This window comes from Chionomys nivalis, chromosome 2 (assembly GCF_950005125.1).
Source record: "Chionomys nivalis chromosome 2, mChiNiv1.1, whole genome shotgun sequence".
Classification (NCBI taxonomy): domain Eukaryota; kingdom Metazoa; phylum Chordata; class Mammalia; order Rodentia; family Cricetidae; genus Chionomys; species Chionomys nivalis.
In genome coordinates this window covers 129,372,820-129,834,128 of record NC_080087.1, presented here as the reverse complement: position 1 = coordinate 129,834,128, position 461,309 = coordinate 129,372,820, and the positions used below count along the sequence as shown (strand labels likewise).

The window sequence follows — 461,309 nt, the reverse complement described above, 5'->3', positions numbered from 1 at the left end:
CTGTTTTAAGATCTGTATTTTCCTGAGTGTTCATTTCTACAATCCCAGCATGAGGCAGGGAGACAGCTGAGAGTTTGAGAACAGGCTGGGCAATACACTATTGAAAGTAAAATATTTATTTTGGGGTCTTTATTAAAATATATCTTCAAGAAAGAAAATGAGAAGTTTATTTCCGGGTCTTTTGTTTGTTTGTTTGTTTTTGTTTTTCGAGGCAGGGTTTCTATTTCCCAGTCTTAAAGATCTATGTACCATGCATGTTGTTATCAAAGAATGTCCTGTTCTATCTCTTAAGATAAAGACCCAAGATCTGACTTGTCATTTCATACTGTATAATTGGTTTTTTTTCATTTGTTTTAATCATTGGCAGGTAGATAAATTGATAACATTGGTTTTGTGGTCAGCTTGTGCCACCCAACCTCACCTCACCCCCACTTGTCTCAGTGTTAGATAATACTTGTTAAAGGAACACAGGCAACACGGAAGGAAAATGGCAGCTATCATCTGAGTGAAAAAGACCACCAAGTTGCACTGAATGGCCTGTAATAAGCCATACTTCTCCACGTGATTCAAACGTTGCCTCTCAACTTGTAACTAGATGAAACCCACACTGGTTAGTTCGTTCCACCCCTGCGTTGGTAAATCAAGCCAGGCTGACTTCTTCGCGTTATAAAACCAATTCTCACATAGAAAGTCTTCTCAGCTTCCTCTCACTCGTCAAGCCTGCCTTCTGCCCTGATTTCATTTTCTAGTCATTTCCCCCTGCATCCTTCCTGCTAAACCCGAGATGGACTGCTGACCTCTTTGCAAGAGGTGCGAATGATGCCAGAGTTAGTGACTGCTCTGCGGCTCTCCAAAGCTCCTCCTCCCCAGAGGTCGACAGTCCTTCGGACGCAGAGGTTGGGAAGCAGGACAGGAGACACTCTTGGGGTGCCCTCCGAGAGGAGCAAGCAGAACCCTGGGTGCCGAAGAGGCCGCGCGGGGGACCGGCGTGCCCGTGCCATGCGGAGCGTGGACTCCCGCCTTCACCCCGCAGCTGCAGCCCCGGCCCCCGCCTCTGCTCCGCGGCTGGGCGGCCCGGCGCGGGCCGCTGTCCACAGTGGGAGGTGCTGAAAGCAGGGCGAGGGGGCGGCGGGCCGGCCGGCTGCTCCGAGCGCCCCCCTCCGCGCCGCGCCGCTCCTCCGGCCCTCCCCTCCTCCATCAGCCATGTTCCGCGCGCGGGGAGGGCTGGGGGAAGGGGCGAGCGCCGGGGGCCGGCGGCGAGGACAGCCGTCTCTGCCTCGGGGAAGGAGGGGATGAGAGCTGGGGGGAGCAGCGCGACGAGGAGGAGGCGGCGGCGGCGGCCGGCGAGGAGCCCGCGCTGGGTTCTGCGGTAGGACTCTCGGGAGCCACCATCATGGTGAAGAGGAAGAGCTCCGAGGGCCAGGAGCAGGACGGCGGCCGCGGCATCCCGCTGCCCATCCAGACCTTCCTGTGGCGGCAAACCAGGTGAGGGGCCCCGGGCTGGGGGCGCTCGGGGGGTCGCCGGGTCGTCGCCACCGCAACCACCGTGCCACCGAGGCCGCGCCGCAGCCTGCAGCTAGCAACGTCTCTGGGGTGGAAAGCGAGCCCTCAGCACCCACTTAAAAGCACGCATTTAAAAAAAAAAAAAAAAATCTCACTGAAGTTTGACAACAAGCAGATTGGTAGTTTTCGAATAAATATATATTCATTATTGAGGGGGTGGGAGGGTAGAGAACCTGGGCAGAGGGGGCGGGGAACTAGGAAGGTAATTGGGACTGGTTCCCCCCTCCATCTCTTGCTGTAATCCCTGCCTGGTGACCTGTTGTTTTGTAGCGTGTTTGACATACCTACTGTGCCCACTTGTTAACCATATTTACTTGGATTCAGCCAATGTCGTCTTCATGATTAAAGCCCCTGAGCAGAGTGATTTTTGATAGATTTATCTCACCTGGCCGGGCCTGATCCCCCATACCATGAACAGTAAAGGGTTTTCTTGTTATTTTAGAGACCAAGTACAAATGAAAATAGATGCTGGGAATCATGACCCATATCTGTGCTCATTTTTCAGTTTTTAAGATAAAAGCGCGCAAGGGGAATGCACCTCTTCTGACCATAGACGATATACAGTTTGATTCAGAATAAGAGTGGTATGGAAAATGGCAAAGAGCCACGTATCTTTCATGTATGTAATTAATGTGTAAAAGCCAATGTCGTCAGCAGTCCAACAGCTGCTCATTAATAAGCTACGAGGAAACATGAAATTTGAGTTTTGTAGCAACATGCCCTATTTATTAAAAATATAGTATAAAGATGCTTAAAGATAGTTTTGCTCATGTTTATAACAAAAACCTTTACTAATTTTTCAGTGCATTTTTGAGGCCTAAGCTGGGGAAGCAATATGAAGCCTCTTGTGTGGTATGTGATTCTCACCATTTAATGATTATTTCCATAGTCTGTGTGATGATTTAACCCAAGCAAAGACAAAATCATATTAACTCCACAAGTTAATCCAATCGACAAATATTAGTGAGCATTTGCCCTGAACCAGGCACAGTTCTGCTCTTGGGACAGGGTAAAGACATAAACAAAATACAGTGTTTTATATCCTAACACGAGGCAGAAAGACCACAGCTGAATACATACATAAAGTACATAATAAGAAGATGGTGATGTACAGCGTGGAGAAAAGTAGCAATGCATACTAGAAGAAGCTGTGGTAGGTATTTTATTTCAGAGGCAGTTGGTGGATTCGGTATACGGCTTAATTGCTAATGTGATGCTTGGGCAGACACAAGGGATGAAGGAAGGAGTGCCATCTTGAAGGGAGAGCAGAACTACAAAGGACCTCAGCATCCAGTGGAAATAAGCTAGAGGAATGGGTGGGATTGAGGGGCAGTAGAACAGAAGGCAGAGAGAGTAGAACGAGGCCCAGGGGAGTCTTTCAGGGAAGACTGAAAAGTCAAATCATTAATAAACAAAACAGAAACCATTGTGGGCTGGTTATTCATACAATGAATGGCTGTGGAGTGTTTAGATAACTTAAGCAACTCTGTACTTTTATGTTTTGTACACATTGTGCAGGTCTGAAAGCAAAGAGTCTAAAATCATCCTGAAAATCCTGCTATTAATATTTATACAGAATGAAGTGAATTTGACACCTGAGGTTCTAAAGGAATCCCATAGCCTTAGAAGACCTATTTTGCAAACTGAGAAAATAAGGCACAAGCTCATGAAGCAAGAGTGAAATGGGTCTTAAGAGCTCCACAAATGGATTTAGATCATGTATAGTATAGTGGAAAAGTGGGAAGCTGCATACTTCCATGCTGCCAAATATATTTGTAAACGGCTCTATGGATGATGCTCTAGAAAAGACTTCTGAAGTGTAAGATCCACAATTTATGGTGCAAACCAAGTGGAAAGTTAAAGACACAGTGCATGCACATGCACACACACAAACCCACAGGCACACACACTTGGAGGCATTGGCTTTATTGGATTATCATGAAGATACTTTCAAACTTTCCTTCATTGTCAGTATTAATGGGATTTCTTCTATCTGAATCATTACAACAACTTGACACTTTAAATCTTCATGCCCTTCCTTCTACTATGCTGACACTTTAGCTTAAGATAACCATGACTGTTCTCTGCTCTTTGTAAACACTGTCTGAGGTTTCTAAGGTACAACCAAAATATCAAGTAGTTAGGTTTCATGCGTGGATAAGTAAGCAAGCGGGGAGCGAGGTAAATAGATGCCAATGCAGGACACAGCTTCACGGTCTCAAAAGTTTTTAAAGTTACATAAGCAACGTTTAAGAAGGAATCACATTAAATACTCAGTTCATTGAGATTATGAAAATAATTCATCTTCTTTGACATATCTATATACTTTTCATTTCCAAAATGAGTTTCTCTTTTCTCTTTTTTTTTTTGAGTTAGAAAGGAAATAGTTATCATTAGATAATCCCTGTAATAGAAGTCACTTTGCCCAAATATCTTAATAATTACAACAATACAGCTAGAATATGCAGGGCTTATGTTACATCCCTTTACAAGACAATTGCACAAATGCATAGACCATTTAGGGCACTTAAGCATGAATCATGTTCATACAAGTTAAATCCACATTAACTTTGTTCTAAAAGCTGGTTGGTACGTTGTGCAGACATTCTCTGCCCTTAACAACAACAACAACAAACAAACAAAAACAAAAGACCAAACTTGTTTTTCTGTAGTTTTCGTTCTCTTTAAACACCTATTTGACAATGACAGAAAAATTAATAATTTAATAAAACATAAGGCAACATTTGTCACATCATTGCTTTGAAGATTAAATGAGTCATTGGCCCACAAGTCAAATTTTTTGAAATAATCTTGTACTTCAGTTAACACCTGTTGAGGACACTGACATAAATTCCATTCCTTAAGACACTTATAAACTCATCTCATTTTGGTCTAGAGCTGTGGCAGCCACTTTGGGTACTCAGCAACATTTATATAAAATATTAATAAGTATAATATGATATTATATATTATGATATATAATATAATATTTTGACAACAAAAGGGTTGCTAGGTGAAGAAGTTTATTTTAACAGAAATAAAAATACAGATCACATGCCAGGCAGTGGTGCCACACACCTTTAATCCCAGTACTTGGGAGGCAGAGACTGGCAAATCTCTATGAATTCAAGGCCAGCCTGGTCAGTCAGGGATATACAGAGAAAACCTGTCTTAAAAAACAAAACAGCAACAACAAAACCAAATGGAAATCAAAATATAAACAAGAACAAAACAAAACAGCAAAAAGCCAAATCATTTCAGACCATATACCATATTCTTTAGGTCCAAAATCTGAAAGTTAGCAGTTAACAATGACCTATGTCTGAATGACTGTAGGTCAGTGTACTCTTGGCAAGATAGGTGTGTCTCCCCTCCCCCACCAAAAACCAAATTGAGCTCTGTGATTATCTTTTAGGTAATATAGTATTTTAGCATTAATTTTTAATAGTCTCCAATTCTTTATTTTGTATGCTCCCTTAAAATTTGAAATCTGCAGTCCTTTGAACGGGTGTTGGTAGAAAACAAACTTCATGGCCTCTCCCCGGCCCTCTCGGAAGCCATCCAGAGCATTTCCAGATGGGAGCTGGTGCAGGCCGCCCTCCCTCATGTTCTTCACTGCACTGCAACCCTGCTGTCAAACAGGAACAAACTAGGTGGGTGCTATAGTGCTGCTGACTTATGTTGTCCTTTATGTGCAATGTGTGCAAGAACATGTGTGAAGTAGTTACTCCCGTACCAGGCACTTTGCATACCTTATCTTATGTAATTATCATAGGGTTTCTTTCCTATCGATACCATCATCACTGGCATTGTTTTTAAGCTTTGTATATATGAATGTACTCTCACACTCTCCACTCAAACATTAAAATAGCATCATAGCATCAGGTGAATTAAAGATTCTGGCCCAACCTGTGATTTACCATTTATCCTCCCAATGCCTAATGCAACTGTATTCATGAGCTTGGCATAGTCTCCTAAGGCAGTGGTTCTCAACCTTCCTAATTTGACCCTTTGCTATAATGCCTTTGCTACATGTTGTGGTGACCTGCAACCATAAAATTATTTTCATTGACACTTCGTAACTGTAATTTTGATACTGTCAAATTGTAAATATTTTTGGAGATGGGTTTGCCAAGAGGGTTGCAACCCACAGGTTGAGAACCACTGTCCTAAGGCAGACAGATAGACAGACAGGACAATAGATAATAATTATCTTGCAAACTGCTTTTCTCTTCTAGTAGTATGTCCTAACCATTTCTCCTATGTTAGAATACCCATCTTTCTTCTCATTCTCTCCCTTAATTTGTGTCTCTACTTTGATGTTACAGGGACCTTTCCAGGCCCCGTCTAAAAGAGAATAGTTTTTTGTTTTTTGTTTTTTTTTTTTTTTTTTTTTTTATCTTTACTGTCTAGCTTTTCTTCATGATAAGAGAGGCTTGTTTGGGAAAGCATTCATTTAGAAATCTGACTGATAAAATATGGTAGCATACTGTTCTGCAGAAATCCTAGTCAGTAAGAGCCCCAAGTGGCAATGAGCCTTATAAACCAGTATTTGCTTGAAGTTTGGAGGATTGCTAATGTCTCCTGGGAAAGGGAGTTACAGAGAAAAGATGAGATGTTCATCCACTATTCTGGCTGCAGAATATTCTATTCTTACCTTCACCTGGCTGTGTGGTTGTCTCATGCAGGCCACCAGGATAAGCTGGGTGTTGCTGAGACAAAACTCCTTCATACTCTGCACTGGATGCTTCTAGAGGCCCCACAGGACTGCAACAGTGATCAGTTTGGGGGTACAGACCGAGGTTCCAGCTGGGGTGGCGGCAGCAGTGCTTTCATCCACCAGATTGAAAATCAGGGTTCTCCGGGGCAGCCTTGCCGAAGGAGCTCCAACGATGAGGAGGAGGGCAACAGAAGGAAGATATTCCAGAATTCCATGGCTACGGTGGAGCTCTTTGTGTTTCTGTTTGCTCCTCTTGTGCACCGGATAAAGGTAAGTAGGAAGCTAACGTTAGGTGTGGGGTGGGATACACACGAGTGACAGCGGTCTTCAAAGAATGCTTCCATATCTGTTTGCTCGTGTCTTTGCGTGGTCTTGCTTGAGAACTTTTAGTTCTACCTTAAACACTGAATTTTACTTAAAAAATGCAAATTCCATATATCCTCTATATACTCAGAAATCTTCAGTGTGTTACATGCAACGCTCCCCAAATTAAATGTGCTATATACATTCAGATATGATCTACGGCTTAAATTCTTTTCTTGATTTGTTAGCTGTTAGCTTCTACTGGTTATCTCAGGGTTCATCTTTGGGAGTTATAGGAGCCATTCGATGAAGGTGCTCTTGCTGTTTGCTCTGCATGCCTTTCCATCCTTCCTTCCTCTCATGGCCCTTTCAAGTTCAGCTTCAATGTTATCAATTCCATCAAGTTTTTCTTGGACCTTTTCCCCTTTTCCATGTAGATGCATTTGCCAGCTTCTCTCTATTTTCATAGCCAGTTGCAACCACCTTTATTATAACTACAGGAGCTGGAGCAGAAGCCTCAGTTTTTATGTGCCAAGTCCTTTTGACAGTGATATAAAGCAACTAAGTTTTTATTTTAAAATATTTTAAATGCATAAAATAGGAAACACAGAGTTGTATGTTATAGTGAGCCTGATAACTTTCCAGATATATGAATCTAATTATATCTGGGAGGATGGAAAAGCATGCAGAACAAACAGCAAGAGCACCTTCACTTTCAGTGACTACTGAAAGTCTTTTATAAGAGTCACTGAAGGGAAAGCGTCTCTTCAACTGCGACAACTCATTTGCTTCTGGGATCTGTATGTCTGGGCCCCTGCTCACCTCTTCAGCCTCACTTCCTTTCATGTCCATTAACCTTCATCATTACTGTGGGCTCATCTGCAAACGCCACAAACCCATTCTTGGGTTCAGGTCTTTGAGCTATTTTTCTTTTCTTGAAACATTCACTCCTGGCCTCTCCCTTCACATTGTCACAAGGCCATGGATTTTTTGTTGATTTAGGCACTGTCAAATGTCAACACAGAAGTTCCTCCACTGCTTTTCACCCTGTGTTTTTCCTTAGCAACTGTCACTACCAGGGATTATCATAGCTGCTGGAGAGCATCTTTAGTGCTTGTTACTCTCACTTGAACAGAGGTTCTAAATGGAGGGATGCTGTTTTCCTGTGTCACAGCTGTATTCCCAGTGTCCAGATGAGTGCATGTCTCTCTCTAAATGCTCTTTTTACTGACTCACTGTGAAAACCCAAGATGTTATCAGATCCCGAAACAGCCGTCATATGTGATACATAGTCCTTAAATATGAAGAAGACAAGGGAACTGGTTCCCTTAAAACTGCCTGTGGAGATGTCCGCATGTCAGCAAATAACATCTGAATTGGAAAAATAGGTGATCCTAGAATAACTGTAATGTTATTTGGAAGACATGGCTAAGAGTTCAGCTCTTGAAAACCAATGACATTACATTTTGAGTTCAGTGCCTGGAAATGACTACTGTATGACATTAAGTAATTCATTTTTAAGCCTGTGTTTTATCAAGTGTAAGTTGGAAGTAAGAACAAATTTGAGAGCATTCTGAGGATTAATCAATTTGTAGTATTTAACCTAAAACATAGAAAGACATTAAGAAGGCGTTTTGTTTGCATGTCAGTATTTTATTGCTACTAGTATTCTATACTATTGGAAGAGAAGTGCTAAGTTCTCTTTCAGCAGATATGGCAGAGTTGAAATGCTCCCTGAGAGCCCTCCAAAGTTTAGCAGTAGCCTGGCAATGGGGCACATACCAAGGAGTCAGTATATATGGACACTTTGTAGTGACAGAAACATTGTAAATAGTTGTTATTAGCTATCTGGCTAGAATAATTATTGCACTATCATTTTTCATTGTTGTTTATTCTAGTACTATAAAAATATAATTATTGAGCCAAGTAATATGCCTGCAAGGCTTTCTCTATTTGAGGATGATGTAGGTTTTTTTCTAAGTCACAGGGGATGTAAGATATATAGATTAGTATTTTTTAGCTTCAACACTATTGGCATTTGGGACCTAATAATCCTTTTGTTGGACACTACACCATGACCTGTAGAATATTTAGTGCTATCTTGGTCATCTACCTGCTAAGTGTTGGTCACATTCTCTCCTCCCTAAGTTGTGACAGCCACAAATATCTCCAGAGGTCACCAAATGTCCCCAGTTCTATGGGTGTTAGAGAGTTGAACTTGACTGAGAACAGTACCCTAGACTTTTCATTTGCCTACTAGCTATAGGACTGTGTTGAAGTCTGTTTTCTTCCTCTGGCCTTTCTGCCCCTTACTAGTACTACTCCTATCCTTTATTCTTCAAACTCCAACCCAAATCAACACCAAAGGCCATCTCTTCACTTCCTGTCTGAGAGAGCTACAAGTTGCTGGAGAGCACACATAGCCATCCCGGGACTTCTTCTACAAAACCATGGTCTCCTGACCTAGTGGACGGCCCCTCTCAGCACTGGCACAGACATGTGCTATCTCACATCACATGACAGGGACACCAAAGTTTAGTCAAAGCATGAGACCAGGCTTCCGTACTCTCCACTCCCATTCAGCCTCCAGTCTCGGTGCTTGCTTCTACTCCGTAACTGACAACTTTCGCTTGCATTACTTGAAATGTTTCCATCCACCCACAGGCATGTTTGTATCTTTCTTTCCATTTTTCTAGACATGAAGCTGAAGCTCGGAGCTGAGTATTCAAGCAGTTAATAGCTGAACAAAAATCCCAGTCCATCAGATTTCCTTCTACGTCTTCCCCAGCTTTTGTGCTGGAGCAGTTACCAGTCAGGCCATAAATAACTAATGTTGGACTTATTCTTGTTTTGCAGTCTGCACTTGGTTCTACCTCAGCCATATTTGAAACTGACACTGTGCCTTCCTATTGCAAGGTTCTATTGCCCAGATGGCACCAGTTGCTGCTTGCTGGTTTTTTTGCATCCTTAGCTTTGCTGCTACAGCTTTCCTTGAAGAGCCCCTCCCAGTGACATGAGGCGTCTACGCCTAAGTTGAGCTCTCCTATTTCTGCCTCTTCAAGTCAGACTCCTTCTTACCACAAGACTAATTTCAAGTTAGTGATCCAAGCAGAGAAACCATGGGCAGTTTGTTTTCTCTGGACTGATCCTGTGGTCTGTATTTCACATCATTAGCTTTTTAATTACCTTTGCTTTCTCCCTCGCTCCTAACGTATCCCAGGAATCACTGAGCTTTCTCTCTCACTCCTGACAGATCCCAGGAATCACTGAGCTTTCTCCCTCACTCCTGACGTATCCCAGGGATCACTGAGCTTTCTCCCTCACTCCTGATGTATCCCAGGAATCACTCAGCTTTCTCCCTCACTCCTGACGTATCCCAGGGATCACTGAGCTTTCTCCCTCACTCCTGACATAACCCAGGGGTCACTGAGTACTACCCACTTTACCTTGAAAATAGTTCCCAAATTTATCACATAACCCCTGCCCTCGGGTCACAGACTTTGTCCTGGAACCTTGGACCCTTGAGTTGCCATGGTAAATGGCTCAGCTCCTTAATGTTTGCTCTAGGAATGTGCTTTTGACCAATGAGAGGTAACTTGTAATTTTTTTTATCGCTTCAAGGCTCCTGTGAGAGAAGAGAGTTGTTAGGCAAGAGAAGAAGCAGCTAGGGGAAGAAGCTAGAAGAAGCTAGACGTAGGACAGAAGAATTAGAATAGAAGAAAACAATAAAGAAATTGAATCGGAAAAGCCTGGAAGAAAGATTTATTTGCCCTCAGATTTCCTGAATCCTTCACTGGCTGCTGCTTCCTCTCTGAACCCTGAGAAGGCCCCGGAGATGGACCCCAAAGGCTCTCATTACTTCTCCATGCCTATCAATCGCCTTAACCTAACCTAAGCCTTTAGCATCTCTTACTTGAGCCTCCTACTTTCTAGCTGGATTTGGTTTCCTGGTTTGTGTCATAAAATCTATAGTCAACACTAAAGTGGCTGATATAAAGTGCAGATCTGACGATATTGGGCATCCTTACAACGATTTGCTGGTTTGTGTTCGTGCTGTGTGTCAAAGTCCTCGGTCTGGTATCTTGGACCCTCTGTGGTGTATACACCTCTCTCTATGAGCTCTGGATGTTTAGCCATGTTATTTCAAGGCTTTTCCCTTCGAAGGTCTTGCTGTCAGTAATGTTAGGGTTAGGTTTACATTGTCTACCCCTCTGACTAGAAAACACTTGGTCATTCTTTAGGATTTTACTCAGAATTTATACTTGCTCATCTCTGTCTCAATAATACTGTAGGAACACATTTATTGTTGTAATTAACTTGTTTACTGTAATCTTTTTCTAAGACTTTCTCTTATTATTTTGTGAATGGTTAGAAGTTAGAAATTATAGTTGCATCTGTGGAAGGTAACACAGTATCTGTACTTAGAAGATAATATTCATTAGATGAATTAATTTACAAATCAAGAGTCGTATAAGTTACTCATTTATTTATAAGACATATTCCTGCTTTTAATTTACAATTAACTCTAATATTTTACCTAAATAATTAATCCGGATATTCTGCCAAACATACTATTAATTTTATACTCAATTTAATGAGTGAAAACAAAATACATTTGATAAAGTGCAGATTCTCATATTGGCATTTATTCTTTGAAGGAATATTTCTTGGGTGCCTACCATATATGAAGCACTATTTAAAATTTTAGAGAAACAGCAGGAGATAAAGAAAAATGCATAGCTGCAAATGGACTTGAACAAACTCATGTGTGAAGTATATAATTTTGTTTAAATGCTAGTTGTTCAGGGAAATCTGCTCAGTGACCAGTGAATTTCTCAATGCTCTCATCGGAATGAGACCTCAGCGGAATAAATAAAAGCACCCAGAAGGTGCAGAAACAGATTCTGCCTGTGAGTGCATCTGCTTGTTTTCTCAGGATCCTTTGAGTCTTCCTTCTGAACTTTTTACATGATTTCCAAGAAGTGTTCTCCAGGGACCAAGTTTCTGATTGTGTGTGTCCATAGCACACATAGAGAATGACTGAAGGAGTGTAATTAGCGTGGTAGGACCTCTGTAATGTGACAAAAACACTTTGAAAATAGCACACCGACATACGAGGAAACCACAGGTGTAGCAGGTGTTCAAAAATGGGGAGAGACTGAATTGAGATGCTATTATCTGGAGAAAGTAGAAATATGTCCGCTTAACCAATGAGGACACATTGATGGTCAGGATGGGGAATTGTCTGGATCAAGTTGGCTTATGGGCATGTCTGTGGGGGAATTATTTTGATGGTTCAATGATCAAAGAAGACCCAGCCTATGGTGAGCAGTACCATTCTCCAGGTAGGTCATTCTGAACTATGTAAAGCAGGAGGAAGCAAGCAAGGGCGTGTTTATTGTCTTTGACTTAACTGTGGAGGTGATGTGACTAGCTACTTCTAGTTCCTTCTTTCCTTCTCCATCAATAACAGATAAAAAATCTTTTCCTCTTCTAGATTGCTTTTAGTCGGGTTATTTATTACATAACACAACAGAAATCAAATGCAGACTCCCAAGTCTCTGACAATGTGAATTTATCTGGGGATTTTAAAAATGATTTGTATGTAAAGTATATAGGTGTAGTGCCCTTGGAAACCAAGAGAGGGTGTCATATTCCCTGGAACTGGGTTTTCAGACTGGTTGTGAGCTGCCTAATAAGGATGCTGAAAACCGAACTCTGGTCCTCTGGAAGAGCAAGAAGTGCTTTTGACCACCCAGCTTTCTCTTTAGGCCTTCATCTGGGAATTTTGTCAACTTCTTTTAGGTGAAGGTTTCTTATCTTTCAGTGAACTTGATTCACCTTTTGTTGAATCACTTTTCTTCTAGCTTTAAAGTCTGTTTTTGCTGATATCTTCTAGCTCAGTGGTTTTTAGCTATAGATGCGTAAGAAGGTCCTTGGGGGAACTTTGAAAAATCTCACAGGCTTTCTAATTTGATGGGTCTGAGGATGAGAGCAAGATGAGACCTGAGCCTCCTCTGTGCCTTAAAATTTCCCAAAGCAGTTGCAATAGCACAAGTTGCGAAATACTGTCCCAAATGAATCCCTTGCTCTCAGATGTGTTCACCGATCTGCTTGTAGTCTCTGCTCCCATGTTCACTTTTTGATAAGCTGAGATGTTTAAGATGTGATCTTCTGATGTGTTTGAACTCTATAATATGAGGCTGCATTTTCAAATGCCTAAGCCTGTCTCTATGATGCAATTATGGCACATCAAATGTGTTTCTGGATGGAGCTCTCCATTAAAAATAACTGTACAGGCACAGGTTGAAAAACCAAATTTAACAAATATTTATTGGGTATCTTTTTGTACACAATTCCCCATCTGTGTTAAGTGCTGTGGTGGTGCTGGGAGCTACAGGAAAGAGGGATTCTTCAACTAGTCCTTGCCTTGAAGAATTAGGATTGTTAAAAGAATATTATGATATCACCCACTCTAAAGAATCAAAATATATTTACCCAGTTCCATGAAATAAAGAGAGAAGCACAGGAGAACAGGAGTCAAAGCAGCCAGACCCTGAGGATATTATTGCCTTTTGAGGGAAAAATAAGGACAATTACATAATTAACAAGAATGACATTTTAACCAAGCATAAAGATCTGCCAAGACTATGGAAATAAGCAGATCTCCCTCACTGCAAACAAAGAAATACTTATGTATTCCATGATTTTTCCAAAGCTACATTTGATTAATTTTTCATTTTCCATAAAGCAGGCCACTGTAATTTCCATCCTGACTGTAGTACTAACAGGGTCATCTGTTTGCCTAGAAACATCCGTCCGAGTGTTTCGCAGAGCAAGTCCCTCTGAAAATGGTCTGTGCAAGGTGACAAATTCCCTGATGCAACCAATTACTGAACCTCCATCTTCTCTGTCCGCAGGAATCTGACCTCACCTTCCGACTGGCCAGTGGGCTGGTTATCTGGCAGCCTATGTGGGAGCACAGACAGCCAGAAGTCTCTGGCTTTACAGCCCTGGTGAAGCCCATCAGGAGCATCATTACAGGTTCGTGACTCCAGTGCCCAGGCAGGTCACCTCGCAATAGGTATTGTGGTAGGAGGGTTTTCCTTTAAGAAGAAAATCAAAAGCAAGGCTCTCTGGAAAATTATCTGGGTGGCCTAGGTATGAGGCATGCTCACTTGGGACACATATGATTTGGTCATGTGACTTTGGGTATGTCATTTAACCATATTGTGCTTTTGTTTCTTCATCTAAGAAATGGGAATTAAAATATTAATGGTGTTCATAGAATTGTTGTGAAGAATAAAATGTGCACAAATACATATACATGTATATATATATATTATAAATATATAATCAGAAGAATGACTGTCATATTGTAAGAGATCATTATAAAAGTTATTTTTGAATTGTGATTATGATAGATGAAGTGGAGGGTTCTTGGAGATCTCTTCATAGTGTTTTATTGCTATCAAAGTATTGAACTTGAAAAACTGGAATTGTGTGGTGAGCTAGTCCTGTGGTTGAAGTGATGTAGAAGTAGCCCAACATGGTAAATTTTTAAGTGTACAAAAGCTTAAGTGTCCTTTACTCTAAGCACATCTCTTGCAACTTAACAGACTCTGTGTTCCTAGTAATGTAAAATAGAGACACTAAGCGCCTTACCTGGATTCCTAATAAATGTAAGTGAGAAAGTACATAAAGAGCTTGTTTGGGAGTAAATGCTTAATAAACTCCAGTCCTCTGTTCTTAGTCCTACTTGTAGTGTCAATAATAAATAAATTATATAGAAAATCTATAGAAACATATATGTTGTAATCATATGTATACACATTTGTGGAGATGGTTTCCTTAGTTTGTAGGTTTCGGAGGCAGAGGGTGGAAGACTATGTATGCAAATGGGCTCTATAAGTGGAAGAAAACCAGAAACAAATTGTCCCGTTCTTTTTGTCCATAACCTAACAAAACTCTCTAAGCATATGATATATTAAGGAATCATTGTAGCCATTGAGTTTTTTTATTAGGCATGTGTTTGAAAAGATTATTATTGTGACAAATAGAGTCATTCAAAGGAAACTGATTTTTTCACATAATAAAGAGTAGTTCACAAGTCTCACTATATATATATATAATATATATATTATATATGTCAACTTTTGAAAGATATATTTCAAGAGTTGTATCACAGTTTTAAATATCAAGGAACTAAATAAGAAAAGGTGCTATAACTGAATCTCTTGACATTCTATGTATGGAATGAAGTTAATTTGGATTCAAGCAACTGGATACAAAATGTAGGATGAATGCAAGATTATTTTTAAAAAAAAAATTAAAAGTAATAGAAATAAGGCTAAGAGTAAAATATGCATAGGTATAGCAAATTGTTATTTAAATGTCATACCCTCATGATATGTTAATTTCAGAATTAATTAATTCAATGTTAAAGAAATGTAATTTTTAATGTTTTTTAAGTTTTGATATAGTTTTCCTATACAAATGGAATAGCCCTTTATAGCTTGATTCTGTAGTCTTGTATGTGTTCAGCCAGTTCTGTACCAGAGATTCACAACTCCAGCATCTCTCTCCTTTTGATTCATACATTAAGGGTCATTCAACAGATTTTAAATATTTCTAAGAAACCCTCCATGACAGCCCCATGGACTATTTGCCTTCCTCTCCTTTGACGTCTCAGAAGCAAAGAGAGTTGGTTTTTTCCTTCTGTCCCTGATGCCTGGGACTTGACAGGGTGCTCAGCATCTGAAGGGAATTCAGTCATGACTTAGACAAAATGGCAAGAAAGACAGTTCTACAAGGAGACCTTGGCAATAACTTGTGTTTTCACTAGCCAACCAGAGCAGACATTACTCTCACGGTGATCCACAGTTACCACAGTTGCCTGGTCCTAAAGTGAAGAGGTTGTCCATTACCACAGGCTCAGTCTAACTTGGTGACCGAGACACTGATGACTGGCTTGGAATCTTCCATTAAATGTCAAGTGACACTTCCCATTGCCTGGGTTTTTCATTTGTAAATTGGTATAATGATGCAGTGGTAGAATGGGATGACCAAAAAAGATTAAATTAGTTAGCATATGTCAGCTACTTAGGACAGGACTCGGTATGTAGTAAAAGTGGGATAGCCCATACCTTTTTATTTTTATTATTACCAAGTTCTAAAGCTCATCATCGTAAATCAGATTAAAGAGATAAATTATCTACATTGAAAACCTGAGAGTTGTTTTTTTTTTTTATTGGCTATTTGATTTCAGTTCATCACACATGATTTAACATTTTCTTTCAGGGTAATTATGTTATATAAACTGTTCTTATTTGAAAATATCGTGAGCCTATGAGATAAAATGAGATAAAATTGGTGGATAATTTTTTTCTGTCATCTTTGTAGCCAAGAGAAGCTCTCCTGTCAACAGTCAGAGTCAAACCTGTGAATCACCAAATCAAGACACAAAACAGCAAGGCGAGGTGAGTTTGTTACAATCGTGAGAAGAGGGGCAGGGGGGACACTTTGAGTAGCACATCGTAAGGGCTCAGACATCAGTTTTAGATCCATCCTCTCCACTCAAAACCCTCTATCCTGAACATGTACTTTGCTCAGTCTGAGACCTTCTGTCAGTCAAGTGTAGAAATTAATTTTTAGCATCTTCCAATGGTATAGAGATGTTGGAACAAAACAATGTGAGTATAATATCTCAATGATGAGTATGAAGTAAGTCGTATTTTATCTCATTGGCTAGCATGCAACAGTAAGCACTAGTTGTCATTCATCACACACTTAAAAAGCAGCTGGACAGGGAAGGAACCAGATCAAACTGGTCCCTCTGAATGTGGGTGACGGTTGTATGAATGGGACAGACTGCAAGGCCTCTGACAGTGAAACCAAGATTTACCCCTACTGCCTGTACTGGCTTTTGGGAAACCCATTCTCTTTGGATGGATACTTTGCTCAGTCTAGATATAGGAGGAAGGGCATTGCACCTTCCCCAAAGCAATGTGCCTTACCCTCTCTGAGGAGTGGATAGGGAGTGGAGTTGGGGGAAGGTGGAGGGGATGAGAGGAGGAGAGGGAGTGGGAACTTGGATTGGTATGTAAAAAAATAAAAAGCATTGTGTGATCTCCCTCCACCTTCTATTCAACAAGAGCAAAGTAAAACTTGACGCCTTGCATTGAAATTGGCATATTCTAACTGGCATATTCCTCTTTGGAATAGCATTATCTTCCAAGCTGACCTCCTAGCTGGGGGCTTTAGTGTATTGACATATCTACCATTCTCTGAGCAATTGCTTACACTAGGGTTTGTAAACATTATGTAAGTTTTTTTTCACTGACAATGTCTTTGTAATAGAGTGTGCTTGATGGTCATTGGTTGGTCACCGTCTCCCTGCCTGATGGCAGTCTTGACAAGGCAATAATTCTTGTGCAGCATGCATTTGGTCATGTGTAGCATCAACATTTGCAGTGACTGAGAAGGATGTAGAGGATGAGTAGACAGCCATAAGAAGAAATGCTTTTATAGACTCATAGTCCCTCAAAGGGGAAATTATTCCTTGGAAAACCTCAAATATCAACTCCACTGGTGTTTTTCACGTATCCTCTTCTTCCAAATATATACAAAATGATTGCATAACTCAAATTACACAACAGTGATGTATGCATATATTCCTTGCTGCTCAAAACACTGAGGCAGGAGGATTGCAACTGAACTGCTATGGTAGCCATCTGAGGGTCTTTGTCCCTTAGAAGTTAATCTACAATACCTACGGAAAAATATTTCCCATTACCTGAGCAAAATTGCATTTGTCAGCTAAATGGATTTAAAATAAATTACTCAATAAAATGAATAACTGAGTGTATGCTTGCAGACCAGATCCCCAAAGGTCCCCAAAGCCAAATAAAAATTTTGTGATACTCTTTTTCTCATGAGTGATGGGAAAAGCTTAATCCTCAGGTTCTGACTTGAGTTTGATAACTTCCTGTTATGCTCCTCATCAAGCTGAGCCTCACACTTCTGTTCTGTCCTTCTTGGTGCTGACATGTCTTTGCGAACTATGGGGTTCATAACGCTACAGTGCAGATGCTGGACATAGAAGTGAAAAAGAAAACAATGAAGGGCAAGATGAATAAAACATAAAATAGTTAAGCCTCATGCTTCGAATGACACAAGTTTTTCTAGAAATCTATTTCCATTGCCTTTGGACAAAGACAGTCTCTAGGCCTGTGATTGCTTACGCTGCAAAGGACCTCTTCATGTGACTCTGTGTGCATGAAGGAGGTAATTCTAGAGGATATTACCTAAGCAAGGAAAGGAGCTAATCTCCTGTCTCACCTCCTGAAGGGACGTCAGGTGGCCAGTGAAGCACTGCAGTCTGATTCCATCTCACCCAAGGCCACCATCTCAGGCTGCCACCAAGGAAACTCGTTTGATGGAAGCCTGTCCTCCCAAACTTCCCAGGAAAGAGGCCCATCGCATTCAAGGTAACTGGCCAGAAGGCTAAATGGAATATCTCCTAACTACTGAAAGTTAGATGGTCTTCTAGCTACTTTGACAGCCTTCATTCTTTAAAATCTGGATGTGTGTTCTGAATGTGTGAGGGTTTAGCCAACATATAAATTGTTATTTACAAGCACAACTATACGTGCTCCTCATTCTAACAAATCATGCTGGAAGTAGGAAGACATGTCAGATTTGGTGAGATGCCTGAGCTAAATATCCAAATACAGAAATCCCAATGATATTATAAGATCACACTGCAGTCATGATTAAGGGTCTGCTCTAGCGGGCAAGAACACTTTGTATCAGTAAATCCCTGTAGTGAAATGAGTGTTGCTAAAACACTTTGAAATGATAAGTCTACTTTTTAAAAATTTCAACTCTTCCCTGCTGTTTTGTGAACATAGCAAATTTGCTTGCAAATTCCTTCTGGAAGGACCGAGCTAGTCTACCCCTTCCTCCTCCCTAAAGGAACTGTGGATACCTAGACTCACAAATATGCCCCTTCACCTAATGAGCCGTAGACTAAGACAATCTCTGTATTTCTTTCTACTTTCCAATCAAATTGTTGTTTGGGTGATAGTACTTTAAAATGGTCTTTTAAATGTAGTTTTATTGAGATATAATTTCTATGACATAAAATCAACCTGTTAATGTTTTAATCAGTCCTTGGTATATTTACGAAGTTGTGCAATTATCACCAAAATGCAGTTTTAGAAAATTATACCATATTCAGTTGTGGTTACCACCTTTCCCACACAGACTTAAGAAAGTCTCTGTCATACTTTCTGAGTGCTTTGGGTTGAATTTTTAGGCCCTGTGTACAAAGGGAATGGTATCCTGCATCTGCCTTCTTTGATTTAGTAATGTTTTTGAGTTTTTTTTTTTTAATGTACATCACTACATACATCACTCCTTTTTATTGCTGAATATCATTAGCTTGGACAAATCTATCAGTTTTATTTACTCACCATTGAGTGGATAGTTTGTGGCCATATTTTGTATATTATGAGTAATGTTGCTGTGATCATTCCCTTAAATCTTTTATGGATACAAGTCTCCATTCCACTGGTGGACGGCCTTGAGTAGACTTGCCGAGTTGTGTAGCAAATTTATGCCCAAATTTGAAAAGAACTAACAACTCTTTTTTCATATTTGTGGCACTATTTTACACTCCCCCCAGAAATATATGGACTTTCATATCCTCAGAAACATTTTTATTGTTTTTCTTTTTATTATAGCCGCCCTAGTAGGTGTGAAATGGGATCTGACTGTGGCTTTCATATTCTTCTTGCTAATGACTAAGGATGTTAGGGATGCTTTCATATGCTTATGAGCTATTCAGAGGTACTCTTTTATTAAAGGGCTATTCAGACTTTTCCTATATTTTAACGGGGCTATCTAAGTATTCACTTTTAATAATCTTTAATATAGTCTGCCTACAAATCTCTTATTAGAGAAAAATAATTCACAGGTATCTCCTTCTAGTATCTGGTTCACCTTTTCATTTAATGGTTTTTAAATAATTTATCTCTACCTAGCCCTAACCCACATTGTTTAGGTATATTGTTTCCAAGTTTTTTTCTAGACTTACTGAAAATATAAAGCCCTGAAGAAAAATATTAGAGTCCTTATATTTGTAGGCTTAGTACATCTGCATTTATTCATTGGTTTCGATTTTAGTAAGTGACATTACCATGGTCCCAGGTATCTTACTTTAATAAATTCTAAAGGTACAGCTCAGTTAAGGTTTCCATTCACACACAAGCCCTTCGGAACCAGCCAAAATACCCGAGGTTCATTCCAATGCAAGTCATTTACAGTCTGCCTTTCACGCCCTTTCTCACAGTCATTTAATTCAAATCATTACACTTTTCCTGTTAATATTTCTACAACTGCTTCTAGTGCCTATCTCTACGTTCAGCACACATACGATATCTTTGTGTGCACTGCAATGTCCTGTTCCAACTGCCCATGGCTAAAGAGACAAATGGCGTGTAACCACAAGTGTGGTAAAAACAGGCCTAAGATACCTGTCTTGTACATGGCTACTGAACCAGAAGTGGGATGCACTGGCTGACGGCAGTTCTAACGCTGAGCTGAAGTGGCGGAGGCCCTTTGACTCGAGTGAAACCCACTCTTGACCTTGCCATGGTCTCTATTAGCCATCGGTTCTATTCTCTAAGTCAACTTTGTTTTTCCCAGAAAGGCAGCATATGTTCACAGATTATTTCCTGCAACCAACATTTGGGGGAGGGGACTTGAGAGCCTACTTTCAATTTTTAAAGTCTCTGGAAGTGCTTTTGCTGATATAATGTTTTTAAAATTTATATATGTTCACTGTGAATTTTATTAAAATCCATTAGATAGACAAAATCCACATTTGCATATCCCATCTTTGTCTTAGACTTCTGTTGAAGAATAATGATTAAAATTTTCTTATAAGTCATTATATATGCACATATAAAAATAATTATATAATGATAATAGACTATGAAATTGTATAATGGAGAATGTACAATTATATACCATATAATTATATAACAGTAACATCTATGGGTATGGTACCAATAAAATTATATAATACCATAAAATTATATAACACATAATAATATAAGGATAACAATAGATTATTATATATGTATGCAAGTATATGTATATATACATACATACATATTTAAAATTATAATCTATAATATTTGCATACATATTACATTATACTATATGTGTATATATTATGTATTTTATATGGTTATAAACATTATAAATATATATTTGCATCACACTGTCAAGGTTTGTAGAGGGCCTTTGTCAGATTTCATAATATTCTGAAATATGACCTTAGATTACTTTAAAGTCTTAACAAGTAACTCTATATCTTCACCCTTTCTTGATCTTTAGACTGTGTTTATTTAACAGGTCCCTAGATTTTATGTTTGCAGTCATCCACTTCTTAATTTTAGCATTATTTGTTCTCTGTGAAAACTGGGAGATTTCTTTATTATTATGTCTCATATTACAAATCTTTAATTTTTTTTAAAATTCCTATCTCTTCTCTTCTGCTTTACTGTAACCAGCAAACAGAAACAAGTAGGTGTCTTTTAGACATCTGGACATGTCTTTCATTAGATCACCGAGTTGGGTACATTTGTGTAACTTTCATACCAATGTGAACTCAGTCCCACATCTACATAGCAAAAATTTTCATCCCCCGTCTCAGCAGCATCCTTTTGCTCCACCAGCAGCTTCCTCAAAGTTCAGAAGTTGTATTTACAAATTGTAGAAATTTTATGCTTAAAAAAATCACCTTCCTCATTTTTTTTATGTGGGTTCTACCTGTTCCAGAGTTTTACAATCATTCCCCAAGTTTAAGGTTTATTTTGTTACTGAAATCTCTCTTGAATTAGCCTCAGTTCCTCAGCATCAGGTTCTCTCTTTAAGTCCTCACATGACATGGGAACTAGCTTTGCTCAAAACAAATTATGCAAGAGAGAGCAAGAACACCAGTGTAGAGCTTCAGTGTTTTTATAGTGCTCTCTGAAGCTCACAGACTGTCGCTTCTATATGTGCATCACTACATCTAACCCTGGTAGAGTATGGAATTATCCTACACTAGGGCATAAGAAACAGGAGGCAGGGAGAACTGGGAACTATCTTAGAGGCCAACTACAACAAACAATATTGATGATAATGTCATTATCATTTTATATACTATAAATTTTATCATTACTTTTCCATAAGTTGTTAAATATGCTTCTTCTACCAATTCTGATTTAAGTTAAAAAAGGTTTAATTTGATTTAATATAAGAAGTATATCTACTTATCTACTTCAAATACTCAGATTATGCCAGATAGTTTTAAAAAGTCATAAAGAAACAGTAAAGAACATAAAATCTTTAGAGTGTAAACTATCCATATTTTATTTCTTGCATAGTTTCCTTGACCATTACAAGCATTTAGAGGTTATAAGTATAAGCAGAAAATAAAGTTCCTTTCTCTGAAATCAAACTGTACTGATTCTAATCTGATTGTGTATAAAAACAAAGCTAACTAAAATGTCCCATTTTCTTATTTACAAAAGATGTTGTTTTGTTTTGTGACATTACTAAACTCGAGCCTTCTGCCTATCATCTATCTGCTCACCTATGTGTAATCTGCCCATCTCTCTGCATTTCTTGATGCAAATGCACAGACACACACACACCACACTCTTCCATAGTACAATACATCCACATTATGTGAATTAGACATGCAATCAGTGACACTGTGAAAAAATGAGTTGTCTTCTCTCTGCCTGGCTACAGTGGCTGGTTACCATGGAAATTATGCACAAGTCAGACTGCTTAACAAATGCTAGTGTTAATGTATCTCCATTGGAGGAGTTCTTGTGTTTATTGAACTTGAAGCAAAAGCCTTATTAACAAATATCCTAGCAACGAAAGCTGTCTACCTAGATCAAACAAATCCAGATCACTGTGGCCCATGCCCTGACCTTAAGTGAACTCAGCATCACTCTTTCTGTACACTGCAATCAGTGAACAAGCAGCTAGTTTTAAAATTGATGTAAGATCTCATCTTTAATTGCTATATGCATAGACATAATTAATGCTTCATTAAGTACTGCAGCGGGTTGAGGACAATTCCCACATTTCTCAGTGTTATTTCCAGAATAATTCCTTGCTTTCAGTGTGTTCTGCTATCATTTTACAGTCCTCATGGATAATAACTTGATTTCCCAAAACTGATTTTGGTCAGAATAGATTAAAACACTGTTACCGTTGTGAAGATCTTTGCTCATCATCAGTGCTTATTGTGTACACATGACTTAGTGAAATGCTAGCTATTCAGATATATTAGAAAGATTTAAATATAGTTATTAAATTATATATTTTTACAAAATATATTTAGTAAATTATATATTAAATTACAAATGTTTATGAATTATATTTCTAATTATAAATGATATTTAAATTATTGAGAAATAAGACATACTCCTCCATTAGCTAAATAAATGATTTGTCACCTCTCTGCCTAGCTACAGTGACTGGTTACCATGGAAATTATGCATAAGTTAGACTGCTTAATAAAGGCTAGTGTTAATGTGTCTCCTCTGTAAGTGAGCCTCTCTTTCTTATGTATATAAGTTAGAAGAAAATTATATACATATTCAGTCATAAAATTTTCCGTTCTTTTGCTACCCTTTTATGTTTTAATTTATTGAAATGGCTTTTAACTTCCATTGGCGAGTTAATTACCTATGATAATGCTGTCCTAGATGAAACGCTTTATCAATTTTTACTTTTTTTTGTTTTGTTTTTCGAGACAGGCTTTTTCTGTAGCTTTGGAGCCTCTTATCTAACTACCCCTTGTAGACAAGGCTGACCTCGAACTCAAAGAGATCCATCCACCTGCCTCTACCTCTTGAGTACTGGCACACGCCGCCAGCACCTGGCCCAATTTTGCTTTTTAATGACCTCCAACCAATAAAGCTCACACTTCAAGTTAAATAATAAAGTGACTGAAAGAAAAACTAAAGATACACAAGGTTATAATTATTTTCTGCTGAATTCCTTGTTGATTTGTTGTTTCTATTTTCAAGGGGCCTGGGGTGAGCAGTGGTCAATTTGGGGTGCCAATGAGTTAGTTCCATGAGATGGAAACAGAATTGTACTTCAAGGAAAAAAGACCCAAGCTCAGACAAGGAAGTGAGGTGCCAGCTGGAGGGGGAGGAGCAACTGAAGAGCACTATGCAACCGCTGAGATGGAGGCAGGGATCCTAGCTGCCTGACAGTGAAAACAGCAGACGTCCCAAGAGTCTGGGGATGAAAGTAACAGTCACAGATGCACTCTAGGGTAGCTGATGCAGCTGAAGGAAGTTCTGGGTTGACTACGGAGCAGAGAAGCACCAGACAAAGAGAGAAAAACGAACTAAAGGGCAAACTTTATTAGAACCGACAAACAGCTTCTGTGAAAGGAATGGGAGGGGCCCCAGAGGTGTGGGTCTACCCAGGGTCTCTAGGCTGGACTTTTTATAGGTTCATGGGGACCCACCCATTCCATACTTTTCCCTGGTTGGTTCTACCGAGTTTCCCCTGCAGGACTCTTTGTAACAAGAACATTCTCTTGAGGGTGGGGCAAACTTGGGGGCAAGAAACAGCCCTTCTTAAAAAACCTTACCTGTTTTTAAGCTCAAGTTCCCCTTACCCTCCTTCAGTTTCAAATAGAATTTACTCCATATCAATCAACTAAAATATGAGTCTATAATTGCCCTAGTTGGGGGCATGCTTTTAGTCTCTGGTCACAGCCTTATTTATATCCAGGAGTCTTGCTGTTCTGCAGCCCGTCATCCAATCATTGAACTGACAACCTCTGTTAGAATAAGGAATAAGGGAGAAGGAGGAGAAGAGGAAGAGGAAGAGGATGGTGATGATGATGATGATATTGATGCTAATGCCTGGAGGACTTAACCGAACAGTTAGTCTCTAGTTTCAGTTGAATAAACTCAGTGTGTAGAGAAAGACATAAATTTAGTCATCAGGCGTCCTGGGACGTTAAGCAGTCAGCATGCAACCAATTATGGTGTTTCACTTTAGCAGTTGTTTTGAATATTGGTCTATAAGGGCAGAAATCTAGGGCATTTGTTCTTCAAGTTTATTAAGGGTATTTAAGAAATACTTGAGGATACTGTTTAGGACAAAACTTCTTGAACCTGACTCTCAGAAATTTTAGTTTGGGAAACTTTAGGGGAAACTTTGATGTCTGTTTTCCTAACATCTTCCCCCTTTCTTGTGCTTCTTGTGGACTTTATAGAAGCGGTTCATTGGTATCTCATATGGGACAATGTTCTAGGGATTTGAAACTTTTAGCAGATAAAACCTAGTCTAATAACTATAAAATTTGAGAACCCTAAGTTATGGAGACAAAGGAGAGAGTTTATGCTAACTATAGTTAGTCAAAGGAGGGAATAATTCTGCTGACCTGCTGATAGCTGCCTCCACCGCAGAGGATTAGTCAAGGTTCTTATAAACTAGATGACTGTCATGATGACTTGAGGACCTGAAATTACCCAGCTTGTATCCAGCCAACCTCGTACTTTGTTTTTTCTTTATATTTCTAACACTGGAAAGAATGCCTATTCACTTAGGTGTAAATGATAGGCTTAGAGGAAAAAGCTACATCATGGTTCTTTAGGAAAGAGAAATGGAATAGGTTTGGGGAGGGGAGAAAATGAAAGTCTCTTAGAAAACTGTGTAGAAATGAAAATCAAGGTTATTATTTCCCCTCAAGCTAGTGTTGAGGGCATAAACAGTCAAGGTTCAGAAGGCAATGAAAAGTCCAATGGATAATTTGAAAAGATAGTGAAAGATTTTGTTGTTGTTGTTGTTGTTGTTTTGTTTTGTTTTTTTGTTTTTTTTTTTTTAGGTTGTTCCAAGTTTTTTATTTTTTTTTATCTCTCTTTTTTTTTAATTGAAAAAAAAATTTTCCGCCTCCTCCCCGCCTCCCATTTCCCTCCCCCTCCTCCCACCCCTCTCCCCCTCCACCCACTCCTCTTCTCCTCCCTCTCCAGTCCCAGGAGCAGTCAGGGTTCCCTGCCCTGTGGAAAGTCCAAGGTCCTCCCCCCTCCATCCAGATCTAGGAAGTTGAACATCCAAACTGTCTAGGCTCCCACAAAGCCAGAACCTGAAGTAGGATCAAAACCCCGTGCCATTGTCCTTGGCCTCTCGTCAGCTCTCATTGTCTGCCATGTTCAGAGAGTCTGGTTTTATCCCATGCTTTTTCAGTCACAGTCCAGCTGGCCTTGGTGAGCTCCCAATAGATTGGCCCCACTGTCTCAGTGGGTGGGTACACCCCTCGTGGTCCTGACTTCGTTGTACATGTTCTCCCTTTGTTTTGTTTTGTTTTTTAGCAAAAATTAATTAATTAATTAGAGTTGAAAAGCAGTGCAAGTATATTGATAACTGAAACACCAGTGCATGCAGAATAGAAAATAAGGTTGGAATAGATAGCATGGTACATACCCGTTGTCCCAGCACTCAAGAGACTGAAGCAGGGAGATCATAAATTCAAGTCCAGGCTAGGCTACTTAGTGGGTTGGGAGCCAGGCTGAGCTACATGAAACTCTCTCTCAAAAATGAAACAGCAGTAACAATAAGGAGAATGAGGAGGTGGAAGGGGAAAAGGAAACAAAGAAAATGGATTTGAATGCACATTGGACAGACGTTCAGCACTGTATGGATTTTGCATTTCATTCTAAGAATGATTTAATAATTCAAGGAATGGTGAACAAGAGAAGAAGCAGGGAGATCTGAAGGACATAATTGGGATCCTCTTGGTGAAACATGTTGGCCACTAGCACTTGCATGCTGTCTATAGGTAAAGCTGATGAGAAATTGTGGGAAGGACAATCCCTAGAACTCTATGATGATTTAAAATTAAATCTCTGGAATGCTATAATAGTTAAAATTCAGTCTCTGGGACTCTATGATAGATTTAAAATTCAATCTCTGGTACCCTATGATAAACTTAGAATTGGCTGATGATCAGAGTATTTTACTTCCCAATCAGTTTTCTGAGAATTTAGGATTATATAGAAAGCCTATTCAATATGACTTCCATCCCAATTAATAATTTAATGTGTAAGCGGGGCAGTGGTGGCACATGCTTTTAATTCCAGCACTTGGGAGGAAGAGTCAAGGAAGTTTCTGTGAGTTCAAGGCCAGCCTGGTCTACTGAGTGAGTTCCAGGACAGCAAAGGCTACACGGAGAAACCCTGTCTTAAAAACCCAAAGATAGATAGATAGATAGATAGATAGATAGATAGATAGATAGATAGATAGATAGATAGATAGATAATTTAATCATAGATATAATTTCGTATGTGACATCTAAAGTGCTTGAACTTCTTAAATTTAATTTCCTAATTGTTATCTAAGTTATCCAGAATAGTCAACTATAAGATAACACGAAGGGCTGGGGAGATGACTCAGCAGTTAAGAACATTGGCCTCCAAGCTTGGAGGCCTCAGTCTGATCTCTTTAGCCCACATGGTAGGCGAGAGCTGGCTGCCACAGTTGTCTGCTCACCTTACTACACCCACAGTCGGACAGTCACCCACATGCATGCAAACATATACAATCAACAAATGCAATAATATTTTAAAATACTTTTTTAAGACAACAATGACATTCAAAACTTTCATTTACATGGAGAGTTGTCACTTAGTATTCCAGAGATGTTGTTAATGATAATAGAAACAGCAGTGGGTCCTGTGCTTTGATAGGAGAGTAGAAAGGGCTGTAAAAATGACAAACAGGGTACCTGCATTTGTAGTGTGTGTGTATGTGTGTATGTGCGTGTGTGTGTTTGACTCATGAATTTTGATGAAACTGTGAAGTAGAACTAAGGTCCCACCAGACACACAAACCCCTATTTCATGCCATTTATTTTCAATAGCAGACTAACTGTAACTATGTCTTGCTTTGTTCATTTTAAACCACTGATAAATTATAGATTTTCAATTCAGCACATGTTTATAATCCAGCGCTTGAGAGGCTCTGTTAGGAGAATCAAAAGTTTATGGCCAGAGTATGCTGCCTATGGAGACCTGTTTCAGATAAGCAGGCAGACAAATGAACAAAGAATGAAATCCCCAACATCAGGACTTTGGACTTTCAGGAATCTTACTCCTCACTCTCAGTGGTTGCATTTTCTTTCAAGAGGTCTTTCTTTGTGCGGGTATGGTGTCAAAACTCACTTTCTGCATCATTTAACTTGGAAGAAAATTGTGCTTGTGGCTCAAGTTTCCAGTTTAGATCCTAGGAGGCCTCAGCTCCCAGAAAGCTGATTTTATTTTATCATTTATTTTCTATCATTCTTACTGGATGTATGTTCCACAAGACAGACTTTTACACCCACAGCTGTCTTAGCTTGGCCAGTTGTGACATAGCCTGAGCAGTTTCTAAACAAGAGAAATGTATCTCGGACAATCCTAGAGGCTGCACATCCGAGATGAGGGCATCAGGATAATTGACTTTGGGTGCAGGCTGCAGGCTTCTGGTATTCCCATGTGATAGGAAGACAGCAAGAGGACACCCTGAAATGTTTTGTGTAAAGGATGTTATACCCACTTGTGAAGACTCATGACTGAATTATCCCCACGCCTAATTACTAGCACATTGGGATTTGAAAATACTAATTTCCAAGGACAAAAATACTCAGTCCAATTGTCTTAAGATACCTACCATGGTGTAATAATCTAGGTAATTACTTAAACCTCTTCTTTAGTAAACTGATCTTTAGTTAATGAATATATCCTGCATCTAAGTGAAGTAGTGGCATCCTGGAACTTTGAGAATTTTAAAGTTACTTTTGCAGTCTTACATAGATATGTAACTTGAAAAGTTTCAAAATGATTAATTTTCATAATAATCAAACTTTGGTTTGTTTAGAATGTTTCTGGCTTTTGTTTTGTTTTTATTCCTTTGTTTGTTTTTTTTTTTTACATAATACTTTCACTCTGAACTAAAAATCGCCCAAGACAGTAAGGAAGAAAAATACTGCCCCTGCTTTTATTGTAGTCATACCTGATAGCTTAGGAAACTTAATGACTTGAACCTCATCGGTTTCTTTGTCCCCAGCTGTCATCATTGCCTGCCACACAAATTACTCGTCAACTCTGCCACCAGCATATGATGTCCATACTCAACTTGCGAATTTTTTAATCAAGACCTTTATAGGCATGGTTTCCTTTGACTTAAAATACCAGTTTGTCTTCCTGAGCCAACTTTTCATGGCTAATTTCTAATCCCTCCTTCAAAACTCTCAATGTTTCTGTTTTTAAGAAATGCTAAACCAAAGTGGAATGAGCTAACCTAGTTAGGAGGTCATTAGCACGAACCATGCAAGAGATGAGTGGATAAGTGAATAAGTAATGAGTGAATAAGTGAATTTAAAAAAAAAAAAAAGGAGAGCCTTAGGCTGTGTTGTGTTGTCCCCCTGAGAGACTTGATGCCAGGAGAGCCTTAGACTGTATTGTGTTGTCCCCTCGAAGACTTGATGCCAGTGTAATTATCTTTTCTCTGTCGCTGGGAACAGGGCCTCTCTTGTGATACCACCATGCCAGAGGTCCCGCTATGCCACCTACTTCGATGTTGCTGTTCTCCGCTGCCTTCTCCAGCCCCACTGGTCTGAGGAAGGCACTCAGTGGTCCCTGATGTACTATCTACAAAGGCTGCGACACATGCTGGAAGAGAAGCCAGAAAAGACCCCAGAACCAGATATCCCTCTCCTGCCCAGGCCCAGAAGTAGCTCAATGGTGGCAGCGGCTCCCTCGCTAGTGAACACCCATAAGACCCAAGTGAGACAAACCTGGTTCATTGTCACTTTGGCTGACAACATCAGCTGTAACACATTTTTCTTCTCTTCTGGTTTCAAGCAATTGTGCATTTCCACACCTAAAACTTTGTTGGTGACTAACTCTCCTGTCAATATCCTTCTCTTCTTTTGCATGACCAGAACCTTTGACTGTTCTTCTTATCTCTAGTTACCATTTTGCACAGATACATATGTATCTTATATTTACAGAAGTAAATATACTTTTGTATGTATACTCTAGTATAAGCCTTTGTTTAACCAGAACAATGAAAATTGGGTCTCCTAGAAAATTAGAGAAATAGTTAGAATAAGGAACTGACATGCATACTCATAATTAAATGTCATAAAGTAGGAAATTAGCATTTTATAGATTATGATTCAAAATTAATTTTTTGCCCAACTCTAAATCTTAAGCATCTCAAAACTACCAATAGAAATAATTTTTGATACACATAATTTATTATGAATATTGAAAGAAATAACCTGAATACACCCTGGTGCGGTAACATTCCTATGAAGATTATATTCTGATAAATGATGCCAGCTTTTCAGTGAAGCACTTGATCTTCCCATCTTTCTCATCAGCTCCACGTGGTGAAAATACAGAGAAAGTATTAGCTTGCAGAGCATGCCAGCTGTTTGGTTTTAGTTAAACTTGAGTGGGTTATTCTGAAAATGTTTTCCTGCTCATTCTTTGGTAGTAGACTTCCTCCCACAATTAGCATCTTTTCAAATAAATTATTAACTAGAAAACTCTCCTCTTGGAAAGATATGGGTGAGTTTGGAGATGGGGAAAAATGATCAAAGTGTATCATATGGAAACTGTTTTATATAAAGGATATGTATCTTCTCCCTATATTCTTATGATTTTTAGATCTTTGGTTAAATGGCCTCAGTGTTAAAATTCGCAGCAGGAGTTAAGATAGTAATAGGAAATTAATTTTTTGCAACAGCATAATTTAGACTCCAGAAGTTTAAACATGCAAGTTAAAAAATTTTATAGAAGTCAAAACAAAAGTCATGAAGCCATTATAAAGGCAATACCTCAATAAAATAAGTATTGAAATTATCTAAGTCCCTAAGACTAAGTCATAGCCTATGTTTATTGTTTGTTAAGGATCTCACCATGAAGTGTAATGAAGAAGAAAAATCTCTAAGCCCTGAGGCTTTTTCCAAGGTTTCACTGACCAATCTTCGAAGATCTGCGGTCCCAGATCTGTCTTCAGACCTGGGCATGAACATCTTTAAGAAGGTGAGTATGCGTTTTGACATCTCAGTGATTTAGAAAGCCAGAGGGGCACACTGCCCTGGACCTATCAGAGGATGCAGGGGTGGAAAAGGGAGAAAATATCAGCTTCTAAGTGTAACAGTGACTCACAGCATGACTCTGTAACACAATGTGAGTGTGTGTGTGTGTGTGCATGCGTGTGTGCAAATGTGTGTGTGTACATGTGTCCTATTCTAGGCGTTCCACACAGTTATCCTGAAGGCCCATGCTGGCGGTCCAGTGTGCTCTCAGGTGGAGGTAGCAGGAGTGTAGTGCTGCTAGTTTTCTTTCCTGTGGCTCCATTTCATTTACCAGATACTTCATACAACTAATTCTTGATTATTCCTGTGAGAGCCTATTCTTCAAATTTTTCTGAATAGAAATTAACCCACAGAAATATTAGGCATTTTGCTCAAGCTTAATACTGACAAAAATAAAATAAAATAAAATAAAATAAAAGCTCTGTCTAAAAAGTTCACGTTCTTCTAGATCTGCCATTCTTTCATCATTATATATATATAACTCTATAGAGTTAATCAACTAGAAAATGGTGAAAGGAAGAAGCAATTCAGTCAGGATGGCTAAAGGTGACCCCAAGAAACCAAAGGGCAAGATGTCGGCTTATGCCTTCTTCGTCCAGACCTGCAGGGAAGAACATAAGAAGAAAAACCCCGAGGTCCCAGTCAATTTTGCGGAGTTTTCCAAGAAATGCTCTGAGAGGTGGAAGACAATGTCCGGCAAAGAGAAATCAAAGTTTGATGAAATGGCAAAGGCAGATAAAGTATGCTATGATTGGGAAATGAAAGATTATGGACCAGCTAAAGGAGGCAAGAAGAAGAAGGACCCTAATGCCCCCAAAAGACCACCGTCTGGATTTTTCTTATTCTGCTCTGAATTCTGCCCCAAGATCAAATCTACAAATCCTGGAATCTCCATTGGAGATGTGGCCAAAAAGCTGGGTGAGATGTGGAATAACTTAAGTGACAGTGAAAAGCAGCCTTACATTACCGAGGCCGCAAAGCTGAAGGAGAAGTATGAGAAGGATGTTGCTGACTATAAGTCCAAAGGGAAGTTTGATGGTGCCAAGGGTCCTGCTAAAGTTGCCCGGAAAAAGGTGGAAGAAGAAGAGGAGGAGGAAGAAGAGGAAGAAGAGGAGGAGGAAGAGGAGGAAGATGAATAAAACTCCATCTCCTTGTGAATACCTTAGAGTAGGAAATCGCCGTGATTGACACATCTCTTATTTGAGCCGTGTCTATTGCCCTTGTTAGATTTAATTACAAAATTTGATCACGATCATATTGTAGTTTCTCAAAGTGTCAGTGGTTTACATGAAGTGGCCGTGGGTGTCTGGAGCGCCCTGAAACTGTATCAAAGTTGTACATAGCTCCAAAAATTTTTCAAATGGAAAGGCACTCGCGTGTCCTCATCACTCTGTGCACTTTGCTGTTGGTGTGACAAGGCATTTGAAGATGTTTCGGGCATTTTGTTTGCAACTCGTAAGGTAGTGTTAACTCTATGGTTGGTTATTGGCTAGAAATCCTGAGTTGTCAACTGTACATATCTATAGTTTGTAAAGAGAACAAAACAACCCAGACAGATGCTCCTTGTTTGGCTTGGAGACTGTGAGGGAAGATGCCTTTTGGAGGGGGCCGTAGCTCAGGGCGTGCACTGTGAGGCTGGACCTGTTGATACTGCGGTGGGCATCCATTTTAGCTTCAGGTTGTCTTGTTTTTGTATACAGTGGCATAGCATTCTGCTGACATTCTTAGCTGTGGAAAGGGGGGAGGGGTCAGCTGGCATGAGAAGTGTTTGGATTTTTTCTTTAGTTACGTGCTGTAGATTTTCAGCTGTTTTTAAACTGTAGAGCTCATCATTGTCAGCGAAGCAAAGAACTACTGCATCAACGAAAGTTCAAGAACCCTCTGCACCTAAACGCAATTTACAACATTCTGTTATTTTTTGTATGTTTAGAATGCTGAAATGTTTTTGAAGTTAAATAAACAGTATTACATTTTTTTAAAAAAAAAAAAAGAAAGAAAATGGTGTGTGTGTGTGTGTGGCAGCTTTGTTTTTCTTTTTCTTTTTTTCAAAATTGTTTGTTTAATTGTGTCCGTGAGGAACATAGAAACAGGTATTTTCTTGTCTATCAGCTTACCCCCTTACTAAATAATGAGTTGTGTCTCCTTCACTAACAACACAGCAGTAGGGATTGACCATCATTCTTCTAAAAACATTGACTATTTGGGAGTGGGAGACGATGTATTTTTCTATTCTTGCTGCAGATGGGTATTTTAGTGCTTTAAAAATCTAAGTGCCCAGGCCTTAGCCTAGAATAATGTAGTCAAAATCAATTGCTGAAAGCTAGGTTAAAACATGGGTGTGGTTTTAAAGCTTTTGAAGCCATTCTAAACTGAGTTACCCTTAATCTTGCATGCCTTTGGTATGAATAATAGATTTGTACCAGTGACTATTATGTGTCTTCTTTGACCATCTTTGTGAAGAGTGAAGTTACTAACCAGATCTCAAACTTGAAAAGTAGAACAGAGTCAAAGGAGACAGAACCGAGCTGTGACTAGGGACACTGATTCTCTGCCCCAGTGGTTCTCCGGCCTTGAGTGTGCTTCAAGGATCAGAAGCACCCATAGGGCTTGTTAAGTCATACATCACCAGGCTTCTTTTTCTGAATTTTAGATGTTAGGGATGTCTGAGGTTGAAGCTGCAGTTTTTAACAAGTTCCCAAAGGATGCTACTGCTGATGGTTCAGGGTCTTCTCTGTGAGAACCCATGTTCAAACTCACCCAGCAGAAAGACTTCCAGAAAATATAGCATTTTGCTTAGTTTCCCTCTCTCCATTAACATCCTTGTGACATTTCCCCCTGATTACTGGATGATACTCAATAATGCCCCGCGAGTCCTCTTCCTCGAATATATCCGGTGCTCACTCTGATGTGTCCTTTGCCTTGTATCTCCCTTCTTCTCTCGTGATTATAGTTCAAAAGTCGCAAAGAAGACCGAGAGAGGAAAGGCTCTATTCCATTTCACCACACGGGGAAGAGGCGCCCTAGAAGAATGGGTGTACCATTCCTGCTGCACGAGGACCACCTAGATGTCTCACCCACCAGAAGCACATTCTCATTTGGAAGTTTCTCTGGACTTGGAGAAGACAGGAGAGGCATCGAAAAGGGAGGCTGGCAAACCACCATCTTAGGTGACTGCAAAGATCTTCCCAGTAGGGTGTAGACCAAGTGACCTAATTGTGAATGTGGAGCTCAGGATCCCTTCCAAATATTGATCTTTCTTGAACAGTTTATTCAAGAACACTGGGCCCAAATGCAAGTTCCCCAGTACTAAAATAATGTGGGGTTTTCACAACCAAAGAAATGCAGATAATTTATTAATTATGCAAGATTCCTCTATGATTATCCAGTAAAAGCCATATTTCTTAGATCCTTATAGACATAGAAACATGGCCCTAGAGGATTCTATATATTAATTTTCATTTTTCATCTAATGACAGACTTTTATTTACTTTTATTTAATAAAGAAGTAAAGCAAAGGAGATAGTAACCCATCCCCTTTGGATGGCATATTAAGAAGGGAAGCTTAAAATCAGAAGTTGACAGGCAGCAAGCCACAACAGATGGTCTCTGACATTGGGCTTAGATTGGGTCTGACCTTACCACGGGCAGTCTCATCTGTCATCTTGACCTTGGCTATTCCCAAGTCAAGTCTTGCTATTTTGGTTGAGCTTCATGCTCACCTTCATACACTATCACTCTATTGCTGTCCTCTAGAAGAGGGGGAAAAAACCTCTCAGCAGAGAGCATCTAGATTTTAAAAGTGTCTAGTAATACTCTCATCCATCTCAGGGAAACTGACCCGGCGGGGCAGCTCAGATGCAGCCACTGAAATGGAAAGTCTGAGTGCCCGGCCCTCGCACTCCCACCACACGCTGGTGAGCGACCTCCCAGACCACTCCAACAGTCACGGAGAAAACACTGTCAAGGAAGGTGGGTCGAGCATTGTTGATGGGCTGTAGGCAGGATAGGGATGGTGTGCAGATGTCTTTCATGGTTTCCCATTCTTAAACTGTTATCCAAACACACAGCCTACCTAGGGCTTCCAATGCTATGATGAAACACGGTGACCAAAAGCAACTTGGGGAGGAAAGGGTTTATTTGGCTTATGCTTCCACATTGCTGCTCCTAATAGAAAGAAGTCGGAACAGGAACTGAAGTGGGGAAGCTACCTGTAGGCAGGAGCTGATGCAGAGGCCATGGAGGGGTGCTGTTTACTGGTTTGCTCTCAGGACTTGCTCAGTCTGCTTTTTCCTAGAACCCAGACAACCAGCCTAAGAATGGCACCACCCACAATGGGCTGGACCCTCCCCCATCAATCACTAATTAAGAAAATGCCCAACCGGCTTGCCTTCAGCCTGACCTTAAGGAAGAATTTTCTTAATTGAAGTCCCCTCCTCTGAGGTGACTTTAGCCTGTGACAAATTGATATACAAACATCAGGCATACCAGGTTGATTGTTCTCTGCGTCCTTATATTTTCATAACCCTGCATCTTTCATTTGTATTGCTCAGAAGTGTGCTTGTTAGTTACTCTTAGCACAGCTTTAGTAGCAAGGGTGGTTGATACTGCTGGATGAGCACCACGCCTTCAGGGGAAGAACAAGGGCAAAGCACTCATACATATTCCAAAATATCATAAGCCCAAAGGCTGGAGAATGTCTAGATTCATTGCTCGTCCACCTCTGTGCTACACCTCCAAGGCAGGCAGCTCGTACACATCAGTGCAAAGGAAATCTAACCTCTCTCAGGTCACCAAATCATTTTGCTGACAGCCTCTGTCTCACCTTGGTGTTTATGCAGAGCAAATGTGTGTCTCTGGGTGGTGCACAGCTTCTTACTCTTTACTTGCAGCAGAACTATTTCTTCTTTTCATTCTTGTCATGTTCTCACATTAACATAAACTTTACCCCTTGGTCCCCTTTGTTCCCAACTGTACTATATGTATTCAGTGGTGTCTATTAGTTGTCATTACAAATCTGAGCTGCATTTTGGTTAACTGTTTGGCAGTTTAAAGTATGTATACAGTATGTTCTGACTACTCTCCCCATCCCACACTTGGGCCTTTTTTGTTTCTTAGTCCCTATCCACACCAGTGCATCTTCCCCATCTCCATCCCTATTAGTTTTTTTCTCAAGTTTCTAATGTTTAGTTTAACAAAGTGAAATTTATTTAACAGCTATAAACTCATAGAAAAAGATCTCAAATAAATCAGTTTATATCAATGAGCTGTCACATAACAGTAAACAGTCTATGTAATCAACGTAAGTATGTTGAGTTGAATGTTATCAACTTCAGTTAGCGTTATGAAATTTAGATTCTAGCTTCAGTCTTAATGAGAATGTTTGTGATGACAGTTCTCTGTGCCCTCACTATCTGTCAGATATCAGATTGCCTTGACGGCCTCCCCTGCAAGTTGAAAATAGTCCATTATCTTTAAAAGTTCTGATTGTGGTCACGATGTAAGTAGCACAACAGTCTAACTGCTGGATCAGGTCCATGTGAGGAAACCCAAAACCTTGCTCTTGTCTTCCCAGTGCGATCACAGATCTCCACCATCACAGTTGCCACCTTCAACACCACGCTGGCATCCTTCAATGTCGGCTATGCGGACTTTTTCAGTGAGCATATGCGGAAACTCTGCAGCCAAGTGCCTATCCCAGAGATGCCGCACGAACCCCTGGCATGCGCAAACTTGCCCCGAAGCCTCACAGATTCCTGCATTAACTACAGCTACCTGGAGGACACAGAGCACATTGATGGGACCAACAACTTTGTCCATAAGAACGGCATGCTGGATCTTTCTGTAAGGAGCAGTACTTTTACTTATATAAAGAGGGAAAAAGACTTTAGTGTAATTTTTAGAAGATTGGGTAACATGGGCATGCAGATATCTTAGAAGTATTAGCTGTATCTTAAAATGAAGAAGCAACCCATATACAAATGCACAGGAATATCAGCCATCTTAAATGTACATTTGGGTTTTTTTTCAAGTATTTTATTATATTTGCTCTTAGAATGTGTTTGTCTAAAGCCTTAGTGAATCCGAATGCACATACGTCGATACATTTGAGTGTATGCTCCACTGCACCTCTGTGCTTTTTCTTTAGTTATATAATCACCAGGACTGTGAGCCTCCCACGAAGCCAGAAGGAATAAGGAATGAATAGAAGTCCTTGAAAGATCTCAGCTTGCATTCTCAGGAGTGCCCGATTCGAGTACAGTCATTAACCAATGAAAGCGTTGTTATATTTTACCAACATTTTTATTGCACTGTATGGAACCAGGCTCAGTAAATAATTTAAGATATTAAAACCAATAAAGGATCATAATTTAAACGTTCAAATATTATGCATTTAAAATTGAAGGTTAAATAATGATGCAAGCGTGAGGGCGTCAATGTCCCTGGGTGTAAGTCTAAGGAAGCCTTTGTTCTTCATTGTTTGTGGAAAGGGAAATGCAGAGGATTAAAATGTTTTGTATTTAAAAAGTCAGTTAAATGTGCATTTGGGCAAATGATTTTTTTAAAAAAATTAACTCAATGTGCTTTATTATCTCCACCAACTATTTTTCTTAACGAAATACTAAGTGTCTTCAATTCTTATGCCTGAATTATTTATAATCATTTCTACTAGTTCCCAGTGAAATGGATTAAACAGAATGAGAGACTTTTGGAAAAGGGAATGCAGGCGACCTCATTGTCTTGTATTTACCTTTGTGTTCTGCAGGTGGTTCTGAAGGCTGTTTATCTTGTTCTTAACCATGACATCAGTTCTCGCATCTGTGATGTGGCACTAAACATTGTGGAATGTTTGCTTCAACTTGGTGTAGTTCCCTGTGTAGAGAAAAATCGGAAGAAAAGTGAAAACAAAGAAAACGACACTGTGGAAAAGAGACCAAGCGAGGGGACTTTCCAGTTCAAAGGCGTGTCTTCAAGTTCCACCAGTGGGTTTGGGGCCCCTTCTGCTAGTGGAGCTGGAGATGGTGGAGCAGGAGAAGGAGGAGGTGGAGATGGAGGAGGCGGAGGTGGCGGAAATGGAGGAGGAGGTGGAGGAGGTGGAGGTGGTCCTTATGAGAAGAATGAGAAGAACCAAGAGAAGGTATGGTTGAATCTGTATCTGCTGTATTCTCAAGCAGTTTGGTGTCCAGAATTCGTTTTCATTTGTGGGTGTGTGTATATGAACATGCATGTGGGGGGGGGGTGTATGTGTGTAGTTTTGCTTATTTTCCCAGATATTTATTTATTAATATAACAAGAAGTCCCTAGAGTCTGAAAGCAATAATGGTAGAAATTTTTTTAATGACACGTTCAGCAGGCATATGTAGAGTCTTAGATGACTTTGGCTTCTAAATCCAAAAGTTGTCACCCATGCAATGTTAGAACTGGTTTGTTCTTTTATTTGTTTGGTTTGTTGGTTGTTTTGTTCTCTTGGTAATATTATTTCTGGAAGACAGCATCTTAAGCCTACTATGTTATCCCAATTCAGTCTGACAGCAAGGATAGCTTCTTTCTCAAGGCTGCATATCTAGCTTATTAATTCAGCAACCGTCTAATGAGACTCTACAAAAATTACTTAGCAGATTTTTATAATCAGCAGACATTGACTTCTTGCATTTATAGAGGCTGTAAAGTGCAAGCTTCTGGTGCCAGTAGGAGTTTCCTGCAGCCTTTTCTCTGGGCCAGAAGGTGACCACCATCACTATGTGTTCACATGACCTTCTCTATGCAAGAGCAAACAAACGCTGAGAACACTAGTTTCTCTATGAGGCTCCCTGGCTCTGGACACCTTGTCTAACTTCATTTAATTCTCATTACCTCTCAAAGCCAGTCTCCAAACACCAACAGATGGAGAGTTAAGGCTTTAGTATTTGAATTTGAGAGACACAGATATCATTTGGTATGGGAACAGATATCCAGCCTCAGTTCTCTTGAGTCTCAGTGTGTCACATCCCTGAGGCTGTTATCAGATTCTTATTGGTTGTCCCCAATTTCATTTTTGCTGCTTCTCATCATGCCTTACAATCTATTGATTTATCAAGAATTTCTTTTCTGTCATTTTGAAGTTTAGATTCAAATTATCACCATTCAAATTCACATAATTTGCACTGATTGCAGTTGGAGGTTTTAGCATCAAATTGATATTCATAAGTTGAAATAAACCAGAGAATTTTTTAACAGGTGACAATAAATATATCATAAAAAGTTTACAAGTAAAAGATTACACTGTAAACACTTTTGCAATTTGTTACATAAACTTTGGATTGTCTAAGTTTTTCCATATCAGATTTTAACATATAAATGAATAGTACTGTTTTCTACCTATAGCCCCACTGGTGCATATTTACTCTGTTAATATTCTATTTCTTCACCTCACAATTTGATTATATCTCCCCAAGATTCATGAGCTCTGATCCACAGAACTATTCCAGTATTCTTGGGTTCTTACTACTTTATTTAGAATTTTCTACTCTTGTCTTAATCATGTTTCCTGTCTAAATATTATCTTAAAAACATTTAGTTAATAACTATGTGAACAATTAATTAATTTATATAATGATATAACTATAATTAAGCAGCTATATATAATTCTTAGTTATAGTAAGTAACTATAGTAATTATTATATTTAATATTATAGCATGATACAATAAATCTTATTTTGACCAAAATTACCACATGTGGAAAATTTTAAGGTCACATTTTATGATCTCCAGAACAGTAACCAAGATGTGAATATTATGTAGTCACTTCTCAAACTGCAATTAGACTTCAAGATCTATAAAAATCTATTTTACCTTAAAACTATCTGTTACTTTCTGTGGAATTAGAGTTTATCTGCTTTTCAACTTGCTATCCAGGACTCCAGAAAGAAAGGGAAAGCTAATTTTTATTTCTTTATTGGACTCTAGCATATAATAAAAGCTTAAAATATCATTTAATAACTCTGATTTCTGCCTGTAGCTTAATACATCTTTCTTCATGTCTCCAGTGAAAGCAACCTAACTCCCAACGACATCTGAAGGCCTAAAGAAATAAAGCCTAGATGGATGTGTACAAAGAGTTCTCAGGGCTAGAAAAGCTTTTAAAGAGCATATAATAATTTTAAAATTTATGTAAATCAACCTTCCAGAGAAGCCCTTGTCAGTGTGACCTTTCCCAAGGTGCTGCTACAAAATGCTGCAATGTTCCTGAGTTACCCAGAGGTGCTCAACTAAGGGGACCAATGAGGACACAAATCCAATCAGTATTAAGCTGTCCTTATGAGTGACTCTGAGGGACAGCAGTGACACAGGCCCATAAATAATGCTGTACTTGCTTTGCTCTTGTTGTGGCCACCACGTGCTGTCCCCTACTTCTCACAGTGTGTACAAGGCAGGCATTAACGTGGTTCCCTTTTTAGAAAGCATGGGATCTTAAATATTAACAGTTTGCCCAAGATCACATAATTGTTAAATACTAAAGTTAAAATCTGGATCCAAACTGAAAATCATTTCTTACTTAGCAAGTAATAATTACAGAGTTTTCTTTGGATTCAAGGATGATTCTTCAAAGCAGTCACCAGGTGACGTAAAGTGACCTTTAACTCCTCCTTACTTTGTGCCCTGACTAGTCACTGGAGAAACAGTTCCTTGAGGCGAACAACAGGATATTGAGTGGTTAATAGAGGTAACTCTGCACTGGGAGGAGGTCTTCGGTTGAGGCGGGTTAACCAACATTTCTATCACTCAGAGATGTTTTATTCCTGAAGTGTGCTCTCTGGGACACCATCCCACATCTGCTTCTTGAGTTTGCACACAAGAGGAGGAGAACCAGTTGGGTAATGTTAGGGAAGGGGAGATTCCACCTCTCCATGTTAAAGTGGATGATAATGTGGCTAGAACCTCCTAGTCCTTTCACGCTGTGCCCACATTGCTGTATTCTTTTTGTCAACAGTGTGACTAATGGGAGAAAAAAACACCCTCATGATTGTGGAGTGATTCCCTTCCCCTGTTTTATTTGGTCTCTATGGAAAACCTATGATACGGGAAGGATAGCCATCAGTAGTACCCTTACTTCACAGGCAGAAAAGTAAAACACAGAAAACTTAGTTAATTTATGCAATTGTCTTGTATCACATAAGCAACTACAGACCATGAGCTCTTGCTCCATGATGCACATGCTGACAGTTGAACATAACCAGGAGTAAGGAGCCTTCAACTATTGAAATGATAAGGGCCATCCCACAGTGGGCTCAGCACTATTCCTCAGAAACAGCTTATTTATTCTTCTATAGAAAGAATTCTAAGTTCTTTTTTGGGAAAATCCCTGTTTTCCATTCTCCAAAAGTAAGAGAGACAAAAGACAAATTTCATAATTCATCTCAGGAGAGCTTCTGGATGAGTCTCAGGAGTCCAGCTGAGTATTTATTGAGTTCTATACATTCTACTTTGTTGTGGTTACTATGTTTATTGCAATATGATGGAAGTAGACCTTGGGAGGTTTTTCTCCAAAAATGTCAATTTTATTACCAGAAGATTTCCAAGTTCCAGACTTTGATCAGTTCCAGAGAGCTAATAATTATCTTTGCCTAGTGGTGTTATCAGAAACATACTGATAATGATAGTCTCTAAGAAAATCTATTTGTGTTCTCTGTTGATTATCCCATCTCTGTCTCTCTCTAGGTTGTAGTTCTGATCATTCATCAAGGATGTGAAAGTATGTCTTAGAATAAACACATTCAAATTCTGTATTGTCATAGGATGTTCAGAATGCAGTTTCTTTCTGTTGGTTCATATACTAGGTTTTTAAAAAGTGTGTTTGTTGAACTCTTGACAACATTATTTTCTAAATTGATATAACACACATTAATTTTATAAACTAGAATTCTAGTATCAAAAAAGCTTGGTGGCAAAGTCAATAGGCTTCTCTTTCTTTCTCCATCATGGTTACTAGGATGAAAATACACCTGTAAGCAACCATAGGCTTGCCCTCACTATGCTCATCAAAATTGTCAAGTCTTTGGGATGTGCCTATGGTTGTGGAGAAGGACACCGGGGGCTCTCCGGAGATCGTCTGAGACACCAGGTATTCCGAGAGAATGTAAGAGAATTAAAGTAGATTCCATTTACTCTTTCACTGTCTTTCTCTTCCATACTTCCAAATGAGGAATGAGTCCTTTGACAATGAGGGTCAATGTTCCTGAAAATATTGTATTTCATAGGCAACCAATACCATCTTTGGGAGAGAGGATTCCCACAAGGCATCTCAAGATATCTAAAACTGGGGCTTGGGAAAGTTTGACTGGGAAAGCTAGTCTGGCTCCTGGCTATTGCAGAGCATTTGGAAAAGGGGTGCAGAATGAGAACATCTAAATAGAAGTCTGAAAGGACTTTGCACAGATGCATACATTTAGTAAACATCTGGTGATCTGTGCAGAGACTCCTTCGATCATCTGGGTAACAAGGAAGCATCTCACATAAGGAGGGGTCAAAGGCATTGATATTCTTATTTAGAAATGGAAAGTGGCCCTTATTGAGACAAATCAGGACTGTAAAAGTAGCCAAGCATCTGGCTGCTTTGCTTGAGAATGCCCCTCATCTTCTGTATGTTTGAGCTCACATTTCTTTGAACTGTATGAAACTTGAAACTCTGCATATGGGCTGTCACTGGACTGCAGTAAGGAAATGTGTTCTATTATAGCTCAAGTTCAATTGCGTCTACCAACTGCTACCTTCCCTTCTGACTTGAGCAAGAACCTGCCTCCAACAAGCCTGATCCAGGCTAGTTGCCTCATTTCTACATTGGAACTAAAATTATAAGAAAATATTCTTTTAAAAAGAAAATTTCATGCAAATGTGGGCACAAATCTCTTTGGCATATCTTTGCAGAGTTTTAGGATCATGTCAAAATCTGATGCCAGCCCATTTTCTCTGGTGTAGGTTTTGTCATGAAATGTTCATACAGTATTAGCATGCTAGATTTCTTGCTTAATGTATCATCTACCATCCATTGATTTATCCATTTCTCTTTCTTTTATATTCAATTATGTTATAGCATTTTGATTTATTTTGTGTATTTGGGAGGTATAGTCACAATGTTTAACTTTTAAATTCCCCAACTCAGACATTTTGATCAAGATCTAGATTTTGAGACCAAAAATTTAAAAATATTAAAACAATTAATAAGGCAATAAAAACTCTTGTATCAAAATTCTGTTACAACATGAATAAAAACTGTCAAAGTTAATGAAAACACATCATACCTCATACAGAAGACCAATTTCACCTAATTCAACTTAAACTATAAAAAGAAGCATCTTACTGTAGGTGTAAACTGGCTTTGAGAGTTATACTCTGTTTTTCTAAATTGATGGAAAACAGGACTAGTTGGGTCAGAAGAGAAGTTGCTATTATTACATGGCCAAAAATACCTTGTGTTTCTGAAACTGGCCAGCCAACTTTCTACTTACCTTTTTAACCTGATTTCTTGGTTGATTGCTTTCTGGTCTTCTAGACCTCTTTTGCACTCTTTATAGATATTATATGCACAAGTTTGAGAGACTTCCCCAGGAAAGTGTCTAGCTTCAGAACTATACTTTTTCAAACATAATCTTTCTTAAAAAGTTAAGAATATATTCACCTTTATAACAGACCATTGGGTCATTGGGTCAGATAGATAGATAGATAGATAGATAGATAGATAGATAGATAGATAGATAGATAGATAGATAGATTATTGTAGTGATACTCTCTAAGTGCCTAATGGTTCTAATACCCATAATAATCCATAATTTATTAAACTAATTGTGTTAGTAGTCCCAAATTATTGGAAAGAAATCCATTGATTAATACTTCTTTTATATATGTCTTCAAAATATAAAAAGTGTCTAAAGGGTCTAACACGCAATCTCTCTAATGATTTACTAGTAGTTCCAAATTATTGAAAAAACATTAATTAATGTTTTTATATTTCTTGAAAAATATATTGTTTACTTAGAATAAGAATTTTTACATCTGGAGAACTTCAAACTTGATTAAATTTCCCGTTGAACTCTCACAGCATTGAGGATAGACTTGTAGCCTTCACAATAGAGATATGAAACTATACCTGTTTGGTGTGTTTTATACAGAGCATGAAGTAATTTGTACTTTAGAGGCTTGGTTTTTTTTATTCCCTCTATAAATATGACGGTGAAGATTTTATAAATCATGTACAGAATGATAGCTGCATCGGTACAGTTCACATTGTACTTAAGCACTTTGTAAACATCACTTTATCACAAAGCAGCGTCTATTTTATAAAAATTAAACAAATAAAACCATGACCTATTTGAGATAATGTAAATAGAAAGCTCTCTGGAATAAAAACCTCTTGATTTCAAAATCTTCTAAAATAAAGTGAAGGAAGAATGAGAAAAAAATTCTCACTGATACAGATGGGGAGATTATAGCAGGATCATACAAAAAGGCTTATCTAGTGAGTTACAAGTTCCCTTTACTCTTTTTTTTTTCCTTTTAAATATCCAAGTATTTTTCCTGGGTCACAACCATATCAAATAGTAACACAACCTAAGTTTTCTACTGGGTCACTAGTAAAAACTCATCAATAGGATTCCAGTTCTCAGAGATCTTCTCCCTTAATGCCAACACCCGACTGCAAAGTTTTCCATCCTCAAGGTGGTCTCCCCTAGCTTCATCTCCTTTCTTGATCTTTTGGCCCTTTCTCTCAGCCCAGACACCTCCGCCATTTCCCCATTCCATCTCGTCTTCAGGACTTTTCTTGTGTCTTTTTTGTTCATATAGCCTTCTTCAAGGCACCAGTAAATCTCTAGTATCAGTCATCTCAACCCCTTGTTATGAGTGGCTGGTATCTAAGTATAGTTCCTCAGGACCATCCATGTCTGAAGAGTTAATGAGACTATTTCACAGGAGAACTACACCTCAGTAGGCATGACCCTAACTTCTGGTATTGACTCTACCACAGTAAAACTTGAACTTACAGTATCAGCTTAGACAAAACCCTTGATTTCTTTCTACCTCAGTTCCTTCAACTGTAAGAAAAAAATCAGCAAATAATAAAGGAAGACCTGGTGCCTTTTCATGCAAAAAAAGTGTGTTTTACAGGAAAGCACCATACAAATGAGGAGGAAGCTCATAGGAGGAAGCTAGCAGTCTCCTAGGGTTCCCATACTACTGTATGAGAATATTGTGTCTGAAACCTCTGCTGTCAGTGACTGGGACTTTGATGCTGTCGATGATAGGATTTATTCTCTTTTCCTTTGCAAGGAGGCAGAATTATTTACGAGATTGTAGGAAATATACTGTTATTTTGAGACCAAATTCTATTTATACAATACTTTCTTTCATGCTCAAAGACAAACAAATAATATATAAATATAATATTTTATGCCTCTTATATGTTCCAAAGACCCTTTCCTTCTTGGGTCCTAGGAACATATAAGAGGTTACAGTTCAGCTGGTAGAGTACTTGCCTAGTGTCCTAAGTAAATACCCGGTAGCACATTAGCAAGGTGTGATGGTTCACATCTGTAATCCCAGACTTCAGTAGTTGGATGCAGGAGGATTAGAAATTCAAGGTCATCTTCACCTATATAAGAAGTCCAAGGCCATACTGGGTTACTTGAGGCCCTATCTCAAAAAATGAATTAATTAATCAAAAAATGTGAATGGTCACTGGATTTCCACTCACTACTCCTGGTTTTTACTCTCCACATTTAACCTATCTAACTTCAAAGTGCCCGTGCAGGAAACTTATGTGCTTTTTCCAGTTGCAGAAAGCCTTTGGGTTTTTCTAAGTGTAGACAATGGATTCTATGACTTACTTCAATTTTAATCTTCAGTTATTTTTATTACATCTTAAAATCTTGACCTTGTTGAAAAGACTGAGTTCTTCTGGGACCAGCCTTGAACATTAGCTTTGGGTTTTTCTGAGAAGTGGCTTTTCACGAATTGCCTAGTTGGCTTCTGCCCACTTCTTATTCATACGACTTGGCCTAGCATGGAGAGGATTGGGCAGCGGTATGAGGGAGGGGGAGGGAGTCTCTGCCCTCTGCAACTTTTGTCTCAGGCTAACGGTGTCTGGAGCTTAAGCTGGTACTTGTGACTTTTTCACTTTTCTTCCTTCATTGCAGGCCCAGAACTGCCTCACTAAGCTATACAAGCTAGATAAGATGCAGTTCCGACAAACCATGAGGGACTATGTGAACAAGGACTCCCTCAATAATGTGGTGGACTTCTTGCATGCTTTGCTAGGATTTTGTATGGAGCCAGTCACTGACAGTAAGTAAAGCCACCCCTGAGTGTGAGGAGCTGCCACCGTGAGGTAAAGCAGGTAGTGTTTCCCTGACACACTCAATATCTAGGGCTAGAACTCAGAAGAAAAATATTTATACATGCCTGTTTACATGTGCTCCCGTATGCATGTGGGACTGTGTGTAATAAAAACAAAGAGATGCCTCTGAATAATTTTATGACACATGGTATCCTCACAAGGTAATTTATCTCATTAAATAGGAATTTTATCACGCTAAGAGAAAATATTGCTTCCTTGTAGACCCCTTGAAATAACCATCTCCTCTTAGAGCTAGTTTAATCATTTTATAAATTTGAAAACATTAAGCAAGGATTATAGTCAAGATCTTTGAAAGAATTTACAAATTATAAGCTTAAATCTCTCTCTCTCCTATCCTCCCTCCCCCCCCTTCTCCCCATCTCATTTCTAATTTGATGTGAGAACTCTAAGCACAGATTTCAGCATTACTTTCAGTATTGTAGCTCTGGAGATAAATCTTCATCAATTGGTCCAGACAGTGAAGGCTTGATAATCAAGCATGCTGTGTTCTCTGAGGATTCTTGAGACATAGAGTGAGTCACAGTGACTCAGACGGACAGCACAGCACAGATTCTTATCCATCACTCTGAGAGCTGTATATATTCTTCCCACAATCCACAGTTGACTCCCATGTCATAAAGATTCCTTTTGAAAAGCCACAAAAGACATATGTGTCTTCTCAAGATCTGTGGGTATGTCAAAAACAAAAACAAAAACAAAAGGTCTAAAATACCATGGAGGTTCACAGCCTTTTGGTCTCCAGCATTCTCCATGCCCTGTGTTAAGGAGGTTGTGCTGAAGGAGAGTGGAAGTGTTTCCTCCCCACATGTGCCCAGAGCTTCTGGCAACAAATGCTAGCAGGACTCAGTTTCCCCTGAACTGCAACAGTTCTACAAGGGCTCCATCACTTTGGCCTTGCCGCATAGCTCATGCTGACCAGTCTCAAGCCCCTTCTGACATACTGGATAATTTCCCCTAAAAAAAGCCCACCAAAGAAGGTGGAGTCACATATTTTCTCTATGGAGAAACCAATAGTTGGTCTCTCTCTTCCTTCCTTCCTTCCTTCCTTCCTTCCTTCCTTCCTTCCTTCCTTCCTTCCTTCCTTCCTTCCTTCCCTCCCTCCCTCCCTCCCTCCCTCCCTCCCTCCCTCCCTCCCTCCCTCCCTCCCTCTCTGTCTCCCTCCCTCCCTCCTTTTCTTCCTCCCTCCTCCCTTCTTCCCCCCTCTTTCTTTTGACCCCCTTTCCTTTCTAAGATTAATCAACCCAAATATTCCTCTGCAAGAGCCACATCAGAACACATCAAAGCACATACTGTGACGCAGACTGATTGTTTTTCTAATCTGCACAGGGATCATTACACTGGTAAATCTTAAATCATTGTGTCTGAACTTTCGTGCAGGCCTTCCCAGTTCCCTAGCTGCCAATCACTTCCTTACATCCTACAGTTGTGTATTGCCTTTAACACATGCCTTTACGTTCCAGACAAGGCTGGATTTGGAAATAACTTCACCACAGTGGACAACAAATCCACAGCCCAAAATGTGGAGGGCATTATCGTTGGTGCCATGTTCAAGTCCCTCATCACACGCTGTGCCTCAACCACACACGAGCTACACAGCCCTGAGAATCTGGTGAGAAGTGTTCCCCCATTGCTAACAGCGGCTCACATCCTGTGACCTGGAAGAAGGAAAACTGACATCTAAAATCACAGTACCCACTTTTTTCCAGTGTCACCCCATCTCACCATGGAGCCCTAACCCTCTGTCCTACCTACAGTTCACTTATCTTCCTTTTCAACCACACAGGCTTGTGTTGAGCATGGTGACATGGATACGGGTACTTTTAGCCTTTCAGAAAGAAGGAGATAGATAGAATATGTTATTGATTCATGAAGTATGAAAGGATGTTATTCCAAGAATTATTTGAAACTGCATTTACTTTCAAGAATTCATAAAAATATGCTATCGAAATTTGTTTCACTTTCTTTTTATTAAACATTATAATCTTTATTTCCTCTAAATAAAAGCATGTGGTAATTCAGGAAATGAAGTTAACAAGTAGTGTGGGAGAAAACTATTATGAAATGTCCAAGTCCTTCCAAGAACAGGATGTCTTGGGATACTCAGTGTAGATACAAGAAGACAAACTTGACACAGATAGGTGAATTCAGGCCCCTTTGAGTACCAAAAGAGCATCCCGCCTATTTCTGTTAGATGCTGTGATTTCTATATCGAAATGAGCTCATTTACACATATGGACCTAGATGCTGCTTTACTAAATGGAGGGCATTATTTTATATTATCCTAAACTGCGAAGTGGTTCATTTTAGATAAACATAACTTTCATAAACCAAATGGAAATTACTTTTGCTACGGTCAATGGCATTCCTGCAATGTTTTTGGACCTCAAATGTAACACAGACACCATTCATACATTCGTTTTGGTTCTGGCTAGACATGATATTTAAAGCTCATTGTGGTGCATGTGAGTTCTTACAAATCTTAATTCACAACTTCATATATAGAAGAAATATTAAATTCTTTACTTATCCATAGGCTTACCTTTGCCTATGAACTGCTATCCTACCAGAATAACTCGAGTCAAACGAGTCACTCTTAGGTTTCCCACTCCGCGAAGTCTCAGGCAATGTATCTAGAGTGAGTAGAACCCGGCCATTCGTCAGCAGCTGTTTGCGACAGTGCTCCCTGCTGATGTGTAGGCCCTTGCACGCCCTGGTGAAAAAAGAAAATTGCTCTTAGCTGTCTTTCTCTTCCATGGATGGGCAAATGAAGAACTGAGCGCAGGACTCAAGGCCCTGCTCCCCACAGGACACAACGGACATTGTTTCTGTTCTTCCTTCCTCCTTCCTGAAGATCATGGGCATAACTGTCCCATTGTAGTGGGTTCTGAAAAACAAAGGTATCAAGGTAATTTTTTTATGTCCTTAAATTCTGTTTTACCACAAAGCTGAAGTAACTACCACTTTAAAGAAGAGAATCATGGAACAAAACTTAGTATCTCAAGGAAAAATAAGTATACACACATTTTTAAAGGTCCACCCACCAGTGTTCTGGCATTATTGGCCCGTCTGCACAATCTTAGGTTCTTGGCCATAGCACACTCAGTGCAACTACAGCATACATATCATTTACTACGTATGTCCAGAAAAGTTCATCATCCTATCAACGATCAACCTTCATTAGAACTATATAAATGAATTACTTTACATAAAACCATAATAATCCAGGCCAGAAGCTGATTAGGGGCTAAAGTTTCCATTCTAAATAAAATTCTGGTTACCTTTTTTTTTTCTTCACCTCCTCCTCTTCTTCTGGCAAAATAACATTCTCTTTGTAACTCATGATTAATAGAGAAAACTTGGGCGTCCAACGTTTAAGAGCATAGACTGATGTCTTCCAAGTGGTACAGCTGACTATGAATTTGAAGTTTGCTCTCTGTCCTCTCCTCTAGTGAATATGTAGAGTAGCATTCTCCTGTAGGAAAAGTGGGAAAACCAAACACATCTGGTTTTTTGTTTTTTGTTTTTACCTCAGCAGATGGTACTATTTTTTATTATTTAAATAATATTATGTTTATTTCTAACAGTGGGGGGCAGACACAGTGGGAAAGGCATGTCTACTAAAAGGGGAGGAGATCCATGGAGTTTATATAGGGTGTTTGGAGAATGGGAAATTAATACAGCTTCAGAGACCTATGTACCAATGCCTAGGTTCTCCGTCATGCAGTTGTTTGTCCAGACAAGGCCATTTTATCTTTACTCTGCTTTGCTCTGGCAACTAGGATATGGGTGATAGTGGGTGAGTGAGCTTGGCTGTGGGCAGTGAGGGGACAGGGCTGGGATCTCAGGTCTTGGTCAGGTCTGGCAGAGGCAAACACACCCATTACTCCAGGAGTGTTTTGTAGTCCTTTCATGACTCCGCCGCTCATCAAAACCCACGCGACAGACTTCTCTCCCCAGGACATCTCACCAGACAGCTTTCTGGTGACCTTGACTGCTCCCAAACCTTCTTCTTGCCTCCAAACAGGGACTGTACTGTGACATCCGCCAGCTGGTCCAGTTTATCAAAGAAGCTCACGGGAACGTCTTCAGGAGAGTGGCGCTTAGCGCTCTGCTTGACAGCGCTGAAAAGTTAGCGCCAGGGAAAAAAGTGGAGGAAAATGGACAGGAGTCTAAGCCTGCAGGTGGTAAAAGGTGGGAAGCTCTTTGAATATTAGTGTTTGTTAACCGTCAGGAGGACGTTACCCTTCAGCATGCTGTCCATGTGTCTCCCGGAGTGGTACAAAGTCGGCACAGGGATGGTAAAGCTATCCTATGTAACTGGTATCGCTCACATAGTCAGACTAAAGCTTTAAAATAAATGACTTTTTAAGGTGGAAGCTTTGGGAAAATTGGGTTACAAAGATTGCCCACATGGGTAGATTAGTATTTTCATAAATTATCACGGCAGTAGCTTTGTGTGAGAGTGAGCATTCTATGAACAGCCGACTCTTTTGCCATGTGATGCCCTGTAACATCCTTTCCATAGCAACATGGTAAACAGCCATCATCACCTGCCTTTGGGTTCCCAAGCCTCCAGAGTCATGAGTTAAATAAACCTCTTTTATTTATTTATTTTTTTAAATGGAATGAGCTCATATACTCAAATTTCACTCTATAGTTCTTAATTGCATTGTAAAACTTTATCATTGCTTTAGTCTTTTTAAAATATAATTTATAATTTTACCAAGAAAAAAGAAACAATTACCGACACCATGTTCTTTTGTTCAATAAATGGTGTTCTAGAGGCAGTGGAAAGATAAATTGCTGGACTGAGACATAGCTCAGTAGTAAAGTACCTACTCAGCTTGTATGGTATCCTGGATCCAATTCCCAACACTCCAGGGAAAAATTGCTACGCAATACTGTGTTGTTTATCTTTCCAGTAATTGTGTGTTTATTTAACGCCTACTGTATGTTAGACAGCCCTTACAAGGATTAAAAGCCTCCAGACTCCAAGTTTTGCTTGCATGTAAGGCCCCTGCTTGCTGCAGTGAGATACTGCTGTGGAAGCTGGTCTAGTAGTAAACTGTAATTTCCACACAAAATGGGCTCATGGGGAGAAATGCTAGCAAGCAGATGTGTTGTCAGTAGCCGACGGTTCCCTTTGTAGAGCATATGAGAGATCAAACAGTGATGACTTGCTCTGTTGTGATTGGTGCCATGTGCCATTTGTTTAGGTCGGAGGCAGGAAGCATCGCAGATAAGGGCCAGGTGTCCTCTGCACCTGAGGAATGTCGAAGCTTCATGTCTGGTCGCCCCTCGCAGACACCTGAACAGTAAGCAGAATCAAGTTTTGTCTTCAATGCAGAGAATTAGGCACTTCACATTGAAAGAAAATTTATTTTCTAAACTACTTTTGGGTCTTTGTTTCTTATTTTGATTTTTATTAGTTTGTTTTCATTTCCTTGAAACTTGGCCCTCTGTTCTTACAATTATAATCCCAGTGCCACCGACTGGTCCGGGTGAGGCCAAATAGCAACCTTTGTGCCTAGAGAAAGGCTCTCTAGTCTTATTTTTTCCTTGCCTTCCTTGTACCTCCGCCTTTCACTCAGCAGCAGGGAAACAGGAAAAGTAGTGTGCACTTGAGCTGCCGTGTACTTCGCTGTTTAAAAGTCACAACTTTAAAATGGATAAATTGCTCCTCATTATTCTCAATGAATACTCTTTTATCCTTTCAGGAAAAAAGAAAAGAAGGGTATGTTTCAAAACTACTGAATTTCAACTGAAATGTAGACTCTACTCCATAGCACTGCCGTCTTAGATCCATTCCAGTGCCTTAACATCAATTTATCTCTGGTTTGTTTGTTTTTCGAGACAGGGTTTCTCTGTAGCTTTTGGTTCCTGTCCTGGAACTAGTTCTTTTAGACCAGGATGGCCTTGAACTCACAGAGATCCACCTGCCACTGCCTCCCAAGTGCTATTAAAGGCGTGTGCCACCACCACTCAGCTTTATCTCTGGTTTTCACACCGATGAAAGTCAAAAGCATCCTCAAGTTAGTGCCTGCAGAAGGTGTGAGGTTACTACAGATATTAAGTGCACAGACTAGACCCATGTGAGGTTCATGTTACTCATTTGTCTTTGGGGAATTATTTACATATAAGTAGCATGGTCTACATTTCAAACATACATCATTGTAGGTGTACAATTTTGCTTCGCACAACCCTATTTAATAATATTTTTGTTTAGTAATTTTTCAAATATTCTAGGTATTAGTGTATCCTTCTTTCATAACAAGGTAAATTAAAGGTGAGAAGCCAACATTCCTCAAACATAGGAGTATGCAAATGAGTTCTTCAAAACCATGAATGTCTACACAATTCTTATGTGCTTCAGAATCATTGAGATTGTGCCTTTTTGCAATTAGTTAAATAAATGGGCCCAGTAACCACATGTATTTATTGATAAAGGTATAGCACCAAGATGGAGCTTCACTCATTTTAGATAATTAATACACATGTTTCAAGAAGAAATGAATAATATGCATTCAGTGTATGAAGAATGTGCAATGCTTACAGGATGGAACCTTCAGACTTTTACTAAGCTTTCATTTCACTTTCTTTAACTTCTTTCTTCAATATTGAACTTTAGGTTTTCCTTTACAGAAATCCTCAAAGACATGACAAGGGTCCAAATTTAGCTCCAAACAGAGCATAAAGAACTGGTAAAATAAATTCCATATTCAAGTGGCCAGAGGACTCGTTAAAAGACATTAGACGAAACATGATTTTTCCCCAATTAGCATTGGCAACTATTGAAGTAATCTGATAAATGAAAATGTTCTAAAAGATAATTTTAATTTTCAAAATAAAATTGGCTATGCTAGCACATGTTTGGGTTCTTTTAGAGCTCCAGATATTCTCTTTGTTCTGTGTTCTATAGACACACCAAATTTCTCCACATTTGGCATATGACTGTTTTAACATGCCTTGCCATGTGTGATAGAGTCACACATCTTCAAATATGGAATTTTCCCATCACTTAAATGGGTTCAAGAAATGAGCACACGAAGAATCCTTTGTTTAGAGAAAGGTGACAAGTTCCTCTGCTAGTCCTGGCTCCTCCTCTACCTCGGTTCTCTTCTCTCTCTGCTCCCCCCACCCCACTCTGCCACCATTCACCCTGCTGCTGCTGCTTCTTCCTAAACACCCAAAATTCCAAGTCAGTAACTCTAGTGATGGTTTAATGTGATGGTTTTTCTGACGCTCCTTGCTGCTGATGTAGCAGTTTCTTAGAGAGGGCAATAAATGACGACTTCCCTGAATATGGAAGATTCTCTTAACTGGGGCACTTATGCAGGCTCTTACCATCATGCCTCTTCTTCAGGAAGGCAAGAAGAGCTTGGCACACTGTTGCCCTCCTAACTTAAAGACTTGGTCAATTCTAGAAACCTAGTTCAAATATATACCTATTCATAAATATAATGGCATAATTTAGAAGAAAACCTTACAATATATAGAACTTACTATGTATATTTATCTATTTTCTATAGATGATTATATTATACAGTATTATCAATATTTGGATCAATTCAGGACTCTACCCTCAAACATGTAAATAAAATTGACATAAAATCTGTAAAAAAGTGTCATCACAACACTAGAGCATTTTCTAGTATTATTTCTTTCCAAACTACAAACATAATGCATGCTGTTCAAGATGGAAAATATGGAAAACACAGAAGACTATACAAGGGAAATCAAAATACCAAAATACTATGACTACAGCTACCTCTGCAAACCTTTCATTTTATGCTGGGAACATTTTTGAGCATGCACATCCAAATTCACACCCAGACATGTGATCGCATGTGTGATTTCTTAAGGTTATTAACATTGTTTTCTCCTATTTAACTCGTTTGATCATTGCTTTTAACTTTACAGTGGGTCATAAATAGTGTTTAAGACAACCTTCTTCTGAAATAAGTATTTTTTAACTGAATACTTTTATTTTGAGAATAATATAAAGCCTTTGAATTTTGTCTGTAATAGTACTGGCTTGTCATGTTCATCTTAAAACCTGACTTATATCAGGAAGGAATTCTGACTGTAAGGCTGTCGTGGGAGAATTGTGCCTTCACCAGTAAAGGCAACAACGTGCATGGGAATTGGCTAACGGCATTTGTAGCCAATGATACACAAAGTCAAGACTCTTTCCCTATATGGAAGTCCCAGATTTAGACCCTGAGATTATATCCATGTTCAACACTGGCCATGCATACCTCTTCCTGTCTTATGAACAATCCCATCTTTTCATTGATATTACTTCTTAGAAACTGAATATCTTAGTTTAGGGGCTTGATATTGACTTTCAAAAATATACCTTGTTGCACAGAATATAAATGTTCCCAAAATACCAAGATGTTTTATCTTTTCAGTGACAGTATGATGGACATTACTTTCTCCTTCTAACCACCTTAATCTTTTTTATCCACCTTTAGTGGATAAAAAATAAGAATTTTAGCTTATTATTGTTATTATTATTTCAAGATAAAGTTCTCATAATACTAGTTACTTTTTCTAATTGGAAACCTTTGTTCAGGTCTTCTGACATGTTCTCTTTGGTCAGACCTCTATTTTCACTTTTAAACTTGACACATTTTTCAACTTAATTGACTGTAGAATGACATATCCCTTAAACACGATGATAAAATTTTAGTCATTAATTAATTAACTCATTCATTAATTTATGGACATTCTTTTGAGAGTTTATTGTGTACCCAGTGTAATATTGTGCTGCAGTGAGAGCTGGGACATTGCACAAGAGCCAGGGTGCTTTTAAAAAAGTTAAATATTTACTGGCATTTCAAGTGCTTCTGCTGTTGTGACTCATACTGTAGGCGGACATCTGCAATAATATTTAGCCTTTTTATTAAAGTTGAAAAAATGACCACCTTCACTAGGTTACTGAGACAGCACTGTTTCCAGGAAGAGCTCAGAGCCAACGCTGGCCTCCCGACTCCCATGCTTTCTCCCTCTCTTCTCCTATCCAGCCCATCAAGGAGCATCTTGCAGAGTTTGCCTAAAAACCAAAGCTGACAGCACTAAGCTGTGCGATGTTATTTAACCCTATTCTCTACTTCTCTGTAGTGATGAACAAATGCAAGGGGGCAATCTGGGACGGAAAGATTTCTGGCGCAAGATGTTCAAATCCCAAAGTGCAGCAAGTGACACCAGCAGCCAGTCTGAGCAGGATACTTCAGAATGTACCACAGCCCACTCAGGGAACACCTCGGACCGGCGTGCTCGTTCACGGTCGCGCAGAATCTCCCTGAGGAAGAAGTTGAAACTCCCCATAGGTAAAAGTATGTCTGTATTTATTTATGGATTTGCTTATTATCATGCCATCAAATCCATGAGTAATTGAGACAAAGCATAGCACGCGTGGAGGTGGGTGGGTCAGTGGATTGAGAAGAAAAGCTTTCAAGTTGCAAGCCCTCGCCTGACATCCTTCCATTAGTTCATTTACGCTTCTGCTAAATGCAGATATTTCCCAAATATCCACTGCATGCATCTGCTCTGTGCAAAATACACAACTCTTGGTGTTGGTGGATTTGAGCAGGAGCCACTACCACTAAAGCAGATCATCATAAAACCAAGTGCAGTTGCAAACTATGAATTCTGTGAAGAGAAAACAGGCAGCACTATGAAGGCAGACACAAACGAAGCCTAACACACACAAAGTAAGAATGAGAAGAGTCCAAGGGTAACATGCAAAACTCATAGGCTGGGAGGAACTGGGAGGAACCGGTTCCGTAGGAAAATGGCGGACTCACTGCCTCAGAAGAGCAAGCCTGATCATGTGCAAGTCAGGTGGCACTTTATCACGTCCCTCACGCGCCCAAGTGTCAGGGAGAGCAGAACGATGTAAGCTGGTAAACCTTATAGAAGACAGTTGTACATGGTAAGAGAATCTGACAGAAAGCTGCCAGTAGCCCAGGCAAAAATAAAAGAACATTTAGATTGTGGATTAAGCAGAAACAGAGAAATAGACAGATTTGAGAACTGCTTAGGAGGTAAATGTATGAGTTTTCAAGAGATATGGAGAACTTGTGTAGCATGCGTGGATGGATTGTGGTTTTCTGCAGTGGAAGGGACCAGATCTATTTGTCCTACACTTATGTTCTCATGCCATTTTATAGTTCAACCCTGAACATTTTGATTCAAAACATGTCTGCTGAACACAACTTGTTTTTGCTTCTATTTATACTAGAGCCCTGTTGACTTTCATTGCTAGTTCAGTACGTGCTGGGATTTCTTTTAATCCATTTGAAAGCAAAGGCTATAACAGCTTAATTTTTCAAAATATCGTTAACTAGGAAACTGGCTGAAGCGCTCCTCCCTCTCTGGCCTGGCGGATGGTGTCGAGGACCTCCTGGACATTAGCTCTGTAGATCGCCTGTCTTTCATCAGGCAAAGTTCCAAGGTAAACAGGACATCAATCCTGAAGTGAACATCAGGATCGCTGATTAAAAACTGTTGGGACTAAAGAATGTTAAATGCATAGAAAGAGTTACACAAACCTTGGAGCTGAACAAGTTCAGAAATTAGACAAGCAATAGAAACTGAAATATTTACTTATTAAACTACCATAAGAGCAAAACTAAGGGAAAACACAGTAAATAGCTTTAGCTTTGCCTATATCTGTGTAGCTATATGTATATATGAAGAATGTGGTAGAGTGACGGAAATTAAGAAAATATCACTGGAATTCTTTTGCACATTTTTTTTTTTTAAATTCCAGACAGTTATTTGAGTCTGCTTGCCTCTAGGTTCCTTTCTGTGCTAAGTTATTTCAGTCTTTCTGAGTTGACCTTAAGTCGATAAAGCCAAGTCTGGTAGTGCCTTGGAGAGCTTAGTGGCAGACTAAGTGAACTTAGTCTTAGTTCAAGTCCAACTGGGGTTATAGAACGAGTTGAAGACTAGCCTGATTAGCCTGGGCAATTTAGTGAGTTAATAAGCCAACAAGAAGGTTAGGCATGTACCCAGTGATAGAGCACTTGCATAGCGTGTTCCTACATTCAATTCTAGGAGAGTGAAAAACAAGGGAGAAAAATGAAAAGAGAGGGAGGAAGGGAAGGAAGAAGAGAGGAAGGGAGTAGGGAAGAATATTATGTTAATAATTGACTTGTAAATTTAAGTCATCATCTTTCTCTTTGATTTCCAACTGTGGTCGCGTTCACTAAGGATGAATACCGCATTCGTTTTGGACTTAGACACTACACATGTCTAAGTTGTTTACTAAATTATTTTCCCATTCAGTTTCTGATCTTTCTCCTGGCAGTCCTCGCACCTGCAGTGACATCTTTTTTGGAACATGAGAATGTATTACATAACAGCACTTGTTAGATGTGGAAGCCAAAGAACATTTTCACATCCTATACAATGTACTTTTCGAACCAAGGGCTAGTAGAACCAACCCAGCGATTGGCTGCTGACTATCTAATGGCTTTCCTTTTCTCCCCAGGTCAAGTTCACCAGTGCTGTCAAGCTTTCTGAAGGTGGGCCAGGGAGTGGGATGGAGAATGGCCGAGAAGAGGAGGAGAATTTCTTCAAGCGTCTTGGTAACTGTCAATAACCCAAGGATCCTGTTCAGCTTTTCTTCTTTTCAGTTACTTAAATTAACTTCTTTGTTTCTTTTTTCCCCCAAAATTGTCTCTTTAAAAAAATAGTCATTTTCTATTTGTATTATCTTTTCCTTTGTTCTTTAAATGTCTTTCACTGCTATCTATAGCTTCTTTATTACCAGTTTTGTGGAAGAGACATTTATAGAAGCCTCATTGTGATTCTCACCCCCTGGTGGGCACTGAGTGTGCAGAGAATAAGACATGACTTCTTGTCTTTGTTAGAATCTGAAAGCCACAGGACCTTCTATCCACCCACCACTCAGCTTCAGAGTTCTGTTCATCGCTTCACCGCGTGGCTGACAGGTGGCCACCCTCCCTCTGTGCACTTCCGCTGAGGGGGAGTGTGCAACTTAACAAAGCAATTTGTTCCAGAATCATACAGCTTTAATTGTAAGGAAATCTTTCCTTGTAATCTGAAAATATATTTGCCCATAAACTTGATGATCTGTCCTAGTGATGACATCTGTAACCACACATACATAGCTACACACAGTGCTGCAACCCCTCTCACTCATTTCCTGTTCTCTCTTTTGATCCCTTTTCGCCTAATATCTTTGGTTTCTTTAGTTTTATTCCATAGAAGCTTTTCTGGTTCTAACATATCCTGTCTTTCTCTTTCTCTCTCTCTCTCTCTCTCTCTCTCTCTCTCTCTCTCTCTCTCTCTCTCTCTCTCTTTCTCTCTCTGTGGTAGATGGTGAGCATTGTAAACTGTGGAGCTTTATTTGGAATACAGCAGGCCATAGTTGAAATTAATCAGAGTAGCCAATAGTCTAACTAAGTCATGGTTGTAGCAAATTTGTGAACAGAACTTTAAAATACATGATCAGTGTTCTTATCACATAGCTGCTTGTGTTGGTCAGCTTTTGCTAGTTTGTCATTCTGTCAATGAGTGTCATGCTAAGGTTTCCTGTGTTCACCTAGGCTGGAACTTTTGGGTTGTTGTGGAGCACTTGTTTAATATTTGAGGATTTAGATTTGTTTCTCACTACTGAAGAAGGGTAAAAACTCCTCCCAAGGCTCTTTCTGACAGCCTAGGACTTTGACAGCTTCATCATTCCAGTTTGTTCACTCTCTACCCCCTTCCTGTGGAATTTCAGAGACAATCTCTAGTGTTCAGAATCATCAGCGTCATAAAGACAATGTTTCCCTGTTTGTTCTTTAAGAATGATGCTGATGTGTGTCCTGAGGTCTATGCTGTGCTAGTTTGATGTCACCTGGCTGGTGCTGGGACCATATCTCTAAGTTCTTTCTACACACTTAGGTACTACACTACTACCTAAGAGGATGGGATGGGAAATGTTCCTTGTTAATGAATGTTTTCCATGTACTATAGATTTCCATATGCTGCAGGTAGAATGTTTGCATCCATATAAAGTTCATGTTATGAACTTCCAGCTCACAATGTGATAACATTTGGAAATGAGACTTTGGAAAGGTTTAGAAGATATCATGAGGGTCACATGACCATGAATGGGTTTTAGTACTCTTATATAAAAGAGAGATATCTCTGTGCACATACAAGGAAAGGGCATTTGAGGATATAACTAAACCAGAAAGGATTTCTGTCCTTTAACCCAAGATCAGATTTGCAGGTCACAGAGTTGTGAGAGGCAAATATTAGTAGTTTACAAGTCTGCTGGCCTGTGGTATTGTATCATAGCTGCCCTAATTAACAAAGGCACCGGACTTTCCCATGTGCAGAATATTCTCTTTCATGGAAGAGATGAGAATATCTTTGGGTTGTTGTCATTCCCTTTGATTTCTCCGTGCTCTCTTCCTCAACTGTGAGCCTAAAACTTAAGTGCCCACTTTTGTTTATTTCAAATGTGCTAATCTCATGCACAACTTAGAGGGAAGTTGTTTAGTGAAAATCCTGAATTTTTATCTGTTGCATGTAACCAATTAATACAAGCCAAAATATGTTCATAGCAAGCATCTTAGAGGTGCAGAGGACAGGAAAGAGTGGGAGAGAGTTTTCAGGCCATCAGTACGGAAAATGTACTGGTGTGACTTTGACACTGGTTTATGATCCATTTCCCTCTCTCCTTTCACAATGACACAACCGCTACAGGTTGCCACAGTTTCGACGACCATCTTTCTCCCAACCAAGATGGTGGAAAAAGCAAAAACGTGGTGAATCTGGGAGCAATCCGGCAAGGCATGAAACGTTTTCAATTTCTGCTCAACTGCTGTGAGCCAGGGACAATTCCTGATGCATCCATCCTAGCCGCTGCCTTGGACCTAGTAAGTTACAGAATTTCTCCACCCTTACTCATATTCATGCTAGCAATGGATGAAAGCAAGGATCGCTGTTCCTAACCCTAATGATGGGTTCATATTTACTTAGTTTTGTCAGAATTAGTGTCAAAATGGTGAAGAAAGATGGTAAGAGAAGTAGACAGAAGGAGGAAATATTAATAAATCACTAGGAGGCAGCATGTTTTAGCAGTGTGATCATTGGTATGTAAAAACATTCTAACCTCAGGATGCCTGAGGTGGAAAACTGACCTAACATTATTAGCCCAATAACAAATGAGGCTTAATGCTACTATCAAACTTTCTTCTCAGGGCTGATGCAAGGATTAAATGAGATGCTAAGTAGAAAAGCCCCCACACAGTGCCTGCAATATACTAACACTCAATATAATAGTCTTACATTTTCATGTATTAGTTCTTGGGGTTGTTTGTTTTGAAACAGGGTCTCACTGTGTATCTCTGACTAGCCTAGAACTTTCTATGTAGACCAAGTTTCTCAGAGATCTGCCTACCTCTTCTTTCCCAAGTACTGGGATTAAAGTTGTGTGTTAGTTACCAAATACTTGACTTGCCATTCCTAACTAACTTAACAGGCATCCATTGAGATCTTCCTCAGTGGCAAGCTTGGTCCTAGCAATTACAAAGATGCAAACTTAGCCAAAGAACCAAGTTGTGTTTTACATCTAAAGGCTTTCTGTGTCTAGTCATCTAGTCTTCTCAGTGAGGGTCACAGCCTAAGATAGCATGCTTTGTGCCTTTCCACAGCCAGAGCCAGGAAGATCACATTATAGCCCAGTGGCAGAAAGTACACAAAGGTTAGACTGGGTCCCAGGCCTGTCTTTTGTCCTCAGAGAACCTATATTCTGTACCCTTTTATGTTGATTCTTAATAAAAAGTAATCTGAAGCCACTTTAAGAATGTCAAAAACTCTGCCAGCTCGGGTGACTTTGATCAAGGTCATATGCTAATTTTCTGCTAAAACTGGGATCAGAACAGAATCTTCTAATTCCATTCAGGACTATTATAGCAACACCATATGTTTGCTCTGTCAAGCAAGTATTTAAATAAATTAAAATTAGTATCAGGACACTTTGTAAATATATGTATATGCCTTCATAATTAAGTAAGTTGTGAATACTTTTTTAACGATTCAAAAATGCATTTAATTCTTTAAAGATATTTCTTATTGTAAGAATACATGATAAGTTCATAATAGGAAGACCTGAAATATTTTCAGTCTTGAGTATTCACACCACATTCATTCTCCAAACCAGTTACTCTTAACATTTGGCAACATTGATTCTTTTAGATTTGGGTGAAAGTTGTGAAAATTTTCCCAAGAAAAGCAACTATAGACAAAATTTAGCATGTATATCAGATTTCCCACAGAACTGATCTATGGAAACTCAAGAAATCTACCTCAATAAATGTGTCATCACTAGCAAGGAGACTCATCAGGCAACTGGAATTACTTCATTTATATTCATTGGCGATGGAAAACCAGAAGGAGCCCATTCACCATTGCTTCCCATGTGGAAACTTCTTAGCATTTATATTAAGATATGTGTGCCTGCAGAAACACATGGCTTGCCACAAGAAGAACACTCTGAGGGATTTGAAGAAGAATATCAGTAAAACAAATCCATGCTTGCTTCTGAATCATAATAATTTTAATTACAATATGTTTGTTATTTCTAATCTCATAAATTCCATGGTAAAAAACAGAAAAAGTGGAGGTTAGTGCATGATTAGTGTCTTTTGCCTCCAAGCAGAGACACATTTCCTGAAGCATGTGTGGATGGATACACAGTGATGGACCGGCCTGTGTAGGATGGGAGAGGAAATACAGTCGTCATCAATAATTATCTGTAATTATATTCAGTGGGAGCAAACTTTCAGTCCTGGAGCAGTGGGTGGGTAGGGCTAGGTTTTCATACCTGGGAGTCTTTTCTTCTAGGAAGGACCAAGCATTGTGCCCAAGTTCAAAAATCCAAATCTCAGATGTCAGAATCAGTCAAAAGTTAAAGAAGTCAAAGAATGTCCATTATCAAGCGATGGGGGTGACTCATTGGTTTGAATAAAAGCAGAGGTGATAAAGTACATGATAGAGGAAAAAGAGGAGAGGCCAAGGAGGAGAGGGAGATGGAGGTTAGCAGGAGGGATAGTAGAGATTAATAATGACAAGTTTCATCCTACAGACATTATGGAGTATGTCCACATTATCTTACTTGTTGGTATAAGCTCAAAGGGATCAGGCCAGGATATGGTCCCCAAATGCAGGCACACTCAGAACCATTCCACAACTGTGAAAAGTAGAGAAACTGAATTTGCAGCTGTATGCTGACAAGCCAGCTGAGAGAAAGGAACGTGTAGGTACATATTTTGTGTTCCTGAATTTAGGTGGCATTTGGTGCTGTTTGTCATTTGTACAGATGTGGCAACTGTAATTTGTCAATAGAGATCTAAGTTAGGAGTTCCTCAAGATTACTCTTGTGTTCACAGATTTCCCCTCTGTATTTGGTTTTCCCAAGCATCTAATGCAGCTGCTCCTTGTTTTTAAAGAATGCCTCTGTTTTATAATATTTTTTATGTTCTCTAATGCATTTGTAACTTTTTTGGTTTTTTGTTCTTCAAGATAGGGTTTCTCTAGTTTTGGAAGTAGCGCTGTAGACCAGACTGGCCTCGAACTCACAAAGATTCGCCTGTCTCTGCCTCCAGAATGCTGGAATAAATATCGTGCACCACCACTGCCTGGCAATGCATTTATAATTTTAGTGATATATAAGATACAGAAATTATTATGAAAACACAAAGATATAGAAAATATAGATAAGTTAATAGATATTAACAGATATGCATTGGCAATAGACATTAAGCTAGAGATAGATAACATATGATTAGATGACAGATAGAAAGATGATAGAGAGATACATGATAGATAGATAGATAGATAGATAGATAGATAGATAGATGATAGATAGATAGATAGATAGATAGATGATAAATAGATGATAGCTAAATACATAATACATGCATGCATTCATATATACATCATGCATGTATGTGTACATAGATGCATAAAAACAGATACATGGATAGACAGAGGCAGGCACACAGGATACTAGTACAGATATACAGATAAAGACATAGTTATAAATTCTGCTTTTTGTCAAGCAATTAAGGGCAGAAGTGGAAATGTGAACTGGGTTCAGAATTATGTTATAGGTAGTTTTATCATATGAAATATTTTTTCCTGTTGTTTTTAGATATGGCTTAAATTGAATTTTTTATTAAAACATAATTTTTCTTTCATTGCTTAATTGATCATACAATTTAGATGTGACTCTTTTTTTCAAATTGGCAATTTTTTCTTCAGAAACAGAAAGTACTACTAGGTAAAGGAAAAACAAGAAACTTGCATAGTCAAACCTAACAATTTTTTTTTGTTTTTTTAAAATAATCTTACTATTACCATATTACCACTACAAGCATGAAATCCAAGATCATTGATTTAAAGTCAATGCAGCTATTCCTCATAATCATTTTCTTTAGTATAAATGTATCAATAGCTTAAGCTTATTCTAGCTAGCTCTTACATTTCAATTAACCCATTTCTCTTATTTTATATTTTACCACAAGGCTCATAAACTGCTGGTAATGTTCCAGCTGGTGGCTTGCATCTTTCTCCTCTGGCAGCTCAATTTTTCCGCCTACTTTCTCCCAGCATTCAGTTGAGCTTTCCCACCTAGCTGTAGTCTGCCCTATCATAGGCCAAAGCATTTTCTTTATTCATTATCCAATAAAAGCAACAAATATACAGAAGGATGTTCCACACCATTTCTCCTTTTCTGTCTGAATGAAAGGGAGGTTTTAATTTTAACATAGTAAAATTGCATATACCAAAACAGATATCAAGCAAGAATTATAGTTATGGCATTTATATATACTATATCTTTATCATAACTAGGGAAAACTATAACTATCTATTTTTCAACTCCATCAAAGACTCCAGAAGAATATATTACCTAAGTTAATGGGAAGTGCATTGTAAGCAACTTCCAAAACTCTAGAATTAACAGAGATATCTCACTTCCTGGACAGTCACCCAAAGTTCTTCTTTATTGTTGAAGCATCCATCTTTAGCCTACAGGCCAGTTGTATCCACCATTGGATACATTTCCATGAAGCAGGAAATTTGATCTGTTCTGCCTTGTAATGACAAAGTTCATCAATTGCTGTCTTCTGTGTCCTGCAGAATGTCTGGCAGACTCTTTAATGAAGCAGGAACCCCAAAGGACCATCCCACCTTTAGGCAAATTCAACAGTCATTTTTATGTGGGTCCTGCATGTCCAGTTTCTATACAGCATAACATCAAGCAGTCCAGGCAAGAGCAGCTTCTTGCCCAAATGGAGCCAAACTCCATAAGGGGCCCCTTCGATGCCCATCTTCCTCTTGAAGCAATTGGTGCTGCCAGGAGCAGATGTGTCTCGTCTCATGTCATGAAAAGTCCTAAGTTATTAAAATATTTTGAGTGACATTCTGAAGATCTCTGAAAGATTTGAAGAATTCCTATCTAAGTGAAATATATCTCTATATATCCAAAACACCTAACTAACATGACTATAAGCTTGACTATTATAGATGACCATCTATTAACCTGTATTTCTTAATTATACATTATATTTTTAAATGAGGTCCACAAACACAATACAATCAAGAATAGAAATATGCATATAACAAAATTGACCTAAAATTTTTATCAATAAAGCAGGATCCATACCAATGCAAAGGAATGAACAAGCAGCTTCCTCCTACAGACATGTTTACAAAACGGGTCTCTTTCAAACTAAAGTTATAGCATCTGCCAGCACAAAAGGAAGCAGTCTAGGTAAGCTTATGTTTACTGTGTTCACAGTCTATCCTCATTTATCCAGTAGAATTTGGAATGTGTATAGCTGATGACTTCTAGTTTGAGAGTAACTTATTAGCATGAATACAACAATGATGTCAGTTGGATTTAGTACCAATTTTTATTTATTTGACACATCCCATGTGTGGCATTATAGAACTCTTCCTCATCTGTGACTGGAAAAATCTAATTACATTCAATTATTTGGCCTCATAAATAGGTAGAATTTAAGAAAATAATCAGAGTCATATCCATGCATCCCCAGTGATTTTAAGATTCCTACTCTCTTTCCTAATGGCCTATCCTGTGCCTACCAGAACCGCTGCTTCGCTAACACGCTTTGTTTAGCATTCCTTGACCTGATTTTGAGGTTTCCTCGTCGCAAAGCATGCATTCCTTTCTGTTACGGGTTGGGTTTCTCCTGACGCAGTTAGTGCTGCTCCATCGATTTTCACTGAAGAATTGATTCATTGCCTATCACACAAGTTATAAACTCATTTTATCTACATATTTCTATTTTTTCCAGAATTTTTGTAGTTCTGGATGATACTTCTATAAATGTTATTGTACATGGGCCTTGCTCAGAATAGTTTCTTAGGTATACAGAAGAATTAGATTCTGCTTATAATTTTGCATTTATCTTTCATATTAATTGCAAGACTTCTACATAGGTGCCAGTTGTGTAATGAAGGTTTATACTAGTCTGTGTTCTTTTTTTTTTTTTTTGATTTTCGAGACAGGATTTTCTACCTGTCCTGGAACTAGCTCTTGTAGACCAGGCTGGCCTCAGACTCACAGAGAACCACCTGCCTCTGCCTTCCAGTGCCGGGATTAAAGGTGTGTGCCACCACTTCCTGACTTAGTCTGTGTTCTTGCTTATGTTTTTGACTCTTTTACAGCATTATTTTTACCAGTTTGGAACCCCAAAGTTATCAACTTTGTGTTTCAACAGATGATTTAAGATGTCCTTACATAGATTTAATGAGCAATTTAGTTCGTGTCTTTGTTCATCCTTTACTTAAGAATTAAGTGGTGCATACCTTGATTCCCAGCACTCGGGAGGCAGAGGCAGGCAGATCTCTGTGAGTTTGAGGCCAACCTGGTCTACATAGTGAGCTCCAGGACAGCCAGGGCTACATAGTAAGATCCTGCCTCAAAACAAACAAAATGAATCAAATAAACCAAAAAAATTGTTGTAGATAGTGCCAATACCAATTGGTGCTCTGTATTTTTTTTTACAGTGCATCATTTCCTCATTTGTGGCTTTTATTGTCTTCATTTACGTGCTGTCTTTTAACAAAGAAAATTTTTAATTAATTTAAGATAATTTAATTAATCTCTAATTTCCTTTATGGCAAGTATATTTTCTTATCTTTCCTCTTCTCCTTGGTGTGTGTGTGTGTGTGTAAGGGCATGTATGTGAGTTCATGTGTGAATATAAGCACATACATGTCACCCCAGGTAGAGATCAAAAGACAACACTGGCTGTTGGTCCTTGTTTGAGTGAGGATCTGTTGTTCATGGGCACAGGCTAACCGCAGTTAGTTGGCCTTCAAGATTCTAGAGATCTTTTCTCTGATCCATACCCCAGGAGCCCTGAGATTACATATGAGCTGTACCATATCTGGCATTATGTGCATTCTGGAAATAAGAACTAGGTTCTTTTCATGCTTAAAATGGTGGTGCACGCCTTTAATCCCAGCACTCAGGAAGCCTCTGTGTGTTCAAGGATCTCTGTGATCAAGGTGTGATCAAGGTGGATCTCTGTGAGTTCAAGGCCAGCCTGGGTTACAGAGAGAGTTCCAGGACAGACTCCAAAGCTACACAGAAAAACTCTATCTCAAAAAACCAAAAAAACAAAGAAACAAAAAATTTCCCCACATTTAGCAAATTCTGTTGGCTCCTTCTCATTTCGCCCAGCATTCTCTGCAAGCTCACATTCTCTCTGAAATATGCCACACCAGAGGGGATGCAGATGCCAGGCTCTCTCAGTCTTAGTGTTTTTGAAAACGTTTCTGCTTTTACCTATACTTGAAGCTGCTTTTGATGAAATTGTTAGCAAGTCATAGGCTGACATTTTTTTTCTGCCCTTCCAAGATGTCATTCTGTCCCTGTCTTAAGATTCCTTTCTGGCAATCAGTAACCGAGACTGACCCTATTCCTGGCACCTTTAATACCTTCTGGTTGCTGTTGATAGCTTAGTTTCACTGGAATGCTTCTGCCACATTTTACTAGAGGTTCATGAGGCCCCTAAATTGTACACTTGGCATATTATAAGTATTCTGGAAAATCCTCAACTGTTGTCTCTTTGATATAAGGGTCTTCATGTTTTCTCTTTCCTTCTGGACATTGCAGGTACATTTGAGGTTTAATTTTATCCCCTGACCTTGACAGCCTCTTCTATTTTATTTCTTTGTCGCTCTCAGCACTGTGTCCTAAAAAATGTTCAGATAGTACATTTGCTTCACTGTCTCTCTTTCAAGTGAGTCTGATCCCATGGTTATTTAATTTAATTTATATGTAATTTAATTTATGTGTATGGGCATTATTTCCTGCATGTTTATCTATGTACCATGTGCGTGCTTAGGGCCTGCAGAGGCCAGAATATGATATTGGACTGAAGTTACAGATGGTTGTGAACTATAATGTAGGTTCTAGAATCAAACCCAGGCCCTCTGGAAGAGTAACCAGTTGTTCAAACTGCTGAGCCATCTTTCTTGTTCCAATCCCCCAATCTTAATCAAGGCCAAGGCTGCCCACCACAGGGTATTTCATAGGTCTGGAGAATCTTAGACTTTTACAACCTGGAGATTACTGCTAGCATCTAGTGACCAGCTATCAAAGATGCTGACAAACATCTTAGTCATAGCATGCCGTCCACAAAACAGAGGATCCCACTCAAATGTTAACAGTACTGATGTCATAGACAAATAAATAAGCAAACAAACAAAACCTCAACTAATCTTTGTTTTAACCTATATTTTGGATTTTAAATTGCAAGAGCAGTGCTAATTTTTTATTTGTAAGAGGTCAATAGTAGAACATTCCAATAACCACAGCATTCAGGACACACAGCGCAGGGCTACCTAATGAATCCCTTAACTCAAAAGGAGTAAACAGAGTTAACTTCACATAGAAGTATGGCCTAACCGCCACCAACTTGAGACTAGATATTTAACCAGAAGACTAAAAGCTCTCAGAGCAGGTATTTCTAGCTCATCCCACACCCACCCCATGATTGTACTTTCTACTTGCCTTCTCTGGTCTTCCATCTCTCCTTAGAAATTAAAAGAAAATTAGAATTTTGTCTAGCATCTTTAGGTGTCTTAAACCAAAGGAAGTTTGTCTTCCTACCCAGTACATTATATGAAAGAGAAGCCATCATTAGTTTGTTAAAATATTAACCCAAAATATGACCATGACTTGAGTAACTGTGAAAACAACTAGCCTTCTAGACCGGGAATAACGATTGTGCCACCCTAGCTGCCCACAGCTATTGTTGACGTGGAAAAGGGCAGCTTGTCAGCTAATGAGTCTATTATTCAGTGATCTCAGTCAAGGAGAGAATTCAATACCAGCAAAGTAATAAACATTCACTCAGAAGCATATGCCCTCTGGCAAAAGAAAAAAAAAGAAGGAAAGAAAAAAATTTTAACACACACTGAGACCCATAAAAACTGCTTATTCTCATTGGTTTTAAATAAATGTATCTCACACCAGCAAGCACTTGATATTTTATTGTAAGGCAATAAAAATTATGTGATTTCCCCAGGGATCATCATAAAATATTTAGCTTTCAAAAAAGTAGGTAGTTCCTGTGCAATGTTAGGTGAATTTTCAGGATTTGTTGAGGTTTCTTCTCACATAACAAGCTAAGATATCATCCCTGAGGGAAAGGGCTGTACTGCAATTATACCCTCCAATTAACTGTTGTGTCCTGGGAAATATATTTCTAGGTCCCCAGGCAAAAGACAGTCCAGCTGTTTGGGTTGTTTCCTAATTCTCTGCTTCCCCTTCACAAAGGAAGCATTCAATATATAATAATCATAAAATCCAGGCAAAATAGCAAAGGAGAAAAAAATCAAGGAAAGTGTCTGGATGCATGAGGTTTTCAAGTTCTAGTTGCAGAATGTTCAAGAAATTCAGACTGCAGAGTGCCAGTGTCATGACTTCCTGTGACTATCTAGACAATTCTGTAATCATCAAAGAGTACGCCTCCCACTCAAGCAGGGAGTTTTTGAAATGACTGATTTATTTAAAGCACCTTTTAATTTAACTTTTGTGTTTGGAGATTCTAATTCATGTAGCTTAGCTTGATATAGTTTGGTTCTCCACTGAAAATGGTTCTATGAATCTGTAACATACACGAATAGAAACTTGGTGCGACTGGAGAAGCTGAAAGGTCATCTGGGCAGAGATTAATAAGAAAGAAGACATTTAACATATTGACTTCCATTGCAAGCATGCAAATAGTTCATCCCTTGGCAGACCAGTGCTGTCAACTTTTGATTTTTTAAATTTTTCCATTTTAATAAAAACGTAACTACATTCCCCCATCCCATTTCTCCCACTGACCCTGCTCATGTCTCCTCCCTCCAGCACCTCTCATATCTCCCATTCCCACCTCACTCACTGCAAAGTTGAAAGCCTCTTTTCCTTTGAATATACATAATGTATACATATATATATATATACATATGTGTATATGTTGTGTACATGTACTCACACATAGAAATAGTGCCCATTTAATGTTGCTTTGTGTATATGATTTGGGGTCTTTACTTCCTAGAGACAGATGTCGCAGCCATTTTCAGAGGCAGATGAGCATATCCGATGTCCTTAGTAAACACACAGAAAGACTTGGTATTCAGACTATGTGGAAAGGTACCATAGCATTTATGCTGTTGATTCAGACTCCTGGCATTGAAAAATGAACTATTCCTATGGCCTGTTTCCATGTCTCGACCTCTGTACAGACTTTCATCACTTGTCACTAATGTAGTAATAACAGATTCCTGTTCATCTAGTATTTTGCCTTTTCATCTATATTAACATTCTGTCTCATATCAGTGAGGTTTGGAAAATTAAGCCCCACTGTAAAAACGATTCTTAACTAGAATTTTCATGATGCATTACTGTAATGATTTTTCTTTAAAGACATTTTTTAAAAATTAAGTTTATGGAATTCTTGATACCTGCATTTAAGCTGTAGCATGGGAGTTGTGATTTCCTTTAATCATCTAACAGAGCATAAAGACCCAGAAGAGTAATTTCCCTTAATTATCTAATGGAGCATAAAACCCGAGAAGATTTCTCAGTGAAGACGGTTGCCAGAATCTTGCAGGTGGAGAGTTGCCAGATAGAGAAGGAATGTGAAGGCTGCAGGTCACGAAAACAGCGTTTCTGGAACGCTATGATCTCGTGTAGGAAAGAGCTTGTTTGACTCACTTAGACTGTACAGCAGTTGAGATGGGGATAGACTGGGAAATGAACCAAGTCCCTAAGGTTGAACACCATCTTTCATTATATAGAACTGAAATGGTAGAATGAGTGTGGTATATGTTAGAAATATTATATTTACTGAATGATTTTTACTCTTAAATACATCATACCTACATCCCCCAAATTCTCTTTTAGTAAGATTTTTGACTGTAAATTAAGACAGTGTAAATTCAAGGGCAAAAGCAGCATAGATGTGGGCATGGAAGAATATTTGATTAGACACTGCATGTCTGCCTGAACAGACCAGGGTTATGTGGAAAACATTTGTTTATTTCCCTTTAAGACTCTTGAAATGAGGGTTTTATTTCTTGATCATATGTGGCGGAGCAAATGAATGCAGACAGATTATATAGATATATACAGCTTTAATAAGGAAATAGACTTACAGGACCACAGGTTCCCGCGGAGTACTGGAAAAGCGGAGCAAAAGAAAATGGCTGCTGGGCTCACGCCCGGCAGATTTATCCGTAAACATTAGCCCGAGGCGAACACGCCCCCAATGGGTGGGGCTATGTCCCTACATCTCCCCCTTTTGTCTAAATAAGATAAAACCAAACCAAATACAACTATATACAATAATAACAAATAATAAATATAACAAACAATATTGAGAACAAAACTTTTGCTAAACATTCTATCTCAAAGAGTCTAAATAACATAGAGAGTAACTACAATTATATAATCTTCAACTCCGTCAAAGATCTGAGAAGGGAATAAATATTACTTAACAATCGAGAAATATCCAAAATGTGCAACAATTGACAGAGACAACTGACTACCTGGGCAATCACCCAAAGTCTCGTTTGCAATGTTGAGTCAACCAACTTTGGCTAAGGCCTAACATAACTGGCATACCATTATTAAAGGCAAGGAACTTTCTTAGGACTATCCTATCCTGTCTTGGCAAGATAAGACAATCCTGTTTCATCCACTTAGGGATATTCTGTATCTTTGTCAGAAGTTGAGGTATGGGCTTTTCTTAACCCAAAGGCCAGTTCTGCCAAGAAGACAAGCTCCCAGTGGAGTGTCTTTGGTGCTCAACGTTCTCTCGGGAGTAGAGTGGTGTTGCCAGGAGTAATTGTGTCTCTTTGGCACAGAAATTTTAGGTTAGATTAAAGGCCATTTTCTACAGCTCTTCGAAGGGGCTGAAGATCATACTATCTATACTAAATATAATCTCTATGTAACTAAAAGACCTGATAAACTTAAAAATAAATATGACAAACATATAATTCTCAATACCTATCTAACTTTGAAGACTAAAAGAATAAACAACTGTGCAATATATGAAGACAATGATCTTCAACTGTAAACAATGTCATAGTATCAGAGGTAGAAATGTACAATGTAATATGGTAGATGTATCAATACAATATAGACAAAGTTATAAGCATACTCATACAAAAATAGAGGTAGGAACACTCACATTCAATATTCAACATATCAATATACAAAAAACAGTACCAGTACAATTTTCTATAAACAGTAATTCACAAATACCAATCATCCCAAAAAACCAGTTACCCCCTTCTTCTTCCTCTTCTTCTTTTTTTTTTTTCAAAAAAAAAAAAATATCACCCCATCCCCTCAACCCTAAACCAACCATTAAAAGATGTCCCCAACCCTGAGGGCAAACTCTGTTGGGAGAGGGGATGTCGTCCTCTAAGATTGCTTCTAGCTGACATGGGGGCAACGTTCTTCTTAGGGGGTCCTGTGAAAGCAAATGATGGTAAAATTCCCAAATTAACCTTTGACCTAAGAAAATTGTAACTAGTCTCAGAGCGTTTTGAGAAGGTCCGACCAGAGTGTTGTCAAAAATGTGCACCATTCGAAATTGTCTCTTGTAGTTGGTACCAAAAGCAGGTCTAATATTAGCGCTTTAAAAAAAAAATTCATGACGTCATAAAAACCAGATGGAGTTGATGTTGTGGGGCCCCATCTTCATCCTGGAAACTTCAAAGATTACTGTAGGAAAATTTGTTGCTTGTTATGGGAAATTTAAACATTAACAACAAGGACATATACTGACATATAAAGAAAGACACAGATATGAGGAAAAGCAAAGAAAGTTTAAGACATATATATATATATAAATTAATACTTACAGAACAAGTCCCTCCATCAGTAATTAAATATTAGGGGTCCCTTAAATTCTTTGAAGATGGGTATTTTCCTGTGGAGATAAGAAGAGAACCCTGCCCCCAACCTATCTGTATTACTTACCATCAGTATGATTGCCATCCATGTGATTGAATTGTTATTTATCTTTCCCAACTGGCTTCTCTTCATCAAAACGAACCTTTATCAATTTTGATGGAATCCACAATTTTTCCTCACCTGTGGAGACAAGAGCAAATCCCCTTCCCCAACGCAGCACATCTCCTGGCTTCCATTGTGAGGTCAGCACATCCTTGAAATAAACTGGTTGATTTAGTTCAGTAGACTTTTCCATTATCCAATGTCTTTCTGCAGCCGATGTTCCCTTCTCATTAGCGTTGAGGAAATTCAAGGTTAACAAAGCATTATGTAACCTATTTCTGGGGGTGTTTTCCACCCCTTTCTGTTTGTTCAACATATCCTTTATAGTTCGATTTGATCTTTCTATGACTGCTTGACCTGTAGGATTGTATGGTATACCTGTAACATGCTTGATATTGTAATAATCAAAAAACCGTTTCATTTTCCTAGAGACATAAGCAGGACCATTATCTGTCTTTATTTGTGTAGGTATACCCATGATAGCCATGACTTCTAATAAATGAGTGATAACTGAATCAGCTTTTTCTGAACTTAAAGCCGTTGCCCACTGAAAGCCTGAATACGTGTCAATGGTGTGATGAACATATTTTAATTTGCCAAATTCTGCAAAGTGGAACACATCCATCTGCCAGATTTCATTCCTTTGGGTGCCCTTTGGATTAGCCCCTGCAGGCAGTGGCGTTTGGTTATAGAAAGAGCAAGTAGGGCATTTCTTTATAATCTCCCTAGCTTGTTGCCATGTAATAGAAAACTCTTTCTTCAAACCTTTGCTATTAACATGATGTTTTTTATGAAATTCAGAGGCTTGTAGCACACTACCAACCAATAATTGATCAATTTCTGCATTACCTTGTGCTAGAGGACCTGGCAGACCCGTATGGGATCGGATGTGTGTTATGTACATAGGGCAAAGCCTGTTCCTAATCAAATCTTGCACCTGGATAAACAAAGAGGTTAGTTCTGTATCATCAGGTATAAATTCAGCAGTTTCAATATGTAAAATAACTCTTTCTGCATATTGTGAATCAGTAACTATATTAATAGGTTCTTTAAAATCCCTTAGCACCATAAGAATGGCATATAATTCTGCCTTCTGGACAGAATCATAAGGACTTTGTTCCACCTTACCCAAGTCTTCTGATTTGTAACCTGCCTTCCCTGATTTATTGGCATCAGTATAGAACGTACGGGCTCCAGTTATTGGAGTATCACGGACGATTCGAGGAAGGATCCAAGAAGTTCTCTTTATGAAGTTAAGCCTCTTGCTTTTTGGATAGTTGTTATTAATGTCTCCCAAGAAATTAGCACAAGCTCTTTGCCATGGTTCATTATCTTCCCATAATTTCTTTAGTTCATCAGCAGTGAAAGGCACTATAATTTCTGCTGGGTCTATGCCTGCTAGTTGACGAAGTCTCAACTTGCCTTTTATAATTAACTCAGAGACTTTTTCTACATAAGTTTTCAGTTTCTTACTTGGTTTATGTGGTAAAAAGATCCATTCCAAGATAATATCATCTCTCTGCATTAAAATTCCTGTAGGGGAAATTTTTGATGGTAGTATGACGAGAATACAGTCGAGCTCTGGATTTACCCTATCCACATGTGCCTGTTGTAGTTTTTCCTCAATCATCGTCAGTTCCTTTTCTGCTTCAGCTGTTAATTCTCTGGGACTGTTTAAATCTTTGTCACCATCCAAGGTTTTGTTCAAATGAATTATTAGATCAGGTGTTATCCCGATAGCTGGCCGTAGACTGGAAATGTCCCCTAATAGTCTTTGAAAGTCATTAAGAGTCCGTAGGCGATCTCTCCGAATTTGTGCCTTTTGTGTCTTAATTTTTTGTAAACCTATTTTATAACCTAAATAATTAACAGAATCTCCCTTCTGAATCTTTTCAGGAGCAATTTGCAATCCCCATTTTGGTAAAAGTATTTTTATTTCTTCAAACAGTCTGTTCAAGGTATCCATGTTTGAATCGGATAACAAAATGTCGTCCATGTAATGATATACTATCGATTTGGGAAATTTCTTGCGTATTATTTGCAATGGTTGATTCACAAAATATTGGCACAGGGAGGGGCTATTTAACATACCCTGGGGGAGGACGGCCCAGTGGTACCTCCTCGAAGGTTGAGAATTATTATAAGTAGGCACTGTGAAGGCAAATTTTTCTCTATCTTCTTTTTGTAAAGGTATAGTGAAAAAACAATCCTTTAAATCAATAACTATGAGAGGCCATCCTTTTGGCAATAAAGAGGGCAAAGGAATTCCAGATTGCAGAGGGCCCATAGGTTGAATAACTTTGTTGATAGCCCTGAGATCTGTCACCATTCTCCATTTACCTGATTTTTTCTTAACCACAAATACAGGAGAATTCCAAGGGCTGGTAGATTCTTCTATATGTCCAGCATCTAATTGCTCTTGTACCAACTGTTCTAAAGCCTGTAACTTTTCCTCAGCTAAAGGCCATTGCTTTGTCCATATTGGTTTCTCAGTCAACCATTTTAAAGGCAAGGCTGTTGGTATCTCTGAAGGGACATCAATTGCTTGTTCTTGTACAGCCCGAATGGCCGGTTTTCTCCGTTTGTAATATCTTTTAATATTATCCCCAGAAATATAAGCTCTAGAAGTAGCAGGGATGTTAATTTGGGTATTCCATTGTTGTAATAGGTCACGACCCCATAAATTCATTGCAATATTGGCTACATATGGCCTTAATTTTCCTATTTGTCCCTCTAGTCCTATACATTCAACCCATCTCGTGCTCTGCCTTACTCGAGATAGGGTTCCAATTCCCAGGAGCTGAACATTTACATTCTGAAGAGGCCAATATGGATGCCAAGATTCTGGGGTAATGATACTTACATCCGCACCTGTGTCCAGCAGGCCAGTAATAAAAATGCCATTTACACACACTCTTAGCTTTGGTCTTTGGTCATTTATAGAAGTTTGCCAAAACACACGGAACTCATCTTTCTGATCATTATTGCTTGTAACAGTAGGCATGGGGCTTTCTAATTGTCCTGACGAGTCACGTTCTCTGTAGTAACTGGAAATGACTGAACCATGTTTGCCATGGGTACCTGTGAGCCCCCCCCTCTCACGTTTCCCGTCTGTATCAGGTTGCCTTGTCTATCTCTTGTAGACCTGCACTCATTCGTCCAGTGTCTGCCCTTTCCACATCTTCTACATAAACCTGAAGGCTGAGTCCTCCTATTTCTGTTATTTCTAGAAGATGCATTATTATTATTTCTGAAAATCCGTTGTCTACAATTCCTTTTCATATGACCCATTTTGCCACAATTAAAACATTTGGTATTCTGATGTCTCCTTTTACCATTGGAAATTGCTTCTTCTACCCATGCTTCAGTGCCATAGTCAAATGTATCAACATCTAGTGTATGCAAGACCCATTCTTCTAATGGCGCTGATCTGAGCTTTAAAGGTCCCAAAATCCTTTTGCATTCCACATTTGCATTTTCATAAGCCAAAGTCTCGATCATTATACGTCTTGCTTCTGGGTCAGATATCCCTATTTGTACAGCTTTAGTTATTCTTTGTAAAAAGTCACTAAAGGGTTCTCTCTGACCCTGTTTAACTCTGACAAATGATTCCATCCTCTGTCCTGGGTCTTGCACCCTGTCCCAAGCCCTTAAGGCTGCTGTAGTACACACAGAGAGTATGTTTTCATCCAAATTAGCTTGTTCCTGAGGCTCAGAAAATAGCCCCTCTCCCAAAATTTGATCTATGGAAATCTCAATTCCCTTTGCTCTTTCCTGCTGTTCTAAAAGTCTAGCCTCTTGCCTGAATAAGCATTTCCATTTCAATTGCGTTCTACTCTCAAGGACAGCAGAGCTCAGTTGAAACCACTCATTGGGCGTGACCTTATTCGTCATGGCCCAAGATCTTAGCATCTCTTTAACAAAAGAGGCATTCATTCCAAAAGTCATTACAGCCTGTTTAATTTCTTTGAGATCATTCATACGGACAGGTTCCCATGTATCTTCCTTGATGACCCTAGGGTTTCTGGAACCAACTACTTTCTCAGTTGTTACAACTGGAAAGGCAGGTAGAACTGTAGGTAGAGCTTTGTGGGAATTGTCCCGGAGGGATTTACCCACAGATTTAGTTAAAATATGCCTTTCTACCTCTTGCTCTTCTTCCTCAGAATTTAGAAATTCCTCAATCTTTTCAATTCTATTCACCATTGCCTTCTTTAATGTCTGAATCTCCTGTCCAGAATTATGTTCTAAAGCCTTCATTGAGGATTCCAAAGTATGAAGTTTGTCCATTAGAGATAACGTCTCATCTTTGGACATAATTTTTATAGCATATACCGTGCCTTCTTGTATAGATAATCTTTCTGTCAATCTGTCATAAGCTTTAGACAAAATCCGATTGTCACATTCAGCAGTTTTGATTCTCTCAGTTAATGTTTCTGTTCCTACTGAAAGGGACTGAAGCTTACGATCCAAATCAGCTGTTCCTTCTTCCACAGTAATGAATTTCTCCTTAATATCAGCCGTTAATGTTTCAGAAAGGGACTGAAGCTTACGATCCAAATCAGCTGTTCCCTCTTCCATAGTAATGAATTTCTCCTTAACATCAGCCTGTACCTCTTCTAAATTTTTTTCAGTTTGTCGAGTTGTGTTAAACAAAGATCTGTTCTCTGCCTGGAGAACTTCAAACTGATTTTTGAGAAGATTGTTGTCATTCTCAATTGTTTTTAAGCGTTCAACCTCGTCTCGTAAAGACTTTATCATATTTCTATTATCAAACCATACAGTACCAAGGAAAACTACGAATCCCAGAAAGATCCATATCTGTGAGCTGACAGACACTTCTTGTAAAATCTCCCACATGGTACAACTGAAAAGGCTGTTAAAGTCTTGAATGGTAATGTTTTCAGACATTTTCTTATTTATAAAAGAAAATTATGTACCTGTAATGAAGTTTTCCTGCCAGTGGTGGCTAAAGAAATGCACCTGAGTCCACGTGGTCTAAGCCAGAGCCGGTCTGAAACAATTAACTCAAAACAAAAATTATTGTACTGCCTGTTAAGGGAAGGGGATGGCAGCTTTTTCTTCAAAACCGCAGGTGCTTCCCTTAAATCAGGCAGTGAGGGTTTGGAAGAAGCAGGGAGCTATTAACTGCTCTGTGGGGGGTCGCTGCTCTGCGACTGTAGTGGCCTGGAGTGGGGGAAGGGAAAGCGAGCAGGGAGCGCGCTGTAAATCGCCTTCCTGAGCTCAGGCAACTAGCCAGGAAAGGTGGAGCTTGCGCCCCCCCTGTGCCGGGTCGGGGGCAAAATAGCCCGACGTTGGGACGCCAAATGTGGCGGAGCAAATGAATGCAGACAGATTATATAGATATATACAGCTTTAATAAGGAAATAGACTTACAGGACCACAGGTTCCCGCGGAGTACTGGAAAAGCGAAGCAAAAGAAAAGGGCTGCTGGGCTCACACCCGGCAGATTTATCCGTAAACATTAGCCCGAGGCGAACACGCCCCCAATGGGTGGGGCTATGTCCCTACAATCATAGTGTTACTATATTTTATAATTTTTAAAAAGCCAGCTGTGACATAAACTATACATTAACTATACATTAATATTTATTTATTTATTTATTTATTTATTTATTTTAGCATTATGGATTGAATTGTTTTGAACTTCATTGCTTAAAATGATGGGAAAAAACTTTTAAACTGAAAATCTATTTATTATCACTGACAACCTAGAGTTACTGAGTGGTTCAAACAAAGATGATGGTGACATTGTGACTTTTTTTAAGAACTGGAACTAGAGGTCTATACAGACCTGAGTGACATGCACTGCTTCCTGAGGTCATGGCATCATAAGGGCCTGAGCTGCAGCCTGGGCCATGTCTGGTTAGATGGCCCGGTCACAGCCAGAGTCTGTGTTGATGTCCGTGGTTCCTGTTACCACCGAAGGCAATGAGGACAGGGTTGCACAGAGTTGCTCCTCCCATCCCTGGCTGCAGCACTAGGAAGAACTGGGTCTGCCCTTCCCCAGCTATAGCACTCAGGAGAGCAGGTCCTATACCTTGTCTGTGCAGCACAGTAGAGCTGACCCCATGACAGGGTGCTGGTGAGCTGGCCCTGAAGGTGAGAGAGTGGGAGACTCAGCCTCACTATCTGTCTGTCACAAGGTGGTGTGGGCAAGGGAGCCATGCCCTCCCCCCGCTTCTCTACTCCTCCATGCCTGTGATGGGTGGGAGAGCTGCTCCTGCCCCTCACCAGCTGCAGCACTCGGGAGAGTGGGCCCTGCCCTTCACCAACTGCAGCACTCGGGAGAGTGGGCCCTGCCCTTCACCAGCTGCAGCACTCGGGAGAGTGGGCCCTGCCCTTCACCAGCTGCAGCACTCGGGAGTGTGGGCCCTGCTGCACCAGGTGAACTAGGCAGAGCAGAGCAGGAGAGCTTACCCAGGTACTGAGGGTGAGAAAGAACTAGTGGGTTGACCAACCCAGCCACCACCCAGAACCAAGGCTGTGAATTAGCCCTCCCCAACATCCACCTCCTCTTATGAACTGCTGGAACACGTGAAGGGGCTGACCTGCAGATGCAAAGCTTCAGGAACTCCATGACACAGGGCAACAACAGAATATCCAAGAGGAGTCCTCATGAAGGCTCAGCAATAGTGTAGCAGAAGACAGAGGCCTTGAACCAGACCAAGGACTCATTACAAAGAACATTTACAAGTAAAGATGTATGGACTAAAGGGATACTGTGTGACTCACTGTGCCACACTGCAGCTTCCATACCAAGACTTTTGGGGGGGTTTGTTTGTTTGTTTTGCTTTGTTTTTAATTTGTTTGTTCATTTGTTTGGGGGTTTTGTTTGGTTTTTGTTTTTACTTTTAAATTTGATTTTGGGGCAGATGTTGCAAGGACAGGGGGCAGACAGGAAGGGGTGAGGAGATGAATGGGATTGGGATGTATGAGAAATCCACAAAAAATTAATAAAAAGTAAAAAAAAAAAAAGAACTGGCACCAATAAAAATACATGGTAACATTTTATATTTTCTTTCTTTTTTATATCAAAGGTATTTTTATTTATTTTTATTATTATTATTATTATTAAAAATTTCCACTTCCTCCCCTCCTCCCATTTCCCGCCCCCATTCCCCCACTTCCCCTCCCCCTCCCTCGCCAGTCCAAAGATATGACCTACTGATGACCTCCTCCTCACTCTCCTCCTCTTCCTCCTCATTTCCCTTATCCTCTTCTTCTTCCCCATCTTCCCCACCCCCTTGCCTCTTTGTACATGCTTGTTAGCTTTTAAAGAGTTCAGTAGAGTATCTCGGTTTTCTAGGTTCTGGATATCAAGCCTACCACTTTTTGTTGTTGTTGTTGTTGTTGTTGTTTCGTTTTTTTTTGTTTTTCCAAACAGAGTTTCCCTGTAGCTTTACCACTTTTATTTTGAAAAGCATACCTTCACATGGCAAGAGGGAGTCCTCCTTTTTATTTTCCTGAAAAAGATCTTTCTCATTTAAATAATTTCCTCTTTTATGTAATATTTTCAACTAAAATGATACTTATTATAAAATGTTCTGTTTCTCATTTATCAATCAAATAATTTCCTATTTTCTCTAAAATTTTCAACTAAAGTGATACTTATTAAGCAGAATTTTGTCTGTTATGCTGAAAAAATTAATTAAAAAAATATTCCTCTTCCTTTTTCTAATACTCAGTGTGCAAAAACAAAACAACCCAGTTCCCTTCCTGAAATGTGTGAACGGTCTTAGGCAGCATACCATTGCAAGGCCAGAATGGCAATGCCCGTCTTAGACAGCATGCCAGTACAGGGTCAGCATAGCAATGCCCGTCTTAGACAGCATGCCAGTACAGGGCCAGTATAGCAATGCCCTGGATTGAAGTAAGACGTGGAGGATTTGCTTATTTGTGTTAAAATGTTCCATTCACACGTTCCTTCAAGTCCTAGTTGCCCTATTCTGGTTTGTTATTATTTTATCTTATTTTTTGTTTTATTATTATTTTATAGATGCTTATTTGTATTCCAATGAGAAAGAGAAAGAAATGGTGTTTATTTGGATAGGTAGGTAGTTCGGGAAGAACTGGGGGAGAGGGAAAACATAATCTGAATATTTTATATGAAAAGAATATTTTCAATAAAATAAATATAGTGAAAGTGTGTGATCAGCTCAGAACTGAGAAGATGAAAGAAACATGGGCCCTCTTAGGATACCTAATTCCTTGATGTGTATGGTGCCTTTGAAATTTCAATTTAAGATTCCCCACTACTGTGCCAATGCCATCCTGAGAAATGTGGCCAAGCTAAATCAAAACAACCTTGGCTGATGTGAACCAGCAAACAGTCATTCCAGGTGGTGCAGATTTAAAGACATTGTTTATTAATCCCACAATGTTCTTTCTGTAACCCTTCTCAGGAAGCCCCTGTGGTGGCCAGAGCAGCTCTGTTCCTGGAATGTGCCCGTTTTGTTCACCGGTGTAACCGGGGCAACTGGCCAGAGTGGATGAAAGGCCACCATGTGAACATCACCAAGAAAGGCCTTTCCCGGGGCAGGTCTCCCATCGTGGGCAACAAGCGGAACCAGAAGCTGCAGTGGAATGCTGCCAAGCTCTTCTACCAGTGGGGAGATGTGAGCCTTTGTCTTTCTTCTGTAAAACTTAGGGCATTTGAGTGGAATGAAGTTTCTTTTAGTTTGTTTTAGAGAAAGCATATTGTCTGCTATAGTCCATATACTGAATGAACACTTTGGGGGGTGGGGGTAATCGTTTAATCTCCCCCAACAAATCTATAAGGCTAAATATTACTGTTTGGTTTTATTCTTAAGGACACTGAAGGGCAAGTAACTTGGCAGATTGCATATAGTTGAAATAATCAGTATTTCATCTCCCATGGTGGATTCCAAAGCATTGGATTTAATTAATGTATTCAAGAATCATCTTTATGGTCAAATAATTGCTATTATTTTAAAAATATTTATTTCCTGGAAGTATAATTTTTTCTTTTTAAAATTGTAATGTTTTATATTCGTTGGCAATTTTATGTGTGTATATGCCAGTTTTATGCATTTTCACCTCCTACCCATGATGCTCTCTCAACACCCTCTTCCCCCTGAAACCTTTTTTTCTGAGAAACCCCTGATATTTTAATGTATTATTTTTCTTCAGTTGGCTGAGTTTTATTTTGGGTTACTTACATGATCGTGAGTATGAGGGATGCTATTTACCAGACATGGGCTACTTAGCACTGGTTACACCACTGAAGAAATGATATCTCCCCCAGCAACGGTTTACCACCTATAGTCCCTTCCTTCTCTCTAACTTGCTAATAGATCTTTTCGTCTCTTACTGCACCATCTATGTATATAGGCATAGGTATGAATAAGTGAATAAGAAATATATTACTCCACTTTAAGAAGTCTAACAAAATGGACCCTTATAATGCCAACTACCTCACTGTAGGAAAGGAGAAAGTGAAGAATAAAAAAAAAATTCTAGGAGACTAAGGTTTTTTTCCTCCTAATTTTAAGCAGAAAGAAACACAAATGCTTCTTAAGGGCTCAATATCCCCATATTGCTGGTGTAGTTCCCTCGGGGACTGAGAATTCAAGAATCATCTTTATGATGAAATTGTCGATATTATAAAATACTTGTATACTGGAAGCATAACTTCTCTTTTTAAAATTGTCATGTTTTTTGCCTTTGGCAATTTTATGTGTGTATATGCTGGTTTTAGGCATTTTCACCTCCTATCCGTTATCATCTCTCAACCTCCTCTTACCTATGAAACCCATCAACTAATGCCGCTAATTCAGGATTTTCTCCAATGGTCCTTCCTCTCTTTTGCATTAGTAATTGAGAAGGCGCGCACTGTACCAAGATTGTGTGCTCTCTGTCCAAAAACATGAACACATTAATCTTGTACTCTTTTATTGCCTTTTCTATGAGTTATCTCGTATAACCATCCTATGTAAAATAATTCTGTGCGGTATGTTTCATAAATATCAGGCAGTGTTCTTTATGACTACTAACCGTCATGGTCTGTGCTTGGCGATGCCTTTTCCCGGCTTCTCTTGCACAGTTTATATGAGAGAAAATCTTATTCCTATATGACATCCAGTCTTTAGAAATCAGTGGGTAAAGTTACATAACTCCACAATATTTTTCCTGCATTCTGTTATGCTTAATTTAATATTAAACACAAGAGTTTACGCAAGTCAAGCAGTATAGGCAAAAATTTATCATGAGACACAAAGATACTCCAGAGCCACAGGGGCAAGAGGAAGGGAGATCCTTTCTTCACTGCCTGCCAGCAGTGCCTGACATAAAGTTAACATTCATAGCTGTGAGACGAAGCCTCACTAGACAGGAAATCCATCCTGAGCATTATTTCTACACTTCTCTTCCCGCTGTAACCTTGACTTTGTGCCTGTTGTATAAATTTTTTGTGTCCCCATGTACTCACTGTAGAATAATTTGCTAAGTCCTTTTCACTAGATCTTAAATTAACTGAATCTGGAACGACAGTACAGCTAGTGAAGTGCTTGCCAGTGAGGACTGGGGCTCCACCCCAAAACCCATGCAAGGAAAACAAACCAAGCATGGTAGTACACGCTTGAATTCCCAGTGCTGGGAGGCAGAAGCAGGTGAATCCCAGAGGTATTAACCACCAATGTAGTCCAGTCAGTGAGCTCCAGGCCAGCAAGAGACTCTGTCTCACAAAAACGAATGTTGGTACTGCCTGAGGAACAATGCTAGAGTCTGACCTCTAGCCAATAAGTATACATGCACACATATGTGTTCACAAACACACACATAATAAATAAATACTATTATACTTTATGTAGGTTAATTTTATCAGAGAATATGATAAATGTATGCAATTATTGAGCCTCATGACACATGAATGCCTGACATCAGATTTTTATGTTAATTGTTCGTTCTTTCTGACTAGGATGGTTTGTGCCCCAGAGTTTAGTTTTTACCATCAATGTTTTAGAGAAGGTAAATATATTCATGGCCTAGCTGGAACTATATCACCTATAAACTAAAATCTTAATTAATAAATGGTACCGCTTCACCATTGTCTCTCTTAAAGTGAAGATAAAAATCATATAAATCTTCAGGTAAAAAATTTAAGATCCCACAGTATTGCTTTGTTGTGTGAGCGGAGGGCCTGCTTTTGGTCCCAGCCACCCTGCTAGCTTACACCCAAAATAATCACACAAAAACTGAATTCATTTAAATTACTGCCTGGCCCATTATCTCTAGCATCTTATGGGCTAACTCTCACATCTTGATTTAACCATTTCTAATAATCTGTATAACACCATGAGGTCATGGCTTACCGGGAAAGATTCAGCAAGTCTGACCCGGCAGCTTTATGGCGCCTCTCTCTCTGCTCTTCTTCCCAGCATTCACTTCTGTCTATTCTGCCTACCTAAGTGCTGCCCTATCAAAAGGCCAAGGCAGTTTCTTTATTCAACCAATGAAAGCAGCACACAGACAGAAGGACCTCCTATACCATTGCTTATTTGGAAAATGTTCTTGCTTCCCTCATTCCCTGGCCATGCTTTAACCCTGTCTCTTGTCACCTGTGTCCCAGTCTGTCCCCAGATGGTCAAGACGATGGCATTGATTGCTACTCTGTCACCTTGCTGATATTTTAGTTTCTCTTGTTGAAGGTATTCACTGGCCTATACACAGACCTCCTGTATGATCTCTCTTCCTAGGTGATGGGAGTGGCACCCTGAATTAGTTTGGTGAACAGCTAGCTATGCTAAAAGAAAATCTTAAAGCCACATGTCATATTCAAGAAAACAGGTTCAGTAGAGAAGACCTAACTGTGGTTGAGGGGACATAAAGAGTAGGGATGGAGATCTCTCTAAACTCAGTCTTCAAAGACAGTGCCTTTAAAATACCCTGTGAAACATGTTTATGGAGTGGTTATGACACTGTAATACAATGTTAAAGGCAGAAATGTGAACAGAAGATTCTAGGGAAGGTAGGGCAGATAATTGGAGGGGGCTGGGGCTATTGCTCTCCTCCCAATCCATGAACTCCTCAGTGAGACTCAACACCTAATACATGTATGAATTCTTCCTGAATGAGCTCTACTCTGGTTAGAATAAAGTTATAACCCATGCATTCACACTAAACATACTTGCAAATCCTGTCTCTCTCTTTCATTGTTAATGTTCTTGTTATTGTTATTAAAATATTGAATACTATTTCCCAATTATTTGGTCTCATAATCTTGCTGAAATCAGGGTGATTGTTTTTCTCTGAAACTATACTTATTATTATCAAATCAAAATCATCAGATTGGAGATATATAGTGCTACATGACAGTGAGCAAAATAAAGGCTTCTCTGATTTCAACACCCTTTAGTTTCTACCCCAAACTGTATTAAAATCCATTCAGACCCCTGCTGGTAGAAAGGATTTCCATTTTCAGAAGTCCAGGTACTTTAGCAGTCTTGCTCTTGAGTAAAATGGAGATGCAAAGTATTTCTCTTCAGCATTTTATCTCTTTTGAGGGGTAGAGTGTTTATCTTCTGTATTTCTCCCAGGCAAAGAGACCATCAGCTATAAATAACCAACATTACAGCTTCTCTATTTGAAGAGGTTTTACTAGGTGGACCTTATTCTGCTAATAACATTAAAGAGGGCATAGGAATATAGTTTGAGACTTCTTACAAGAATTCGTAAATTATAAACACATTCACCAGATGTGTATGGTGTTCCTCTGAGAAAGGTGTTTCCAGGCACTGTTTTGATATAGTGAAAAATAACTATATATAATTCCAATTCCATTTGAGTTTTTAATATGATTAATAATCAAGTGTATGATAAATTTAGATGTTTTATAGAATATGTCCCCAAGATGATCCATCTCTTTTTGCTTTCCTGTGTTTAGAAGACAGATGGACAGAATGTATGAGGCCTGAATTGATCTGTTATTCCACCTATTAATCTACAAAATAGAGATATATCACTGGTAGTTTTGAAAGCCTGAAACATGAAGCAACATAAACATATTGACTTAATAAGAATATCTATTTAGTTTAATTAAATAAAGTGAAATTAACAATTTGTCATTAACAGGAAAAATTACATTTAACTTCAACAATGTGTGGGCCACCATTTTAAAATCATCAAATGATAATTCTTATACTATAATTATATTGGTGTTATTCCAACTCTAATATTTCTTCACGCTTTATTAATTTGATATAATTAAAATCTGATTGATTTAAGACAGTCTGCAATAAGAACATATTCTATCACAAAGCTCACAGAGCTATCCTACACATCATTGTTCCCCCAGAACTACAAAACTCTCCCACAAAAGTTAGCCTCAAGCTTACTGTTACAGAATTTGAATTTGGATACTATCCTCTTATCTTCCAAGTGTGTGTGTCAGAACCTCTGTGGAATCAAGGGCGACTCCCTTACCTGAGTTAGATGAAATTGGGAGTCTTAGAAAATAAGCAATGAGATTTGAGGTCATCAAGACTGATAATCAAGCCAGTTTTCAGTTTTTAGCTTTATTTTCTATATAAAGCAATTAAAAAAACCTTTTAGTAACATTCACAATTTCCAGTCTTCTAGTGGTGAAATACACACACACACAAAATACATATACATGCATACACACATGCATACATACACTCATTTATATATATGCACATATATATTTGCACGCATATATATACACATTTATAAAATTGTTGTTGTTGTTCCTAAAAGTTTAAGCAGTTTTGGAGTTGTTCTGTTGATGTGAATTTGGAAACAAAAGTGCATTTTCAAAAAAACTGGCTAGTTACTTTGCCATGCAGAAACATTTGACCCCATTTAAACTCTCTAACTCGTTTGAAGAGTGTTCCCCTCCCTGACCTCACATCTTTTCTCCCCATATAGTCATTGCCTGAGATCTCTTGTAATTTCTTCCTGTGTGATCTTCCTAGAGTGACTCAGTTCCTGTGTGTTCAGTGCTTGATGTGTAACAATAGCACAGAGTAACCTGTCTGCTTTAGATCGCAGGTCTGCATTGCCACCTTCATCTGGGCGGCGTTTTATGTAATCCACAAGCTCAGTTCAACCAAATAAAACCCTTCTTCCTAAATACACGCTCATCTGCAGTTACGTCTGAGCTTTCGGCTCATGTCAGACGTACCACCAGTATGTGACACGCCCACCTTTTGGCACATTCCAAATCTCTTTCTGCTGATTCTACCTCTTCTATTCAGAGTCTCATAGGTCAGATCTCATTACTTCAAACTCTTCCCAGCCACACTGTTGATAAGGTCACCTCCATAGGACACAATCTATCCAAAAAAGGATGTTCACACTGGTCTCCCTGCCCCCAGTCTTGTCCTCTCTGATTCATTCTATAAACTGTTTGACTAGGAAAAATTGGTTTTAGAGCCCTCCCTTTTTCCTTGAGTTACAACTCAAATTTCTTAGGTTGGTATCATTGTCTGATCTTTACTTAAGTCATTTCTAAGATTAGAGGTCATGAAGTTGAATGAGAACATTCACACAAAGCGCATTTATTTTTTGCCTTCATATTATAAATTTACTTTATAAATTTGGTATTATATTTATATCATATATTTTAATTATATATTATATTTTAACATAACTATATGCTATATAATTAATAATATATAAAATTATAAATTTATATAAGCAGTAGACTTCTATAGCTTTTAAAGAAAAGCTTTATGACTTTTCACTGTCTTCCTGAGCAGGCAGCACAATAGTCCTTAAATGGCTCCTTAGGCTACCCAGTCGTAAGGTGCCGTTCCAGCCTTCCTGCACATTTCCCTCATTTAAAAAAAATAAATAAATAAAAGTTTTTCTTAAGTGATTTCCTGGTGAGCCTCTGAATACCTGGTTTACTGCCCAAATCCTAGAAACTTTCAGGCCCCTTCAAGTAAACACCAATCTCTCCCTTTCTAGTCAGTCAACACACCAGCCTCTCTAGGTCTGTGGCAATGAGATGCCTAGCTCTTGGAACCAAGTTTGATGTTTTTCTTCGCTCTCACCTCCCTGGAGACTCCGAGTGTAGTAAGGAAAAGGAAAGAAAGAGGCGTGATCAGATTCTGTCCACAGCTGGTCTCTTAAGCTCCATAACTTCCCTGTTTGTCAGTGTAAGTGCGTTGATAATTCATCAGGGCACATGGAAAAAGAGACACCAGTGCACTTCAACAGCTTCTGTAGGTTCGTGTTTCCTTTAACGCCTTACAAATCACCTCACTCTGTAAATGTTTCATGAATGGATGTAGAAGGGAGTCACGTCTCCTTAGGCATTCCTCCAGCCTTAGGTGAAATATAGAACCTTAAATTAGTATTGAGATATTAATGTTATCTTGGGCAGGTTCAGGGTTTGATGTTTTTTTATAAACTGTGGCCTTAATTTAAATTATTTCATTTTAATATTCCACAATGATCAATGTAGTAAAACAAAACAAACAAACAAAAATCTCCTTCGAGTTTTGCCGTCCAGCTGGCTAGCGTCACTCCGAACTCATCACACCTCTTCCTCAGAACAAAGTCTTCTACGGTGCTGCTTCTGGTCTTGTTTTGTGTCTTTAAAACTTCTGAAGTTAGCAAGTTCAATGGCGAGGGGGCTATGATAGCTTTTGATGGCACTGTCTCCTGAGGTTTGCATTTTGTCACTTAATTCCAGGTCTTGTGGAGACCTTTTTATTTCCAGAAGTTTAATAAATTCAAAACAGTTGTTCTTGGGGTTGGGAATTGAACTCAGTGGTAGAGCGCTTGCCTAGCAAATGCAAGGCCCTGGGTTCAGTCCTCAGCTCTAAGTGGTGGTAGGGGATTTAAAAAATTTAAAAACCCAGTCGTGCTCATATTGAAAGCATTCTGGGTGTGCTTTGCACATCTGTTTATGGGTACAGGTTGGTGTCCTTGCATGCCTAGAACTTTGTAAGTATGGAACAGGAAGAAAAGGCTGAGCTGGGGTTTGCTTTTATTAACACATAGAGCACAAGACTGTCAGCACCCAGGCAGTGTGCGTTTTAGCTTTATCCCTGAGACCCCTTCCTAAGGCTGTGTTCTTTCATTGTTGCGCAGTCTACATAGTTGGATACAAAAGGAACTGGGTGGAGATGCTGTAGTCACCTCTTATGGAAATTCCTTTTGATAAATTGTGGAACCACATGTCATGATTCAGAAGAACAGATAGCAAGAGTCTGATTCTGTGTGTGCCACGTTAAGAGTCCATATTGTCAGTACGCCAAGTCATTAAAAAGTCCCGCTTCTGATGTGGTTTTAGAAGCTCTACCAGAAGAACAATTAACATTTCTTACAGCTATCATGGGAGGGGGAGGGCTCCATAAGTGCATCCATAATGATATTATAAATAAAATCACAGGAATAGAACTCTTGCCAACTTCCAAACTCATTAGCATGGCACTGATATTCTGATAAAATAGCGTAATCAGAAGCACTCAAAGGAGCAAAGCTTTCTTGTTTTTTCACTGCCCTAAAACCCTCTGATAAAAATAACTAATGCAGGATGGGGAGATTGCTCAGTGTGTGAGTGCTTTCTTCACAAGTATGGGGACCTGAGCTTAAACCCTTAATACCCACATAAAAGGTCCAGTACGGCCACTCCTACTTATGTGGGATAGACACACAAGTCTCTCTAGGACTTGCAAACACAAGCCTAGCTCAGGATTCACTGAGACAGCCTGTCTCAAAGGAATAACGTGAAGACTCATTGAACAGAACACGCAATATCTTCCTCTGGACTACACATTGCACAAATGCACATACCTGCACACTTGCTGTGCATTCATATGGGGGGGGGGAGAGAGAGAGAGAGAGAGAGAGAGAGAGAGAGAGAGAGAGAGAGAGAGAGAGAGAGCACAGCTTGCTTGTTTCTGTAGCTAGCTGCTTTTTTTGTTGTTTTTTTAATATTTATTTATTTATTTATTTATTTATTATGTATACAATATTCTGTCTGTGTGTATGCCTGAAGGCCAGAAGAGGGCGCCAGACCTCTTTACAGATGGTTGTGAGCCACCATGTGGTTGCTGGGAATTGAACTCAGGACCTTTGGAAGAGCAGGCAATGCTCTTAACCACTGAGACATCTTTCCAGCCCCTAGCTAGCTGTTTTTTATTCCTTATTCTTTTGACTCTTTTGTTCTTTTACTCTTTTGAGGGTCCCACCACCCAACTCCCAAATAAATACACAGAGGCTTATTATTTCTTATAAATGCCTGGCCTTAGCTTGACTTGTTTCTAGCCAGTTTTCCTTAATTTAACCCATCTACTTTTTGCCTCTGGGCTTTTACCTTTCTCTTCAGTAAATCTGACTTTCACTCTTACTCCTGTGTGACTGGGTGACTGGGTGACTGGGTGGCCGGCCCTCAGTGTCCTCCTCTCCTTGTTCTCTTGCTCTTCTTCTCTCCTCCCAGATTTCTCCTTGTGTTTATTCTTTCTGCCTACAAGCTCCGCCTTCCTTTTTCCTGTCATACTATTGGCCATTCAGCTCTTTAGTAAACCATCAGGTGTTTTAGACAGGCAAAGAATCACAACTTCACAGAGTTAAACAAGTGCAGCATAAACAAAAGCAACACACCTGAAAATAACATTCGACAACATGCTTCCTTACATTAGACCTACAAAATGGATGAACCTCGAATAAAGGTGGACATTTGATTCATAAAGATGTTTTCATAAGCAAACAAAAGCGTCATTCCATTTTTCCAAATCTTTACAACTAGTGACTCTGGAGATGGCACTGTTCCTCCTTTAGATTCCTGTTGACAAAGATGGTGGTGGCAGCACACAGAGTATTGACGAGGCTTGTGGGAATTCATGTCCATCTTTGGCTGGTGGTGTGATGTTTTAGGCTCTGTCATCCTCTGTGGGTTCACTTGTTCCTTTTCCACTGCAGGCAATTGGCATCCGGTTGAACGAGCTGTGCCATGGGGAGAGTGAGAGCCCCGCTAACCTGCTCGGCCTGATCTATGACGAGGAGACCAAGAGAAGGCTGCGAAAGGAGGATGAGGAGGAAGACTTTTTAGATGACAGTAAGGAGACCCCCTTTCCTACGAGAGCCCCTGCTTGTAAGAAACTGCTTTAGGAGCACTGAATACCTCGTTCCTCTCTCATACTCCCTCCACCTCCCTACATCTCCACAGACCATCCCTCGTCTCCGCATGTGGACGTGAACGCATGTGCATAAACCAGAGGTGGGGGAGGGAGAGAAAGAGAGAGAATGTGCCAAAGTCAGGGGAGAAGGTAGATGGGCGGAGTGCGGCAGGCATGTGGAAGAGACATTACCTTTTAGCCTCTGGTTCTTGCTGTTACCCACAGATTCAAACTAAACTTCTGAGTGAGAAAATGTTGTGAAAAAATTGCTTTCCCAGAAAGGTTTTCATTTCTTTAATTTTTTTTTTTGGATGGGGGGTTATGTTGTTACAACATTGGGAAAGAAAAACATCATTGCACAATAGAATTGAACAAGAAATGCTTTCCAGAAGCTGGGGAGGTCGTTCCAGAGGTAAATAGCTTGCTGCACAAGCGTGAGGACTTGAATTTAGGTCTTCAAAGGCCCCATTACAAAGCTAGACACAGTTGAGGGAGCACTGGGAGACAGAGATAGGGACGTCCACAGAACTCATGGCCAGGGTGGTCAGTCAGGCTAGCCGAATGGATGGGCTGAATCGCTGAAAGAACCGATCTTAGAACAGAATTTTACACGTGGAAAGCTTTTAGAGAAAGACACTTGACATCAATCCCGGGCCTCCACATTCATGCACATACGTTTGTATCCACATACAAACTATACTAGCAAGTATGTACACCACACCACACACACAAGAGATGCGTTCCACAGAGCATGATGCGGGATTAATAAGAAACTTAAAGTTTGTTAAGCTGTGATTGTTCCATGATGCAGCTATGAGAATTGCCATAGAAATAGAGATGAGAACATTTCTGCTACATCCTGCTACAGCATCATTTTGTACATATGTATGCTCTGTACCACACAAGCCTAAGTGAGGGTACAGTGAGAGGCATTTGCTCGGTGTGAATTCGAGTTTGACCTGTGCAGTCAGTATCTTCCCACAATGGGAGTAGAAGTGTCTTCCTAACCTTTCTTCTTCATCCGCAATTCAAGTTCTTTGGGTATATTTTAAGGGTCATTCTTGTTTAATTTGTACCAAATCTGCAACTTCCTTGTGTCATGGCATATGAAATAATGGCTAAATGATAATGATGGGAAATATTAAATATTAAGCAAAGAAAATTCTACTCTTTCTGTATTTTTTCCCTATTTGCACCAAGAATTTTGTGTTTTTCCCATTATTTAACTCCCTTTTCATACCTTATGAAGTCAAAGAAAAGTTTGACATCTCTATTGATAAAATTCTGAATTTCCACATGGGTGTGTCAGCCCAATGATAAAAGTTAACTCTGAAGATAATCTAGTCTATTTTTGAATAATTCTGGGTATTTAATTTCACTCCTAGTTTAAACAAAACTTAGTGAAGTTGCCATGAATGCCAGACAGACAGTGCGCACTGAGAAGCCACTCAGAGGTCCTGCTGAGTGGAGGGAGCTGAACAATAAATGAGCACACCCCCCTAGGTGGCAACGTGCCATCTGCACCAAACCGCGAAAGCTCCATTAGTTCCTATGTGATGTCTGGTGAAGCAGTATTTAGTTTGGATGTGTAGAGCTCCATCTTTTCCCATGGTGGCAGAGTATTTCAGATAATAATTAGGAGAGAGTCTAGACCACAGCCAAGTTCACCGCCTGCAGAATGTTTAAGAAGTGTCTGAATGACAATCTCATGAGTGGAAAGACAAATCCAGAAGTTTTCAGAGTATCCATTCTTCAATTATTTTTATTATAATTATTATTTTAATTATAAATATTAATAATATTTAACATAATGTTTTAAATTATTATAATTATGCAATTATTCCATTTATTTTATTATGTCTTTTCCAGACATAATCTTCCAATGTAGCACAGGGTGGTCTTGATCTTGGGATCTTCCTGCCTCAAACAGCTGAGTAGCTGATAACACAGGCCTCTACTACCATGCTCTCTATAAACTTGTTTTTTATGTACATCTAAGTAATTTTTAAAGTTCTGTATCCTCCATGGAGTATAAGACTGATATGTGTGATTTTCCAGAGATTATGAGGTTGTTATGAGTGATTTAGCTAACCTTGCACTCCAAATCTAAATATAATATAAGCACCTGCCTTTTTGGAAATTCCACAAAAGCGAATTTGTCTCTTCCATTCTTAATGAGGGGCAGATTTTCCATCCATGTTTTAACTCTTAAAAAAAAGCAGAAGGAAAAATAGACTTTATACCCTCAGAAGACCAACTTCTACATTCTGTATCAAAAAGTCATGTATACTATTCAGTTAAGAAATCTCATTTACCTCTTTCTTTCTTTTGTAAGAGGCAGAATAGTACATGGCCTTGTTCTTTGCTGAAGCTGAAGTTAGTCAGAACGTTTCTTCATGGTTTATGGTAATACAAGTCTCACAACTGATCCTGACAGTTTTCATGTCCTGTTCTTCCCTTGGCCGTTATCTGTCTTTCGACTAAAATCCATCAGTTGTTTGGCAGAGTAAAAGACTATCAGTCACTTCTGGCACAATTGTATGTTGTAATAAGGCTGCTTGTTCATCCCGGCTGCCCAGAACTAAAACACAGAAACTGTATTATTTAAATCACTGCTTGGCCCATTAGCTCTAGCTTCTTATTGGCTAACTTCTACATCTTAATTTAACCCATTTCTAGTAATCTGTGTATCACCATGAGGCTGTGGCTTACCAGCTAAAGTTCTAGCATCTGTCTCCAGTGGGGCTACATGGCTTCTCCCTCTTTCTCCTCCTTCTTTCTCCCAGCATTCATTTTAGTTTTCCCCACCGACCTCTATTCTCTGTGCAGGCCCAAGACAGTTTCTTTATTAAACAATAGTATTCACAGCATACAGAAAGGAATCCCACATCAGCTGTGTATTAACTGCAACAAGACAGCTTTATTAAAATGCGTGCTATAAATTGGGCATGGTGGCACATGCCTTTAATCCTGGCACTTGGGAGGCAGAAGCAGAAGGATCTCTGTGAGTCTGAGGCCAGCCTGGTGTACATAGTGAGTTCTAAAACAGTCAGAGCTATGTAGAGAAAAGCTATCACAAAAAAAGTGTAGGGGCTGGAGAGATGGCTCAGTGGTTAAGAGCATTGTCTGCTCTTCCAAAGGTCCTGAGTTCAATACCCAGCAACCACATGGTGGCTCACAACCATCTTTAAAGAGGTCTGGTGCCCTCTTCTGGCCTGCAGACATGCACACAGACAGAATATTGTATACACAATAAATAAATATTTTTTTAAAAAAGTGTAGTATAGGTGACATATTTTCTCATATCTATGTTGCACCCACACTAATTGAACTAGAGCTGAAAGAGCTTCATAGCTCTCAGAAGACAAACATCCCCAAAACAAATGCCCCTTCCTGAAATGAGCAGAAGGGAATTTAGGTCTCCACAGAAACAGTTAAGAACTGACTAACCACAGGACGACTTTTAATTCTGTTTTCACAAGCAGTCTTCTTGTGACGTTTGAGCTGTGTTGTATTGCCATATGTACTCTAAACAGAAACATTGACTTTCGCTTGTCCGACACTTTAATAGCAAAGCACCTGTTAATACAACTGTCAAGTAGAAGAAGAGAGGTGGGTGAGCATGCTCAGGTCATGCTAACAGGAGTAGGTAAATTGAGGTTGTGTAGGAAATATTCTCATGAGTAGATTAATATTACATGATGTCATGTAGGTCCATCACACCATGACCCTCTATTTGTTATTGGTTTGTCTTCTCATGAAGAATTCTTTCTTTTCTTAGGTACTGTGAACCCCTCTAAATGTGGCTGTCCCTTTGCCTTGAAGATGGCAGCTTGCCAGCTTCTCCTGGAGATAACCACCTTCCTAAGGGAGACCTTTTCTTGCCTGCCTAGACCTCGCACTGAGCCTCTAGCGGTATGTTAAAGCAACATATGTCGATAGCCAGGCTATTTGGAGAAAATGAACTACAGCTGGGTTTCAGTACTCCCAAAGTCTTTAAATGCTTGGAGGTCAAGTACATTCTGTGATTTAACATTTTAACTAAGGGCTTCAGAAATCACTAGAGACAGAACTTTCAGGAACAGCATATGCCCAATGATCACCGTTAATTTTGATGGAAATATCTAGGAGTCTGTATCCCTTTACCTTACAAACAATGAGGAGCTTTATGGTCAACATTATTCAGGAATCATTAGCTGATTTTTTGTATGAATAGCTTCTAGGTTCATATAAATGTGCTTGCTTCCAGAGTTTTCTGACTAATAGTATGATATAAATGACCTCAGTGTTTAGATTTACAGAATTTCCAATCTTGTACTTAATTTCATAGCATTTCTTGTGGATTATGAGTAGACAGAGAGCGTGACACTGCATACACACACACACACACACACAATAAACATATAGGCACATAAAATACAGTCATGGTGCCAGGAATTATTTATTTCACTGTAGACAGAAATACTATGCAGGGCCATACATCTTCAGGGTGTGCGGTAACAGCGAACACCTTGGGCTTCTGAATCCCTGATGGAAACCAATGGTCCTCTCGTCAGTCAGCCTGTAGCTTTACTGAAGAGCCGGACAAAACCTTCTCTTTTATACAAGGCTTATTCCACAAACTGTCACACCAACTTCCATTTTTTTAGAACCCATTCTCCTGTTTTAAAGCCAAACAGCATGAATAAGTCAGTACCCCAATCCTAGGGTGGGGCCAGAGGTTGGATTAAAGAGTCAGTGTTCCCCTACCATGGAGCACAGCCTCTGGTTTTAGTTTTCCAATGTTGTAGAAAACTCATTTCCTCACATCCTAAAAAGAATGGATATTTTCAAATTAGAAACATTTATGAATGAAATGCTTGTTTTTAAGAGAAAACTACCCTCTCCGGAACTGTGAAACTGGACCCTTTGACTACTGGAAGAGGAAATTCCAGCTACTGCCCTCTGTGACATCATGTTGACTTGGCCTTCACTTTTCTGAATTGTCGTTTTCATCGTGCTCTTGAGAATACTCTCTAAAGTCAAATCAGGGCACCACGATCCATGCGCTTAAAGTCCAGCCAGACAAAGCATCAAACCTGTCAACACTCTCCAGTACCAATCCTTTTAGCCTCCTTATTAATGCAATCTTCAGAAAAGCATTGCATACATCTGATTTCACGTTTTCAGATCAGCCGCAATTCTGGTAGAAATATGCAAGGATTTCTGTTTCATTCAGTCGTTTGTTCTACCTTTTAACTCTTAAAGTTCTACCACAATGACTCTTGTTAGTGAGCAAATTCTGTTTCATGGAATCTATCATATCTGTTGAGGAAAATTTAATAATCATGTCCCCTGGAAGATCAACGCTGGACTGAGACCTGTCAGTGAAAAGTGAAACTTTTCATGTTTTCTAAATCAATCAGGTCTTTTTAGCCTGAGAACATGGCACTGTCAGGACAGCAAATGGCAGGAAGCTCAGCTCTCAAAGGATCACAAGCCAGGCTAAAATGGCATGGCCCTGTGACAAGTAGAGACTGTACAACCAACTAGAAGAAATACAGGGAGTGCAAAGAAGGGAACCTAAAAAGCCTAAGACAAGAATCGCAGCCCAGACATACAATGGCAGGTGACAGCATGTCCTCTTCACCCTGAACTAGGTTTCTGAGAACGTCTGTTCACTACACCAGCATTTCACTGTTAAGTGTAGGCTTACATATCTTTTACTGTTTCCTTTGTGAGATGATGAAATACTTACATCATTACTCCCTTCCTTTTCCTCCCTCCAATTTTTCCCATAAACCCACAGTACAAAGTCACCCATAGAGGCTCTGGCCCCATACAAGCATTTTCCTAAACCTGAACTGACTTTTCACTCTTATGTACTAAGAAACTTCAATCAAGGTTTACCTTGAATGGCAGCCCCTCCCGCTACTCCAAATATTATCTTCCATTTTCTTCAGCTGCAAAGTACAAGATAGGCCTTCCTAAGCTAAGATCAAGGTAGTGGTGTGGTTGACTTTCTGTGGGAGCGGAAGAATCTGCCTGCCTCCTTGTTCTTTTCTACCTTCTAGAAACTACTGCACCCACCTCACTCCCCTTCTTCCATCTTCAGAAGCATATTGAAGCTCCCTCTGTTCATAGCCAGGGAAAGATCCTCCATTTCTGAGAATGCATGTAATTAATTAAATTTGGTCCACTTAGTCAACACAGCATAATCTCTTCATCATAAAGTCACTAGCTTTAACTGTATCCCCAAGGTTCATGTCGCAGTGTAAAACAACATATTCTCGGGCCCTGAGGATGTAAGGTTTAGCTATCTTAGGGACTGTTCTATTACTGTTGTCTCCGTGTCTGATGTCTAAGTCCTACACTTGGGGTTTATTATGTATTATTTCCCATCTTCCATCTTAGAATTCTGAGTTTCTCAGAGAAGGGATCATTTCTTACCTATGCCATTGTACCTATCATATTCAAATTGAAAGTGTGACATACAATTAACATATAAGTGCCAATGACATCCCTAAGACATTGGACAGAGAGTTAGAAGGTCAAGGAGCTAGCTCGAAGTCCTGTTTAGTGGAAGATAAAACACATAAGAAGTTACCAGTTAGGGAACACTTGTTTTCCAAATCAAGAATATTTTTTCAAGACCACAATTTGAAATGAGCAATAAGGAAATTTTAAGTGTAATCAAATGTGATTCAGAATGCATAGAGGTTTGCCACAATATCAGTGCAGTCGGAGGAGCAGCGAAGCTCCTGCCTATCATTGCAGCACTTGGGAAGCTGAGGCAGAGACAAGAGGACCATGAGACCAGTTTTCTGGCTTTTGTCTCAGGACAACCCAGCATGGACATGCTCTTCTATGCCTTTTCAGGACTTGGAGAGCTGCAGGCTCCGTCTGGATCCCGAGTTGGACCGGCACAGATATGAGAGGAAGATCAGCTTCGCAGGAGTTCTGGATGAAAATGAAGACTCCAAAGATTCTCTCCACAGCAGCAGCCACACCCTCAAGTCGGATGCAGGTGCTGAGGAGAAGAAAGGTAGGGAAGCGCAAGGGTTGCTTCATGTTTCTGCCTTTCTCACAGGAAGTATTTGGCCTGCGGTCTAAAGTACAAAACTGTGTGCCCAAATTCTTGACTTCACACACTGTGATCCTACTCTTCACAGCCGGTGAGGTAGGAAACACCATTAGTTAGAGGTTAAACTTGGTATCTAGACTGCCTTGGCCTCAATGCCTAGTTCAGCAATTCTCCCTTGACCACAATGAATGTGATGCCATCAGCCTTAAGATGACCTGTTATTTTATTACCCAATACAAAAGGGAAAACATCCAAATTCAACTATTTTGCAGTAATCCCTTATCACTTTACTGTTTCTTGACAGAGGACTTTGAGACAATAAAATATATGTATATAGTCACTCTGATTACTACATATAATTCTTTGGTAGTGAAAAAGAATATAGCTAAAATATGCTGGTTAAAACTTAAATTTACAGTTCAAATTTCTTAATTACTTTTCAGTTCAAATTTGTCAGTGTCCATGTTTTTTTACAGGATGCTGTCTTCTGTAGCATCAGATTGTTAATGACACACCAGTTCAGAAGTGGATCAAAGACTCATGTATATATAATGTATAGAGTAAGAGATAATAAATAAAAAAGCCACAAGCTCAACAACTGCCAAGTAGAAATGCCTACCTTAGTTTTGGAAATCAGCTAGAACAGTATGAAGCTGGCCTGTCTTGAGTTCCTCTTCAGGACTGTCCAGCTTATACCTTGACCTACTTCCTCATCCCTCTTTACGGCCTGACTAGGTAATAGCAGATACTCTGCATGTTTTGCTGCTGATACTTACGTGGTCACAGACAAAAGCAAGAGCCATTATATTTCAGCTGTCACTTGGTGTGATGAACCCTAGGTTCAATTTCACATACGTCAAAGTGTGAAGCTGACCCAAGTAAGATGGGTAATATATGGCCCTTCTCTGTATGGCCATGTATACATGACTTGCCTTTAAATCCCCAGTCCTCTCTTCTATTCAGTCAGATGAACAGCCTCTGTGCTATATCCTTAGAGCTTTAATTAAGGCAGTGCAGGTAAAACATAGGATGAATACATAGAGCAAATGAAAGAGCATGTTAAGGTACCATTGCCATCCTTATCGTCCTACATTGTGAGCAGCTAAGTCAGATCTCAACACAGAAAACTCCAGCTAGGCCTGAACAGCGTCGGTTTTAAGTAAGGCTCCCCTAAAATGTCACCTTCACTATCCAAAGTTTTTAGTTTTAAAATTTCATTGTCCTTCAATGCTTTTTGTAAAGAGTTATATCTTTAAAAAAATCTGTGTATCTTGGTAGAAAGTTGATTGTGTACATTGAAATAATTTCCAGTGTCCTGTAGACAATGAATGAGTGCATATTTGATTACTTTAATCAATGGGTGGCATGGTTCTATATAGACAAAACACAAAATATTTTGTCTTATAAGAAATGGGGGTGCAATGAGGAAGCTTTGAATATTTCAACAGCAGAATGTTACCACATTTAAAATATAAATATTATTATATGATATCCTATTGAATTTTGATGACAGAGGTTGTGTTCTAAGAAAAATAAATAGTCTCATGTAATTTATATACATGAAGAAGTATTAAGCCAATGTGATTTAAAATATTTACTGTATATGTATCCAATGAAGGTAACTTCCATTTTTAAACATATACCAACAATACTTTAATTTGGAAAGTAGTCTTTAACCATTTGAAGTTATTGTTACAATTATTATCAAAATCAAATAAAAATTCCAAATATCCAGTTAAGCTTAAACAAATTCTACATCATCTTATAAAGCAAAAGATTGGCTTAATTATAAAGCCATGTCAACTTCATTATTATTTATATAGCTGTCTTTACTGATAAAACTCTCACATGCTTAGTGATTTTTGTTATACAATATGCCTATGTTAATACATAAATGTTGTCTTATAAATAGATAACAGAAACCTAAAACTATGAATAAAATGAGAATATAACCCTAAAATGTTCTACGTTAGTTGGCAAAAGTATCTCTAAAGATTTGTAAATATTCCATAAGCCATTTGACAAACACATGAGCTACTACAGCCAATATAAATTGTGACAATGGGACACTGATAAGTGTAATTACTATTTTTTTTCTAAAAGTTATACCATCTGTTTTTATAAAAGCAAAAAAATCAGCTCCTGAAGTTAGTAACTTGAGAACAAGTAGATTCTACCAAAGAAAATGATCGTGAACTTATTCTTAAAAATTGAGAATATCTGCCCAAGATCTCTAGGCAGAATCTACAAAATACTTTTATTCCTGCCCCAAAGACAAACTTAAAACTGGTATTTCAAAATACAGAAGCATCTCCTCGTTTTGCATGCAGCTCCTGCGCACCTGCTCTATACCAGGAGTTATTACAAGTTCCCAGAAGGCAGCCATCAACAAGAGCGTGTACCCGCATCTATTTCCATTCATACTAATCCATAGCTAAAAGCATATCACTATTAGCATAGCAATTAGTAACACTAAGTGCCAGACTTTCTAAAGATATATGGAAAGTAAAACAAATTAGAATATAGGAAGAGCTATGGTCGGAGAAGGTCCTAATAATGGACATTAAACTGAGAGACTTCCCTGAGATATTTCAGTAATGGAGGGATCTGAAGACTGAGTGTTCCCACAGAGGCAACTATGAAGCCAAGGATGTTGTGAAGAGTGAACTTAGAGCATTTGGAGGAGGGCGAAAAGATTAACAAACTTATTTCAGAAGGAACTGGGGAGGAGTGGCAGGAGATAGGTCAGAAAGATAAGAGGCAGGCAGAGTCTGGTAGATATGCTTAAAATTGTAATTATATTTTAAATATGTTGGAGGTTGTGGGTCAGTGTATGTGAATAGATGTGTAGAAGCTAGGGAGGAAGGAACAGTTAAAGGTAGCTGCACTGGACCCGGGAAAAGGTAATAGGACTTCGAATGCTTGTGATATTAGCAGGACTTGCTAATGCTACCGTAAGGAAAGGGAGATGTGTTATTCACATCAGATGAATCTGTTTCATTTTGATTTTAGTTCTTATTGTTAGGAGACATATAGCATATGGTCTCTATGTTTCAGTAGCTTATAATCTCAGATGGCATATTTCATGAGCGACATTAAGCCTGAATTCTCCTCACTATGTCCCTTGTAAGTAATCGATGTTGTAATTCTGAACCCTAATTTTTCAAACTGCAGGAGGTCTCCAATTATCTTTTATGTTAGAACAATTTCTCAACGTTAAGTCTTTTTCAGATCCCACTAATTTGAGGTTATTTAGTTTCATTTGTAGCCTAAAAAGTATCATAAACTCAGACAAAAGGCATTAGTATGCACCTCTACAAAAATAAAATCTAAGAATTATCACTGTAATCTACTCTTTATTTCTCAATCTACTTGCACATGAAATTGCAATAGTGGTCATTAAAAATAATTAGCTATGAAGTTCAAATTAAACCTAGAAACAATATTGAAAAATACAGTTGGGTGAATCTTGTGTGTTAATCAAAATACAGCATTGTACACTATAGCTTTTGTGGCATTTATCCAGCTGTGCTGCCAGAAATTCTTCCAGATGTGCGGTTCTATTCAGGTGTATTCAGGAAGCCCCAAGAAGCTGTAATAAGCAGAGCAGTGGTAATTCTAGACTCTTTCAGTCACAAGAGTAATCCAGAGACTAAACATTCACTTCTTTATGAATTCTTCAGACCTCCTTACATGGAATCAAAAGTTACATTCAACTAACATTTTAAAGGATATGAGTTTTATTATTGGCTCATGTAAGCATTTAAAGGGAGAAACCTGAAACTAAAATTTGAACTTCCTGATTTTAAAATACATTCACAAGTTTGATTTAAATATTGAATAGGAAATCTTGTATCTTTAAGACAAGTGTGTAAGGCTAGCCCCTTTCTTCTAATGGTTTTGAACCTTGAAATTTTTGCTTTATCCTATAACTATAAAAATGATATTGATAATATGAAAAATTAAAAAGAAAAGAAAAATGTATACATTACCTAAAAAAATAATTGTGTTTTTGATTTTTATAAAGTGAGTTTGAAGCTTAAACGTGTTTCTTTCACCATTTTATTTCCACCCTGGTGACTGTTTCTTCCAGAATACTAAGCATGAATAATGAATGCATCCCATTCTTGTTCCATGTAAACTGTAAGATATCTCAGGGTATGCAACATTTATACTCACATGTCATTAAATATTTGATTAAAAGGAGGATGATATGAAATCCCTAAATGATTGAAAACAGAGCTACCTCAAACACACAAATGTGCATGCACATACAGCATTCTCCTGAGAAGCAATCCCTCAAAGTCTTTGCTAAGGAACAGAGTACACACAGCTCTGACTGTCAGAGAGAGGCCACTTCTTGTGCTTATTTTTTAATAGATTACTCTAAAGACAAGGGTTCCGATGGCAGTTGTCAGAATTCTGTAAGTCCCATTTCACAGGAAAAGCAAAAGCGGTAGAGTGATTCTATTGAACCGAATAAGAATGTGATTAAAATGTGGTAGCTCTTCATGGTGATGGTGCTGTGTAAACACACTCATGCTTATGAACCTTGGGCCAGAGTGAGAGCAGATTGTTCCCAGCCACAATGTGCATTTTGCCCAAGAAAGATACTGCACCAGTCCTTCCTGGTCATCCTGGCCTCCTGCCTGGCCAAACGTGGTGACTGGGGGCTGGCAGCAAGGCCAGAAATGCTGCTCAATCAAGACAGCGAAGAGTTGGCTGGTCAGGGACAAATTGGGAAGAATGTGGATATAAAATGGCTGGGGGAAACTAAGCGGGGAAAGCCCTATTTTATTCTTTCAATACAGTTCCCAGCAGGAAGATCAGGATAGGAGGTTCTCGCCTGCTCCAGATTAAAGGAACCCGCAGTTTCCAGGTGAAGAAGGGGGGTTCCTTGTCCAGCATCCGCCGAGTCGGCAGCTTAAAGAGCAGCAAGTTATCACGGCAGGACTCAGAGTCTGAGGCTGAGGAGCTGCAGCTGTCCCAGAGCAGGGACACTGTCACTGACCTAGGTAACATAGAAGAGTGGGGTGTGCAGGGACGTGGGGGGTAAGAAGGCAGGACTCAAGTCCTGGAACAGCCAAGTCCATTTCATCCCATGTACACAGAGCAAGACCAGAGCCTAAGGTTAGACGACTCCTTCTGTAGAGAAGCACACTGACGCTTGAGCAGGTGCATGTGTAAGTCGGTCCAAATGCAAACTCCGAGTCAGCAGATGATGTGGGGATCCAAGACTCTACATTTGAAATAAGCTTCCCCGTGATGCTGATGCTGCTGACTCAAAGACCACACTTTGAACTTTGAGCATAGAAAGTGTTCACTAGAGAACAGAAACTGCTTTGGCAACAAGGACAATTTTAGAACCCCAGGTACTTGTGTATCCATACTACTCATTAGGACCTTGAAAGTCAAATGTTTGAACTTTGTTACTGTAGCCTTCACTTGACAGTAAAATACAAATAAACAAAAATCACTGAGAAGGGGTGGTTGTTTGGACCTGAAACCTAGGAATTCTCAGTGGGTCAGCCGCTTTCTCAAGGGTGTGTTTTCACCAACCATCTGGTGGGAATAGTTGTTTATTCATGATCTTCATAGTCTGTCTTTAAGGATGCTTTTGTAAAATGTGTCAAGTGTACAGAATGAGCTATACATTCAGTCAAAGCACTGAAAGTCATAGATTACCTCTGTAGGACATGAAGAGTCTCCAAATCTCCTAATGTGGTTGTCCAGTATTTGGGCATCTTGACAGACAAGGAAAGAATAAGAAGGATAAGTGTCGAGCTCAACAGCTGCCTAGAATTAAGTCTTCGGTACATGTTCAAGAACATTCTCCCTACCAATCAGTCTCCACTTCTAAGGCAGCAGTAAGTGTGGATAAATGATCGATAAAGTCTGTCAGACAGAAGCAGAGTGTCTAATCAAAGGAAGTTTAAAATAGAAAATGCTTCTACATCCACCCACCCTCGCCTTTAAAAATAGCTAATTTATGCATTAGTTAAGATTCAGCTTATTTTTTCTCAAGGAGATAATAGGGCAGAGTGATTTTTGTTGTTGCAGGGTGAATATAACTTTATCATCAGTTAGTGTTTAGAATTATCTGAATTGATCAACCCATCCTCACCACTCACGTCAAAGTAACCAGACTAGAGATGCAGCTTTGTTGTCAAAGAGGATCTGTGAAGCTTTTGGATTTGAGGGCAAGGCTTTGTGGGTAGTATATGAGATGGAGAGATCTCCTTTATATTTCCCATAGACAAGACACAAGGCTTCCTTGCAATTGGCTGTAATTGCTGTCAAATCACCAAAATCCTTCCAAGGCCCCCTCGCAGCACTGGATAGCCTCCATAGCAAAGCCAGATGTCTATAACAGTAGTGCAGATGCAACCACAAGCCCAGGGAGGCATCATGGCCCTGTGATATAAGTGCAGGTTAGCTTGTGTCCCCGGTTAGCTACAACTGTGAAGTCTGAGCAGCCTGGAATGGATTTGGGCACACTCAATATGTAACTGGCTCATCTCAAGGACTTGACTCTTTTTTTTTCTTTGCTCTCATGTCTTAACATTGGAAGCCACCATAGCAGAGATCACCAATGTCTTTGTACTTGCCAGTCCAGTTTGTGGTTAGGGAACAGCTCTTTTTAATAATCTTCTTATAAAAGTCCTATGCCCTGTAACCTGTTGGGCCATGGTAGAGTCTGCCCTTGGTTCAAAAGCATGGACAATGACACCATACCAGCGTGTTCTCCAGGGAGACTGAACATTGAACTCTTTCTTGGTGTTCTTTTTTGAAGAAGGGAGCCCTTGGAGTGCCAGTGAACCCAGCATTGAGCCTGAGGGAATGAGCACTGCCGGCACAGAGGAGAATTACCACAGAAACATGTCATGGCTTCATGTAAGTATCCATCTTGGGAGATCTCTAGAACAAAACCTTCCTAGACTGTCAGTATAAGTGTGCTCCCAACAGAAAGTGTAGCCTCGTATTTTAGTTGAAGCTCTCAATTCAAAGTGGAAATATTATGCCACTGGATTGTGTCGAGGACTAACTAAGTAAGGTCTTTTGTTATATGACTAGCTTCTAGGTCACCAGACCTCAGGAAAAACTCTGAGGGACTGAGCTACATCAATGCTCAACTGTCCTGAATGACACAGGTCAGGCATCGTGGTCAATTTTAAACATATTGCTATAACCTTGCGAGCAAGGTCAGTGTCATTCTTGATTCTGTGTTAGAAATGGGCAGGAATAGCAAGTTGGTATAAATATGTTGTACTCATCTACAAAACTGTAAAAAATATAAATAATTTAATTTAAAAACATTAAATGGATCAAGGAAATTCTAGATGAGAAGATCAAGCCTCAGATAGACAGCCAGGGTGCAAAGGCATGAAGGCCTCCCTTAAAACCTTTGGGCAAAGATTTGAACTGGGCATGAAGAAGTAAGGTGCTCTCTCATATTCTTTTTTTATTGATTTTTATTGAGCTCTACGTTTTTCTCTGCTCTTTTTTTTAATGATTTTATTTAGTGTTTTTGCATCAATATTCATGAGTGAGATTGGTCTGTAATTCTCTTTCTTAGCAATGTCTTTATGTGGTTTGAGTATTTGTAGCCTCATAAAAAGAGTTTGGCAATGTTCCTTCTGTTTCTATTGTGTGGAACAATTTAAGGAGTATTAGCATTAGTTCTTCTTTGAAAATCTTGTAAAATTCTGAGCTGAAATCATCTAGTCCTGGGTTTTTTTTGTTTTGTTTTTTGGTTGGGAGACTTTTGATGACTGTTTCTATTTCTTCAGCGGTTATAGGTCTGTTTAATTTGCTTATCTAATCCTGATTTAATTTTGATAAGTGACATTTATCCAGAAAGTTGTTCATTTCATTTAAGTTTTTCAATTTTTTGTGGAGTACACGTTTTCAAAATATGATCTGATGATTCTCTGGATTCCCTCCATGTCTGCTGTTATGTCCCCCTTTTCATTTCTGATTTTGTTAATTTGATATTCTCTCTCTGCCTTTTGGTAAGTTTGGATAAAGCTCTGTGTATTTTGTTGATTTTCTCGAAGAACTAACTCTTTGTCTCATTGATTCTTTGTATTGTTTTTTTTTTCTATTATGTTGATTTCAGTTCTCAATTTGATTATTTCCTGCTGTCTAGTTCTCAGGTGAATTTGCTTCTTTTTATTCTAAAGTTTTCAAATGCTCTGTTAATTCACTAGTGTAAGATTTTTCCAGCTTCTTTATGTAGGTGTTTAATGCTATGGACTCTCCTCTTAACACTGCTTTCATTGTCCCATAAATTTGGGTATGTTTTGTGGTCATTTTCATTGAATTTAGGAAGTCTTTAATTTTTCTTTATTTCTTCCTTGATCCATTGATGATTCAGATGAGCATTGTTTAATTTCCATATGTTTGTGGGCTTTTTGGAATTAGTATTGCTGTTGACTTCTAGTTTTAAACCATGATGGTCTGATAAGATACATGGGATTATTCCAATTTTTTTGTATCTGTTGAGGTTTGTTTTCTTACCGAGCATGTGGTCAATTTTTGAGAAGGTTCCATGAGGTGCTGAGAAGATATATTCTTTTATGTTTGGATGGAATGTTCTATAGATGTCTGTTAAGTCCATTTGGGTCATAACATCTGTTAGTTCCCTCATTTCTCTGTTAATTTTTTTGTTTGACTGGACTGTCCAGTGGTGAGAAAGGAGTGTTGAAGTCTCCCACTATTAGTGTATGGGGTTTAATGTATTATTTAAGCTTTATAACTGTTTCTTTTACATATGAGTTTGTCCTTGTATTTGGGACATAGATGTTCAGTATTGAGATTTCCTCTTGATGGATTTTTCCTGTGACTGATATGAAATGTCCTTCCTTGTCTCTTTTGATTGATTGTAGTTTGAATTCTATTTTGTTAGATACTAGGATAGCTACACCAGCTTATCTCTTAGGTCCATTTGATTGGAAAATTTTTCCCCCAACCCTTTACTCTGAGATGATGTCTATCTTTGAGGTTGAGGTGTGTTTCTTGTATGTAGCAGAAGAATGGATTCTGATTTTGTATCCAATCTGTTAGTCTGTGTCTTTTTGTAGGTGAGTTGACTCCATTTATATTAAGGGATATTAATGACCAGTGATTGTTATCTCTTGTTGATTTAGTTTCAGTTATTGGTAATGTTAATTTGTGTGTTTTCCCCTTCTTTGGAATTTGTTGCTGTGAGATCAATTGTTTGTGTTTTTGTTGATGTAGCCAACTTCTTGGGTTGGAGTTTTCCTTCTAGTACTATGTATTGGTTAAATCTGGTTTTGTCATGGAATATTTTATTTTGTCTTTTTATAGTGATTGAAGGTTTTGCTGGGTGTCGTAGTCTGGGATGACATCTGTGGTCTCTTAATGTCTGCATAGCACTTGACAAAGACCTTCTGGCTTTGTCTCTAATGAGAAATCAGGTGTAATTCTGATAGGTCTGCCTTTATATGTTATTTGGCCTTTTTCCTTTGCAGCTCTTAATAGTCTTTTTTTTTTTTGATCCAGTTTATTTGGTGTTCTATAAGCTTCTTTTATCTTCATAGGCATATCTTTCTTTAGATTGGGAAAGTTTTCTTCTATGATTTTGTTAAATATATTTTCTGTGCTTTTGAGTTTAACTTCTTCTATATCTATTATTCTTAAGTGTCCCATATTTTCCTGTATATTTTGGGTTAAGCTTTCATTAGATTTAATGTTTTCTTTGACTGATGAGTCTATTTCTACTATTGTATTTTCAATGCTTGAATTCTTTCTTCCATCTCTTATATTCTGCTGTTTATGTTTGCATTTGTGGTTCCTGATCATTTTCTCATGATTTCTGTTTCTATAATTCCCTTGGCTTGTGTTTTCTTTATTGTCTCTATTTCAGTTTTCAAGTCTTGAATGGTTTCTTTCATATGTTTGATTGCTTTTTTTATTTTTCTTTAAGGAATTTACTGATGTCTTCTAATTTTTTTTGTTTGCTTTTTCTTCCATTTCTTTGAGGGAATTTCTCATTTCCTCTTTAAGAGTCTCAAACATTCTCCTAAAGTTATTTTTTTAGGTCATTTTCTTCTGTTTCATCTATATTTGGTTGTTCAAGTTTTGCTGTTGTAGGGTCTCTAGATTCTACTGGTGTCGTGTTGCTCTTTGTGGTATTGCATGTGTTCTTACCTTGCCTACTCATCTTTTCCTCTAATTAGTGTGGTTGGGGCTGTCTGTCACTCTGGTGATTAATCATCTGGGTGCCAGTGGATCCAAGGCTCAGATGGTTGTTCTTCGTGGTACAGTCAATGCCATGGTTCTAGTTACCCCACTGGTCACAGCATGTTCCTGGAGATCAATCAGAGCTCCTGGGGTTTGCTGGGCTCCTGTGGAGTTTGCTGTCTTGGGCCTGCTCTGGCCTAGGTTGCTGGCTCAGACCTGTTCCTGTAAATGTCCTTGGTCTGGATCTGCTTCTGTGGAGGTCCCTGTCTTGGAGTTTGTCCTGCAAAGGTCTCTAGCTCTGATCAACTTCTTCGGAGATCCCACATCCCAGACTTGGGTACACCCAGACCCTCAGAGGACCTGGCTCAGGCTTACTCCCTCGGAGGTCCCAGACTCACGCCCAGACTCTGTAGAGGTTTCTGGTTCCTGCCTACTCCCTCCAGACCAATGCCTGGACCCACAGAGATCTCTGGTTCCTGCCTACTCCCTCGGAGGTCCCAGATCATGCTCAAACTGGCAGAGGTCCTGGCTCAGGACTAGTTCCTGGGAGGTACTAGACTCATGCCCAGACCAGCAGGGGTCCTGGCTCAGGTCTACTACCTGGAAGGTCTCAGATTCATGCCTGGACCTACAGTAGTTTCTGGCTCTGGTCCACTCACTCAGCAGTTGCTTCTCTGTACCTGCTTTTGTGGAGTTCACTGTCTCAGGTCTGCTCCAGTCTAGTTCACTGGCTCAGTCAGTTCTGCCTCTGCAAAGGTCCCTGGTCTTGATCCACTCCTGTGGAGTTTCCTGCCTCAGGCCTGCTCTGGCCTAGGTCGCTGGCCCAGTCCACTCTCTCATGTTCTGAAAGAAGCAAACTTCCTGCTGCTCCTCCTGGTCTACTTCCTTACTGTAATCCTTCTTTTCATGAACAGGCAGATGAGAAATTACAAGGACACAATAATAGAGATATTTAAACATTTTGTAGAAACCCATAGGACGGACAGCACCTGATATCCACTGTGGACTTACTTATGATATGTCAGTGCTGGCTTATTGTGATAAGTGAATCACTGTGATGCAGGGAGTTGATAGCAGCCACGGTTGTACATGTACGCACCCAAGATGTGCTAGGATGTTATCTGTACGTTCAGCTCAAGTTGACTCTGTATCTTTAGAAATGTTTAAAGGCTTTATAGGATGCTATTCTACATCAAGGACTCACTCTGTCCTCAGACAGATAACAAAGAATGCCGGTATATCTTTCTGCAGCACAGTAAAATTGTCAGAATTTCTATTCTATTTGTCAGCTGATTTCCACGTGGCTTCTTTGCTATTTAGTCAGCAAGCACATAGAAAGGAAAGGCATCTCTCAATGCCTCCCTTCCTCTCTATCCTGTCTTTGTTGTTTTCCTGCAGAGGTATGGCTCTTATTCAGATGGGAGCTAATGTATAGCAGAGTTGGGATCTCAGTTACTTCTGTTTGTCTGATATTTGGGGCTACAGCTCTACCTCGGGTCTTCTGTTTATGCACTTAGTCTGATCCCTCCAGGGGCTTGGTCAGTGAACTTGGAACATGCCATGCCCGTGCATATAGAGGCCACGGGAGGATTCTGGCTGTCTTCCTTTTTCACTCTTCATTTTATTCCTTTAAAGAAGGGTATCTCACTAAACTTAAAGTTTATCCATTTCAGCTAAACTGGAAGGCAAGCCAGCCAATCAGCCAGCAAGCTCTTGGGATCTACTTTTTTCTGCCTTCCCAGTGCTGAGGGTACAGGCACATACAATCACACAGAGATTTTATGTGGATGCTGAAGATTCAAACTAAGTGCTTCATGCCTGTAAAAGTACTCTTCACACACTGAGCCATCCTGATAAACCAGAAGCTGCTCTTAGTTCTTTACTTTGTGGGGCCCTGAGTCATGACAAATTGTTTCATTAAAGACAGCAGGAGACAACTAAAAAGAGGGAAATCACAGTCATATGCAATTTAGTCAGAAAGGGGCATTCCAACACTTTTGCTATATGCTATCAGTGAAAAACATGATGTTGGACTAACTCAAATTCAGTGGGAGGAGCTTTCACAGAACATAGATAGCAGATTGTATAAATCATTAAGCATCCTCTTAGAAATAAAACTAGTAAAGGAATATCAGTGTAGAATGTTAAAGTTACAGATTATAGATTGCTAAACAAGTTGTTGCTAACCTCAGAACTTCTATATCAGAATTCTCTGAAGCAAAGTCTAGTGAAATACTGTGTGTGTGTGTGTGTGTGTGTGTGTGTGTGTGTGTGTGTGTGTGCATGTGTGTACTTGAAAGGCATTCTTGGTATTTCTCTTGACCACCAGAATCAGAGTAACATGAGAACCTTTTGAGTTCTTTCCTATGTCCTCCCCATACCACAGTATGAAGCAGCGTATCAGAAGATACACAGTAAATTTGGAAGTGAGCTGGGTATTCTACCAAGACACCATTTATATTTGTTGAAAACGTTGGAGATTTAGATATGGTTCATTTGACAGGAGAATGGAGATAACTGTGGCTTGCATCTTTGCCTCAGAATAAGCAAGACATGTTAGTCTTAAGGCAGCCTGGGCCTGCTCTGCCAAGTAGGTTCAGTTGCCTCCTCTGTTTGCTCGGGCTTTTTGTTCTCATTCATCATGGTACACAGCCTTTCACAGGTTAGTCCCCAAGGTGGGAGCTGGTTTCCTGGATGACAGAGGCATTTAGAGTGTTGCTTTATACAAACTATCTTTTATGGAAGGTTACTTTAAATGTTATGCACCTGGGTTCAGAATATAGCACCCACAGCTAGGTCACAACCGTCCATAACTCACGTTCCAAGGGATTCAGCACTCCCTTTTGACTGTCACAGGCATGCATGGTGCAGATACAGATGTGCAGATGAAACACTCACATGTGTAAAATAAAAGAAATCTTAAAACATTTTGAAGTTGCAGACTTGGAGTCTTGGGGCTTCTGTGACAGAGCACTTGCCTAAGATTACACAGTTCCAGGAGTTTGATCCCTAGCACCACAGAAAACACAAGCCACAGATTTGGGATGAAGAATTGTTGCTCTGTGATGGATACCTGTTTTGCATGTGCAAGGCCCTGAATCTGAGCACCAGAATTGCAATTTCAATTTGTATATTTCCGTTGCAAATTCGTTTCTATCTTAAAATGACTGTATCTTTTAAATCAGCCGAGTGCATTTCTAGAATCCTAATGGAAAATCTTAGGAGACATGTTTGAACCAGTAAAAGTATTTCAGACAGGGAGCTAGAGTGGGTTAAGAGTAGACTCTTCCTTCTGGCTCCTGTCACAGTGGAAGGGCTGGGAAGGATAAGGTTTTGAAACTATTTGGAAGCCATATACTTCACAACCAGTGCTCACGTGTTTCTAAAAGTCGCTCTTATTAACTAAGTATAGAGGGAGAACAAAGGCCAAATAATCAGAGCCCCGTACCTAGCTATTGACCTGTGGGATACTGAGTTTCTGGGTTTTGCTCACTGATGAAGAGATCTTGCTCTGACTCTCCATCCTCCATGCCTGGGTTCCCTTGTTGCCTGGTTGAATATGTGGGTATTTATTTCCCTTCCAGGTCATGATCTTACTATGCAACCAACAAAGTTTCATTTGTACCCATGTGGACTACTGCCACCCCCACTGCTACCTGCACCACAGCCGCTCCTGTGCCCGGCTCGTCAGGGCCATTAAACTGCTGTACGGGGACAGTGTGGACTCCCTGCGTGAGAGCAACAACGTCAGCAATGTGGCTTTGAGGGGCAAGAAACAGAAGGAGGTGAGCGAGCAGTCACTGGGCAGTAGAGCAAGGGCAGGAGAAAAGACGTATTTATAGTGATGTTTTTGTCTGCCCTGGATATTAAATTTCAAGCATAAGCAATTATATAAAGCAGACTACACAGCTCTGTGCAGCACTAAGAAACACCAGGAGATGTGTGAGACAGACAGATGCTTTGTCTGTGTTTGTGAGTCAACATGGAGGATTACCCAGACTTTGTTTTATAGACAAAAATTCAGGGAGTTTGTGGTGGGGAGTAAGAAAAGGAAGGGAGAAGAGTTTCTCCCTGGGACCTGCGAACAGGACACCCCACATGACAAGTAAGACTTTGCAGGGATGGTTAGGGATTTTACAATGAGAAAGAGTCCTGGATTAGCCACGTGGACTCAGTGTGTCTTCATAGAGGAAGAAAGGACTTCTGGGAGTCAGGGGCAGAGCAGGCGACAACAGCAGACAGCAACGTAGAGAGGGGCCATGAGCCCAGAGGAATTATTTGTCAGTAACCATGGAAAGGATGCAATGCCTAGCCAGAGGAAAAAGGGACACACTCTTAAAAGTCTAAAATCATCACTCCCCAGAAAATCCGTGCGCAAAAATCAGTGAAATGGTTGTTTAAAAGTGTGTGCTGCATACAGAAAGCTATCACAGTTTTACTAAGATACGTCAAGGGAGGAAGACTAAATGGAACCGAGTAACTACTGTTATTAAATTGGGAATGTGGGGATTTTCTGCTTTTTTTCATAGTTTTTGTCTTTTTTTAGCAACCCTGATATGCACATATATTATTTTTGAGTAGAAAGATACACCATGCCGGTAGGGATTTTAAATACCACACATCTTTGCAGAAGCTGTAAAACACACCTCTACATCTCTGTGCGAAGCTATAGCTATAAAGTGATTGTAAAGGTTTTTATGCTATATATTTATTGATATACATATGTATACTTTATATGCAGCATATTTCCTATTTATTAATTGTTTTATATTTCTAAGTATGCATTTTTTCTTTCAAAACCACAGCTAGAGCTCCGACCTCCTCTTTTCTATGTAGGTTCATTTTTAAAGATGGTCCCAGACCAGTCCTATAACGGATTCATTGTCTTAGATTTTTTTGTTGTTGTTGTTAGCTTTTCAGGTGCCTTTCTCGGGGCATGTGCATGCTTGTGGATTTGCTGTTTCTTTCGAAACCTCTCCACTTATCACACTATGAAGCTTTGCCAAAAATGCTTGAGTTTAGCTTTTCTTTTGGCATATAGGGAAAAAGTGTTTCATTGGCCTGGCCCTCCTGGCAAAATAAATAAGTGAGCTTTATTCTGTGAGGGGATTGCACAGTCTGGAATGAAAAAAAAAAAAAAAAAAAAAACAGGAAGGAATCCAAAGTCAGGATTAACAAACAAGGAAAGACCAATTCGTCTCCAAACTGTTCTGTCCCTCCCAGGCTTGGCACCTTGGGAGTCAGAAGCAGGCATTGTTTCATCTTTGTGTAGAGAAAACAGCCTGTTCTGGAACCAGGCTAAAGGCACAGTTTGCAAAGAAGAGCTGTTGTTTTCTATAGGTTTTTTTTTTCCCCAAGAAGCCACTTTAGCTATCCAATTTATGTTGAGATGATGGGAAGTATCAATTTACTCTTCCCCAGCCGCCCTGTCTGCCTTTCTGTATCTTAACACTTGAAGTGCTTCCTTTCTTCCCTGACCACATACTTGAGCGTGTACCTTGGAATAGAGTGTATTTTATCTAGATGAACTTTTATTTAAAATTTCTTTTAGCCACTTGAAAGAACATAATCAAACCTGAAATGAAAATCAGGAAACCTTTATTTTTCTCAAGTTTGGCAAATAACTAGCTTTGTGACTTGGTCAGATCATGCCACTGCTTGTATCCTTGTTTCTTCTAATGTAAAAGAGAAACTTCATAAGAATCATATTTAATACCCTTTTTCTCAACAAAACCAATGCTTTTCAGAAAGTGTTAAGAAAAATTATACCTGTTCAAAAAAATTGTACCATCAATTAGAAGGTATACTGTGGAGAAAAGCACTCTGGGTTTTGTAAACGTGCCTTCAATACATACCTCTCCTTCCCTTAGTGCTCAGATAAGTCCTGCCTAAGGACTCCTTCACTGAAGAAGAGGGTTCCAGATGTCAACCTGGAAGGGAAAAAGGACTCTGGAATGCTGAAGTACATCAGGCTTCAGGTATTCGCATGTGGATCAGAAACATGCATAGGGCATTAGCAGGGAAGAGCCCCCCCACAGCCTGCCAGTGAGGGTTTGGGACACAAAATGAAAGCTGGACTTGTGTTGCCATGAATACTCTCTTGACTGGCAAGCAAAATACCACCAAGTGTGCAAGGGCTGGAAAAATCCTTTTGGCTAAAACATCCAGTTACACAGAGTGAGGCCTAGAATTTGGGTGAACTGCATCTTTCGCGCTTCGTGGTCTCCGATGGAGCTAATCTCCCACTAACATGGCTCTCCACAGGCTTCCAAATGAGACCATCTATATCCATACACCCAGTCTGCTTCTCTGTCTCTAAGACATGGGCAAGGAATTTCATTTCCCTAGCGCTTTGTTGTCTCATCTATGAAAATAGAATCGTAGGAATATACCTATCTCAAAGGATTATTGCATAGATTAAATAAAATAATACATTGACCTACTTATCCAGTATTGACACACTATTCTCTTGCTCTTACAAGCCAAGCTTGAAATCATCTCTTTTCCTTATAAATGGAAATAAAGGGCTTTTCATGTTTTTCTAGAATGTTTAAAATGATTGCTTATCTATATACACCTATATATGTATGTATGTATTTAGATTATAGGTAAGCATATATGCATACATATGTGTGTTTCCATGTATATAGAATATATATATATATAAATTATGAGAAATGATGGATTAAGTAGGACTTTGTGGGTAGGTGTGGGGCCATAGCCACAATGTATAATCATGCCGTTTCAAAGGGAAATGTCATCCAATTTCAGGCTGCCTTCGGAAGTTAAATTTATAAATGGACTCCCTTATGGGTTCCAGATCCCATGTGGCTTTTAGTGGAAATCTGCTAGCATGGAGAAAATAGAAGAAAGAAAGCTTTAAAAATCTACCAGAATGTGAAGACAAATCACAGTTGTTGCTTTCTTTCTTTTCTGTAGAGATGCCCATAGTTCATGGTTAATTTATTTCAGTAATTGTAAACCAGTGTGTGTGATGAAAATATTACAGATCAATATTTCTTCCTGACTCACCTGAACTAATAAAGTACAAGGTTATATGCCACATCACCTAAATCCTCTCCTCTTTAGGAAATATCTTGAGGTCGCCCAAGGGTGCCAGGGAAGGGAGGTGGTTCGAGTTTCTTAAGTGATTGTTGTCTTACAACATTTTGAAGCATGGTTTGCATCTCTTTCCCAGGTGATGAGCTTGTCACCTGCTCCCTTGTCTCTGCTAATCAAGGCAGCTCCAATCCTGACAGAGGAGATGTATGGAGACATCCAGCCCGCTGCCTGGGAACTGCTGCTCAGCATGGACGAGCACATGGCAGGGGCAGCAGGTAAAGAAACACTGCTGAGGTCCGGCTCCTGAGCCTCTAATGACCACAGCTTTGGAACAGAAAAAGAGGCACCTTCGGTTCTATGTCAGGATGTTGGAAGTTTCTAGACCTCCAGAGAGTGGTGTATTTCTGAGGAAAGCAGACCCACGTTTTCAGGGTTTCCCTTAAATTGTGGTTATATGGTTTGAGACCCTCGGACCTCTCCTAGCATATTAGTGTCCTGTGACTAAATGGAATACTTTGGGCCTGGAAGTGCCCTTCAGTTGGTAGAATGTTTGATCATTCAGCACAAATCCCCAGCCTTGGTCCTCAGTGCCACATAAAGCCAGGCAAGGGAACACATGCTTGTACCACCTCCACTCAGGAGCAGGGGGCGGGGACGGCAGGAGGAACAGAAGTTCAGCATCATCCTTGGATGCCTAGTGAGTACAGTGTCTTCTAGGGCTACATGAGACCCTGCTCCAAAATAAACAAATAGCTAACACACACACACACACACACACAGAGAGAGAGAGAGAGAGAGAGAGAGAGAGAGAGAGAGAGAGGAGAGAGAGACATACACACACACATACAGAGAGAGAGAGAGAGAGAGAGAGAGAGAGAGAGAGAGAGAGAGAGAGAGAGAGGAGAGAGAGAGAAACACACATATACACACAGGTAACCCAGAGGAAAGTAGGCAAAATGATAGAGATGTAAAAATACCTTCTGTTTGTTTAGAAATCTTGAGGAGATGAGTTGGACAACTCAGGCGGTTTCACGAAGACTCAGGTTGCTATAGACCATTTTATCACAGGAGCAGCCTCCCTAAAGTTACTGGAGACAATTGCTCCTGGGCCCTGAGCCAACAAGTTATCTAATAACTGTTGTATAACTTAAAATGTATCAGTTTGGTTTTTGAAGTCATGATTTTTGTGGAGATGTTTGCCTACAGTTCCATCACCCAGATAGAAGCAGGAGGATCCTGAGACTGAGATCAGTCTGGATTAGATAATTGAGTTCCAGTCCAGCCTGAGATAGATGGTGAGACCCTGACAAAAACAAACCTTAAGGATTAAAGATGCAGCTAACTGGCAGAGCACTTGCTCAGGGTGTACAAGGCTCCAGACTCATCTCTAGCCTGAAAACAAAGACATTAAAGCAGTTGTTGATTTTAAGTGACCAATAACTGGAAACATTTATAGTGAGTCGTAAGACACTGGTGTCCTCACGCATGTGGCAACAGGTGCCTAGTGTCTCTTCAGGAGAGGGGTCTGTACCATGAAGGAGTACAGAGATGGCCTTGAAGCACCAGCCTTCTCTACCTTCTGAGGTCTAGAGAAATAAATTCAGTAGAAAAAAGCCCCCCCCAAAAAAAAAGTGATGAGGAAAAGAATTTTCACCTTCCCAAGCCATGAAAGCAAAGGAGACTAATTTTTCTGGGATTTTTATTGAGGTCTTAAGAGGAAAGAATTGTTCTTAACACACACACACACACACACACACACACACACAATTTGGTTTGCAGGCAGCTTATGACTATTTTAGTAAGAAGACAAAGGTTGAACTCTTCAACAATGTAAAAAATAAACATGATGCTTAAAAATTGAGGAAGGGTGGAATTCATTTAAAAATGACAAGTGGAAATTTATATAGCTAGCAGGCTAAGATGATTTATCAAAAGTTAATGATCACAGTAACTAGCATTTATTGTAAAATTATATCTCATTTTGTTAATGAAATTTAATTTGTTTTTGTTTTGTTGGGGTTTTGGCCATTGCTGTTGTTTTTGAGACAGGGTCTCACTGTGCAGCCCAGGCTGCCCTCCAACCTCAGCCTCATTGTAGGACTACTGGTGTGTGCACTATGGCCTGGCATAAGTAGTTCATTCCAGGGATGAACACACTCAAGTCAGAGGTGAAGGAGCTTGCGGAAGTTTGCCCCACACGGAATCTGAGAGCCATAAAATCCAACCCAGACCTTCAGACGCACCCTGCGGACAGTCGTGCTTTGCGTCACGTCGCTGGAGGAAATAAAATGCACTTCAGAACTTGAGCGAACTTCTCAGTTCACAAAGCGCTTTCCGGGCTGGAAAGATGGCTTAGGCAGCCGTGCGATCTCAGATGCCCAGCAGAAGCATGAAACGCTTTCTGGCGCAGTGTTTTCCATAAACTTGGAGTGGGTGGTGTCGAGCACTCATTCTTCCTGGCCATTCTCCAGGGAAGAAATGGAAGCCATGGGGTTAAGAGTCTTGTCCAAGATTGCAGCAGAGGAGTGTCAGGAGTGGGACCCAACCTCAGCTGGGCCGGCACAACTGAGCATGATTTGGGTCTTTAGAGAGAGAGTGTGCGTATTATGTCTTTATGCCTGCCACCGGCCCTTCTTTCGGTGCTATGGGGGTGTTTCTCTTTATTCACAAGCCCTGTAACTTACCAACACACCCATATTTCTCTTATTAAAGTTAACTTTTTTCAAAATCTAAGATTTTTAAGACTTCAAATTCATGAAATCACTTTTTTGCTTCTCAGTCTATGGGAAGGGCAGATGTTCAGAGTAGAATCTACATCATGGACTGTGCTTTTCAGAGGGCCGATAGAGCTGAGGTTGTTTTAAAGACTGTATTCTGTGTCATCCTCAGCTCACTACTGAAGATCTATCCGGTTCCCAAATAGCACATTCACAGTATAACTTTTTTTTCATTGTTTTCTCTGGCTCTGCTTTTTTACCATGAGCCAAAAGCTTTGATTCGATGAGTATTCTACCAAAATGTCATGCTGTCCCTGCTTTACCACCAGCTATTAGATGTCCCAGTCAAGTAACATTTGCTGTTTAGCTTCTATTGGCTAGAACATTGTTAGCATTGGCCACTGCTGGTGGCCAAACTTCTTCACCTCAGGAGTGGTTATGGGGAGATAGGAACAGTTCCCATATCACCTCAAACCCTAGAAACAATGCAGTGTCTTAAGATGTGCAGCTGATGAATTAATTGTCGGCTGTCTTTAGCTGCCATGTTCCTGTTGTGTGCGGTGAAGGTACCGGAAGCTGTTTCAGACATGCTGATGTCCGAGTTCCACCATGCAGAAACTGTACAGAGACTGAATGCTGTCCTCAAGTTCCACACGCTCTGGAGATTTCGCTATCAGGTCTGGCCAAGGATGGAGGAGGGAGCCCAGCAGATTTTTAAGGTGAGAGATGCTATGTCTGGAGAATAGATCAGCACAACCAACCTAGGGCTTGTCTAAATGCATGAAACCCAGACCCACAGTGCACAGCGAAGGAATTCTTCTTCCCTCTGATGTATCAGTAACTTTAACTCATAAATAAATAAATAAATAAACGTTATTTGATTAAACAAATTGGAATACACAAGAGTATACAACAAGAAAATCAAGTCAGTAGTAGCCTGAATATCTCATTGCCATCCTCGGGGGTAAGTACCTAAGTGTGGATTGTAACTGTTCAGGCTTCTTTTGTCCACACACATACAGATGTTTGGGGCACCATAGAGTAATCAGCTTGTGATGATTTTCTTAAAACACTTCATTTTGCTGATGAGTAAACCGAGGCCCAAAGAGGATCATCCTGTGCCCTGTGAGAGAAAAATCTTAGAAAACAGCCCTTTCCTCCGGTGTTTCTTATGCCTCTAAGGGGCCACTCAGACCCTTGACACATACTAAGGCAGACGGTGTTGACCTCTACCTCCGACTGTTTCCAGCTTCTACTCCATCTTACCTCACTCTTCTATGTCAACTAACAGATCCCGCCTCCCAGTATAAACTTCACCTTGCCCTCGCCAGTACTTGGAATGCCATCTGTCCCAATGTTTGACCCTCCATGGGTCCCTCAGTGCAGCGGGAGTGTCCAGGACCCTATTAATGAAGACCAGTCCGTGAGTACCAGGCCCTTTCTTTCCCATATCTCCACACTGCGTGGGATGCATGAAACCGTTTGGTTTCTTGTTATGAGAATGCAGTAACACAGAAAGCCACAGTGACCCACAGTATCAGGAGTAGTAGAAACCAGCTTCTGTCAAGTTAAATTTTGTTTTATTGTCAAAGCATGAAACAGGCATTTATTTACTGGAAAACAAAACTTTTTTGCTACTATTTGTTATTATATTAACTTAGCTGCAATGTGTGAGCTGCCTGGTGGTTGAAGATATGGGTCCACAAGAAGAAGAAACAAAAAGTCAACAACTTCGCACTCTTGTTTCTTCCTCGTTTCATTGCCGTCACCACCATCACCATTGCCGCCATCACTAAACGCTTAGTGTTACAGTCTTCATATGTACCACTGCCACATGTAACAGGTACAGCTAAGGTTATTTCTGGAAAAAAAGAACAAAGCAAATATGTGCCTTTTGGAATTGATGTCTTCAAAACACACCTTTATTATCTATCGAGTAGCATGCCTCTACATTAACAACAGTGCCTTTTAGAAACTCAAAAATGAAGCAAATACAGAAAGGGAACACATCTCAGTGAAAACCCACCATTATGTCCATGAACAAATTCCCGTGGAATTTCCATAACTTGGTGTGTATATGTTAAGTATATTCCATATATCTCCCAAAGGCTTTGAGAAAGATTATACCATTACCTTGCACTTTATACAAAAATACATTTTCTGTTGTCAATGCAAAACTCATCTCTTGCTCCATCAAGAATAAGAAATAGCTAATTCTGAACCAAATATTAGTGACATGGCTTACAGATATAGATTTGTACTATTTTGAATGATATCTTGCAAGAAGTTTCATGAGCATCTCAATCTCAGAACAAAAGAAAGTCATTAATCAATGTGATTACTAAATAAACGGGTAGGAAGATTAGAGAGTTCTAGAAGAAAGATGAGGCATTCTCTGCTTCAGCCACTACCCTTTAATATCTTTAGCTTTGTCACTGATAGAGCCTTGTGGTTTATGAATCGAAGACATCCCAAAAGTTACTTGTTAAAAGGGGTTTTAGGTCAGTTGCAGAGGTTTGTAGTTAGTGGCTATTAAGGGAACTAAATATCGACTAAAATAATTTTGGCTTTCAGTTTGCGCATTCCTACTTTCCACAAACAAGAAATTCTGTCTAGGTCTACAAAATTTTGAACACCAGTGTGATTTTTTCTGCATTGTGTATTTGGGGGTGGGGACTTCAGCTCACACGGTTTGTATATCAGATACTTTGAATGGTAAAATAAATTGTTGGTATTTTGATTCACACATCTTTGAAAACATTAGTTGAGTATGTGGGGTTGAACATCTCTGCAGGTCATGCATAAATTTTTCTAGGCATTTGCAGTGTTCTCTGTAGAACCGTTCATCTGAGTCCTTACATCCCTCACGTATGCTATTGTCTCCATGCCTGATGGCCCGGCAGTGACAAAGAAAGCACACCTGTTTCTTCTCTCACGTGTGCAGTAACTCAGGCATCTGACACCAGTGTCTTTGGCTCTCCTCCCAGATGGGTTCCTTTGATACCAGTAACTCTTTTCCAACAACGGATGAGAACCATTTCCGGATTTTATACCCAGCATTCATTCTCTCTGTTTCCAGCTGCTACAGTCTGCCTTATAACAGACCAGCTTAGCTACCTTGCCCTGGAAACTAACCATGCGAGCTGATGCTGCACCATTCACCTGCTTGTAGCATGCATCATGGTAAACTGGATATCTCTAGAACCATCTGTGACTGTAGGGCAGCAGAGAGATGTGAATTTGCTGTCATACTTCAACTCCAGTGGCCACTGCCTTGCTCTGATCACTAACTCTGTCCCTACAGCTCTCAGCAGCTATCTCAGCAAATGCATCATTACTAAGGAAGACATAAATGGTGGAGCCACTGCATGGGATGAATCTTCTGTTCTTAGTCTCTATCTTTCATGTGTGGGACAGTAGATTGGTGTTAATGTTTTTACTTCTTATTTTGCATTCGGCTTTATAGTGTCTTTCTTCACATTCAGTAGCAGCCTCCTACAGAGTATTTCCAGTGTGCCACCGTATTTACTGAGGAATGCTATTTATATTGTGCAAATACTGGAGTGATAAAATGAAGCAAATCATATAACTAAGTAGTTTATTTGAGAGCCATAACTCTTTCTTTCTCCTTTGCATGTTCTATTTGATTAACCTTATATGATAAATGTGTCCCATTTAAAGCCAGTTTAATAAAAGCTGTTCCTTATGTTTAAATCATGAATTGATATCACCTGAACATGTGAAATACAATTGTTTCCAGAAGCCACAGACATTCTTGAGGAATAACGATGAGTAGGGGGAAAATCACCAACTGCAGAATTTTAATATGTGTGTTGTGTGTGTAGATAGATAGATAGATAGATAGATAGATAGATAGATAGATAGATAGATAGATAGATAGATATGAATTAGGTCATGGATGACCTAACATTTCCTGAGGGCAAACTCCCACCTTTGAGTGATTGTTGGATCACTCTTTGTGCCTATGATCCTGTAAGAAAAGTGCCCATGCACTTGCTTTTGTGTCCCCACAGAAATCCTTCTCTGCCCGGGCTGTGTCCCGCTCTCATCAGAGGGCAGAGCACATCTTAAAGAACTTGCAGCAGGAAGAAGAGAAGAAACGTCTGGGTCGTGAAGCCAGCCTGATTACTGCCATTCCCATCACCCAAGAGGCTTGCTATGAGCCCACCTGCACGCCCAACTCAGAGCCTGAGGAAGAAGGTGCCTTCCCAGCTGGGACTTCATGGTGGTGGGGGCATGCCACAGGGAAAGAACTGGCTTTCAGATAAACAAGGATGAGACCTCGTGACATGCTCTCCCCTGGCTCTCCTTCACAAAGAGAGAAAAAAGATGGTATTTTCTGAAGTTTAGAATTATTGCATACCTAGAGAGTAGCAGTAACCTTGAACAAACCAGTCTGATAGCAGGTCAAGAACTGGTTGTCATTCAGGAAAGGTGAATCTCCCATGCACAAACAGCAAATTTGCTGAGTCTTCCTTACTAAAAACAAGTTTGTCCATTAGCCATTTTTAACGTCCCCAAATATAAATAGCTTTCTGGTAGTTATCAAAAAAGTGATCTGTGAACCATTCTAAATTCATTGATTTAGCATTTGTGGGGAATTTTACAAGGAATGTTCTGCTTCTGTAGAAGTTCTTTGGTTTTCTAAGTCTGTGGTAAAGTTACCTAGCGTTCCGGTCTGAGTGTGGGAGTACTTGATGTAAGTACAACTTCACTTGTGGTGATGATAAATTTGCATTATAAAACCAAAATTCACATTTCCCATTCTGCTTGCCAGTAGAAGAAGTCGCCAATCTGACATCCCGACGGCTGTCTGTGAGTCCATCCTGCACCTCCAGTACATCACACCGGAATTACTCCTTCCGCAGAGGGTCAGTCTGGTCTGTACGCTCAGCAGTCAGTGCTGAAGGTATGTCCTCTGGCCAGCGTGTGGTTCTTGATGACTGCTTTGTTCTGAAACGTATTCTAATATCAGAAGTGCTTTATGACTTAGAGTTTATATTTAGTTATGTGAGCAAATCTGAGTTCAAGGTTTCTGTGATATTAGCATCCAGCCTTTATTCTTTTGCTGAGATGTATCTAGTTGTCCTGTTTATTAATTATTAAGTATACCCTCCCTTAACTTTTCTTGGCACTATTTCCAAAAGACTGTGAGCAAAGCGGCCTATCTCATGATTCTATTATACTGATCTGTTTCGGTCTCGGTCTTGGTTATAGCTTTCTAGTTAAAGGAAGTGAAATCCCCCTCACTTTGTTTTTCATCTCTAAGATTGTTTTAGCTATTCTTGATCTCTTGGCATTCCTGTCTGAATTTTAAGATGGGTTCATTCATTAGGCCTATGTATCTTAATCACTGTATCCATGAACACGGGTTATCTGTCCATCCATACTATTTTAATATGTGTGATTTTTTTGGTTTACAAATCTTACACTTCTTTTGTTGAATTTATTCCTATTTAATTTGTTGTTCTTGCCAGTTTATAGGAACTTGTTCTTCAAATTTCACTTACAAGGTTTTTCATTACTAATGTGAGGAAATAAAAGTTAATTTTTCCACATGTTTTATGACCTGAAAAGTTGAGATTGATGAGATTGTTTATTTCTTTTGTTTTTTTCTTTTTCTTCCTTCCTTCCTTTCTTTCTTTCTTTCTTTCTTTTTTTTTTTTCTTTGAGACAGGTTTTCTCTGTGTAACAGCTCTGGTTGTCCTGGAACTCCCTCTGTAGACCAAGTTGGCCTTGAACTCACCCAGATCTGCCTGCCTCTGCCTCCAAAGTATTGGGATTAAAGGCATGTGCCACCCCTGCCTTGCAAGATGGTTTATTATTTTCAGTGATATTTTGTGTATGTTCCTTAGGATTATATGTAAATTATATATTATTATGTATTATATATAATCTTGAAGTTACAGTCGTGTTATTTGCAAACAGAAATTATTCACTTCTTTCTAATGCAGTTTTCTTATATTTCTCGTTATTGACTGAGTAGCCCTACTAGTTCAAAGACAATGCTACTAGCAATCCTAAGTGGGAAGCATTTAGTCTCTGACCATCAGTTATTGTATTAACTATGAATTTTTAGTAAATAGTCTTTGTAATGTAAAGACACTTCCTTTCGATTCTCAGGGTTTTAGTGTTTTAATCATGAAATGATCTCATACTTGTCAAATGTTTTTTATGAACTAATTAAAGTTCTCCTGTGCTTTTTCCTTTATTTAATTGACATGGCATGTTACATTACTTGTTTTATGTTATCCCATGCTTATATCCCATTGCAAAAACAAGCCATCTTGTTCATAGTGTGCAGTCTTTCTTTTATATGGGTCTAGAGACTGAAAATACTTTGTTGAGGAGTTTTGCCCCTGTGTGCATAAGGGATACTGGTGCACATTTTCGTTTCTTTTTTTAAAGATGTATTTATTTATTAAGCATATAATGTACTGCTGGCAAGGAAGGCACCAGGTCTCATAACAGATGGTTGTGAGCCACCATGTGGTTGCTGGGAATTGAACTTAGGATCTCTGGAAGAGCAGCCAGTGCTCTTACCCTTTGAGCCATCTCTCCAGCCCAGCAGTTTTCATTTCCTGTATGGTCATCATCTAGCTTCAGTATCAAAGATATACATAGCTGAGTATTCACAAAGGTATAAATTGCCCTCAAAACACTGATCATGGTGGATTCCAAAAATAGAGATGTAGCGTTTTTATTTTCATAAATATCAAAATCCTTTTCATTTCTTCTGTGAGTTGTTAACTGGCTGTTTTAGAGTCCAAGTAATTCTTACATATTTGTAAATTCCCCAAATTCCCTACTGTTATTGACATCTGATTTCATCATAATAGAACAAGAAAGCACAGATCGTGTGAGTTAGGCCTTTAACTTATTGTGGCTTCCTTTCTGAGTACATCCTGCTCTATGCTGGGTAGCAGTGTTTTCTGTTGACACTTTGCGTGTGCCTGGTTGCAGTGCTGTTTAAGTCTTTGATTTCCTGTGCATTCTGTCTAAATGCCCTCTTAACAAAGAATCATATAGTCTCCAGTGGTTATGGTCAAATTGTTTCTTTATCCTTTTAATTCTGCCATTATTTACTTTATATGCTTTAGTGTTCGACTATTATATGGCCATACGCATATAATTAATCTTCCTGATAGGAGTCTTTATCAAAACATGTTCATCCTTGCCTGTAGTAAGAGCTTTTCTCTTAAAATATACATCATCTAGCATGAAGTTCACCTTTCCAACTTCTTTTTCATTCTGTTCACAAGATTTATGTTTGTATTTTGAGACAATATTGTGATTCTTATACACAGAATGATTTTGAATCAAGTTTGTATGTTCATTTTTTTATCCATTCCACTAATTCTGTCTTTTATTTGGAGAATTTAGTCCCATTTGCACTTATGGTAATTTATTGATAAACTAAGATTAAAGTCTTCCATATTAAAAGACAAAATATGCTACATGAAATACAGTTTTATAACATTTATTTTCTGTTATAACCACTTTTATGTTTATATGACACAAGAAAATACAGTAGATTCATAATGGCTACCTTAAAACCACTGCCTAATAAGTATCACTGCATCTAAGCATCCCCAGGACAGGTTCTGTTGATCTCAGTTGTTCCTGGATATGAACAGTGTTTTCTTGTTTCTCTGAGTACCTCATACATTTTCTATTGAAAGTGAATCAAATCAAAAAAAAAAAAAAAAACAAAAAAAAAAAAACAGTGACAGTACAGGCCTTTGATCCCAGCACTGGAGAGTCAGAGGCAGGTAGATCTCTGGAATTTCTGTGAGTTAAAGGCCAGCCTGGTCTACAGAGTGAGTTCCAGTACAGCCAGGGCAACATGGAGAAACGCTATCTCAAAAAAAAAAAAAAAAAAAAAAGTGAATAAAGTTTATGACAGATGTCTATATTCTATTTACTCCACATCTGTCACTTTAACACCCCATATGCACTGAATGAGCAGGTAGGATTGAAAACAACTGATAAAGCTTTTATCTTCCAGCCCCTCACAGGCCCCTAAAATCGCGACAGGCACATAAGAGAGGTCTTATCTTATAGAACACTCCAACATTCTTTATATGTTATAAAAAAATGTTTATTTTGTATTAATAATAAGTGGCTTTATTTTCATATCAATATGCTGTTAAATAACTTTGCTACCTTGCTTGACTTTTACTACCTTCATTGCCCTTTCCTTTATTCTAAGAGAAGCAATTATCAATTTTAATATTTATTGTATTTATCAGATGAGGACATTAATATGGCTGGGTTTCACTATTCCTGCTTAAATGCACATGCCTTCTGCTAACCGATGTTCATGCCATAGCATTATAATCTCTCACACATGCCTGTGACACGTGGCACTATGAAAAACGCCTTACTCCTCACTTAGAATTTTGTTTTCTCTGATTTCATACTATGAACTAATTCCCCCTCTCTCTATGCCTGTGCTTCTCTCCCTCTACAATACAAGGTTAATGACAGTGCTGGGGAGGAGGGTTGATTTTGTTGTTTTGTAGAGGAAGGCACTCTCCATGATGTCACACTTTTTATTTTAGCAATGTTATAGATTGTTTTGTCAAATAGGATTTGAACTGCAAATTCTTGTTGCATTAGGATTTTGTCTTTCCCTCCAGATGAGGAACACACCACTGAACACACACCAAACCACCATGTGCCTCAGCCTCCGCAAGCAGTATTCCCAGCATGCATCTGTGCAGCAGTCCTTCCCATCGTTCACTTAATGGAGGATGGAGAGGTGCGAGAAGATGGAGTGGCAGGTATCATCTGGCCGGCCAAGCCGTTTCATTCTTACCCTGCCATCTAATGGGAAACAGCAGTTTTCTCTTAAACATGCAACCTGTCTATCACATGCTAGATTGTTCTATGTACATGTTATAATTATAGATGTTGAACATAGCATGCTAATGTAATCAGTTTCTCTGCCTCCTTCTCTCGCTACTTTTATTACCTTTACCAAGCAATTGCATTAAAATAGGTTGCTAGGTCCATGAAAATTTTTATTACCAGAAAATATATCATATTTGACTATCAAGAAGTCAAACAGTGATTTTTTTTCCCACCTCAGAAATCTCAGCTGTATCGATGTAAATGAATGCAGACAGATTATAAAAAAATATATACAGCTTTAATGGGGAAATAGACGTACAGGACCACAGGTTCCTGCGGAGAACAGGAAAGCAGAGAAAAAAGGGCTGTGGGATCACACCCGGCAGATTTATCAGTAAACATTAGCCCGAGGCGAACACGCCCCCAATGGGTGGGGCTTATCCCTACACTCAGCTATTAATTCAGTCACATCAAAGCCTTCATTCCTGCTTGACTGTCTTTCCAGATATACCAGTCAGGAGAAGTCTGAAAGACGGAATAATAAAATAGGAATAAAGTGGCTATATTTATAATGGACAAAAGTTAATATTCTTTTTGCCTTGTTTTTCTTTTTTATCCTTTGCTAAGGACTGAACGCAGGATCCTGCACATAATAACCAAGACCTCTAACACTGAGATGCTCCCTCAATCCTCCTCTTCCTTTAAAAAGTTGAGATAGAGTCTCATTAAATTGCTAGGTTTTCTTTAAACTAACTTATAGCTGAGGCTAACCATGAATTTGAAATTCTCCTGCCTTAGTACTCCCACCCCTGCCAAGGCACTGGAATTGCAAGCCTAGGCCACCAGACTCAGCTAAGGTTAATATTCTTCCAATTTTAACATTTTTACTGCAAGAGAGAGCACGAGATTTTTATTATTAATATTAAAACTCAAAAATAATTTTAACACCCACCCTAAAATGAGCAAAAGTTCTAAGCAGTTTCTGGGCCTGTTATACACACATGAATAACACAGCTACATAAAACAATACTATCTTACATTTTGTTTACAGAGCTGCAAACCTTATTTCAAATTGAAATATCCAAAGTTAGAGAAGAGGAAAGAAAACTATCAAGAAAAATAACACCTCAGAAAGAGGCATAAATGTGGGACAAGCATTGGAATGTTGTTTCGTAATATGCGTAAAAGGATGAAAGCTAGAAAAACCCTTTGGCATAAAGTTGGGTTTTTAGTATAAAAACTTGTAAAGGACCTTGTACATTATATATCATATGTGATAATGGATCTTTGAAAATGATATAAATGCCTAAACACAGGATATCAGTTAGATCTTGTTGCTTCTGTATGATAGCATTCTCAACACTTTGGAAATCATAGTCAAAAAAGTTAGCTTAAAGAGTGCTCTGAATAATGCTAAGTAGAGTTTGGAATAGTATTTTCTATAAGCTGCTTTGAAATATGTGTATGTATGATTTTCATGAATGTGAAAAGCAGACCCCAAAGTTAGTAGCTTTCTATGCTGATGAATTTAACAGTTTTTATTTTCTCTCCAATTTTTTCTGTATTTCCATATTTTGAACATCATATTGCTTTATTGAAGCAATAAGACTTTTTTCAGTCTTATAAAGATATTTTAGTAAGCAGTTTTGACCTAGAAACACCATCTCTGGATTGTGTATAGAGCTCAGTGGTAGAACATTTGCCTTGCATCTATGCACCTGTCTGTAAACTCCTGGCTCAGTCTCCAGCGCCACACACAAGCATGCACACACACAAACTCATTATCACACTTTTTTTATTATTTTATTGAGCTATACATTTTTTTCTCTGCACTCCTCCCTTCCTCTCCCCTTCCCCTCTATGCACTCCCATGGTCCCCATGCTCTCAACTTACTCCAGAGATCTTGTCTTTTTCTACTTCCCATGTACATTAGATCCATGTATGTCTCTCCTAGGGTCCTCATTGTTATCTGTGTTCCCTGGGGTTGTAAATTGTAGGCTGGTTTTCTTTGCTTTATGTCAAAAAGCCACTTATAAGTGAGTCTATATGATAATTGTCTTTCTGGGTCTGGGTTACCTCATTTAATATGATGTTTTCTAGATCCATCCATTTGCCTGCAAATCTCAACATGTCACTATTTTTTTCTGCTGTGTAGTACCCCATTGTGTAAATGTATCACATTTTCCTTACCCATTCTTTGGTCGAGGGGCATTAAGGTCACTCATACATTTTAATTATTTGGAAAGATACTTGAAAATTAAAGCTTAAAATTTTATATTTCTTATTCATAGTATTTATTTGTATAGCTCTTGATTTTAATTGGATGGTTAATATAAAAAATATTAGTATTATTTATCAGAATATAGTCTAGATGATAAATTCATACTATATTCTAAACTCATAGCTTAGAAACCAGCAGAACTGAGGACCACTGCTCAAACTGAAGATCATGTGTTGTTGACCTCCACTCCTGGCCTTCCTTCCCCAGGGCCATCCAGGGAACCTTGTCCTGACCTGTGTTGCAATGAAGTAGCACTGTCCCCATAGTATTATGTATTTATTCCTAGGAACGAAATCACTGTGAATTCAACTACTTTATCTTGATGAAATAGATACTGTCTAAAGTATCTAGATAATAAAAATTCATGCCTAGTTTATTTGTATATTAAGCCAAACCACATTTTAAAACCTAACTAATTGCTTTAGGAATTTATGCTGGGGTTAGAGAGATGGTTCAGCAGCTAAGAGCATTTGCTTTGGTTCCCAGCACTGATATAGTGGATCACAACCTTCTGTGACTAGTTCCAAGGGATCCAGTGCCCTCTGACTTAATCTTTGCATACACCAGGCACACATGTAGTATACATACGTACATGTAGGCAAAACACTCATGTATATAATATATATTAAAATAAATGAATCTGAAAATAATTTTAAAAATTAAAATTTAAAGCCAAATTTATGCAAAATGCAATGAAATTTGACTTTATTTCGATGAAGACTTGCATTGTCAACATTAGGCTAGTCTCCAGGGTGAAGACAACTGAATATACTCATGAATATACTCACAAACAGTGTTTGCGAAGTAGTGCTGATTCAATCTTGTTTTCTTTTCCTTATGTGAGAAAATATTCAATAAAAACAAAAACCAGCAGCTTTCTACTTTTTAATACAAAAAGTGTTTGGAGGACCATTTTTTAAATATCATGACCATGTGAGCTTTATTCCTTTTTACTTTTTAAAGAATAATTGTTATTATTTGAAAATTTCATATGTGTGTACAATTTTAGTCATATTCATCCATCTCTCTACCTCTCTCCAGCTCACTCTGGGACCCACAAACCCTTCTTTTTCTCAGTTTGATGTTTTCGTTCCTTTTATTTTACTTTATTTTTTATGTGTAAGGTTTCTGTCTGTGTATACATCTGTGCACCACATTCATACCTGGTGCCTGAGGAGACCAGAAGAGAGCATCTGACCCCTTGGAACTGGAATCAGAGATGGTTGTGAGCCACCCTGTAGCTGCTGGGAATTGAATTCAGGTCCTCTTGAACAGGTCCACCTGACTTCTGTGCCAATCCTCTAGCAAGGATGTTTTCTTTTTTCAGGTTATCAATATTAGTAACCCCTGCGTCCAGTTATTGCTGACCACGTGGAAATGATGTGGCACTGTCCACTGAGGCAGAGGCATCTTGTTAATAGCCACATGCCCAAAGAAAAGTAACTCTCCTCCTTCTACCCCCATCAAATGCCACTAGCTCCTGAGCAAAAAGTTCAGACTCCAGAGCCCCTCCCCCGCCCATACTGGAGTTTTGACTGCCTTAGTCTTGTACAGGCAGCCACACCTGCTGGGTGGATTTTGCACCAACCATGTCCAGAAGACAGCATTTTAGAGTAGTTTCGTCATCTACTGGCTCTTAACATTCTTTCTACCCACTCTTCCTCAATGTTCCTTGAACCTTGGATGGAAGGAGGGTCATAGAGAATATCCATTGTGTGGCTGAATATTTGCAACCACTTATCCTCAAGACTTGGACCAATCATGAGTTTCTGTCTTAAGCAGTTCTCATTGCAAAAGAAGAGTGTCTTTGACCAAGGGTAAGAGCAGCTTACCTTTTATAAGTTTATATCTGTAGATATGAACATAAATATTGAGAAGCTAGTTTGACAACAAGATCATTTAGTATTGCATCAGTAGGTTCCCCCTAATATCCTAATCATGGCTTGTTGACCAAATTACAGTACCCGCCATGAAATCCATTCTGTGGAACCCTCAGATCTGATCAAAAGGAGTCACTTTCCCCTATAACCATCGTGCTACTACTGGCCAATGGGTACCAATTGCCTGGCAGGGCAGCAGTGAGATCCCTGAGACTCACATGAGAGAAAACCATCAACTTCGGAAAAGTTTTCAAAGTAGAAAAAAAGGGCTCATTAAAGTTTAGTAAATCATGTGAAAACTTCTTCTGGTTGAAGAACTTATGGCCACTTTCTTTTCTCTTCTGAAGTCAGTGCTGTGGCCCAGCAAGTCTTGTGGAACTGTTTAATTGAAGATCCATCGACAGTTCTTCGACATTTCCTGGAAAAACTGACTATCAGCAATAGACAAGTGAGTTGCTCTTCCTTGTCTGTAGCTGTGAGTATGGGTTCTGCTGGAGGCAAGCAAAGGACTCGACAGTGTTGGTGTGTGATATTAGTGTGCTCTGATGTGTACTAATAGGTGCCTTTTATGTAATCATGCACAATATTCATCTTTGCTAATACAGTTGAGATTTCTGGGTTTTTTTCCATGTGTGCATGGCACATTGCTTGGTAACCCCAAGACTTACAAAATTCTCAATATTTTATACAAATATTAAATGAAGCTTGATGTTTTTAGGGTTGAATACATTTACAGAATTCTGGTCATTTTGTAGCCTGGAATGCTAGTGGGGTTATTCCAATATGTTAACATTCTCCATCACCCGAAAAGCTAATTTACAGAACACCTGTAAGGTGTCAAATAAAAGTCATTTTCTGAACAATAAGAAAACAAACTGATGATTAAAAATGGTTTCTATTGTGATTATATTCACTGGAAGATTGAGTTTGGCTTCTGGGAAGTGAGGTTGTTTACAGGCATTTCAACTTATCTTCCCTTGGCTTCATTTTATCTCGTTGATTTGAAGCCTAGGAAACCAAATTAGGGAAGTCAATTAATCTAGTGCTCATAGTACTTTCTCAGATTAGGTCCCTCCCCACATTCCCTTTCCACCTGGCAGCCATGACAAATGCATCCAGCAAAGTGTGCAACCCTTCCATGATTTACCAGTTACCTGTAGACACAGTGCAAAGTTGTATTTTAAAATAAAATGATCTGATGAGGGGTGATATTTATATGTTATCCATAAAAGAAAAGTAGTCCTGCTCATTTGCATAGTAAGACTCACATATAGTATCAGTATCTATGGATTGGTTTCTGTACTGCCATGTTAAAGTGGTGAACGTAATTGAAATTAACTAAAGGGCAAAAGTTAAGAAAATTCCTCTCTTTTCAAGCAGTTAGTCTCTGACAGCATGGCTGTGTGAGGGCTGCTGTGTGGGGGCTAACGCGTCTGCTTTTCTTTTAGGATGAGCTAATGTACATGCTGCGCAAACTTCTCTTAAATATCGGAGACTTTCCAGCTCAGACATCACACATCCTATTCAATTACTTGGTGAGTATCAGCAGCTAATAGATTAGAAATGATTTTTGGTAGGAATTAGGAACATGGAGAAAGGAAAGTGGAGATCCCTCCCCAATAAATTCCTCATAATTGTATAATTGAAGGGGGGTTGGCAAAAGTTTCCACTTTTAGTATAGGGAAAGCCCTGCCTGGCACAATCTTTGGCATCCAGTGGACCCTCAATAAACGTTATTTTCTTGGTCCTACTTTCAGCATTAGGCAACTTCCCTACATTAGTTAGTTCATGTCATTTTTAGTCATCCCAACACACACACACACACACACACACGCAAGCTAGAAAGAATCGTAAGTGTAGGTTTCCATAGTGGCTCTTACGCTTTATCATGATCCAACAGCTTCTCTCTGGCCCCTCCCAGACTTCCCTGCTCTTTCTTCACATTCTTCTCCTTAAAACCTTAAAATGCATTTGAATATGCATTGTGTTTGGATACTGAGGCATGTTAACTATTCTCAATCCAGGCAGACTGACAGACAAATAACTATCTTTGACCTTTTCTTCCTTTGTGTTATAACCGTTTCAGCCACATGAATACACATCTGTAGCAGCGTGATAAACAGCTCACATCACAAATCTACAAGTGTGGGCAATGTTTGTAATCCCTTTATTGTGTCTGTGACAAATTTGGTCTTCCTTCTCAGTGTCCACTCGTTGGCTGCCCAGGAAAAAATAAATACCTGATTCACGTGAAAGCCATCTTAGCCAAGTGCTTCAGCTGTCCCCTGACTAATGCCACTGAAGTGTTAAGGAAGCATTTGAGCAAAGACTACAAATGCAGCGATGATTTAGTTTTAAGAAGAAAAGTCAAGAAAATAAAAACTGGAGTGTAGGAAGAACATGGCTCTGTGCTTGTTCTTTTGACTCAGGTGGGACTAATCATGTACTTCGTGCGGACCCCGTGTGAGTGGGGGATGGACGCCATCTCTGCCACACTGACCTTCCTGTGGGAGGTAGTCGGGTATGTGGAGGGCCTCTTCTTCAAGGATCTCAAGCAGACGATGAAGAAAGAGCAGTGTGAGGTGAAGCTCCTGGTTACTGCTTCAATGCCAGGTAATCCCTAGGTCTAATTATATGTGTATATTCTCCTTTGGAAGATTGGGACTTTTTCACTCACAGGAAAAATAGAGTTCCAACCGCTCGTATTGAATGCACTCAAGAATTTTTGTTTAGTATAGTCAGAAGGAGTATAATAGCCCCTTCAAAAAGTCAGGAGTTGTGAGATGAAAAGGCAGATATCTGAACAGAGTGCCAGGAAATCAGTCCTTGAAGAGTGGCCAAGGTTAAAGATTTATTTAAGTCTATCTCAGAGAGTAGTCGAACTGAAAGCCATTGTGAGTGAGTTTTTGGCACTGCCATTTGAATGGCATTGTTTCTACAGCAAGGACCCTGGGCCTTTGTAAATTCCATGAGAGGAGGCTTTATGAAAAGCTGGAAGAGGGAAAAACAGGAAGAGGGAGAAATAGGAAAGAACACAATGGGTGTTGTCAACTCTCGATGCAGTTCCTCTGCTCTCAGCACAGCTTGTCTGTCTTCAGGATGAAGATTTTTAACAAAGCTTTATCCTTGTGCGTAGAGTATTAAAATATACGAGGATATGTGCATTGAAATGAAGAGAAAGGCTAAATTATACAGAGGCGAGAACACTGGCTCCAACAGCAAAAAAAAAAAAAAAAGCCCGTGGTGTTAAAATCAGCCCTGCCATTTAGTAGCCTTATAACTAGAACTAGCAGTGGAAAAATCATTTCTCATGCCTTCTTTCCATGTATGTGATATTTAAGTGTGATTCCTAACTCACAATTATGATGAATGCATTAGTTTCTGTTTATGAAATACTTTATTGAAAGACCTGATTTGTGATAATCATCCAACAGGGATGGATAATTACACATTTGTATGCTGTGTAGTTGGGATTTTTTACATGAAAAAATGTCATATTGTCACTTGTGTTCTTAAAACGCTGGTTATGTAGCTAGTTTGAAGTCAGACTGGGCTGGATAAGACCATATTACCTGTTTCAAAAGCAAGCAAATTAAATTAAGAAGAACTTAATAAGCTTATTGATACTGTTTTAGTTTTAATGTTTCCTGTCGTTGCTGCAAACTTCCATGAAGGACTATGTTCAGAGTTATTTTTATTTTGGGTAGGTACCAAAACCCTGGTGGTTCATGGACAGAATGAATGTGACATTCCAACCCAGTTGCCCGTCCATGAAGACACTCAGTTTGAAGCTCTGCTGAAGGTGTGGAAGTCTTTCTGACAGATGTTACGCGTGCCCATGGCCTCAGTAAACATGCTTTAGAATTACAATAAATGGCGCTTTCTGTGTTCAAACTAACATACCCTACTCTTCACTCTGCAGAACCCCTCTTCTTTGTACACTTCTATAATTTCTGCCACTTTTAACTGACATTTTAGCTCTGTGTTAAAGCAGGCGAAATTGGGCAGATTCTGTCTCAAACAGCAGCGTTGCCTTTGGATGTTATTCCCAATTCCCCTGAAAGCTGTCGATTCCAGGTTAGGAACATTCGGCGTTACTGTTTTAGCTTTTTACTGGGCCTTGGTTTTGCTCACAGAAGTAAATTCTAGCCATCAGCTGATGTAATACTGAGAGCAATCTATATAGTACAGAAATCACTGGTGACGCAGGAAATATATAACTTAGAATAAATCAGGCAGGCAAAGAAAGAGTTTTCTAATGTTTATAAGAATCCCCCCTCAAAAGGAGTGCAGTTGACTTCTACCTGTAGCTGCAAGGCTTTTCATGTAAGGTAATGAGTATCCTAGGACGGTAACCCCACTCATCTGGAGTCTGCATCCTTAATCATCTTTCCCTACTCGATAAAGATGGAGCCCAGTTCTGGACCCTAATATAAGTAGAAAAGTGTAGGTGGGGGCATGACTTTTCTTTCAGACTTCTTCGAGATTCTTTGAAACTATCAAGCTTTTGACACCACCCATTTGCATACTTGCCTTGGAGGGTGGATACCAAGACTCAGTCAGTGTGTCCCCTCCCTGGCTTCACTACAGCCAGTGTAACATAAATGACAGTACCTCTCTAGTCAGTTTCTTTTCCATTAGTAGTATCATATTAGTTTGACCATACATGTTATCTACATGGAAGACTCTGGAGCCAGCCTACATAAGCACGAGATGCATTATAGTTAGGATTATTCTTGATGTGGTTACTAAGTATACTTTCCCTAATCTCATGCCCAGGAGGTACCACTGTCCCTTCACAGTCTGTCACTCAGTCTTTGGACACTGTAAGAATAGATGACTTACTCTACCAGCCTTTACTGTATTACTTTTAGATAAGTATATCCCTATATGTTCTCATGTCCCTTTAAGAATGTATCTTTCTAGCATATTATCTACCCACCAGGTAATATAGTCTTGGTAAACATTTATAAAATTTGTTGCTATTGCTCTAGGAGTGTCTAGAGTTTTTCAACATCCCAGAATCCCAGTCAACACATTACTTCCTCATGGATAAACGATGGAACCTCATCCACTACAACAAGGTAAGTCTGCGGTCATCATGCCCAAACCTTGCCTAAGTGCAGCTTATTACTGCTGAGGCATCATTTATTCAGTTACATGCATGGTCACTTGGGTCTCTTGGCTTTGGACCAACTGATCTATTTCTACCCCTTAGTGCCCCATCTGTAAAGGGAAACTGATTAGAGTATGTGTGCCGGGGAGGCTGTCATCATTGGAGGAGATAGGCCAGCTTGAGCTCGTAGCTAATCATCGTGGTTGATATGGGTGAACATGTCGTATTTTTATATTGTATTGACAGCTTTTCATTGCTGTGACCACATACAATACAGAAGGGAACTTGGGAGGAAGGGTTATTTTAGCTCATAGTTAAAGTCAATCCACTAAAGCCAGGAATGCATGGTGACAGGAGCTGGGGGCGCTCATCAGTCCCATAGCATCTGCAGTCAGGAAGCCTCGCAGGAGTGCCTGTGCTCAGATCACACTCCTTTTTCTTCTGTCCAGGTCCCCAGCCCATGACATTAAGTTGACAGCAAAGACTGACCAGCCTATGCATACAGTAATGGCAACCGTGTGCCTCTTTGGAATTTTAGCCATTTTGGTTTTCTTTCCCTTACTTTAAACATGATGATAGTGACTTGATCTAATGAACAAAATGACACTTTAAGTGGTCCCCAGGCTTACTTTAGGTTAACCCTCAAACACCCAGTGCTGAGAGTAGATACCCAGACTGGGCAGAGTGAAGGGGATATTGCCTTCCTTAAGGTTCTGTGGAAATGAGAAGTGTAAGGTATCAAGAACAGAAACCATCAGAAAAAAAGTGAACGTTGTGTCTGCCTGCCTTTGGATAAATAGGAAATGAAAATAAAATGTAATTTGTGTTGAGCTGGCTTTTCTCTGTGTGTGTAACCCACTGCAGACCTATGTTCGAGATATTTATCCCTTCCGGAGGTCCGTATCTCCACAGCTGAACCTTGTGCATATGCATCCGGAAAGGGGGCAGGAGCTCATTCAGAAACAGGTGCTTAACCACACCTCTTTATTCTGGGTCATGTTGGGGCGGGGGGGGGTGGACCTGCACACACATTACCAGCCTTGAGATTCTGCAGTTCCATCACGATCCTGTCTCCTGATAATGGATGATAGACAACTTTGCTCAGTGGATTGTCACCTCAAATATGCAAGTTTTATAAATCGGATCCTGGTGCATAAGTTTCTCAGAGAAACTCATATAGGATAATATGAAGCATATAATAGAAGTCCTCTAACCTATTAACGGGACGGTTTCTAGCGTTTTCATTTCACATTTTTATAAAGTGGCATTGAAGGAATACATAGGTGGCATATAGTGGTATATGATTGCAACCCTGGTACTGAGAAGGCAGAGGCAGATATGGTATTCAAGTTCACCCTCAGCTACATAAGGGTTTCAAGGCTGTTATGGACTCCATGAAATCTTTCTTAAATAAACAAAAAAAATAGGGGCTGGGAAGATGACTCCGTGAGTAAAGAGCTTGCTGTGCAAACATACGGACATGAGATCTGACCCCAACTCACATAAAGAGTTCAGAGTGGTGGTGTGTATCATCTGTGCCCGCAGTGCTGGGGGGAGGGGAGGAAGGGGGAGCCACAAGGCTCCCTGACCAGCCAGCCTAACTGAAATAGTGCAATCTAGGCTCAGGGACACCTGCTATCTCTAGAAATAAGGCCGAGAGTGAAGACGCGTGAAGTTGACCTCTGGCAAGCACACCCGCATACTCTCATGTGCCACGTGCACACAAAGTATACATGGTATAGTTTGTATACTATTTTTGTTTTGTTTTGTTTTTCGAGACAGGGTTTCTCTGTGTAATAGTCCTAGCTGTCCTGGAACTCGCTCTTGTCGAGCAGACTGACCTTGAGCTCATAGAGATCCACCTGCCTCTGCCTCCTGAGTGCTGGGATTAAAGGCGTGCGCCACCACAGCCCAGCTAAATGTGTAGCCCAAGCTGGCCTTGAACTCAGATCCTGATGCCTCTGTTCCTTCAGCATATCCTACCGGTCTGCACCACCAGAGCCAGCCATTATTAGTATAGTGACTTAAGTCAGGTGAAAAATAGGTAAAAATATAGTGCCTCAAAATAGCACCAAACTAAAAGCCGGAGATCTAGAGTCCATCCCTACTGAGCAACTGACTAGGACCCTGAAAACAGCAGACACAGCCAAACAATCTAATACTGGAGAGCAGAACAGCATTCGCATGCTTGATCTCAAATCAGACTTTGATCCTAAAGAAAGTCAGCAATCTGCATACAGAACAGGACTTCATACACAGTACCAAAACTGATAATTTTCTCAATGTAGTTCTAATGCTTGTGTATTAACAAACTTATTTTTAAGAAAAATACATAAACAATGATTCAAAGATACTTGATCAACTTGTTTTTTTCTGCACACATCAAGGAGGCTACTACTTTTTATATTAAAATATCATTCATGAGATAAATGAGGATGGCATAGCATTAGAAGACGTAAGTGATACTACCATTAAGATTAAGATTGCTACCATTAACTGCTCAGTCTATTGCCAAGTATAAGGCGCTGGCAAAGCTTGAACAGTGCCAAAGAGCGCCTCCCCGTAATGACCACAGCCTTTCACTTTGCAGCACGATCATCAAAAGCATGGTCAAAAATGCTGCTCCACGGGTGTGTGCGATTTTTGTTTCACACTTCCAAGACTGCTGTAATCGGGGCACCACTCTCTCTACTCCAAGCTGGAACCCTGAGATGTCGAAATTCCCCAGGGAGATACAACATGGAGGCTTATGTTCTATCTCAGAAGTGTCTGCAGCAGCTGTTCATTACTCAGGAGCTTCTTAGTCCTACCTAGTCCTTTGTCAGTGATTATCAAGAGGAACGAAAGACAAGAGCAAGAGCCACAGAGGCGTGCCTTCCAAACTCTGGAACAAGCGGATATCTGGGGGCTGACAGCTTTTGTATCAATAGCTTGTTCCTAGATTTCTTTTTGTCTTTTCTTAAAAAGACAAATCCAGAACTGCCAGGAAGAGTCTTGAGGCATCTGTGGAGATGCAGTGGCAATTGTCAGAGAAAGGCTTCCGTGTTCTGACACCCACACAGATGGGGCTCTGTGTAGTTCTCGACTCTCTTGACAGTCCCTGATCTGTACTTCTCTAGGCCACTGCCCCCCTAAGCTCAGACAGCTTCGGAGACTGAGAGTCCATTAAATATTGTTTATTGTTTCTATCTGGTAAAAACACTCCTTCCTCTTTCCTTCCTCCCCATTTGTTTCATTCTATCAGACAGGTTTGGTACTGAAGATCTCCAGTGTCTTCACTCCGAAATTTTCAGCTTCCTAATTGTGCTCTGTCTGCTTTTGCTAGGTGTTTACCAGGAAGCTGGAGGAGGTGGGGCGAGTGCTGTTTCTCATCTCCCTCACCCAGAAGATCCCCACAGCGCACAAGCAGTCACATGTCTCCATGCTGCAGGAGGATCTTCTCCGGCTGCCCTCCTTCCCCCGGAGTGCAATAGATGCTGAGTTTTCGCTCTTTAGCGACCCTCAAGGTACTGCAGGAGAAAAACCATTCCTCTTGACCTTTTTCTCATGTCTGTGTTTAGATCTGACCACTGGACACCAGTGGTTCTCAAACCTGAATATACACCTGAGTCAGTTGGAGGTTATTTCAAACTCAGAATGCTGGTGCCCATCCTCTAGCTGCCAGTTTCAGGGTGGATTCCAAACTCACATGTCTAACACACTCCCAAGGGATGCTGGTGCCGCTGGTGCCGCTGGTGCCGCTGGTGCCGCTGGTGCCGCTGGTGCCGCTGGTGCTGCTGGTGCTGCCTTCCCAAGCACTGGCTTTGGAGAGCAGTGTTGGTGACGGATTGCAGCAGGTGAAGGAAGCAGGAATGTGATGAAGGGGAATTCCTTCACAGCGGAAGGGCTCCCCCCCCCCCCCCCCCCCCCCCGCCAGATGCCGGATCAGGCACAAACCGCACCAAAGCACCTGTTTTCACAGACAGCTCCTATTAAGAGGGAAAGAAAAGCTAAAGTGGCTGCTCTCTGACGCCCGCAGAAAAGCAGCCGCGCATGTCCTTGCAGATGTGATTTAAAAAAAAAAAAATTCTATTTATTGGATACAAATATTTCAGAGATTATCTAAATTAGAAATTGAGGTTTCAAAACACACTTAATACAAAGTGCTAATTAGTGGCAATGACATTGAGTATAACTTTTTAAAAACAATAACAATCTGCTTTCTATTTTACACACCAATCCCAGTTCTTCCTGCCCTTTTTTTTTTTTTTTTTTTTTTTTTTTTTGGATTTTTCGAGACAGGGTTTCTCCGTAGCTTTTTGTTTCCTGTCCTGGAACTAGCTCTTCTAGACCAGGCTGGACTCGAACTCACAGAGATCCGCCTCCCTCTGCCTCCCAAGTGCTGGGATTAAAGGCGTGCGCCACCACCGCCTGGCTCCTCCTGCCCTCTTTCTGTTCCCCACCACCACCCAACTTCCCCCAAACCCCCCCCCCATCTAATCCTCAGAGAGGGTGAGGCCTCCCATGGGGAGTCAACAAAGTCTAGCTCATCACCTTGAGGCAGGAATGAGGCCCTGGAAGGTCTCCCTCCATAGAGAATTAGCTCCAAAGAGCCAGTTCATGCACTAGGGATAAATACTGAGCCCACTGCCAGGGGCCCCACAGACTGCCCAAGCAGGTGTAATTTTTAGGAGTGGAAAAGGAGAAAGGGGTGAGATATGCATTAGAGTGGGCTAGGATGCCTGCAGTGGTAGGGGTAGAGGGCAAGGGAGAAGGAGACAGGAACGAGGGAAAGGGGGAAGGGATATTTGTCCCAGGGAAACAAAGGAATGCCTCTGAATAGAGAGGAGACTGGGGTGGCCCATAGGACAATGGCTGTTTTTAAAAGGAAAATTAGGAACCCTGTGATAGGGTGAGGTGTTTAATGTTAACTGGACATGTTGGTTGTGCCAAAGGGGGCTTCTGACTGCTGGACTTCAATACTTTGCTAATTGGACCTTGGTAGTCAGCCTCAGGAGGAAGAAGTAGTAACCAAATAAGGGGGAGACCTTGATGACTGGCTTTAGGAACGTAATCTAATGTTTTTAGCCACATAGAGAACTGGGGGAGAGAACCACATGTTCCAGTGGACTAGTGTTCCTTCAGTGTTACTGCACGGGAGTCCCTTGAGTAAGCAAAATGCAAGGTGCAGTAAGAAGATCAAAGGAGGCCCAGCTAATCCTGCGTGACACAAACCAGGACAGTGTTCCTCGGGGGAGAGAAATGCATGAACTGCTGGCAAAGCGTGAGGGAGCTGTAGGAAGGACACAAATGAGCCACCTAGGCCTTGGGGTTTTATTACTCTGTATTGTTGCAAAACTCGCTGAATACGACATTTAAATTCTGTTCATTTCAGTGTAACTTATGCCTGAAGTGAGGCAGAGTCAGAGACATAGCAAGAGATCCAGCTAAGAACCTTACTTTGTTACCATGGTTGATTTAGGACAAGCCACTTAAATTACCATCCCTGGATTTCATGGTTCCTGACAGAAAGGGTTCTGGTCTAAATGATGATAAGAAAGCCAGATGCTGACCCCAACCCTCACTGTTGTTCAGCCAGAGAATGTCTTTCAGCAGTTCATTTAACAACACGATACTGCAAATGCCTGTCATGGCTTGCCCAGACTTAAATAAAAGAGGTTGTTGGTGCAGATCCTCAGATAAAGGAAGTGTCCTGCCCATGCAGGCAGCATCGTGCTGGGAAACCATTCAGCGGTAGGTTTTCTGGAGCTGGAACAAGCAAATGGGAAATAGTTATGCAGCAGCATTTGATCTCCTGCTCATGCCGAGAGGGCTGGTGCCAGACTAATTCTGTCTCTGCAACTTCGTGTTCCCACAGCTGGGAAGGAACTGTTTGGCCTCGACACCCTTCAGAAAAGCCTGTGGATCCAGCTCCTGGAGGAAATGTTCCTGGGCATGCCTAGCGAGTTTCCCTGGGGAGACGAAATCATGCTTTTTCTCAACGTGTTTAATGGGGCTCTGATTCTCCACCCCGAAGACAGTGCTCTGCTCAGGCAGTATGCCGCCACTGTCATCAACACAGCTGTGCACTTCAATCACCTCTTCTCTCTCAGCGGCTACCAGTGGGTTCTCCCCACCATGCTGCAGGTGCCTGGCATCTCCTCTTCTAGCTACACAAGGAACCCAGCCCCGCTCAGACCTATCAGTCCAGCAAGTTAACTTCATTGTTACAGCAGAAGGCACCCACTGAAATCCCCACATGAAATTTCAAGAGTTGACACTATTCTGTGCTATCCTGAGATTCTGCCCTAGAGTTGGGAGCTGGGATACTCTTCCCGTGTTCTTTTGCACAGTGACGCCCAAAATGAGGCATCTGGAATAGCAGCCTCAGTATTTCCTAATAGCGCCCAAGAAATTCACTCTCCTGAACTCCATCTCAGACTCGTTGAATAAGAAACTCAGTGGTGGGGGCCCAACAGTGTGTGTCTTTATCAAGTCATGAGGCAGGGCAGCTCCTATAGACAGCGAGAAGACCTCTGGGCTGTGCTTGCGCCAGCTGGACAGCAGAGTTTTTCTGCCATGACCTCAGTTTGAACAGGGATTTTTAGTGCCATAAAGTTGTGTCCAAGGGATTGGAGGAGTTGATTTTAGCAGGATTTTCTGTTTCACATGTCCAGTGTGCATCTGGCTGCACTTGGAAGTAGAGTATCAGAGATAATTCAGACAAGACCTGGGGTTAATTCTAGCTGCCTGTTTGGAGGAAGATTTTAATGAACATTACGAAAATAGCATGTTTGTACAAAACACATTCTGTTTCATCCAATGATAACAAAAATATTTGCTTTTACCCCAAGTCTCTCTGACTCATTTTTAAGTAATAGCAATTTTTTCTTTTGTCAATTACCAAAAGTAATTACACTCATTTTAAAATGAGTAAAGTTTGAACAACACATGGAGATCACCCGCGTCTCTTCTCCCCAGAAAACTTTTGAATGAAAAGTGAAATGTATGCCCTGGTAGTGCTGAAGCAGGCATGGGCAGCCCGTATATGGCGGTTCTGGTGAACCCATATTGGGTTTCTTGTTCTAAGTTGATGAGGATGACTGACCAGGTCTCTTCCTCAAGGGGGCACCAGATCTCATTATAGATGGCTCTGAGCCACCATGTGGTTGCTGGGAATTGAACTCAGGACCTTTGGAAAAGCAGCCAGTTCTCTTAGCCACTGAGCCATTTTATGTCCCCTGAAAATCTATACGCTGGCATTAAAATAAAACTACATAATACCATATTCAAATTTGCATCCATTTTTCAAGTAATAAAGATCTTCGTGTGAATTTCATATAGCTATTGAGCTTTAAAGCATCATTTGAAATAACTACACTTCCATTGTTTTGGGATTTCCTCTAACCTGGCTCAGAATGGCTGAAGATCTAAAACAAATGATGGCGGTACTTGCGTGGATGTGAGGAAAGGCAACATTTACTCACTGACGTGAAAAGTGCAGCCTGGTGGCCCCTCTGTGGAAATCAGATTCCTAAAAGAACTAAACATAGATGCACCACACAACCCAGCTGCATCTTAGGCTGATGCCGAAAGGATGCTATATCCTACTGTAGAGACACCTGCTCGTCCACTCTCTCTGGTGCTCTATTTGCAATAGCCAAGGCACAGAAACAGCCTCGGTTTCCATCAACTGATGACTAACTGATAATGAACATGTGGTGTATTTACACAATGCATGTACCACAATTCACTTAACAAGCTATCACTTAATAATTCATTTAACTTATTTCAAGTTTTCCACTATTACAAATGACCTGCAGGAGGTATTTTTAGGTAAACATCATATCTATTTCTCTCACTGAAATAAATGTCTAGTCTTAAGTTTTCTGGGGGAAAATATATGTTTGGTTTATAGGAATCTTATGTCTATCAGCAAAACACCTCAAGAAAGCTGATGCTATATTACAACCCACCCTACAAGCTTCTAGAATTTGCCCTTTTCTGTTTCCTGTGGGAACACTTCCTAAGTAAGCGATACTTCTCTGTAGGTATATTCTGACTATGAGAGCAACCCTCAGCTGCGTCGAGCCATCGAGTTTGCCTGCCGCCAGTTCTACATTCTCCACCGGAAGCCCTTTGTGCTCCAGCTGTTCGCCAGTGTGGCCCCTCTCCTGGAGTTTCCGGTGAGTAAGATCGAGAGAATAAGTGAAGACCGATCAACTGAAGCGTTTACAGCAACAGCAAGGGAGGAAGGTGGGCATCACTTGTGTTTGGGCAGAATGCAGAGGCAGGCAGAGATATCGCAAGGCTCCAGAGTGGATGGGAAGGAAGCTTAAGATGAGCTTAGCTGACTACTGGCATTTGGTAGCTCCCTGAAATTCTTCACCAGAATGTCAGACACAGAGTTATAGACATTGAATTTCACTTAGATATTGTGATGTATATTTGAATTTATAAATTTTGAAGTCAGCCATATTAGTGCTAAAGTAGCAATCAATAACCCCAAAGTGTTTTTGTTGTTGTTGTTTGCTTTATGTAGGATGCTGCCACCAACACCGGGTCCAGCAAAGGAGTGTCAGCTCAGTGTCTGTTTGACTTGCTGCAGTCCCTGGAGGGAGAAACCACAGATATTTTGGACATTCTAGAGCTGGTTAAGGCTGAGAAGCCCCTTAAGTCACTAGGTAAATACAAAACTGTCTCCAGCATCCTTTTTTGGACAGCAATTGTTCAAATAGGTATTTGTGTGTATATATATATATTAAAACAGTAATATAATATATGTAACTAATTCAAAAATAATAAATGGAACAATGTTAGATGTTAAGTGAGTAGATTTTTTTTTTATTTTCTTGTCACAAAATTCTTGTAAATCTGCAAAATGAGGAATCCTCTTCTGTGAAAAGCATGCTGAAGTGTATCTCAGTAGACCCACACTCTAACAGTTTAATCCCAGCAATTCTGGGGAAATAGTTTTCTAGAATGGTCTTTTGTTATGTAATGAACAGAATTAGATATAATTCAATGGTAAAGCTTTCTCTTCTACCTCATGTTGTAATAGGTACTGCTATTACATGTTGCTGCTAGTTTATTCCTGGCTACTCAGCCTCAAAATAATCACATAGAAGCTATATTATTTAAATCACTGCTTGGCCCATTCGCTCTAGCTTCTTATTGGCTAACTCTTACATCTTTATTTCTCCATTAATCTGTATATACAGCAAAGTTTCAGCACGTCTGTCTCTGGCTGCAGCTCCATGGCTTCTCCCTGACTCTGCCTCCATTCTCCCAGCATTCAGTTTAGTTTTACCTGCCTAGCTAAGTTATGCCCCCCTATAGGTTCAAATCAGTTTCTTTATTCATTAATGGTAATCACAGCATACAGAGGGGAATCCCACGTCAACCTCCAACAATTAAAATGCCTCAGTACCTCCCATTCAGTAAGACTGTTAAAACCTCCCTTCTTTCTTTCTTTTTTATTAATTTTTTCATTTATTTTACATACCAATTCTCTCTCCCTTCTATCTTCCTGTCCCCTCTCCACACCTTCCATCTATCCCCCCTGCCCCCATTATCCAGTGGTTTAAATGAAGGAAGGAGAATTTTGTTCTTTCAGATGAAAAAATTTATAGTTTGCAGAATTCATGAATAAAATCTAAGTGACAAAAGAACTTTGGTAGTGATCCACTCTGTTTCTCATCTTTGCAGACTTTTGCTATGGAAATGAAGACCTGACTTTCTCCATCAGCGAAGCCATCAAACTCTGTGTCACGGTGGTGGCTTACGCTCCTGAGTCATTCAGAAGGTAATCGCAGACCTCTTTTGTGTCCCTTGTGATAAAAAAGTATAGCAAAGAAATAAAACTGAATAAGAAAGGTTATGTTTCGCATATCTTTCTGTAACATCTTGGTGAGTAAGCATCTAAAAACCAAATTTAGAAGATATTTCATAGCAGAAGTCCTGAAAAATATTGTAAATTGTCTTGAATTTGAAATTCCCTGATTTGGAATTCTGTGCAGAGGCTAAGATATTTATTCCTGATAAAAAGAAAATATTTTCCACTTATGTAATACATAGTTAGAAAACAAAATTCTATAACAGACATTTAAACCATCTGTGAAAAGTGCCTCCAAAGACTAATGAGAACTGTTTGGTCAAAAGTGAGACCCCAGCCCCCTGATACCCTATATCCAAAGACTTTGGGGTGTTTGGGTTGGAAGCGTCACCCCAGCCCCCTGGGAGTTTCCTTGGTTGGGACTCCACCTCCAGAAAAGCCCGCCAAGCCTTACCCCTCCCCAGGGAGGGTCAGGACCACTCCCACAGGCAATTTAGGCTGCCACTGAGAAAAAGAACATGTGGTTTCGGGTTTTATGTGGGCCTCCCCTCACCCCCATCATGCTTTCCCACCATCTGGGAGGGCTGCAGTAAAGATGGGCATTAATTAGGTCTAATTTGACCTGATTGGAATTATTTGCGGCGGCAGAGAGGCTCATCCTAAGATTATTCCTAACAAGAACACGAAGGGCAGCGATATACGTCTCGTGTTTTATTTTGCCAGGAACACGAAAGCCAAAGAACTCAAATGAAAAGTGAGTCACCCCAGTGCCAGGAAGCTGGCTCTTGTCAGATACATATGTTCCATCTCCTCCTAACAACCCTACCACGCGGGCACACCCTCCAGGAAGAGGGACCAACCTCACTCTGCTCACTGTGTCTTTGTACATTTGCTCTTCGGATGGGTTTCTGCTCTCCCCAGAACAGAATAAAGGACCAAGAGGTGGCCGGGATTTCTCTTAATTGAACTCTTCTCGAAAGAAACATCAGGAATGGATAAAAATGTAGCCAGCAGTCTCAGGTTTTTGTCATCTCTGATGAGGATTAGACATTAATCCAACAGTCAGGCAGGCTTTTAAGAGAAGAAAATGTGCAGTCTCTGGGGTGATAGACTCCCACTGCCCTGTTCCTCCTGCAATACCCTGGCTCCAGGAAGCACTCTAGGGTGGATGCAAACTTCACATTGAGTTCATTCTGTCTAAATGCAGAAATGCTTTCTGTCCGCTGTTGTACTCTAAGTGTACACATTGTTAGTCAGATGGCTCAGACTCTCATTGACACTAAGACCTTGTGGTAGCGAAATAGTGATGTTCCCCCAGTGGTGAACTGCCAGCAACACAGAGAACCACCAAACTTGACCAAAAAAAAAAAAAAATCCTTCCCCTTAAAAAGTTCTCAGCGAGTACGTGAAAATCTCTTTCAAATTATAGTTCAGACACATTGCAACCAGGAGGAACGTGAGCTTGTAATCAAGAAATCAAGACCCCCTTTCACTGGAAGTTCAAGACCAAAGTCCACTATTTTGCAACTTATTTTCATTCTGCTCATGTTAAACCAGAGGGTGTTGTGTGATGTTTTGCTCTTTTAGCTTCTGAGGGGCCCACCACCCACATCCCAAATAAATCACATAAGGAGTCTTATTCTTACTTATACATGCCCGGCCTTAGCTTGTTTTGTTTCTTGCCAGCTTTTTAAATGTTTTCCCATCTACCTTTTGCCTCTGGACATTTATCTTTCTTACCTTTTTTTTTTTTTTACCTCTTTCTCTGTAGCTGGCTGGGTGGCTGGGCCCTGATGTCCTCCTCTCCTTGTTCTGTTCCTCTTCTTCTTTCTTGTTCTTCTGTTTATCCTCCCTGCCTGCCAGCCCCACCTATCCTTGCTCCTGCCTCGCTATCGTCCGTTCATCTCTTTATTAGACCATCAGGTGTTTTAGACAGGCACAGTAACACAGCTTTACAGAGTTAAACAAATACAGCGTAAACAAAAGTCACACACCTGCAAATAAAATTCCCCAACAAGAGGGCTTCTTGATACCTGAAGAGAGTGGAAGTTTCTTAAGTAGCTGTTTCCTGGGACGTCCTTACTGACCTTCCGTATTTGTAACATCAAGTCCTTGTGGTACTTAAATTATTTCCTTTAAAAGTGTATTTAATTTAAGGACAACGGTCATGTAAACAGTTTTTAAAAATCATATTTCTATAATTGAGTGCATGTTCATAAAGTTAGAGGCCCTATATAGTTATAATTACCACTCAGATAAAAGAATCATTTGGAGCACCACCACCGTCACCCCACAGGGAACATCAGCTTCATTCCCAATGGCATTTCGGTGAGATGGTCTAATGAGTCCAAGAAGTTGCCTGACTTCTGCCCCTCAGTATTCTTTCATGACATCCATCCACACCGCAGCGTGTGACTGTAGTTTTCTTCATTCATCTCCAGCATTCCATTCTGTGACTATGCCCTGAAGCCATCAGTTTCTTCTCTTGTTGACATATATGTATTCATATGTAGACATATGTATTGTTGAATACAGTGTACTGCAGTGTATTCAGTTTAAAGCTCTGGCAAATTGTTTGCGGTTTCGTGCACAAATCATTTTCTGTGTGTGAAAATACTTTGCTAGATCATAAAGTACATGCATGTTTTGCTTTAGTAGATATCGCCAACAGGGTTCCTGAACCAGCCATGTCAGTTTTCATTTCCACCAGCAATGTCTGCTACTTATCAACTAGTAAATGCCTATCATCATGTTAATATGTATCTTGTTCTCTTTGACACAAGAAATGGTATTAGTTCTTTACAAAGTTGGTTAGTTTGTGTGTGTGTTTGTGTGTGTGTATGAGAGAGTGTGTGTATGTGTGTATGCTTGTGTGTATGAGAGAGAGTGTGTGGATGTGTATGCATGTTCATGTGCCAGTAGATTCATATACCTGTACACATGTGTGTACTTACATGTGGAAGGCAAAGGACAATGGTTGATGCTGTATGTCAGCTTGACTTAAACAGATTTCTTCCTCTACAGAAATGTGGTCTTTACAGAAAATACCCAGAAGTCTTAGCTTCTACCAGATTCCTGTCATAATTTTTAAAACTCACTCAACCTTTCTAAAACAGTTAGCCTACAACAAAATCTTTTATTTTTTTCAGGAAATACACTTGACTCTTTTTCTAAGGCTATCACAAAAGTATTAGGACCTAAAAATATATCATAGCTTTAACTCCATACCCACCAAGTTCTGAAGATTGTCATACCTTTACTGTAGAGCACTGATTCTATGCAGTTGTCCCATCAGAAAGCAGTACTCAGAGCTGAAAAAGATATGACAGAATGTCTCGGTATTTTGAGGAAGGGAATGGGTTACATAGTGGTTCCAGGCTTTCCAGAATAACAACCATGGAGCAATGTCTCCTAGGTCGCACAGTTTAAGAATTTAAACTCAGTTAGGTGAATCTTACAACAAAATATTTATGCTGGAGTTGTACGCTAACAATTTTTCATGATACCTACTGAATTCCTATCTCCTCTTTAAGTTGGGGTCTCTGACCACTTTTACCACACCAAGTGTATACCCTTCTAGTGAGTAGTGTCTACTCACTCTAGTAAGGACACGTTGCCAGACCTCAGGCCAAAAACAACATCTACCAACTCTTGCTATAAAATGGTGTAAGCTTCTGAAGGCAGCTTCTTAGGAGAGGATCTAACTTCAGCTGAAAAGTCACCCCCAGCACAACCATATAGAGGCTTTACTAGGGAATGAAGGCTTTTATTCTGGATGGCCTGTGGTGTCCTGTCAATATTCTGCTCTTCTTTTGCCATTTGCACAAATGGCTAGCTCTTCTTATCTCATATGCTTCATCAAGACAGGCTTCCTTGCCTGCTACCAAGTGCTTAATTACTAAATGATAGTCAACACATCCAGCAGCCTCCACTGCTTTGGATTGTGTTGCACAGGAAGTAGAATAGAATTCAGCATCTTTAGTGGCTTTTTCTTGCTCCCGGATATCACACAATCCAATCACATGTGCCTGCCTTGGTTTTCTTTCCGTTGCTTACAGCCTTCAGATGCTCATGGTCTTGGAGGCATTGGTTCCATGTTACCTACAGAAGATGAAGAGGCAGACTTCACAGGTCGAGACCGTGCCTGCTGCCCGAGAGGAGATTGCTGCCACAGCTGCTCTGGCTACATCCCTACAAGCCCTTTTGTACAGTGTGGAAGTCCTCACCAGGTAATCTCTGAGGCAGATATCCACAGCCTAAAACCAAATGTGTCCATTGAAAAGATGAAAAAACTGGTTGGCTAAATATCTCTAAAACCTGGTCTTTGTTTACAAATTATAGATAACTGTCTTTTTGGAGATAGCTACTCAACCCCTTATGGTTTATTATTGTAAATACTGCCTACATTATCAGAGTGTCAAGTACTCTGAATAGTGGCAGTAGCAATAATGATGACTTTCCTATATGGTTGCTAAATGCACAATTACATATGATTTGATGAGTTTCTATGAATGTTTCTATGGAAGTTTTAGGCCAGTGGTAAACAAATCTTTAATAGAAGGGCAAGTTAGTGAATATGAAGATGTGATCCACATTTTAATTAGCTGGTTGATTAATTTTTAGCTTTTACATTTACAGAAAGAGAGAGAGGGATGGGAGAAAAGAGAGAGAATGAGAATGAACACACTTGTGTGCATACTGTTTAGAGGACAAATTGTGAAGATTGTTTTTCACCTTCTATCAATTACATGGGTCCCAGGGAATGAACTCAATGTGTCAGGCTTAGGGCCAAGCACCTTTACTTACTGAGCCATCTTGCTTTCCATACCCAATGATTTTTGAGATGTGTGTTTGCAATTGTAGCCAAGCATTCTTATTGTTTTACTATTCATAAAGAATTGGATTTTTAACTCTAAATTTAGAAACTACAAAGCAAATATAAACTTCAGGATGTTATTCTATCCCAGAAGGAGCAGATTTCTCATGAAATAGGATCAGATAATTCCAGGAGAAAGAAAAAAAGAGGGATCTTGGAAAGAAAGTCACATTGGCACCAGAGTTTAGCTCTAAACAAAATTCAAGAAGCTGTCCTGTCACAAGATTCTTGGGTGCAGAAGTGAAAGGAGATGAGATATCGTATAGCAAGAAGGGATGATGGGGCTGTAGGTGAACAACAGTGGCCTGAAAGCAGGAAAGGCAAGTGAAATCATACGGGTGTCCATTCCCTCTAAATTAGTTAAAGATGGGGACCATCCAGGAGCCGCTCTGCATTTAGAAGGAATCTTATTTTTTTCGCATGGTCCCCTGAATTCCCCAAGCTGGCAAAAAGGCATTGAATCCTCATGCTTCAAATCTCTGTCCCCAAAAAGACAAAAAAAAAAAAAAAAGATAATTTTTTTATTAATTAATTTATTTAATTATTAAAGATTTCTGCCTCTTCCCCGCCACCACCTCCCTTTCCCTCCCCCTCCCCCAATCAAGTCTTTCTTCCTCCTCAGCCCAAAGAGCAAGCAGGTTTCTCTGCCCTGTGGGAGGTCCAAGGACCACCCACCTCCATCCAGGTCTATTAAGGTGAGCATCCAAACTACCTGGGCTCCCACAAAGCCATTACGTGCAATAGGATCAAGAACTCATTGCCATTGTTCTTCAGTTCTCAGTAGTCCTCATTGTCCATTATGTTCAGCGAGACCGGTTTTGTCCCATGCTTTTTCAGACCCCGGCCAGCTGGCCTTGGTGAGTTCCCGATAGAACATCCCCATTGCCTCAGTGTGTGGGTGCACCCCTCGCAGTCCTGAGTTCCTTGCTCGTGCTCACTCTCCTTCTGCTCCTCCTTTGGATCGTGAGACTTCAGTCCAGTGCTCCAATGTTGGTCTCTGTCTCCTTTTATCGCCTGATGAAGGTTAATATTCAGGGGGATGCTTATATGTTTTTCTTTGGGTTCACCTTCTTATTTAGCTTCTCTAGAATCACGAATTATAGTCTCAATGTCCTTTATTTATGGCTAGAAACCAAATATGAGTGAGTACATCCCATGTTCCTCTTTTTGGGTCTGGCTTACCTCACTCAGGATAGTGTTTTCTATTTCCGTCCATTTGTATGCAAAATTCAAGAAGTCATTGTTTTTTACTGCTGAGTAGTACTCTAATATGTATATATTCCATACTTTCTGCATCCATTCTTCCATTGAAGGACATCTAGGTTGTTTCCAGGATCTGGCTATTACAAACAATGCTGCTATGAACATAGTTGAGCATATACTTTTGTTGTATGTTTGGGCATCTCTTGGGTATATTCCCAATAGTGGTATTGCTGGGTCGAGAGGTAGGTTGAACCCGACTTTCCTGAGAAACCGCCACACTGCTTTCCAAAGTGGTTGCACAAGTTTGCATTCCCACCAGCAATGGATGAGAGTGCCCCTTTCTCCACAACCTCTCCAGCAGAGGCTATCTGGAGAAGACAATAATCAACTTTATATGGAAAAACAAAAAACCCAGGATAGCCAAAACAATCTTATACAATAAAGGATCGTCTGGAGGCATTACAATCCCTGACTTCAAACTCTATTACAGAGCTACAGTACTGAAAACGGCTTGGTACTGGCATAAAAACAGAGAAGTCGACCAATGGAATAGAATAGAAGACCCTGACTTTAGCCCACAAACCTATGAACACCTGATTTTTGATAAAGGAGCTAAAAGTATACAATGGAAAAAAGAGAGCATCTTCAACAAATTGTGCTGGCAAAACTGGAAGTCAATCTGTAGAAGAATGAAAATAGATCCATATCTATCACCATGCACAAAACTCAAGTCCAAATGGATTAAAGACCTCAATATCAGTCCAAACACACTGAACCTGATAGAAGAGAAAGTGGGAAGTACTCTACAACACATGGGCACAGGAGAACACTTCCTACGTATAACCCCAGCAGCACAAACACTAAGGACATCATTGAATAAATGGGACCTCCTGAGACTGAGAAGCTTCTGTAAAGCAAAGGACACTGTCACTAAGACAGAAAGGCAACCCACTGACTGGGAGAAGATCTTCACCAACCCCACAACTGACAAAGGTCTGATATCCAAAATATACAAAGAACTCAAGAAATTAGACCGTAAAAGGTTAATCAATCCAATTATAAAATGGGGCACTGAGCTGAACAGAGACTTTTCAACAGAAGAAGTTCAAATGGCCAAAAAAGATAATTTTTAAACATATCATTGGAGTAAAACTAGGCACAAAGGCCAGGGGAGGGGGCAACTTTAAGTTCTGCCTACCACACCAAGTCATGGAAAGAGATGACCTTAGTCACTCCCAAAAGTTACCATATCAGCATTCATAACAATAGTAGGCCATAAAGACTTCATCAAGGTAAATGCTCCAATAATCTACATCATCCTTTCTGTGCCTCAGATACTAATACATAAACAAAATTTTATCTAATACTAAAGGAGACCCAACAGACATTAAGTGAAATCATTTGAATCTTATTAAACATCTGCCTTAAAATGCTCACATCCTAGGGAAAATAAGCCTAGGTGTGGTTTTTACACTATGAGATGATTTCTCAGAACCAGAGTTGTAAACACAAACTGCACTTCGTTTCCAGGCCCCCCAGACCTGAATAATCACACAGCAACTATAGTGATTAAAACACTGTTTGACCAATGGCTCAGGCATATTTCAAGCCAGCTCTTACATCTAAAACTAACCTGTTTCTATTAATCTGTATATCACCGCAAGGCTGTGGCTTACCCATAAAGTTCCGGCATCTTTCTCCATTGGCAGCTACATGGCATCTTCCTTACTCTGCCTCCTTTCCTCCTCTATCTCTGCTTGGATTTCCTGCACTGCTATATTCTGCACTGCCATAGGCCAAAGCATCTTCTTTATTAACTAATGGTAACAAAACTTTTTCATAGCATACAGAGGGGAATCACACATCATCTCCCCTTGTCAGTCTAAATAAAAAGGAAAGTTAGAACTTTAACATAGTAAAATTACAAATAACAAAACAGGAATCAAACAAGAATTACACTTATAGTATTTAGTCTATTTGTATCTGGCAAAATTAAAGAAAATATTCTGTCATCTGTTTTTTCTTTGTGAGTCTAAAGTTTCATATCTAATTTATCTTTTATCATAACTAAGGAAAATATATCTATTCTTCAACTCCATCAAAGACTCTAGAAGGATAGATTACCTAAGTAAACAGAAAGTGCATTATAAGAAACTTCCAAAGTTTTAGAAATGACAGAGACATCTTGCTGCCTGGACAGTCACCCAAAGTTCTTTTATAACATTGGCACATTCATCTTCAGCCTATAGGCCCATAACATCTGGCAGACTTTTCAGTGAAGCAGGAAATTTGAAAGACAGTTTCACCTATATTGACAGTTTGTCACTCTCTTCTGTGACCTTCAGAGTGTTTGGCAGAGTCTTTCATGAAACAAGAACCCCGAAGAACTGCCTCACCTTCTTTAAGCAAGTTCAGTAGTAATTTTTCTGTGGGTCCTGCATGTCCAGTTATATAGCATACTATCAAGCAGTCCAGGCAAGAGCAGTTTCTTGCCCAAATGGTTAGCCTTGTCAAATTGAAGGCAAATTCCATAACAAATTTCTTCAATGCCCATCAACCCCTCTGAAGTAATTGGTACTGCCAGAAGCAGACATATCTCACTGTTGAGAAAAGTCTAGGTTCTTAAAACCTTTTAAACCTCATATTCTGTAGGTCTTTGAAGTATTGAAGATTATCTATCTAACTGAAATATATTTCTACATATCTAGAAAACTAACATGACTACAAGTTTGACATTATAAGTGGCTATCTATTAATTTGTAATTTTTAATTATACATTACATTTTAAGTGAGCTGTATAAACATAATATCTTAAACAACAGTAGAAATATATAAATATATATATATTGACCTTAAATTTGTATCAATAAACCAAAGTCCATACCAATATAAAGTATTCATTTCTATATCATATCCCTCTTTTATTCTCCTTTAGAAAGAGATCAACTGTGACCATTAGCCACTTATAATCAACCCCCTTTAAATGAAAACAAACATTTATAAACAATCATTTTGGGAATTTGGGCATAATTTTATCCTACTGCTTCCTGCTATTTGTTGGATGAAGTATTTTTAGGGCTCATGGAAACTTTTCAGGGAATCGTGCTCCATCAAACCACGTTAGCCTGGAAGGAATCTACAGGTTCTTGTCCTCTATGGAAACAAAAACAAAAACTCTTTTCCAAAGTAACATATCCTTAGACTCAAACTTTGAAGTCAAGATACCTTTAAAATACATATGATGGCTTAGCTTAGCAGCCTCCATAATCAAATATCTCTCTTTGCTCAAAAATTCAAGGAAAACACAATTATATGCATAATCCAGACTCAGTGTATTTTCCATTTTTACATGGCTTATTTGTTTTATATTATTTTCACTGTCTCTTTAAAGTCTTTTTAATTTTAAAAACTTTATTTCTTTTTATAACTGTCTATACTCCTTTTCCTCTCTCTCCCACACCTATATACATTTTTTTAAACACACTGTATCTTGTTTAGAGATCTTTTATGTCTGAATCAATCCTATTGTGTATCTGAAATCCTTTTCTGACAAGTATGTAGGAGTAGGGCCTGCTTGTTAGTCCCAGGCACCCGGCTAGCTTAGCCCTGAAAAATCACACACACACACACACAAAAAAAACTGTATTATTTAAAAAGCTGCTTGTCCCATTAGCTCTAGCTTCTTATTGGCTAACTCTTATATTAATTTAACCCATTTCTATTAATCTGTATATCACCACATGGCAGTGGATTACAGGCAAAGATTTTAGCCAGCGTCTGTCACAGGCAGAGGATCCATGGCTTCTCTCTGACTCCTCCCTTTTTTCTCCCAGCATTCAGTTCCGTCTCCTCACCTACCTAAGTTCTGCCCTATCAACAGGCCAAGGCAGTTTCTTTAGTCATTAACCAAGAAAAGCAACACACAAACAGATGGACCTCCACACCACAAGTAGGTTTTTTTGTTTTTTGTTTTGTTTTTAATGATAAGCGGTGTGGTTGCTGTGTCCCTGGATGCTGGCTCCACCCCCTCTCAGCCTTTCAATATGGTGGAGGTACATTTATCACCAGCTCTGCAAACCATGTTTACCACCCCAGCTCCAGGAACACAACAGGTCTATGTCGCCACCATTAAACAGCTTGCCACATGGTATTCACAAACCCCATAAGTGCTCCATAGCAGGACCTCCCAAAAGAGTGAGAGTCATTCTCGAAACCAGAACAAACCAGGTAGTTGTCTTGTAAAGAAGTCATGCAGTTTTTGCTGCTTACTCTGAGTCAGGAAAGCTTCTTTTAAAGAAGCTGTGCCTCTGCTTGCAGCCAGCAAAGAGAGCCTATCTGAAAAACATGCTGCTACCAAGAAGCTTCAGTTGACTCTCGTTTTTGTGAGTCTAGAAACTCCCTCCCTTTTTAAAAAAGCATTATGTGGAAATCCTTGCCAAACGTTTGGGCACCATTTGTAGACAGAAGTTTCAGTCTTGCCTGGTCCCGCAGTCATTCAGTCCCAAAGAAACACACAGAGGCTTATATTAATTATAAACTCTTTGGCCTATTAGCTCAGGCTTATTATTGACTAGTTCTTACAACTTAAATTAACCCATAATTCTTGTCTATGTTTAGTAATGTGCCTTGGTACCTTTTATCGATGAGGCATTCTCATCTTGCTTCCTCTGCATATAGCTGGTGACTGTCTCTGCCTTTCCTTTTCCCAGAATTCTCTTTGTTTGGTTGCACCACCCATACTTCCTGCCTGGCTACTGGCCAAGCAGCATTTTATTAAACCAATACTAGTGACAAATCTTTACAGTGTACAAAAGCATTATTTAACAGTACAGAGTAATTCTTGGGAAGATTTATGTACACTCTTGACTCTGTAATCTAGAATGCTGGCCTCCTGCCACCCAAAAACTGTTAAATAATCTTGTTACTGTCAACTGACACTTACAGTTTGAGCACATGTCTTATTTAAAGTCATGGTTTACTTCTGAGAACCAAGACAAAGAACTTAAACTTTGATTAGTACTTAGGAATCAACCTTATCTTTAAAGGACCTCTCAGGACAAAGCTGGACCTCCTATCCTTTAAAGATTTAAAAACTTGTTTAGGAACGCTTCAACAACTTGAGAGTTTCTTAAATGTTTCTACTTCTGCTGCCTTGTTCTGGAAACCACTGTTGTTGTTGCAGGCCGATGACAGCCCCACAGATGAGCAGGAGTGATCAAGGTCACAAGGGGACAACCACAGCCAATCACACCATGTCATCTGGAGTGAACACCAGGTAACTCTTTGTGCTCTGTGCTTCTCTGGCCTCTAGGTTGCATTTCAGTGCCTGGGAACGAAAGGAATTCTGAAAACAAAACAAACAAACCCACAATCTTAAGTGTGAAATGTTGTAGGAGCCGTGGGCTGTGTTCCTGCTGCCCCAGCTCCTAGTCACCTGGCTAGCTTATGCCCCGAAATAACAACACACAAACTGTATTCTTTTAAACACTGCTTGGCCCATTAGCTCTAGCCCTTACTGGCTAATTCTCATATCCTGATCAACCCATCTCTAATAATCTGTGTAGCACCAGTCTTACCAGGAAAGATTCAGCATGTCTGACCTGGTGTCCTGCTTCATGGCGTCTGGCTCTGAGAGGAGCTGCCCTGCATCTGAGCTCACTTCCTCTTCCTCCCAGCATTCTGTTCTGTTTACTCCACCTCCTAAAGGCTGGCCAATCAAATGGGCCAAGGCAGTTTCTTTATTAGCCAATGACCTTCCTCCATCATTTCCCCTTTTTCTGTTTAAAAAAAAAAAGGGAAGGCTTTAACTTTAACATAGCAAAATTACATATAACAAGACAGTTATCAAGTAAAAATTCCAATATTTACATCTATTTTATCTTTATCATAACTAAAGAACACTATAACTAAATATTCTTCAACTCCATCAAAGACTCCAGAAAGATACAATATTACCTAAGCAAACAAGAAATAAGCAACTTACAAAACTCTAGAAATCACAGAGACATCTCGCTGCCTGGACAGTCACCCAAAGTTCCTCTGTACCATTGGGGCATCCATCTTCGGCCTAAAGGCCTGTGGTATCCAGAGACATTTCCATGAAGCAGGAAATTTCAAAGGCAGTTCAGTCACTATCTGCTGTTTCCTGCAGAATGTCTCGCAGACTCTTTCATGAATCAGGAACCCCGAAAGATCATCTCACCTTTAGGCAAGTTCAGCAGTCCTCTCTCTGTGGGTTCTTTGTGTCCAGTTTATGCAACAGTCCAGGCAAGAGCAGTTTCTTGCCCAAATGGCTATCAAACTCCATAAGGATCCTCTTCGATGCCCATCTTCTTCTTGAAGTAGATTGGTGCTGCCAGGAGCAGAGTGTCTCATTGTCATGAAAAGTCCTAAGTTATTAAAACATTAAATAGCATATTCCGTAGTCTTTGAAAGATATGAAGAATGTCTATCTAAAATATATATGTACATCTAGAAAATCTAACATGACTACAAACTTGACTATTATAGATAACTATTCATTAACAACTTATATACGTAACATTTTTACATGAGCTACATAATCACAATACCTTAGTCAATATCAGAAATACATATACATATAACAAAATTGACCTTAAATTTAAATCACTAAAGCAAAATCCATATCAATGCAAATTATTCATACCTATATCAGTGAAAATCTGTGAGGAAAGCCTTTCAAGATGAAAAAAGTGTGGGAGAGTTTAAAAGTACAAGAAAATACCAGAGTTGCTTTGAAAATTATCAAGGAGAAACTCAAGCAGCCTTCATGAGGCTGCAGTCCTGTTGGTCTGTTGGCCTCCAGCTGGCCAGTGGATTTACCGGGCCTTAGAGTGTAGAGGCCCCCTCCTTCTCAAACGCCATAATTTCGCTGTCTTTCTAGATTGTCCCAGACTCAATCAGTCATAAGGTAAGTGTTTCCAAAATAACAGAAATAAGCTACACACCTCTCCCTTATCACCTGAAACAGAAATAGTATTTAATAACAAGGCTCAGATTTCAAATTTTTTTTAAAAAAAAATTATCTCCTTTGGCTATATTCCATGCACTTATATGGATCCTTACATTTATCTTTATACTCTTCTTATGACAATGAAACAAGTTTTATAGGAGCTGTAATTGAAGTGTACATGGTAGTCAAACGAAAGGAGATAGTACCTGTCAGAGTTATATGTGTATTCGCCTTATCAAAGTGTGTGCCTCCAAGGGTTTTGCCCATTAAGAGCCTCTAGAAAGCCTCCGCCAAGGAGTTCCCTTCTTGCTCTGAGGCTCATGCAGATTGTCCTTCTGGTTGCAAGTACCAGGAGCAAGGAGCCAAGCTGCACTTTATCAGGTACAGGAAAACTTGCTCTGATTCCATTTAACGCATCCAGTGGATGCATGATAAAACTGCTCCCATGTAAATGTTCTAGCAAGGGCTCAGGGAAAGCCTCTGCAGTGAGGTGCTGCCACGTCTCCTAGGAGCATAAATCTTCATCCTCCGAAGGAGCTTCTGCTGGGCGCTGCCTTCCAAATCCTTAACTCAGTAGGAATCATATTTCTCTGCAGTGTGACACCCTGCACTCAGTAACCAACCACATGTCCACGTTTTCAGAGCCCTCGTTAATCTTTCACAATTCCCCAGGGAAAACCTTCACTTACTGGAGGAAGGGCAAGGCCTTCCCAGAGAAGAGCTAGATGAACGAATTGCTCGAGAAGAATTCAGAAGGCCCCGGGAATCTCTGCTGAATATTTGCACAGAATTTTACAAGCACTGTGGGCCAAGGCTGAAGATTCTGCAGAATCTGGCTGGGGAGCCCCGGGTAACTGCCCTGGAGCTGCTGGATGTGAAGTCCCACATGAGGTACCGACATCTGCCCTGGCGTGTGCTCATGATCTTAAGTCACCAGTCTCTGTATGTGTGTCAAGTTGAACTGTGGGGCTTCCTCCAGGAAAATAAATGAGATATTTAAAATAATTTATTTCCTGTGGCTTAGGTTCATTCCATTTAGATCCTTCTGATAAAGTGAACATTTTACATATTAAAGAGATCTTGGTTAGAAAGGGAAAAATGATTAAAATGGGAATTCAATCCATAATGTAGTTTTCACAGATTTTTAAGTACAATCCCGGAGGACCTATAGCTGTATTTCTAACAGTTTGTAAAGAATCATAAGAATTCCTTTAAAGAAAACTTTCATTGTTAACAAAGACTTACTTGAAATGTTTGATATATCTATAAAATTAAACATACAGTTCTCTCCTAGTCATTCAGAAACAGCATTATAATCGGACAAAACAGACCAGTGTCCTGATTAGTAACTTCTGTTTTTATCTTTTAATGATCTTTTGAAAGAAATGTAGTAAGTGCTGGATCAAAGTACCGAGTGCAGAGGCATGAGGTGGCTGCCTCTCACCTCCCCTGAGGTGTATGTACCCCCCAGGCCATGCTGGAGAGCCTCAGGCCTTCCCCCTGTGCAATGAGGAGGAAATTATTTCACACTGAGAAATGCAGTTCCCAGACAGAGGGCTACAATGTTTCAAGATCCTGTTGTCATGGCAACTGAGCGCTCTATGCAGACCATCCCCCTCTTTTCCCACCTATTATCTCTAATTGACCAGAGTAATTCTGTGAATAGACAAACTACATTTCCACAGTCAGAAAGTGACTTCTACTGACAGGCATTTTGTAAGGGGGGGTGTGTGTCTGTGTACATATGTCAGTGTGTGTGTCTCTGTGTATGTGAGTATATGTGTGTGTACATGTGTCAGTTTGTATGATTGCATCAGTATGCATGTGTGTCTGTGCACATGTGTAGTATGCATGTCTATGTGTGTCTGTCTTGTGTGTCTCTATGTGTATCAGCATACATGTGTGTCTGTGTGTTCATGTATCAGTGTGTGTGTCTGCGTGTTCATGTATCAGTGTGTGTGTATGTGTCTGTTTTGTAGGTATGTATGTATCTTATCTATTTCTCTGTGTGTGACTGTATATATCTGTATATGCATCTGTGTGTATCTTATGTTTCTGTGTCTGTCTGTCTTCTGTCTATCTATGTCTGTGCCTATCTATCTCTTTGTGTTTGTTTCTGTGTGTCTGTCTGTCTCTCTATGGGTAAATGTATCTCTGTGCATGTGTGTGTGGGTGCTTCAGGATGTTCTATAACTCTTCTTTGGATATTTCAGGGAAGAATAATAAATAGCATCAAAGAGTCCTTGAGCACCCTCTAGAGGTTAACATTTTAATACTTTAACAAGCCCTAAGCAATTTCTTGGTACTTAGTGTGGATTTAAGGTACAAAAGACATTAACACTAATGAAAATGATCTATATTATATTAGACATTAGGAAAACAAAATAAAGCCCAATTTTCAAGGTTCTCACAGTGCATTTCAAAAGAGAAAATAACACAGTTACAAATACTAAAATTACTTGTATAATTAGCTGTTTATTATTTTCAGGTAAATTAAAAACTATAAGATACAAAAAGCTAGAATACACTACCTAGAGAGTCAGGAAAAAGTGGAATTGGCATGTAAATATTTATATGTTTGTGATATTATTAGCACAAAATGTAAGAAATCATACTATTTGTATCCATGAACCGTAACTTTGGTGTTAAATTTCTAGAATCTTAAGCAATTAGCTAAATACTCTCAGTTATAAAACCATATGTCAATAAAATAAAAGAGCAATTATTTGGTGTATTTCTCTCAAGTTTAAAGATAGATCATTTTTCAAACATCCCTCAAAGCTATCTTTAAAACACATACTTTCTTGAGAGCTAAACTCCAGTGCTTATTCAAACAAATGGGGAATTGCATTTAATCATATTGATTCACTTTTTTCAACAAAATATGGTTTATAGGAGCCCAGGTTCCCCATGTTGGTTTAGACTGGTTATGTGTTACAGTAGAATTTCTAAGAATGTGCAGGGATAAGGTGAAGGTTTCTAGAAGATTCTCTGCAGATAAAATTACCCTTACCTAGATATAAACAATCTAAGAAAGAATCCTTTTTTCTATGACGTACTTAGAAGAAAGGATAAACAATATGAATGTGTAGCTATTTAAATCACTTTTTTGTGCACCTGCACTCACACACATTTTTCACAACAGTGTCCAGTTAGGAATGAAAATAGTGAGTATGAAGAGATGGAAACTATTTCTTGGCATGAAGAGTTGCCATGGCGATGATGAATGGAACTTGTGCATTCATAATTAAGCCTAGCCTATTGGAGACAACTTAGAGACCTCACATGACAGTGGCTTCTATCAGTGCAGTCTGCAGAAGTGGAATTAATTTTCTTGACAGTAATGAGTCCTTCCATCTGTGGGAGCTAGTCAGATGAGGTACATGTTTGAAATCCAAGCATTGGAGAGGTAGGCAGGGGCTTAGATGCTATTCCTAAACAGTGTCTAGAGGTCATCCTGCAGATCCTAGAGGTCGTCCTGCAGATCCTAGAGGTCTTCCTGCAGATCCTAGAGGTCTTCCTGTAGATCCTAGAGGTCATCCTGCAGATCCTAGAGGTCTTCCTGCAGATCCTAGAGGTCGTCCTGCAGATCCTAGAGGTCGTCCTGCAGATCCTAGAGGTCGTCCTGCAGATCTTAGAGGTTTTCCTTTAGAGACTTTCAAGCATTTAGTTTGCCTGTCCTGCTGCTATCAACTTTTCTCTTTATTAAAATGCTCTAGTAAATACATGAGAAAGGAAAGAGCACAGCATTCCCATTGTACTACTTTAATTAATAGTCCCCCCCCTCTGTGTGTGTGTGTGTGCATGTGTGTGTTATGTGTGTATATGTTAACACCACATACAACCAGACATGGTAACAGATGTCTGTAATCCCAGAACTTGGGAAGACAAAACAAAGGGATGTGAAGTTCAGGATCATTTTCTGCTACAGAGCAAGTTCAGAGCCAATCGAGGTAACATGAGACCTGTCACACACACAAGAAGTAGCACTCTCTAGACACATTTGACCTATCCTTAATGTTTGTTAGTTGCTCCTCATGTTTACTCTCTGAAGCATTCCATGATTCTCCTTGACTATGCATGTGCATATATCATTGTATTGATGTATGTGGAGAAGGCAGAGAGTTAGAGGGTGCTGGGGAGAATGTTCTTAGGTAGAAAGTTGTGGAAATATTCTCACTGTCGTATTTCCTGCTCCTTATTTCTGAAATGATTTTAGGCTGGCAGAAATTGCACACTCCCTTCTGAAGCTGGCACCGTATGACACCCAGACAATGGAGAGCCGAGGCCTTCGGCGCTATATCATGGAGATGCTACCTATTACTGACTGGTCAGCAGAGCCAGTGAGGCCAGCCCTTATCCTCATTCTAAAGAGACTGGATAGAATGTTTAACAAAATCCACAAGATGCCTACCCTGAGGTGAGGATGCCTCCTGGCCAGGTATTTCAGAGCACACAGTTAGAAATGGCATTTTCAGGATAGTAGGTCAATAGTTAGTTAAATAAATGAGTTAGAAGTTTTCTGGTGGTATTCATGCACAGGTAATTGGGAATATAAATTCCCCGGTAGCCAGAATTGTTTTGAGGAAATAACATTTATTTAGGAATATATGTACTTATGTTGAGGAGGTGTCTGTCCATTTCTCAGCTAGTTCTTGATCTGATGCATAAAGAAACCCAATTAGAACTCAACAATCCCTAATCCTTTTTGAAGTAAGAGAGAGTATGCCTTAAAAATAGCCAACAACAGAGAGGAGAAACATTAATTTGATGCTAAAAGTACTATGTTAACAGAATGCGTTATCTTATTCGGGTGCATAGCAAGATAGCAAATTTCCAAGTTTTGTAATTAACAGTGAAACTGCAGCCACAAAGGGCACAGGGCTGATATCAAATTCTGACATTCACCTTATTCAGTGGAGTTTTAAATGAACACAGTTACAGCCTGGTGACTTCTTGGTGGCCTGAGAAGTACCCATTCATCCTCTTCCAATGAGCAGATGCCTCTGCATTAGCCTTTCTGGAAATGTGAACCAAGTTTGGAAACTATAGTCACAGTGAGCAGATGGTATAATTCACAAACCCACTAAATGGAAACTTCAAATTTGGATGACTGAGAAAGCCTTTTCTATCCCTTAAAACTAAACTCAAAAGCAAAGCAACTTTGCCTCAGACTTTGGTACTTAAGGTTCAGTTTGTCAGAAGTTTCTCAGACATTAGGCAGTACTCTGCACATTTATGCCATCACGCTGAGTCACAGAAGAGCAATATCGGATGCTATCAGGCTATGCACTTGTTCTAAGCTTTTGTACCATGGTGATGAATGTCAAGACATTATATCAAGGTCATTTTTTTCCTATCAGGCTATGCACTTGTTCTAAGCTTTTGTACCATGGTGATGAATGTCAAGACATTATATCAAGGTCATTTTTTTCAGTGGCATGGAGATGCCTGTTCTTAAGCACTATTTTTTTGGTGGTTCCAGTAGAACACTTGCATCTGCTGGTAAATGACTGATCAAAGATGCATAAGTGTTTTATTAGTGTGTGCCGAAATAAATTATTTTTCTTAAGTACTTTGACATTTAAAGATGTTAAACATCTCCATAAAATGACTCATTTGTCATACAGTTAAACCTATTATATGATAATACCTCCCGAAAGGAAAGTTGTGTGTTCATTCACAGGTTTGGTCAGCTATGGGAAATTTTCCTGGGATGCATGGCATAATATCCAGTTGATTTGTCTTTAACCCTTTCATGTAACCTTAGCTCAACGCCAAAGCTTGGTCTGAAGCTGAGCTGTGAATTACTAGGGCACTTCTGGCATCCGGAGTGTCAGTGTTTCCTCATTTGTGACACATCTCCATTCTTTCATTGTTCAGGATGCAGTTTCATAGAAGATGTAGGCTTAGAAATAATTTCGAAATCAGAAGCACCCAGCAGAATAGATTCATTTTGTTTTGAGACAGAAAACTCCTGCATTAATCTGATTGGCATGTGTACTCCACCATCTGCACTACCACAGAAAATAATTCAAGACATCACTTCCTCAGAGGCAAAGAGAACTTTTTAGATCATTTTCCTCAGATTCCCTCTTTTTGACAGGACTTAAGCCATATGAATCCCACTAATAGCCTTGTGTGAACGCTGACTGTATCTTGTGTAGTCTGATAAGTACATTTCAGAATGGCAGGTTGGGGCAGATTTGCTCTGCTGGAAGATTTCTCATGTCTCCTGAAATGATAGGACAGGACCCCTCCCAAAGATGACATTAGGGGGACCTGAAAGTATGATCCGTTCATCCTCTCTGTTTTTTCTTCAATAGATTTTGTCTCATTAGTCGGTTGGGCAGGAGTGTGGCTCTGCTGCGTGTTCAGTACCTCCTTCCTCCCCTCCCAGTGTGCTCTGTGCTTTTGGAACAGCATGGGTAATGGCCATTCCATGGGAAGCACTCTGTTGTCTCAGCACACGTCCTGTCTTAGTTGATGCCAGGATCACTGTCTCGTTCACTTGCTGCAGACTCTCCGGAAGGGAGCCAGGGCGCTAATGGCTCCTATATTGTATTCCAGGCGACAGGTTGAGTGGGAGCCTGCCAGCACTTTGATTGAAGGGGTTTGTTTGACACTTCAGAGGCAGCCAATCATATCCTTCCTGCCTCATCTTAGGTCACTGATCAATGTCTGTGTCAATCTGGTGAGTAGCCAAGTGGCAATCTTCTGAAACTTTGCACAGTTTTACTCTGCTATTGATTTCTCTCACCTGAAGACTTACAGGTCAACCACTTTGTGCCCCTCACTTACCGATGAAAACAGATGGCTCAGGTGACCCTGAAAACAGTGAGGTCCATTTCAAGGTGGTCCATGGGAGATCTAGGCCCATCCTGCCCAGGCAGGACGTCGGAAGGCTGCTTCCCATGCACTACTTTGACAATCACCTCAAAGTTGCGTTGAGAGTTGAGGGCTGCCAGTTGGAGAGTGGGGTGGTGGAGTCTGCACAATTGGCTAGAAGTTGAGATCATCTGGGGAGGGGATCCTTAAAACAAAAGAAGTCTTTTTCTCTCTCTCTTTTTTAGGGCCAAATATCACCATGAGTTGGCCAGTCTAGGATTTATGCAAAGAAAAATGATTTTCACCATTTATGTAATATCTAGAGTCTGGTCCTGACGAGGTTTTGTACAATGTATGAGAACCATGTTCGAGCGTGCCATCCAGTAGGATCCGCTGCTTGACTAGTTGGGCAACAAGTGTGTAGCTGGAATGCCTAGTGCACATGAGCTGCGATCATCATCATTCTTGTCAGTATTTGTTCCATCCAAGAATGCCGACTGCACTTTTTTGAATCCACAAATAACTGTCCAGTCTCCCAATTAGAATAGTTTTTTTTTTTAGTTCATCTCTCATTGCCTACATAGTTAGCTATAAACAGCATTCTACAAAACCTTGGCTGAATTCAGTATAATGAGCGATCTGACTCCAGACATTACATGCCTTAGAGGGCATAGAGAAAGAAAAGACTGAAAATACCATGCCCAACCTTCAATTTGTTAATATTTTTGTTAGTGAATGAGACTCCTTTTCTAAAGCTGCATGAAACTGCAATGGTCAAGGCTGGTCATGTGCTCTGTTTGTATTTCAGGTGATGGGAGTGGTAGGACCTTCCAGTGTGGCTGATGGATTACCCCTTCTTCATCTCAGCCCTTATCTCTCACCACCTCTGCCCTTCAGCACAGCTGTTGTCCGGCTTGTAGCATTGCAGATACAGGTGTGACTGCCTTACCTGTTTGTCACGCTCATTAAGTTGCTGGTGGAGGCACCACATGGTGGTGCTCTCTCTTTCTCTTTCTGCAAAGGCTGGGCAAAATCTGTGAAACAGAAGTGTGAACACCTCCAAACCTTGATGGGTTTGGAGCTTGAACCCTGAGCATGGCCCTAAGTTGTGCTTCTGTAATTCTTCTCGAGATCTCAAAAATAGCAGAGTCATTTAGTCCTGTCACAACCACAGCAACCACTGTGGTCACTTACGCTATGTGCAAACTAATGGTTTATGTGTAATCAGCTCACAATCGTTAATCAAAAGAGGCAATAGTATTCAAAGTCTGGTTTAAAATTATTTTCAGAAAGAATTACAGTATAAAATTCTTTCACACGTTACTACCAGACTTTGAATATCTTTATTTTCCTTGGTGATTGTGAGTTGAATGTTATTTTAAACACTCATACAAGTAGCCTACTTTTATTAAGAAAGGTACAGAATCCCAATCACCCTGTTTCTCTGTGTCACCCAGTTTTTACTCTGTGATCAACAGAAGGAATTCACCGGATATAAAGGTATAACTGACCTACCCATTGTGTGGCCATCAGACTTCTTACCATCTAGAGATGGGTGGATGTACAAAGCATTTGAAGAATGGTGGGCTACTGTGTGAAGGGAAGAGATGACACCCCGTAGTCACCTTAATAACCGCTTTCCAAAGGTCACTAATTTCTTCCTTTATTGCTTCCTGGCTTGAAGAAGGCCTAGGCAGGGAGTAAAGAACTTTTAAATGACCTCAAATGGAGAAAGTGCCACACTGTCATTTTCTTCATTTTCCAGGGTAGACACATGGAGGAAATTAGTGGGAGAAATGAGGTGGGTCTTATATTAAACTTTTTCACTTGGCACTTAAGCTATTAATGTCATTTTAAGAATGTAACTATATTATGTGAAATCAATGGCAAAATATCATTGTGGGTCAAATTTAATTTGCCACGAAGACGACACTTGAACTCATAGTTTCCAGGTGCAGCCAGCGGGGAGGCACCTTCGCCAACACACTCTGTAGAAACAAATGCACGCGATGGGCACGGTGGTCAATTAATCTTTTTTTTTTCTATTATTGCTGCACAGGCTTTAAAAGAAGATTTCCCTTTAAGCCATGTGATCTCCCCATTCACCAATCAAGAGCGAAGGGAAGGGATGCTTTTAAATCTGCTCATCCCATTTGTGCTCACAGTAGGATCTGGAAGCAAAGGTCTGATTAATTTAACTAAAGGAAACGTACCATTGTTGTTGTGTTTTCTAACTACCAGTGTGTGGTTTCTATTCTTCCTTTTCACATGAAACTCATCAACTGAAATGAATCTAAATGGATTAAATGGGGTTTTGGAAACATGAGTTTTATTTGGTTTATCTCTTCTCTACTTCTTAGAAGAAATACCTTATTTAAAATTATTTCAATATAGCAGAAGTCAGAGTACATTGTTTGGGTTAAGTTAAGAAAATGTTAATTAGTTCAAGTACACTACACTGAGAATTGACTGGTGACTAAACTATTATATGGCCGCCGTGATTAGCAGAAATCCTGCAGATGCCAACCATCAATACATTCGCATGACTCTTCCTCTTCTTCCTCCTCCTTCTCCTCCCCCTCCTTCTTCTTTTTCTTGTTTATAGGTAATGTTTTATCTTCTTTTTTTAATCCAACATAATCTTAAGGGGGACTTTCTTTTAGGAAAAGCATATCTCAGATGTAAGGTCAGTACATTTAAGTATTTAACAAAAGAAAAGAGAATGAACTAATAAACAGGAGATTGGGCCTGGAACATAAGCCCTTGGATGCCAGCTATGGTGACCCTCAGGTGCCAAAAATGCTGTGCTGTCTGTGGAAGAAGCAGTACTTGGTGGGAAATACCTACATTTCTATGTGTTCTGATTTGGAACTGGAAGAAGTTACATTGCTCAGTGTGTAACATGAAAGTCTGCCTTGTAATTGTTATGTTTTCCCCTTCCTTTACCAACATGCACTTCAGATAGCCCATGGCTGGAGCAGCCCGAGGTACAGCTATTGCTGCAGACTGTCATCAACGTGCTCCTGCCCCCTCGGATCATCAGCACATCGAGGAGCAAGAACTTCATGCTGGAGAGCTCCCCAGCCCACTGCTCTACTCCTGGGGATGCAGGCAAAGACTTGCGCAAGGAAGGGCTGGCTGAGTCCACCAGCCAGGCAGCATACTTAGGTGGGTCTCTTTTTCCCGCCTCCTCTTTTTTGCTCCCCGTGGATATATGTACTATGATCTATCTTGGCTCTGAAGGTATTTAAAGAAACCACTTGAGCAAGAAATACCCTTGCATGACTAGCTTACTTTAGTAAACATATGTCAAAAGACAATGAGTATTTTCATATATGCACTCTCGGAATTACTTGGTTGTTTGCATATGAGGAAGGATTAGCTCTTTCTGAGCAAGATCACTCAGATTTGGCAGCTCCTGTGAGATAGTGCACACTTTGCTTCCCATAGGTCAGTCCTCTATGTAAATAAAGCCCTTGGAGTTGGCAGTCAACATCCTGAGTGTAGAACATGGTGACCTTGCAGGACCTTACTTCCTTAGCAAGCTTTCTTATTCTTCCTTGACAATGTCTTTATTGTCATTATAAGACAATTCCATCTTGATCTTGTGAGGACAATCCCCTCTTCCTACAAGCTTCCAATTCCTCTCCCCACTTATACTCCTATTTTCCTATTACCTCATCCCTGACTTTAAGTGTTGGCCTCCCATGGGGTAGCAGAGGGTTACTCAGCGTCTCTGAAAGTAGTAGACCGGGAGTAAAGACCACTGACACCAAGAATAAGGAGCATGACAGTGGGGACCTCATAAAAGGAAGAAGTAGACCAGGGTTGGAGGGAAGACCACTCTTGGACTGACTCCAAGAATAAGGAACACGACAATGGAACCCCTTAAGAGGGCATCTCTCCTGACATTTTTTTTTCAGTTCACCAAAGTGGATGTTGTTGGAAGAATGGGACACAGCACAAACTCCTGAATCAGACAGGTCCTTGGAGTTTGGAGTGTGGGAAATGGGGTGTCTAAGCATTCTGAAGGGGTGTGTATGTACGATACCATTTTCTGTGGCTAAAAGAAAAGAGAGAAGGAAACAGAATGTGTGTGCATAGGACCCACCGTAATGGGCACTCAGTTGCCCAAGGCCTAAGAAGCCAGGTTCAGAAAACATCCACGCAGACAAAGAACCATACGTGAAGTCAAGGAACACAGAAGATAGTGGGGAAAGAGAGCTCTTTATGTAAGACCAGGAATAAAAAAAAAATTATTCCATTCCACTTTCTGTTTTTTTAATGAAGATATTACTTATATTTCTTCCTTGATCAGGATATTGTATCTTTTATTAATAATAATAATAATAATAATAATAATAATGATAATGATGTTATCTGGGGATGTGAGTAACTTGTTGGTGAGTCCATAAAGCCCCTGTGACAAAGTCTATGGGCTGTAAAGCATTAGTAATACACATACTTATAATTGCCTCTTTAGTTCAACGGAATACCTACCTTACCCCATTGTTTTTTGTTGTGGTGGTGGTGGTTTTTGTTTTGTTTTGTTTTCAAAATGGAGATTTTCAAAGCATTTAATAAAATTGTGTTCTAACCCACATCAAAATACCTTTACCTATATGTCTGGAATACTGGCTCAGGGGTACAGGTTAAGTTTCTGGAACTGTGGCATTTAACGAATTAAAAATTTTCCCATGTGCAAAGGCAGTGACTGTGGGCAAGATTCCTCTGAAGCACAAGCCCTCAGGATCCTTCTCTTTTCCTACTCTGAAGCCCTAAAGGTTATTCTCGTCTGCTTTGAGAGGCAGCTGGGAAGCCAGTGGTACTGGCTGAGCCTGCAGGTGAAGGAGATGGCTCTGCGGAAGGTGGGCGGCCTGGCCCTGTGGGATTTCCTCGACTTCATCGTGCGCACCCGGATACCCATCTTCGTACTCTTGCGCCCTTTCATCCAATGCAAGGTGTGGAGTGACCCTGTCACAAAAAGCCAGTGAACTTGCAGTTTTCTACTAAGGCAGGAGTGTTGGGAGCTGGGGAGAGGGACGGGGGGTGGGGGCAGCAGGGCAGTTACAGGACGCACACATGCTGCGCCCAGTTAGCCTATTAGAGAGACTGTTAGCACCATGTTTGATGAGGATGGAGCCCCAAGCAAGCATCCAGAGAGAATTTCACATTTAAAGCACCTCTTCACCTACTAAAGTATGCCAAACTTATTCTCATCCCATTCGTCATCCCTCTCTTTAAAGAAAGGAGAAAAACTGGCCCCGTGGAATGTTCTAGAGAATGTTCTCCCATATCAGTAGCATCTGAAATCTACTATTTTAAAAAACGGGACAGCCAAGGCTTCTTTTTCCCTCCATGAGTTCCATTGTTAATCCACTCTTTTGTTCTTCTCATGCCCCGATTTTTTGGGGCGGAGACACTACACAGTGGCATTGTGCTGGCACCAGTGTCTCCTGCATCGCCTTCTTTTCTTCCTGAATCTATGAAGTGGGTCGGTATCACAGTGAGCCAGGTTTACAGATGGGAAATTTGGGGTCCTGAGGATGAAATGCCTGCCTTTTAGCTACTGGCCCAACCGGCAGAGAACCATGAAGAACTTTCTGCCCGGCAACATATCTCTGACCAGTTAGAGCGGCGCTTCATCCCCCGCCCTTTATGCAAGAGCTCGCTCATTGCAGAGTTCAACAGTGAACTGAAAATTCTGAAAGAGGCAGTCCACAGTGGCTCAGGTAAGCGTGAAGGGTGTCTCTTGAGTCTGCTGGATGGAATTCACAATCTCTGCCCAGCTCACTGCTCCTTGGCGACTGTCTGAACTAGCTCTCTTGATATACTAGTAGATTTGACCAAGAGATCACATCTAATAAAAAAACAAAAGTCAAAGGGCTTTCACGGGAATTTAGTTACATTCTTCTCCTGAATATTTTTATTTTTGTTTTGTGTTTTAGCATTTAAGCACTTATTTAATAAGGGGAAAGGGTGTTTGCATTCTTTCATTCCCTTTTTGATAGAGAATTCACTTTGTTGAGGATCTGTGACTACTTTACAGGCGTTATTTCCTCTAATTCACACACGTATCTGTAAAATGTATCTTTCCAAGCCCGATTTTAAAAGGAGGAAATTGATACTTGGAGGGTTAAATGGTTTATATAGCGAGAAAGTGAAGCCGGTGAGGTGATTTTACACTAGGTTTGTGTTGTGGATTCTCAGCCTTCTTAGTGTTTCACAAATTAGAATGGGGAGGAGCCAGGTAAAGTGGACAAGAGGGAGCTTCTTCAAACTGAAAGATTGTTCCTTGCATCTTCATTGCTTATTCTCAGTTCTGTAGCAGCAGACCCCTGAATAACGAAATTAAGTCACTATCTACCATTAGAGGGCAGTCATCACCCATATGTAAAAGACTGTGGTTTTATTTGCTTTCTGAAGTGTTTACTGTTGTTTGCAAAATATTCAAAACACAAATATTAAAAGTGCAGCATTGGTGATATTTATACATTTCCATTCAGATATTCTGATGAATCTGATAGAAACACCTGTCCCAGAACCGAGAAGTTTCTAATGCTGCTGTCTCCAGGAAAGGAGAATGAGAACTCTTTGGTGTTGTATTCTGATTTTGATTTTAGGTTCATATAAAAGATACTAATTTTTTATTATTCCAATATACTTATGTGGGCAATTCACATGCTGTAGTAATAAAACCAAAGATTTAGAAGCAACAGCTTAAGTCAAAATTAGTTGATATGCTATTTGCCTAAGCAAATGAAAATAAACACACTAAGAAAAAAAACTAAAAAAAGCTTTTCTCTTGGTAGGGACCTCAGGTCTCCATAAGAAAGCTGTTCACTTAGAATATACCAGTGGCCAGCACTGCCCACCCACCCCCATTTCTTGTGCTCCTTTATCTTAAAACTCCTTAGTCTGAAACACAAGTTCAAGAACTTTTAAGCAAACATTTCTGTTTTCATGACCTCACCATCATTTCCCTTAACCTTTCAACCCCCAGCCTACCAAGGAAAGACATCCATCAGTACTGTGGGCACGTCCACCTCTGCCTACCGCCTGAGTCTGGCTACCATGTCCCGCTCCAACACAGGCACAGGCACTGTCTGGGAGCAGGACAGTGAACCATCCCAACAGGCTTCTCAAGACACCTTGAGTCGGACTGACGAGGAGGACGAGGAAAGTAAGTAAGAGTCTCGGCAAGCAATAAGCCTGCCTGGCCATGTGAGCAAGGTCTTACAAAGGATATCTGTCTAGAGAGGATGGGCAGCTATTTCCAGGTCTGCTCCCTTAGTCATTTTTAAAAGAGGTTTCAAATGAAATTTGAATACCCTTGGATATTTGGAGAAAAAAAAAAAGTATTATCTGACCTTTTCTTGGAAATTTCATTTCGATTGTAAGTAAACAGCTTATTCCTCTTTCTCCTGGGCTGTCTGGCTAGAGAAATGGCCAGCACTCACAAGGTCCCATTTGTCAAAGCAAAATGGGCAGAGTGTGCACATGATGTCTGTGGAAGCCAGGAGAAAATTGGCAGGATGATTGAGGGGAAACAACTTAGAGACTCTCCCGTAATGCAGTTATCCCAGGAATTTCAGATGCATGTGCTAGAGATGTACTGTTGCGAAGTGGGAGATAGCAGATCAATAAATACCACACGTGTGTGCTTGAAAGCAAACATCTGCTGAATTCCCACTGAATGTCTCTGTCATACAGGGGGCTTCTTCAATTGCATTGATTATTTTCCACTCGTGTTTTTTTTTTTTTTTTTTTTTTTTTTGGTTTTTGGTTTTTCGAGACAGGGTTTCTCTGTGGCTTTGGAACCTGTCCTGGAACTAGCTCTGTAGACCAGGCTGGTCTCGAACTCACAGAGATCCGCCTGCCTCTGCCTCCCGAGTGCTGGGATTAAAGGCGTGCGCCACCACCGCCCGGCTTCCACTCGTGTTTTTAAGATGCTCTTACATAAAGCTTATTAAAGATGAGAATAAAATATAAGACCCCTCTATACCAAACAAAACCCACAAAAGATCCCCATCTGAACTAAACAGAGGAACAAGAAAGGAGCTTAGAAGTTTAATTAAGTAAGAAGACTGAATGCTTTTAATTAAGTAAGATGAGTAAAATGCTTCTGCATTTTACTAGCTCCCCACAATTAGGTATATAAGATAGAGAAGGAAATACGTGATTTGTCAAAGTGCTCATCACCAATATTTCCAGATTTAGTTTGAGGGTTAGTCATGTAAAGTGGTAATCACACTATAAACCACTTCTATCCAGACACCTGGGCACTGCTCGTGGGCACACCTCCACAGTCGCAGTGTGATCTCCCTCAAATACTGACTGAAAAAGCACAATGTGAGAGGTAAGAAGGAGAAGTTTACTTTAAAATTTTTCTTGATTATTTTTATTTGGGACAGAGTCTCATGATCCCAGGCTGGCCTTGCATCCCCTACATTGCCGAGGATGATCCTAAAGCTTCTGATCCTCCTGCCTCCACCACTGAAGGCTGGAATTGCAGGCGTGATCATGCAGCAGAACACTGGGTCCCTGACATTTTAACTTAAAAGGGGACTTCTTGATGTATTTGGCAGTGCCAAGGATTGGCCGTGCTGGCGACGGAACTCGGGGTCTCATATCTACAAGGCGCTGTCAAGTGCTCTACTACCAACTGTATTCTAAAACCAAAAACGAGCAGTTTGACATAAACAGTCAGCCCTGATGTCAGCTCAAACCATAAAGTAAATTCTACTTTGCTTTAACGTATGAAATAATGTCTATACTTTTCTTTAATATATGAAATGGTATCTACCAACATTTTTTTAGTGATGGAAATGATGCCCTCAGTAATTGCTAGGACTAAATCTATTCTCGGGTAACTTTGTGAGTAAGTAGTTGGCCTAGGAAAGAATTAAGGAAGAAAAGTAGAGATGACTTAAACAGAGACATCATTGACAGAATCCAACACTCATATAGTGGGGTGAAGGGCATCAGAAGGTACGTAGTCTTTTACTGATATCTTTTTCAGATATCACTGTTATCTCAAGAAATCACGCTGCCAATTATGGCTGTGATGTGGATGAACATTAGTTTATATGGAAAAGGGTATAAAAACAAGATTATAAACTGTTTTAATTGAAGCTGGTCTTCCAATCATAGAAGTACATGCTAAAACCTATTAAAAAAACCTGAGAAAGACATATTCTCTGTCCTCTATAATATTAAATGTAATTTTGTAGAGAAGTAGACATTTACAGACAGCACTTAAAAGGCTTGATAGAAGGAAACATAAGACTAATGATCAATAATGAGCAAATAAATGCTAAAGAGATGTTTAGAAACATAGTTAATGATAATCAATGAGAATCCAGGAAAGGCTTCTGTAGTTCAATATGTTCTATAAAGTTTTCCAATTTTTAACTTTTTTTTTTTTTTTTTTTTTTTTTTTGGTTTTTCGAGACAAGCGTTCTCTGTAGCTTTGGAGCCTCTCCTAGAGCTCCCTCTACAGACCAGGCGGGCCTTGAACTCACAGAGATCCACCTGCCTCTGCCTCCCAAATGTTTGGATTAAAGGCATGCACCACCACTTTTAGCTTCTTTGTAAACATATACAAAGGTAATATGTCAAAATTCAGTCCAAATCATTGTATAGCAAATTAAAATCTATAGCAGTTTTCATATTTATGATTTTATTTGAAAATGTATATTAGAGATATCACTTAGAATATTCTAAATGTATCAGATGACTTTCCATGGTAGCACACATCTGCAAAACACAATTTGTTTATTGAAGTTTATGTGGTTTAGTAACAAACAGTATTAGATCACTTAGCATGAGGTCAACTTGTGCAAATATTGTACTAAAGCTAACTTTCTTATAAATTTAGGTACATTAATTTCTGCTTCTGCAGGGAAAGGGGGCCTCTTTAGATTAAAATAAGCACTTCAGGATATTACAGTTTTCCAGTATTTTTTCCTACAATATATGCAATATTGTTTCCCACAGCAAGCTAGAAATCATTAAATGTATTGAGTAGTTTTTTTATGTCAAGGAAATGGAATTGACTTCTCCCAAAGCAAACTCCAACTGAACTATTGCTACAATAGTCTTTACAAGTATGTGTACAATCTAGCTTTTCTGAAATCTTTAATTTGTGGGTACGCATCGGTTTATACTTATAAAAGTAAATAAGTTTGCATGTGTTTTGTGAAGGCTGCTCTACTGCGTAGGGAGGTAGGAGATGTGTAGACATGAAGAAGTATCATTGATTCACTTGCTGTGTTATTGTTTGTACAAAAATGGCTGTAATTGTTTAGCTTTAAAGACAGCCGTGAGGCTGTACCCAAGCCAGGGATGGAACTCAAGTACCGCTTTGGTTGCAGTTTTCTGATAGGTATCATGGTTTTTGTAACATCGATCCCTTCGCACTTTCAGATGACTCTGTGAGCATGCCCAGTGTGGTAAGTGAACAGGAAGCTAGTCTCCTGAGTGCCCTTGGAAGGAGGCGGTTCTCCAGCCACGTCTCCAGCATGTCTGCACCTCAGGCTGAGGTGGGCATGTTACCCAGCCAAAGGTAAAGGCCTATGACTGTCTTATATTCTGTACTTGGGGGCAAAAGAAAAAATTCCAAATGTACACTAACATCATCCTATAAAAACTGAATGAGAAGCAAGTATGGGTTATGTTTCTAGAGAAACTGTTCAAGAAAGTGCTTTCAAGAAGGTTCCTATGGGTAATAGGTGTAGCTCTCGAAGCCAGGTCAAAATGAGATGACACCTTTAGGTCCAAGTATTATTTCTTATTGAGCTATCCATAAATAGAAATATAAGTCTTTTCTTCTGGTCAGTGCTATCCTTATATGCCAGATTTATCATCGAGCAAGAAAATGGTTATTTGGCAAGAGTAGACCAGTTTATGTGATACTCTGGGAGTTTAGCCTTCTGCAGTTAATGTTCAACCACATGTAAGAATGCTTCACCAAGCAGAAAACATACCTCTGACACTGTGTGGACTATGGGAAGGCCACTTCCATGCAGTTCACAGCTCTCTAGCTATGTGCTAAAGTAGGGTGAAATGATCTGAAGGGGACCTTCTATATCAGCAACTCTCAGATTCAATGCCTAAAGCATTTGCTTTGGTGTTCTCTGCCATATGAGTGTAATTTAAAAAACAAGTTTGGGGCTATAGTTTTTAAACTTTTTATACTTGACGAAAACAAAAATATATAATTTATGAAATTTAAATTTAAAATTATATTTAAATAAACACTCATGTTTTAATTCTACATATTTTAAATAAAGTTATAATAAAAATGAGCTAAGAGTTAATCTATTTTTAAAACAACTAATATGTTCATTTCAAGAATTGTATTCTTGATATACAATTCTTGGTGTTGCCTGATTTTTAGTGTGTTAGTTTATATTTTGCAATACAGCCATATGTATGCTACATCACTGAGCTATATCCCTCGCTACTGTCATTTTTAATACCCTTAGTAGCACAATTCACACAGAGAACATAATATCAAAAGGGATATATGATTGTATTCAAATTGATATGGTTTATATACAGGAGTATACTATACCCAAACACTCAATAAATAGTTCATGTAACTTAAAACTTGATAATTTCTCTTTGAGCAAAAAAGATTTTATAAATTAAATATGGAACCAAGAGCCAAACAACATGTCCAAAGAAAGTAATATAAGCAGTTACTGTTGGTAACTATTAATTTATTCTTAGTTTTTACTATCCACATGTTTGTATTTAAAATAATATAAATTGTAACTAGAGAGCTTTTGAGCTGTTCAAAATAAGTCAAACTACTAATTCTTTTTCCATGCATATAATGATAGATCAACTTACTTGCAAAGGAAATTTTTATCTAGTATAAACATATCCCAGAAGTTAAAAAGAATATATTACAATGAATAACTTTGTTCTTGGATTATATTTTGGAAAATTGGGGAAGGGAACACTGTCTTTGTCCATTACCAAAAAAAAAAAAAAAAAAAAAAAAAAAATTCTTTTACTGGCGACACAGACACTCAGATCTTTTATAATAATCCTTTCAGTTTTGTAGATGCTTGATTATACACAATTTAATACATATATATTGAATGCCTTATGGTCGCCTAGCTCAGTGCTAGATCTGATGGGAAAGTGGATAAAATATAGCACAGATATGCTAACAAATATCAGTTCAGCTGCATCCAAATAAGTGGATAAACTGCTACTAACTAACCAAATGACAGAGTTCCATTGTATTTACAATTCAATCAGTGGAGAGTGTATAATAGGGAGGTAAATGTGAGTTTTTTGTAATGTTCTGAAGATCCCTTCCATCTGTTTATTGATATTTTCATTGCAAAATTAGCAGGGGAGTTGGGCTCTGTCTTTGCTTTTCTTAACGGCATCAGTTTCCAGACTTTGGCTGTGGCCATTCATGGTAAGTGGTTTCTGTGTAGTAATGTTAGGCTCTAAAAGAAAATGTGAGGTCTGATCATTAAAATTCTGTGTCCATAAGATATGCTAAAAGTACTAACCACCTAGCCAAAAGGCTACTAAAAACCTCATAGATTTATCTTCTGCGGATCTACTCTGCAAGGCATGTCAGAGCTCATGTCTCCATTTGGAGCTCATTTTAACTCTTGACCAATAAACAGAGTGCTCCTCTGAGAGTCGTACCCATCCGGTCTTTCCTTCCCCCATTGCCTTGAGTCCTATGTCTTGACAAACCCAGCACAAGGTGAAATGGTTGACTGTCTCCTTTTCCTTCCTTGTTCTGTTAAATTTATTTATTTTCAGTTCTTGGAAACAGAAAATTGCATGCTTTTTTTCTTCCCCCTTTCCCTTTTCTTTTTTCTTTCTCTTTTTTTTCCTTCTGCATTTTCTTTCCCTAAATGCTTCATCTCCCTACCCCTCCTGCAGTGAACCTAATGTCCTCGATGACTCCCAGGGCCTGGCCGCCGAGGGCAGCCTCTCTAGGTACAGTGTCAAAGCTACCTGTCTATTGGTGTCTGTTCTGGGAAACTAGCTGTTCCCTGTCACCTCCGTCACCCTGTCTCCTCCGTTTCCTCTTGCCCGTCTTGGTACCTCTTTCCATCCTTCGCCCTGTGTTGTTCATGAACACACGAGCCTGGAGTCAAAGGTGTAGCAGACCCTCTTTCTCTACAGACAGCTTCAGAGATCAATCACAAATAGTCTAAAACCCTTAATTTAAAAAAAAACTGCAGAATTTCCTATGGGGCATGACTAAAATACTTTATATACCAAGGGCTAGGGGTGTAGTTCAGTGGTAGTAACATGTGCTTAGCATGTGCTAGACCCTGGGTCCCATACCCAGTACCTCCCCCCATCTAATCATTCATTTCCACACTTATATTCACAGAGAATTGCTTTATGGGGGTCTTTTTAGTACAGTTCCCTCTCAGGGAGCCCCTGTACTCAGTCGAGTCAGACCTTTTAGCTAATATCATAGATGATCAGAAAACAGTGGCGCTGCGGGAACGGCGCTGCCACTGCCACTGTGTGCGACTGCTTCTCTCTGATGCACACGGCTCAGCGTGCCATCGTTGTAGTGTGTTCAGACACATATCAAGAATATTGGCTCTAGCACAAACATGACTCGAAAACTCGCTGTGAAAAGTCTTTTGCAAATTTTTCTTGGTAAGTAATAACAGAAGTCATGCAATGAAAACAGCAGAATACCTAGACTATTTGCTTAAGCGTTCAGAAATGGGTACTGCACCTTTAACACTCAGATAAACCACGTCAAACATTCCTAATCTTGTGCTGTTGATTTACACCTCTCAACTAATCCTCATTAGGGGCTATGCTTCTTGTTCATCTTTAGAGTCTTTGTCCCATCCCAAGAGAAAACACTCCCAGGGCTGCATTCTATAGTGAGTGCACTACCCCATCGATTGCTTTATTCCAAAGATGAGGAAATGTTGAGAGGCCGTTCCTGTAAAAGGTTGTCTTTTGTTTTCTTTGCATCTTGTTCAGATTTCACATTTTCTTCTTCAACTGAAAATGGGAAATTTAGTCCATCATCAGGTCTATTTTTTTTTACTGGATCCATAATTCATGACATTCATTTGTGTTTGCGAGCCCTTGCTTGGACAGATTAGTCTCCTATTGGTAAAAGTGGAAGTGCTGCAGAGAGCAACATTAATTAGCAGGAGCCTAGGGCGAGGGAAGTTGAAAAACACCGTCCTGGAGATTTCCCTTAATTGTTTATAATGTCTGAAGAACTTGCAACAAAGTCTAGCAGGGGCACCGGTGCTTTAAAGCTGTAATTGCTTGATGCTTAACATTGCATGTGGACTAGGACAACCCGACTTTCAGAAAGTATGATCAGTGGATGATTAAGGATAGGGAGTATTAGTCAGGCTTCTCTTTCAATGGCTTTGTGCTCAGAGTTTAGTCCAGATTCTACTTCTGCTAGTCGAAGTCACAGCCCAATGTGCATGAGAGGAGACAGGGTAGAGTTGATTTTTATTATTTTCTGAAGGACTTGGCGAGCTCGGGGTTCAAATGACTAGAGTTATTTGAACTAACTCCTGTGCTAGGTCTGGTGCAAAAGGAGAAAACTCAATGTTTGTGCTAGGTGCTAAGACAAATTCAGAGCCAGATTTAGAGCCCTCATCTCCAGGTGAATTAATCGTGTTAGCATTTTGATGGCCATCTTAAGTCAGCTGTTGTTGATCTGTTGCTGCTGGCACTGTTTTTCTTTGGACCTTGGTGTTAGTCACCAGGCCCAGCGGTGGTCATTAAGAAATGGAAATAGAAACAATTTGCTTTTGATTCTGGAATAATTTTATTAATGTGGAGGCTTCCCACCAACCACTAGCACATCCACCTTTGCCATATGCTGCAAGCTGTATCTTGAGTGCCATTGTGTCAGCAAGTTCTCTTTGGAGGAGAGGAAGTTTGAGCCCTTACTAAAAGGAGGGCTTATTAAATGGCATGTTTTTATATATTTTGTTTGCAGGCTTTCTTATTTTTTGGCACAAGAACTCTTTATGCACATTCTTAAAATCCAGAAATAGAAAGGTTGATAACCACGTGAATTACAGGTAATAAGCATTTTAGCAGTAGGATCTGAAGCACTCTTACAGTTATCCTGAAGAAAATCTGACCCAAGCTTAATGAGAAGCACACAGAAAGGAATCCAGTAAACCCTGCCACACACCCACCCCGATCCTTGTTTAACTTTTATAGGACTTTGCTTTTGAGAGGCCACTTGTTTTAGACAAAGGAGCCAAGCTGGACTATGCAGGCTGAGTGGAAAAGACAGCCAGAAAAGGTGATGGGAACTGAAAAAGATTTATACCCTAATTAGAAACTTCTAAGATTTTTACAAAATTACACTAATACATTTCTTTTAAAGACTCAGTCCCCAAACTCCCATCAGAAACATTGTTTTCTGCCTGGTTCTGTTTCTTAAAACTATTGGAAATTAATAAGCTAAATCAAAATTCCATGGAAGACTTTTCTTCTATGGAGAGCGCTGCTCTGAGAGGCATAAAAACTCAGTGTAGACGTTTCTCAAACACATGTTTATATCATGGGCATATTTTCCCTCCAGAATAATAGCGATCTAGAGAAGTGATTTAAGTCCTTAAGGCCAGATGTTTATAGTTGAGAACCAGATTTTGTTTGGACATGTTAGGATATTTTTAAAAGCAGGAGTCAACAGTGAACTCTCAATTTAAAAAGAAATTATCTCGGGATTTTAATCTTGGAAAAGCTTAGTCATAGTTACACAGAGGATTCAGTCCAAGTTTGAGCAATACTGTAGTCTAGATGAAATAACAATAACCCATGTGTAATGCCCGTTTCATGTTCATACATAACCCCTAAGCATGAAAACTTGCCTGGTGTTCTTAAAATGCAAGAAAGATCCCAGCAACCTTTAGTGCAGCTGAAAAGACAGGGCCAAGATGATGTGCACTGGGACCCACAATATCCGCTTTGCCTTTGCTTTGTCAGCTTTCATGTCTAAAATCCAGTTACTACAGTCTGATCTGAAACTCTAGTCTGGAAATTCTGTAGCACTGACTCTGTCGTGGGTGCTGTGGAGGCTGAGTAGTACACTGAAACAATGTTTGTGAAAGGGAGGAGTGAGCTTTGGTCTTCTGCTAGCTTCCCTGCTGTCTGCCTATTGCTCCTTTAGTGCTGACTTCATGAGTTCCCACTGCAATGCAGTCACTCAGGACAAATTGCTGTGCCACATGTATCATGCCCACTTCTAAGGTTCTATAACCAAACGAAAGCTCAAGCCAAAAATACAGAAAGAAGCAATAAACACACCAATTCACTATTCAGAGGGTGTTGGCACCCAGAGTGTCTGCTTAACTTTTTACTTATATGATATATTACAATACATGGTTTATTTTTTATAATTTGGGTGACACAAATTTAAGCCTACATTACTGAATGGCTCCTTGTTTACACAGTGCTTATTTAAAGAAATGATATTGACATATAATTAGGAAATATACACTATGTATACACTTCAGTCCAGGCCATTATGCTGCAGCAATGTAAAGGAGGTGATCTTATCAAAATCATTTTTCTAACATTGCATAAATTCCCCTAGCTTATGAATTGCTTCCTTGTATTATAAACAGGAACTAGTTTTGAATCACAGTTTGAATCCCACCAACTCTGCTGTGCCCTGGCTGAATTTTCTCCTCTAAAACTTGGATCTTACTATCATTTTTCCAAGGAGATATTTTCAGGAACTCGGAAAGACATGCCAACACAGGCTTGTCGTGTAGCCCTAGCCCTTGGGAGGCTGCCGCAGGTGCACAGCACGTTCCAGGCCAGCAGGGTAACATAACGAGACCTCTATAACTAAGGCTATTGACTTAGGAATGTTTTGCAAGATGTTAGTTTAAATCTGGAAAGTTTTATTAGATTTTATACTTACTGTTTCACCCTGTTTGGTTAAGACAGCTGTCATTCTTAAAATTAATACTTCCAGGAAACCAGTGTTCTAAGCAAGATAAAGCTTTTACTATTTGATCAACTAGTTTGGCAAATTGTAACATCATTTCAACTTCTCTATTGTTTTTCATAATTGTTGGATAAGAAATATATATTTAAGTTATTTAAAAGTATTTAGTTGCCTACTGAGGTACACTTTTGAAATTTGAGACCTCCCAATAAAATATTGTAACTTCTTGATGAGGAAAATAATTTTGGTTATTGCATTTATGGTAGATGAAGACTTTAGATGAGACTGCTTCAAAAATGTAACATAGAAAGTAGGACATAACGCAGAGAGATTCTTAGTGTGAAGATCTTGGTTTCTCCCAGGTCCTACAAGTGACTGAGGTATTACATTATGTGAAGGAAGGGAAGCTAATTTTTATAGTAAGTTCCAGTTTGAAATAAACTCCAAGATATGAAAATTTTTGCCTACATTACATTGTTAGTCTTTTAGGTGTTTATTATTCATGTGATTTAATTCATTGATGCAGCAAGGAGAAATTTCATCATCGTATTTCCAGGGCAAGTCTAATGTATTGCCTGGAATGTGTTCCAGGAGCATGTTCTATGATTTCATTTTTGATGTGCACATTCCTACATTATTTAACCTAGAATAACCAATTACTAAAGACAATCGATTTCTCAGCTACAACCCTCTCTGTCCATAGAGAAATGTTGATGTTCATGATCTTCCCCTGGAGGAGCCATCGTAAAATTACTGTTATGTTGTGACATTTAACTCTTCAAGTAATGTATAGTTTTTCTTTTCTTGCACCATTTTTTCTCACAACCTCAGATTAGTAAATAAAAATGATATCAGAGGACTGCCTCGTATTCATTTTCTCTGCCCCATTCTTTTCCAATGAATACTTCCTTTTAGTTTCCAAGAAGCAATAAACTCATTACAAAGAACAAATGTAAAACAAGAAAGCATGCTATACATGTCACTTGTCATATACAAGCCATTTTACATCAACTAACTTCTTTTCTCTACCTTAATGGGAGGTAGTTGGTAAGTATCAACCTCCTTTTATGGCCAAGGGAACTGAGGTAACATCTAGATGTCAACGAAGAATCCATTCCAATGGTAGCTTTGCTTGGTATTGGGAGAAATGTGTTCCTACTTGTGTGCATATATATATATGCATATATATATATATATATGCTTTCCAACTTAACAGACACATGTTAAAATGGATGACTAAGAAGGAGATGTCATTTCAGACATGCCAGCATCATAGTCTGGACTGATTATCAAAATGTGCTGCACTGTTCCTTTAGCATAGAGTTCCTTCACACACGCGACAGTCATAGAATGCACATCAATCTGTTGAACTTCATTTGGGGGCAAGAAAAGAAGTTTTAAATGCCTCTTTTTTGGTGATCTTTGTAGAACTTTGTGTTGCATAACTCAGATGATGTAATCATATCCCTATTTCATAGAAAATTTGACAGATCTTACTAAGTCATTGCTTTTTCTTCTAGTAAAATTACGAGTTGTACTTTAAATGATAGCTTTGACTGCACCAACTGCAACTATTAGCCTGTCATACATGAGAAGCATCTGAACACCCATCTTAACTGCAATTGTTAGCCTGCCATACATGAGAAGCATCTGAATACCCATCCTGTAACTAATTTCCTTTACTAAAAGTGCAGCGAGGTGTTTATGTGGCACATTAAAAAAAGCCAGAAATGTGTGGGGATGATCATTCTCTATTTCTTTTTGTGGACAGTTGCTGACTGGGTTCCTCTGTGGGATGTTTTACCATTACAATATCTGTAGATGACTCTCCTTTTGCAAAGGCAAAGACATCATTTAACCATAAATCAATTAATCACATTGACATCAACCACAGAATTCAAATGTCATATGGGCACAGTGTATTTCTCTTTTCATTCTCTCTTCCATTGTAGACACCTATGATACATGCATGAAGAATGAAAAAGAATCATGGCCCATTTCAGTATGTTCGGCTTCACCAACACCAAAGTAGCAGACCCTGTCAGTAGCCCTTTTTGCTAATGAGACACACATACACAGTAATTTGGGGGGAGCAGACTGTTCCTTTTATCAACTGCACAGTTCCCTTGAGTGCAGCTAATTGAGTTGCACTGCCAGTTGCCTTGCCAGCCTTTTAAATCTAAAATAGTTTTCAAAAATATTTAAATTTTCTACCCATGTGACTATTTGCTCAGCTGTCAAAGAGACTTCAGGCTGCAAACATGTGTTGAATGTGTCCCTTCACCCAAATGGATTCTGTGTCTGATGTGTTCAATATTTGTCCATCTTATTTTCATTTAAATTGGAAGTTTTAAAACAGGTGTTCCCATCCACATGACAAAGTTGTTTGTGTGTATTTGTCGCCAGCGTTTCCATTCCCCTTAAAAAAAAATTGAGATTAGAATATGACATGTTAAGCCTTTTGATGGCTTCCAAACAAGGGGTTTGATCAAACCATTGTCCTGCTGAATGATAGATCCAGCATCAGTGACTGAAAACAGAATCTCAATTTTGACAGCTTGGGGCTACAAGGCCTTGTCCTCCTTTCCAAGCCTTTGAGAACCCCTACCCCAGGGACTCTTCCCCAACCATCCTTCAAAGATAATATCTTTGAAGTGACTGTTCCATATAAGTGGTTTTGGCTAACACCCACCAGAGAATGGTCTTTGGAGCTGTCTCGAAGGTAAACTAATGCTGTTGATGCTTGGCAGGGTGGCAAGTGTACAGAGTGAACCTGGCCAGCAGAACCTCCTCCTGCAGCAGCCACTGGGGAGGAAAAGGGGCCTGAGGCAGGTAAGTAGACCCTGAGATGCTACAAGAGTCATCCCGTAAGATGGAAGATCCACTTGCTTGCTAATATCTTTGTTTATTAAGATTACACTTGGCCTTCTTGCCTGAAATAAGCTGTGCACAGCAACCATAAAGTATGCCTGGTAAATGCTTGGCAAACTGAGCATGTGAGGTTTCTATTGCAAATATGAAGCTTTTGTTGTACAGAGCTGATTGTTTAAAAAGGGATGTCAGCCTACAAATCTTGTTCTCTACTGGCAAGCTTCTTTCCCAGTCAAACTCACTGGCTGTTATACAGTTAACCAAGTACCTGCTTTTACAGGATTGGAGATAGGTTCTTTCTCACCTTGGCATTAGAGATTTAATTTAATATTGAAACAGAAGATCATATTTTCAGCTGGGTGTTGTGATGAATACCTGTATTTCCAGAACATAGGAGGCTGAGAGAGGAGAGTTATGAGTGTAATGTCAGTCTGCGTTACATAGAGTTGGAAGCCAGCTTGGGAGTGATTTCCCTAGGTGAGATCCCTCCCTTTCTCAGTCCCTTCTCTTTCTCCTCATCTTCCTTCTTCCGTCTCTCCCGCACACCTCTCTCCTCTTATTTCTCAGTTTCCAGACATGGTTTCAATACATAGTCCAAGCTGGTATCACACGCAATCCTCCTGCCTTGGGCTCCTGAGTATTGGGATTCCAGGTATGCACCACCACTTCTGGATTATACATTGCTTTCTAAGCAAAAGTCAGAGTGAAGTTCCAATGTTTTGCTCGAGGCTGGTTTCTTAATACATCTCTCTGAGAGTTAAGAGAGGTTCAACTATAGTTTTAGATGAGCAAGAGTCAGGTATTAACATTATTTTGGGGATTTCTATCCACTGAAATTCTCAAATTTAGCATTTCAAGTCCATTGATGTTCCAAGGCTACGGGAAGGAACAAGTAGGATTGTTGACTCAGGGTTCCCAGATGGTTGGCTTTTCTTGCCAGTTTTATTTATCTATTTTCTTCAGCTAAGACGCCCTCTCCTGTCAAGGCAGAAGACTCAAACTGAACCCAGAAACCGCCACGGGGCTCGACTGTCCACCACTCGCAGGAGCATCCAACCTAAAACAAAGCCATCTGGTGAGAGAGCTAGCATGTGCCCTTCTGATCGCACCACTGTTGTGATGGTAGGCAGCTTGGCCTAGAAGGCCTGAAGAAAATGAGAAGATGCCAATAACCTTACTTTTGGGGAGGTCTTAGGATGTTTCCCAGAAAACTTTACTACTTCTTTTTACTCTTCTCATCTTCCCCAACCTTTCCCCACTCCCTGTGAACCTAGATAATTGGAACGGCCCAAGGTAAATTGTTAATATTCTGAAACTCGAATGTAAAAGGTTGTGTTTTCTTTACTGAATTCAGAAACCAGACCATTCTGCTTCTTACTAAAGGTGGCACAGTGAATAACTCCTTGTGGTTTTGGTTCTAGAATTCATCAGTAGGAAGGTCATTATGATAAGTTAGCCTTTGCCTCTTGCTTTAGGCCATTTATGTAGAAATTAATTTCCCTCAATTTTGTTTTTCTCTATTCTATATAAGTAGGAGAAATACAAATATATAGAATGGCCATATAAGATCTCATTTATTACAAACCAGCAACGTCTTTATGATAATCACTGGTTAATGTCGATTATTAAGCACCAATAGCCAATTTCTCTCCTACTTATCGGTTCACCTCTAACCTACAGTTGATCAGAAGCGATCTGTGACCTTCATTGAGGCTCAGTCAGAGCCAACAGCTGCCCCAACAGACATACTTCCTGCCACAGGCCAACCACAGGGCTGCAGCCCAGGGCCATCCAGGAAGCCGGAAGGAACTGACAAACCAGTGCTCACATCCTCGCCAGCCATTGTTGTTGCAGACCTTCACAGCGTGTCTCCCAAGCAGGTGAGGGCACCACACCTTGCATTCTTATTTGCAGGAACCACTTAGATTTCATATTCAGAAATGAATAATTTCTGAATTATTTCTTCTGAATAACTAAGTCTGGGTCTGTAACATGTTATTGCCCAAACAGATACTATTTTTACCATTGTGAAAATCTATATAAAGTGTTTGGTCAATAATTATCTATAAATAAGAAGGACCAAGAGATGTCTTTAGTGGAAAACTTTATGCTTTCTACTAAATTAAGAAATAATTTTTCCACTAATTTAAGAAATAATTTTCAGCTGGAATAATCACTGACAATAAAAATTTGATACACAGTTGGAATATTTTTCAAGTAAAGCATGTGAAGTTACTAGCTTAGATGAAACCTTCTCATAGTATTAGTATTATTTAGTTTGCTTTTATGAATAAATTTTTTCTTTTCTTTTCCCTTTTTTTGGAGACAGGGTTTCTCTGTGTAGCTTTGGAGCCTGTCCTGGAACTCACTCTGTAGACCAGGCTGGCTTCAAACTCACAGAGATCCTCCTGTTTCTGCCTCCTGAGTGCTGGGATTAACAGTGTGTGCCACCACTCCCAGAATGAAAGAAATTTCTACAGGTATCATATTTTGATGTAATAGTTAAAGAAAACAAAGGGTAATATTAGCATACATATTTGCATCAATAGTTAAAAGGAACTGTAGCAATACTTTGTATCAGTTCAATTTTACAGATTATAAGATATGCATGGGCCCTTCCCCCCAAAAAAATTATCTGTCAATGGATAGAAAACCAATGCTTTGAAAGCTGGAAGGGCCCTTATAGATCATCCCTGAGACAGGAGTTAGGGCTTGGATTCACCTTTGAGTTCTTGTCCAGTTAGAGCTACATAGCCGTTTTTAGGTTCTTCTCTGGTCCATGATGTTATGATCCTTTGATCACAGAGTGAGCCCCTTTTTGCTGAAGAAGAAGAACAAAAGGAGAATACAGAAGTACAAGGTGCTGCGGTACACAGTCCCCTCTCTACTCAACTCTCAGACCCTGATGACTTCACTGGCCTTGAGACATCCAGCCTCCTGCAGCATGGAGATACTGTCCTTCACATCAGTGAGGAAAATGGCATGGAGAACCCCCTGCTGTCCAGCCAGTTCACTTTCACTCCTCCTGAGCTGGGGGAGAAAGATACAGCACCAGACAAGTCCCATGTTTAGGTCTCTGTCGCAGGGCAGTGCACAGGAGACTGCTGACAGCAGAATGCTTTTGATGGGATGGGTTAATTCCAAAACAGCACTTTATAGCCAGTGCGTGGCATTAAGTCTGAGTAGATTTTGCTGTCAAAGCTCTTTATGTGTCATAACCACCTTAAAAATCAATAGCTAAAAGTCAGTCGTGTGAAGATCATAAAAACAGAGGATTGGGGAAAAGGGCCATTCCAATGCACATTATGAACACCTTGCTTTGAGCAATTAAGAATATTTACTATTACAGACAGTTGAGAATATATACTATTACAGACAGTTGAGAGTATATACCATTACAGACAGTTAAGAATATATATACTATTCAGACAGTTGAGAATATATACTATTACAGACAGTTGAGAATATATACTATTACAGACAGTTGAGAATATATATTATTACAGACAGTTGAGAGTATATACTGTTGCTTCCCTCATAAGATCACTGACTATATGTTCTAAAGAGGAATGCAATCTTTTAAGATACTCACATTATACATTTCCTGAAAATGTTTATTTTTGTAGTTTCAAAAATTTTACATTATGTGGCTATATGCATTGCAGCTCACATAAAAATAACCAACAAGAAAAATAATTAGATTGGAGACACTAAATTACAAACCTGGCAGTTATTTTTGTTTTGGTAAACAATATATCTAGAAATTAAAGGAACAAAACACTATTTTTTAGAGCTGTGGACTTTTCAAAATTTATTTTTAACTGTCATTTTCACTAAATGCTATAAATCAAAATTCTAATGCCACAGACCATTTCATATCACATTAGACAGAATATTCTAGGAATTCTCAGATATGATTCTGAATTAATAACATAGACAGCTATATTATTATAAAAAGCTAAATATAAATAGCATTGCTTGAAAGAGATGGCATTCCTACTTCTAGCCTCAACTACATACAGCAGTGTCTAAATTGGATCTATTGGGAAAGGGAATTATATTCCTTTACAGTCCTTGTGCCTGCCCCTGAGGGCATATTTTCATACAATAAAGTTAAGTTGTTAGAATTAGATCGGAAAATAATTTTTCTCAGTAGTCAAATATTCTATGATCCTTAAGAGATCTCAGTTAATGAGGAAAAATACAGAGTAATCAATTTCTTCATAGACTCAGACAGCTTGTATATATCACAAATAGGGCTTTAACTTGAAGTGCAGTTACTTCAAAAAATAAAATAAAAATTGGAAGGCTTGTGAGGCCAGTACTTAGTAGATTATTAAAGGGCTGGGCATCGTGCAGTTCATAAATGGTCTTCAAAAGTTTAGCAGTTTACATTAGAGAAATGTTACATAACTACTAAGCATTGAAAGAAGTACATACCTACACTGGTATGGTTGTGTGTGTGTGTGTGTGTGTGTGTGTGTGTGTGTGTGTGTTAGTCTTCAAACAGAGTTTGATTGTGTGGAGATGAGTTTAAAATATATTCTATATGCTCAAATGTTGACTATGTTGGCTATGAAATGTACATGTATAAAAAGAGGAGACCTATCAATCCAACAGTCATAAAGGAAAATGATTTTTACGTTAGAATTGTTTATTAAATAAGCATAGTTTATATTGTGATTTATAAAATCAAATATATTTTGGGACTATGGCCCCATTCACAAGGATGATAAAGTTATCTATAAATGAATTAGAATAAAATTTAAAATCCCCCAGTTGAGAAAATCAAGGTGATATCACCTCCGGAAATAAGTGTGGGAAATCAAGGAGATAAATGGACCTTTTTACGTGCTCTAACATCTTCACATCGTTTATACTTAATGCTGAGTTCATCCCTAAGTGCAGACGCCAACATGCAAGTGGTTTTCTGGTTCTAAACCGATGTATTTTGCCTGTTAAAAACGATGCTGCTCAATCAGCATTAGAGGCCTTACGTCTGGTATGTACACGTGTCTGAGTTATGTGCGTCTATGTGCTTTGTTCCGGTTTTGGGATTCTTGAGTCAAAAATCTCTATAATCATGTCAGATATTTAAGAAGTGTAGGGGTCAATGAATTGTTAAATACTCAGTAATAACCCTAAATACCTTTATATATTTCAATTGTGCTGGGCTGTTTGAGAAATGATTTTACTGGTCTGTCTATCTTTTAACCTGACTCCTTCTCTGTCATGTATGGAAGTCTGTTAGAAATTTTTTAATAAGCTAAGTAGTGTTTTATCTTGAAAACACAAAAAGACTTGTCCACTCTGAGGAATAGGGACTGGCAGACTGGAAGTGCTCTCTCTTGTGTTGGGCTTATGTGTGCATCTATACCATTTATGGTGTCCTTAAACGTGTTGAATGTAATGTGTTGAATGTTTATGTGTGGTGACTAAAATATCTATATGTATGTGCATAAGACTGTCACAAGATGTATTCTCAGGAATACTATTACCTGGAGTTTGAAGGAACAACTTAAAAAAAACAGTTAGGGAAGAGAAGAAATAAGTTTGAGTTAATTGACAATCTTTACAATATTCAAAATGTGACTAAGCACTAATTATCACTTATGATCAATATAATATTAGTAAAATAGATTTATTTCTTAAATTATGCTGCTTAATCATATTTATTTCATTCAGAGGAAAGATAAAACAGGCACTCACTTTCGGCAGGTATTTAAAAAATGACATTCAATGAAGATTGGTCCTTTGGAAAGTGACTTTATAGAGAGATGTTGGAATAAAAATATATCATCCATGATAGTGGGTAGAGATGTATACTATTCAGATTAAAGCAATTTAAATCCTGGATACAGATTCTTCTAGAACAAACTCTTTATTTTCATTTTCAGCATTCACTGCTTTCTATAACTCTATTAAATTACTTGATTCTTCTGACAATGAAAGTGAGTTACTGAGTGCCTTGGGATAAGTCATTGAGAGCTACAGTGTCAAAGGGCACAACTGGGCACAAGGCAGTGCTGGAGGCAAAAGTTGGTTTGCATTGAGCCTCCATGAGTAACTTAAGCCAAGATGGCATCTCTCTTTTAACCTCTGGGGTTTTTTTAGTCAGTTGAAAAAATTTCTCCATTTTGCTGCCCACCTCCTAGAGCTCCTGAGGAAATAAGAGTGTGCGTACAGAGATCTATAGGGAAGAAAGGCTTGTAGAATTATAGTCTAAAACACGAATAAATACACAGGATACTTTACTAGAGTCCCACTGTTCCTCTGTGACCTCACACTTCCAATTCATGGCCTTGTGTCTTGGCAGTGAGTAAAATGTCCCACTCCCTCACTTAGTTTTGTGGGTCTCAACTGCAGCATTTCAGAAGCAAACTCTGATTTGACACTCAGGAGAATAAAAAGTTGAGGGCAGAATGTACTTGGAAAAGTTTATGATAAATTTACTTATATTATTTAAGGATCATTTAGGATCATAAATCTATGTACCTCCATAATATTTTAATAGTCACTGTGACCATGGGATTAAAGTCCTTTATTAGCCATTTTTGTAGGTAAAAACAAAGGATTGACTACACAGCCAACTTCCCTCAGATAACTATAAGGTCTGTTAGGAATACTGAATGACCAAAGAGCATGGAAAAATGCATATGAATAAATACTGAGATGTTTATGAAAGATATTTATGAAAGCTATTGACTTCTGTGTTTGAATATGCACATATAATAAAATAATTCTAAAAGCATTAAAGTTCTCCAATTTCATTTCTCTCCTTTGGGAATGAGTTAGCTCATTCAGGATCATTTTTGAAGACTTGGAGTGTGCCTTCTTTATTCATCTCTTGTTCTTCGTACCTGCACTCTATGCCTGACCTAACATCACCAATCAGTCCCCTCCACTTTTATACACAATTGATATCCACCTACAGGCACTTCCCATCCCCCACCTTTCAAAATAAAGGATGTAGGAATGGAAGACAGGTAACCAATTTAACTTCATTGCCCAGATTATGACCTGCTGGAATTCTGGTAGTCCGTGTCAGAACATTAAAGATTTGATTGACCTGTGTCTGTGGCAATAGAAACCATGGCATCTAAATTAGCATCAGCTACGTTTCGAATAAAATTATAAGGCACCCTATCCTTGTCTTTTAGAAATTCCTCTTGTCGAATCCATGATTATCTTCATATGGCCTCATATTTCTTCCTGACCTCTGGACACATTTGGCAGTAGGACACTTACCCATTTCAAGAATTACGGCCGAATAATAACCAACTGTATCAAATCTGTCTACTCCAGAGTAAGTAGGGCCACGGAAGCCGAAGAAACTCCTACACTCAGCAGCCACCTGTTCTCACCACCTTGACCAGGGAACATCACGGACGAGGGAAGCGAAGAGCTGTAGGAGCTGGAGGGTGGGGAGTGCTATAAAATGCTGGCTGCGGGGTGTGACAAGATTGCTTCAATTCCGAGTGCACAAACAACTGTGGCTACCTGCACAAAACCTGCAGACACACATACATATTTAATAGGAGAAGGATTAATTAGGAAGAAAAGGGTCAGCACGAGATGAAAGGGTGTACTAGCAGGTAACCGGGGCTATGATCACAATATAAGGTATACATGTATGCAATAGTAAAAAAAAAAAATACATTTTGAAAACAAATTCCTACATTGTAGGCGGTAGTCTAGCTGATGGGCCCGTTGCCTTCTTGTACTATACTCAATAAACTGTTTTTCCTTACAAAACGGAGAAGCTATTCTACTGAGACGAAAATTCCAAGACCGGAGGCAAAAGGCCCTCCCCTCGCCACCCATCTGACAGCCCCGCCCCCAGCAGGAGGCGGGACTTCCTCGCCGCAGGACCGCTGCTTCCGGCAGAGTCCGGAAGAGAGTGCGGGGTGGCAGGGGGCGGAGCCAGTGCGGCGCGCCCAATCGGGACGAAGTCTTCGCTGGCCCGGGCTCTCGTGGGCTCACTCGCTCTAGGGAACCGGCACCATGGCGTCGGGCTGCAAGATCGGCCCGTCCATCCTCAACAGCGACCTGGCCAACCTGGGGGCCGAGTGCCTGCGCATGCTGGACTCGGGGGCCGACTACCTGCACCTGGATGTAATGGACGGGTAACTCCGCGGGGCTCGGGGCGGGCCGGCCGCGCGGGTCGCGTCGCTGCACCTCAGCGAGCGCCTGTTGGGTGCACGGCGCCCCTTTGCGACGGGCGGCCTCCCGGGTCGCTCTGCTGAGGGCACCGAGCCGGCCCGGGCTGCCTTCGGGGCCCGGGCCCCAGTCCTTCCCCACCCCCAGTAACCTGTGACACTAGGACCCGGAAGCCACCTTCAGTAGTCAGGGCATTTCTTTCAGAAGCCGGCAGAGAAACTGAGGCTCGGTGCGACCGGCACGACTTGTCCAAACTCAGATAACTAGTCCGCGACAGAGCTGCGAGACAGACTCGTCCACGCTTGCGAGCTTGACACCTGTATGTGATCCCTAAGTTCGACCACTTGCTGACTTGTTTTAGACAAGCCGCTTCAGCCCTCACTGAGGTTCGGTTGTAGTGTTTGGAAAATGGAAGTATTATTGATAATAGAACACTCCGCGTCTTTGGAAAAATGAAATGAGCAAGTCCAGGGCCTGACGTGTAACAGATTCTCTACAGTTGTTAGTCGTATCGAATAATCTGTCGAAGTCTGATTTTTCTGTCTATTTTCTCTTCAGGCACCCTGCTCTTCAGGGAGGTCAGATTTTTGTAAGTAATTTTGAAGCATTGTAGTTTTAGCTTTATCATGCTCAGAATCAGGGTCCAAGTTTCCTAAGTCGGTTATAAAGTGAGAAATAAACCTAGACCCAAAGGAGGCCGTAAGACTTGCTCAAGATTACAGAAGATTGTGACAGACTTGGAACTTGAGTCTTCTTGGCTTTCACTAGCATTTCCCACCGGAAGTTCCGCCTTGAATGATAAAAGCCTTGGGTTGAGATAAATAAATTTCAGATAATCAAACTCTGTTTGCCCTCAGTCACATGGGCAAATATGTGTTATTTCCAAGAAGTTGGGTTTTTTTTGTTTGTTTGTTTTGTTTTTTGTTTTTTCTTATTGGGGTGGAACTGGGGTTTGCTGTTCGTTTTGTTTTTCAGACAAGGTATATGTAACATCGAACTGGCCCTTAATCTCTGAATCTTGCCGCAGCTTCCCAAATGCTGGGATTGCAGGCTTGGGCTATCACACTGGACTGAGATGGACCTTTTTAATGTCACTGACTACTCTGTGGCAGGGTTTTCTCCTTTTGCTCTCTGGTTAAATCTCCTGTTTTCTCTTAACACGCACCGAAAGTGGTCCCCTGAGCCAAGTGTGTACCATAAAGATTGTGGCTATGTTTTTGGTGCCTGAGAAAACTCAGGGGTCTGGGCATGGGTCCGGCTGCAGGTGCAGCTCTGAGCCTGCTTATACAGAATGAATGAATTTCAGTTTGCTAATGGGAATATTGAATAGTAGTACTTGGAAGCACATGATATTCTTTTCTAGTACTTTCTTTTAAACCTTTTATTTTTTAAAAATTTAATATAATTATATCATTTCTCCCTTCCTTTTCCTCCCACTAAACCCTCTCATATACTACCTCCTTGCTCGCTTTCAGATCCTTGGCCTCTTTTTAAATTAATTGTTATTACACACACACACACACACACCCTAAATACGTAACCGTGACCTGCTCATCTGTATGTTACTTGTGTGTACATTTTCAGAGCTGGCCGTTGTGTAAGAAAGACTATGTCTCCTGCTCTCAGCAGTCCTTAGTTATCTAGTTCTGTGTATAGGGCTAGGAACGTGGGGGCTGATGAGGTACTTTTTGAGGTTAATGTTTTGTCAGTGAAGAGTGAGGTACAGTGCCATGTTTCATAGCCAAAAAAAGAAGAAGGTGGAACCAAAATCGAGGTAATGTGACTATGTCTCAGAAGTGCTTTCTGTGCGGCCAGAACTTCTACAGAACCCTGAAGGAATTTTCTGTACTTAGTAATTACAAGTTTTAGTTAGTAATCTTCAAGTAGTAATTTATATTTGTATTATTTTTTTCTCTCTCCTGATGTCTGTGTCTTGCTCACCTTGGTATCTGAAGTGAAGCTCTGTGCATCCATGTTATCATTGCTTAGTAACAGGGTCTGCCCCTCCCAGCAGACACCCCCCCCCCCATGGCAGACATGAGTTTAGTAAACAACGCAAGAAGGCAGACTTTTTTAAAAAAAATTGTTCTACTCTTGCTGGGAAGCACTGGCTTGGGAAACCTAAATTCTTCATGTACAATTTTTATGCCTTTTAATCTTTACCAACTTCTTTTTTCCTTGAGTAAAAGCTGTTTCTACTCCTCATTTGCAAAAGAGGAAACCAATTTAGAGAAGTAGAGCTTCTTTCCGGTAGTCCTGCCTGAAGGACAAAACCTGAAGGAGCTGGTGTCGGCCACCTCATTTGCTACGTGGTGCAGTGTTTCCGGGGCAACAGTACAAAAGTGAGCTGTGGGCTCCCGTTACAAAGGTGGTCGGCCCCAGAATAAGTCCTTCTCTTTTCCGCTTCACCCCCCACCCCAGCTTTCTACCTGCTTAAAACTGGATTTATCTAGAAAGTACAAAACTGGGCTGGGAAACACTAGGTGGCCAGACACACGTGCGGTTCAATATCTAAAATAAAGGGCAGATTTATTTTCTGCAAAAACATTTTGAGGAAAACACAAAACACATCATGACAGGATGGTGGCTAGAACGGGCTGATCCCAACCATGGAAGCAGAGCAAATATCTATGTCTAAACTAGTCCTCAGGATTTTAAATTGGGGAGATTTCACATGAATACTGGATTTCTGACTTGGTGTCAGAGCTTTGGCATCCATGTTGTGTTTTCTGATACGGCTATGATGGGCTGGAGTTGTGCAAGGCAAGCACCTTTGACCAGTCCTACATTTCCTTGTGCCTTGTGCCTTACCCCTTCCAGCCCGTCTCATCTGCTCAGTTTTGCTTTTTAACTTTGTCAACTGCAACTGGCTAGTGACTCTCTGATACCTGATCCACAGGTAGATTGTTTTCTGGTTCCAGTTTTGGTACATTTTGTACTTTAATTCTCTTAGCGGCTTGTTTGTTGATTTGTCTGCAGTAGACTGCATTCCAGGTATCACTAAGTGGAGTCTAGCACTGGTGATGACGTGATGAGAGAGGGGCTTGTGTTCCTGCGTTAGAACCACCCTAGCGGAGCCCCAGCAAGCCCCTGGTTATGGATTGCATTCAAGGAGGGAAATGTCAGAATGGAGTCGTTATAAAGTTGACTTTTCTGGTGAATTCCTTTTCTTTAGAGTGAATTCATTTAGAATTTTCTAGTCTGGTAAGAGATCTTTGAGGCATTTGATAAAAAGTCATGTTCTTGGGTCTTTGGAACCTCAGGAGCCCTCATGAAGAAGCTGTAAATCCCTTGATAGTTGGTGGTGTCAGGCAATTTCAAGATACTTGGTTTCATGCCTGGGTTTCTGTCCTTGTTGGTTATGGCTTAGCGACAAGCCTTTAGTTTTTTTGTGAAAATATTGATGCATTTTGTGATCCTGGTAAAGTTAGTGAACCCAGTTCATTGAATTATTACCAGGAACACAAACACAAATTGCTCACATAAATTGAGAGTGGTTTTTATATGTTACATTTGTGTTTCTCAAGTAAGTTTGTACTTATTTGCTTTTCAGCCTGTCTTTTGTCACATTTGTTTTCTTAATAAATAAGACATAAACTGACTTAATTTCAAGGCCACACGGTAAATTAAAAGAACAGCATATGCAATTAAAGACTTTGTGTGAAGTTGTAGAATACTCCATTGGGATTGCTGCCTGCTTACCCGACCCTTGTTTCTACTGTAAGTAACTTAAGTGTGTCATCGAGCTCTGATAGCGACTGCCCTTAGGCAGGCAGTAGAATAGTGTTCTAGATACTAGAAATGGAACCGCCAAGGATCCGTTGGCTAGAGAACTCATCCACACTGGTCCACTTGTTCTACTCGGGACTGTCCTGCATGTGAGTTCCTGTCCTCTCCCAGGACTGCTGTTCTAGCTGTTATTGTCCTGGCAGGTGAATGCCAAGACTAAGACTGGACTTTGTAGTGTGTGTTAACTCCTGCCACCTGCACTTACTGATTGTGTGACACGGGGCTGCGTTCCCTCACCTGTAAAATACAGGTGCTACCTGTCTCACAGGGTTGCCAGATTTAAAGTTTAGTGAATGGGAAGTATTTGGAACTTATACCTAGACTGTAAGTTTTTATGAGCACTTACCCTGCCTGTCATCTAAACTTGCAGCTTTAACCATAGCTTACTCTCTTTTACCCCTCTTGTATCTAATCATTGTTGACACAAACTCTTAGTTTTGCCTTTTTTTAAAACCAATTCTTAGTATTAATACCTCTGCTGGTTTGACTGAAAATAGTCTCCGTAGACTATCATAGAGAGTGGCATTTTTGAAGGTGTTGCCTTGTTGGGGGAAGTGTAATACACGGTTTGAGGTTTCAGAAGGTCAAGCCAGGCTCAGTGGCACTCTTTCTTCCTGCTGCATGTCAATCCAGAGGTAGAACTCTGAGCTCCTTCTCCAGCACCACGTCTTGCCTGCATGCCTCCATGCTAATAATGGGCTCAACCTCTGCACCTGCAAGGCAGCCCCAATTATGTGTTCTCCTTTATAAGAGTTGCTGTGGTCATGGTGTCTCTTCACAATGATAAAACCTAACTAAGACAATACCTCTTCCTTCCTTCTTGCAACTTATTGCTAAGTCCATCTTCATGCTTCATTGTATGTATTTTATTACTTGCATCTTGCCCTATTATCCCACTTGATAAACACCTGCATTCAGCATTGGACACCCTTAATCTGATAGAACCTATGCCTGCTTTGATTGACAGCCTTTTTCCCTTTGACCTAAACTTGCTTGTTTCTGCCTTCACTTGTGTTTCAGCCATTTCTGATGCTATACATCTCAACATTCCGTAAGTCCTTTGATCTTCTAATGTAGAATGCTCCTGGGATACTTGCTTTTATTTTAATCTTTTGCCATTTTCCTTCTTCACATTACTGTGCACATTATTTAGATTTTCTCAAGGCCCAGGTTTCAGGAAGTAGCACTGTAGTCTATTTCTTGCTAATAATCTAGCAGTTGAATATGAGTGCCCTTCCATGTGCTTTTTCTGAGAAGTCTCCTTCTTCCACCCCATGGCTCTATTTGGAAAGAGCTTTCTAGGCTGGCAGGTAAAGTGAGAGCAGGAAAGGTACAAGTTGAGCTTCTCTCATCTAAAATGCTTGTGACCAGAATTGTCTCAGATTTGAGGTTTTATTTGGATTTTGTAATATTTATGTGTGCTTTGTAAGTTACTTTGGGGATGGGACACAAGTCTAAGTTCATGAAATTCATATATGTCTTGTGAAACTTTATGTACAGTTCCCTTTATCAGGGTAGAATCTCTGTGTAGCTGAGGATGACCTTGAACTCCTGATCCTCTTCCACTTCTCAGGTGTTGGGATTACCATGAGCACCATCACACCAATTTACCATCTTGTCTGTTGTGGCATCATATTGGTGCTCAAAAAGTCCCTAGTTTTATAGGATTTCAGATTAGGACTGCTTAGCCTGAGCTTTTTATGTTCTAGACTCTACAATGGCATATGTCACTTAAACTCACAGACCATTGACGAGAATTATCACAGGGGCTGTCTTGGGTGTACAGGCAGCTGGGGAGTGCTCAGTTGGCTTCCTACTGATAACTGTCCTGCAGCTGAGGATCTACTGAGTTGTTACCACTCATTCCTCTGTTGCTAATGAAGTGAAGGGAGTGTATGAGACTGTAAAGGCTTTGCCTATTCTTTATAAAACACAGGACTTGCTGCACCCAGTATAGGATGACCTACATGAGGGAAAGTGGTTTCCTAAAGATTTAAATGAGCAGGTGATACAATAGAAGGTTAACTAAGAAGGTTGAAGGTTCTAAGTGCTTTTGGTTGGTGGCAGGCTGACTTGATTCTGTTCCACAGATTACTAACTCACTTCTTTCAGGATGTCAGTTATAATGTTCCTGAAACAGAATGTAATCAGTATTTATTTTATTAGTCGGAGGTATGGAGAACAATACAATATCTGGGGTGGACTATGCTCTCAATGTACTACTAGCTCTGATACACATCGTTATTTTTTTCCAGCACAGTTTTATAAAATTGTTTTTTTAAGTCTTTGCCTTGCAAGAATTTTCTATTAATTAAATTTAGTAATTTATTTTACATCTCAATCAGTTTCCCCTCCCTCCTCATATCCCTTCCCCCCTCCCCTTCAACACCGTTCTCCCCCCCCCCCCCACAGTCTACTCCTCTCTTTCTGTTCAGAAAGGGGCAGGCCTCCCATGGGCATCAACAAAGTGTGTCTTATCAAGTTTCTGTAGGACTAAGCTCTTCTTACTGTTTTCAGGCTGGGAAAGACAGACCAGTATGAGGAGTCAACCAACCCATTAGGGACAGCCCCTGCTCTACTGCTGTGAGTCCCACAAGTAGTCCAGGCTGCACAAGTGTCACACCCCTGCACAGGGCCTAGGTCAGGCACATGCAGGCGTCCTAGCTGTCAGTCCAGATTCCATGAGCTCCTTACCCCAAGTCCACCCACAAGATCTCTTCCATTTCCCTGCCCCAGGAGATCATGTGTCACTCCTTGAGCCCTCATTACCTAGCCTCTCTGGGGCTGTGGATTGTGGTCTGGTTATCCTTTGCTTTGCTTTATATCTTCTATCCACTTGTGAGTGAGTACACACAATGTTTGTTCTTCTGGGTCTGGACTCAGGATGTTGGGTTTTTTTTTTTTTTCTAGTTTCATCCATTTGCCTTCAAATTTTTTGATGTAATTGTTTTTAACAGCTGAGTAGTGCTCCATTGTGTAAATGTCCCACGTCTTCTTTATCTGTTCTTCAGTTGAGGGGCATCTTGCAGTTTCCAAGCTCTTGCTATGACAAAGCTGCTGTGGACATAGTCGAGCCAAGCGTGCTTTGGGCTGACTGAGCTAATATGTTCACAGCGGTTTTATTTGTAATACCAAGCTATTTTTTAATGGTTATTGTTTAAAGGGCTTAAATAAATTGTCATTCAGTGTTGTGTGATTGAAGTGAATTAGAGGCAGGTTGAGGACTCTGTATTAGAATCCGTTAATAACTAGTGTGTCACCTGAGCAAGTCAGAAATTTTTTGTCATCTTTCCATTTCTGCTTGCCATGACTTATGAATTATAGACTTGTCATTATGAAGATATATGAGACAGCACATATTAATTGTAAGCCCGATCTTACCTGGTTACTTTTGCCTAATTTTGTCTAATATTAAAAATGTTAAGAATTATATGGGAAAAAAATTGCCATCCCAAACATTCCTTTGTTTCTTTCTCAGAAAGCATATTGATAAATGCAGAAATGAATTTGAAAATGTTCTCAGAGTAAGATTTATTTGTTTGTTTTGTAGACATTTTGTTCCCAACATCACTTTTGGTCACCCTGTGGTTGAAAGTCTTCGAAAGCAGCTAGGACAGGACCCTTTCTTTGGTAAGTGGGTTGCTAAACATTTAAAACTGCTTAAATAAAGGAAACGGAGGTTGGTTGATGAACGAAGGTTGGTTGCACCCTTCTCCTGTTACTTCCTGTGCTGGGCCTTCATTAGCTTGCTCTTAGCAATCCACATCCTTTCCCTTCCCTTCCGCCGTGAACCTGATTCTACCTGGAAAAACTCTTCTTCTGAGGGCCTCATTGACAGTCCTCAGATCATTTGTCCTCTCCTCAGAGAGGACTTTCTAAGCAACTGGTCCAGACTAACTTTAAACACTTCTCAGTCTGTTCTTAGAACTGACTATAATATGATCCATGAAAGGAGGGCTAGAACTCAACTCGTGATTTTCTTTATGATTTATTTATAAATATATATTTATTATTTACATATTATTTATAATATATAACTTATTTATTTGAGTGTTTTGCCTGCGTGTATATGTGTGTGTGGTACCCTCAGAGGCCAGAAGAGAGCATTGGATTCCCTGGAATTGGAGTTACAGAGGGGTGTGAGCCACCGCGTGGGTGCTGGGAAGGAACCGAGGTCCTCTGCATCCCCAGCTTTCTTCAGGCTAAGCAGACATTACATTTGTATGACTAGTAATTGAATTTATCATTCAGCTAAGTGTTCCAGCACCCAGTTTATTTCTTTCAAATATGGTCTTTTCAAAGATAAACTTCATTTCATGGAATAATAAATATAAAGTGTTTTTGTTTCTTTTGCAGGGGGTTGGTTTTTGTTTTTGTTTATAGATCCCTCCAACCTAGAAGTTATTTGAACTGAAATAGAATCAAGCTTATAATATTTTATGTAACTTGTATAATTAAGTAAAACTTGTTTTTGTTTTTCTGCCAGTAGAACATTTTATAAAATACTCTAGCTGAAATGTTCAGGTGATAGTTCTAAAACCCATATTTAACTATTTATATTAAAATAAAAATTTGTTTTTCATTCGCAGTAGGCATATTCGAAGTCCTCAGTAGCCATGTGTGCTGTTGACTATGGTCAGTAGTGCAGCTACGGGCACAGCCTCCAGCAAGTGTGTCCAGCCTTTTGACATGCAGCATGTCAACTGCAAAGTTCATACCTGAGAAGCACACAGTTGAGTTATAAAAACTAAACAGAACCAAACATATAAAGTAAGTTTATAGTTTTGTGTTGGCCTTAGCCACCCCTCAGCTTATTCAGGCTGCGCCTGGACATATTTGGGAAAGGATTCATCCATTTTCAGAGGATCAGAAGAATGCATTATTGCCTTATGTCTACCAACATGTTCATCTGTTTAAATTTTATGTACTTAAATATAATCTTGATTATATTTAAAACTTAAAGTTTTGGGGGAAGGGAGTTTTTAAAAGTAAGTTTCTTCTTGAATCTGCTTGTATTGCATACATGACTTTTAAAATTAAATTTGTTATCCTGATTATGAGAAATGGTAACTAAATCTCGCTGCTCCCACATACGGTGGCCACACATCCCACTGCTCTCTCTCTCATATATTTTCCCACTGGGTTTTCCTTTCTCTTCTATTTTGACTCGTGTTCTCATTTCTCACTGTTTCCTGTGTCTTCTATCATCAATCTTTCATTCTTATAACACCACCGCCACCACCTTATACAATCTACTTTCTCATCCTGGATTTAGGCAGACATGTATGATGTATACATGTATATAAATATGCTACTTAATATTTTAGAAAATTTGTTCAAAATAAGGATGAATAAACTGTGTTAATACTTGGAGTCTGAGGCTTTTTTTCTTCTTCTATAGTTTAACAGTTTGATTTTGTTGTTGGATTTTGGTTGTGTGACAATTGATGCATGACTGGATTTTAAGAAGTAGACCAGGGCTAGAGAGATGGTTCAGCAGTTAAGAGCACTTCTGCTCTTACAGAGGATCAGGGCTTGGTTCCTAACACCTACATCAGGTGTCTCACATCCTTCTGTAACTCCGTCTTCAGGCTTCTGTGCATACCTGTACTTATGTGCTAATATCCAGACAGAGAGACATATACATAATTAAAAGTAAGATCCTTAAAGATAACTAAATAGGTAGTCTGTCGGTTGTCTATATAACCTCTAAGGTTCTGGGGTTTTGTTCGTGGAACTGAGATCAGAACTTGAACCTTGCACATGCCAATTTGAACCACAGCCTCTTACTGTTTTAAAAAAATCTTTAAAATTTTTTATATGTGTTTGTGTGTGTGCACGCATGTGTGTGGGTATGCATGTGGTACAGTGACACAGTGCACTTGTGGAGGGCAGGTCAAAGAAGAGCTTTCTGAAGTCTTTGTCTACCTTCCAGCCTTTAGAGGCAGGGTCTCTCTTACTGCATACTCCACTTATCTGGCCTGAGCTTCCTGGATCCTATCTTCTCTCTCTACCTCCCATCTCATCATAAGAGAGCGGGGACTATAAATGGGACCGTATTGCTGTATCAGCTTTTCATATGGGTTCCAGGGATCAAACTCAGATTATAAGGTTTACGTGACTAGCACTTCTATCCACTGTGCCATCTCCCTAGCCCTGCTTTTACTTTTGAGTCAGGCTCTCCCTAAGTTCCCCTAGTTGACTTAGAACTTATTCTGTATCCCAAGCAGGACTTGAACTTTTAATCCTCCTGTCTTAGCCACTGAAGATGCTTATGTTACAGGTCTGTACCATCTGACCCTGTTATTTTGAAAGCTCTGACCTATGCAGTCTTAGTTTTGAGTACAAAAACCATCTAAGAAATAAACTAACAAGAAAAGTCTTTATTATCTAAGGTAGTGGTCTGTATTGTAGGGAACCTTAGAAACCCTCTTTAGCTCATTTATGAGGTTACAGCTATTTTCGTAATACTGTAACCATCTCTCTAGCCCTGGTCTACTTCATTGTCCACACTGGTGCTGCACATCAGTGGTGAGTTAGTTTTTTGGTGTCATAACCAAGTCAATGATGCAGTGACATTGGATTCCTTCTGTAGTGACTGTACTTCACTGCTGTGTGCATACATACAGTATGCATCTTTGGTGAAGCAGTGTAGAATATTTATTTTAATAAGTTTGTCTTTGAATAATGTCTTGTTGATTGTCACGTGACAGAGAAAGAAGAACAAAGCACTTCTGCTGCAGGGTGTGGTGATGCTTTTTACTTGGTGACGTTTCTTGGGCCAGACAACTTGCACCATTACATGAACTAAACTGGCTGCTTTTTCCAAACACCAGTTTTTTCTTGGGAAAAAACAAAAATGACAGCTAAATTGCTTGTTTTAGAAAGTGACTTTTTACAGACCCTCTTTTTAACTAACAAATTAAATTTGTCACTTGAAAGAGAATACCTTGTGTTTGTTACCAAAGAGCTTGTAAGAAGAAACTGTGGTATTTGGAAGCTGCTGGGTTCTGTTTGCAGCCACACCTAGAGATAGATGCTCCTCATTATATCACGGCTTTGTTCTCACAAACACATTGTAGAATGAGTCATCATAAGTCAAAAGTGCATTTAATTTGACTAACCTCTAACACATCATTGTTATGCCTTGGCTACTTCAAATGTGCCCAGAGTACTTGGATTTTTATCACCTGTATCTAGAAGACACTTCCCATACACTGCAATTTTGTGGGGGAAGGAGGATCTCATATAACTCAGGCTGCCCTTAAACTCTTGATCCTCCTGATTCTACCTCCAAAGTAGTACAGGATCATGTACAAGACTGTGCCTAATGTAGAGCCATGCTTATTAAACTTCCTCCAGTCTTGACTCCTTATTCCCTGAGAAATTTTTACACAGCCCTGGGTATACAGATATATAAAATAAGCATATAAATCATATTTATTACTAGTAATATGGCATACAGTAGTTGATTTTAAAAAGATTTTTGGTGTGCATATTTCACCATTTATTAAAGATTAATGCAAACTTGCGTACTACCAAGATGTGCTTGTTTTTAAATAAAGAATATCTTATCTAGATATTTGCTACTGCAGGATATAGCATCATTAATGATTGTCTTACACATATCTGTGTTAAAAGCATAGCTTTTAATTAGTCTCTGACATTTTCTTACTGTAATACTTGCCACAGTGTGAGCTGATACTCGGAGGAGGCACTTATGACTTGTCCAATTGTCACCATCATTACACTTGTGCTGTGTAAACACAACACAGGTAAACAACAGGGGTCATCAAGATAACCAGAGGATAAACCTGTTTGTCACGTAGGCTTGACAGCCTCACTTCTAACCTTTCTTCCCATTGTGGAAAGAAAACCAGACTCCCAGCAGTGTCCTCTGACTTCCACATGCACACACTTGTACTTACACATAATGTCATGCACACACACACAATAGTAATAATGATTTTATAGAAATAAAGTCAGTCATAAACACTGTGGTACCTGGACATTGGGTGTGCCCACTTCAGCTAGCTGCCAGTTTATGAACAGGTAGTAGTACGTAGTGTGTGTGCAGCAGAAAGATGACTCAGTGAGAAGGCTAGTGTGGGCTATACAGTGTAAAACTTACCAAGTGTTTTTTTCTGGAACTTTTCTGTTAAATATTTTTAGACCACAGTTGACACCAGAAAACTTGCAAAATGAAGCTACACAAAGTAAACTGCAAAAAGCAGAACTTCTGTACTTTCTCTTAGTATTTCATGTGCTAATCAGTACTTCGAAAGGTCTAATGCATATAACAACTGCTCAGCTAACCAATATCAGGCAGAGAGTGCTAGAATCTGTCTGAGGACTGCTGATCTTATGTGAAGTTTTTTACCTATTAACATGTTTTTGTTAGTTTAGAAATGTATACAGTAATGCTGGTATATAAAGGAGCTATTGTCTTAACTCCTTTCCAAGCTTTTGATTTTTATAATCTTAGTTAAATGTATGTGTGATGACCAAAAACCAACCAAACAAACAAACAAAAAAACCCTGTAGTCTGACTTCATCTTGTAAGTTGGATATTCCTCTCAGTAATGAACAGGAGATGTCTTTTCTTCCCAGATATGCACATGATGGTGTCTAGGCCGGAACAGTGGGTAAAGCCAATGGCCGTGGCAGGTGCCAATCAATATACCTTTCATCTTGAGGCAACTGAGAATCCAGGGGCTTTGATTAAAGACATCCGGGAGAATGGGATGAAGGTAAGTCAATGGTAGGAGTCATATTTTATACCAGTGCTTGTCAAAGATGGAAAGATAGGTGGGGGAAAATGACAGGGAAGCAACTGGATGTGGGCAGCTGGAATCCAGGATTAAAGTATAAAATGTTTGTAAGCTATTATTCCACTTAGGTTTCTGAAGGTCACTACCCTGGAATCATTCACATTTAATGGCTATGTTATCTTTAAAAAGCAAACAAAATGCTAGGACCCTATCTGGCTTGAGTGTGTCACTGAGAGAGGGAGTAGATACACAGGGTCAGTCCCTGAAAAAGAAGCTGTTTGTAATTGATACCCACTGGCAAGGAGAAAATCAGTTTTTTATAGTGGAGTTTTACTGGGTCTACTTGCCATACTCTAGGGTAGGCACAATCCCCAGGAGTAGTTGGCCAATGTCAAAAGAACTCCATGTTTTTGTTTATTTGGAGGTAAGCTTTTGGGGGGTTTTATCTCTCTTGTTTGTTTGATTTTTGTTTTTGTGTATGTTTGCATGTTTGGTTTGGTTTTTTGAAACAGAGTTTCTTGGTGTAGGTCTCTAAACCAGACTGGCCTCAAACTCAGAGATCCACCTGCTTCTGTCTCCTGAGTGCTGGGATTAAAAAATTAAATTTAAAAAATGTGTATTTAAAATATACATGTGCCACCACTGTGGCCAGGCACGTTTTTAGTTTTTTTTGTTTGTTTGTTTTATTTTTGTTTTTTGTTTTTTTTAAGCAAAAGCAGGAGAGACTATAAAGGTGGGGAGCAACTGGGAGGAGTTGAGGGCATGATCAAAATATATTGTAAGGAAAGTATTTTTTGGGTTAAAAATCAAAAAAGGAAAATAAATCCAAATCAAACACTGATGTCATACTCTGAATAATTTGCATACTCTTTTGTAATTTGATTTTAAAAAAAACAAACTTGGTCACTATAATCCAGTAGGGAAATGATGTGGTATAGCATTTGTCTGTTGCAGGTTGGCCTTGCCATTAAACCAGGAACGACAGTTGAATATTTGGCCCCATGGGCTAATCAAATAGATATGGCCTTGGTAATGACGGTAGAACCTGGGTTTGGAGGCCAAAAGTTCATGGAAGATATGATGCCAAAGGTAAGAGAAATATTCTGTTCTGGGTTAGGCTTTCATTATAAATGTGTATTCAGTAGACATAACTGTATCATGTGTCACTGAGACATGCCTGATTTGGAGATGAGGGAACAGATACTGTTCAGATACTGTAATATAGATGCCTTCAGATACTGTAATACAGTATGATAGGTTTTAAAATAAAATCTAATATTTTAACTATATTGCAAAATTTTAAAACTTTTATGACCTTGGGTCACTTGAGAGTTTTCATTAGAGTCTTTGCAAAGCTATTACAAATTGAATGTCATTTGCTAAATTACTTTTATAAACATAATCTGCTTCAGTCCATTGAAAGTGATCCCCAATAATGTTATGTATGTGCTAAGCTTATGTCAGCGGTGATGCTTTGAGGTTGGTTGCTTTCCCCTCCCTGTCCACTGTAGGAGTCACTGTTTCTTCGTGTATGTCTAGGTTCACTGGTTGAGGACCCAGTTCCCAACTCTGGATATAGAGGTCGATGGTGGAGTAGGTCCTGACACTGTTCAGAAGTGTGCGGAGGTGAGACTGCCCTCAACTGTGATTGCTCCTGAGAGCAATCTGCGGGACAGGCTTGTCGCCAAAGAATTGCTCAAGTGGATGTTTTTCTTGGGAAAATATTTTTGGTTCAAATGTAGGATTAGGAAAGTAAAGAACAAGAGAGTTTCTAAATACATAAATTGTTAGATAGTAAACTCTGGTCTCCAGAAAGAGTGTGTTCGATGTTGTTAGCCCGTCACAAAACCATTAAGTTCTTTAAAAAGATACATTCTTGACTGAAGAAAAATAGAGAAATTTAACTGGCCTAATCATGCTGCTCTTAGAATTTAAAAGTCTTAGCTACCTGTTTGTGTCTTATAGAAATGACTAAATCTCTTTCTGTTGAAAATCAAGGCCTAGTTCCCATTTGCCACACTAAGCCTCTTTTGTCTAGGGAGCTTCCCTACTTAGCTCTGTTCCTGGTTATCACAAGGTGGCAGCCCCGAGAACTGCAGGTCACGTGGTCACTAGTTGGCAGCCCTTCCTGGAGAACTGCAGGTGATTATAAGTCTCATGGTTCATTTTTATTCTGCCAAATACAAACCATCGAAAGCTTGGCAGTTACTGAGAATGCAGACACGGGAAAGACAGGAGGAATGTGAATTGTAAGTTCCAGGCCAGCATGGGCTACGTGACAAGACCCTAGCTTTAAAAAAAAAAAAAATGTCAGTGATAAGTATTTTGAAGATGACTGGACAGATGATCACTGAGCATATTAGCTATTAGTTCCTATTAAGTTCTGCGGTGCTAGTCCTGCTCAAATTAAGAGACATTTTAATCAATAGTCCTATAGATTCTAAAGAATGATATTGGAAATAAACGCTCTACTGTCAGGTGACTGGGTCTCACTGGAAAAATTTCCTCATCATATGATTTTCCAACTTCTAACAGTGAATTACACAACTGAATGGGTTTCCCTCAACTCAGATAGATCCCAGGCCCAGAGCTAAATTTTGAGTTATCTCATTTGAGCTTTTTAGGGTGTTCCTCTTACTCCCCATTTCTTTGCCTCCACATTAAAAATGTCATCCATGGAGAATTTCCTAAAGCATTGTAAGCCATGCTGGAGTCTAAGAAAGCATAAAGACACATTTTTATATTCTTTCTGACACAAAATGACAAGGCACCATGTTGCCAGTGTTTTGTGGATAGCTTCTCATTTCACATTGACTCCCTTCAGCCTTCCTAGAAACAAACAGCTACAGTGTCTACAGGCCTTTGTGTCTGGGGTCATTGGTATGTGTTAGGAAAGGCCTAAATGGAATTGAGGACCTAAAAGTTCAAAGCTCTAAGTATTGGCAACAGTAATGTGTGCATCTTAGGACTAATTAACCCACTAGTTCAGTGACTTGGTAGACACATTTACAAATAATTGTGTGGCCTTTATTTATAAACATTTTCCCTTTGTAACTCAGTGAATTAGAGTGCTGCAGTCAGCTTCTGGGAAAGCACTGGCAGAGCCAAGGGTGGACAGGCTACTCCAGGACTTCTGTATTGGTTTCTTCCACGCTAACATAGCTGTGTGCTTCTTGCAGGCAGGAGCTAACATGATTGTGTCTGGCAGTGCCATCATGAGGAGTGACGACCCCAGATCTGTAATCAACTTACTAAGAAATGTCTGTTCAGAAGCTGCCCAGAAACGTTCTCTTGATCGATGAAGTCACAGGAACCCAGTTTCTGCTCATGAAATCTTTTTTACTGGAAATGAGAAATATTAACTACCAAATCACATTGAATCGAATCGAAGCAGTGCTGCATTCCAGTGATTAAAGTCAATTGTGCAGGATGTTCAAGAGGTTAGAAATAACTACCTTTTTAGTGATGCCATTTAGAGATTAGCATGATGAAATATTCATGTTTATATTGGGAAATGATTTTTGTAAAGAGTGAAAATATGGTTTTATGATTACAGACAGAAATGTGTCTTAGTGCCTAAAGAGGAAAATTAGCTACTATGAAAACCATTTTTCTGTATTTTTAAAAAGAATGTTTTGTTATTTCCCCAGTTTATTCCTAAGGCAAATGACATCCATATTCTGTTTCGTGTCATTTGTGGTTTGTTTATATGCCTGAGAATATGAATGGAATGGGACAAAAAGCAGAAGCTTTGGTGGGGTGGCATGTCATGGTCTGGCACCTGAAACATTTTTACTTTTTAATCTTACACTTGGTTTATTAAAAACTATAAAAATAATTTTTGAAGCCTAGGGTTTCTGATATGTAAGCACAGACTTTATCAAGGTATTTTCTTTTTCACGGCACACTATCCAGTAATTCCTCCCTGCTCCTGGTTCTCACTCAACCCCCATGAGGGCTGTGAAATAATACATGGTGATGGCTCTGAGCAGAAAGGAACAATATAGTCTCTCTTGGGAACTCCACTGGGTTGAATCCAGGTTGGCCCCATTCTAGCTCACCCAACCGATTTTCACTACCAACTCATATATGTTGAATGTGTTGAGAATTAAGAGCATAACATGATATTGTAAAGTTTATAGTTCTACTCGTAGACTGTAGGGGATGTGTATGTTTTGTAAGTTACTAAGCACTTTGATTGTGCTTAATTAACTCTTAGATTGTCCTATAATTGTGAGGCAGGTATTTCTTGGGCTGGTACATAGAAAGAGTTCAGTAAGAAGGCTTTCTGGTATGTCCTACTGCTCTGACTACAAATAGCTCCCAAGAGGTGAGTTAGAAACAAGAAAGGTTCTTTACTTTTTTGTTTTTAGTGTAACTGTACCCTCTAGCAGAGTCAGAGTGAGCCAAGGATACTCTGGAACTAGATGTGACCCGGAGGATGTACATATAATTTCTAAGAAAGAAGAAGTAGGCTAAGAGAAGACAGGATACAGACTTCATCTATGAACTAAGTATTAATAATGAATACTTAGTGTTCTCAGTTACCAAGGGACTGGAAATACATATTGGCAACTTCACACTTACTCTTGAATATGACAAGAACACAGCCAGTATCAGTAAATCTCTTAAGGCTACTATGAGTTTTGATAAATAAGGTTTTAAAAAATAAGAATACTGACAAATGTAGGCATGAAACAGATTGCTGGGGCTTTTTCCTGCCCTCTAAGGTAAAGTTTATTAATACTTGTTTTTATTTTTGGCTTAGGAAAAGTTTGTACCATTAGTAATAATATTTAATCAAATCACACAGTACAAGGCATATAGAAATAACTTTAATTAAAAAACTATGTAGAAGATTATAATATCAGTCATGACAAAGATTTGAATTTTTTTGCTGGGACAACTTGTATTTTTCTGGCTTTTGTTATCTTTTTCTTTAAAAATAAATGTACAGTAAAACTATAAACAAAAGTTTGTAAGTATTGAATTTGAATGGTTCCCCTACCCCCTTTTTGCAGGGACCAGTTTAATTTCTGATCCTCAACAAAATCTTCAGTATCTAATCCCACAGACGCTAAGCCCAGTGGCCAGATTTTCAGTACTATGGGAACTACAAAGCGAATCACTTTTCTTTGCATAACAAAAAGTGGTGGATACAAATTGTCCTTAACTTTCATCTGGAAAAAAAAAATGGTATTATAGCTCTGGAAAGAATTTTCCTTAATGTACACTCTTCAGTATTCTATATTAAAGTCTTAGTCTTTGAAAACCTTGAAGTCTTGATCTAGGAGCCTATTAAGAGTAGATATTTGAGTTAAGCTATTGCAAAGAGAAACCAAATTTAAAGTTTCTAGCTGTACATTAGCTAGAGTTACAACCATATTATGATTTGTATGCTGTTTTGCATTTTAAATTGCTGTCTTGAAGAGGTACATAAAGCAAATAAAATGGTGAATTTTCAAAGACAATAGTTTTAAAATGTATCAATATATTAAACTCTTAAGTTGCTTCTCTTAATTCTGTTAGGAGTAAGCAGAAAGTCTGTGGTTAGTTCAAGAGAGAACAATGATTTCAAATAATGAATATTGTATTATCTGATATAAGAATTTCCATAAATAACTTATATTGGTTAAACAACTTTTAGAATAAAAGAAAAAACCAACTCCCCCTCTGTAGTCCAAGCTTTCAGATGTCTGTTTCAGTCCACACCTGTGCTCGATATTCATGGCAACTTACACTTAATAGAGTAGTGATCGTGCAGTTTCAAGACTAGGTGTGTGTGTGTGTGTGTGTGTATTCTGTATACACACTATTCTCATATATTAGTGAGGCAATTTTGGTGAACTGCCATGAGAGTAGAAGCAAAGAATAGTCGTCATTTGATGCAAATCAACTGTGTTGTAAAGGCGGGGCTCTTACCTTAACAGTTACCCCGTAGAATGATTTGGCATCAAATTGCAGCAATTAATAGCTTAGTGCTTGTGATCTGTATTATTGACAAACACAAGTTACTAGCATCTGTGTAGGTGAAAAGCTATCTACTTCTGTGATTCAGGAAGGAGAAAGAAATTTCTCTGACCTGGTTCATGAACAGTTGAAGATAGATACATGCAACACATCCTCCTTTTCTGGAATCGTGACTAGAGGAAGTGGAAGATCCACAAGAGGGTTTAGGTTTCTTTCCCTCTTTTCCATTCAGTTACATAGTTTTCTTAATATATTCTCTGTCACCTATTTCTTTTAACATTAGTAACTCCTATACCAAAGGTTTTATACTCTTCCATCCCATCTAACTGCATTTTTGGAGGGTGGCCATTCTCTGGTGTAGTGCTACAGAAGACTTCATTGCAGATGGCTGTGCTCGCCCCCTCAGTCTGATCCTTTCTTTCATCTTGGCATAATAAGGCTGCTTCATCCTCATCCTTCAAGGGAAAGGCTCGTCGCTCCCACCACAAAGACTGAAAGGGGAAACATTTTCAGTTAAGTTTCACCTAATTTGATTATTTGTAATGTCAGTTTTTATAATTATTCTTTGAGCATCTAAGTTCAGGTTTTTGTTTCCTCTTCATGTCAAAGTGGAATATACTGAGAATTTCTTGACTTTAAGGAATTATTTCTTTACTAGGAAAAGCAAGTACTGCCACAGAACCCTTTAAGGGTGTCTTCCCTTTGCTGTACTCCATTTCTGTCTCATTGTTATCACAGATACACACTGGCTGTTTCTGCAACTTGCATATTAATCCGTCCATTCTTGATCTAGTTATTTTTCAAAACTTTATAGGGATAGATGTGTGAGGTTACTGTAGTTTTGGGATATACTCTTGTAAAGTAGGAGCTGGATTTGTGTGGACCAAGTGAAACCCTTTGCGAGAAGCAAAGAAACAGAGCTGTGCTTACTGTGCGCCATGTGCCGGTCTCCAGTGGTCAGCTTTGTTCTGTAAGGAAAGTGCAGTGGAATCCCCATTCTAACAGGTAAGTAAGTAGACAGGTGGCAGTTGTTACTGATACGCTATGCCCCAAAAACTAAAAATGCAAAAAATTGCTAATATAATGGAACTAGGGTACTCTACTATGTACCTTCATGGACATGCTAGACTGAATGTCTCACTGAGTTTGATATGTAATAAAACAATGTACAATAAATTTCTACACATAAGTGAGATGAAGTTAAAAGGTAATTAAAACACAATATAATCATATAACCTAGGCTTACCTTGATTTCTTGACTATCATTTAAAGAATGTGAGTCCTGAGCGCACAGACTGGGGTTCTCTGCTGGGAGCTCAAGGGGGCTCTCGGCAGCACACTGCTGAGCACTGCTAAGTTCACTGGGGTTTTCCTTCAGAACCAAGTCCTGCCCTTCCAAGTTTTTACTGTAAGCTCTAGCAAGGAAATAAAGGAATACAGGGGATCACTAAGTCAGTACTGTCTTTTTCTCAGCTCAAGGTCATGTGATGCTCTTTCCAGTGTTTTTACAAAAGGTTGTTATCCAAAGTTTAAATATAGTACTTCATCCTCATTGAGTTATCAATAATAGTTACAGTTATTTGATTTTTACAAGACAGAAAGGGCCATGTATTTGACCTTTACAGCCTTTGAATTATTGGGTTTTTCTATAATTGTTTTAATATACATGAAAGCTTTAGTTCACATTTTCCTCTGTTTCTGGAAAGTTGTCTCTAGGTTGTAGAAAAGAACTGGAATCCTCATGTTTCATTTCCATTAAGAGAACTCTTTCAACAAAGATTTAGAGTATATCTGAACAGCTAAACAGAGAAAGGACTTTAATATTATTTAGCTAATTGACAGATATTCCTTAAGAGAGAAGACAGCTAGATTTTACATGAACTTGCTTTTTTAGTTGTGGCTATATTAAAAATAAGGAAACGTAACTGAAAAAATACTACAGGTATTTTCAAATAGATAATTATTAACTATATCATAATTATTCTCTCCCGAAGTTTTCTTATGGGCTTGTATCAGACTTTTGAGTATGAATCTGGCTCTACAGTACATGTTCTAACTAATGATCATCCTGCCTCAGGAAACTCTGAGCATGTGCCCATATCCAATGTTTATATTTTTTTAAGGTTCCATGAACTACTTGCCTTTTATACTAAAATAAAATTTCTCAAAGAATTTGCATTAAGTATTATTCTTGAGGGTTTGCTAAAATGGATTACCTAAACTCCAGTAGCTAATGCTGGGTTCACTGTTTAAAGTACATTGAAATAACCTGCTTTTAGATTTTGGAGAAGAGGTCGTCACTGTGCAGTCTATACTGCTCTTAAACTGGAGAGTCCCCTGCCGCAGCCTCCTCATTATTGGCATGTGCCACCATGCCTGTATGAAATGACATGCTCCTAATATCTGCTAGGTAAGTATGATACCATAACTAGCAGCACATGAGAAAATAAAGTACTAGAAACTCATTTTAACGTATATAATTTCCCAGGTATATTTTGAATATAAGTTTGTATATAGGTGCCACTTTACACAACAGCTGATATTGCATCCTGTGATTTCCAGTGGTCTTTCTTGGATTTTATGACTAGTTTCTGTTCATTCCTCATATATTGCTTTAATGTTTTAAACTTGAAATACTTACCTGTTATTTCTTCTATGCCACTTGCTTTGCTCCCAGAGTGACCACCTAGCTTGCTCTCTCTCTTCATATTTTTTGTGTCTTAGGGAGAAGACTTCATCAGAAAGATCTTCTATCTGGTAAGATTTTTAAAACAAAAGGGGGTTCAAATAGTCATTTTATGAGCACAAAGCCTTATAAAACATCCTACTCTTGGCCCATATTTTAATATGTACCTCCATTATAAATGGGTCCCCAATTCTCTCCATTTGCCACAGCTTATGGAATGGTTTTGTTATTTTGGGGGGACAGGCTCTTGCTGTACTAAGGTGAGCTTGAATATACATTCTTTTACCTTAGCCTCTGGAGGGCAGAGATGACAGGTATCTACTATCTTACCCAATCTACAAAAAAATAGTCTTAAACTTTATTCATTCTACAGTGTTCTAAAAATATGTCAGTGTCAAAAAGTGTAAAACTGATTGAGGTAAATCAGAGTTTAGTTAACTGACTTCATTAACTGGATACCTCTAGGGAGTTTTGTTTTCCTGGCAATTATCATTCTGGCTTTAGCAAGAGTGCAACAGAAAAGCAAAGTGAATTAACAACAGAAACAAGACCAATGGATATAGAAGCACTGTAAATTGACAGAAACTGTGTGTGTGCCCTCTACATAATTCTAAATTTCGTCTAAAGACTATCACCTTGGAATTAGCTGTTGTATAGTATTTTTCCCTCTAATTGTTCTTTTCACTAATTCTTTGAGAGTTTCGAGTTTCATACAGTGTTTTGATTCCCACCAGTATACTTAATGTTCTCATCAATACAGGTTTAGAATCTTTTACCAATAATTTCGGTATCCAATAGTTGGGGGGGGGGGCTTTTTATATAACTCACAGCCTGATTTGAAATGCTGTGACAATACTTATCTTTACTGTTTTATCCCCTTTGTTGTGAATATTTTTCTACAAAGCATTACTGTTTACTTATTGGTAGGACTGTCCTTGCGTCTTGGTATTAATACTACATATATTCCACACTACCTTTTGTTTGATTTAATTTGGGAGATACATTATGCTTCATATTATCAGTTTTGCAGTCAAATTTGCAAAGGAATAATTTTCTAAAAATAATATCCTTTTAAGAGTTATTTTTATAAATAAAAAGTTATCTAACTTTATATATCAGATGATTTAGGCTTTAGAGTATGAAAGGTACAATTATCACATTAAACACTGGCAGCTTACCTCTTCTTTGCTTAAGTTAGGTTCATCAAGAGGCTGAAGAACAACCATCCTCCAGCTGTTGAAAATACAAAAGAATTTCAAACAGCTTTTATCCAAATGCCGCATTTTATTTTCTAAACACAGCTAAATACATTAGGCCTTTATTTCCTCAAGATTCCGTAATTCACATGGTTGTGTTTTCATAGTTTGACATTGTAAATAGAAAAAAAAGCTTTTATAATACTATACCTTCTAGTGAATAATCTCTTGTATCTAGTTGCAGTTTCTAATTATGTGCTGTCTTTGAATTAACTTACTGGTAAACTGATAAACTGGCTTGGGCAAAGTAGAGGAGAAATCTGACCTGATTCAGTGTTTTCCGGTTTTCTTTGGTATGGAAATGTGTATCATGCCTCCTTTTGAATTAGTAGCTTAACAGCTGGCTCACAGAAATCTTCACTGTGAGTTGAAAACATTGTTGCTATGGAACACTATTAACCACAACAATACTTATTTTAGAAAAGCCAATCCTCTAATGCCTACTAGTAGAGTGCCAGACTAATTTCCTCAGATGAACTGTGAAGCAGTAAGTGAATTTACAGAATTCAAATGGAGATGGATGGGAATTAATATAACTATTACCTAGCCATGTGTTCATCTCCAACCTTTTCTATTTCCTATGTCATTTTCATATCTAAGAGAGATTGCTTTCATTGTTGCTATAAAACATGGCTGTCTTCACTGCCAGTGGATGCAGATCTGTGCATGGATTTGAGGGGTTGCTTCGTCTGATTCTTTTCTAGCTCAGCCTTCTTATATCAGCTATTCCAAACCTCTGTGTCTGGCTAGGCCTTGCACACTTGAGTCTATGTAAATAATCATGTTTTACTGTTAGGGATTAAATTCCTAGATATTCCCTTTCATTTTCTATTTGATTTTTTTTTTTACTGCTGAATTAGAGATAATTCAGAAGCTCACTTTGTTTACAAGCACTACTGTCTTACCAGTGTGAGTAAACAGGCAAATATCGTTGCTTTCTCCTTTGGATTCTCTGCAACCAAGTCTATCATAAAGGCAAGAGCTGTGTTTTGTAGTGTTTACACTGCTGAAATACCATGCTAATAAACATATATAATAGATATTTAAATATAATAAGGAAAAATGTATTTTGAATGCTAAAGCCATTCAGTTTAATGTAAGATTTCCTTTTACCGTTTCCCTTGTATGCAAATAGGGAAGGGGGAACATTTTCCTATTAGTTAAAACTTGACTCTGAATTTAAGTTTATTAAAGAAAGAAGAAAGAAAACTGATGTAAGTATACATACCGTGGAGTAAGTATTTCTTTATACTGGAGTTTCTCTAACTTAGCTGGTGCTACTAATGACATGGGAATCACAATGTTATCTATATCGTAAGAGCTCTCACTTCTTAACCTCCGTCGAGTAGTATTCTGTAACACAGAATTATTGTACTAACTTACAGTAATGTTTTAGTTATCTGTGGTGATATTCCTTCATTAGTTATATAAAAATAATACATAGTTTATCTGTGACATAATTTTTGTAAATGCATTGTTGTCAATGATTTGATTATAAAATGCTAAGAAAACCAATTAAATTTAAAAAGTGCTTATCTTCAAAACAGATGTAAAGCATATTTTGAGTATAAGAAACACACATAATTATTTGAAAGGCTATGAAATTTGAGAAGTCTCTGAGTGAGGATGGCTGCTACAGATCTTCATGTATATGCTTCTGGCCCAAGCTTCAGATTGCCCTGCTAAACCTTCATTCCCATGACCTCTCTACTCCTGGGCACCAATAATTAAATACGTAAATACATAAATAAATTGATTAAAGAACAATACAAATCCCATATATTCATTAGCAAAACTGCTTGGCTTTGGGTGAAACAGTAGAGATGGTCATAAGATTTTAACATAATCAAAGAATGAGCTGCTTGCCTACAAGTAAAAATGGTTTGTTTAACCAAATTTACTATTTCCTAATAAAATAGTTATAAAACAGATTAGTGAATAGGTCTGGCATAGACAACGTTTTTTATCAGCTTGTTTTATTTCTTTAAAATCTATAAAACTAGTTTAGAATTTACAAGATTTAAAAACAACCTACTTGTGAGGATGAATTCTGGGTTCTTGATGTAACATTGGTATTAGAGGCTGCAGTAAAATTGCAATGGGATCCTGGTTCTGTACGTTGGAAAGTAAATTCTTCAAATCTAGTTCTTTCTCCTGCTATGGAAAGAACCCTTCAGAATGTCACATGTTAAAAATGACCACATGTACTAGAATTATTTTCCAAAATAAGTAAGAGATGGTTGTTTTGTTTGTATTTGTTTGCTAGCTTTTAAAGACAAAATCAGAAAACAAAAGAAAATTATAAAACAAGAGTCTTGCTTATATTCTTCCTACCAAGTATTTTGTAGGGCCTCAGTGTTCTCTGCCTAGGTCATTTTGTATTGTTCCTTGAGTATCCTTCCTCATTGTCTTTTCCCTGGTCTTGTTTTTAAAATGTCCCACTCAGGCTGCATTGTCAAGACTGGTCTTAGGTTTCTTGCCCTTTTTCCTTATCTTTGCCTCCTTACCTTCCGTGAGATTTCCTCAAGTTAACTGTCTTGAGTTTTTATTTTTATTGAATTTCATTTACTTTTATTTAATTTTCATAAATTCTAAAGGTTCTTGTTTTCTGATATTCATTTGATATAATATCCTATATCTGTTTCATGAATGAAATTCATTTACTCACAATATTCATTTGCTATATGCTTTCATTAGTATTACATGTTTCATCAAGTTCTGATTTTTATTCTTTGTAAGTATATTTGTGTTTCTGCTCACTCACTTAATGTATATTTGAACTTAGTATGAATTATTTACAAATATTTTCTTCATAATGTAAAATGTAGTAAGACCAACTATATTTACATTTCTTCAGTTGTAAAAAAATTCTTTATTAACTGTTAGTTGCTTCAAGTCAAAATTCACATACTGAAATTGGTAATTGTTCTCTAGGTTTCTTTTATCCCTGAAGAATTCATTTATCAGGGCAGTGTCTTATTAGGGAGATGCCTAATTTATCAAATTTTTGCAATTATCTACTTATTTATTTGTAATATATCATTTTATTGATTTTTAACATCTCCTTATATCCATTAAATTTGAATCTACCACTCATTACTATTAAGATTATTAATCAGTATTTCATAGTCTATATTAAGAGATTACAATTTTCCCAATATTTTGGCATATATATATATATATATGAAAGTTCCTTAAAAGGTGATCTTTGCTTGTCTGTTCTTAAGAGACACTTAAACAAAATCTCTAGGTGCATTTGAGAGCTTGTTCATTTTCTGCCAGGTGTTTGATCAGATTAATGATTATAGATCTGTTATTTAAAGTGAAATTTTTAAAGACACTAGAGATAAATGTAGATCCATTATATAAAATTATAATAATCAGTTCATTTTGAATGTGAGTAATTTCTAAATTATTGAGTATGTTCTTGTTACTGAAATATAACATCTGGGAAAGATTTGATTCATGAATATGATGTGTGTTAGGACACACAATTACCAGATGTGCAAAGATTACTTTCTCTTCAAAATATATACCTTGCTGGCTTTCTTCTTTATCATGAACATCAACTATATAAGTGTCATCTCCTAAGTCCCCACAACAACTCAGGCTGGATACAATCAGAACAACTGTTTTCAAATACTACCTTTTGTTGATCTGATACATACAAGTGGGAGACTGGAGAATTAAAAAGAGGTATTGAAGTTCCTCAGCTGACTCAAAATCTAAGACATTTAGTATTACTCACAAGTTTCTATCAGGTATCCTTATACTGACCTACTCTGAGTCCATGGAGACTAAATCCTGTGCAGAGAACAGCTGACAGAAGGCAAGTAATTGGAACACAGAAAGAAGTAACTGACATAAAGTGCAGCGATACCAGCTATCAAACTCTTCATTAAGTACATGAGTATACTCATGTTTTAGGTAGTTTTAAGTAGTTTTTGGTAGGTAAGGTGTTTTAGGTAGTTAGTGACTGTTCTGGATTATAAATTTCCACAAGACAAGGGTTCTATGAAAAATGTAACTTTTATTTTCAATATTTAACACTAATGGTCACATCTTCATTTTAACCTACCTAATGCTGTTTCACTCAAGTGTCTCTTTTTTCTTCCCTGCAATAGTTGTGCAGATGACTGTGACCTTATCTGAGGCTTACACATAGGGGAATATCCATTTCTCCACTGAGTCAGAGAAGTCCCTTGTACTAAAACAAACAAAAATAAGCGTGAAGTTTTGTCCTTTAACAGAGACAGTGAACAACTAAGTTGTTTCTACCTATAATGTTTAAAATTTTAAGGTATAGTTCAGAATTACATGAAATGAAATAAAAATTCAATTACTAAGATGAATGGTTCCTAAACTAAAAATAAATGAAAAAATAGGATTTCTCAAAAAATATTCTCAGGAAATGCCCAACTTCCATTTCTGTTCTACTTATTTACAAGTGGATAAAAGAAGGGCTATGTTCTCAATGTCTTCAAAATCAGTGAGCACGAGTTGAGATGACAGTTGAAACCCTGGGGTTGTTATCTTAAATCTGAAAGTAGTCCACACTAAGTAAGTACCAGCATGTCATGACACATGGACTCTGAAAGCAAGAACCTCATTTCATCCAACTATGACAGTGATACCACTGTTACTGAACTTTTAAAACATGAATCTAAAATAATTTTAAGTCATTATCTCTGCCTCAGTTTCTTCAACATATTTATAGTAGCAGCACTCTTAGGGTTATGAAGATTCAATAAATTAACTCCCGAAATAGGTATCTGCCATGGAAAATGTGCCATAAATGTTAACTTTAACATCATGAATGCTGCGTATCTGAACCTTATAGTTCAAGTATTGGTTTAGTCAGTAACTTAGCTTCTTTAAGGGAACCAGTGGATAAAGGCTTAGAAAAATGGAAGAGAATAAAAAAAAATATGTAGACTCAAGTATCAAAACACACCAAGGACAAAATAAAAGGCATAGCCTAACAGTTATCACAAATCCAGTTACAAGGTAGCAGAATGCTCTAAAAATGACAAGCCAGATTTTTTATACATAGGCTTATGCATAGATGCATACATTTATCAGCAAAAACAAGAATATAAATCAGGATTTATGAAGCATCTCTATAAAACATCCTATGGAATTTAGCTGAAGAAATCCAAAGCAGAAGTACAAAGGAAAATGGTTACCACAAAAATATGATAAATACAGGTTTTTCTTGACCTGAAAGAGAATACAAATGGCAACGGAGAAATGATTTGGAGCGTCTGGTAGACAGTGGAAACCAGCATTCTTTCAGCTTGACTGCTTAGAGAGGTTATCACTCAGGCAACAGAATCTAGCTTTCCATAGAAAAATGGGCTTAAGGCAAGGACCTCATGCCCCACTTTGAAATATTCTCTGTTGTCCCAAATCTCTGCTTTTTAAAAAATGATTACTGTAAATAATAGTGGTAGACAATGCTAGCATGAAATAACAGTTTCAAATGTGAGTCCAGAAACCTAAAATCTCAGTACCGAAACCATAAATGAACCAACAATCAAGAAGTGAAAGAACTATGTTAAAGAGTTTCTGAGTGTTCTGTGTATAAATAATAGGTCTGTAAAACAATGAAGAGAAACAAGTCCTAGAAGCCTCTGCAGAGCAATCTCAGAAATGTAAAATATACTTGTTCAGATTTAATAATGATAACGAATTGAGTCATGTAACAAAATAGCAACAGCTAGAAGAAATCAAAATTTGGGCTATAAGAGCTTCCACATTTGAATGAACAGAATGAAGAAAATGGAATGATAAGCAAACAGAGTAGATGGAAAAGAGCATTTGAAGAAATAACCCCGAGTTTTTCCTGAATTGCTTACATTAACTCTTAAGATTTCAAAGAATTCACTTAAATATAGAACAGCAATTTTTTTAAAAAATCTGTTGTGTCACAACAGTACACAGAGATATGTATATCCTAAAAGTTGCAAGGAAAAGAATTTAAAAGATCATTGTGAAGGAATGAGGATTAGTGAAACTGGATGAAAGATATGACTAGGGAAAACAACAGAATTCTAAAGACATCTAAAACTTCCATCCAACAAATGGAGAGAAAGATGTTAAACAGGAGATGACAAGAGTAATCTTCACACACCTGCACAGAATAACTAAAGGGTTGGAAATTTACATCAATTTCAATTGTACACCTTTACTGTCAGTTTGGTATTAAGCAAGTACCATCTAGATCACCCTTTAATTATCTTCATTGCCTTATAGGTCTCTGTAGTCAACATGAGTTTGTAAGTATAAAGCCTGATAGGACAGGATAAAGTGCTGTAGTGAGCCAAAGATCTGTCTGCTTTCCTCCCACATTCATTCTGCAGAAATACCAGGCTATTTGTAGTAGTTGGAAGCACACTATCTTATGTCTCCACAATACATGTTTATTTCCATTATTTAAAATATTACATAATACAAGTCAACATTGCATATATTAACATATTACATAACTGTGACAGCATCTAAATTGGCTGTGATACAGTTGAAATTCAGTGTTTTGGGCCCCATACTGAACTTCTTGAATCTGAATCTGCCTTCTAACAATATTCTTCAAGTAATGTGCTTGCATGTTGTGTTTGAAGAACACTCATTTGGACCTTTCATCTTTATGTAGATTCCAGAATGGCACTTAGCATCTTTACCTTTCTGGAATTACTCTCTATTTCTCATCCCCTTTAATCTCTCTTTTTGCCTTGTCTTAGAGTTAGTCTAGATTATTACCATGTTTCTTTGCAGCACCCATAATGGTTATTGTTAACTTTCTCCTTTGCTTCAAATGTGTGTGTATAAAATCAAAAACAAAGGAAACTAAATTTATATTTTCTTTTTATTATCTATTTACAAAATATCTAAAAATGTATTTAATTTCCTGTGCTTTACCTTTAAGTTTTCAGCACTTAATAGTCTGCTTAGCACCAAGTACTTTCTCAATGTGGAACCTACTTTTATATAAGGCATAAAAGAATCCTAATGCTTATTTAAGTTGAGAATGGTAGGGAATAAAATAGGGGAAAAGAAACTGGTATACAAAAGAATATTGCATTGGTTTGCCTAGTAGCTTGGCAACATAAAACTCAAGTATATTCTACTTCATACCTTTATAATTTTTTCATTTTATGTGACAGCATGTGACATATCACTATATTATTGATAATTCAATATTAATTCATTTCCTAACATTTATACTGCTACCTTTTACGTCAGAAAACAGTAGACCATTAGAAGAACCGTAATCCCCTTCCCTAATAAATCATATATTCACTTACGCATATTCCCTTTCCCTGAAACATATGCATTTGATAACCCATACATACCTCAAATATGAAGTCACAATTTAAGTTAGAATATAAATGTGTGGTTATTTTTATTTCCTAATTTACTACTCATCATCCACATGTTGCCTAACATTTCTCTGACTATTATTTGGATATTCTATAGCTGCTAGACTCAGTTGCTATCACCACCATCATGAGAAACCACTGTAACAGTCTTTAAAATACTGCATTTCTGGGGTTTTTTTTTTTTTTTTTGGTTTTTCGAGACAGGGTTTCTCTGTGGTTTTGGAGCCTGTCCTGGAACTAGCTCTTGTAGACCAGGCTGGTCTCGAACTCACAGAGATCCGCCTGCCTCTGCCTCCCAAGTGCTGGGATTAAAGGCGTGCGCCACCATCGCCCGGCATTTCTGGGTTTTTAAAAAGAATTTATTCTCAGAATAAATATCATTGAGTAGAATTATGTCATATAAAAGGACCTGAACATAGCCTACATTATTGCTTCTTGCCCTAGATGTTTTGTAACTTTTACTATGCAACATTTTAAGACAAAGAGACTATAATAATGACCTTGCATGAATGTGCAGCCATCTTTAGCATAATCAACTAATGACTAATCTTGTTTCATCATACTCTTGCTAACCTTTAAAATGCTGCAATTTTTTAAAATAAACCTAGACTTTTTATATGTATCATGTCAGCATGAATCTCTAAAAAACTGATAAAGTATAGGTATAATTATAGTATATATATATACATATATAAGTATAGATATAGTGATCACAATGCTTTATTAAAAATGACAAAATATTTAATATACAACAGTGTTCATGTTTGATTTTCTACAAAGTGTGTTTAATAATAAGCTTAGTTTTTGGTTTTTTTTTTTAAGCCTGGCGGTGGTGAGGCAGGTCTTTAATCCCAGCACTTGGGAGGCAGAGACAGGCAGATCTCTGAGTTCCAGGCAAGCCTGGTCTACAGAGCAAGCTTTTAAACAACCCAGACTACACAGAAACCCAGTCTCAGGTTGGGAGTGGGCTCCAAGTGTTTATGTTTATAACTAATTTCTTCATCAGAATTCCAGCCAACTCCTTATGTTGAAATTGATTTATATAACAACTTTTTTACATAACTAATTGTAAAACACCCTTCCATTACATTGCAGTATTGTTTCCATTGTCAGATGAAACTTTAAGATATTTTTAAAAATTGCATATTCTAGTGTATAATTAGCCAATAACATAACTGTCATATTTGTTACTAATCTTACATTATTACAAAATGCTGAGTCATTTCTGAATAAGATTTTTATAACTAATATTAGACTATAGTTTTTAAAATAATTGGACCATTACACAGAGTTTGCAGTTCAGTAAATATTCTCAGTAGTTACAAAAGTAGAAATTTAGTCCTAAAGTTTTCTTTGTGAGTCTCAGTGCCTCCTAAATAACCTGTATAAACCCTTGGTGTCATGTGAAATCAGACTACTGTTTTTATTGTAACAATAGAAATTATTTAAAATGTTTCTTCTTATTAATAAGCAAAATATTTAAACATTCACAAAATGTCTAATACACAAGTCATCAGTAAATGTTATATTCTCGTTTTCATTGTAACTATCACCAAGAAGATCTAGATTTTTCTAGTTTTCTTAATACACTGTTAGCATATTCCTCTTTTAATACATCTGAAATATATACAAAAATTCGTCTAAAATTTGTTTTAATGTGCTACATGAGAAGATATCATAATCAGTCATTAATTCTACTGGGCACAAATAAAAAGTGATTACTCAAACACAGCCTTTGACGCAGACTGCTCTCTAGCTCTTCTTCATTCTGATTTGCTTATTCAAGAATAACGATACCTGTCTTTTGTACCTTCCAATAGTGTTGGTATAAGACTACATCAAGCATTTGTTGTTCTTGTCATTGGTTTAAAGATTTATGTGTGAGTGTTTTGTCTGCATAAATGCATGTGTATCATCTGCATACTGGTACCTGTGGAAATCAGAAGGGCATAAGATTCCTCTGTACAATGGTTCTGAGCAACAATGTGGGTGCTGAGAACTAAAACCAAGCCCTCTGTAAGAACATGAGCTTCTAACTGCTGAGCCATTTCTCCAGCTTCTTGTCATTGATAACTATTGACTAAAGCCTCCTTTCAACACTGTAGTAATACACAGGAAGTCCTTGAGCCTTTTATTTTATATTTATTTAGTTGCTTTGAGTTGGCTTTTGTTCAGTACCATCATACTTTATAACTATAAAGCATTTCAATATATGAACATCTCCTTTTGATCTTTTAAAAATTGAATTTGTTATCTTTCAATATTTTCTCTGAGATAAACTTAAGAATAATTTTGTCCAATGAGAATATTTTAGCTAGGCATGGTGGCATATGCCAAGAATCCCAGGATTTAAGAAGCTGAGATATGAGGACCCTTAGTTGAGAACAGCAGAGCTGTCTCATTGTGTCCCACTTTGGCTGGGATACCTATTGTATTTCAGGCTTCCCTAATTCTGGCAACCCTGCCATCAGCTTCCTCAGTGCTAGGATAATAGAAAAAGAATCCTTAACAAATGTAACTCTAAAAATACTTTCCTGTCAAGTGTAGTGGTGCATGCCTTTTGTTGCAGTACTTGAGAGGCAGATCTCTGAGAGTTCAAGACCAGCCTGGTCTAACGAGTTTGCTCAAGACAGCCAGGAAAAACAAGAAACCTTGTCTCAGAAAACAAACAACAACATCCTTTCCTTATTCTAATTAAAATTCTCTGTATACAACAAAATACAAAAACAGACATCTTAAGTTACAAGGTGTCTTCTGTTCAGAGCAGTTTATTCTCTCCATACAGGAACATCTTTCATGCTGTGTCCCTTAAAAGTCTAAATTATTGCCGGGTGGTAGTGGCGCACGCCTTTAATCCCAGCCCTTGGGAGGCAGAGGCAGGCGGATCTCTGTGAGTTCGAGACCAGCCTGGTCTACATGAGCTAGTTCCAGGACAGGCTCCAAAACCACAAAGAAACCCTGTCTCGAAAAACCAAAAAAAAAAAAAAAAGTCTAAATTATTTTCTTAAGGTAAACCCTTGTTTACTCTAGAGACAGTGCCATGTCTTGAATAAAGACTTTGTTACTTTATATATTCTAACTAAGTACTACTGTAATTTATAAAAGTTGGTGGGTTTTTTAAAATCAGTTTTCTCCCTCTGCCTCCCAGAGCTCTTAACTCAGGATCTTTGAACACTGAGCAACACACAGTTCCCCCTCAGCACTAAAATAGCTGGTCTTTATGTTAATAAAAACCAATTAACATATATTTATTTTACTATGGGGTTTTGCAGGTAGAAATTTTTACCTGAGAATAATTTGTTTGCCTTCTTTTGATATTAAATTTACAGCTTTGTAGACAATCAGAAGTGCTTTTCCCCCCATTCCATATTACTTCTAGGCATAGACAGTGGCTTCATTCTTATTCAGAGCACTCATAAACAGTTCATTCTAATTTCCTTGAGGTTCTATTATATACACTTTATTTTTTACTTAAAATTATAGGAGTCAGCTACAACTTATTGTGATTTATGTTGTGAAATAATCTTTAAACTTTTTTATCCAGAAAAACTACCAATATTATAATAATGGTTCCCAGCTCTTGATCATTTCACAGTTGTACTCTTTGTAAATATAAACAAAATCGATGCTTTCTATGGTTTTTGGGTTTTCTCTATATGTGGCTTAGCTACATTTTTCCTTTTATGTTTTCCCCTCAAGTACTCTTGATGAGCAATGGGATATTTCAAGGTTATCAATTACACTATAACTCCAGCTTATATGCAATAATTATCTGAACTAATAAAACAAATTGGTATCCTTAATTTATCATATAATAATACTACTCTCTATCAGTACGTCATAACTTTCATTCAATAGGTACCATACATTGCATCCTAGGATTGTCCCTATGTCCGTTCATTCATTCACTCTTTCATCTATCCATTCACTCCTCCTCTCCCCTTTTCTTCCCTCTCTCTCCCTCCTATTCTCTCTCACCTTCTACCCTCTCCCTCCCCATCTCATGTCCTAGGACTAAAGGCCTTGCCTCAAATAGTAAGCAATCCACAAGCTTGTGTATCTCTGTGTGTGTGTCTGTGTGTGTGACTTATGGGAAAATGTGTTAAAAATTAAGAAATTGCATTTATTATTTTGTTACATTTTATTTGCTTGGAATGTAAAAAGTAAATGTGGGCAACATAAAAAAACATACAACTGTACAGGATTTGTAAATGTGACGTACCAGATGGTGGCGCTATGATACAGTCACCTACAAATGGATTTTCAGCAAGCTCTCCTTTTACATTGGTCTTCTTAAATAAGTTCTCAAAATGAAAATGAAGGGGAATGTCTGGAAAAACAAAGGAAAACATTATTTTCAAGGAACACCATTCACATCCTAATACTAATTTTATTTCCTTTTAATAAATAATACATAAGCTTAGGAAAATAAAGTTTATACAGTAAGAGCATTGAGAAGTAGAGGTTATCAAAATAGTTTTCCAACAAGGTTGGTAACAGTGTTTAGAAAGTTAGTAATTTGGTATACTTAATAAACAAGAAGCTAGCAGATGAGTAGCTGTAACATCCCTTTAGTATGTAAAATGAAGAATCATTATAAATGATGAGTAGACACAAATGAACCCAAAAAATCTTTATGAAAGCACTTAAAATAGTTAAAAATGATCTTTATGAAAACATTTAAAATAATATGTTTACATGGTTGTTAAACAGGGAAACACTGCTGCATGCATAATATATGAGAACATCAAGTTTCACATTCTCTTACATGAACAAACGTAAGTGAAACTAGTTGTATAAAGACTAAAATTCTGAAAAGCTGTCTTCCTTCAGATAAAGTAAATTGAAAATACTGACATATTTTATACTTAAAATTAAGCCACGTTAACGCAAGATTATATTAATTTATTGTGTTCAAGGGTGGCAGGCTTGTTCAAGTGCCACATGTAGGTGCATGGAAATCAGAGGCACCTCATGGAAGTTTACCTAACCTTTTGCAGTGTGGGTCCTATGGATTGAACACTGTTGTCAGCTTTTTAAGTTCCTATTACCTGGTTACTGAGCCAACCTACTAGGCCAAACTTCATATTTACTAAGGATTTTTTTCATTCATAAATGTATAACGAGAGCCAATGAGCTAGCTTAGCAAATAAAGGCATTCCCATCAAGCATAACAGAACTGACACCAGAGAACTGATCTCTGATCTGTATGCACACATTATGACATGCATACAACTATATAACACACACACACTCATTTTAAAGAATGTAAGAAAAAGTCATTTTAAAAGCATGGATAACAGACACCTAAATGTGTCCCGAGAAACATTTTTAGCATTTTTTTGACCTATTGAATGTTTTGCCAGCAATAGGCAAAATATAAATATCAGGATAGACTAAAAGAGGTAGTCTCTGGATCAGGCTAGCCTCAAACAGAAATTTGCCTGCATCTGCTTCCTTCGTTCTGAGATTAAAGTTTTTTATCTCCTTGGCTGTCTCAAAGATATACTTTAATGGTGAGTCCATGTGTAAATAGAAATGGAATTTGCTACAAAAACATGAAAAAATGAAATGGGAATAGAAATTAATTAAATACTGTGCTTTAAAACTCTTTTTTAAACTTTTCAAGAGCTGTTTTCCAGTTGCTTGTTTCTCCAAAGAACTGTTCCTGCTCTAACTGCATGCCATCTGTTCTGCCCCTGTGAGGGGGAACACGACATATGCAGAGCTAGACCTTGTTCTTCCTATGTTCCTCCCTAAAGTACCTTGTGGACTTTCAGAAAATATTTTATTTGTTTATATCTTGCATTTAGATATGGTATTAAAACTAGAATACAAGTACCATGAGGGATTTATTTCTACTTTGAGCACCTATTTACTGAGATGTTTGTTGACAAAGCTTTAGCTTGTAGGTAAAGAAGCTAATCTTACTAGACTAGGAGGTCTTGGAGTCTGGAGGGTAAGAATATATTGATATGATCTCAGAGTTATGATTTAGAATGAGGTTGTTTCAACCCTCCAAGTTATATCAAGAGAGAAGTAAATTAGTTCATTATAAAAGGTAATAGGAATGTGGGTCTGGTGATAAATGACCTCGGCTCCTTGCTCTATGTTCATTAGCTGAATGACTATGGATGAATAACCTCTCCAAGTGTAATGTGTTCATGTGTAAGATGAAAAGGACAACAGAATGTGCTCTTATGAGATTATGAGAATTAAACAAAAATATCCAAAGTTCCAGGGCTACATAGTTAGGTAAGTCTCAACACTCCCCCTCTTCAAAAATAAAACTCAAAACATTTTAAGAGATTGCCTGTACTTAAAAGATTATATTTCATTATGAAAAAATCCTCAAGTTTTCATTAGGTAGCTTACCTGACGGCAGTGACAGCACAGGATGAAAAGAGGAATCCAGTTTCGTGACGTGTTCTCTTAACAGCTCACACTTGGAGCTCTGCTCCCAGTAGTCCGAACGTAAAGGTGATTCCATGTAAGGCATCTGTGTTGCATTTAAAAATGCTTCTTTTGAAGGTAAAGTCTACAAGGAAAAATGCACAGGAAAAATTTCGTTAAGACCTGGTCACACACTTATAGTACAGTATGTATCTGTGTGACACTAGAGTAAGTCCTGGCTTGGTAAGTCACTGCGATATAGAATGAGAGAAATTAATGCACTGGCCATCTATCTAGAAAGGTGTGACCAGCCCCTTCAGGGTTTTTCAAAATACAGAGCAATATCTGACACCCTCTTTTAGCCTCCTTGAGCACCTGTGTACACATTTTTTGTCAGATTTTTTTTTTAGTTAACCATTTTACTGTTTCCATTATAAAAAATTTAAATTTTTTCAAAGATTTTTGTTGTATGTGAGTGCTGGTACTGATGAAGGCTAGAAGAGGGTGAGGGATATTCCAAACGTGACTTTTGTGGGACATTGTACCGTCATGACTGTACAGGGAATTGAACTCAGGTCCTCTTCAAGAGCAAGTGCTCTTAACTGCTGAGCAATCTCCCCAGCCCTACTGAAGTTATTTTGAAATGAAATTAACTGTTATGTATTAAACACACCCCCACAACTATGCCCAGCTTTCTTATTGCGCCAATGTATTTATATATTGTCTCCAGTAGGAGATATGTTGTCCATATGTAATACTAGTTTGAATGTTTTTAGCTAATTCTAAACTCTTTCTTACTTGGAAATCTAGCCATGGTGATAACATTTAACAGGAATGTCATTTATAAAAATTTCAAATGATGTGTGTGGGGCTGGAGAGACAGCTCAATAGGTAAAGAAAATCCTTGCCAAGTGAGGATGAGAACTTGATTGACTATTCCCAGCATCCATGGAAAACTCCAGATGTGACAACATGCATTTGTAATTCCAGTGCTTAGAAGTGGAGACAGAAGCATCCTGGAGGATCAGTGGCTAATCAATCTAACCAACTGATGAGCTCCAATTTCAGGAGCCCCTGCCTCAAAAGATAAAGTGGGGCTCTCAACCTACTGTAGTCTGAAAACTTACAACCTAATTCCAGAACTGTGCCCAACAAACCAACCCTCCCTTTGTATGAGGGCACCTATTAAGTCAAAGAATGCTCTCTTAAGAGTGAATGGAGACAATCACAGAAAACCATAACTGTATCTAGGTCAAGAGAGCATAGGGAGCTACTTTATTGGTTTTCAAACACAGAGTACTCAGCCTTGAAACCTCATGCACACAACAAAAATGAACTCAGCAGGTTATTTGTGCGCATACAGCTGTGTGGGTTTTTTTTTTTTTTTATCATCACTTCTTTCCCTTCCTTTACTCTCCATGGAACTTCTCCAGTGCATGCCACTCTCAAGTTAATACCTCTTTTTCTTTTGATTCTATAATATTCAACTTAATTTTAAACTTCAATATGCTAGGTCTACTAGAACAATTTTTGTTTTTATGACTTGGGTTGAGGATTACATTCTGAAACTGATGAATAATGAAAAAGATTTAGTCTTCATATCAGATGGCTCTTTACTATTTAGGCAAGAGTAGCTCCTCAAAGTGCAAGTATAATTCTTCAGAACAACACTATCAGTGGTTAACTAGTTAAAAGGTCACCTTCTAATGAAATATGTTGCTTACATTTGCATATAAACAAGGGAAGAAAAGAAAAAATAGGTTAGAGAACTAGAATAGCATAGGCAAGTGGGAATTTTAAATGTGTGTGTGTGTGCATGTGTAACTATAATAATCAAGGAAAATCATCTATTTGAGAGTGGGGGTAGGGCTTTTGGAAGGAAGAAAGGGAAAAGAAAAATACAAAGAACTCGAAAAATCATCGAAAGAATAATCTAATTTTAAAAGGGGGGGTACAGACCTAAACAGAACTCTCAACAGAGGAATCTAAAATGGCTGACAAACACTTAAGGAAATGCTCAACCATCAGAGAAATGCAAATAAAACAACTCTGAGATTCTTACACCTGCAAGAATGGCCAAGATCAAAAACACTGATGACAACTTACGCGGCAGAGAATGTGGGGTAAAGGAACACTCCTCCAGTGCTGGTGGGAGTGCAAACTGGTACAGCCCGTTTTGGATAGTCAGTATGGCAATTTCTCAGGAAAAGAGGAAACAACCTACCTTAAGACCACTTGTGGGTAAATACCCAAAAGATGCTCAATCATACCACAAGGACATGTGCTCAGCTATGTTCATAGCAGCATTATTTGTCATAGCCAGAACCTGGGATACAACCTAAATGCCCCTTGACCAAAGAATGGGTAAGAAAAATGTGATATGTTTACATAATGGAGTACAACAGCAGAAAAAAAAATGGCATCTTGAAATTTGCAGGCAAATGGATGAGTCTAAAAAAACATTGAGTGAAGTAGCCCAGACCCAGAAAGACAAATATAAGCCAGCCTAAAATTCACAATATCACAGAGGACATAGACAACAAAAAGGACCCTAAGAGAGACATACATGGATCTAATCTACATGGGAAGTAGAAAAAGACAAGATCTCCGGAATAAACTAGGAGCGTGGGGATAATGGGGAGGGTAGAAGGAAAGTGGGGAGGAAGGTAGGGGAGTGTAGAAAAATAAATAGCACACTAAAAATAAATTTTTATTTAAAAAATATTAATGCCTTTTTACAAACTACAAGACAGATGACAGAAGACAAATGAGGCTCCTGTAAATAAAGTTTGATTTATATAAATTCTTGACCAGGTCACGTTCCTTATAGCGCAATAATTTATAACTTGTGCTGTGAGTATGTAAGTATTAACAGAGAAGGGGTTAATCATCACTGTCTTGACCCCTAATGTGAATGGAGATTATAAATATGACTACATGAACTCTGATCTTTCCCCACTTCCTAGCCACATTCTCAACCAACTGCCTCTGCTTTCTTCAATTACACATGAAATAACCTCAGATCTGCCTGCTCCAGTACATTTTTTGATTTGTGTCTACATTTATTAGAATCTTCAAACAATCCTGTCATCCTAATTTAAATAGAATTGGTACACGTTCACATCAACTAATTCTATTACTTCCATCCTGCTCCCTTTACGCCTATTTTTCCTCTTTTCAATTTTTTTATTCTACCTGCATATACTCCCACGTACACACATGAAATTTTAAAGCTAAATTCATGTAACGAGAGAGAAGATGCAATATTTAGCATTCTTTTGGAAGCTCTAGTGAGAATTTTACCTTGAAGTCTAAAACTGTATTTTTCCCTATGTTACAGAGAACTCCCTTTGCTGCGAATTAGGTAGGGGGGCTCCCTGTTACTTAAGGCTAAATTGCCAACTGAGCAGGACAGAATGTTTCATGGCAACTGGCAAAAAAGAATATCTAGAAGGATCTGAACATTATGGACATATAATTTTAATTACTAATTGTAAGTGGAATATTACCTTAAAGAATGTCATTAAACATTTATATATTAAGAATTCTAGATTTTTCTGGAGAACACTTTTCTATCTCATCCATGCCTGTCAATCCGCAGCATACAGGACAACTTTTGGGAGCTGGTTCTGTCTACTGTGGGTTCAATTACACCGCAAGTACACAATTAGTCATGTAGTTGGTCTAGCCAAAATGTTCAGATTACCTAATGGTTTCTTGCAATAGGAATGACAGACATTAGTGTGAAGATGAAGTCCAGAGAACTAAAGTTAAAACTGTGTACTTAGTGTCAGGATCTCAGAAGCCTTTACTAGGACTTCAGAGAAGTGGTACATCTCATTCATATCCCACAACTTGGGAAGCAGGTGCGAGACTTGGCAAGTTCAAAAGCAATGAGCCACTTCCATGAGTGCATGGAATCAACAAGTCTGCTATGTGTCTACTTTTATTTCAAAACTAATGTATGCCACACATTTCCCCAGACTGCAGTTTGAGTATTTGTAGAACTAATAATTTTATTGAAAAATTATACTTTTTAATATAGAGGAACTATACCTGAGAAGCCATACCTATAGTCTCAATGCAGGTACATGTTACTTGATGGCATCTGAGACCTCTAACTTGAGCCTAACATCATAAATGACATGATAGTAGTACATCTGGGGGAAAGGTTGAGAGGGTTAGAAATGTCAATCAATGGGATCCAGAGAAAGGACTGATAGTTTCAAATGATGACCCCTACCCCCATGAATCATGTTTTTAGTATTCTTGTCCTTCTATAAACCCTCCAAAATTAAAACCCACATTAACTCCTATTTGTCAATAAATTCAATATTTACATTTTGGGAAGTCTGGACCACAAGGTAAGAAGTTTGACCTATTCTAAAGAAATCTGTAGGAAATCTGAGTCTCACTCAACCCTTGGGAGAGAAGCTTCTTGCTGTAGATGGGTATTAACTCAAATATCCACAACTGGAAATGTGCAGAGAATGAGCCTTTGGGGCAGTCAGTCCCAAATGGGGTTTCTTCATCAAAGACTCAGGGAGCTATGAAGAAGAGGAGGGAGAAAGATTATAAGAGCCAGAAGTGATGGACGACTCCAATAAAATAGTACCTTCCAGACATAGCAGGAGTAGTGTATGCATGAATTCACAGAGATCATGGCAGCATGCACAAGACCTGCGTGGGCTCATGCCAGAATGTGTCCTAGTACTGAGATGGGAAGTGGACGCAGGGTTCCATCTCTAACCAAGAAACTATTTGCAATTGATGGCTGCTGGCAAATGGAAAAGGAAGAAGTGTCACTTGATATATCAAAAACACTTCCGAACAGACCCTATGCCTGGGAGTAGTTGACCAACACAAAACAAACTCCATGGTCTGTCTTTGGGTTTTGTGTGAACTTTTTTTTTTAATCTTATTTTTTTGTTTGATTTTCACTTTTTTAGGAGAGAGAAAAGAACAAAGTTGAGTAAGTAGGGAGCTGGGGATGATCTGGGAGAAGGGAAAAAATTATCAAAATATATTGTATGAAAAAGTGTTTGAATTAAAGAAAATGAAGCTTTAAGGAAGAAAAAAAGTCATGTGGAGGGCCTGGAGAGGTAGACCAGAGGTTATTCCAGAGGATCTGAGTTCAGTTCCTACCACCTATAACAAGTGACTCACAAGCACCTGTAACTCCATCTCCATGGCAATTTAGCATCCCTTATTAGTTGCTGGGTCTCAGGAATAAATATATAGTGTTGTTGTATAGTTCTAGTTGTATTTCTTTGATGAATAATGTCTTTTACACATTTTTAAATTTATTGATGGCTGAGATATTCAATTTTATGAAAATTGTGCAAATTGCACACATTTTTACTGATAAAGATTTTATTTTGATAAAACGGAACGTACTACTAGCCATTTTAACAATTATAGCCTATGATACTGTGTATATGCCAATTTTTAATTAATCTTTTCTAGGATATTTTAGCAATATAAAAATATATATTGAATATATATTCATTCTGTATTCAAAAATTTTGATATGTATATATACACTCTGAAATACATACACACACATACTTTAACATATGTGCATATAGTCAGGCATGCTAACACACCTTTGATCCCAGCACTTAAAAGAAGAAGGTAGGCAGATCTCTGAGTTCCAGGCCCATCTGGTTTACATAGTTCTAAGACAGCCAGGACAACATAGAAAAATATATATGCATATATATGTGTGTGTGTGTGTGATATGTATACCAAAGATCTTCACTCGTTGTATACTCTCAGACTTAGTAATACAGTTGTTTAAAATAATAACTTTATCAAGAGCCAAATTAGCAATGTTTTCTAGTGATATATTTATTGTGTTTAAGAAACCACCTAGCCGAGGACTTGTTTTGACATGTAGGCCCATTATTTACCTTCAAGATCTACAACAGATTTTTACTATCAATTCATTTCTTGCCTGAAAAACAGAGGACTTCTTAACATCAATCATATCACATCATCTCTGTCCTTTTCAGTGTGAGATACATATTTTAAGGAGATCCACATCCCGAGATCAAAATGTTCTTGGAAGACTCTGGATCGTTCTGCCTTTCTACCCATCTCTGTCTGGTTTTTGCTGAGGTGTTTGCCGTTACCCACAAATAAAATACCCTTGGCTCACTCCAGGGCATGATGCTGAGTACGTGTACACACACACACACACACACACACCTTCCCCCAGAAGATGGAAATTTCCCAAGTTATTAAGTTCTAGTTTCTTTTTACCTAATAGTTCCTTACTCAATTACTTTTTTTCCTCTTGTGGCTTACCAGAAGCAGCCAGGAGGAACTACATCACATCTCTCCAATTTGCTTGCAAATTTTTTTTTATTAAATATTGAAATTCACTGCCCCAGTACCTATGTAAAAAGTGGTCCTGTGTATTCCTGCAACCTCAACGTTGGAGACTGGGGAAAATATACAGATCCTAGGAGTTTCTCAGCCAGACAGCCTAGCCCAGAAGGGAACTTCCAGCATAGTGAGACCTTATCTCGAGGAAATGAGGTTGGTAGCAACAGAAGAATGTATTGTGGCCTCTGCAAACATGTCTGCTCTCACATTCACGTGCAAGCACCACACACAAACACACGCATATGACTTTCATGTTTCCTAGCAACGCTTTAAAAATATTTTCTAAGATGTCAGCAGCCTTAACTTTCATCCTCTGCACTTTCTGAACTTAGAAAAATCTAGGTTGTTTTCCACTATCCACTTACACCTTTTTCATTCTTTACCTATTAACTGCAAAGCAACTTTGTTATAGGAGCATATACTCTTGGGGCTGCCATTACAAGATGCAATAAATGGGGGGGTTGAAATTTCATTTCTCCTAATTATGGCACCTCAGTTTTAATAGGGCAAACTTACAAAGGTTCTAGGAGGCAATGCTCTTGCTTTTTCCACCTCCAGAGACTTGTATCATCCTTGATTTATAGTAGCCTAACTCCAGTCTGCTTTTATTTCCACAATGCCTTCATCTTGTCTTTGTTTTCCAAAATTCTAATTTCTTTACTCTTATAATAACATGTATCACTGGGTTAAGAACTAACAAGTCCTAGGCTCCAAAACCACAGAGAAACCCTGTCTCGAAAAACCAAAAAAAAAAAAAAAAAAAAAAAAAAAAGAACTAACAAGTCCAAAATGGTATTAAGTTCCTTAATTAAATTTTCAAAGATTCCATTGTTATCACACTTTAGCCCATAGTCATACTCTTAGAAACCAGGTTTCAGGACATGGGTGTCTTTGGGGATATAAATGTCAGTATCACAGTTATTTAAATGTTTTATTTCCATATCTTCTTCCATAGATATAATTTTTAAAAATCACCTATACTTCTTTACTCTTTTACAGTTAAGATACCCCTTTCCCTTCCACACACACATCTTTGGTCATTTCCAAGATTTGTCTTTTGATTCTACAGTTTGAGTGTGTCTTAGATAACAAGTAGATAAATGGATGAATGGATGGGTGGATGGATGGAAGGGTGCAAGGGTGGATGGAAGAGTAGATGGATAAACAGGTATTCAGGTAGAAATTCTTTTTACATGTTTGATTTGTTGCTTGCCATTAATTTTGGAAAATTCTCTTTCATTATTTCAAATCTTTCTTTTGTCACATTCTCCTTTTCTTTTCTTTTGGTATCCCAATACATATCTAACACCATCTGAAATTGTCTCAGAATTCTTACGTGTTCTGTTTCATTTTTAAAATTCTCCTTTCTGTTTGAATTTACATTCCTGAAGTCTGTGTTATCTGTGATGATCTTTCCTTGGCCATGTTCAGACCACAGATGAGCTTACCAATGGCAAACTTAAGTGACAGTGCTTTTAATTTGTAGCATAAATTTCTGGTTCCTCTTGATTTTCCATCTATTTACATTGCAAATCTATTATGTTTTCTACTTTATGTATTAAAGGCCCTAATAAAACATTTTAATTAAGATTTTCCATATGACAATCAAACTCCTTTTGTGTTGAGGTTAGGTCTCTTCAGTATGTGTTCTTCCTAATACTCCTTGAGAGTTCTGTTGAATGCTGAGCATGATATAATGTAATAGGAGGTAAGTAAACCTTTTATTATTGTGTTATATAAAAGGAACTGCTATTGCTAGAGGTGCCAGATATAGTACATATTCATTTTAAAAGTATGAGTTGCATTATGACATTCTTATGTATATGTGAGATGTTGATTTTACCTATTCCTTTTGTCCTTTCCTGTTCCCATTCCTCTCTCCTACTGATCCCCTTTCTCTTCCCAAATATTCATACTTTTTGTTTACACGATTTTTTCCAGTCTGGATTCTATATATAAGAGAAAACACGAGACACTTGTCATTCTAAGACTGTTTATTTTCTTAACACAATATTTAGTTTGATCCATTTTCCTGCAAAAGAATAATTTGCATCATTATGACTAAATAATTTGCTGTGTGCCTGTGTGTGTTCTTTGTCCATGAACATGTGGAAAGCCAGGCTGGTTAAATGACTGAGATATTATAAAACGTGGTAGATTAAGCAGAGATGCAGTTGGTTATCTTACCAGTATGCTAACAAAGATTCCTCTAGGTATATGTCTAGGAGTGGTAAAGAGGAACGTGAGATTATTCTATTTTTAGTTTTTTTGATGAATCTCCATACTGATTTTCAGGGTGGTAGCATTAATTTCTATTATACTAATGATGTATATAGGCTAATTATTCATCCATCTTTGCAAGAATTTCTATTCCTATATATCTTGATGATTGCCATTCTGACTAAGGTGAGATGGGATCTCAGTGTAGTTCTGATTTGCATTTTCCTACATATTCACTGGTCATTTGTACTTCTTTTAAGAACAGACTGTTCAATTCATTTGCCCATTTATTTATTGGATGGTAGAGGTCTTGATGTTCAGTTTTATACGCTCTTTATATATATACTGAATTTATTCTCCTTGAGACAGGTTCTAATTATGTAGCCCTTTCTGGCCTGGAACTCTTTATGTAGTCCAGACTGCCCATAAAGATCCAACTGTCTCTACCTCCTCAATTCTGGGATTAATGTGTATACTTCTACGCCCAGCATGTATTCTAGATACTACTCTTCTCTTGGATGAGTAGTTAATACAAATTTTCTCCCATTCTATAAATTGTTGCTTCATTTTTAATTTGTTATGCAGAAACTGTATGTCACGGGCATGCTGGGGAATGTATATTCACCTATGCATGTGCATATGGAAGTCAGATGTCAACATCAAATATCTTCACCTATAGCTCCCCAACATACTTCTGAGACCAGGTCTCTCACTAACCTAGAGCTTCCATTTTATCTAGACCAGCTAGCTAGCAGACACCTGGGATCCATTTGTCTCCAATGCCCCTCCCCACATATACATACTACTGCGCCCAGATTTCACATGAGTGTTGGGTAGTAACGTGGGTTCTTATGCTTGCAGAGTAAATGATTCATACACTAAGCCATCTCACCAGCCCCTAGAAACACATGCAATCTCATTTGTTAATTCTTATTTCCTACATTTTTTTTACTTGTATTCAGAAAGCCCTTGTACCTACCCATGTCTTAATGAATTTTCCCTAAAACATTTTCAAAGTTTTTATCTAGTTTGTATACACTTTGATAGGGTGAGAGTCAAGGATCCAGTTTCATTCTACCACATGGGAATCAGTTTTTACAGTATCATTTGTTGAAGATGTACTTTCTACAAGTTTATGAACTACTCTTGGAAATCAGATGGCTGTAGCTCTGTGGGTTTTTTTTTTTTTTTTTCCTGTCTTCTTCCTTCCCAGAGCTTTCCATTCTGGTTTTGTTTACTTGATGAGTTCTTGTTAGCATGTCTCTGTTCTATCATTTGAAATCAGGTATTTGATACCTCTAACATTGCTATTTCTGTTAAGAATTCCTTGAGTTATTATTGTTATTGGTGTAGGAAGTCCTTCTGTCTTTGTGTCTCTTTCATTGGTTAATAAAGAAACTACTTTGGACCTGGTGATAGGGCAGAACTTAGGTAGGCAGGGAAGACAGAAGTGAATGCTGAGAGAAAGAAGGGTGGAGTCGGGGATACGCCATGGACCCACTGGAGACAGTAACTGGGAATTTTACACTGTAAGCCACTGCAACATGGCGATACACAGATTATTAGAAATGGGTTAAATTAATATAAGAGTTAGCCAGTAAGAAGTTAGAGCTAATGGGTCAAGCAGTGTTTTAATAAATACAATTTCTGTGTGGTTATTTTGGGGCTAAGCTAACCAGGCAGCTGGGATGAACAAGCAGCCCCTACTTGCAACATGCTATGGTTATTTGGGATTCATTTAGTTGTAGAATTGCTTTTTCTTTGAAGAATGTCACTGAAATTTTGGTAAGTACTGTACTGGATTTATAAAGAACTTTGGGTAGTATACATATTTTCACAATATTAACTGTGCTGATCCATTGACATATGATGTCTTTCCATATTCTACTAGCTTCTTTGGTTAATTTCATCAGTGTTTTACAGTTTACACTTCTATGGTTAGAATTATCTATTTCTATATTTAAAGCTAATATGAAAAATTATTTTCCTGATTTCATTCTCAGCGTGATTATAACTGTATATTTAAAATTATTTTTTTGTTGATTTTGTACTCCACTATGTGTTGAAAGTATTTATCATATCAAAAAGTTTTATTGGGGCGTCTTTATTAAGGTCTTTTTTATTTTTTATGTGTCTAGGTTTTTGCCTGCATGCATTAATGTGCACCATGTGCATACCTAGTATTCACGGAAGACAGAAAAGGTCACCAAACTCCATGGAACTGATATTACAGACAATTGTGGGTTGCTATGTGGGTGCTGGAAATTGAACCCTGGTCCGCTGGAAGAGCAGAGTGTTCTTAATTGGCTGAGCCATTTCTCCAACCCCTATCAAGGTCTTTTGCAAATAAGGCTAACTGAATATTTCATTTCAGTTTTAAAAAAGTTGTAATCGTTTAATTTCTTTCTCATGCTTTCTAGATAAGAATTTCAGTGGTAAATTAGTAAGAATGGAGAGATTTGTCTTGCTTTTGTTTTTAGGGAAAATGCTTTTATTTTTCCCCATTTTGTGTATTATTGGCTATATATTTGTCATACTGTGTATGTCTGTAATATACCATAAACATGTTGGTTTCATTCCAGAGATTTAGGAATGGTTCAACATAAGCAAATTAATATAGCACATACACATATAACACTCAGGAACATAAATCTCATGATTATCTTACTGTCTCAATAGAGAAAAAGCCCTTGAATAAGTTCAATATCAATTTTTTTTTGTTTGTTTTTTGTTTTTCGAGACAGGGTTTCTCTGTAGCTTTGGAGCCTGCCTGGAACTCCCTTTGTAGACCAGGCTGGCCTCGAACTCACAGAAATCCGCCTGCCTCTGCCTCCCGAGTGCTGGGATTAAAGGCTTGCGCCACCACCGCCCGGCTCAATATCGATTTTTTAAAAAAATAAAATCCCTGAAGAAATCTGGAGTAGAAAGAACATAACCATCCTCTATCTATATTTAGGTAGATGGTAGATGATAGATAGATAGATAGATAGATAGATAGATAGATAGATAGATAGATAGGTAGGTAGGTAGGTAGGTAGGTAGGTAGGTAGGTAGGTAGGTAGACAGACAGACAGACAGACAGACAGACAGACAGACAGACAGACAGACAGACAGACAGACAGATTGACAGAGAAAAGCCCTAATTTCTTGGATGGTATCAGCCGATGTTTTTCTGGCTCCTCAAACTTTTGTTGAAAGGAGATGTCTAATGTTATTCTGATGGAGATGCCTTTGTAAGCACATTGACATTTTCCTCTGGTAGCTTTTTGCTGTGTTGTACTTGACATTTTGTTTCCATTTTGACAGTCTTGCTATGTTACCCTTCAATGTACTACAAACTCACCAGTGACTGAAATCCTTCTCACTTTCCTAAGTGCCAGAATAACGATGTGGGACACCAGAACCAGCTTTCTCATGTATTTAGTCTTCCTTTGTTCTACTCTTTGCCTTTAACTCTGATGTGACATGGAGAGCTTCTGCAACTGCCATATTTTGTAGGAATTATTAGTGCCTCCATTCCTAGTTTGTCTATATCATTGGTTGGAGAAATTTTATGTTACTCTATAACTGATTAGGTTTTTCGATACCTTTGTCTTGAAACTACTTTTATTACACGTACACTTAGGTTTGAGCTCTCCCAAAATTTTTCAAAGTCATAGACATCCTGCCTTTTGTTTTTTTTTTTTAACTCATCTCTAAATGTACTCTTGACCTTGACTTTGTTTTTAATCCCTGTGTACTTTCTTCTGCTTGATTTAGTCTATTAGTAATAGTTCCAACTGGTTTATTATAATTTATTATTATTACTGTTATTTGTTTGCTACTTGTTTCCTTGATGAATTTTCAATCCATGTTGCAGACTTTCTATTTCTAGGTCCTGAATTGATGTCTTCTTTAAAGTCATTGATCAAATTTAAAAATGGGCTTTTGAATTCTTTGTCTTAGGTTTCAAGTATTTCAGCATCTTTGGTTTTACCTATTTTTTAGATAAGGAGTCATACTGTCTAAATTTTTCATACTTCTCCTGCTATTATACTATGACTTAGACATCTATTGGGATGTATACATATTTTTCTTTCACTTATATATTCACAACTTTTAAGAGTAGTTTTCTCTTGAGCTTATATTCGCACTACTCTTTAAAGGATATGAAGCAGAGATTCATAACAAAACAATTATTTGTCCAGAAAAGTTATTAAATTATTAAAATGCATGACTACCTACATCCTTACTAAGGATATAAAATGTCTGATTCTAACTATTTACAAACAAGGGAGTTAAACATTTTTTTTTTTTTTTTTGGTTTTTCGAGACAGGGTTTCTCTGTGGTTTTGGAGCCTGTCCTGGAACTAGCTCTTGTAGACCAGGCTGGTCTCAAACTCACAGAGATCTGCCTGCCTCTGCCTCCCGAGTGCTGGGATTAAAGGTGTGCGCCACCACCGCCCGGCTGAGTTAAACATTATTAATGCTAAAGTCACTAACAGTAAATAAAGAGTGGAGGACTTGGAAGTGGTAAAAGAGAAAGGAAGGAAGGAGAGGAGTAAAAGCAGATGGTAGGAAAATAGAGCAGAGGTAGGAAGAAGACTGAAACTACAGAGACAAGCAAGTCAATCATAAAAGCAGAAAAAGGAACAAAACCAAGAAAAAAAAAGCTAATAAGGGAATAAATAGAAAAACAATACAAAAGCCAGTATTTCCTCCCTGCTGAGATACTTTGCATTGTCTTTTTAACTCATGCTGCAAGTCTTTCACCTCCTGAGTCACTTCAGATTCCCTTTAGGCTCCTCCTCAGATCTTTAGCTAAACTCTGTTCTCACACTGGAGCTCTTTTAGCTTGGTAATAAAGTGTGTGGAAAAGAAGTGTTTTTTAAATCTCATTATTAAATCTCAGTCTTTTAGTATATTTAAGCCCTTAAACTATCTCTAATTTACATGCAAACACATCCACTTAACTGAGAGATAACCAGTAATAAAAATGGAAAAGCTGTTCTTCCTTCAGATGGTAAAATCTTTCTCCTAAAGTTCATTTCACATTGGTTCTCTTCCTCCTTACATGCTAGAGCCATTAGCAGTCCCCTTTTTGCCTTAAGTTTTAAAATGTGCAAGTCCATGAATGAATAGCGGTCCATGTGGTTAGTGTACCCATGGCTTCTGCGACTGTAAACAGAATTTGGATGTGATTCTCGATTTTCCTATCTTCCAATATTTCAGGATAGCAATTAGCCTGGCAATCTCAAATCTCTGACAGATCCCTGAAAAGGAATCAGTTTTTAAGTTGCTCATTGTTTTAGTCTAAAGTAACGAGTGATATTGTCTGCTTTCTTTGTATGCTGGAACTGCAACCACGAGTCCTACAAACGTCCTTAATGGTATAGTATTTAAAAGTTCACACACTTCCCCCTTGTTGTCACAGAGTAAGAAATACCTCCCATGTCCTCTCTACCACAAGAGCTCTTAGCTCTCTCTGTTCCATTGCTACTTCTCTTTGTTACCCTGTATCAACCAGTGAGTGTATGGAAATGTACTTAAAGTTTGTACCTTCAATTTTCCAAAGGATGATAAAGAACTAATAACATTCTAGATGACAGGAGATAATTTATTATATGTGTTGGCCACTGGTTGTTGATATTTCAGTGGGTGCTGCCTAAAATAGGTTGGTTTCTGATTAACAAAACAATGGTTACTGCATTCAGAATATTCAATACTGGCTTTTGTTTGTTTGCTTGCAGTGCTGGGGATGAAGCCAGAATATATGGTTTATGGATGGTAGACTGGGGATGTCCCTCAATAGCTAAATCCCCAACCTGATAAATATTTTTATCTAATATATCAACCATACTTTAGTTTTCTCATTATTCTAAGAAAAAATGTCCCTCTGACAATATTCTGCTCTGTATTACACATTAATCCTTTGTCATATATCTTAATATTTCAATCAAGAACAATTCTTCATGCCATGACACTGAGAACTTGTAGTGGCATTTCAGTTGAACTTTAATAAATCAAGCTTGCCTGGGGATCAGGAGAGTAAAACAGCCACAGTGGTCAGCCTTACAGCGGACAGTGATATCACAAACCTTTAATCCCAGTAGACACACTAGTTGCCATATAAACCGGGCAGTGCATGCTTTTGATCCCAGTGTTGCACACCTTTAATCCCAGAACTAGAGAGGATTATAAAACGGGAGGAAACAACTATCAAACATAGTCTCATCCTGAGGTTCCTGGAGGCAGGATCACCATTTTCAGACTGAGGTCAAGGTAAAAGCCAGTGACTGGCTGTTTTGCTTTTCTGATCTTCAGGTTGAACCCCAATTTCTCTGAGTCTTTATTAATCATGTTTCATTTTAAGTATTCCAAGCTATTTGTTTCTTAGTTGCACATTTCTAAACTTGGCTTTGTCTCATCACTATGCATACTTAAGTTAGAATGATACATCTTTGCATAATACTGTATCTTTTTAGTAGGCAACTCTGGCTTTGACAACTTGGGTGACATATTTTCTGATTGTCAATAATACAATTATTATGAACCCTTGGCAACAGGCAGGAAGGGTGGTTGTACTTTTAAGTCTATGCAGACATCCTGTCTACAATCTCCTCCTAGGGCCTCACCTCAGGTTGTTATTAATCTCTAACTATTCTTGCCCGGTCATTCTTTCATTTTCTCACCCATCCTATTTACTAGCACCCTGTCCTGTCTACCTGCATACTGACTTAGCAGCCACTACATCCTTTCTGTGTCATCACTGTGAACTCATGGGTGCATGTGTTCTTTTGTTTTCTGTTGGGCTGTTTTGAGACACTGTGTCATGTAGGGCACATTGGCTTGGACCTCATTATGTAGCCTAGGATGACCTTGCATTTGCCGAGATTCCCTGGGGCATTGTGACTGCTTACCAAACACTCTTACCAATTTAGCCACATCCCTATCCCTCTGTGTTTTTAGTAATTCATCACTGTCCTTATTGGGATGAAGATATAGCTCAGTTGGTAAAGTGCTGGCCTAGCATTCACAAAGTTCAGATTCAATTCCCAGCATACTCATAATCCAGGCATCCCAGAGGTGGAAACAGGAGAATCAATTCAAGATCACACTTGGCTGCACAGTAAATCAAGCCAAGACCCTGTTTGGGAGGAAGTTTTCATACTCAAATATTCCCACATTTGGCCAGAAGAAGCCTAGAAAAAGCTAGTTCCTGCATTCTTTACCAAGATTCCATCTTCTTCAGTTTTTGCCACTAGTCTTATACCTTGTGTTTACCTGAGTCAACATTTCTAACACAAATATGAAGCACATTTCATTATTACCTTACCTGAATGTTTTAAAGATCACCTTGACATTTCGTTTTCTTTAAAAATTAGTTTAATTTACTTACAAAACAGCAACATACATTTATTTTGTTAAGCCAGGGGCTTGGTCATAGCTCAGTGGAGAGTGCAGGTTTAGCTTTCAGGGGCCCATGTTAAATTTCCAACAGCAAAGAAAACAATAGTTATTTAAAAAAAAAAAAAAGAAAACTGAGAATAAGAGAAATTTTAAAATACACAGAGTTTACTGCTATGTTCAAAAATATTAAATCCCAATTTTTATTGTCAGTATCTATTATTATCTAATTTATAAACTGTATTTTAAGCTTTCTGTATGTAATTATTATATATAAATAATATAATATGTATTATATATATAAAAAATTCATACCCAGTTGTACTCAAAATATACTGGTAGTGAAATCTTTCTTCATGTTTTCCCAAATGCAGCCTTACCTGAGGAGTCCAGTAAAAAGTGGGGCTCAATCTGTAGAGTTTTCTTTTATGGAAACTCTGAAGGGGTCTTGTTCGGGCAGCTGTACTCATGATAGCCAAGGATGGAGATTTCAGTCTTGTCCTGTCTTTTCGCCTTTTCTTACTGTGCTTCTGATTAAGTAACCAGCTACTGGAGGAAGAGAGCTCATCTAAATTCTCTGAAGCACTGAAATGTATGAAATAATTGGAGATTGGGGGGGGCAAAATAAAATGAACAGAAAAAGAAAACTAAATGTAAATTTTCTTGTTTTATTATGATAGAAGAGTATTAACTTTTAGTCAATTTGTGATAACAATAGGTAAAATAATTGATATTAATGGAGAATTACATAGTAAAAATATAGAAATAATTTCTATTTTCTGCTGCAAAAGGTACATTTTCAAAGTTAAAATGTTTTTAATATAAGATGAATGTTTTTTGTAAATCAATAATTCACAGATGACATAGTTTAAACTATTTATGCCAATTTCTTTTCATGTTTAGATGAAGTACATCAGAACTAAGGCTGAAAAAGTCCCAAGGTCTCCTAACTGCATTTTAAATTCCTCTTAAATAAGCAAGCTTACTGCATTTCAAATTTTAGTGAATTCTGAAACAGCTACAATCCTATTATAGCTTAGAAACTTTTAAAACTCATGATGTAACTTACAACTATAAAATAATGAAATAAGCTATATATGGAAAATATAATTTTATAATTAATCTTTATTGCAATTTTTAATATTATATTTAAGGTTTTGTGAACTCATGTTCCCAGAAAAAAAGATCCCTATCATAAAGATTTTACAAGCTGACAGGTTAAAACTTCATGATTATGTTTCAATATTACACATCAAGAGAAAAATTAGGTATCTTTTGTTCGTTAATAGCCATTTGTTATTCTTTTCTGAATCTGATCTAGTTTTATTTTGACTAGCAGTAGAAAAAGAACCTTTGGAATATATTAATAAATAAGTTACTACCTGCTGTGGGATAATGCTCTTGTAAACTGTAATGATTTGTCACTCATATTGGTCTAATAAAATGCTGACTGGCTAGCAGCCAGGCAGGAAGGCAGGGTAACCAGACTAAAAGAATTCTGGGAAGAGGAAAGGCCAGATGCTTACACCAGCTTCCACCAATGCAAAAAACTAATAACGTCAAGAGTCAGCACCTTAAAATGCTAACGCTTTGATGTAACTGGCCTACTTGAACCCTATAGTTGCTAGGTGTCTTGATGTCTGTGTTTTTTTTGTCCATAAAAATGTTCATGAAATTGTTTCCACAGTGAAAAATATCATTCAGGGCAACCTGAATTTGTTCCTAAGTGCAATCACTCAGAATAAACTGTCTTAGGAATTTTGGAGAGTTGTTTTATGTTGACACACTTAACTTGCATTATTATATTACATATTAATATACTAATATATTGTAATATTATACTAATATGTAATATGCTAATATATTGATACATTATATATGTACTAATACAATGTAAGCCTTTCAACTTTATGCAGACCAATACTAGTTGACTTAGTAGTCTAACATTACATCGAGATAGGCTAGATACACAGGGAATAAAGCGACAAACAGCAGACTTGGTAAATGGTGGTACATTATGAAACTCCTCAACATCTGCTAGGACAGCTGCTGACTACACTTTGATTCATTATAAATACATCTTCAGATTACTAGCCTTGCAAATTTGCTTGCTTTTCTCATGTATCTGACAGCATGCTGCATCTGACAAACTCCACATAAGGGCAGAAATGCTGGTCAGCCCTATTCCAGGACACACCCACACTCCCTCCTGTAACCCCTCACCTTGCTTCTACAATAACTCAAGAATAATCCCTCATCATTTTAAGTTTGGGCAAAAAAGGAGCTACTGGAGATTTGGGATGTTTTTTCCTGAGAAGCCAACTATTACTGCTTCACCATGTAACTCTCTGCCTTGTAAGAAACTTGCTCCAAATGCCTTACTTATTATTTCTTTAATGATGACAAGAACCTGGAGACACTGAGTAGAGGTCTCCATTTGCTCTTTTATCTTTGGCATATCACCAACCAAATAATGCTAATTGACTTTGAGACCAATTGGTGTTTGCAGTTCTTCTGTGTCCAGGGAAATAGCTCAGTCTGCAGCAACATGGTGGCTCATAACCATCATAATGAGATCTGTTCATATGTACATACATGCAGACAGAACATGGTACATATTAAATAAATCAAGAAAAAGAGAGAGAAACAGAGAGAGAGAGAGAGAGAGAGAGAGAGAGAGAGAGAGAGAGAGAGAGAGAGAAAGTTAGTTCAGTCTGTAAAATACGTGCCATGGAAGTACAAGAACCTGCGTTTGGATGCCAAGTAAAAGCCAAGTGCAGCAGTACCTCTGTTTTTCTTTTTTTTTCATTACCCCAACACTGGGGCAAAAGACAGTCTTAAGTGAAACTGAAAACTCTGCTGGATGGATTCCCTCCAGGTTCAGTGAGATCTTGTCTCTGAAAACATGGTGGCAAGTGCTTGAGGGAGACATCCAACTTTGACCTCTGGCCTCCACATGCATGCGCATACAACCACATACCATATTGCTATACACATTCATACCCACACATGCTACACACAAAAGATAGTATTTTTTATAACAGTACTATTGTGTTTAAATTATATTACATCTACTATAAAAATATTCTTTTAGAGTGATAAAACAAAAAATTCAAGAATGTTTACACAGCAACGGGAAATCAGAAAGATCTAAAGAAGTCTGGGTAGTTTATGTCAATAAAAACAAAAAGAAGAATTAAAGAGGGAAGATGGTAACTATAATACATTCAACAACTATGTCAGTGATATTTATAGCAGTTAGTAATAACACAAACTGTCACCTAAAGTCTTTAGCCAGGCTTGGTGACACCAGTGTGTAATACTAGCTACTCAGGTAGCCTCAGCAATGAATCAGGCTGTAAGTTCAAGTCCTGCCTGGGACACAGATAAAGCAAAGACCAGCTTACACAATTTAGTAAGACCTATCTCAAAATGTAAAAAGTACAAAGTGCTGGGATCGTACACCATTTCCAGATAAAAGGGATTTTTTTTCAAGTACAATGGCAAATATTAGCATATTTAACTAGTTAATAATTGAGACATATAGCTTGTCAAACAATACAGTTCCAATGGTTTTTAAAAAGTGCATATATGTATATGTTCAAGACAGGGCTTCTCTATGTTATAGCCTTGGCTGGTCTTGGAACTTGCTCTGTAGACCAGGCTGGACTTGAACTCACAGAGATCCTCCTGCCCGTCTCCCAAGTGTCAAAATTACAGGCATGCACCACCACCTCCGGGCCAGAATTTACTTTTAAAATATTTCTGGAGTAAACAATCATGTTAGAAATAGAAACCACTTAACTGAATTAGCAAAAAATTGAGATAATTTAAGTCTAGAAATAGGTGGATTTTTAATATATTTTCTATGTTTAATGTTTTCCATAAAGAAAAAGAAACTTAGTTCCAGGACAGGCTCCAAAACCACAGAGAAACCCTGTCTCAAAAAAAAAGAAAAAGAAACTGATTATTATAGTGTTATTTGTATTCTTACCTCTGGCTATAAACTTCAAATGGGACTTTTTATTATTATTTCTTTTTGTAGTTGTTTTTGAGAATATTATTATTTCTTTTTGTAGTTGTTTTTGAGGAAAGTTCTCGCTATGCAGGCCAAATTTAGCCTCAAACTCACTATGGCCCAAACTGGCCAGGCCTGGAACTCATGAACCATCTATGCCAGCCTCTAAAGGATTAGAATGACAGGCATGCACCTCAATACCTGCCTAAAAAGGATTTGAAAGCATAAAGACAAAAGAAAAAACAAAAAACAGAAAGCTACTGTTAACTGTTATTTCTTATCTGAGTTTTAAAAAAAAGTAGTGTTGTCACTTCAAAGAAAATTTGGAAACACACACAAAAGGAAAACATAAAGTTAAAGGCATAGGGGATCACTTCACCAGCCTTAGCACGTATGTTTGGATTGTTCAGAAGGCATGCAAGGAGTGTGATGTGGTGGCTGGGATCTGTAAGCCCGTCAACTGCACAGTAAGAGAAGACACGCAGCTTCTGAGAAGCTGAGCCCATGTGGTGAAGATCACTAGCTCAAAGGGAAGCAGGTATCCCAAGGACAGGCTCCGCAGGTGTCCTCCGACCTCAGTAAGCATACTAGGAACATGTACACCTCGGTACCCAGATATGACTCCCCACACACAAATACAAGCTAAACTACTTTCTGAACCCAGCCTTCTCAGATGAAATACTGTTTTTGCTGTATACCCCTCAAATGTTTTTCTAAGAAATCATTGTACAATAAATTTTGTATTCTCATTTTTCCAATTAATAGACCAAAATAAACATGTTATTATAGAATTACATATTTTCTAGACACAATTTTAGCAGTATACCAGTAAATTCCCCTGTATAAAATTAGTTTGACACTTATATCATTAGAGATAAAAACGAAAAGAAGCTGTTTTACAAATAAAAGTAATTCCTAGTGGTACTTCTTTCAAAACAACAGGGAGGTTTCATCTTCCTACTGACATCATATATCTAGCTAATATGATAATTAGTGTCATCCATCAGAATCCAAACTTATATTGAGAGCAGTGACCCAGAAAATGTTGCTAGCAAACAATACTACTGTGATGTGACTTAGTTTCACAGCATAGTTGACATGGTTGTCAGACTGCGTCTTTTCAATTATGACACCAGCTAGAAGGGATGGCTGCACGGCACGTGAGACAATTACAAGTGACGACAGTGTGGCAATGGGTCGTGAAAATGTAATTTCATACCCCATTCTGGAACTCAGTAAGGCAAAATCAAACAAAAATTTAGACCTTATTTCAAGTAGAAATTCACTTTCTCAGAGATAATATATGGCATCTTATGTTCATTTTAGAATATCAGGTCTAAAAATGTATAACTACCTCATTGACAGAATGCAATGCTTCATTTATTTGGAGTTTTACATATACTTATTTGGTTCTCAGTGACTCTTTTCAGGTGTTAGTGCTAGGATTAATAAACCTAAAAAATTAAATCCAACCTTACCACTTTCAGGTAGACAGTTCCCTTAATTAGTAAATGAGGGTTAGAAATCAATGAATAATAACAAATGCACAAAAAAGTTCCCCAGAAGATAATTAACAGTGAGTTTAAAGACAGTATGAGAAAAGGTTATTAAGATACTTATAAAAATTGACCTAAATATTTAAAAAGTATCATGGTTTTATTTAACTCCCTCAAAAGTTAAAGAAAGGCTAAACTTTACATTTTAAATTTCTTCCATAATATGCAAAATTATGATATAATCTGATGTAAAGCTGGGATGAGTGCACTTTGATAGGAGAACTAAAATGTTTGACTTGTGACGTTACTTACATGACAGGTCAACTACCCAGAATGCAGCTAAAATCACAAAAGGCTCTATTTAACCAAAAGAGATTTCATGGCATGCACACAAGCTTATCACACGACTTGTAAAAGAGGCTTTCTCTTCCTATAAGTTGTTCCTTACTACCTTATAGATACTTTCTACTGCTTTCAATTTTTCATTTTTTAAAGATTGTGTGTGTGTATCCACACACATGTGCACGTGTGTGCGTGCATGTGTGTTTGGATGCTTATGGGGATCTTAAAAGAAGGGTGCTTGAGAACCCACACTCTTGTCTTCCTTTTTGCTCCCTGGTTCCTGATGAACAGGGTAGCAGGGTACTTTGTTCCACCAAATACTCTCACCATGGTGTGCTGTCTCACTGCCAGCCTCAAGCTAACCAACTGATTGTGAACTTCTAAAACTGAAAACCAAAATAAATGTATCTGAATTCAAAGCTGATCATCTCAGGTATATTTCTTATGTGGACTGAAAGATGACAAACAAATATTTGATTCATTCAATATTAATTGATGTTCATAATATGTCTGTTACTGATGCAAGTGTTCAAAATAAAACCCCAAACCACGATTTAAAAAGATAAACCAAAGATATTCTACTTTTTTGAAGCTTATGTACTGTCAAAAACAGAAGACAGATAATATGTAAAAACTTTAACAAAATAAATCACAATTGTTATCTGATATTCAAACTGCTCATGAACTAGTTGATTGTTCCCATGTCTATTCTTTTTTTTTTAAATATTTATTTATTTATTATGTATACTATATTCTGTCTGTATGTATGTCTGCAGGCCAGAAGAGGGCACCAGACCTTATTACAGATGGTTGTGAGCCACCATGTGGTTGCTGGGAATTAAACTCAGGACCTTTGGAAGAGCAGGCAGTACTCTTAACCACTGAGCCATCTCTCCAGCCCTCCCATGTCTATTCTTGACTAATGGTAACTGAGTAGAGAGCTCCACATATGCCGTGTCCGTGTATTACAACTAAGCCACATCTCCAGCTCTTGCAATGCTCCTGCCCCAGCCTTGCAAGTAGCCAGGATGACAGAAATGCATCACCGTGCCCATTCTGACTATTCTCTTCCTGTAATATAGAAAATATACAAGATTATGTGGTAGGGTGAATGTAATACAGGGAGTGGCACTACTAGGAGGTGTGGTTTTCTTGGAGTGAGTATGGCTGTTGGAGGAAGAGTGTCACTGTGTGCTCTGAGGTTTTCTATGCTCAAGATACTGCTCAGTGTCTCGGTTGACATCCTACTGCCTCCTGCATGATGTAGAACTCTCAGCTACTTCTCCAGTACCATGTCTGCCTGCATGCTGCCAGATTCCCTGCCATGATGGTAATGGACTGAACCTTTGAAGCTGTAAACCACCACCTCACATGTTTTCCTTTATATGAGTTGCTGTGGTCATGGTGTGTGTGTGTGTGTGTGTGTGTTTATGATAATAAACATAATTTACATAAAACAAAATGATATAGAAAATGTATTTAGTCTGAAGCCACAATGCTCATTCATCATTTTACAACTCAACTTGTAACTGACTTTCATCATGGATCCCTAAAACAGGATTCTTGTAAATGAGACTTGTCATATTTGCCCTATACAACCAGCAAGTCTTACTTTCTAAGGGAAGCATCAACAATGCAAAATATGACACTATGTCAAAAATCAAGTAAAATCAGTAGAAAAACTACTTTCATGATAGATCCAGGGGAAAATGACTGAGTATAAATAAAACTTCAGAAATATTTTAAAACAAGCTTTCTGAATAGTCAATTAGAAACAAAACTCATATTTGATTTCTAGCCATAAATAAAGGACATTGAGACTATAATTCGTGATCCTAGAGAAGCTAAATAAGAAGGTGAACCCAAAGAAAAACATATAAGCATCCTCCTGAATATTAACCTTCATCAGGCGATGAAAGAAGACAGAGACAGAGACCCACATTGGAGCACCGGACTGAAGTCTCACGATCCAAAGGAGGAGCAGAAGGAGAGAGAGAGCACGAGCAAGGGACTCAGGACCGCGAGGGGTGCACCCACACACTGAGACAATGGGGATGTTCTATCAGGAACTCACCAAGGCCAGCTGGCCGGGGTCTGAAAAAGCACGGGACAAAACCGGACTTGCTGAACATAGCGGACAATGAGGACTACTGAGAACTCATGAACAATGGCAATGGGTTTTTGATCCTATTGCATGTAGTGGCTTTGTGGGAGCCTAGGTAGTTTGGATGCTCACCTTACTAGACCTAGATGGAGGTGGGTGGTCCTTGGACCTCCCACAGGGCAGGGAACCCTGATTGCTCTTTGGGCTGAGGAGGGAGGAAGACTTGATTGGGGGAGGGGGAGGGAAATGGGAGGCGGTGGTGGGGAAGAGGCAGAAATCTTTAAGAAATAAATAAATAAATAAATAAATATTTAGTTTCTATTCACTAATAACATTCAAGAGTGGGATAGCTATTCCATTAATATTAATACTTAATATGATTTTCATCTGGATATATATTTTATTTTGATATATTAGAAGGTTCCTAAAATAACTAATAATGTGATTATTAATATAAAAATTAATGTAAAATTATGGTGTTATGTGCCAATCGTCTGTGTCTAACTATATCTAGGGTCTTTTTTTAAGTTACAGTAAACTAAAGATCAAGAATAAAGAATGTACAAAATGGAAGTCACAGTATTAAGGTAATACTTCCATAGCAAATATTATCACTAGTATGATTTTTAGAAGCATTAAAATTCCTAAAAATTCCTCATGGGTAACTATATTAATCCTATGTACTTATTTATATCTAAAACTGTACCCATGATCTATGATTGTAGTATTGTAATCCTAAAAATGGCTATAAAATTAAAATAAAATAAGCCAAATTTAGAAGTCAAACTCTTCAAGTAATACCTACCTCCTTGAAATGCCATTAGCCAGACATTTGTGGCTGGAGGATTTGGAGGAGAGGGGTGAGGAAGTTGGAGACAAGTTGAGAGGGGCAATCAAACTGTTAATGATCTCAGTCAACTGTGCACTCTATAAAGAAACAGTTAGCACTTTAGTACAGTTAAGCATCATTAAGATCCTGAATTTCTCTCCAAAAGTATACTTATATACTGTATTATATTTACTGACTTGCATATACTGAATCATCCTTGAAAATGAAGCCATACTGTTGTTTTTTCAAAAATCTGTTCATAATGGCCAGCTTTCTCCAACAAGACCCCACCTTACAACTTCTAACAAATTACATATCTACCACTTTGTTGATCTGGTCAGAACCTTCATGATTTAATCAACTTTCAAGGATTGGGTCTATGAGTTAGAGACTAATATACAATGAGCTAGAGACTAATGTGACTTTTGGAAGATATTTGATATCTAAACCCTATCAAATAGTTTAAGAAGCAAAACCCTATCTAAAGTTATTTCATAAAGCAAACACTAAGATTACCTGTTTTTCTATGTTTCGAAGAAGTAGCGTAGGGCTGCTCGGTGACATCTCAAAGTCGTGCTCTGGCAAGGTCTCTTCGCTCCTTTGGGGAATCTGAGAATTCACTGAAGTGTTTAATGAAGCCGCTTGATTTGAAAATTGTATCTGTTTTTTCAAAATGTCTTTTGGCAGCTGACATTCTTCTAAGATCACTATCCCCTAGGGGGTAAGAAGCAATAAGAGTGATCACATCCTATTGTCCTCATGGAAAACATAGATTTAAAATTGAAAATACAGTTTATCTCTCTTAAAAAACTGACTGGAGGTGGAGAGATGGCTCAGCAGTGAAGAGCATGTACTTTTAGAGCAACTGAATTTGGATCCCAGCACCTATGTCCAGCAGTCTACAATCACCTACAACTCCAGCTCCAGAGAATCCAACATACTCTTCTGGCATGTGAGAGCATGCACACACGAATGCATACACAAACACACACATACACACACACACAATTAAAATCTTTTTTAAACCCTATGTGATTAGACCATTAGAGTAAGACGATGGACTGGAAACTTAGAAGTGACAAGAAGAAAGAGAGAAAGAGAGGAAGGGGAGGGGAGGGGAGGAGAGGAAAGGGAGAGAAACAAAGCAAGCCTTGATGCAAAGAGAAAAGGGGAAAGAGAGTTTGGAAATGTGCAAAAAAAGTGATGGGGTACCTGAAAATTACAGAGAAACAAATAATAGACCAAAAAGAAGAAAGAATAACAAAACACAGTCTCACCTACCAACCTGCAGAGAGAAGGGGGAAAAGGACACATCAAAAAGTAGAACTGGGCCGGGCGGTGGTGGCGCACGCCTTTAATCCCAGCACTCGGGAGGCAGAGGCAGGCGGATCTCTGTGAGTTCGAGACCAGCCTGGTCTACAAGAGCTAGTTCCAGGACAGGCTCCAAAACCACAGAGAAACCCTGTCTCGAAAAACCAAAAAAAAAAAAAAAAAAAAAAAAAAGTAGAACTGGGTATTGAGTGCACAGGAATATGCAAATAACTAAAAGGATTTCTCCCAAACTAGAAGAGATACCCAAACCAAGAGTGAATGTAGAAATATACAAAACCAAAAGCCCACTATAACAACTCTAAAGAATAATAATTACTAAATTAAAACATACTAAAGCCCAGATAAAGACCTAAAAAGTTTACTAGCAAAAAAAAAAAAAAAAAAAAAACAACGATCAATGACCTCAAAGAGGACTCAAACAGATAAATGAAGTAAGGAAATCAATCTATGACCTGGGGAGAAAAGAGAATAACACATAGGAGAAAATCAACAAAACAGAAGAAAAAATTCGGCTTGATAATTGAGATTTTTGAGAAAAAGTTGGAAATAAAAAGCTCATATAAGTTAATACATGAGAATTATAAAATATAGCAATACTGAAACAGTGGTTTGTGATTTCACCTTTGTCTTCTATTATTATTTAAGAGATCAGTATATTTAAAAGAATTATTAATTTATGTTTTATGTCATAAAAGACAAAAGTGAAATTTTGTTATAAAGAAAGGAAGAGAATTCTATGTTGTTGAAGTTGTACTGTTATAAATTCAAATTAGAATGGTAAAATTTTGTAAAGTTAGAAGCAATCTTAAGTAGTAACCACAAATAAAATAACTATAGTATACACACAAAAGAAAACTGGAAGGACTTTCAACACCAAAAAAAAATAAGTAAATCCAAGCATGGTATTACAAGTCCTTAACCCCAGCACTTGGGAAGAGAAGTAGGAGAATGTATGTAAATTCAAGGTCACCTGATCTCCATTTCAACTTCCTGGCTAGCTACCACTTCATAGTGAAATTTTGCCCCAAAATAAAGTACAAAATAAAACGAATAAAAAGAGGACAGTAATGCAAGAAATGAGTCACAAGAAAGTCATACAACATACAGAAAACAAACAGCAAGATGTCAAAAGTAAATTGATCCTTGTAATTAATTACTTTGATTCTAAATGGATTAAACCCTCCAATGAAAAGTCACAGAACAACAGAGACAAATAAAAACATATCAATGTAAACTTGTCTAGAAGAAATACTTAATCCAATGGTATAATAAGCTGAAATTGATAGAAAAACATACCACACAAATAGCAAGCAAAAGAGAACAGGGTGGCAATACTGATGTCAGTCAATAGAGACATAACAATTATAAACATTTATACAGCTAATAATTGACCAAAATAGAGGAAGCAAAACATAATAAAAGTGAAGAAATAGTTACACAATAATAACTCACTACTGAAGAATAAAATAAACAGAGGATCTAAAACAGTGAACTAGATTTAACAGCTATACATAGAACTATACAATAGCAGCATATAGATTCCTAAGTATATACACTGTAAATTTCCCCCAAAAGACCATATATTAAGTCATATATGAGTTCAAAAGAAAAAGAAAAAATTTAAAAACACATTCTTCAATACAAATATGGAAAGAAGTAAAACTATCCCCTTTTTCAGATGATATAGTATGGAGATTCTAAAGATTCTATCAGAAAACTTCTAGAAATGATAAACTCAGCAACATAACAGTATCAATGTGCACAAATCAATAGCTTTTCTGTACACAAACAAATGCACAGAGAGGGAGATCATGGACACACTCCCACTTACAATAGGTTCAGAGAATATCTAGGAATAAACCAAGCCAAGGAAATGAGGGAAATCTATAATGAAAACTTTAAATTTATGCAAAAAAAGAGACAGACATTAGAAAATGGAGAGACACTATTGCTCATGGGTTGTTAGCATGAACATTGTGAAAAATGACAATTCTGCAAAAATATATTTACAAATTCAGTGCACTCCAAATCAAAATCCCCATCCATTCTTCACAGAAACAGAAAAAGAACAGTATTCTACACTTCGTATGGAACCACAGAAGAACCATGTATAGCCAAAAAATTTTGAAAGGAAAGAACAATGCTCGGCGGATTAAAATTTCAAATTTTAAGATATATTACAGAGTAATAAAAACAATATATTGTCACAAAATAGATATGTGAGCCAATGAAACAAAATCAAAGATCTAAAACATGAGCACATCTAACTTCGGGCACTTAATATTTGACAAAGAGGCCAAAAATATAGGCTAGAAAAAAGAAAGCATCTTCAACAAATGGTGCTGAGAAAAATTGGTTGTCCATATTGCAGAAGAACAAAATTAGACCCATTATCCATCACCTTGCACAAAACCTTGACTCCAAATGAATCAAAGACTAAACCTGAAGCACTGAAACTGCTAGAGGAAAGCACAGGAGTGCCTGCGGTGCAGCTATAGGAAAGGACTTCCTGAGTAGCACTCCATTTTCCTCAAGACTCAAGGCCAACAACTGCTGAAATTTAATAGAAGTGAAAACCTTCTGCAAAGATAAAGAAAAAAAGCAGGTAAAAGAAAGCCCAAAGAACGGGGGAGGAATGTTGACCACCTACACATCTGACAAACTTTTAGTATCTAGAACATACAAAGAACTCAAAAGACAGTCAAAAACAAAACAAATGATTCATTCAGAAAATGGGCCTGGAACTGGAATGGAGAGTTCTCAAAAGAAGCGGGGTGTGGGGAACGACTGAGAAATATCTTTTAAAATGCTCATCATCCCTAGCAATTAGGAAAATGCAAATCAAAACAACTTTGGGATTTCATATGATCTCAGCTAGAATGGCAAAGACCAACAAAGTAACCCACATCAAATGCTGGGAAAGAGAAAGGATTCTCAGCTGGTAGTATTGCAAAATTGGTGCATGCTTTCACTGTGTCTCATGTGGCATGTTGAATTTTCATTTGATAAATAAAAATACAAACCAAAACCTGGAAGACTTACACTCCTTGATTCTAAAGTGGCTATTATTAAAATAGTGTAATAATAGCCTAACCATAAACAGACAAATAGAGCAAAGAATAAAATATTTGCATATACTGTCAAATGATTTTAAGAATAGTATCAAAACCATTCAGTAGAAAAAGCAAAATCTTTTTAACTAATTTGACCCTGGGGAAACTGGAAATATACACACAAAAGAATGGAAATTCGACTCTATCTAATGCCACAAAAGAATGGAAATTCGACTCTAACGCCACAAACGTCAACTCAAAATAGACCCCATAAATGTATTATGTACTAGATAAATTTATGTACAGGAAGTACATAAATACCTCAATGTAAGACCTAAAACCATAACTCTTGAAGAAAACATAGTAACACCAAAGGCACCAATAAAAATAGAATAAATTAGAATTCATAAAAGTAATATATACAAAGTAAAAAGACAACAAACAAATGGTAGAAAAGATTTAGAAATCACATATTAGAGAAGCAATTATCATCGAGAATATAAAGTTCAGCAACAACAAAGAAAATAACAAAGATTTGATGTATATTTCTCCATAGAATATATAAAAATAACCAGTTAACATAAAAATAAGCTCAACATCATTAATATTGATATAAATATTAGGTAAATATAAATCACAACTGAAGAGATATCACCTTACAACATGTAATATCATCATTTAAAAAAGCAAAAAAAACCCCAACAACAACAGGATTTTGGTCACAACCTGTAGTAATTAGAACTACTGTATAATATAGTTCATTAAAAATTAAAAATAGAATTACAATACAATCCTGTAATTCCATTTCTATATGTATAGCTAAAATAATTGAAGGAGTACTGTGTATTTTTGTTTGTTTGTTTCTGGGAAAAGCTCTCACTATGGAACCCTGGCTAACTTGGAACTCACTACGTAGGCAAGCAGACCTTAAACTCAAAGAAATTCACTTGCCTCCCTTTCCCAAGTGCTGGGATTAAAGGCACACATCATGTTCCACTGAAAAGAGCACCTTGAAGAGTTAGATTTTACACTATTCACAGCATACAACAGTTAAAACGTGAAACAACTTAAACCTCACTGGCTCAATGGATAAACAAAATGTTATAAATACACAACTATTCAGCTTTTGAAAGGGAAAGAAATTTGATGTGGAGTGTCATCTATCTATCTGTTGCTTTCATTGGTTAATTAATAAAGAAAACTGCTTGGCCTGATAGGGCAGAATTTAGATAGGCAGAGTGGACCGAACAGAATGCTGGGAGGAAGAAGGCAGTGAGAGTCGACATACCTCTCCTCTCCAAGATGGACACAGGTTAAGATCCTTCCCAGTAAGCAAGCCACCACCTCATGGTGCTACACAGATTATTAGAAATGGGTTAATCAAGATGTGAGAGCCAGAAAGAGGCTAGAGCTAATGGGCCAAGTAGTGTTTAAAAGAATACAATTTGTGTGTTGTTATTTCGGGTGTAAAGCTAGCCGTGAGGGAGCTGGGCAGGAACGCAGCCTGCCGCTCCTCACTACAGAAATTCAAACATACTACAGTGTGCATAAACTGGAAGGACAGTAGGCTTTAAAGTAAACCAGTCATAAAAAGATAAGTACTATTATGTTTCCACATATATGATATACTTATAAACATACATGATTATTAAGGAGAAGAAAGACTGGATAGTCATTGTTTAAAAGGTATACAATTTTCAGTTTTAAAAGATGAAAAGTTACAGCAATGGATGTCTAATATTATTAAAGTACTTAATACTATAAAACTGTACACATAAAATGAATAAGATGGAAAGTTGTGATATATACACATATATGATCCTAACAACATTTTTGGAAAGAAGTATACTATTTTTATCAACTAGAACTCAGTTCTTAATTGTTAAAAAGTATGATCAAATAATCTTAATATATAAAAAGGTTTTACAAAAGTAGCATCAGTTTTAAGAAATTAATGTATGAATATCTTAAACTAGCTGTTATAAAACTTAAGAAAAATCACTGTGTGAAGAATTGAAGAGAAATTATACACATAACAATTTTAACAAAAATAAAACAGTACTGATAATACCTTGGAGGCACGAATATGCCTGTGAATATCTGTTAGTTGCTGGATTTTGTATTCTAGCTCTGAAATCTGAGCTTGAAGCCAAGTCCATCGGCTGCCAACTCGCGCTCTGTCTACAAGCCACTTCCATTCAGTACTAGCATTACTGTGAACAAAGCAAACACTGTTAGTCAAAGCACAAAGTCAGCTCTTCAAAGTCTTTATAACTTCCCTGACCACTTGCATGAAACCCTGTTTCTTTTACAAACTAACTACACTGCATCAGGGATGGCAGGTTGACTTCTTATCAAAGTAGATAATTTGAGTCCTTACCTTTCTTACTTTTACACAAGTACTTGGCTGTAGTCAATATTACGCACCTAACAGTAGGGTAATCCCTCCATAATTTAATATGTTATTAATGCTAAGGGCTTACATGGGGCTGAACCAATAGGGAAAATGAAACAAAACTGGTAATTCCAACATCCCGTAGAATCTGTTCTGTAATGGGGATACAGAGTCTGAACTGGCCATCTTCTGTAACCAGGCAAGACTTCCAGTGGTGGGACCGGGACATCAACCCAGCCACAAAACATTCAATCTACAATTTGTCCTGCCTGCAAGATATGCTGGGATAATAGTGGTTCAGAACTTGTAGGAGTGGTCAACTAATGACTAGTCCAACTTGAGGCCCACACCATGAGAGAGAGCCCATGGCTGACACTGCCTGGAGGACCAGGGCCAGAGACCTCGGATGAACCAAACAGTACTGACCAAAAGAAAGAAAAATCAATGAAAGGATTCCTAACGATATTCTCCTATACTCATAGGATCGGTGTCTAGCACAATAGTTTCAGAGAGGCTTCATCCACCCACTGATGAGAGCAGATGCAGAGACCCAAAGTCAAACATGAGAGTGGAGAACCCCTGAAGAAAAGGGGAAGGAGGGAAGGATTGTAGGAGCCAGAGGGGTAGATGGATATGGCTGACAGAATCAACTAAACAGGGCTCATAGAAACCAAATCAATAATCATGGATCATGTATAGGTCTGAGCTAGGTCCTCAGCACATATGTTATAGTTGTGTAGCTTGGTGTCCTGCGTGACTCCTAACAGTGGAGGTGGGGGTGTTTCTGATTCTTTTAAATGCTCTTGGGACCCTTTTTCTCCAAAAGGTCGCCTTGTCCAGTCCTGACATGAGAGTTTGTGCCTAGTCTTACTGTAATGTGTTATGCCATGTTCGGTGGCTCTTCCTAGGAGCCCTGCTCTTTTCTGAAAAGAAAAAGAGTGGATCTGGGGTAGAGGGAGAAGTGAGGGGGCAGGTTGGGAGAAGAGGAGGGAGAGGAGGCCGCTGTTGGATGTAAAGTATGGAAGAAAAATTAAAAAAAAGAAAAACAGAATCGCCGGGCGGTGGTGGCGCACGCCTTTAATCCCAGCACTCGGGAGGCAGAGGCAGGTGAATCTCTGTGAGTTCGAGACCAGCCTGGTCTACAAGAGCTAGTTCCAGGACAGGCTCCAAAGCCACAGAGAAACCCTGTCTCGAAAAAAAAAAAAAAACAAAACAAAACAAAAAAACAAAAACAGAATCTTACATGTAAAAGTGGATATCATGTATTAAACAATCCATTTGACCTATTTTCATTTAATAAACTATAATGTACTTAACTATGTAATATTTACTTGGTGCAATATATTTGGTTACCTAATACTTACAGGCATTGACAATAATTTACAAAATATGAATTCTCTACTACATTTCCTTCTCTTTTGCTTTTCTTTCCTTTTTTTCTTTTTTCTAATAGTATTTCATCACTAGATAGCCTTAGCTGTCCTAGAACAAGGTTTGTAGCCCAGACTAACCTCCCAAATGCTGGACCTAAGGCATATGCCACCACGACCTGACTTACATTTCAAATAATTATCTCACATGCATGGGTCTTTGGGTGTTTATTAAGGTAGACATCTTGGTAAACTCTAGTGACTGTGCTCTCCAGTACAGAGAACACAAAGGATTTATAAGGAGGTCTACTTTTATATACGTTCTGAAAAAAAAGCTGAAGCCTCTTCTAGCTTCTGACAAGGGCAATCTTTGAATCTGTAATTTATTTAGATTACAAACGAATTATTTCATGAAAATACTGTAATTGCATCAACTAGAAAAATAAATAAATGGAAACATACATGGCATGGGGGAGGATGAAAATGTGGAAGAATGGAAAGGAGCAAAAATTGATATGGATTATCAAGGAAAAAGTATCACTAAAAAATGGAACTCAGAGCTAATAACTACAAAATAGAACATAATAACTACATAATAGAAAACATATGAACCTTTATTTTTTCAAAATAAGTACCTAATATGTATTATCAAAATCATAGAATGTACCCCTCAATGAACCATAATGATAATTACAGTGATAATAAGTATATCAATATAAGTTCAACAATGACAGTAATTGGTATGAATGTTGATTCTGAGTAATTTGTAGGAACAGAGAGGATACAGGAATTATGATATTTACTCAGTTTTGCTGTGAACCCAAAACTACTCTAAAGGCTAAAGTTTAGAAAATATATATTGGAAACCAAAACAAAAAGGCCAGGTGCTGTAATGCACGCCTTTAATGCCTGCACTCAAGAGACAGGCAGGCAGATCTCGGTGAGTTCAAGGGCAGCCTGGTCTATATAGGAGCTCCAGGACAACCAGAGCTATATAGTGAGACTCTGTTTTGAAAACAACAGTAATAATAAATGTTATAATGGAATATTCATATAAACTCAGCCAGAGAACATACTGTAGAAACAATTTTCTGTCAGATAAACAAGGCAAGTACTGTAACTTAGATTCACAGTACTTAATATAATAAATATAATTTTATATCAGTATTTTTTTTGTTTTGTTTTGTTTTGTTTTGTTTTGTTTTGTTTTGTTTTGTTTTTCGAGACAGGGTTTCTCTGTGGTTTTGGAGCCTGTCCTGGAACTAGCTCTGTAGACCAGGCTGGTCTCGAACTCACAGAGATCCGCCTGCCTCTGCCTCCCGAGTGCTGGGATTAAAGGCGTGCGCCACCACCACCCAGCTTATATCAGTATTTCTAAAAGGCTACTTTTAAAATATTTTAATTGCCTGCACTATGAGTGAAAAGAACATATGCAGCAGTTTCTCTTGACATTATTACATTTTCAGTTTACAATCAATATTATAATTTTGCAAACTTTGTCCATTTTTAAAAAATCAGACTTTCATAAATATGAACAAAGGGAGAGTGTCTATTTAAAATTCACTTAATATAGATATTTAGCAGTATGAAATGTCAGGCATTAAGTCTGGAATGTAAGGCAGAGCCATACCATGCACAACTTGCACAGGTGAGATTAATTTGGCTCAGTGTAAATTAGAAGCTACTTAAAAATAACAAAATTATTTTGCCAAGCAATGTGGCTACCAAAACCTTACAGTGAGACATGACAAGGAAGAAGAAAGATACAACTGATTGGGGTACAAATTATCTCCAAATATCTCATGTGCTAGCCCTGTATTTTTTTGTACTTAAGTTGGAGTCAAGTGACTACTACTGACAACAGGCTATGAGCAAACTGACTCTCATTTTATACAGCTGAGGACGTTCAAATCCACTGGTGTAGACGGGATAGCTGTAAAACCATTCTAGATAGTGGGGGAATAGCCCAATGCATAAGCCACACTAGATGTCTACTGTGCTCAAGCACTGAGATTACGATCCTAACTTGTTACTAAATATAAACTGTTCTAATGGAAACATCTGAAAATAGGTTGGACTGAGAAGCTGAGATGATAAATAAGATATAAAGGTCACTGAAAATAATGGAATTATGGGAGCTTTCTATGAAAGAGACCAGAAGGAAAGCAAAAGTCTTCTTTCAAATTCTTCCATTTGCTTCAGTTAGAAAATTTCTTAACATTCAGTTTGACTTGGTTATGAAATTGATGACAAATGATCAAATATATATATAAAAAAATTTTCATTTCTACATATTATACTTCTGGTAAAGTTACTGTCACTGAAGTTAGTGTCACACATTATTATGCTTACAAATTCTACCAAATTACACAAACTGACATTGCAATGCTAGATTAAGTTTAAATGAACAAAATCATGTTGAAGCTTTATGGTGTTTGGATGAATATTTACAATGGATAACTGATCCTACACTTACTATGAATGTTTACAATGGATAACTGATCCTACACTTTACTATGAAGGATTTAAAAAGCCTGTTCGCTAGATGAGAAGGGAGTAAACCAGCCTTTTCATCCAACATGCTTCCTTGCTGAAAACATCTTCTTTTCTTCCATTTTCAAGAATTTTTTTATTGATTTTTATTGAGCTCTACATTTTTCTCTGCTCTCCTCCCTGCCTCTCCCCTCCCCCTTCAACCCTACTCCAAGATGCCCATGCTCCCAATTTACTCAGGAGATACTATCTTTGAAAACATTTTCTTAAAAATATCAAGTTGTAAACATGTAACAGATAAGGACATGGCTGGCTTTTTGAAGAATGACAACTGTTGCATTTAAGGTCAAAATATGGTTTAAATAAGCAACAAATATAACGAATGATATAACTATGTGTAAACCAATAAGAACGCAGCTAATATATCAGAGAACCTGTACAATGTAACTAGTATATAAGTTTGGATTGCTAAACCTCTAAGAATAATGGCTCTCTGCATTTCCGAGGACACACAGACCACAAGTTGGTGACCATTGGTTGTAGTCCCATCTCTAATTAATAGCAAGGGAAACACATCTATGTGTGGACATCATTGGGCTGACAGAAACCTAAGTCTCCCAAAGGCTAGTCAATGCTTTAAATTTCCAATCTTGCTTGCTTATAGTCAACGCTTAACTCGCTCATGGAAATATTACACATTTAAGTAATTCTGGCTCCAATTTCCAGAGTTGTTTTATCTTAAAATTTTGTTTATGTATGTTGGAGCCCTACTCTCAGTGTAACAAAGCGAGTAGACACGAATGTTGGAGAGATTTGTGGGGAAGCGGGGGTGGGGTGGGGGCAGAGGGGGTGGTTTGGAGGTGGGGGTGATCATAGTCAGTACGCATAACATACATGTGCAAAACAGTAAAAGTAAAGATAAAATAAACAAATGAGTTATTTTAATTTCAAAAAAAAAATTTTGTTTATGTGGGGGTGTTTGCCTGCATATACACATGTACACCATATGCATGCCCAGCACCACAGGAAGCCAGAGAGATCATGGAGCCCCTAGAACTGGACTTTACAGAGGTGGGTGTAGGAACAAGTCCAGGCCCTCTGCAAAAGCAGATGCTTTTCACCACATTAATATTTGAACATACAGTCTAGTTTTGGCTTTGAAGTGTAGTTACTGAAGCAAGAGCTTTCCAGTATTCCAGTACTACATCTTTAGGTCTTGGTAATACATCCAGTATTACCAGTATTACATCTTGGTAATACTGGATGTATTATTACCAAGATCTAAAGAAAAGCATGTATATTTAATCTTTCATTTAACGCGTTTTGTTACCTGACTAATAGAGCAAATTAATGATGACTAAAAAATCAAAAAAGAATACCTAGGTATAAGAAATAACTAGGTAAAGGAAAAGAAAGATTTGTCCTAGAAAAATAAACCAAGTCAACCTTCTCAACTGGTATTTGCTCAGCTAGAAAAATTGTGTTCTTCCCTGGAATTGGGTTCCTTTAGATCAGAGGTTACAAAGTTTTTCTGTGAAGAGGCAGACAGTAAATATTTTGGGCTTTGTGGACCACAGGATCTCTAACTATTCAGCTCTACCTTTGTAATACGAGAGTACCTATAGGCCATACATCATGGGTGGCTGTATTCCAATGTAACTACTTTCAAAATAGGAACTAAATCAGATTGGGTTCATGGGTCTGCTGGCCAATACCTGTTGAAGATTATTTTTTCATGTGCATCTTCTGCTTCCCAAAGGATTTAATAACATGCCTGTGCAAATACCATGTCCACATTTGACGGGGCTATCGTATTGGTGTAATTCCTTTATCAAACTTACCTTATTAGAAAACTTCATTCCCAGTCTACAAATAGTTAAACAGGCAAATGAGAGGTGCCCTAAATTATATCTGTTTATGTAAAACTAATCTGAATGGGTTTTGTCTTGAGAAAGGGTCTATTTAATAGATATGTTGTTATTATTAAGTGGGTTTGAATTTTGTCAAATTACTTTTGATATTTTTATTTAAATTGAGTGTTAAGTCATTTTGCTTCCTTTCATAACGTATGTGGTCATGATTAAAATATTGTGCCACATTCTATTTGATATTTACTTTGGATGTTTTGTTGGCTATATTTCTGCTGCTTTCTTATATTTTTGTGTAGTGTCATAATCAAGCTAACACTGGCCTCATAGAGAACTGGAAGTAACTTTTTTCTCCTTTCTCCTTTCAAGGAGTTTTAGAGAATTATGATTATTGTAGCTAGGCCTGAAATTTCATGTTGAAAGATTGTTAATTATCAATTTAGTGTTTCTAAATGATGTCTATCATGTTTTATATTTCTTTAGTAATATTTGATAATATTGTTGCAAATAATCAAACTATTTGTTCTATGTGATCCTCCTCCAGAAAATAATTTTATTTTGGTGGTTATTAAACTATTGACTTATTTAACTGCAACAAATTCATCTTGCTTTTTAAAGCCTTGTTTTAAGCAAGTATACAGTAAACCTGACAATAAGACAACTCAATAAATTGATGATGAGACTGATGGTCTGAAGAAATAGCAAATTAACAAAGCTTAACTACCAGCAAAGGAGAAATTTGGCTTTGGTATTTTCATATATAACTTACTAGATAAAAAAAAAATGGAAACAAAAAAAGCAAAAGCTACTACAAGACTAACAGAAACTAACACTAGGGATCCTGGTTATGAATGTAGTGTAACATCCAATAATGTGTACTATAAAATCATAGTCAGAAAAAAATATAACAATACATTTCTGGATAGCAAAATTAGATGCTACCGAAACAAAGGAAAAGACTGTCACCTCACAAAGCAAAATCAGGGTCCCTTTAAAGACATTACTTCACTGCTACTGCAAGTCTTGATGTTATGAAGACTGGTAGCTATCATGCATATCCACATTTTTCTTTTTAACCAACGAATTTTATGTGTATGATGTGGATGCACCCAGGAAAGCCAGAGGTAGATATTAGGTATCTTCGTAGAGTGCTCTCCTGATCTGGGGACAGGGTTTCTCATGGGTTGAACTGGAGTTCACCAATTAACTACACTCTGTGGGCAGCTATCCCTGAATCCCAGAATCTCCTTGCCTCCAACACTGGTATTACACCTATGCTCCACACAGATTCTCACATGTGTGGTGGGTGATCAAAACTCAGATCTCCATGTTTCCATAGCAAGCAATTTACCCAATCACCCTTTACCCAGCCCTCCTATGGATTATATTGTGACTTTCCTGTCCTTAGTGCATCATGTAAGATACAGAAGGGCAGAGGGATACAAAATGTGCCTATTAATTTGTAGCTCATGACATTACATAATAGAGAAATACTCGACTCCGCTCTATGGTCCTAGTTTATCATCTTTGAAAAACCGATATGTTTTATGTACGAGAAAGGAGTATATGGCTGTATGGAAGGCCAAAGATAACCAAATAGACAGCATACATGCAGTTCCTCTCAATATCTAATCATTTTTATTTGGGGGGGGGGGGGCGTTGAGAGTCATATTGTGTAGTTCAGGCTTTGACTCACTTTATATCCCAACTGCCCTCAGGTTCATGATCCTCCAGTCTCAACATCTGGAATGCTGGGATTGTAGATACCCACTAACACATTCAACTTTCTGGTAACAGAACTCTGAGGCCTGAACAAAAAATAGCTGGAGACTCTACTTCCCAATCTGACATGCTTTGAAATCTAAGTTTCAAAGTCTGACTTTCAGAGGTAAGCAAAAGTAACTTGTGCATCTGCTGGACCTTGCCTTTAAGTATAATTGAGTGGCTCCTTAAAAATAGCTGGGTGTGGGAATGAGATGAAGTCCTAGTCAATCAGTGCAGGCAGCAAAATCATTTTAGGGAGATAATAAAGCCAAAAGATCCCACCAGAATCTGAGCATGCCTAATTACTGTTAAGTGAGAAAAAAATTATGTATGTGGGTTCCCTTCCTATGACAGCTTAGTATATATTTTACTAACTCTCTCCTTCAAAAGTATTTTATGCCATAAGGATCAGATCCTAAGTTCTTAAAGTGTTCACTGTCTCCCAGACATGCTGGTTCATGCCCCTAATCCTAGGACTTAGCGATTTGTAGGCAGGAGGATAGTGGATCCAAGGCCAGCATGAGCTTCACAGCAAGATTCTGCCCCCATAACCACAAATAGAAAAGAAAAGAAAAAGGAAAGAAAAGTAAACTTTAGGTATTCTAATGATAAAGAAAATTAAGGGGTGGGGTTATTAAAGGGTTTTCAAATGTAGATGAAAGAGTGGCACAATGCAATTTAGTCTAGAACCCTGGCAAAACTCACTGTGTAAACTGGCTAAATTAAGCTTCTAGTCTGACTTTAAAAGAACTCACACGATCGCCTTGAAAATTTAGTCCCACCTGCTATTTCCCTCTCTCAAGCCCACTCAACACAAAGGATGAGAGAAAGAAGTTGGAGTATATATTTATATATACTATCACTACCACCCTTTTTCTCTTGAATAGAATTTTTTTGTTTGGTTTGGTTTTTGTTTTCTTTTGTTTTTCAAGACAGGGTTTCACTGTGTAGCCCTAGAGATCCTGTAATTCATTCTGTACACCAAGCTAGCCTCAAATTCACAGAGATCTACCTGCTTTTGCCTCCAGATTGCTGAGATAAAAGATGTGCACCGCCACCACCCAGCAAATAGATCTTTGAAACTTAATAGTGTTAGGTACTCTTAACTGTCGATGTACAATTCTTGTGTAATATGGAACATTTACAACTATGGACATAGAGAAACAAAAGCATAGTGAATTTGTAAAGCACACTAAAGCATCCTTACTAAGGACAAATCAGTAATTCAATAAGCATCCTGTGTGTATTCATACAAGCACACATACTTCTTTTGTTCAAGAAAGTAGACAATTATGTAGACTGAACACTAAATAAAGATAAAGCTGAAGAGATTAAGAGAAAATTGACAAAATATTGTACATGATTATTTGTATAGAGTGTGAGGTTTTCTTTTACAAATTGAAATGAAGTGAGTAGATGAGGCTCATTATATCCCTTGCCACACTTAGACTTTGGTGTGACAACACTTAGCATCCACTCTCAGTGGCGTTCAAGCATACATCATTGTTACAAACAGTCCACATTCTGACAAAAGAGCTCCAGAACTTCTCCTAAATGGAAAAACTGTCACTGTTGCCAACATCCTCCTCCTCTCTCCCCCAACTCCAGCCTATGGCAGCTCTGGTAAGCACAAACCTTCTGAGTTTCTATGCTACGACTTTTTTTTTTTTTTTACTATTTTACGAATTTATTTATTTATTTTACATACCAGCCACAGTTTTCCTTCTCTCCTCTCCTTCACTTCATCTTCTCCACACACCCCCTCTGTTCCCACACCCAAATTCACTCCTCCTCCTTTTCCTGTTTAGGAAGGGGCGGGTCTCCCATGAGTTTCAACAAAATATGGCGTATCAATTTGCAATAAGACTAGGCAAACGTCCCTCCTATTAAGGCTGTGCAAGATGACCAGGAACTTAAGATGCTCCTTCTTTGTGAGATTTTACACTCACTTTGTCAATTATATTAAGTGACTTCTATATTCACTTAAACAAATGATATATTTCACTTTTCTAAAAGACTAAATAATATTCCATTATGCATTTGATTGTGGATGAAAATGAAATGGTAATGCAGAAATGAAATCAATTTACTGATTTCATTTCCTCTGGACAGATACCCAAAGTAGGATTGCTAGAATATAGAATGTAGTTCTATTTTATCTTCCTGAAGAAATTTCTTTCTTCCATAATGGCTAAACTAATTTACATTATTAACAATTTGCAAAGTTCTCCTTACTCCATATTCTCTCCAGTACTTACAACCCTTCTACTAACCATACAACACGACAGTATCTCATTGTTGTTTTCATTGGTATTATCTGATAACTGGTAAGTTGCATTTACTTTGTTTTGAAGTACCTGTTGGCCATTTGTATGTCTTCTTAGAGAAAGTCTAGTAGGGACCTTTGATCATTTTTAACTGGTTTCTTATTACTGTTTGTCTGGCTTGAATATGTAGTTTGGCCATTCTTATCAGTTTGTATAATTAGTAAATATTCTTTTCCCATTCTATATGCTGTTTATATTGTTTCTTTTGTTTGTATCAGTTTTTAATTTACTGCAATCCCATTTCCCTATTTTCACATTTGTTGCCTGTATTTTAAGCCCAGATCCAGAAAATCTTTGCAAGACTGTGTATCAAGCGTTTCCTCTCCACTTTATCATAGTTTTACATAATCATATCTTATATTTACGCCTTAGTCCATTTTGAAATAATGTGGGAATATGTAATGACATAAGGATTCAATTCCATTATTCTGCATGTAGATATCTGTCCAATTTTCCCAACATTTAAGAGATTTATCATTTCTCATTACTGTATTCCTGGCATCTTTCTCCAAGATGAATTGGACATAAAGGAGTAGCCTCAAGAGAAAGAACTGAAGAATAGGATTACAGGCATCAGCCACAATGCCTATAATTAATGTAGAGTATCTTTCCATTTGTGTCTACATTGATATATTGCCAATATTTTATAGGTTTTAGTATACACATCTTTCACTGATTTTATTGAAGTCAATCCTAAATTATCTTTGTTTTCATGCTACTGTAAAAGGAATTTTTATTGATTGCATTTTCAGTTTGGATTAGTGTATAGAAACAGTACTATTTCTATACATTGATCTTGTATATAGCAAGTTAACTGATTTCATATTTCTAACAATTTTCAGGAAACCTGTTTTTCCCAGAGGATCACAACATGTCTGAACAACCTATTTAGTATCTTCTTTTCCATTGTATGTCCTTTCCCTGATCTGGTTAGGAATTCTAGTCTTGACTGGGAAGAAGCAGGGTCTACAGATTGAACGTCCATACCCCTCAGACTTCCTATGTTTAAGTTTAATAGCAATGTTGTGATTTTAAGAGGCATCCACTGGGAAACAACTGGTTCTGCTTTCATCACAGGATAGGTGTCCTTACAAGAGTCCAGTGGACTTGTCCACCCCCAATACCATGTGAGAACCTAATACAAGTGTCATTTATGAAGACATTGCCATTAAATCTCTAAGTTCTTTAACCTTAACACTCTCTACCCTCTATAAACACAAGTAGTAATGTATCTGTGATTCATAAATTTCCTGGTCTAAAATGTTTCCTTGTACCAATCTGAACAATAGTATCCTTGTCTTATTCCTCATCTTAAAGGGAAGCGTTCAAGTTAGCTATCACTAAGATATCTGTGAACTTCTAACATGTGACTCTTACAAGATACATTCCTTTTATACATAAGTGGGTAATTTTAACCAAGAAAAGTTGCTGAATTGTTTCAATTTTGTCGCATTTATTGAGATGATCATGTAAAGTTCTGTTCCTGTTCTGTTAACATAATATGCATCTATTTGCATGTTGAATTATCTTTGCATCTAAAGAATAAATTTCATTAGACAATGGCTCATTTTAATTTATGCATTAAATCCTTTAATTAAATTATTTTTGTAAAGAGTTTTGCATTTATATTCATTATGGATACTGGTCTTTTTTACTTTTTCTTTCAATCTTATCTGGCTTTGCTATTAGGGTAGAGCTGGCTTCATACAGTGAATTAGGAAGCAGTCCTGCCTATCCAATTTTTAGAATAAATTGAAGATTGCTACTAGTTCTCTGAATGTTTTATAGAACCCAACAATAAAGCCATTAGATTCCTGCATTTGGTAGTAGATATTTTATTAGTGTTGCCATCTCCTTATTCAACATTGATAGGTTCAATTTTTTTTATTTTTCATCACTTAATCTTGGTATTAGGTGTATGTATTTTGAATGTGCTTATTCTAGGTTATTCAGTTTGTTGGAATACAGATATTCCTAATAGAAAACTATAGTCCATATTGCTGTTCAGTCACCTCTAACCCCTTACTCCTGATGTTTGTTTAAACCTAAAGATTGATCAAATTTATTTAGCTTTCAAAAACTTGATATTTTCAGTTGTTTTCTTGGTCTCTATTGCAATTGTTTTTGTGCTGATCTTTATTATTTCTTACCTTGCACTAACTTAGGACTTCTTTTTTTTTTTTTTTTTTTTAATTTATGCCCTGGCAATGCTGAAGCATGCATGGGCAGCCTGTATATGGCAGTTCTGTTGAACTTGTCCATATTGGGTTTCATGGTCTAAGTTGATGAGAATGACTGACCAGGTCTCTTCCTCAAAAGGGCACCAAATCTCATTACAGATGGTTGTGAGCCACCACGTGGTTGCTGGGAGTTGAACACAGGAATTAATCCACACCAGCTTGGACTATATAGGGAGATCCAGTCTCAGTTTTTTTTTTCCTTTTAGTTATCCCAAAATTGGGTATGTGTATATTTATAATTTTTTATCTCTTGATAAACTATTTACTAGTATATAATAACCTATTTCATTTACAGATTTTGTCTGTTTTTTTTTGTTGTTTTGTTTTGTTTTTTTTCTGCTACTAGTATAGCTAAGCCCTGTTCTCTTCTAGGTTATATATTCATGGAGTATCTTTTCTTTTTAACTCCGTATACATTATATGTCTTTTTAAAGCTGAAATCTCTTATTAAAGAGCTTATAGTAGGGTCTTTGTTTTTGCCCAATTCATTCAGCAATTCTTAAGAAGCTAATTGGTTACAGTCAAGAATTAACGATTGATAAGTACAGATTTCTTAGCGCCACCTTCATTATTGCTATTTTTTAAATAATCTTTGTTCTTTATGATCTAGTGGTTTTCTATTGTGCTTTGATTCCTTAATCTTTGCTGTAGTATAATTTTTTGCATGTGGTAGCCACGAAACATAAAAATGATCCAGCTGTGAGTCTATTTTAAGCTGGAAGCAAATGTACTGGTTGTCCCCACTGACTCTGTACTGCGGTGGTTGGCACTTGGTACCCTAGGAAAGAGGTTGTTTAGCTGATGCTTTTGATGAAAGTCCAAGACTCGCAACTCAGTCATTGCGACTCCTTCTGCTTCTGGTGAAGATCTGAGGCATGAGCATGGCCATGTGTTGGAGGGATTGCTCACTTTTAAGTGAAATGAAGATAGTAACAACCACATCCCATGGTTGACGGAACTAAATGAGATATCATATATAATTAACTAGCAAAATGGCAGCCTGAAAAATAATTTGCACTTAATAACTGGCTAGTTCCCACATCCAAGCAATTTCAGTTATAGTAACATCAGAACACTTTTAAAAGATAGGGATACTCACTTTGTCACATTTCACCCATAAAAAATAATACACTAGTTCTATATCAATTAGTAAAAACAGTATCATTTCTAATTCTATAATGATTATCCATTTTGGAGAATTTGAAAAAAATGACAGACTATTTTTGCCCCAAATGTCACAGTTGTATTCAGGAACATGTACAAACAACATTAACAGATCCCAAGAAATTTGAAATTGTGCTCCATGCGACTACATTAAATTTAAGTCAAATTAAATCGAACACTTAATCTTCAATAGAAGATCATCGCATACTGTAGAAGAAATAATGTGTTTTCCATTTACTTTGTTATAATGACAGGCTGAATAAAGATTATGAATTGAAATATGATCATATTCTCTATTGTCAAAAAAGAACAAACAAACATAAACAAAGCCCTAGCAGATCAAAGGCACGCATGTAATCTAGCAGTTAGGAGCTCAGACAAGAGTATAAAGAGTTCACGGATGGCCAGGGCTCCATCTCAACTCTACCCTCTATAAAGTAGCATAACACTTTCCATGCACTCACAACTATTAGATTCACAAAGCTAACAAGGGTGTCCCATGTAATCTCTTAAAGGTTCAGGCTTTAATTACATTCAAGGATAGAAAAATGCTTATTTATAACTATTACTATTCCTTTATGTTTTTCCTGGAAAGTAACTACTTTTAAATAATGTTTACTACTCTATATCCATCTGCAGATTCAAGCAATCGCACATTATAACACCTGAGAATTCAACAGCTATACGAAGTGTATTGCACAACAAACGTACAGAAAATTCCTATCATCTCTGAAAGTATTTCTATATGGAACATGTAGAGGGCTTTGTTGTTGTTATCCCCTACACAATTCAGTGTAACAATTACTTACATGGCATTCACACTGTTGTAAGTATTCTAATTAATCCAGAGATGGCATACAGGTAAATGTCATTAGGTGCACATACTACACCATTTTACATAATAGACTAAAAAGGTCTATGGAGTTTTGCAGAAGATCCTGAGGCTCACACTTAGCTATATCTGACATATAGCTATCTTAAGAAATAAAATATCTTAAGGTATTATCATCTCAGATTTCAAGTTCTATGACTGCAACTATAATAAAAAAGCAGCATGGGACTAGCATGAAATAGACATGCTGAGGCGGTTAATACACGCCTTTAATCCAAGCTCTCAGGACGCAGAGCCAGGTGGAGCTCTGTGAACTGGAGGCCAGCCTGGTCTACAGAGTGAGCTTCAGGCCAGCATACCTACAAAGTGAAATTCTGTCTCAGATCTCTCTCTCTCTCTCTCTCTCTCTCTCTCTCTCTCTCTCTCTCATACACACACACACAATTAATCAACAGAATAAAACTGATGAGCCAGACCTATCTCCATATACATACAAACACCTATTTTTGACAAAGAAACCAAAATATACACTGAAGAAAAGACAGCACCTGCAACAAATGGTGCTGGTCAAACTGGACGGCTGCATTTAGACTGCAAATAGGTCCACATCTGTCACCCTGCAGAAAGCTCAACTCTAAATGGATCAAGGACCTGAATAAAAGACCAGATATCCTGAACCTTACAGAAGAGAAACCTGACAGGAGAGGAAGTGGGGAATAGGCTTGAACTCACTGGCATAGAAAAGGATTTTCTAAACAGGACACTGACAGCAAAGGCATTAAAAACAATAAATGGAACCTCATGAAGCTAAAAAGCTTCTTCTACACAAAGCATAAGACACCATCACTCAAGCAAAGTGGCAGTCTTCAGAATGGGGGAAAAATCTTTAATCAATTATGCTTCTGTTAAAAGATTAATTTCAATAATAAAGAACAGAAAAACTGAACATCAGGAAAATAATCCAATTAAAAACTGGAATACAGAACTAAACAGAGTTCTCATAAGAGGAAACACAAATGATATACTTAATGTTTTCAAAGTGTCCAACATTGTTAGTCATCAGGGGAATGAAAATTAAAACTATTGAGATTTCATCTTACCCCAGTCAGGATTGCCAAGATCAAGATAACAAATGACAGCACATGCTGGCAAAGATGCGGGGAAGGGGGAAACATTTATTCATTGCTGATGGAAGTGGAAATTGATACAGTCACTATGGAAATCAGTGTGGTTGTTCCTCAGGAAGCTGGAAATAGATCTACCACAAGATCTAGGCATCCTACTCTTGGGAACTTGCTCATGCACGCTCACTGCTTTTCTAGTCATAATAGCCAGAAACTGGAAACAGCTTAGTGTCCATCAGCTGATGAAAGGATAATGAAAATGTGCTGTGTTTACACAACAGATTATTATTCGGTTATTAAGAAAAATAAAAATCATAAAATTTTCAGACAAATGGATGCAGCTAAAAACAGCCTGAGGTAACCCAGGCCAAAAAGGCAGATATTGAATATTTTCTCTTATAGCTTTTAGGTTTTAGATAGCGTGTTTCAATATGAATAACTTGAAGTTAAGTAGCTAGTGATGGACCAGAGGAGAAGAGATCTTCCAAATAAGGAAAAATGGAGTATAATGTTATAGAGGGCTAAAAGGAGAACCAGACTAGGAAGATTAAATTGAGAGGAGGGAGGAAAGGCAGGGTAAAGGAGGGAATATGGAGAGACAATACTAAAGGTCTTTTGGAAAGTCATATGGAAATTTACTACTGGGGATGCTTCCTAATATACATATATGAAAGTAATTTAAATAGAGTCAACATATAATGGGAGAAAATATCCCAAGTAGACATACCACCAAGTAAAACCTCCAGAACCAGGAAAGGCTTACATCTGTTAAGTTATTGGCCAAAGGAGCCATAGACTTTTCCTCCCCAATAAAACATGGCAGGCTATTGCCAAGGCTCTTGGTTACTCTCCATAACCTGATGGTAAGGCATAATTGCTGAAGAGACAAATTCCTCACGTCATCAAGCAGGAGAAATCAGGCTGGTGCATAACGAGAAGCTCTTCCCCTACTACTAATGTCCACGATGCTGGAAAGGAAAAGTCGTCATCCATTTCACCTGGCCACAAACCTTCCTACATACGACAAACTTGCAAAATATACTGGTGCAATACTAACATGTTATGCAAGTAGCCATCAATTATTTGACTGGATTTAAGGCCCACTCCATGACACAAAACCCATACATGACACTGCTAAAGTGGCCAAGAACCTGAGACTAGACAGGTGACAGGCCTATGGGAAAACTCTCCACTACTAGTCTGTTAAGGAATATAGCAATAAAATGGCTCCTAACGCCCTACCGTTACAGCCACAGAACACAGCATCACTCAACCCTCCTCAGAGGAACATCTTCTCGCAGTAGATGGTAATTAATAAACAGATCCACAACTGGACAATGTGCAAAGAGTGAGAGACTTTGGAACACTCAGCCCTAAATGGAATATCTTTATCAAACCCCTTCCCCTCAGGGAAGAGGAGACAGAAAGACTGTAAGAACCAGAGGTACTGAGTGACTCCAAAGAAACAGCATCTTCCAGACAGTAAGGATATACATATAAACTCACAGAGATCAGTGTCAGCATACACAAGACTATACAGATTCAAGCCAGAGAAAGTCCTAGCCTAGAAAGGAAAGGAGACACAAAGTTTCATTCCTAACCAGAAAGTCAGTTTTCCCCAATGCAGTATTACCGGGTCTATGAACTATGCTCCCAGGAAAGGTTCCATTCCCAGAAATAGTTGGTCAACACAAAATGGACAACAGGGTTTGTGTTTGTGTGTGCTTTTGGTTTTGTTTTGATAAAATTTGGCTTATTTTCTTCTCTGTCTTTTTCATTTTTTTGTTGTTCTGTTTTATTTTTTGAGAAAGGGAAAGAACATCCAGTTGGATGATTAGGAGGTGGGAAAGAGCTAGGAGGAAATGAGGGAAGGAAAAGAATATGATCAAAATATATTGTATAGGGAAAATAAAACATTTTTTAAATTCACCAGTTTTATAACTTAAAGATTATTGTAGTAAGATTTTAGAAAACCTGAAAGCAAGATGATTGCTACTGTGTACAGAACAGAAAAACAATCTAGCGATTTTACACTTACACTGCCACATGTTTTCTAATGGTATATTCATCCAACTCGTCATCTGAGCTGCTATCGGTGGCATCAGAATCCAGACCCTCTTCAACATGAGACAACAGCCCTGTAGCAGACAGGGCAAATCTTTGGATTTCTGCAGCTGTACAATGAGCAAAGCCATTGTTTGTATCATTCAAAAACTTATTCTCTGAAGTCAGTATGTCAACTTCTGGCTTAATTTCAGTGTGTTCAAGTAAACTATTACCCAAAACTGTGGTGGGTTCATGGAAGATCTTCATTGTGGGCAGCTGGTGCTTCATAGAAAATTTCATCTGCTGACCATAGTGCTTCACAACATGCTTCGCCAGGAGCATCTGCAGGTGTTTCTGAGTTCGTCTAGCCTGGTTGAGCAAGGTTTTCTGTTTACTCACACAATGAAGCAAACGAGCATTCACCTCCTCCTCTTTCTCAGCAGCTGAGGAACTAACAGGCATATCTGAGTGATTAGGTCCAATTTTCTTTTGAGTACATTGCAATAGGCCCTTTTTAATCTTAGTGTCAGTGAATTTATCCAAAAGTACATTCTTTTGGTACCATTTACAGTTTTGCAGATGTATTTTATCTACATTAGCGTCTTTGGTGAGACTGGAATCCAGAACGATCTGTATATCTTTCATGCAATGGCTTGTGCCATCTAAAAGCTCCTTTTTGATGAACTCATTCTCAGGATGAGAACGGCAGAGCTTACTGAGCTGAATGCTGCTGCCATTACACAGTACGTTTTTCAGCTTACAGCAGTTGGCCTCCATTACTTTCTTTTGGTTATAATTCTCATTATACTTATTTAGTGTTGAATTAGAACTCATTAAGAGAACTGTCTGAAAATGTTTTGAAGCCTGAGGAGAGGCAAAATGTTTTAAATTCACAAAATTAGTATTTAGACTAGGTTCAGGAGCCGGAAATCCCAGCATCTGAGAGAAAGTGTCTCCTCCCGTGAGCTTTTCATCCGCAGTTCTCGGGCTTTCCATGCACAGCATCTTGTCAGATTCCATGGCACTTGGCAGAGATGAAAAGCAGATACCCTTTGTTGTTGCCTCCTTCAGAGCTGGGGTCATGGCGAATCCTGGGGATAATTACTGGAAGCCTAAAATTACAGAAAAAATACATGATCAAACATATTGAAAAAAAGCTTGATGCTTATACTTTTGCCAAGGGCAACTTTTATTTTTTGATGTGATTAAAATGAGCATGGCACGAAAGACTTCATCTCTCGGGTTCCCGCATTATCTCATAATGAATAAGCTGTTATTCTTCACGCTGGGAGCCTAATATTCACAATCCAATTAAAGCTGCACATTAGTAGACTGGGGGTATAGCTCAGTGGTATAGCACTTGTGTAGTATATGTGGATTCCATCTATAGTAGCGCAGGAAAAAATGCACTTGCACACTGTCACACTAAGAGTTAATGACAAACAGTGGGTACAAGTACATCTCACAATCGTATTATTGACAGTGTTTCATGAAAGCCAGAAAAAGTTTTAAATCTCTTAATCATACTTGAAAATGATTCAATCTCACAATTGCAAAAACATTTTTCTTTATGAAATACAATAACTTTTTCTAAAAATTCCACTTGGAATTTATGTTCCTCAACTTGAACAGTAATAACTAGAATTAAAATATGCAAAATAATCTATTAATAAGTAGATCTAAGTGCTCACAAGACATATGAGTTTATAGTTGTTAAAAAATGTCAGTGAGAAATTGCCTGATCTGAGAAACGTATTTTCTCTGAAAAACATATCTTCAATGTTTTTCCATTCTCACATATATACATTTATTAGTTATCATTGTGGGATATATTCCTTCTACCTACAAAATAGTGAAAACCATGCCAGATGAGCAGTGAAGATTAATTCCAAAGTTAAACAAATTTCAAAGAAAAAGGATGAAGCCATATGTTCTGACACAGAGAAAGGGGCAATTCAGTACCATTAGCCTTCCCAACATACACTCAGTGAGAAACCCTACAACATTAACTACCTACAACACACTCGGTGAGAAACCCTACAACATTAACTACCTACAACACACTCGGTGAGAAACCCTACAACATTAACTACCTACAACACACTTGGTGAGAAACCTTTACAAAGGCAAGCCAGTACCACTAACCTCTCCAACAGTATACTTCAGAGGAAAACTTTACAACATGAATTTTAAGTTTTTAATGACATTCAATACACTGGAAATATTATATTCCATAATTTTTCAACACTAAGTTTTTAAAGACATTCAATACACTGGAAATATTATATTCCATAATTTTTCAACACACAAGACACATTCTAACATTATGTGCACCCAGATGCTAGCTATAACTGTACTTCCTTCACTTTTATTTTCTGCAAAACACAAGTGATCCAGAAGAAAAGGTGTTAAAAATTATGTTACAAAAAATAATCAGAAGGTTAAAAGCAAACAGCCAAGTAGACAGTATCTACAACATATAAAAAGGAATTACTAATAGCTGGGATAAAGACCTCCTATGAATAAGTAAAAGACAAATAACAAGGCACTGTAGATGATAATATCTAAGTGCTCATTAACATATACTTGCTCATAGTAGTAAGAAATGCCTATCAGCAAAGTCCAAATTTCTTTTTTTTTGGTTTTTCGAGACAGGGTTTCTCTGTGGTTTTGGAGCCTGTTCTGGAACTAGCTCTTGTAGTTCAGGCTGGTCTCGAACTCACAGAGATCCGCCTGCCTCTGCCTCCCGAGTGCTGGGATTAAAGGTGTGCGCCACCACTGCCTGGCAAAGTCCACATTTCTAAATACCAAACTTACAAAAATAATTTGAGTTTGAAACATCACTTATGATGAGGAAGAAGGTAAGCAAAGTTTCTCACATTCACTGAGGTCACATTGGTTAGAAATTTGTACACAAAGTAGAAAATTTGAGCAATGGCTATAGAACCAAAACATTAATTCATTATATCAACTTAGTTATGATTTCAGAAAGAGAGAAAAAACACAATGGAATAATTTACTGAAGTGAAGAGTATCCGTATGAAAAGACTTTAACAGTAAAAACAGTGTAGGCACACACACATCAGTTTTATATTATTTTATATGAAGTTTATATGAAGACAACACAGACATAAAAGCATATCATGTAGATGGATGCTCAAGCTTATACATCATAAGGTGAACTGGAAAATACGCAGCATACCTGTAAGAGTAGCTGCATCAAGTTTCATGAAAGTAAGAGTGACAGTTTAGGAGGGTTCCCGTTTTCACTATAAATTGTATTTGGGAAAAAACAGTGTTAAGCAAATATTGATAGCTAACTAGATGATAAAAATATGGATGTTTGTATATACATACTTTGTGTAAATGTCTCATATAAAATGTGCTTATTTATAAGGCCAGGCGGTGGTGGCTACGCACGCCTTTAATCGCAGCTCTCAGGAGGCAGAGGCAGAGGCAAGTGGATCTCTGTGAGTTTGAGATCAGCCTGGTCTATAAGAGCTAATTCCAGGACAGGCTCCAAAGCTACAGAGGAACCCTGTCTCGAAAAAAACAAAACAAAACCAAAAAAAAAAAAAAAAAAAATGTGCTTATAGTCTGCCTTCAAATTTGAATTATCCCAAAATTCATACACTTTTGTATAACTAAGCAATGATCTCTAGATATAAAAGATTCTCATTCATTCGAAATGTTAAAGGGAAAATAAAAAAAAACAAGATTCGCTCTGATTTTGATAGAAATAGAAAAAATTACTGAACATCAGGGAAGTGATGTTAAGAGCACTTACTCTTGCAATGGACCTACTTTCTGTTTCCAGCACCCACAATGGGAAACTCATAACTGCCTATAACTCCACCTCCAGAGGATCTGAAGCCCTCCTTCTGGACTCTGAGGGTACCCACACATATGACATACAAACGCACATACATATAAATAAGAAAACATTTTAAAAATAGGAAAAAGTCTCCCAGGATTTAAATAATTTGATCAACTCACTGACCTAAACTTTATAATCTAGAAAGTCCCACTCTAGTATTTCTATCTCTTACCCCACTCACATTTCTCTCAGTCATTTAGACAAGATGCTATGGATAAAACCAAAGTGGCTAGTAGCAGGGACCATAGAGTAAAATATCATGAGGCAAAAGAGTTAGTTCATCTTGGGTCTTAGACAAAGAAAAATTACAGCTAAGTAGAATAAGAACATATTAAGAAAGAGAAGGAAAATAAACGCAAAGATTAAAGTGGCTAAGGACCACTTATGGGGAAGAGAGAGAGAATAAACTAAACGGCTTCTGAAATGACCCTGAGAACACCTGCTGCACTCGTATCTGCATACTCTCTCCTCCTGAATACGAAGTAGCCTAAGTAGTGGACTTCGGGTTATTGAATTCAGCAGAAATAAAAAGATTTTGGATTAAGCCAAATGAAGAGACTGGCTCCTCCACCTTACTGGCTTTCCCCCTCAGAAAAGAAGCTAACTGCTTGTCTGTGAGCTGGAACAACCCACACGGCAAAGAAATGTGAGTCATCTGGACGCAGACTCTCCCCAGTCAAACTCTGAGATGACTGCAGCCCCTGCTAACACCTACTTAGAGCTGATGAGCGACCTGGGGAGAGCCAAGACAAGCCAGAAAATAATGTTTTCAATAACCAAATTTGGCGGAATTTTGCTACACACAAACAGATAGCTACCTGTTTATTTTATTATTTGAGATTATAATTACATCTTATAGATAACTACATTTTACCATGAAGATCTTTATAGTCTCCAGAAGGAAAAGCCCAGACATATCATAACCCCTACTTAAAATTTCCATGAGGTTCTACTGTGTACTATTTCCAAATGTATCCTTATTTGGAAAAAGAAAATACCCAAGCAAAAATAATGTGTACCATTTGTGTTAGAACCCCTGTCAGCTGACATGTGGGTGCTGGGCTTGAACTTGGATCTTCTGGAAGAACAGGGATGTTCTTAACCACTATGCCATCACTCCAGACCCTAAGAGTAAGTTTTAGTCTATGTTTTAATCTTCCAGAAATTAAACAAGTACCAAATTCAACAATCTTTTGATTTGGGTTTATTATTGGTTTTTGAGATATAGCCTCACTATGTGGCTCTGGCTGGCCTGGAACTCTGTAAGTTGATCAAGCTTACAGAGAGAGAGATGCCTACTTCTGTCATCTAAGTTCTAGGATGAAAGGCATGTATCATCAGACACAGTCGAAAAATTAGTATTTAAAACAGTTTAGGTGCCTTTGAGACATAACAGTCAAAACGTATAGGTTTGACAATGTGAAAAAATTAAATGTGCATATTACTAAAAATCACTGAGTTTTAAGTCACTCATGCTAATTCTGAATGATGACTCCATCATTATGTGGGTTTCAATTAATTTATTCTTAATTGAATATACTTCATTCTCACACAAAATAGATAACTGGATTAAGGAAAAACATAAAAATGATTTTAAAAGCATACAATAGTGAATAATTCTGTAAGTTCACCTCAAGATAATACTTTATAGTTCAATATAATCGCAATTATTCCATAGAACTTAAGTGCTTATCCTGTGCTTTGGAAGTCATCTTTAGAAAGGCAGTAGGAAACTCGGCTACAAATCAAGCAATCTGTCTTTACTGAGAATGTAACAACCCGCCACACTACACACCCTTTTCATGTTGAGTACTTACTAAGGACAGCTAGAAAACTAGTTTTAAAAAGTAAAATTAAAATGTACAAGTTATGGAAATAAATCAGTTTGCTTTCTTAAAGGCAGAAAAACAAGAAAATAGTACCTGAGCCATAAATCTGCATTGGGTAGAAAGAAGCTAGAACCTTCATCTTCACCTAATATGTACTCAATCTGTAAAATCAACAATTCATTTAAACTTTCACAGGTAAATATGTCTGATACTACCTTAAATACTAGAAAGATGTAGTGAGCATGACAAAAATTCTACCCTCATAAAGTTTACAACAGAGGAATATGTCAGAGAGAGGAGAGGGGAGGGAAGGTGAGAGAATTTATTTTAAAGAACAAAGAACTTTTTTTAAGCTACGTTCATGTGAAACATGGCTATGAGTGTGGTGATTAGAATATATCTGAATAGTTGGTCTCCAGCTGGTGCAAATGTATGGGAAGGATTAGGCGATGTGGTCTTGTTGGAGATGTGTCACTGGGGGCAAGCTTTGAGGTTTCAAAAACCCACACCACCCCCAATGTCTCCATCTTTCTGTCTTGTGCTTGTGGATAGAGATATGAGCTCTCAGTTACTGCCCCAGTGCCTGCTGCCCACTGCCAAGCTCTCCATCATGATGGTCAGACTCAGAAACTGTGAGCCCAAATTAAACTCTTTCTTTTATAAGTTGCCTTGGCAGTGATGTCTTATCACAGCAACATAAAATCAAGATGATTAGATACAATATTCCAGTAAATAAAGGTTTGGCAAGTGTTTACAAAGCTTAAGTACAAAGCATGTTTATATTGGCACCAGGGTACATTGGTATGGATGGGGTGGGCCTCTCAAGGCTTCTCTCTTGATGATGTCTGCTCTAAGACCTCAAACAACAAGCTAATATGAATCTGAGATGGCCGCCTTCCACTCAGAAAGATCACACAAAGCACTGGGCAGGAATGTTATGTTATGTCCACAACATAACAACTGCAGAAAGAACAGAAAATAAGACCAGAGCAAACACATATATATGATATAGCCGGACCATTGAATTTTATACCTAAGCTGAAAAAGAGTCATTAGAAATGTAGGTGAGAAGAGAGACATACATGGATCTAATCTACATGGGAAGTAGAAAAAGACAAGATCTTCTGAGTAAATTGGGAGCATGGGGACCTTGGGAGAGGATTGAAGGGGAGAGGACAGGCAGGGAGGGGAGCAAACAAAAATGTAGAGCTCAATTAAAAATCAATAAAAAAAAGATTTCAAAGTATATCAAGGGAAATAAAGTTCAGGTTGGCTCTTTGGAGGCCATTTTAGATTTAATTTCAACATGTAAGGAAGAGCAAAGACAAAATGAGAAACTACACATTATCTTAACGGCAGCAAGCAAATTCTGCATGTAATTAAAAGTTTAATTCCCCAGTTATTTTAGAGCATCTGAGGAAGCTGGTATATACTGACAGAACCCATGAGGAAGCTGGCATATACTAACAGGACCCATGAGGAAGCTGGCATATACTGACAGAACCCATGAGGAAGCTGGCATATACTGACAGGACCCAAGCTACAGTGCTTTGACTTATATTTTGATGTGAGATGGTGCAAGGCCATACTCATTCAGTAGAAATCATAGTTTTAGTTTGAAATTTTGATTTTTCCTGGACTCAATATGTATCAGGATATCCTTAATGTTGGGCACACCTACCTGTAAGCCATGCAATCACAAGGACACCACTGATACTCTGCAATGTACTGAGTTGCTAAGCTATGAGGTTTGATAGGTGAGGTGAACTAAATATAATTCTGATTTTAAAAAAAAAAAGAAATTTAGGTAAGGAAGTAACTTGATTTGATTGATTCTAAGAGAGAGAGACAGAGTGTGCACGAGCAAGTTAGCTCACTCTGGCTGTCCCTGGAATGCAGGGGAACCAAAGAGGCAGTTTCTGAATCAATGCAAACCTAATTTGTTGCTTGGATTAGTGAGGTATTAATAAGAATTATGAAAATTCAATTTAAATGTTTCAGGTACAGTCAATAAAACTTTGATGACCAACATTTTACAGGGTTTAAGAGGGGGAAAAGGGAGGAACCAAAAGCAACCGTTGGTTTCCTACCTTTAGCAAATGCCCGGTCAATGGTGACATTCTGGAAACAAGACATACTTGGGAACCTTTTTGTTGTTGCTGTTCTTTTTCAAAGTTTTGTCAGGGTCATATTATATTTAAAGTATGTATCAGCCACCCATGTGGAATCAGCCAAACAAGGTTAGAGTTCAAATGAGAGGTCAGAATTAGACAGTACTTGGAGAACTCATGGCATAGAAACAGCATTTACTCTAAAGATACAGAGAAACTGTCTCAAAAAAAAAAAAAAAACAAAAAACAAACAAAGCATTTAAAGCCAAGAAACAGGAGTTTACCTACGGATAGGGTAAAAACAAATTAATGAAAGTCTTAACAAAGATTCAAAAACAAATTCTACAGATCAAAAATACAGTGTCATGGCATAAGAGATAGCTCAGCAGGCAATGACGCTTGTCACCAATGGAACCAATGGAGCCTGCAGCAAAGACTAAGGAGCTTAGTAATGTTATGTGAAGGACTACAGGAGAGGATTAGCTCGCAAAGGAGAATGAAACAATAAATGGAGGGTGAGTACAATCAAGACAACCAAGTATTTAAAAGTGCATAATAGGTCAAATAACAACAGGCAAAGGTTAGCAGGAATGTGACTTTCTAAGAACACTGCTGAGAAGTCGCCTAGCTTTCATTTTTGGTCCAGTGAAGTTAACTGTAAACTAAAGATCACTAAGCTCCAGTCTACTCCCCCTTTCCAGCTTGGAGAAAGGGAAGACCTAACCCTCTCCCCGTCCTTCTGAATCCCCAATTCACAGAACACTACAAGGCAGACCTAACCACCAGACAGTGCGGTAACATTTTATTAAATGTCTGATATCTTATTAAACATTTTATTAGAGTTCATTTTACACAGCAAATCATATCCAGCTTTCAATTAAAAAGCTTACAAGGCACTCTAAGAGGAAAAATATGGTTTTAAAAGATGGGATCACCAGATTAAGAATTTAAAACAACTGTAATTAATAACCAATAGGCTTTAAATCAAGGGGGGAGGGGGAGACAACACATAACAGATACGTAATGCGAGTAAATTAATGAAAGTCCTAACAAAGAGTCAAAAACAAATTATACAGATCAAAAGCACAGCCCTAAGCATAAGACAAGCTCAGAAGGAGGTGCTTGTCACCAAGACTGAAGGCCTGAGTTCAATCCCCCAGACTCGTACAATGAAATAAGAACACAGTTAACACTAAAGAGACACCAGGGGGCTGGAGAGATGGCTCAGAGGTTAAGAGCATTGCCTGCTCTTCCAAAGGTCCCGAGTTCAATTCCCAGCAACCACATGGTGGCTCACAACCATCTGTAATGAGGTCTGGTGCCCTCTTCTGGCCTGCAGACATACACACATACAGAATATTGTATACATAAAAAAAAAAAAAAAAAAAAAAAAAACCACTAAAGAGACACCAAACCAGATTAAGGAAGCTCAGAGAAAACCAGAACAAATGTCAAATCAATTCAGATAACTTTAATTTATATGATTTGTCACTTAATAAATTAAACTGTGTTCAAGTATTATGTGAAATTACTTACTACATAATAGTATATTCACAGCAAATAATATATTTAAAATTATGTACTAAAATTTCTTATCTATTTGTTACATGTCTGTTTATGGTGCAAGTTCCATGTAACACAGTCTTGTCCTGTATTAGGACAGTTCTCTAGGGCTCAGCTTTAACACCAGCCCTTGGTTTGAGAACAGTTCTTACACTGGATAGTAGTACTGGACAGCCTCAATTCATAGTCCTTCAACATCAACCTGCATAGTGTGCCTAGTTTTTTGGGTTTTGTTGTTTGTTTTTCCCAAACAGGGTTTCTCTGTGTAGCCCTGGCTGTCCTGGAACTTACTATGTAGACCAGGCTGGCTGCCAAGTTGGAGATCCACCTGCCTCTGCCTCCCAAGTGTTGGGATTGTACCTAGTTGATAAAAGAACAGATTTTATTTACTTATTTAGATGGAGCTAGAGACCACGGCTCATGCATGAAAAGTAAGAGCTCTAACACTGGGCACCACTTCCAGCCTCGCGGCAGGTACTTCCTGTGACAGAATGAACGCTGCACTGGGGCTTCAGTGTTTCCAATAGTTGGGTCCTAGGATATTGCTTAGCCCATGGGAAGCTTTTTTCTTTTTATTTTTTTTCTCCTCAGGCAGTCTTGCTAGTGATGTGGACTTAATTCATCATACTCTTGCCTCTACAGGAGTGAGCCAACACCAATGACTCACACAACAGGCTCTTAACAAAACAGCTTCAACAAACACCAATTCTAAATGATAAAACTGCTCTAAAATTTTAACAAAGGAGATTTATGAGGCATTTTGTTGCCAGGTCATCAGGTAAAAAAGTTAGAAAACATCAACACAGAATGGAACTGCCCAGAAGAAATAGGGTATGAGCTACATATATTATTTTAAACTTACTACAAGACATTTTAAAAATAATTATTTTATTTAGCAAATGAAATTATGTAACCAACATAAGAATTTCTTAATGAGATTTTATATATATATATCCTTTATGTATAATAAATCTTCAAAATCCAGATTTTCCTGAGAACAATCTTAATGTAGCAAGAGCCTCATTTCAAATGTTCAAGTCTGTGTGGCAAGAGACCACTGTACTAGTACATGTAAGGTGTATTGTTCCTTATATAACCAGGAACCAATCATTAAGTACAAAATTTCAATCCACAAATTTATCTTAACCAAATATATGTATATTTTATGCACCTATAGTAGTGTAGCCAATATGTAGAAGAGGAAACTCCAATAATTCCCTAAAAAGCATCTTGATCAGCTTTTAGCTACACCCAGGACAGGGAGATTTAATCCTAGCTAAATCTAAAAATGGTTTTCTAACTACAAAACTATTGTGTTCTGAGATTCCAGACACTACTACTCTTGGTGAGAATTATTTACTCTGTGTGCACCCTAGATACTCAAGTACAATGCAGCACTCTCCCTAAGTAGTTTAGTCTAATGACCTCAAAGAGAAACAACTGGGAAAAATAAGACTTTTTCCCTGCCAAAGACACACTAAACTAGCAAGCTAATAGAATCTTTTAAGTGCATACTACAAGCTTGAAACTGCCAGTAGTCTTTGAAAGAAGACAGCTCTGCTAAGGCAAGAGTTCCTAGTAATCTAAAAACCAATTATATTTCATTTTTACAACCGACTAATTTTTCAGCTTAATTTTTTTTTATTTTTCCAGACAGTTTCTCTGTGTAATAGTCCTAACTGTCCAGGAACTAGCTCTTGTAGACCAGGCTGGCCTTGAACTCACTGAGATCCTCCAGTCTCTGCCTACCCGAGTGCTAGGATTAAAGGGGTGTGCCACCACCACCCAGCCAGTTTAAGTTTTTAAAAAAATTCATTCATATCCTCAAACAGAAATTCGATCGTTTTACGAGTAGCATAAAAGAACTTTACCACAAAACCATAATAGATAATCTGTCAGGTAAATAACCCTTCAACAAACAACCCAGATCCAAATATACTATTTTTACAAGATTCTGAAAAATACCAATAAGAGATTTTCTATAGGACAAGCAAACATGTATAACTTAAATAATAAACACTTTACAGTTTTTATTTTTGTATATATTAATTGTATTATTATAAAACCAAATTAATCCATCAAAAACAACTAGATTATACTGTTAAATCTACACCATAAATTCTAAAAGTCTACAATTTGATCCAAAGGACATTCACTGAGAATTAAAAGTTTACTTATTCTGAAATTGTGCTGTTACAAATAGGTTTTGCCTTATCCCCAGGATGTTTTCATTAGTAGCTTAAGCTGTACTTTTAAGAATCATAGCACATTCATATTTGAGTCTAGCATTAACCAAAAGTAATCTAATCCTCTGGAGATTATGAAATATAGGAAAAGCAGTTATCTTTTAAAACCTGCATCTATATAGAGAGATGACTGCCAAGACAATTACTATTGAGTTGGTTCAGACACTTAGTAATCAAATCTTTAGAAATTAATAAATAACTTACATATTTCAATTGATTTTGACATTTCCTGAAAAATGTTTAAATACCTCACACTGAAAAACCTAGATAGCCGGGCGGTGGTGGCGCACGCCTTTAATCCCAGCACTTGGGAGGCAGAGGCAGGCGGATCTCTGTGAGTTCGAGACCAGCCTGGTCTACAAGAGCTAGTTCCAGGACAGGCTCCAAAACCATAGAGAAACCCTGTCTCGAAAAACCAAAAAAAAAAAAAATCTAGATAAAAACCACTATTCCTCCTAAAAAATGAATATTAAAATTAAATCTGATTTCCTATCCCTTGTATTGCTTCAGATTTTTGTTATGTTTTATGTTTTAAAATTTAAACAAGCATTGCATATTGTCTTTGAAAAACATTCTCTCTAGTTTTACCCCTAAACATTCAATTTACTTTTAATTATAATTTTGATAAGCCCTATTCTTTTAAAAACATAGTGGAAGACACAAATCCACCTATAAAAATGTGATGAGCAATGATGGTGCATGTCTATAATCCCAACACTTGGGAAACCGAGGCAGGAGGATCTCTGTGAGTTTGAGCCAGTCTGGTTCACAAGGAAAGTTCACAAGAACAGCCAGAGTTATTACAGAGAAAGCCTGTTTCAAAGCCATCCCCTAAAAAAATTTAAAAAATACACTACCAACAGTATTTGAAAGGGGAGAACTCAGAGGCAGGGCCAAATCTTTTTTCCACATATATTATTTAACCCATGATAATAATGAAAAGTAACAAAATATGATTTGTTCTCTTTTTGTCTTTCCATTTATTTGGTGTAGGGAAGTGTTGCCATGACAATAGAGGTCACAGGGCAACTAGTAGAAGATGGTTCTCTCTTTCTACTGTTCGGGTTCCAGGGATCCAGCTCAAGTCTTTAGACTTAGTGGCAAACACCAAATGAGCCATCTCAGTGACCCAAGCTGGGCTTTCAAACATTACGAAAAATATAACAGAATTCAAATTTTCTAATTTGTTCTTATAAAGGTAAAATACAAAACCACTAAAAGGAATGAGTTCACACTGGTTGAATTTTTATCTCATAAAACTAGAAATTAGGAGCTGGAGAGATGGCTTAGGAGTGAAGAGCACACATGTTGCTCATGCAGAGGGCCTGAGTTCGACCTCCAACACCAAGGGAGGCTGGCTCACAAGCACCTGTAATTCTGACTCCAAGAGATCAGACAGACGCCCTCTTCCGGCTTCCATAGGCACTGCACTCACATACACAAACCCACATGGCACTCAGCTATAGATATGATTAAATTTTAATGTTTTAAAGTATCAAAAAATTAATGAAAGTCAGAAAACACAATGTATTTCCAGATTTCATTAAATGTTCTTTTAAGGGAATTCGGTTCTCTACAGAAAACTCTGCCGTAATTGACATAAGTTGAATAAAGTTGGCTCAGCACTTTGTAGTCTGTGATGTTTATAGGCAAGAGCTTCTTCTACTTTGAAAACTATGCCTAAAAAGGAATTATCATTGAAGACTAAAGAATTTAATTAAAGATAAAGCCACTTGGGTGGCCACATAACAGATCAAACAGCTCATGCTTGAAGCACAACTATTATTCAGCTGTATGTGCATGACTCATAATATAAATGAGGTTTATTCCTCTGCACATAAATTTGGATGCAGAAATTTACGTTTAAAAGTGCATTATCACACATGGGCCCAGTCTATTCAATTTTACCTCACACAGTTCAACAATGACTAATGACCTACTACCGTACACACTTCTGGGAGTTTGTTTGTTTTGAACTACTAAAAACATGCTAAGAATTCTGGGTCTTGTAGAGCTAGAAAAGAACCTGAAACATTGTTAAGTTCATAAACAATGTAAAATAGTAGCAAATTCTCACTAGTATAAATAGCTGAATTTTCACATCAATATAAAAATAAGTGTTTTTGAAAATATAAAAATAACATCTGGTATTAAAATTTTCCATTGTGGCCAAACAAAATTCCAACACAAAAGAGAAACAAAAAGGTAAGCTACAGGCTAGCTTGGACTACAGTGTGACTTCGAGGCTGACTCAGGTCTCATGGTAACATCCTGTCTTTAAACACACACACACACAAAAAGAAAAATTCCTCTGTGAATAATCTTCAATTTTCACAAAACACTATAAACTAGCAAGTATGATGATATCATTTTTACTATGACATTTTTAAAATCTTTCATGACTAGGAAAGGAATCAAATTGGGTGAAATGTCCATTCAGCGCAACATTTAAGCGAAAATGGGAAAAAAAATCTTATAGTTTCTATTTCTAAATCTAACAGATTGAATAAAATATGACAGATTATGAATTATCTTTTGTATGCTATTCTATTATAGTACTGTAACAGGGAAGACTTTCAGTGCAGACGGAAGACAGAACGTGCATCAGACTGCTTGCGCTCATCTCTAACAGTTTGTAAACCAGATCGACACCAACCTTAAATGTGACCCTAAACCGAAAGGAAGCAGCTCTCTACTCCATCAACTGTCACCTGACGTAGTAAAGACAGGCTTAAGGGAACGAGCAAGAAACATATGAAGCCGCGAAAGACATCATGAAAACAAGAATGACTTACTACATATAAGGTTTATGTGATAGATTAAAGGGCAGCAAAGATTGCTATAGGGAGTTAAGCAGGTAGGCTGTCAAGAACAATTGGAAATAAAGAACTTTAAACACTACCATCTTATTTGTCTAACAGAATCTATGGGAAGAGACATAAATGAGTAAAGGAGGTGAAGCCCTGTAAGTAGTGACACAGCAGAATCTATCTGTAGAAGAGTTTGGCTATGCCATGCTTAAAACAGTGGAAGTTTCTGGAACTTATAATAGGAAACTACTAAGATCAGTGAGGCCCAGACTTATAAGAGGAACAAGTACTCCAATGGTTCAATCAACTACAACATAATCAATCAACCCTGAACTCCGAAAAAGAGAACATTTCCTGACTTCTCACAGGCTTAAAAAAAAAAAAGTTAAAACATTAGCAGTCAATTGGCAAGTCTTCATTGTGCACCCACTATTTGATACACCGCGTGTAAATATGAAAGTTTTCTCTCAAGTACACAATTAACAGTGGAAATGCAACAGATACCACATTTATGTCCCTAGTTAAATAGATAAATAAAACAGTACTAGGTGATGAACAAAGGTGTAACAGGAGGCACAATTGATACCTCTATGTGAGTAAATTAATACCACATTCGCAAAGCTGGGGATGTCATAAGAGCATAAAAATAAACACACGACTCTGACCCAGAAACTCCTCTCTTACAAATCTACCTTGTGGGGCGGAAAATGTATTATTTCAAAGATCTTACAAAACATTAGAAAAATCCCAAACATCTGCCAACAGGAAAAACTTAAAATATACTCATATGATGAAACGTTGTATAGCTACTAAAATTATTTTTCAAAGAATATTAATGTTATTTAGGAACACTTCATGTTTCTATAAAAACTAACTGAAAATGTATGATCTAGTCTTAGGAAAAATTACACCCAGATGATAGAAAAATAATGAGAAATAAAGTTTTCCAGGCAATTTTATAATATGTAAGAAAATAAGCAGTAATTAATTGAAAAGACATCTATTACCAAGAACCTGTAAATGATATTTACAGGCTAAGATTACGAGTTTCACATTTAAGAAATTATTCTAGAAAGGCTGAGGAAGGGGAGTAACACTGTAGATCTAAACTACGAAAATAATAGCAGACCTTGCCAGTAATCTTTAAAACCGGAAAGATAAACGAAGTTACAGCATGGTTAGGACTGGTGGCACACGCTTCCAAAAGTCAGCTCTAAAAGGACCTGGACTACACACAGCAAGTTCCAAAGCCAGCCTGTGTGACATGCCTGCCCTGAAACAAAAGTGCAACAGATCTGTACTAAATCGAATATATCTTATTTCTCTGCTTACTGTGAAAATCCCGAATATATGCTAGCTTTGTTAAAAGTGACGTTTTGTTACACCACATTATGTGGAGATCTACAGTCACTAAAAAGCACGTGATCTTTATTACACTCTTTTAAAGCAGGGACCATATTACGAAACGGTTTACTAGAGAAAACAGATGTATTGGCAAGGTTGTGACTTGCCCGAGAAAACAGCGAGTTCTCTGCAAACCGCAGAAATCAAGCACCGGTGTTAAGCCTCTTAAGCAATCTGTACTCCACACCTGCACCCTTTCCCCCCCTCCACTGTCGAATTATTTTTAGAGCTACTTTTCCTACCCCCAAATCCTGCCTAGTTTGCCAGCTGGGTGCTCAGTCAGAGTTTCGGGTAAGTTCTGTTGCTAACAAACTTGTCCCATCCAATCAGGATCTAAAACCCTTCGACTGACACCAAGTTAAACAAGTTAAAGGCGGCTGCGGCCGGTCTTTTCCGTCTCTCCAGCGCAGAACTGCTCTCCGGTTTGGGGAAATCAACCAGACGGTGACTGCCAAGTCCAATCTCCCCGCGCCTTCTCCGGGAGCACCGGGGAACCCCCGCGGCGCCCGCTCCCCGCAAGGCAGAGCCCCGCAGCTCCTTCCCGGGGGTTCGAGACCACACGACGCCGGCCAGCCTTTATTTCCCCTCACAAACGCTACTTCTCTTTCCCGAACCGAACCCTCCCTTCGGCACCAGGAGCGACACGAACTCGGACGTGTTACCCTTCAACAAACCACTACGACCCCTTCCATCCCCAACAATTCTAAAGGCCAGACCCATAACGGCCCAGAACAAGGAAAAAGAAAAGTCGCTGCTGCTGAGGCGGACAGCCCGGCTCAGCGCTAAACTTCCACACCACGTTCCCCACGCCCGCCGCGGAGGCTCCGCTGCTCCGGACGGGGGCAAGCCACGTGTTCCACCTTCTGCGCACGCGCCAGGCAAAACAAAAGGGAGGCTTGCCAGGCTCCGCCCCTCCCACGTGACTCGCGTCCAGGCCCGCCCCCTGCCCCGCCCTCCCCTCCCCGCCGCGTCTGCCAAGGCTGTTAGGTTTAGCCGTTTAAATTTGGCTGCGATCCGACCCCTGCCCCAAAGCACGGCCCCGCGTCGGGGCCCGGAGTCCAACGGCCAGGAGGATTTGGGGTGCAAGGGGACTGCCCGGCGGACGCCGAGCCCGCGAGTCCGCCCGGCGGTCTCTCCGCTCTTCCCGCCCCGCGCCGCCGGCCCCCGCCGAGGAGACCCACCCCCCTCTGCCCGCCGCTGCGACGCCGGCCACTCGCCTGCTGGGGCGCCCTGGCTGCCCTCCGCCGCCGCACCTTCGGTCCGGCCGTGGTGGGGTCCGCCCGCCTCCCCCCGCCCGGGGCGCCGCCGACTCGTCTCCAGAGCGCGCCCCGCTCCCGCCCCGGCTGACGCCGCCGCCGCGGTTTAACAGTCCGCCCGCTGCCCGCAGCTCCGGGCGCTCGGGGGACGGAACCCTGCCGCCGAGGGGGGGGGGGCGGCGGGGGAGGGCGGGGCCCGGCTCCGGCCAATGGCAGCGGGGGAGGGGCGCGCCATGCAAATGAGACGGGCGGCGGGGAAACCCCGGCGGGGGCGGGGCCTGCGGGAGCGGCTGGGAGCGTTCTGAAAGCGGCCTGAGCGCGGCTGCCGAACTCTGCCCGTGCGTTCCGCTCGGCTGCTGCTCGGCGCTCTCTCCGCCCTCGGGAGAGCTAACACCGCCAGTCGGACTGCCGAGCCACTTCCCGCTGCGGTTTCTCTAGGTCTGTGACACGAGAATAAGAGGCGGGGGGGAAACGCGGGTCTGCGCATCCCTCTCCGCTCCTCTGCGAGCCTGGGTGTCCCGGCCGCGGGGCCGGGCCGGGCCGAGGGTTAGCAACCTTCCTCCGCTGCCGAGGCCCGCTGCCTCCGTGCCTTCGCTTGTCTTTTCGGCTCAGAGACTCAGATCCCAAGTCATCCTCTGTGGGACCTCCAAGCGTCAACTAGGTGACAAATCTACCGTGGATACATTTGAGATAGTTGATGACTGAGAAGCGCTGCAGTTAGAGCGTCAGCGCAGAAAAGCGGGATTTTAGATGGAAACTGTTGACTAGAGACATACAAAAACATCTCGAGTCTTGCGCCTGATCCAACCTGCAGCTTCACCATTGGTCGCACCCAGGCATTTCCCCAGGCTTGAACTTGATGCTTAAGAAAAAAATGATAACCTAAATATAGCTACTTAGATAATAGAGGCTTTGCTAAGCAGATTTTCACTGGAATACTTTAGGGAGTGGAAGGCACTAGGATTTTAGATCCAGATTTATCATTGTTTCTACCTTTTTATTTGGAAGGGATCACAAGGCAGGGCTGTGGAGGAAGCGTGAAGAATTGAAGTCATCAGGAAGTAATACTTAGACATTACCAGAATTGGAAAATTTGCCACTACTTCTCTTTCTAGTACATCAAGACACATAGCTGAAATAATGTTTAGGATAAACTGTCTTCAGTGGGGAATAGTTATAAAAATTACTCAAAACAATAATTGCTCAACATGGGTCAAGAGAGACATTTCAGGAAATATTAAAATGGATTAAAAGTCATGATCTAATGGTGTATTGGAGGAAAAATTAAACACCTACTGGCTATTTGTCGCATTTAAAGAGCTGTCATAGTCTCTAAGTATGGAAACAGAAAATAAGTAAAGCGTTTAAATAAAACATGTGGTGGGGCCTGGATTTTTGCATATTCCAGAGGTGGGCCAGCCTGGTCTACATGGTGAGTTCCAGGACAGCCATAGCTTTTTACCGAGACCCTGTCTTAAAAACAAAGTTGCATGTTGGAGGTAGTAGCAATTTGAGAAGTCAAAGATGTTAGAGCAGTTCTAAGATTTTGGATTCAGAACTCAAAATTCATTTTAGAGGCTTCAAAAAGAAGAGGAAGGCATCCATAATAACTCAGGAAATAATATCCTTAAAGGGGCAGTAATTTGTATCATACCATTAGAATAGAAAGCAACATTGCTAAGGACACTGTTAAATCATAAGTGACGAGGTCTGTGGGTGTGCCAGGGCAAGAGCACACTTGCCCACATTGGTGAGGGGCCCTGGGTTCAGTTTCTAATATCCTAATGAATGACAAGGAACAAATTTAAAATGGAAGTAATTCTAGAGCTGTAAAATGACTTGAGGCCCAGCTATACCCTGTGGGGCAATCGTTTATTACCAAAACAAAATACCTGTAAGTTAATGAAATGGGTGTTGAAAACATATTTTGTGGTGGTTATAAAGGAGATACAGCAGTAGTTAGCTTTGCAAAGTACAGATAAAATCATAACAAGGCTTTAAATATATTTCCTAATTCAGTCATCAAACATGGTAAGAAATAGGTTGGTTTCTAATACTCAGGGTTAATTTTTTTTTTTTTTTTTTTAGCCAGCCTCAGTCTGCCAGATTTTTGTAGACCTTACATAAATATTCCAGTTTATGAAACCATCATGTATGTAACATATTGGGGAATATTATTTTCAGGTGTTTGACTTTTGTTTTTGCTGCATTTGTTTAACTCTGTGAAGCTGTGTCACTGTGCCTGTCTAAAACACCTGAAAGTCCTAATAAAGAGATGAACGGCCAGTAGCAAGGCAGGAGCAAGAACAGGCGGGGCTGGTAGGCAAGATTATAAAGAGAAGGAGAAAACTAGGAGGAGAGAGGAGCAAGAGAACAAGAGTGGAGGAAATCAGGGCAGCCACCCAGCCGGTCACGGAGAAAGAAGAAAAAAGTAACAGAAAGAGATAAAAACCCAGAGGCAAAAGGTAGTCAGGTTAATTTAGGTTAAGAAAAGCTGGGAAGAAAAGCCAAGCTAAGGCGTGCATTCATAACTAATAAGCAAATTTTATATGTGATTTATTTGGGAGCTGGGTGGTGGGTCCCCCAAACATCACACTACAGTAACATGTTCCTCCTCCCTTATATTCAAGTTTACGGGACTCCAAGAGTAGTAAGAATGAGAGGCTGTTTAATGGCATGGGTTTGAAATATACTTGAAAAAAAAAAACACAAGGAAGAAAACAGTAATTTCTGTAGCTTATTTTGGAACTAATTTCATAAACTAGTTGCTGTAGTTTACAGAGTGATAACCCTCACTTTACATATTAGCACATTGTTCTCAACAGTAAATACTATCCTAAAACGTTTGTTATAAGTAGTATGAGCACTCCGGCTTTCCAGAAACCATAACGTTCTAAAACTTGATATGCTGTCATTTGTAAAATGGTTTTCTATTTTACTTATTTAACAAAATCCTGAAAGAATTCATGTACTCTTAAAAATCAAGGATCTATTATTTTAAAGATACATTAAATAATTCAGGGTTCCAAGAAAACTACTATATTATGAGGAGAGAGAGGTAAAGCTAAAGACCCAGCAAGAGCAAGGAGAAGAGAAGGGCACGGTTCTTGCTGACATAATTACGACCTGACTGGAATCTGTAAAAACACTCAGGTAAGCGATATTGCCCGCGATTTCCTGAGACGGACTCCAACGCCCGCACTCGCTCCAGCACTCCTTCCATTCAGGAAGCCCCAGGAAGCACTTAGGGGCCAGCTGACACAGTGATAAATGCCAGAGATAGAGATCCACGCCTGGCTTCAAGCAACTCAGCCAAGAATGGATTACAAACACAGCCTTTTGTGTCTCCCTTCCCTGCTCTGTTTCTTTATAGCACTTCACATCCAACATAACACAGACTTTTATTTTTCTCTCCCTGGTCTAGAATGTAATAAGCTGCATGCGCTCAGGCCACTTTACTCAGCGCTGACTCCCTAGAGCCGAGGCCAGGGAAGAAGAGTTAATTCTTACATTCTGCAGTTCTCTACTAATTTCCTGGGTTAAAAAAAAAAAAAATTAAGCTCAGTGACATCCAAGTATCAACATACTAACAGTAATAAGTGGCCAGTCTTGGATTTTAGCAGTCTTGACTGGATCCAAAGCTAGCCCCCTTGCCCAACTGTCATAGAATAGGCACATATGGGAGTTTGTTACTGTTCTTTATATTTCCGTGCCAAAAAACAACTGTCTTCCACTGTCGTATATACATCCATGTATTTATGATAAAACTCAGGCATCTGATGGGAGGCAGTAGAGGTAACAAGTGCTCCTCAGGTCAGATTAAACTTGAGCTAACCAGTACTCACAGCTGAAAAGGAAGAGGTATGCAACAGAGCTATAGGAACGAGGGCTGGGTACAAGAAAAGACAGTACTGGCCACAGAGGTAGGAGAATAAAAAATAATTTCCTTTGCTTGTGAATCTCTATATTTTATCTACAGTAGACTAAATTGGAAGCAACCCTAAAATATACCATCTGTAAAAGAATAAGCAAAGTGTGGGGTGTCTATCTATTCTATTATAAAATGCCACTGTGAAATAAGTGTTTTTAAAAGTTCTTCCATACAATATATTTTATCATATTCTCTCAACTCCTAGATCCTGAGTTGCTTTTTTTTTTTTAAGTGAGCATACAAAATAATGGGTTCCATTATGACATTTGCATCATGGATGCATCCTAAACAGAATGCTGAATGAAAGAAACCAGACACAAGAGAGTAAATATCGCACAATCCCACTTATGTCAGGGTCTGGGAAGACAGTTACAGGAATGACAGAAAGCAGACGGACAGTTGCCGAGCTGAGGAGAACTGACTGGGTCGGCAAGAGGAGTGTGGAAAACATGCTGCGTCTTGATCCTGGTAGAATGAGTGCAAAGTTCATCAAAACATTTAAATATAGCAATACACATAGATTATATTTCACTAAATTCTCCTTGATGAAAGTGGACACAAATCTCAAGGCATCTCTACTCCATAAATTGAAAGCTACTCTGTATTAGGAAAATATAGGTTGTGAAGATCTGAAAGCCCAAGATAGAGGGCCCAGCTAAGTGGAGTACATGCCTAGCGTGTGCCAGCCCTGTATCAAGTCCCTAGATCAAAAGCAATGGCTTCCGTGGGTTGGGAGGGGTGGGATATGGAATAGCAGTGCTATGGCTTAAACGTAGAACATCATGCATGCTAGGTAAATACACTACTTGACCTCCTTCTCACCCTCTTTTCTTTCCATTTTCTTGTTTTAGTGTATTTTCTTTGAGATGCATTCTAAGTTTCCCAGGATGGCCTTGAACTCACTGTGTCACCCAGGCAGTGAACTTGTCATTCTCCTGCCTCAGCCTCCCAGAGTAGCTGGAATCACAGGCCTCCCCTCTAAGCCTATTTCCTTAATACATAAGCAAATAGTCCATTTTAAGAACCAGTGAACTGCACTAAGAGCTCCAGAGCTTATAACACCACTGACACATCAACAATCCAGCTTCTGCTACCCTTCTATCTATCCGTTCTCAAAGCACTCATCCCAGAGGCCCACGGCTTTCCCTTCATTACTGTTCATTTCCCAGGTACCTGAAAGAACAGGAGTTGCAGTCTTCACCATGTCTCTCCTTAAGTTCTAGAAAAAATTCTATACATTCATCATGTAACGGAGCCTAGGAGGTACAGGTCTAGCAGTTCAAATACATTTTATCCTCCCACAATATAGGCCTTTTTAAACTTATATTTTATTACTTTATAAATAATACCAATCAAAATTTCCACTTCCTCCCCTCCTCCCACTTCCCTCCTGCTCCCCTACTCACCCTCCCACCTCCCCCTTTAGTCCTAAGAGAGGGCAAGGCACCCTACCCTGTGGGAAGTCCAAGGCCCTCCCTCCATCCAGGCTAAGAAAAGTATGCATCCAAATAGACTGGGATCCCAAAAGGCCAGTACACGCAGTAGAGATAAATCCCAGTGTACAGGCCTTGTTTTTAAGAAGAAAATATGTGTTGGTTGGACAATGGTCTCCAACTTGAAAGTGCGTTCTTGATGACTAAGTTAAGCTGTTCAGTCTTGCGTCTGCCCTCTCTCTTGTCATTCCAGTTTTGTGAGCCCTTCAGTATTTAAGCTAAATTTGATTTGGGTTTATTTGTTAGATATCCTATCTAACATCACTTACTTTGCAATATGGTAAGGTAAATTTGTAATGAACTTAGCTTAAAGGAAAATACTTATGAAAAATTTTAATTTTTTTCTGTGAGTTCGAAACCAGCCTGGTCTACAAGAGCTAGTTCCAGGACAGGCTCCAAAACCACAGAGAAACCCTGTCTCGAAAAAAAAAAAAAAAATTTAATTTTTGATAATAAGTTTCCAGGGAGATTTCATGAAATGGCAAAAATAAATAAATAATAAAGCGCTGATAGTAGGATCTTGAAGCTGGAAAACCTGTACTAAATAAATGAGATGGATTTTGGGAATGAGGTGTGACTGCAGTGCAGGCGCTGTGGGACAGCAGAGAGCTGGCTGCCATGCCAGATAGAAGGCACTTTCATAAATAATGGGTCAGGACAATATTGCTCAGAATTACCCGACATCTGGTATCTATTTTTAAACAATCTCTGAGAGTGGGGAAGATGAAACTGGTACAGCTGATAACTGTCAGAGACGGGTGGCACGTGTGGTTCATTAAGTGCTGCTCTGTGCTTTTTAATGTCTGACATGTCCCATAATAAACAGAAAAACAGGAGCAATTTTTCATGGGATGCTCCCACCCCCCTTTCGTTTAATTATTTTAAGACATGGTCTCATGTCTTCTGGGCTGGCCCTGAACTAGCTATGTAGCTCAGACTAGTCTTTAACTCTTTTCCCTCCTACACCCACCGTTCAAGTGGGCTGAGCCTTAAAGCTGCTCTTCAAGAATAAACAATTTATACATTAAAAAGAATAATGACTACAGTTAACTGAAGTCCATTAAAATTTCCAAAATTCAGTCAGGCACATTGGTTACACTTTTAATCACGGGACTTGGGAGGCAGGGGCACATAGATCTTTATGAATTTGAGTGTTCTCATAGCCAGTTATAGAACAGCAAAGTCTATACAGTAAAACTCTTATCTTTAAAAAAAAACCACACCCATGAGTTCTTACTAATTCTAAAATTAATCATTACTATTAGAAGTAGCTAAAACACGTTATCAAAAGAAATAAAAGAATTAAGATTATTTTGTGTCTCTTATTTATAAATTATAACTCAGGATGTAGCAGTCATGTACATACAACTTCTAGATACCCCTTCAAAAAAGGACTTGGCATTTTATAAGAAATACATTTAAATGGCAGATATAATGGCGAACACATGTAATCCTAGCAATAAGGCTGAAGGAGGATTCTGGCCTTGATGCCTGCATGGGCAACACAGCTGTCTATTGTGATCTCTTAACAACTGCAGTAAAGTAGGAATAAAAAGAACATCTGAGCCAGGTGTGGTGGTGCATGTCTGTAATCCTAGCCCTCTGCAGACTGAGACAGGAGGATAAGTTCAAAATTGGCTTGTGTGTACAGCAAGACTGGTTTCAAGTAAACAAAAACCCTAAGCAGTTATTGGCAATTCCTGGCAGTTGGGGGAGAATTCATTTTTCTTTAGGGATGTATTGGCTGGCCCTACACTCATCTATTGCAGGCAGCACTAATTGGACTCAGTGGGTTATTTTAAAAAGAAGGTATAAGGTGGAGGAGAGGCAATACTAGGGAGAAGGCATTTGGTTAGATGCAATGATACATTGTCGAGATGTATGAAAATGCCAAGAATGAACAGTAATACTCAGGGAGTGTGAGAGAGACTTAGCCAGCGGCCTGCAGCTGCTGTCACCTATGAGATCCAGGTCAACTTTTTTTGAGACAGGGTCTCACCTTGGTCCAAGCAGGACTGGAACTTGCTATGTAAACCAGACTGACCTCAAACTCCTGATCCCCCTGGCTCTGCCTCCTTCCTGAGAGTGACGACCACAGGCATGCACTACCACACCCAGCTTGACAACTTTTAAGACCAGGCCTCTCTAGGACTGAGCAAGGATGATCAGTGACTAGGTATTTCTGTCCAATCCTAGAACACACTAATAGGCAGTCAACTCCACAGCTTTCCTTTGAGAGCTCGGCATGGTTGGCCCTGTACACTTCGTGGTTAAGGGATCTGTTCACCCTGCTCAGTACAAACTCCTCCCCTTTCTGTGTGTCACCCATGTTACTTCTTAGTAAATCTCTGGAAGCTCTGCTTCTCAGCTTCTGACTTCTGTGAAGCCGGACAGACACAGACAAAGCAAATCCATTAGAAAGTTCTTATGAAATGCAGTTAATGAATACAAAAGGAGTGAATTTAGAAAAGCAATTTCAATTACCAATAAAATAACAAATTATTGATGTTAAGGCACTTGGCAAAACTTAGGATACTTTATGCACATATCATATTAATACTATCTGAATTTCCTGAACAACTTCAGTGTATGAAAAACTGCATGTGTGTCTGATGAACTGATACGATAGGAATATCTACAGCACAGCTTACCAGGTTATCCGGGGGAAAGGACTGAGCCCAGTCCACATCTCTACATCTTTCAGTTTATAGGAACTAGAGAAGATGGAATAATGAACAGAAACCACCATGAAAGATCAACAAGGCGAATTAATAATGGTGGATAGTCTACAAAATAAACCAATGTTTTGATTCCTAACAACTCAACGTTATGAAGGAATGAGGAAAACATGTGCATGACACTTTGGTGATGAAATCTCAAAGCAGTTGAATAAAGAAGTCTAAATGAACAGATGCTCATTCATGCCTGGAAGGTGCCAGCGGCTGACACTTTTCTTTACACTGACTGAAGATCCAACTCATCCCAAACCAAAGCTCCACAGGATTTTTTTTTATTTATTTATTATGTATACAATATTCTGTCTGTGTGTATGTCTGCAGGCCAGAAGAGGGCACCAGACCTCATTACAGATGGTTGTGAGCCACCATGTGGTTGCTGGGAATTGAACTCAGGACCTTTGGAAGAGCAAGCAATGCTCTTAACCACTGAGCCATCTCTCCAGCCCCAGGATTTTTTTTTATAGATATAGACCAGTTCATTAAAAAGGTATACAGGGTTTAAAAAGAAAAGCAGCCAAAGCAATTTTGACAAAGAACAAAGCTAGGGAAATTCCACCATCTAGTTTTAAAACCTTCTAAAAGCTTCCAAACTCAGGATAGCAGCAGAGGAATTAGTCATAGATCACTGCAACAGAACAGGGCCCACAAACAGACCCAGATAAACATGGTCAGTTGGTGTCTAACCAAGGTGCAAAAAGCAGTTCAATCATTAAAGATACTCTTTCAACAGTTAACATTGGAACACTCAAACACAAACTGAAAAAAAGTTAAAATATGAAGCTCATACTGTACACAAATCACTGAATGAGCACAGATCTAAATGAATAATACAAAGTTTTATTATTTATACAGAATAACTGAATGGCCTAGGTTTTCAGTAAAGAGTTTTAGATGTGATAGCAAGTATAGGATGCATAAAAGAAAAAAATGATCATAATTCAAACATTGAGAACTATTTAGTGGAAATAAATGGTGAAATATGAAAAGGCTACCTACAAATCACACATCAGACAGGATCATCTACCAGGAACAACATGAGCCAGTGCTCAAGCCACATAAGCCAGGCTTGAGCAGCAGCTGGATCAGCAGAATGTCCTGTGACCTGTGATTCCCCTGGAACAGCACGGGAAGCCTGTGAGGTCCTGCTGCCGGACCCCAGACAGTTTCTCATGGTCTCGCTAGTGCCTGTGAGCTTTCTGTCTCATCACCCTTAGGCATAACTACAAAGTGCTCAGCAGCAGCAGGGTCATCAGACCCCATTGGTTTCAGTTCACTCTGCTTTAAGGACACTTGAAAGCTAGTACTTTTAGCTACTCTTTACTTTCTATGCTAGCAATAATCCCAGTCTAAAAATACTCACTACTAGCACATACACCGAGAATGGGGGAAGGGAAAGAGGGGGGGAGAGAGAGACTGACTTTCAGCCTGGCTTTGCCCTGTGTTTTACAAAACCTAAAATAGACACTTTCCAAGCTCAACATTAGGAAAAGACACACACCCCAAAAAATATGGTCAAAAGATTTCCGAGACCTCATCAAAGGAAACAGGTGGAAGGAAGATAAGCATTAAGAAAAGCTGTCCTGACATCAGAAGGATCAGGGAAATGCTTGATGAAAACCATGAGACATCAAGGGACTGGAGAGAGAGCTCAGTGGTTAACAGCAGTGGTTGCTCTTGCAGAGAAACCAGTTCGGTTCCTAGCACCCACATGGCAACTCATAACCATCATCAGTTAACTCCAGGTCTAAGAGAGCAAATGGCCTCTCCTGGCCTCCATGCCCACCAGGCACACACATTGTACACAGACATATATGCAGACAACACCCATATGGACATAATATACATTAAAAATTTTAACAAGTCACAGTATATGCCTTCTGTAATAGCTAATATAAAGGTGACTCTTAAGTGGATGGCTAGAAGGTAAATGGTCCAGATGTCTGGAGAAAGTTTGCAGTGCTTTTATCCATGCAATTCAACAGTTCCCTCCTGGGAATTTAACCATAAGACGCTAGATTTAACTTTAACCTGGACCAAGATCTTGCAAAGGGGAATGAATAATAAACTGTGGTGTGCTCATATGGAGATACTGCTTAACACCAGAGAGGAGAAAGCTGTTGATTCATGCAAAATGCATGAGTCTCAGATGCAGTTTTCTAAGAGGTTATATGCTGTATTATTCCGTTTCTATCCGGGTCCCAAGAAGACAGAACTATGATGACAAAGAGCAGATCAGTGGCTGCCGGGGGCTAAAGGTATGGGAAGCTGTGATATAAAGACCACAGGGACATTTTGGTGAGCGTGAAACTTTTCTGTGTCCTAGTGGTAGTTAGAACTGCATGAATCTTGAGAACTGAAATAATAATCTATATATGCCAAAATTCTGAGAGCTGCAAAAAGCATTTTCAGTATATACAACAAAAAAATACTCATTATTTTTTTAAAGTGATAAGGGGAGAAACGATTGGGTAACTCTAATACAAGAAATTTAAGAGTTGATGCAACCAAATGGGATCTTAAAGTGTGTGTGTGTCTTATGTATGGGTGTCAGTGTAGGCCAGAGGACGGGATTGGATCTCTTTCGAGTTACCGAACATTGTGAACCATCTGACTTGGATGCTGAGAATGTAACTCTGGTCCTCTAGGAGACAATACCTGTTCTTAAGCACTAAGCTATGTCTTCAGCTCCCAAACAGAATTTGTAGGTCATGCTTAGATCCTAATTTAACAAACTAACACCCAAAAGGCATTTTTTATATAATCTGGAAATTAAAATGATCCTAGAATTACATGTTAAATTTAAGTTTCTGCAGTATAATAGTTGGCTAGATATAAAAAAACAAAACATTTCATCTGTTACATATGAATTCTGGAGTACATGTGGGTACGAAATAGCATTAAATCTGCGGCTGGCGTCAAAAGACTTGAGGCCTAAAATGTCTATGCTAATGACTGCAAATATAAACTGCATTGGTTATCCTATGCTTTATTTTTTGTATAATTCTAACTCTCCAGAAATCTTTCTTGAAAATAAAAGGTTAAATAGTATTTTTCAACATTTATTATAAAGCAGTAGACACAGGCCCTGCAGTTGTTTTCAATCTCAATGTCAAATTTTCCAATGACTCCAAATATATAAATGCTGTATATGCCAAAAATAATACTGACATGGAAAAAAAACAATCTAGAAATCATATACTTTCAGCAATAAACTACTAAGATTACTAGGTTAGTAAACATTTGCAGTTAGATTTTAAAATAGCAACTCAAAGCAGTTTTCAATGACACCACCAGGAAATGGGGGGAAAGGTCACTGGAAAGCAACAGCTTCGATCCTATGAATCTCAGCCTCCAGACAAAAATCATCCCAGCCCTTAAACTCTCATTAATATTTACAAGGCAATGCTTCCTCCCGCTTGCCCAGCTTGCTCTTTTGAGCGTTATTATTATTTATTGTTTCTTGAACACTCAGCACCGCGTGGGATTCAGATGATAAATTTCCTCCCTGGAGGACACTACAGAGTCACACAAACAGAGCACAAAGACTAGCTGTTTAAGAAATTAACGCCAAATGCAAAACTGGGAGCACATTCCGATTTCTTTTTTTTTTTTTTAAATAAGGTTATAAATTGTAAGTGCTAAGGGAAGAATACTCAAACCCACGGCTGTCCACCTCTACACTGCAGCCTTAAAGAGGTCAAAGGGGTAAGGGAGAGTTCTAGCACACCCTTTACAGCACCTGTTGGCAGGAGAGACATATAAGTTGCAAATGTAATCACTTAAGAAGAATTTAGGGACTAGGAAGATAGCTCAGTGGTTGAGTGCTTGCTGTTTCTGAAGAGCATTGGAGTTGAGTTCCCAGCACCCATCCTGGGCAGCTCACAACCACCTAAAACTTTAGCTCCAGAGGATCCAGTACCCTATTCAGTCTCTGTGGACACCCACACTAAAATGCATGTATATTATTACACACATAGATAGAATTAAAAGTAAAATCTTATTTTTAAAGAAGAGTTTGAGTCTGGCTTAGTGGTGCATGCCTTGAATCCCTGCAGAGACAAGCAGATCACCATGAGTTCCAGGCCATCCTGGTCTATGTAGCTTTTCTAGATCAACCAAAGCTACATAGCAAAGTTTTCTCAAAAAACAATTTAAACCCTTTTAAATGTTAATAAGTGTATATAAAAGGAGTTCAGCTGGCAACAATGACCCCAGAGCTGTGAATTATAAGTGAAGGAATATCCAAAGATCCCACCTCTCATCTACTATACCCATTTGTACGAACAGTTGAACAAGAGTGTATTTCCATTTTACAACTTCTCACTGTTATACTATGTGCAGAAAAATCAAATTCCTAAAATGTCAGTTTATAAATTCTATTTTTCTATGTAAGTCTTAAATATGATTTTCCCACACTCATATTTTAAGTGCTTACTTTTATCATACTTAGCCTACCTGGAATGTTCAAACTCTATTATTCCTAGTTTGTAGGACGGTTATTCCAGGCTTCCTTCCCAATGTGTTTAACAGCCTAGTTTACAGAAGATGCACAATATTTAGTAAATATAAATAAGTCACACTGTTGAAAAATAAAAGCCTCTGCTTTGATACCTACCAACCTTTGGGGGTTTATGGATGATGAATTACTGAGTTCTCCTCTTGAAGTTGAACTGGAACGGGATCTGTTGAAAGCCGTGTGTCTTATCTAACAAACTATGCACCTCCATCAGAACACATTCTCCTTTCTCAGTGCCTCATACACATTCAACACCTGATTTGTTTTAAAGTTTTACTTTATTTTTAATTGATACATAATTGACTCTGTGTGTACTATATATGGTACCGTCTGGCCTTTTCTGAATAAAGGGTTCTAGTCTTTGTTTTAAAAGCATGGGGTAAGTGGTAAGATGGTAGAAACCAATGTTCTAGGGGATTTGGAACAAAAAGTAGCTGAAATGACTTTCTGCGAATTACAATTATTTTGCCTTTTCAAAGTCTGCAAGTATTATTGTTATAAGAATATAATATTATTTCTCAACTTTAAGGATCACAGTGATTTATGCTCTTCAGAATTTGAAAGGCAAGATATTAAGACTCTCAAGTTAGAAAATTTTCGATATTCACTGTATAAAAAAGGTTAAGGCTTTTACAGCATAATTTTAGATTCTCTGGATTCAAAAGTTTTATCGTTATCTTTATATTTTATTTCCTTCTCTTTAACAACCATACATAAAAACAGCTTTCCTATTTCCCCCCTTTCCAGGTTACATTTTATCTCAAGGAGATCTGAATCCAGATTAGCTGTATAATAGGATTCAGGGATGCAGGCAGATGTCTAGCTGTCACTGACGATCTGTCTTGCGATCAGCTCTCGCATTATTTCGTTGGTACCACCGTAGATCGGCTGAACCCGAGCATCCACGTAAGCTCTACATAAACAAGAATAAAGTTGAATTGATGTAAACATGGTAGAAATGTTAAGTTCTAGATAACTACTAATTATTTAACTAAGGAACTCTCAGCATTAAGCGCTCCTTATAACTGGTTTTTCTAGTCCAGCATTCATACTAGGTTGGTATACTAAAAGCCATTAAGATAAGACATGATAATTCAAAACAACACAGGCACACTAACATAATTTTATAAAATTGAGCATATAGTGCTCGCTTTGGCAGCACATATATTAAAATTGGAGCGATACAGAGATTAGCATGGCCCCTGAGCAAGGATGACACGCAAATCCATGAAGTGTTCCATATTTTAAACCAGTCTACAAACTACAAACCCAGAGAACTTAGACAACAGTGAGAACCTAAGAGAGACTTACATAGATCTAATCTACATGGGAAGTAGAAAAAGGCAAGATCTTCTGAGTAAATTGGGAGCATGGGGACCTTGGGAGAGGGTTGAAGCAGGGAGGGGAGAGGCAGGGAGGGGAGCAGAGAAAAATGTAGAGCTCAATTAAAAATCAGTAAAAAATGAGCATATATAACAACAACCTGAAAAGTCTCTGTTTAGAAATACATAGAACATTTTGGTTTCTTATCTTTTAGTCTCCCCAGAAAGTTTAAATCAACTGACCTTAAGAAAAAAAATAACTTATTTCCAGACATTCCTTCTAATTTTAATCAGTACAACCACCACCTGATGTCTTAAGGAATTATTTTTCCCCCAAAGTTAACAAGTAGCTTATTGTGGGGGTGACTAGGTTACTCTTGTCTAAGTGGCTGGGCCCACTGGGACACACACAAGCCCATGACCAGGGTTCACTTTTTTCTCGTTCTGTTCTGCTGCTGGGAGGGAACCCTGACTAACACAGGGACTGAACTCAGGACGTTGATTGGTGAGAGCTCTGCCACTGAGCCACGTCCCAGCCTCAGGACTCACTTTGGACAGCTATGGTAGCAACCATCTCTTTTCACCCCTTCTCCTTTCCCTGTAACCCTCTGGAATCCAAGGGAATACTTACTACAGCTTTGCAGGCTAAAAAGGAGATTTAGAGAGGCTGATGCATTTGTTAATTAATGATTACCATTTACTGGTCACATAACAGATAACTGTCCGACTGGAACAAGAATGTAGGTGTCTCGCCTCTTTGGCAAGAGAACTCTTATTAGGTCACAGTGCTTTCATTGTCCCAAGCCTGTGGAACTTGTTATTGAGTTCTGGACTTTGCATGGCAGGAACATTTAAAGACCTTTCTTTCTCAAATACAAAACTGGGGCTTTAACTATTTAATTTCTAAGACAAAATGTGCTAATTTGTTGGCATATGACCAACTTTGAACTCAGACTTTCCCACATCTACCAAGGTACTTTGCAGATAAGTAAGTAGATCCTCATTTAATATTTACCTCCACGATGAACTGCATTATAAAGGGAATTAGGATGCTCAGCACTTTCTGAGATCTATGAACCCCATTCCCAACCCTGGAAGATTTTGGTGTTGCACTCATATCCTCTGAAGCCTTTTCCTGGCCTGCCTGCCTACCCGAGCAATCCTAATACTTTAGACATTTTTGAGCTGGGTTGGGTATTTATTTTCACATTAAGGGAGTTCTACCAAGATATGCAATGACAGAGCAGCAGACATTTCATAAGTTACCTATTAAATTTACTAAGATTAACAGAGAAAGGCAGCAGAGAAATGTTTAACTCCTGTGAAGTTTTCTGTCTCAGCTTCTCCACCTAGAATAGCTAAGAGATCTTCAAGGGTCTAATGCTAAACCTAAGAAATAAAACTAAAACCACTTACATGCCAAGACTTAGCTATCTAAAAATCGTAAAAGGGAATAAAACACACCTTTTACCTATAAAGCCAAGACACAATAACTTATCTTCAGCCCCCCACCTCCACACTAATAATGTCGCTTAACCTGAGGGAGGTATGAGAATCCCGAGTTGGATGATTTCCTAAACCAAGCCACACATGGTTTAATATGTAATTGGCTTCTTGCTATCATTCCCCACATCCTTGGGAGAAAGAAAAGACGTCCAGCCTGACCACCCCCCTCAAATTCCTGCACCCAGAACAACCCCACTCCAAACAGCTACCCTCAAACTGTGAGCCAAAACCAACCCTTCCCTCCCTTCAGCTGCTTCTGTCAGGGGATTTTATCACACTAATAAGAAAAGTAAGTAATGCAAGGAGTGTGTGTGTGTGAGATAGACAGACAGAAACAGAAAGAAGGGGGAATATGAATAACTTAAGGAATGACTCCTTTTTTGAGAAATGGTATATATTTTAAAGCCAAGTATTACATTTAAAAGTATGTTGGACTCTTAGTTATCTTTAAAAATAAATCATAATGAGAAGCTAATAAAATAAAGCCACTTGTGCTTGCATAAACATATTCACCGAAAATGCACATTTCGGTAAACTTTCCCTATATGTTTACCATATAAGGTACAGTAAGAAAATCTCATTATCTTCATATCCTTAAGAAATGCATCATCCAGACGGTGGTGGTGGTACACACTTTTAATTCCAGCACACCAGAGACAGAAACAGGAGAATCTCCATGAGTTCGAGGCCAGCCTGGTCTACAGAGCAAGTTTTAGGACACCCAGGGCTACACAGAGAAACTCTGTCTTGAAAAGAAAAAAAGAAAAGAAAAGCTCATAGTAAGAAAGGAGAGAAAGAAAGGGTGTGGGTTTGGTATATTGAAGGAAAAAAAATCTATTTTTAATTTTTTTTTTAAAAAATCAGATTTTTTTATAAAGAAAGAAACAAAGGCATCATAGGCTGGGTGTGGTGGTGGCAGCTCACATCATTAATACCAGCACTTGAGGCAGAGACAGGTGGAGTTGTGTGAGTCTGAGGCCAACCTGGTCAGACAGGGTTGCACAACAAGACCCTATCTGAGGGTGGAGAGAAGGGGAAGAAAAGAAGCATCGTAGACCCCCATACTTACTTTGCAATCGGGTACTCCCACATATAACCCCAGCCTCCATGGAGCTGTACACACTGATAAGCTACGCTGTTTTGTAATTCAGATGCCCTAAATGATGGAAATAACGAGCAGAAAAAGAGAGATAGTTGAGTTGGTAGAGTACTCACAAATCCTTAGAGTCAAACCCTACAACACAGAACTGCAGTGGTAGTGTATGCCTGTAACCCAGCACGCAGGAGGTAGAGGCAGGGCAATAAGAAGCTGAAGGCCAGCCTCTGCTACATAGTGAATAGAAGGCCAGCCTTGATAACGAAACCTTGCCTTTAAAGTTCTCTCACTACTCAACAATTTATAAACTATCTTTTAATAATCAACTCCATTATGTTCATAAGCCTGATATGTTCAAGAACAAGGCCATTAGCTATGCAAAAATCTCTTTCCAAAACCAAAAATCTATAAAATTCTTTTTTATAAAACCTTTTCCCGTAAGCCAAAGAAAGTGACATAGTTTACAGAATATGTAAACTATATCCCCCCAGCCCAAAGTCTAAGCTCATGCTAACGTCACATTCCTTTTTAATCTCATAATCTGGTCATTATAAAATCATTACACAAAGCACCATTCGCGTATTTCCCTTGTCTAGCAATGACCGAACTGAACTTGAGTTAATAAATAACAGTGAGGAAAATTTTATGCTGCTTTTGGGCTAGTGAGAAGAAATGGTTTTTGCTTGTTTGCTTTCTTCTTTAAGGAAACTATGTGATTTAAACCACACTTGTACCTTAAAACACATAAACACTTTACTGGGGTCGGTTCTCAAACTCCCCTTTACCCGCATTGCTAACCATCCTTAATCCAAAGGCAAGCTTTTCTAAACTCAATAGGGCTTTGATCAGGCAGTCGATACTTAAGCATTTTCTTAGACCTGGAAAACACCTCACATTCTGTCCAACCTAAGAACTTCCCGGATAACCTAAAGCTGTCCCCAGAGACTTATATTTAGTTGGAGTTACTTAATGGAACTCGACACCACAAGACTCCCAAATTTTATCCTTCTAGTCTGTCTCACTTTACTGCCATTCTTTAGATAATTTGAAGTTAAACTTAACACTTGAAGCACACACTGGTCCTACTTCAGGCTCTTAATAGTTCACCTTTAACACAAGTGATGAGTTGCATACCGAGTCAAGTAATTTTTAGGGCATTATAAACAAACCCAGCGGGACTTTCCAGATTATTTTAATGCTACTTTTCACTTGCAGACCTCTTCCTTTAACGCCTTCAAGGTCTAAGGGCTGGCAGAATCCCATAGCCATCTGAACAAATACCACATTTTAATTACAGTAGTGTGCGTACCAATATTTTGCCATGGAAGCTGAGCCAGAGTCCAGACGTTTTGCTTCATGCAATTGCAGACAGCTGTCCACAAAAGCTCTGGTTACACATATGTTGGTTTTTAATTCTGCTAATTTATGCTGCACCGTCTAGAGATGAAAGGGGAAAAGGAGCATATTAAAAGCACAGATTTGAACTCAGCACCTCAAATGGTTACATAGGAAAAAAACGTTAAAGCAAAACAAAAGTGGAACTGCTGGGTTTTTCTTCCAACGAAAGGGTACATGTTAACTTAAATGGAGGGAGGGAGGGAGGGAGGGAGGGAGGGAGGGAGAGAGAGAGAGAGAGAGAGAGAGAGAGAGAGAGAGAGAGAACCTCTGTATCTTAGCATTTTAAAAGCGGTAGCAAATAAAAACAGGTAAGCACCTGGCATAGTTTAAAGGAAACGGCTTAAGGAACATCATGATTTAATGTGTTAGCACCATCTCGTGGTGGGAGCCGTCACGTACAGCTACTAAAACACCCAGTTTCCTGGAAGTTAAACAGGATTTACTGTGCATTAATGAAATTAAGGGCATGTATTTCTCTACTGTGCCTCTTTGGCCTACAGTGAAATAATAAAATAACATGATAGAGGGGCAAGATGGATTTATCTAATCACAACCATCGTCAAACACTTATTAGGTTAGTAAGCACAGTACTAATAATAAGAAACGGAATAGGCAGTAACCTGTAGCCTCTCCCATCCCTCTGAAGGGTCTCATGTAGCCTCCAACTAGTTCTGAATGGTCTTATCTGCAAGTGTTAATAACTATGTAGCCACCCTCTCCTGCTGTTCACAGACATTGGAGATCATTCTTTTTAGACCGTTCTCAACTGTCCTGACTGGTCTTCCTTCTGTCAAGTGCGATTTCACTGTTCCTTGGCTCTCACATCTGTTCTTGCTGGCACCAGCTCTTGAATCTCCTTCGGGAAACTGGCCTGGACCTGGGTAGAGCCTCCAAATGCACACCTGTTCTCACTGAGGTCAGAGGCCCATCTGTGGCCAGCTGCCCCTCATCTCCTTGATAAAGCTACAATCTGCTCATGCTCCTGCGGGGTGTGTGAGACATCCATTGTGGCCACAGGCAGGCATCCACTGTAGAGGCTTCGCTGAAAACTTGGAAATGGACCTTCAGGGCCCACGGGCAGGCTTGAGCTCTCGAAGGAGGTTGTGAGAGCCGTCTTTCAGGGCTGTGGGGTCTACTTTTCTACTTGTGGCCATGGCAATTCTCAAAGCTGAATTTTCAGAGTGACCAGTGCAGTGCCCGGGTACAATTTTGGTATTTGTTCATTGTTGGAAAACCAAAGAACGGGAATAGAGCAATGGGGGGGACTGGGAGAGAGCTGGGTATGCCTGTGGAGTGGGAGCTTTGAGGAACTGATGCCTCAGGTGGAGCAACTATTGTGTCTCCTTGTAGCTTTGAGGCACCCTCTTCTAGAAAGACTAACTGGCATCTAATGATTCCAAACTAACTGTAGGAAGGCCAGCAGCACCCAGCTTCCACCTGGGAGTCCCGGCATCCAATGTGGAACAGATTTTTTTCTAGCTTCGTTTCTACCTCTGTATGTCCTTTGGCCGGATATCTATCTATAGTCAGCATAATACTCCCCCACCCCCCGCCTTACACATTCATGTTTACAAAGAGAAACATCTGAAAACACGGTCAAATCATTTCCTATAGACATCAAAAACCCTGGGCCATGAATTCTAAGTCTGCTGCTGGCTTAAATCCACGACACTATATAACATTTCATTTGAGAGAAAGCAAGCTGGGATAGGGAGGAAAATCAGACAGTTCTCAAGAACTGTTGCCCCATATGCTGTTACATCTGAGGCTTTATGCACAATTTAGAATATGAAAAGGTCACGATCTCCCGCATATGAAAGCTGTTCTACACAAATGCTGGGAGCTTCTAGAAGCTGAAGTTAAAATTCAGACCCACTTAAAATTCTTACCGCAGCACATCCACTAGGTCCAGACTTCTAAAAATAACAAACGCCGCCAAGAGTACATAATTTACTGTCTGAAGATAAGGAGATTAAATATTTACATATTCTTGGCACTGACTGGGAGCTAGTGAACAGAACTGGTCTTTGTTCTTCACCAGAAACAGCGCCATGCTTCCCGAAACCACTCAACTAATGGCTGTGAAGGATAGCATCGCCCATTGGTGGGGCGCTTTTCATGAATGACCAACATGCTCACTGGAGCATCTTTAGTGGTTACAGATACCTGCTCAGTAAAAAGTGCAGCTTGAATTTAGAGAGAATCTTAGCCATGCACAGTGGCATTGGTCTTAAATTATAGCACTGGAGAGGCAGAGGTAGGGGGTCAGGAGTTCAAGGCCAGCTTATACTCTATGAGCCTCTCTCTCTCTCTCTCTCTCTCTTTTTCACACACACACACACACACACACACACAAACACACACACACACGATATCTCTGTAAGCAACTAGGTGAACTGACTAAAATCTCTCTGGACATTCTGCATGAGGGCCAGGCGCTGGCTGAGCACCTCAAGGCACTTTCTGGCATGCCTGCTGACCTGAAATCCAATCCCTACGACCCACATGGTGGAAGGAGAACTAGCCCCCACAAGTTGTTTTCTGACCTCCACACACTTGCCATAGGTGTGCACAACCCCCCACCTCCCCACACACACGGTGGGGGGTGGAGACGGAGATAGTAAATAAACTAAATATGTAATTTTTAAAAAAATTAAGCAATAAATAACACTTATCTTGGGGCTTTAGGATTTGAAGACACCTTGGAATGGTTAGTAAGCCGAATCACTAAAACAAAACTGTGAGTTGTTATAAGCATATATACTGATTTAAGTGTTTTTTAAAAATGGACTCAATTTGGTGCCTAGTCTTACTATTAATTAATGCCACATTTAAGGTCTTAGGAAGTAGACAGTTTTTGTTGGAAGATATTGAACTGAAAAACATTTTTTCCTTTTCTTATTTCTTTCACAAATAGTTTATCTTTAGAATCAATAGTATGTACCACACAGGAAATGATGAAACACGCTAGTTAGTAAATACCATCCCATCTTCGTTTCACTGCCCACAAGTGACTCTGTGGCTGGAGAGATGGCTCTGCAGTTAAGGGCACTGACTGTTCTTCCAGAGACACAAGTTCAATTCCTAGCGCCCACATGGTAGCTACAAACATCTCCAACTCCAGTTCCAGGGATCTGTCGCACTCTCTTGACCTCCATTGGCACCAGGCCCAGGAAACCACATGGTGCACGCAGACAAACGCCCATACACATAAAATAATAATGTTTTAAAGAATGTAAATTCTAGAATAGAGCATCTGTGTCATTTTAGTTTACTTAATCTCTCTGCCTTAACTGCTTTATAAAGATAATAGTAATAACTATTATATACAGTTATGAAGAAAGAGATAAAACTACATTAAACACGGCGTCTAAGAAATGGAAAGCAGTTAATAAATGATACATATTATTGTTATTATTAATATCTGAGTTATGCTGTTTTATCAGTTATTTCAGGGTAAACCATGAGCTGTGGTTATCACCCACGGAGTCTTCCTGTAACTCCTGTTTCCTCATTATAGTAACACTCTAGTCTACAAAGGAGACGAATTTTGTGCTATAAACCTGAGTAGGCAAAGGAGCCAAATGTTCAAGATTCAAGAATTATAGAAAGAAAGGAAATATAATCATGTTAAAGTAGCATTTGGCCAAGTGTAACATGGTGTGTACAGGTTATCAACTTCAGTTCCTAGAACCAGAGCGCAGTCAGCTCAAGAAGAAAGGATAATAGGAATGTATGGGTCATCTGTTTACGGCTGCATTTCTAACTTGAATTATGAAAATATTCAAAGAAACGTACTAAAGAAAATTGAAAGAAATCCCAACGTATTCTTATTAGGAAAACAACAATACTTTACATAAAGATATGACGCTGCAGGGAGCTGGTGAGATGCTCAGGGAGTGAACAGCTTCCTATGTAAGCACAAGGACCCGAGTTTGGATTCTCAGCACCCACAAAAAAGTCAGGTGTGCTGGTTTGTCCCTGGAATCCATCCACACATAGTGGGTGCACAGACAGGAAGACTGCCGGGGTTCCCTGCCAGCCACTCTAGCCAGACTGTGTCAGGTTCAGTAAGAAACCTTGTCTCAAAAAACAACCTGAAAAGCTGTGGAGGAAAATACTGAGTCAACCTCTGGCCTCCGTACATGTCTACACAAGTGTGCTCACCTACACATTCGTGCACGTGCTTACCACACACAGCATACATACAACCCACACTGTAGCGGGCTGCATGAAGCCACACCTGATGGCAATGTAGAGAGCTGCGTGGAATCGCACCTGATGGTGCTGGCTCCCGCCCTCCGCGATCCCGAAAGCGAGTGCTCTCTGTGATAATCAACTCCTATGGCTACAGCCTGACTTATGCTATTATCATGCAATGATTGTCAGCTGCTTGCATATGCGTGGACCTATGGGCAGTGCCCACCTGGCAATCTGGGGTTGGCGGCCCAGGCCTACTTAAGGGCTGGGAGAGAGAAGGAGGGGAGAGAGGGAGAGAGAAGGGAAAAGATTGCTGTGAATAAAGTCCTGGAATAAACTGCTTAGCAAGAAGAGCTCCGGTGTTGCGTGTCCTCCTTGCTGGTCGAGGGGGGCCGCGACACCACACACACAAGTATCGAGACCAGTGGTTCTCTGCATCGCTCACACTGCTACCCTTGAATAGAGTTCCTCTCGTTGTAGTGACTCCCAACCATAAAATTCTCCCATTGTTACTTCATAGCTGTCTTACTACTCTGAAGAATTGAAATGTAAGTATCTGATATGTAGGCTATCTGATATTTGATCTCTGTGAAAGGGTTACTCCACCCCTGCGGCCGTGACCCACAGGTTGAGAACCGCTGACTGAAGATTACTACTGCCACCTACTGAAAAATCTAGTGAACTACTTGTGTTTTGTGTGGAGGCAACACAACACATGCTTTGAAAAACAGGCACATTTATCTTTTGTTACAAAAATAAAATATAGTTATGTTTTGCTTAATAAGGTGAATCGTTTGAGTAATAGGCCATTAAACAAGTTCGCCATCGTGTGAGCCTAAAGGGTACAGGTCAGATGTTTGGCGGAGCATCTTGACAGGCAAGAGACATGGTGAACAAGGGAGTCCGAGGTTGCCGCTGGCATAACATATTACTTTAAGGTAAACTTCCTTCAGTGAAAGAAGGAATGCAGCCTGAGACAGTGACAATAAGTACAGCATAATACATGAGCAATAAATTATCAAATATTACATCCTGTTTAACTGAACGCACCGTATCTGCATGACTGATTGGCTGCTTACACCAACAGTGCCACCATCACGTGGAGCTACCGCGTTATGAGAGGCCCACCGCCAGGTCTTTTGTGCAGTCCATCATTCATGACTGCATTGTTATACGTACATTGTTATAGTACATGACTATTTTAAATTATATGCATTTATTTCTTGTATGTATGTATGTGTATATGTATGTGTGTGGGCACAAACATACCACAGTGCCTGAGTTGAGGTCACAGTTTTCAGGAGTCAGTTCTGTCCTTCTACCACATGGGTTCTGGAACTCGAACTCAGACTTGGTGGCAGGTACATTTACCCACTGGGCCACCTCACCAGCCCCCATGACTGCATTTTAAAGGAATCCTTTTCTTTTATGGAACAAGAGTACAGATCTACTTCCTTTATGGTTAAATGTCTAATAATATGCTTTGTGGATTATTCAGGAAATATGGGTAGCATACTTTAGAGATCTATTTACTGTGTCTCTGTGTGTGTATGTGTGTGTCTATATGTATGTGTGTGTGTGTGTGTGTATGCGTGCACATGCCCGTGGAACACAATATCCCAAGCACTGCCCCATCAAATCCTTACAGTAATCACACAAGGTAGGTACTAATATTATTCATAAAGAGAAAAATATTTCTACTTTTGAATAAACACAAGTCTTATAAACTTCAGGAATTTTTTCATAGTAAGATTTTACATATTAGATGAATTTCTAAAGTTTACAAACAGGAAACTATTTCTTCCAGAACATAGTTTGCCTTGACTGTAGAGATTTCGGGAGCCACGTGAGGACATAAGCTCACTTGGCCACAGCGCTCAGAAGGCTGTTCCTGTAATGCTATGCAGACGCCCCATTACTACCTCCCCTCACAAAGCCGCTCCAGCAGGCTCATTCTACTTCAAAAGGCTCAGACTTAATGTCAACCCTCAGCCGCCAGCGAGAAGTTCCTCCAGCATGGTGGCTGTGTGGTTCACACAGGAAGCAGGGAGTCCAAACTTCCATGTCACCCTCCCCGGTCTTCCCTGTTGGCCTCTGCGACAAGCCTCCCCTGACCTGCCTTTTTTCTCTTCTCCTTTCCTCCTATGCTTCTTGCATGATCTTCCTTTTCTACGTCACCATCAGATCTGTTTTCTTTGGGATCTGCCGTTGGCTGTCCTCTTCTCTCAGTGCCCGACACTCTCCGCTAGGCATCTTGTCTACCGTCATGTTTCTGAAGCCACCCTGCCTCAGAATTGCACTCAGCATTCCACCCTGACACAACTGTGACAACGGACCTGATGAACTCACCTGTATGTGTGCGACTGTTTTCCCGAAAGCTTTTCTCTGCTTGACGTAGTTCCTGGTTTCTTCAAACATGAACTCACAGGCAGAAATTGCCAAATCTGCAATTAACAGCCTTTCCTGGAACCCAAAATTAAGCAGTAAGCATTATTACACAAACGAATTTCATACCATTTCAATGAGTCCTATAAAAGATTGCCTTAACAAACTACTAAAGGTCAAGTTTTAACTTCCTTCTTAGTGCTAAGAAAAGGCTCCCCAGGTCTGTGGTGACGGTGACAGCTAAGACAAAGTCACGCTGCTTGGTTTTTATCCACACTGTCTCCACACACACACACGGAGTTAGCTGCCACACTGTCTCCACACACACACGGAGTTAGCTCCCACAGTCTCCACACACACACACACACGGAGTTAGCTGCCACACTGTCTCCACACACACACATGGAGTTAGCTCCCACACTGTCTCCACCGCACACAGAGTTAGCTCCCACACTGTCTCCACACACACACACACGCACACACATAGTTAGCTCCCACAGCTGACTTTTCCTCCTTGTCTACTACACACTAGTGCATCGATGGAGCACTGTTCCACAACATCCTCAAGTCCACAGCGCAAATTCTACCAATCACGGCAAAAATAGCATTAGTCGCCGGATTCCACCACGCCGGGGGTTTCTGTATTCTACTTTACTACCGGAGCCACTGGCTTCTGTCAGTTTCATGTTTAGATGGAGCCATAGCCACCATCGGGTGAACACACTCCCACCAGCATGTAAGTAAGTGCCAACAATTAGGCAACAACCCCAGAGCGCAGGCTGCGATGTGACGGATCTTTTGTTTAACACTTTCCTCCCTTGAGTCACAGTAATTTACAGAAGTCCTTCCCTTAAGAAGAAGCCAGAATCATTGCAAGGAAGAATGACAGAAATAAAATACCTATTTTCCTTACTTTGGTTACATTTTGGTTGGATCCTGCCGAGATCCGTTACTTCCTAACCTGACCTATAACAGTGATCCTTCTTTATATGCAGTTTGATACTCAGATGGCTGTTGTGGCACAAGCTTAACGTGTGGATCTATACGACTCTATTTCTGTATCTCACCGGAAGCCTCTAACCAGAAGATGGCCATGTTAGGCATTCAATACCTGTGGGAGCTCTTGCATGAGGTAGTAGAAGCCTTTATTCTCTTCCCCAAGTAGGGCACTAGCTGGCAGTCGGACATCTTCAAAGAAGAGTTCTGCCGTGTCCTAAGAAACACGGATCAAGCAGAGAATGCGTGCATTGGTTTCGCAGTAACCCAGTAACATTCACAACTTCCACAGAAGATGAAACAAAGGAAAACTGGAATGGACGTGGAGATGGAGCGTTAAGTGGTGAGCCTTAAGCGAGGGTATTTATCTAATTCCATCTCATCCCACCGTGTGTGGCTTTCTCACTGCACTACAACCATCATTCAGGCTTTGACACTGTCCAGTTCTCTGGGTCCTGGGAAGTGAGAAAGCCTACCACACATTAAACATGCTTTCTGGTAATATATACCAAAATACTCTTATTATGGCATAACTTTCTAAGTTTCACAGTCGGTTATTACAAAAGCTAACGTTCCCATTTCTTCAACAGATACTCAAAACTCCCTGACTCCCTGTTGCTGGGCACAACTGAGGCAGGGGCATCACAGAAGTCTCCTCTGCTGTTTCTGAGAAGGCATCCCGGCAATCAGCACAGGAAGATGCTGGAAGGACGCTCCATATCCACTTTCTGTCGGAGAGTGAGCAATGAACTTCCAGATCCGATTCATACCATCACCTACCTGAGCTTTCATTCCCATCTTGTGCAGCTTCCGGCCCTTGATAAATCCTTTCATTCCATTCTCCACCAAGAAGAGGCTAATGCCATGGGCAGGCGACCGAGCTTCACGATTGGTTATGGCGACTACAATCACAAGGTCACTTAACCAGCCATTAGTGATGAACACCTGCAAAAACCCAAATGCACTGTGATGCCCTGCAATATTCTGTATTATGTAATATGTCCATGAGCAAGCCAAAGACCAGCACAGGCAGCAGGGGCTACCCCATCTGCATACACAGAATGACCTATTCACAACGAAGGGTAGCAAACAGCAAGGGGTCACCATGCAATATTGAAGTGGACACATTTCTCCACTACTCATGTGATGAATAACAGGAAACAAATAGATTATGGCTCTAGAATAAAACCAAACTTCCCATTCACTTGGTAAAATGAATTTTAGAGGAGAGCCACAGAGAGGAAAAGAGAATTGGCTTTTAAAAAGCAATTTAAGTATACTCTTAAAAGGATGGGTTTTTGAAAAGACAGTTTGGGGTAGTGTTTTGTTTGTTTTTGTTTTAATAAAGATTGACTACTTTCAAAATGGTCTAAATAAGGAAAGCATTATAGTTAACAGACACCTCCTTTTGCACCTTGCCTGGCTTAGTCACCCACTGAAACTCCATAGTTGTCTATTATTCATTTCTATGAGACAGGATCTCACTAGGTAGTTGGCCTCAACTTGTGTAGCCCACGCTGGCCTACAATTTAAGATCTTTCTGCTTCAGCCTCCAGAGTGCAGGGAATAAAGAGAAGCTAGGTGTGTACCTCCAAGTCCAGTTAAGCCACATTCCTTGGTATGATCTAGACCTGCACGCCTACCTGCATTCCATAAAATGACTCATGACCACAGCACATCCTTCCCACGTCATACTCCTATCCAATAATCATTTACCCTCCACGGCAGCTGATGCTTTGATCAACTACACTATCATCTGCTTCACGTTCAGATCGGCATGATTCACACTGGTCCACTTTACCATTCGAGTCTGTTTCCTTCCTTTTCTCCTGCTGACATTACCTTATTTCCCCAGCCCTCACCAGTTCTTGCACGAGGTTCTATAACAGCTCTCACTACAATGCTATCCACCCATCAGGTTCTCAGAGGGGCAGCCTGTTCCACCACATCCACACTCCAGCATCCTTGAACAGCTAGGTTTCCAGGCACATTCCGAACCCTTAGGGCAGGCACATTAAACTCCTCCCAAACAGAGGGCGGTTTACACAGTTTACACCTCCTACCTCTTCTCTCCTCCTAGCGGTCTCCATTTTCTGTCCCCACCTCAGCTCTCACACATTCTATGGCCTTCCAGACACGTGTGTCCTTGAAAACTGCACTTCCTCCCAGCGGAGGGCCTTCTTAACTCTAACAGAGCGACCCTACTCATCTAGGTCGGACTAAGGTCGCATCATCTAGAATTCTCAGTCCTCCACATCAAGTTAGGCACCCTAATGTGCCACCAACTTTTCACCACAGCAGGCTTGGTGTTCTGGTTTCTACAGCATCAAAACCAGGGCCTTGAACATAGTAGGCTCTCTCTCCATATCCACAACACCTAGGACACTGCTTCTTAAAGTATATTTGAATAATTTTTCAGTGATTCACGACAGTCTATAAAAGGAAACTATCTAGGATACAAGATACACTGTCTTCAACTTTTGGAGACTCACAATCCACACAACCACAGAAAAGAATGAGAAATTCTCCACATTTTTCCAAAGTTATTCTGTACCGCAGCTGCTGTTTTCCTGTACAGGAACTACTCATGTCAGAAAACAAACTGTTATTAGACACTAACAACATCAGTTAGAAAATCAGATTTTAAGGAACCTGACAGTACCACAATATTATTTGATTTTATAAAGATAAAAGCATTAACTTAAAGCATATAGAAAAAATTTTAAAAACAAACACAGCACAGTTGCATATGCTTGGACAGATAGCACAGGAGGATCATGAGTTCAAAGCCATCCTGGGCTGTGTAGCAAGACCCTGTCTCAAACAAACAAACAGCCCAAACAATAAACAATGTCCACTATCTCCCACCAGCCACAGACTGATAATATTCTAGAAAAACCCTGGGTGCAAACACTTGCACCAAAAAAAAAAAAAAAAAAAAAATCCATCCACAAACAGGCCTTGTATTAAAAACAAACATCTTTCCTTACCATTGAGTCAGCTGGAGCATTTCTCCTCGTGCATGTGTTTGCTCTTGAGCCAGGTGTACATGCTTGAGGAGTTCTCCGAGTCTACAGTAAGTTGATTCTTACTATAGAACCGGAGGATTCCCAAAATCCTATTGCCTGCGCATTTATCTCTTAAGATCTCTTGAAACTTTCTGATATTTACTTGAAACCTTTTCTTTCAATCTTTCCTTCTTCCATTTTATGTTTGGGTGTTTTTCCCTGCATGTATGTCTGTGCACACGCATGCTGTACACACAGGAGCCAGAAGAGAGGAGCAGATTCCCTGGAAGTGGACTTACACCATGTGGGTGCTGGTAACAAAACCTAGGTCCTTCAGAAGAGGGACTAGCACTCTTAACTGCTGAACCATCTCTCCAGCTCACTCTTAATCTGTTTTTATAAAATTTATTTACTATTTATTTGTTTGTTTACATATGTGTGAGGCTTCTCCTCCATCACTCTCCACCTTGTTCTTTTAAGGCAGGGTCTCTCCTTAAACCTGGCGCTTGCATTTTTCACCTATGCTGGTAGCCAACAAGCCCCAGTGAGCCTCTTGTCTCTGTCCCCTTCAGCACTGCGTTTAGAGGTGTACATAAAACCACACCCGCCTTCACCCAGTCTTTCATGAACATTAAGTTCATCCTTTGTCCCACTCTGGGGCAACAAAACTTTTTTTCATTACCATTGCCACCACCACCTCCTCCTCCTTCTCCTCTCTTCTCTGTCTCCTTTTTGGTTTGTCTGTTGTAATGAGCACCAACCTGTAGTAATAGGAGCAGCGGGCTGCCACCTGGCTCTCAGCCTCCTAGCTAGCTTATGCCCCAAAATAACAACACACAAATTCTATTCTTTTAAACACTGCTTGGCCCGTTAGTTCCAGCCTCTTATTGGCTAACTCTCACATCTTGATTAACCTATTTCTAATAATATGTGTAGCACCGCACGGTGGTAGCTTACCATAAAGATCTTAACCTGCATCCATCTCGGAAAGGAGAGCTATGGCATCTGCTTCCCTGCCTTCTTCCTCCCAGCATTCTGTTCTGTCTTCCCCGCCTACCTATGTTCTTGACCTATTAGGCCAAGCAGTTTTCTTTATTAATTAACCAATAGACAGATGACCCTCCTCCATCATTTGTCAAGAGTTATTTGGAAGCTAAAAGAACCTTCACAGTAGAAGGTCAAACAACAAGGAACATAGAAGAGGCTATAGATTCTGCCATATAAAAACTGTAAATGCCTTAATACCCTGAAAACTCAAACAATTCCCGTAGTGATCTGCGGGATCACTTGATCAAACATGTCCTTAGAGTGATCCTCTCATCAGGTATGTGCAGGCTTTAGAGGAAGAGAATCTTTTCTTTACACACCTTGCTTCCATTGAGAATCCAATCACTCCCAGACCTTTTGGCATTTGTTCTTACTCCTTGTAAGTCACTACAATGGAAAACAAAGAACAATTAATTGGTAATAATCAAATTGTGTTAAGACTATTGCATAAAGTCTCATGTATTAAAAATCCTAATATTAGAAATGGTCACAGAATTGCACTAAAAATACATCTGACACACTTTAAAGTTCTTAAATGAATATGATTTAATGAACCAGACTCCGCATGACTCACAGAAGTCCAACTACATTTAAGAACTCCAAAGCAGACAATGGTGACATGCTAATAAGGGTTGCTAACTCCCTAAACTATGAGTCAACATGGACTTACCTGCCTTTATTTGGTTCTTATTACTATCTTTTCATCAAAAACATAGGCATTTAAAGGCCAGGGGCTGGAGAGATGGCTCTGAGGTTAAGAGCACTTGCTGCTCTTCCAAAGGATCTGGGTCTAGCTCCCCAGAACCCACATGGTAGCTCATGGCCATCCATAAGTCAAGTTCTAATGTCTTTCTCTTATCTCCATTGACACCTGTCATACATGTGGTACACATACATACATGTAGGCTAAAACAGTCATATACATAAAATAAATCTTAAAAAGTTAAACATTTTCAACTGCTTTCCTCCTAACAAACCAACTCTAAAAGGAGTGTATCTTTCTAAATGTCAGCAGTGAAGAGCATTGGCTGCTCTTCCAGAGGACCCACACTGGGTTCCCAGAATCACCACCTGTAACCCCAGCTTCCAGGGAACCCGATAACTTCTTCTGGGAATCTAAATTCACACGTACACATCCATCCACACTCATATAAATACACATATCTTAAAAATATAAAAACATTATTCAAAGAAGAAATATATCCATTTACTTTTGGTCTTTTGAGGCAAGATTTGCTATACTGTTAGGCTGTCCTAGAATTCACTATGTAGCCCAGCCTGTTCTCCAACTAAGAATCCTCCTGCTTCAGCCTCACAAGCACTAGGATTCCATGTGGCTACCATGAGACCTGGTCTTCAAAAGTAATTTATCTCCTGAATGAACATTCTTAAAATAAACCCTTTTAAAATTTTCCAATGTATACAAACACACATATGTAATATATGTATTTTTATAAAAACAGAACCATGATTTTGATCTTTATAGCTAATATTTTTCTGTGAGATAATCTGTTGAGACAGGGCCTCTCTATTATGTAGCTCCAGCTGTCCTGGAACTTGCTCGTAAACCAGGCGGGCCTTGAACTCACAGAGAGATTCACCTGTCTCTGGTTTAAAGGCATACACCACACCTGGCCCTATAAGATAATTTTCATTTACATAAGGGCTTTTTTTTTAAATTACATGCTTTATTTAGTGTAGTGTGTGTGTGTCTGTGTCTGACTGTCTGTCCGTCTCTCTGTGTATGTGTATGTAAGCATGCATGTGGAGGTCAGAGGCCAACTTTTAGGAGTCACTTCTCCACCATGTGGGTCGGGAGAGGAGATCAAACGTAGGTTATCAGACTTGGTGGCAGGCATCTTTACCCACAAAGTCACCTCACCAGCTCAATCTTTAGTTTTTCATTTTCATTGATACTCTACAATGAATAGCACAGTGTATAACTAATCCACATTACATTACTGTATGTGATTCTTGTATTTTTATACTCCATAGTCCTTAAAAAACACTTTCCACATTAGGATAAATAATACTACCCACCATTCCAAAAACACCAGGTCCCAATTTGGGATACCTGCATTACATCATCTGAAAAAGCACCTGGCAGATGTGGCCAACTTAAGGATTTCTGAGGCAGAATTACTATCATGGAGGAGATCTAAATGTTACAGATATCCTCAGGAGGGGGACAGCAATGTGACCCTTGGTAATAAGCCAGTGAATGCTAGAAGCCACCAGAAAAAGTCAGGGGAAAGGAGTGAGCTCTTCCCTTTACCCTCGAGGGGCTGTATAGCCCAGCTAATACACTGATTTGGGCCCAAAGGTACCAAATGTGGATTTATAGGCCCGAGAAATATGAGTGAAACTTATTTAAAGGCTAACTAATGTCAAATTCCAATGTTATAATTTTCACCATTAGGATCGGTTCATATACATGGATTCTATACATGGATTGTTCAAACACTTGCTCCAGAGACTGGAGAGATGGCTCCTCTGACCCAGCACCTGCAGCAGCCAGTTCACCTCAGCAACTCTAGCTTCCATTGGCACCCACGCACAGACATCATACAAACAGACATAAACACATAAAAGAATAACAAAACCTGCTTGTTCCTTGCAGGGACATAATCAGGTGAAAAGGTAATGAAACAGGTTAGTGGCTGCCTTTTAAACTTGCCATGATGTACATGAAACACAAAAAATGGTTTAAACAGATACAAGCTAGTAACGAAAAGAACACAGAACCTCATAGTATCCTCAAGTATACCTCAGTTTTCCTGATTCTAACATTGAGACTAAGGGATTTCCATAACACAGACCTGGTGTCATAATATCTCAGATACAAAGTAATCATCAATATGCTGTATATACTTCTTTCAAAAGAACTTTCTCATTTTCTTTTTCCTCCTAACATGGGGGCCATAATAATTCTCTACCTTACATGAATTACTATCACCAAACAAGGATGTGAGAAATCAGTGTGCCAACACTAAAACCCCACAGCATCATGCAAATACAACAAAGTCACCTGTGGGCACAGGAGAGGAAGGGCTGGTGAAGCGGAATGGTTTTCAGCAACTGCAAACATTTTACAAAATTATTCCCATCTTTATCACTCTGCGTGTGTGTGTGAGTGTGCCAAGTCACGCCCACCTTGTGGAGCTCATTTTCTCCTCCCATCTTTATGCACATTCCACTCAGGTTGCCAGGCTTGCAACACAAGCATCTTTACCTGCTGAGTCAACTCACGGGTCCAGCAACAGCAACCTTTCTATGAGGCCAAACCTAACCCATCTCTGACATACGGCAAAACAAACTGTGTCCCAGCTTCTCTATTCTTTCCCTCTCATACATGTGTCCTTGTTTCTCAACATTTTGACATTCGTCTTCATTCAAAATGTTTCTGGAGCCAGGCGGTGGTGGCGCACACCTTTAATCCCAGCACTCGGGAGGCAGAGGCAGGCAGATCTCTGTGAGTTCAAGGCCAGCCTGGTCTACAAGAGCTAGTTCCAGGACGGGAACCAAAAAAGCTATGGAGAAACCCTGTCTTGAAAAATCAAAAAAAAAAAAAAAAAGTTTCTGGTTTCGCACTCTCTTCTTTTTCAGATGTACAGCCTCACAGCCTGTGTCCAAGAGTTTCAAACAGGCATCTTTAACAGCCCACTCAACACATCCAACTTTAAAAAAAAAACAACAAAAAAAAACCAGATCCTGCTAAAGACTCACCTCATTCGTTACTACTGTTTTCATTACACCACTGATGGAGGAAGGTCATTGGTTAAAAAATAAAGAAACTGCTTGGCCCTCATAGGTTAGAACATAGGTGGGTGGAGTAAACAGAGCAGAATGCTGGGAGGAAGAGGAAGTGAGCTCAGATGCAGGGCAGCTCTCCACTCTGGGGCAGACACGATGAAGCAAGCCGCCAGGTCAGACATGCTGAATCTTTCCCGGTAAGACTGGTGCTACACAGATTATTAGAGATGGGTTGATCGGGATATGAGAATTAGCCAGTAAGGGCTAGAGCTAATGGGCCAAGCAGTGTTTAAAAGAATACAGTTTGTGTGTTGTTATTTTGGGGCATAAGTTAGCCAGGCGACCAGGAGCTGGGGTGGCAGGAATGCAGCCCGCAGCTCCCACTTCACACCACAATGATATCTTGAACATAGCAGATATTACAACTGTTTTGCCACTATTTGCATATAAAAATGCTTGTTTTCTAACTGTAGTTTCCCATTATGAATTATGCTGTGTTCACTTTCATCTGCTTTATAAAGCAGAATTGCCTATAAACTGCAACCATCACCTAGTACACATAGGGACTTGGGGAATTGGTCCAAGAGTCCCTATTCCCAGATACAAAAACCTACAGATAGCTGCATAGAATCTATATACATATGCATGCATACTTTGAATTTTAATTTCTAGATTATTTATAGAACCCAGGCCAATGTAAATATTGTGTAAATACTTGCTATGCTTTCTAGTGACTAATGACAAGAAAAATGTTTATACATTCAGTACAGATGAAAATATTTTCAATCTGAGATTGCATAAATCCATGAAAGCAGAACCCATATTTGTGGAGAGCTGTGGAGTACACCTAGGAAATATTTTCTGTTAGGATACTGTTTCCGGGAATTTAAAACCAGCTAAATGCTCACTCACCTTCCAGCACCAGGCTCCGTCATTGCTATGGCGCCAATGCACTTGCCTGCCGTCATCTGGGGGATGAAGCGTTCAATCTGCTCTTTTGTGCCATAATTTGCAATATAGGGCATGACAATATCTGAGTGGAGACTGAACCCAGGGCCTGTGCAGTTTGAGTATGCTCTTAGAACAAAAAGAAAGTGGAACCATGAAATAGCTACTTGGTTAAGTTTCTCTAATTTTCAAGTTGACTGCCTAGCGTAACAAAGGTCTCACTGTGCTGGGTGGTTACAGCTGCCTTCTCATAAGCCCACCACTTCCCAAGTGCCGTCTCTGCTTTCACTACCTTTAAATTGTGGCTCTAACGCGGTGATGGCGCTTTAGGAGCCCCCACCCCATGGGCACTCATCTGATGAACTAAGAGATTAAACACTGACCGCCTGCAAGTCTATTACCCCAGCACTGTCTTAGTATGGAAAACACCTTGGGGATGCATTCTAATGTAACTGCAGTCAATTTATGAACTTTACTGCTCTTCTCGCAAATTTTATGATTAAGCCCCATGGCTGAAGGACAGCTCACAAAACAAGACCTCACTTTACATGTCTCCATACTTACTGCTCCTCCCAAGTAATCGCCGTAGAGTACAAGTCTCCACCAATCCCACCATGCTTCTCTGCAATGTTGACGCCCAGCAGGCCTTGCTTGCCAGCTTTCTCCCATACCTCTCTACTCACTTCTCCAGCTTTCTCCCATCTGCAAGAACAAACTGAACGTCAAACAAACTTCCTGAAAATTATGGAAATGGCCACACTAGGCACTTGAGGTTTGTGTAGGAACATGTCCTTAAAGTAACAGATGACACGGCCACGGGCCTTTCAATGGCTCTTGTGTCATTTCTCCTTTTCTTCTTCCTTATCATTGCCACCTTTTGCCCCTCCTGATCTACTGACTGCTGCTCTCATGGGTACTTGATACTCTAGGGAACAAGCTTAGTTTTTAACCACATAGCCATGAGATCTCTCTAACAGGACTTGAAAATTGATTTCCACATATTTCCTTAAAATACTGAATTTAAACTGGGCGTGGCGGTGCTCACTTTTGATTCCAGCACTGGGAAGAAGAGGCAGGCAGATTTCTATGAATTTGAGGTCAGCCTGGTCTACATAGAAAGTTCCAGGCCAGCCGGAGCTACATAGACCTGTCTTAAAAGAAAAAATATTCATAAAAGCTGTTCTTAACTAATATTTAAATTCCATTTGTGATGTGGTAAATTAGTGAATTTTGAAACACAACAAAGTTCTATTTTAATATAAATGAGATTTTGTTCAATAATAAAATGATTAAGCAAGAGGTACTGGTACAGGGGGCTAAAGAGCTGGCTCAGTGGTTAAGAGCAGAGAACCTGAGTTCAATCCCTAGCACCCACACAGTTGTTCCTTAACTACAGGTCCAAGATGCACAGGATATACAGAAATATATTCAAGCAAAATGCTCATACACATAAATAAATCTATAGGACTTTTTAAAACCAAAATCAGTGGTAAAAATACTGAGAGGTGACCAATGGCCTACCAAGTGGAACTATGCTGCCCTTTCAACATTTACATACTTTAATTCATTCATAACAGAAAAAGAAAGATTATAAATGGACTAAGGATTTGACAATTGGCCACAGGTTTTTTTCGCTTGTTTTTTATATGTTTTTCTTGGGTTCCTTTGTAAATCCATAAACTTTCTTACTCTTGAATGACACACTTTACAAGGCCAAGTGTGATGGCACAAGGCTATAGCCCTACGCACTGCGGCACCTGAGGAAAAAATATCTGTGCCCAAGAACTCAAGATCAGCTGAGTATATAGAGTGATATATGAGGTCTCGAAAAGTAAAATTAATAATAGTAACAGTAATAATAAAATATTTACCAAACCGAGATATCTACGATCTCAACAGTTTTACGGTAAACAACAGTGAGCAGGCAAAGAGAGCACTCTCTGCGTCCCGCGCATGGCATCCTTGGAAAGGGTCCTTTCCTGTGTGACCTTATAGTGGGGAAGAAGGGGAGCAGGGCACTTACTCTGTATGGTATGGAACCACTTCTTCCTGGAAAAACTTCCTTACGCTTTCCCGGAAAATGTCGTGCTCCGTGGAAAAGATTCTTCTGATTCCAATATCAGTTAATTTTTTAGCAGAAGGGGTTTCCAGACGTGCGTCTGCTCCAGAATGAGAACATCTTGAAGAAACATGCATTAGGAAGATTAAATCAACCTTTATTCTTGATATCCAAATGAATGCCAGTGAATAACAAGGAACCCTGAGATATGCTTCCGGCAGGAACTCCTCACCTCCTGGACTTGTCAACCCCCTCCTCCACCCTCCCACCACAACTGAAAAGAAAACAGCACTTTGTCCCAGTTCAACTGTCTCCATTCAGAAGTCTGCAAGGTGGAGCATGCCTCGCTCTAATGGCAGATGTGAGCTGGGTGAGTACACTGTTTTCAAACAGCATATGGACTAAACCTAAAAGTCAAGCACCACAAGAGAATAACAGTGGCAAACTTTTTTTTTTAATTTTTTTAATGATTTATTTAACTTTATGTTCATTGGTGTGAAGGTGTCAGATCTCATGGAATTGCATTTTCAAGACAGTTGTGAGCTGCCATGTAAGTGCTGGGAATTGAACCCGGGTCCTCTGGAAGAGCAGTCACTGCTCTTAACCGCTGAGCCATCTCTCCAGCCCAACAGTGGCAAACTTTCACATCACATACAATAGTCAAAACAACAAGCAAACCCTCCCAAAGCAGCAGTGTATCCAGAATCACAATTCCAAATAGCAGGAGCCTACGATGTGAACTGTGTCAATGTCACTGGCACCCTACAGTGTCAATCAAAATGCCCAATGAGGCTCTGTGTGGATTTGTACAGAATTCTTTAGGATCTTCAGTGGACGTTTCCCTCTTCCCTCCATCTCTCTCTTTCTCCACTCCCCTCAGGGGTATAAAAGGCCTTTCCCTCAGTTCAGCTGCATTTAGGGTTTTGTCTTGTTTCTCCTGAGGGGGACAGCCCTCTGCACATCTTCAAACTTCTTTAAAGAAAAATTACTGTATTTGAAAACAAATATATGGGTTTTAAGAACAGGGTTAGTCCATTAACCCTGGTGGTGACCTTGCCCTTCACCACGACGTGAATGACGACTCCCACGCCTGACAGTGTGTTCTGGGCCACGCATTCAGCATGGCCTGGGAGCTGGTTTCAGCAGGTATGCTGGATCCTACTTGGACTCTTAGAGGGAGGCACACATCCCATACATTTGTTCAAAGCAGCTGCCATCGGATACAAAGCCCACTACTGGGTAGCCAAAGAGCTCCAGAGAGCCAACGAAGGACTTAAAGATCTTCCAGTCTTAGTTTAGTAAAGGTCAAAGCATGTTTCACACGAGAGATTGGTCACCATGCTTATGAGGGTCTAAGGATTGATCTTCTCTCACAACACACAGGTGATGGCAACATGGTAGCTAACCTGGCCAGTCATCAATAGAGAGAGATTCTGGAAACCTGTAGCTATCACATGAGCCTGACCAGCAAGGCACTGCATACGGTAATAGACATGAAGTTCTTCCCTTTTAAGGCTGCGATGAGACCTCAGTGCTCACTGGCTGCCCTCAATCCCATTGTGCTGCTTTCTAGTGAGTAAGTCTTGGTTTTCACCAATTTGTGCCAACGCTGGGTCTCTCAAAAAGTTAATACATATTCAAATGTGGAGAGAACTTTTTCTGCTGTGTGTTAAGTTCTAACTTAGGTTTGTCTCTTTCTTGGGTGGACCCATTTTTTTCATTAGTCTTTTTCTAGAAAAGATCCATTTCTTAATTACACAAAGTAGAGCTGATGATTTAAATTACTTAGGAACTTTTGATAAAACATTAATACCTGCTTCTGAAACAAGTTAATACCAAAACCAGATAAAGGTCTAACAGAAAAGTTAAAGACCAAGCTCTGGAAGAGCACAGACCCCTCATGGTAAAAGTCAAAAAAAAAAAAAAAGTCATAGGGATGAAAGAGCATACCTCAGCAGGATGAAGACTATATATGACAGTCTATAGTCAGTACCATGCTAAACATAGAAAAAAATAAACCATTCCTGTTAAAATAGAAACAAGACAGAGTGATCCTCTCTACTATTTAATACAGTGTTTGAAAACTTGGCTAAGCAATAAGACAAGAAAACAAAATAAATAGGATGTAAATAGAAAAAGAAGTCCAAGTATCTCTACTCGCAACCTTAAAGACTACCAAAAAAGTGCATAAACCCTCTCAGAGCTAATAAACACCTTCAGCAAAGTAGCAAGACACAAAATTAACACACAAAATTCAGTGGTTTCCTATATGCCATTAACAAACATACTGAAAAAGAAAACAGGGGTCCATTCCATTCACAGTACACACACATACACAAGGAATAAACACAAAGAATAAACGACTTCTACAGTGTAAGCCTTAAGACACTGAGAAATGAAACCCAGGATGATAGAACACGGAAAGGCTGCCTATATTCGTAGCTCAGAAGAATTAATATTATGAAAATGCCTATTCAATCAAAAGCAATTTACAAATTCAATGCAAGCCCAACAAAAAATTCCTGGGCTATTTTTCAAAGAAATAGAAAAAAATGCTAAAATTTATTTTATATATTTTATATGGAGGAAAAAATATATGGAGGAACAAAACAGCAAGGATAACCAAAGCAGTCCTGAACAAAAGAAACTGCTGGAGGCATCATCACCTATATCAAGTTATACGGCAGAGCCATTGTAATAGAAACAGCATAGTAATGGCAGCAGAACATACACAGAGAACAATAGAACATGGGACAAAAACACAGAGAACAATAGAACATGGGACACAAACACACAAAACAATAGAACATGGGACACAAACGCACAAAACAATAGAACATGGGACACAAATGCACAAAACAATAGAACATGGGACACAAACACACAAAACAATAGAACATGGGACACAAACACACAAAACAATAGAACATGGGACACAAATGCACAAAACAATAGAACATGGGACACAAACACACAAAACAATAGAACATGGGACACAAACGCACAGGACAATAGAACATGGGACACAAACACACAAAACAATAGAACATGGGACACAAATGCACAAAACAATAGAACATGGGACACAAACACACAAAACAATAGAACATGGGACACAAACGCACAGGACAATAGAACATGGGACACAAACACACAAAACAATAGAACATGGGACACTAACGCACAGGACAATAGAACACGGGACACAAACACGCATACAGGCAACTTCAACTCCCTGATCTCTGGTAAAGATGCCAACAAGTATACATTGAGGAAAAGACAGCCTCTTCAGAAGATGGCTCTGGGGAACCCATATAGAAGACTAAAACTAGATTCTCATCTCTGACCGGGCACAAAGCTAAACTTCTAATGGATCAAGAGCCTCAATTTAAGATCAATATCTCAAAGCTCCCAGAGGAAAAGGGGGGTATGCTTCAACACACGGGTATAGTTCAGGGTTTTCTAAATAGGACTTCGGTAGCACAGAGTCTGGGAATAAGATCAACCACCAACAAATGTGACCTCATCAAACTAAGATGCTGTTCAACAACTAAGACGCTATTCAACAAAGAAAACTGTCAATCAACTAAAGGCAGCCGCCCACAGAATGGGGAAAATCTTTGCCAACTCTACACCTGACAGAGGCTTAGTGTCTAGGAGATACAAAATAAATCAAGCAACCCAATTACAAAATGGATTATGAAACAATAGAAAGATGTCAAAAGAATAAAAGTAAAGGCCTAAGGAAGTCCTCAGCCATCAGGGAAATGCAGATTAAAAGCTACTTTAAAATTCTACCTTATCTCAAGTCATCAGGACCGTCAAGAATACAAAATGACAAGCTGGGCATGGTGGTGCACACCTTTAATTCCAGCGCTCTGAAGGCAGAGGCTGGTAAATCTCTGTGAGTTCCAGGTCAGCCTGGTCTACAGAGTGAGTACCAGAAGAGCCAGGGCAACACAGAAAAAGCCTGTCTTAAAAAAACAAACACAAAACAACAAAAGAACACGAAAAGACAACCTCCCCTGGCTGGGCTGTGGGTGAACCATTACACACTGCTAGTGGCGGGAAAGTGGAAAGAAAAGAGAGAAAGAGAGAAAACTAGAAACAAAATTACCATATGACCCAGCCATACCAGGCCTGCGCACATGCCCAGAGATGTGTATCCTATCACTGATTCTTTTTCTTTGTTTCTTCTTTTAATTTAGTTATTTTATATCCCAAACACAGCACAGTTTCCCATTCCCCCCTCCTCCCATCCCCTCCCTTCACTTCCCATTCCTCCCACCACCTCCCCTCCCTGCTCCTCCTCTATTTTTGTTCAGAAAGGGTCAGGCTTTCCATGAGTATCAACAAAGCATGGCATCCCAAGTTGTGGGAAGACTAAGCACCTCCCTTGTATTCAGGCTGGGTAAAACAATCCATTGTGAGGAAATGGTTCCCAAAAGCCAGTCAAAGCATTAGGGACAGTCCTTGCTCCCATTATTAGGGGTCCGAATAATAGAGCAAGCTATGCAACTGTCACATGTACATAGGGGGCCTAGGTTAATCCCATGTAGGCTCCACGGTTGTTGGTTCAGACTCTGAGTTCCTATGAGCCAGGTTAGTTGAATCTGCGGGTTTTCTCGTGGTTTCCTTGACTCCTCTGACTTCTCCAATCCTTTCTCCCTCTCTTCAGCAGGATTTCCTGAGCTAGGGATAATGTTTGGACGTGGGTCTCTGCATTTGTTTCTATCAGTCACTGAATGAAGGCTCTCTGATGACAAATGGAGTGGTCACCAATCGGATCCCAGGAGATGGCAGGTTCAAGTTACTGAATCCACTATTGCTAGGACCCCAATTTGCTGGGGTCATCCTTAGATGTAGGGGAGTTTCCCTTGCCACAGGTTTCTGCCTGGTCCCAACATGCACCTCCTTTCTTGTCATTTCTTTCTGTACTCTCCCCCTCCATCCACGCCCCAACCTGATCCCTCATGTTCCCATCCCCCTCAGCCTACCCAGGGGCTCTCTTCTATTTCCCCTGCCCAGGGAGATCCATGCATCCCCCTCTTGGGCCCTCCTTGTTACCTAGGCTCTCTGGGGCTGTGGACTGGCAGCATGGCAATTCTTTCCTTACAGCTAATATCCACTTATGAGTGAGTACACACCATGTTTGTCTTTCTGGGTCTGGGTTACCTCACTCAGAATGATCGTTTCTAGTTCTATCCACTTGCCTTTAATCTTCTAGATGTCATTGTTTTTAATAGTTGAGTAATACTCCATTGTGTAAATGTACCATGTTTTGGGGGCATTTAGGTTGTTTCCTCATTCTGGGTATTATGAATAAAGCTGCTATGAACACAGTTGAGCAAGGGTCATTGTGGTTTGACTGAGCATCCTTTGAGTATATGCCCAAGAGTGGTATAGCTGGGCCCTGAGGAGCTGGGTCTTGAGGAAGATTGATTCCCAGTTTTCTGAGAACCTGCCATGCTGATTTCCAGAGTATTGCAGAGATTCTTACACCCATTCATTGCTCCTGTACTCAAAGTCAGAAAATGAAACACGCCTACAAGTCCAACAAGAGATGAGTGGATAGTGAAAATACATATTACTCGCTTTTCTGTTGCTAAAATACCATCGCTATAGAAGAATGGGTTTATCTGAGCTTCTGGTTCTAGAGGGATGAAGGTTGGTTTATTTGGGCTTATAGTTCTAGAGGGATGAAGGTCTTTCGCCATCCTGGTAGGGAAAGCATGGCAGTAAACACGTGGCTGAGGCAGGAAGCTGAGACCTCACATTTGAACCACAAACACAAAGAAGAAAAACCAAACTGGAAATGTCTACACAGCAGGGCCTCACCCCCTCCTAAACCTCACTAAAGGCACAAAACTGGTGGCCAAATTTTCAAATGGCCAGAGAGAACAGGGCACAAGACTTGCAGATGGCCACATAGATCACAACCATATCAACGAGACATAAGTTCACTTTATGTTGCTATTAGATAAACTTTTTTTTTTTTTTTTTTTTTTTTTTTTTTTTTTTTTTTTTTTTTTTTTTTTTAAGACAGGGTTTCTCTGTGTCATTCTCTGGCTGTTCTGGAACTAACTCTGTAGACCAAGCTGGCCTTGAATTCACAGAGATCCACCGCCTCTGCCTCCCTGAGGGCTGGGATTAAAGGCTTGCTTTGCCACCACCACCTGGCTAAACACTTTAAAGTAGGTGTTCTTCCATACAGTTTTCCCGTACATTGGTCTTCCCTCCACATAGAAACAATGCTAGGATTAGGATACTGCGCTTCTTAGATTTACGTGGGACCATTTAACAATATAGAGAGAGAACTTATGTGTAAGTCTGCCTGGATCTTAAAATATTACATGAAAGTTTCTGAAATATTTCTAAGCACAGAGAAAGAAATGCACCAAGAATAAACACTTTCCAGTTCAGTCAAAAGAGCTGAAGGGAAGGCGCAGTGGGCAGAAATCAAAACATTTACTTGGCTGTTAAGTTTGTTGGAACATCTATTTTCAGTTTTGAGACACCTGTACTGAATAAATAAACAAACTTCAAGTTAGTCTATTGTTTTCTCAGCCTTTTAAGTCAGGGTCTCACCAAGTAACTCAAACCAGGCTCAAATTCCTACTATCTCCGGGCCTGTGTGCTACTTCTTTAAAGCCTCGTTTACATAAAAACAAAAAGGAAGGAACGAAACAGCATGCTCAGGCCCTGGGACTTGGCTATAAGTACTTGCTCTTTGCTTCACTTAGGCCTCATTCCATGAATGCAGAATGCAGAATTCATCATAATGCTCGTAAAAGTTTAAGAAACCTATGACGGTCAAACTGTAGCTCCTGACTATTTTCCAAGCATCTCCAAGGTAGTTCCTCCCCATAAGTGAATCAAAATAAGATCTTATGGGCGGTCTTTAATTTTAAGAGCGCGAAAAAGACCTGATCAAAAGGCAGAACATCGCTTTTTCAGAGTGTTCAGACTAGAAAACATTCCGTTCTTAAAGTCCTTGGAACTTTTTCTTCTCCTCCCCACCCCCCCATGGGTAAGCATTACCACACTTTTATGGTACTTCACAACAATGTGCTAATTAGCTCATTTAAATGCCCTGCCTCCCTAATTAACAAGACTTTGAGCTTCCAGTTTGCTTTATCCAATGAATGGATTTTAGGATAGGTAAAACTTTTGATCTCAACATAAACACCCTTAATAGTCCATAAAGCTCTTGCAAGCTGCCTATTAATCCCTCTACATTTAATCAGTTAAAGGATTTGCTAATAAATCTACAGCCAATTTATCAGATGGGGCCTACACCGGGACGCTGGAGTCGGAATTGTTAATGCTGCAGCCGTCTTCCGGCCCGCGACTCCGCACAGAGTCCCAAGTTCACGGTCAGGTTTGACAGTCGCCAGCCTGTTCCAAGTGGGCCAAAGGCCTCAGCTACTCCGTGGCAGCGCGCCCGACCTGTGACCGCCTCCGCTTGGGGCAAAGGTGGGGCAGCCAGTCCCAGGGACACCCGGTAGGACGCGGGGCGGGGCCCGGAGCGAGCATTCAGCCGGAGCTTTGCCTTTTGGGGCGCGGAAGTTCGTGGCGGGCAGCGGGGTGGTGACACCCCGAGTTCGCGCCGCAACGGGCAGCTCCAGGTTCCGGAGAGAAGGCCCCGGGCGCGTCGCCCTGCCCCGGCTCGGCCGCAGTTCACCACACCCACACCCCAGCTCCCGAACGCCGCGCCCCCGGCTGCCCGCACCCCAGGCTGGACCCGCACTCACCGGGCGTAGGGCGGCGGGCGAGGCGCGGAGCGGGCGCTCAGGATGCGCAGGGAGCGGAGCAGCAAGCGCGCAGCCATGGCGGGACAGCGGGCGGAGGACTGACTGGGCTCGGGCTCTGCAGCGCGGCGGACGCAGGCGGGACAGCCGGGCAGCGGGGCGGGCCTCGGGGGACAGCCAACTGCGGCCGCCGGGCGGGGCCGCCAGCTCGGGCGGGGTCGGAGCCGTCCCTGTCCCGCCCCGGGTCCTGACCGCTTTGTGGAGTACCCAAACACCCCAAAGATCCGCACAGAAATGCCCAGGAAATCCATTTCCTAACACTGGAGGGCTCACTTCACACAGCCAACTATATGAATACTCTCTGTAAAGAATTGTGCCGCATTTTGTTTTATTTTGTTTTTTTCCTTGCAAAAGTTTGTAGCTACCATGAGGGGGAAATATATTTGATACAAAAAAAAAAAAACAAACCCTTAACAGTTAATTTAATTTTACAATAGTACTTGAACTCGTATAGGCATACAGGGTCGTTTCTTTTTCTTTCCTTTTTAAAAGTTCAACGAATTTTGTGGTAATTAAGCGTATGAATTTGTCGTTTTGTCTTAGAGAATGCCTGAGAGGATTTGAACTCCAAGAATGTCCAGATTAGATTTCTAAGGAGGCAAAGTAAGGGGCCTTTCTAATTCAAGGAGAACAGTTACCGAATCTGAAATATTGAAATTAAAGAAAGATATTTTGGGTTAGAAACCAACAACTGGCATACAGAAATGTTTAAAAGGAAAGTTTAGTACTTCACAGAACCAACAATCTGGGAAGGCGGGAAGTTGTTTGCTCTTTTAATTTTTAAAAATATTTTAGATTATTATTTACTGTGTGTATGTAGATGTGGTGTGTATACATCTTGATGTGTGTGTGCGCGTGCGTGTGTGCACGTGTGTGCACGTGCGTGTATGTGTGCACATGGAGTTGACAGTCTAGGTCAGGCGTCTTCATCAGTCGCCCTCCAGGTTTCTCAGTAAACCCGGAGCTTATAGATTTGTCTGGCCTGTCTGGTCAGTGAGCTCCAGAGATCTACTTGTCTCCGATCTCCTAGGGCTTGGCTTCCAAACTCAGGATAGTTCAGCTAATGCATGGGTGAAGGGGTTTAGGGGATTCAAACTCAGCTCTTCACTTTACCCATAGGAACCCCACCCCCAGCCAAGTGTGTGAACCGAAGGTCGTGTGTCTAACGAAATGCCCCAGCACTTCAGCTCCCAGAGTGCTTGCTGATTGAGTTCTGCACCTGTGCATGCACTGGCCTCTGCCCTATTGAAGGATGCTCATAAAGATCCTTTACAATGGAACCCTCCTCGTGCCTCCCTCCCCATTCAGTGAATGAAGGCCAATAGTGCCATGTAAGGTGGCACTGAGGTAGGTCTACGGAGGACGTCTCTGTGGTTATTGGGCCTTAATGATGCCCTTCAATGCTAAGCCCACAGCTGGCTATCTTTCCAGTCCATCGGTTTCTAGTAGGGCCAGAAGTACACAGTCAAAGAACATTTCTTTTAGAGGCTAAGAATTAATAAAAAATCCTTAGGGAAATCTGATTTCACAGTCAAGGATTTATCCACATATACAGAGACCTGCTTTATTATAACAAACATTTGCATAAACATGAGACCCAGTGAGCTTTTCTTGCTTCTCCACACTGCCTGACTGACATCTGAGCCCACACCACCTTAAACGACAAGCTTTTCGTACTGCTCTTTGGCTTCTAACCCTGCTATTGTGCATCCTAAGCTTAGATAATCTCCTGTCTCTCTTTCATTTTTCAAAATTAAATGAGCTCAACGTCAATATGTACCTCCAAATTACTTTACTGGCTTACTGAGAGAAACATCAGACATGAGCAAAAGTTACTCTCCTGTTTGCCCATTTCTCAGACACTAACGTTCCAATGCATTTGCTGCACTTACAGAGGTCTTTCTGAACCGTTTGAAGACCAATTGTATATATTATGCCTCCTTCTCTCTCCTGTTATTTCCTAAGAACAAAGGAATTACCTTAATAATCATAGTAAAGTTATTGAATATAGACACTTAACACAGTAGAACTCTAGTGTGTTTGTTGAGACAGGTTCTCACTTAGTTCTGACTGACCTGGATCTTGCTATGTAGACCAGGTTAGCCTTGAACTCACAGAGATCTGCCTACCTCTGCCTTCCAAACACACACATAATTTGCATTCATCCTGCCACTAGGAGACAGCGGCAGATGAAAGGCATGTGCTACCATGCCCAGTTTAGGTAAAGTTCCTCAAAACTTTACAGTCTCTTCCAGTTTCAGCAAATCTCCAGTCACATCCTCTCCTTGCAATGAGCTTTGATACAGAACCCCACCCAGGCCTGGTTTTATATCCCGGTCCTGGAATGAACTTCAGGGCCTTGTGCGCCCTAGCAGACACTGCGCATTGAGCAATACGGGCTCCTCCCCAGGACAGTTTCCTGCTCTGCTCACCGTGCTCTGGTCACCATGCGCCAGGGGTCAGTTAACCTGGAGCAGTTCACTTTGCCCTACTCTGTTCTGTTTGGCTTGCTTAGTTTTAGTTTCATTTTCTTTCTGTCTTTATCATTCACCTTCTAGAAGTAACTTAATCTGATTGTGTTTGGGTTTTTTTGTTTGTTTGTTTGTTTGTTTGTTTGTTTTTTGTTTTGTTTTGTTTTATCTCCAGTGTTTCTCGTGGCAGGATTGATGCAAACCACATGTGTCCTGGGTCTCATTCTTTTTCTTCACTAAGGCTAATTGGAGTCAAGTTTAGTAAAGATCTTGTTCTTCAGGATTCTTTATCATGAAGTTACTATTGTCTTTTTATAAAATAAAAACAAGGAAGTAGCTCTCTCTCTTTCTCTTCTCTCTCTCTCTCTCTCTCTCTCTCTCTCTCTCTGTGTGTGTGTGTGTGTGTGTATTCCTGGGGCTAGAACTCAGGCCTTCCACATACATGCAGCAAACCAGCTTTGTAAGCATAGAATCAGCTGTGATAAAATGATACAAACGGTTAAACAATAAAGCTGAGCAGTGGTGATCTTGACTTCCTCGCCTTTTCATCTTATCTTATGGCATAATAGGAAACACATGGGCAAGAACATTCTAGACTGAGGCTGAAAAATCTTCTCTTGAAGTTCCCTAATCTCTCTGTGTCTCCTTTCCTTATTTGCCACATGGAGATATTAATAGCATCTACCTCACACCCTGGTTGCGAAGCTAAAACAGAATATGTAGAGAATCCATTCTGGGCTCAGCAGGAGACAGTACACAGTAATGTCATGACTGTGTCTGCTGACCCTAAATCTAAGAGGAGGGTATACTCTGCCCAGGTTGCCATGGAAACATAAAAAACCAGAGAACCTGACCCTTCCTCTGATTCAGTTCCCGTGCCTTCATTTAGGAAGTGATTGCAGCAGCTGATCCTGCTAATCCTTGTATTTTTCTATTGGATGGTTTGAGTGGTCCTTGTTTTCTGACCCCAAGAGGGAGAGAATGGGATAAGTCTCTTCTCTTCGTTTCTTGTTCTTTCCATCGGAGAGAAAACTAGACAGATAATGTCAAAGCCTCCTTTAGTAACACTATTTAGGAAAATTCTTATCTCAATACCCTCTAATCCAGAATTCATAAACAACACAGGGGTTTTTAAAGTTGATGTTAAAATAGGTTAAAGGACAAAGGAATTTCATTTGTCTATAGTCTAAAACCAAGTACTATTTCTGACGATATTCCATTTGTCTATAGTCTAAAACCAAGTACTATTTCTGATGATATTTCATTTGTCTATAGTCTAAAACCAAGTACTATTTCTGACGATATTTTGACCTGGTATAAACAACTGTTGGCAATGTTAAACTTTAACCTTGTCCTCTTCAGGGAATCAGAATATTCATTTCTCAAGGGACACCATAACCTCTAGGCCACAAGGGATCAAAGGGGTTGACCAAGTACTTGGAACTTTTACAATTTACTTAGCTATGAAAATGAATAAGACAATATCTCTGTCTAACAGTTCATACATCAAGATAGCAGGAAATGTCAGGAATGTGGAACCAATAAGTAGGCTAAAGTTGAGAGGTCATGTGTTCAAACAACGAGACAGATGTGAAGAGGTCAGGACTCAGCTGGAATCTTCTCTGAGTGTAGAAACTCTATAGCTTGCCTAGATTTTTTGAGGCTAATATATATATATATATCATATTGTATAATACATATTATGCATATATATTAATCAGTCAGAAAGTATAGGCTAGGCCATCAGGCAGAAGTAGAGGCAGGGCAATGAGAATTCTGGGAAGAGGGAAGTTTCAGTCTGCAGTTGTCACCCAGACAGAGGAAAACAGACACGTGGTGTGGGAGAATTATCTGCATTCTGTCAATCATGTTTCAAATAAACGCTGATTGGCCAGGCAAGAAGTATAGGCAGGAAAACCAGACAGGAAGTAGAAATGATGCAATGAGAACAGGAGAATTCCAGGAAGGAGGAAGTTGATTCTTCCCACTCCTGCCCAGATCACTGAAGCAGCAGGATGTGATCTGCCCCACTGACAAAGGTACTGAGCCACATGGCTAACATAGATCAGAAAAAATGGGTTAATCAAGATGTGAGAGTTATCCAGTGATATTAGTTATAGAGCTAATGGGACAATCAGCTTTTATAATTTATAGAGATCTCTGTGTGATTTTATTTGGGGCTTGCCAGCTGTGGAGTACCGGGCAGAACAGAAAACACAAACAAACAGGACCCTCCATTGTTACAGACACAGAGCAAGCAAGATGCGACTGCCTTGCCAAGACACATGGCTAACACAGACAAGAATTGTGAGTCAATATAAGTTATAAGAGTTAATAAGAAGCCTGAGCTACTAGGCCAGTTTATAATTAATGCAGACCTCTGTGTGATTTCTTCGGGACTTAACAGAGGGAACTGGGCAAGACAGAAACCCCTGTCAACAGTGTTATAAAATTGTTGGGGAGATTTCTGCATAATGGAGATCAAGCAATGAGCATACAGATAGAATTACCATAAGCACTTGTAACTACTATTGTCATCCATTAGAAAAGAATTTTAATTCAAGAGCATTTTCTTTTCTTTTCAAATCAGACATCCTTTGCTTATCTTATGTGCTACAGTCTTTTCCAACCTGTTTCCCTCAAATTTGTCTTCAACCCAGAGATTAAATTCCCCTGCTTAAAGTGTTATGGCCGTTTCTCCTGGAATATTGACTTATCTGTTGGTGGAGAGCATGGTGGCATGCAGCCAAGTGCTGGAGTAAGAGATGAGAGTTCCATAGGCAGAGTGAGTGCCCATCTGAGGCACTGGGCCTGGCATGGGCTTCCGAAATGTTACAGCCCACCCCCAGTAACACATTTTCTTCATGGAGGCCATGCCTATGCCAACAAACCATAAACACCGAATCTTGTAATCATTCTCAAGTAGTGATGACTAAGCATTCAAATATGTGAGCCTATGGAGGCCATGCTTATTCAGACCACTACAGATGCTAATCCCATTCCTGGAGGCTCTACTCTCTCACTTCTGTTGCTTGCCAAAGTATAGAACTCTTAACACCCTCAGAATATTAAAATTTTGTTCCATGTGAATATTTGGGGGGTGTGTGTGGCATAAACACTCAGGCAATTGCAAGAACCCATCTTTGCTGCTCATTTAAAAAAATTCTCATATGAATTCTTATATGATGGGATCTGCTCATAGATTTTTTTTTTTTAATTCTGTCCTGTTTCTCTACTTGTTTATGTAGCCTTGGCTGACCTGAAACTCTCTATGTAGACCAAGTTGGCCTCAGATTCACAGAGATCTGTCTGACTGTGCCTTCCAAGTGCTAGGATTAAAGGTGTGCACCACCACAGCCATCTAATTGCTTATTCTTTTTTTTAATTTAACTTATTTATTTATTTTATATCCCAACCAAAGTCTCCCCACTCTCCTTTCCTCCCATCCCCTCCCCTGACCTCCCCCAATCCACTCCTCCTCTGCTTCTGTTCAGAAAGGAGTAAGCCTTCCTTGGGTATCAACAAAGCATAGCACATCAAGTTATGGTAAGACCAAGCACCTCTCTTTGTATTTAGGCTGGGTGAGGCAACCCATTATGAGGAATAGGTTCCTAAGAGCTAGGCAAAGCTTTAGGGACAGCCCCTGCTGCCACTGTTAGCAGTCCTACAAGTAGACCAAGCTGCACAAGTCCTAATCACTTATTCTTAAAATATTTTCTTCTTGATCTCTTCACATATTTTGGAAAGATTCCTGTGCCTTGATTATGGATCTCCATGTTTTTCTTTCTTTTTCTCCATTTGCTTTTATTTGTGGTAGGTGGGCTCTGATATGGTGTACCTGCAGAGACGAGAGGACAGCATGCGGGAGTTGGTTTTCTCTTTCCATCACATGAGCTCTAGGTATTAAACCTCATACTTGGTGGCAACTACCTTTCTCTACTGAACCGTCTTACCCACCCAACTGCCTGTTTTTCCAAAATGATATTTTCACAACAAAGTCTGGGCTTGGGATTGGGACTTGGGCATGTTGAATACAAAGAAGACTTTACTGTTCTGGCTCTGTGAAATTAAGTGAGAAAACCCCAACACCTGCCTGACTGTCGAAGCCCAAACCTTCTTGGACCTGAGTACTTAGCAGATTTTACTTGTTGAAAACTGAAGGAAAGAAAATACAGTACGAGGTGGTAGTGTTGAACAGGAGACGGAAAGTAAAGACTATCTTTTGTGACTTCCTACTCTGAGGCAAGTGCTTGAGTTTTGTGTCCCAGGGCCAACTTTGTTGCCAGTGTTCTCCAAGGAACAGGGCCAAAACTAGCAGAATCTAAAAGCATTCTGTCCTTGGTGGCTGTGCAAGGTTGTGTCAGACCTCAGGATTCTGGCTGCTTGCCTGAAGTCTGCATGTAGTTCTATATAAATCTGTGCTTCTGATGGCTGCAGGCTACAGACCTGCTAAACCTACCTACTAAACAGAGAACAGCAGGAAGACCCAAGGTGTTTCCTCAGACTACTCCTTCTGAGCACGCCAAAAAAAAAAAAAAACGAGAGCTGAGCATTCCTTACTCAAAATTCTTGGGGCCAAAGCTGTCTCAAATTGGGGGGTGTGGTATATATATTTTGAGATATCTTGGGAATAGAACCTAAGCCTAAGCACGGGATTCTTTTAGATTTTGTACAGATCTGCCTTTCTTCTGACTACTCCCTATCAGGTGTTTGAATTTGGAATTTTGTCACTGCTTCTATCACGTTGCTTTTCAAACAGTGTTACAGCATTTAGGATTTTTGAATCAGTGATGCTCAGCTGATTATAATTTTCTTGTCTCCCCAGAGGGAGATGATAACTCTAAATTATACCGTCAGCATGAGTTTTTATCGAGCTCGTTACGGATAGGAAGTGTGTTATCTGCGCTATAATGTGTCACTTTTGCAACACAGCAAGTGCCTCCAACGGAATGCGTCAGGGGGTGCCTACTCCTCCCTTGGCATCTCTCCTCTTTGTGTGTGTCATCTCAACCAGTAAGCTTTCACAAGCCAGAAACCCTGATGTTCGGAGTATATTGCACATTTCAAGATATTGCTAATACCCAAAAAGTTAGTGATATGAAATTTCTCCAAAAAACACTTATTTAACAATATGAAATCATCTTTAGATTGAAAACAAAATATGAGGTAATTTTTATGAAAGTGGTTCAGTAAGTGTATCAGTAACCTCTGGTAAGTTTGTCTTATAAGTTGTATACTTAGTGAACAGTACAAAATCCAGCATATGCCTAACAGCTACAGGGAGGAGGAGGGAAAGGGTTGACTTTCTAGATATGACTCCAAAAGGAATTGATGACCTTTAATCCCAGCACTCGGGAGGCAGTGGCAAGTGGACCACTGTGAGTTTGAGACCAGCCTGGTCTACAAGAGCTAGTTCCAGGACAGGCTCCAAAGCTACAGAAAAACCCTGTCTCAAAAAAAAAAAAAAAAAAAAAAAAAAAAAAAAAAAAAAAAAAAAAAAACCAAACAAACAAAAAGGCATCAATGAATTATTAACCATACAGAAAAAGATTCTTCATCTTTAAGACTCTCAAGTCCCATTTTATGAGTCCTGGAAGTGTATCTGTTTGGCAGTGGGGGGAAACATATAAATCAAACCTTGTAGAAATCACTAAGTGAGAATGTGAAATTGATAATTCACAGAGAAATACAGTTATCACAAGAGCAAAATAGTTCCTTTGGCATAATCTGCACATTTCTTTTTTTCTTAGGCAGGTGTTATGGGATGCCAAATTGTAATCATGAGGTCACCTAAGGTGCGTGGTTTCTGAAGAAGAGCTGGTGCATAACTTGGACATTGGATAGGATCAGGTTATTGTCCCTTGGCAACAATTGTACTGAGGATCCACGGGTATTCTCCCATTTGTCTGTTCTGCTCCAGAAAGTATGGCCACTCAAACTCTGCGGCTGCTTCTGTACTTTCATTGCTGTCTTGTACCCCTCCCTTCATTGCAAGACAGGATCTCAGGATCTCAGTGTGTATCTCAGGGTGGTTTTGAACCCATGGCAATCTTCCTGCCACTGTCTCTTTAGTGTTGATGTTGACAGGTACAAACCACAATGCTGGTTCTAGCTTATTCTCAATTTTAATTAACACAATGCTTAAAGTAATAAAACAATTGCATCAAGTTGTCTTATTGAAAAATATTCTTTTCCTCAGAAAACCTCCTTATCCTCATTCTCAGATTAAATAAGAGAATATTAAGAAATGCTCAAAAGGACATTCCTACTTATTCTGTTATGTAACAGCACCTTACTTCTTCCAAAATAAAAGGTCACTTACCTCTTGCCTGCTGTTTTGAAATCTGTAAGGCCTAAGCCTGGACACTGAAGTCAAATGTCAGTCTTCCTGTGCCTCCTGGTAGAAGCTGTCTTCTTTTGGTATTCTGGTTCTCCAAGCCCACAAGAGTCCAGTTCCAGGGTTAGAAACATAAACTGTCTGAGCAAGTCATTAGAAATGGTGATAGTGAGGACACTAATTGAGGACCACATCCATGTATTTTTAGTGGAGATATGATATCATATAGAGGTGTCTGATTGACAGTGTATTCCATGAAGTCTCACCTGGAGGACACCTCATTCTCCTCTCCGTGTTGGTGTCTCAGTTTACTAATATTAGGTCATATGCTGCTTATAGGGTGATCAGCTTTGAAGGTAAAGTTGGTATTAAGAACAATGGATTTTGTGGTAGTTTGAATCTAATTGGCCCAATAAGCTCATAGGTAGTGGCATTCTTAGGAAGTGTGGCCTTGTTGGAGGATGTATGTCTCTGTGTGTGTGCGGGGGTGGACTTTGAGGTCTCCTATGCTCAAGTTATGCCCAGTCAGTGTCTCAGTTCACTTGCCTGTAGATTAAGATGTAGGACTCTTAACCACTTCTCCAGCACCATGTCTGCCTGCATTCCGCCATGTCCTGTCATAGTGATAATGGACTAAACTTCTGAACTGTAAGTCACCCCAATGAAATGTTTTCCTTTCTAAGAGTTGCTGAGATCATGGTGTCTCTTCACAGCAATAGAAATCTAACTAAGACAAATCTCGTGGTAATGTGCCCACTGCTGTACTTTCTTAACTAGCCGTGGGTGCTAATTAAGATTTCATTTGGTGGATCACACACTCCACAAACATCTGAATAATGATGCTTGCCAAGGCATAAAGCAAGAAAGGGAGAAACTACATCCATACTACATACCATTGCTGACTGGCAAAAATCCCTACCCGTACAGTTTCACATCCGTACTACATACCGTTCCTGACTAGCAGGAATCCCTACCCGTACAGTTAGAATGTGAAATGATCCCCACAGCATTTGGGTTCCAGCTGGTGGCACTGATTTAGTGTCGTGGAAGCTCTGGAACATGTGACATGGCTCAGGGCAAGTTTCGAAGCTTAGACCTACTTCTGGTTCCTGTCTGACACCTTGCTTCCTGCCTGCCGTGTGCTGTGGGGAGCCCTGTACACACTCTCCTGCTACCATGAACTTGGCCACACCTTCTCCACCATGATGCATGGAGATGCCCCTAAAACTCTGAGCCAAAACAAACCCTTCTTTAAGGTGCTCCTGGCAGGTATTGTGCCATAGTGATGAGGAAAGTAGCTAATATCCCATCCCTTTCAGCCTGGAAGGCTAGAAGAGGCCTTAGCACCACCTCACGTTTGATCTAAAAGACTAACACCGACACTGTTTTCCATGGGACACTGCATGAACTTTGACCTGGGACGGTAGACAAATGAGGCCTGGTGAGTGTAAGCCCACATTATTAGGTCCATGCACAGTTTTCTATCTCTCTTTGGGATGCTCCTTTTATGTGTGCATTTTACTAACATTTGAACATCCCCTTATATAGTAAAACTGGCTGACAACCATTCTAGGTGGCTGTTTAGTGCTTAGTCCTTGGAAAATCTACCCTGGCAGATAATGACTTTGAATACAGACATACATACATATGCATATATATAATTTTGCATTATATTATGTGTTTATGTGTGTGTGTGTTGATACATGCATGCCATGGCAGGGTGAGACGGTCTGAGGGCAACTTTCAGAAATGATTCCATACCACTAAGTAGCACACTGAGCAGGCTGCAGGTTCCTGGATGATTTTCCTTTCTTTGCTTCCCATTTTACAGTGGAAATACTGGGGTTATGGCCAGGTGGTGGTGGCACATGCCTTTAATCATTTGGAAGGCAGAGGCAGTAGGAGTTTGAGGTCAGTCTGATCTACAGAGTTCCAGGACAGTCACAGCCACACAGAGAAACCCTGTCTCTTAAAACAAAACAGGTGTTTGCTGCTGCTTCTGGCTTTTAGGTTGGATTTTCCTAGTTCAATTAACTTAGTCAACATAATCTCTCACAGGCATGCCCAGACACTAAGTGATCCTTTAAGGTAGATCTGGAAGTTTGTTCCCTAGGTGGGTGATTCCAGGTCCTGCCAAGCTGACAATACTATCACATCTCTTGGCAATGGGCAAGGAAGCAAGGAGACACCCAACTAAGTGTCAGTACAGCCTTCAAAGGTCCACTGCTAGTCTGCCCGACCAACCCCGGTAAACCAAGTCTTAACTCCTAAAGATGCCAAGTAGTGTGCCAAATGGGGAAAAAGTGTTCAAAGCAACATCCTGTGAGAGACATTCGGATTCCAACTATGACATGCATTAAACTTTGTGGACATGGTTTTACATGCCTTTGATCCCAGCATTCAGAAGACAGAGGAAGGGGGGTCTCTGTGAGTTTGAGGTCAGCCTGGTTTATCCAGGACAACCAAGGCTACGTAGAGAGACCCTGGATCAACCTTTCCCCCCAAAAAAACTCTTGTGCCCTAATGAGTGCCCATATGGATAAATGATTCTTATTCAACTTTATGTTCTTTCCTCTAGACATATTACTTTAAGGCCTCATTCTTATCACAGGCTATGCCCTTTGTAGTTCTTTGGATGTCAGTTCTATCCACATATTAGTAAACCACATTTCCTATACCAGACTATTTTGTGCTTCACCCCTGGTCACCAGTATTGCCACTAGAAGTGAGGCAAGAGGAGTAGATTGCAAAGAAGGTAGCATTGTCTTTTAAGACAGAAGTTTATGTCTAGGAACTACATTGTAGTAGTCTTTAGCAGGAACAAAAATGTGGGGGCATTTTTGCTCACCCGAGGGTTCAGGATTTATGAATATACCAGGCCAAGGTCTTCCTTCATTGCTGTAGACTTCCAGTTCTTTCTGATTGGTGAACCCTCAGACTTGCCTGAGAGAAAAGCACTATTTTATATGTTTATCTTATTTTATTTTTTCCTGAGTTGTAATCACCTTCACCCTCTCACAGTTTCAGTAAAGCATCTGTTTCTCACCTCCATACCTCTCCATTAGTACATTCCACTTCCCCTGCCCATCCGTCTCTTGGAGTGGGAAATCCCATTGCTTAGACTGAGATTGTGTTTGGAAATAGTGTCTACAGACATAATTAATTGGTTTTGTCCATTTAAATATATGAGGTAGAATCCTTATAAAAATGGGTTTTTGACATAAGTTGAATATGGAATTGGAAATCAAGCTGGTGCTCCTGCAAGCTGAGCATGTCAAAGGCTGCCACTAGGCCACACTAGTGCGGCGTGAAGCAGATCTGCTCTTACAGCTCTCAGGTGGAGACATCCTGCCTTCAGAACTGAGACACTTTATTTTCTGTGGTCCTTTGGTAAACAGCTCCTAGTGACATAAATGAGTTGTCTCTTCTAATCTCAAGCAGTTGAATGCTTGGTTCTCATTTAGTGGCTCCTTGGTCTCCCATCCAAATACTAACCAGGCCCGACCCTGCTTAGCTTCCAAGATTAGATGAGATCGGGTGCATTCAGGGTGGTATATCCGTAGACTTGGTGGCTACTTGGTAAGTAATAGGAGGTATGGTCTTGTTGGAGGTATTTTACTGCAGGTAGGCTTGGGGTTTCAAAAATCTCATCCCATTCCCAGTGTACTCTTTCTTTTTCTTGTTTGCAGATTGGGGTGTGACCTGTCAGCTGCTTCTCCAATTCACCGCCTGCCTGCCTGCCGCCTTGCTCCCTGTCATGATGGTGATGGATTCCTGTCCCACTGGACCCATAGCCCTAAATAAACCCTCCCTTCTATAAGTTTCCTTGGTTCTGATATTTTATCACAGAAACTTGAAAGTACCTAAGACACAGGCTTAGGAAGCTAATGTGTCACCCAAGGTAATCTAACAGTTAGTACTTGCACCGACTTTCTCAAATGCCATGGACTTTACCCCTTTGAGTCAACTCTCGTTATTTGAAGTCTTAAGTTGACTGTTGTAGCATGTCAGGGGATATTTGTGTTGTGTCTCCCTCCAGGGATGCCAGCTGAGAGCACGTGATACACCTTCCTAATCTCATAAGAGAATTTTCTTCTTCAACGCATACCTATAGTCTTAGGCTAATTACCCCAGAAAACGATGTTGATTCTTGCATATTCTAAGGTATGGGGTGATGATGTTAGTGATCAATACATAGGAAGAGTAAAGACAATTGAATTAGGTAGAGGTAGGAGTTAAACTATAGTTGGGTTGCAGCAATGGCTTTATCCAATCTCATTGAAATCTCTAGAACTTGGAAAACCTTGAAATAATTGTTCTAAATTGAAGCATGGAAGAGAGTATAGATCAGCCTTGTTCTGGTTTTAGAAGTAGGTTGATTTTAGAGAGAGGTTTAGTCCATTATTGACATGGTGGGAAGCATCACAGCGTGCAGGCAGACATGGTGCTGCAGAGGAAGCTGAGAGTTCTGCATCCAGATTGATAGGCACAGGAAGAGAGACACTGGGTCTTGCTTTAGCATTTGAAACTTCAAAGCCCATCCCCAGGGACACACTTTCTCCAACAAGGCCACATCTCTGAATCTCGCCACTCCTTAGTGACCAAGCATTCAAATCTATGAGCCTGCATGGGTCATTCCTATTCAAACCTATTCAAACCACCACCTACAGTGATACGGATTTTAGAAAAGGATAGTGGCATTCTTTGCCACCACAATGAGACATTTGTGCTCCTGTAGCTGAGCTTAGTCATAAAAACATTTATTTATTTATTTATTTATTTATAGAAAAAATGCAATAGGGTAACAACAGCTCACAAACTCCATTTTCTTCCATATTAGGAAATGGAGACCGTCTGCAGAATTGTCAAGTTCATTTCAGAATCTATGGCACCTGAAATGCAAAAGACCTGGTTATGTTCACAGCTCCTGGGTGCAGGATGTTACCTGCAAAGGTTACAAAAATATGCTTCCTAAACATTAGAAATTTAGTCTTAAATGTAAAAGCTTTCTGTTTAGTTGACCAAAATATAATGACATGTGGTATGTACAAGAGCAAAACTGGGCACATAAGCTTTAACAAAAAAGTAAAAACAAAACAAGTACACAGAACACCCCCTCCCCCCCGCCCTGCAAGCCTAGAAGACAATGGTAGCAAGTTTCAAAAAGTTACAGAAAAAAAAAAAAGACATAAATACCTTCTAAGGGCAAGGAGTTCCCTCTGAACTGTGAAGGAGATATTTCTTATTTATAGTATCAGCTTGGCAGCTGAGCTATTGATAGAAGACCAGTATATATGGCTTATTCTTTGTTTCTGTATTTTTAAAGTACACCCAATTAGCAAAAGTTACTTGCTTGATGCTCACAGCAGAACAAGCAGAAAGTATGGAGAATTCTTATGTATGTGGTCCTCCTATCTTGCCACTACCAGCAGTAACACACCAGAATAGATCATTTGTTACAATTAATGAGCCTTTGCTGAAGCATCACCGGGAACCCACAGTTTATGTTAGGGTCTGCTCTTGGCATCTGTATTCTTTACAACAATGTAAAGGACAATGAAATGTACCCACGACTAACATCATATAGAACATAAATGAATATGTACAGAATGAAAAAGCTTTCTATATCCCTCCTTTTCTTCCTTCCTTTCTGCAAATCTCAGCAAGGATTTAGTCCAGTGATTAGCCAAAGTGGTGGGATCTAGCCACATTCCCAAAGCTTGTTAGCTGGCAACCAAACCTCCAGTACGTAAACCCAGAGGGGACATTTCACATTCAAATCACAACAACGACCTTTACCGAATCAGGAATGTGGTACAAGGTTAGACATGCTATTCTGAACTGGAAGATTTGACAAGAACTATTTCACTGATTTGCCCTGTCAGGGTGTTAGAAGGCTAGGAAGTCTGGAGAGTTTAAGTTGTTTTTCTCACAGTACAAAGTCCAGCTTGGTGGCTGTTGAATTCATGTCTAGATACTATTTGGTTTATTGATAAGTTCCTGTTTTTCTATAGCCTTTTGGTTTCCCTTAAGCTCTTTCCCTTGACCCTTTCTGCTCCCTTGACCCATTTCAGTATTGCTTTAGCTGTTCTGTCAAAGATCAACTGATTCTGTTTGAGTTTGTCTAGTTTGGGCCATCTGTTCTGTTCTACTAATATTTGCCCGTTCTTTCGACAAGTTCCACAGGGTATTGATTGTTGTAGTTTTACAGTGAGTCTTGAGGTTGGGCAATGCCAGTCTTCTGCCTCGTTTCCTTTTAACATGGTGTTGATTCTTTAGCTTTCTCTTCCCCATTAATGTTATTTTGGTCTTTTGCCTGCCATACAAATTTAAAATTAGCTTGTCGAAATCCATTAAATAACCAATGAAATCCTATAAAAGCACAAACCAGAAAAATCTATGTCTGGCTAGTTTTCTGGTAACTTCACGTAAGCTAGAATCATCAGAATGGAAGAAGCCTCAACTGAGAAAATGCCTCCACAAGACTGGGATATAGGCAAGCCTGTAAGGCATTTTCTTAATTATTGAACCATGGGGGAGGGCCCACATCACTGTGGGTGGTGCCATCTGGGGGCTGCTGGTCCTGGGTTCTGCAAGAAAGCAGGTTGAGCAAGTGATGAGGAACAAGCCAGTAAGCAGCACCCCTCCATGACCTTTCCATCAGCTCCTGCCTCCTGTTTGAGTTCCTGTCCTGCCTTCCTTTAATGATGAACTGTAAGTGGAAGCATAAGCTGAACAAACCCTTTTCTTTCCAAGTTATTTGATCATGGTGTTTCATTACAACGATAGTAACCCTAACTAAGACAAAATAATATATACACAAGGAAGCTATAAGTTAAAAAAGGAAGGAAGAAAGGGAGGGAGTGAGGAAGAAAGGAAGGAAGGAAGGAAGGAAGGAAGGAAGGAAGGAAGAAAGAAAGAAAGAAAGAAAGAAAGAAAGAAAGAAAGAAAGAAAGAAAGAAAAGAAAGATTCCTGACAAAGCTTTATGAGCCAAAGAACACCCCAAAATGCCATTGAATTGGTTTTATGTTGGCTATCTCCTGCTGGCTATGGGGCCTGTCCTTCAGAGTGGTTTGTGTATCCAGTGAGATTCAATTAAAGAAAACTAATTTTTCACTTGTGGGCAGTTATCAGTTGGAAATAGTTTCTGGGTTAGAGATACGGAACTGTGCCCACTTCCCCTCCCAGTACTGGGATCCCATCGGGCCCAGACTTGCAGAGGGCCTGGGCATGCTGCCACAGTCTCCTTGAGTTCGTATATGCCTGCTGTGTTTAGCAGTCCTTGCTTCTTTGGTGTCCTTGACCCCTTCGGGCTCACACAATCTTTCCTCCTCCTCTCCTACAGGATTTACCCAAACCCTGAGAGGACTTGATGAAGATATCCCATTTAGGACTGAGTGTTCCAAGGTCTCTCACTCTCTGTGCATTGTCTAGCTGTGGTTCTCTGTATTTGGTCTCATCTACTACAGCAGGAAGCTTCTTTGAAGATGGCTGAGCAAGGCACAGATGAATGATAATATCAGAATGTCATTAGGATGTTTTATTGCTATCTTTTTTGGGTTTACTATTTCTGTTTTAAAACAGCATGACCAAAAGTAAGTTGGGGGAGAAAGGATTTGTTTTGCTTTTGCTTCCACATCACTGACTATCACTGAAGGAAGTCAGGCCAGAAACTCAAATACGGCAGGAACCTAGAGGCAAGAGCTGATGCAGAGACCAAAGGGGGTGCTACTTATTACCTTTCTCTTAGGTCTTGTGTTCAACCTGCTTCCTTACAGAATCTAGGATCACCAGTCCAGGAAAGACACCAACTGTAATGGGCTGGATCCTCTTCTATCAATCACTAAATTGGAAAGGAAGAAATCAAAGTATCTTTATTTGCAGATGATACGGTAGTATACATGAGTTGCCTTAAAAATATCACCAGAACTAATAAATACTGTTAGCAAATAATATAAAATATCTTGTGAAAGATTGATATGATAAAGCTTTAAGAAAGAAATGGAAGAAGGTATCAGAAGATTGAAAGCTCTCCTATGTTTGTGGGTCAGTAGAATTAATATAGTATAAATGGCCACCTACCAAAAGCAATTATGTATTCATCGCAATTCCAACATAATTCTTTATAGATCTTGAAAATACAATTTTCAGCTTCTTATGGAAGCTCCCAAAAAATCCAGAAAATATTTTGTGTACGTTCGATCTGGGTTTCTTCTCCTTCCTCTATTCCCATTATTTTTAGGTTTGACCTTTTCACAGCATTCATTTCACAGAGTTTTGATTTCCGGTTAGCTCAGTTTGGGTTTTCCTTAGTGATTCCATTTTTGCTTTCGTGTCTTGAATTGTTTCCTTCATTTCACCCCATTGTTTGTATTTTCATAGATCTTTTTCCCTATATAACTGGCTATCCTGAAACTCTCTCTGTGACGAGACTGTCTTCAAATTCACATAGATCTGCCTGCCTTTGCCTCTGAGTACTTGGGAGCTGACACAGAAATGGGGATGCGCTAGAAAGGGGTACTAAGAGTGTTCCCAGCAGGGAGGAAATGTGGGCCAGCTAGGAGGGTCTGTGGAGTTCCCAGGGAATGGAGGGAGGGAAGGAAGACAGGACCCTGCAGGTGGTCTACCACAGCGCTGCAGATGAGACTGGGAGATTGGAATTGGAGGCTGGGAAGGAGAGCAAGCATCACCTACCTAATCCTCTGACTGGCTTGATCAGTGCGCTCCCAGGGAAAGATGGCCGTGGGTGCTGGCAGCTGAGAAAACAAGTCTGAAAGAAATGCTTAAAAGGCCAACAGAGGTGTCTGGCACTCAGCACAGAAAGAATAACCAGGAAACCTGTGATCCCCAACCAAGAAGGTAAGCTAAAGATTCATCAATGGCCTGACCTCATTTGAATATTGGTTTCAAACATAAACACAAAAATGGATGAGATGAAACAGTTGGTCATTTTACCACTGCTCCTCAACACTGTCAGAAGTACAAGAAATGTACACATTGAAAAGCACAGGGTTCAGGGGTGGGGTGGGGTGGTGGCAGCCAGTGGTTCTGGCTTATACCTTTCACCCCAGCACCGGGGAGGCAGAGGCAAGTGTATATTTGTGAGTTCACAGCCTCTCAGGGCTACATAAAGAGACCCTGTCTCAAAGAGAAGGGCTAAGGAGATGGTTCATAGTATACTTGGCATGGATGCAGAAGGACTCAACATCCATTTCCAGAACTCATGTTATAATTTTTTGTTTCATATTGCTTTGTTTGGGCATTTTCCCCAACCTAATATTTCTATTCATTATTTGGGAATTTCACATCATGCACCCTGATCACACTCATTTCACAGTCCTCCAAGGTCTGTCCCCACCCTTGTGACCTCCCCCATCAAAAAAGGAGAAGAGGAAGAGGAAGGAGAAGGAGGAGAAGAAGAAGGAGAAGGAGAAGGAGAAGGAGAAGGAGAAGGAGAAGGAGAAGAAGAAGAAGAAGAAGAAGAAGAAGAAGAAGAAGAAGAAGAAGAAGAAGAAGAAGAAGAGGGGGAGGGGGAGGGGGAGGAGGAGGAGACAGAGGAGGGGGAGGAGGAATCCAGACTGCAGACACTAATATGGCCTCCTGCCGTAGCATAGACTGCAGAAGGTCATCTGGCCTCTGGTAGTAGCAAGGGCCTCGGACATCCACATGGCTTCCAGTGGCAGCCTAGACACCCACGTCAACCTCAGATTTGAGCATGGCCTAGGGCAGTGGACCATGGATACAAACATGACCACCAGGGACAGCATGAACCATAGAGTTCTTTCAAGGAGGTTCAGACCAGAAAATGAACTTTTCTAATCACGGACATGCTGCCATTACTTAGAAGCAGGGTGCCCATGCGCCTGGGCAGTGTGTTAGGGACTGAGTCTGTAAACTGCAGGCTGCTGCATACCACCCTGTTGGCCCTACTGAGTAAGGACATGCTCCCATGTGCAGCGCAGCCTTCTCTACCACCTGTCACCACCCACTGCTGCATTTCTAGTTCCTCATCTCTCCACCACTCCCTCACCTCCATCCTTCCCGCCTCTGCATTGGATATCGGTTCATCATAGCAGCACTGGCAACTACAAGGTGTCATACAGTATAGTTTTTTTTTTTCCTAAACAGATTTATATACAAATATTCATTGCACTGAATCTTTGGTCTGGTTTACGGTTTCTGAAGCACCATAAATACTGGACCATTGCCGAGATTCAACTTGAATGTTGTGTGCTGTTGCGCAGAGTCGAAGTGATGTTGCAGCTCAGCAGGGAATGTTCCCAGGGAGCTCCTGGTTGCCACACACTTCCCTGCTGCCCCAGGCTTGCTGCTCAATCTTTGCGCTTATAGCAGCAACTCTGCCCTAAGCTCTCCGTGGGAGCTCCAGGCTTCCACAGGTCTCTCTGTCCTCCAGATTGCCAGCTCCTCAGGTACACCTTTGGTGCTTGCAACCTACTGGCTGAGACTCCTCGGCGAATAGATTCATCATTCTCCATCACACACGGCTCTGCTCAGCCATCTTTCTTTCCAATATCATGAGGCCTTTTTTAAAAGGCATCTTTCCATAAAACTTGCCTTTTTAATCGTTTTCTTTCTCTTTTCAGGTTGTTCCGGAATGACTATGGCTCTACACACTTCTTTTCCACTGCCAGGACATCCTTCCGAGCCTCCATGGGTCTCTCAGAGTTCATGGAGCTCTGAGGAGGCTTCAGGTGTCTGCTACCATTTTTTTCCCCTGTTTGGGCAATTTTATCTTATTGGTTTTTTGTTTGTATATAATGGTTTCTTATTTTGTGTTTTTATTTTATTTTACTTATTTGTGTGTGTGCACATGTTCCTTTTACTTTTTCTTAAAAATTCTGGTTTGCTTTTTTTTTTTTTTAAACAACTGTTTGTTTTCTAAAAACAGGGAAAGAAGGTGTGGAATTGGATGGATGGGGAGATGAGGGAGGAGCTGGGGGAGGGGAAGCCAGGATAAGAATGTATTGCATGAAAAAATTATTTTCAATAAAAAATTTAAATTAAAATATCCAGGTATGACTGCATGCACCTGTAAGCCCAGCACTGCAGAGGCAAGGACAGGCAGATTTCCCCAGGGGCTTGCTATTCAGCCAAAGAGAAGTGAGTAAGAACTCCAGGTTCAGGGAGGACCCTGTTTCAAAACACCTGGTGGACAACGGAGGAACCCAGCAAACGCCAGCCTCTAACTACACACACGCACGTTTCACACCCATCCATGTGCACAGCCACAAAACTACCAACACCGCTATACAGCGTTTTAAAATGGTGCATTTAGTTTATGAATATTGACACTTACTACAGAAGTACAAAACATGCATGGGCACAGTGGGAACCAATTCAGAATGGTGACTGTCTCCTAAGACGACAGAAACAGGATGGGAGAGTTAGAGGAGACGTCATTTCTATCCGTGAACCTACATTTCACAGGCTTCATATCAGGTGGCTGTTACATCAGTCTGTAATTTTTTTTTTTGATTTTCGAGACAGAGTTTCTTTTTTTTTATTATTTATTTATTAAAGATTTCTGCCTCCTCCCCGCCACTGCCTCCCATTTCCCTCCCCCTCCTCCAGCCAACTCCCCCTCCCTCAGCAGCCCGAAGAGCAGTCAGGGTTCCCTGCCTTGGGGGAAGTCCAAGGATCTCCCACCTCCTTCCAGGTCTAGTAAGGTGAGCATCCAAATAGCCTAGGCTCCCACAAAGCCAGTACGTGCAGTAGGATCAAAACCCAGTGCCATTGTTCTTGACTTCTCAGCAGCCCTCATTGTCAGCTATGTTCAGCGAGTCCGGTTTTATCCCATGCTTTTTTTTTTAGACCCAGTCCAGCTGGCCTTGGTGAGTTCCCGATGTTCTGAGCTCCTTACTCGTGCTCTCTTTCCTTCTGCTCCTCATTTGGGCCTTGGGATTTCAGTCCGGTGCTCCAATGTGGGTCTCTGTCTCTGCCTCCTTTCATCGCCTGATGAAGGTTAATATCCAGGAGGATAACTATATGTTTTTCTTTGGGTCCACCTTCTTATTTAGCTTCAAGACAGGGTTTCTCTGTAGCTTTTGGTTCCTGTCCTGGAACTAGCTCTTCTAGATCAGGCTGGCATCGGACTCACAGAGATCCGCCAGCCTCTGCCTCCCGAGTGCTGGGATTAAAGGCGTGTGCCACCACTGCCCGGCCATTCTGTAATTTTTGTATGCTTGACATAGTCTATTAGTATGAGAATAAATTTCACGCATGACTCTGGACCACCTGCTGGGTGGGCACTTTGTAAACAAAACTCTCTACCACATGGCTCAGCACTGAAGCTCAGCCAGCACACCGTTACCATGCAACGGAGTCAAAAACCAATCGCAGGTCTCCAGCTTTTTTTAAAATACAATTTAATGTTAGATCATTATAAGAATATAGGAATATTGTGAGACTGAAACAGGGGCAATGTACCTTGCAGGTTAGGGGTTCTCTTTGTTATAGAGAAGTTTGTGCTGTTTGGGTTAAGGTTTCTGTTTATAGTTAAAGAATAAACTCCCATTTGTCCTGTGTGAAGTCCTTGGAAGTTAAGGTTTCAATTTGCATTTAAGGATAGGCTCCAGCCATGTGGTGGTGGCACACATCTTTAATACCAACACTTAGAAGGCAGAGTTTGATGCCAGCTTGATCTAAAAAAGTGAGTTCCAGGACAGCCAGAGCTGTCAACACAGAGAAACCCCGTCTGACAACCAACACCCCCTCAAAGTACCTGTTTCTTTGATTAGTTGTAATTTGAAAAACATGGTTTTCAGTCTACACTAAACTTGTCTGCAGTCTGTCATGGCTACACTAGTGTTAAGTTAGGCCTTTTCAATGATCCTCTGGTTTAACAATCTACACTAAACTTGCAACCCGATTCACACGATGCATATCCTTTCCCTGGTTCCTTCTCTTTCTAGCATTGTAGTTTTCTAATTGTGAACACCTTATCTCTCCTAAAATAGTCCTCTAGAGGTACCCAACTTGGGGTAAGTCAGTCAGTTGGCCAGTCCCGAGTACACCCCAAACACAGTTTGCTTTAATTGGAGAATCATGGGTTTGGTCTTTTCTCCTCATGATTGTTATGCCTGTGTCATGAGCCCCCTAGAGGCCACAGAGAGTCCAAGTTCATATGCAAATGCAAAGAGCCTTTATGGCAAGCTCTGGCTTGGGTTCTCTGTTCCAGCACAGCGGTTGGATCAGGGAGAGCAGTGGCTCAGCTATGGCAGGGTTGATGAGGTGTAAAGCATGGGGGGGGGGGAATTCTGGATTCAGATGGGGGTTGTACTCCTGATTGGGCAGGAGTGGGGTAACAGGAGTCTTGCCAAACAGGGATTGGTACTGGTGTTGCTATAAGGAAATTGGCAGCCTATGTACAAGTTAGGTAAGCTATTCTCAATGTTCTGGAGCATCTAGGACTTGTTTGTCTGATTGCTGCCCCGCAGGGTACAGTCTGTGGCTTTTCCTGGTGATTGTAAGGGTGAGGCCAAGTCCCAGTATTTTAATCTGCAGTCTGTCATGGCTGCACTGATGTTAAGTTAGGCCTTTTCAATGATTCTCAGGTTTAACAATATCTGGCTATTTGTGGGTAGCTACAGGTGTAAGCAAAGCAGTTTAAAACTAACTTCTGTTAGGTAATCAGTTGGCTTTCTTTTCATAGCTATGCAACTCTAAGTCATTACGATTCAAGGGGAACTCCATCTGATTTCATATTTATATAATTGTATAGGTTGATTTGTATTTATTGATTCAGACCAGATACAGCTTTGCAGGCGCGAAGTGTGAAAATGAGCAGAATTCTTCAGCCTGTGTGTGTCCCCCTGACGACAAAGCTGAAAGGGAAGAAGAGTGGGGTCAGACAGGAACTGGATATGGTCTCTTGCATTTCTTTACAGCACTGTTCAATGTGCACTAATTAAAAACACAGAATTAATGCAGTGGAACTGGCTGCCGTCCGTTGGTGGGACATTGGGGTGACTCTTAGGTGTGTCTTAGCTTCCTTAGGGCTCCAGCTTTTTGGATAGAATGACCCACATTTTGGCTACTGCAGGCCCTCAGTCCCATCCAGATTTGTTTGTATTTGTTTCATTAATACATCAGTCAGCAAATCTGAGTACAGTGGTGCGCGTTTCAGTTCTAGTCACTTCGGAAGTGAAGGCAAGAGAGGCTTGCTTGAGCCAGCTGGAAAGCACAGTGGAAGCTCATCTCGAAGAAAACAGAACAACTTAACAACCAGCGAAACCAAAGGGAAAGGTTTGCTCTATAAACTGCATTGTGCACGTCCCTTCCGGAGCTCACATTCCGGACGCCACCCCTATGAATGTCTTCCTCGCCTATGTCCACAGCCAGATTGACAATGGTTAAATGCGTTTTCATAGTAAAACCAGAAGATGGCAATAGAGTAACATCACTTTCAACACCAGCAGCCTTCGTGTGGTTTCCGGAAGCCTTTGTCCTTCAATAGAAGGCTACGAACTAGTTCTCCAACCCTTTGTCTCCCCATTCCTGTAAAGATCTTGTTGTACAAGTGGGCCACAATACACACTGTCTTTAAAAACAATGAATTCGAGGCCGGCCGCGTCTACGGAGCCAGTTCCAGGACAGCTAGGGCTGTACACAGAGAAACACTGTCTAGGAAAAACAAAAAAGCAACAACAACAATAACAGAAGAGGCCAATAACAAAATTCCACACAGAATCACCATCCTCTTGCTGTGTGAAGATGAACATAGCGAAACCTTTCCCAACTCGGGGAGTTTTCATTTTAAGAAGTTTGTAAGAATAACAAAAAACAAAACAAAACAAACACCAATCAAAGCCAAAACAAAACAAAATGGCAAGACTGTTCAGGAAAAGTTAAAAAAAAAAAAAAAAGGTCTATGATCATTTTTGCCCTGGGTTTCTGATGTGTTGTGTCCCAGTGTGGCTAAGTACTGAGGTTTGCTGAAAGGTTTCGGGTCAGCACTCATCTTTCATCTACAGGCCGTGTGCACACGGGTGATTTCATTTTCCCCTCTGACAATTCCTCTTCTGTGAAAAAAAAAAAAGAGTAATAATAACAATGCCCCCTGTTTTTTTTTTTTTTTTTTTTTTTAATGCCCCCTGTTTTGTGATGATGTCTTAAGGATTAGGTGAACCCTGACCTGTAACAGGAAGCTAAAAAAATGCAGGCTATTGTTCTTGCCCTTACACGCACGTGAAAGAATCTTTCTTTGTGTTGGTTGCAGCTGAATACTAATCACTGGATTGGATCAGAATTTTTTGTTCTTGTTGCCTGATAAGTATGTAACTGAAGCATCACGAAAGCGGCCTAAAAATGTCCTTAGGCAGGCAAGTTTGTGTTTTCAGGGTGTGTTAAGTAACTACAGAATTCCATCAGGACTGAGAATGTGGTGTTCTCTCCAGGGTTCCTTCAGTGCCCCAGGTCTTCGATTCTGTACTCTGCACCCAATCTCTTTTAGTCAGGTTACCAGGTACTTACCGGTCTATTTCCCTTCATGGAGGATGTGGCTCTTACCATAGAGCAAGTCTATGTGAAGTGGTCTTATTTGTGACTGGGGTAGCAGCAAACATAAGGTTTCCTTCATTGCTGCTATGATGCCAGTATTCAGTAGCAAGGCCAATGTTTTCACACTGAAGTTTTTAATTTGAATTTGCATACAGTAAATTGACTTCATTGACTCAGTGAATGATGGTCCACACTATTGCGTTCATTGTCTTCCCAGGCCCCTGCACTTTGTGCCCTGCAGTCAATTTTGCTATCTTTGAAGGGGAAGCAGTGCCAGTAACTGAAGCCAAGTCCTTTCCCTTTAAACACTAAAGTCACAGCAAAGCAGTGGTTTCCACCTCTGGCTACACATTTGCAACACCCCAGAGGTTTAAAGAATGTCAAAGTCAAGGTCTCACTCCAGGTCTCGTAAATCAGAATTTCCAGAGGCAGAGATGAAACTCGATTTTAAATGTTTCTTGAGTAGTCTAGTCGGCACAGGGTTAAGCTCACCTGAGCTCAGTGTCAGGAGGTTAGCATTCCAGCCTGGTCCTGGATATTTTTCTGACCCCCCTGGCCTGGTTTCTCCAGCACTTTTCCGGTGCTTTCTATTCTCCTCGGCATTCCCGTTACCTTTCAACACACCAACCACTGACTGTAGAGTCTAGTTTATCTGAAGGGATTTCTGTGGCTTCCTGTCACTGTCCTCATTACTGACAGGTGGCTCTCTCTTCCTGTCTCCAAGTCTGAAGGGCCTTTGTCCCTGCTAAGGCTTTCTCTCCCGCCTCAAGCTTCCTGCTACTTTCAAGACTGTGGCTCCTCCATCAGCCTTCCACTGGAGATAACAACTCAGACTCACCACCTCTGGAGCAGCCACTGTGTACCAGGAGGTAGATATAACAAGGAGAATGTAGTAGAGTCCCGTCATGAAGAAGGGAGCAGAGGTGTTGATGATGGCATGAACTGAGCAACCAGGGAAATACGTGAAGGATACAGAGCAGCAGCCCAAAGGAGGTGGCCCATTTTCCTGTACTTCTCCGCATGCTGAGAAAATGTCACCTTGCAGCGTCTAAATGGCAATCAGTTCTCCCCAATTTTAATATTAGTTGCCCTTTTATTTCTGTCTTTTTGTTCAATGCCAAATTTCATTAAAGAACAACTTATATCTCACATTCCTCTTCCATTCTTTTTTTCTTTTTTCCATTTTACCATTCGTTCATACTTTTAATGTTATTTTGTTTACATCTTGAACGTTCAACGACCATTTCCATTTCCAATCAGTTCCAATAAAGATTGTAAGTCTGATTATCCACTAAAGCACATTCCAACCGTAACAGTAGTATCATTATCTAAAAATATTTCCAGTGCTAAATAATTGTTTGTATGAGTCAGGGCTTCATCCCATTGCTCTGGGTGCTCATATGCTTATGGCAAGCCTCCTGTCTCAGACTAAGTGTAGTTTAAACACACACACACACAGAGACACACACACACCACACACATCACACACACACACATCACACACTCACACACATCACACACACACCATACACACACATACACACATACCACACACACACCACATACACACACCATACACACCACACACACACACCATACTCACACATACACACCACACACATTACACACACTACACACATACCATACACACACACCACACACACACCATACGCACACACACACACCACACACCATACGCACACACCATACACACACACACTACACACACACCACACCCCTCCCCCCACACCACACATACCACACATACCCATACACACTACACATGCAACACACACACCACACACATACACACACAAACACCACACTCCCCCCCACTACACACATACCAGACAAATGCACCACGCACACCACACACACACTACACACATGTCACACAAACACACCACACCCCCCACACACCCCCCACACACACCACACACACACCACACACACACAGTTCATAGATCAGTCATTTTATGAATTCCCTAGTAAATTCCATTTTAGCATTTTAGTTGATTGCTGTTATAGTTATATACTCGAACAATTTAATTTGTCCCAAATTATTCATTTCATTTAGTTTCTTAAATAAAATTATTCATCTTTCTCCTTATGTAATGTGTATGTGTCTGTGTGCACGTGCGCACATGTGTATATGTGTGGTATATATATATGTGGAGTGAAATGATTTATTTCACTTATTCTCCAAAATGAAACCATTCATCTTTCTCCCTCTGTGGTGTGTGTATATGTGTGTGTTGTGTGTATGTGCATGTGTGTGCGTGTGCGCATGCACGTGTCAAGGTGAGAGCAGTACACTGGATGTCTTCCTCAGTTGCTTTCCACCTCATTGCCTTGAGATAGGATCTCTTCCAAGGAAGAAAAGCTTGCTGTTTGGGCTAAGCAGACTGGCCAGTGAACCCTGGCTCATGTAGCATGTTCCCTAGATCTCTGGGGTGCTGCAAAGTGGAGGGACAGTATCCTCAAATGGATTCATCTCCACTCCAGACTTGATATTCATGTGCATATGACATTTATGGAGCAGACAACTACTTTTTTATGGAAATCATAGTATCCCGGGAACACCAAATGCTGAGTCATGAAAATCAGAGTTCTCAGTGAACACCAAATGCTGAGTCATGGAAATCAGAGTTCTCAGGGAGCACCAAATGCTGAGTCATGGAAATCAGAGTTCTCAGGGAACACCAAATGCTGAGTCATGGAAATCAGAGTTCTCAGGGAACACCAAATGCTGAGTCATGGAAATCAGACCAAATGCTGAGTCATAGAAATCATAGTTCTCAGGGAACACCACATGTTGAGTCATGGAAATCAGACCAAATGCTGAGTCATGGAAATCAGAGTTTTCAGTGAACACCAAATGCTGAGTCATGGAAATCAGAGTTCTCAGGGAACACAACATGCTGAGTCATGGAACCAGAGTTCTCAGGGAACACCAAATGCTGAGTCATGGAAATCAGAGTTCTCAGGGAACACCAAATGCTGAGTCATGGAAATCAGACCAAATGCTGAGTCATGGAAATCAGAGTTTTCAGTGAACACCAAATGCTGAGTCATGGAAATCAGAGTTCTCAGGGAACACAACATGCTGAGTCATGGAACCAGAGTTCTCAGGGAACACCAAATGCTGAGTCATGGAAATCAGAGTTCTCAGGGAACACCAAATGCTGAGTCATGGAAATCAGACCAAATGCTGAGTCATGGAAATCAGAGTTCTCTGGGACACCAAATGCTGAGTCATGGAAACCAGAGTTCTCAGGGAACACAAAATGCTGAGTCAGAAGATGAAGGAAACTCTAGAAGAAGAGACTGAGAAATCCCGTGTCCATGTTTATTGCACAATGCATTTTCTCTTAAGAGATTCACAGAGGTGTGATTTGCTACAGACACGGCTATCATCATGGTATTAGCTAGTGATGAAATATTTATAAGGTAATCCATATTATCTTCATGGAGCATAGATTTTCTTAATAATAAGAAAGGCCATAATGATCTAATTAATCTGGTAGAAGCATGAGATCAGTTTTTAGCTACTCAGACTCTCTGACCGTAATTATTTGTCTAAAGGAGCAGTATTTCTCAAGGCAGCAACAGGACGATGTCCTCCTGAAGTAGCTGCCTCACCTAAAAGTGGATCATGATTTCTTCCAAAAGAGGACAAATGCTTGGTTACAGGGCTTCACTGTCACATGGTATACCTGAAGGACGGTGGCTCCAGCTGAATTCGTTTGACTTTTATTTTGATTTGCATATGTCTGTTAAATTTATTCCATGTGGGAGGCTGCTTTTGGAATCCACAGTAGGGGATTGGATTCTCTAGAGCTGGAGTCGTAAGAGTTTCTGAACTGTCTGATATGGGATCTGAGAATCAACCTCAGGTTCCCTGCAGGAACAGTATGCACTTTTAGTGACCGAGCCACTTCTCCAGCACCTCCACTGGATTTGAACAACCCAGTTGCATGTCCATAGTTTGGATTTAAACAGAATCATCCAATAGGAAAAAAGCTGATCCTGTAAATTTCATTTTATTACATTAAAAAAATGACACTAAAGAAATAAAGAGCCAAGTGAGGTGTAGGTATTTAGGGAGTGAGTAGATATGGTATATCCAAGTGGTAAGGTGGATCTCATGAGTATGGAATACTTTTCCAGTCAGATTGCGGTTGCAGTTACATGAAGCTCTATGTGTGACTAAACTTCACAAGACACAGATACAGGAATGCAAGTGTAGTTGGGTGACCTCTGGGGACTGTGCTAATGTCAGCATTGTTTTTATTTATTTTATTCTTACAAAATATGTCACTATTGAATAAAGGAGGCTGAAAGGTTCATGACTTCCCTGTACATTTGTAAATTACTTCTTTTGAATCTACAAAACTAAAGAATTTCAAAAAGCGTCACTAGTTTATCCCAAGAAATTCACATCTAATGCATATTGGTTTCAGTCAGCTTGTTTGTTTCTTGGAGTGACAGCCTCTGCTCGGTTACTATACAGCAATAAAAGTGTCTCTCTTCTCAGACAATTTATACCCTTTAATTGGGTAACCACTTATAAGAGACATGGGCAAAAATAGCTACAGAAGGTTCTGAGAGGGGAAAAATTCTCTCAGATGTCTTAATCTAGGACCAGGACTATAGGCAAGACTTGACTGCTTTGGTTTAAACTGTGTATAGGATCCCGGAGGGAGGTGTGAATATTCAGCAGACCCTGCTCACATCCATACAGCTGTTAGAAATGGATTCGGGGGATCCAGACTTAATGTCAATTGCTCTGGATACATCAGGAAAGTCTGGGCTAAACGCAGGCACAAGGCTGGCATTAGCAAGTTCTGCAACACTTTTCAAGGAAAGGAAAGACTGTGCCTTGAAAGTTAACTGGCAGTCAAAGTACTTCCCTAAAGTATGCTAAAATCAAAGGGAGACATGAGTACGTTTCATGTTTGCTAGTGCGTGTTTTATGTTTGTTTTTCCCTTTTTGAGATAGGGTCTCCATACATAGCTCAGGCAAGCCTCAAACCTGCAGTGATCCTCTGGACTCTGCCTCTCAAAAGCTGGGATTACAGGCATGTTCCACTCTGCTCAGCACGTGTGTGTTCTGATTTGTGCATTTTAGAGATCGTCCTTCCACTTTTGGTAGCATTCACATAGGAATACATTTTGTTGTTTTCTAAGTGCTTCTATATAGGGGATGATGGTGGCTTCCATTTGTCTGGGGTCCTTTGGAGTTTCCAAGTTCTTGTGACATCTTTATAACAATATGCAAAATGCACAGAATATAGGATTTCTAAAATAACTATTTTTTTTACGTGTGTGGGGTGTTTTATCTGAACGTCTGTCTGTGCATCACTTGGGTTCTAGTGTGTCAGATCCTGGGACTGGAGCTAGAGATCATTGTGAGGCTCCACGTGAGTGCTGGGAATTGAACTCAGGTCCTCCAGTCGAGCAGCAAGTGCTCCTAGGTATCGAGCCATCTCTCTGGCCCTGGTTCTTGGTTCTTGGAACTAGGGAGGGAAAGATGGTTCTGATTACAATGTAACTTCTGTCCTATGCTTTTTCTCCTCCCCCAACTTCTCTAAAGGAAGTGTGCCTTAACCTAATTACATCCCTTGTAGCATGGTTGTACAAACAGGAAAAGGGTACCTCATTTAGACAGATGCAGCCCCCGAAGTACATGTTTCAGTGGCAGAACAAGGTGGTGATGCCTCTGTGGAAAGTTAAAAGCTCCTTTTCCAGGAGATGGAGCCCCTCACCGTTGGCTAAGCCAACCTGACTTTGGCTCACAGCTGGCACTCCACTGCTCCTTTGCTGATGCAGCATCCTTGGTGACCCTCTCTGGGCAAGGTCCAAAACCACACTTTAAAGCAAGTTGCACTGAAACCGTAAAATGTTAGCTGTGAAGCAGGCCCGTGGAGGGTCTCTAACAGAATATTCCAAGGCAAGACTGGCACTGACTGTATCACTTCTAGGCAGAGAATCGTGGCTCACACATTTAATCTCGGCACTCAGCAGGCTAAGAAAGTCAGGAGGGGGATGGCCTTAAGTTTGAGAACAGAGTCGATTTCAGAGTGAGATTCTGTCACAACAAAATATAACAACACCAACAAAAAGAAGAACCCGTTGTTTTAATGAGTATGGCGGATAGAAGAGAATGGTGCTCAGCAGACATCACCAAGTGCAGCCGTTGCTCATCTAAACCCCAGGTGTCCAAATGATGCTCTGGTACCCAGTGGATGCCGGTGGAGAATGGCAACGATGAGGCAAATTTGATAATAGCAAACTCACACCAAAATAAATTGCCTAACTGGCCTCTGAGTAATGCACCGGCTATGCTTAGGTAGGAAGGATGTGAATGAGCTTTTGTGGGGCATCCCTAGCGATGCGCAAATGTACTTGCTGCTGGCAGCATCCCATGTAGGAGCCGGGAGGTCTTGTCAAGGTGCACAATATTGGTGAAATATTTGGCTTTCTGCTGTGCTCAGCCCATCTGTTCCCACAATTTGCAAACCCTGGAATGGCTCAGGTAGCACAAATAAAATGTGAGTTAAATACTGCTTGATGCAACTTATTTTGAATATTTTGTTTGAAGTACATCTTTAAAAGGATTTTAGGGGAAAAACATGGTCTGTTGACATTCCTGTAGGAAAGTTATAATTACTTTACAGGAAAGAAAATTTGATAGCCTTTTCCTGCTTTTGTACAAGCCACACTTGAATCGTCTCACTATAAAATTTTAATATAAGAAAGCAGACACCCCATAAATAACATTAATGAAAAGCAAACTGGCTGAGCAGGTGCAAATTAACAAGGAGGCTGTGGGCGTGGGGGGTCAGTGCCTGGGTGATGCGCAGATAATAGAGTTGAGAATTTGACTGGTCAAATGCAATGAATAAGAAAATGGCTTTGGGGGAGGTGAGAAAAACCCCTTTGGAAAACTTCTCTAGATGTTTGATTTGGTAATTAAATCTGCAGCTAGATGATATGCTTCAGGACAAAGACATGAGACAGCTGCACGACCTTGCCACCTTTTGTGTGAGAGAGGTGGCAACAGAACCGTGTTCTTCCGTGGTCTGTGTTTGAGTGCTCTGGACATTATAGGGCAGGAGCAGAGGAACAGCTTTATTCAGGCTAGCAATCTTCTGTGGTGTGTTTCTTTTGAATATCTTTCATCCTGGATAAAGCCCTGCCTTATATATAATGAATCTTCTAGTCATTTTATCCAGCTTAAAAAACTTTCTTATTACTCATTTCAACCAAAAGAAAGATCTTGTTTTGGTAACTACAATGTGTCATTTGGGGACTGAAGAGGTGGCTCACCTGGTAACGTGCCAGCCACACAAGCATGAGGGCCAGAGTTCAGATCTCTGGCACCATATAAGACCTGGGCATGGTTGTACATGTCTGTAAACTTAGCTGAGGGAGAAGTATGGGGACTGACAGATCTCCTGAGATCTCTGACCCACCAATCTAGTCAATTGTTGAACTCTGTGTGTAAAGAGAGACCTGTCTCATAAAGATAAGATGGTCAGTAATAGTAGTAGACCCTAAATGTCAAAGACCCTCTGGCTTCCACTTGCACAAGCATGTGCATATGCATGTGTACACACACACACACACACACACACACACAGACACACACACACACACCCCACTATCCTGTTTATTGTAAGGATCCCTCCATCTGAACTTACTCCTCTACACCTCTAGTTAGAATTGGCCTCAGACTCTCTGTCTTCTCGTTCTCCTCTGATCCCTGGAGCAACCTTCTCTGAAGCTTGATGATCAGGCCCTGAGGATGTGATAGAAAGAGGATTTCAAGGAAAGGAATACAAACGTTCATTGTCTGGAGTCTCAGTTCCCTCTGTCAGTGTCGAATATCCATTCGATGCTGATAGACCAGCTCTGCTGACTCATTTCTGAACTCTCAGACATGGGCTTCTGAGTCCATACCGCAGAGCCCCTCCAGGGGCCACCTGGAGTGAGATTCAAAGATGAATCCTCTGTCAATCCTCTTGCCTTGAGGCAACACTCTACGCTCTGGTCCTTAGAAGTGGAAGGCACAGTTTCCTTCAGTGCAGTTGTACTTTTCCTTGGGTGGCCTTAGCAGTACTTGCAGGAAAAGCCTTTGAACTCTTTCAGGCTTTTTTTTGAAAGCACAAGGAGAAAAGGCATTAGTTTCCTCAGATACACTTTCAAGTACTGTGTCACTTGGCAAGATGTACAGGGACCAATGGGCTGCCTGACAGCATCTTCATCTTACAGCATACACGTGAGTATTCTGGAAAGCAGTGGACTGCTGCCGGTGGCCGACTTCACTTCACAGTGTTGTAAGCCCTGCACTGGTGTTCAACGTCATGTGTGGGAATGTGGAATTCTTCTCATGCTGTGGACAAAATGCTAAGACCAAATAGTTGACCAAATCCACCCAAGAGAGGATTGGTTTCGGCTCACAGTTACAGAGGGTTCAGCCCATGGTTGCTGGGCCCCATGCACTTGGGAAGAACATCCTGGAAGCTGGAGTGGGTGTCAGAGAAGCTTCCCCACTTCTTGTTAGAGAAAAATCAAATGAAGGGAATGCTGGTATTCATCTGGCTTTCTTTTTTTCCCCTTTAATTCGGTAGTTGGGAGCCCATGGATTGGTGCCAATGCATTCAAGGTGGATTGTCCCCATTAGTCAATCATCTCTGAAAACATCTTCCCAGTCCTCACCTATACTTGCTTCTAAATGTAATCCAGGAGATCATAAAAACCAACCATGATAGTAAGTAGGGAGTGTCTGGAAGTCTGCCTCACTACAACAACAGGCAGCCAAAATGAGGAACGATGAAGCTCATGCTGTTAAATTACCAAAAAAACCTACTGTGTTCATTGAATCATATTCATCTGGTGACATGATTGGTTTTTATATCTCCCCCCCCCCCGCCTCCAGATCAATGCATTGACCTCTTCTTCCTTGCTCAGTGATAAAGAGTCTCAGGTACACAGGCTCTAATATCCCATTTTATTTGCTCTTTGGCATCTGCGTGGGTCTTGACAGCTGTAGGAGGCTGAAAGATGGGAAATGAAAGAAGATAGATTTGCCTGTTTGCTTTTGGGATGCAGGGTGTGAATGGCTTCCTCTTACTAGTTTTCTTACTCTACCCATATCTATTTGTATAATGGCTTCGTTACTGTCTCTTAAGTCATTCTCTTGGATATCCCACTGCATACTTCTATGGACTAGGCTTTGCATACATGAGCACTAATGTGGAGGTCAGATACACACCTGTGGTGGCTAATTGTGCACGTTGGCTGGTTGGAATATAATGTTCCAGATGTTGTTTTAAAGATTTTGTAGATGGGAATCACAATTGTAAGCAGTTGGCTTTATTAAAGCAAATTTCCATAAACAATATGTGTGGATATCATTTAGTCAGTTGAAGGGCTTCAGTGTAAAAACTAGTTTCTGTAAGGAAAAGGAATTACAGGCAGTAGAATAGAGTTTCTACCTCTCTGAGCTCAATTCTGCCAGCTATGTAGTCTGAGTTCTTTTCAGAGGCCTCCTGTGAGACCCAGGTGAGGCTGGATCCTGACTGACACTACAGAAATTAATTTCAGCATCAAATGATATAGCCAAAGTTGGAGGTTACTTAGGGAAATTCTTTTTAGCATAAACTAAAGTGTGTGCATGTGTGTGTGGAGGACAAACACTGAGAAGTAAGCAATAACACACATCCAAGAGTGGATGTAAGCTTTCCAAGAAACACTCCTCATTAGTGGGCGTGTCTCAATGCTCTCTCTTCACACACACGCGCAAGCACAGGACAAATGCACACAGAGTCTACATTCTCAAAAGACCCAGACTTCACTCTAATACATCTGCTTGTGACTTTGATCCCTGCAGTGTGGCTTTTGAAAGGATCCTGGGCTCCTCAACAGGAGATTCTGTCCAGCATGACTTAGCACGGCAAAAAGGTCACTTTACTCACCTCATAAATATTTCCCAGAAGTTCTTTCAAGTCCCAAACATAGAACCTGACCATATGCTAACGCATGAGTGTTCATGCATGTGTGTATGCTTTTGTAGCTTTTGAAGTTACATTTCTCAAGAGATACAATCTTGTAAAACTTCAAAGATTAAATAACACTATTTTGTACACTTTTATCTAAAGAGATGTTCTTTAGTACATGAGATTATGAGTGGATTATGAGGCACTTTGTAGTGTTTACAAATAATTAAAAACGGTTCAAAGAAGGTCAAAAAAGTCTTACTATACATGTGTCACAGATGGTCAAGATATGTTTGTCTGTGAACATGGCTTGCACTCTTGTTTGTAAAAGGAATTCTAGGCCTTGGTAAGCTTTTGGAACTACTTACGGTTACTTGTTTTGAAACAGGCTCAAACTTAACAGTTAGTGGTAAATGACCTTGAATTTGTAATGCTCCTACCTCAGCCTTAAAAGTGTTATGACAATAAGCAAGGGCCAACAAACTTAGCTTCATGGTGAATCTTAGACCAGCTCTGGGTACCTAGGAGTCCTTTATTTTCTATGTGCCCTTACTTTTTCCTGTTTTTTTTTTAAACCCTGATTTATCCTGTTTTCTCATTTGTGTTTGAACATCACAAGTGTACTGTGTATTTCCTTCCTTGGCTCTGGAGGACTCTGATGACTGAGCTGCCTTTACATCCTAGCTGGACTGTGGAATGTCACCTCATGGGGCTCTAGTCTGTGAAGTAGAAGAGCAGAGGCCAGCTCTAATTACTGTTTTATAAAGGCATGCACAGCAGAAGGAAGGCAATTCCTCTAATGGAATTAGAGTGTGGTTAAGAAGGCAGAGCATGTATTAAAATGAAATGTCTCCTGTAGACATGGCCTCTACTTAAGACTTAAGCTCTCTTTCTCTTAGAGAGAGTGTTACTATCCAGTCCCAATACAGAATCTGTTGTCACGCAACAGAGGTGGAAGTGTGCACTGAAAACAAAGACCACGTTCTCATTCTGCCTTTTAGAAACTTAGGTGAGTCTCTTAACCCAGTCTTCCATTTTCCACCAACTTCTACTAGCAGGCAACACCGGACCTGTGGACACACCTGTAGTCCTAGAATTAAGGAAGCTAAGGTAGGGAGGTCATGAGTTTGAGTCCAGCTGTGCTACATAGTAAGATTCTGCATTAAACAAACAAACAAATAAGTGGATGTGCTAGTGGTTTATAAAAAACAAAATCCACAACTACCTTTCTGAGCCTCGTGTAGGCAATCACTGCTGCTACATGGTCACAACTATGATAACTTACGTTGTATACAGAGGACCGTGCCCTACTACAGAAAAGCAAGGAGGGGCACAAGTGGGGGAGGGAGCCAAGTTAGGAAGCAGGGCTCATCAGGAGTGGGAGGGATTAGAGAGAGTATGGGAGTGCATTTAATCACAGTACATTGCATACCAGTTTAGTATTATCAAAATGAAGAGCCAGACCCAGCGAGGAGACAGCACAAGATGTTCATAGGAATGGGCTGAAACAGTATAGGAACTCTGTGTGCTGCTCTTAGGAATCGGACAAGTCAGTTGCCAGCTTTCCTGACTTTAGAACTTAATGTACTTTCACTGTCCCCAAGGGACCTACTTGCAACAGCCATGGCAAATCATTCGGAAATTTCCAAAGACTACACACGGAAAACAAGACTGCACATAGCATGCCTTACAGCAAAGACGCTATTACCACCTGCAGATGGACTCTCTTTGCAGGATCCCATTGCCTTTCTTCTCTCTCCTTTCTCTTTTCCCTTTCCTTTGCCTCCTCTCTCTAATGTATTTCCATCATGTGAACTAAATTCCACACCTCTTATTATTCCACAAAATAAGCAAATAACCAAACAAAAATAAATATACCCCTGAAGTGAATTATACCTATCATTCTAGAAACACCATTGATAGATAACTTTGGAGTCGGAATCTGCACTATTTAATCATATTAAAGTATTTCTTTATAGCATGTATAATGATCTCCCCCATGACTCTGCTAAATGTATTTGATATTCCTTTATCTCATCACATAAAAGCATGTCCAGTATGGCTAAAGAGATAAGAAGTCTGGAAGTTAGGATCAGAAGTCCTTCATTTGGTAGGTTTCCCTCTCATCTCTGGGAAGTAGAAGAATCTTCCTGTCAGAGAGGATCTCAGGGTCTAAATCATTTAATGGCCGTGCTGTTTAAAACAACACTATTAAAAAGAAATCCAGATGCATTTGTTTTACATGATTGGTGCTTGTAAAGTAAGATGAGTGTTGGGAATTAAACAAAATTGGGATTCTTTCCTTGCAGGAAGAGAACTTTTGTTCTTTTTGAAGCGTCTTCATCTCACCCCACTCAAACTGTCCTCTACTTCAAAGGCTTGAGTCCTTACGCACAGGGAGAAGAGAAGGCAGGCGGGAGGGAGGGAGTACAGGGCAGGTGAATGCCATCTGTTCCTTCTGCATGTTTAGCTCTTGTGTTGATGCCATGAGGGGGTTGCTAGAGACCAACTAGGGTTGGCTATTTTCACTGCTTTCTAGACACCTACAGGTGTAAGACGATGACTATTAAATGATTTCAAAATTACACATATATACCCACACACAGATATGCACGCAGTGGCTGAAGTAAAGCTTGAAACAAACAGAGCAGCAAATTATCACCGGTCCCCCAGCTATCAGCTCTGTTCGCTGCAGATCTTCACAGCAGGCTTGGGTAGCCCGTGCACAAAGTCATCGAATACCACCGATGTTGGAAGGGCTGTATTATCCCTGCTTTTATGGAAAAGGAAGCCAAATTAGGCAAAATTAATTGGCTTGCCCATAATCTAGCATCTAAGTCTTTCTAGCTTGCTAGCTCCAATTCTTTTACCACCACACATTATGCAAGGAGAAAAACAAATTCAATTAACTTCCCTTAGTGCTTCGTACAACAAATGAACAACCATTAATGTATGGCCGTAGATTCCATCTCGTTACAGAGTGGCTGGGAAGTTTATCAAAGCAAATAGGGCATTCAACTTAGTGTAGCTCAAGAGAGTGACAGGGTCCTGCAATCAAGGAAAGGATGCATGGGATTTTAATTTCAATTCTGTTTACCCAGAGTGTGATGAAGGGACAGACACGAGCTTAAGTGAGCAGACCTCTATAAACAAGTTCATGCTGTCATTATTATCTTGCTGGAGACCTTCATGTTACCATTTTGTTATAATGATACTTCACAATTTTGACCTTTTTCAACTAGTACAAGAAAAATGAATATTTTGTGGTTTCTCCAGCTTCTTTTTTCCTGTGCTTTTAGCAAACTTAGTAAATGATGTGCTAAGTCTTTCATCTAAGACGAGGTGAATTTCAAGGGATATTAAGCCTGTTTCTAAACTAGTTATACCTTACCCACTAAATATTATTTGGTAGAAAATGCTGGATGTCCAGAAACCTTATGATCCATTTTATCATCTTTTTTTTTTATTTGATCCAGGAAGTTGATTTTCATGGATGATAAATAAAGTTTATATCTAGAAAGATGAAATCATGAAGCTTGTCAGTATGCTTATTGCAATTTATACCACCAAACAGGTTTGCTGCAACTTATAATAAAGCACGTTCAGTAGGGCAGGTAATAATAGAGGAAGAAAGTTAGATGAAAGATACAGAGCACTGAAATATATATAACTGTAGCAGTTTCTTTTGGGCTGGTGAGAAATCTCCAGTTACATCCATACAAAACACATTGTGATTCCTGTTATCACCACCCACCAACTCTGCTGTCTTGGTTTTTAGAACAAATGATGGCAATAGAACAAAGGACAAAGGAAGGCAAAACAAACAAACAAAAAAAACCTGCAAGGAATTTTAGGTATCTTTTAGAAAAATGCTTATCCAGATCAAAACTAGGCAGATTTTTAACGAGATCTCCAGACACTTACCCAAGTCATCCAGTGTTGTTTCTTGGCTCACAATGGGAGTCTAGTAGTCTCTTTGCAAACCTTCACAACTGCCAAGTAGGAATTTGCAAAGAGGATGGGGTTTTCATTTATTTGTGGGTATTCATTCATTTATTTCCTTATATTCAGGTTTCCCTGATCTGAATTTCTTTGCCTATTTTTGGAGGCTATCACATAAAGTGAACAAAATAGAAGTTTTTGATTCAAGGAAAATCATTGGGTTTTCTTTTTGCTTTGGCAGTCAGGAAGCTTAGAACAAATTAACATTTTTTTGCAAACTGTCCCACACGCGTTATATGTTGTGGAATATTACTTTAACTATGTAAAATATGCTGCATTTTTTTAATTATGTAAAGTTGTGTTGCTGTTTCACCTTGCCTGCCTAAGGCAGCTGATTGGTCTAGCAAAAAGCTGAATGGTCAATAGCTAGCCAGAAATGGAGTAAGCAGGGCAGGCATGGGGGAGAAGAGAGAGAGACCCCTCAGGCTAGCCAGCTGGGCAGCTGCCAGACAAACAGACATGGAGTAGGACATACAGAATGAAAGAAAGGTAAAAGGCCCCAAGATAAAATGGAGATGAAGAGAAACAGGTTGGTTTAAGTTATAAGAACTAATCGGACAAACATAAGATAAGGTTGAGCATTCATAACCTTAATTAAGTCTCCGTGTTATGATTTGGGCACTGGATTTAAAGTGGCCTGCCCAGTGATGTGCAGGAGCCATGTTGGGTAAATCTAGGATGGCTGAGTTTATCATTTGGGAGAAACATCTGTTTGGTTTAAAGGCAGAGCTGGATGTTGCCAGGGCTACGCTGAGTTTAGGATGTACAAGAACGAGAACCTGTACATGGAGAAGCAGATGACGAAAATCTGTGGGTCATGAGAGGAAGAAGGAACAGGTACAGCTAGCAAAAAAAGAAACAACTAAGGAATCCATTCAGAATGCCTCCTCAGAGGCCAGGGCAGCGATGAATGTTCCCTGTGGTTGAGAACTGAGACTTTAGCCCTGGATTTGGTCATTCATCTTTTTCAAGAAAGCAGGGTGGTTTGTTTGTTTAAGTTTTTAGTTTTGTTTTATACTTTTTCGTTTTTTACAAGACAGGGTCTCTCTGTGTAACAGTCCTGACTGTCCTGGAACTTGGTTTGTAGACGAGGCTGGCCTTAAACCCATAGAGATCTGCCTGCCTCTGCCTCATGAGTGCTGGGATTAAAGACGTGAGCCACATGACTGGCAAGAAAGAAGTTTCATAGTCTGTATAGAATATAAAAAAAAATAAAGAATTCCCCCATTTTCTGCGTAATTGGAACATGAGAAATTGGATGTATAGTGTGAAATATTCTCCTGAGAGTTGTAATAGTGAGAAATGAAGAAAGCCAGAGAAGAGTGAAAATATGGATCTTCCTCAGTCTAACCAGAATTGTATTCGATGTTATCTATCAATATTTGCTTTCCAATAAGGGGATAGGTAATAAGTTCTAGAAGTCAAAATCTAGGACAATGCATGTTTTTCTGAGGGAGACCAGGAGACAGCAATGCAGTTCAGAGTCTCTGTGAAAGGACTTCAGAACACAGCTGTGGTGTGAAAACTGAGCTGGAATTGGCTGGAAAAAGAAGCCATGAAATGGAGATGCTTCTTTGAAGATAGGGAGCACCGTGCACACATTTCCAAAGGGAAGCAACAGCAGGGTGTAGTGGGTCCACATGGAATTCCATGTGACTCACACAGTGTAGGGGTGGAGGGGGAGTGATGAAAGAGGAAGCCCAGAGGGTACACAGAGGTGTCACTGAGAAGTTTGTGAGCCAGTGTGGAGTGTGTTGTTCTTTTGGAGGGGATAGGACTTTGAGGTGCTTGAAAGTAGAGAGTGACACCATTCTGTTGACAGTTTAGAAAGTGGCTCTGGTTCAATGCTGTGGATATCTTGGGAAGGAGAGCGATACAATGAGTGAAAAAAAAAAAAAAAGAACAAACTCTCAATAGACTGTACCAAGCACCAAGAACTTAGGACTGTGACAACAAAGACATTGACATTGGAAAAGTAAAAAGTTGGACTCAGTAGACTGTACCAAGAATCAAAACTTTAGGGCTGTGTCAACGAAGACATTGACATTGGAAAAATAAAAAGTTGGATGCAGTAGACTGTACCAAGCATTAAGAGTTTAGGGCTGTGTTAACATGGAATTGACATGGGAAAAGTAAAACGTTGAACTTATCTTTAAAAGAGTGCTAGAGTAATATTTTGGCGGTTGATAAATTGCGAGGGTTAGAGAGGAGGTTAGATTAAAATGATTCTATAAAGCACTACAGGTTAGTTTGGAGAAAGTATGTGCTCTGACTTTGATATCTGTTTTTGATATTTGATTTTGAGATGACTCTGAGACAGAGCAGGAAAGAAGCTTCGTAAGACATCTTGAAGACCATAGGAGGAGCATTGCAAGGATTTTGGGGGCAAGCGTACATGGATAATTGCTGAATTCACCAGAAGAGTGGAGGTTACCAAGGGAGAGTGTAAACAACCAAAGAAGACAGAGACTCATGAGTGGTCCTAAGAGTTAAGAGATGAGTAGAGAAAGTCATTTCACCAGAGAGATTAAGAAACATGAGGGAGGCTTAGAAGAAAAGGGAAAAGTGTGGTGTTGCAGATGTAGATGCTGAGAGACTGGGCATTTCAAAGGGAGAGGGTAGACAATACTACATGCTATCGAGGGAGAAAATAGGAACAATATAAACTTTGCGAGTTCTCCATTGCTTTAGCCAGGGTGTTGTAGGTTCCTATCTTTGTATCTTTTTCTAGTATGAAGAAGTAGATGTCTTTATAGTTCGACTTTCGTCTTTGCACAGGTTATGCAAAGTAAACTTAACCTAACATCATGGCACCTTCACACCAGCCCAGAGTGTAGTACTACAGGAAGCAAGAAGAGTACGTGCGAGCTTGACACACGCCTAGTAACTGACATTCTGAGTTGATTTTATATCGCATAGCCATCCTTTTCAAGACTGTTTAATAGGAGATGAACTTGGAAAGGTCAAGTAAGCCCCACAGGGTTGCAGAGCTTAGAAGAGCAGAGAGGGGATTTGGACCTAAGCCTGGCTCCCAAGCACCTGCTCATTAGGGAATGCTTTGATTTCTCTGACGAAAGTCTAGTAGACAAAAAAATTCACAAAAGTAGTGTAGGTTCGCCATTTGACATTATTTTGGCTGAGTTATAGTTTGACTTTAAAAATATTTTAGATTTACTTATTTTATGTGTATATATGCTTTGGCTGTATTCATGTTTGAGCACCACATTTGGGCCTGGTGCCTGTGGACACTAGAAGGAAGAGCTGATTCCTTGGGACTAGGGTTACAGGTCATTGTAAACTGCCAGCTGGCTTTTGAGAACTGAACCCTGGTCCTCTAGAAGAGCAATGAGTACTCTGAATGACAGAGTCAGCTCTCTGGGCCCTGCATGATAGTTTAAACTCAGCTTCATCATTTACCAGCAATAGATGATGATGAAGTACACTTCATGCATAGGGGTTGAGATCTTGATGGATTTTTTTCAAAAGCAAAAAAATAAAAATCCCAAATATATTTTTACTTATGATGTTTAATACATAGGTACCTTTACAAACAAATTTAATATATTGTGTGTGTCATGTTTGTGTAGTTGCATATGTGTGCATGCATATATGGAGGCCAGCGGTCAACCTCAGAAGCTTGTTAGGCAGTATCAGGGTCTGTCCTTAGCCTGGGACTCACCAGCTTGGCTCATCTAGGATGACAGCCTCTCTGGTGCTAGAATTATATCTGTTCATTTCCAGTTTCTTTTATGTGGGTTCTGGGGACCATTTCACTGCAGAACTATCCCCCCAGCCCCACATTTGAATTCTTTATTTCACTGCCAAACATTATCAGTTACCCACTTTGCTAATTGTAATAGACTTACTTCCACCCTACATGAGTTGATTTTCTCTTTAGCAGGTTGGAGAGGAAAGGAAATGTATTGTTGTCCTTTCACAGGTAGAAGGAAAAACATAACTGAAATGCTGCTATGTGCTTACTGAGCATAGACTTTGCAATTATTTTCTTAATGTTTTAAATGAAGTAGGCCGGCCTCTATTTCTGAGTAGTGTTAAGACTGGTCCCGGAAAAGTCTAAGTTTATATTCAGAAAGTTCACCTTCGTGTCTTACAGGCAAGAGCACTGAGAGAACTTCAGTCATTATAAATTTAAACACTTGCTTATGGATCAGACGAACAAGCCGTGGCATAGATCTTTTTGTTTTCTTCAGAAAATTACGGTATCATAATAACTAAGAAAGCCAAGGTGGAATTTTTGGCTTCTTGGTGACCTGTCCCATCATACAGAGCTTTGTTGTCTTCAGTTCTTGCCTTCAGCACTGTCCTGGACTCGCAGGAGCTGCCTGGGTGAGTAAGACACAAGCAAATGAGTATTGTAAGGAACTAGCTGCCTCTTTGCCGCATGGCTACACTCACTATTGCAGCTCTCCTTCCCGGAGGCTGGACCTACGAAAACTCCCACTCTTGTCTTTGGAGGAGACCTGACACCATTTGGGCAGGGAGATCTGGGCTTCTCATGTCTTGAGCCACCCAGGATAGAGTGGCATGGTGTATTCTTGGGTAAGCTCCTTGGCTCTGTGGGATGTTGGTGAGAAGTGAGGCTGGACTGGGGTGTTAAAATGTGTGTGGACCACATTTTGCCTGATCTAGGAGGGGTGCTGTTTCTGTTTTGCATGGCTGTGGTGGCTCTGGTCCACACTGTTAGGAGGTAAAGTCCAAGGGAAAAAAACAGGTAGCAATTTTTCCCACCAAATACTGATGTTGTTTAAGAACACCTGCCTTGTATGAAGCTTCTGGAAGGCTGGCCAGCAGGTCCTGTAAGCCATCACTGTTCCCCATGCCATGACTTATTCTTAGCCTGGGCCTCACTCACTTATTGCTTACCAAACTGTGCAATTGAAATTACTTGTTCACCACCTCGCCCCACAGATTTAGTTGCCTTGGTGGCTGCAGGGTGTTAGTCTGGACTTTAGACTGATATTTACTGTTTAATCTCCTTTCTTTTGAGATTATAGACATTGCTGACTAGGTCTGTAGACTCATGATTTTCTCAAAACTTAGGACTGAAGGGAAGATTTTCTTTTTTCATTCTGCTAAGTTTCAAGCTATGTGTGTCATCACTGAGAAGAGTTTTCATATTGAGAAAGGCTATGTAAGAGGACAGGTTAGGGGAAGGTTATTACAGGTTCTTTACTGTGTTATGTTCCTTGAGAAATATTACCTACAAGATTCAAAAATACAATTTAATTTTCCAGTTAAATCATAATTAATCATTTTATTTCTAAAGAGAAATAAATTCTTAAGAGCTTAGGTTACAAATGTAATTTTAAGACAGAAAATCAATGTATAATGTGTTTTGTGAGCAAGGTAATCTGAAGATGGTTTAAAAACAAACTTGAAAATATTTGCTTATGCAGTGCAGGCTTTTTAAAAGTTATTTTTAAAGGCTGAGGAATTAGACACCTGTTGTTTCGCCAACTGGTGGGGATGTTTAAAAACGACTATCTCTCTTCAGCCTGCAGCTCCGTCTGCACCTGCTGCTCCTTGAGTTATGGGCGTCTCACACTTGGTAATTTAATAAGGTTAGGTCCCATGACAGTGTGCTGCAGTTGTCCCGCAGGGAGAGGGAAAGCACGTTCATAAAGTCTCGAGAGGAAAGCATCATGCATAGAGTCTGAAAGCAACAGTTTGGGACCACTCAGACATCATGGCTTTCTGGCTGAAAAAAAAAAAATTTAAATAAATGTACGTGATGAGAAAGTAGTCAAAAATTGTAAACAAAACAGAACAAAAAAACCAAAAACAAACAAACAAACAAAAAAAACAAGCCCTTTGTGATGTAGCAGCCACTCTCTCTACACTTTGACCTTTATGTTATTGAAATCGCTTTTATGTTTTTTTTGTGCGTGCGCGGGGTGGGGCCTCAATCTCAGAGATCTCTGCCTGCCTCCCACGTGCTGGGATTAAATTCATGCACCACCACTTTCAGTTTGAAAGAATTTTTTAAATTAAAAAAAAATGACAATTTCAGATGTGTACCTTTTCAATTTTTTTTTAGAAACTGTTTTATTATCTCATATAATAATTAAAAGTAAATGTGTATGAGAATTGAGCATACTTCATTTACCGGTTCCATTTTCTCAGATCCCATCACTTTTAGATTGGTGATAGAAAAATATCATCTCTTATCCAGGACAAGAAGGTAATCTACACGATCTTGTACATGTGTGTGAAATAAGCATTTTAGAAGAAACCAAAAAAATAATAAAAATAAATAAATGTGTATTGAGAGCCTCATTGTTCAATAGGCCAGTCATGAGCCACATGCAGCCACTAAAGTAAAATCTTAAAAAAGTTAATATGAAATATACTTAAAAATTCAATTATCCCATCTCACTAGGCACATTTTACCTTCTCAGCGGCACTGGTGTGGTCCCTTAAGGAAAAACGGAGATACAGCTTTCCATTTTCTGAGATATGCCCTCTGTGGTGTTTCCAATTCTTGAAGTCATAGTTCCTTTTCCTTAAACACGTGATTACGGCATCCCAACTAAGCCACAAAAGCACAGGTTCGTGACTGTAATACAAGTGCCTTTTCCTAGACAGGAGTTTGTTGACCTGAAGTTGCCAACATCCCCTCCCAAGAGGTATGCCCAGGCAGGTACTTCGGAAACTAGAGTCCTCTTTGTTGTGGTTGTCTTTTCAGGGAAGTAGAGGCAACTACAACGTACTAATACTTCCTACTTCTGGGATCTGCTGTGGAAAGATATAAGTCATATATCGAGGCGATAAAGCTTATTCTGTAAACTTTTCCATTTAATTTCTGTGCTTCTTTGATGTATAGTAATGGGCTAAGCTGAGATGTGGACACCTGTGCGGAGGAAGCAGAACACGTCATAGTGGGAGAGGTATAGCAATAAACAGAACCCTGAGCACTTGAGCAATAACCCCTTCATCCTGGGGAGGTTTGTTTGCTCATTATTTATTTATTTATTCTTTTAAGTAGCAGCTAAAAGACCACATTGGATTTTGTTTTTGAAGTCATCAGACAGAAAAGTCAAAATCTTCTACAGTTCTCCAATAGGCTAATTGTTACTACAAAGGAAATAGATCAAGCCATAAATAATGATTAACATAAATTTGAAGGACCCAATTTTACCTTAAATTGCATAGAGAGTCTATTAAAATGCCCCAGCACCTATCTGAATTTCCTGGTTTTTTATTTAACTTTTAAAATAATATATAACTCCTAATTATTTATCTGTTATTACTTTGTAGATTGTGATGACCTTAATTTTTTTTGCATTATTATTTATTCACCTTATTGTTTTTACTTCTGTGTATATGTGGGGAGTAGGGTATGGCCCATATGTGTTGAGCAGAAGGCAAATGTGTGATTCCATTGTCTTCTGCCATGTGCATCCCAAGGATAAAATGAAGGTCTTCAAGCTTTCTGACACACGCCTTTACCCACAAAGCCATCTCATCAGGCCCTTCGGTGATAAGTTTTTAAAATAAATTTGTAATTCATCAGTATTTTTTATAATTTTCCATAAGAATTGAATTCTTAAAATCTATTTTCATGAAATAAAAAAGTAAGACACACACAACTTGAATATTCCAGACTGACCAAGTTTATTGATGCAGTGTTTTAAGAATGTTGTGGACCCAAGTAGATGATAAAGGTGGTGCTTGGACTTGAGATTATCAATATTTTATTCATATCCCCTAGAACAGTAGATGCCTGATTTGTGTGTTATGAAAAACTCAAGGCTTATAAAAATTTAGGGAACCCTTCAGTCTAGAATGGTCTAGGTTCTTTTGATCTTCCTGGTAGTGGTAAGCAGATGTGGACAGTTAGCCGTGGGTGTTCTTGAACTGACATCTGGCCAGTCTTCCCAAACACTGTGTTCTGCAGGGAAACAGAAGCAAGTTAGATGTTTATAGCAGCTCTTTGGAAAGAACATTCTGGAGGAAATGGTGAGCCAACACTCCCAAGTCACACCCTTGCTTTAAGAACCTGCTTGTCAGCCCTTGAACCTCAACTATTACAACATAGTTTGCTAGAGCAGTATTTGTTAATGTTATTTAAGAAATTTAGGGCAGTAGTGTTACATGCCAACTAAAATTAATCAACTAGTAGAGTTTAAAAGACAGGGTTTGTAGACAGAAGCAAAAGGATTTTCTTATACACGCATATAAATATGTTGTATCTATTGCCTGAAGAGAACAGCATATTCTGGATAATATAAATAACCTATGATTAGGAGGCAATACTTATTTTATCTAAAGCATATTCAGTGAAGCTGTTATTTCTTTTAGCAAAGTATCAGGCAAGCCTTGCGTATTAAAAAGAGAGTAGGTGTTTACCTTCCAGACTCCATTCAGACAGACATGATGTGCTTCACAAAAGCTGTTGGGCAATACATACAGTTAAGAGTTAGAAAAGCCAAAGTGAACTGAAAAGAAGTTGAGATTTGACTTCATTTTCCAGATGACTAGCAGTTTCTCTCAATGGTATTATTAGAGGCTATTCCACATAATATAATAAGCAAAGAGGAAATATTTTTTAGTAAAAATAATTTTATAGCAAAGATTGATTGGTGTGGCTATATGCCTTTATTTCTTCTCTTCTCTTTCCTTCTCCCCCTTTCCTGTTTTATTTTTCATTTTTTTTATGCTTTTTCTAAATTTGGGACATCATAGATTTATTGAAATGTGGCTGGTATTTGGAAAGATAAAGTTTATTGGGAATACTGTAAATTTCAAATAATATTACACAGTTTTATTTTAAATATTTACTTTGAGTATATATTGCTTTCATACCCTTTGTGTGAAACTGCTCTAAACTGGCAACTGGCAATAAATACTGGTTACTATGAGATGGTATTCTCTCTCTCTCTCTCTCTCTCTCTCTCTCTCTCTCTCTTTCTCCATCCCCCTTTATCCCTTCTTTCTGTGTGTATCTCTGTCCCTCCCCCACCCACCCCTACGTATGTGTGCTCATCAGTCTTTTCCTCTCTCTTTCCCTTCTTCCAGCAGGGTCTCACTCTATAGCCCAGGTCTGGCTCCTCTTTCTTCAGCTTCCTAGAATTATAAATGTATGCTACCATACCAAGCTATTAAATGATTTTCATGTAAACAGGGCCACTAGACAAAGAGTGCTAAATTTCAGTACCAGCTTTGCTGTAATGATTTGATCATAAATAAGTAACTACATTTCTTTGACCCCCAGTTTCTTGATTCTCATGATTTTTGTCCTAGTAAAAGATTTCAAAATCTGTTTAACTCTGGTGTTGTATTGCACTTAATTCTAATTTAAGCCATGTCTATCCCTCAGGGATATTCTGGAAAAGCTAAGAGAAAACATAAGGAAACACAGGTTAAACTGTAAGTCTGCATGGGATTTCCAAAAGGCACTGGAATTAATTCTGCATATATGTTTGGGTTCCCATACAAATACCTCAGGATTAGGCCATTTACTTATAATAAATAAAATAAATCAATAAAGAAAGGAAAATAAGGTAAAGTTGGAAAGGAATCTATTGTTGGGTGGTGGGGGCATACACCTTTAATCCTGGTACTTGGGAGGCATAAGTAGGAGAATCTCTGTGAATTCAAGACCAGACTGGTCCACAGAGCAAGTTCCAGGACAGCCAAGGCTACACAGAGAAACCCTGTTGTAAAAAAAGAATACTGAAAAAAGAAAAGAAGAACAGAAGAAAGGAAGAAGGAAAGAAAGAAAAAAAGAAGAAAAGGAAATAAATCTATCTTCAACCAAGTAAGAGCTGATGGTGCACACTGGCTATACCTTCATAGTTGATGCAGCCGTTGGAGTCTTCCTGGCCTGCCAGCAAAGCTTCCACCTCTTCCTCCTTCATCTTCTCACCTAGTAAAACAAAACAAAATAAGACCACAGAATATTTTCAAACTCTCAACACTAGTGATTGACCATGGGCTTTTGAAATCATGATTAAACCCTTGCTTTCGAAGGGTAAAATTTGTCCCTCCTTGTTTGTCTGGCACTTGGGAGGCTTCCATTAAGCTGATTTTGGATGGGTGGATGAAAAATAATCAGTATCCCTCATGCCCCAACTATAACTTGCGAGGAGCACAAATGTTTGTTAACTCATGTCCAATATTTTTTGTTATTACTTCACCCCCAAACAGTCTCACTTGTCAGAGAGGCCAACGGAAAGAGTCACAAACTTTTGACACCTATTATTTTCCTGTTTCCTTTGTAGTCTTTCCCCTGTCTACTTTGATCATGACATGACTTTCCTGCCATGATCTTCCCGGTATACAATCTCTCCAGTTTAGCCCAGTGAAATGTATTCCCTTACCCAGAGTGGCAAGGACATGGCGGAGTTCAGCACCCATGACAGTGCCATTGCCCTCCTTGTCAAAGACACGCAGCCCCTCAACAAAGTCTTCATAGCCTCCCTGGTCCTTGTTGTTGGAGATAGCTTGCATCATGGGCAGAAACTGCTCGAACTCGATTTTCTTAGCATTCATCTCTGGAAGAACATTGCAGCTTGTGGGTTAATAGTCACCATAAGATACCACCTCTGAGTCACAAACCAAATACAAATGTTCATGAAAATCTTCACCAAATGCAAATGTTCATAAACATCTTCAGACAACTTAAATTCCAGTGGGTAAACTGCTAACCTGACAAAAATACAGTAACAGGCAATAGTATGAGTTCTGTAGTCGCAGTGCTAAGCTTTATTCCCAGATCAACACAACTCTGAAGCAGTAAGCAACTTTGCTAACCACTTTTAAACTTTCATTCATTGTTCGTTTTTTAAAGATAGGCTCTTACTCATCTCTGTGTGGCCTCCAACTTGCCATCGGACTTTTGAGCTTCTGATTCCACTTTAAAAGTGTTGAGATTTATAGGTGTGTACCCCCAAATGTGGCTTACTTTTCTCTCTGGAAATTATTTTGCATGTATGTGGATGGACCTGAATGTATGTACGTGTGTGGTACATTTGCTGGTGCCTGCAGAAGGTGAGTAGGGTGTTAGAGCTCTCAGAACTAGAGTTACTGGTTGTTCTACCTGATGTAGGTGCTGGGGACTTAACCCACGTCCTCTGAGAGGGCAGTAAATGCTTTTAACTGCAGAGTCCTTCTTCAGCCCCTTGGCTCAACTCTTTTAACCTCTTTATGCACCATATTCTCAGTTTTAAAATAGAAGTACTGTACAGTGTTACTGTGAGATTGAATGAACCCAAGGCATGAAAAGCTTGTTAAAATGCTTGGGACAATTTGATTACTTAATATATTTTATTAGTACTATGCTTGCTATAGTCCACAAGTATCAGTGAAGCATTATAAAATTTTCCATAATAACATAAAAATAGTAAAACATCACTGAACTATATACAGAGCCTATGCTTGAGCTTTAGTGGAGTCTTCAATTTCTTTGAATTTGAAGTAATTTTTAAAAAGAGGTTCACAAGAAAATAGTGTGTGTCAAATATTGTGTGACATCCTAATTCCTTTCTAATTCCTGGCCAGAAATCCTAGAACTTTCTTCAGGATATCATACAAGCAACAGTAAACAGACCCAAAAGGTTGGATGTATGTGTTTATATATTTACACACATACATAAAAATAGCAGTAAAAGGGAAAGAGTCCGTGAACGTGAGAGGGAATGAGGGGGAAGCACAGAAAGGGCTGGAAGGAAGAAATGTGGGAGGAGATGGAGGAAAGATCACTCAATGTATTATTATATTGGCTCCACAAGGAAATGAGGGAGATGATGCAATTATATTTTAATTAAAGCTAAACTAACTTTTAAAACGTACTTTTGTCTTTGAAGGTATGAACTCTGTAAAAAGGAAATGTGCTCATCTATGCCTTATCATTGTTTATCAAGGAATAGTTGTTCTCTAAAAGGATGTCCTTGTGATTATTCATGGCTTTCTACAAAGGGTGTATAGCCTTGGACTTAGCCCTGGATTTAGATACCGTGCTGTGCATACTGGTCTCATCCTTCCATGTCATTTCTCTGTGGTGTGATGTCTTATCACACCTGCAGGACCTCAGTGGAAGTTAACTCATATTATTATTATTATTAAAAAATGTTAAGGCTTCCCAGTGATGAGAGGCACCATCAGGAGCAAACTGAGTTTATTGTGTGGCAAACCCTTCACAATTTCCACTGATCTTCGAGGAACTTACCTTCATTGCTAGGGTTCCCGAGAACCTTCTTGACCTCTGCATTGGTGGGATTTGTGCCCAGAGCCCGAAGGACGTCACCCACTTGACTTAAGGTGATCTTGCATTCTCCTGTTCTGTCAAACAGGAGAAATGCCTCCTTGAATTCTGCAAGAAGCACGAGACATTCAGGCCCTGGTGGGAACTGACTTTCAATTTCCTGGAACCTTCTAATTAACCCCAGGCCCTTCAAACTCTTCTCTGCTCCACCATTTCTTCCAACCACTCAAGTTATCTCCGGCTCTCAAACCATCACAGAAAATTCTCTGGTGTTTCTGTGGGGAATTGGTCTGAAGCAGCCTTTCTAGTTTTAAGCCACATTATTAGTAATGTGGAATTAATTTTTAATTGTGGAAATTGGAGCTCCCAGTGATAGCAATTCCTATTTCTTTCATCTGTGTGGGAAGCAAAAGTCACTTAAAATATTCTCGTGCCTTGAGAAAGCTCGAGGGTCTCCAAATAGTCCTTCAATTAATTGGCAGTATTAGTAAAATTTCAAGAAAGCAAATTTCCAGCTGGGGCTATTGTATGTGAGTTTAACCCAAACTTTTTTTAAGTTTGTAGAAAAATCTTTGGGGCACCAGTTTTATAGTCTGTCTTTTCAACTAGCTTCCTCCAGAAATAGCTTATTATTATTATTATTAAGTTTGAAGTGTGAGGTAGGCTTCTAAGTTTTACAATGCCATTTAACCTCCTCAGTGTCTGACTCAAAGAGGCACCTACTATGGTTAATACAGAAGGGAAATATTTTTGGACAAATTATTATGATATATTCATATAATTTTGATTTAGCCCCCAATAATCCATATGACCAAAAAATCTTCATAATTTAAGAACATTTTTTAAATTAATATTTAATGGCATTAACTATAGATTCCCATGCAGCTATAAGAAAATAATGCAGAAAAATTTATTTTCTCCTTTGTCTAGTTTTCTCCAATGTAGCACTGTGCAGAATGTTTCTTGTTATTACATGTCCCATGTTATTGAAACTGAGATATTTGCGTGGATGGACTGAGCTGCTTTTGTTCACATCCCCATCTGTGTGTGAATTACGAGTGTATCTCAAGGCACTGCCTTTTCTCCGCACAGTAGCTCTGCCAGGTACTTTATGACCTATAGTTCTGCTTTGATCAAACTGCTTCACCTTCACAATTATAACTATAATAATTTAGGAATATATAATGAAACACCTGGAAAGAGGGATAAAATGGATTTAGGAGCCAGTAAAGACATTTTAAAGGAAATATCTAAACTTAACTAAGTGAAAATTTCTGGAAAATCTGGAAGTACTGATGGTGACTTACAAACGTTAGCCCCAATGACCCTGGAACATTTGAATGAATTCACATTGGTGAATAAGCTCTCAGAACTGAAAACAATCTTTTTTAGGTTACCGCAATCTCCAGCAAAACATGCAGTCTGGAAAGGTCCCTCTGTTAATACCCCGATGTCCTGTCTCATGAGATCTAAGATTACACAGAGTCCTATATACACAACCAGCTATAGGCCATGCTACCATTCTTGTTTAAATCCTATGTTCTCACCATAATCTGCCCCAATCTGGAAAAAGGGTGCTTGAGCCTTGTGGTTTCATGAGTCACATACTATTTTTTATCTTTCTAAAGGTCACGTGGAACTGGACTCCTCTCGCTGCTGGCTTCAGATGCCAGACACAGTGCTTTGAGGACTCTCGGTCACCCGGCTCAGATACTGGTGTAGAAAAGGGACTTTAATGGTGGTAATGGAATCACTCTGACATTATCTTTTAGTAACTTAAAGGCAGAGGCCAGAGAACTAATTCTTTTAATCTTGAACTTTTAGCTCAAGGTTTAGTTCTTCTCTTCAAGGTTTTAGAACAGACTGGAGACCTCCTTCCTTGACTGGCTATATTAACAACATTTATCATAATCTCACCATGCTCCTTTGTATATGCATTGTTTGTAGTCTTTGCTTAACCTCAAGAACAGAGTGAAGTTGTCTTCACAGACAACAGTGCAAGGAAACTTAACAGTCTTTCATATTTGACCCTTAAGAATATATCAGCTGATCTTCTGCCCAGAACCACACCATTTCCCAAACATCTGAAGATGGAATTATTTTCCACCTGTCCTATAATGGTGGTTTTGAACAATGAATTGTGACTGGTGAACTTTAAGATACAGACTTTAACATTTATAATTTAAAAATTAATTAATGCTTAAGTAACCATATGTAGCTGGTGATCATGCTAACAGACAGCATGAGTCCTACAACTTCCAAATGCTGGAATTTTCTTTGCTTTTCTCCCCTTTCCTTCAAGCCAAATAGAATATATGAACAACATTCTTCATTCGTTAAGCAAGGACACACATTCGAGTGGTCTTGGTTTATTCTGAAAGCACAGAATTCTCACTTAGTTTAAATAGTTTACATTTGCATTTCTGACATAAAGAAAAAAAAGCCCAGACCAATGTATCAATGTTTATTCAATTCTGTGGCTAAAACCTGTTTTCAATTTGGGTGATAGGTCTCACACTCAACACTAAGTACATTTGTCTCAGCAAGGGTTTTTGAATCTTTCGTTGTTTGATCCAGTGATAGTTTGGCACCATGGTAATAGTCTAGGTGAGGAATTGTAGAGGGCTGGGAGGCAGGGTTAATGATGTAGCTGCATCACCAGTTAAAGGTATACTTAAACAAACTGGAACCATCATTTCCTTTAAGACAAATCCTTCATAGTATAACTTAAATGATCTTGAGTTAAGTCATCCAGCTATCTAAACTGTCTGAGGCCAGTAACCATGATATTGATATCAGTGAGTTTGTACTACAAAAAATAACCTTTTGTTTTAAACCGATACCCAGGCAACATCAAAACAAACATGATCCTGAAAGAGACTGAACAGTGTGGAAGCCTTAGGCAGAGAACTCTTACTAATCACCGTAGTTATTTGTACCTTATATATTATAATATGCTATACATTATTACGGCCAACCACTTAACATATAATATCACATAACTAAACTGATTGTGTCTCTCCTTTCTGCAAATGCATTCTACTTAGTTTATCCACATATTACGATGATTTCACCCCATAAAAAAAATTCTCCCTATACTTTCTAACCCAAAAATCAAGCTTGTTTGGGATAGTGGACCCTGTTGAATACAAACACAAAGGGAAAAAGTTAAAGTTTTAAGGAAACTACCCAGGGTCTCTTCAATCCTAAAAAGTTTGAGATGTATCGATAGCATCTGTTCCTAAGAAAAACTGCCTAGCCCATTTGAATTCATACAAAATTATGCCACTATTGTTAATTCTTTGGTCATTGAGGAAGAACGACCTATCATTTCTCCCGTTGTCTGTTTCATATCCCTTAACAAAGTGTTGGATTAGGATCCTTCTCTGTCTGTGAATTTCTTCTAATTTACAATTCTATGTTTCCACAAAAACTAGGCAGGTTTGGATGTCAGGGCAACTTTCATAATCAGTTTCGTTTTTCAGATTGAACACTCCAGGCCTATCAAATCTCTCTCTAGGCTTTTGACTAGTAAGTTAGTGTAGAACCTATATCCTTTTGTGAATATATCATCTATGATCTTTCCTAGTGCTTCAAGTTCATCTTATTTAGGACTCAGTAGCTACACAGACTTAGAGTCTATTTTTTATTTCCTTACATCTTTGGTCACTAACTATAAGCAAGGGCTTCAGTTATACAGGTTTATATTTAGAGTGTTTGAAAGCAATTTCTATTTAGAGGAACAACCCCAGTGTGGATAACTAGGCAGCCCTTAGCCCATCCCAAGGGAGTTGGTTTTCTCACTTGCCATCTCTGTAAGTCTGCACATATGAACCGCTATGGCTTTTAAACTTACCCTCCTGCTGCTCCTTAGAGAACTCGATCTGTTAGAAAGAAATTAATCATAAAATATATTTTAACCAGAGAAGAGCACCCTGATACACAAGTGCATCCAGCTCATTCCCCGAGTGCTCTTCAAAGTGAGCTCCAGCAGACAGCCCAGTTTTTGGAGCCCCGGCATGGAATGGACTCGAACAGTCTTAGCCACAAAGGAGCATGCTGTGGAGTTAAGTGACATTTTAGAGACAGGCAGAGAGCTCTGCCTTCAGTAGAGAAGCACAGATCACTTACCCGCAATCTGGTCAGCGCTGAAGGACTGCAGTGCCAAGAGGGAGAGAGAGAGAAAGAACTTTCAAATGCATTGACAGAATGAGTGCTCTCTGCTCTGAGTGGTTAGGAAACCATGTAGGTGTTCTTAGCACAGGACGGGTGTGTGAGGGCAATTTTGAAACTATGAGCATAAAAATCTATTGCAAAAAATAATTAAAAAAATCTTTTCTCAGGATCTTGACGATGTAAAAGTATTAAAAATGCTAAATCGAGCAATCCTAGAATGCCATAGTGGTGTATATTTAGCATATGTCTGATAAGATACATTTAAAACTGCAAATAGAATGGTATATAAAAACCACCATAGGTCTTTCTGCTTCATTAGCATATTTGTACTAGTGTACGAAACTGAAGAATCAGATACGGTTTGCTTCCTCTTAGCTGGGAGTTATCACTGGCGTCTATGTAAGCACACCGTTTCACTATAGTTATCACTGGCGTCTATGTAAGCACACTGTTTCACTAGCTGCACTTTTCCCTTCCAAATCTTACGTGAAATGGCAAAGGCAGGTGAAGCACACAGACGGCTCTGGGGAGGTAGATGCATTTTCCCCCGTCTGGTGCAAGAGTTCGAAGTCATTTCTTCTATCTTCATCATAGATCATCAAAACCAGCGCTAGGTTCCCAAATCCTTGAACTAATAGGTTCTCCCCTCCGTTCTGTTCCTTGCCCGCCTGTCCCCTCAGTAAGCTCCAGCTGCCCACTGCCTCCTTCTGTAAAGGACATACTGTTTTCTTGAAGGACCCACCATGATGGAGTTCTGGGCTGCAACACAGCGGTGGGGCTGGCGAGCAAGCTGAAGGCAGCGCCGATCCCTGAGTGGAGTCTTTCTTCTCGGTGGCTTCCTTTTATTTCTGGTCAAACTGACCTCATGTCTAGCATCAGATTTCACAGGCAGTTGCCACTCCTCCCGGAGGAGCTCTTCAGCTTTCTTAGGGCAGAGAGAAAGAGGGACGTGCACCCTAGGGCTATTTTTAGGAACCCAGGGCCTAGAAGTGAACAGCCCTCGTGAGACCGAAGCCTGTCAGTACTTTTATGGTCTTTACCTCTGAGATGTTCTTTGCAACCTCTTCCTTCAAGACGTTTCTTTGCTCATGGAAAACTCGGGATTCTTCTAGGGTTTGGGCTTCTGCTGGATAATTATGGACCTTGCAAATGTCTAGTCAGCAAGTCTGGAACTTGGATGAAACTGGCTTGAGTTTTCAAATAGTAACTGGTATAGAAAGAACACTCTCCAAAACTCCATCCCTTATGGTAATGTTCTGAGGACTTGAGAAGACCTTGTGTGCTCTGTATATTTCTTAGGATCCCTTAGGATGCACCCACATGACAACTGGTCAGCGTCCCAAATCTCCATTAGGATTATACTTTTGTAAGCAATATTCTCGGGAGAATAATCTAAGCAGGAAGGGATTAGGGTTCCACTTCCTACCTCGCCTCTTTGTCTCCTGACATTAGGTTTGGGTATGTCCATTCTTCCTTGTTTATTTTTTTTTATTATATAGACTGACTATGTTTTTTTTTTTATTTTCTGAAATTCTTAGCAGCCAAGAAGACTGACACATTAATTATTTTATTTTTTGTTTCTAAGTTCTTACTAAAACCAGTCTGTCCTGTCCAACTCTTTGTGGCTCAACCCGCAGACCAAGAATAAAATAACCTAAAGTAAGACTCATGGAGTGCAGAATAGAACTTTAACATTTTCAAGGTGTTTGAGGGAATAGGTCAGCAATGGGCTTCTACAGCAGCTTATCTGAGAATGGGGAAAGCTGGAACGGCTGTGGGGACGATCAGTTTAGGGTGTCCAGAAACAACTACACAACTCTCTACACAACTCAAGCATCTCAAGCGGAAAAAGATGAATTGTGATTTCTGCAACCACCCTCAAAGAAGGTATCCATAGAAATCACCATGTGTGCCACTCACCCTCGTACTATTCCAGAATAAAACAGCTAAATGGATAACTCTTCTTCAAAATACATAATTATGTGCACATATGAAAATATCACAATGATACACTTTGTTCTGTATAATTATTAGATGCTAATAAAATATTTATTAGATTCTAATCAAAATAATGATTAGATGCCTATCAGAATATGAAAAATACGTGTATCACCTTTGGCCTAAAGTTCACAAGTTGTAAAAACAGTCTTACAGGATCTTGAGTCTCCCGATGAAGAATGATAATTTTGAAGTTAGTAGTACCTGGTCAACATGTCTTCATAAACAAACTGATATTTTAAGAGGTTACTGGGGAATGATAGTTAACAGAAAAACTTAACATGCTTTGAATCATTAGAAGTAAAATGGGGGAGAGTATTAAAATGGAAAATTTATAATCTTTAATAATTTTGTAACTTAGAATCTCATGATTTTGGGTGTCTAAGTTAAAGTTCTATAGAACATACCTTTTAATCCTCTTTCTCAATTTTGAAATTATATTTTTGTATTTGTCCTTTAATGTTGTACTTTAATGTTGATGTAATTGTATTTATTAGTTTGTACCATTAAATTCGAATTTGCTAGCCATTACTGAGAACCAGTATTTGACGTCAGTAACTGAACATTACATAGAAGTTGCCTTATTGCCAACAATGATAATTTTCACATTTCACTTTTTTTAGGTGGAAAAGTGTAGCCTTGAATTATGTGGAACATGATCAAATTTTATAAAAACTTGTGGGTAAACTGGAAAATCAGCACAGAACTTGAATTTATGTTGCGAACAAGCTATCCGTAACGACTTAGACACCATCTAAAGGTTTGCTGATACTATTGAAACGGAAGCTCCGGAGTGGTGAGGAACTACTCAGTTTCTCCATCCCAGCTTTTTGCTATATCTTTATCATACTCACAAAAAAGTTTAGATTTTTTTTTAACATACTGAAAATCAAAATATAAACGTAAACATATCAATTGACACAAGAAAGAGTAAACTATAGCTATGAGAAAAGCAATCCTTCTCCTGTCCACTGTTGGGATGACACACTGCCTCTGGCCTCTCCTCCTTATGGCAGGAATACGATCAGCTGTTTGAGCAAATGCTTCATCTGCTCTCACAGCCATTTGGTTTGGGCCTCAGTCTGAGAGCTCATCGCCCAGTGTGTTTCAAAGTTGGTTTAAATCTTTCTTGTCTGGCGTGCAACCCACCGTTCCCTCCTCTTTTTACATTAAACATTCTTCCAGCCTTTACAAGAACTCCTCTTCGTCAAAGTACGTGTCCTTCTCTACGGCACATCTGGCTCCTTTTTCCTACTGCAAGCTCGTCAGCCTTCTTGCTTCATCTGCTGGGAAGCCCAGGCCAACGCTAAAAGGCCGTAGCTTGTTTCTGATGTGGACCTGGATGTGTTCTAACATAGCATCTCTCTCTAGAACACTGACTTTGCCTTGTACTTAGGGTCTCTTCTATTCCAGCTCTACCTGGTTCCTCTCCCCTATTAAATGCTTAATAAATTTTTCATTCAATTAAAGCCATTAGACCGTTAACACACTAAACTCCCTGGTGCATTCAGTGTGGTCTGGCTGTGTCCCAAGTCTCTCTTTTGAGCATAAGCTTTCCCTCTAGAGTATTATATCCCCAAAGGACAGGAATTTTATCTGTTATTTTACAAAGCTTACATTCCAGAGAAATTATGTATATTCTCTGCATCTTCAGCCCCCAGAACCGCCCAGAGCACAGTAGGTACACTCATTTAAAATTCTTTGCCATTTATATCTCTAGCGTTTTCCTTTAGATTTTATGTGAATGCTTATGGTCCAGAGTTCTAATTTGTCAGCCTTCTATTTCTTTTTAAAGGCATCTATGTCTTGATCCTATGTCTTCATCTCACATGTTAGTAAAAGGCCACATCCCACAGGGCTGTAGCTCCCCTATTCCCATTTGGTGGTGAGTTTAGGTAAAAAGCAGTCTGTAAGGTATCTGCTACCATGAAGAATTTTTACTGCAGTCATAATGGACTGTTTTGATTTGAGAACTGTCTTTCAGGTAGTAGTCATGAAATTTGGTTCACTGACTAAAGATAAGTCTTCTGGCATCTAGAAGGAATTGCTTTATAGGAAAAAATATTACAATGCAGTTAAAATATAGAACTGATATATGTTAAATTTTAGTGTCTCAGAAGAACAACAACTGTATAAAAGAAATGTATGGTGTTGAATACTAAGGGAAATGCCCTGGAAGGAACTTGGACGATGATTGTCAAAGCTCTCCCTATTTCAGGGGGATGAACAGATGCCAATGACTGAAGCTAAGAAAAGAAGATGCTGTAACCAGAGACAGTTGTCAGTCAAGAGAACATTGTTGGATACTCTCTGCCTTCCTGCCTGGCTGAGAGATCAGAGTTAGACGTATATAAGCCTTTAAGAAAAAAAAATTAAACTAATTTCTCTTACAGAGTTTCAAAAATCACCAAAATGCCATTAGAAAGAATATTGGAAACTTTTAGAATGTTGTGCTTCACAGTAAGTTACTTAAGGCCAATAGAAAGAAATTTCTCTCCTTATTATTCTGAGTTCAACAAAATGGATTTAGGGTGCTTATTAAAGTATTATATAAACGGGAGAAACTGGAGCAATGAGGACACGGTGCCAGCCCAGGCTCCCTGAAAGAGCTATTAGAAGGTTAGATTGGATCCGCTGGTTTACATGACACTAACCTGGGAAGGCTATGTTTGGCAGGCTCGGGCTGGCCCCCTGAATTCTGTCGCCTAAGCACAAAACCCGTGCAATTAAAAACAGCTCAGATTAGATCTGCAGGAACCCTAGCAACCTAAGTGAATTTTGATACAACTTTCAGAATGTGATCCAAGTCTGCTCCTTTCCAACTTTCTCTCCTCCTTTTTCATAGTTAATAAATATGAGAAATAAACGTAAAATTTCTTGTAAGCTCTTCTTTTTGTACATTTACTTATTTTTATGTAATTTCTTAAAAATTAAAAATGTGTTTTTGTTCCTACATTTTTTAAGTTTTATAATGTAAGCATTTGAGAAAATATTGCACATGCTAAAAAATTATGATTATGTTTTTCCCATTTGTCTGGAATAGAAGTTCCTTTTGGGACAGATGTGATAAATAAATACTGAATATTTTTCTAGAGATTTTGATGGGATACATTGAAAGCTAAAATGGGGTCTTATTCTGGATGTCATAACAAAGCCTGTGTTGCTTGATTTAAATAATATCTCTAAATTAATTTTTCTGAATATATGATTTCTTGGATTGCTTATGGGTCTAATATGTTCTGAATTTTCCATCTTTAGTTAGTAGGACCTCCTGCAGCTTACTTTATGGAAAAAGACAATTATGCTGTAATTATTGCAATAAAGAAAAATGTATCAAAATGTAATTTCAGAGCAGCACATTCAAGTCAACTGGATTCTTGTGCACAGGAGATAGTATACTATTGGGTGGCTTGTGGTCAGGAAACAGCCCACTCACAAGGACAGAAGGAAAATGTCTCCCCCACCCCTCCAACTTCAAGTCACTAGTATTAATTTCTGATTAGAGCAATTTATCACCCATATAATTTAAAATCCAACCAGAAAATTTTGAAGCCATTGATACAAGAGTATCAGGTTTTGCTTTCACAATTCTGATTTGGGGGAAAAACAAACTGGAAACATTGATGAAGAAATTAAACTGTATACTTTCCTATTTTCACACAGAAGTGTTTCAGTTCGAAGAGAAGAAAGTACAGTCTCAGCAGACTAAATATAATCCTTCCCACAATTTCCATGAGTCAGATGGGCTGTAATTAGGGAACAACTTCTAAGGCACCGTGCCAGGGCTTTGCAGTACTGAAATGTCAAGGCCTAAATGGGGCACTATCCCTTGGTGGGCTCCTCGTCTTGCACAGATTTAATCATCCTTAAAAGAAAGTCAGTTTCTCCTTTAGTTGACGAATGCGTCTCTTTAAGTTGAGTTTTACTTTACGTTGCTACACCTCGAAATGTTGCCATGGAGAGACTTCCTGTCAAGGTTTTCCCTCCCTTCACCTGCTCTGTTCCCTCACACATAAAAGATGAAAGACATTATTGACTTTGACTCATATGCTTAAATAATTCTTCCCCCTTTCCCCCCGAGGATATATTGCTTTCACTCTTTTTTTTTAAATTAGAGATTGACTCTATATATTTGTCTCATGCTTTTCCCTAGTGATATTATTGTTAATATTTAACCATATCTATGACATTGCCAATTTTGCTTATCAACTCCAAAACATGCTAATTAAATTAGTGTGTTTATAAGCAAGTAGAGGTCTCATCTCAGGAGATTAGCCCTATGATGGCAGATTTAATGATTTTATTTGGTATGTCTGAGGTTTATTTAGTACAAGATCATAAATGTGTTAAAATTCAACACTTTGTTGCAGATGGAAGTAATTTTATATCTATTTTCGTTTATAAATTTTTACAGGGAGTTGGGACAAAGTGAATAAGATGCTTTCGTAAACGCCTAAAATTTCACCCTCTGTGTATAAAACAGAGTGTGTAGTTCCCAACAACAGGTGTAAGGGAAGCTGTGAGAAACAGAACACTCAGAACTGCCAAGGTCAAAGTCTAGCGGAGCCGCTCTGCAGCGGACCTCTCTCGCCCTCTCCTGGCGGCATAGGACTGTGCACTGTACAGAACAGTTCTGCGTCCCGCCCTGCGTCCTGCCCACTCTGGGTTTTTAGAAACCGGAAGTATCTGAACGCTTAACACGGTTTACTATGGATTTACCCTGCTAGTGAAGTCTTACCTTCCACTTAACTAGTTATTTGATGATGGGCCTCGTGTGAGTTCAGTTTCCTCCTTGGGAATAGATAAAACAGTCTCTATAACGTTGGAAAAGCTAAATGTGAAAATAATCCAGGGTAAAATCACAATGGATGTTGAGCGCTATTATTACAGTGGGGCTTATGATGTTCAGGCTTTTATGGAGCCTGTTTTCAAACATTCCCAGAAATTCCTTAAATGGGATTGGGTTTATTTTAGCCTTGCTAGAAAATGAAAGAAAATACAGGTGATCCCAAAAAAGTTCCCATGTCTGAGCCAAAATAAATCTCCACCTTGGACCTCATGCACGATATACAATGTGCCTTCACTGAACATTCAGGAAATATACATGTTTGGGAACAGTATACATCCAACTTCCTTGTTAAATCTAACATTTCAGTCTTTCTGCGACTGTGTTCAGTTACTGCTTGGAGATGTGTTGTTTGGCAGAGTTTCTGTCAACGCATTTCTTACCACTACTGGTCTTGTAACACTGCTGCAGTATCCAGTCAGGAATGAATGACCAGATTGTGGCATGAATATAATGCGAATTAAAATGTAAGCAACACGTTTCGAGCTATGATGAAGGCGTCTACTCACAGCAATCTTGGCTTACCAGCCAAAGCATGCACCATGCAAAACAAACAAACAAATAAAATAAAATAAACCTACTTTCATATTTAAGATCTCTTTAAAATCCAGGCACGCGGTTATTCCCTCTGTCATTTATTTTTGCCATTTTTCTTGGTTGCAACCAATATTCACTCCTTCATTTGCACCCAGAATCATAATGGCGAGTTTTGAGCCCTACAAATGTGATCCTGGGAGGCAGCGTCATTCTAAGACTGGGCTTTGTCACTGGAGGTAGCAGCTCTCGGAAGGCAAAGAGAGCTGAGAACTACCAAGAATGGTAGTACCAGTGTTCACACGCCAGTGGAACTTTGTGAAAACGCCGCTCACAGAAACGTGTATGGGCACAGGACACCGAGTAGGCATTTGCTCAGAGACTCCCGAAGGCTTTATGTCAGAGCAACTGAAGAAACATTCTAAATAAAGAGCCAAAAGGCCGGGAAATCAAATAGGAAAAGCATGCTTAAGCAAACTAATCAAAAATATCCAAGATTATTCAGAGTTTATGGTGAGTCAAATATGGGTATTTTAAAATGGATCATGGTCTTAGCTGGGCAAAGTATTGAGGAATGAATTTAATGATTGTTGTGTCCTATATATAATTACACTTCAGCATTACCCACAGTTTAAAGGATAGATTTCTAATCTTACAAGATTTATGAAATAAATCCTATAATCTAATTAAGTTTGGGCCTTTATACAGTTTTCAGAAAGTTAATGAATATGTATATAGATATATTCATTTTCTCTGCTTGAAAAAAGTTTATAACTTACATGAGAAATATATCTAGAAACATCAAATGACTAAAAGCGTCATAATAGGAAACACTGTAACATACTTTCTAATTAACCCTGTTATCTACTGGGATAAAATGAAATTTTACAAAGCTCCCAAGTTGCATCATAGTCTCTGGTGTTGCTAAAACCCTTCCAAATATGTACGGATTTCATTCTGATGAGGGAAAATCATGAAAGGAATTGACATTCCTTTACACAAATGAGATAACTTCAGTTTCTTCCTTACTGTCCTTGTCCATTAGGGATGGTTCTTCTGAAGGAAACAAAAGGTTAATTTCCCTCCATTTCTTCAAGATTCGTTTGAAGCCCGGTGGTGGTGGCGCACGCCTTTAATCCCAGCACTTGGGAGGCAGAGGCAGGTGGATCTCTGTGAGTTCAAGGCCAGCCTGGTCTACAGATCAAGTTCCAGGAGAGGCTCCAAAGCTACAGAGAAACCTGTCTCAAAATAAATAAATAAATAATAAACAATAAATATTCATTTGACTTCTGTTTTTTTGATTTGTATTCCTTCTCAAAGTCTACCCTGTCTCTTGCTTGGCCGTGGTAGAGCATATTGAATTTGCACAACTCAGAAAACTTCTTCAGTTTTTCTTGCTCATACCAGCATTAATTTAAAACAAGGATGAGAAAAAAAAATAAAAAAATAAAACAAGGATGGGAGGCTAAAGCGGTGTCACAATTTAGGGAAGCGCTCCTTCTCTGCGGCTGGAACAAGAGATTTGCTTAATTTCTGGATTAAAAAACTGATGCTAACAGAGTGTATTCACTTACTTTTTGACACACAGTTCCTCTGGAACAAAATCAAAGCGTGCTTTTATTAGTGAGACACTTCTGGTATTTTTTTTTTTTTAAGGAGGCACATTTTCTTTTCTTCCGGAAGTTTATCTCAGATACAAGGATGATATTGTCTCATAAATCACAACAAATATAAAAAGAACGGCCTCAACACTGACTTAAAGTTCTAAAGTCCTTAAAGAGTGCACATTGGAGAACCAGGAAGGATAGTGGCGGCTGTAATCGTCAGCCTGCTTCTGCAAAGACATCAACTAAGATCACCGAAGATGAAAGATTTCGTTTCTTTTTAATTAACTATAAGCATCTCGTCCTCAAAGCAAAACAAACAAAAAAAAATTCCAGAAGCTCCAACATGCAGTTTTCCTGACTGGACATTCATCAGTAAAGTGCCATCCTATGACCAAGTTTTCTCAAATGTAACTTCAGGTGCAAATAAAGATTAGACATTTACCACAGCATGTTTGCCTCTTTGGAACATGTCTCATTTCATATTTAGCTGAAAGTTGCAAAAATTATGACTATATTTGGTTTCATCACATAAATCCATGTGAGTTCTGATTCAATATTATTTTAAGGAATTTTTTAAAGGCTCCACAATTATATTAACATAGTCAATGTAACGTTTGTGGGTAAGTCAGCATTGTAACTTTCTCATACAGTGTCAAGACTGAGACATCAGATGTACTACACACAGCACCCTTGGCTTGGATGGAAGGATCACCTCATAAGCACTTTGACTCCGTCCTTTTCCATATAAGGCTGGGTTCCTTAGATGAAGATTTTCAACCTGCCACGAGGACTAATCTAAGCCCAGTTAATGAGGAGAAGGTGGATATCTGATGTGTCGCTGAGAAGTAGAGAGGACATTCATTTGTCATTTTCCAAAACAATCTTTTTTGAAACTGAAAACTTGGTTCATAGAAAAGTGTTCACACACACACATACACACACACACCACATTCGCCTTAGTTCAAGATCAGTATGTAAAAGGCTCAACACACACTAACAGCTATAGAAATGACAGGATATATAAATACGTATATTATGTACATAATATATAATTTGTTTAGGGGGAACTCACAAATCTGAATTAAATGCTGTATACAAATAAACATGACGATAGTTGTAGTCACTGAAGCACTTGAGTGTGTGGTTTTCTGCACTGAGATTGCACCAAGTGGTGTATGAAATTTTATTAAGCAAGTTGAAGAGGAAATTAACTTGAATTGCAAAATTTTTTTCCAGACGAAATGAAACAGCTGTCAAATAGATGTGTCTGAGACAGCTGGGTTATCAGCTGTCTTCAAGTTTCTGGAAACAAGCAGAGGCTTAAACCTTTTTTTTTTTTATGATGTAGTTTTAGAGTCAGGGATCCAATTTCCACGGAGATTTTATTTTAAAAATGCACTCCTTAAATATTTGTAAATGCGAAATCTTTAGATGGGCATATCTCCCCCTAAATTGCACTTTGACAAATTAGGGGGAAATGGAAAACAGAATCAGCAAATACTGATGAACGAGAAAAGAGCGAACAAAAACCTCACTTGTAGTCCCCAGTCTTAAAAACGTCACTGGAATTGTATGCTGAAACCCATGTTTTTAAGCAGGGTTCCTGGCATCTAAAACACTAGTTCAATGCCATTCCTTTCAATGAAAAATACACCTCTTCACAAGCTCCTTGAGTTCCTTAATGCTGAGAGATGTTTCAGTGACCAAACCGATTCACCTGTTTAGTTACCTTAATAGCAGACAGGTCGATTTTTTCTTCTTTAGGTTTGGCTGGGGCTGGGGCCGGGGCCGGGGCTGGGGCAGGGGCAGCAGCAGCAGCAGGCTTCTTCACGTCTTTCTTTGGTGCCATTTTGATTAAAAGGATGGGTTAACAAAAGAAAGATCTCCTCCAAGAGAACCTGTCAAAGTGACACTTGGAAGAGCAGTGGCGGCTCTCTTGACCTGAAGCCCAGCGTCTGGAGGTTGGACCCAGAGTGTTGAATGGTATAAGGGCTTGCATATATATTTCACTTAGTGCCTAACAGAACCTTGACACACGCGGCTGGATTGGACGGTTCAGTTGTCCCGGGGGGTGGCATTCCTGCTCAGACTATAAATGGAATCTAAAGGGTCAGGGCTTCCTCAAGTTTTTTGAACGCCTCTTGCTTTTTTTTTTTTTTTTTTTTTTTTCTCCACCTCCATATATAAAGGAGAAAGATGCCTGGCAAAGCCAGCCATGGCTGGTTTGGAGACAGCAGGTGGACATACCTTTTTCTTAGTAGAATTACAGTTCTGTTGAAGCTGTAAATCTTTTCTTTCTTTCCATCTTAAGAAACTTTGCCATATTCAATTTCAACTCGGAATTTTGGCAGAGGCCATCAGCAACTTTCACCCAGCTTCTTCTCCGCTCCTGCCCCTCCCTCCTTGGCCATGGTTTGCACGAATATGTTGGTCAGCAAAGAGGTCACTGGTAGTGTTTAAAAATAAAAAGCAGACGTAGAAGGAAAGTCTGTCAAGTCTTAAAGCAGTTTCCTTTCTAAGGAGTACAGGCTCTGTCCCTCTCTGTGTGTACTGTGTCTCTGCCCTAAAAAACAATTTTAAAATTATTTCTGATAGCTTTATTTTTCTGTATAATTTAATGAAGAATGACAGTAAAATAGTTTCCAACCAAAGCATGCATTTAGCCACTTTTCTTTCTAAATGACATAAAATAGAATTATTTGTCACCAAATCTTATATCCATGTCAGAGGGACAAATAGACTTTGGGGGAATAAACCAATAAAATGTCTTTAACTATCAATACTGTACATGTTTTGCTGGAAACTAGATATTTGCTATTTCTTATTTTTGTTCTTGGCTTCCAGTTTGCAAGGCGAGACTCCTATTAAGTAATATATGAAAACCAAAACTGGGTGTATTGGTATATATTCTTATTCCTAGGATGGGGAGACAGAGACAGGCAGATCTCTATAAGTTCAAGGCTGGTCTGGTCTACATAGTGAGTTCCAGGACAGCCTGAGCTACATAGGGTGACCCTGGTCTCAAAAGCAAGCAAACAAACAAACAAAAAAGAAATACATGAAACCAATGGATATAACTCTCTAAGTGACATATTCTATCAGAGAGGGTGTCATAATCATGTTATTGTCCAGTGTCATCCTTACTTTTGTTGTTTAACTTGTTTGACATTTAATTAATGAGTGTTTTAAAATTTATTCTTATTACCATTGTTGTTATTTATGTGTGTATGTGCATACAGTGCACATTTGTGGGCACAGCTTGCATGTGGATGTCAGAGGACAACTTTGTGGAGTTAGCTGTCTTCTTCCACATTAACGTGGATCCTAGGGGTAGACCTCAGGTCTTCGGGATTGCGCAATAACACTAACCAATGAGCAATCGCGCTGACCCTGTAAATAGTTCACAATAAAACAAAACAGCTGTAAGATGGGATTTTAAGTGAACTTGTTTATTTACCACATAAGAGTCCATTGTGTATACATACATATATGTGTGTATATATTCAAATTGTTACATATAGTTGTGGTTAAACACAGCAATTTGTTCTAATAAAAGTCTTCTCCATACACTGTAACAACAGAGATTAAGACTCTTATAATATTGATAACTCACCTCTTAACAACTAATCTGCCACTAATTGGTCTCTGTAGCCCATGTATTGGCTTGGTCTACTGAATTATCTTGCTCAGGAAAAGCATTTATTTATTTATAAATTTTTCAGTGCTGGCACTTGTGCACACCAGGCAAGCCCTCTACTGCTGAACTACATTATGAACTCAGGACAAACACCTATGCGATCATTCTAAATTAAATTATTTTTAAACTAACGAACAAAAAATGTGTTTATGAATGAGGTACTGGATATTGTTTCCATATATATCTACAGTGTGTAAATGGGTTAAACATGTTTATTGCTTAAACTTTCATCACTTCCTTATGGTGAAAATATTCCACGTCCTCTTTTTAGTTTTGAGAGTTCTGAATACACAATAACTATCTGTGGTTGTTATACTCTGTTACCATACACTAGAGTTTCGGATACCGTTGTAACTCCAATGTAGTCCATTTCTCAGTCTTCACCCATCCCTACCTCCCTGCTACTCTTCCCAGCCCCTGGTAACCTCCCACACTCATCTTTAATCACATCCTCTGTGTCTGTCTCTGTGTGTGTGTGTGTGTGTGTTTGTGTGTTAGGCTGGCATTGATACAGTGATCCACTGGCTCAGATTCCCAAGTATTGGGAAGATAATCATATACAATCATTCCCAGCTCAGATCAATATATTTTGTATTCATATGTGAGACTACTCAGTGATTTTCTTTTTGGCTTAAGGAGAATTTTTTTTTCAGTCCTGGCCTTAATTATATTTTCAAGTACAAGTTTCATAGATAAACAATGCTTTTCTAATTTTCACTTTTGCTAAAATTATTGTTACCTGATGCCTACTTTACTCCAAAACAAAACAAAAACAAAACACTTTGGGGCCTGGAGAAATGGCTCAGCAATTAAGATCGTTGACCACTCTTCCAGAGGACCTGAGTTCAATTTCCAGCACCCACATGGCAGCTTACAACTGTCTGTAAACTGCCACTCCAGGCATTCAGCCACCTTCACACAGACACATAGGCGGGCAAAACCACCAATATACATTAAATTAAATTTAAAAAATTCTCTTTTTGGTGATCCAGGTTTAAAGTAATAATTATTCAGACATGATTTGTTGCAAAATTTTTGTTTCAGGCTTTAATTTACCCATTTCCTTTAGTTTAATGTGTGATTTAAGAGATATTAAGTATACTTATTTTTGTTGTTGCTGTTGCTGTTTTTGGTTTTTCAAGACAGGGTTTCTCTGTGTAGCCCTGGAACTCATTCTGTAGACCAGGCTGACCTCGAACTCACAGAGATCTGCCTGCTTCTGCCTCCTGAGTGCTGATATTAAAGGTGTGTGCCACCACCACCTGGTGTGTGTGGATTGCACATAAAGACACTATGTGTATACACTGATGGGCATTTTAAACCTAGAATTCACTTGGTCATTGTGAGATTTACTTCCCTACTCATCGGCTAGCGGAAGGTGGACCTCACTCCCTAAAACATCCACTCCCTGGATAGACTCTGACGAAAGTTCTCTAACATGGGCACTGTGTTTCCGAAAGCTCTCTCCCAGATGCACCACCTAGATTAAGATACTGACACTTTTTTCTTACTTACAAGGCAGTCATGAAACTCTGAATATTTTTTTAATCTAAGTATAAGGTTTGTAAATAACTAGAATATAATTAAAATAATGTTGTTTATATTAGGGTAACCATTTTTATGAATAACAGAATTGTCTATTGGTTTGTTTTTCTTTGGGATTTTCTGCAGTGAATTTGTTCTTTTTATTACATTATTTATTCACGGCCCATATTAATGCTTTACTTTGCTTGCAGAAAGCCCTTAAAATCTCGAAAGGTATGATGGGCAAGGGAGCTTTACCTTTTCCAAAAAAAATTTGATTATTTTTATATCTAGTTGAAAAACAGAAACAACGAATATATGGTAATCTTGATGTCTGCTAACTCATTCAAATTGTTTGACATTAGTAATGACAACAAATAATGACAATTTCTACACTAAAGTCTCAAATACTCAAAATTGGAAATAGGGAGCTCTTATTTCCATATTAAGAAAATGTCTTATGTTTTCTATATCTTTTTGTGTTACCATGTATCTATCTGTCTGTCTGTCTGTCTTTCTGTCCTGTCTATATATCTACGATCCATATATATATATATATATATATATATATCTCACAGATTTTATATATATATCTCACAGATTTGTGGATTCATAGTGAATAATGCGTTGGCATGAGTTTTTCCTCTTGAAATTACAGGTTTCAGAGTTCCTCTTATGAAGGTATCTGCTGCTCTCTCTTCACCATTGATGATAGTGATGATAGGCTTGGCCGTGTAGTCAAGGTATTACGTGACTACCCCAAGCCCATAATGCAGTTTATTTCAGAAGAAAACATAAATCAGGCCGAAATTAAGGGGTCCTACAAATAACCAGTAAGAACATCTTTAAGACAAGACGAGTACCTGACTTGCTGGCTGGAGGGCCCCACTCTCTAGACCATAGACCCTGAAGCCACATCTCATGCCCCACCCCTATATACCAGAGCCCCAGTGACCTGAGAGCACACTCCTCACACCTAAACCACCCCCCCACAACATCTGCAACCACCTGAGCCTTGGCCCCACCTACACCCAGTACCAGTGTTCACCAGAGGCATAGACCTGCCTGCACCTGGAAGAAGAGGGACCCCTTGAAGCATAGACCCCACCTTCACCCGCTGAAGGAAGAGATGGGCAGACAGAAGTGTAAAAACACATTTAACAACATAAAGAGCAATATGACACCACCAGAAACTGGTGGTTCTGATGGAGGAAGGTCATTGGTTAAAAAATAAAGAAACTGCTTGGCCCTCATAGGTTAGAACATAGGTGGGTGGAGTAAACAGAACAGAATGCTGGGAGGAAGAGGAAGTGAGCTCAGACTGGATAGTTCTCCTCTCTAGGGCAGATGCGATGAAGCTCCGACCCAGGATGGACATAGGCTAGAATCTTCCCGGTAAGCACACCTTGGGGTGCTACATACATTATTAGAAATGGGCTAGTCCAGGTGCGAGAGTTAGCCGAGAAGAGGCTAGATATAATGGGCCAAACAGTGTTTAAAAGAATACAGTTTGTGTGTTGTTATTTCGGGGCATAAGCTAGCCAGGCGACCAGGAGCTGGGGCGGCAGGAACACAGCCCGCAGTGCCCCCACAACATGGTTCTACATCAGCAAGACCTGAACATCCCAATTCAGATGAAGCAGAAGAAAATGACCTTAAAAATAACTTTATGAAACTGATAAAGCCCCTTAAAGATGAAATGAAAAATTCCCTTAAAGAAATGGAGAAAAAAAACAAGCAAAAAATTGGAAGAAATCAATAAATCTCTTAAAGAAACTCAAGAAAACCAAGAAAAAACAACCAAAGAGATTAAGCAAACAGTTCAAACAGTTTAAGACTTGAAAACTGAAATAGATGCAATAAAGAAAACACAAACCAAGGGAATTCTGAAAATAGAAAACCTGGGTCAACAATCAGGAACTGCAGATGTAAGCATAACCAACAGAATATAACAGATAGAAAGAGAATCTTAGGTGTTGAAGATACAATAGAGGAAAATAGACTAACTGGTCAAGGAAAATGTTAAATCCAACAAACTTTTAATACAAAATATCCAGGAAATCTGTGATACCATGGAAAGACCAAACCTAAGAATGATTGGGATAGAAGAATGAGAAGTCCAGCTTAAAGGTTGAAATGAATACATATTCAACAAAATCATAAAAGAAAACTTTCCCAAACTAAAGAAGAATATGCCTAGGAAGATACATGAAGCTTACAGAACACCAAATAGAGTGAACCCCCCACCCCAAAAAGTACCGTCACCACGTAATAATCAAAACACTAACGTACAAACTAAAGAAAGAATACTAAGAGCTGCAAAGGAAAAGGGCCAAGTAACATATAAAGGCAGACCTATAGGGATTATACTCACCTTTTCAATGGAAACTATGAAAGCTGGAAGGTCTTGGATAGCCGTTTTGCAGACACTAAGAGATTATAGATACCAGCCCAGACTGCTATATCCAGCAAAGCTGTATATAGCACCATAGACGGAGAAAACAAGAGATTTCATGTCAAAAACCATATTTAAACCACACCTGTCCACAAATCCAGCACTACAGAAAGTACTATAAGGAAAACTCCAGCCCAAAGAACCTAGTTACACTCACAAAAACACAGGTAATAGATAACCCCACAATAGCAAATCCCAAAGAACAGAAAAACACACACACTACCACCACCACCAAAACCGAAATTAACAGGTACCATTGGTCATTAATTTCTCTTAATATCAACAGTCTCAATTCACTTATAAAAAGACACAGGCTAACAGAATGGATGTGGAAACAGGATCCAGCCTTCTGCTGTTTACAGGAAACACACTTCAACCTCAAAGACAGACATTACCTCAGAATAAAGAGTTTAGAACAGATTTTCCAATCAAATGGACCTAAGAAACAAGCTAGTGTAGCTATCCTAATATCTGACAAAATAGACTTCAGACTAAAATTAATCAAAAGAGATGAAGGTCATTTCATATTCATCACAGAATAAATACATCAAGATGAAGTCTCAATTCTGAACATCTATGCCCCAAATACAAAGTCACCCACATTTGTAAAAGAAACACTCTAAAGCTCAAATCACACATCAAACCCACACAGTAATAGTGGGAGACTTCAACACCCCACTCTTACCACTGGACAGGTCTATCAAACAGAAAATTAACAGAGAATTAAGGGAACTAACAGATGTTAGGACTTGAATGGATTTAACAGACATCTATAGAATATTCCACCCGAACACAAAAGAATATACCTTCTTTTCAGCACCTCTTGAAACCTTCTCAAAAATTGACCACATACTTGGTAACAAAGCAAACTTCAACAGATACAAAAAATTTGAGTAACTCCTGTATCTTATAGGATCACCATGACATAAAGTTAAAATTCAACAACAAAACAAATTGCAGAAAGCCCACAATCACATGGAAACTGAACAATGCTCAACTGAATCACCCCTGGGTCAAGGAAGAAATAAAGAAATTAAAGACTTCATAGAATTCAATGAAAATGAATACACAACATACCCAGACTTATGGGACACTATGAAGGCAGTGCTAAGAGGAAAGTTCATATCTCTAAGTGCCTACATAAAAAAAGTGGAGAACTCTCACACTAGTGACTTAGCAGAACACTTGAAAGCTCTAGAACAAAAAGAAGCAGACTTCACCAGGAGGAGTAGATGCCAGGAAAAAAATCAGACTGAGGGCTGAAATCAATAAAATAGAAACACAGAAAGCAAAACAAAGAATCAATGAGACAAAGAGTTGGTTGTTTGAGAAAATCAACAGGATAGACAAACCCTTCCATAAACTAACCAAAAGGCACAGAAAAACTTCTTTAAGCCTTTAAAGAAAGAAACTGAAGAAGATATCAGAAATGGAAAGATCTCCCATGCTCTTGGATAGGTAGGATCAACATAGTATAAATGACAATTTTACCAAAAGCAAACTACAGATTCAATGCAATCCTCATCAAAATCCCGCACAATTCTTCACAGACCTTGAAAGAACAGTACTCAACTTCATAGAGAAAAACAAAAAACCCAGGCTAGCCAAAACAATCCTGTACAAGAAAGTACTACTGGAGCATCACCATCCCTGACACCAAACTCCACTATAGAGCTATAGTAATGAAAAAAAAAAATGATATCTTGAAATTTGCAGGCAAATGGATGGAACTAGAAAAAATATCCTGAGTGAGGTAACCCAGACCCAGAAAAACAAACACAATATGTACTCAATCATAAGTGGATATTAGACATAAAGCAAAGGATAACCTGCCTACAGTCCACAACCCTAGAGAACACAGGAAACAAGGAGAAACCCAAGAGAGACATTAATGGACTCCCACTCCACCCCCACAGCCCCAGGAAGGGGAAGTAGACAAGATCTCCTTAGAAAATTGGGCATGGCGGGAGGGGGAGGGGTTGTAGGGGAGTGGGGAGCAGAGAAGGAGAGTGTGGAGGAGAACACGAGGGATTGAGAAGATCGAGTTGGGTAAAGAACAGACAGGGAGAGCAAGGAAAGAGGTACCTCGAAAGAGGGAGTCATTGTGGGGTTAGCAAGAAACCAGGCACTAGGGAAACTCCCAGTAAAGCACAAGGGTGACCCCAGCTAAGAATCTAAGCCATCGTGGAGAGGGTACCTAATCTGTCCTTCCACTGTAATCAGATTGATGAGTACCTTACTTGTCATCATAGAACTTTCATCAAGTAGTTGATGGAAGCAGATGCAGAGATCCACAGCTAAGCACTGGGCCAGGCTCTGGAATCCAGTCACAAAGAAGGATGATTGACATGACTAGCAAAGTCAAGACCATGATGGGGATACCCACAGAAACAGCTGACTCGATCTAGTGGGGGCTCACTGACCCCTGACTGACAGCCGAAGAACCAGCATAAGACCAAACTGGATCTCTGAATGAAGTGACAGTTGTGTGGCATGGGCAGTTGGTGGGACCACTAACAGTGGAACCACTATTTATCCTCAGTGCATGAACTGGTTCTTTGGAGCCCATTCCCTAAGAAGGGATACCTTGCTCAGTTTGAATACAGGGGGGGAGGGCCTCAAGGGATGTGACAGACTTTGTTGACTTCCCATGGGAGGACTCACCCTCTCTGAGGTGATCTAGAAAAAAACATATTGAGTGAGGTAATCCAGAAAGACAAATATAATATGAACTCACTTATAAGTGGCTTTTAAACATAAATAAAAAAAAACACCTACAATCCACAACCCCAAAGAGTCTAGACAACAAAGAGGACCTTAAGAGAGACATACGTGGATCTAAATAGGAAGGAGAAAAAGAGAAGATCTCCTGAGTAAATTGTGAGTGTAGGAGTCACAGGAGAGGGGAGAAGGGGAGAAGGAGAGAAGGGAAGAAGGGAGGGGAGCAGAGAAAAATGCATAGAGCAATAAAAACAATAAAAAAGAATAAGATAGTTTTAAAATAGATGAAAATATTGCTTTGAATAATAAAAAAAGAACATTTTTAAATTGTCATTGTTACCAAAAAGCAGGAAAAGGCTGAAAAACTGTCGGCCTAGAGAGACATAAAGAAATGGGGTGAAGCCGGGCAGTGGTGGTGCACGCCTTTAATCCCAGCACTTGGGAGGCAGAAGCAGGTGGATCTCTGTGAGTTCAAGGCCAGCCTGGTCTACAAGAGCTAGTTCCAGGACAGGAACCAAAAGCTACGGAGAAACCCTGTCTCGAAAAATCCAAAAAAAAAAAAAAAAAAAAAAAAAAAAAAGAAAAAGAAAAAGAAAGAAATGGGGTAAATTCATCCGATCTTATTCAGGGTACTGGGATAAAGGAGACATCAGCTAAAAATTATGTACCAACACTGACTTGTTGATAGTAACACATGTAATACATGTGTCCTGCAGGGCTTGTGGGATTGTTCAATGACTTGCTTTTGCTGGGCAAGCTCAGTGACCCATTCCATGCCCAGGATCTGAGTAACCGTGGGAGAGAACCAACTCCACTAAGCTGTGCTCTGACATCCACATCCTAGCTGTGCCCACAAATGTGCACTGTACACACACACAGAAGGATACATTACAGTGACACAAGGCACAGCTGGGCTGTGACGAAGCCAAGTAGAAGTCTGTGCTGAAAACTCCCAAGGGAACCAACGAATGTAAGGTGTTCTCCTTGAAGGAAAGAATAAGACACATGGGAACCCCCTGAATTTTATTCTTAACTTTTGTTAGTGTATCCCTAAATAAAATGTTTCATTGTGTTTCTTAAGAAAGCAAAACAAATATGAAATAATGCAACCTAAAACTTAACAAAGGAAAGAAGAAGGACGGGAGAAAGAAAGAAGTGCTTACTTTCCTTTCTGCTTGGTAATTTTTTTTTTGTATATTTGATTTGATATAGCATACATCTTAAAACAGTATTATTGAATGAATGTGTATGTTTGTCTTTCAGGTATAATTAGTCACACACACAGATATCATTTGTATAAAAATAATTTAGATGCCTTTAGAAATTATAACGCCAATTTAATTGAATATGGTAATCAGAATTAAAATAAAATTTCTCTATGGCCTACATATGGGGCTATGTGACACCAACTTGTGAGGGAGGAAGGGCAACAGCTGAGGATTCCTGTTCTTAGTGGCAGCTGACGACTCTCCAAATCTTCTAAGTGGTCCTTATGTGTAACTGTACCATTTGCTGTGGCAGTTTTTATAGATGCTTGACAAAGCTCATGGGAATGACAGACGACAGCAGAAGCACTATGACTTACCACATGGTTAAGCTCTGTCTCATGCTAATGCACTTCTTATTTGATTCAGATAGAATACTTGTCTTCTGTTTAAAACTCTTGGGCCTAAGAACAGAGACAATCAGCATTCCCTTCTTTTTTCCAATTTATACCACAGCCTTGCATACACAGCCACTGGCAAGGCAATGGCTGGAACTTTTATCTCACACAAACTGCCCAGTTGTTTTAAGCCTGGTGTATATTCGAGTCTGCACCAGAAATATGGCATTATTATCAGGTCGTAGTGGATGAATAAATTGGAGTCCATTCCTGTTCCCTTGGGAAACTGATGAGAGCATGGAAGATAAGAGAAAAAAGGGGGGCCTCCAATAACAGAGTTAGAAAGACTGAATTCTTGTCATTTATAAAGGCGACTGTGGGGGCTGGAGAGATGGCTCAGAGGTTAAGAGCATTGCCTGCTTTTCCAAAGGTCCTGAGTTCAATTTTCAGCAACCACATGGTGGCTCACAACCATCTGTAATGAGGTCTGGTGCCCTCTTCTGGCCTGCAGGCATACACACAGACAGAATACTGTATACATAATAAAATAAATAAACATTTTTTAAAAAGGTGACTGTGAATCGACCAAAGTTGGTTCAGACAGCAGTCAGTTCTGGCTGGTTGCCAGATGGCAGATCGTGCTGGGCTGGAGAAGCTTGTGTGACCTCCGGGAGAGCAAGTGCAGGGCCTCAAGCTGCAGAGAGAGCTCCATCACCAAGCAGCTAGAGAAGGAGGTGGCTGAGTGCGAGAAACTGAAAGCACAGGTGGGCAATGATGATGTCAGAAGTTTGGGCTCAAAACCCCCAACGTGTACAAGAGACTAGAGCCTATGGAAGATGGCAGTTAGGGATGGGGCTTCATGCCACTGTCCACTGCTTCAATGTCGTGTTGAAGTGAGTGATATACCTGTGTTTGAACTCAAGGGAACACTGATTGGAAAGCACAGAGATGATGCCACACTTATTTGTGACCTGAAGGGTCAGCTGCTGTGCCTTTTTTATGACCTCACTATCCCTTTTGCTCCATATTTGGCATGAACAAACTGACCAGCATTAACCACCACATAGCTAAGGTGTACTGCTGAGTTAACCCAGCTATAACCCAATGCCGTTACGGTGAATTCTTTTTTTTTTCTTTTTATCTTTTTTTTAATTAATTAATTTATTTAATTATTAAAGATTTCTGCCTCTTCCCCGCCACCACCTCCCATTCCCTCCCCCTCCCCCAATCAAGTCTTCCTTCCTCCTCAGCCCAAAGAGCAAGCAGGTTTCTCTGCCCTGTGGGAGGTCCAAGGACCACCCACCTCCATCCAGGTCTATTAAGGTGAGCATCCAAACTACCTGGGCTCCCACAAAGCCATTACATGCAATAGGATCAAGAACCCATTGCCATTGTTCTTCAGTTCTCAGTAGTCCTCATTGTCCATTATGTTCAGCGAGACCGGTTTTGTCCCATGCTTTTTCAGACCCCGGCCAGCTGGCCTTGGTGAGTTCCCGATAGAACATCCCCATTGCCTCAGTGTGTGGGTGCACCCCTAGCGGTCCTGAGTTCCTTGCTCGTGCTCACTCTCCTTCTGCTCCTGATTTGGATCGTGAGACTTCAGTCCAGTGCTCCAATGTTGGTCTCTGTCTCTGTCTTCTTTCATCGCCTGATGAAGGTTAATATTCAGGGGGATGCTTATATGTTTTTCTTTGGGTTCACTAGATTTAGCTTCTCTAGAATCACGAATTATAGTCTCAATGTCCTTTATTTATGGCTAGAAACCAAATATGAGTGAGTACATCTCATGTTCCTCTTTTTGGGTCTGGCTTACCTCACTCAGGATACTGTTTTCTATTTCCGTCCATTTGTATGCAAAATTCAAGAAGTCATTGTTTTTTACTGCTGAGTAGTACTCTACTATGTATATATTCCATACTTTCTTCATCCATTCTTCCATTGAAGGACATCTAGGTTGTTTCCAGGTTCTGGCTATTACAAACAATGCTGCTATGAACATAGTTGAGCATATACTTTTGTTGTATGTTCGGGCATCTCTTGGGTATATTCCCAATAGTGGTATTGCTGGGTCGAGAGGTAGGTTGAACCAGACTTTCCTGAGAAACCGCCACACTGCTTTCCAAAGTGGTTGCACAAGTTTGCATTCCCACCAGCAATGGATGAGAGTGCCCCTTTCTCCACAACCTCTCCAGCAGAGGCTATCACTGGTGTTTTTGATTTTAGCCATTCTGACTGGTGTAAGATGGTATCTTAATGTTGTCTTGATTTGCATTTCCCTGATTGCTAAGGAAGTTGAGCATGATCTTAAGTGTCTTTTGGCCATTTGAACTTCTTCTGTTGAAAAATCTCTGTTCAGCTCAGTGCTCCATTTTATAATTGGATTGATTAACCTTTTACGGTCTAATTTCTTGAGTTCTTTGTATATTTTGGATATCAGACCTTTGTCAGTTGCGGGGTTGGTGAAGATCTTCTCCCAGTCAGTGGGTTGCCTTTCTGTCTTAGTGACAGTGTCCTTTGCTTTACAGAAGCTTCTCAGTCTCAGGAGGTCCCATTTATTCAATGATGTCCTTAGTGTTTGTGCTGCTGGGGTTATACGTAGGAAGTGTTCTCCTGTGCCCATGTGATGTAGAGTACTTCCCACTTTCTCTTCTATCAGGTTCAGTGTGTTTGGACTGATATTGAGGTCTTTAATCCATTTGGACTTGAGTTTTGTGCATGGTGATAGATATGGATCTATTTTCATTCTTCTACAGATTCCTGATTTTTCGAGACAGAATTTCTCTGTGTAACAGTCCTAGTTATTCTGGAACGTGCTTTTTAGACAAGGCTGGCCTTGAACTCACTGAGATCCACCTACCTCTGCCTTCCAAGTGCTGTATTAAAGGTGTGTGTCACTACCACCCGGCTTATTATGGTTAATTCCACCAGTGTAATTTTGGCAATGCTAGTCAGTTTGACTTTCTGATTCCTGATTCAGATGCTCAAAGATCATGTATGAGATCCTGATTTCACTTCATAGAGGCAACTTTCTTGTCAAGGGAAATGATCTGCGCATACTGGGTGGGATGTTCGCCATCTGTGGTGTTCCTGAGAGGAAGTTCTGTACCATCTCTTCCTCAGTGGACAATAAGGAATTCTGGAAGAAAAGGAAGCATAGGATGATGGAAGGGAAGGGTCTTGCACACGAAGCAGCTGACGTCATTGGAGATTGTTTCTCCAGCATACTGGGGCGTTCTGTTCTAGGATCCTCCACTATCCCCAAACAAGTAAGGGGTTCAAGGGCTTGGAGGACCTAAAGCTATTGTCTGAGTATCTCACCCCATTTGACATTGTCAACAAAAACTCCTTTAACCTGAGCCCTGCTTGGGAGCTGGGCTGCATATATACTATACTAGGTTCATCTATGAAGCAGTCCTGCCACAGACCCTCAGGCTGCAGGATGCCATGCAGGGATCAGCTTTGGACCAGGGGTCGCTTGTTCCATTGTTGAGGAAAGATTAGAGGCTTTGGAGGAAACAGTATGGATCACAGAGACCCACAAAGAAGAAGCTTCAGAAGGTGAGATTGGAGCTTTTCTCACAGCTACGGGATTCTGGGGTCAAAGCCGAGCTTCTCTCCAAGAAGAACCCAAAGTTACTGAAACAACGGTGGTACTTTGAGGAAGCAGTGGCAAGCATTGAAAGCAGGAAGTCAAGGATAATGTCAGTGTCATGGAGGTCAGTTCAATGACAAATCTTTTTTTAATTGAAGAATTGTATAGTGTTTGTTTGCTTTTCAGAAGAATTTTGTTATTAACAGTCACTCACTGGAAGTTAATGTATGCCGCCTTTTCTAATCCTATAGCATCTCCCAGCAGGCATCATTCCCACCTTCCAGACTGAAAGACTCAAGAGACACAAAGCAGTACATCAGCTACACACAGGAAAAGAGTCAAAATAAGAAAAAGAATTTCAATCCAATCCAATCCCTAAGCTCTTAATTAAATCTTCCTATTGACTAAAGGAAGGATAATTACATGTGAAAAATGGATATGATGTATTATTTATTCACTTAGAAAAGAATAGAATAACATGTTAGCAGGGTGGCAAGGTGGCTCAGTGGGTAAAAGCATCCCCTGCCAAGCTTATCTGTAAACTTGATTGGCCCCAAGAAAGAGAAAGAGAACCAATGAACAGGTTGTTCTCTGACCTCTATGTGAGGGTGCACCCACAGATATCGTACAAATAAGTTTTTAAAAGAGAATAATATGTCAGCTTCTAGAAATGATAAATAGATTATCCTTCAGAGGAAATGATGCTCAGGGGGAAAAAAAGAACTTCCAAGGTACTATGAGTATTAAGGGTGAAGATGTTGGGTGTGATGGGAACCAGGATCTGGAGGAGCACACTATGACCAGATTCCTATCATCTTGAGAAAAACTCGTACATGTGACCAGTCACAAGGTGCAGTCATGTGGAACTTAGACAGCTCCAAGTGATGGCCAGCAAGGCTGGACTTCCTCTGTCCTCTGCCTCCAAGTTCCCGTAGCCCTCTGAGCTCATTGGTCATGCTGTATTCGTCCATACCTTCCCTCTTGGGCCTGTTATGACTCTACCCTTTGCCTGAGATACTTTCCTGTGTACCCTTGGTGGCTGCTACCTCAGATAATTTAGATTTTAATTCATATGTGACATCTTTAGAGAGATCCTGATTTAATTTGAGCATCTCTCCCCCACCACACACACATACACAATGTGTCACTGTTTAGCACAGGAATTGCACTCTTTCTTGTGCTCATTATATTTTCAGTATTTTATCTGTCTGTTTCCAGCTACCGTTAGGAAATGGGCTCTGTGGTACCCGGGGCTCATCTATCAGGTTCTCGGAGGGATCTCCAGCTGCCGACACATGATGACCTCAAAGCAAATGGATGAAAGGATATCACAGGTGTCAGCATTTATTAAAATTCAATTAAGACATCACTTTCCAAATTTTAGCATTCAGAAGAATCGGAATAGCTGGACCAGAAGACTGTTGATGAGCATACAATCAACTATTAGAACCCACTCTAAAAACGAGGGGCTTCGGCATCATTTACGGAGGGAAACTGACTTACCTCCCAGGAAAAGAAAACGTAATTACTTAAACATAATTACACGGTTTCATTATAAAGAGACTAGTCTTAGCTCAGACTTTACAGAGACTAGTAATGACGAGTGAAGGATGTTCAGCTAAAAACAAAACAGACTAACTGGGGAGTGAAGATCTTTTAGAAGTGTTCTGAAATGTTGTCAACTACTTCTGCATAAGTGGGGATGTGCTGAGCTGCTGACCTGATGAGGACCCAGCAAGAGGTAATGCAGGTTTTTCTTCAGTTACATGCCTTTCACCGCTAAGTTTTTAAGCAATGTTGTTTCTTCAACACTCATCAATTCAATCCCTGGGTAAGTAGGAGAAAGGTGCTATTTCTCTCCTTCTGCTTTCAGTTGCCTTGTTATGGGTCATGCCACGTCCAGGGCCAATCTGGGGCTGGTGCTCAGGAATGATGTCTTGTGGAGGAGATCGTAAGCCCTGGCCCTTGGCATGGTTGGTTGCTGCTTTTCTCGGAGGCAGGGTGTAGAGTTTCTTAAGGAAGGGCATTTATAGTGATTAAAATTGCTCACAGCTTGCTTCATTGTGTAATTCTGGTACCGTAGTATGTAATGTTGGCAAGGAGGGAGGAAGAAAGGGACAGAAAATCCCGGACGGCAGCATGGAAGGGCACACAGTACAGATGCCACCTCGAGAGAGGGGCTGTGGTACTAGAAGAGGGGTTGCCAACGGTCAGACTCTTGGTCAGCAGTCCTTGGTGACTTCGACCTCCTAAGGAGGGGGGAGAGCACAGATTCCAAGGGTGGTGACTGCTGCCCATCGCTTTGCTGATTCTCAGGCAAGTTCCCAGAAACAGCTGACAAACGGAGCTTTTGAAATGACATTGTTCTTCTGGAAAAGAAACTGAAAACTATCTTCCAGAAAAAAAAAAAAGATGGAGACATGCTAAACATCCACTTTAGAGGACAGCGGCTCCATTTTTAGGCACATGCCCTACAAAATATGCACACAGAGGCGCATATTTATATCTATACACACCCGGGGCAACATTACTCAGTGCAGTGTAAAACTGAAGCCCATCAAAATGTCCACTTACAGGATGGCACACTCATGCAGTGGAATACCGTGTGCCGATGACAATGGACACAATGGCAGGCAGGTGAGATAATGTAGGCCACTCTCACACAGTTTTGAGTTAAAAATCCATAAAACCCAAATAACCCGAAGGATTCTATTTGCATAAAAGTCAAAACCAACTGAAAGTAGCTCATGACCTTTAAAGACAGGAAGGTGGAGTTCTCTGGAGAGGAGGGTTAGGATTGGGGTTAGAACACGAAGGTGCCTGAGGGGCTGGTGATGATCCACTTGGTGAAAACCCATCAAGCTTTATGCCTAACAATTGTGCACATTTTCCAAGTGTATGGTATAGCTTAGTAAAACGTTAAGTTTCAGAAGCAATACTGCCTTCTGAAGTAACCAGGGACCCTGGATGGAGTCAGTAGGGATCAGCGGGGCCCTGGGTTCCAGCCTGTATTGGGGGCTTCAGAGAACACGAGTGTGACTTTCTCCATTCTAAGAACATGTGTTGGGACGAGAATAACCTGCGACTGATGGAGCATTGCTTTTTCTTGTTGTCGTCAGGGTTTTCTAAGTCAGGCCCAGGAAAGTAACCATGTCTCTCACCGTGTCTTCAGGAACCCATGCTACGGTGCATTAAGCATTTTCCGGGAACTGGTGGCCACAGTCCTTCTTATTAAATTAAGCAACCCTGTGCTTCTCTGACAGGAAGGTGAGACAGCGAAGGCCAGGAAGAAGGCCAAATGGATTGGCAATATTTTATATTTATCATATATTAACAAGACAGGTGGAGCCAAGAGCAAGTATACACACTGATTCTTGTCGAGTGAGACTGGTGGCAGCGTGAACACATGGGCTGCCCTGGAGGTGAGTCCCCTGGGAATGCTTCCCACTCAGACGAATAAACGAAGGCTCTTCGGAGGCGTGTCTCGTGTGTTGAGGTCCTCCCTGGTGCCCAGGTCCTCCCTGGTGCCCTTTGACAGTTAGGACTCTTTCAGTTTCGGTGCCTGGCAGTCCATGCCTCAGCTCGCCGGGTGCACTTTGCCCTGCCTTGGAGACGTGTACAGAAGAATTGCATTGCTGTTTGTTGAAATGGACGGTGTTTCTCACAGTGCCGAGAGTGGAATTGGGAAGGGCAAGACAGCACGTCTAAGTAAATAGCAGGCCGTCCCTCAGCACCTGCTGGCTCACGGCGCTACAGTGTTTCTAGGCCTTGTATTTCCTCTCTTTTCTTAAGCAAACAGAGTTTGAGAGCGCTTAAACAGATACAGAATTTTAAATCTGAGTGTTCAGGAAATGCGGTCTCTGAAATTCTAAAGCTGTGATGCAGTCCCTTGAGAAGTGGAAACTTCCAACAAAACCCTTTACTCTGTTCAGTCTTTGTTCAGCTCTATGTGCTGTTGGTTTCCCTTCAAATTTCATCTTCTGTGATGCATATCTGTTCTTGTACTTTTCTCTTGTATCAAGGCCGAGCTCTACCATAACCCATGTGTGGAAACCATCCCCAGGGTATTGGTCTAAAAAGCCAAGATGTTCCGACTCCGAAAGAAAACTTTCCAGGCCTGGGGGATAAGAAGACATGGGCTCAGAGTGATAAGTTCCACGTTTGATTTGATTCCATTTCCTCCTCACATTGGAAACACTATTCTTTTAAATATTTATTTTTATTTTATATACATTGGTAGCCTGAAAGTATGTCTGTATGCAGGAATTCCCTGGAACGAGAGTTACAGACAGTTGTGTGTTCTGGGAGGAATTGAACCCAGGTTCTCTGGAAGAACAGTCAGTGCTCTTAACATCTCTCCAGCCTGGAAATGCTATTTTTACATGAAGAAGACAGAGACCATGTGGAACAAATCTTTTTATAAATTACTTTCATCATGCTTCTTCTCACGAGCTTTTCTATTAGTACAATTTTTCGAGAGCAAGAATTAGGAAATACAGAAAAATATTGCTTGTGCTCTGTCATTAAACTAAGAGCTGACTTTGTGCTATGAGTTACGTAAACAATCTCCAGCCTTTGAAATGTACATTAACTTTAATAGGGAAGAATTAACCATGCTATTAACATCTACCTTTCATAGGGTGCAGCCTGTCAGCCTTGATCATTCTTCTGCTTTCACCCATCAGTAGTTTTATCCCATCCTTCTTCGGCTTAAAAAAAGAAAAGATGCATTTGGTTAGATTTATTCTAATCATTAACTTTAATGTCTAATACACAGAATGGCATTTTCAATTCAGTGTCTACTTTTCTTAGAGAAGATTCATTACAAAATCTCTCTTGTAAAGCCATTCTGGTTGTCTCATTACTACCACCACGTTCACAATTTGTTTATTTGTACAATGATTCTGGGATTTAAAGGACGGTTATAACCAAACAATCCCTACCCAAATACTCTCCCTTAAAAGCCTCAGCCATCCCAAGCTCTTGGGCTGCAGCTTTATCCGGGAAGCACAGAGCAGAACTTGGTAGCATAAGAATGCTACTCCTTATGACGTGGCAGCTAGGATTGGCCTGAGAGAATTCCCGTGTCACTTTAAGAAAATCAATTAGGAACTCTCATGCCCTGATCAGGGGAAGATACTCCTTAAGGGATAAATGTTTTGTAGATCAATTTGGCAATACCCAGTGGAGGTGAAATGGCATATATCATAAAGTCTATTAAATTCGAGGCTCAGTATATGAATCAGTGATGCTCAACTGTGGTAGCATGGAAATATGCGTCGCAGAAGTATTTAGTGTACACAAGATGAATACACAATGGATAAAAACATCAACCACTGAAAGTGTAAACCATTGATAAAACTAACTCAGTGTAATAATCTCGAGCAAAAGTAAACAAAATAGCAGAGCAGAGACTCACATTTTCCATTGAAAGAGTGAAGATCAAGTAACAGAAGTGTATTTGTCTGTAAATTTGAATATGTAACATAATTATTATGTAAACATAATATTGTTTAATATTAATGTTTTATTCACAGGCATGTCCAACCCATGGCCCAAGGGATGTGCATATACCACAAAACTGCTATGAATATGGCCAAACTCAAAAGCCACCAACTTTTTTAGATATTATGAGTTTGAGTTTTGTTTATTTTGTTTTTAGGTGACACTGTTGTATCACAATACCAAGATGTGTATAGTAGTATATTATACTAGCAATATATATTATATATAATTATTACTATAATAGTAATAGTATATACTATAAAATACATATAGTATATATAATTATTAGTTATAATTATAGTATAGATAATATATAATTATATGTAGCATATATTACATACACACTATAATATACATATTATACACCCAGGCTTAGTGTGTGTGTGTGTGTGTGTGTGTGTGTGTGTGTGTAATAGGAAATTGCTTGTTCGTTCCTGGCTACCCAGACCTGAAATAATTACACAGAAACTATATTAATTACAACATCGTTTGGCCTATTAGCTCAGGCTTCTTATTAACTAACTCTTACATCTTAAATTAACCCATTTTTATTAATCTGTGTATCGGCATGAGGCTGTGACTTACTGGTAAGGATGTGGTGCCTATCTTCTTCGGTAGCTACATAGTGTCTCTCTGACTCTGCCTTCTTTTCTCCTCTATCTCTGCTTGGAATTCCTGCCTTGCTCTATTCTGTGTTGCCATAGGTCCAAAGCAACTTCTTTATTGAACAATGGCAATAAAACATATTCACAGCATAGAGAGAGGAATCCCACATCATGTCCCCTTTTCTGTCTAAATAAAAAGGAAGGTTTTAACTTTAACATAAGAAAATTATATATAACAAAACAGGTATCAAGCAAGAATTACAGTTACAATATTTATAACCATTTTATCTTTTATCATAACTAAGGAAAACTATAACTATCTACTCTTCAACTTCATCAAAGACTCCAGAAGGATATACTATTACCTAAATTAACAGGAAGTGCATTGTAAACAACTTCCAAAACTCTAGAATTGACAGAGACATATACACATATATACATATGTGTGTGTGTGGTGTATGCCTTGGTGCATAATAGTATTAATAAAAAAATATAAGCCTTAAAATTAAGAGAGATAGTTTCTTTGTAGGAGAAATAAAGAGGAAGAGTGAAATGGGGCAAGGGAAAAAGAGAGAGAGGGAGAGGAAAAGAGAGAGAGAGGCAGAGAGAGACATTAAATGAGGTCTAGAGTGGTAACTAGAAAAATTTATTTTTATTTGTTGTTGGGTGTTTTGTGTTTGGATTTCTTCTATTTTTGTTTTTTTAGACAGGATCCAGTTGTCAGAAACAGCACAGGGACCATATGAGAGCAGCTTGGATGTCCATGCAGTGTTGGCTCTGCATGGGGTTGTTCACTGAAATCACCTGGGGAGTTGTTAGAACAAAATATCTACGCCAGGACTCCATTCCTGAAGATTCTGATGCTGGGATCTCATGAGCCCTCATGTTGACAGGGAGTTAGAGATGAAGAAATAGCTCTGAATTGCGGTAGGAGTCTCCTTGTGACCGAAACGGCTCTAAGTGATTAAATATCCTCAAAGCTTCAGTTGATTATTTTCTGCTGTATGAGAAACGCAGGTTGGTGCTTTCCCAGGACCCTCCCTAGCTGACACATGCATGCACGCACACATGCACACACACATGCAAGCATTCACGCATGCACACACATGCTTTCCCAGGGAACTTTACCAGTTGGCACAGGCAGGCAAGCGGGCAAGTGGGTGGGTTGGCCGGGCTGGGTAGGCAGGCAGGCAAGCAATATACATGAAAACAAAATAAAACAAAAACTAGTCAGCACATCGAGAGAATATATTGAGCTGAAATTCATATGTAGGATCAGTTCATATGGATCACAGAGAAGTATAAGAGTCTGCTATTCAGAGGCACACCCAGATTGAACAAAAATGGGGTGGAGGGCTACTCCAGCAACACTCCTGGATGTTAAGCATCCATGACCTCATATCAAGGCAAGTAGCTGGCAGTGCTTTGAACATAGCAAATATTTAATGCGAAGTTACTGAATAAACAGATGTACAAACTAATACTAGGAAAAAGAGACTGAAGAGGGAAGCCCAGAGGAAGAATCAGGATGTGAGAAATAAAATTACCTAAGGATTCTCTAAATTTGGAATCTAGACCTTGAGAGTCCCAAGTCTGAATTTTTGTTACTCTCCTCTGGCTTTTGTAGAAAGGGCCGTGTTTCTTTGTAATGTTGATCCTCTCTAATCCTAAACAGGAATGAAGTGTGTCCTTACTTTCAGCTCTGGTTTGATTTTACTGATCATTAATTCCCTCCTAGGAAACTGGGTAAGGTTGGATCTACCCACACAGCTGGTCCAACTTTGGCAGGTTCCTTAAGTACACCACCACTAGTCAAGGACATTTCAAGATGAGTTGTGCTTCCATTTTTACTTTCTCAGAGATTCCTTAAGTATCGAGGATAGCATCTGATGAATGACAGTTCTGAGACTATTTTTAATTTCCTTATCTGGCTCAGAAAGCATGTTCCATTCCCACTCCCTGGTGTTTGCGCCTCCGCCCTCTGCCCTGAACAGGTGTGAGCTTGTTCACTGAATCTGCGCTTTCATTCTGAGCCGAGTTGGTGTTAGCTTCCTGACATAAATTCTGGGCAATTGTGCACGTGTGCAGGGGGTTAATCTCAGGATGTGGATGTCACCACAGGTTGAATTCAGTTCTTCTGAGCACTCCCCTGGGAGGAGTGCTGGCTTCCATATCTGTCTGCTCAATCAATATTGCACGGACCGATTTCTCCTCAACTTGTTATGGGCAGCATCAGAGGAAAGATTCCAGCTAATGTGGAAGGAGATCAGACTGAAAAACAAGTGCTCAAGTGTGTCAGAAAAGTGAGAACAAAAAGAAAAACTTAAGATAAGGGTTGATCGTTTTTTAGAATTTTGTATTAGACCAAATGTCAAGTGTGGTGCTTTGACTAAGAATGACTCCAATAAGCTCATATATTTGAATGTTTACCCATCAGGGAGAGGCTCTATTGGGAGATGTGGCATTGTGGTAGTAGGTGTGGCCTTGTTAAAGGAAGTGTGTCACTTGGGGTGGACTTTGGGATTTCAGGAGCCCAAGCCATGCCCAGTCTCAGTCTCTCTCCCTCTCCCTCTCCTTTTTCCTTTCCCTCCCTCCCTCCCTCCCTCCCACCCTCCCTCCCTCTCCTTCTCCCTCTTGCTCTCTCCCTGCTTCCTGCAGATCCAGATAGGGAACTCTCAAGCTGTTTCTCCAGCACCATGTCTGCCTACATGTTGCCATGCTTCCTACCATGAAGACAGTGAACAAAACTTCTGAACTCTAAGCCAGTCCCAGTTAAATGGTTCTCATTATAAGAGTTGCTGTGGTCATAGTGTCTCTTCACAGCAATAGAGCACTCACTAAGACAATTAGGAGACAAGGTTTCCTCCCTTTTGGACTGCAAATAGAAAAGAAAGGAAAGATTTTTTTTTTTTTTTTTTTTTTGGTTTTTCGAGACAGGGTTTCTCTGTGGTTTTGGAGCCTGTCCTGGAACTAGCTCTTGTAGACCAGGCTGGTCTCGAACTCACAGAGATCCGCCTACCTCTGCCTCCCAAGTGCTGGGATTAAAGGCGTGCGCCACCACCGCCCGGCAAAGGAAAGATTTTTAAAATATGTGGCATCTTTTATTTTCTAGTTTAAAAATTATTTGTTTACTGTGATAGTTAGTGTTAATGTCAGTTTGAGAAAATCTATAATCAGCTGGGAGATGGGACTTTGGGTGTCCCAGTGGTGACTGTACCGATTATAGTAATTGTGTGGAAAGGCCATTACTGTGGGTGACACCATTTCCTAGGCAAGGGATCCTAGATGGTACAGAGTAGAGGAAGAGGTTGAACACTAGAACACATGCATTTATTGCTCCCTTCTGACTCCACATGCAGTATGACCAGCTTTCTCAAGCTCTTTCTATTGCAACTTCACTTAAAACCAAAAAAATTATGTGTTCAGGTCTCTGTTTATCTAAAAAAAATTTTTTCTAACACAATGATGTATCATAGAAGCAATAGCTCAATTCCATCTGGAACAGCAACATATACATTGACTGCACACACACAGGATGCCGTGGTGAGACTGGAAGGTGGCAGGAAGGTGATGAAGTTGTTGCTTCCTATAACAGTGTGGTACAGGCAGTAGACTGAGGAGTATCTGAAAGTACTGGAGACAATGGAGTTTTCCTCAGTAATTCAGGTGAATTTAGTTGAAAGGATAGAAGAGCAAGAGATTAATTATGACTGAGAATAACCAGGATTTGGGACTCTCAGAGAACACCCAAGTGTGTTTTTAAATCAAAGTGACTCATAGACCTGAAGGTAAATTACAAAGCCATAAAACTGGGTGACACGAGAGGAAACTGAGGTGATCCAGAGTACAGTAGTGACCCTCCAGCTATAACCCCAGAGACATATCCATGAAGAGACTGTTTATAAGTTGGAGCTCGTTAAAATTAAGGATGTTTTCTCTGAAAAAAAAAAAAACCCATACTGTAAAGAGAATGAGAAGACAAGGTTTGGTGGGGAGAAATACCTGCAAAGGCAGCTGACGAAGGACTGTTACCCAGCGCTCAAGAGCTCTTCTACACCTTCCTTTGAATTTTGCCATGAATTAAAACTGCCCTCAGAAATACAATCTCCTATGTGTACTTAAAAGAAAGAAGACAGAGAGAAAAAGACAAATAGATAGATGTGTTGATAGATACACACACAAATAGGTAGAAAGACTGAAATATGATCAACTATGTACATTCTCCTGTAACTTTTAACTCAGATTTGTTTGAAGGATTTATCTACATATGTACAGATTAAGGCAATCCAATTTTGAGACTGCAGTATTTTATCATACAAATGTAATATACTCTATTTTTCCAGCTCCTTTTGATGACGTAATGACCATAATGTTATACAAGTTCTTTTGCACTTGCAAGAGTGTAAAATTGACTTACTTGTTTTTGCATATGGACGTCACCAACTTTGTAAGGTATTACTGTATTGGCTTTCAAAGATGGACCCTAAATACCCTTTTTTTTCAGTGTATTAGATCCCAGAACTACAAATTCTTTTTTTTTTTAATTAAAGCAAGCTTTTATATTCATGTACATGGGCTACAACCCTCCCCGCTTAAGATGGGGTTCAACAGGTCAGCATTAGGTGTGATGAAGACAAGGTTTTTATAGCTCAGGTGTAAAGTGTTTCCAAACAGGGGATTTGGCTGGCAAAACAGGCAGGATTACAACATCATAACATAAGCATAACAATTTAGTCCCTTCTTTTTGGGGGGGGATTTATTTTTTTTCCTTTATTTTATTCTTTTTTACTTAAAATGTCTGCCTCCTCCCCGTTTCCCATTTCCCTCCCCCTCCTTCCACACATCGCCCCCTCCCCCCACTCCCCTCTCCCTCTCCCCACTCCTCTACCTCTCCCCCCACTCCATTCCCCCTCCCTCTAGGTACTGAAGAGCAGTTCAAATTCCCTGCCCTGCGGGAAGTCCAAGGTCCTCCCACTTCTATCTAGGTCCAGGAAGGTGAGCATCCAAACAGGCTAAGCCCCCACAAAGCCAGTTCATGTATTAGGATCGAAACCTCGTGCCATTGTCCTTGGCTTCTCATCAGCCTTCATTGTCCGCCATGTTCAGAGAGTCCGGTTTCATCCCATGCTTATTCAGTCCCAGTCCAGCTGGCCTTGGTGGGCTCCCAATAGATCAGTTCCACTGTCTCAGTGGGTGGGTTCACCCCTCGTGGTCCTGACTTCCTTGCTCATGTTCTCCCTCCTTCTGCTCCTCATTTGGACCTTAAGAGCTCTGTTCGTTGCTCCAAATTGGGTCTCTGTCTCTATCTTGATTCATCGCCAGATGAAGGTTCTAAGGTGATATGCAAGATATTCATCAGTATGGCTCTAGGATAGGGTCATTTCAGGTTCCCTTTCCTCAGTTGCCCAAGGTACTAGCTGGGGACATCTCCCTGGACACCTGCGAGCCCCTCTAGAGTCAAGTCTCTTGCCAACCCTAAGACGGCTCCCTTAATCAGGATATATATTTCTCTGCTCCCGTATCCACCCTTCCTATATCCCAACCATCCCAATCCCCCAAGCTCCCCTCATCCTCCCCTTCTCACGTTTCTCACCCCATTTCCCCTTAGCCCCATGCCATCTCACCCGCAAGTTCCCAGCTTTTGCCTGGCAATCTTGTCTACTTCCCCTATCCAGGCAGATGACTATACGTTTTTCTTTGGGTTCACCTTCTTATTTAGCTTCTCTAGGATCACAAATTATATGCTCAATGTCCTTTATTTATGGCTAGAAACCAGTTATGAGTGAGTACATCCCATGTTCATCTTTTTGGGTCTGGGATACCTCACTCAGGATAGTGTTTTTTATTTCCATCCATTTGCATGCAAAATTCACGATGTCATTGTTTTTTACTGCTGAGTAGTACTCTAATATGTATATATTCCAAACTTTCTTCATCCATTCTTCCATTGAAGGGCATCTAGGTTGTTTCCAGGTTCTGGCTATTACAAACAATGCTGCTATGAACATAGTTGAACAAATGCTTTTGTCATATGATAGGGCATCTCTTGGGTATATTCCCAAGAGTGGTATTACTGGATCTAGGGGTAAGTTACTAAAACTTACTTTAAAAATTTCATTATCTTGATCTATTGAAATAATATATATTAATATTATATTATGTTTTAATTTGTGTGTCAATTAGGATTGATGTTGACTGTTTCTAGTGTATACTAACAGGCCATTCAGATTTACCTTTTGTGAATTCTTTACATAGAGTTTTCCCATTTTATAGCGAGGCTTTAACATGCCTTTCTTATTTCCTTGTAGGAGATAATTATATTGTAAGTATGAATATTTGTAAATATGTTCTTTATGAAACATATTTATCCATGTATTTTATACAGATTTATTTATTTATTTATTTATTTTTTGGTTTTTCGAGGCAGGGTTTCTCTGTGGCTTTGGAGCCTGTCCTGGAACTAACTCTGTAGACCAGGCTGGTCTCGAACTCACAGAGATCCACCTGCCTCTGCCTCCTGAGTGCTGGGATTAAAGGCGTGCGCCACCATCGCCCGGCCAGATTTATTTTTAAGACAAGCTGTTCTATCATTATATAGTCTATTATTATGTATCCTAGACTGTTCTTGAAGCTGTGATCTTCTACTCTCAGCTCCCGAGTGTTGGTTGGAATTATAGGTAGGTACCACCATGTTCAACCTATATTCTTTTAATTTAAATTTGTCCAGTCCTTTCCTTTATGAGTTATTTATGAGAAGTCACTGTTGGGGCTGGAGAGATGGCACAGCAGTTAAGAATGCTTGTAGCTCTGGCAGAGACCCATGATTTGGTTCCCAGGACCCATGTTGAGTGACTCACAACCACATCTAATCCAGTTCCAACACCCTCTTCTGGCCTCTGCAAGAACCTGCACACATGTAGTGCATATACATATACTTGGGTACATGCACTCACATTTTATATAGAACAAAATAAATCTTTTAAAAAGCAATCCTTGTTAAGAAATCTTTTCCTAATCCAAAATTTAAAACTGTTTCCCTTTATTCTTATGTTGATCTCTGAACTTTTTATTTTTGAATATGATATAAAACTTGAATTAATTTTTTCCAGGTAGAAAATAAAATGCTTCAATGCTAGGTATTAAATATGTCATTTTCTTACTTATGTCTAATAACACAGATATATAGGAAGCTTCTATTTATTTGAAAAGCTATTTCTAGAGTTTCTGTTGTCCTTGCTTTATTTCTTTTTCTATAGTTGTAAAATCTCCAGAAATAGTCTCTACATTTATATACTGACCATGCTGAATAGAAAAGTGATTATTCTCAGCAAGAGAAATATATTCAAGTGTGAAGATTGTTGTGATTGATTTACATAAATTTAGCATCAGGTGAACAACCCACGGAAGAGCCTCTGCTCTCCTCACCCCTTCATTTCCCTGACTCTCAGGTCATGATGAAGAAATCAGACCCTGGGGACTGGATCTCTTCTTTCTAATTTGAGCTTCACAAATGGTACTTAGCAAGCTTGAAGGTCACTGCTGATGAACAACTTGGAATGCGGCTATTAATATTCACAGGGCATGCCTATGCTAAGTGACACGATTGTAAGATACTCCAAAAGCCGTGCTATAGCAATTCCTGATAACATTAACTGTTTCCAATAAAATCCCATTAAAGCAGACGATTACCACCATGACGACAACTTTGGATAATTTATTTCCCTGGGATTTTATGAAGGAGTGAATCTAAAGTGCATAAACCTTTGTCATCTGAGAGATGGTTATTATATTTTCTTTATTCGATTCCCCTTCTTGCTTCTTTTTTCTTGGTTACTTAACAGCTTCACACTGTTCGACAACTGACTTTGAGACGACTCATTTCACTACAGGCTCAGCAGTTAGGCAGTTTCTATGGACTCACCTACTGCACGCACTCAAATGTATGTTTTCGTTCCTTTCATTTCCTTGGAGTTGTTGGTGTAATCTGGGATTGTAGAACAGAATCACCATTTCTACATATTAGCCAAGGTCCTAGCATATGTGTACATATGTTTATTTTCTTCTTCCTTCTGTTTGGGTGGACTGGATGGATTATGCCTTTAAATGGAAACTTGAAAATGAGGCAGGTGATAATGTTACATTACCATACAGTCTCTGCCTGTATGTTGCAAGAAGCCCTGGGATTCTACTCAGTGTAGCCGTCTGAAGTAGGTAAGGAGAGGGTTCATTCTGTGCCTCCCGCTCCACCCCTGTGTCTCTCCTCCAGTTCCTTCTCTGATGGATAATTTTAGTGTAAACACACAAGACAGGAGGACATTCATTCTCCCCTCTGACTATGATAATTGCAACAGGTTGCTGTGTCGTTTTCTTTCTTAAAGAATTTACTGAAAATGTCATGTTTTTTGTGTAATTTATTTTCACTCAAATTAGACATTTCTTTTATTACCTGAGGTAATAATTTTCAGTGGGGAATTGGAGGCAAGAGAGGTTAAGAACACGGACTGGATGAGAATCTTCCTCTAGAACTTCTCACTTTCGAAGTGTGGCGACAAGTGCGACACAACACTCATGCGTGAGTCGTCCTGGAGTCAGGCCCGCATACTCTGCAAAGGACCTCAAGTGTTTCTGGATCATAAGCAAAGAGATTGTCAAACAAGGTCATACGTGCCAGAACTGGGCTAAAAACAGTAATAGTGAGTTTAATTCTTGAATAAATAATAGTGTGACCAGTTAAAGTTAGGGGGCAAGAGGCTAAACCATCTTGGGGTTTCCTTCGCTGAGAAAATGCCAGCTCAGAAGAAATTCCTGAGTCCATCTTTGTTATTTCCCTTGTTGACAGTTTTCTGATTAGAATTCTTAGTGTTATCTTAATTTCATAATGATCCTTTATCCAACAGCTGCAGAGTGTTTTCTTTAATTAGTTTGTATTTGTTCTGTAAAAATGTTGCTAAATAGAGGTGATTTATAATAAGAATTAATATCTGTTCCCAATTGTTTAAATATCTGCTCCCAGAATGTATCTTAATATCTACATTTATTTTGTTCTACATAAAGTCCTGAAGGTCTGTAGGAAGCATTCATACGTAAAATGTAGCAGGAAGGTCTCAGGCCATGCACGTGCTTTTTCAAATTGGAGCTTTTGAGGCTGTATGAAGCTCGGTTCCAAATACAGTACCTAATTGGAATTGCATCTAATTGAAAGCTGTTGGAGAATAGAATGGTGCTGAAGCTGGTATCTGTGTAATTACTTCTAAAAGTGCATCTTCTCATTTGTGGAGGGGATTGAAAGGGAACAGGACAAAGCTCCAACTATGCTATGAAAATGATGGCCAGCTGAATTTCGTTTCCTGAGATCATGTGAACAATATTCTATTCTACTAAGTAGCTCAGAATAAAATAAATGAAGGGAACAGTGCAAGGCAATGGCAGGGGATGCTAGTAGCAATAAGGCAGCTGGAATGGGGAACACTGTCCTACTGACAATCTAGACGGCTCAATAACAGTGTGCGTTCTTTTTTAGGTTCACGCCAATTTGGAGACTTGTAGCTGCAGGAAGTTGCTAGTACCCATTCAAGCATCATCTTAACAAATGTAAGGATGCCCATTGCAGAATGCACACCATTTCCTGCTGCCCTGGTGAATCTGAGGAGAGTTTTATTAGCATATCTAACAGGTGCGCGCTCTTTCTCTCTCTCTCCCTCCTTCCCTCCCTCCCTCCCTCTCTCTCTCTGACACAGCTCCGACTCACACAGATTTTAAGGAAGCATATATGTGGCACTGTACTTTGCTGCAGGTACAAACTTAGATTTGATGGCCACTGCAGATCCATCCTAGCCAGAACCCAGAGGAATGTTCCAGGCACATGTTCATAGCTCCTTTCTGGAAGTCTCACCCCAGATTTGAATCCTGGTCTCTTGCCTTACTTTGATATATCAAAGTGAGTCTTGGTTATTCTTTTTACTTTCTTATCCCAAGGTCCAAATTTGATGCAGGGAAAAGGGATCATCTTCTATTTTTCCTTTTGCCAAGGACTGCATGAAATTTTCAGCTTGTCTTTTAAGATGTATTTATTTATTTTATGTATATGAGTGCTCTATCTGTACGTACACATGCAGGCAGAAGAGGGCGTCAGGTTCCACTATGGATAGTTGTGAGCCACCATGTGTTGGAAACTGAACTCAAGACCTCTGGAAGAGCAGCTGGTGCTCTCAGTCACTGAGCCATCTCTCTCGCCTTGGAGCTTGTCTTTTAATTGCTAGGGAAAGAGGTGAGAAAAATATGGGAGGGGAAGGAGAGAAGAAAAGCAGAAGGAAGTCCTTTGTTCCAGATTTAGGCCTCTCCCGAAGCCTGACACTCTCTCCATCCCTGTTTCTTTCCAGGTCCCATCGAACATAACAAAAGTAGATGGCAGACATGCTCAGGCCCCAGTGACCATATTAGCTAATTGTACAGGAGAAAGAAGAAAAGTGATAGAAAACACTATATAAGGGGAAAATTCATGAAAAACTGAATTCTGCCAGGAAGTGTTTGCTCTGGGATCTTGCAGCTAAATCTGTGTGACCTGGTACCACCTGCTCTGGTGACTCACTTGTAAGTCCCTGATGGCAACTCCCCTTCCTCCATTCCTATTACTCAAAAATGGTTGTCTAAATGCTTAAAAACAGCTGAGTAGACTCCCAAAGCCCTCAGAGGACTCTGCACGTCAGATGCATGCCACAGTGTCTGATATCCCATTTCCCCTCCTTTTTATCTTCAAAATTATGCCTTGGTTTCAACCTTCTAACTATGCTTATAGTTCCCCATGGAACTATATGGCCACTGCATATTTTTCACTGCATGTTTTCCTGTTGTGACAAGTGTCATGGATATTTTTGTAAGTGACAGAACTCCTTCTGGGAGTTGCTTTTATAGCTACTGTGTCAGCCTGACTTCTGGGTTTCAGGAGCGAAGGCTCTCCTTTCTCATTTCACTGGTAGAGGCTACTGAAATCCACCAAAAACCCTGATCCTAGTGAAGCTCAAACTAGTTTAGGACACTTTGCAATACTAAGGAGACTTGATAAGATGAAACAATTTAGGGAAGGCTGAAATCCTGAGGCTTCAGCCAAGTTATTCTTAAACTCTGTCATCTTTAAATGTGGCTTTGAACTACAATCCAATGAGTTTACAGCCCACATCCCAACAACTGTGTGTCTGCACTGCAGCCTGCCACACAGAAACAAGAGAAAGTCTACTTAGAGGCAGATTCCTTTGCGCTCTCTTCAACTGCCTTGCGTTAGGATCTTTTGAAAGCTGGGGAATATTTGGGCTCAGATGGTATAAGAACATGTGCAAGGCTCCAAGTTTAATTCTAGACACTTCTCAAAACAAAACAAAACAAAACAGCAAAACCAAACACAGTTTGTACCTTTGGAAATTTTCCTTCTTATTTTTTTGTCAAGACGAAGCAGGGATCCAGAACCTCATGGGTGCTAGGCAACATCCTTTGACTGTAGGAAAAAACATGGATAGACTTGAAATCTACAAGAGAGTAAATGGAGACATAATCCACCTCCTTCACTCTTGTCCTCCCTGTCTCCTTCTGTCCCTCTCAGGGTCATACTGTGTTGGTCCCGATGACACGGACTGAACCGACCGTCCTACTTTAGCTGACTCGATAACTGGGGCTACATTCATGTGACTGTGTGCCAGCTACAGAAGTAGTCTTTGATTAGGGCAAATATAATCCAACTAAACCAGCTTGTAGAAGATCAATGACAAGTTATCAGTCTGCAATTAACTCAGGAGAGTCAGGGTCCTAAGAAAGCAACAAATCTGATTTATAAAGTTAAATCATACGTTTCTGTATGCATTTAAAGATTCCAGCCTGATGGATGAAAACTCTATCCCCAGGTCTCTGTTGCCCAGGAATAACTCTTTCTCTTTGTCATTTCTCGCTCAGTTTAAGTGACATTTACTCAGCATTTCCTTCACTGGTCCCTACATCTAGGAAGAAAGCGACTCCTCCACTGTGTCCTCTGGGACTGCACTTCTACGGAACTGTCAACACAGTGTGTGACTTTGTTTCTTGCCATGCTTTTCCTCTTCCACTAAAGTCATGTTCAAAAGAGCTGGGGAGTAATTCCTTTTCTTGAGACAGAGTCTCACCATGTAGATCAAGCTGGTCTTAAGTTCACAGAGATCTGCCTGCCTCTGCTTTTTGAGTGCTAAGATTAAAGGCCCTGCCTCTAGCAATTCTTATGAAAATATTACACCTGTACAAACACATGGCTAGCCACATAATAAATGTTCATAATTCTGGGTGATGAGAAAATTACTCATACAAGCAACAGTCTTAACCCCCAATCTCCTAAATCCCCCAGATCGTCACTTTGTTCTTCTTTGCAGAAATCCACTGTCCTTAAATTCCCCTGACAGAGCTTATCTGTGCAGGTCACATCTCCATCCCTCTATTTCAGACTGTAACATAAACGGCCAGGCCTGCTTGTTTGGGTTTCTGTCCCCCCACCAGGTCCCCACAACTGTTTAGCCCCAAAGAAAATCACACATAGGTCTCCATAAATTATAAGCTGATTGGCCCATTAGCTCTAGCCTCTCACTGGCTAACTCTCACATCTTGATTAACCCATTTTTTCTGATCTATGTTATCCATGTGGCTCAGTACCTTTTTTCCAGTGGGGCAGATCACATCCTGCTGCTTCGGTGGTCTGGGCAGGAGTGGGAGGAATCAACTTTCTCCTTCCCAGAATTCTCCTGTTCTCATTGCATCATTTCTACTTCCTGTCTGGTTTTCCCGCCTATGCTTCCTGCCTGGCCAATCAGCGTTTATTTAAAACATGATTGACAGAATACAGACAATTCTCCCACACCACAGACTCTGCTGACTACAACTTAATCAGGGGCCTGACTCCTGAAGGGTTGGTTTCCTGCCAGACCTATGATTATACTCTTAAACATTCCCTTGCCTGTCAGGTTCCAGGCCACCGGGCAAGGACTTAGGGATTTACCTCACCTTCTAGCTATTTCTTTTTCTTCTAGCTATATTTGTTTCTGCTACACCCCAGGCTTTTGAGGGGAAAAAAATTTTCACTTTGAAACTATCTCTGTATAGCCTCAAACTTAGGATCCTCTTGCCTCCACCTCTGAGTGCTGGAGTTAAAGGCATATGACCCCACACCTAAATAAAGATTCCTGAGGATGTTGTATCTATGTGTATTTTTTTTTAACCTTCCTGGCCTAGAATTCACCATATTCACCAGTGTGGCCTGAATTCTCAGAGATCTGCCTGTCTCTGCTGGAAGTAAAGGCATTCATGACCATGCCTGGCTCTGTGTGCATTCCTTTCTTCTGTAAATGGAAGTTTACCTGTAACTTAAAAATTATTTTCTTGGAGTCATAATTTTGAAGCTACAATGACCTCAGATAGAAGTCCATACATTATTTTATATGGGAAGTTTCCATTGGAACACCATATATATTTGTTAAAGTTTTCATGACAGACTTACTTTGGTGGATTGATTGGGGCTGCAAAGATCGTACCATGCAACAGATATCATACAAGATATTTATTGGAGGGCATGGGGGGGGAGGGGAGAGAGAGGGGGCCATGATCGTGATGGCAGGTACCTTAAAGGGACATAAGGACATAACATATGAGCATAGGAAACATGTTGAATTTAGCGGTTGGTAATGACGTGGCCACTGGTGGTGAGTTACTGAATGCAGGCTGGAAGAACACCTGATTTCTAACAATATTTCTAGCAAAAGAATAATCTAGTGACAGAAAATATCTGAACTTGGGTTCTAATACTTACCAGTTGTGTGGTACTTAGACAAGAGTCTTGACAACTGGGTCCCCAGTTTTCTTAATTTACTTTTTACATACCAATCCCAGTTCTCCCTCTTTTCTCTGTTCCTACTCCTCTCCCTTCCCCCCACCTTCTTCTCAGAAAGGGTAAGGCCTCTCCTGGGAAGTCAACTAAGTCTGTCCCATCACCTCACTGAGGCAGGACCAAGCCCCCCTCCACCTGTGCCTAGGCTGAGCAAGAGAGTGGACTCCACAAAGTCAGCTCATGCAGTAGAGTTAGATCCTGGTCCCATTGCCAGTGGCCCCATATACTGCCCAAGCCACGCTATTGTCACCTGTATTCAGGGGACCTAGTTTGGTCCTATGCAGGTTCCCTAGTTGTCAGTCCGGAGTCAGTGATCTTGCACTAGTTTGGGACAACCGATCCTGTAGGTCTCGCCATCATGGTCTTGATGAATATGAGTGTTCATATTATCACTCCTCCCTCTTTGCCTGGAGCTCAGCTCAGTGGTTGGTTGTGGATCTCTACATCTGCTTTCATCTGTTTCTGGAAGAGGGTTCTAGTTTCTCTGCGGTTGTGGACTGTAGGCTGGATATCCTTTGCTTTATGTCTGGTATCCACTTATGAGCGAGTACATACTATATTTGTCTTTCTGGATCTGGGTTACCTCACTCAGGATGATTATTTCTAGCTCCCGTCCATTTGCCTGCAAATTTCAAGATGTCATTTAAAAAACAAACAAAACAAAACCTCTAAATAGTACTCCATTGTGTAAATATACCACATTTTCTTGATCCATTCCTTGGTTGAGGGGCATTTAGTTTGTTTTCACATTCTGGCTATTATGAAAAATGCTGCTAAGAATATAGCAAATGTCCTTGTGGTGTGATTGTGTCTCTTTTGGGTATATGCCCAAAAGTGGTATTGCTGGGTATTGAGGTAGTTGATTCCTAATTTTCTGAGAAATCACCATACTGATTTCCACAGTGGCTCTGAACAAGTTTATTCTCCCACCAGCAATGGAGGAATGTTCCCCTCACTCCACATCCTCTCCAGCATAAGTTGTTATCAATGTTTTTGAGCTTAGCCATTCAGACAGGTGTAAGATGGAATCTCAGAGTTGTTTTCATTTGCATTTCTCTGATGGCTAAGGAGAGTCCAGTGTTTGAAGGGAAGAAAGAGAAGAGGGAAAACCTGGCCACTGCTGCTTCCTTCTCCTTCTCTTCTTTTCTCGTTTTCCTCTTGCTCCTTTCATTTTAACCCCATCTTTAAAATTGCCCCTTCCCCATCCCATTTCTTTTCTTACTTTCTTTGTGGCAAAAAATTATCAATTCCTGCTGGTTTAGCATTTGTCTGTGGATTAAAAATATTTGGGCACAACTATACAGCAGTAACAAAATAAAAATGTTACCTGGGGATTCCTGAAAATGACTTCCCAAGGAAGAGTGAGGGAGGGAGCTAGACACTGTGGTGTAGGGGTGACTCACTTCTGTATTCCTGACACTTAGAATGCTGAGGCAGGAGAATTGCTGTGGGGGTAAGGTCATGGAGGGTTCACAATGATTTCAGGGAAAGAGTGAAATCCTGTTTCAAGAAAGATCTACAAATGAAATATCAGAATGCTTCAAAGTTAAGGGGGCTAGGAGACAGCTCAATTAGTAAAGAAGGTACTGGGCAAGCATGAGGATTTGAATTTGTATCCCTAACACCGTGTAAAAAGCTGGGCATGGGACTATGTGTTTATAACCCCAGTACGGGGGAGATAGAGATAGCGATAGGAGCATTCTTGAAGGTCACTAGCCAGACAACTCAGCCAAATCAGAAATCTTCATAGTCAGTGTGAGAGCCTGTCTCCAATCATAAAGTGGCAAGTGACTAAGGAAAACACTGTCACAGTGTCAACTCCTTGGTAAACACACATGCGCATGTGCACACACACACACAAATACACACAGATCTCAAAGATTGATAAGGATCCTGTTAATGTGGGAATAAAGCAGGGTCACTTGCTTCTCGAACCTCCTATCAAGAGTAGAAATATGTGGTACAGGAAATGGGAATCCTGAAAGTGCTAATAGTAAGAATAGGAAGTGTGTTGCGTTGACCCATTTCCCAAGACTCTCGCCATCCTATATCAACTACAGAGAATAACACATTCATTAGCTTTCCTCACCTCAATAAATTGACTCAATACATTGTAGAGCATCAAGAAGTTAGGTGACCACACATTCTGGATGTTCTGCTAAAATCAACGCATTGTCACTGTTAAAGTGTGCAGTTTGCAAGGCGGGTTACATGGCTATCTTATGAAGATCTGTTGGTGTTTGTGGGGGGCAGGCAGGATCCTGAGTGTAAGGGTAACAGTTCAACATTTTCTCAATCACAGGAACACTGGATATCATTAGAAAACACCAATTGCTCACGCAAGTGTTTCTCACATTATGCTGTACTGGATGAGTTAATAAAATAAGACACTCAAATGCTTCATGGGAAAAAAAAATCCCTGCCTTTTCTGCATTATTTAAACGAATTTCAACTGATTTCCTACTGTGAACAATACTGGCCATATGATGCAGAGCTCATTAGACAAAGCCAGCGTCTGGGAAGAACATGAAGTACACAGGAGAGTTTTCCGATTGCAGGTCTTAAGGCGTGGTTAATCACACATGCAGTACATTAAACAAGGGAGGAAGAGACTGCTTAGAGGAAGAGCAGCGAGGAGGTGGACGTATTGCAACAGTCACAGCCCATGAGCTCGACAGCATAGGCACCAGTACTCATCAATTCTGCATCATAGGGCGATACTGAGCATCGATCCTTATCCTTGCAGATTATTTCCATCCCCAAGTGTAAAGAGCCGTGAATGAAGAGATCACTGGTGGAATCACTGGGTTAAATAACGTTTTCCCACTCATTAGTCTGCTACTTATGGCTAGTTCAGTAGATAAGAAGGAGAAAGACAAAGCTAAGAGCGAACAGCACTGCCACCCTTTCCTTTTTTTTCTAATATTACTTTTTGTTTTGAGGAGAAATTTATTAACATGTACAGAGAAGGTGTCTTCTCTTGGCTCTGGCTCAGCTAGAGGAGGCTTCCTAATAAGCTCAGAATAACATCTTTGGCAGCTATTGTGGTTATGGGATGTCTTCTGCCAGTAGGGCGGTATCTACAAGGAAGTAAAAAAGAGAGAGCCGAACCAGTTATCTGGAGATAATATGTTTCAGTCATGCAAAATTGCAGCATATGTGGGTCAAAGTCAGTTTACAGTCAGAAAAATAGTAAGACTTAAATAGATAGCAAGTGCTGCATTGGAAGAAAATATGACTTGTGGAGTCCTTATCTTCAGAGTTGATATTACATATTTTTCTTTAACTCTAAGTCTTATGCTGTTTCTATAAGTGAATAATTTTTTATTTACCTAAGTTTTTAGTCCCGTTTTATTTAGGACCTTTTGCGCTACTAAAGTTCACTTATCTTACTCTGTGGGATAATTCCTCTCTCTTGTTCTTTCGTTCCTTCCTTCTTTCCTTTTCTTTTCTTTTTATCTTTTTTTGAGGCTGAGTCTTACTGTGTGGTCTTGGCTTGTTAGCTGGCCTTGAACTTGGTATTTAGACCAGGCTGGGCTCCAAATCAGAGAGATCGTCCAACATCTGCCTCCCAAATGCTGGGATCAAAGCTCCATGAGAACCCATATCTTTCTGAAGGAGAGTGGGATGAAGCATGTCCAGTGAGACAAAGAGGTGGCCTTTGAGAGAGCCAAGTGCAGCTGTCAAGGGGTCTGCTGGAAATAGTGCATGTCAAGATGGCTAAGACATGTGGCGCTTCTGCTTGAGGAAGCTTTTTCTGTGATAAAACACAGTGAGAAAATGCCAGCCTTGAAATGGGAGCAAAGGGACTTGGGGATGAAAATAAAGCTAAACCAAATGGTGGAAACATGCTCGACTCCTTAGTTCAACTGATTAGAGCCAACAGGCGCCACCGTGTAGAACATTTGCTCCTGTCCCAGATGCCATTAAGGCAGCGGCAGAGCTATTTCTAGGCTTGGCTCCAGACTTATGGGGGATGAACTCACAGTGGAGTCAGTTTCAGCCTGGAGCCACCGTGTAATGGTGCAGTCTGCAGTCACTGCAAAGTCTTCAGGCATCTAGTGTTCTCCGGAGCACATGCCTGCTTCGAAGAGCTGTCCTAGCCCTGAGGGAACATTACTTCAACCCCAAAACCAACACAGTCCGAGTTCCTTCCTATATCCCTCTACCTTATTCTGCAATAAGCATGTTTGCTTAGATTTAAAAACCCTTAGAAACTGTTTATGTATACCAAGCTGCGATAGTATTAATCATTGTCCTTTTAAAAATTACACTCATTACTGTACTGCATATAAAGAAAGAAAAAGCTTTCTGTTGCTATTCTAGGCTCTGGAACAGTAGTTGCCAATAAGAAAAAAAAAGATTAAAAAAGTTTTATTCTAGGTCAGTGTATAGACCATCTGATAACCCTCCACTGACCTATTCCAAATTTACACTCTGCCTGAGTCCCAGTCCTTAATTGTTTTAGAAATCAATTCTTGAATTTTAGATGTTTCTTACCTCATAAAGGGAGATGACATCCCAATAAACACAGTGTAAGTTAAAACTCTTCTAAATAAAGAATGCATTCACTCCATCTGACAGAGCTACGTCATTACTTGACAACACGGGACACTATCGAGTACTCCTGACTGACAGCTGGATGCCCTCACAGCAGTTCCCCAGTACCAGGAGAGACTATGGTGCAAGGAGTGGCTCATTAGCTCAGGCAACAAGCCAGACTCAAAACATAAAACATGGTTTCTGCTGAATGGGTATCAATTGGACTACATGGTAAAGCCCCAAAGTCCTATGTAACAATGTCAGAACTCAAGGGTCGTTGCCTGAGAAGAGGAAGTGTGTGGAAGGTCTCCAAGAGTCCTGAGTGCTAACTAACATCCTTTCTGTAGATGTGGAGAGAACACTTAAGTATTAAATGTACCATTGATAGAACTGTCCCAAAATTAGCATGGTCAAACTCTGCTGTTTGTGACTAAAGAGTATCAACCCTGTTTTAGAGTCTGGAATGGTTTTTCTAGCAATTTCACTGAAACTTTTGTTGAACATTGTGCTCAGTTATGCAGGTTAGATGGACAGGAATATGTACAATTCTGGGTGGGAGTCCTTTATAAAATAATTGCAAATGTAAAACCAAAGGCAAAGAGAACATTTAGCAAATATATCTTGAATGGAAAAGGAAGTAACAAGTAACTGGAGGCTTAGAGATTTAAATCCATTCCTATCAGAATGGTTGACATAAACGAGTTTTCCTTCATAACCTGCCTTCTTCTCATGTAGGCAAATTATTCTATAGTTCCCAGCAACTTTCACCATTCAGTGGGGACCATAAAATGGGACAACTCTGGACCTCACGCTTCATAAATTTTTAATATAAATGTCTCTCTTCAAGTTCTTTAGAGAATTGAGATGCATACAGAACAATTCCAAGACCCAAGTGAATTATAGTAATGGTGGTCACTAGATCACCCACTAGAAGCAGTTGCATGGAAGTGGGAGGTTTCCTATGATGATAATTGATTTCTTTTGAAATTTTATTCTGAAATAAAATTAGACTCATAGAAAAACTGCAAAAAATACTTATTCAAAGTGTCTCTACTTTACCTAGCTTGCCATAATGTCATCACTTACCAATGTATATCACTGATGCTTAGAGATGAACATGCTTACAACACTATTAATTATATTATAGTCTTTCTTTCAAATTTACCAGGTTTGGAGGACATTTTCATCTCTAGTCTATTTGGGTTTTAGGATCTGACTCGGGATGCCAATTGTATTTTGTCATGATGCCCCTTAGTATCTTTCTGTTCCTGGCAGTCTCTGCATCTGCCTCTGACTTCAATGAGCTGGACCCTTTGGGGGAACATGTAGCAGTCTTTTGTATAGCAATATAGTCACATAGTTATGGGAGTTGTCCTTTGAAAGCGCTGTTTTGCTCCCAGGTCATAGTCCCACATGGTTATCCATTTCTTTGCTACGTCTGCAGAAGCTGTTCCCAGGCTGTCTCTTAGGTCACTGCAATGTGTTCTTACTAGTTTTTCTCCTTCTGAGTGTTTCATTATATAAATTTTATAGCAATACAAGATGCTCCACACTTGAATGTTTCCTGTCTAGCCCCATTATGACATCCCCAAGAAGCCTGATAGCAGGTCTTTCTGGTTAGTATGTTTTCTTTGTTCTTAAAACGCTGGGTCTTGCATGGGTCATTTGCAGAAAGAGTTCACGTGCATTATTTGTGCATTATCAGTCACTAGTGGGTCCTTGTGCACCTTTTATAAGCTAGAGTGAACAACCAAAGGGGAGGTGTGCACACAGCATCAAAGGCTAGGTGTGCTGGCCTGCAGCAGCACATCTGATGGGACTTCCAAGGCAGCTGCTGCATAGCCAGTGACCCTGGACTCTATCCTTCAACTACTGCGTAGCAGGTGACCCTGGACTCTAGCCTTCAACTGCTGCATAGCAGGTGACCCAGGACTCTAGCCTTCAACTGCTGCATAGCAGGTGACCCTGGACTCTGTCCGCCCTTCACTTCCACATACAGTGGTTACATCTGTCAGTGTCGCCTCAGGCTGCCCTTCTTGCTCATCTTGACTGTCGTTTTACTCATCTTTATTTTCCCCAGGGTTTCCCCGGCACATGGCACAACCTCCTAAGAGTCTTTCTGTGCTCATGTCTCCATTCTGTGCCCCATCCTTCACACAGATGTATAAACGACCTTGTCATTTGAAAACAACTTCCTTGTGTGTTCTTCCAAGGCTGACAGAGAATGGTTTCTGTGAGTTTGGTCAGCTGTTCTACTAACCCATCACAGATAAATGACAGATAAATGGTTCCTGCCCCTTAGTATCCATGAACACTAGCTAGAGGATGTGCCAGAGTGGTTGTCTAGGTTCCACCATGTGTTGCAGACACAGTTGGTTTGGGGTGGGAGTCTGATACAGAGTTCCCTCCCCCTCAGAAAACCCCAACGAATGCTGAGGTTAGGGGTCAAGAAGGTTTTGCACACAAGGTTTAAACAAAACAAAACAAAAACACCCTTCACATTTGGGCCTTGGCACCTCTGGTACAGCTTCGTCCTTTTGTCACACTCGTTCTGACCTGCTCATATCTGTGCACATCTTCTGCAAATACAAGCTCCTCAGTCCTCCTTGTCTCCCACTTTTAAAAAATAAAATGTTATAGATCACTTCCTGGCTTCCTTTGCCAGTCTTCTCTCTTCTTCCAGCCTCAGAAGGGAAGTCTGTATTCCAGAAGTGTCGCTTCTATAATGAAAATTACTACTTGGTGCAGGGTGTAGTGACTTTCTAATTCAGGTCTCTCAGCAGCTCACCAATTCCATGGCCTTAGTCAGTTTTACTCTTCAGTTCCTACCCCTCCTGAAACTCCATAGCGGGCAGCACTCAACATTGGATGCTGAAAGAAACAACCTTTCCCAAGAGGAATACCAGCTCTTTACACAGAAGAAAGAGAGACGGGGTTTCCAGGAGGATGGCAGGATGTGGTACTATTACCCTGCAGATGGAAAGATGGTTTTAAAGAGAGAGTGGACAGGAGAAGCAAGCCCAGCGACATACAAACTCTTCGCGTACATTAACCAGGCAGTTCAAACCAGTGTCCTCCACAGTCTGACATGAGCTTTCACCATCTAGCAGCATGGCGGCAGGCAAGGCAGGAATCCGGCAGCTCTCTTGGCCTGCTGACTGGTCCTTCAGTCCTCTTGTCTATGTCGTCTATGTCGCTGTTAACCAACCACAGAAAGGACAATGGTCCAACCAATTTTGCTGTCAATAGCTACACATCCACCCTCACTCTTTTTAGCTATACCGTTACCTGTAGAACAGGCACCCTAAATCAACCATTGGTGGTGCCTATGAAATAGAAGTGCTAGTCTATGAATGTGTACATGAAAAATAATAAAATATCTATTTTTGCAAAGTTATGACAAAAGTGAAACAGTTCCTTCAGTTGTTACAGGTAATGAATAGGGTTGTATTCTTAGTGCCTAAGACTTCATCACTGATAGAAACCATCTGCACTTGTATACCATACTTCAGTGGTAATTCAAATTTATTTCAAGGTGCTGGAGAAACGGCTCAGAGGTTAGAGCACTTGTTGCTCCCGCTGAGGACCCAGGTTTGGTTTCACATGGCAGCTCACTACCATCTTTTACTCCAGTGCCAGCGCTTCCAATGCCCTTTTCTGGCATCCATGGGTCCTGAACACACGGTGCATATACATTTACCCTTACACACACATACACATAAAATAGGAAATATTTTTGAAACATTATTTCAAAATGACAATAGTTATAAAATACACTATTATATTTTGGTATTAGATAAACAAGTAAGAGGCACATATACTTTATCACATTTGTCTGAAATTTCAACAAAGGTATTTTACATTTCTACATGTTAAAGATGTTATGTGTTTGTCGAAAACGAAAGTCATGTGCATTTTATTTTGCAAGTTTAAAATATTGTTCCCAAAAGGGTCCGTAAAGTTCAATGTGATCTGTAACACAAGAAAGGTGAAGACTCTCCTCTTAGAATACAAAGATAAGGCAGAATTTACTCTGTAATATAAATTGGGAGGAGAATTTTTTGGAAGAAGTCAAAAACTATCCAAGCTGTATTTTATTTAAAGAGCTCATGAAATAACAAGGTGGCTAATGAACTGCATCAGAACATTTGATTCTCCCATTGTGTACAAACTGCAAAGGAAGCATCCTTTTGTTCTGTGGGCTACATGCTCCCCGTGCTGTAATGGTTAAATTAATTTCTAATGTGTCTCGTCTCATTACGGATCTGTGCAACAGTCTCTTTCAATTTTAAATTGAGCTTTAAGGAAGATTAAATACTTAGGTATCCAAGTTTATATAAAATTTCTAGATCCATACAAATTAAACTTCCTCTTTCTAAATGACCCTAATCATTCTAATTTAACTAGATGAAGCTTATTTCCTTGTGACAGTGCTTGTCATGTTCAATCCTAGCCCTGGAGACGTATGGCATGCCAAATGGGGAATCAGTATTCCAGATTTTGCCTTGCTGCTTTCCAGCAGTGTTATTAATAAAAGTAGGTTACTTCTAGTCTTCTTTTTAACCCTGTAACATTACTGAGTACAAACGTTCTTTCTCCCCTTTATCATACGGCAGTGGTGATGTAAAAGCACAGCAAATGTCTGCTCCAGAGAGAGATGAACTTTGGGAAAGTACTGTGCACTGCGCACGGTGCACCAGGGACTCCTGGTTGCTCTGTGGGCCTTGCAGCCAGGTGAGACTGTGGCTGTGGAGAACTTAGGAGGGCATAAAGATTGGGTCAGATTTCTGAGTCTCTCTCTGTATATGTGTGTGTGTGTATGCACGTGTGTGTGTGTGCATGCACATGTGTGCATGTGTGTGTGCATGTGTGTGTTTGTGTAAATTTCCTCTCAATTGAAAATAAAATTAGGTTTCCCTTTTACTTTGTGCTCTCTTCTTTTTTAACGTATGATTGTGGAGAGGCCTTTGAATCTCTAAATATAAAGGATATTACTCTAGAGCAGTGGTTCTCAACCTTCCTAATGCTGTGGCCCTTTAATATAGTTCCTCCTGTTGTGGTGACCCCCAACCATAAAATGATTTTGTTGTTATTTCATAACTGTAATTCTGCTACTGTTATGAATTGTAATGTGAGTATCTTGTTTTCTGATGGTCGTAGGCGACTCCTGTGAAAGGGTCATCTGACCCCAAAAGGGTCACAATTCACAGGTTGAAAACCACTGCTCTAGAGAAAGAAATCTAAATAATTGGTAAAGTAATATTGTGGCCTCCAGAAAATTGTCTAAGAAGCTGGGAAGATATTTTAGTGCATAAAATGTTTTGCTATGTAAGCATGACATGTAACTAGAGGTTTCTCTCCCACCTGCCAGGATCCAAATAAATACTCAGAGGCTTATCTTCATTATAAAAGTTGGCTGATGGCTCAGGCTTATTATTAACTAGCTCTGACTTTTAAATAACCCATTTCTATTATTTTATATTTTACCATGCAGCTCGTGGCTTCTTACCTTACATCTTGATTCTCTGGCAGCTGCTGGTAATTCCTTTGACTCCAACTTTCTTTCTCCCTGTACTCAGTTTGACTCTCCTGCCTAGCTATATTCTGCCCTTCCTTAGGTCAAAGCAGTTTCTTTATTAATCAATGGCAATAAAGCATATTCACAACATACAGCATGGCGTCCCATGTCAACTCCTCTTTACTGTCTAATCAAAAGGGAAGGTTTTAACTTTAACATAGTAAAATTACATATAACAAAATGGTTATCTAGCAAGAATTACAGTTATGATATTTGGCAAAATTAAAGAAAATACTCTATCATCTATCCTATCTTTGTATGTTTAAAGTTTTATATATAACTTATCTTTTATCATGAATAAAGCAAACAATTTTAACTATCTAGTCTTCAACTCCAGCAAAGGCATCAGAAGAATATAATATTATCTAAATAAACAGGAAGTGTATTGTAAGAAACTTCCAAGACTCTAGAAATAACAGAGCTATCTGGCTGCCTGGATAGTTGCCCAAAGTTCTGTAATATTGGGGCATCTATCTTTAGCCTACAGGTCTAGAGTATCTTGCAGACTTCTCAGTGAAGCAGGAAATTTGAAGGACTATCCCACCTATTTTGACAAAATTCTTCAACTGCTTTCTACTGTGTTCTGTAGAATGTCTGGCAGACTCTTTCATGAAGCAGGAACCCTGAAGGATCATCTCACCTTGTTTTGGCAAGTTCAGCAGTCATTTTCCTGTGGATCCTGCATGTACAGTTTATAGAGCATATTGTCAAGCAGTCCAGGCAAGAGCAGTTTCTTGCCCAAATGGATAGTCTTGCCACCTTGAAAGCAAACTCCATAAGGAGCTCCTTTGATGCTCATTATCCTCTTGAAATAATTAGTGTTGCCAGGAGCAGATGTGTCTCACAGTAGAGAAAAGTCTAAGTTCTTAAAACATTTAAAAATGTTATATTCTTTATGTCTTTAAAGTGTTTGAAGATTACTTATCTATTTGAAATATATCTCTGCATATCTAGAAAACCTAACATGACTATAAGTTTGACTATCATAAATGACTATTAATTTGTATTTCTTAACTATATGTTACATTTAAAATTAACTGCATAAACATAATACCTTAAACAAGAGCAGAAATATATGTGTGTATATATATATATGTATATAATAACAAAATTTGCCTTACATTTGTATCAATAAACCAAAATCCATACCAATGTAAAGTATTTTGAGATTAACCTGTTGTTTTTTTTTTGGATTAGATTCAATAATCTACCCTTTTTTCATCATTTCTGTATCATAGCTCCCCTTTTTCTTTAGAAAGGAATTGACTATGACCATTAACCATTCAAAACAAACTTCCTTTAAATGAAAACAAACATTTACAAACAGTATTTTGGGAATGTGGGTGTAGTTTTCTATATTACTTCCTGCTGATTGGGGGTTCTGGTAATCTTATAAGGATTCTTATAAGGAGAAAATTTAGATTTATGGTTAAATCTTGGCTGCAGCAGTCTGTGAGGCTGTATCATCTCAGCCAGTTGCCTTCAAGGATCACCTGGGTCATCCCTCCTATGGAGACCTCTGAGGGTGTCTTACTTGATCAAACCATATTAACCTGGGAGGAGTCTACAGCTTCTCATCTTCTGTGGAAATGAAAGAGTTTTCTAAAGCAACAGATCCTTAGACCCAAAGTTTGAAATCAAGATACCTTTATGTTGATTTAACTTAGCAGTCCACACAATCAAATATCTCTCTGCAGTTAGCTCATTAGCAGTCAAAAATTTAAAGAAAACACAATAGTATACATAATCCAGACTCTGTATTTTCCATTTTTATGTGGCTATTCCTGCTTTCTTTACTTTAGTTTTCTTTAAGGCCCTCACCTTATTATCTTTAAACTACTCTTTTAACATATGGCTGTCTCTATCCCTTCTCCTCTTTCTCTCTCAAGCCTATGCACATTTTTTAAAAAAGATCTATCTATCTATCTATCTATCTATCTATCTATCTATCTATCTATCTATCATCTATCTATCATCTATCTATCTATCTATCTATCTATCTATCTATCTATCTATCTATCTCATATACAACATTCTGCTTCCATGTATGCCCACATGCCAATGAGGGCACCAGATCTCATTACAGATGGTTGTGAGTCACCATGTTGCTGGGAATTAAACTCAGGACCCCTGGAAGAGCAGCCAGTCCTCTTAACCACTGAGCCATCTCTCAGAATGAGAGTTTTTTTTCCCCTCAATCTGTCTTTACTGCATATCTGTAATCGTTTTTTGATCACTGTTTTAAACTGGTAAGTGGGTGTGGCTAGGACCAAAGCAGATGCTTTGGCTGTTTGTTATGCCTGTTTGGCTTTCTAACATGGCAGAGGTAGCAACAAGTGTCACACTTACTCCCCCAGGGCTGCCATCGGCAGCATGCAGTTGGCCCACAAACTTCTTTTTTGTCTGTATGAGTAAAGGGTAAAAGCTAAGTTAGTCACACAGCCTGTGGCTCATTAGCCTCTCTGTACCAAGGCCTGTGTAAGACTGTGGAAACCACCACACAGCTTAGTTCATGGTGGCTGGTGGCTGGCTGCAACTAGCAGGCAGTTGTTGGGAGACATATCTCTGTGCTGCCACTGGTATGAGACTGTGAGACTAGGAAGCCCAGGGTGGCTCCGTTTTTGTGCATTTAGATCCTTTTAAAAATGTTTTCAAGTTTTATGTGGATCCATCCCAGACATTAGGTGCTATTTGTAACTGGAGATTTCTTTCCTGACCACCAGTTCCCGAATAAGAACTCTTGATTATAAAAGTTTGGGCAATGGCTCAGGCTTATTACTAACTAGTTATTATTTTTAGGCTAAAAGTAATATTTCTATTATTTTATATTTTACCACAAGGCTTATGGCTTCTTACCTCATATTGTGCTTCTCTAGTGGTTGCTGGAAATTCCCTGGACTCCATCTTCCTTCTCCCTGTATTCAATTTGGCTTTCCCAGCTAGCTCTATTCTGTCCTGCCACAGGTCAAAGAGCTTCTTTATTAACCAATGGTAATAAAACATATTCACAGCCTACAGAAGGGCATCCCACATTAATGACAACCTGATTTCAAATCCCCAAAACTCCATAATGAGCTGGATGTGATGGTCCACTCCTGTAACCCCAATTCAAGGGCATGGAGGCAGAAGAATCATCCTTGGTTTAGATAAATGTGAGTGCTAGGTCCAGTGAGGGGCCGTCTCAAGGGAGAATAAGGTGGGGGATGACAGAGGAAGATTCCGGATTCAAGCTCAGACTGTGTGTACTCTTCCTCTGTCTCTGTCTGTCTGTCTGTCCCCCCCTTACACACACACACACAAGTTCACATCCTTAGCTTTTCACTTTCTTCATCTGTCATGCTTGTATGGACTCTAGTTAATTACCTGACATCGAGTGAAACCACTTCGAACTTTTAAGTGGCAGACATTAGTACCAAAATTGTAATTACAGTCAATCCTGCAGTGTTTCCAACATGCCTAATTATGTAGAGTTTTAGACCATGCCACTTCCTCAAACCAAAATAAAATAAAATTCTATTCTTGGTGCAAGTAATTTCCCTCCCGTTATCTCCCTTTGTCAAGTTCATTAACAAAAGAAATTAATGAACTGAGTTCTACTGACATCTGGTGGACAAAAGCTGTGTTTGTGACTTTATGATTAGCTCAGGGACAAAGCTCCATCAAGCGAAATAGAAAATAGAGCTAAGCCAAGCATGTGACTCGAATTAGTACATGCTAAGTCTTCGAGCTCTTCCCAAGTCCCCTCTTCTAGCTGCAAGGCTGCGCTTCAGCTTAGTGCTTTAGCCTTGCTTTCTGTGCCTCCCCCACCTTAGTGTCTGTGCAAACTGACCTGCTCCAGGGACAGCAGGGTCTCCTCTGCAAGGAGGCTGGTTCATCTGATGAGGACATTCATATGCAGAGGTCTTTCAGGAAGAATTCTGTCCACACGGGGCCTATTGGCTGCACAATGTAGTGCTGTCCGCATCAGGACGTCTTTGTGGAGGAAAGCGCAAAGATGTAATGTCTGGCATTTAAGCTATTTTTTCATGAGCTCAAAGGTATAGATGGAAGTTCTAAAATACAATAATAGCAGATGCAACATCACTAGCTTTTATATTAACTTTTCATTGTTGCTTGGGCTAATTTTTTTAAAGGAGACCCCTGCCATAGTTTTGTTTTTATTTTTGTTTTTTTTCTCCTTCACAGTCTAGGTTCTGATGAAACACTCAATCCCAACTTGGGGCTAGCTGGACCATCTTTGTGGAACCTCATTAAAGAAAATACCATGTGGAGAGATGTATCCGTGGGCGAGAGCGCTTGCTATGCAGTCTGAGGATCTGTATTAGAATCCCCAGCACCAAGCATAGCTGTGAATGTTTGTGATCCCAGCATGGGGAACAGAGACAGGCAGATTCTGGGAGCCTGTCAACCAGCTACCTCATCCAGGCAAGCAAGGTAAGTTTCAGGTTTAGTGCAATGCAGTATGGTAGAAAGAAATAGATGAAAACACACTGTGCTTTCTTCTGGCTTCTACATATTTGTACATTTACACACACATGTGTACGCCCTTTCACAGAGTCCATCAAAATGAGAAGTTCTATATTTTATGTAAGATCCCTCTATTTCTTAGAAATACTTGGATAGTGATGAGTTCTAAAAAAGAAACCCAAGCTATTTGCTAAATGCATTAAATTAGTTTCAGAAACTGTTAGGTATTAAATTTTCCTTAAAATATATTATAACATTATAAATAAAATTAAAGTGTACTCTGCATACAGTTGGCTTTATTTGTGATGATGTGATAGTTTATGATTGCTTAGTGATCCTACAATGGAGCTAATACAGAACCAAGCCAAGAAGAAGAGTTGGGTGAACGTGCAATCAAGGGAAGATCTGGTGGTAGCGAAGAGGGGACGTGCATTTCCTTTTCATTTCTTCTCTGATCTACTAATTCAGAAGTATGTTGATTTCTATGTATTTTGAATTTTCCAGCTTCCCTCCTGGTATTAATCTTTACTTTCAGTTCATTGTGGCTGGTAAGAGCTCACATTTTCAGGGTGTGTTTTGTACCTAGCACGTGGAGAATATCCTGGAGAATCACAAGTGTGTAGGGAGTCTTTTTCTAGTTCACTGAGGTGTGTATGGTACTGTGTTAGAACCCTCTGCTTTTTCATCCTTATAAAATCCCTCTGAGTACTGCTTCTGCAGCATCTAATAAATTAGATTCTGATGTTTTAATTTGATCTTGTCTTCATTAAAAGTGGGACACTGAAACCTATCATATTTCATCTGTTTCTCCCTCCATTCTTGCAGTGTTTGCTTCATATATTTGGTCACGTTGGATGCATATTTATATTTATATCACTGGGGAGTTGATCATTTTACCACTATATTGTCTTTTGTTGACCCATTTTGACATAGTCAATGTTGGGTGTTATTGTAAACGTGGATGTAGTGGCATTTCAATTGTATTTTAATAAATAAAGACTGCCTGAAGATCTCAAAGTAAAATGGTTCCACTGGTCAGCCTTACAGACCAGGTTATGGTAACACACACCTTTAATCCCAGTAGCCACACTAGTTGCCATAGAAATCGGGTGGTGTAGGCCTTAATCCCTGTAGTGCACGCCTTTGATCCTAGCCCTAGAGAGAGGAATATAAGACAGGGCAAGATAGCTCTCACACACAGTCTCATTCTGGGATTCCTGGAGACCAGGTTCGCCATTTCAGACTGAGGTTGAGGTAAGAGCTTGTAGCTGTCTGTTGTGCTTTTCAGGTCTTCAGGTTGAACCCCAATTTCTCTCTCTGAGTTTTTATTAATTGTGCTTCACATGGACACTCCTTAAAATTACCATTTAGAGCTGGGTGTGGAGGCGCACGCCTTTAATCGCTGCATTCAGGTAGCAGAGACAGGTGGATTTCTGTGAGTTCAAAACTATCTTGGGTTGGGCGGTGGTGGCGCACGCCTTTAATCCCAGCACTTGGGAGGCAGAGGCAGGCGGATCTCTGTGAGTTCGAGACCAGCCTGGTCTACAAAGAGAGTTCCAGGACAGGCTCCAAAGCTACAGAGAAACCCTGTCTCGAAAAACCAAAAAAAAAAAAAAAAAAAAAAAAAAAAAAACCAAACAAAAAAACTATCTTGGTCTACAGAGGGAGTTCCACATCAGCTAGGGCTGCACAGAGAAACCCTGTCTTGAAAAATCAAAAAGAAAGAAACAAAAAAGAAAAACAGTAACTATTTACATAGAATCTCTTTTTCATTTTGGGGGGGCTGTCTATGTGTGCCCTTAAATCTAAAATGAATCTTTCATAGACAGCACATCATTGAATCTTGTTTTATTTTGAAAAGCTCTGTTCAGCAATGCTATGTCTTTTGGTTGCGATATTAAATTAAATCCACACACATTTAGGAGCCATTCTCATGTAGACTGCCTCTTGCCTTTCTGTTCACGGGGCCTGTCCCCTACTGCTTTTCGCTCAGTGTCTCTTTTCATGCCTTACTGACTGGGGTAGTGATACGATTTGTTATTTTCTTGTGTGTGTCTTCTGTAGGTGTATGTGCTTTTCAGTAGTACGATTATCTAAAACACTTTATTGCTGTGATAATGGTGTAAGTCTGTAACAACTTAATGTCAGTTTCCTAGAAATATTCTGGACATCTACTTTGCACACATTTTTATTACCAGAAACCACACTCCTTTATATTATGTATCAGCGTTCTATATTTAATTTTTATGTCAGAATTAGAATCACTCCTAGGCCACCTTGTTCTTGTCTCCATATTTATCTCTTTCTGTAGTTTTCTGTGCATAAATGCTTCTTGACTGGGAGGTACTTTTGTCTCCCATTGCTTCGCCTTGCTTAGCACTTTGGATCATCACAGAGGCGGGCAAGGTTGCTGCAGAGAGTGACGCCCCCTTGTGAGTGAAAACTCGCTTTTGCTGTTTTCAGAAGTCTTGCCTACGCTTTTGATGACTTACTTGTTCATAACATGTCTGAGGACAGATTGGTTTGTGTCCAGCCTGATGTCAGTTTTCTTTCTCAGTGTTGGGTATTTTAAGCCATTTTTCTTTAACTATGTTTTCTTCTCCCCTGTATTGTTCTCAAGTTTCCATAGTGCATATCGTGACTTTCCTGAAAGTAACACACACGACCTTTGAGCCATCCTCTCTCCTTCACTCATTACGATCATTTTCTCTTGGACTGGATGGTTTCTAAAGATTTATATTTCAACTCAATGATTCTTCCACTTTATTGAACTCTTTCACTGGTTTTCTGTCATTCTTAGTCAGTGTGGCTTTTATTCCCAAATCGCCTGGCTCTTCTTCTTATTCTTCGCCTGTTTGCTAGCACCCTCATTTTTTTTCTATCTGTTCTATTGACCGCAGAAACAGGTAATTTCCATCGCTTATTCTTTGGGGTTGCTCTACGGATACACTTTGCTTTTAGGCTTCTCATGTAACTCATAACTCTGGGTTCGGACTGAAGCATTTGAAGCAGTGGTAGTGAAAGACACAGAGAGACAGAGAGAGGAAGGATGGGGTAAAGTTCAGTAAGGTCAAAACAGAGATGAGTAGCCACTTCTGGTTTGCCCAGCACAGTTAACGACAGTTATATTTTTAATTAATTAATTAGTTAAATTTTACACCCCTGCTGCAGTTTCCTCTCATTCCTCTTCTCCTGGTCCCTCCCCAGACTCCCTCTCTGTTCCCATTTCCCACCCCAATCCACTCTTCCTCTGTTTCTGTTTAGGGAGGACAGGTCTCTCATGAGTATCAACAAAATGTGGCATATCAAGTTGCAGTAAGCCTTAGCATCTCTCCATGTATTAAGGCTGGGCAAAGCAACCCAGTATGAGGAGTGGGGACCGAAAAGCCAGTAAGGGTCGGAGATAGGCCGTTCCCACTGTAACGAGTCTGACAGAGGACCAAACTACACAACTATAACATATATGCAGTGTGTCTAGGTCAGTCCCATGCAGGCTCCCTGGTTGTCAGTTCAGTCTCTGTGAGTCCTTGTGAGCCCAGGTTAGTTGATTCTGTGAGTTTTCTTGGGGTGTCCTTGAACCCTCTGCCTCCTATAATCCTTTCTTCCTCTCTTCTGCAGGATTCCCCAAACTCTGCCTGAAGTTTGGTTGTGGGTCTGCATCTGTTTCCATCAGTGGCCAGAGAAACGTCTCTGATGGCAATTAGGCTAGGCACCAATCTGGTCACAGGAGAAAGCCAGTTAAGGCTATATATCCACTATTGCTAGGCTGGCAAGATGACTCAGCTGTTAACCAAAAATATGTATTTTTAAGTGACTGGAAGAGTATGAATTCATCAATACAAAAGAATGGCTAAAGAGACAGAAACGCCAGTTGCTCTGTGATTATCACACATGGCATACTTGAATTATAATAAAGCATAGATGTTGCTCATTATATAGTAAGAAGGAAGCATCTACTCTCATCTCAGTGTTTGCAAGTGGGTTTTCTACATGGATTACGCTCAGTGTTAAACCCAGCTAGATACTAAGGGGAGGGCTGTGAACCGTTGGCTTAGGGGAACATAACTTCTCTGTGACTTAATTTCTCAATTAGACATGCCTGCCAGGTTCCTTTTTCAGGAATGTGTAGTATCTTGCTCCCTCTGGTGTCTGCCTTCTGCATTGTTACATGGTTTTGCTCCTGTTTTTTACTATTTTGGAACAATATCTCACACAATGCTGAGTTGATCTTGGATTTGTTACATACCTGGGGATAACCCTGCCTCCTGGTCCTCTACCATCTGAGTGCTGGGGCTATAGGTGCAAGCCACCATGCACAGATGTGTGGTGTGTTCTTGGGTTCTACAATAGCAATCTGTCCCATTTACCCTTTTTCTAAGGTAAGCCAGCTTCCTGCCTGTGTTGTCTTGGGGCAAACAGCAGAACAGCAACTTCTCAGGAAATCCCCCTGAGGCTGGGGTGTCACCCACACAGTCCATGTTCCTGTTCCATCCTGAGGAGCATTTTTATTTACCTGGTACACTCCACTTTCTAGACTCTGGAATTCTCAGAAACTGTACTAGGAAATCTGACTTTCTGCAAGTGAACAAAGGATGGAATTGTCATTTTACCACCTTACATCCCCAGTATGTCAAATTCAGTTTTTGTTTCTTCAGAGTGAGGTTGGGTATTTATTTAGTAGGTTATGGAAGGGAAGGGGAAAGGGGAAAGGGAGAGAGTAGGGGGATGAGGAGAAGGAGGGAGAGAGAGAGAGAGAGAGAGAGAGAGAGAGAGAGAGAGAGAGAAAGAGAGAGAAACAGAGAGAGAAACAGAGAGAGAAACAGAGAGAGAAACAGAGAGAGAAACAGAGAGAAACAGAGAGAGAAAGAGGGGCGGAGGAGCCATGGCAGCAGCTACCTCTTTGGGAGAGAGATGGAAAGGGAAGGACTTAGACTGGAAGCAGAAGGAAAATCCACCTGCCTTGGTGGACAGGAGAGGGAGTGGGCGAGGCTTGTCTCTTAAAAGGACAGGACAGACCATTATAGTGGTCACCATGAACTTGTCCTTGTTGGTGCATGAGGCGGCCACCATGAACTTGTTCTTGTTGGTGACCTGAGGTGGCCACCATGAACTTGTCCTTGTTGGTGTATGAAGTGGCCACCATGAACTTGACAAATTCAGTTTTAACTCAGCTGATGAAGGCTTATAAAAATGAAAACCAAACATGCTGAGCAATCACTATTAGCAGTGTGATCCATTGGTTGTGATTCATCCCAACAGTTCTTACTGCCAAACGTTCAGGGAACATGCTCACACTGACATTAGTAAGGGATAGTGATGATCATATTCATTTGTATCAGGTTTTTAATTTAGGAGAAAATAAAGCAAGGCCACTTCCCCACTGCCCATTTCTAATTAGGTTTCGAAGTCTTCTAGATCCGATTGTTGTAGGTTCTTATCCAGCCCTGGATGGATGGCATCTGAAAACCCACAAGCCCACACCCCTTTATGAAGTTCTGACACTGAGTCAGATGGCAGGCAGCCAGCCGCACTTGTATCTGACATTTACTACTTAGAACACTGAGACAGGCTTTGGAAGAAGAAAGTGACTGATCTGTGTTTAATAGTGTTTTTAAGGATGGTGTATTCTGACTCCTTATACACTGAATAAAGGGCAGAGGACTCTAAGTTGTCCCTATGAGCTCCTGATTCCAGATGACTCATGTTAACCCTTTGCTCTGGGTATCTTTTTGTGATACTTTAATCAAACAAACAAAAATTCTTGACTTTTCCATCTAAAAGGAATGTTTTCTCCAAATCTGTTGCTTTCACCTGCTGCAAACACCACTACAAAATATGCTGGTCACAAGACCATATCCTTCACCTTCTATCCTACATGACCATGACAGAAACTCCTGCTGGCTCACGCTCTTCACGTGTGGTCAGTTCTATTTATTTATTTATTTATTTATTTATTTATTTATTTATTTATTTTTATTGTTTTTTTTAGACAGGGTTCTCTGTTAACAATCCTGGCTGTCCTGGAACTTGCTTTGCAGCCCAGGCTGGCCCCGAACTCACAGAAATGCATCTGCCCCTGCCTCCTGAGTGCTGGGATTAAAGGCATCTGCCACCATCACTTGGCTGTGGTCAATTCTTGAAAACCACCAGCCCACTTCTGACTCATTTTTCTCCACTTGAGATCCATGACAGTTGACTGAACTCATTTAAGAGCACCTGACAGCGATCCCTACACAATTTGCGTGCAGTGGACTGAGCAAAGCTGTGACTGTTTTCACAACCAGTGTTCTTGACTTGCACACACTTCTCACTTCATCTCCTCTGCTCACTATAGGTTCCTCCCAGCCCCATCTCACACCGAGATCACTTGTTCATAGATACAGCGACGGCAGAGGTCTTCTGCAAGCAGCTGTCACCCCAGTCCTCATGGGATGCTACGGCTGCTGCATGCTAGCAGTGGCCTTCACATTTCCAAGTTTGGTAGCAACCTGTGCCAGGAGCCAGTTACTAAAAGGCATGAAGGATCTGTGAAGTGTGGCGATATCTTGTTTGCCCTCTAACAAAGTTTTCTGGAAGATCAGAGGGCAGAACTAGGCACTAGTTAACCATAGAGGTCTGGAGGTCTGTACAGACAGAAAGGAAGTGATATGGCTGGGTGGAGAGAGAAATATAAGGCAGGTTGGCCCTATATGGCTAAGTTAGCAAGGAAAGAGTTGGCTGTGGCTTGCTCCTTTATCTTTCAGCATTTGTCCTGACTTCTAGTTCTGGGTTTTTATTCATAAGACCAATTAACTGCAACAGTTAAGGACTTCTAAAGTATGTGCATCTGGAATTTAACCTTATTTTAAATATTTTTTACTGAGAGTGTCATGTGCACAATCTATTTTGATCATATTCACAACCCTTCCCAAACTACTGGCTGATCCCTCCATCTTCCCTCCCCCTGCTGTTGTTTTTTCTAATAGCCCAACTCGTGCTGCCCATAATTGCACTCTTAGAGGAAACTCTCTCTGCGGCAGTCATTTCATGCTGGGATGTTGATTTATTTATCATGTGCAAAATCTAAGTTATTAACAATGATAATTCTGAGGGTTTCCTAGAATTTGACTAAATGAGGATTTGGAGCAATAAGTAGCTTTGTCTTCAGATTTCTCTCCACCCGCCCATCACCAGGGCTGTCCAAATGTACTAACAACAAATGCATCTGGGCTGACTGTGTGTCTTCTCCCCCCAAAGGCACATGACTTCAGTATTTCCATAAATATAGTGAAACCACAGAGCACACGAGAGCCAGACTT

The 461,309-nt window shown here is 39.6% G+C and overlaps 6 protein-coding genes, 1 non-coding gene and 1 pseudogene across 24 annotated transcripts; 5 read left to right on the top strand and 3 right to left on the bottom strand.

The window, feature by feature from the left end:
* Positions 1 to 1,245: 1,245 nt before the first annotated feature.
* On the top strand, positions 1,246 to 192,354 carry Unc80 (unc-80 homolog, NALCN channel complex subunit). Of its 9 annotated transcripts, none has more exons than XM_057761417.1 (64): positions 1,246 to 1,485; positions 2,367 to 2,415; positions 5,060 to 5,216; positions 6,252 to 6,553; positions 13,507 to 13,630; positions 15,989 to 16,065; positions 17,936 to 18,075; positions 29,187 to 29,448; positions 30,583 to 30,717; positions 33,724 to 33,940; positions 34,602 to 34,742; positions 36,346 to 36,614; positions 37,537 to 37,908; positions 41,740 to 41,886; positions 45,938 to 46,085; positions 47,619 to 47,767; positions 50,183 to 50,349; positions 51,375 to 51,473; positions 55,285 to 55,493; positions 56,514 to 56,620; positions 57,662 to 57,758; positions 59,893 to 60,065; positions 81,175 to 81,387; positions 90,686 to 90,821; positions 94,664 to 94,797; positions 97,741 to 97,906; positions 102,757 to 102,960; positions 104,739 to 104,839; positions 111,736 to 111,936; positions 114,022 to 114,129; positions 115,350 to 115,488; positions 118,468 to 118,649; positions 119,222 to 119,353; positions 121,965 to 122,151; positions 122,732 to 122,860; positions 126,594 to 126,737; positions 131,317 to 131,417; positions 132,418 to 132,504; positions 133,399 to 133,582; positions 134,677 to 134,771; positions 135,964 to 136,053; positions 136,950 to 137,051; positions 139,411 to 139,591; positions 141,943 to 142,211; positions 144,116 to 144,250; positions 144,607 to 144,748; positions 145,773 to 145,869; positions 149,958 to 150,128; positions 157,161 to 157,253; positions 159,624 to 159,842; positions 163,171 to 163,371; positions 165,522 to 165,645; positions 166,588 to 166,713; positions 167,839 to 167,962; positions 168,741 to 168,947; positions 170,556 to 170,740; positions 171,346 to 171,511; positions 172,783 to 172,962; positions 176,208 to 176,346; positions 178,704 to 178,760; positions 185,490 to 185,571; positions 186,574 to 186,685; positions 187,291 to 187,490; positions 188,416 to 192,354. In XM_057761417.1, the coding sequence occupies exons 1-64, from the start codon at positions 1,394 to 1,396 to the stop codon at positions 188,680 to 188,682; spliced, it is 9,945 nt and encodes a 3,314-aa protein (XP_057617400.1). In that variant the 5' UTR covers positions 1,246 to 1,393; the 3' UTR covers positions 188,683 to 192,354. The 9 variants fall into 9 exon arrangements, with proteins under 9 accessions (XP_057617400.1, XP_057617399.1, XP_057617398.1 ...); XM_057761416.1 differs by having other exon boundaries at positions 122,729 to 122,860; XM_057761415.1 differs by having other exon boundaries at positions 55,285 to 55,499.
* On the top strand, positions 30,583 to 32,455 carry LOC130869379 (high mobility group protein B3-like). Its single transcript, XM_057761452.1, has 2 exons — positions 30,583 to 30,717; positions 31,263 to 32,455. Exon 2 carries the CDS (start codon positions 31,280 to 31,282, stop codon positions 31,910 to 31,912), a length of 633 nt encoding a protein of 210 aa, XP_057617435.1. The 5' UTR covers positions 30,583 to 30,717; positions 31,263 to 31,279; the 3' UTR covers positions 31,913 to 32,455.
* Positions 192,355 to 193,538: 1,184 nt separating the features above from the next.
* On the top strand, positions 193,539 to 210,766 carry Rpe (ribulose-5-phosphate-3-epimerase). 4 transcript variants are annotated; one of them, XM_057763369.1, is made up of 7 exons: positions 193,539 to 193,725; positions 194,329 to 194,359; positions 201,110 to 201,189; positions 206,170 to 206,309; positions 207,285 to 207,419; positions 207,870 to 207,956; positions 209,510 to 210,766. In XM_057763369.1, exons 4-7 carry the CDS (start codon positions 206,172 to 206,174, stop codon positions 209,630 to 209,632), a joined length of 483 nt encoding a protein of 160 aa, XP_057619352.1. In that variant the 5' UTR covers positions 193,539 to 193,725; positions 194,329 to 194,359; positions 201,110 to 201,189; positions 206,170 to 206,171; the 3' UTR covers positions 209,633 to 210,766. The 4 variants fall into 4 exon arrangements, with proteins under 4 accessions (XP_057619352.1, XP_057619353.1, XP_057619350.1 ...); XM_057763370.1 differs by having other exon boundaries at positions 194,329 to 194,363; XM_057763367.1 differs by lacking the exon at positions 194,329 to 194,359 and adding an exon at positions 200,077 to 200,142 and having other exon boundaries at positions 193,539 to 193,736.
* A 1,330-nt stretch (positions 210,767 to 212,096) lies between these two features.
* Positions 212,097 to 295,957, bottom strand: Kansl1l (KAT8 regulatory NSL complex subunit 1 like). 6 transcript variants are annotated; one of them, XM_057763360.1, is made up of 15 exons: positions 295,865 to 295,957; positions 278,800 to 279,919; positions 261,256 to 261,397; positions 255,316 to 255,513; positions 254,776 to 254,897; positions 246,391 to 246,595; positions 229,997 to 230,159; positions 227,844 to 227,951; positions 220,321 to 220,449; positions 218,278 to 218,399; positions 217,471 to 217,595; positions 216,165 to 216,219; positions 214,942 to 215,054; positions 213,547 to 213,715; positions 212,097 to 212,791 (listed from the first exon to the last, which is right to left on the bottom strand). In XM_057763360.1, exons 2-15 carry the CDS (start codon positions 279,888 to 279,890, stop codon positions 212,561 to 212,563), a joined length of 2,973 nt encoding a protein of 990 aa, XP_057619343.1. In that variant the 5' UTR covers positions 279,891 to 279,919; positions 295,865 to 295,957; the 3' UTR covers positions 212,097 to 212,560. The 6 variants fall into 6 exon arrangements, with proteins under 6 accessions (XP_057619343.1, XP_057619344.1, XP_057619346.1 ...); XM_057763361.1 differs by having other exon boundaries at positions 218,278 to 218,396; XM_057763363.1 differs by having other exon boundaries at positions 246,391 to 246,559.
* A 12,549-nt stretch (positions 295,958 to 308,506) lies between these two features.
* Acadl (acyl-CoA dehydrogenase long chain) lies at positions 308,507 to 340,210 on the bottom strand. The gene is made up of 11 exons (XM_057763331.1): positions 340,054 to 340,210; positions 332,264 to 332,419; positions 330,805 to 330,942; positions 330,205 to 330,369; positions 325,860 to 325,926; positions 322,265 to 322,429; positions 321,600 to 321,701; positions 320,453 to 320,566; positions 313,815 to 313,942; positions 312,479 to 312,565; positions 308,507 to 309,494 (listed from the first exon to the last, which is right to left on the bottom strand). The coding sequence occupies exons 1-11, from the start codon at positions 340,128 to 340,130 to the stop codon at positions 309,401 to 309,403; spliced, it is 1,293 nt and encodes a 430-aa protein (XP_057619314.1). The 5' UTR covers positions 340,131 to 340,210; the 3' UTR covers positions 308,507 to 309,400.
* Positions 309,725 to 309,828, top strand: LOC130870646 (U6 spliceosomal RNA). The gene has a single exon (XR_009056781.1). It is a non-coding gene; the product is annotated as a U6 spliceosomal RNA (small nuclear RNA).
* A 45,930-nt stretch (positions 340,211 to 386,140) lies between the features above and the next one.
* Myl1 (myosin light chain 1) lies at positions 386,141 to 405,830 on the bottom strand. Of its 2 annotated transcripts, none has more exons than XM_057762884.1 (7): positions 405,561 to 405,830; positions 394,527 to 394,554; positions 390,635 to 390,778; positions 388,788 to 388,961; positions 388,256 to 388,333; positions 386,815 to 386,857; positions 386,141 to 386,356 (listed from the first exon to the last, which is right to left on the bottom strand). In XM_057762884.1, the coding sequence occupies exons 1-6, from the start codon at positions 405,678 to 405,680 to the stop codon at positions 386,829 to 386,831; spliced, it is 573 nt and encodes a 190-aa protein (XP_057618867.1). In that variant the 5' UTR covers positions 405,681 to 405,830; the 3' UTR covers positions 386,141 to 386,356; positions 386,815 to 386,828. The 2 variants fall into 2 exon arrangements, with proteins under 2 accessions (XP_057618867.1, XP_057618868.1); XM_057762885.1 differs by lacking the exons at positions 394,527 to 394,554; positions 405,561 to 405,830 and adding exons at positions 394,802 to 394,826; positions 395,589 to 395,763.
* A 10,629-nt stretch (positions 405,831 to 416,459) lies between these two features.
* Positions 416,460 to 419,321, top strand: LOC130869310 (histidine--tRNA ligase, cytoplasmic-like; annotated as a pseudogene).
* Positions 419,322 to 461,309: the final 41,988 nt, after the last annotated feature.

Coding starts and splice junctions, on each gene's coding strand:
- Rpe (XM_057763367.1), top strand. CDS start 193,615: ATGGCGTCGGGCTGCAAGATCGGCCCGTCCATCCTCAACAGCGACCTG. Junction 193,737..200,076: donor CACCTGGATGTAATGGACGG/GTAACTCCGCGG, acceptor TACTGTTTTCAG/GCTGGGAAAGACAGACCAGT. Junction 201,190..206,169: donor AGGACAGGACCCTTTCTTTG/GTAAGTGGGTTG, acceptor TTTTCTTCCCAG/ATATGCACATGATGGTGTCT.
- Kansl1l (XM_057763360.1), bottom strand. CDS start 279,890: ATGACCCCAGCTCTGAAGGAGGCAACAACAAAGGGTATCTGCTTTTCA. Junction 254,898..255,315: donor TTCGAAACATAGAAAAACAG/GTAATCTTAGTG, acceptor GTTTCTTTATAG/AGTGCACAGTTGACTGAGAT. Junction 227,952..229,996: donor TGTGCTGTCACTGCCGTCAG/GTAAGCTACCTA, acceptor TTGTTTTTCCAG/ACATTCCCCTTCATTTTCAT.
- Myl1 (XM_057762884.1), bottom strand. CDS start 405,680: ATGGCACCAAAGAAAGACGTGAAGAAGCCTGCTGCTGCTGCTGCCCCT. Junction 394,555..405,560: donor TCGACCTGTCTGCTATTAAG/GTAACTAAACAG, acceptor TCTTTCTAACAG/ATCGAGTTCTCTAAGGAGCA. Junction 386,858..388,255: donor CGGCTGCATCAACTATGAAG/GTATAGCCAGTG, acceptor ATTGCCCAACAG/CTTTTGTGAAGCACATCATG.
- LOC130869379 (XM_057761452.1), top strand. CDS start 31,280: ATGGTGAAAGGAAGAAGCAATTCAGTCAGGATGGCTAAAGGTGACCCC.
- Unc80 (XM_057761413.1), top strand. CDS start 1,394: ATGGTGAAGAGGAAGAGCTCCGAGGGCCAGGAGCAGGACGGCGGCCGC. Junction 104,840..111,735: donor GAAACATGTCATGGCTTCAT/GTAAGTATCCAT, acceptor TTTCCCTTCCAG/GTCATGATCTTACTATGCAA. Junction 122,152..122,728: donor CTCAGAGCCTGAGGAAGAAG/GTGCCTTCCCAG, acceptor TCTGCTTGCCAG/TAGAAGAAGTCGCCAATCTG.
- Acadl (XM_057763331.1), bottom strand. CDS start 340,130: ATGGCTGCGCGCTTGCTGCTCCGCTCCCTGCGCATCCTGAGCGCCCGC. Junction 325,927..330,204: donor ACGGAGCCTGGTGCTGGAAG/GTGAGTGAGCAT, acceptor TTTCCATTGTAG/TGACTTACAAGGAGTAAGAA. Junction 320,567..321,599: donor TCATGCAAGAGCTCCCACAG/GTATTGAATGCC, acceptor TTTGGGTTCCAG/GAAAGGCTGTTAATTGCAGA.